Here is a 576,716-nt window from a genome sequence, read left to right as displayed (position 1 = left end):
TCATTCTTTTATTTCTGGAACGCTTTTTTCCCCAGGAATAGCCAGTTTCCTTTGTCCATGTGGCTTCAAAGAATAACTGTCTAGGGTTTTATCGAGTTGTTGGGAGAGATGTCTACCCACTGTTTCCTGTACATTTTTTCAGAGAGGGCTTTTTTTCAAGACTTTTCCTTGGTAACTCAGAAAGCAAATTGTTGTGGTGTTTTGTGTTTCTTCAAAAACCAAAATAAAAAATAACCAACCACAAAAAACCCCACAACCAAACCTTAAAATAACCTGGTTTTCTAGTTCAGCAAATCAACGTGCAGAACACCCAAACGTCTCACCAGTTTTATACATCAGGTCTTAAGATCTGTGTCCAGCTCATGTGTCACAGTCATATTAGTGAGTGGAATTTGGGTCCTTGAGGGCCAGTGAAGTCCAATTAAATCTGCTTCTGATTTTATGGAGAACAGTAAAACCTGGCCCTACCACCTTAATACATTAATGTGTTACTCATTAGCTAATAAGAAGCTCAACTTTTTTTCAGAACTAGCGAATTCTTGCGACTACAGTTGAGGTAATTTACATCAAAGGTGCTTAGTGTCCGTGAGGAAATTAGTATGTAGTTCTTTAACATTGCTTTGAGCATGTCCTTAAAAGTTAGATTAGTTAGATTGGAGCTGAACAGCCAGACCGATGTCTCGGTGCAAGCACCAGAGCTGCTTGCAGAAGTGCTCCTGGGGGTTAGTTCGTCGTAATGACTGACCCTTTGAAAGCAGGATCTGGTTATTAGAAGAGAAATGAGATAACCTGAAGTTACTTGGTATGAATATAAGTGGGCAGCACAGAGCACAGTGGGTATAAGACATGAGGTAGCATTTATTGTAACTTAAGCATATTTTGTGTAAGCCCTAGTATAGCATTTAGGCTGCTCTTGAGAAGATATATTGGTCTCAGGAGAGCTACAGAAAATATTTCGGTCACAGAAGAAATATGCTGAAATTATAAGTAAAAGGAGTCATACCATTCTCCTCTGCTCTGCATCTAGAGGTAAAAACTCTGCACTATGTGGTTACCTCATTGATATTCTGTCCTCATTGCAGTTGTGGTAAAAGTTTTGTTGGCTTCTGACAGAACCAGGGTCCCAGCTCTGCACTAGGTGCTAGAGATGAGCTCAGATATAGAGACATCAACTCGCTCACAGCATAAATAATGAAGACCTCACATTAGTATTTTAGCTAACGAATACAATGGACTAGAAGTACAACTGGTTTTGGTTGGTTTGTGCCTTGGGTAACATGCGACAGATGCTACATAGAGAGTTGGTACAACTGCATCCCTCGCTGATCTCCCTGCTCACCAGCAGAGCTGCCTGTGGACACTTCGTAGCACAAGTGGCCAGCTGGGTGCCCATTCTTTTAGTTTTTTTCCAAGCTTATTTCTACTTTCATATTACATGGCTCATTCTTTCTATTGTTTTGTTATTCATGCTATCATTAAGCTTCTTTTGCTAAGTAATTATATCTTTAAGGTACTCTGCCTTTGTGCTTATTTCTTCTCGCTCCTCCACGTGTTCTCAATTTGTGTGTGTGTTTTTTTTTTTTTCTTCCTTACTCTCCCCTATGTTTTCCCCACAGATATTCTGTCAATGTCCCATCTCCTCTCCCCCCATTAATGTTTTCCTCTCTCCCTTATCTGTCTCTTCCTCCCCCTGAAATGTGAAAGAGGCTTTAATTCTCAATGACTCTTTTAATCTTTGTTGTTCATCTCATTTCTGTCAGATATTTCCTTGGTTTGTCTTTTCTCTCTTTGGTCCTTGTGACCTCTGCCTCTGCCTGCTCCTCCTGCATGCACAGATGTACTTTTAGCTAAAATTCAAATACAAATATAGTTGCTTTTGCCATGTTCGTTTACAACTGTTTCACTTGCCTCTGCTGTTTGAAAGCATACGTTGTGTTCATTATACCCCCAATAACAGTGAAGCAGGTTTCTTTCTAGTAAGGTAAATTTCTTCACTAGCAAGGGTGGGATCTCTTTCCTTTCCACAGAATGCATATACTGAGCTGAATTTCCAGCACTATGTTTCTACTTGATCCCAGCAGAACTCATGAAGACAGTTCATCCTTCACCACTTCTTCTTATGTTCAGAACGGGCCTTGGGGCTGTTTTAGGAGATACGTGACTGAGGTGTATTTTCTTGACTTAAATATGATGATATGTTTCAACTAACACTAAGTACTGCTTCGGATTATTAATTAAATGAAGTAAATAGAATCTTTCAATGATCTTGCTGTGTGATAACAGTTTGATTACATAAAATCCTTGGTTTCCTATTTTCTAAAAAAAGTCCCCAAGCACAAAACAAACAAAACCCACAACCAAACAAAAACACACAACCAACCTCTGAATCCCAAACAGGTCCTTCTTCCCATCTGTGCTCAAGGCAACCCTATGATCTGCCTGTGGGACAGCCTGCATTAGCACAGAAAAATTAGTCATGCAGGGACCAAAACCTATGCCATACTTTTGGGTAAATTCTCTAAGTGCTGGCATGTTCTGAAAAGTTTCAGCTAAATGTTAAAAAAACAACAAGAAAACACAAAAACCACAACCAACAACAACAAACCAGACCCAAACCTCACAAAACCGCAAACGTGACCACAGTTTGCCAAATGTAAAAAATCGAGCTGCTTTCCTCTCACCTTCTGTATTTACCACAGCCTCATTAAGCATATGAATTTCATTACTCCAAGAACCCTTTTTTTTTTACTGTAGGGCACATTCACACAAATTTGCAACTAGTTCCAAGAATTCCCAAAGTAACTTTATAAAAAATGAATAATTTTATTGAATAAGCAAAGAGAAAGCTACCAGGAAATAACTATATATGTGGCAGGCATACTGTGTCTCTAACGAACTGTGGCCATCTTATTGTCTTAAGTAACCCAGTAGAGTTGCTATGACCCAGGTATTTGTCAGAAGATCAAGTGCTGAAGGAAAATTAAAACGCTTCCTGTTTTCCTGTTTACCTCTTTGTGAAGTGATGACTGCAATACAACTGGCAAAATATGATAGTTTGGCAAATGTAGAGAATGCTGTGATACACTTAGGGATGAATAAAACCGTTCTCAACACATCATTTCCTTTCCAGATTCTCTGTCTTTGCTTACAGTTAAATATCCCAGCTTGGTCGGTTTGGGGAGTGTCCCCATTCTTTCTCTTCTCTGTTGCTCGCTTCTGATTTCCATCTAGAGACCACTGACTTTCTAGATCACAGCAACTCTTTGCCATCCTCTGCAGTGTCTTCAAAATACTTGTCTACTTTGTTCTGTATTAAGATATGCTGATGGGACATTCAGAGTAAAGTGATGGGCTGTAAAATCATACCGTATGTAAATGATGCAAGACAACGAAAACAAGATGTAACAGAAAGAGTGAACATTCTTTAATAAATTTGATTTTCAGTGATTCATAGCTTATACCCTTCCTCGCTCCCTAGAGAACTGATGTATTGAGCTTTGCTTTAAAGGTAAAATAGGAACTGAAGGCATCAAACTGCTTTTGTTCATATTAGTGTTACTAAATGCTGAGCTTCTGAATCAAGCAGCTGGTGTCCAGAGAGCCATGCTGTCCTATACTACATTTTGGGCCTTTTATCTTACATAGACCATTTTTTTTTTTTTTTAATAATAAAGTAACTGCTTTATTATTTATTTATTGAGTAACTGCTGCAATTTGTAGAATGAATGAGCACTTCTGCATTTACCAATATTAGGAAGTGTGTGTTTGTCTTACACAACTATGTTAATGTCAGGAACCCTACAGTGGCAAGAGGCAAAAATCAGTGATATAGTTAATAATGTACTTAAAAGTGAAAAGGTAAAATTATTTATTCAATGGGAATGACGGGCAAAGCTGAGACTCCAGGAATATAAACTATGTTGTTTTTAATGAGGACTCTGTTTTAAAAATAACAGCAACCTAAAGCTCAAGTCCCAAAGCATGGGACTCACGTGTCTTCAACTTCTTTTAGTTTTCGTAAGTAGATATATTTAGACGGTAGTCATGGTTTTTTTTGTTTGTTTTTTTTTGTTATTTCCCCTCTTATGTCAAGATATCTCTATTGTCTTACCAATATAAACTTCACTGCTCTGAAAAAGAGACTCAGTCAATACGAAGGAAAAGATTCCATTTTGAGTCATTCGAAATAGGGAAATATCCTAAGCTTCAAAAAGAGACGAAGTTGGGACTCTTCCTAATGCCATTTCAGTACTTCAAAGTGAATTATGACAGTGTTTAAGCATTGTAGCTGAAATGGGTTAGTTGTGTTTCACGTACTATCGTCATTACAAGTTTTGCTGGATGAATAGAATCACCTGGTACCGGTCACTGTGTTCGTCATCGATTTCAGTGCTGTGATGAAACATCAAAATTTCAGCACAAGGATCCTCTTGTGTAGTGAACTTTATTTATTTTACTTTGAAATTTAATTTTAAATGTTTTTAGTTATACTAGTTTCACTGGCCATTCTTGTTTCTTACCTGCATTTTAGGGAGCCTGCGACAGAAGAAAAGAACCTAAATAGCCAGAGTAGCAAATGAAATTACAACATGCTGAAAGGTCAGAGCAGCACAGCTCACAATCATAATCTACAAAATACATGAGACATTCAATTTCGAATACATCATTTTTCTGTCAGAAATTGCGAAGAGCACAGCAAATGACAAGAAATGAATCCATAACTGTTGGAATGAAACTGGGAAAACGTTCAGACTTAACATATTCCAGATAAAAACCACAACCATTTGTGTATTATTCTCAAGAGCTGCACGTGAATTACAGGGAGAGCTGGTTCCCCACAGTCGACCTGTATACTGGTCTTCAGTGTTAACAGCCTTTCTCTTATTTTGTTGTGAAATATTCAGGTAATCACAGAATGAGTGTGCAGCCAAGGGTATTTTAAAAAATGGAAGTTGTTCCAGAAACATAGATAGAATTCACAGTGGAACTTGATTAATCTGGGGGAAAAATGCTGAACCGTTTATTATTATGAAAAGAGAAGTGATGGAGCTCTAATGCCAGAGCTGATGGATAGAAGCACATCTCACAGACCATGCTGTAATGCTGACTGATCCTGACATTTCAGTGGGCCACCTGTCTCATGTAATTTTTGGTATTCATGTTATTTTCCTTTGCGGCTCATATTTCCGTGACTGGTGAAAACATATGAGGTGTAAAATGTCATTTTCTTTTGGGGATACTCAGCTGCTACAAACAGGAAGCAATCCAGTCAGGGAAATACCATGAGCCAAATTGTTCCAGGGGGAGGGACATGAAGCAATGCTGAGGGGTTCTGTCACCAGCCATTACGCTTTTACAGAACGTAGCATCTCCTGAGGCAGTGAACTGAAAGGTGTTGGCCAGTAGGGATTTCTGACTTTCAAAATATGTAGTGAGAGGTATGTCCAAGGAGAACTCTCCTTTCAGCCTTGTCTAATGCAGAAGGACAGGGTGCTTCAAGCAGTAATAATTGGCAATCTCTTGTGCTCCTGGTGCTTAAAATGAAATGATGCCTTTGAAGCAAAGCATACCAAAGCATACCTTTGTGTTTAATTACCTCACCAGTTGTGACTCTAGTTGTCAAAATTTTACTGCCGATGGGGATATGGTTTTCAGTTTACTCACTAGTGATGAAAAGAAAGCAATGATAGGTGATGTGTTGTCACCAGTGTTGTCTTTTGCTAATCCCTTATTTGGTAAGCAATTGTTTTCCTGGGGTACATAAGCAGGAAGGGTCTGTGCATAGGTAGTAAATGTGCCCTAACATTGCTTATCCTTTGTGTATGATGGTGCCGTGCTTGGCACGCTCAGCACCCAAAGAACTGACTTTTAGAAGCAGACACCTGGAGATAGATCAGACACAGCAGCTGTCAGGTCGGACTGACTTCCTCAGGGAAACATGTACAGGATGTTTCTTTTCCTAATAAAAACTTCCTGTTTATCTCTTCTGTAATAAAACATCAAGACTTCTAGGAAGCCAAACCCTTTCTACTAAAGGATTTCCAGACTAATTCTTGTCTCTACACCAGATGTGTGTGTTTGTTAACTTATGGGATAGCTTTTATATCTGAATGATTTATGCCCGAATCTGTTCTGTGGTTTGACATTTGACTTTGCCTTCCAAACAATATGTCTTGGAGTTACAGCTGAATGGCACAACTTCCGAAGGTGCTTTCTCTAAAAATCCACAGCAGTTTTATTTTGCTTTTCAGTGTTAAAATTGGTTAATAGAGATGTAATTTTAGATGTAGGTTACTTCTTCAAACTTGCATTGCTTTTGCTTCTGTTGCAAAGTCTCTTTGTCCATTCTCTAATTACTCAACTGCAGGGGATGAACTGATGCTATGTTGTTGTACTGATTTGAACACAAAAGGATCACAGCCCAGACAGATTAAATTGTTTGATACATCTCCTGTTGCACTTAGTCAAACGGTTTGACTTATTGTTATTAAAAGTAATGAGAATATGCAGATAACACTGCCTTGAAAAATATATAATTTATGGCAGTCTTTATGGTTGGGGTGTCACGATTTAAAAAGCAATTCAAATGCTTATTTTACTTAAAAATAACTTCAGTTTATTGCTTTAAAGACTAAAAAGAATAAAACTTCTCTAATCAATATTTGGAGGTTAAGTTATTAGCATTTAAAGTAACTTTTCCCAGCTAAGAACAGGACAGTATGTAATGCTGTTGTAGACTTTTCTAAAGGAGAAGAAAATGATAAGGAGCTGTGGTCTTGGGGTCATTGAAAATGGGGAATTCTCAGGGCTGGATGTCCTAAAAAGGAATATGCAGAAGGGTCAATGGGGTTTTCTATTACTGCTCCTAGAGAAAAGAATCTTGCAAGAGAGACATTCATCACTGGTTCTGGAGAAAGAAAACATTGATCCCTGAGAGATTTCCATATCTCTCATTGTCATGAAAAATTAATAGGTCTGCATGGCCACTATCTGCTTCATTTGCTATGTATATAAATACCACTCTTGAAAGGGTAGAATTTACCATAGAAGAAAGTGTGGTGAGTGAGCTCCAGAGCTTAGCTCAGCCTACCTCTGTGCCTGCAGGCAGGATAACCTGTACCCAGTGTATCCTCCCAACTGATGCTGCCTAACCTTTTTACTAAAATCTGCAGCAATGGAAACATAGCATTTGAGTTCAGTGCTTAACCTGGAAGGTTTTTCTTGTGTCTGACCTAAAGGCTCTTTCCTCTGTAAACCCATTAGATCTTGTTCCTCCCGTGGAGAGGGGAGAACAATTCCTTACCCACATTCCTTCAATATCTTTCAAATAGGTGATAACTGTTACCTCCTCATTGACATTCTTTTCTTAAGCCTGAAAATCTTCTATTTTTTTTAATATGGATAAAAGAAATTTTGCTGGTTTTATTACAAATTACTTGAAAAAGTGAAGTTCATAATGCAGAGTAAATAAACAACTGAAAGCAGGCAGATCTGGAAAGAGGAAGTAATTTATAGGATTCTGTGAATGAAACTTGTATTGGCAAATAACCATTTCTTAAATGGTTCATGTAGAAGGAATACTTTTAAGGGAAAGGCTTAAGTACTGAATTCAGATGGATAAAGTTTGAGCTGGAAACAATTTTATGATTCTGTGAAACTGCTTGAAATGGGGGAAAAAATAATTCCTGAACTGACAATTTTTTTTTCTTCTGTTTGATTTTTTGCAACAAACACTGAGACACATTTATAAGATGGAGTTTTCAAGAAAGTAATCTGGTGACTGCAACACTTCTGAGGACTGGGGGGCTCTGTCTGTAACAGCACATCGAATAGGGTCAGAGCACAGGCTTAACTGTTGGTGTGCAGTTTTCCTTACTGTTACTCTCCACGCTCCCAGGGCCAACTGATGTTTTCCTTCACATCCCCCAGTTGTTGCAGGGAGACTGGTGTGGAGGACGGACTGTTTCCAGCAGGCAGTTCAGATGTACTTTTCGAGAGTGTAAGGGACTTCAGCCATGTGGATGCAAGCTTTGTTGTGCTGGCTGGCCTCAGAGCCAGAGGGCTGGATCTACCTATAGATGTAGCCATATAGGTGTGTGTGAATGGGGACTAACTGAAGTCACTAACTGGTGACTTCTGTCACTGCTGGACTATAGGTTGTTGTGAATGGCTTCTCTGAGAGTTGCCTTCCCCTTATAATCTTAGTTCCTGTTTTATCACAGACCTTTTCCAAGTTGCATCAAATGTGGTATATTCCTGGGAAACGGTTTAGTTTGGATTAATCAGTACCTTCTGAAGAACATTTTGTCAGAAGACTTGCAGACCAGCGATAAGGGTGAAATCTGGCTCCACTGACATCTCTGTGGCTGTTTGTAGGTTTCTAAAGGCAGATCGTTAACTGTTTCTGTGATGGATTCAGAAAGCATGTCAGGCAGATAAAATAAATGAGTTAACCTTGTCTGATCTCTTCTTCCCTAACAAGGTGATGTTTCTTTTTGTTCAGTGGTGAATGCAAGCTAATTTTAAAGCTCAGCAGGTGCTCAAAAACAATTACAGTTATTTGCTATATCTATTTATTTGCCCCATCTTACATTTTGGACAAAATTCCATCTCCTCAGGCTCTTTTTAAAGCAAATTACACTGTTCCTTGCATTGTTATTTCTGACCTCTACTGCTTCCATTGTACTCTTGCATAGTTTCTATGTCTCACTCTCACAGGCTCGTCTGTATTTGTTTCTTTCTGCTACCTTTTGTGTCTAGAGTGGCAAAACATTTCTTGTAGTTCAGGCGTCTTTGCTTTCTTCTTCAAAAACCACTCTTCTTGTCTTGCTGGTCTTGACGTGTTCGCATCACCTCTTCTCTTCTTTTGCACTGTCACATTCCCTATTGGGAAATACTGGAACTCATTTTCTGTTTCTTAATTTATAGAAGAATTCATGTGATAATTACTTCTTTTAACATGTACCTTTAAAAATTACCTTTTATTTATAAAAATGTGTTATTAATGCCTGTTCAGGCCCATTTTTCTCAACATTTTTTGAGCCATATTATTAATTATTAGATTAAAACATCTGTTCAATTCCATGAAGGTAATGTAATTTTATAAAGGTGAGGTTTTCCCATATGGTACAACATTGTATAATGGACAATATGTGTCATACTCTTAAGAAAAGAAGAGGCGTTCTGACTCAGAAACTTGTCATAGCTGGGTACATTTCTACTTGAGGCTCCTTTGCTGGGATGGGAAAGAGAGTCATGTACAGCACTGCTCTCCAGTATGCCAGCCAGAGCACTGAAGATAGAGCTCTGCTTTCTGACTGTCTAATAATCAGCTTTCAATCCTTAATTCATCCTGTCTAGCAAGGGAACACTAAAAGTCTTGGCTTGTTTAGACTAACAAATGGGAATGGATGAGAAGGTTATTGTACTCTATAAATATGTCAGGAAGATCAACACTAAGAAAGAACAACTGTTTAAGCTAAGGAATAAATATAGACAAACTTTCAGAGAGTATAGTGAGGCTGGAAATCAGAACATGCTTTGTAATCATCAGACAAATGACATTCTGGAACAGCCTTTTAGTTGGGAGGAACAAGCACAACTAGTTCTTAGGAGAAGCTTGACCAGTTCATGAAAGAGATTACTACCACAAATAATTACATCAAGTAGAGAGACCTTAAGACAGTCTTTTTCAAATCTTCTGTTCTGGTTGAAGTATCTTTGTTCAAAAATCTCCTTAACCAGCATATCGCTTGGGAAGATGGAATGCTTTCTGTCATCTGTTTTACGCTGGTATCTGAAATCTAAACCTAAAGATTTAACAATGAATAATTTTGTTGTTATTTCTCAGTCAGTAGAAACTTTCACTTAGATCAAAGGGGGTTGTAGTGAGTGAGAGTATATGGATGTGTTCCCACATAATAGGTTCATGCCCCACTGTGACTGATTTTTCACTGTACATGAAAATAGATTAGAAACTGGTTTTGGGCAGATGAAAAGAATGTCAGATACAGGTGGTTTATGAATGTAAGTGGCAGTCACATTCTTAAATGTGCTGGGAAATTTACTCCAATGAAATGGATTTACTCTTTTATTGGGAGCCCAAATTTTCAGTAGCCATGCAGAATTGAAGTGAGAGAACATGTTCATATCTTTTATGATGGAAATATACAATGCTTAAAAGAGCTATTGGACTTTAGGTTGTGGTGTTGTGTTAGGAATGCAGAAAGCAGAGAACTTTGTAATAATCTGAGCAGTTGTCTTTTCTCCCCCTTTTAGCTTTATTGTTTAAGGCTGGCGGAAATGAATATAAAGTTACATGTAATCTTTCAGGTGTGGTAATTCAAGTACTACAGCCAATTACTAGAGTGTAATACTCATTTGAGTTGGAGGGTTTTTTTTATTGGCTGAAAGATAGAACAGGACAGAGTAGAATAGATTATTTCAGTTGGAAGGGACCTGCAACAATCATTGAGTCCAGTTGTCTGACTGCTTTCGGGGCTGAGCAGAAATTAAAGCATGTTATTAAGGGCATTGCCCAAATGTCTCTTAAACAGTGACAGGCTTGGGGCTTTGACCACCTCTCTAGGAAGTCTGTTCCAGTGTTCAAACACCCTCTCGCTAAATAAATGCTTCCTAATGTCCAGTCTAAACCTCCACTGGAGCAGCTTTGAACCATTCCCACGCATCCTATCGCTGGATAGCAGGGAGAAGAGCTCAGCACTTCCCTCTCTCCTTCCCCTCTCAGGAAGCTGTAGAGAGAGATGAGGTTGTCCCTCAACCTCTTTTTCTCCAAATCCATGAGGCGATTAATCAGTTTTCCAGATAGATGAGGTTATCCTTTTTTAAAAGAACTCTGCCAGATGCTCAGTAATCCCTCTGTGTGTGCCTGATATATTATAGACTTTTTCCAATATAAAAGAGCACGAAAATGGTGTTACAATCCACAGACAGTTACTCAAACAATAACTTTCCATCTAATACATTTTTGTGACATAGTTTAATGGATGCTCTTATTTCCACATGTTATATAAGCTAATGTTGTGTTACGTGGTGTGGATCATAAAGAGAATGTTTTAAAGTATATAAAGGAAAAAATTAATTGACAAGTTAGAGCAGATTGGTTGTTACATTGGAGCCAAATTGTGAGGCCGTTACCAACTGAACTCCAGGGGAAGATCCACTAACCTTAGTTTTTGTCATAAAGAATCAGTTTTCCTGATTGCAATCTTAGTTTTCAGTTTGGGAAATCTGAAATAGCCGTCATGGAGACTGGCAAGTGTAGCAATGATGTATTAATATTACACTTTGGGGCAGGACCAGCTTGTAGACATTATCCTTTTCAAAATTATAGTGTGCTATATAAACACACAAAGTATGGAAAGCAAGGAGCAAGAGGGAAATGTGTTACATACTCAAGTTCTAAACCAGAAATACCCTGTCTATTTTAATTTTAAATAATGTATTTTTCAATTCACTTTGCAGATATAGATTCTTTTGCATGTTTTTGTATGACAGTGTTGATAGTGACCCACAATGTTAATGAGAAAAGCTTTAGCAATAAGCATTCTCTTAAATGCATGAAAACAATTCGTATTTTGGATATTATTTTCAAGGCGTTATTACTTTTATTCTAATACAATACTACTATTTTCTTTTGTTAGGAAAAGGAATTTAAATAGCTACTGTCCCATGCGTTGTGCCTTAAATTTCTTGTTTGGACCAAGCCTTGAACTCAAAGTGAATCTTCCTGGTTTTCTATCAATATAAGAATGCTAAAGGGTCATCTGAAAGTAAGCCCATTCTGAAGGCTGGAAAACTTTCCCCAGATAACTTGGATGGAAATTATATTAAAACTTAAATCTGTCCTAAGAAAAGGTTCAGATCTAAATCTCCTTCAAACTCCTTTCTCTGGGATTGGATTTTAAATGCCATCACATGAAGGAGTCAGATACAAGCGTTGCAATTTGAGTCTGTATATAGGATAAAAGTGAATTTTGCACTGCTTTTGCAGAGATTTAGGTTATGCTTGCTGCTTTTTCTAAGCTTTCATTTGTATGCACAACAGAATTTCTTCTAGAGTCACCTAGGGGACCTACATTTTAATTTTTTTCCCAGTATGTTACTATGAGGCAGCATATGATGAACTTTTTAAATACTTCATATTGCAATAAATGTAATGCTAAGCAGAGATCATTTATACATTATGTATGGTAATGCCTGAGGAATATCATTCTGAAGAAAGTCAGAAAGGAGTGCAGGAGAATACTAAAAAAAATAATCTTTTCAGATGATATTCAACTTCATGACTTGTGGGAGACACCTCCTGCTTGGGTGAGAAATCTCATCACATCATTAAATTTCTACTTCTGCTTTTCAGGAGAATCTCTCACATGACTACATTAAGCCTTCTACTCCGTTTCTATATTGATGTGTATAACCTTTGCTCATATTTTTTGAGAGAAAAGTAGAGATGAGTTGTGTGTGTGGGGGTGGTTGATTCTGCACGCTTGAAGACTATTTTCTTCTCTTCCTGTCTGTAGCCCCTACTATTAGGACTTCACAGGGAGCCGTCATACACTTCACTTGAATTTAAAAGTAACTTCCTGAAAACTTGTGAAAGTTTCACTCTTATCCTGTAGTTCAGTGCTACCTTCAGAACTTGAAAATTCAGATATTTCTGAAATTTTTTAAACAAGTCACCAAGGTTAATTGTTTGAACGTTGTTAAGATTGTTATGTATTAATCTTACCATCTGGTAAGCTGTCGTATCTTCTGCAGAATACAAGTGCAGAAGGCAAGGAAAGAGAAAGAACATCATACATTGTTCCTTGCCTATTTAAACCAATGTTAAGGGAAACCCTGTCCTCAGATGCTGTCTCAGATGGTTAGGCTTTTCTTCTTTTTGTCATGGCAAAATAATTAAATTACATCAGGTTAAACGAGGGAAGGAGATGTCAAGAACTTGTAGAAAACCATAACAGGAAAAGTGGATAAAATGGTTATTCTGTTAACCAGACAATATACCAGTGGGTTTTTATTTAAAGGTGGTCAGTGCATGTTATTGATGCGTATACTGCTGCATCTGCCTTTTCAGCAACTAATTTGTGTCCAGATTTTAAGACTACTTAAAGAAGTAGCACTGGTATCAGTTAAAAGCAACAATGAGGTGGAATGATTGTTTACTGATATTTACTTACTGCTAAAACTTTTTTTCTTATTAACACATTTGGTATTCTTAACTGTGTCTTCAAGTTCAGATGCATGGGATTCTTCTAGAAATAGCATAATGGATAGGAATGGCAATCAACCATTATTGATTTTCTCCTGTTTAATGAAAGGGAAAACAGAATTATTTAAATTATTTCACTAGAGAGAGATTCAATGTGAGTCATTCTGTTCTCTTCACTCAGTACTGCCAGCTCTCTATTACAGAGAGGCCATTTTTCTTGGTAACTCTGCCAAGCCAGCATCACTTCTGCTTACGGACAATGTAGTCCAAGCAGTCAATAAGCTGAGGGAGCTTCCATTGCCGCCTCAGGGCTGAGAGAAGCCGACACTCGTGTGGCGAACTGATTCCCACCTCTGTTCTGCTCTTTGGCTGGACGAATGCATCTGTCTCTTGCAGGTCACTTGCCTCCCTGTTCTGTGTCAGCGCTGCATTGCAGCAGCAGTAGATAATGGTGTTAGAAGGTGCTGGAAGGACTGGCTGAGACTAAGGAGTTCCTGAGCCATTTTGCTTTAAGTAAGCGGCACGCAGCCACCTTTTTCCTAATGTTTTGGATACAGAAGCAGATATTGGCTTTTGAAGTGGAAAATTATTTCAATATGCTTTGAATAAAGTCTTTTGCTGTACCTCAGAAAAGTCCTTGTTTCCTTGTTCTGTCTTGCTTTGGAGAAATGTTCTCCTTAATGTTCAGTGAAAAGTAAATTATTTCAGCAGGGATTTCCGTATTCCTTGTTCTCAAAAGGTTACATTGTGTTTCTAAGATTACTTGAGTATCACTGTTGTGGCTAAATTACTGCATAGGCGGCTATGCAGTGAAAAACAAAACAAAACAAACCCCAAGCATTAATAAGCCAGAGCATGACCCAATTTATGTGACTAATACAACACTTGTGATTAGATATTTCTTCTAATATCTTTAATTTCATATGGTAAACTTTCTAATGTAGACAATATCACCTGGTGAAATGCTTTCATAAGGTTGAATTTGCACACAGTTTGAGGAAAATCAATATTTGCTGATAGAAGCTATTGTTTGTTTATCTTTCAATCAGCTAAAGGACCAGCATGGGAGCTGAAGCAGTTGAAAATGACTTGGGTCTACTTCAGTCTATTCATGAGCCATGCTCTATCTAAACTGGGAGAGCATTAGGAGATAAAAGGAAATGAACACAATAGTATGAAGAAATAGACACAGGAAATTTAAAAAAACCCAAGTCTATTAGCAAAGCAAGTCACATAGAACTGGGTTTTTCTTTAACTTGCTAATGAAGCTCTGAAGCAGCAGTAAAACAGGAGAACATTTGTGGCATTGCTGTGCTGAAACTGTATTTTGAGCATAATGTTGCTTTCATCTTCCTTCCTGGGTGAGAGGTGTCAGGTATTACTAAAAGCAGTTCTTTTTCTAATAACTGTGATAAGTTGCCACCCAGTTCAATTTCTGCAGTTCATTTCCTGCTTTTAATTCTCTACTGCTGCTCTATAGTCAAGGCCTAGGATGTTCTTAAGCCGAGCTGATCTAGACTTTGCCCAAAAGACCGCACTATTGCATTTTGACAGTTGTTTTTTACCGGTCCAGCACTGTGATTTCCTTGAATTTTCCCTTCCATATTAATTTTTAAATGTTGTATGGATCCTCAAAATCAAAATAGTCTATGTTTTGGAGACTAGTGTTTATAGAGTAATAATTGTAAAAGTGTTGTCTGGAACAGCTTAAATGGGCTGAAAACTCTTCTCCACTTCGGAGTCCCCTGGACTCCAGCCATTGTTTGGGCATTTTCCCTGTCCCTTCCCCACTCTGTATGTCTTTGCCACATTGTCATCGCATATCCTCCTCTCATTTTTTTCCTTTCTGAGCCTTGTGGCTTTCTTGAACTGGATGCTAAATGTTTCTGAACTTCCTATTCCTAACTTTTTTTTAAAGGAGCTAGAGAATGTGATGTCACTTTGTTTCTTCTGTCAATATTATTTACTACTTGTACTATGTAAGTGACATGGGTTGACTGATGCTTGAAAGAGATGGATAGAATCAATAGATTAAGCTGTAGCAAATAATTAACTGAACTGTGTTAACTACCTATGTATGTATCACTTCTCTGCTGTCATTAGCCATTGTCATGTCAGTGCTGGCCAACAAATGAGCCTTACTAGGTGGTGTAAATTTATTTATCTTCTTATAGATTTCGGGGGTTCTAGGAAGAAAAATAAGCTTATGCATGTCCCGTTTTTCCTCATCTCTTTCTCCCAGGTACATGAGTACACAGTATCTGCTTAAAGGATTCATTCGTTTGGTAAAAATTTTTGTGCACCCAAGAATACAGGACTGTTTTTGTGCTTTATCTCAGTTAACAGCGTTGTGGTGGATTTATAGCTTATGAGCTAACTTGGTGTTGTATTTCATTTTAAAAAGAACATTCATTACTGAAGTGCCAAAGTTTTCACTGCAGTAGCTCCAATGAAAGGCATTTCAAGCTGTTCTAGGGAGAGAAAATGGGAAATGAAGAAAGATGATAGGCCTCAGCATTATCTTTATTTCTCTGACAAGGCATCCTTTAATATTCAGCTACAGTCATAAATGGGATGTGAAAGATGCTTCATGAATAAAAGATACATAAATATTCACTTGAATTTGGATGGAAGGTTTTTTTAAACATTACTGCATGTTTTGCGTTTGATTTAACACTGACTCTATTATACAATAATTATAATACAACTGTGATATCACATTAAAAATAAAGTACAGTAGTAAATGTGGAATGAAAGAAAAACTGAATTCTTTGATCATAACTTAAAGTTCAGACAGTAGATGATATTTTTTCTAAGTCACTCCATAATATGAGAAATAAGAGGTTTTCTTTGAAGTTGTTAATAAAATATCTTAACTGTAGTAAACAGGATGGGGCATCTTGCCAAATGGTTAGTAATTCTGACATAATTAAGCAAAATGTTGCCACATGTTGAGATGTATTTTCACAGTACAGTGCACTGCACTGTATTTTTGTGGCACAGTACAGCGCCATGTAGAGCTATAGACTGGATCCTGGTGATACTGTTTTAGTACGGTGCTACAGCTAAAACCATCTGGTGTATTTTTGCTGTTGATGCAATTTGATTACTTCTATTTTCACAACTATGCAGGGAACCTCCATTCTGTGTTCAAGGGAATATTGCAGGCGTGCCTTGGGGCAGAGATTAATGCCTTTCCTAAAGATTTCAGGGAATCTAATGATACAGCAAAGCTTCTGGTGGATTTTCCAAAGAGCTGAAGCTATTTATGTAAGCAATAAGGTTTTTCCACCAACACTCAGCTTTGACAATGACTGAAGAGAAATAAAACCTCCTGCACCACGTAGCAGCAATAGCACAGAGAGAGACTTGAACACTATAAGAGCTTTCTGCAGGGACTGAGTTACAATTACGTCGTTACAATTACAAATGATCATGTGGGATAAATATGTGAACTAGGTTATTTCCACGGTACCATATGTGATTACAAATATAAGGTTTCTTAAAGGGACCAGCTTTTAAGTCCCAGTGGTACCAGTGGACTCGATAAAGCACTTTGAGATAGTCTGAGGAAAATAGCTGAAAAAATGAGGAAGCTCCATGTGGAAGTTGCTTTGGTGCCTTGAGTCACTCAGGAGGGGAGGCCCTTGCTCCAAGGCCAGAAGAATTTCTGTGGTGACTCAAGGCAGACAGTGGTGGCGATGGAGTTGCCTAAGCAGAGAAATGTGCTCTTCAGGGTGAACCTGCCAAAAATATGTGATAGATATTTAGAACCGCGCTCAACAGGAAAACGTTTAAAAAGCCAAATGAGCCCACTTCTGGAAGAACATGGAAAGAGCAGTTCTTAGGCAATAGGAAATTACATTTTTAGATTTATTGGCTAAACGTCCGCACTTAAACCTGTGCTTTAAAGTCATAGCTAATATTTTTATTTTATTTCTCTTCGCACTTGTTCTTGGTGGCCTACAGGTCAACAATACATCCTCCATGCAAAGCTAAGGCAAAAGAAATACAGTATCATACATTTTACTGAGTACCTGTGGTACATTTGATTTGCCCCCCCAAATCTTTTACTCTGAACCACAAAACATGAGTCTTTGCTACAGAGCTTCTGACAGTGTGTTATTGCCAAAGACAATTCTCAAAATAAGATTAGACATATGGTACTTGGTAATAATGAATGAGCATCCGAGATTTCAATTTGGTTTCAGTAAGTGCTCAGATATCTGGGTGTTTATCCAAAGTAGAGTTAGGCAGATGAAAAATGGACTGGAAATTTTCCCCAGATTAACTGTATCAGAGATTTTTAATCTTTTCCAGGCTTGCTAGGAAGAGTCATCTTTTATTTAGGGGTCTTAAATAATTATCACATAAAATCTGTTTTGTTTTTCACTTCCTTCTGTTGAACTTTGAGCAAGTTACTATTTGGTTTTCTGTGCCTCATCTGTTTTTAGATAGATAATATACTCTTTGCTTCATAGGATCACTCTTAAAGACAAATCTAAAATTTCTGAGCAGCAGAGTACTGCCATTGTGTAGAAGTGGTGGACATTCACCTCAGATTTGATCTGCATTCCCGTGAGAATGCTGGGTTTAGTGTTACCCTTGGTTTTCAAATTCTAGCTTTTCCAATAATCTGATCGTGTAGAGTGAAGTGAAATAAATTAAAAGAAAATAAATGGACCAGCTTCCATTTAAGCCTGTGAGATCTTATGGTTTATTCATGACCAGTCCTTATTTAATCTGAACCATCTCTTCTACCCCAAATCTTTAGTGAATACCAATCTAGTAATTTTAAAATCTGTTCTGTTAGCTACTTGTACCATAATCTGTACTCGACGTATTTGTTTATCTAAGTGATGTCAGTATGTGCTAGCATGTTTGCAAAACCAGAATTTAATATTACACCAAAGATTCTCCATTTATAATAATAAAAATTATATAATATGCTACATCTGTGTGTATGTGTACATATATATACACATTAAAAATTGGATCCTATTTCTCATTCTAATTTACCTCTAGAAAATAAAACAGTAATGCCATTAATAACCACTTCTGGTTTATTTTGTCTTTGAAGTGTTTACTTGGCCTGATAGCATCAACTAACTTGCAATTGATCAGAGGGGGGGGAAAAAAGATCTATTCATTACTGAAACAAGACTCGTGGCCTTACAGAGCTGTGGAAGCTTTTATAGTTGGAAAGAAAACGGATGAGTGTTCTGCTGTAAAATAAGATACCCGTTTCAGAACTGGAATTTTAGGGAGCAATTTAATTCTTACACTAAAGAAATGTTGTTCGTGTGGGTTTTTGTTTTCTACAAAACTGATTTTCAATCTAGAGCTTCATTGTGGTATTTTAGGTCTAGTTTTCTATATACACATATATATATATGTTTTTGTTTTTATTAGGTTGTTGCAGATTTTTAATTTTGTTGTGCCAGTGCTGTATAATCCCTAGTTCTTGTATGGAGATTAGATCCTGCTCATTTCTACGGTCACAAGACCATGTAAATAGTCGTAAGTATTATATCTCCTAAAACAAATAGTTACTGTCTATTTATCTTCCTAGGCATGTTTTGGTTCTCACTTACAAAAGCTACTGAAGATATTTAATTGGAATATGACTTGAAGAAATGTCGGGTTAGATCAAGTTAGTATTTATCAGACAATCTTATTGCATAACAGTCCATTGGGCTAATTTAAGAAATAACAGTTAATTTTATCTGGTTTGGCTTTGGGGCATTCAAAAGCCCAAATAATGGATCCTTTTCAAACCTCTTTAATCTTTTAAAATGTACTTTAATTTTAATTCTATTTGGCTAACAAGATTCCTTCACAGAATATTCAATTCATTAAAAATAGGTGAAGTTATGTCATTTTTTAAGTGCAATTAAGTTCATTCTCATTGTTTTTCTTTGTTTCCTACTAATTTATGATACAGAACAACCCAAAATTCTTTGGGGGACAAATGCAGATGCAGTTGCCATTTAAAACAGTAGTGCGTGATCCTTGCTGAGTTTAGGCTAGCGTAAAATAAAGCAATGCAAAAATAGCACATATAATATCCTTCTGAGATAGAGTTTCTGTACCCCCTAGAGAATTCCTTTTCTGTCATCTGTCAAAAAGTGTCTGATACTCTTCTCAGTAGGGTTCTTTTAACCTTTCTTGGGATACAAGACCAGGGACTTAAATGTGTTACATTAATCCTTGGTGATCTCTAGTGCTTATGTTTACCTGTTAGCAGATGAGGTTTTGTGCTGTAAGCTTAACTGTTTCTCTAAACAAGTTTATGATTTGGCAGAGGAAGGAATGTATTGTGGTTAATAATGCTGCCTTTTCTTTATGCTTTCTTTCTGGTCTTAAACTTGTAGAGTTGAATGAAATCTATCACGTCATAGCAATGGCAAAGGGTGTAAATTTGCTCAGAATTTTGAACCTCCCGTTTCAGGAATTGATCACTGAATCAAAGTGCCAAATTTATCTCTGCAGCATCTGGCTTCCTGAAGAAATTCTGGGGTGATGGGGTAAAAGTCTTTGCTGCTGAGTTGCCACATCTGTTAGCAGGTCATGGAGACACAGCAACAGGAACATTTGTTCTGGCTGTGTGACAGTGCTGTCTGGGGACATTGTCTGGAAGGACAAAGTGCTCGGAGTGTGTTACAGAGAGGCTTCTACAATTGGAGCTCCCTGCCGGCTATTAAGACCAAAAAGCCATTAGAGAGGCTTCTTAAAAGTCTAACTTGACTTAAGCAACAGAATTGGTGTGAAAAGGTTTAAAATTATGGCACATATTCTGTATTAAAAAGGCATATTGGAGAACCTGCCGAAGGGTCATGGCAATCTCTGTTAAGAATAAAGAAAAATAAAAAGGAACTTCTACAGTATGAAGAGATAGTAGTATTTCGGGTCAGAGGCTAGTTATTTTTGTGTAAGTGTGTATGAGTAGTAGCGCTATCAATAATGTAAGCATTATTTTTCTGGAACAGCAGTTGAGAATTAACATGTGAGAGTCCAGCTCCTCGCTTTGCAACTTCACTGCCAGAGTCGTAGGGCTAGTGGATGAACAATCTACTGACAAGGTTTTCTGGTTGAATTTAAGAAATGTGAACTAATAAATCCTGAACATCTGCAGAGTGTGCTTAGAGAAAGAGAAATGCCAAACTAAATACATCTTTGCTGGTAGTCCTATTCTGCAGTCTTTTTCTGAAGCTGAAATATGCTGACATATCCATTTTCCAGTCCACTTCAACTGCCTTCTAAACTGCAATTTTAGATTTGAGTCAATATCTCCCCCTGCTATCAACCTCTTATTTCAATAATTTTAGCATTATTCTTTAGCAAACTGTCTAAATAACATCATCAGGCACTTAGTGTAATCTGAGACAGTTTAGAAGATAATGACAGCTTTTTTCTCTTTGTTATCAGTCCTGCCAAAATGCAAACACTGATGAAAAAGCCAAGGCTTCACCAGGTAGGTCACTTTCACCTCTCATTACACAGTTTTCCTTCCTTTCTCTCTCTTGCTCTTTGTTCTTTTTTCCTCTGTTTCTTCCTTCTCTCAGTGCTAGTAGAAACATGCTCTGGGAGGCCTCCAAAATGCTTCAAGACTAATGCTTTGGGCTGTGAGAGATATAAGTGAAATATATGATATCCTCAGGGCTGACACCTCCAAATACCTCTCTCTAAATAAACTGTATTGAAATTGACCTCCATAAATCTTTCTTTACATTAGTTGTTCTGGAAAAATCTGTCCGTTTACACAGATCTGTTTTTTTCAGTGAAATATGTGACAAAGCCTGTCTCGTATATATGATTAACATGGCAACGTGTTTGAAAGAATAATTATTGCACTCAGTTATTGACAGTCTGAAAACCAGTAATTAAGTCACAAACTCATTAAAGATTTTTATTGCCTCTTGTATAGTATAGTTTTTCTTTGAAATACCTCATTTTGTTTTCTGGTCTGGATTAGCAATTTCATTTTGACAAATGTACGAAGGGTTGATGTATGATACTTTAAAATTATTTTCTCATGCATACAGCCTTTGTGAATGAAGAAGCATCCTTTATCTTTAAATAGTTTTGAGAGAAGCTGTGCTTTTATTCCATCCCTTTAACAAGACAAGTAGTCTATGATCAATAAAACACCAAATAACTGTAAAAGAAGCTGGCTTTTAAGACATCTGTGTTAAGATAAAATACCAAGGAATTTATTGCCATATTTCAGTCAGATGTTTTTAGAATTGCAATCATAAGAAATTCCTGCAAATTCATACTCTATTATTAAGTTGGACATTGACCAATGAATGTGATATATGCTATGTAAAGAGAAATTAATCAGATAGGAATTCACATCTCATTTCTTAGCAATAGGCCAATGCTATTAGCTCATATAACAACATAAACTAGATCTTGGTGTTCTTTTAAGTACCAATTTACTGTTTGAAATTACATCTGACTAGAATGTAGGAGTCCAAGGTAGCTGAAATCTGCCTTTCACTGCAATCAGTGGATGCGTCATAGTGTCTCTGTATGGGACCAAAACCTCGCTCTCTTTTTGTGGATGATCTGCTTTGGTTAGAGTAGCATCCGTTGGAAAGCACTACATGTATTAAAACTGAGGGCATCAAAAGCCTTGCTACACAGTGAGATTCATACGGAGAATAACCTCAGATCAGTCATAATTGCTAAGCTGGTGTTTTGTCCATTCAAATAGAGCTGCTTTCTTGGTATTGAAATGGAATGCAGCAGATATTTCGCTCTGGGGTACTCACAGGCCATAAGAGCATACACATCCCACGTATGCCTCCTGAGAAGTGATAGCATAATGGGTAAAAGTATGCGTTCTTTTCTTTGCACTGAAATAGATTTTTAACATTCAGTGACATATGGCAGAACACACATAATTAACAGAATCACATGATGTATTTTGCTGATCATTGTATTTAAGAATAAGAAATTTAGCGTGTCCCACTTATTTTAACCTTCATATGTATCATGAAATTCAGTTCCCTTTGCAAGTTTACCCTGGCATTTTCACTCAAAAGTTTCTTTGCAACTGTAGTAACCCAGGACATTGGTCACCTTGCTGTCTCACCTGCTAATTTCTTGTGGTACAGTAAAATTCCAGTGCAGGCATAGGGTGTTGTGATAAACTCTGTGGCTTGCTCATGTGGCTGGTATGTAGAGGATACTTCAGTGTTTCTGGTACTTGATTATTTAAGTCAAACTAAACAAACTGGACTGGGAATGGGACACATCTGTAAATTTGAATGGGAGACAGTGAAATCAGAAAACAATTGCAGACTCCTGGGATGTAACACATAGTTCAAGCAGTGGAGGCCTTACTCCAGCTACAGGATTTTATTTACATTCCTGATGCACTCCATCAGCTAAAGGCTTAGCTTTAGCATTTTTTTATCAGTAGCCATTAAACTAAGATTCCAGGGTTGCACAAACATGCTATCATTGAGGAAATTACTTCACAGCCAATAGGTGATTTGAATAATTTCTTTAAAACTCACAGAGACATTTGCACTTTCAGCTTCTGTGTGGAAGTAGATCTCTGATATCAGCCCTTGGCTAACAAATTTTATCACTGTCCTTTTTCAAAATTAAACTGATCAAATAGTTTGATCAGTAATGGGTGTGTAGAGGAGAGCAAAAGCTGTGTTGTGAGCTCAGGAGAAGTGCTGCGATGGGACTCAATGTTTAGATCTGCTGGGTGTTTACTGTCATGGAAGGACATACCCACCAGATCTGCTTTTGAAAGAAACAAGTCAGAGAAAGCAAAGGAAAACATTAGGGCACGAAATGGTTAATTAAAGCTCACTTGACATCTAGTTCATTTGAGCTCATTGAGATCTCCTTGATTGCCTTTTTTGTTTTGGAAATGCCACGTTTTGGAAGTCATTCTACCAGTATGAGAAATGTAATCATTGTGTAGATAGCTAAGAACTTCCTAGGATGCATTTCAACGGTCATGACTGTCAGTAGCAGTGTTTTTCTTAACTTGATTTGTTGAATCGATATCCTAGCAAACAACAAATGGTTGCTGTTCAGTATTGTAAATAGAGATCCCAGGTTTCAAACAGACAGAGTATGAACTATGAGAAATTTGTTATTATGAAAAAATATGTAGCTGGCTAATTGGGATATTTTTCTATTAATTTTGCTTTTATTAGCAGGAGTTTCTCATTTGCTGAGATATTAAAATGCATAGAAGAAGTTATTGATAAAATGTTTTCTTGGGTATGTAACAAAATTTCTACAGATGAAGGCAGATGAACAAGAGTGGTAAGGATTGATCAGGACAGCCTAATGGTTGCAAAATTCACCTTTTGGAAAAGCCTTCCTTCTGTCTTATTCAGCCCATCTGAAAGTTTAGTGATGTGGTTTCAGCTCTCACTGGATCTTTACAAGAACTTATTATCTGTCCCAGACAGAGAAGTGTTACTGATCAGTGGCCAAGGCACAAAATAAAGCAGTCTCCACACATCAACCCGAGAGCCTTTACTCAGGTTGTTGTGACTCATTTGTCAGTTCTGATAGCTCTCACAGAGAACAGCATTAACAAAAATCCCAGGTTTTATGACGCTGAACAAAACCAACACAGAAACATCACTCCTTTCCACGTCCCCCAAATTCCCTTTTCCCAGTGTGCTATTTCAATTACTCAAAGAAAGTGAGTATGAGCAATACACATAAGGGGTTAGTCATTGGTGTATGTGAATGTGTTGTGGGGTTTTATTCAGACTCCTACATCAGGGATCTCTTCCAAATTCAGATTTGGACTCTAAATCAAGATGAGCATCTCAGTTCACGTACATAATGAAATTTGCAAAGGTGTCTTGGATTTGTATCTGAAGAAAAATAGTTTGCTTCCCTGTAGTCTGTTGTGTAAAGGGCAAGGGACAAAATCAAATTATCACACTTCAAAGACAGCCATTGATTTGGGAAAGTATGAGTATAGGACCCTGCTCATAAAATCTTGGACTGGCTTTTTTTTGCTCAGTCGCATGTTTCTGTTGTTGGCTGTTCCGATATTTAATCAACAAATTGTTTAGTGCCCTGCTCAAATCTGCATTGCTTCTTTCCAGTGTGGTCAATGGGAATGGAGAAACATCAGCTAGAATGTTGAACCATCGTATCTGTGAGTCATAGTAACAAGACTTGCAAAATGTGGCATTTATAAACTTGACAATTTCTTATTTTGCAAAAGATGTACCAGCTCATTATTTGCAAATCTCCTTATCCTAGCATAAATAACAAAGGAACAAATGCCACTAGATGTAATATTTGCAAGAATTAGCTATTTCTGTTTTTTATTAAGGTTTGTAAAATTCCTCAGCCATGTACTTCAAAATTTAGGAAATATTTGTTCAGACAAATTTATGAAAACCATGTACGGAACTTAACCTCTTTATGAAAAATATCACACTGTCGGTTTGAGGTAAATTGCCAGTGTTTATGTGCTATTTGCTAATATTTCCCTAACCAATAGTCTGCCAACTCTTTCTCAGGCATAAGATGCCATTAGTTATTAGATCTTCTTTCATACATATTGAAACTTCAGCACATGGGAATTCTGTTGAGAAAAAGCTTCTTCCCAGACTCCACTCACGTGATATCTGCCAAGATGACACCTTGCCACATAGAAAAGGCTAAATTCAAGCATATCACCAAAGGACATGACCTTATCACATGGCTAACTTTAGCAAAGAAAAAACCCCAGGGTTCTAGCCCCCCGGGAAGAGAAAGCGCAGGCTGATGGATGGCAGCACAGCGGTGTTTGCTTGGGTAAGTGGGTACTATTGTATGTAGTGCAGGGTCATCCACCAGACATGAGGTGTTGTGGGCAAAGATACAGCTGATTAAGAATAGAAAGAAAAATCAATTCACAACAATAAAGGCACCAATTCCATAGGTGAGCAATGCAACTGTTTTCAAAAAAACTAGGAAAATATATAATTATGCATAATATGAAGTGGTACAATATAGACAAAACAGAAGCTGTAAGTTAATACAAGGTACAAGCAGAATCTCAAAGACAAATGTAAATGTAACTATCTAAAAGCCTGAGATAGGTGAGATTATTCTGCTTTTTCTTAAAAATCCTGGTTTTTCTTATCCAATGTGATACTGATGTAATTTCTATTTCTCCTTTTCCAAATGCTTCATCTCTGTCTTCTATATGCTGCTGAGAAGGCTCTGCTTCTATTTATGGTACCCATAGCTGGAAGAAGAATTTGTTGACACTGCAGTTACTGGGTGGATTTAGTTGGTGTAGTAATTTAGTTAATTATTAGGGGGATTTAGGTAGTGTCTGAGGTTGCTGATCGTTATCATAGCATTTCTGATCGCCTCCAAAAGAAAGGAAAGATGCCCTCTCTGATTTATGGCTTCTGTTTCTCGCATTGAATGAATGATCCAGCTACAAGAGTGGTCACTGTTGTGTTAGCACGACCTTTTCTGTTCATGATCTACTCTTCTCTTTGGTTGCAAAGTAGATATTTGCTTATCCTTAATATCTTCACGCTTCTGTCACTCTAATTTCTTGTCATGTAGCTTTTTACTAACAGCTTGAGGATTAATGATCATAGGAAGGTAATTAGGCGCTGTTATTAAGATTTGTGACTTTCTGCTCTGATAGCAGACAACTGCACTTCGATTCACTTGTTGAGGGGAAGAAAAAGTAAGAATTCTGGGATATTTTAATTCATACAGCCGTAAAGACTTTCTTCAATACGTTTCCCAGAGGCGCCGGGGCAGCTGCAGAACCGGCTGGATCCGGTTTCTCCCGCCCAGGGCAGCCCTGGGCTCTCCTCACAGCGGCTGCTCCTGCAGCCCCTGCCAACACCTCGACGCCTACACCCAAGACACAGTCAAAGATCAAAGTTATTTGACAAGATTAATAATTCTTTGTATTTCGCTAATATTTGGGAGGCCTCGACATGCGCCTTAATGCCGTGGTGCCGGTTGCTGTGCAGGTGAGCGTCGCCCCAACACCGTGCAGCGCCCAGGAGCTGAGCTGTGCGTCTCTGAACACCTCTGATCTCTTCAGAGCTCCTCTGAGCCCTGCGGACTTGCTGCTTCAGGGTTCCTAGGACTACAGTCTATCCTACCTATTCTTGGAAATCGAGTTGAAAAACCACTAAGTAGAATATTTAACATATCGGTATGTACTTAAGGTTTCTGTTTATCTGGTAGCTCATGGCATCATTTTAAGTTTCACAAGAAAAGCGAGAACCGTGCAGCACACAGACAGCATAGAGAGCTTTTGGGCATATCTGTGTAGCCACAGGGTGCCACCATCGCTCCAGCTGATCAAAAGTGTTAGAGCGACACAAAATGTATCACCTGGAGATTAATATGAAATACTTCCGTCTAGTTTTTGAGCTGATGTTTATGCATTGATATGCTATAATGACACAATAATGATGTGCAACATTTGAGAAGCACTAAAAGATACATAATCTATTCAAATTAGGGAAAAGAGTCCCCAGAGAATTTAGCAGTTCTCAGAAACCAATCTTCATACTTTCTAGCATCTATCGTGTGGGCCTGAGTTTCCCGCTGCACTGTGTCCATGTCAACCACAGGAGCCGCTAAATTTTTCACACAAATAAACATGCAATTAGATACGTGTGGTCCGCTAAGTGACTGCAGTGAAGAAATAGGTACATGTCAGCATGTACTAACATTTTCCGTGGACAATAATAGCTGCTAGAGTTAGAGAAACTAGTTTGGGCTGCACAAACAGAAGATGAAATACTTCTTTAACAAAAGCAGGACTTAATTTTAGCCAGTGGTATTCTGAAGCAATAACAGTTGTTTTCAGGTATACTGAATGAGGGTTGAGCACAGAATATCTTTTTTTCCTGGTTTAGTAATGTTAGTTACGAGTGCCCACTGAAACTAACGGATCATCTGAGATTAACCTAAGAGAGGACAAGAATGTATTCCACGTGTTACAGAATGCAATTAAAATTTGAAAAGTGCATTAAAATACTGTAGAATACATATAAAGCTGAAAAAGTAAGGTAGTTTTTCTGGATTTCAAGGACTGCTTAAACATTTTTCCCTTAAAATTAATTGCATTGCATGTGAAGACAGCATAGGGAGCTAAGTTAGAAACCAGGACACTGCTGGGCAAGTCCCATTCTCACTGGAATACAGAGTTAGGCATTCTGTACTTTATTTTGACCCTTCAGGCATTTTATTTCCTGCTCTGTCTTATTTGCTGGTAACAATATCCAGGCATACATTCCTCAAACAGCAAAACTGGTACTTATTTTTCAGGGTAACATATCTGAGCACTAGATTAAAAAGTACTGGTAGGTTGGGTGCTCAGCAAAGATAGTGTTGCCTCAGGTGTTATCGCATGGTTTGTTTACTTTTCTGTCTAATCCCTGACACCATTGGAAGGCAATTTTGTAAGAAATATTTTATCTGATTTAAATAGCTCACTAGTGAGCATCAAGACCAGTAGCAAAACAAATGAACAAAGCTACCACCCGTCTAACCCACAACCAAAACTGCAGAAAACGTAACCCCAGTTGTCTGTGTAGTCTGGTGTTCTTTCAGGTTTACTTCAAGATTTCAGGTTGTTTCAGAAGAAAGCGTTACATGTCCATGGCAAACTATTGTGGTCCACCCTGCTGACCTCTGCTGTTTGGAGGCAGGTCTGGGATAATGCAAGTCTTTTGTAGATCTGGAAGTTATTAAAATTCAGGTCTTTTGGTTGCAAGCTTGCTAGGTGTGTTTTATAGCCACTGAAATGTATGCAGCTTTCTCAAAACCTTACATTTTCAAATGTTTGATTGTGAAAATCAGATAGTGTGTTGGGCCCATGGGCACTGTGTTTCCCAGTCTAGAGTTATGTTTGCATAAGTGTATATGGAAATCACAGATAATATAAGAACAAGTCTGAAAAAGTGACACATTGACAATTTCATTACTCGCCTACCTGCTGCAACTGATTTTGTTACGGAATTTCAGCTGAGAAATATATTATTTCTGTAATTTCTACTAATCTTCTTAATGCCTCAGCTACATCTTAGACTTTCAGAGAGAACCTGAGTTTGAGCTAAGCATCTGTAGTAAAAATTTGGCCTGAAGGAATTTTTCATGGCCAAATTATAAACTGCTGGAAAATAAATTTCATATTGAAAATGTGGATTCAGCCTTCAGTGCAACAGTACTTTGCTTTTCCCTTTAATAGCATAGTGACCTATATGTGCAAAGTTCCTTAAAGTATTTCTTGAGGCAGGTTTTTCTGCTCTGGGTATGATGGGATTTATTATTTATATAACTCACTTGGCTCCAGTAAAGTTTTTGATTAAGGACTTCTGTAACCATAGCAGATGCTCTGGAATAGAGTTGATAAAACCAGGACGTTCCAGAATTCCATTAAGTGTAGGCAGGGGCACACTTTTAATCAATGCAGGTATGTAACCATATAAGCTTAAATGGCACTTCATGTATTTTTTCAGAATGGCTCTATTTTCTGTAGGAAAAAAAAAAAGAATCTCCAAATCTGCATAAAATGTACAGTTTTTGTTGAATCTTGCAGTGAGGGTGCAAATGATGCTGTGATGAGATACACCTTATAGGAGCAGGTCAGGCCAGAACAACTGTTTTCACACAGGCTGTTACATGAAAACAGAATTAGTCATCGTATGGGAATATAGTGCAAGATTGGTGAGGAGACTAGTTAAATGTAAATACGCTCAAGTGACTTGCACCTATCTGTAGAAAAAGCACATACATCACACTGATTATTTTACTGACCTTGCGTGCTTGATGAGTAGAACCTCTGTGTTAGATAGCATAGGCCTGTGAGAAACTCTAGGCACCTTATCACTATGTCTGAGATTCCTGCTTTGTTGTGAGAGCGAGCGAGAGGCTGCTCCTGCTTGAAGCCTTGAAATACAGGTGAGCTCAGCAGGCCCAGCAATCTTCCAGCAGGGCTGAATTTACCAGCACCTGCGTCCCACTGGTGTCACCGCTGCCTGGGAGCTCAGGTGCGACTTCGGAGATCCCCCAGTAGAGAGGTAACTAAAAATAATACTTGCTCTTTGCAATGCATTCGTGGCCTCTGGCTCTTCTTGTGATGTGCCTGCGTATGTGTGCGCAGTCATCGTCTTCCTCAAGTCGATATGGACTACAAGAAGATATCAAAATTTTCATACACCCATGTGCACTCAGTTATGTATTATTTAGCTCCTTTTATATACGACTTAACTGAAAGAGAATCTTAACCTGTTATGTTTAAAATATATGTTAACCTGTTTTCTTCAAGAGAAATATGAAAGAATAGGATGTATGCCATAAATAGAGGATGATAATATATGAGTCCTTGCAGCTGGAGGTTTTGGCCTGTTTAGTTAGCTAGTTCATCCAGAAAATGATAAATCATGTCAAGACAGAGAAGTCATTTCATTGTTTAAAAATGAAAAGAAAATCTGATTTTAAAATGTCAAGTTTAGGATTTATGAGCAGGATTCCCGTAATCAGTCATTCAGAATGAATTGTATTAGTTAGGATCTATTTGCAGGCAGACAAGCTGAAAATATTTTTGGGTACGGCGCCAAGTAAGTTTACGGTATCTCTCACATCTAAATTGCTTTTCCACCCTACGCAGATAGAAACACACACACAAACATGCACACACAGATTGTTAGTGCTGAGTTCCCTTATGAATTGGTTATAAACTATGACAATGGTGTGAAACACTATAAGGGGAAGGGAGTTTGTGGGGTTTTTTCTATGGTATCAGCGGTGGTTGCAGTCCACTGAAGATAATGGGAACAATAATACCTATTATAGAATTGCCCAAGACGATGTTTATTAGAGATAATACTTAGAGAGCAACCAGCTGTCAGGAATAGGCACTAACAAATTTGCCTGTGTTGAATCTCATCCTTCAGTTATTTAGGAATATGGGAATTTTGAAACTGATTTCCGTGAGAGTGCAGGAAGGGAAGGAGCTGGGCGAAACTTAACTGGGGGCATGTATTTGTTCAGATATGCTAAGGTAACTTCTGGTATTTGAGGAAGGGATTTCCCTTAGTTTTGTCTCTTGCAAATAGCAGTTTGTGGCCCACAATGGGAACTCCTATGTGTTACTATGGTAAGGGTATAACTATTAAAATGTACGCGATGAAGTATATAAGCAAACAACAACTATAATAGCCATAAACAGTAAGTAACATACTTGATCCTTGATTGGGTCATACAGTCTCAAACTGTTGGAATGTCTATAACTTTATCATCATTCAAAGTGTTCTTAGAATTGATTTTTCCTTATCCTTTTGTTATTTCATTTGACTTTTTGGCATGGGAATTTTTCCTGAAAGTATACCCTACTCTCTGCAGTCAGAGCTTCAAAACACCAAGGTCTATGCACTTTGGAAGGATAGGAATGACAATGAGCCAATCAGTGTGTGGAATGTAATGATAGCTCCACCGATCTTCATAAAAAATCTGTTTCAAAAATGTTTTTCGAACTTGCATATCTTATAACAGATAACTCAGGGATGAACACGATCCTATACGTATCCTCTGTGTAAAGTGATACTTGCAATGGCACAGAGCTGTTGATGGTCTAAAGCAGGAGGGTTATGGTTTCAGAGAAGCCTGTGTGGGGACACTTACACAAATTGCAAGTTCCAGATGATGTGAAAGACAAACTGAGGAAATGGAGCTTGTGAACTAGATCGTGATGTAAGAAAGGATATAAAAGATAAGAAAGCAAGGAGGGGGACAAAGACTCGACTGGGGAACACCACATTCAGATTTGGGTTTAAATTTAAAAACTCTTCTGTTCAAAGGCCTTCACTGCCTTCATGTGAATTAAGCTTGTAAAGTTCTGATACTATGGTCTGTGGCCTGCTGTCTCATGTTACATCTATGATTCTGTTGTATGTTTGATCACCCTCATTCCTGAGGCTGCATTTGATCGCTCCTCTCTTTCACTGAGTGATAATTTTACCTTCTGAAGTACTTATATCTTTTCCTGAGCTCAAGGAGGTTAAGAACATCATCAATATTGGACTGTCTCTTAAGTCTCACCAAAAAAACCCACAAAGACTTAGAGTTCATACTGCTTGCTTCTATGGGAGGGATGCATTGGGCTCAAGTTTTAAAGAACAAAACAGAATAGCTAGAATGATCCTGCTTCTACCTCTGCTGTCCTGTGGGACATTGCAAAGAGTAGGGAGCTAGGAAAACTAATTTAGCTGATTAAAATATAAAGATGATGTGTATTATTTGGTTAAGCTGTAGTCATGCTTTCAAATGGACATTAACAAGTCCATCTGAAAGTTGGTGAAAGAATTGCGAGGGCTCAGTTAGCAAATATTTCAATAACAGAAAACACCAATCTTGCTACAGGTTGAAGAACACTGTAAAAATTAAACCAAATTAAATTCAGCACATAAAGGAAAAGTATGAAGTGGAATCTTTGGGTGTCATGACAGTCCTCAAAGTGCTATCATTGCCTCATCTTCATGGGGATAGAATTGGGAAGAAGAGAAATCTCTCTGATGAAATGAATACACTGATGCCCTAGCAGCTGAGGATGTGTCTATTTTAAGCTACAGCTAAAAATAGATCAATGAAATAATGTCTGTCCTGAAGAGAAAAAATTCCAGGGTAAACCCCAATCTTTTTCCTTTTTGAAATGAGACTCTGCACAGAAGAAAGGTGAGTAACATGGCAGTAGGAAATCTATTTCCTTCCATGTCACTTAGTGCAGCTCTCTATCATTCTGTACATGCTCTATTTCTACACCTGCAGTCTGTGAGAGTGGACCGTAGGTCAGATTAATTGTTTTGGCACACTCCGTTGATCCCGTTCTTCCTACTGCTTCTCTGCAAGAAGAAAGCCCAGCTCGCTGTCCTTGCAATAAATGAGTGACTCATCTTTTCAAAAACAGTAGGACAGTGCTCAACTTCTTGGCTCAGACACATATCTCATGGTCAAAAATGAGTGCATTCTTTCCTTCAAAAGCATGCTACTAATTAGGTGAACTGAAATTTTAATTCGTATGCAGCCGTGGGCTTGAATACATGCACAAGTTGCTTTGGAGTAAGCCTGCTGAACAGTCCTTGTGGCAACTGCCTACTTCAAGGCTGCTTTACACTTCAATTAGGATACTGACTTTTAAAGTTCAAACCTGGTACTCAGACTTTCACATTCGTTTTGTGCTATTATACTTTTACATTTATGAACATGTGTTTGTATGCATCTTGTACTGGATTGGTATAAAACCTGCATGCTTCCACAGGGAAGTAGAACTGTTACAACATTCCAGAGCTGTACTAGAGAATCTGGGTTGTGTTTGAAGCCAAAAGCTTATAACCACAGTCTCATTGTTTGCTTTCTTTGTGAAGGGGAATAAGCAACAGCCTCTGCATGAATGATACTATCTAAGGTAAATAGTATGTGGAGCTGTAGGGCATCTTATGCTTGTTGCGAAGACAAACATGTTAGAAAACAGAGCTGCCAAGCCAGATGCAGTTTATTTAGGAGTCTGGAAGTGTGAGCCCATGACAGCAGCATGATGTAGAATCTCAGTTTGGGTTCATTTGTACTAAGGGGCAAAAGGGAAAACAGCAGCACCTTGATAGAGCCTTCAGCGCTCTGTAGAAGAGAGGCAGCAATCAAGAACGGGATAGGGAGGGTGAAGAAATTGGTGGATTTTGAAAGCCTTTTAACCTCTGACTTCAGAGAAGAATGTGTGTCAAATCTAATGAAACAAGGAGACAGATCTGGAAGAGCCTAATGGTGACGCTTTTATAAGACAGCAGACAAGCTGTCTTTGCTGAATGGAAGCTGACAGTAATTTCTCTTTTCACAAAAATGGCAGCTTGCTGCAGAAGAAAATAAAAATGGTAATGTGTAGATATATATACATCAAATCCCTCTGCCTCCTACAGAAGAACACTAGAAAATGGTAATGCTATTGGCTTTCCATCATTTAAAGAGTCTAGCCACACTCATATTTATTTATTTTTGTTTTCCCAGGTCAGTGATCCCTCCTATAGCAATACTGCCCTACCGTAAACCAGCAGAGCTTCTCCTTTAAGGGGAGAAGCTAATGGTACAGAATATATGGCCTATTTTAAGACAGAGGTAGGAGTAGGTGATTCTACCTGTAAATGACTGACGTTTTGCCTATCCTTCATCAACTGGACTCAGTTTCCTTCTTCATTTCACAAGCAATTTTGAAACTATGATCCTTAACATAATTGTTTTTGCTGCTCAGTTGGTGTTAAACTGGTGTTTATATTTTCCTGGGCTGCCCAGACTTGGTTGATGCTGAAAAAAAAATTGCCTATTAATGTCAATATCCATATTGAAGTGTGAGAACATTTCTCATATAGTTGTTTTTTCAGTATTCTCCTAATTACTATACAAACCATATTAGATTTTTAAAAATTTTACCAAAATACTGTCTTTTACAGGCTTAGTGTCTAATAAGCAATCTTTTATCTGGACTTGGAGAAGAGACATTACAATTTAGTCTCACAAATGTGGAGAATATTGAGTTAGCAGATTCTTGCATATTTTCTCTTTAGAGAAAGTGCTTTCATTTGGAACTGGTTGAAAATTTCTCATTTAAAAAAAAAAAATCAACAGAAAATGCTTTTTTGTAATACCTGCTGATGCTGTAGATGGCTGAGAGTATTACAGGGAGTGGAAAAGAAAGCTGGAATGAATTTTTTTTCCGAGGTATTATGGGAACATGGATATTTTGTTTTTCCACAGCCATTCTATAACAGGAAAAAACACAGTGAGCTATTAAGACTCTTTCAATAGTTTAACCGCAAAGCAATCATTATCACTCTTTGACATTTCTTCCATGCCATAGTGCTGTAATAGGTTCCCCAGGGCAGTTTGGTGTGCTGTTTGCAATCTGCTATTGATTACTGTTGCACTGACACTAATGTAGGGAAAACTGCTGCTTAAGAAAACTAAAAATATTATTGAGTTTGAAAAGAATCTCACAATCTCTGAATACTTTGTGAAGATATCTTCCACTCTGAAATAAGTTGTCTCAACACAGTTCTTAATTCTGTGTCTTAAAAGAGAGACCCCAATATTCACTTCTACATGACCTCTGTCGTACATTTGTGTTTTCAATGCCAAAAGAAAGTCTCTTTCAGCACTCCCTCTCATTATTAGGAAACTAGCTTGTAGCAGAACAGAGCTGAGAAAATAATGGTAAACTTAGAAACTGGAAAGAATGATGTTGACCATGGTAGTATTGTTATTCTTTTGGGCTGTACAGATTCTTCTCCTTCGATCATACACTGTTCCAGTAATGAGCTCCACATTCTCCTGTCTCAAAGGGCCTCACCCTGCTGAGACTTAGAAGATTCATTTTATCAGCCCACTCTTATTGTAGTTATTTTGTTCGTTATATCTTCATTTGTCCTTTGAAAGAACATTTCACAGAACCGAGTAGTTGTTGATAGTTGGAAAATACCTCATGCTCTTTTATTGATACTGGAGCTTAATAAAAATACCTTCCCGCCCATTGACACTGTGCTTTAGGGGTAAAACATCATTCTCCACACCAACTGGAAAGTACATGGGGGGAAGCAACATATTGACTTCCTTTCCTGGTACTTTATTCTCTGGATCTTCACATCTGATATCTGTCAAAGGAACATATTGGGAAGATGGACCTTTGAGTGATTCATTTCAGCCACCTTTGTGTTTCTGTATTTTTATGACGCAGGCAGTGTTCAAGAAATAGCAGTTTATTGTAATGATGAATTATTAGTTATTTGAAAGCTGTAAATGTCAGAACTGTAGTCGCCATTCAAATGTGTTTAGTCGCTGAAAGTGCTTGAGTTTTGACTATTATTAGACTAATATTAGTTAGGTACCTCAAATGCTTCTTTTTCACTGCTGCTTCTGGTGCCTACAGTGGCCCAAACTACTTGCAACTCATCAGTGGTGTATGAAAAAGATTTTATCAGAATTATTCCAAAAATACCTAATTAGGTGTAATTAAAATGTTCCAGAGTGATAGCTGAGTTAAAAATGTTCTTTTGTAAGTGACAGAACTAATGAAGCTTAGTTTTCTGGAGATTTTACTTATGTTCCTATGGAAGCAACTTCATTCCTTCATTAATCTTTCCTTTAAATTCCTGCATGCACCCCCCACAGCTTTCCCTAGGACATGTCCTGCATCATGTGTGGTAATCTCTGCCCCTTCTCCTGCTCCACATTGTGCAGCTTTCAGCCCTCCGGCTTTGAGGCAGCCTGGCAGGAAACCTTTTGGGAAGAACGGGGAAAAGTATTGAATTTTTATTTCAAATGAGAGCAAAACAGTTTGCAGAATTCTCTTTGCAGCCTGACTGCTTTTCTCTGTGTTTTCTGGAATTTTGCTTTCTGTAAGTATTCGTGCATTGTTCACAGAAAGCAAAGAGATGAGGTACAAATGTAAGACTGCCAGAGTTCATAATTTTGAAAAAAGATTAATTAAAAAAAATATGAGTGTGTTGGGTTCAAGGTTCACTAAAGTATTCCAAATTGTTTGAAATCTCAAGAGAACAATAAAAAATAATCGAGGGAGCCAAGAACTTCTAGTATTATTCTATTTCAAGGAAAGTAATAGTGTATATATTGTATATATTTAACAGGATATTATATATCTAACTGATTTTTTTGGTTTGTTTTGAAAGGTAAGAGTTATTTTTTCTAGGTTTTTTCTTGTTACCTCACTTTTCTGGGTCACATGGATTCGATCTCATCGAACTCAAGCATCACTCTTTTTCATAAATTGTCTGGGAACGGCATCTGGGAGCATTAATTTAACTATACAATCATATACACTTTTACGGTCCATCTCTTCTAGGCCTTCTCACTGTTGATATACCTATTTCAACTTGTGTGGTGTGATTAAGAAAAATTGTGATGGAATGCACCGTCTTTACTCGTTCTCCTCTGACCCAAATGACCATCCAGTTTCACATTTATATCTCTGAAAGTTGGTAGCAGCTAAAAGAAGATGGGAACAATCATTCACACTTATCCTGCTGTTTATAATTGAGGAGAGGGTTTGATTAAGAATAATTATTATTATTGCACTTATAGACAATGTTGTCTAGCCAGGAAGTACTTCAAATAGGTCATCCTTACCTTATCTCACCCTGCAGTAGTTATCTTTGGGGGAAAAGAAAATAATTCTAGCTCTGATATCATCTTACATAATTTGTGATCCATATAGACCCGCTCTGACATTTCTTCTGCTGAAAATATCATATCTCAGCATCTTAATTTAAGGCAGGTTGCAAAGAGAGAGCAAAAAATCTTCTGCACAGTTAAAAAGGTTTTATCTCTGCATAGCTTTATTTTTTATTAGTTTTATTTAATGTTTTCTCCTTATGTTTCCACATATCAGCAGCAGTATTGAATAATAATGATACATAATGTAGACTCAACCAGCACTCTACATTGGGAAGGTAGACACTAAACTCCTGAGGAGTATTCTATGTGTGTGCATGCAGGACGCCAACGGGCTTTTGTGTAGTTATTTACTGGTATGTTATTCTTCCTCCAGCTATAAAAGTTAAGTCAATTGTTTCTGATTCTTGGTAGCTGGTTGTTAGTCAGCTCTGCTGGTTGCCAAAAGAAGAATAAAAGTTCTATGTTAACTTATATTTATCTACAGAATAGCTCTGGTCTGATAGTAGTTCAGGTGTGTCTTGTTAACAGATAATATAAAGGTGGTCCACTTGCACAACTGCAATTGCCCTATTATCTTCATAAAACAAAAGGGGGGTTTGCTCTATTTTTCCACTATATCTTTTCTCCCTTTAAAAATATCTTTGTGGATGGTACCTGTAAGTCACCAATGGATGAATTCTCACCAATGGATAGAGTTTTTCTTTTGAAAAAATTGCAATTTCAGCACACGAGGGAATGCAAGAAACTTCCAAGTCTTATCCCTAGTGCAAGTATTGGCATCTTCTGTGTTTTTGGACAAATAATTCTCTCTGCTTTTGCAAGGCACACAATAATTCATTCATTTACCAAATAATGAAATTGGGCTTAGTTGAGCAGATAATGTTAAAGTTTGGAGTTAATATTTGCAAATAAGAGCAGAATTTAGCCTAGTGTCTGCAAAGCAATTAAACATGTGCAATGAACTACATGGGTGTTACTTCACTTATTCCTGAGTCATAGAGGCTGTGCACGGGCACTGCTGTTGCTTCTGCCAGTGAGATCTGGATAATGCCTTCTGTTGATCCAGAACTGTGGGAAGAATTTGAAAAATAAAGTTGAACAAGTGAGGGTAGGTAGCATTTTTGTTTCCATATTGAACTTCTGATTGTATTGATTAGGCTCTGATTCAATAACATAGTTCCCCAGGGCATGATTTCATTTCATTGTGTATCTTCACTCCTCAGAGTTTTTTGCTGTATGTAGCAATAGATTTCTGAGATTGCAGAGGGAAAAAAAATTGCAAAATTGTTGTGCCACATGGCAAGGGTCAAAGAATGAAACATCAGGCTGCAACGTAATGCCAGCATCCTTTGGGAGTAGCACACCCCAAACAGTAGGAAGACCTTCCAAAGAAGTAGTTTCTGTCTGGCTTAGAGAACACATTTCATGAGCTACAGTTATGAAATAAAAAAGGAAATACATATAAGTGTGAACTCACAGCTTCATCATCAAAAATTTTAGACTAAATATTTATACATTTTACAGGAATATACTCTGAAGTGAATGTGTTAATTTTTAGTCTTAGTTGTATCAGCAAACAGGCCCCAGCATTTTCAAACAGATATAAGAAGTCATAAAACAGGTCTGGACATTTAGGGCAGGATCATTGCATCAAGCATGAGGGCATTCGAGAAAGGGCAAGGAAAAGATGGCAGAGGGTTGTAGCCATTTGAAATAAGAATCATACTTTTAAAGAATTCATTGTTCATTCATCTGGTCACCCCTTTGGCTAGAAATTCTGGAGATTAAAATTCAGCATGCTCACTTTTGGTGATACTTGCCTTTCATGCTTAAATTAGGGTCAGTGATGTACATGAACCTGGCTTTAATTTGGATCAGGTTTCATGCTTTTCACAGAATCGCAGAATGTTAGGGATCGGAAGGGACCTTGAAAGAGAAGATAATATCCTAGTAATCTTCAGTGCTTTTGTTTCAGAACATGCCAACTGCTTTAGTCTCAGGTAAAACTCAATTAGAAGGTGTGCTCAAAGAGCCCCAACCATTAACAAGCATTCAGGCCAGAAGCTCAGGCTATAAATATTCCAAAGTAAAATCCCTAAAACACATGTTCTGGAGACTGCATTCTCAGTACCAGTGTCTTACATCTGCAGGTCTTCTACGGTGATCTGCACTTATGTCCACTAACTCGTGCTGGATCCCTGGCAATCAATTTTAAGTTTGTGACTGTGTCAGTGTGTGAGTGTGATGTGAGGGAAATAAATTTTTGTGGGGTTGTTTGTTTTTCTCTAGAGTATTTCCATGTCTTTTCCAGACATGAAAAATGTGTGCATCCCAACAAATGAACAACTGTGTTTCTATGAAGTCATTTGAAAAATGGCAACAAGTTGATTTCTTTCCTTTTGATCATTCAATAGTTATCTAAACTATGCAGCATGGCTTCTGTTGATTTTTTTATTATGGAACTTTTATATATTTTGATGGAGTTTCACTCAATTATCTCTTCTAGGAATAAATGTAAAGGGTCAAGGTATTTGAGAATTTATCTTATTTCCTGTCCCATTCAAGCTGCCTAAAAATGTCACCTTTTAAAACAATTATTGGAGCTTCTAATGTCAACTGTTATTCACCTTAGTTACATGTAAGAGCATTTGGGTCATCTCTTAATACGGTTGGAACTGAACTACAGGCAATTCTCAAGGTTCACACTTGCTAAAGTGCAAAAAGTTCTGAAATAATTTTTAAGCATATCCATTCTTATTCAAACTTACCATGTCTTATTACTAAGAATGAAAATAATTGTTCAAGTCAAAGTTTTCTTACAAGATTTTCTTACGAATTTGACAGGACAGGTTTATCACCATAAGTCATAGAAATAGTTCTACTAAACGAAGGATGTATCATAAACAAAAAGAAAAGCTGGCTGTAGTGGGTTTGTTTGTTTTCCCCTACATCTCAAAAGGCTCAAAGTCAGAAGCAACAGGGTTTTTTTAGTGAGAATTCTTGTAGGCTGTGAGATGTGGTTTTGATGTTACTTTGTTGAGGTTTTGGTTGTTTTATAATTGAAATTGGGTGTATTCAAATTCTTTCTGAAAGCCTCTGAAAACCCATATTTAAATAGTGGGATCATCTGCCTGTTATTCTGTGCAACCTGGGGATCCCCAGTCTAACCTTTTGATCCCCATTTTGGCCCTGTCTCCCCCAGTCCTTCCCTCGAGCTTAGCTAAAACAAGTACAGAAGTGAGAGACAAGTGTGGACATCTCCTAAACCCAAACCAACCAAACAAAAAAATCACGTGAATAAACACCAGACTTGTCACAAAGTGAGACTCTGAAAACATTTAAGTAATAAAATGTGTGATGATGAACTGATTTTTAGAGGTGTTAGTACAAAATCATCAGTATTATCATAGGTGCTTCCAAAAATAGGAATACGTGTTCTTTAGAACTGTTCACAGTTGTAATGAAATTTTGCTGTTCTGAATGTTTGTCTTCCAGAAGTAGGCAACATTTTCTTGTTATGTTTCCTCTAACGATTTCTTTTATAGTGTGCCTTTTGGGACTATATTTTATGGTACATACAGGTGTTAAAAAAAGGTTTTCCCTCTTTGGTAAAAAATGTTTTCCAAACTTAAAGAAAAATATGCTAGTCAAATGTTTCCCAAATTTCTCAGAGAGTGTCAGAGTAAAGTTATAAACCAGTCAATTCAAAAGTGATTTTTATCAAAAACAAGCAACTCCTGCTTTGCTGCTTCTTCACAAATCTCTTCCAGATTAAACCTTTTTAGCAAAATGCTGATCAGAATCTCTCAAAATTGCTGAGTGATTACTGGGTGAACTAATCACACCAAATGGAGTGAGAACGTATGTTGCTCTAATTATGCCTTGAATTTTGTTGGCCTAACAGTACTGAGAAAGTAACATGCTAGAGATGAGAATGTACTATACCTTCCCTCCTCGTCAGGCATAGCTATTGGTTTTTAATTTCTCAGATCCTCAAGTAACGTGAGAGGTTCTCGCAGAGCCTGTTGCTGGCATGTCCTAAGCTGGTGACCACCACACAGTGCATTGGGGTATCTTTCCACGCTGGTAGCATTATTGTCATTTTACAGACTTGAAGAAGGCAGGGTGAGCTCTCTACAGATTTATGTTGCACTCTTATAATGATTACTTTCAAGCGCCCATGAAGCAAATCTGTGAGTGAATTTCAGCAAGCTGCTGCAAAAATAAGTCTAAAACACTCTGAGACTTAGCCCTCCAATATTCACATATACACAGATAGGTAGTGCCTGTTACCTTTCGTGCATCACCAGGCTATATTAACAGAATATTAATTTGAAAATGAAACGTACTCCAATAACCAGGTTATGCAGCTTTTTACCACTACCAACAAAATAATCACCCGCTCATCCTTTCTTGTGAAATGTCATAGGCATCAATAAATTCTCTTGTTCATCAGTAAGAAAATAACTTCTCTATCCCTTAATAAATATTTTACATTATCAAAACTCCAGACTAATTTTATGACTGATGGCAGAGAGATATCAATATTAATATTGCAAACCAGAGATAAATTAATCACCGAGTTTGTGAAATAAAAATTTTTATGAAGGTCATAACAAAACTAATCCTTCTTTTCATTTCTTATTCTCTTCAGCATTGAAGCTGGTCTGGCAATGAAAAATTAGATGTGTAGGGAAACACTCATGTGAACTATAAACACTGCATGTTGGTAACAGGGAAATTGTTGAGGCACTTGAAAACTATAGTAATAACTGGAACAGCTAAGTGGTCGCATTCACCCTAAAGATTGCAGCGAACAGTCTCAGGGAACAAAGTACAATTCAGGCCGCTTACCTGTATGATATAGTGGGATAATTAAAATATTAGCTGGGTATAATTAGAAATATCCAGCTCCACAGCTTTCTCTGTTTCAGGTCACCATAGATCACCACCGTTAGCAACAGCAGGGCTGTATTTCAGGCATCAGCTGTCTGGGCAGTTCTGGGACACATCTGTGTTATGTGACCCAGAGATTCTGTGGGACAGCAGCACCTCTAGACTACGTGCAATAAACCTGTGTAGGAATGTACAGTTTTGCAGGAATTGCAGTCCTTTAGATTGCAGACTCTAGTATTTAGACTGGCAGCTGAACTACTAAAGCATAGATCAGTTGCCCTCTTTCCTAATAGATTTTACCCTGTTTCCTTCTGTTTCAAATAGTGAAATCCTCCCTTTCTAGAATTTATTGTTTTTTTTCACTAGAAGAAAAATTGCAAACCCAGTACAGAGACAAGCAAATAAATCCTTGAAAGGGTTGGAAATCAAGATGCAGCTGTTTTTTCCTCTTTCTTAATGTGAGTCTGTTGCTGCTTACTGTAGTATTAGACAAATATTTGCTACTACTGTGTCCATGCATTCAATTGCTAAGACCTGAGCATTGTGACATCCAGCTTGTTGTTGGCTAATTTTCATGCTATTTTCTTGTAAGGTATTTCATACTATTGTTTTAGCTGCTAGTAACTTATGGATAGAGTTATGCAAAATAACAAACTAATCCAAACCCAAACTTGAACAAAGGCTTTGCATCACTAAGTTATTCAGTGTGGCCAAATGTACAAAAGGCTAAAGGAAAATTATCTGGATGTGCAGAAGAGAACAAGTAGTGAATGAATTTAATGTATTTCCCAGCTCACATCAGCTAGCTACAGTTGAGGAAATTCCTCAACCATTTGCATAAAAGTGCCAAACTTTAGAAAGGTATACAAAGGATGAGTAATCTGCCACACATCTATAAAAAAAGACAGTATTCAATGCCTCTCAATGGGAGTCTGATAAACGACTTTAGAATTGCTTCCACTCTAGTGTAAATCAGATTATTTACGTGTTATCTGAAAAATGCTGTGAGAGTGCAATCTGCCAAGGACGCTTAAAATATGTGCTACTTGTGCATCATTTAAGGAAGAGCCTTCAATCACTTGTGGCCTGGAAATATGCACTAGTAAGAAATTCTCATAAAGGAAACCTCAAAAGCTAAAGAATGTTATTGTAACTGCTGCACACAGGGAAGGAATTTGGCAGGGTTTTTCACCCAAGTATTCCTGAACTGATTAGCTATTCAGATACTGTCCTGCTCCCAGCTTCTGCCTGCCGTCATTTGTCTGCTTTCTCACTCTGAGTACTTACTATGTGTTCCTCTTTCCCAATGCCAGCCATTCAACAGTGCTGACAAGGAAAATGCTCCACCACAGTTGACATCAATGCCTTAGAAAATATCTTTTCCATTAACCCATGTCATCTGGGCAGTGTTTATTCTAGGGATAGGTAATTTACTATTAAAGAAAGGCTTTTAAGCTATACTTCACTGTAAGAAATGAATAGGCATAATGTTATGCCTTTGAGCCAATATAATATAAATAAAAAAGGGAATGTCTACTAAGAAAGTAGACTGAGCTATTGGGGAAGACTTTTTCTTTCCTTTCGTACTGGTTTGTTGGTGACTTTGAGCAATCACATAACCAAGGGAAAGCTTACTCGGCATGTAGTATGACTTTCCTCGAATACCATGCTTTCTGGAATATGTTTGACACTGAGGATGAAAATGCTCCACATTACAGTGCTTGCCAAGACAGATCCTCCCTGAGGCTACAGTGCCTTCTGGAGCTTAGAAAACGTGGGTGGAGGTCAGCTTGTTATAGCCCAGAATGTTCTGGAGGTACTGTGGAAATGATGATAATGTGAAGCAAGAAGAGCATGGCTTGAATGGCAGCTTGGGTATTAAGGGTGGCAATAAACTAGGAACAGGCCCAAGAAGAACTTGGATGTCAGGGTCCTGATGAGCATTGGACCAGATTCATTCCTTGTTCCTTGTAAATCTCTGGGACTATCTGTGGTTTTGAAGTGCAGGAAGTTAGAATTAGTTTAATAGGTTTCATAAACTGTTTTAATGATCATATAGCTTTTGGGGTCTGTGAATTCTAGTGAAGCGTTCTGAGTTTCTAACAAGAAACATCAGAGGTGTCAGTTTATTTTCCTGTAATGAATTTGTGCTCAGTATCCCTTAAAATACTGTGTGCGTTGTTATTGCCCAACATTTGCCTTAGTAATGGTAACCCTGACATTTTTTTCTTGGTTATATAAAAACAAAATAGAGGGAACCTGCAAGAAATTCTTCCTGTCTGAGCACAGCTGCCATGACATTTTGCTTTCTGAAAGCTGCATTGTACCTCAGAGGTAAAAGTTGCAGGTTGAGAGCAGTTGTCTGAGTGTGGCAATGTATTCTGATGAGTTCGCCACCTTGGCAGGCTTTTTGACAGGAAGTGGAGGAAGTCTTTCTTTTTTTTTCTTTGGATTGTGGATTAATTATTTAGACAAGTATCGTGTGTTTGCTTTGTGACCATAAATATGCTGCATTTGATCTTTGAATTTCCAGAGCTCCAATCACCTAATATTATCCATGTACTATACAAAAAGAAGTGTGGCATGTTCAGGGGAAAAAAAATTGGATCTACTAACACAAAGACCAAAAAAATTAATAAAAGCAATATTTACTCCTTCTCTAAAACAACCATATAACATCGAGAACCTTTAAGTTATGAGGTTATTTATATTTTTAACAAAAACATATTCTCAGTCCCAGGTTCCTTAGAGTCCACAAAAAATCTGTTTAATTTACAGGACTAAAGTGGTTTAAATGCAATAAAAATATCACAATAAATATAACAAATAGGTAGATTAGATTTTTAACAAATTCCACTAACTATGGTGAGACCTGTGGTAGAATGGTAGGTCCTGGCACCACTATATTATCCCTGTGCTCCTATAAGTTTACTCAAAATGCAGAATTGCTGGAAAGATTTACTTGCTGACAACTTCATTCGTATAACTTGTCCCACACAATATAGGAAATAAATGGGCTTTTATCTTTTGTATATGGATTTTATGGCCCTTAAAGACACAAAATGTTAACACACAATATTTTTTATATCAAATTAATGTGACTTTTCAGGGAGAAGTTTCGGAGTGAACATTTTTGTCAAGAAAGTGACATTTTTCAACAGTCACTATATATATAGGATACACGTTTTGCGATCGGTTTTATTTTTAGCCTGGGAAAACCAGCACAGGCGATAAAGAGACTGACTTCCTTTGTTTAGCAAATTTGTCTGATAATACTTCTGCCGTCAATCCTGGTACTGATACATAGCCATTGTAATTTACTGTAGCTCTTCTCAGACAGAAGTCCCGGTGTCTCTGTGACTGAAGAAACAAAGAAAGAGAACTGATCTTCCTCAAGGTGTCTTTAAAACATACTAATTTTTCGTTCTGTGCTTGTTAGCTGCAAATCTTTTTCGAAGGGACAGGTGGGAGACCTTTCTACCCTAATGCATTCAGCCAAAAAAATAGCCTGACTATTAATATAAAGAATGTGGTAAAGAGGACAAAAATGAAATGGGTGGATGTGTGGGGGGAAGAGAAGGTTGAGAGTGGGAGAATGTTGGAAAAAAAAAAATCCTGAAATACTTCTGAACCTCATAGGCATTTTCTTCTTATTGGAAAAGAATATTACAGTGAGTTGTCCAGCACAGCAGGGTACCGGCCCAGCAGCCAGCTGTCCGTGAGCTCTCTCCATGGAGCGTGCAGGCATTCTTCTTGCCTTTTTTTTCCTTCCCCTAATTATTTCACACATAATTCAGTGCTTACTGTGTAATGCTAGAAAATGAGTTTAATACAGATGAACCCTGAGTTCTCAACAGAATCTGATTCAAAATTGTTATCTCTTGCACTTAAGAAACAAACCAAAACAAAATGCTTCTTTTTTTTGGTATATACTCTTTTGGACAAATCAGTAAAATTCAACAAAACTTATATTGAACTGTAACGTACATCAATAGTTCTTTGAATCCAACAGTGGCAAAGCCCTATTGAATTCCAAACTGGCATTTTTGCCCGGGCATGGGTTACTTCATAATTTGCCCTGAAAGAACAAAAAGTTCCTCATCGTTTCTTTTAAAGAACTTTGGATATTTGAAGTACACATATACAATAGGAATTTTAGCTTCTGGAACAGGAGATCTGTCATCCTTTTGCTTAGGCGGATAAGAATAGCTATACTACTTCAGTTAACTAAGGGAAGAGAATTCTCAATTTATTTTCTGGTTTGTTTTAATTGTGAATTTTTCCTTTGTTTAGCATTTTTTTCAGATGTTGACAATTTCAGATCCCGGTTATGTTACTGAGCTTGCATACTTTATATGAAAGAGTAAGCACATTCTAAGTATTGTACTGCGTATACAAAGTCCTCTATTAGGAACCAGAAACCCTCTATACGAGGCACGGACAAATCTAAGCCATAGTGCTCTCTTTCCCACAATTATTCAGTAAAACATGAGATTTGTTTAATAGCCATTATTCATATTGTTTCAGTGAATTAATAGTACCTGTTTATATACCTTCTACTTAATTTTGATAAATGAATCTTCATTCTAAGGAGTTGTTGTAGGAAACAGGAGCTTCTTGATTAAAAGAGTTCCATAAATATGACTAATCTGCCTTCTGACTGTGCCTCCTGGTTCCTAGCAGTTCCTAGTCTCTCTCGTGAGGACTTTTTTGCTTTCTTGTCTTGCCATTTCCATCCCCCACCCCCCAGTCCAATTGCAAAACAGAATTTTACCATCTGGTCCAGCCCAGCAAATCTATCTGTAGCACAGCATGCTGCCACTTGCAGGAACTTTCTGTAGCCAAATTTAGTGGTGTCATAGATAGTGTAAATTACATGCCAGTAAATTAGTGCAAGTCAGCATGAAGGCAATTTAGATACTAGAAAGTGTAGGTTATAATGGGAAAGAATCCAATTTACGTATGTAATATAGTGGAATGTTGTGTGACTTATCACTTTCATAAGTTACACATTTAGGCTTTAAAACCACTGTTTGGAAGGTTTGCATCTAATGGCATGCAATGTAACACAAGATTTTTCCATTAAAAAAACCCAAAAGCTCCATAGTAGCAAAAGAGGAGACTTTTTTTTCTTGATGGCCACAATGACAAGCACAGAACAAGGGAACACAAAGGGAGCTGAATGCACGATGTACAGGCTATGTGAAAGAGTAGGGAAGCATTGTTACATATGTTATTTTTAAAACTCAGCAGATGGTTTGACATAACTAATTTGCTGATGAATTCTGCTTTTCATTTCCGTTTGAGAACTGTCTCAGGATACTGCTTTATGCTCTTAATTCCTCTAGTTAAGATTGCTGCTTTTGTGTGTACACTTAGACTAAAATGTTATTTAAAAAAAAAATAAAAAGGGCAGGTTTTGTGGGGTTTGAAGTGGCCAAGTTAAGCACACAAAATGTTGGGATACAAAGACAGATCTCAGAGGCTGTAAAAGGTGGGTGTATCTCACCCAAATTTAGGCATCTCTTCCTTCTACAGACCCTGATGGGAAACACATGTGCCCTGAAGGGGCAGAAGGGTCCCTCCTGACTGCAGTTGCCTGAAGCAGGCACTTCTTGTGGCTGAACCCAACTTTCTCTCTCTCTGTTCACTTGACAAGAAGCTCTGATTGCTACACCTGACTTTTTCGTGGTGCTTTTCACATTTCGAGCCTGCAAAAGTCTTTTCTAATCCAGTCTATGCCATTGGTGTCAATCTATTTTATGGCTAATCTATTCTACCATGCATTAGGAAGTTGGTAGGCTCAGGTTTACTCCACTGAGCCAGGGGTCGGAAGGATGATAGAAGCTGTATCAACATTGGCATGAATGTGGCATAAGAACAGGTCTGTGGAGTGAGACTGCTGGTACTGACGATCCACTGATCACAGAAAGTACCTTCTTTAAGAATTTTTCTGACTGCTGTCGTGAACCTCAAGCACAGTTGGTAAAAGCCATGCAGGTGATAAGGCTGGCTGGACAAGAGTAAGTGATGCTGTGAGTTGGTCAGTTACGCTTAATATCAAGCAAGAGTGTTTGAGCAGGGCTAGAACTTCCAACATTCTGAATATTGTAAATGCCCTCTAATGCAATGCAGGTCTTGTATGCCCCTCTGGATGAGAAAGAAGTTACTGAAACCTCCTTTTTGACCTGTCCGCTCTTTGATAAGGTGACTATTTCACAGAACAGAATTCCCTCCTACTTGTGCTTGCATTCAGTGCTGCACTGGATAGCACACATTGCCTCTATTTTATTTTTTCTCCCCTTTCTCTGAGCAAGATTACTTGAAAGAAAAGGTACCTAGGAAACTGTGTGTTCTTCAAGCACAAGTTAAACAGTATCGATTAGTAGTGACACAGGCTTTGTTAATTCTTTGAAAATGGTGAAATAGTTGACCTCTGACATCCTTATTAGAAAGCCGCATATGTTTGCTCATATGGGAAAGGCATTACTCCGATGCTTCAATATTTCTAAAGGTATTAAGCATCTCTGAAACATAAAGTTTATGATCCTGTTCTATCAAGAGGCGTGGAACACTTTAGCACACTTGGAAATAAATTTAAGCAGCCTTTGCTGAGGTAATTAATCTCTTGCTATTCCTGCCACAAATTCTGAGTCCAAACAACACTTTAAATTTTTTGCTGGATTAGGTTGATCTCTACATCTTCTTATGAAATACGGTATATCAGATACTATTGCCTTATATATCGCTAGACTTCTAAGTGGCTTTCTAATTTCTAGATATTCCATAAAAAAGAAAATATATCGAATTCCAAACTGACTGGATATACATCCCTAGCAGATTAAATATAAGATTGACACCAGAATTTCCACTAAATAATTCTCCCAAACATTCTGAGCACCAGGACAGAGTAAAAAGTTCAGAGAGTTAAAAAAAAAATATAACCACCATTCTCAGATTTATTTCTGCAATTGCAAACCAGTGCAGAGGAAATAAGAGTTTGTACAGCTCTAAACATTTGAAATAAATTTATTGAGAATTCACATATTCTTCAGTCGGTACTTCCCCATATACAAATAAGATTCAAGTTTTTTGACACAGGGACTAGAACTACAGTGATTTAATCAACTCCTTTAATATGTCTGCCACTCACAATGCCAAGTATGGCTTTGGTTATTGTAATGTGAATATTTATCCAGTAAGGGCACTGAGGTTACTAGTTAATTGTATACAATAATGACAGAGCTGTGAGACGGTGACAGCTGCTGCTTTTGATTTTTATCAAACTCTCCACAGATACATGCTGCAAACAGTGTTTCTCTACAAAGAAACCGAAGATTTTTATCGCCTTAATTTATGGGCAGTGTGAGGTATCTCAAAGTCTGTTTATTAATCAGTGGGTGGGATACTCAGCACTTTCCAAAATTCAGAGATCTACAAGATGATAATTTAATGATTACTGAAACTGTTGACTTATGACCATGATTTTAAGAGAGGGCTGCTCAACCAGACATACAAGTCATTTAAAAAAAGCAAAGGCAATATCTTTCATGTTTTTTTTTTCTTTACTGTAGTTCCATATGTTTACCGTCTTGGTCTCTTGCTCCCTGGGTATGCACAGTTTACCTTTGCTTACAGTTTTGTTTTGGTGACAACAGCAGTTACTTAGTGGTGCAGAATAACTTTGTTAATTCATTTTCCTTTTCCCAAGGTCCATTTGAACATGACTGTGCTGTATATTTGCATCAGTGATGAATCCTTTTCCCTAGTAAGAATTGTAATTGTGCCTGTTACTCTGTCTGAAATGGGCTAGCTCTGCTAAGGTTTGGTTTTGACCTCTTCAATGAAGTCAGATGCTGAGCTTTGGCAACATGTTGAGCTGAGACTAAACAAAAACCAGGCTGGGCTTCTGACTAAGAGAAAACAATGTAGAAGCAATGCTATTCTGTTAAATGAAATTTTGGAGGATCTATAATTACAAAAGCTTTAGGACTGGCAACATGTGCCAGACTAAAGTATTCCAGAGATGCCAGAAATTATACTTGTGGAAAGAAGTATAATGTAATGTTAAAGTTTTCTTTGGTCGTATTATTTTGGCTTCTTGGATGCCTTTGCAGTAAGAAATCTGGTTAAAGGGAGTAACAAAATGAGTTCTGCAACTTTTTGTCATAATGATTTTGTTCAAGAGACTTAATAGTGTTTGGATTATTATTTCTAGGGTTACAATGGGCAAATGGAATGCATTAGCCACTGGATACCTGAGTAAGGGTCCTTGCAATTGATTACATCACCTGCCACTGCTCTTGGTGGCACTGGTTTCACTGGCAGAGAATACCATTGCTTGCAGCAGAATTTCTTCTGCTTTCTGCTATATAGACAAGAACATAGTTTCCTGCCTCCGAATTCCAATTAGTGCTTGACATCCCTCGCTAGCAAGTGGTCAGTAGTTTCTGCTTTGAAGATGACTTCATTATATATCATAGAACTTTTAAAACTGGAGAAGTAATGGCTATTTGGATGGACCTTTGAGAAACTTTATCCCTGATCTCTGAAGGTATGTTTTGCAGACATCCTGTTTTTGCTGACTATTGAAAGACGTGCTTTGTCTGCCTAGCAACAATCAAATTAATAAATGGAATACTGCTTTGCTAAGGCCTAATTGAGGGTATTTTGTGCAAGTTCCAAAAGAATCAAAATACAGCAAACAATCAGGTTATACAGCTCAAATCACAAATGAACATATCCTCAAGTGCTGAGATTGCTGCTGCCTGGCTTCCCACTGGACAGTTTATTACTTACAAAAACAGCACTTTTACATCATCCTTTGATATGCTTCCCATTTCAAGTTTGAGTAGTGTTTGCTATTCCCTTTTTTCCCCAGCTGTGCCCAACCTTGTCTGAAATACTTTATGCAATAGTTCTCGCCTTTTTCAGGAAATATGCCTCTTAGGTTTTTCAATGTTAATTCGCACAAAGTCTTGGAAACTACCTGTGCTCTCACCTCAGTTGTGTGAATATTTCTGCCATTATAAGTCAGTAACGCTAACACTGCATTCTGTATGAAATTGCGAATTTACCAGAGTCCTGTAAGACTGAACATGAAGCCACTCCAAAGTCCGCCAGAAATCTATGACAAATGAGTGGTTGTGTAACTCCTGTCAGCTTTGAGGGTGCATTGCAGACAGAAGCTACATTCTTTACTAATACCATCAGGAGTAGTACTAAAGCATATATTTATTTATTTATTTGCTTATTTAGAGCTAAAGTAAGGATGATCTACCATACCTTGCTATAAGCACAATTAACTGCTAACCAAAATTCTAGTTTAAATGGTCTGAAAACTTTGCTCTATCTTCTACGGTCTTATAAAATTCTTCCACCTTATGCCACTCCTTACCAGGTGGACAAGTTTTGCATATCAATTTGAAAATATACTTTTGCCTCATGATTTTGCATATAAATCTCAAAATATCCTTAATAAGCAAAATCAATAAGCGCATGAATAGGTTAGTTTATACTCTCCTGAATGAGGAAGGAAAGACCATGAAGGACTTGGCAGTGTTAGGTTAACAGCTGGACTCAATGATCTTAAAGGTCTTTGCCAAACAAAATGATTCTATGATTCTACCTCTTGTGGACTCTGCAGAAATAGACAATTTATAGTTCAATGTGCTGGGCCTTCTAGATAGTTCCAGTTGTACTAGATGCGAGTTTGACAAGATATTCTGTAGAGATCCATGATATAGGGTTCACAAATATCTTTCCTAGAAGCCAAGAAAAGTCCAGCTGAATGTATCATTGGAGTGCTCTGATGCACTGCTCTGCCATCACAAATGAAGTCTCCTTCAGAGCATTCAGTCACCATCCCCTTAGCAAGTTACAACTTTCAGTTTACACTCAGCAGCACTTGGAGAAAACGTGTATTTAGACAGTGACAGAACAGCAGCTTCAGATAGGCAACTTCATCTTGGTTACTTCCCTAGGACACCGGATTTGCCAATTTGTTAATGTCCTTTGCCTTTAGCAATTTTATACTTGGGTTGTCAAGCACATCCATTATGTATGTTCGACAAAGACTGTAATAAGGAAAAATACCTTATCCTGCAAGTTCTTCCATCTCTTCAATTCCAAACTTAGAGCTGGAGCTTTTGCTTACAAACGGTAAGTGATATTTAGGTCAGTGTTTTTAATCTAGAGGTATGGAGACTTACAGAGGAGGGAAACAACGTTACTAAAGGAAGGAGAAGCAAAAGCATCTAAGGTGAAATGTGACATAGGTCACAGCAAAAGGCTGTGTTAGAGGGAAAAATCAAAACTAGAAGACGTCAAAGTCAAAGCGTAGGTAGGAAAGAAAAAGAGTTTGTTTAAATTGGGGTCCTTGGCTTTCTAACAGAGTTGTGCTCAGAAAGAGTCAGCCTAATCCATTGGTTTGGGATGTTAAAATGAGTTGCTTCGGCATAGAAAATTACCTAATTCTCTTAAACCTTGAGGCCGAAAGTAGTAATGCAGTACTCAAGACCGCATTTGTGGCACTTCAGACGAAGTTGCAATGGGTTAGGCTGTCCCTTGAACATGACAGATGAAAAGCATTTTCTAAGAAAAGGAAAATAGGCCAATGCTCTTTTTCCAGGAGCTGATTCTGATTGGAACGTTCATTTATTTATTTATTTAGAACCCAGATTTTAATTCTGGTTTAAATTGTCAGTGTGCTTCTGTCAAAGAAAGTGAGGGGCTATTGAGCTAATTTGGGAGGAGGATGATAAGCTGGAGCCTGGCAAGTAGCTCTCCCTGTCTCAGTCCTAGCAATAGCCAGACATTGACAGAAATGTGTCAAGTTTGGAATGTTCGGAATAGCTTAATCACATAGTGCTAGGATTTTTCCAAATTATTATTATTATCTTGTGTAACCTGATTAACACAGACCATGGGTATTTCTGGAAGTATTTTGCAGTCTGTTTGGGAACTATGGGCCTAGAGATAAGTTGAAATAAGTGGAACTAAAGCAAACCTTTTCTGCTTAGTTGTCTGAATATACTGTAAAAACTGACCAGGAAAAATATTCCAATAAAAAGAGGAAGCAGACTCACTACTGTATAAAGAGGTCCAAGATGCAGAATGAATCATTTTGGTTCCTCTACATCAGCTATCGGTTCTATTTTTTTCCTGTGTGTTCTATCAGTGTCTCTTGAGGTTTTCACTGTCCTGTAAGGAGTGCTAGCTGCTCCCAATGTTCAGCACCAATGTACTTTTACCTTCAAAAACTTGGTTTCTGCAGGTAAAAGCATGCTTTGGGAGCAGCTATTGTTATTGACTGATGTTAGCAGCTTTAGACTAGTAGTCCATGCTTTAAATGACACAATAATAGCACCTCATCTGTAGCAGGGCAGTCTACCGACACTTTGAGAATCAATGAGATCCTACAACAAGTAGTTTCTTGATACATTCTTTATTTTTTGGAGAAAAATAGCTATTTCAAAAGCTCTTGGGTCTAATTCCCAGCTGGTATTTTTAAGCCACATTTCATTGATCTCCGTGTTTCAAAGGAAATGGAAACTTTGAGATGCTGACAATAGAAATCATCATGTAGAAAAAATATTTCAGATGTAGCAGGTGTATAAAACAGCTATATGAAATATCGCATACAATGGTTAATTATTCTGTTTTAAAATTCCACTGCATCTTACAGGTCTCTTCACAATCACTTATTTAGTATGCTCTCCTCTGTCTTTCTCTTTCTTGAACTACCAAACATCGTAAAATAAGTCACTTATGATTGCAGACTCATAGAATCAGAACAATTGCCTGGATCTGTGGTTATGGTCAAACTACAAAAGAATGGAAGATTAAAGTGTTAGGCAAATAATTTAGTAGTTCTCCCATTTTATAGCTACTTCATGTGGCACTGGCTGCAGTGTACCAGCTTGCAGAAGCCTCTGAGGGAGGGGAAAGAGATCTAATGTGCCAAAATTGATTTTGTGGACCTTAATCAATGGAAGAATATTAAAGCAAAGTGTAGGAAATTCAGCGGCCTGATCAGCTTCTGGTTTTCAATGATATTTGGAAAGTGTTATGAAAGTCATTCCTTCAGCATGACTAATCATCTAAGTATTCTTAACTACAAATACTACAGGAAAGGGTTAAAGAATAAGAGCCCAAGTAGTGCAGTTTTCTAAAGGAATATGGTATTAGTGATATTTTAGAGTATGAGATAAATGTTGCGTGGATCAATTGATTGCCAATTCTGCAGTCTCATCATTTTTTGGGGTGATGAACCATTTGTTTCACGGTGTAAGACTTACATCAAATGCAATTATCACTTAATCAATCTTGAGTGATATGAAGTGTGTAATGGGCTACTGGATCAATTACGAAGTTAAATCACTTCATCAATATAGCAGTACAAGATAATTTTTAAAACTGATCTCCTTTCTTTTATATGATGTGCTTTATATGAGGCAAAACTGACGTCAGATCTAAATTGTACACAAATCTGTTTTATTATCAAAACAACAGTCCTAAAACTGAACTAGTTTTAATTGACTCAGTAATAACCTAAAGCATAATATAAACAAATGTTTGTCCATAGTGCCATTCTTTATGCAGTGTTTACATCAAGGATTAGTTCTAATTCATAAATACTTTCTAAGCAATTACATGGTACCCAAATTCACCTTTCTTATCTAGAGTTTCACCCCTCAATTTGGATAAATGTAGCTTATCAAAGAGTGCTAAAGCAGTCCATTACTGTGAAAAGAAATCATCAGTTCTTGGTCAATTAATTAAAAAATATATCTACAACTGCAAAACATATTATGAAAATTTTCAAATGAACATAATAATGCTGAGTGGGAAAAAGATAAATAATGCTGGAAAGGGAGATATTTTTAATTAGTTTTTTTGGTGGCCTTGGAAATTGCTACAAATAAGTCTTTGAATGGCTTCTGGAATTCATATTGGTATGCTGTGGTGTGGCTTTATGTGATGTCTTAACTGGTAATTAATCTTATTTTTAAATCCTCTGATGACATTTCCAATATTTCTTTGTATTGAAGTAACTGCAAAGACATTTTTTCAATGGTAAGTTTCAAATTAATGCATGGCATATATATCTAAACAGATGCACAAATAAACCTATGGGAAAACATTACAATTTTGACATAAACTCATAAAGGCAGGGGCAAAAGATTGGTCAGTAGCACTAATGAAGTTGTCACAAAGGGCTCTTAGTACATAAGGTACTATCCAGTGACCTGATTGAAAGTCAGGTCTTACAAATAGTAAGACCATGGCAATCTTTCCATGGACTTCCCAGATTACTTTGAATCAGATCCAGTAAGTTGTGACATGTTTGTTTTTGAGCTAAGTGTTCTCTCTTGTGCTAGATTAAGTTTAACATTATTTCTGCAATAATATAAATATTATTCCTGTCTAAGTATTATTAGGCCTGTAACAGTCCAAACACGTCTTTGGTTACCACTAAAAAAACCTCACAAAACCAAAAATTTAAAAAATAAGTATTATGACAGATAACCATTTTAATTTATGTTAAGATCTGCCTGAATTCTACCATAAATTTCACATATGACATCCGTAGTCTGCTTGCTTTTTAAATACATGCAGGATGTAAAAGTAAGGAAATACTCATGGTTTTTGTATATCTCACAATTTTATTATTTAATTTGAGTATGTAGGGACTTTTGGTAATCATAGATGGGAAAAAAAGAGGCAAGGCTATATGCAAAGGATGTTTTTTTGTTTGTTTGGGGTTTTTTGGTTTTGTGTGTGTGTGTTTTGTTTGTTTGTTTTTCAATTTGCAGTAATGTCGTCCAGTCAGTACAAACAGAGGTGCTGGTTCTCAAAATTGTCTTGAATGCAATTCTTTTGGCTGCAATTCCATTAAAAATCTTTTGGAAATAATAATCCTTTGCCTGTTCAAGCCCGATAGTTTTCTCCTATTTCCTAGCTTTCGTTCATCTTTGAACTCGGACTGTGACTTGATCCTCTGAAAACTGTCATTTCCAAAAAGAATTCCTATGGATGTGTTCCTATAAAGCTTCTCTTAGCTGCTAGGCAGTAACACAGCCGTTAAGTTCTTCAGCAGGAGACCTAGATAGGGAATTAATGTAGAGAGACTTTACAAATTTGAATCTTTGGTTTCCCTCTTCTGAAGTGTCAATTTTTATCTCAGGTTTTGCTATAGCCTTATGTCACAGGCATTCAAGGGAAGCTTGGGAGCCATGGCTAGAGGAGTAAGAAAAGTTGCTCTAGTGTGCTGTGTTAGTAATAATTTGGCAGAGATGACCAGTGTAAGAAACTATACGAACAACCGATTTTTAGTAAGAATTGTTTGCTGTCAGGATGAACAAGACAAATAGAAAATTGCTTTATAGACAAACAGAAAAAACTACTCCCAGGAGAGCCTAAAGGTCTTTTATAGTCCCTGTATATCCTGAATGATTAGGTCTAGACTAGGCAGAAGAATTTCTTTGTGTATGTAGTTGTAGCATTCAGCTGGATTTGTGTGCATCAATGTGCATGTAAAATGTTATAAAAAAGAAAAAATGACCATGAGTTAGGGATAATTCAGAAGGCCAGGTGACTCCAGCAGGTCCTCTCAGATATTAGGTGATATCAAATGATTCCTACCTGAGACACATTTGAAGTCAGGTGGAGATGGGCATGATATTCCTTATATTCTGTAGAAGAAACCTTTTTCTTTTTCAGTGTTATACCCAGAAACCTAACTCTGAAGCTTGCCAAATGATTCTTATCTCTGTTTTAGTATTAAACCTTTCTGCCACTGAACTGTCATGATGGATCAGAGGAAACGTCAAATTGATTCAGCTCACAGATGTGACTTGCAGCATAGCGGTGTCCAGCCACAACCAGCGCAGGGGCAGTGGTGTCGGGGGCAATTGCGGGGAAGCCAGGGGCTGATCTTGAGGGCAAATGCCATGGTCAGGCCTGGTAGCCAGGCAATGCCTTTTACCAGGGAGAGTGATCAGCAAAAGCAGTAACACATCCTTTGTGCAAGGAGTAAGAAGTAGGGGTACTTTTTGGTTCCTAGCAAGCCCTGAAGCATCACAACCCTGAGAAAATATTTCTAATTATTGAGAAAGGGAACATTAATTGCAAGTATTGGCGCATACACTGGGAGCCAGAATTACTGAAATGTTTAACATTAAGAAAATGTATCCCACTACACTGAAAATGGTACTTAATGTACCCTGTGACTATGGGCTGCGTAATGCACTCAGAAACGCATGCTTTTTACGTGAAGAATATGTTGGAGAGCTAGGCAATTTGGAAAGAAGAATGGAATGACTGTATTGACTAGGAAACCAAAACAAATACTAATTTTCACATACAAACAGCATTAATTTAATATACCCTCATGGGTCTGTAATAGAGTTACCCAGCAACATAATGCTTCAGAAAGATCAGTATCATTTCTGTGCTACAGAAAGCAGCCAGTTGGATTTGAGGTTTAATTAATTAAATATACTGATTTAAGCTATTAGAAATAGTTCAAAAATGCATTTACAAAAATGCAAAATCATTTTCTGTTTAGATTGCAATGAAATGAAAATATGACCTGCCAATTAATTAGGAAAATTGCTTGTAGGAGTAGAGTCCTGAAAGTATTAGTATTTCAGAATAAAATATTTATCTAAAGATCCAAAATGACAGTAGCTTCCATTTTGAATTCTATATTATCGCTGTCATTATAAGTTGATTCATCTGTAGACTCAGTATGAACAGGAACATTTCAAACAAAGATAAATATTTGGAAGAAAAAGCCTGCTTCTTAAAATGAGAAACACTATGTATTACACTTAGTTTGTCAAGGAAATTATGGTAAATCATTCTTAGCTCAAAGCAGAAAAGTGTGATTAAGTGATCTGAACAACTAATGGCAATATCCATCCTCATTCCTTTCCCTATGATTGCATAGTATCTTCTGCTCATGTCAATTATCACATTTATATTTTGCTATTTTCAAGCTAGGGCAGCAGACACTTAGGTAAATGGCCTAGTTCTTAAAGGTTGCATTACAGTTTTTGTGTATGTATGCATGTTCTTATAGCATATAGTAAGGAATTTTATCTTTCATTCTGTCTTTAAAGGAGACAAGTTTGTTCCCAGAAGGGATGATTTTTAGAAGAGAGTTCTATAGTTGCAGGCAGCCATTGAGAAGACTGCTTTCCCCTCTCCTGTCCCCTCTCCTGTCCCCTCTCCTGTCCCCTCTCCTGTCCCCTCTCCTGTCCCCTCTCCTGTCCCCTCTCCTGTCCCCTCTCCTGTCCCCTCTCCTGTCCCCTCTCCTGTCCCCTCTCCTGTCCCGAAAGCGCCAGTAAGAGAATCAGTATCTTCATTTTTAATTTTAAGATTTACTATGCCAAAAAATAGAGGTAGAGAGAACATCTGATTGTTTCCTATAAAAACTTCAGAGATAAACACTGGGGGTTGAAGAGCTATTAAAGGTGATGAATGATGCTGGCATAACAAAAAATGTGTATACAGTGCCCCTGAATAAATTTATGGTGGAAATTAAGAACTATGAATGGAATGAGGTTTGGAGCAGCCATTCACAGGAGCAGAGGGGACATGAGCACACTTGACGTTAGGATGGATTTTGTTATGCTGAGAATTATTTGATGTGCTTCTCTGCAATAACTGATTGGATGACCGTGTTATGGCTGATGTGTCTTCCCCATCCTTTCAGAGTACTACCCAAAGAAAGCAGCTGCCTTGGAGATGTAAGTCAGGACAACAGTGGCAATTTTTAAGCTAGTTTAAACTTAATGATCAGTACTGTGATGAGGCTTTGAGTTTAATCTAGTACATGATCGGTGAAGAGTGGCATGATTTAAGCATCAAAGCCATGTGTGCTTTTTGTGACGGCTATTTGTTGACAGCGGTATATCAGTCTTGAGAAGGAAGATGACTTTCATCCTCCTAGATAAAAAACAACTCAAGATTTTGAAGCTAAGCATTGATACCTTATCAGGTTTGCTGACAGTAGTAAATGTAATTAAATGCTGGAGATGTTTAGCATTTAAAGGATCCCACTGAAATCTTATAAATAAAAAGTGATGCTTAAGAAGATTGAGACACATTATACAGGCTGTGTTATAGTGCTGGTCAGATGAGACTGCTATGGTAATCACTAGTTCCTAGGAGTCTTTCATGCTTTAAAGTTTGTGAATATCTTTCTTGGTACTAAGACAGTTATATCCCATTTCTGAGAAGGCTGTAAGTTTGAAGAGTTATTTTCCGCTGAGCATTTTATTTCTCTTTTTTTTTTTCCCCCACCAAATGCAATGAAAATATTCATGTATTTATAAACATTTTAGCATTTTTACTAACTACAGCTATATTCATGATACAATTTTAAAACTTGCTGTGAAATAATACTGGAATACCTGAAGTAGATTAATTGAATTTGCTCACATATGGTTTCCCTAAACATTTATAGTGCTATATCCTCTGTGATTCACGGGTACTATGTACGGTCTGTAGGTAATATAAAAGAGAGAAAAAGCATCCATTTAGAATATGGATTTCAAAAATGCACATAGGGTGAAATGAGGAAGATGTGGTATTTGGAAAGCCAGGATAGCTTTGTCAACTGTAATATTTTGATGTCTTTCTATAATCTCAATATTGAATATAATATTAAGAGATCATCCAGGTTCTACATGCTCACTGTCTTCTGTTAGAAGGAAGTCTTTCACTGAAGAGAGCTTAACTGTGTCTCTCTAGTCCTAGTGGATTAATCCAAACCACCTCAGTGCAACCATAAATGTTGAACCCTGATGACAGATTAATCAGTATTGCATGTCAGGCTATAATAAATTGCTGCATTTATCGAAAATTATGAAGTTTCTTAAACATATGAGCTTATAGTAAATAGAGTAGTTTACAAGAATTTAAAATGATTTAATATCCTAATCTGAAGAATGACTCAGTGATTGCATAGCAGTGCAAATGCCTATTTGAGAGGCTGCTGCTTTGGCTTCGGTTGCTGCTGGGTATTGCTCAGTGAGGTGTCATATAGCATATGTATGATCTCTAAGCTTCTGGAAGACTTGTTTGGCAATAAGACTTTTGTTTGCTCTTTTAAGACCAATCTATCATCAGTTACTGGATTAACTAATTTTAAAAGTTTTGTTGAGATTTTTATTCCTATTTAGTGAGGACTAGTGGACATAGATTGAATTCTAGCTAAAAGCTAGCTTAGCTTTGCATTTTTTTCCATCTGCACTTCTGAAAACTGTGATGTCTGTGTAATAGGCAACCTTAGGCTTAAGACACAAAAATATTCAGCTATTGTAACTGTGAGCCCTGCGCTTCCCTATCAAACAGTGGAAGTAAAAGCTCCGAATAAGAATCTAATTTGTCCTTTTAAAACAGCTGGGGGGAAAAAAATATATATATGTATATATATATATGTGTGTGTGTATATATATATATATATGTATGTATACAATAAATGCATTGGACTGGTTTCTCAGAAACATCATGAGAGCAAGGGATTTCTAAGTTAACTAGGAGCAAATGCCAAGGAAAGTGGATATTACTGCCAGCCATTGAATGCATAAAGGCTCTGACTACTAATTAAAATATTGCATCTTTGATTCCTGCCTTGCTTGAATAATTTGTACCTAGGAGTAATTTGGCACCTTAACTTAGAGCTTTTGGACAGAAAATCTCTTCAGATTTGCATCTCTGACAGTACATCTTTTTCCCATAAAACAATAAGAAGACCAATGCAAGTATATTAGTTGTATCAGTTTTCAGCTACCTATTCTGACTGATTTTGAACAGAAACTTTAAACACAGTATTGTGCACTCTTGAACTAAGAGTAAGGTCTGCCTCACTTATGCAAAGTATCTTTCTGCTATCGTATCTAATTAGGCTGATGTTAACACCATACAGAAATGCATTTTATGTGACTCTACAGTTATGGCTGCTAACCTGTATGTTTATGTAGCAATGTAATTTCAGCATCCAAAAATTCCTTCAACTGAGATTTGAATATCTCTTTCAGAACAAAATAAAGGTTTTTCTCAGATTAACACTTATTTTGTACAGACAATTTAAGAATAGACAAAGTGTTAAAAGGGTCTTGTTTCTTCTATGTATAGGAAATGACTGTTCTTGAGAGGGGCATACAACACTGCATCTCTAGAGAGGAAAGGACAGTTATTGATATTTTAGAAGAAGAGTTAAAACTAACTTCTGGATAAACTGAGGTATTAGAAGGTCCACAAGACTGAGGGTAAAGGTTTGAATATGAATAGAACCACGAGGAAGATTTGGGTACCCCAGATTAAGAACCTTTTCCCATAGAGGCAAAGTTCCAGGATACAAGATTTTGAGCTGCATTCTCCTGGGCCTAGGTTTCCTAATAGTTTAATAGCTGGTGACACAAAGCTATAATAGCTATGAAATATATAAAAATATAGAATAAGTAAAAATATGGTTTTCCTTTTGTTTTCTATACACCTGTCTCTAAATCTGTGTTAAGAGCATTGTCTAGATTTGGCCTGTATCAGTATGTTACACCTTAATTTTTGTTCTAGACTTCATCTGTTGTTTATGCCAGTTTCTGGAATAGCATCTCACTCCAAATAACGTGTTGCAATCAAGGTAGTGGTCTAGTCTCATGGTGCCTGGACACATACACACTCATCAGTGGTACCAGTCATAAAAGAGTATTTTTCCACTGAGGTGCATAAAAAGTGCCGGTGTCAGCAACAATGAGAGCTGGAATGGAAAATGCATCTTCTGGTGGTCAGTGTTAACCAGAGATTGCTTATTATTCCAGTGGAATAGAAGAACAGGCTCTCAGTTTTTCATGCGTAGCCTCCCATATCCTCAGAGATATGGCATATTGGGTCAAGCTTTTGGGGCTCAGCTCTGATGGTCTAACTTTTTTCTCTCAATGCTCTTTTTTGTGCAGGTGAAATGTATTTTGGAGCATCTTCACCATTGGTGATTATCTAACAGAAGAGTGCAGTTGATCTGTTTTTCTAGGTGGAGAAGGAAGCAGAGTGAGTGCAGGAACTCATCAGAGCTTGTCAGGTTCATGTTAGGTTCTTGGGTCACAAAATATTAGCTCCATTTCATTCTGGACTTTGCCTTATTTTTTAGGCATCCTTTAATTGTCTCAAACATGGACAGTATACAGCTAAACAAAAAAATGTTGAGAGAGCTGTGTGAATAGGATTCAATCAGAATTAAAGCTTAACATCATAGGTTAAATCCTTGCTTGTGTTCAGTTAATGTTGTATTTCTTTAAAGTATTAATCGGAAAATACAGTGCATATTTTTCCTCCTCAGGGGCCTGAAGTTTGACATCTAATGTGCATCTAATATTGAGATGCAAATGGAATTTAGGGTAAACCCTTTTCTAAATTAGTTTCTAATTTAGATGTCTTTGGTTCTGATGAACATTGGGCATCCTAACAGTGAGCATTCACCATGCAGTTAGAACTAATCAGAACTCCAGCTTTCCCCTAAAAAACCCTGTGGGAGGAACTGCTCTAATTTAGAAGTTCATTTATGTGTATGGTTAAATACTATATACTCATTACTTGAAGTCCATTATGAAAGGAGATTTTTGTCAGCCAGTTACAGTGGGGGATGGTAATGAAAATCAATTGCATGTTTCTAAATGTTAACTTTCATTAGACCTTGTGAGGATAATCAAACTGCTGTTATTCATTGATCCATGGGATGTGCATTTTCCTAATCTGTGGCCGGCAGTCGCCTCAGGTAGCAGTTCGCAGGGGCAGCTCTGAGCTCCTGCCTGTGCTGATATCTAATACACTTTAAAGCACATATATGGTGGGGAAGAGCTTCTAAGGAAAGGAGTTTTTTCCAACTCTCTCTTAGTACGTTGTCCAGCTTATGTTTAAAAACTATGTGTTTTCCCAGGGCAGCTTATTTATTTGGTCAAGTACCATTCTGACCTGCTGGAATTTTTATTTTGTTTTATACCATTTGTTTTCTTTCACGCCAGATCTTTAACGCAGCTTCAGAGTTTGTTTTGGCTTAGTATGGCCCTTGGCTTTAACCCCAGGTTTCACAACATAAATACTATTTTATGTCCCCAGCGCACTTTGAGATCTGCATAGTCAAACAGAATGAAGAAATCAATGTCAGTGTGAAGTGTTATATTGACCTTTACACTTTCCCTTTTCCCTTCTGAAAAACTGTTTTCACTGTGTTATTCATCCACAACACCTAGCACAGTGGATTTTCTGTACTTGATTATTTACCCGTTAATGATTCTGCAATGAAATCATCATGCTCTAAATCCAATGCAAAATTAAATTGTATCTGTGAAGGCAGGAAATAGTGTTATTAATGAAATTTTTAAAGCTTTCAGGGAAGCGGTAAGTTGGAAAGGAAAAACCTACAAGAAACCTAAGTGTAATTGCGAGGAATGAGACATTACAAAATAGGACTTGAAGATACTAAGTCAATGCCTGTAACATCATTATCTAGTAAGATACCTAGAGAGTAATAGATTTTCAAGTCACATTCACACTTTATCACAAGAAGTACTGAGAACTTGGAACAACTTCTGCTCTAACTCAGGGATGCTAGCAATAACGTTTTTGTGAAATGTTTAATGGACAGGCCAATTCAGATTGAGACAGGAGTTTTCACTTCACTTGGATTCCAAAGTGAAAGCAATAGGGTTTGAATGAAAGCATTTAGCACCTCAATAATTCTAATTTTATATATATATGTATATATTTGTAAAAATATAGAAAATAAAGTTGTGATTTTTAGCTTGAGGGAAAAAAACCATAACTTGATCAGTTCTTTCATGACCAAAAGACATGAAAGTGTAGCTCGCTTACTCCAAGTCCATTTATTTACAAGGTGGGAAATTCGGCCTCAGGCTCTATGAGGTTTGAAAAAGTGGTTGAAATAAATTTTGTCAATCATTGCTGCCTGTACACTGGGCTGAATATCTTTGTTTCTTTTCAGGTAGACATCTTTCAATTTTCTTTTCCAACGCTTGGTATTTCCATCCACGCCAAACCTCCTCCACGAGGTTTATTGTTTTGATTAGTTAGTGGTCAATATTTTAAAGGAGTTTTTAAAACAAACCAAAACAACCCTCCCCAGATCTCTCCTCTCACATAACTATATCCTCTTTTCATGTATCCATATCTTCCTCTGTCCATAACATATCTACAAATGTCCCAACTCAAATATTCTATAGATCTGTCAGATTGCTCCAATATCTACATATATCTTTTTCAGAGCAATCAGTTCTGAAGCAGGTGTCGTAATCATATGAAAATATCCACTTCAGTGAATGCTTATTGTTGTATGCCTTGATGTACTATTGTGAAGAAAATTGAACATTTACATATGAAGCATCTTATCAGTCCAAAATTTGTACTAAATTAGCAATACATCATGGTTCTGTTCACCCTCTTAGTTCTTTGCAACAGTGAGCAAGATTTCTTAGTGAACTTCCAAGTGCACGTTTTTGTTTTTGTTTTTTTTTTTTTTCTTTTTGCTTGATTTCCTTTCTCTGAGTGCCCTCGATGTTACAAAATTAATTTGTTTTTAATTTCAGACCTTAAACTTGGGCTCAAATACATCATAATACATCTTAACATACTGAATTACTTTCCTCCTTGAAGCTGTGGTCATTGGCTTTCTAGAAAGGAATGGCATGATTTGAATTCCAGCCTGTGTCACTCTGGAATAATGTTGCATGGTAGGTTACTCTTATATGCATTTAACAAAGTTGGCACATATCATACATCCTGGAGAAGAGACTATTATGGGAGGGTTTCAGATAGTAACCTATTAAAACATGTTCTTTAGCAAGCCTGGCTAGCCAATGAAATTGAGCCAAGCAATGTGCTCTCAGAGGGCTTTTCTAACTGAGGCTATTTACCTTCAGAAATACAAAGTAATGAGAGAGAGCAGATTATGCATGTCTCTTGAAAAGAAAGCCATATACAGTTTTTTGGTGGTGGGCTTTGGTTTGTTTGTTGTTGTTTTTTTCCCAACTCATACCTGCCCTGGGTAACACATACCGTCCCTGGGATAAGGGAACTCATAATAAATGGGACAGCACATTTCACAGGACAGGTGCAGGTATTACAACATGTGCTTTTTTTGGGTACCCTGTGCACAGCAGAACTCAGCCCAGAGCAGGGAGAATATATTCCACTGTGTAACCTGTAGGAAGGGATTAGGAACTTTTGAGGAAGAGAGGACTGTATAAAGTAGCCAGGAAGAGATGTATCTGTGTGTTTTTATCAGGTTTTGTGATAAGAAAAATTAAGGGAGTTTTGTCCATGCTTTTGTTTTATTTATTTTATTTATTTATTTATTTATTTTTAATGAAACATAAAGCATGTAGTGATTATTTGCTAGATAAGTGTAATTAGTCTTTAGTTACTATGAAATTGTCATCCATTCCCTTTCCAAGTCTCTGGCACTTTCAGTTACTCCAATCAATGTTGTGCTAACTAATCTCACATTGGCAGGAGCTGAGAAAACAGCCCTTGAAAGAAGAATTATTCTAATTTGTTGAGCACCAAGGTTTGCATTTGAAATTGGACTAATGATACAGCTGTCTAGAAATAGCTTTTATGGGGTGATGAAATCAACGCTATATGCTTTATCTTTAGCTCTATCCAGTCCTTTGTGCAAAGCTTTAGTTGCAGCTTTTGATCAGATAAGTTGTGGTTAAGGGTGCTCAAGGTCTACCCTGAAAACAGTTTTCACTTGAATACTGGACTTTGCAAGATGTCCTCGGCTTTCCATTTGCATTTCCATCTAACCAGGGGAGGAAATTGAAGTAATGGAAATGCGACTATACTGCACATAAAAGATTTCCCGTGCTCCCCTCCCCTCCGATTTATTAAATAATTTACACATAGGTCTGAGTGAGACTTTGAATATACAAGTCACATGGATTTGCCAGAGGTAATGTAGTTTTTCCAAATTTTAAAGGCTCAGGTAGGTCTGGTCTTCGTGCAGATAGTGACAAGGAAGGATGTAGAAACCCTCTTCTTCCTCTGGAATTGTTTGCTCTATGAAGTCTAGCAATACTTACCCCCTTCTGCAACTTTGAGATCTTGAATTGTGAGACTTTCTGGTAGGTGTGAAAGTAAGAAGGATCATTACCCTGCCCTCCTTCTGTGTTTACTATAAGATGGAAAGTGAAGCATTGCACAGCACAGTATAATAGCAGATGTCTGTTTTTTCCTTGCTTTTTGCCCCGTTTTTGTCTGTTTCCCCCCCCTCCTTATTTTTCTTCTCTCCCCCCCCCCCCCCCTTTTTTCCTCCCCCAGATCTGAGAAAAAAAGAAATGAGTACATTTTCAACTGGCCAAGTAGATCAGCTCGTGTTTCTCTATTATTTATGTGTTTGTTGTGTCTGTCCTCCAATTGGTTCCAAGACACTTAAGAGAGTTCTAGTCTCAGCAGACACAATTAAATTCTACCATTTCCCATGTTAATAAAATGTTGAATTATTGCATTAGCATAATACCCAATTTAGAAAATCCAGTTGAATAGGCTGGTTTATTAGCCTGCTCTCAGTGTTGTATTAACAGTGTATCTCTGAGGACAGCAAGAATGAATACACCTCTACCATAGCTCCACACAATTAACAAATAATATGTAATTCCTCCTCTTAAATAACTCCTGTTCAGCCTTGGAAAGGTGCAGTCCTGTACCTCAGTTTTGGCAGGGCCTAAAACCTGTGGTGCCTGAGACAGAAAAGCTCTATAATGTAGTCCTCAAAGACCATTTCAGGTGCTATGTTAAATATCACGGATGCCCGTTTGTCAAATACATTTGCTGATACGATAAGGAACAGGAAGTTATTTGAGTTTGAGAGAGGGAAAGCATTCCTAACCTTTGGATAATCTATTGCATTGGACTTTTAAAATCACTCTATCAATCTCAGTTCCTCACTCAGTAACTTTCCGGATAAAGGTTCGGGAGAGTCTAAGGGTAAGAAAACTGTGAGCAGAATTTTCTGTCTGTAATTCACCATCTAGAGAAACTCCATGTGGAAACATAAAGCAAAACGTTTCTGTAGCTGTGCAAAATTCCTGGTGGATTTCTGAATGATGTACAGTAATCTAATCTGGAGCTTTCTGTAGGCACTGAAGTTTCCTGAGGTGCATAGCACAGTTGGTCTGTTGTGTTTAATGAAGAATAACCTCAGCTGAGAGGGCTTTTTTTATTGTTTTATTTTGGTTTAGGTGCTCTTAATGTGTTTAACAACTAACTTAGACAAGTAGATGTTTACTTGTTTGGCTGGATAAGCTTGTGATGACTTAATTTCTAGTTTTATAACAAAGCTAGGAAATGAATGAGGTGTTGTTTGAAGTCTGTTTCTCCGTGAATAATTCACTAGGGAAATATTTGATGGGAAAAGAGCTCCACAAGAAAAAATCACCACTATTTTACCCAATTGCTCCGCAGTGTAATGTATTCATCTGCTTCCAACTGCCTACCACAGTGCACCCTTAAGAGCGGTTCAGTTGATAAGAGTGCAGGAAATATAGAACTAACTTCTGCGTGACTCTCAGACTCTACTCCCTGATTTATCCTCCACGCAGATTTCTATTTAATTTTTCACTGGTCATAACAAGGATGAAAAATATCATTTGCTGAAATGAAATTTTTAAAATTCAGCAGGTAGAGATAGCTTGCATTGCAGAATTTTGAAAATAATTATTTAAAGTATTTTCTTGTCCACAATTCTGCTTCCAAATTAATCTTGGAAAACTTGGAAGGTGTAAGCACCCAAAAGAAAGCTAGGCAAGTGCTAATATTTTAAAATATCACCCAAACATGCATAAATTAATGTCAAACCAGGTAAATAATGGAAAACACCTGTAATGGATATTACCTTTTTTCCTTTCAAGTTTCCAAATATTGCCCCTCATAGGTTTTTAACAAAAGATTCACCTGGATTCACTTGGCATGTCTGTTAGAAAGTTCCTTTGCAGAAGTCTGTCTTTAGTACCATGTAAGTTATTTTGGGGAAATATTTACTTTTTTACTTGATTGTAGACATTTGTAGAGAAGTTAGGTAATATTAGATGCTTTATCCGGTAGAAAGTAATTTTAAATATAAGGCCAGTATGACGAACTTCTAAGCTCAGGTTTGATTTTGCTGCTGAAGAGGGTGAAACTCCTTGCCCAGAAGTGTGTAATACAGGCAAAAAGTTGTCAGTGTCTCAAAATGACAGTGGGCAAATTCAAAGAAGCAAATACTTGTGAGCTGTTGGATACCGAGAGGCTATCGGTTGGTGATAAAACCCTTAAGCCATACCTAATGATGGCCTGGAGAATGCCACCATTCCGATACTCTTCCATTAGCTGCTGCTCAGTGTTAGAGACAGTGGGCAGCATGCTAGGCAGGGCTTTTATCTAAGTTGATTATTCTTGCATAAATCACTTTGTGAGATGTAATATGAGACAATTTACTCAGAACAGTGATTGTAAATTGGGTCCAGGATGCTTAGAATTCATGGCCAAAAGCCACTGCTGCTTTAGCTTAAGAGGAGTTCTTGGAGCAGCGAGTTCTGCATCGTTAGTTTGTATTGTCTTCTGAGGTTCAAAAATTGCTTTGAAAAATTGGTTTCTGGATGGTTAGGTTTTCTTATGACCCCCATTTTGACTTCTAACCTTCAGATAAACAGTGTATGGAGAACAAGAGTTAGCCCATTAAGAGCTGTCTGTGCAAATCAGGTAGATATTCAGTAACATTAAAATGAAGAAATAGTACTTTCTGTGCAGTCTTTCTGATGAAAAGCTGAACATTTGAAAGGGTGAAATTGTCAGCATATACAATGTAATTTCTGCTCAAAGTGTGTGCTGGGCAGAAAAAAAAATCCCAGGGAAGTCACTGATGTGTCTAAATGATTTGAGGAATGCAAGCTTTGAGGGTCTTTAACAAAAAATTTAAAAAATAATTTAAAAAAAGAGAGACACATTTTCCCCTTCCGCTTATGAGTCTTGTGAAATGTTCTTACTGCCTTTGAGTTGCGGTAGAATTAATAATTTGATCTTAGATTTAGTATGATTTGTTTCCTGCCATGATCTGCTAAAAGTATGTAATGCAAAAATCTTGTAGTAACTAACACATTTATAAATGCAAGGGCACATCCAGGAGATTTTTATTTGCAGACCAAAATCCCAGAATTTATAGAGTCTGTCTTTGTTACTATTGTGAAGAATAGGGGGAAAAAACCCTGTGAACTCTATTAAAAAGATTGATGCATGGCTGGGAGAGATCTTGACAACTGAGGTTTCTCTCTGAAGGATTGTTTAACATATGTATAGCAAAAGAAATGCAGAGGAAGGAAGCAAATTTTCGTATGTTGTTGAAGTACTTTGAATCCAACAAAATAACTAAATGATTGAAACTCAAATTCTGTGTAGCTGAGAAAGCAAAAGATTAACATTTTACAAAGCTAGAATTCATGCCAGGAAATAAAGCCAAAAATATTTCCCAGGTATTTGAGCTATAGGTAAGCTATACAGCTATAATAATTGGGTCTGGTGAAATTACTTTGGTCACTTCTGTTGTTGAGTCACTGGCTGGGACAAGACATTTCTGGTTTGAGCTTCCAAGCTGATCGGTGGTTATGTGTTCTGTGACCCGCATGCTCCAGTAAATGTCTTTTTCAAAAGAAGTTCTCCCTCCTTCTTAAACTGAGATGTACCTTACTGGAGGAGACTGATGATTGTTGTCCTGTGGACTCTGTCTAATACTGGTTTATACATTGGAATCAGTATTTTCCCTTAAAAAGCTTTGCAGTATGTAACATATTCACAGTTGGATTGAATTTTGTAAAAAGTGCTTAGGTCAAATCCACTTCTTGTTTCTGAACACTGTTGTGACATGATACTACCTGGTAAGTTATTACTCTTCCTACTAGATATCTGCACCTTTCTGTTAGGTTGTTATTTTATTCTTCCTTTGCTGTCACTTAGCTGGATGCCAAGTACTTTGTTCTCTTACCTACATTAACATTTCTGATAAATGTTAGTGAAAGCTTGAGGTCCTCAGTAGCACAACAGAAACAACTCATGGTTCATTTCTCTGTGTAAATTAATCCTCTCTGGTCTTAAAGCATGAACAGTTTACCATTAGCTTTCAGGTAATTTTAACTTCAGAAACATTTTAGGAAACTAAAAGTTGTGGGTTTGTGGTTATAAGACAGAAAAGGGACTTGATTCCAATGATTTTGATCATTAGTTATTTTTTGTTCTCGCTCCTAATGATGATTGCAGAACCTCATAACTTTTAAACTGTATTTCTCAGCAGCATAAATCCCAGCTTTACAGTCCAAACCCAAACTGTTGTAGCAGGCTGTGTTTATATTAGAACATTGGAAATATTTTCAATCAGATGTGTCAGCTAGACATTTAGGCCCCCAAAGGCCGCTACCTCTTGTTGTGCAGAAATAACGTCTTACAGGTGGGCCAATGCTCTCCAAAGTTCTGTAATGATATTTGAAATATTATTGAAGATGACACCACAGATCTTTGAATAATATTGGTACTAATTACTTCCTGATGGGTTAGGCAGCAAATGGATGATAAAGCATTGTACTACCTTCACTTAATAGTTGATGCCTGTCTATCCCTGGGGTTTCCTTTGCAGGGTGGGTTCATTAGTTGATGTATGTCAGTACAGGTTAGCCAGCTGCATCTCTAACTTGTCTTTTACCTGCCAGCTACTCTATGATCCATCCTGAAAGACAGAGGTGCCACTGACTAGATTTCTATGCTAGACTGATGTTGATTTCATCACTTAACAAAGTGGGTAGCCACTGTCTCAGAATCTTTTCTTTCAAATTGTCATTATTGTCTTCAGCCCAGCTGTTTGCTTGGCTTTGGAGGAGGCAGTTTGACAGCCTTTATTTTATAATGTTTTGTTCAGTGGGGTTGGTTACAGACATTCCAAGAGACAAATGCTGGTGAAATGAAATGATGGCTCATCTAATATTCAATTACGTATGCGTCTGTCATTTGTTCACCTTGGCTATCTGCCCAGCGCAAATAGATGCTTATTGTTCTCTAAATAAATTATTCTGCTTCTAAGCTGCTTTGCAATTTGATACTTACAAGAGTTCTGTGTTTATTTGCTGGCACAGGCTGCTCTAAAGATATTCAACCTTCTGTGTTTTGGCTTCTGTTACGCTCATTAACTTGAAAAGTAATTATGCAAATACCAAACTGCATTAAATGCAGGCAGGCTTTTATTTACTTATAAACATCTCAAAATTTAAATTTTAGGGCATGCAACTGAAAAATATCTGCACAGGGTGAGAGGTGATGCTGTCTCCTCACCTATTGCTGCAACTGAGCAGCAAGCAGTAGATAAGCAAAACTGTTCCATTCTTTGCCTTGCCTGCTTATTGAAAGGAGGAATGCAGTAAATTGGGCTGCAGGCATCCAGTCACCATGGGATTTGGCTGCGCTCACAGTAGGCAGGCACTGAACTGAATCTAAAGAACTTAACACGTTTTTTTTTTTTAGCCCATGAAAATAAAGAGGTAACCCTGGAGAAAAAGAGCGAAGTGAGCCGAGATAGAGATGTTTGAAAGGTAATTTGTTTGAAAAGCAACATAGCCTTCCAGCAGACCCACAATAATTAATAAAAATTTTAAAGCTTGCAGGGTTGGACTGATTCTGGTCTCTTAGTGATATTGATAAAATGTTGCCCTATTCAGGTGATCTGAGTTACTGTTTACATGAAATGGGAATTGGAGCTTTGCTTGGCTGTTGTGCAGAACTGTGTACTGCAAATTGCATCTCTCACGAACTGCTGGGTATAGAAGGCTGCTGTTATCAATGGGTAGCCAGGGGTTCAAAGGGATTTTATACAGTTGATGCAAATTGCAGTCTTATCCATCTACAAAGAAATGTACTACAGCAGGGGTGTCAAACTCATTTTCACCGGGGGCCACATCTGCCTCACGGTTGCCTTCAAAGGGCTGAATGTAAATGTAACTACTCCTATATTTATACAGTCCTAAAATTACATTTTGCCCTTTGAAGGCAACTGCGAGGCTGATGTGGCCCCTGGTGAAAATAAGTCTGACACCCCTGTACTAAAGGAATGCAAGACTGGTGAGCTTCTGGGGAACTACAGACCATTAGCAAAAACCCACATGTCCTTGAAGTAGGTATAAAACATTACTGTCTGGGAAAGGGGTGTGAAAAGCTACGAGTACTGAAGGAATAATTGGGCTTTACTGTCTAGAGAGCTCAGACATTTAGATTTCTGCAAATATCTAGCAGTAGTTTTAGATTGCAGGTGCTTTTCATGTGCGATCATCAGGTCCCTTTCAAAATAAGCTTCTCAAAATTAGACTCTGCTATAATTGTTCAATAGGTTTGAAAATGCAAACCTCTTTAATAGCTTTTACTCCTGTCTAGAGACTTTGTCAATATAAAAATATGCTGTCAAGGAAAGACTACACAGAGATCCTGGCAAGAACATACGTATTAACCGAAGCAACACTAATAGCTCACTGGCTAGCACAAGATAGAGTACTAAGTGCTCTCAGAGTTCAGGTTTTGGGTTTCTTGCCTGTTTGTTCAGGGTCTTCTTTTGTTACCTTAGCCATCCATAAAGTGGGAAGAATATTACTACCTTGCAGCAACTATGTGAAGCTAAACCAGAGCCTCAGAAATGGAAAGTGCAAAGGAAAAAATGTTATATTAATAATAATAAATATACCCAAGTTTTATATTTTGTCCAAGATCTCAGGGACAGTATTCATAACACATGATTTTCCATAAAGGGATTTCTTCCTTGCTGAAGGTAATACACAAACATACGAATGCACAGAAGAGCATTGAAAGAGCTAGTAGTGGCCCTGATCCTATGTCCATTCTCCTGTGAATGCCCTGCTCAATAGGACTGGGGCAAAGGTAGTTGTACAAATGTTTAAATACGTATACATATATGTGTGTGTTTATATGTGCAAGCATAGATGGAGATGTTTATAAATATGTGTGTGTGTAAATATATAGATAGATATGTATATCTGGTTGGTATAGCTGAAGTGAAAGAAAAAAATCATGTAAGATCATCCCTGCGCAAAGGAGGACATTAGTTATTACTCTTGATTGTTTCAACACAGTAACTTGTGGTGGATGTAGTAACTCTTGCTCAGTGAATCAGAGCTGCTGTGGCTTCTGATTTTACTTGCAGCTACTTTTAACAAATTGATACTCTACAATTCACATAGATGACCTTCACAACAGTCAAGTAAACCTAACCATTATGAAGTGCATAAGGAAATAACATTCTGTGGCCCTCATTCGTGTAATTCTTGTCCTGCCTGTTGCCAGTGTGCTTTGGTGTGTGTATGCACTTGGTACTTCAGCTGCATGAGTCTGAGACCAAAAGTGTGTATGTACAGAGTAACTTATTCTGAGCTTAGAAAATATGCAAAGTGTGATATAGGCTCCTGCAGCTCTTTATGAACTGTTATTGAATGGTCTCACAGGGAATAATAATTGGAATGTTAACTTACAATGTAAATATGTGATTTATTTCCTTTGAAGCTGCAAAGGTCCTTCAAATACAATGGGTTTTATAATATGTTTTTATGTATGGCATAGCATTTTCCTTAGGTCTTGGTGCTACATATGGAGAAAGAAAAATAACAAAAAGGCAGTGCTGTTGTTTTATTATTATTTGCCAGAAAGCAATAATAGTTTGAAGAGCTCACTGTTACATTTCTGGCTGCTGTCTTCAGTGGAAAACAGGATAATGCATAAGAAAGGACACACATTTTCCAGTTCTTCAAGAAAAAAAAAAATCCCTGCTTTCATTTTTTGCCTATATGTTTTGTATATGTGGAGCACCGTGATTATTCTTCTGCTTCTCACCCCTGTCTTCAGTTTTCCCATATTCATCTGATGTGATTATCTGCAAGCAGAAAACAAGAATGTATTAAAGTACAAAGAGGTACATGTTTTTATTGTTTTGAGGATAAGTTTTAATTAGTGTCTGTTTGCAAAAGAAATTACCCCTCGCAGATATATTTTCAAAGCAGTCAAACTGTCTTATCTGTGTTAAACTTTGGAAAGTTTAAGTACTTATTTTGGAGGCAAAATGGAAATTGAGTTCTTTTTTTTTTTTTAAAAAAAAACCAAAAACAAAACAACAAACAACTTACATTGAAGACAACAATTGCCTGGTGGTAAACATTACAGTGATTAATACAATATACAGTCATTAGGTTCTGACAGCTAGTCATTTAGGGAAAGAATTTCAGATATGACCACAGGATTTAGAAGCCCACATCCATTAAAAATCTTTTTGCATTTGGCTTCCAAGGTAATTTTGAAAAATCTCCTTCCAAAGGTTTAACTGACAAGAATGAATGAAAAGTTAAAAAGCAACAAAACAGTAGTTAGAATGATCACTGTTTCTGTGGTTGACAGTCTCAAGAGACAAATTAAGGAACACAGAGTCAATTGGCAATTGTGGCAGGTCACTGTGACCAGCTGCCAGTGGCTGCTGCCATTGAGAAGAAGGGGTGGGGGAGCACCTCTTCCACAGTGGTACTACCTGTAGCAGCTAGTGCAAGGATTGCAGAATTTCCAGCATTTTCCCTGTTTTTCTGACTGCATCCTTAGTGCTTCTCTTTCCTCCGCCCGTGGCAGATGCAGCGAAACCCTTTATCTCTGGGACAACCAATTTTTCCCTACTCTGTTGAAAGTCTCCAGGGAGCACTGAATTTCTTCCTTAGAGGATTCCCTGTCACTTGCCTTGTGGCACAGTTTTGCATGGTTTTCCAGGGCTGTTTAATCCAGCAGTTTGGTTGACAAGGCATCCTTCAGTTTGTGTCATTCATCCAGGATCTTCCACAACCTCAATACACACTCGGAAATATCCCATATGTTGTTAATTCCCTTACCCAGAGTAGTGCAGTGTCATTCCTTCAATTGACTTTTAAATTAGGATCCAGTTGACAAAATTGTGAACATCTTTTCCCTGTTTAGCTGTTCAAGGGTAGCCGGCCTTTGTCCTAGTTGCTGCTCTAGAAGTGCATCTTCCAGTCTGATGTCATCTGTCAGCTCTGTCCAGGTATCTTAGATACCTTTGGGCACTTCCTGAGCCTAGATTGAGTCAACTGTCATGAACTTTTCTTGGGCAAAGAGATCATGCCATCTGTAGCAGCTTCTGTGATCATGTAACAAGGATATCGTGTTACTTCCATGGTGTTTCACACACCAACAGATGGTTGAAATCGAGAAAGCTGTGATTCAGCTGTAGGCCAACAGCCATGCTATTGGGCTAAGAAGAGAGAGGTTCCCTCACTCCTAAAAGTAGAGAGACTACATTGTTCTGTTTTGCTCGCGAGGGTACATACAGATGGGAAATCTGCTTGTAACGTTATTAAACAGCACCCTGAGGTTGAAGAATCTCTTCTGTGGTGCTTGATATTTCAGGGTGTAAGTGGCATGGCATCAGCTTGGTACCTGGGCTCCTGTGACCTGTCACAGCCATCACAGTTACATTCCCTCATAGACCTAGTAACTGTTACACATGAAGGGTGATATTGCTCTCACTAAATATCCTACTTAAAATACAGTGCCATATTTTCTTTGAAATAGAGTTCCTTCGAGCTTTCAGTGTAGTGTAGCTGACAAAGTAAAATAATCTGATGTTATGCAAAAGGAACAAAGGTAGTTATTTTTTAGAAGATTTATGAAAGTCTGTCATATATGCTGCCTAATTTCCATTTGCTGTGAAACTCCTTGCTTCTGTAAATTACAGTAGATGTTAATTGAGTTTGTGTTTCTCTGGAATATTTATATGACTGTGCTGTGTGCAGAGGAACAATTTTCAGAAGAAAAATCAATAGAGCTTTCCAGTGTGTTAGATATAAAAAAGAAACTGCTATGGGTCAGTGTTTTAATTACAGGAAGTGGAGCAGTCCAGGAAGGTGTCATTTGTCATTAAGAATCGCTGAGTGAGTGGGATGTCTGAATGCTGTTTCGAAGCTAAAACTTTTACTCTCTAAATGTGACAAGGGACAAGAGGCCTGGAAAGGAACAGCACTTGGTGCAACTGATAGAGGAAAAGGCTGTGAAATGTGGTTGGAAACAGAGAATAGCACCTACTCTTCATGGGAGTCATTTGCACTATATGCACCACAACTCCTCAGTACACCCTTTACTGAAAATTTATCAAGGAGTAGCCGTGAATTAAGTATGTGCTTTTTCAGCAAGTCATGAAAAACTAAAGGTGCCTTCAGCAAGGGGTTCGTGATGCCTAAAAGGTGTTAAAGTGTATTAATAAAATTTCTTAGCTTTGACACGTTTTCGAATACCTTCCCCCTCCTTTAAACTTTTACCTTTGCAAAACTTTTCCTGCTCTTCTAAAACCACAGTAAACTCATGTCCAAAGATGTCAAAGAATATTCTTAATTTTCTGTTTGCTTCCTCTCTTTTAATTATTCCTGCCTTGTTCTAGCATGAAAGCTTTTGTATCTGACTCTTCCATACTCTTACTGTGTGTGTACAGAGAGATTAGTGCAAAGGCAGTTTCAGTCCTGAAGTAATATGAATTACAATGACTTGCCTGATGCAATCATGACACAACATCCCTGCTAGAAAAAATGCGAAACATTCTGCATAGGCCAAGGAGTTGCAAACTGAGCTAGAAAGAATGATGTATGGAAAAATCCAGGTAACCATTAGCTACTATTAGTATGACTTACCTAGATAAGTGAATAGCAATATTCCACTTAAGCAGTCTTCCTCATTAAATACATGAAGTAAAATACAATTGCGGAGGCAAGAAAGTTAAGTCAACTGTATGAAGTCTAGGAAGAATCTACAATACCTTACAGATCTCACTCCATTCTCCTCGGCCACATGCATTGACAGCACGGACTTTAAAAATATATTCTGTATTTGGATCCAGGTTGTGTATCTCAAGGTTCTGCTGCTGTATTTTGCTCAGCTGACCAGCTAGTTGCATCTGGACAATATTATCAGAGCCAATATGAGCAACTTCATAAAACTCTACTTCAAAGAAATCCATGTCTTCCGTGGGACAAGTCCAATAAATCTGTGAAGAGAAAAAAACCAAACACCCTGTAGTACACAAATAAGTTCTCTTTTTTTTGCTCATTTTCAGTTTCGCTTTTTTGAAAGGCCCCTCTTTGGCAGATTTTAATTTTAAAATGCCAATCAGCTGAAATTCTAACCATAGCATGAAATATTATGTATGTGGAGCATATGCAGTTTGTGGTCTTACCTGGAAAATGCTAAGCTCCCTCCTGGGAATTTCATAGTACCCTCTTCTAACACACTAAAAGTACCGCAGGCTGACAACAGCCAGCACTTTGGAACATGCACTTGGGATCTCATGCAACTGGCATCCTGATCTTGTTAGAATCCGTGAAATGTATAATGAGGAAAATTACATAGATAGGATGTGTCACATTAAAGGCCAAGACCCAGAATTAAATTATTTGATCTACAGGTATTTAAATATGGACATGGTACATTTATCTCCTCCTGCATTAGACCTTTCTATGTAACATTTATAACACACGTATAATAATATAACAACACTACAGTACAGTAGGAATGTGATACAATTCAATGCTTCAGTTTATCTCAAAAGGTGAGTTTGAAATGCATTGTCTCCTATAAATAAATTATTTGAACTGATATTGTAGTCTTATTTACTCAAACTCGTATGGGTTCAGACTCTCTAACAGCTTGAAAATATAATGGTCTCTTGTATACATTTAGAATTTATTAATGTCTTACTTTGGCAGACCTTGAATAAACAACAGTCTGGTATATAACAACAGGTCCTGGGACTGATTCATCGTCTGTAGGTTCTGGACTTGAAAATCTATCGATCTGTTTTCTTTCTTTTCTTGGAGTTTCACGAGCTGTATCCTGGTACACACATACTTCATTATTCTGTGTAGGATGATGGGGAGGTGTAGAGCTTGGACTTCTGACAGTGTCTTTAGACCGCACACCTAAATCAAGCATGGGATTTAAAGATGGATTTTGGAAACCTGTTGCTTGCTTGGATTCGTGAGTATTTGAAATATGCCTTGGAACCATTATCTCTGGGTTAAAAGAATAGGGATATTTTTCTGCTTTACTTTCTGACTGCTTAATTCCAGTAAGAGATGGGACAAGTCTTTGTAAAACACAAAAAAGTTCATCAAAGTTGAGTTGAAGTTTTCTTAAAGGATCTTCTCTTAGATATGGACTAGGTTGGAAAATGGAAGGTACCGCATTTTCTATTTCTTTCACTAAGGAGTGTGCAGATTGCAGAAACACGAATTGGTTTTCCTCCTTAAGAGCCTCTTCAGAGTAGTGAATGAGGCCGTCCATATAGGATAGCTGACCGGTTGTATGGTTTATGTATTCTGAAATTTCTTTCTGCTTTCTAAGTTCAGTGTTTTCAAGCAACTCCATCATCTCCTTTTCTTGTTCATGAAGAGCCATACGTAATTTTAAGAATCCATTTCTGATCTCCTTGCTTTTGTTGTCCTTATAGATCTTGAAATTATTTTTTAACAGGAGAACTTCCATTAGATCTTTATCAACTCCCTGGTGTACTGTTAAAAAAAAAATAATCAAGTCAGCAGTTCCAAATTCCCATTAAAATGTCATGGTTACAACAGAGAAAGAGTGACGTTTAAAAAAGGAGGAGTTTGGTAAAATATGACACAAAAATAAAGATTCTAATATTTTTCTGTCATTTCTGCTGCTGGTAAGCCCTGAGGGCAGTTGTTTGAGTTAAAATGTTCACATTTTTGTGTATAAAATTTGGCAGTTAATTACTACTTTATTATTATTTCCTTGCTCAAATTCATCTACACCAAAATGAGCTTAATAATTTTTACTTCATTACATGGGAATTCCTGTAGCTTAATTAATTGTAGCTCTGTATTATCTTTGAAAATTCTCTCTGCCATTGTGAGGTTAAAATAATATCAGAGAAATTGTCCATTTCTCTGATAGCTGTTATGTCAATGTGTGATTAACTCTTCTGACACTAAAAATTGGTAACTGTGAAGGAACAGAATCAGAAATACCAAAGGCTAATAGTAAATTCCAGTGGCATTCAGCTGATGTCAGGAAACAATGTCACATTACAAAATCCTGCACAAATATTCTACATCTCACTTATTTTCTCAAGCTTAAGACTGTTTCAAAATTGAGAATTTAATACTTCCAGGCGTTTCTCATTGTGCGTGGTTCACTTTTACCTTTCTTAGTGTTATTTTCCATGCAACTTCATTATATCCCAAACATTCGTGAAGCTATATACAAAGATCAAAATTAAAATTAATTAATAAAATCTTAGTCTTTGTTCAACCCCTTAGTTGCTGTGGATCGAGGCTTAGTTAAAAGGAGTGACATTGCTGTGTTACCTCAGAAAAACCTAACTGCTTTGTCTCTTGATCAGCATGTGCATAAGCGTAAAACTGACTGAAGAGGGACAATTCATAACTTCTCTGCAGAGGAAGAAGCAGTTCCCCTTCAAGCATGTATTTATGATTAAAAAATATTCACCATTTTATTCTGCAGATGTAACTGGTGTTTATTGCATGCTGGGTTCTGCAGTATGAAATGAACTTTCCCTTCCCTAGATGCACAATTTCTGTTCCCATCCCACATACATATTCTTCATTCTCTAATAGTTGAGTCTGGTGGACAACAGGATGACCATGAGCCAGCACTGTGCCCTTGTGGCCAGGAAGGCCAATGGCATCCTGGGGTGTATTAGAAGGGGAGTGGCTAGTAGATCGAGAGAGGTTCTCCTTCCCCTCTACTCCGTCCTGGTGAGACCACATCTGGAATATTGTGTCCAGTTCTGGGCCCCTCAGTTCCAGAAGGACAGGGAACTGCTGGAGAGGGTCCAGCGCAGGGCAACCAAGATGATTAAGGGAGTGGAGCACCTCCCTTATGAAGAAAGGCTGAGGGAGCTGGGGCTCTTTAGCTTGGAGAAGAGGAGACTAAGGGGGGACCTCATTAATGTTTATAAATATATAAAGGGTGAGTGCCATGAGGATGGAGCCAGGCTCTTCTCGGTGGCAAACAATGATAGGACAAGGGGTAATGGGATCAAGCTGGAACACAAGAGGTTCCGCTTAAATTTGAGAAAAAACTTCTTCTCAGTGAGGGTGATGGAGCACTGGAACAGGCTGCCCAGGGGGGTTGTGGAGTCTCCTTCTCTGGAGTCATTCAAACCCGCTTGGACATGTTCCTGTGCGACCTCACCTGGGCGTTCCTGCTCCAGCAGGGGGATTGGACTAGATGATCTTTTGAGGTCCCTTCCAATCCCAAACCTACTGTGATACTGTGATACTGTGATGATGTCACCACTATGGCCTTGTTCCTTTTGTGTTTCTATGACGGGAACATGCTACCTTTCTGAGTCTTGTGCAGTGCAGAGAATTAATATAGCTTTTCAAGCATATGTTAAGTTTCTTTCCCGAGAAGGCATGGAGAAGCGTGAGAAGCAGCAGAAACACAAACCTTGTCTAAATTTTTCAGTTGTGTCAAAGAGGGAAGCAGCCTCTCTTGAACATGCAACTGCCAAGGGAATAACCTCGTGATTGTTGTGCAGCGAACTCCTGCAGAGCCCACAGATCAGTTCATGGTCATCCATACAGTATTCAGAGATGTTTGAGTTGCTGTGAAATAAGCAGCGCCACTCTTCATGATCTTGTGCTCTGGTTAAAATGTGATCTTGAGTGCCATACTCATTATGATTTAAATGCAGACATTCATTACAATAATTAATTCCACATGTTCTACATCTTCTGGTTGCCACTCTTCTTCTCTCCCTGCAAGTGTCACAGTAGACTGTTCTTTCGCTATGGTCAAATCTCCACCTCAGAAAGCCATGTCTGCGCATGTATTTCTTGGCTAGTTTTGCTCTGAGGTAATCCTTTCTCAGATGAATTTTATTTGTGTAGGGGAGGCAATGTGCTTTGTGACACACTGGGCATACAATGATATAGAAGTCTTCAGTTACATCAGCTCTGGTCTTGCTTTTAGTTATGCACTTCTCGCAAATGCAGTGATTGCACGGCAGCATGAATGGCTGGAGAAACAGCTGCTTACACAGGGGACAGGCAAGCTGGTCGTGGAAAGTGTGGCTGAAGACTTTCCTTTCTGATGTAACGACAGTTGCATTATCCCCAGTTCTAAACCTTGACATGACATCTTTTAACCTAAATGAAATTGAAAATCAAACAACAAAAACCACAAAACACAAGAACTCAAATAAAATATCTGAATAATAGGATACAGTCTAAGACATGCAATTATAACATAAGCAGTTCTGCTTATGTTATACCAACCATTCTTGTATTCTGACTGGATATTTATTTAAACAATTGGGTTATCGCTATCAAGAATCCATTTACTTTTTTTCTTTTCCTTTTCATGATTATTTCGCCATATGTTGAATACTGTTGCCAACAATAACAATAAACAGACATCTCAGTCATTGTAGGTCTTGGATGAATTTGGTGAATTATTGCTGGTCGCCAAATGAATAATGCAGTTTGGTTTAGTACAAAATGAAACTAATTTTGTCTCCTTTTCTTGTTTGATTATTTTTCAAAATGGAAACAAAAAATAACTAGAGTGAAAAAAAAAGAGCATTTTGTGCAATTGAAATGAAACCCTGTATTTTGTTTCAGGGGGTATTAAATGCTTTCTTTCATAACAACATTGGTAATATTTTTCGAATATTTTCTTTTTAATGAAAACAATAAATGTCAACAAGTTTTTCTTTTGCGTTTTCAAGATGGAATATTTCCTCAAGAATGTAGCACAAATAAGTGTTTCACCATTTAAAAAAAAAAGTATTGAAGTAATTTCTCTTTAACGTAATAACACACATTTGCATATGATCATGCTATTTTCCTAATTTAATTTAAGAAATTGCTCACCTCTTAATTATTTGATTTCTAGAATGAATGAAGTTTATGCTTAGTGTTAGTAGCAGGCTTATTATCATTGATTCTTCATGTTAATTTCAAAGACTTTCAAATGGGGATTTTTTTTTTTTTAATTATTATTAGTAGTTTATTGTAGAAGAGGACTGATTTTCAGGATGTGCTAATTCCTGCTCTTCAAATCCTGATAGTCCTAACCTGTCTCTTAGCCTGTGAGCATTATCTTTTTAAAAAGACAATATTAATTTTCTTATGCTTCCTTGAATACTTTTCATAGCCTTTACAGGAGCATCATTTTTCAAGATGGACACTTGGTTCTAGGCCTCTGTGGTCTGGCCCTCTGCCGTGATTCTCTTTAGCATCCATGTTGTTATTGCTTCCCTTCCCCTTTCTCTCCTCGTATGTTCAACCATGCTATCTGCTTTTTCTGTCACTCTGAATAATCATAAACCCCCCCTAATAAATTACAGAGAAATAATCTTTTATTGCTATGAGGATTCCTTCTGGTCTTCAAAGTTTACTTAGGTAGGAATTAACCATGTGTTTCCAGAGGTGCTGTCAATTCCTCTTGGATTGGTCCTTCTGTAGTCTGGAGTTCTTCTGACAACTTCCTTTCTGCCATCCCCTTCCTCCACTGTGCTCTTTAGTGTAGCATTTCTGTAGTTAATCATCAGCCTCTTCTTTTCTGCTTTCCAGTTTTATTTTCTAAGGTCACTACACCTTCTTTTCATTCCCTGTGTGGTATTTCTAAAGCCTTTGTAATAATTTCTCTGTTTTTTGTCTTCTTCTGAATATAACTGCCTCCTTCTACTTCCAGTTAACGGCAATTTTACTGCTCTTTGTTTTACTCCCATTATTCCTGTATCTTTGCCTGCAGTCCCCTTGCCACAAACACCTTGCTGTTTTCTTCCTGGTTTTAAGGTTCTCTGTATGTCTTCCTTCTTGTTACTACATAAGTGTTTACATTGTGAGAATGTATAAGCATGGATTTTTCTTTTCCTCTGGAATTTAGGTGGTTCCAATTACAAGTGTAGTGATGTTCTGGAGTAGTCTTTGACCCAGTCAGAGTAATGAGTATAAGAGTTCACTAATATGAAGATTAAATTACTTTTTCTCTGTCTTGAAAGAATGTTACCCTGTGGTTATTTGAAATAGCTCCAACAAGCCAACAGATCATATGATTCTAAATGAAACACATCCATTAAGAGATAATGTAAATTAGAAAAACAAAGCCCCAAGAAATTAAGAGCTCTTAACTCCACTTACGGAACAGTTCCCGGTGTCCTTGAGTGATACGGCTCATAAACAGAGCTTCTGAAGCACTTGCATTCGTAATATTGACATCCTGAGTTCTCTTCACTGCAGCAGCAGAATTTGCAGTCTGGGTCACTTGCAAAAGAGCAGCAGCACCACCAGCAATTTGCACGCTCTGCACAGGAGCAGTGGCAGCACTGGCAAGGCTTGTCTTCTTCGTGTGGACATGGGAAACAGCTGCAGTTCTGCTCATTGCTAAATAAGAAGCGCCAACACAAGCAGCATTTTTTCCTTCTGCTGCGGCCAGACAGGTAATAGCAGCTTGAGTAGAATGGCCAGATAAAACAGAGATGCCCATCTTCATTCATCCCTCTGTCAGTTACCTGGGAGAAAGTTCATTGATCCTCTCAGCTTCTCTGCACGCTATAGGAACTGAGCTCTACAAAGGCATGAGTTCTGGCTGTTGGACCAGCTGTGTGCTGTGTCAACACGCTTCATTCCAATGGGAAAGTGATGTCACAGTGACATATTCAAATATGGACACAGGCAGAATTTTATGCACAGGTACCTGATAAAGTAATCACATCGTCTATACGTAATGATAACTATAATTGTTCTTCCTGAATTCCTTGAGAGCATTTGTCTCATTCTTCGTTAATTGCATGGGGAGTTTGTACACTTGGATTAGATACCCGAAGGCCACTATCTCGTTAGGCCCACATACTCCAAAGGCATTTTGTTGGCTCAGCTGGGTGCTGTAAGTAAACCACCTGAATCGGGCCCCAACCAGCAATAGTGAGAGGTTTCCCATCAGGCCCCTGTAAGACTATAACTAGCACACGTAAAAGAGCCTTTACACTTGAGATGCATCTTGAAGCATATCCTCGTAACTGTCTTAATTATTTTAAGCCCTTGTCTGCAAGTGTTTATGCTTTTGAACAATGTATTGCATTTGTTCTCTCCAAGGCCTGAAGTAAAGAACTAGGCTTGGATCGCTCATTTGCTGTGGACCCACCTCTTCTCCTACTGAGTCCAAGCGTATTTCTTGCCCTTCCTTAAGCTGGCTGCTCTCCTATAAATGCAGCATCAGACATATTATTTCAGTTATTCTGTAGTTACTTTGTAATACCTATATTTTCTTTCATTTAGTTGATTTATTTGAAGATTTATATAGCATTTTTACCTATTTATAAATATGGTAATTTTAAATAAAAATTAAATTAGTGCAAAGAATATGAGCTTCTCAATAGCACATGCTTACTACAGTGCTTATATGTAAGCAGTTGGTCTCAATTATCTTAAATGTCTTTTCCAACTTAAGTGATCCTGTGTTTCCATTATTTCAAAAAAGGAAATCTACTCTCTAAGAGTTATCTGCAACTTTCATCTGAAACAGCTTTTTCTCTTACTTGAAACTGTAAAGGACAGTGATATCTTTGTGGTACGTATTCAAGAATACTGACTTTAAATGCTGGCTGCTGTACTGTAGGTAACTAAATTCTTTCAAAATTTAGCAATTCAACTTGTGTTAATGGGTTAATTTATAATTGGGAATTACTAAGATAGGTCTTGACATATTTTATTGTAACTGCTCCTTTGAGTCACTTTGCTCAAAGTCTGTTCTACCTAGAGAAATTTTAATTTACTGATCCAGAGTCCTACAGACCATAATGACTCTGTCATTATGTGTAACCGTTTACGTGATGGGCCATAATACGTTCTTTAGAATGGTTATAGCCTATTGTGTCAATTGGATTTTCATGCACAAGTACTAGATGTTTGTGCTGAACGGTTTTCCATGGTATAACCTGGACCTTTAATAGAGATTATTTATTCCGTTTGTCTTTCCAGTTTAATCAATGATAATCCTTTTTTTTATTGTCCATATTTTATTTTGTGATATTGAAAGGCTTTTGAATTTGGCCATTAGAAAAAATGTATCTTCTGATGCTTGTATGCTTTTCTCTTGCAAAATATTTATTACTACATGTGGGCTTTTTTGAGAAAGGAAAGGTGGAGGAGTAAGGAAAGAAACAAAAAGTGTCTTGTGTGCCATGTGCTGATAACTGGATGCCCTTTTCCAGTTTTTCATAGTACAGAGGTTAATAACAACTCGTGCATTTATCATTCTCAGGAACATATTTATTTTTCTTGAATTCTCTGTGAATTGTGTTTTTCCACTGACTCTTGAATAATTTTGTCTTCTGCCACATACAATTCCCATAACTTATTTCCTGCTGTCCTTTAGTGCTCCAGTTTTTGCTTTACCAAAATACTTTAATGGGCAGCCTGATTCCTTTGCTGCTCGCAGTGGTGGCCCTCGCTGTAACTACCTGCAGGCACACAGCCAGTTCTGAGATGGTCCCATTTCATGAATATGTTTATTGTCTAGCACATACTGAAAGACCAGATCAGACTGGCTGCCAGAGAAACTGAATTAGATGCAATAGCTGCAACCAAACTGGCAGACTTTTAACAGTGTTTGCATATATGTTCCCCCATGCCCCTGTTGTGTTTGATATGATTGTCATTTTCATCGTAGTTCTCATGATAGCCTGGCACAGTGTGGTCAGGACATGGGTTCAGTTTAAATTACTTCAAATTAGTTAGATGTGGTCATTTATGCTGTACTTCTATTAGCTGTCAAATAACTCGGTATAATATTTTCTAACTGGCAATTTATTCTGTTCTGCTTTGGAAGATAACCTGAGATTGTTGCCTTTGTCTTCTTTCTTTCCCCTTTTGCTCTACCTCCAGGTATCTCACTGATATTTCTAATACTGATATTTCTAACACAAATTTGAGACTGCACAGCATTTAGTAATGTGCAGAAAGAAGCTTGAAGAAAGACCATATGCTAACCAGTGGCATAACTCTTGATTAGTGTGTGTAATAACACTACATATCGTGGATGTATTATTTATAAAATGGCTTTTTCTTTCCATATTTCCACAGGTTATGGTGACATGCTCAGATTAGAAAGACAGAAACTAATGAAACTAATTCACAATTTTTCTTTATATTCTGTACTTTCTAACAGAGCAAAGTAGTACCTGACTCCATTGTTCTTTTCTGTGCCTATGAATAGTATCAAAGCCTTCTTTTAGTGTGTTCGTTCGGTCAGTTATTATGTAGAAAAACAGCAAAAAAAAATCTGCTGCCTTCAAGTGCTCCTAGAAGTGTAATATAAACTTGTGAGTCAGGAAGAGAAGAAAAGAGGAACCATTGTCTCCCTTGGGATGGGGAAGGAATGACCCTTCCTATAAAACTGTGTAGTCCGGCAGGATTCACTCTCTAAAGGATACTGTGAATTGCAGCGATTTAATAGGTTAACTGATTGCAGCACATAGAAATGTCTGGTTTGGGGAAGGTTGTTCACAGAGTAAGGGTTTTCATCTCCTTGAGCTGGAATGTCTCTGTGCTGCTATTGAGACTACAGAGAAGAAACTCAAATGTTTTAGCTTGAGCACTTTAGCTAAAGCAGTGTTAGCACAAATATAGCAGCTGCAAACCAACACTTTTAAAATTTGAGGCCATGATAAGTTAAAATGTGCTGGACTGCATGTTAAACAATTGCCTGTGGTTACCAACTGCCAAACTTCTTTGAACTTGTATAAAAAAATTGTTTTTTCCTAATACAAAATTTTAAATAACTAGTACCCAACTTACTAGTGCCAAAACTTTGTCCTGGTCTGTAGTGATTACGTGAGCCGGTGATCATGCTCTGGCCCTCCTTCAGGCTGCTCTGTTGGTGTAACTGCTTTCCTGACCGTAGCACCAAGCTTCAGCCTCCCTTTTTAGTCTATTTTTCATGCTTGTCTTGGTTCTCTGCTGGCCATCCCAACTCCTCTCCTGATGAGCTTGGCTCTAAGCAGTAACTAGCTTATCAGGAGGCCCAGCTGAGCAATGAAATATGTGTTAATAACTTTGCTCTGTTTAAAAGGAAAAAAAAAATAATCACTCTATCACACTGCCTAGGGGAAGAGGGGAAAGTACAAATGAAGTGGACAGAGGTAAGAGAAAAGGCTTTATGGATTTAGGCCGGGGACAGCATAGGAATTAAAACTGTGGTAAGCAGAAGTTCGCTGTAATCAGGGAAGGAGTGAAGTTTCTCCTTCAACCCAAAAGTTTCTTCTTCTCACCAGCTGAGAAGATTTATGACATATGTAAAACAAAAATAAAATGAGAGCTTTTTAGAAAAACTTGTGAAGAGGGGGGGGAAAAGGCTTCTGGCAAGGAAAACAAGTGTAAACACTTCATTTTTAATTGAAATCTGAAGACAGTGCTTGCTGTTTATGTACCCCTGTGGAGAGGATGGGGAATACGCCAGCCTACATGCACTGCAGAGGTGAAAACCTTCTCAAGCAAAGTTGCTTTGTGTCTAAGCTTGCGCTTGAGTCCGTGCTGAAACTGTGTGTCATGGACTGTTAACTTCAAGCAGCTTCTCACAGAAGCCATCCCTGTAGCCCTCCTGCTGGCAAATCCTTGCCACACAAACCAAATCACCTCTTCTACAAGAATATCACAGAAACATTTGCATAATTGCATGAGGCTCGTCTCTACCAGTTTTCTCATTAGTAGTAAGGTTAAGGATGCAGAAGTCTGACAAATAGTATTACTCACTGGAAATCCCACTCTTTATAGCATCATAGACTGTTCCTTATGCTATTTTTTCTGTTCCAGATTTAAGTTTTGAATATTTCTCTGACTGGTGTTTTGGAAATGCATAGGACTCTATTTACATGTCCTGTGTCCTACCTTACATAACACAAGAGGTGAGAAGGAAGTTTTCCATTGTCGACAGTTTTTCATTCTGTTATTTAACAGGGATTTAGAGAATGAATGCTTCTGCCTAAATGATTAGGTTGCTATACCAACTATTTAAATTATTTTTTCCCTAAAGTGTTTTTATTATTACTGTAGGGAACCTAAATGCATCAGTGCTATTGTAAGTGAAAAATGATGCAGCGTTTACAGTCATTTGGCTTACAGTTAGAAGTTATGATAAAGGAATTAACTTAATTTGCTCTTTCGTTGTTGGCTGCAGAAAATACTGTGTAATTACTAGCTGGTATGCTCCATATCTGCCTCAATACCTGATTTGTAGACATCATGATCCTCTCAGTTTGGTGGTTGTTGCTGTTGATTCTTGGGCATTTTAGCCTGTACCTCCTCCAAATAGAAGGACAACATCATTCATGCTGTAGCAAGATAGTTTAGCATCAATAAATAATAACTTCTGCACATTCTAAGGATAATTTTATCAGAGCAAAATGGTACTTCAACACATACCAATGCTCACCATGTTCATAGGCTGGGATTTAATGGCTGAAATTCCATCTCTTGGAAAACGCTCAGAAATATGTATCAAAAAATTAAGCATGTTTCCTGAAAGACTTTTTGATAATGTGCCTGCATTACTTGGTTTAAATGAAGGTAGTACACTTTCCATTTAAGAATCTTTATAGGACAAATCCTCTTTCCTTCAAATAATTTTGCAAGAATTTGCTAAAAGGCTTGTATGGTGAACTTCAGTGTATATTATATCTACAAACAGTTCACTTGCAGCAGGAACTACTCATGACAATATGAGTCTCTTAAGTCATAGCTTTTTTCTCTCCTCTCTTCTCTGTCTGAAGTATAAAATTTTGCAAGTAGGAAAATTAATTTGCGATTTTCTAAGTAAACTAAAATGATCAGTAGCGTACATTCTGGTTTATACAGAAATCTGTTCCGATGCAAAAGGAGGTATTTCTAAAACAGCAGGTAAACCACAAATGGTACACTGAATGATAAAAATAGTATGTAAAAGATATTTGTGTTTGGCTCTGCATTTGATTCTTGCATTTGAAGACCCATCATGACAGTTTTCCTGACTGCCACCATCTTCTCACTGAAATAGCAATGCTAAAAGAGATGGCTTCTTAAATATGTCAACTTGTTAAGATTATGACAATGGGATGTTTGGGTTTCTTTTGATCTCAGTACTGTCTACGAGATTTTACTGTGAGAGCAGTCTGTATGATTATGTCACTGAGATGGAAGAACTGACAGGAAAATATAGGATGAAATCCTTTTTAGGTTAAAAATCACTGTATCAAACAGTGAGAGTAAGCTTTTTTAAAGCTTCAGGAGGAAAAATAAGTTTGTAGCTGAGGCATTTAAAGAAAATATACTGTAATATCAATGGAATTATAAATCAACAAAATACTAGACATTGGGCAAGGATTCCTCTGCCCTCTTATGGTTAGCAGCTGCTCAGTAGTGGAAAACGAATTGCGGTTCTATCTCCCTCGGCAAGTAACTTAACCATGCTATGCTATAGATTTCGTGTGTAACTTTCTTTTAGGATATTGGTTGCAAGGCTTAATTGTTAATGCTTTAACTTCTTCATGGTCTGTAGCCCTAAGAAGGCTATGTACATGTAAGGGGCTGGGGTGGCAAATGAAGCAGTGAGATTTCCTGTTGTTGAATCCTATGGTCTTGAAGTGTCATACAATATTATGTGGTTTCACATGTTTTTTCCCTGTCATCTTTCAGGTTTTTTGCATAATCCCATTATTAAATAAGAAAAAACCCACATGGGTTTGGACCCAAGCCAGACATGTGAGTTAAGGAGCTAAGCGCTCAGGTTTTTTCCATGACCAATATCTGACCCTTTCTTTCCAGCACTGCTGATTCTCCCTTTGTTTTTCACTAGTCTTCCTCCAACTGGCTTTATTTTCAACCATTTTTTATCTTGTTGCCACACAATTCTAAAAAATAATTTGGCTGATGACTAGAATCTCAGAGGAGCAGAGTATAAAAGCTGGTATAAATAACTTTGTTTCAAATAGGAAGAAAATGGCTCATTGTTCCTTATTACTTTGGGTTCTTAGACAGAGTAGCTGCTCCTCAGATTTGTTCATGTTCATTGGCTGATCTGAAAAAATCCATTAACCAACAATAAATGAGTGCAGACCAAAAAGAGAAGGATTAATAGCATGAAGTTCCTGTATGCTGCAGAGTATAATAGGCAAGGAAAATATGTCTATTTTCTTGATACATGATGATGAATGCTATTGATTGCCACGAACTGAAGAATTTAATTATTTTATATGCAGACCTGATATAGCACTGTATATTCACGTCTTTTGAGTAGGATACAAACAATAGAGTACATTTTGATCCTCAGTCTCATCCCCAGCACACTGAGTCCTGGGCAGTAGAACATATTCTTCCTTCTGTATTTTCAGCTGGATTCTTTCCTCCCTGGTTTATGAGGACTCTAGCACTGTACCCTGGAGAACTTTGCCAATTAAAAATTACTCTAGTTTATTGCAGCTAGCTTTATTTTACTTAAGTCCTTCCTATTTTTCCTTGTGTAACTTTTTTATTTAGGTATAATGCTTTTGGTTTTGTGGGAAATAATGGTTGTACGTAGTGGAAATAAATTCCTTATTAGTTATTACTGAGGCCCTGCAAAGTCCCCAGGGAGTAGGAGGAACACAAAAGACATTTGTGTTCAGTGGGATGAGAATAGTTTTGGCATTAAAGCTGTCAAAATTGTGAGCACTTTCTGTGCAGAGTTGGATATTGTCAAGAAGACACTTCTTCTGTGTTCAGGGAGTGCTCGATTTGCTGTTCACAAGTGATGGCAAGAAGATGTGATGTTGAATACGGCAAGTTTACAGCCCCAGAGTTGCAATTTGTGTGGTACTAGAGCTTGCCTAATTAGTGGATGTCAGATCAGGGTTTTGTCTTAATTCTCATTTATTAGCGCGCATTTATCCCTAGAAATGAATTAACATAATTCTTCCTTTGTTTTAACCAGACTTATTTTTACTGAAATTATCTTAATGAAGTATCTTGAGCTTTGCGAAGAAAAAGGTTGCCTTTCTGCATAAAAATGTAAATACTTTAGGAGTTATCTTTACAAGGAGAAACAGAAAGGAGGAGTATTTCTTCATCTAAATAGCAGCAGATGAAATATCAGCTCAATGTCAGTCACATGAACCCATCTTCAGTTACGTAAGCCACGCATATATTGCATGGAAAGGCTGAGTGTTTTCTTTCTCAGTACAGTATATAGATGTGCTGCTGATTTCTGTGGAGTTACAATCTAAGACCATTTTATGGTCTACTTCTGAAAGGTGTATGTGTCACTAATCCATGACAAGTCTGTGATAAAGTCTAGCTCTTATATTTTAGCTGTTAGAGAAAAAAAAAGTAAGTGAAATTAGAGGGCAGGCTCATGTACTACTTGCAAAAAAATAGTTAGCATATTGAAAAGCTAATATTTTATTAATTGAAAAAAACCCACCTTTTTCTAAGATCCCTTAAAAGTAGCTGCCCTCAAGCTTTTGGTAAAGCAGCATTTAAAATAAGTTCCTGATATCCCCAAGATGTGTTACTTTTGTTTGATCTCTATTCAAGCTTACAGAACAAGAAAGGAGAATAAATTTTTACAGTCTAAAGTATCTTTATGGTAATCCATGTTATGGAATAAAGCAAATTATGTTAACTCACATACAACTGTAATGTTTGTATTAAATCTTTAGTCTTAAGCTGGATTTAGCATTTTAATTTTGATCCATTTTTGCAAATAGACTTTGACACTTTCTGTTCATTAAAAGCATTTTGTCACTGAAATACAAGATCATATGGCAGAGAGAACTGAACGTGAATCAAAACATATGGTTTCCTTTTTATTTCACATGAGAATATTGGTGTGCACGAAAGCAGTATGCCAAATTCGTCAGTGAACTTTGATTTGATGAGAGTGAACCTGTTTGACAGGAGTTAATTTGCACAAAAAAGTTCTCATGAAGTTGCTGTCATCAGACCTCAACTCAGAATTAAAATGTGATCTCTATAGGACTTTGTATCTCAGTCCTTGACAGAAATATTCACTTTAGTCGTGGACATAGTTGATGAGACAGTTAAATTTGTTCCCTGTGAAAGTAAACAAAGCACTTGTCCTGGTATTGTTTTCTTGTTTTTGCAGGCAATTAGGACCCAAGGAAATGGATTATTTAGAAATTGTATTTATCCCTGTAATTATATTTATTCAAACTGAAATCACAGTGATTTGTTCTTCTTGGTACGTGGCTGACAAAAACGGTTAACACATTGAAAAAGAAAAAAAAACTTAAGACAATAACATTTTCCCACCATATTTAATGGGTTGTATTAGTACTCTAATCTTCCATGACCATAGTAGATACTGCTATGTTTAATGTTGGATTATAGGTCAGTCTTGTTAGCACCTATAGCAAGAATATAAGTGCATATTGTTCAATTTAGCAGGTCAATTTAAAACCATTTAAGTTCTCCACTGGCCTCTGTATAATGGACTCTTTAGTTTGGAATGTTTGAAGAGTCCTGCTGAATCAGCACAAGTGCTCGAATGTGAGCTGTGCTGACATTACCAGGCTCTGGTAAGTTGGTGTGTGATGGCAAGTTGGGCCTTGGCTGTTTGCCTCCACTCTGGGAAATCAGCTGCCTCAAAAGTAGATTCCTTGGTCTCACTGAAGTGTGGTTCTCCATCATATTTGAAACTTATGTCTTAAATCTTAGTTGTCTGTCTTTTAGTTTACATAAGGCTGAGATAGCCTGTTTTGGAGCAGAAACTTTAATACAGGTTTCTGTAGAGTATGTAAAAGCTTCTGAAACTGTCTGCCAACCAGGTATAGTCACTTTATTGTCCTGAAGTACGTGTACAAGTACAAATGGTTGGAGAATACCCCAAAGCTGAATAAAGAGGAAAGCAAATATAAAGTGAGAATTCATCCAGTTCTCAATGGAATGAAACAAAGATGCCATACTATTTTCCTAAACTGTTATCAGACAACCTCATGAGGAGATTGTAGGCTCTTCCTAGGGAACAGTTTAAAATGTGTCATCATTTCCCGTTCCATAAAGAAGTGTTAGTTCGTCTGAATTCTCAGCTTCCATCTTCCTTACATCTTTGTGTTTTCTCATTTTGTAACTTTATAACAGTGAATCATTAAGTTTAACAAATAAGTGCAGGTCCTTCCTGCTCTCTCAGCTTCTGTCTACAGTTTGGTTTCCCTCTTCTGAACTCTTCTTGTGTGTTGCAATATTTCCATTTAGTGCTTATGTCAGACAGCTTAGCACTTAGTCTCACTATACAATAGGATGTATCCTCTAAGGTGGTGTAAGAAACTGTGAAGCACAAAGCAATTTGTTTTGCATAACTAGCTGTTGTAATTGTTTGTGCTACAGGAGAGTCTAGAGAGCCCAGGCATAGACTGGGACATTTTATGAACCTGAAGCTAATTCACCACTGAAAGAAAGTAAGTGAATTTTTTTAAAAAGCAAAACAAACAAGCAAACAAACAAAAAACCAACCACAAAGTTCTGAAAATCTAGCAAATAGAGTGGGTAGTAGCAGATTTTAACATGTCCGGTGTCATATTTTGTATTTATTCTTGATGAATCACTGCAACCTCTTTTAATTCAGAAGTTGTGCTAAATTTGTAAAGTTTAAGGGTAGATCATGTGATTGATAAAGCCTTGCTGTTGTAAATACAAAAAATATCTTCCACCAAAATGCTGTCCACAAAATTCTAATATTACAATGCAAGAAAATGAGATTAGAAGAAAAGCTTTATTTGCTTTCAATATTTTGACTTATTTTGGCTGAAACATTTTTCTCACTTTTTCTTAGGAAGATGTAGATAAAACTACCATGGAGGCTTTTCATGTCCAGAAGCAAACTTAACAGTCTTTTTACACGAGTCTATGCTGTACTAATGTTGCTAGTTTTGCCACTAAAAGGAAGTTAGTTCTTTTTCCAAAGAATTTGTAGTCTGAATATAGCTGTATAAACACCACAGGTGTTGGGCAAATGCAGTGGATCTCGAGAGAGCTATTTCTTTGCTTCAGTGATGAGACAACTTCACATTCCTGACGTTTCTGATTCCTTGGCTTCTGAACATGAAATAAAGAGGCAGGTGAACTGCAGTGTGTTTCCTAACACAGGCATAGACCCAGGCTCCATGATCTCTAAACTGGACTCTTCACCTAGGCTGCATTTGGACAGTCATTAGACAACAAGTTGTCTGTACAGACTAAAGCGTGTTCCAGAAATTTTACGGAAAGAATGAGGCCTAAATATCTGGGAATAGCATCGTCAGTCATAATGTGTGACAAACCAAAAAATGGCTTTTTATGTACAGGCAGAGACTGGATCTTGGAGTACTTACTAGTTTCAGGATATTTAACTCCCGTCCTTGCATACTGGGTGTAGCTGTATTTATCTACGTAGTAACTGCAGTCTCTGTTTGCCATGAACAGGGATTTAACTGCTCTGCTGCCCGTGACACTGTAAGGTCTACTTTGGACTACAGTATTAGCTTTATCACAACCTTTCATTGGAAAGTTCCTCCTTTATGAACATACTTTCCTCTAATGAATTCTTGTTGTGTATATTATGTTTAATGTACCTTTATTCTTATCAACATCAATAACAATCCACTGAACTCCTCATCTTGCCACAATATTTTAATTAGTTTTACTTCGAGGCTTGAACAGCTGCTACCCAAGCAGCAGCAGGCAGAGCTGTCTCTTACTGAGCCAGATCACATACCAGCACTTCCCTCATCCCTCTTTGATACTGTCTCAGATCATTTCTAGCACTGAACAGTGAGTCTGGGCAAGATCATCTCACTGGTATGCCAACGTGACATTACTCAGTAAAGTAAATGAGGAGTCAACTTATAGACACCTTTCTTGTTCTGGCAGCAAAAGTGATAATTTCCAGATTTACTCTTTTATTATCCTTAATACCTATCTTAAAGACCATACAGTGATTCGTAGTGAATATGCGATCCATATGCCCACAACAAATACTAGCCTTCAAACTAGAGCAAAATCAGAATAATTCTGTTCAGAAATAGGAACCCAGCAATGAAATATCTTTTAAGACTGAAAGGAGGAAACTGTATGTCAATCTCTTGCTATCTCATTCAGGTGACCAAAGAGACACCTGAAAGATATGTAGGAACCTAATTTCAAACTAAATTAAATACTGTATCATGTTCCTTTTCACTACAACTTTTAAGATGGGAAGCTTATCAATCACTCTTAAAAAAAAAATGTGTATATAGTGTATGCACACTATAATGTATAAGCATACGTATCTGTATGATGGAAGCATATTTTTTAAAGTCTACTTTGTTCCAAACATTTTAAGTTACATTATAGGGTGCGGGGGTGAAGAAAAAGAAGACATAGATAGAAGATTCTAGTCTTTGGAGTTAGTAGTGTGACAAACTTCATAAATACTAAATATCTTAGAAAACTATCCCAAAACTTATAAAGTATTTATGGAACTCAGTGACTGCGAAAATCATTACTGCTGATATTTCATGTAGTAATGTTGTACCTTTTTAAAGAAGATGACATTTTTATTGGAGTTGCTGCCGGTAACTATTGTTTTGTACACAAAAGAAAGCAGCAGCGTGTCTGTAAGAAAAGTATAAGGCTTCAATAGTATCTTGAATGATGTGAGACATTATTGTGTTTCCTACATACTATACATATCGCTGAGTTATGAAATAAAGATTAGCTTAAATCTGGTTCATTTTAAACACTTGTCTCGATTATAACTTTTCTCTATGACAACAAAGTTAATACAGCATACAGCGCATGAAGAAATGTGTCACACTATGAGCTAGGTTAAAATGTAATAACAATTTGAAAAGTTCTCTGCGTTTGTTTAGTTCTGTGCCGTTGCTGTAACAAGCAGATTTTCTGAAAGGGCTGCCTTTCACATGTTTGATGGAATTACTCCTGGACAATGTTGGTTGCTCCGTTTTGGGTTTCAGTATGCCAAGCTCACCTGAGTTTAAATACTTGCAAGGTCTGTCTGGTGTAATCCTGGGACACTTGTCTGCTAGCCTTTCATAGATATGAGCAATTCATTCCCATTGCTGTGTATTCTCAGGCTAACAGGTACATTAATTGTACTGTTTGGATGACAGAAGCAGATATCTGTTCTACATCTATTAGAGATTTCTGAAGCACTTAGCAAAATAATAAACAGTTTCTCTTTGGGGTTTCAGTATAAATTAGAGCAAGTTATTGCTTTCTAGAGTGTAGTGCCTATTCCTTTAAGCATAATTTCTTTGCTGCCACATAATACAGCTTTTTCTTGTTACTCTTCAGTCACTTCCCTTCTGACACTCAAGTTTTTCTTTCATGCAGCTCATAAAATATCTTTTGATAACCACAATATTTGTCCATTGACTCTCATTAGAATACAACATCTTCCCCTGAAGGAAGGGAATTCATGTCAGTGTTCAGCAAACTTATTCCATTGAATCTGTACACTTATTTGAATCCCGCAGTTGTTACGCCACCCTGGCCCTGGAAATCAAACCCTTACACACAGATGTGCTGCTTTTCTGCTTTTTTTTCCCCAGTAAAGTTGGCCATTTTTTACATCAGAAGATGAAAGGAAAGAAAGAAATGCTCCTCAGCTCTTATTAAGAAAAACTACAACAATAAACAAAAAAAACCCCAACCAAACAACCTCAAAAAAACAAAAAAACCTACAACCATCCAAGCAACCAAAAAAAAACCAAAAAAAAATCTCGGCACATTAAAGTTAACAATAATGGAACAAAACCAAGAACATGACCCAGTAAGGAAACTTACCGTGAAGCAATTCTTTAAAGTTGAGAAACAATTTGGAATAGCTTTTTCTGAGTAGTCAACTAACTTGTTGAGAGAAAAATGCTGTTGATACACACCATTAAATGATTTTTCTCTAGGTTATTTCCTTCTACCCTGCACCATGGACTGTTTCTTAAAGAAATGTGTTTGTCTTCACTGATCTCTTACTATTATTTTCAGTAGAAAATGAACCAATCGGTCAAAAAAAATCCTCTAATTAATTCCTATACAATGATACTTAATTATTTCATGCACAATGAACAAGGCATAAATGTAACCTTGGATTGCTACAGTGACTAATAGCTTATAAATTGGCAAAGGACACAATCCTCCAACCCGTTCCTCATGGAAACTATTAGCTCTTATATGAATCCTATTGAACCCATGTGCGAAATGTTTCAGGAGATGGAGTCATGATTCAACTATCAGATCCATTTTGCAAGGTCAAGTGAGGATCATTATGTGCAGTTGGTCAGGTTGCTGCTGCTGAATGTGGAACATGTTAAGTGACCTAACTGGAGGAATATCTTTTGTTTTGAGTAAACCAGTACTGAGATAAGTGTAAAGGACTGAGTTTCTCAGCAAAGTCTCTCATCCTAATAGCTAAGAAAATCATCATCTCCTTTAGAGGAATGGATAAAGAATGGAAATTGTGAAGAAACAATTTTGGTAATATCAAAGACAGCAAAATTTGAAATACCGTTAAGGCATTGACAATTCAGTTTCAATATCCCATAGTAGACCCCTGAATCTTTTCCAACACGTTCTTTCTCTTCCCTCGTGTCTTAGCTCATCTCGTCTCTTTGCTTTGTAAGTTTTCCAGTCTAGTCATTGATTCTGTTTTTTGCACAATGCCTTGTGCCATAAATCCCTCGCCATGAGTGAGATCACAGTTTACCGCTTCATTTTGTTTTGGCACAGAGTAAATACTGCTTTTATGCTGAACAGTGCATGTGCCAGATGAGTGGAAATAGACAGTTGCAAAGACATGCTCCATTTAAACCAATGGACTTGCCAAGTACTCTTTTTCAGGCTTAACAAGAACATTCAAGTCCTTCTGTCTCATTAAAAAAATACCACAGACAGTGAAGGTAAAAGGCAGAGCTGTAGAGCCAGGAGAAAGTAAAGGCAAATAGATTACATAGAGTTATAATATGGGGTCTGAAGTACTACTAGAAGACTGTAAAGTTCCTAGTTAAAGAGACAAAACGTATTTAATGTTTGCTTGAGGAAATAATCTTTGTAGTTTTTTTCTTCTATGAGCAGTAGCAAGAATAAGATAGACTATTCTAGATACAGATTGTGCAGGCTATGCCTGCCCACAGTGCACTCTACATAGAGCAGGTCTTCTCTCAGCAGCTAATTCCCTAGAACATTTGTATAGCTCAGTAATGAGAAGTGTTTGGGTTTGTGGCATGGCTTTTCTTTTATTTTTCTTACCTTAGAAATAATAAAGAGTGATAAAAAGTTTTAACAGTGAAAGGAATGAAAAGATTTAGCTGCAGCCAAACCTTGAGGTAAAACCAGGGTTGTCTGCTTCCTAATCCAGATTTTGTCTCTGTTTTTTTTTTTTAGAAAATATTCCTACTGTTTTCAGCTGCCTTTGGTAGATAATCTTTTAGCAAGAGAGTTTCAGACAAAAGGAAATGTATCATTGACCTGCCTGGGGCATATTCACAATGAAAAGCAAGCACAGAGGTCAGAATCTGGTGATGGCAGGAGGAACTGATAGGTCACACAGAGATGCACATTTATCTCTAAGAAAATTGTGTCCCTTTAGTGTTTGCTGCATGTTTCTAACCCTTCTGCCCCTTTCTGCTACCTTGTGCCCCTACTTGTTTCCTATAGTGGCAGCACAAGAAATAAGGATTTTTATTAACAATAATGTACATCTACAGAGATTTTTGAATTGGAGAGCACAATAGATCTGGTCATCTATTTTCTTTCCTTGCAAGGTGAAGGGCAGCGAGATTTAAATTTATATTTTGCAGAAGAAGCACAACATGGAGCTGACATAAAACAAAAGACACCAAAACCACAGTTGGATACAACAAAGTACACTAGAATAGACAGTGGTAAATGTTTTGAATTAAGTACTAACCTGATCGTATTCTTGATGTAGGAGTTCCATGAATTTAGTAATTTCTTTAGGGTGAGGAGTGTGGAGAGCAAAAAGCAAAGAAACCAGAATGATTTCTGACGTGTTCTTTGATGACTAGCTTGAACCGAGATGTACAAACTTGTACCTTGGAGATGTACTTTTAAAACGAAATCGATCATACCCATTGATGAATTCTCCAAGATTTTCACTATAATTTGATTTATACCAATGTAGCATAAACTTGATTTCTTGCCTGCGTAAAAAGGATCAATGTAAATTCACTGTTACAAAGACTTATTCATGGGTACACAGTAGTTTCTGTCTGCTTAATTAAATCTGTTATATCAAAACCGAATTTCAGTTGGTGCAAAGTTTGTACACAGACTAGCTGGGAGGTGCTATACCATTTAGTTATGAGACTCTATCAGTGGCATTCCTAAATGGTAAGACTTTAGAAACACACTTCTGAGACGTTTCCTTAACATTGGCAATGCCATTTCAGATGTCCTTAATGACATTATAATTTTTTTATTGTTGTTGTTTGCTATTTCCTTCCTTCCCAGAAATGCCTCTAAGGCTTTTCAAAATAATACAAAACTCAGGAAAAAAAATCACACACAATTATTTGCCTGCTTTCTCACCACTTCGTTATCTAAAGAAAAACTTTGCAAAGGAATAAGTTTTGCCTAAAGAAAATTAAAAGGTATGTGAAGTTGCTTATCTAAAGTCCTAGTTCAATGAAACAAAGATGAAAGCTCTCCATTTCAAGGACATCTATTCAGTTTTTAAAGATAATTACTCTGCTTACATGAGTGTGTGTGTATCTATACAGTGAATCATTTTCTGGGTAAGAGGAAAGATGGAATAGAAACAGTAGGTGTCATAGCTCACTAGAACAAAAATAAAAATGAAATGTGCAAAACTTTTTCGTTCTCTCTGTTTTCCTATAGAATCCATGTTAGGTGTATTTAAAGAACTTGATAGCTTTGTGCCCAGTTCAATCATTTTCTTGAAGGAACGCACATACAGCTAGCAGCTGTTTAAAAAGGGTGTATGTCTAGTTGGTTTCTACTACCAAGGCACCAGAGCTGATACAGCTAAGCTACAGCATAAACCGTTACTGGGGTTTTTTGGTGTTTGTTGTTGTAGGTGTTTCCACTGTCCTCTACTTTCTTCAGTATCTAGCAGGTGAATTCATGCGGGCTAGAGACTGGCATGTGATCTCCTGGTGAGGGGACAGTGAAGTTCCCTGTAACTCCCGGCTTAGACCTGGATTTGTTTCATTTCTGGAGATTGTTTTGTATCACCACAGCATTAACATGTTCTTGCACTTTTACTATGAGATTGACTATTTTTAAGTCTAGAATTCCCCACAGTACAAATCAATTTGAAGTTTGTCTTCTCTGGCAAGTTGGGCTAATGGAATATTTCCCTCACACCTCCTCTGTTGCATTTGAGGGACAGCTCTCAAACAACAGAGTTGGTAGATGCACTAAGATCTGATGGTTTAAATGCCCAGATGTCATGGAGGCTGAGATGGGTAGAGACCTACAGACATTTAGAAGTGTTTATGTGACAAGATTAAGAGAATTTTTAGAGAGACCAGTGGAGAACCTAGACAAAATAGCTAGGGCTGATAGCTTGCTTTTTGAACCAACAATAATACATGAGGAAGAGAAGGTGAAACTGGTGTGGAAATTATGGTCTTTGGGTGAAGGTAGTGTAGGATAATTAGGAAGGAAAGTGTGATTCAATTAGGGTTTTTTACTTAGGCAGTAAAAAATATGAACTAAACAGTAAAAAATTTAGTAGTAGATGAGAATTGGAAGTCAAACTGTAATTCCAGAAAAAAATATTCTTTTCATATCTTTGTTTGTGGATACTAAATCATGTATTAAACAAAGTGTGCATCTCATACTTCAAGGCGAGTGCCTGAGGCACAACAAGCGAATATTTTCGAAAGTCCTATATCTGTCCACTTTTGCCCAAAGCCTCTGGAAATATTACCGTGGTTGCTATCCCTGTTCTTCAAAGGGATCAATGCGCATCTTCATTTATTTGATCCATGATAAAGAGGTGAAAGTACAAGGGTATTTCATTTTTAGCAAAATATGATGGTGCTGCAGTTGAAGCAGAAAAAAGGTATCCATTATGGTGTATACAGTAACTATATCTTAATATACTCTCCTGTATATGTGTGTGTGTTATACATGTTTTCTAGGAGCTTGGTAAAGTTTAATACATTTCCACCTCTTTCTCTATTGGAAAACAAAACCGTTAGAAAAGTAATATCTTTGGAGTTCTTGATTTTTGTATATGTGTGTCCGATTCCATTATTTTGTCCAATATAAACATTAGGGTACTCGGGTATTGCGCCTTCAGTTATGCCCCACCTACATGTTATTCCAATTTGTTATTCTAATATATAGAACAGTTCCGTTGGAAGGGACCTACGTAATCTTCTAGTCCAGCTGCTTGTCCAGTCCCCTCTTTATTCGTACAGTCAGTAATTACACATTCTGCTGCTACTGTACTCAAAATTAGAGACGAGAAATTGATTTTAAAGATTCCATTTAACCGAAGTTAGATGCCTAAGTATTTAGACTCTTTCAAATTACCCTACTGTATATGGTTGCTGCTCCCAAAATCATTAGAGGAAAATGTCCACATAGACTAAGTGCTGCATGAATGTGCAACCTGGGTCAGTCCCGAGAAGTTCATAATCTAAGAAAGAAGTGAAGGGAGGAGTGTTTATTACGCAATTAAAATAAATAGAAAAGCTATATTTAAGAACTGCTATAGCTTTGAGGACTTTAATGTTGAAAGAATATGTGGTTTGCCCAGTATCCTGGAGGAAACCAGCTGTGGTGTTTTGATTCCTTATGTCAGTGACTTCTGGGTCTGATTGCAATGTTTTATTTATGCTACAAATTTGTTTCAAAATGGTAGTAGTGACTAAAACAGATATTACTTATTCTTTGCATTTTTATTCTTAAAAAAGGAAAACAAAACCTTTAGTTGATTTTTTTGCCCAGAGTCCAGAAAGCAAAACCCTGTGGAAATCACCCCTTCTTAAGCATCAGCTCTGATCCTAGCTATGAGGATGAAACCTTCCAGACAAGATGTTTGCAGGATTTTTTTGTTCTTTTGGTAAGCTCTGTACTGTTTTAGACAATTAAAAACAGGTCCTGCTCACAGACACCCTCCTATGTCAAGGAAGCTTTGGTATAATTGCAGTGGAATAAAATTATCTTCATTTTGGAGAGAAATAAATGTTGGTTACAGGTGACAGCAGCATAGCACAGTGGAGTATCATGCATTTCTCATTTTTACATTTACATTTTTACTTTGCGCAGAGCCTGAGATGACACTGGGCTTACTTGCATGTTCATCTCTGTTCTCAAATAGCAGTATTTTTTAATTTAAGGAGAGGCACGCAGCTCCATTTAAAACCACCCAGGACAACTGAAGCTTTGTGATATGAAAAGAATTATGACAATCTTCATAAATGTGTAACTTTCAAGGCAAGTTGAGGAAAAGAGGTGGTTTTTAGCAGTGAGAAGTTGGTAGTAGGATTAAAATGAATTTTTTATTTGAGGAAAATCTTATTTGTGAGTGCAAGAGTTCCTGCTCTTTTCTTGACTGTATCACTTGGGAGTATAGGAACTGCCATATTGCATCAAACCAGTCATTTGTCTACTGCAGCACGCCCTCACCAGCAGTGACCGACATTAAATGATTCAGAAGAAGGCAAGGAAACCTGTGAGAAGGCCAGAGTGAGAAACGCTGATCTTGAGGAGAGTGGTTTTTACTCCCTCCGGATTTTATTTGTTTTTAACCTGATGAAATGGATAGAAATAAAGCCCAAAAACCATCATCTGTTTGTGATGGCATTTAAGTTTTCCCTTTTCAAAATTCATAATACGTCACAAAAGCTAAAGAAAGTGCTTAAATAAGAGAGCAAAGGGAAAAAGGTGTTTGGCTCCATTAAAATGAACATCTAATGCAATATAAGAAGAAACGATTTTTCTTGTTTATCATAACAAAAAGAATTATATATTGCTGTATGTACCTCCTGCCTTCTAGTCTACTCCCTTCCACCTGGTAAATGTGGATGTGCTTTGGTGTTCTTTGAAGATAGACAGATTCTACTCCCTCTATGTTTCCAAAGGAGGATACCTCCAGGAATGCGTGATAGTTTGCCCAAATCTAGGCGTTATGTGTAGCCGTAAATACTAAACACATCTTGTGATGCAGAGCCAGCAGAGTAGGTCAGAAGTTTCCCGTCAACAGTGCTGCACTATGTATAGCAAGTTGATGACAAAATACTTAGAGTTGAAGAAAAACATATTTCTCTCACAGAATTCTTTTTCTCACATCTAATCTGAGCCTTTATTATCACATTTCCAAGTTTTTAGGTTAACGAGAAAACCATTGATAGATCATAATGAAGATCTCTATGTTGACCTTAAATGACAAAACAGGAACAGATAGCTCGTTTTTCAAAGAAAAAGTCTCAGAAGACTGATTTGGGGATGTGGAAGACAAGAAAAAAAAAGTGTTTAATAAAGCCCTCTGGAAAGGAATATGATCTCTGTGATTTTGGTGCCTACTGCAGATATTGTTTCAAATTGAATAATTCTGTTACCTAATAGTGAATATATTGGTTCTGGTGTTAACACATATCCACCAGTGGATTACAATACTGAGATAGTTCTAGCTGCTATGGTGAGAACTAACCAAGGCTGCTTCTTTTCAAATGACAATCCTTACTAATTGAGAATTACTATTCTGTATTTTGTCCATTACATCTTGAACAAGCTTTTTGTGCTGGGCACAGAACTACAGCTCTAACAGCAATGATGATCTTTGGTCACCTGGAAAATTTAAGATGAAAGCAAATTATTCAATGTGACACCACTCGCTGGTGGTGATTCCATTCGTAGGTGGCATCCTGGTTCTACACATATTACACTGGCATATTTTACTCTTTGCTGTAACCATTCTCAGTATTTAACATGTTGGTAAATACCAGAGGGTTTTCTCTTGAAGACTATAGTTATAGAGTTGTCCTCATTATTGTCAATTTAAATCACTGTGATACACAGTGGACTTTTAAGTAGGAAATGAGTCGTGAAGAGATTGATTGATTGAAAAGACTACAGGGTAAACACAAGTAGAAGGACATGATTGAAAGAAGAGCTCACATGCATTAATAGTTGGCAAAGAAAAAAGAGAATACAATAGGGCTAAACCACCATAATACAGAGGAATACAGTACTGGCAATGACTTGCATTCCTGTGACATCCTTCATCCAGAATTGTCTTGGGACATAATTCCCACAAGTCAGTCACCTTTCAGGTGAAGGTGACAAAAATAGATTAGAAAGATTAGGAGAAGAAAAATTGCTATAGTATAAGGAAAGAGAGGCAGAACAGGCAAACCTAGTTTTCTAGAATGTCATGGCCCTGCGCTGGTGAGATTGATATTACATGATAATTTAGATTGTGCCTGGAACCTCATCTTGGGCAAATGGCTGTTGAACTTAATCCCCTCCGAACTGTATTTTGGGGCTGGTCCTGCCACGTGCAGGCAACATGTCCTGACCATATCCTAGTCTTGCAAGGGAAGTTGCCATGAGGGAACTGTGATCTCCAGCCAGTCCTTATTTTGGACTGGGTATATAATACCCTACAAAGGAAATCCACAAGTTACCTCAGACTAAAACGTGATTTCAGGTATAGTTGAGGACTTAAAACTTTGTATTACTCTCTTTTAAAACAGGAAAAATATTAAGGCAACACTGATTTCTGCCAATTGTTTCCAAGAAATCTGACAAAACTTGTGAGTTGGAAGAGTTAAAGTTGCTTCTTCACATTGCAGGTGCAGGGTATTTATCTCCAGTCCGCCCACAGGCTGAAATCATTGCAGGTGTGATGGGATACTCAATGATGGAACTGCAGATACAGGCAGTGCTGTTTGAAAACAGAAGTCTGATGAAGTTGTTGTATGTATGTTTGTACCCACACTTCCTAAACACAGGCAAGAGGAATCTTTCTTTTTCTTTCCTCTGTACACGTCACATTCCGAAAGGACAGACTTCCATTTTGCAACCACAAAGTCAGAGCCATCTTAGACTGTAAGAAGGAGAGACTATTATATCTCAGGGAATGGCGCTTTAGTGTACAGTAATTCAATTAAGAGCATTCGCAGCTTAATACACATTCAACTGAATAGTGTTGCATGCAGCTGTGCTCTACCACATGGTGGCATAAGGAGGAGCAAGCATTTGATCCTCAGCTCCACCGATTTTTGTATTCCTCATGTGCAGTGTGCTGCGTGGGCTGCTGGAGAAAATTCTATCCAAGTTGCTGCACAGCCGTGTCTGGATGCTGACTGATTACACCTGCCACATTTCATTTTTAGACAGGTTCATATTAACCTTCGGTATTGCAAAGTGTAGTCTCCTTTCACAATGCCTCAGACTGAATTCCTGAGAAGACACCTCATGTTCCTCCCTTAAAATAAAAGGCAGAAGGACATATTCTGTTTAACAAAATGATGCCAGAGGATTTGAATCTCCTCCATGTCTCCTTGCCCTACCTCTCTAGTACCGTTCTTCCATCATCCAGATATTCTGGTGTGTAATTCAATTTTAAGTAGCAGAAGCTGCATAGTTCTTATACATCCCTGTCATCTGGTGCATGAAATAAAGATGCATGCACAGCCCAGGAGGTACATGCACATCCTTTGCACTTAAGAAAAGCAAGTAACTAGTACCTATGGAATTACATAAAATCCCTACTCTGTATCCCAAATTTCATTTCAGTTAACTCATTCAGATTAAAATACTCCCTTCTTGTTGCTTCTGTTTTTATAACTTCATGTTTGGCTTCACAGTAATTCCACTGTGATGTTTTTGGTTGTGGAGAAGGGAAAATTTCTGTTTTCACTTTGTGGTCTGGTTTAGAGATTTATTCCCATTATCTCTGTACTTTGGTTTTGATAATTGATACTTTACATCATCCGAGCTGACATGCTCTTTCTTTACTGCGTATCCTGTTTCACTGGTATTACTCTCTCACCTGTGTGTTTAAGTGCTTATCTAAGTCTTAGGTTTTTACAACCTGTGTATGTACTTGAATGCCCTTTCCTAGTTCTGAAGGGATTTCAGTACAACTTGCAAAATGTGAGAAAAAACTGAAACAGTTATTCCTTGCTTGTAATGGTCTTGTGGCACTTCTGTAGAACACAATTCATACTTTTTCCATGACTTGCACCAAATCACTCCCTCAGTGACTTTTGTCTGTTTTTGTCAGTGAGGCCATACTAACTTATTCCAACTGACAAATCAGCCTGATATTTTACATTTACCCAAATGTAAATGTTTTCTGTACCATGGGAGTTCTTAAATGCAACTGTTACTTGAAACATAAACTCTCTGATGCAATAAAGATAAATTTTCAGTCTTTATTTGACAGTTTTGCATGGAATAGTGCGTGATTATTTATTCATCTAGCAGAGCAGCTTGTTCCCATCCTTGATATTAGTTCTTCAATCATTACAGCTTTTATAGTTCTTAGAATATCATAATTCTTTCTCTCCCTCTTTCTTTTAAGTATTTGAATTCTAAAGTATGTGTCTGACCCATAGAATATGAAAACTTCATCTTTGTTTTCTTACAAACAATTCAGTTGCCAGCCTTGTCAATGGGCATGATTTATTGAAGGCAAATAATCAGCCTTTGTCAGAGTGAATGGAAAGAGCGAGCGAATATGGTGATGCTAGTAATACTGAAGAGACAAAAGGAGGAATTTTTTCCTAATATACTACAGAATATTGCTGCCATAATGTGATCTTACAATGATTCTAAAAAATTGTCTTATAAAAAGTAAATTATTAGGGAAAGGGTTTTTTTGTGATGTTATAGTCCTTAGTCTACTGCTCAGTGAATGCAGATTGAGAAGCATGTTCTAAACAAGATATGCACCTACACAATGCTTAAAAATCAACGAATCAGCCTGGGTCAACAAATTAAATTACACGTGAAGAGTAATTCCTAAAAATCAAGCAATCAAGCTTTTTTTTTTTTTACAGTATTTCTAGAAATATGCAAACCAGTTTCCACCAAGGACTTGCATCCATAGACTATCAAGGCATATATATACCCATTATGGTGACCTTTATTGTATCAGTCATTTGTCCCAGCAAAGCGCAGTCACCTCCTCATGTGGAGCTGGTATAATGTTTTGCTACAAGTCTGATGTGGGAGCAGCGCTGGAAAAGCTGGTATTTTCATGAATGCTTATCCGCAGATGTACTGTTTTGGGGATCCATGTAGAGCCGGATGAAAATCTACATTGTACTAGAGCTGATTGTAGAGGAAAACTACTCAATTGACATAGTTTTAATCAAATCAGGATCAAAGCAGTAGACTGATTTATGAATGACAATAATTAACCCGCAATCAATGAAGTGCACATTCATAGTGAGTATCACCAATACAGCATAATACACCGTAATGCTAGATGCTTAGAATGTTAATAAACACAGATTTCTCAACAACTTACTATAACTAATCCAAGCAGTTTCCAGAAGTGGCAGTGCCAGCAGAGCAACTGCTGGTGTTTTCAGGCCAAGTTTGGATGCTGCCCTCTATCATTTTCTCTCTCCCCACTGTTGAATATTTCCTTGCTGCTTTTATAGTTCTTTCAAGCTGACTTCTAGTTTGTTTCAGAAGTGCCTCTGTTACAGTTGAATGTGGCTGATGATCGCCTTTCTCAGCGTTACAAGTTTTGGGGAAAATGACCTCTCAGGCAGTTCGATTACACTTGCACTCCAGACTTACCAGTCATTTTCCAAAAGGGGGTCTGTGTGAATTTGCCCCCAGTGTGCTGTCAGACTAGGTGATATCAGCCTTAGAATCAGATTCAATTTGATCTTCTGGCTCAAGCATGGAAAAAAGTACCTTGAGCAAAGCTAAAAGAGCAGTTTGTAGCTTTTATTCTTTTTTTTATCTAGCTCTCTCTTTATCAGAAGCTTTTTTTTCCTTCCTCCCCTAAATACATTTTTACTGTCTTGTCTCTAATTTATTCTGTGTCAGAAATAAGGTATTAGATATCTTTGTGATGTGAGCCTTAAAAATTATAGATGATTCTATTTCCTGGATAGATGTTATTGAAGAGTAGAAAGGCTCAAACTCATCACTCATCTGTAAATGTTCTTGGGGATATGGATGTGAACGATGACTCTTTGTTGATGACCCATAAAATTCTTCGTAACTTGGAACTGGAGATTTATATTATTTTCTTGTATATATTCTCTAATTCATTTTTGCCAATGATTCTCTGTTATTGAACATACACTCAAATAGCAACACATCTAAAACATTTTCCCACTAAAGCAGTCTTTCAATTCTTTCCTTGTTTACAATGGCATTTTAATTTCAACAAGTTCACAGTGTTATCAAATTATTAGAATTTCTACAAATGTTTGTGTTGCTCATAATGTATGAAAGTTATAGTCTTGTTTGGGATCTAAGTAATTATTAATTTCTGTTGCATTATTCATCAATTTATTATCCATCATCTATCTGAAGTTTTCCTGTGTTTGTGATAGTCTCTGATTGCGTCTTTTCTAACACAGAGGACGATGGAGTTTTCTTTTTCTGCATCAGAAATCATAAGTTCTTGATATCAGAGGAAAACAGGAATTTTCCAGAATTAACACACAAGGCCAGATTTTCAAACTTGTCAGTTTCAGGTGTCCTACTTGAGCATTTAGTGAAGGTCTGATCTCTGAGCTCCCAGGAATAGCAAATAATAAGTCTGTAAGAATCAAGTACTTTACCAGTGACTGTGGTGGTATGTAATGATTTGTTTGTCACATTGAGAAATTAAGAAATTAAACAGTGGAGAATTATTTTCAGTCTTTCTCTCTTTGCTTTTTTTTTTTTCTTCTCAGCATGATTTTGATGTAATACTGCCCATATTCAATTTTTAAAGTATGAAGTGAAAATTAAATGAAAAATCAAAATGAAACAGAAATTAAATTGAATTATTTTATTCTGAAGTGATGTGTCATTACTTATTCTTTCATTTACCAGTGTCTCTGCTCTCTAAGTTGCAACTCTGTTCTGAAATGTTATAACAGATAAAGGAAAATCCTCTTTCCATTTCTGTTAAAAAGGGCAGGTGTTTATGGGTCCAGATTTTTAATGTTGTGCACAATATTTTCAGTAACGTAGCTGCAGTTAACATAACTATGTATAAGAAAAAGTTATGCCTCAGTCACCATACATGTACAAGTCACGATCTGTACACCCAGTTACAAAATCTATGTGGTTGGTTTGTTTGTTTGGTTTGGTGGTTGGTTGGTTGCTTGTTTTGGGGGTGTTTGTTTTTTTAATTAGGTAAATACAAGTGTTTTCCTGTGTTAGATCCAGACAGGCACATGATATGTTAGTGTCCACTGCTGCCTCCATCTTCTCTAGCTAGAGTCCACATTTTATGGAAACTTCTATGGGAAGTGTCTGCAATGTTTCTTCCATTATTCCACATACACCGTCATGTTTATTTTAGCCTTTCAAACCATTTTTTTCTAGTGTAAAAGTAAAACATAACTACTATGATTGCAGAAAGTACAAGACCCAAGTTCTAGCGGTTTGCTCATGAGTGACAATTTTTTTCCTCTCTTCTCCTCTATTTTTATCTCTGTTCTTCTTGCCTTCTTTTTATAATTCAAGTACCTGGACAAAAGCTGTTCCAAATGCTTTCTTCTAGCATGATGGTCAAAATATAACCTTTCAGCATAAAAATCAGATAAGCTTTTTACATGTAGTTTTTATTTTCTACTTTGGTATTTAGAGGGTCATGTACAGTTCTAAAATCCCCAGGGCAGCAAATTCAGAGGAAGTTAGACATAAAAAGACAATAAATCCTAAAGCTGTAGTTGCAAGAATTGTCGTTGCCTTTCGTTGGCTTCTGTCAGCAGGACAGACTAGAGAGCAGGGTCAAAAAATTCATGTCCTGCGTGATGATAGATAGATGCAGAAAAGTAGAGAGAAGCTTTATGTCTTCCCCTAGCTGCCGTTCAGTGCTGGAAGCACCTGGAATCTGTAGACAGTTCTCCTGCGCAGTGCGTTTTGAGATAAAACAGACTGTGATAACTCACAAAGTTCCAAAAAATACTGTTTCATGTTGAAGTCTGTTGTAGTAGCTATATTGAAAACAACAGGAAGAACAAAAATAAAAGTTTAAAAAAATGGTTGGTATACATATTTCAAGGTAAATTAGAAGGTTTGTTGAGATATCATAGAAAAGTGCCTGTAGAACATAAGCAGAGTGACATCCACTGCAGAGAGGGGTGTACCAATGTGGACATGGAGCTTGCAGTGGAATATCCCAATTGCTAGAAACCGGTCACTGATCTCCAGTGAAGGCAAACACATCCTTGAAAATAACTTCTGAAGCATCTTTTATTTCTTGCCAGCTTTATATATTGAGTGTGACAGATTTCAGTCAGGAAAAATTCCTAATTTTGTCTGTTTCTGTGTGTGTAATCTGTGACATGAGAACATGAACACTGAACTGAACCCGGGCCAAAAGAGGAGTTCAATAAATGATGGCATACACTGAGGTCTCCTCATTGCAAAGAAGGTAGCTGTTGAAATGGTTTGTGTCAGACTGTTCAATGCTTTTAAATACCTTTGTTGTTAAGCACTTGTGAGCAGTTTGTTAAAAGTAAACAAGTAAGAAATGCACTGATTTAATTTATAGAAGGGGGTGATGTCTTTGGCTGTTTACTGTTACACTAGGATGTGCTGAAACTTCCTAAGTGACTTGGGTCCTCACTGTGCAAGCTACTACGCATGCACATAATGGAAATGGAGCGCAGTTTGTTACCTTTTGCATGACACAATATAAACAATGAGACTGCAGTCCAGCAGGATGAACTGTCAACCTTTGCACCCTAGAGCAGGTGTCTGACTTTTTGTCCCTGTGTACTGGTGAACATGGAAGAAGTTACTGTGTGTAACTGCTGGAAATAAAAATGCAGGCAGAAGTACAGATCCTAAACACATCAGTTTTTAAAGGAAAACCTTAAAGGGATCAAATCTATTGATGATCCCTTGTCCTGAGTATAAATGAGTTTCTGTAAAATGACTGATTTTGCATTTCATTTAAACAGCTGTTTATCAGTGCCTCACAGCACCATTTTCATTATCAAATTCCAGCAGACTGTAGTGTTGGCTCTCAGCATGTCTCTTGGGTATTTCTTGGCCATGTGACCAAACAAGGCCTGTTTTCCAACTTAACTCCTTTGACATCACATGAGGTATCATACTTTGCAATCATACTCTAGGTTGCAAGTCAAGGACAGAAAGGTTTCAGCAGATGTGAACCAATACAGGTACCCTGACTTTGGCTTAAAGGATAAGCTATTGACTTGGAACCAATGACTCACTCTGTTCTGTGTGGAGTTTCTGAAAAGAATACCTCTCAGCTGAGAGGAAATTCTGAAATGGAAAGTTCAGGATAAAATGGTGCAGATCGCTATGAAAATCTATGTTATGGTTGTTTTACTCTTCATAAATTCTCCTCCCTCTACATTTACTTTCCAAAGCTTTATAAAGGCTTCATTGTCCTGATTCAGTAGAGTGCATACACATTCAAAGCACTGGAGTAGCTGCATATAGTAGAAAATTGTCACAAAGCTGTTGACCTCTTTTTGATTTGCATCCCCATGCATTCCAATTTACAACCCAAATGGGACCAGGAGGTAGAAATGAAAGCAAAAAGTTGACTGTTAAACTAAATGTTATATAACAGTTTTCAATCCAGCAAAGTTGTTAAAGGTGTTCCAGCCTGCATTTTGGCAAAATTTGCGTGGTGATGTGATGATGGCGTGTTCTTATCCACACTGTTGGGAAAATTTTGTAGTTTAAGCCATGCTAGATGTTGTAGAAATGTGTGTAATTGGGTCTTTTATTTCTGTATAGTGGTTTATCCTAACTAACCAGAACAGATTTCCTTGTTCTTCTGTGTAAAAGACTATCATAAAACTAATGTGTAATAAGCTAAGCAGAGTGTCATGGTGATAAGCCTCCTCCCAGAATTCTTATTCCGTGGTGGGGGGAGGAAGAAAGAAAAGAAAAGGGGAAAAGAAAAAAAGGAAAAAAGGGAAGGAAAGAAGATACCTAGTTCTTTATACTGAGATTAGATATAATTTTTCTTAAACAATCTTTCTATCAATGATATCCTCTTCATGTTTTGGAGTGAAGAAGTGCATATCACATTCCTGGTTTGCAGTTGCTTGTTGTCGAAGGGGTATCAAGTTCATAGCACTTTGTTGTAGGGGATGACTTGTACATTATTGGAAGAAAGAAGTCTATCAGGATTGGTCTTTGGCTTTAATTAAAAAATAGCACCCAGGATATTACAAGTGTCTCACTTCATAATGGAAGTATAACACAGCATAAATTATTGTAAAATTTTCTTGCATTTTCTACAAGCAATTACTGTTTGAACATGTTATTCAGCAAACTATTCCAGAAAGGAGAAAAGAAAGAAACTTCTTAGTAACTTGGTTATATTATCCTAGAATCCACCAAACAAATGTTAAGGCTGCTTATCTATTTAGACTATTACCATATGAATTTTGTTCAGACAGAAATGAAGAAAAGCTATACAGTTGAAGGAATAGAATTAATTTGTCTGCCTGCATGGTGACTCCAAAAGCATCACAGGTCCGTACATATAGCACTCAATGGTAGCTTTTTTATTTTCATCTCTAAATTAGCTGGAAGATCTGAAGCCTGAAATGGTCAGCATTGGCTACTTTGAGGAGTGCGAAGTATTTTGCTTGTGTGACTGAACGTAGGAAATATGCTGTTTGCATGAAAAGGATTGATTATAATAAGCTTTCAGAAGTGTCTCTTTGCATGACTTAGAAAACAACTCGGTTACATTCAGAACATTCTGTGCCCCAGGAATTTTAAGGTGAAGACACAGCGAAACAGTGGTGCTATAACTGAGTAGATGCATAAATAGATAAAGGGATTAACTTGAGTCGTAAGTTCTTTTCTCTGTTGTATTCAGATCTTTGTGCACACCTTATACATATGGATGGCTTCTCTGCTTACTCCTGTAGAAATATGTGTGTAAGGAGATACACAAGGTCTTGCTATGATCATATGTTGTTCTTGTTTAAGAGGAGGAAAGTCTGCATTCGTATCCCACCTCTGATGTCCCGTTGTCAGCTTCTGACCCCCAGGTTCTCAGACTGGAGAATGAAAATGGTTTCATGGAGCCTCAATCTTGACATGTAGTCAAAAATTTCCTAAAAAAAAGCACTGAAAGTTTGGCTTGGTTGCAGTCTACTATCTCCAGTCTTAATTTCACTTTGTAGTAGAAGACAACCCTCCGAGATATGAAGGAGTATTTTTACAATTTTTCAAACAAAACCAATATATATATACCAATCTTGTTAACTGTGGCAAGTATTATAAATTGTAAATTACAGAAGACACCTCCAAATACCTGCAAAATATAATTCTATGTCAGCTTTTTGCTGTTAAACAAACTTGCGTTTTGTGAGAAACTGCCTGAATCTAAACCAAAGAAAATACTTGCTCGTGCCCCTGGGAATCAAACCTGCCAGATTTTACGCAGCTTCAATTAAAATACAAGACACAACAGATGCTCAGGCTCAAAAAACTCAGAGTTAGTTTTCAGTACTGCTGTAATACAATATCCATCCTTCAGTGCTGGCGTATTAATGAATGATAGATATTTTATTTGTTATGTAGATAAACAATTTTGTGTCTGCACCACAATGTTCTGGTATCAGTTCAGGTTGTGAGAAGCCACACATACCACACAAAGTTAAATAATAATCTAAATCACCAAGGTCTTTTGGGATTTGAAAGAATGAATGGGAATGCTGATACCTTCTGAGGTACGTCAGTTTCCTTACAGACCTTGGGGTTAGCAGCAATTCTGGTATCACGTAAGTGGACTCAACAAGTTCTCATCTAGCATCCAAAATGCAGAGGTGATATTTCCATGTCACCTATGTTTCTTCATATTTTGTGACTTCATTGCTGTTTTTATGGCTTGTTGGCAGGCGAAATACGATTTGTTTACCAGATAAGGTTTCCATTCGTTATTACTATAAGGGATGTTTTAACCAAAAGATTTTTCTTTTCTGTGACTGTTTTGTTCACATTATTACTCTAGTATATTCCAAGCATCTTTGAATTTTCTTTTTTCCTTTAGATGAAAGCCAAATCAAATCTACATGTAGTAAGTCAGAGCAAATTGACTGGAAAAATATCAGTTGCTGCAGTAGTTAAAAGTAGTATTATGTTGTCATACCAGTAAAAGGTAAAAAATATGCATAGTGACTGAGAAGCCTGTCCCATAAAGGGCTGTGTGAAGTTATTCTTGCAAAAGGCATTAAAAAAATGAGCCCGTTCTCTTTCTTCATATATACACCTGATGTTCAAAACTCATTTTTTATTAAAGTAATAACAAGTAACTAATATGATGACCTAATTATTGGAAAGTGACTTGTTCTCATAAGAAGCTCAAAATGAATTTTTTAGGACATTATTATTTGGTTTGGTCTGATGCAAACAGGGTTATTTTAGCTTCATGCTTCTGTTATATGGAGCAGAATGTAACTCTATAACAAACATCTTGTGTTCTAATGGAATTGAATAAATGTATACAAGAAACATTCATTTTTTATTATTGCTTTTTCAGCAATAGTTGTCGTATGCTGACATAACTTTTATTTTCTTTTCTCTCTGACAATTTCAGCTCCCATCTCTGGGGAAATAAGAAATCAGTAAAACATCATCTTTGCTTTTTAGAAGCTCAAGTCTGTAAGAAAAAAAAGGAAGTGCAGTATTGCTTCTGCTGCCTTAGCCAGCCAAACCGATTTCTTCCTTTTTTAATTTTTTTTTCTGAATTTTTAAAAGATCTCTGTTGGCCTGCTGCTTCTTTGGCTTTCTGGCATGGAACACACACAAAACACAGCATTGCAGTATAAAGAAGCCTTCTCCTTGTCTATTTCCTCACGGTGAAAAAAGAGGATGAAGTGTTCAGAGAGCAGACAGCACCTTGTTCCAGAAGCCCTGTTCCCTTTCAGTGAGGAGCATCAGCTTTCCTGTCCTGAGGCCACAGGAGCGGTTAAGCCAGCTGAAGACGGCTGCAGCTTGCCCTGTTGGACACAGGACTTCCAAACTTCCCTTTGATCTGTGATCGTTTCAGCTTTTCCCCATTTCCTATCTCTTTATCTATTATGTTTCACCTGACAGCTGCTGCACCATTGACATTAGACATTTTCTGACTATGTAAGTTCCCATCCTCTTGAGCTCACAATGATCAAAAACTCTGGCTTGAAGGACCATAACCTGGACGTCTTCGGTACTCTGACAAGGAATGTCTGTGTAGTCAGAGATGATCAAGCTCTGCCTGTGCTTTCAGTCAGATGCATGAGATGATCATCTGGCTCTGCCTGTGCTCTAAGTTAGACGGATAGGAGCCAGGTCCTTGCTCAAAGGAGCATATAACTTGACTAACAGGCATCCCTCCTGCTTACTCAGGAGTCTGATTGAGACTCACAGCTAACTATTTTTATAGGTTTGGAACAGGTTTACGTCCCTTGCTGGAACACATCTCTTTCCCAGTCTCCACGCAGATAAAAGTGTGATTTAAATTGCTGCTCTCTAGATGAGGACTTTTCTGTTTCTGTTCTTATCTGGTCCACGGATTATGCAGAGTCTGGTCTTGTTCAACACAAGGTTGATAGTTTTCTGCTCTTTGAGACAGCCAATATCAGCATTTCCTGTTTTTTAAGAAGGATCTTGTTCAGCCATCCATTGCAACACAGGTTTGCTAAACTACCTTGTGTTCATGCAGTTAATTTCTTGGCTCAGAAATACTGATTATGCTTAATTTATGTTCTTTTAAGTTGTTTAATTCTTGTTTTTGAGCTAACTTGGTTTGACATCTTTTTTTAAGTACAATTATATAGAACTAATCGTACAAGGGCTTCTCATTCTCTAGTAGAAAACAGGGTTATCTTCATGCATGACAGCTGACAGCATGATGCATAATGTCAAGAGTAATTAGTTAACTGCTGGTGCCAACCCTTGCTAAAATCTTCCTGAGAAGTCACTGGTTATCCAAAGCAGTCATGCAAGAAAACACATAAGCATATTGTGACTAAGCTTTAAGGAGTAATGTGCTAAAGTAATCTACAAAGTATACATAGCCTCTTCTACTATGCATGAGGGATACCTTTCAGTAACCTCAATTCTTTGGAATCTGTTTGGTTAGTGATTTTGTTAAACGCTTCTAGTCTTGCGGGCTTAGAGTTCTGCCCTTCTCCTTTACCGTGGACTTGTTATGAGCAATCTCTATGCTAAAGCTGGTTTCTCTCTTGATTTGTTTTTTGAGAACACATATCACATATGGCGCTTTTACTCTTGCTTGATTGGATGAATGCATTTCTAGGATTTCTAGGGCAAATTATGCATATGCATGTCTAAACTTCGGGTTCTGTGATCATTCATACCAGTTACGGCTTCAGGGAAATCCTATTTCGAATACAAAAGCAGGGTGAGAAAAGACCAGAAGAGAACTAATTTAAAAGCTGAGATGAGTATTCATAGTGTAGTCCTTACAGACTTGCAATTTTACAGCACCAGCCTTAGGTAGTAGGGTTTTACACTTTTTCATTGATAAAAGGATAACTGGCAAATCTGTTTCTAATAAATACATTTTAAATACTGAGTTCTACTTGCCAGTTATGAATTTACAGTTGTATGGGTCCACCTGTTGCTATTTTTTATTTCTGGCAGCAGAGAAAATCGGAACAGAAAGATTCCAGGAAACTAAATATGGGCCAGATTTTTGAACTTGGACTTTTTCCACTGCTGCAGCGCCTTAAAGGGAAGATAAAAATAGCTTTATGTCCTATTTATATTGTCCTTCACCTTCCACTTCTCTAGTCCTTGCAAAGTATCTTAAAGCCTCAGATGCTGCTACTGTCTCTATTGAGATATTCTCCTAGATAGTGTTCTCTGGAAGAGTTAAGTCATGCCCTTGGGTCCTTTGGGCCAAGAGAAACTCCCTTATGCTTCCTAAAACCTGCCACCTGAAAGGCTGATCTACAAGACAGAAATGAAGCAAAGGAGATGGTATTAAGTCCGTTTGACTCCATCCACTTCAGAGACTGCAGTGGCAAAATAGCATCTCAGGAGTAGTTATCATGAGAGCACTACGGAGCAATCCTGATACTATTTATAGACTAGAACAAAGGGTTGCACCAGAAAAGATTTTCAGTATAAACAACTTAAATCCTAAATTAGCTTATAAAATAAAAGAATAATAATAAATAGCCTGAGTTAGTGTACAATACATTAATATTGCTAGTAACAATAATCATAAAAATTATACTATTATACAATTAGACTCTGAAGTTCCTGATTTTAAGACAGTTAAATAGCTGGAAGTCAAAGAGGTATAAAATTGCTATGGTGTTTTCCTTCAGCCAGGGTGAAATTAAACAGCTTACTTTGAGATTTGGTTGAAACTATAAGTTTAATTAATTAATGGTTCAGTGCACAAGACTTCTGATAAAGCAGACTCTTTGTGGAAAAGGAAAGGAAAGGAAAGGAAAGGAAAGGAAAGGAAAGGAAAGGAAAGGAAAGGAAAGAAAAGAAAAGAAAAGAAAAGAAAAGAAAAGAAAAGAAAAGAAAAGAAAAGAAAAGAAAAGAAAAGAAAAGAAAAGAAAAGAAAAGAAAAGAAAAGAAAAGAAAAGAAAAGAAAAGAAAAAGGGATTTTTCTTTTCCCAAGAAAATTAATCAAATACTGGTTGCTTTTAATGGGTTTTGCCCCTGCTGCTTTGCCCACCCTTACCTGATCTGCTAATTAGAGTACATGTCATCAAGCTAGGATCAAGCCTCCTTCTGAAAGGAGTCCCTGCAGAGACTGCCTGCCTAACTTAGGCTGGAAGTTTTCAAAACCAGTTAGGGAAAGGGAAGCAAAATAAAAAGAATGGAGCTCAGGGGAAATAACTGAATATGAAAGAAACATAGATTTTCAAGCAGTTCAAGTACTAAGATGTGGCTATAATTGTAGTATTTTATTAATCTTCTTTCTATATAGTGAATTTTCTTTCTTAATCTTATTTAAATATATGATTCTGTGTTCATTAAAGTCAATGGACAAGATTTTGTGGCCAAATTTGTAAAGGTCTTGTGGCAGATAGATCGCTGTTGGAATTAGGTTCCTAGATGCTATTGAAAGTCTCACTAGGTGCTAGTCTACATCCCTAAACAGTTTTGAAATCACCGCATAATCATTTTCATTAGGTCTGTGATCAGGTCTTCATTATCCAGGCTAAGGGGAAGAAAAGTTTGAATTATTTGAATAAAGCACTGAACATATGTTCCAAATCCCCAGGTGCCATGCTTCATGAGTTCAACTGTGCTGTTTACTTGAGTGAAATGCATTGAGACTCTTTGGAACATCAAAATAATTTCATGTCTAAAATCATTCAAGTTTGTTTCACTACAGTAGTGAAGAACCAGTTTAAAATGAACCCGATCAGTAGAAATCCAGCACCCGCTGTAGGTGTCTGGCTTCTGTCTGCAGCAGGCACCTGTGAGCAAAGGAAGGCTGAATTCTATTTGAACTCTGTGGTGGAGGTGATGATTCCAGCAAACTTCTGTCTTTCCTGAGCTAAGTTCTTAAGCCATCATTAAACTTAGTGAGAAATTAGTATTCAAATAAGTGCTCACATAAGATCATAGAGTATTGTAATGTGTGGTCAATGCACGGTCCAGTTATGTGTGTATTCTGTCTCAGACATTAACCAACACCATAGGCCTAGGAAAAATATAGTACCAGTTTAAGTATATGGTTTCATCTGAATAATCTCCCAGCCTGCAGAAATTTGCAAACCTAATAATTCTTGAACTGGAGAAAATATATTTCTGCTTAATGGCTCTTGATGGATGTTTTACTGTTCAATTCATTTTTGAATACTGATCTTTCCTCTGTCTTTGGAAATCTCATCCATGGAATCAGCACTGACACTAGCTTTTTCTCTGGAGGCAAGAAACATTATGTTGCAGCCATCACAGGAGGGACCAGAGAAAATAGAAAGGGGCTACATCATCTGCTTCACATCAGCATTCGTGTTGTACGACCTCACAGCAGCACTGTGCTTGCCACAGGTTTCTCCTGCCTACAGGTTTCTGTTATTTGGTTGCAGTCTGCACAGCCCTCTACCCCAAGAATAGTCAAAGACAGGCCAGGATATATTCTCCAGCAGGCTGATGCTTTGTGACGGCTACTGAAAAGAGATGCCCTCTAGAAGTGCTGGACTTGATCACCTCCTGGACAAGTGAAATTAAAACATTATTGAAACTCCCTGGAAGGGAAAAGTAAACTTCTGTTAAAATCCCTGGTCAAAGAAGTGAAAGACTCAAAGCAGATATTATATCTGTGGCTAGAGAAGATAATTATCCTTGAGGTAGTGAGAGAAAATTCATAACAATTTAAAATTCTCACCCAAGAGAACAAAACTTTTCCTATTAGGAAGTCTCCTAGTAGGGACTTAAAGATTAGAAAAATCAAGTTCAAATACAGAGTAAAGACGATCATAGGCTCCTCTGCACTGTTTTATTGAAAGTTTATACTATGTGATACTGTGAGTTATTAAGTCTCCCTGTTTTTCTTTAAGCACGATTAAACAAAATGCCAAGAGCGGCAAGCATTTCTTTTTTCTTATGTTCTTTCTCCTGTATTAAGGAACAATATGTAGATTTTTTTTTTTCAAGGCGGGCAGAGGGTGTTGTGTGGGTGGGAGAGAGTCATGTGTACTGTTCCGCATCTTCTAATGGTAGGGCAAAAAAACCAGAAGGTGTGCAGTTTTAGTATTCCATGCGGGAGCTGACCACCTTCAGAGATAGGGTTTACATATACCGGTCCTGATCTTTGCCCTTTTGTACCAATTTTGTATTGACAGCTAAAGAGTGGTGCTCTCATGTTGTTGATATCCCTCCAAGTAAACACACTTGAGCAAATAACCTCCCAATATTGAGAAGGAACTTTTGCTTTAGTCTATATGGTTTTATTTCCTTTGTTCTATTGATGTCATCATGTCAAGTAGTGTCATTTGAATTGAAAGATTATTCCTGATCAAGCCATTTTGTCAATTGGTTCCAGTTGTTTCACATGACATTTCCATTATTGATCAGTCTGTGTGCAGACTGATCGCCAACTCTCCGTAAGAACATCCATTTAGGGGTGTTCTTGGGTTTTGTTTGCTTGTTTAATCCCACAATCTGAAACAAATATTTATCTCAGCATTAGGGTCTGAACAGGCAATTCAATTATCATGGCTTAAAAGTTATCGTCTGTCAGCTAAGGCATATTAACATGTCCGTGTGCATGTTTTTAGCACTAGGCATTCTGATTATTTTACTTTGCAGATGATAAATGGCAATTTGCTGGTTTTTCTGTCACTTTGGATCATGTGGCTTAACCCCAAGACGTGACTTTTACAGGTGATTATCAATCACCAAGTTTATGAAAGCCTTAGAACCCTAAATAAAGCAGGAGGAATTGGGTACCCTGGGAATTAATGTTTGCAGGTTTGTCTAGATCTTTACCGACAAGCTGTATTATTGACCCATGAAATAGAGTTTCATACCTCTATTTCTTTCTTGGAAGGAAATAATGTAGTTGGCATCTAGGCTTCCTGGATGTTTTGTTTAGACTCAGAATTTTAGAATCCTTTTAGGCAAGTCCTGTCTTTTTATGGACCCGGATTGCTAAATGTTAGACCATCTGCAATGTGAATTAAACAATGTGGATTAGCTGCAGTTTCTTCAGGTAACTACTGACCAATCTTAATGTTTGGTTGTCATGAGAAAAAAATGATAATAATTTTCAGAACAGAGGTAAGTAGGAAGGAAAAATACTTATTTTCGTACTTAATAATCAAGTGGAGGTGTCTGTAAGCTGCAATTTTCCCTCTCAAAATAAGTAGCTCCAAGCAATGCATAATAAATATGAGTGTGAGCTGTGAAAGTGATGAGAGCACTGTTGAATTAATAAGGATAGTCTTTGCCTGTAAATTTGTTTCTCTCGTGATTTCGTTCTTTCACTTATAAATCACAGGGTGTTTATTACATATTCTCCTACTCCGAGCACAAGCAGCTTATCAAATACTATACATAACATGCCCTGTGAGCTACTTGTAGTCTTTTCTGCATCTGAGACAAAAGTCAAAAGACTTTCTTTACATTGCTTTACATTGGACTTAGGGCTAGACACGTAACAGGGTTTCAGTAATGATGTATGATCAGACTTACACAAACATGATGAAAAGATCTCAGTGGAATTTTCCTCAAAATGTTTCCCTTATAGGAACATCCTATGAAACCTATTAAGAATAAAATCAAGAGGATTCTATTGAATTTGACCCAAAGTGCTACTGTATGTAATAAAGAGCAATTACTCTTTTTCTTTCCTTTCAAGATCATGAATAATTATATCTCTGCTAGCAAATCTCGGAGGCTGGTTTTAAAAATCTGAGCAAAAATTTCCCAGAGGAATTGATTTCTGTAGGTCTATTCAATGTGACCATATTCTTTAGTACAGTTACTCATTTTTTTTTTGTGATACATTTGAGAAAAGAGTATTTTCACGTAGGCTAGCCAAACCTTGATGTAAAAGAGCCACATACTTTCACAGTTTTGGTTCCTTCAAAACTCCCTTTCATCTCTATGCTTGAAAAAATCCACTCTACTATATTGTGCACAAAACAGTAAATAGCTAAGATGGTAACGGGCTACAATTTTTCTTAAATTTCTGAGTATTTCTAGTATATCTCAAAAGTTGTTTATACTCCTCCCATGTAGCTGTCTGATATAACTCCGTCTGCTCTCTTATCAGAATTTTGCTCAGTACAGTTCAAATCTGTGTGCAAGTAACAGACACCTGTTAATTAGCGCTGTGATGGAAGTTGTGTGTGGGCAAGCTGACTTGTTCAGGTGAGTCCAAGCAGCACAGCACGGCTCTGTGTTGTGCCATGGAAACACAGCCAGAGAGCTGAGTCCTGGACTGACTTCCACAGGCCATCACGTGGCCAGCAAAACTGTTTTGAGTGGCACAGAACAACCTGAAAGGCAGTTAATGACACCAGCTCATTCTAAAATAGTTTCAGTGTGCAGAGTGGAGCCCAGGCCCAGCAGGGTGTATGACTCTGTTTTAAAGACTATTTTGGTTTTAAACTACACAGAAATATGTCCCTGTTCTATGCACTTCATGATACAGAAGTTTTATAGGACAAAAGGATTAGGTGTTTTTTTTCTGACGGTTTAAAGTTCTTATCTGCAAACTCAGCAGTTTAAGCAGTAGTATCTCCTTGAGGAGGAGAAAAGAGGCCTTCCTGAGGCAGTCTATCCTCAAGGGTTAGTTTCTCTCCTACCAGCATTTCCTACACATTTTTCCCAACTGGTTCTATTCTATTCTATAGAACTTTTACTATGCAGCTTATTACTTCTCTTTGCTGACAAGGAAAATTTCCATATTTCTTTTAAAATCTGCTCTTGATACAGCCTGATGTGAATAAAATACACTTTTAGGGAACTTCTGTCAAGCTTTTCCACAGAGTAACTGGGACCTTGAGAACCCCATATAACCATGTTCTGTGTAGGATTACTCATTTGGAAGATTTAGGTAGCTGTGGATTTAACACTGGAGGTCTTAGAATGGGCAAGCTGAATGGAAGTCAATAGAATGAGGGACATCTGGAATTAGTAACATATTATCATTACAAAACTCAAACAATTGAGACGTAAAATATTCCCGGACTACCTGCCTCTCACTGCTATACAATGTACAAAATAGGCTATGTCTTCTTAAAGCACTTATGTAGCCAAGGAGCATGACTGGAGACACAGATAATATTTGTCTAATGAGAAATGGAGAATTCAAGCAGGCACGATCATAACAAATGTATAACAGAAGGAAGACAAAATTAATCCCAGGTGCTAGGATTTGGTACACAATAGTGAAGCTATTTGGAAGCTATATATTAGTACCTACAGAGTAAGTCAGAAGATACTTGTCTTTGAGCCATTGAAGGTCAGCAATTCCTCTACAAAAGAAATAAAGTAGGAATACTTGGAGCTAAATATTCCATTAAGTAGAACATAAGGCTTTCCTTGGCTTCCACAAAAGGTAGGTTAGATGTAACTCAGAGAAGACTCACTGTTTTTCTCACATTTGTGAAAGCTGAGTAACTGGAAGCAGACTTGACATTTGAATAGCCTCTTTATCTAGCTCCTTAAAGGACAATCACAACTCCTGTAAACTTGAGTTGCACAAAATGAATGCACTGAAACAAGTGTCTGGTGCCTGTCAACCCTAATCAGACAACATTGATCAGAGTCTTACACTGCACAGCACTAATTACCGTACTTAAGCACCCAGTCCATGTGTCACCTGCTTTACAGACCCTGCCTTCATATCCTTCTTTCAACCAGCTTTACACTAGAATCTCTGTCTTTCTGTAAACTGCCACCTTTTCATACTAATACCTCTTTCTTTGTATGCTCTTACGGGCCCTAACCGTGGTAATACTGAAGGGAGGTGTTCCACTTATCCCGCTGGACACGTGAGCTCAGAAAGAAATGACTTCAAGTTAATTAGCTGTTCTGTGATAACTTCCAAAGAGTGGCAGCTTGTTGGTGTAATGCTCATATTCTGATAGAGACATTAATCTAACCCCATTTTGAACATGCTTTGAAATAAGGGTAGACGTATGAATGCAAAACCAGGGCTCACACTTTTAGGTGATCTTGTGAACCTTACCCCTGAGATAAGCACACTCTACTGTTTTCAGTTACAGCTAAATTTCCTCTCTGTTGTATAAAAGCAATCGCTATTGAGGACTTGATGAACTGGAGCTGCCTTCCTATTTGTCACTTGATTCTTTGTCAATTTGTAGCCCTTACTATGAGCATATATGTTAGAAAATATGCGAGGTATCTGTACTGGCCGTGAAAACACAGGCCAGACCAATGTACAGTCTACTTGCTGGCCCATGGCCCGTGTATCAATGTGGCCAGAGAATGATGCACAACAGCTACTTACAGGAGATGCTTTTTGTGCAGCTCACAGCACAAATCTCTTCTGAGACGTCTGTCTGACACCAGGCATCTTAACATGACTGCAGGAGGGTATGGCATATTTGGCAACAGGCAGATGGTTAAAGCAGACCCATTCAAATGAAGGTACCTCGGTTGCACCTGGAAGTGTAAGGCAAGTTAGATGGACAGTCTCTTTTAATGAGCAGGTTTTATGTCACAGACTTGTGAAATATCTGAGAGTAGTTGTGCGTTCCTGTGCAATGTTCGTTGTCCTTTTGTCTAAGCCTGAAACAAGAGAAATTTATTTAAAGGAAAAAAAGTTAATGTGTGAGGGAATTGCCATTCTAAAAAAGCCACCTGTTTCTGAGGTAGATGTACAGTGGAAACAAATATTCTTCTCCATCCTGATGACACTTCTAGGAATAAAAATAATGTTCTGTTTGTCTGTCAGCACTTTATTGAACCAGGGCTTCAGAGCCTGGTTCACTTTGAATTCATGCTTAACGAAGCATAAGTTGTATTAATAGCAGCTATGAAATCTAGATAGTGTAACAGGAATTTCAGCTCAACACACAGAGTCTGACAATGGCTCAAGTAACAAAGACTGGCAAAGCCCAGTTGTGATGCACTCCAGAGATTTCAATTCAATTCCTAATGACACTGCCCATGAATCACTGCCCACATAAGCAGAAGCCTGTTTCTGGATAAAAAACCCCTTTATGAGAGCCAAGGGTATTTCAACACCAGTATCCGTGAGGCACAATGCACAAATACTTTCAGAGAAGCATGTTACAGAATGTGGAAGAAAAAATTCCAGCGAGTGTTAAGAGGCCAGCCTGCCAGCTTAGAAAAATCTATGAGAATGTTTTTAATAGTCAGCTCTCCATTTCTGAGGATAATTGTGGGGCTTTGGTATCCTGGAAACTCCAGGGGCTTTTAGTATTTGCTGGGTAGAGCAACGCAAAAACATATAGAGAGGGATACTGTGAAGTATCGCAAGGACTCTGGGTGGAGACGATCCTTGTGTGCTATAGACAGCACTGAGCCTGAGCTAATAAAACACAAGATGAGCATGTGGAGCATTGTACAGATACCCAGCCTGGCTTTATACCTAAATCAGCTCAGGTACAGCAGCCTTGACGAGCCTGAATTCTGCGCTCTGCAAACACATCTATTCTGCTTCTTGGCAGAGAGTTAATGCACTGCATTTATTTGGCAGTGCACCTGAGCTGCTGAGCCCTTTCCAATCCAGCTGCCTTTTCATCAAGCCATCTTGGGAGCTGCTTCACCTATGGTACTGTTTATTCATAGATCAGCTGCTAACAGATAATCTGAGCTGACTATACTTGTCAAGTCAGAAAGGCCAACGAGTGGCTTACATTCCCATCTCATCCTTTGTACCTAAAGATTCAAAATACTGTACGGAGTTAACTAATCAATATCTACAGTACATTACACAAGCAAGATATGTTGTTTCATCTAGTAATTGATCTTTGCTAGTTGACTATGTGGTTTTTGTTTGTTTTCCAAAGCAAACTGATATTTATTAATAAAAAAAAAAAAATCAGTGGTGCAAAAAACCCCAAATCTGTAATGAACATAAGGCGTTTTCTTACATAAATGTCACATAAATGCAAAGTGGTCCAAATTGTTGCACGTGCTTCTTCAGTATCGCTGTACAGATACGTACCAACCACCTCTCTTGCTCTATGTATAGATTTGCACTGCAAGTGCAAACACTCCCAGTGTAATTGAACATACAGTTGCTTTCCTTGGCTGTGCTGCAAGTGGTGCAATAGCAATGTTGAGGCTGTCTTAGTGTTTATTCTGTATGTTTTCATCCAGTATTAGTAAGGTTTCCAAGAAAGAACAGGTGCCTGTCAGTGTATGTGCCTGGGTGCGCATCTGTCCAGCGGGTATTGATTCTCATTGCACAGGGTTTCTGAAGTGACTGGTGAATAAGGTTGATGTTCCTGTACGAGACGCTCAAATGATTGTCCAAATGCCTCTCAGAGGGTGATTATACAATGTCTTGTGAAAACCAACCCACATTAAAGTGCCCCAAAATGCAACCACTTCCAGAATGACTAAACAGACATGTTTCAGAATCCTAGCTAATTTCTTGCTCTGTCACCCTTAAATGAAGATAGTAGTTAGGACTGATTTTCTCAGTTATAATTATTCCACTTAGAATGGAGATATTTACAAAGTAGTACAATAAATATCTGCGTCTCCATTGAAAAACAGCAAGCAAAATAACTTGTGTGTACTCTAGACTTTTGAAACAGCATAAATAAAATTGATGCTTTCTGCTTTAATAGACTTTGCTTCAACATTTATTTTGGCTAAATGGCTCAGCTTTGCCTTGACATTTACCCAAGCAGCAGAGGACTAATATTCTGCAGCAAAACTCTATTCTCTGCACTAGCTCTCATAATTATTATTCTAAATGGGAATGAAACCAGCTATTTGGGATAAATGGCATTTATTTATTGTGAAAAGAAACCTAAAAACAACAATGCTGCCTTTAAATTGGAGAAACATATGGGATACAGCCTTTGAACTCAAACGTCTGCTCGTGCTAATTTCAGGAATTCCTACACTGCTTTCCCACTTTCAAGTCTCTCACCAGCTATATGGTTATTGTTGTCTTCTAGACATATGTACAACAGGAATGCAATGTTCATGGCTGATGGCTTTAGTCTTAGAAAGAAGCTCTCGTTCTTATGTTTTAACTGTCTCTGGGAGTATCATAGGTCTAATTTAAAAATAAAAATTGTCACATTCTACTAATCACTGGAATGAGGCCTTGTCTGGTAGCAGGATCACCTTGTCAGAGTGGAAGCAGTAATCAGCATTTAGATATTAATTTTAAAACACAATGTACTAAAAGAAGAAGCTATGAGAGTTGTGTGTTTCGGAACATCTCTTGCTGTTCTGCCTGCACTTCACTGCTTGTTATTCTGCCTGATTTTGTCATATCAGGAGACATGTCCCACCAGCATTATATTATTTTCAATTCTTTCTTTTGTAATGGTGAGACTTGCAGTATATATTACGGAATTTAGGAGCATAAGGTTAATTACGTAGATAGTATGGTGGAAAGTATTTCTAGTCCGTTAAATATTCCTAGGATGTTTGTTGTGCCTCCTTATACGAAAGAAGACATTTTGTTGACTGAAATGCTTTATTAATACTCAAATTAATATTCAGCAAGTGTAAAGCAGTTTATTCTCATTAATTTCTACAGGTCTCCTAGATCACTGTAGATCTGGTCCTAATGTTTATAAAATTAGAGATTTCTATAGCCTTGAATAATCAATATTTTTTTAAATATTAAACTTTCCCTAGTGTGTAGGGATTGCCATTTGTTTATGTATTTATCATGTATTTAAGGAGAAAAATATTTTCAGTGTAAATACTGGATTTCATTAGGACTTGATTGTCACTACTGCAGTTACCTGCTTTCCCTGGACACAGCCTTTCACTCTTCGGCAGCTGGACGTCACAGTCACATTCCGTCTGCAGGTGAGCTGTGGTAGAATAAGGTTTGTTTACAACAGCAGTATTTATTATCTGCAGCAATCATATTAGGATAGTCACCTTCCTATATGATATTTTATGCAGGACTTAGCACAAGCAAGATTCAACACATACATTAGAAAAGCTAATTGGAAATTTTTGTTTAGTTCCATTTCATAGGAGGGGAAAGTGAAGTACAGAGCAGGATGAAGTGTCTCATGAAGATAGCAGGAAAACAGGGTAGGAAAATAGAGTCCAGGCAGGCATATTTGAGGCTCATCTCTATCTGCTCTGCCATGCCACATTCCAGGTAGCATTTATCATTTATTAGTATTGCTATCTGTTCTGTTTAGTATCATTCATGGCGCTAAATTCAAGGGTCCTCCATGCTACAGTCTATAGAATATGCAGTAGAAAAGACTGCCCACAAAACCTACAGGATAAGTATTAAGGAGGCCACAACAGGCAGCTAAACATCAGACAGACAATGGAAATCAATGAGACAAAGCCGCGCAGCCTGATAAGGAGCCATCCTGACGCAGCAATTGTCTAACGAACCTTCTGCAAGTTACATGAAACTGTGGACAAGACAGTATTTCTGCAAAACAAAGCAGGTGGTCTGAAATGACTATCTGCATCCTGCAACTGTCAGGGCAGGAATATTCTGCAGGGTGGCTCAGACTTTTGTGAGCGTGGATTAACAGCAAAATTTTGTTTCAAATACATGTAGAAAGGTATTGCAGAGTAAGACACTTCAAAATGTAGGTCACCTGTGGTAATATATGTGGTTGCTTTGAAAATATATTTGGTGTCTTGAATATATCCTGGGAGCCTGCAAACAGCCCTTTTTCTTCCTTCCCACCCCAAGGACTGTATATGATCAAGGGAAGACCTCACCACCCCCAGTGTGAAGTGAGAAGGAAACTGTAAATACAATGCACCGCATGGTCACATAGCGCTGTGCCTTTGCAGGGAGAGCTCTGGAGTGCAGATCAGCCATCATTTTATTGATTTCAAACTTTGAAGGTAGAGAGATGAGTATGTGAAATGCACACAGATGTAAATAGTTTCTTGGATTATATTTTTGAAACTTTTATTCCCTACAGAATGGTTATTTCTGTTTTCTGTCTTTTCACTTATGAGTGGCAGCAGATGAAAAATTTGGAAAACAGAGGGGTTCTTTTACCTGCAGAAAGACACACTATGGAATCACTGCTGAGGGCTCTTCCAAGCATTTCATCTGAAAACAGATTTATTAAGTATTTGGTTCTTGCTGGAGCTGCTAATAGTACAGCTAATGGAGATGGTGATGCCTTTTGTCGTGAACCACTGCTTGAAGGAATGAGACAGAAATGTACTGCAGTTAAAAGATACAGAAAGCTCTCAGATACGACAGTAAGGGGGGAAGATAGAAGAACATATCTAAAGTGAATCAGTACCGTCAATCCTCTCCATAAACTAATCCAACCACCTCTTCAACAGGAAAACACTTTGCTTGTTGTAAAGATTTAACTGAGCTGGAGTCATCACCCTGAAACCCTCAGCATCTCATTCCTGCCTATCTTATCTGAAGACATAAACCTCACAAACAAGTTCTCGCTTTTCTCCGTGACCACCGTGCTGAAAGAGAGCAAGAACAGAATCTTTACTTCTAAATTGCTATGATCCTCGCCCAGGCCTTTGAAAAAGGAGCTAGAGAGCATTACAATTTTTTTCTGAACTTCTGCAGCAATCTGTCTGATTTGTATATATTTATAAACCCCTTTTTTGTTGTCATTGTGTGGGGTTTTTTTGTTTTGTGTGTGTTTGTTTTTCTCTTTTGAGCAGACGTTTCCGATTGAGGGGGTAGTGGATTTTGCTCAAGCCACTGCTGAAAAATTTGCTGTCTGTAGGAGCTTCCCTGCTGCAAGTCACTCTTTTATTCCCTTGGTGATCTTTCCCTCAAGCCATTTCACACAGAAGCAGGCAGGGAAATTTTAAAAATGCCCATGGTCTTATTTCCTAGCCTTTCCCATTTTGATGAAAAACCTCAGACTGTAACTTCTTGCATGAGGAGAGACAGAGGCAGGAAGGCTGTGAATACTGCTGCTCTGGTCAGGTAGCTCTGTTGAAGCTGGAAGAAAGTATTTGACCATTGCTTTGGTAAGGCTGCCACAGTGAGTGCATGTGGGAGAAGGCAGCAAACCTTGATGACACTAGATTTTGCTGCTAGTCTACACCCAGTGAATTTGTTGTAGTCGAACTGGAATAACTGTAAATTATAACCTCTAGACCACCTAAGCCTTTTGCCGACTGCTGTACTCTGCAGAATAATCTGCATCATGACAAGAAGGCAGATATAAATCTGTTGGTCCTCCTTCCATTTTTGCATCTTGTGTGTATAATAGCATATCATTTGACCAACTACAGCATTTTAAACATTGAGATCTATGAACGCTTGTCTATACATAATCCATCAATATATGTCACGTAAGAGCTAACTGGAAGTTTCTGTCACTTACTGTAATACTTGCTACTATCTTACCTTGCATTTGATCTAGGGATAAGACCAGATTCTAGTTTCATGTTTCAGTGTGGTAGAGGACTGATGTTTAAACATTGTCATAGTACAAGCAATAACTTGCAAGGAAATGAAAAGGCCATTTGTATCGGTTAACTTGTAATTTCCATTTTTTCTTCCTCGTGTATTTTGTGTGTGGAGCTAAGAAGGGAAAAAAAAAAAAGTGTGGAACTTTTGTGCATTTGTGGTAGGGGATTTCAGCTTCCTGAACTGGGGAGGACTTAGCATAGTGTGTGATCCCTTGAGATAAATTTTTAGACAGACTAAACCACCATGACTTGTTGAAGGGTTTCCAAAGCCACAAAGGAAGATTATGAAGGTCATTAAAGATCCTACAAAGGCTTGGAATTATTCATATGATTAGATTATAAGTATAAATTATTTATATTTATAAAGTTATAAGTGAAATTATTGTCTGTTATATCATAAGAAATAATTATTTGCAGAAAGAGTTATAGAAACAACCAAGATGCACTAGCTCGTATGTCTCCTGACTTTTCAGAAGGTCTTCAAGAAATCTCTAAATGAAATGAGTGACATTATGCTTTAGTTTTCAGCAGACAATGTTTTCTAATATTTATTTATGAAAAGTCACAACGGGAGGAAAATTTCAGGCTCTTTTTCTGGAGCTCCCGTAGCTCGTTTTACTTCTTTGAATCACTGCGATTACATTGAGATTGATTTGGTCTAGACTCAGAGGTTCAGAAAAGCACATCCTGAATTATTGATAGGTGTTACAGCTCTTTAAATTGCTAGAAACAAAATACATGGTCAAAACCTGCAGTGACTTGCACGGCTTTTCAGGTCATTGCATAGTGCAACTATAGTTTGTATGAAGAGACAGTTGCAGGAGTTAATGGTTACTCTGGTTGAGACTAACGCGTGATACAATTGTCTTTCTTTCCTCTTTTATTTTTTATTTTAACTGATGACACATATAGAAGTATAAACCCAGATTGCACTGAAGGATGAGAGGAGAAGAAAGACAGGCAGGAATTGGTCTCTAAGGAGAGAAGGATAATTAGATTTTAAAACTTTTTTTTTCCATTAGGAAAACAGGCCTTGGAGCTATGCAAACTGATGATGGGCCCAGCTTTGCTTGGGTGGTGCAGTCAGCACAGCTACTCCTAAGTAATATTGCAGGCCCTCAGGAAGCTTTATTATTAAAAAGTGAAAACGACCGTATTTAATCACATGTTACGCTAAAGGGAATAACCTTTCAGGAGTGCAGGAAGGATTATTTAAATACATCTTCTCGGTTCTCCTTAGGTAAAGAGGAAATGGAACTTTATACCAAAGTCAAGTTTACGTGAATTAGAGCATGAGAAATTTATGTAAAACCCACTCCTGCTGTTAGCAGCGAAGAAGAAATCGTGGACTAGTAGATCTCCAAAACTATGGGGCAGTACTGCTTAAAGAAGTGAGATGACCACCCTCATTGTGAATTTCTATCTAATTGCAATTCCCCTTGCTGTGACTTTCATCTGTTGCTTCTTGTCTGTTCGGTTGTGTCTCCAGGAAAGGCTTGGCCACTAGGTAGCCTGGAACAGGAATTAGATTGCTCCTCAGTTTCTTCCATGGTGAGCAAATTCAGCTCTCAGCTTCTTTTTGTCAGTTTTGTACTCCAGATCCCTTACAACTTTGGTGGAGTTTGTCAGTGTTGTGTATTGGGGAACCCAAAACGGGACACAAAACTTTGGATACAGCCTTGTTAATGCCAGGTACAGGGAACAATCGCTTCCCTTGACCCATTAGTGTGCTCCTACCGATGCAGCCAGCATGAGACAAACCAAAGGGTACCCTAGTGACTCACGTACACTTTGTCTAACTGACTTCTCCCCTGCGAGTCTTACTCCAAAAAACTGCTTGCTACCCCTTCAGCCCCCAGTCTGCACTGATGCCGGGTGCTGTTCTATGCCAGGTATAGGGCTTCATATTTGCCACTGCTAGAGCTTTGTCAGCCCATTTCTCCAGCCTGCTGAGGTCCTTCTGAAAGGCAGCTCAGCCCTCTGGTGTGTCAGCTGCTCGCTCCATCCCTTTGCTGTCATTCCCATATGATGTCTGCAATGTAAAGCAGGCTGACCACGCACACCTCTTTGCAATGCTCCTGCTAGTCAGGGAAGGCAGATTGCTAACAGACGTTTCTGACAGGACGGAATACAAATGAGGTTTAGAGATTAGATTTTTCTTTTCTCTAAGACAGGAAAAAACTGTCTGGCAAACCCCCTTAGGCTATATAATACAGATATATCTTTCTGTAAATTCGAAAATTGTACACAAGCACAAGAAGACAAAGTGTAAGTTATTTTATAGCTATTTAAGGCCAATCTTGAAAACTGGAAACAATCACTCAGGTATATATTTCTCCTCTTATGTATAAAATGAATTCTGTTACATAGCCTAAATAACAGCAGGTCAATAAGATGCTAAAAATGAATATCTGTCAACTGTTTATGCATATTTAATTTGCTCTGAATGAGTCATTGCATATTTTGACTAGGAAAAGGTCACGTTTAGTAAGAAGTCCTTTAGGATATTGCATACGTATGATAATGTTTTATGACATTTTGCATATATTCAACCTTCACACATGCAGAAATTTTTGATGTGTATCTTAATTGTATAGACAAAGCTATTTCCAAAGTATGTAGTGGTGTATCCACTATCTCTTCCAGTTCTACCTATCTAAACTTTATCACGTTCAGCCTTCCCAGTGTTGCTGCTGAGGTACCCCAGAGCTGGCTAATGATTTGAATGGATGGCTAAGGCTGCGGAGATTGGCTCCACTGCCTGCATGCGAGATGCAGGAAACGGGCACTTCTGATGGCCATCTGCAGACCTGTAACACTACTCTCTAACCACAAGACAGGATTAGGCTCATTGTCCCTTGTGTGTAGGATCCAGGCAATACTTTCCCTGAGAGATTTTCCGAACTCCAGCCAGCTGTGCTGTGCTATGTCACTGAAATCAGGAGTGCAAAATTTGATCTTGGTTTCAGCACAACCCAGCGAAGGTTGGGGACAGTGATTTAGTTCAGCTTAGGCTTTGCCTTTTTGCCCACTTCTGAAGTGGGAGTTGGACTCTTCTGAAAATTCGAAAGAGCCAAATAGCATCTTAGGTGATGTTTGGTACTCAATTGTGTGTGGCTAATTAAATATATATGTTGAGCTTTTATTATATTGTGACTTGTAAATCATACCTTATGTGATCAGCAGAACGTCTCATTAAAGAAGTTAGTGTTAAGGGTTATTGTTCAGGAAATGAGAATATCCCAATATTTGGTGAAATAAGGATTAAAAACCAATACTTTTTATGTGAAATTCTAGAATTATATTTATTGGGCAACTCACAGAAAGTGCTGTAGTGACCACTAAAAATGAATTTGGTTTTATACGTGTACAGGCCAAGTTTTAAAATAACAGATCTATTTTCATTATGCATTTAGTCAATCATATGAAAAACATCAGGCTATTAACAATCTTGAATTCATAAACGACCATGCAAAGTGATATGGTTTTTATTAAATATACCACTTTGCCATGGAAAGGGTTTTGTCCAACTTATTCCCGCTATATGTGAAGTTAGGTCTCATGTACTTTACTGTGTGTCAAAGTTTACTGTACATTTTCATAAAGAAAAGGTCTTAAAAAACAAAGCAATCAACCAAAACCAGTAGTTTTATGTCTCTTCAAAAATAACTTGCAGTTCATATTCACCTTTTTAATTGCATATAGTCATTTAATGAATGTGATTCTGTGATTCTGCATGGATTGTATAGATTCACACTTTCACAAATGCATTTAGCATCTGCAACAAGATATTTCAAGATGTAGTTTATGGTTGTTTAACAGATACATTTTTTTATAATAGCATCTCTCCTGGACTGAAAAATTTGTTGCTTTGAGACACACTTAAGGGGTCACAACCATACAGATGGTGTTTATTTGAATCCTATCTGGCATATCTTTATTATCAATAGAAGTGGCCACAGCAACACAGAGACTGGACTGTTAAGAAACAGTTCCAAAGTCCCAAATACATGTCACCAAGTGCACTTACTGCTCCTCAACAAGAACTAATGCACCTGCACTGACATGGAAGCAAATTGGGGAAATGATAAACTGTGTGTAAAAAGTTCTACACTTTTGCAGGTAGATGAAGTATTGCTTTTACTGTCAAGGTATGATGAAATAAGAAATAGAATTGTCCCAGCCAATTAGAGCTCAGAGCTGTTATGTTCAACATGATGTGATTATTTGTCAGCTCTTCAAAATCCCATGTTCTCAGTAATGTATATTTCATAACTACATGGTTAATTCTAACTAGGAACATCTTCCATCAAACTCCAACAGCATTCAAGGTGAATGTCTGATCCATCACAACTCAAATAATGTTTTACAGTTTAGGAATTTCTCTTTTTTCCTCTTCTTTTGTGCTGCAACATCACGCTGCAAGGCTTGATTGTTTTGCCACCTAGTCTATTAGACTTAAGTTGCTGCTCTTGCAATGGCTGGTGTTGGAAAGGTGGGCAGAGACAGGAAGCTCTAATGACACAGAACTTATTCGAAGATTGAAAGGTATTTCCACTAACTTTTCTCATCCCTTGTATTAGCCAATGCCAAGGTAGTTGTCTTTATTTGATCCCGGACCTAAAACCACTGATGGCAATTCAGCATTCCCTACAGTATTCTTTGTACAATGCTAGTTAACACCTATCAGGGACAGAGATGTACTGAGGGGAGCGTGTAGTACCTTTAAGTCAACATTGGAATTCGTAGTGTGCCTTGCTCTCCCTTTTACATCAATCCTTTTAGACACGGCAAATGAGGAAGACAGTTTTATTTCACTTGGGTCTTAGTGATGCAGTGGACATTTGAGCACGAGGATTCCAGTTCTGTTTTGGCTTCCAGGTACAGACGGTTGGGGTAGACAAAGGAAACACATCAATCGAAAGGCCCAAGCTGACTTTGTACATCCTTCCTGTTTGCTTGTGTAATCAGGCTTCTGAGCCAGAGAAAAGAGGTTTGCTTGAGGCATGCTTGAAAATTAACCATCTAGTCATCGTGCAAGTCAGAGACCATCAATGCACTGCAAATTTGAAGTATAATTGTAGGCATGGCAATACGGAGAAAGGTTGGTACAGTTCTGTTTCTTTGCAGCAGTTAACATGTGGCTAGAAAACTTGAGTACTTGTTTTAGATACATTAGATACATTCTGCAAATGAGATTTGATGAGAAACCATACATTTGAATCTGTGTTAAAGCAATGTATTTGTAAGAGTTTCTGTTTAGCCTAAGTGTCCCCTTAAAAGCGTTGGCAGATGAACAACAATACCCGTTTCAAATTAATGAAGACAATCTAAATTTTAACAAATGACTACTTTGTATTATTGTTTGGTTCCAATGTTTATTGGTTGGCTTTGTCAAACCATACTGACATAAAAGATGCTGCCAAATTCATATTACATCATAACTTAACCATAGATTACAGAAAAGATATTTTAAAAATCAAGTTTCAATATAAATTTTTTTAAATCTTTGACAAGCTATGCAGTGACACAGACCAACACAGAGCACTTTAACAGAGTGAACTGACCGTGATCAATTGAAGGAAATACCAGGATACCAGGTTTTCAGTTTGTGTATTAATGACATTTCATGAAAAGGTAAGAAAAGATGAGTCTGAAAGAATGAATTGGAAGGAGGGGGGTTCATAGCTTCCCTAAGAAATGACCCAAGGCAACAAACTTGATAACTATCTAAAAATATTCAAAGGATATAAATCATAGTTAGACGAAATATTTAGGGTAGTGCAAAAGGATATAACTGGGACTAATGAGATAAAAATTACAAAAAGGATTATTGAAAGTCATTATCAGGAAAAGCTTTCTAATGGTGAATTCTAATAGATTGTAGAATAATCTCTCAGGGGAAGGAGTAGAAGCCCCAGGCTTATGAACACTAAAGTAGGCTGAAACACCCCCACTCCTGCCTCTAACACTAGAAAATATATTCTAGGGAACAATTCTGCACTGTTAGCATAATACTCTACCTGCATTAGTTTTTCCTTTCTGTCTACTGATCTTTATTTCTAGGATTTAATGAGTCCAGCAGCAACTTCTAAACACAATGAAATGTAGATGAAACATTTATTAGGAATCTTAGCCACAGTGTGTGTTATTCTGCAAAGCAATAACGCACTCTGGTATGTTTCTATCTCTGTTGTGATGACCCTTTGAACAGAACTGCCTGTTAACCACAATCAAGTATTTCCCCAAGATTCTGCTGCTGCAGTATTCACAACAGAATATAAAAAGGCATCTTTTGAGATGTACCTCACATTTTTCAGATCAGTTTGTAGAGGATCTGAGAATGGAGGTAACAGCTTCAGCTCTCAGAAACATCCAGAGATTATTGTTATCCTTGAAAATTTTTCTGTCTTGTGTATTTTCAAAAATGAAGATTTCTAACTATGTGGTCACTTAAGGAATTGGATCATTACAAAAAGTTTAAATAAGGGCCTTTGCAACATGGAGTACAGTCTTTCTTGGGTGTTCCCCATTCCTTCTCCAGTCTATGGAGCATGTTGGTTGTAGAAAATCTCATCAAAACAGTTGTGTGTGTGCAGAAGTTCTGTCTCTTACCTCAAATTAAAATGGGTGGTAGTTGTACAATGAAATTTAATTCACTACAGGCAAAAAGTTTATGTGCAAATCACCATCAGCCTGCCTTGGCCGTAAAATATTTCCACATAATACAGACACCGTATAGCAACTTTTGTCGTGGTCTCACTCCCTTCCCAGCTCTGCTGGAGGTAGTGAACTGTAACTAATGAAGCTGCTGCAAACAGCAGCAACCCTGGAACATAACTTAAGGTTCTAGTTCATTACTACAACCACCACCTCCATGCTGGAAATGATTAGGTGATTATTCTGTATACGTATATATGTATACATGCATATGTGTGCATGCATACAGACACGGCCATCTCGGGACTCTTCAACATCCTATATTCCTTTTTCCTTCTTGCCGATTGTTGATAGCTGTCAGTTCTGGACATGAAAATAGCGTGTTTCCGTTTTCCTGCTGTTTGACTCTCAAGCTTTTAATTTCTCTTCTTTCTAGAAGATGAAATTCCAGCTTTCTTTCACATCAGCTGAAAACCGTAACTCTCTCTGTTATTCATGCAATATTCTTTTCTACCTCCCTGTTCACTCTTCCCTAAATGACAATTCAATTTTCTAAAAGAACTGGCTGCAATTAATCAATTCCACGTTCCAAAGAGCATGCCCAGTTAAAACGACCATCCACCTTCTCAGGTGCACATTAAGCAGACTGTAGACAAGAATTTGTTGTCGGTTTCAGTATTGGCTCGAAATCTCATTGTAGTCACTGACCTGAAATAACTTTATATCTGGTTAGGAAGTTAGATGGCTCTGAAAACCCAAAACTGTATCCAGGTTTATACAAAAGGACAGCAGTAGGGCAGCAGAAAGGCCTTTTACTCCCATGGAATTTTCTGGTTTTGAAGTCCCCGTTTGGAAAGAGTTTCTCTTTGCGTTTGGCAGGCTTTATGCACCTCACCTAGCGAAAGCTGCATTCTTCTATCACACACTGCACTTAGCTGGGGAAAAACTCTTCTGCTTTGTTCTCTGCAGGGGAATAAATAGTGACAATACGTGACCCTGCAGCTTCAACAGCTGATGAATGCACTATTTCCACACAAGTTAGAGTTGAAAATAGGAATGAGGGCTTTTTCTAAACTGTTTTAAATGTGTGTAATGTTTCAAGCTATTGTGTTTCTTTATAGGCAGTAACTAATGAAACGAGCCCAAAGTTCTTGACTGTAACCATTGTGTCATTGATTTTGCAAGTGTATAGGGTGCTCCACAATGGAGGGCTGTAAGAAGAGCTGCAGCAGAATTATTGAATCATACCACCACCAAGCTCTTCGACAGTGCTTTTCGCTTACAGGGCTCACAGTACTTTGTGAGGGATGTCAGCATCATTATTCCTATTTACAAGCAGAGAAATGGAAACTCTATGTAGTGAACCACTGTCAGTACCGACTCAAAAGGCAGAAAAATGCCTCCTGGGAAGCAGGGGACCAGATTAGCAACTCTCTATTCATCATTAGGAATGAAGTTGTGATCATGCAAAACCTCCTGGATTCATTTTCTTGTGCCTAAGCTTCAATAATGTGGGTTAAAATTGTTTATTATTTTAAAACCCTTTGTTAGACAGGGCTTTATGAAATGAAAGCCCTTGCTCCCCTTTCACTTTTGCTATGTTTAAGCATTGTGGATTTCTATTTTATGTTCCTGTCATCTTTAGGAAAACAAACAAAAAAGGCAAAAACAACCAACCACCAACACAAAAAAACCCTTATACCGTGCTTGTACTTTGTTACTCATACAAAGGTAATGAAGTATAGTTACCTTCTGCGATATTGCTGGAACAATTTTCCTGATCGATTTAGCAGAAATACTTCTTGGGATTGGGTGTGTAAACAGAGTATGTGTTTTACTCTGCTGTAGCTCTAGCGGTCATCCTTCGAACCTGTCTTTATTCTCAATGCTAATAATAAAGAACCTGGAATCCAGGAGGGGCTAACAAAAAAAACCACCCCAAAATAACAAAAAAACCCCAGCAAACCAAAACCGAGAAACAAAACACCCTAGTGCTAAAGCAAATAGTCTGATCACTGGATACACCTTCTTTTGTCGGCTCATCTGAAACTGTCATTTCTTTCACTGGAAATCTGAAACATGCACACAAACCTGACACATTTCTTATGCCACCCTTTTTTTTTTCTTAAAAGGTAAAAACCAAACAACAAAACCATTTTACACAAATATACAAAGATTGTACAGATCACTGTTTGCTTCTGGGTAGTGTAGAAAGTGTTTATATTCTATTGCAAAGTGAGCATGGGAGTGCTGTTTTTTTGGCAACACCTAGGGCTTTGAGGGACAAGGGTGGCTGCCATTCCTCTGGCTGTTTGGAGTGGTGTTTGTATGCTATGAAGTGTGGGCAATGAGGATGTGGCATGAACAAAACTTGTCATCTTGCTCAGCTCAGCCTGAGGAAGCAGAAATCTAATGCTATTATGCGGTTGGCGATACTGGTTGAAACATGAAGATGATACATAGCATAGCATTATGTACCATTAACAGTAATATTTTTTGTCATTTCAAATTTGCTTTTACTTTTGCTGTCTTTGACAGACCTATGTTTTTAAATATATTTTTCTATTTCCCCCTTAGATTTGCGCAACTGGTGTATGAGAACTGCCTTATGGATACTGAGGAAAGGTCAGCAGCTACAGGAATCATCTAGAGGTGCGCTAATCCCAAGGCTTATGGTCAAAGTAAACGACACTTCAAGATGAGGCTGCTGCACATCCAGGCTCCTCCACCTATGTCCACTTTTTTGTTGTTGTTCAGTAATTTTATCATGGCAGAAGCAGAGCTCATGGGCCATTTGTTTGTGATTTCCAGCTAGCCAGCACGATGACTCGCATCTGACTGGGATGCTAAAAAGCCATAAATGGCCCCATTTTTAGGGCACAGATGCTATATACCTTGATGCCAGCATTTCCAGCTAAGTCTCAGAGCATATCCAGCTGTGCAGCCTAAATCCATGCAGCTTCATAGAAAATGCTGGATAAAACAAGAGGTGTATTTCCAACCCAGATAATCTATATTTTTATATATTTTTAAAAACACACATACAATATAACCTAAAATTTGTATGTATACAAAATTTTATATTATATATATATATGCAACGTAATTTATCAGTTTGTGTGTGTTTTTCAAAATTCTGCTCATATCACTGTTATTTGTCTACCAACTGTCAATATTTGTCCAAAATTTTAGTTCATGAAATTGTTCTTTTTCAACACCAAGTAAGTGTATTTTAAACATGTTTTTACAAGCTACGACACCTTTATTTTTCTGCCAAATGAACTGTTCTCTTGCTGTTAACCTATTGGTTGCTTTTTAAGTGTAGTGCTGAAAGAGTAGACAGCATACATCCACAAAACAGCGACGCTCCACAGAGGTGAAGCACATTTGCCCAGCAAAGTCATGATGTCAGACACCAAGGTTTTGTAGTATTTGGCTCCTTTGCCTATGGCTAAATTCCTCGTAATTGTTTAGATGGAAACTGCATTTTGCTATGAGGTTTTACTGTCATTTTCAATAAGCATACAAAAACTGATGGGGATACCCTACTATTAAGCTTTCTAATCTAGTCAATATGTATGAGTTTAGGGAAGAGGTGATTTTTTTTTTTAAGTCCTGGAGATGTCCTTACAGTTAAATTTCCTCTCCCTGCTTATCCATATGCTATTGCAAATATCCTTAATCTTGGTATTATCATATATATTCCAGGAGCAGCTGCATGAGTCCATCCCAACAGAGCTTTACCCGCTGTCACTTCACTGAAGACTCCTCTTTGCTAAGCGTGGACAGTGGTGGAGATGACTGGGGTGGTGCTGGCACTAAAACTTCCAGAAGAGGAAGTGTCGTGTCCCAACCTGCGGGGATCCCCACCAGGTAAAAGCACTGGAGCTGCCTCTCGTGTTACAGGTCAGGGAAAGAGACAGCTGAGAAACAAAGCAGGTGCACGGCTCATCAAAGTACCCTCTGACCAGCTTTAACCTGGGGCTACTACTGTCCCATGGCATTATTTCAGCTTAGGGTCAGGCAAGGACAGCTCCTGCAATGGAGACACTGGATTTCATCCCCACTAGAGGAAATATAAACCCTCTGACCCTTTCTGAGTCTTATTTTCTTCCTGAATGAAGGATGGTGAATGTACTGGCAGCAAGGCCAGCACCATGACACACCAGAAAGGGAAATAAACTGCACTCTCTCCCATTAGGCCTTGGCCAGGCAGATCATCACCAGTTAAGAAGCAGTTGAGCCACTACTGAACAAATAACAACTTTTTATTTTAATTAGTATTAAAGATGTCATGAACCCTAGATGTCTATTTCTAATTTAATCTAAATGGTGTCAGCCAATGCAATTGAAATAAATATTGAGCTTAATCTCAAAAAATATGCATTTTAAGTTTGATTTGCAAAGATAAAATAGCTGTGAAGAGGGTAGAAGTGAAAATGAAATGTGAGCCTATTGATCACAAAAAGCAACTTAGGCAGTTACAGTAATTCAGGTTTATCACCATCTTGAATTTGCACTTGTAGGTTTTGCAGCTTTTCCCAGCCTTAGATTAGAATTTCAAAAATGTAAAGGCATTCATTGATGTGATGTCACTTTAGAGCTCTGGCACCACAGGTTCCTGATGTCATGCATTACAAGTACCTCTTCAGAGATGGGGATTTTTTTTGGTTGCACTTGTTTATTGCTACTGTAAAGAACTGCCTTTATTTGTTTTTCTTCATAGCTCAAACTCACAACAGGGCTAAGGATAAACATTGCATCCTGAAGAGCCAGACACCGCAGTTGCCATTTCAAAATTTACAGCATAAACACTTTTTTTTCAGAGAGGAAAGGAGAGATATTTGGCTTTTGATTAGGGGCAAAAAGCAGTTGTGTGTGGGGGGGTATATGTGTGCACACAGAGATATATATATATATATATATATATATATGTACATGTTCTGGTTTGGTTTTGAGCAAGTATTTGACATCAAATAATGCTTAATGGAGGAGAGGAAATATTGTTAAAATTATTTATGAAAAAGTGATTTTTCTATGTTACTCTCCTAGTAGGCTTTTGCTCATGAAGCCGTTGCTGTCAACTTCCATATTGATATTCTAATTCTAAGCTTCATTTTGTAAAGTATCTCATTCCCACTAACATTTTGTGGAAAGGATTTTTCTGTTTATTTGAATGAAAAATGCTGCATAATGCTCTCCAAGGAGTAATCTAAAATAAGGACAGTGATACATTTGAGTTTGCTGAGTATCTTGTTGCAAACCAAATTTTAGTGATAACACACATGCCTGTATTACTTTGCTTAGGTTTAAAAATGTAGGTTTACCTACAGTAGAGAAAATACTTTGTTTGCTTCTTGTGCAATGTACCAGCGTGATCTGAAAAGATTTGCTTCTAGTAACAAAAAGCTAAAAAACTGTTAGATGGAGAAATACACCGACGAACACATGAACATATAAAAGCACTAAAGGCTTGTCAGGTTGTAAACTGCTGTTTTCAAATTGCCTTGGTGTTTGCTGTGATAACAATAATAATCAGGAAAGGCAGACTTTTTAAATGATTAAATTTTAAATAATTTAAGTCCAGTTTTAAATATGAAATTGAACTTTTAAATATCTATTATTTTTTTTTCTGAGAAGAATGCTTTGCTGATGTGTGCTGATAATAAGCATCACGAAGAGTCTGCTTCGTGTCACTACCATAATTACCACTAGGAAATTCTTTAGGGTACTAGGATGCTAGGAAATATAACATTTTCATAACATTTCTGTTCAAGATATTCTGAAATTTTAAAATTAGTATTTTATTAAACAAATTTTGGCCAATTTTAAAATATCTATTCCTATAGAGAAATAGTATTTATGTGGGCTTGATTCCGCAAATATTCTTGTAAGTTTAATACATGTGAGAGACCAGAATAAAAAAAACAAACACAGGACTGCTCACATAAGAAAAACTTTATATATTACCAGTCTTAACAATGATGTGCCAACACGATTGTTGGCACGTCAAAAAAGAACACAAAGATCTCTAATTTTAAAATTAATTTGGAGTTCTTTTCATTTCCTTTCTAGTTGAACTACAAGCTCTAGTTGCTGGCAATCTTCCCTGCAACTATCAGATGCAGAAACTGGAATTAAAAGAACTCCCAAACCCAGAATATATTCTCCATATTCCAAGATGTTCAGGAGTTGCTAATAATTGAGTATTGAAGGAGGTGGGTACCCTTTAATTTTGCTCAAGTTACTCTTTGCAATATCAACTCATGGGTGCTCAGGAAGGTCCTGTTGCTGCAAGACTGACTGCTCGTTTCTCTGGGAGGGAGGAGAAGAGGAAGCAGCTCGTTTTAAACAGCAAATTACAAAAACAAAAGTCAGTGATAAAACTGTAAAGAAAAGGAAGTACTTAGGAAAAAAACACACAAGCCAGTTGGCAGCATTTACTTCCATGCCATTTTGTTTTTTACGCATTAGAGCGGATATCCCAGCAAGTGCGGCATCATTTGGTACGCAAAGTTAGTAAGGGGACAAAAACCACACCACACAGACTTATCGACACATTGTACGTAGCTTTGCTTTTTTTTTTCTTTTTTCCTTTTTAATCAGTGTTTAAGAAAAATACGCTGTGTTACCATAACAAACTAAAGTATTCAGCCCCTTAAGAGTTTAGGTTTTGTTTTCACTTCTTTTGGTTCCAGGTAGGTTTTATTTCTTCTTGTTCTACTTTATAAAACTTCTTCTCAACATTAATGGCTTCAGGAAGAAAAAATAAGGGGGAATTAATGAGCACAAAACAGAGCTGACTGTTGTGTATGTTGTCACTTTTTCTCTTGTGCCATTCAGAGGTGGGTAAGTATACAGAAGAAATAGGGCATAATGTCTTAAAGAATACAGTCAGACAGGAATTCCGGCTGGTATTCACTAAAGCAAAAGGGAACATTTTAATCATGTAAAACCACTGTTTAAATCCCAACCATACACAGCTATGGAATAATGGGGTCACTTATTTTCCACTACTTCAGTAAGACACCGCAGCAAGCTAATGATTTTACAAGACAGACAGTTTAAAGCATCGATTTGCTGCAAATTGCTCAATCCATAACTAATGAACAGCTCTACAGGTTTTCAGCAAATCAATCCCATTAGAATTTACGGTTTGCATAAGATAATTTTACTCAGTCTGTGGAAACAGAACAATTTCTTTTTTTTAAGCTTCAGTAGCCCCTTGTTGTTGCTGTATTTTAAACTCCCTTAAGTTTCTGTGGGTATGTTGGATAAAAACCTTGTCTCAAGGGTTTTTCAGCATGCCTGAAAAATACACCGTCCACTTCTACACAGGCACACATGCATCCCGTGTCAAGTCCTAGATATTTCCTTGGAGAAAACAGTTAACATCCAAGAAGGCAGGACAAGACAACAAATGGAATTCAGTCTCTGTCACCTGTAGCACTAAAACTCTGCCCTGAACTGAAGGTGGATTATATTTACACCTATAAGAGTGTGAAGTCAAACAGCAACTGCTATTTGGACCCACACAAGTAATTCTTCATAACAAGCCGAAATCTCTCCTGTATGAAAAAAATAGCAAAAGTAAAAACCTCTGTGGACTGAGTGACAGGACTTTTGTCACACATCTGCAGTATAGAAACAGGAAATGGAGAACTACGCTTGCTAACAGATCAGGTTCTCGATTACGTTATTACTGGTGATGCCAGTATCTTTGTACAGTGTTTCCTCCAGGCTTTGTAAGAAAAGGGTCAGTTCTATCATTATTAGTTACTACAACAAGATCATTTTAGGCAAAACAGTAATAGGCAAGCAGAAGTTCAAATCCTGTCAATGAATTCATAGACTCTGAAAAAACATTGTATTGGTTGTTACAAAAGAATAATGTGGCTGGAGGGCTCTTAGTACCGGAGTGTTGAATCATCCCACTCCAGCTGCTCTTGCCTGGTGACATTCTGTTTGTCTCTCTTTTGGACGATCACTTCCTCCTCCTCCTCCTCCTCTTCCTCGTCACTTTCATCTGATTCAGCACTGGTTGTGTCTTCATCTTCATCTTCTATGTCTTCTTCCTCACTCTCCTCTTCTGTCTGGTGAGGCTTTTCATATTTCTACAGTACATTTAAAGAAGTGAAAGAGAGACAGTAGAAGAAAAGTGCCTCCTTGCTAGTCAGGGGCTATGAGGATGTCAGCAATTTTTCCACATCTAGAAATGCCAACATACTGTGAAAGTCTGCTTTCCATCCTTATGTGACTATGAGGCATCAAATGTGATATAATTCAGTAGCAAATATTCAAAAACTACTGTAACAAGAATGGAATGTCAATAAGCAATATCTTTCTTAGTCAAGATGCCCAAATTTAACCCTTCAATGCCAGCTTCTTTAAACTGCTGAGCATTTACCATCCCTTGAGTGTATTAGTGCTTATATTAAAAAGTTAAAAGTAACTATATGATCTAGGGTACGAGGATGCAGACATGGATAGAGAGGAAGTGGTATTGTACCAAAGACAACTTCATCGTCCTATTTAGTAATTATATATGACAACAGTTATATACTATCATGGTGTGCAGAGCTGATAACTGAGATGGGGTCCTGAGTGTGCATACATACCGCTGCTTTGCCCAGCCTAAATAAGTCTACCCTGAAAGGCTTTAAAGCTCACTGCTAAGCTAACAGCCCAGTCAGTAACTCCTGGTAGTATCATGATATAATACGTCTCAGTTATGTACCTCCATGGGGTTGACGGTAATAGTCAGAGCAGAATCATCCCAATCCATTTCATTTTCTTTACTTCCTTCGTTGTCCGCAGCGCTGTGCTGATGAGCTGTCCGAATTCGATAGACCCCCAAGGTTATGATGAAAATGAGTATGCTCACACAGATTATGATAACGAGAGTAGCCACACTTGGAACAACTGGAATATAAGGAGGAAACAAATTTGTGGAACAAATTGCATATAAAACACTAAATACATTGTCTGTTTTTTCCCCTCAGCATCTCTTCCTTGGGACTGTGAGTCAGCACAGCAATCTGCCACGTGCCTGGAACTACAGAACGTGCTGACAAGTGCCCATCTACTAAGGCAGAGCATACACAAATGGTGTTTACAGACATCTTATAATTAGTACTCTAAATCATAACTAAAAAGTGAGTATGCCTACCACTTGTTAAGTTCTTTATTACAAGGGACAGGTAGTCAATCAGTGCAGAATGAATTAGTTTCAGAACAAGTGTTTTTGCAATAAGGTTCAGCTATCTTACCTGCATGTTGTCCCCTTCTGACTACATCTGAGGTGTTAACCTCACTGTGGGAAAAGGTATATCTCAAAGCTTATATTTTCAAAGGTTTCAAACGCTGTTACTGTAATTTAAATCTCAGTCTCCAAGAAATAAAATAAACATGTTGCCACTCTATTTGCCTGCGCTACAACCTTCCCGGGAGACTCTTGAGCATTCAAGTCATTTTTTCCTCACTCTTCTGTTGCACTCTGAGAAGCATAGGAAGAAATTTCTCTGAACTACTCTTATATTATCAGCTTCACAATTAGGTGCTGCCACTTTCTATGCACCTTTGCTATAATGTACTGCAGTTCCAGAAGCTACAGAAGTTCTGTACTCCAGTTTATCACCTTGCCCTGCCTGTAAGAATGGAACTCTGAAATCAACACAATGTTCAAGTAAGGAAGAAAGAACTAGTTTGCAATAGTTCATTTTGTAAAAATTCAGTCACCTTTTAGTAAAATGTCTGTACAGTAAATTTCCAAGCATAACTGTATATAACTACATATCACCACCTACACTTTACATCAACTTTACTTCTTTACATATGTATCATTCAGATAAAAGGTTTTAAGAATCCAGTATTTAAGCAGATATATTTGCACTGGGTTTAACTTCATTTAAAAGGTTTCAGATTTGGGTATATATTTCAACTCGTATAGTCTAAAAATTCAATTTAACTATATATATCTATATCTATATATATATCTATATATATATGCTAATGCCCCCTGCATATGGCTAGGTGGACATATCTTTTCTCCAGAGAGCTGCAGGCTGAGCCCTGGGTAGCAGCTAGCAGAAGCACTGCAGCAATTATATATTTAAAAAACAATACAAACATTTCTTCCTTTTGCTTAGAAAGGGCTGGGCAGCAATTGATATATCACAGAAATACAGATGAACAATACAATGTGAGCATAAATATTATCCTTCATACCATTCAGTACTAGAAACAAGACATTTTCTTAACTACATGGGTCAGAGCACATAACATTTAAGGAAGACTATGTAATTAAAAACTGGTATCCATTTTTAAAGTACCTCCTTGTAAAGAACAAATTCCACGTTACCTTCTTTCATACCTGTGCAATGATCTCTGTGAGGTTTCACAAGCTGTAACTATGGACTTCAGGGCTTTATTTGTTGACCAGGCTGAATCACAAGGGAAATACCGATATCCCAGAATCATTTCTGTAGCAGTTTCTGTAAAGTTGTCACATACCTGAGTTGTGAACAGCATTTACGCTTTCCTCTGGGTGACGGACAGATTGGAGAAATTGTGGTTCTACTATCATATGATTTACATGGTCCATGAAGTTGGAGTTGGAGCTGTGTAGAATATTAACCTGGCACAAGAGAAAAATAAGAGATCAGATGCTAAAATGTGCTCTATCTTCCAAGCCTGCTGGCTCCACACATTACACTGAACTATGAAGTTCATCACCAGAAAGGAACATTATTATACAGATCTTAAAGGCCAAATTAACTTCTTCTTTATGCCAGTGAAAAGTACACAGGTTAATATATTTCTCATTTCTAGCATTCAAAATGTATTCTAACATTTCTAGCTGTAGACTATGAAGTGACACGAAAAATTATTATTATTTTTTTTTTAATTTAGCTTTCTGGATAAGTAGTGAATTTTTTTTCTATATATTAATCATCAGCTTCTAGGTGTTCCCTGAAAGTTAGTGGGCAATTTCTCTTTGTGAACACTGACAGATAATGTATCCAACTCATTAGGTTTAAAATCAAAACAATAAGAGAGAATTAAACTAGGTTTCAGTTTTCCTGCATCCCTACTTTCAGAGTGACTTTCTTTGAAGATACCATTTCCGTTCTTGTCCTACTGACACATATGCTATAAGAAAAAGCCCTGAAGTCCTTGTCAGGGCTGTAGAATGCCAAGGTGAAAAGAATTTTCAATACAGCATAAATACGTAAAAATTTTCAGAACCAGTAATTAAGTTTTAAGCTGATTGCTAAGAAGGTCCTTCTCCTTCCTGTAGTTACGTGGTACCTGGTTTCTTGGCTGGATCCGTTGGTTCTTCAGAAGAGGTCCACAATTTCTGCTGAGGTGCATCAGCAGTAGTTCTCAGTCCCTGAGCAACTGCTGCACTGGGCTTAGTTCTAGCACATATAAGCTCAAGAGTGGTATCTAAATATTCCTGGAGTGACTGACCATGTCTGCGTGGTGCATCCAAGAGAACATAACACATGAAGTCCACCCTATGCGACCATTAGCCGTATAGTGACTTTCCTCCTCAAGAAATTGGAAATAATGTAAATTACCGGAAATGATCTCCATCTGATGAAGAACACATTATAAAACTTATTGTAATGGAGTACTGCTTGGAAAAACTGAAAAGGTGAATGCTGCAGGAAATAAAAGTATGTCAGGTTAAGTTAAAAAATAACTAATCTAAGGAAAATAATGAGGCTGTAGTGATTTACTTTTGAGCAGGTGTATAAATCTTCAAAAAGTCCCGTAGGAGATTTTACATTATGGAAGAACAACGATGATGATCTTAGCCTCCATTCTGTCTGAACAGGAGTCATTCTCCGGGTTAGTGCAGTTCAAGAGGAGGGTCATCTCCTTATGCAGCAGAATAGAGAGACCCACGTTGAGGAATTCCCATAAAGAAAGTCAGTGTTCAATTGGAATGGAACTTAAAACTTTTCCTCTATTTCATTATTGATACCAGAATATGTCAATCATTTTACATAGTTTAAAGAAAACTCCATGTTGCTGAAGTTGCTGACTAGTGCTTAGCCTCAGTGCTGGAAAAGAAAAATTGACTAAACGATTGCTTACCTCCAAGTTAAATTCATTGCTGGTGTAACGTCCATTGAGCTCGGAGCACTTGACTCTGAACTTTCGGTCAAAGGTGGCAGAAGTGAACCAGTTACGATATCGAATCTGCCGAAGAACCTGTTCGTAGTTGTGCATGTTGTCCACACCTGAAATGATGGCAGAGAAGTAATAATCTCAAGGAGATACTATGTAGCCAATGCTCTGTGTACTACAGGAGAAATCAAATGGCCACAGAAAATAGAAAATTTGGCAGAATGATCTGAAAATGGCAGCGTATTAAACATTTCCTGATAAAGCCTCTGGCTGCTACTAAATTACGTGAGAATAGTTTTTGTAAATGAATGTAGCGCCATAATGGAGAAGAACAAATGCAACAGCAAAGGTTAAGAATAAATTATTTAGTAATTCAAAAAAAACCATCCAATGTGTTAGCAGAGCTGTGCAGGAGCACTGAGGAAACCTCTCTTTCCCATGTTCCACTGTGATGGTCCACAGAACCTCCACGCTTCTTAAAGAAAGCAATGTTGCTATTTTCCATATTTGGGGAGTAGCAGGGGGGATGCTGATATCAAGACAAAGATGTGCTGTACTCCAGAGGATAAACACAGCACACCTAGAGATCAAAAATGACTATGCTTTTTTTGAGACACAGTCTCTTCTGGAATATTTTGCAGCTACTACAGATTTCTGTCGAATTTCTTTCAAATTAGTTCTTTCATTCCAATAATGCAAGTGTTGATGGGAAGAAATAAGGGAAAGCAAAGTCCATGAACGTACCATAGACTGAATATCCTGCTGTGGAATTTGTGGCATCCAGATGTTTTCCTTGAAGCTCAACACGATCTAGTTCTAAACACTCTTGTTTAGGATCTAGTTCTGCACCAATGACCAAAATATCACAGAAATCCAAGTTGTGGAGCATTTCCTCTAATACCACCGGCTTATTGTCTGTGAACACAGGGCATATACCGTGAAAAAAAAGAAGAAAGAAACAAAGACAAACGATCACAGAACACCACAGTCATTTTATGTGCTTTGCATCAAGGCTTTCCATTTTTGCAAAGATGGGTGCATTGTTTTTTGCTGATATTAAATACAGAATACTTGAAGCAAATCAAAAGAGAAGTGTCTTGCCTGTTCAAGTGCTACGATGATGAAAGCCTACAAAAACACCTAGTGAGATAGATAGATACACAGAAAGAGAAAGAGAAGGGGAGAGAAAGAGGGGAAGAGAGAGAAAGGGGAAAGGGAAAGAAAGAGAGGAAAGAGAAAGAGAGAAAGACAGAGAGAAAAGAGAAAGAGAAGAGAAAAGAAAGAGAGAAAGAAAGGAAGGAAGGAAAGAAGAAAGAAAAGGAAGAAAGGAAGAGAGGAAAATATATTGCTCTGTAATAAAAGGCATTCAAGAATGGTACTGGAAGTAGAAAACTGACATGTGATCCTGGAAATAAATTCCTGTAACCGATTCTGGTTTTCAATACTGTATTGATACCAGGTTGGTATCACACATTCGTTCTTTTCTTAAGGAAAACCAAACTGGAAAAATACATGTCAAATAGATCTCTACTTGGATGAGTCTCTCAGTCACTCTATGGCCCATAAAGAATTTGCATAACAAGCAATATAGCCATCTATCCAAGAACATGGTAATATCATAAATGGCAAGATCCTGTGTTGTGTGACTTCCAGAAATTGAGTCGTAAACTGATAATCCTTCAGTACGAAAAATTAAGAAAAACATTTCTATCGCTTGTTTAAAAGAGCAGCATACCAATTTAATATTTTAATTTTCTGGTCAACTTGGTACAGCGTGCTTGGCAGGACTGCTTAACCAGCTCCCCGAGGGTACCACAGACACAGAGGCTGCAATCTTGGAAGTTAGCGCCTGCTTTGTGTACTTCATGTCAGAAGGTGGACAGGGAAGGAAGGCGCAGACAGAAGTCTTATGCCCTAGGTTCCCAAATCCTGGAACAGTGAAGCTGGGTACCTCCAACTCATCCAAAAATGCAACTCAACTCAAATTTGCAGAATAGGCAAATCTGAATATTGGTCCTGTGACTGGAGAATACACCGTGACTAAGTCAGCTTTCTCAGTCTTGCTATGTGCATCTCTGCTACAGTCATGATGATCACATTATGTAAAGTCTCAAAAAGTGGAAAAATAGCTATAGGGAGATATAGATCAAGATTTATGTCTGTGTTTGCCTTTGTCAGACACAATATCTAGGCTGAGAGAAACAATGATTGAAGCTTGTAATGCAGGAATTGAGATTAATAATTCAATAATATTTTGCAAAAGATAATTATTCCCAAAGACAACTGTTATCTATCCATTTTAACCCCTGTTAGTGGAAATAAACAAGAGAAGGTGCACTAGGAGGTTCCTGACTTTCAAGGAATTAAACAGTAGCTTAGGAAATGTTGCTATGTTCCTTTTCCAGGTGAGACTCAGGCTTTTTAGGTTACAAGGTGCTACAACAGGAATTAAATCAATAATTGTTATGGAGAAAAAATGGGATAGAATAAATTTATGAACTAAATTTGAAGGGCAATAGTTTCAAATTCACTGAACAGTTTTGAAGATATAACATTTAGGGACATGGAGTGTCACCTATGCACTGTGTCTTAGGTGATGGATAACGATCACTCTTTTCTGTGCAAGAATTAATTTTTTCACTTACTGCAATTGAAAGCTGTTGGTATTATATGATACTTTCCAGCCTTCAGAGGACAGATGCCGTTTCAGGCAAGTGATAAGCAGCATTATTTCAGATCATGGCTCCAGGGGATTCTTGCCCCTCCACTTGCATAACATCAGCGATTTTATCTTTTCAAGAGATGTACATCTAGTTGCTGCTTATTCTAGTCCATTGTTTAGAATGATTCCTCAGATTACTAGGCTTTTCACTTACTTGCATACAAACTACCAAAAGGAAGATTCCTTTACAGACAATCATTTTAATCCTTATTTATATTTTTGAACCTTCATGTAGTGTTGAATAATTATGCACACGTTGCTCAGCACTAGAATAAGCCATCAACACTGAAAAAAAAACCTTCACGAATTATTATATTTACATTACATAGGTAGGGAACTGAGGCACAACATTACTTTCTCAAGTATCAACCACAAGTCAGTATCAGAGCTGGAAATGGAAGAACAGATTAAAACTCCAACCACAGATTCAATAAAATTCTGTTACAAATAGAGAGATTCTAATGAAAATATGTTATTCAACAGAATATGTAAAGATGAAGGGAAAGGAATTAATCTGAAGAAAGACAGACATTAAATGGAAAAGCTGCTTTTTTTTGAAGCACATGCTGATCTATCACTATTTGACACATTTTTTTTTCCAATGCATTTCATTGAATGTCTTCAGTACAGCATTACTGCTGCCTAACACTGTCTAAATCAATCTGGGTGAAGCGAGTTCTTCTGTGTTACTTGTTCGCACTATCCTTTAAAAAAATGTGAGGACTAATTTTACAGAGTAAGAGTTAAGTAATAATATTTAAAAGAAATCCACAAACCTCTGTCATGTTCTTTTAAGTCCACTGGATGCTCCATTTTAGTGACTGTGCTGACAATCCTGATGTCAGGTAACAAAATAACACCTCTTTCAGTTTCAAATTGTGCAGCTGGTCTAGCAAAGTGGTCCATCCCACTTATCGTAATCTTGGGCTCATTGGCCTGAAACACCACTACATGCGCGTCTATATCTGGGATAGTAATGCAGACATCTTCACCAAAACATCTGAAAAATATATTATTCATTAACTGCATGTAAGACATTGCATATCAGACTTGCACTGCACAAAACCTGCCCGATGGCTCTCAACCTTTTGTATTGTCTCAGACCAGTCTATTCCAGACTTCGATACTGCCACACGTAAGGACGTGCATCTACACCAGCTCGTACACAGGCCAGCAGCGACAGCAACAGCTCTGTTCCTCTCATCCCCTCCCACATTCACAACTACTGAAATTATGTAGGGACAGCTTAGCAAACAGATTCATGACAAGCTCAGTCTTTAGTAATGTCACTATGAGAATAGTATTTTGATGTTTAACTGACATTTAAGGATGTAGTGAATGGCAAAAAAAAAATTTAAAAATTAATAAAGATGACATCTAACTTTAGTAAAGCTAACGTTAAATTCTCAAAGTGATATCTAATTAATATAATATGGTTTTCTTGTCATGTGTGAATAAAAGGGCCTAATTATCTATTTAAATTGGACACATCATGAGTTCATTCCAGCACCTCCCAGTATTTAATGGGGACCAAAGGGGTCTATTATTAGCATTTTCATCTGAATCAGCACCGTGCTTTGGAAGTGAATCTCCTGACAAACTCTTACCTTACTTCATCTTGGCACAAGGCTTGGGCCAGCCTTGGAGTGTGCAAACTGGGTTGCTTCCAGTGAAACTACAGCAGAAGGTGCTCTCCTGACACTTGGTGTGGTCAGCACACAGCACTGGACTAAACCTAGACCTTAGTAAGAACTGTATGTGCAGTAGATGAGAGTTTGTAGAACTGATTTTATTTTCCCTCTACAGATCTGCTTTCACTGCTCTACAACTTGTAACAGAGACACAGCCCAGGGGAGCCCAGCAGTGGCAGACGGCTCTTTGATTATGTAGAACTCTAAACATTATCGTGCTGGTTCTGTCACTATTGTTGCACGAAAGTGGAAGGACACAGGTTTCTGTGTAACACCCAACGCCAGCACTTCAGTGATGAAACCCATATAAGGACACAGACTGACAAAGACTATTCAAGCACAGCTACAGATACTGTTCTTGCAGATATGTCATCTTTTAGATGTAACAGGTCTGCTTTAAAAAGCCATGGGTCTAGCTAGAAGAAACTACAGTTCAGAAGAAACTATAACTTTTAAAAATGCACAGTAAAATAAAAATGCAATAAGTGCAAGTGCTGTTCAGTCCAGACTGTATGCTCCAAACTATAAATAGAATGGAAGTAAATTACATTAACAAGAAAAGTTTCTAAAAAGGACATTATCAAAAGAAAACCACAACATAAATCAACATAAGAGTAAATGAAATTCATCCTTTAGGCTCAATAACATAAAAGTATGATTTAGCCATGTAATTTAGCCAAAATTGTTCTTTTTACATACCCAAAGAAAAAAAGTAATTCATTAAAAATATTTCTAATCTAATCGGTTCAGCTGAAGTGTAACTTACTGGACTTTAGATGAGACTTTGAGTCGTCGTACGCCTGCAGTAGGAAACTGTCTAGAGTTGATGTATGAGACCTTTCGGAGAGCTTGATTTATATTCTCAATGTCATCTCCTTCCATGACAAGGACTGACTGGGAAGGGTTGAAGTGATACTAGGGGAAATGCATATAATTAGTATTTAAGGTAGGAAGTACAGAGTACATATAAGACATTTTTAAGGAATGTTGCACAGACTTAAGTTTAAAATCTAATTATTTAAGAAAAATTCTTAGTAGCTGTTGTTGGCTGAATCCACATATTGTTCCCTAAAACATGTACTCGTACCAGTCATATATTTCATATCTGAATTACTACCATTATAGTTCATTTTATAGTAAACTAATCCTGACTTGCTGAACTTTGCCCAGCCTTATCAATTTTGCTGATATGATTTCTGCAGCTGTAGAGTTCAAAACCTTAGCTTAATGTGATCATAATTATTACGATGTATTTTTTTTTAGGTTAAATACATCCCCCATATAAAAATAAAACAAAAATATGGGCTTAAACCAGAGCAGCATGCAGAAACATCTTTCCTGGGTTCTGTTACCCTGGGTTATCTTTCCGAGGCATATTTCAATGTGAACGAACAAAACAATTATAACATTTGCTTCCTACGTCTTCATTAACGTCAGACACAATAAAGGGGATTCTCCTTTCTGTGTCTCATGATCAATCAGGGTGTCGTGATTTAAGATGGAGCTGCTGCTTACACAAAGCCAGCTGCTCCTTTGAGCCAGCAAACCCTGCAAAGTCAATGGCTATTCTTACAGCCCTGATCCTTCTCTAGTCCATTGCACTGAACACAAAACAGTCTTGCGGACGAACACATGTTGCTACTATAGCAAAAGATTGATTTTGTCTTTATCATAATTCATCCTTATTCCATTTTTTTGGGTCTCTTATTTGGTTCAGCAAACCATCTGCATTGCAGAGAAAACCAGATTAACCCCCTTGATTTTGTACTCTACTGTCGTCAGCACAAAACACAAAGAAAAGCACCCTTCGCTCATGTACAGTCCCTTCCCAAAGCTGGACATTGATTAGAAGAACATGTTCTATTATTTAGAGACAATGGTTGTCTACACTTCCTTACAATGAGAAAGGCTAAAAAGCAAAAGAGCAAATAGGCTGTGAAGAAGAGAATGAAGCACAGGGCTCTCTCTGTTGAACAGAAAACAGAGGACTGTCTTTAAAGCTTGTGCAGGAAGGTCATAACACACTGGCAGGGTATTTTTTAAACAAAGAGGAGGAGGACTAACATGAGTCACAGCCTGCATAGGCTTCTTTTTCCTTTCTGTAAGCTAGCAATAATAAGAGAATAAAATTAGCAAAAGGAGACTCTAGCTAGCTAGTTAATAGCTCAGCTGCCAAAACAGCTGGAATGCTGCCAAAGGGACTGGAGAAAACCTCAGTCTGAGCCATTTTTGTCTTTCTCATTAAAAAAGGCTAAAAATAGCACCACTTTAGACAGTGTTTCTGAGGGTTGTTACGGGTATCTGAAAATTAGGTTGCAGACAAAAAAAAAGTCAAACATTACTGTGTCAGAAATTGTATTACAGCTGCATTGCTTGCTCTTAGGTGGCTAAAGCGTGAAGCTTCGTGAGTCCAAAGTGGAACATCAGCTTGCCAATGTGGCATCTGCTACGCGCCCGGTAAATAGCCACACAGAACCTGTCATCTGTGCAACTGTCACATATGCTTGTCTGAGGTCAGGTATGTCTATTTCTGACACCAGAAACCATTTCTCTTTATTAATCTGCTGTTCAAGGTCAGGTGCCAACTGTTCCACTTTCATCTGAGTTTCTTGTTGTCAGCCCCAATAAGAAAACCTACCACAATTTATCTCGACTGCTTCCTTTCATTTTTGCCTCCTGCTGTTGCGCTGACTGTGGAGCTTGCTAAGGAGGTGAAAATGAAAACAGTAACTTTAAGAAAACACTATAACAATACACTATGCCTCATCTGAAAATGAAAATGCTTCAAAGTTTGGTGAAAGAAAGAAAAGGCAGAAAACAATCCCTCATCTTTATTTTCCCCACTGCACTGCTAATACAGTAAGGAAGCCAATCACCCATGCTGGAGCAGCAGTGGGTGCTATAACAGAGATTTTTCCAAGCCCATGAAACATGACTACTCAAATGTTGCCAAGTTTCAGAAAGTTACAATATAGGAGAAATTAGTATGCTTTTAAGAACCACGGACCAACTGCTTTAATTCATGTGAAATACCAACTAAGAACTTACTGGTAGGCATACACACTTGCATTCCAGAAAATTCTGATTGCTCTTTGGAAGCACTGTCTTTTAAAAATAGTTTTTACTCCTAGGTGTGTAACTATGCTGGGAGATACAACAATGTAAAATTCTTAATTATGTCCTTGGTAGGATGAAGAAAAAGAATTCTTTGAGGTGTTCTGCTCATATGTAAAAGCTAGAGCTAGCAAAATCCCTCCTTACCATTACACTTTCAATTTTCATTTTAACCCGTTGTCACAAACATATCGTTTGTACTACATCACTGTAACATTACCTAGGCAGACATTAGAGTGTATTTCAAGCCAGTCTCCTATCTTGTACAATGAAAATATTTAGCTAATAAAATGTAGTACATGGCTTTTGAGCGCATGCTCTAGAGATTTTTCATCTCATAAATGTAACTACTCTTACATTTATACAGATTACAGTTGGCCCTCTGAAGGCAACTGCGAGGCTGATGTGCCTCCTGGTGAAAATGAGCTTGACACTCCTGCTCTAGATCACGTGTTATAACACCAACCTCTTCCCCACTGAAAACACACCAGTGCAGTTTCGCAGGATGCACAGTCTGCAGCCAAAGTACCTTCCTAGTTTGATTTTGAAGCCAGCTCCTTTGGAACATGGTATTGTGATTTGTGTTCCCGGAAATATAGCTTACCAGTGTGTTAACGCACCATGCAGGAGAACAGCTGTCACCCAATAACGGTATCAGTAAAGGTAAACTGACAATGCACCTCATATACGCATTATAGGATTTATGGTCAAGATCCTACCTATGTATCCAAAACAATGGAATTTGTCTTAATGAGTGCAAAGCAATCTGGCCGCTATGTCAACTGAAACAGGATTTCCCTCTGTTATTCTCCAATCTTCAAAAAAGTGCTACAATATCACTAAAGATAGTCATATGCATAATAAAGATGGATAATGATTTAAATGCAAATATCAAATTATAATTTCTCTACTTTAAGGTTTTGGTTTTTTGGTCCTCTTATCATGTCCCATAACATTTTCCTCTTGGAACACACTTTGAATGTTTCAATACTATTACATTGAGACTTTCAGAGTTGTCTCTAGATGAAAGATATTCCACTTATGTTTTCCATTGCTTTAAAGCTACTTGAGATCAAAATTCAATAATTCCTTGGAATCATGTCTATTTCTGTAAAGTTACCAAAATAAGCACGAGAACATGACCTGGCAATTCTTATGGACTCTGAAATAGCAGCAGCGCCTTACTTTCTGAGCATCTAGCTTTGCAGTAATGGAAACATTTTTCTTTGCAGTGTCACAGCTCTTCTACTGTTCTGCTTTTTCTTTGCATGACTTTATTGGAAATTACATTGCTTCTGGGAGTACATTTGTACTGTGTGTACTCTACCTTGGGCTCTCCACTTCATAAATCAGCTCTAAATTTTTATCAAAGATGATGTCAGTTCATTCCTCACCTTTATTCCTTGGCCAAGACTCTCAAGAGAATTAATATCCAGACCTTCCTTGCAGGCCTGCAAACAGGAAATCACTTTCTGACTCTCAATTTTGCCGGGTCGGATAGTAAGACTGGCCAGGCTACCATGGAAATACTGAGCAAATCTGGGCTTGGTGACTTCACCTCCTGCAAGAAAGAGAATACAATATGATTATTGATACCAATACACAAATCCCAAATCTAATAATTCATATTATTTTGTAACACATTTAAAGAATTGATATCTGTTTTAGCAAAGTATTTTTGAGATCGCATTGATTGTGGTAAGTGGAATTGCTTTGTGGGTTGTTGGGCGGTACCTAGTAGCACCCTGTCTGTATGATTGTCAGTGTTTCTCCAGCATTGTATTCAGGTGTTTATAAAGCTGTGATAACATACTCTGAGATGAAACATAGCTTCCCAAATCTGTGTCCAAGGAAGCACACAATTCTCAGTGTGTGACAATTTAGCCCAGGATGCCCAATCTCCAAGTCCTAGTCACTCTAAAATTCTTAGCTCCCAATATTAGATGAGTATAAATACATTTAACCCAACATGAAAATGGTTATTCTGTATATGTTAAAGCACAGTGCATAATTGTAGCTAATGTTGATAGTATCACTTTTACAGAATGTTATCCAAATTCTTCTAAATACTGACCTTTCCAAATAGAGACCCTCTGACCCTGAGCAAGACACATTTCATGCCTGTGCAGCTCCACACGCAGCTGACAGGCAGCTCAGAGCCTCAGACCTCACCGGGCAGGAGGAATGTGCAGTTCCCATGTCCAAACTTGACTCAGCACTAGAACTGCCACATGCTAAGAAACAACTGAGGGAAAGGCATAAGCTACACCCAACCGCTCTTACTGCTTTAAGACACTTTGAGTTCTAGCACCAAACCGAGCCTAAGCAACAGTATTTTTGAGATAACGAAGAAGGTCTAAATAGATTACACAAACCTTTGGAGCAGCAGTGCAGAGAATGAAGTGGAGCTCCAGTGATACTGATCTTCAGGTAATCCAAGTGTCCTAAAATTTTTTCTACTTCTAAATCTCATGGTGCAGTGAAAACAAAAGTGTTCTGCAGCACAGCACCTGCCAGTTTCTACCCAGAGGTCAGGCCATCCAGTGAACCCAGATTGTGTCAGCAACTTTTATAGGATTTTTTTGCTGTCAAGGTCTTTTTGCTCTTTCCTACAAGTGAGATAGATCTAAGATACAGCTCACCTCCACAATGGCATTACAACGTCAAGACCTCAGAGAACAGGAAAAAGTACTCCTCAACTGTGTTACACACGCTGTTTTGCTCAGCTCTGTTGATTACAACAGATTAATATGTTGTGGATGCTAATTCTTGGGGAATAGTTAAGGAGGTTAGACTTAGCTGAATGACGCAATCAACAAAGGAGAACAGAACCTTCCCTGCTGTCAGTCAGGGAGTTAGGCTGATGGCTGCAACACAAAAAAGACTGAAACAGCATCACTTATTCTTATTACAGACCCTTGCACGACGAATTTTAAGAGCTACTGGTGTTTTTTTTTTTTTCCTTCCTTTAATGTAAATGTTGCAGTCACAATTACGATTGTGAGGTGACCGAGGCCACAGTGTTATTCGGAGCTTGATGATAAAATTGTGTATTGCTTTTTCCATCTGACCCAGCACACACATCCCCTCCCAAAGCCTGGCAGATACAGGAGGATGGATGTTGGCCTTTTTGGCATTAATTCAGTCCTCATAATGGGAAGATGGTGTCAACAGACTGTGGGAGGCATGCAGAGGAACTGTTGACTTTTGTAATTATTCACTGTAATGCTGTTCACTGCAGTCATTGTTAAAGGAGTATGCATCACTTTTTTTTCACTTGCTGAGATAATAACTATTTTCTGGACTGAGATTCTTCTTCTTCTTCTATGCTGGTTCTGATCTCTTCTGCCTGGAACTTGGTTTTTTGTTGTTGTTGTTGTTTTGTTTTTTAATTTCTCATTGGGTTGATATAAAGAGTGGCAGAATTTGATTACTATTGAATTTTACATTTGTATTGTTTTCACTTCAGAGAGACAAAGTGCTGTTTGCATTCATTTACCAATCTCCAAAGAAAAATCATGCCTTTTTGTCAAAAGAAGTGACTTTATTGGCCTCACAGATCTTCCCTTAGGCCTTTTGCCCTATGCTAATAATGAGCAAGTAATTATCAGGACAGTCTAAGCACAATGAAGTTTTCAGTGGAAATGATGAATCAAGAGGATTTCCAACTGAGATGCAATTCTTTTAAGAGATTATAGACTCTGCTTATACTGACCCAGATAATTAAGGAATGATCGATTATTCAGGGTCCCAGCATAAAGATTAAAGTGAATCTGGAGGCAGCTGCGAGACATTCTGGCTCTGAAGTCCTCAGGTCCAAGTCCCCAAATGTATCCCATCTCTTTATTATGGCAGTTTAGGGAGCTGGGTTTAACTTCCTGACAAGCACACTGGCTGTTAAACAGGATGAAACCTAACACAGATTGCAGGAGTAGTCCCAACTAGAGACTCGAGTTTTTATACTCCCAGAGCTTCTCAGCATAAAAAAGTTTTAGTGGGTTTTTTATATCATTCAGACAAAAATTACTCAGAAAATTACTCATCAAACATGGCACTATTCAAGTTTGTCCCTGCTGTTGGTAGATATCATACCCTGAGGACCTCAGACAGACAGCTTTAGGCTTTAAGGTATTATCTGGAATAAAACAAGTGCAGAGAACACTAAGGGCTACCTGGTCTTAAGTATGCATATGGTAATCTATCTCTGGTAATCTATCTCCATGGATCAAAAGTATGGTATAACTTGCACTGTTTAGGATATTTTTTTTCTCAAGAAAAACTCTCTATACTCTCTCCCAATTAAGTCAATCAATTTTTGTTATTCCCAGGGGAACTGTGGGAAATGATGACAATCACAATAACATGTTGCAATCTTTTATAAGTTAGTGGAGATCACAGTCTAAGTGATATTAATGCTGCCCAAATAACTATACTCCTATTCTCCAAATAACATTCCTATGCTGGTGCATAGTTCCCAGTGCAGAAATTCAATTAAATAAGGGACATTATCTATGCTGAATTAGTGACAGATAGGAATTCAAATTCAGCTCTCAAGAAAACTTCTTCCTAAACTAACCTTCCACATATGCCTGCATTTCTGCTACAGCTAAACTCCAGCAAAGATCTGTGAAGTGCATTGAAATCTGCTCGATCTTGTTTTTGATGAGAAGAAGGGCAATATTCAGAAAACACTGCTGTACTGACAGAAGCATCCACACTGCTCAGAGAGGTTGTGGAGTCTTCTCTGGAGACATCCAAGACCCACCTGGGCACATTCCTGTGCAATCTGCTCTGGGTGAACCTGCTTTAGCAGGTGGGTTGGACTGGACGATCTCCAGAGGTCCCTTCCAACCCCAGCCATTCTGTGCTTCTGTTGAGTCATACTGGCTGCTGCTACATTGTCCACAGTGTATTTGGCTCTCAGGGATCTGACCCCTCTCCAGCTTTTAACTCTGAGCACTTTTCTTGCCTTGAATAGGAAGTCAGTTCTCTGCCTGCAACTGATACGTCAGCAGATTGTTTACATATAAGGTTAATAAGGTTATTCCACAGAGGACTCCATAAAAAAAGTGATCTTCAGCCTAGGCTAAGCGAAGAGGACAATGACAGGAGAATATAAAAGAAAGACAGAACTGAAAACATAAATAACTTAGAAAACAGGAATTACAGTAGCCTTCTGCTATCCTCATGATACCAAAGTTTCCCTGTTGACAGGCTTCTCCTAAAGACTTTCCCCTGTGCGATGTGCTCAGCTTAATTACGCTGTGAAGCTCCAGCACTCTAGAGTGGGTGGTGTTATTAGAAATAACAACTTACAGTCATGGTAAGCTACAACATAACCTTGTGACAAGTCATTAACTTGTGTCACTATTTTCCTGCCAGGACTTCGGGAATAATACATAGAGTAACAAGCCATTTTAGGAGGGGAAGAGTATGAACTCAAGACCTTGTATTTTCACAGAAACCTGGAGGAAGTCTGTTTGCAGGCTGTGGTACAACAGATGATTAGACTACCAAATCATGTAACTTACTCCCTTCTTCCGGGTGCCTTTGCTACAGAATATATCCCATAAAGGGATCACAGTAGGAACCTATAAACCTTGGTTTAAGGGAAGAAATTTCTCACTCTGTGAAAGGGTTCATTTGCTATGTCCCCAGATAAACTGAATCAAAAATCATGAACTCAGAGGAGACCTTACTAGGGTAAACTCCCAGAAAGTGCAGCTCTAGGATGAGCCAACCTTAATTTGTTTGTACTGCTTAGGAGAATGAAACAGGATTGCAAAAGCTAGAAGGGAGAATAAGAACAATTTTGTGGTTGATCAGGAAGTCTGATTCTATTCTTGCTCTGATGCAGATTTTTTTAAGTGACCTGAGGAAAAATCACCTGCCCTCTTGATGCTGCACTTTATCCTCACAGAATAAGAGTAATTCTACTTCCCTGCTACCTCTTTACTACCTTGTTACCTCTTTATTGTTTGGAAAGCTCTCAAGGATCTTTATCTGGAAGGGCAAAGCTGAAGTATTTTTCTTGCTAGAGAAGAAGACAGAAGAATTGAGAGCTGAAGTTGAGCCTTGGGGAGGTCACTACCATCCTGATGGACCATGTCTACTTCTAACATCCATTCAGGGAGGCAGGGGTTCAGAGACAGTGCCAGGGTCACACTCCCCACTCGTTGGTGTCTCTTTTGTTCTTGGAAGCACATGTACAAGGATGTCAATTTTGTCCTTGAGAAAGAGTAATTTTGCCTCAAAATCTCTTTTACTGTTAAGAGACAGAACAGCACTTCAGACCTAAATAACACCACATCAAAATCACACCCTCGACAATCACCTGTGAGACCACTGGTGTGAACAAAAAAGGCCCTTTAAATAAATTAAAATTAAGTTATATCCTTAATTCTAAGTATGTGCAGAGAAAGCTGTCAAACTTTACGAGGGTACATAAAGGTCTAATTTCAAGAATATCTGTACTAGGACTCCAAACCGTTCATTTTTGCCCTCAGTTACTTCATTAAGAGACCAGTTTGCTTAGCTCTGTAGGCAGCATTACTACCTTTTTCCAGGTCTAGTGCCACTGAAATCACAGCTAAGAAGTCAGTTGGGATTTGCCATCATGAAGACTGGCACTCTGCTAGAGATAGGCTGCAACAGGTTAAGAACTTTATGTCTCCAGCTGCTATTGCTCTTGGGTCACATGTAACTGAATAAACACAAACAGTTTAGCCTAAAAATAATGCTTTAATTCCCACCCCCAAATAAACTCCCCCTCTCTAAAGTACAGCAGTATTAAACATAAACAACACAAAAGACAAAAACAACTCTATGCTAACCATTGCGGTAGGGCCCTAAATCAATGAGATAGCTCTGCCTAGATTTTCTGTTCAGTGAGCTCCCTGAAGAAAGAACAAAGGTTTTTAAAGTAAAAAAGGAAGACTATACTAGAGCGAAATCCAGAATTCCTAATATTAAGTAGAGAAAAAATCATATTGATTATGGCAGGACAAATGCAAAAAATATATTTTTATACAACTTTCCTCATGCCCAATGTGTCATTAAAGCTGAAAACTATCCTCTAGGCTTGGTTTTAGGTAACTGAGTAGTTTCCTGGGTTCAGTAAACTTTACCCAGTGCCTGACAGGCCCCAGGGAAGTTAAGTTCTGTTCTGTTCTGTTCTGTTCTGTTCTGTTCTGTTCTCTTCTCTTCTCTTCTCTTCTCTTCTCTTCTCTCAACTCTAAAGCCTGGCTCTCTGCTCTTTCAGCCATCTTCAGTCTCCACTTGTCTCCAGGCTGCCATGCACGCCCTGGGACCTTAATGTCTGCCTCCAATACCTTCTTGCCCCCTAGAAAAGACTCTGCTCTTCAGGAAAAGGCTAAATTTCCTCCCTTTAGGAGAGTCCTAGCATTCAACTCACATTATTTGAAGAAATATTGCATAAAATCAGGAACAAAATCAGGCATGCTTTTTACACTGCCAAGCCAAGGATAAGAATGGAAGAGAGACTTGCCCATTACAACTGGAATGCTCGTGTCAAAACACAACAACAGCAACAAAGTGAAAAAATAAAGGCAAATGGTTTGATGCAAATGGGATAGAGAGCACACCATAAGGTAAAGTTTACATTTATCATGTAAGCCTGAGAAACTGCACATTTGGTTTGTTTTCATGTTAGATTCACGAGAACAGCACCAAACTTCAACTGCTCTTATATTTCACTTGAACAGGGGAAGGTAGAAGTAAAAACTAACCTAACTTTTCATAATAGATCCTATAAACAGGGCTATAAAAGTCATAAAATAGTTACTCTGGAATTGAAATATTAATAGGAAATCTTGATCTTAAGGCAAATAATTATTTTGCTGTGCTCAAGACTCCTGCATGACATAGCTCTGAGAAAGATAAGAAGGAGGTGCAAGGATGGTACTTGCTGTGTAACCTCTGGAGGAGTACCAGTGTAAGTGATGACAAGACCAGGGCTGAAAGAGTCACTTTTCTCATAACCTGGAAGATACTTGGATTCCTAGAGAAATAGCAGAAAAATTCCCAGTTTTCAGCTCAGAAATGAAAATTGTCTGGAGTAGCAGATTTTCCTATCAGTGCTAACAGAGTAAATCACAATTATTTTTGGTTTTGATTTTTTGCTTTGCCCTCTAAATACAATCTTCCTGCTCCCCAGCAGTTCTTCAGCTGCCCTGCAGTCATGATGACTTACTTTTTGCTGTGAGCAAATCAGAATTGGTACAGTAAGAAAAAGGAAAGTTATTTCTCCTGGTTCATTTAGTTGTCTGAGTTAAGATTGTTTTTCAAATAATTTGACTTTGATACATGGATACTGTGTACTCAGAACTACAAAATGGTTTAGTAAAGACAGAAAAAAAGTCTTGTCCTTTCTGAAGGAAGAGGTTAGAGCTTGTGTTCCCATTCTGCCAGTGCTTTGATGAAAATGGGAGGAAATAGGCTGAGCAACCCAAAGACAGACTGAAATAGAGTCCCGAATCTTATTAACAAAATGACCTTCCATGCGATTAATTTAAAATAGTCTGAGGTGATCAAAACAATCTTATAAAAAGATACACTTTGCCAAAAGTGATATCTTGAAATCTTGTTTCATATAGCATTGAAAATTCTTGGTTTTGCCTGACACATGACAGTTTAGCAGAATCTTTAGCACACTATCTTAGCTAAATCTGAACATTTTAATGAGATGGAAAATTTGTTTCTGCTTTTGATGAGCTCTAAGTTTCACACAAAACAGCAACAACAAAATTTTGCAGTAAATATTGACAACAGCAATAGGTAAAATTTCAGTACTTTAAATCAGTTGTTTAATCAAAAAGGAAGAAGAATCTTATCCTGAATGGTTATTCATTAAGCCATCAAATTATTCAAGAAAAGCTAAAAATGTCTGAAAAAAATTGCAACTTTCTATTTGTTTAACAGCTTCAATACTAAATATAGTCTGTGTCTTAAATTTATTTTAACCCTTATAAGATTTTTTACGATAATTCTTTCTCTTAACAATTTGAGATGAAGAGAGAAAAATGGAAAGGAAATGAGATAATTCATATTGTATTTGGCTGCCTTGGAGGTAGAAGAAACCCACAGATGCAGCAGTGTGGCAAAACTGGCAAAGCTTTTGCTCACACAGTGCATGTTCCATGGAACTGCTGCACAGTTCTCAAAACTTTGCACCTGCATGATGATTAACCCGAGACTCAGGAAGGGGCTGAAGGGAGTGGATTCCCACCAATACTGAAAGTTTTAGGAAAAAAGAGAGTGATAAAACCACCAGGTATGAATGAAAGAAGTTAAGGGGCAGAAGCACTACAAATAATGCACAAAAATACTTATATAGACCTACGCAGAAGAACATGAAGTAAGGGATTAAAATAAAATTTCTGTAGCACAGCTACCGAGAAATGCTGATTTTTCAGAAAGCTATACTCCATGATTATTCACAGTCCCTGTGTCATTTGCTCATGTCTGGAAAGAACTGAATTTATTCCATTCAGGAATTACATCTGCATTTTTTAGCTCTGGAACTTTGATTTTAAAATACTGCGCCAGACCTACACAAGAAAACAAACAAACAAAAATAAAATTAAGAGAAAATTCATGTAAATCAAATTGGTATCTGTCAACTATTTGTCCCAGGAAGCTACTGGCTAAACCACAGTTCTGGTTTCTGAAGAGTCTGATAGGTATTTCACCATTTATTTTTAGCTAAATAAGGAACAACTTGCCCTTAGAGCACCAACACCTTAGAATAAAATGAAATGTATTCTGTTATGTATTTAACATCAATGAGAAATTCTAATACACCTAAAGTTCATCCTACAGAGATGGAAGCCCACACATGCAAATACCAGTCAGACGAGAATCAGTGTATACTTGTACAAATATACGGGATTAGTGTCATGCTCATTAGCTATCCTTCTTATCTTGGTGATCAATATTCAAAATTTATCAAATCTTGTTTTTAGGATTAGTATGGCGTTATTCTGCATGTTATCATCAAAGTAAAGATTGGATCTTTAGTGTTCACAATCCAACAGCTGGATTTGCTTCAAATATTATTTACACTGAGCAGCTCTGCCATGCATAAGATGTCCAAAATTTGCAGATAACACGTTGAAAATGAGCAGAGATCAAACTGGCAAACAAAGTAATAACAGAAAAAGTAAGCCAACATCAAAGAGCGGGGAAGAAACACAATCTGTGTGAAAGCATTTTTTCTTAATTATGCAGTTTGCTTCACTTCATATTCTGTCTTAAGTGAAAACAAGACATAATAAATAGAAAATCAACATGGAAGGTTACTGGAGACAACTTTGCGGGAGCAGATGAGCTAAAAAAGAGGACTGCTTCAGTTGTAAGGCAGGAACCAGAAAAAGAAACAGTGGCATGAGTACCAGACAAATGAATGAGAAGAGCAGGATTATAAAGGGTACAAAATGGAACAAACCCTAATATTTAAGGAAAGACCCATACAAGTATGGCTCGGGGGTTGTAACTCTTGTTTTTATCTTACTCTCACATCTGGTCTATAACAGGGTGAACTGATTGAATTAGCGGAATTACTGGTGATATACATCCAATTGGAGGAGTGCAGGATCAGGCCATGAGTTGTGGAAGAAATTTGAGGCACAGACTGAAAAATGATAGCTGGAGCTCTTCAGAGTAATGTTTAGATAGTTTGCATTGTAGAACAACGGAAACAATTGAAAGAAGTGAAGAAGAAAAATAAAGACGACATTCATTCACATTGAATACACAAACTGTATTCCATACTTCTTTAGATGATGGAAATGCAAAGCCTGCTAATGTCCCACCCATTTTATCCTTGGACTTGATTCATTGTTAACTCTGGATTTACTTTTGATATTATATCATCAAACTTTAAGTAATTTATTTACTATACAATCAATGACACAAATAAGATTATTCTTGGTCTGAATTGAGACTTCTGCTTTCTACTATTAGCTGTCATATTACCTTGCCAACAAGCCCCAACTGTCAGCTGCATAGCTATGTGGGAGGGGTGGATAGGCCAGTCATTGGTCACAAGGTAAGGTTCATATGTTGTTCCATCCATGTATAGAGTAACAACAGGAAACTCAACATTGACAACGTAGTAATGCCATTCTTTATCACAAATCTGAAAGGCAGAATGCAAGAGAAAAATATTAATTAGCACTTATTGGAAGGTGTCTGCTTTTATATGCCATATATTTTTAAATGGTATTGCTTCCAAATTCCAGTCATAGAAGAAAATAACGTTATTGCAATGTATACATCTCTAAAACTGATTAAAGTGTAAAACAATGTTGATAAATATTAATGGTACACATGCAGAATATATTTGATAAATAGAGCCATCTTAAAACACACTCTTTGAAAACAAGACATGGATAAAATAGAAAAATCATACAATTTGGTATCTGGTCTACATTTTCACCATTGTTAATATATAGTATTAGTTCCTTAATGCCTATACTAAACTTTTGAGAATGCAAAATTGTTGCATACTTGAGATGTATAAGCATAGTTACTGGGGATCCCTGTTAGTTCCAAAATAAGAAAATACATAGCACTTAGTCACTAGATTGATGAGTTATTATTGATGAGTTGATTCAATTGTCATTATTAACTTATTACATATACATAAACTTTGAAAAGCAGCAGCCACAGTTACATTCTCCTTTCAGGATGACAATGTGAGTGTCAAATCTCATGAATTTCTGAGCTGGACAAGCAGGGATTACTGCAAGATGGACAAATTCAGTTTTAGTTCAGCAAGGCACAGCCAGCTGAATCAGCGCCTCTGAGGACAGAAGCCCGGTGTGTAAATACCAATGCCTGCCCCACTCTTTTTTCTTTCATTGTATCTTTCTCATTGAAAAGTTTAAAAAAATAAATCACAGCAAATTGGTGGATGGGCAGGCTGCTTTTAAAAATAAGGCAATTGTTACAATCACGCTACTTTCAATTCTGTAGAGATACTTGTTTTGATGTATTAAGAAACAGCAGTGCTTGAATGCAGATATCCTTGCTGTTTCGTAGAGGCAAGCAGAAAAGTGATGTTCAAACGTAACACTTTGTCCTTGGCCAGGTTAAGTGCTATCTGCTGCAATATCTGCCCTTTGAAAACAAAAGCTAATGTTTTGTTCCAGAAGACATTTCAACAAGGACTTAATCACTTCTATTTCAAACGGATACATTTATTACTGCAGACATCATAGCTCCACAGCAAGAGATAAATGCAGCAAGGGGCTGCTAGAGCTTTCCTTCTGTAAGCAGTAGACAGCACAAATGTTTTCTGAAGGTTAAATGAAGTGAAACCAAAATGGAAAGTAAATAAATTGGAAGACTGAAAACTTCATTGAACAAACAGCCATCACGAACAGTATTTTGCAGTCCTCCCTTTCAAGGAAAAACAGCTTGCCAAGTTTCCTGACCTGGTCATTAGAATGTGATGCATCACAGCTGCATGTGTCAGACATTTTATATAAAACAAAATGAATGATGTGTCCATATTTGGGAGACCTTGCATGACAAAAGCTACAGGCCTTAGTACCTGACACTTTTCAGAGAACTATCCCAGTGTGTTTGTGTTTTACAACCCTAACCTGCATCACTTGGGACGCCCCACGTGCTATTAAATGAGTGAGCAATCCTTCTTGTATTTAACCAAAGCACGAGCACTTAAATATAGCAAACCCAAACATTTTGGGATGTCATACACACAAGGACCATGATAATGTGTAGCTAGTCCGACTTCTCTGTTGACTGACCAATAGTGAAGTTATATTTTTCAAAGAAAATGCTTTCTGGAAACCTGGGATTACATAAATTCCACAATTCAAGACTCCAGCAACTGGGCTCCAGTGCTTCCAAAAAATGCAGATGTCCAATTGCAGATGTCCACACCAGACAAAGTACTTATGAATCTCTATTTTTTCTGATACATAAAGACATCAAGTTTTATTTTAAAGGAAATTTAGGCACTTAAAATCTCAGCTTGGTGTTTCCTTAGATTTAAAAAGCACCCAAGTAAGTCAAGCGCTTAATTGTCATATGATTTCAAATACAGCTTAGGTACACAGACACATATATGTTCCAGCAAAAGATCTTTAAGTATCTGTACTGGGTTCCAGTGTAAAAAAATATTCTACAAGGAAGCAATAAAATTATTTTAAAACTTTGGAATATATCCCAGTCATTCAGCAGCAGATACTATTTCATGCCTTGCCATTTCACAGGTAACAAGATAATGAATTAAAGAATTGTGGACTGTAGTTTGCTATGCCGTCATTTCAGACACCTTCTTTACCTCCTTAAAGAGGAAGCCAATTTCTTCCCTGCATGCATTCCACAGTGGCAACAGAATGTCATAAGGTTGAAGTGAAGCCATGAAAATAAAATTATAAAATATACTAGTTTGGCAAATAAAGGAATATTAATCATCTCAAATGGGAACTTTATTTAAAAACACCTAATTTATAAAACTATCCTAATGACATAAAATTACAGACGAATAAGCTTAGCTTTCAAAGAGTCCTGGATGGCTAAGTTGGTCTAATCACTCTATCGTGTCAGTCTGCCTCTAAAAAGTATTAATCAAATCACAGTGAATTCACCAACTTGAAGTCTTCGTGATGATTATAAGCCATTTCATTGGAATATGCTTTTATGAAACAGATGAAAACAGACTCAATATAAATACTATGAAGTAAGCTTCTCAAGTCATCTTCCCAAGCTCTAGGCATCTTCTGATGAAGAATGTCAGACATTTTTCTGGTTTATATTGGAATGCTTAGGAACGGATTGAAACCAAAGTATTTTGGTCTGAGAAGCACACGGTGCTTAGAAACAGACATTATTGGTCTGCAAAATATTTCCTTTTACAGCTTTGTACATAAGGGCTAGGCATGCACACATGAGAAAATGCATTTCACAGCTTACAGCTTTCTTTTAGCCTTGTTTAGGTCAGCTGAGGCATATTCATGCAAAATTGATCATTCACCTCTTTGGCCAGCTATACAAAAAGAATTTGTACTTGGAGAAGTGTCCCAGTGCCTCAGCTCAACACTGAAAAGCCATGTGCATTTGCAGCCCTCTGACTAGTTTCCTGAAAGCTCCTTAAGTGCTCTTCCAAATCAGCTTCACACTTTTGGAAAAGCTACACCCAGGCGGAGGCAGAACAAATCCTGGCTAAGCAAGGCCTCTTTGGAAACTTGCTCTCCCCTACCGCACAGACGTTGGCGCTTCCTTTGTTCCGCTCTGCTTACCTAGTGCCAGCTTCACAATTCTCCTGTTACTTGCTGACTACTAATGTGAGCTGGGAGGCTCGCAAGAACAGAACTGCTTTGCAAAATAGATTTTTTAAATTCCCTTTTAGAAATAAACCACTCAAAATCCTAAATTCTCAGTGGAAAAACCAAACCAAACCAAATTGATTTTCAGCAGTTACAATACTTCATTGTAAACATACTTCAGACATAAAAGAGAAAATAATAAATAAAAAAAAAAAGGTGATGGTACAAACTTGAACAATTTCATCTGAAAATGCTAAAATGCTTTCAACCTAACTGGAGTGCTCTTTTTCATCTTTTCTTGTGAATTGGCTAGCATCAGCAAGTGGTTAACACTTCAAGTTAAGCTAAATTTTATTTTCTGAAAGAATTTTCCAAGTATTTGCAAGCAGCACCAAAGGAATTTATCCTCTAGGTAACCCCCTCACTCTTATATCCCTCTGATACACAGCCCTCTCATCTGTGTTTCAGATACTGTTTTTCCAGTACCTCTCTTACTCTTACGTAAATTAAGCATAATTCCAGTCTTATTAACCGATACAAATTTAAATAGTTGCACATGAGAGTGTAGTAGTCATTGCGAATAGCTGGGCTGGTGAGGCCAAGCTGACCAATACTTTCTGTCACAAACAAGAGGAGTTTAAAATCTGCAAACACAGAACCTAACTTTTGGGAAGTGAATAAAGATAAACACAGAAATCACAAAGGTGTTCAAAACACTTCCTCTCTTTTGCTTTTTATGAAAAAGAATCTAAGTATGATTTCCATTAAACATTAACGTTAAATGAATTAAATCACTTCTACAATTGAATTCTTATCAACAGAGGTGACTCAAATTGAAAAAGAATGTGCACTGCTGTTTGTTCAACCTAACCTTACAGAATATAAATGATCCTGCCTGAACTGATGCACATCTGCTGAAATGTCACGCCAAGAGGTACTGGCCTTTACACAACTGGAACTTTCTCAGACCATGGAACACTTCAGTAGCAGTCTATTATTCATCGCAGTTTAATTCTGTGTCATCTCAATAAATCTACTTGCTGTTGTTTGGCAGTATTTCAATAAATAAAACATTAGGCCGCTCTGTAATCAAGACTATAGTGGAGAAGGCTATTATATTCATTAATAGCAAAATGGGACCATTAATGAAGGAAGAACCACATTCACATCAGGAATACCCAAGCAGCTAGAATACTAATGCTTACCTCTGCTTGCAAGGAAGTCAGGAACACACTTGGGATTATAAACTGCATATTTTCACAAAGTAGCGTAATAGAAAATTAGTCATGCTTAATATGTTTCTGTACAAAAATGTCCTCTCCAATGGTTGTACATGTCTAGAAAAATGCAAAGTCTAAAGAAGAGGAAGGCACCGTTTCCATTAATAAAGAGTTGCAGTGCACCTTCATTAAGAGGCTGAATTATTACCACACTTATTAATTGTTAATAGTAATAATTATTATGCATTTATTAACAGCAAATCTTTCTCTTTGGATGTACTTTTTCTATATTTATAAATCTGCAAGCCTCCCAGCAAACAAAATATTTACCTCAAATCCCTTGTATGCTCCTGTACAGTGCTTATACAAAAACCCTAACAATGGAATAGTTTCCTTATTTACAAGCATGTCTCCATAGAGCTGAGGGGGTCACCATCGTGAAAGCTTTGTAAACAAGCAGAGGCAATTCAGGCTCTGCATTTTTATCTCACCTCACCAAAGAAGACAACAAATGCAGGGAATCTTCCTTTGATCTTATGCTCAAAGGCACTGGCATGATGTACTCAGTCACAGCACCCACATCCAACCGCTGCACCTTCCAAAAGCAGCCACATGCTTTGCAAATCTGCCGCTAAGTGTGGGGGCTCCCTTTACCCTTGTTCAGAGTACAGAACACTGACGATATTTGGAGGGGGACACGGATATTATTTTTGGTTTTAAAAAGACTTTTGTTTCCATCTCCAAAATAATCCTTTTTGAAAGAGCTTTGTAAAAATATAGAGATTTTGGCATTTTTCTTTTCTATTGGTGATACTAAATGATTAAATGGTTCCAATATATTTTGATTTTTGATTTTTTATATATTTGGCATATCTAAATATTTTGTTACATATTTTTGACATGTTTTTATAGCACTAAGAGGAAGCACTATAATGCATACAAACAGGGAGCTCAAAAGCAACAGACTTACAGGTTCTCAAAAACGGTTTCACTACACCTTTGATAGGGACCCAAGGAATTCTGCCTCTGTAAGAAAGCAAGCTTGAAAAGGTAATTATTTGGAAAGACTTGGCAGTGGATTTCAGGTAAAAATGAAAAAGTTACAGGTATTTGCAATTTTAACAAGAAAAACATACATTTACATATGCAAAAATAAAAATATTTCTTAAGAGTTTCAGGCAGCGTAGTCCTTAGGCACAAGGTCGATGAATTCTGCAGGAAGATAATCCAAAGGTGAGCACAGAAAAGGCTTCTCCGGTCCTACCCTGGGCTTTGTGAAATGCTGTTCTGAGGAATGAGAACTTTAAAGACGTTGTTGAATGAGCTTTTATCTGTTACTTTAGAAACTCATTTAGTATTTTAATTGTTTTCCTACTGTCAGTTCTCATCCACAGACTTCTACAATTAAGCATGTTAGTTTAAAAAAATCAAAGAATATAACTTAGGTAATTCCTTTTGCTATAAGTCTAATGCTCTCTTTTGATTTTTTTCCAATAAATCATTGCATTAAATTTCAGTAGCTGAGATACCTGCAAAAGCTGATTGAGTGATATAGGGAAATAAGTTACACAGTCAACTTTTTCTCATCGTCTAGAAGCACCTTATGATTTCGTGTTTGTTTTGTTTGTTTGTTTTTAATTATCTCATCACCACCAAGAACAAAGGATACACTGCTAAAAATGTCCTAGAGTATGTAATTCAGTATTCAGAATGCGCCTGCTTCATTAGATAGTTGGGTCATCTAGTGCATTTTTGTTTTCTAATATAATGAACAAAAATATATTTCTGCTGTAAATATGCAGGCTTTATAGTAAAAATTGGCTTTTTGTGTGAATCAACAGATATGCACTTCAAGCTGGCTTTGTGCTATAGTATAATCTGCCAACATATTCATTTTGGGAAAGAGCTATTGAAAATAAACAAAAGCAAACTGCTAACACAGACTAATCAAATTAATCCGGTAATATAAATTATTATGCCTTGTAGCAGTATTTATTCTACCTCAATAATAGGCTCTGTGCATTAGGACAGATCTTTGCAACGTTGTTGGCTTCACTTAGTTTAAGCATTGCTGAAACAGAAAAGGATTAAAACATTTATGACAAAGGGCCAGTATATTCTTGACCACTAAGTGGAGCTGTGCGAATATGTCCCTAATACCACAACCTCTTCAGAAAACTTCAAATATTTAAGCTCTAAAATATTACTATTATGTACTGGATATTTAAAAAATATTTCTGAGTTTCTCTTTCTACATTCATCTTTTAGCAGTTCCCTCCCAGGATAATTTTTTCTCCCTGTTTGTAAAATCAATATCCCCTGCCACTGAAGTGGCAATAAATGCAGTACGTATGTAGTAATTGAGGCAGGCTGGAAGAAAAATATACTGTGCATGGGAAAATAAGGGCTCAATATACTCCCATCAGTTAAATTAACAGGTGATACATTGAAAAGTGTCATCACAATCTACAAGTTCAGTGTTTTTTACAGAAAAATACTGTTGCACACTTCCAGGGTCTGAACCTTAGCCTGCACAGCCCTGCTCGAATTTGATCACAAAGTCTCTCTGAACAAGTTGCTGAATCCTGACAGCTGATAGCAGGCAGTGAAGGAAAAACTAAACCAAGCCAAATCAAAATCCCAAACAAACAAAAAAACCCAACCCAACCAAATACTAACACCACCCAGATTGCTTTGCTCTGGACCAGCACTTTTACACTTGTGAGACTAGAGCGTTGCCGCTTTTCCATTTGTTAGCAGTAGTGGTTGTTACATGGAGTAGTTTGTACTCCTTTGTGAGAGCTTTTCCATAGCTTCTATCTGTATCAGAACTTTGATGTCTTTAGTAAATATGTTGATGTTACTTCAGCGTCATATAGGGGAAAATAATTTGGAATATTAAATAAACACTCTTCTATATCTCTGTGTTAAATTTACTCCTTCTTTCTGGCACCTCAGCTAAGTGTCAGAAGAACATTAACCAGAGAAGGAAGTTGTTCCCTGCTCCGTATGCAACTCCTAAGCTTCCTCACAGGACTTTCAGCAAGTAAACTAGAAACACAGCTTGTATTCTCTACCTCTGGTTGCATGCACAAAAGGAAGAGAAACCTCTTGGGATTCTATTAAGGTGGTTGAGAGCCACAGGAATCTCATTCTGAAGGCTCTACTGACAGGGGAGCAAGTCCAAGCTCCTAAATGAGGTACCAGTTACATGCCCACAGACAGACTGTGAAACCCTGACGACAGCGGCCCTACAGTTCTCTTCAGATATCAATATATTGACACCTTATTTAGGAAGCAAAGCAAAGCAGAAGACATTTTCCATGACAGCATATTTTGAAACAGAGGAACTGGAGGTGAAGGACTTGGAGGCACTTCTTTGCCCTTATAATGTCACTAATAGAAAAGATAATGTAATTTATTGCTGATTGTTTTAAAACCACATTTCGTATAGGTCACAGAAACAGTATCTCAATATAAATGACTCAACACAATGCACTGAGTATAAAACTAACAGATTTTTCTCATGTACCTTGCTCAAGTAAATGCTGTAGGCAAATAAGTACATATCTAATCACAGTCCTTCCAAACTGACATTTTCAACTGTTTACTCACTGTCTAGCCCATGTTTTTACTTCTGCTTCATGTTTATACAATTTAGATATTTACTTTCACTTAAAAAAACAAATCACAGACTGTTTAGGAAACAACACTAAGATTTGTTTGGTATTCTTAAGAAAATACAAACAGAATATGTTATTAGAACACTTTGAGTTCTGTTATTTATGATGCACTGTGGTTTATTTAACATGTCAAACAGTAAAGGGTGGATGGCCATTAAATAATTCAGAAAATTTGATGAGGGAAGTACCATCTTTTAAGAATTTTTTTCTCTTGAGAAATACCCCAATAATATTAATTGGTCCAAAAAGAATTCGTGGAAATACATGTATATAGCATGCTTGCCAAGTATACTTTATAGCTACTTATGTTCCCATAAGAAACGCCTTGTTGCATGTTATCAGAAATGCCTATTTATGGTGTAGAGACAAATAAAAGCAATCCTTTCTCTCTCTCCTCAGCCCTTTTCCCCTCCATGTACATTCGAGTCAATGCAGAAGGAAGAGCAAGCTCCTAAAGGAGGTGAGTCTGTATTTAGTACCAGACTTACAGATGTAAGACATGTTTTGATCTTTGATTTTCCTGAGATAAAAAAACCCTGAATCTTGCAGAGCTCTGTAGTGTATTTTATTTTGGGGCTGACTGACACAGCAAATGTCTTTCATCTTAAAGAAGGTGGTGAACAAAGGCACTGCAGTCACCCTGTGGCAACTGGGGCAAATGTTTTATTACTGTAATTTAGTTTTAATCTGATTTCTGTATCATCCTCAGCTTAAAGGAGCTAAATATATAGATGACTCTGAGTTTTCCAGGGTTTATTATGTTTTTGTCTAAACTACCTGCCCCATATGCTAGAGAGAGAATGTTAATTGTAGCATTGACCTCTTTGCTAGATAGATTCTCTTAGTCTCCCTTGTGCTGTTGGCATTCTGCCAGGCAGAGTAGATCACTGACTTCCATCGCAATGTTCTGTGCCCTCTTTTGTAATCACAACATCTAATCTATTACTCCATCATTTAATGAAGTCAACTTTATTCCAACCACATATGACGTATGAGTCATCTGCAAATCAACCTTCAGAGCATAAAAACTGAAAGGAATTAAAAAAATCTAATGGTAAATCTCTATTCATTAACTGTAGGAGAAGAAGGGAGAGGGGGAAAAAATAATCAAAGACTTCTCCTGGCTTCTCGTTTTGCAGTCCTCTGATAAGATCTTGCATGATATTACTGCTGGCCCATTTCCATCAGAAACCAGGCTACTCTGAAATATATCTGGGTATTCATCCTTCGTCTGCCTTACTCTTAGAAGAGACTAGGCTACTCCGTACTGTATATAAAGACTTTTACATTACTGTAGGATTGAGAGCAATATTACCTTCTAAATAGGCTGTCAGAAACTGATGCCCAATGAAGGAGGCAGCACCGATTTCAGCAGAAGTTAGAAAGCCAGGAGGTGAGTAGACTAGTTAAAGAAGCATTTAGCAACTTCCTCCACTGTTGTTTTAATAATAATTTCAAAAAGGTTTCCATTTTGGCTGGTCTTTGTTCTTATAATACTCATTGCCTTTAAGAGAAAGCTTTACTGAGCACTAAGTCATACTGCTAAGTGTTAATTTACTTTTTTTCCCCCCTATCAATTAGCATAACTTGATCATGAGCTAACAAAAGGCAGAAACATACTCTGATGTACGGTCAAACAGCACTTAGTAGTCCAAATGTTTGCCAGAAATTACTGATACAAAAGGAGTATTAGATAACTGTTTTCAGCCCTCTTAAGGAAGAAGAGTCTACTAGATATCAGAAAATGTTCATTGTACAAAAAAAACCCCACAGTCTTCAGGATTTCTTCTTAGTATTTTATAAAATATTCCTTTAGCAATGGCTAAAATCTTAAAAATCTTCATTAGGAGAAATACAGTTCTTTCATAAATTCAGTATTTTCCATGTGCATTCTACACAGAAGTTGTTTCCAAAACAAAATAAACCACAACATGGCAGAAAATTAAAACAAGAGAATCCACAGTAAGTACTCAGGATTAGCTCTGCACATCAGTAGCACAAGCAGCTGTGAGTGCAAAGTCAGTTTTGTGGGACAATTATGCATGCTGGCTTTTTCTTTTTTTTTAAACAAAGGTTAACATTTGATCAGTTCCTGTACATGTAGTATTTATGGATGAAAATAAATATAATATCCCAGTTCTATTAACATAAGAACTTAAATTATGCTCTTAGACAATTTTATGCAAAAGATCATCTGAGCCATTCATACCTTTTTAGCAGATGAACTAAAAGCAGCATTGGACACACTCACTGCTTCCCAAATGCTTCCCATTTTAAAGAGTAAAGAGACAGTTATGCTGATGATATTTGTAAGGTGCTCTGAGATCTATCAGATAATATGGTGGTTACTGCTATTTATTTGCAGACCATACAAACATTCCACAAATGAGTCACCTGCACGTATACAAGAAAAAGTAAAACTATTAAGGATAATACAAATAACTTTACTTTGGAAATGCATCACGGCCAATGTCAGCACAGATTTGCCATTTGAAATCTACTGCTGTGCAAAGCAGGGAAAGAAAGGGAAGAAAGAGGCATTATACCTCCCGCCATGAAATGCTGCAGCTTGTCAGGCTCAATAAAACATTTCCTTAGTCCTATCAGGGTGGGAAACTGTTTCTTTCTAAATGGAAAGAATGATCAATATTCTGAGATGAATGCACTTTCTACCTAATGATGAAACATGGTAACATTTTTTTAAATCCAGTTGAATCAACCCTTTTACCTAACTGAAGCTGAGGAATAAAAGAAACAACCAAAATCTTACCCAGAATAAACATTACAAGCTTAATTTTCTGCCTCCAACTTTAAAGCTTATATCATTTCTTTGTTTATTTACATGCTAGATATTGATCTACTCTCTGATTTGTCATTATAAATCTGTTAAACATCTCTTTAAATTACAGAAACTTCTATAAATGTTACATATGCAAATATCTGTATATATGATCAGATATTAAAAAATGCAAAGACTTAGGGAGATAATGTCTTTGAGAATTGTTCACAAACCGAACACATTATTATCACTTAACACATAAGAACAACACCCTTGCCTAACTGAAACAGCCCAAATACCTCATTTGTTTCATAGTTTGAGACATGAAATCTGTGACACTATTTTATTGAAGTTTTCAATGAAATTTTTGAATTTTGACTATTGATGCTTTTACAAAACACAAAACCGTTATTTCCAAAAGGTACAGATTATGATCATGAATACATCAATGAGAAGAGACTAGACAGATTAGGAATAATGTTTTCATGTACCTTGAGGCCCACATTGTGTTAGTCTTACATTCTTGCATTATTAATATCCTTTCTAAAATTGACATGCAATCAAAATTGAAAAGAAGTGCGTGCTTTTGAGCACACTATCTTTGAAGGCAGTAGAAATGAGCTTTCGGTCTGTGAGTTTATTCCCACCTCAACACAGCTTACGCAGAACTCCCACTTTATTTCACTTACGAGGCCTCATCATTCATTTTTGGATCTTATGTGGAAATTATACCACCTCCTCTGATCTCTGGGATCTGGCTTCTGCTCAGATGATACGTGCAGGGATTCTGCCCGTTAGATATTTCTATTAAGAGATTTGCAATGAACTTGTTTTTTTCAACTCTTCGGAGGGTTCAGTAATGTGTATAGTCTGCCAATGGAGTTCTGGTCATAAACTGAATGAAAAACACATTTAATGAGCCTCCTGAAACATGTATTATTTGCTAAAAGACCAAAAAATACTTTTCAGTATGCTAATAATACTCAATTAAGAAAAAAAAAGATTGAGTGTTAATACAAAACAAGCCCTCCTGCCTTCGCAATTACCTTTCAAATATGAATCTACTGGGTTTTATTAAGTTTGCTTTCTAAAACACTGGCTGAAATACTAATACTCAAATGTTAAAGGTTACATTTAAGTCAGGCATCTTGACTGCCTGCTGTTCCAAGGACTGAGATTTCTGGCCATACTCCTGAAAGGTATTCAATATCTGAGTATTTTTTTTTCTCTCTGGGCATAAGGAGGTTGCACTAAGAAAAAGGAGGTTGTCACTGTTCAAAATAGGATGATATATCCTTCCCTTGCTGTTGGTGTCTGAACAAACACAATGCTTGTTTCAGTCAGTTATTTAGACATGTTATGAAGGTGCAGAGAGTGTGATTAATGCAAACTAGACTCCAGAGACAAAGCAAACGGGCTAGTTATGGTGTGTTGGATTTTGACAGGAAGCACTTGGGCTCAGCTCTGAAAACCAGATTCTGAAGACATCTCCTCTCTTCTCCCTCTCACACATTCCCACCTACAGGCATCACTCACTTTGTTAAACCAAAGCACTCAATTCCCCTTTACCTATCCAAATCCCCCAGGAAGTGCTATGTGCTCTTTCTCATTTATGAAATAAATATCCAGTCTTGATACCTCAGTTCTTGCCTACCACCAGGAAAATAATACAATTCCTGGGCATTCTGCACACAGAAGGAAGCCCACCAGAGTAACCCCTGGGCTAATGACCTCTCTGCCGCTGAAAATGGTACCGCTGGCTCTTTGAAGCAAATCCCTCTTCAAAGGCTTGCTATCTCTGAAGGAAGTGTTGACACTGCTTGCAAGGCTTGCTTTAAACTTACTCAGCAAAGGAAGAGAGAGCTGACACAAGCATTAAACACCCTTTGACAATTTCCGCATTTTGGGAAGGTGATTTACTTGAAAGATATTTGCCGTGTTGAAGGTGCGCAGTGCAAATCAGAGATAAAAGAATTCCTGCTCTTACACAACTCTCACATATCTCCAGAGAATCACTTAGTGTTATTCAGATGGGAGCCCACTACTATAGTAATTTTGAATATCGCTGTAGTCTGAGATGGAGGTAGCTATAATTGCAGAAAGGCACACAAGAAATAGATGCTTCTTCCCCATACACATTAATGTTGTATTTACTTCAGTTCCAGCAGGTAATTAGCACATAATGCAGAGAAACACAAATGCTGTTTTGTCTTTATTGCAGATAAAAGGTGGCAATGAATCATATTTGGCTACCTCAATTTCTGTAAAGTGAAGAATAGTTGTATATCCATACTTCTGTATTTATATTCACAGATAAGTCAGGAAATTATACAGCCCAAATATTATGCACAGTCTCTTTACTGAAATGGTAACTGCTGGGCCTTTAATTACATAGCTGACACTTTGCAGATGGGCTGATTATATGTTATATACCATACAGAGGTAATTAGGTATCAGCTGTATTTGTGACACTGCCAGAGAATGTTATTTAGTCAGCATGTAGCTTTCTTCAGTACTAATCACAGTCATGTTCTTGGTGCTTTTATGGGAGGAAACAAGTCAGGACTGAGGGCCTGCATCCCAGAATAGTTCCGGGTGGATGTTAGACACATGAAATAAATAGACTGTGGGAAGAAAATTTCAATATCAGTGTTACACAAACCCTAAAATTTTGATGGATATCGTTAAACTAATTATCTAAAAGTTCAAACATGTATTCACAGTTGAGCTGGCTGAAATTTTCCCTGTGAAACACTGTTTTACTGCTTGGAAAATGGCTGCTGGCTTACAGACATCTTCCTAAAATTAAATTACTATTGCTAGAAATGGGACAATTGGTTCTTCAGAAAACAAACAAGCAAAAAACCCCCAGAACTGAAAAAGTAATATTATTATATTTGTCAAAGGGAGGCAAAATGGTTCAGGTGTTTTCAAAATTGTGTATCACTTTTTTTTAAAGAAAAAAAGAGGAAAACAAAATCTTAATATTGAGGACAGAAGTCCAATATGCTCCCCTAAAGTATTTTATAATAAACCCAAACCAATTCATACGGAATGCTTACAAAAGCTGAAATTTCCTCTTAACATTCCTAGAACCTTTGGCAGAGTCAGAAGGTAATTTGGGATGAAAACTCTGCCCCTCACAGCAGAATTCTGAAAATAAAACGTCCCTCAGAATGAAACTACCCATCTGACACTTCTTTTTTATTGCTTCAATACCAAAAAAGAACTAAGAGCCTATTTATCTGCAGTTCTGCTCCTCATTTTACTGTGATGCTACCAATAGCAACTTCACAATTTAAAGAAGGAATGGCAGATACTAACTTATTCCATTTTCCTCAGGTACCTCAGAAGTACAGTTTGCTTTCCCCAAAATTATATAATGTGATTCATCAGGAAAAATTCATTCTTTGGAAACAAAGCACAGGCTTTTGTATGGCAGCAACAACCTCTCTCCTCTCCACTTTCTGCAGTAAATTTCTCCTTCCTATCTCTGGTCATCCTTTTCCTCCCTTGTCTCCTCACTACATCCCTCTGCATCTTCCAGTAGTTTTTAAATTTTCTTGTTTTCATGGCAAGAACTAAATCTCTATCTGTATTTCTCTCTTGTATGATTCAGAGATCCTCATATTCAAGACATCCTGCTGCTTCTCTGCTACTTTTCTCCCTTCCAATACTCTCAGTCAGAACCAGGAGCCAGCGTTATGCTTTGTGAAAGGTACTACTTCTCATGGAAAGGATTAGACTGAATTTGCATTGCTTCTTTTGTAAAGTATTCACCAGTTCCTGATGGACAACACCATTTTAGTGATTGCTGCTATCTTCCATTCAAATGGCTGGACTCATTTGTGCCCTATTCAAATATAGAGTACTGAACCCAAAAAATAATTTACAAAACAAATTAACCATGCACAGAGATAAAGAAAAAACAGGGCTATGAAGTGGTCATGCGCCAATAATATTACATATTAAAATGTAATTGACCGTACAGAGGTAAGCCAAATCAATAGTAAAAGTAACTCTGGCCAGTAATTTTCCTGTATACTGTAAAGGGATCATCCATCTTATATACCAAAATACCCCAAAGATTTCTGATTTAGCCTATCCATTGCTATCAAGACTGTAAACCCCATAAACCATGATAAATGTAGATAACTTCAGAAAACAAGGTCCACAAGGTCCAATTCCAGTCTTAGATACAGAACTTCCATCACTCCTTATACACTACAGCTATGAAAACTGGGAATTTTGCATGCATGAGACACATTTTCAGTTGTATGATCTTTTATCTTCCTTCTAAACAAAGAAACTGAGACCAGAATTAGGTTTATGTATGAACAGCGTGACATATAGGTAGACTGCAGTCAGTAACTGAAGAATATTGGAAATACTAATGAATGAGATCCATGTATCTCACAACTTACATGTTTCTCGGAATTTATTTTACTTGCCTAAGGCTACTGAATGCTCTGCACACTTTGTATTAATATCCACTGTTGCACCACCAAGCCTGAGCTACTTTATACCATTGCACAGGAAATACGTGGACTCATGTTCGTTCACATAAAAATGCCTCCCTCTCCCTTTTACTCAGATAAGTAGCAGACTTACAGATATTAATGGGTGGCAAATGTAACCATTACTAGAAAATAAGTCTTGCTTTAAAAAAAACAAACAATCCGGTTTGCCCTTTATGAAAAAATAATTTTAAACCCCAATAAATATATATAAATACATATTTTGATATGTAGCCCTGTATTTCTTGTCTATCTGTACCCCGGAAGTGTGTAGAGGAGATCCGTATCTCCTTTTGAGATTACTTTTTTTCTCTCTAATATTTAATCTTACTCTTAAAGTATGACAAAGCATCTTCTGAATCGTAACCTTTAAGTACTATTTTTTCACTTAACACTTTTTATTCTCTCACATTTTATCTCTACAAGAAAAGATTCTGAAGCTCCTGAAAGGGCTTGTGTATCAAGTGTTTCCTCATGGTGACTAAACATGTCGGAGGGGTGTGAAGTCAGGATGCACTTACCGTGAGAAACCACATGTACACTATAGCTGTCATACCCAAATGAACTTCTTATTGGAGAAAAGGCAACGCTTTGGGGCAGCCAACTATCAAAGTGGATCTGTGAGAGCATCCTGCAGCGTGGGGCTCTGCCCACCCACGCGTCCCTTGGGGAACAGGAATGGTTCATTTTTGGGTAGCATTCCCATTGCTGTTTAGGTCAAGAGGACAGCATATCTGACTGTACAAACTAATAATGCACTTCAAATTCAGAGTACAGCATATTGAAAAAAATTACAGAAAAGCAACATTTGCATTTCTTTTGTCTACTAAAAATGACTTGTGTTCCGATTTTGATGTTATGGCTATAAGTTTAAGATGCCATTAATGCATGAAGTTATGCAGGTTTCATCCTCTGTTACTCTAGACAATCTTCCTTCCCAATGCATGGAAATACATATGATACATCAATAGATTGTGCGGATAATTCAATGTAGTAAAGCTTTCATTTAGTTGTCTGAGCTGATAATTAAATAACTGAAATTTGGAAATTATAACAATAAAATCAAACTTTAAAAAAATTGCTATGATCTCTTTTATTTCAAAATATAGCTGTGAAAAAAACTTGTATGCCTTCAGGTCAGATACAGATACTCTGCAACTGACTACTCAGGACTCATCTGTCCTATTAAACTACTATTTCAGCTTACAATAAATAATTATTGTAAGATGCCCTTAAACTATAAGTACCCAAATATTTCCACTGCTAGCAGAGGTATGAGGAAATTGGAAACTAATAGACAGGATTTTTGAAGACATGAAATTCAAGGGTGATGTTTTTCACAGAGTCGTATCAATTGCAGTCGGACAGATACACTCTTTTTCATACCAAAGCTTAAAAGCAGCACTTCTGCAACTTGGAACTCAGATGTTTCTAGCAGAACCCAATATACTTAGTGTGCAAATTTCACAAAATATTGCATTGTTGATATTTTCTTTCAAATTTTCAAGTGAATGTTACTTCATTTAAAGCAAACAAAATTTAGGAATTAAAGCAGGAATAAGGTACTGGAGCCTACATAATTTTAAAGGATAAAGGGTTTTTTGCTGGATAACTCTAACATACCTTAGTCCATGTATATATCAGGAACTGATTCAGTGGCTTGAAGGACAGCAAAAGGTTTTCAAATGTGGAAAAGACGGCTAGTCCCCCAACTGTTGAGGTCATGAGGAAAGAGGCACCTACTTAAAAGTTTTTTGACATTTATGATGAAAAAGTTTAAAAGCATGTAAGAAATCAGAGGGTTACTTAACTTCCTGAGCCTTCATGAAATGTTGTGTGGTGAACAACTACACAGGCTTTACTCTTTTCCTGAAAGCCTCCAAGGCAAGCAATTCAAGACTTTGCAGAAAACCCTCGCTTGTAAGACTCTACTGGTCTAAATACGATGCCATAATTCCAAGCCATTGCTATGTGTAACACAAAACTGAAAGGTGGGGAGAGGGGCCTGGTTGTGTTTTAATTAACTGGTGTTTAATGTAGGTGCAGATTTTTTTCTGGGCTGACTCTTGATGCCTAAATTCCTAAACAAAACAAACTGCTTAATGTGTATGAAAATTGCAATCAAGACTTCAAATCAGAACAGCTTTTATATGTAAGCATGTGGACAGTTTAATTAAAACCACTGTAACTGCTTAAATACTTAAAGAGAAGTCCCTAGGTAAACACTGTGCCAGCTCATGGGTGTGTATTTCTGAAATCAAACCACAATTAGTTCACTTCATCTAGAACGTGACAGTCAAGGAACAGAAGAACAGTACTGCAAGGAATCCAAGTATGTCATTCAGAAAGGTCTCCTATAGCAGTTATCTGAAGGAAAGTGGAAGTTTCCTGTTACCTCTGCATACAAAGCAGTATGGTCTTCTATCACATACACACTAGAGTTAGATTAATAAAATCACTTTCTGTTTGAATTGTAATACACTTAACTGTGATCCCTGTTCTTCTTCTATTTACTTTAGCTGAGCTCTAGGTGATAAGTTACTGCAAGAATCTTCATTACATCAGCCATATTCAGTTAAATATGCAGAACGTGCAAAATGAAGACTGAATTTGAAATCAGGGTCTCTGTGGTGGCCACAAAGCACTACAGCAAACCCTGACTTGAGAGAGTGTCCAGATCCAATGACGTTAGCAGAAACTCTTCAGTGAGACAGAGCCTGGGGCCACTTATGCGAAGACTGAAAAAATGCCACGCAGGCTGCCTATCCCATTACAGCAGCCACAGTAAATTGCTCTGAACAAATCTTAGTCCACAAGTTAACTGGCGTAAACAAATTGAAAGAGAAAAGGCTGGATTTGTAATAAAACAACAATTGTAAGCTTGGAAAATAACTTAGTGAGACCCTGAATTCTGACTAACTGCTTGAAAAAATGCAGTGAAATTCTCTAGCCACTTGAATACCATTAATCGTCCATTTGGAAGAACACTAGCTCAGGGCTTAGAAGATTTGTGTGCTATTAGCCTGCAGCTTTTAGTCTAGTTTTGAGCAGGCATGAGTAAATTAGGAACTTAACTGGCTGCTGTGAGGACACTTTAAAACTTGGAAAGTATGCTATGATATGATAGTAGAACTTTGTGCAACAGATATATCATAGCGATGTTTCGTTTCGTAAATTTAATGCTGATGTAGGATTTTTATGACTTTAATATGCAAATGCTAAAAATCCCCTAATACAAATATTATAGCTACCAATAATAATACTAAAGCATGACAGTAATTTTTCTGAAATTCTGATTCAATACAGTTGCAATTTTTATCTTAAGGTTGCACTTAGAAAGTTATAGTTTCATTGGAAAACAATTTCTGCTAATGGAAAATTCAAGTGAGGATCCTGCTTTTGGCTGCTTAGGCAGCTTCTGCAGGGTTCATTTCCTGCTTACAAAGGATTTGTGACTTTAAAGTAAAAAAAGCTTTTAAGACATGAAATTATTCCTAAGGATTTCCATTTTCTAGCCAGCACTATTAACACTACTAAACTACAAATGGGTTCACAGTTATTTGTAACATAATCAGGGCTGAGATACTGGTTAATGTCAAATTTTGAAGTAATTCTGGCTCTGTCACGCCCTGGCAAAGCTTTCAGATCCAAGCATATTTTGAGGACTTCATTTCTAATTGGTGGCATTGAATTTAAAAACATCACAGTTATCCTGACCTTATTTAAAAGCTGCTGACATTCCCTTTATTATTACTGAGTATCTATTTGTTGGGTGAGAAAGCAAAGGTTTAGATTCTCAGACAGTGCAGTACCAGTTGCATTGAGAAGAAGAAGGCAGGTTCACACTAGCGGAGGCACAGGCTTACAAACTTTGCTGATGCTTAATGCAGCCCTCAGGACTTTTTTCCTTTCTGCAGCAAATAAGCCCACTAAGATCATAACAGATCAATATAGCCACTAGATACCAATTCTCCTGAAAGTCTGGTGAATACAGAAAGTGTTTTTTAAATCTATGTCTTAAGACAGTCAATAGCTTAAAAAAAGTAAAGCTCTTTGTGAAAAGTGAAATTGATCTTTTTTCAAAATCATGTAAATCATAAACATTTGGTTTACCCACCACAGCCATTCCTAATACATCCCAAGAGCTCTGTAAATAAGAAAATTGGTTTTGATGATCTAGGGAGGTGGTATAATGAGAACTGACAAATCCACACTAAAGTTAAATGTCCCCTAGAGTCTTAAGTGTGGAGTTGTTAATATGGTCGCTTCAACATGGCAAATTACTGATAAAAGTTTCATTAAGCTATCAGCAACCCTAATAATATATTTTTAAAATATTAGGCATTAATTAGAGAGAGAGTCACACATAAGAAGGCTGAAAGGAATTTTAAGAGGACATATAAAGTCCATCTCACTCTGCCAAGGTTGCACCAAGTACATCCCCTACAATCTGAATAATAAATACAGGAAAATAAAATTTAATGGGTAAAATATAAAAAGTGAAGATTAGTAGATCAAGTTCTAGTTCCATTCTAATGCACATTTCAGTAGCAAAGAATGTGATTTCTGTAAGCTTCAGTTTCCTAGCCTAATAACAAATTTGATTTATGGACAACAATACAATAGGAAGATTTCTATTCAGTTTGCTAAGCATGAGAGACTGAGTTCACTGGAATCTGACCATATTGTGATTTATCATTCTATTTCATTTCCCAGAATTTCACATCATTATTACTGTGGTCTTCTGTAACCAGAAGCTGTTCTTGAACAGTGCAAATTACTCCCTCTTGCCATTAATTCTGCTTTGGGTATTGGACAGAAAAGTTCTCCCTGTAAGACCATGCTATTTCCTACCATCTACCAACCTCAATTCCATAAGAAAAGACTCCATTAACCTCAGGGAAACACACTCCTGGATGTGTCTTTCGCACAGTCACCAACCTGCACTGTAACCACCCGCACACCTTGTGGCCTAATGGGCTTCAATAATCAAGGATGAGCTTAATGAAAAAATTATGTGTCACATATAGCATTCCCATAGCACAGTTAAAAAAAACCCAGAACAATTATTTTTTTTCTTGTCTTATTTGGTGCAAGATAGAAAATGCTTCCAAATAATAATCTTGCTATATAATATACATTCACTCTTGTATTGTGACAATGCTGCAGCGAAGCCTAAGAGTTTGCAAACTAGTTTTCACACAGGCTATGAGTTGCTTTTGTAGCCTTGAAACTCATTATATGTAATACTTTTTTTCACAGTAGGTCTCAAAAATATGGATGGCTTAATTACAGCTTTAAATAACAAAATTGCTTAATCATACTGACAGATAAAGCACCTGAAAGCCCTGATTATGTACTGTAGCTGCAGCATGTCTTTGTGCTGTCATGCTGTAAATTCAACGTGTCTTAGTAAATTAGATCTATAGTTTGTTCATGATGAAATAATTCTATTATAATGCACCTTTATTTTGCTAAATTGCATCATGGAAGCATGTCAGTTCAGTAACACTTGATGACTATAGTTAGGCAGCACTCGGTGTTTATTTTTTAACTGTGTAACTAGAAAGCTGCTCAGTTCTGCATTTTTACGTAATTGTTCATCATGTCCTTACACATATGCATTTCTAGACTTTGCTATTACCAAGAGTTTATCCAGATGCGGAAAGTAAGTAAATGGAAAAACATCACCAAGCTTTCTTCCTGAACTGCAGACATCCAGAAACCATGGCTCCAAGGCTGGAATAAACAGCTCACACACACAGATGAATGAACCCATATTTATTCATAACACACACTATTTATCTCCTAACCTGCATTTGGAAGGATAAAGATGTCAGTCCTGCCTTTCTAAGCCATATTTTTAAGTCAATACTGAGCTATTCTCTATGTAAGAAATTAAATTGATTTGGGGGGCTTTTCCACAGTAAGCCTCAAGAATATCATACTTCCAATTAATTCATGGTGCTAGAGCTAGTTTGAAATACCTTTTCATTTCTTACAGAATTTCTTTCCCAGAGTTTTGTTTGTTGGTGTTGTTTTGGGGTTTTTATGGTGTCACAGGGTCTTGCTGCTTGTGACAGTCCTAACCGGTAACGAACATAACTACATATGTGAATAACAGTTTCTCGTGTAAGTAAGAGGTGAAAGAGCGCACATAATAGGTGCTGTTTTCAGAGGAGCCAACCTAGCTCACCTTCAGTCTTTGGGAACAGTAGGCCAGCATGAACTAGTCTGAAAACCCTATATCATATAATAAAACTGTCACAGCCAGAAAAATAAGAAAACTGCAAAATGAAGAATACAAATACACAGAAATATATCCAAATAATTCCAAGTAAAAATGCAAATAGATGAATTCTAAAATATTTTCTGCAAGCAGCTCAGTTGCTCTTTTAGGTTCATAGAAGTTTAACAGAAGCACAGAGCAGTCACTGCTTGTCACACTGGGCTGGACTGCAGAAACCAGAAATGCACAAAACCAGGCCAATTTATAGGGAATACTACTTCAGACCTAGCCCAAAGGAATTTTTATACATCATAAAGCAAGATCTTGACAGCCACTGTGATTTCTTTGTCAAGATTTTGTTATTAGCAGTGATTCTGCAGTGGCATTAAAAAGATATATGAAACAAGCTTCTTTCGACTGGAGTCTCAGAGAGTATTATTGACATTTATCAGCACTGCTGACTCATCCTTGTGCTAGCAAAAGCTGTTTTGAAGCAAGATGCTGAATAAAAATTCATAAAAATAGCATTTAAAGATGGAAACTGGTAAATAAATTGTGCCAGAACAGGCAAGACTATAAGACACTTGGGGTACTGTGGATGCTGCAAAGACTTTTTAAGTCCTGAAATTATTTCGTCTCCATTGCAACATGATTCATTTATCATTTCTCTCTTACTGGCTCTGTAGGAAAATGCCTAACTTACATCTTTTTGTAATTTTATTAAATATGTATGCATAAAGCAGTGCAGGTTTGCATATCAATTTGTAAAATAAGTGATTAAGAGCATAAGAAACTCTTATGTTGGAAAGTATAGGACTAAGAAGCCTGAGGTCTTTTATCTAGAGGTGAAACACAATGCACAGAGAAGATGAAAGCTTGTGCCATCCTATCCCCTCCGTGTATCCTTAACCCTCCAGGACTGACAATGCTGTGTGCTTTTCCATAAATATTCACTCATTTTCTTTCTTTCTGAGCCTCTCAAGAAGGAGGCCACTAGGGCTTTCCCAATGTGAATGACTGTCTTCTCAAAACTAACACACACTAATTTCTAAAACTCCAGCATGTAAGAACTTTCACTCATAAATGCTGTAATTTAATGGAAATAGCTAATTTAACTAAGAAAAGGTGCATATACCAAATCCCTTGCATTTCGTTCTCTTATCACATAACATACATTTCTTCAAAAGTCAGTTCCTGCTGTATCATGTCCCTGCACATTAGCTTATTTTAAAAAGTAAACGGAAATGAAGAGCTTGACCGGACAAGACTGAGTCCAAGGGTTGGACTCGATGATCTCTGAGGTCTTTTCCAACCCAGTCGATTCTGTGATTCTGTTTTCTAGAGGTGGAAGACCCTATTGTGTGTGGTCAGTGAAGTAGTTAAATGCTAATAGAGGCCTTGCCTCTATCCTTCATCATCTATGTACATGCACAAAGATAAAATGCATCATGCTCAGATTTATCTAAACCTCTCTCTCTGTTTCCTATTATGAAAATAATTGTCAGGGCTTTTCCACAATGAAAAGCACTGCAGGCTTATCTTGGGTTATTCAAAGCAATTTGTCTCATCTTAGAAAAGAAACAATAACTTTCTGCATATTTATCTATTTTTTGCTGACTTAGAATGGCTCCAGATCATGCAGTGTATTCCCCCCTTTTTAAGAGGATCAATACCAATTTTGCCTGTGGGCTAGAAGACTATTTTCAGGATGATAACATTGGTATAAAACAGAAAATAATTTCCTATTGTGAATAAAAACAAGTACATGAAAAAAAAAACTCCATCCTTGGCTAAGATCCCTTCTCCAACTCAATAAAATGTTCCTATTCTGTTGATTTAGGGAAAGGAAAAACACCTCTTGACTTGACTATCCTCAATATTAGTATGAGAAATGTAATATCTTCGATGAATGGAGCATGAAATATGCTGTGCATGGTCCTATTTAATGTTATGTTTTCCACTGTCACCAAAGGCTTTAATGCCTTGGTTCATTATTCAAATTACTATTTTGATTTGGTTCTGTGTGGACTATAGTAAACAGCAGTTAAAGTGCATAGAAATGGAGGGAGAGAGTTCTCGCTATATTAACCAGAAATGGGGAACACAGAAGAATTAATTGTCACTACTTCTAGCAGAAATTTGAGGATCAAAAGAAGATTTTCCTGTGGATGACAATGAGAGCAAGACAACTTACTTTGAACCTTTACTACAGAGCTGCTAATAGAGCTCCTGTAAGTGCTTTTGGAAATGTCTTTGCATTGAAAGAAAAAGAAGTGAGCAGACTAGACTACCGAACTTCATGTAATAGGTACTCAGGCTTAAAGAGTGTCTTACAGTTAAGTGTGAGAAAATATATTATTAAAAAGTTGACAAACACATCATGATACTCAACTGAAACCATTGTGTGGGAAACTCAGAAAAAAAGGTTATGGTTCTGAAACAAAGAAAACACCTGCACTTCCAAGGAAATGGGAATAAATAAAAGGAAGGAACCACCTCTGATCGGGCAGCTATTGCAGATGTTTGGGAAAACCACACAAGTTTTATTACCCAGCAGGCATAAGAGACTTGACACTGATTCTCTTTAACATGGTTCTTTCAAAACCTTTTCTTCCAGATTACTACTAATAGATTCTCTCACTACTAATACAGTTATTTTCCAAAAGGGTGAAAGTGGGAGAAAAAAACAAACTACACCAATTTTTTTTTTCTTGTGTTTCTTACAAGTAACAAGGATACCTTCAGTTCAAAGTTTGTTACCTCTGATTATTAGCACTTTTTGCAGACATACTCATGTGTTAACAGTTCGATACTAAAGGCACATATGCCCAGAGTTACAGCATTCTCAGGTCATGCATCCTCAGCACAACAGGAAAAAATTAGCTTAGCAAAGTCCATTAATTTTATTGTAACAAATAGGGCTAAATACACTGAAAGCCATACTGAAAATAAATCCTAAGGCCGATGGACTCACTTAAAGACACAACGTTCCCAGAGCTAATTTGGGAGCCACTGTATGGAGGTTTCAAGACGCTTGCTATGCATGGCAGTTACGATGGCTGTGCTCCATGGCAAGGCTTCAGATGCACTGCTCAGGCGTGGCTCTAGAATATGTTACAGGACTCCTTTTATTCCACCAAGAATAGAGCCTGCAACTAAGATGCATGCCACCCGCCACAGAAACAAGATCTAGAGAATTAATTAAATTTGGAATGACAATAAGCTCACTTTCTTGGTCAGTGCCTTGAAAGAATGAGTAGTCTTGTGGACTACGTAGAGACCAAAGCAGCTGGTATAATAAATTTTACTACTCTGAAATAAGAATGATAAATGATTTCACTAGTTTATTCTTCACCTTATTCCAAGGTCACTGGATTCCTTTCAGCAAAAACAAGCTATGGATTGTTATCACAATCATAAAGCAAGCTCAGTAATAAAGTACTCTGCCACATTTTACTCCACTATGGCTGTGCTTGGTACTGATCTTTGAATTGTCTTCCAGAGTCATGTATGCAATGCTGTCTACAGTATCCCGGGCAGACAGTGAGAACTGTACAACACTTAGATACAGTCTAAAAGCCCAGGGAATCTGAGGATCTGCTACTATAGAACAAAGAGTTCTGAAGGTGAGATTTCCAGAGCTATTTCAGTATCTACACACGCAATGGTCTAAGGTAGTACTACAATTTTGGAGCATATTTTAGATTACACAAATCAGTACTGGCAGACAATAAAATATACACTTTAGAACAAAACAGTAGAAATTAAAAGAGTTAATGTGTCAAGCACCACTTTGGACTGCCTTTAGTATATGTTCTTGCTGAGGTGGCCTCAACAAACTAACTTCTCTCCAGAAGCATAACTCTGGGTACAACTGATTGAATCTCAAAATATCTCCAAGGAGATATTAAATTTCAGCTGAAGATGTGAGAAGTTGTCTGCTTATGATATTTCCCTAGGATTATTCATTTCAGACAAAATCTGTAGATGTGTGATTCTGTATATATCTGTATATATTCTGTAAATATCACTTAACTAGTTACATACACACTGAGCACCCTCAAATTCACACAGATTTCCCAAATCAACAGACCATCCAGAGGTGGATTTCTGAGATGAACAGCACTTTTTGCAAGGAAATAATACTGTCAAAATAGAAATATAAAGAGTATATGTTGCTCATCAATAACACAGATACTAATCAAATTCCAGTGCAAGGCTAATCACACACAAAAATTTGCTTGATATGAAAAAACAATAGTACAGGATAGACTGTCTTTTTTGTGATATAAGAAAAAAAAATGGAAAGATGTTAGCATACCTGTACTTACCAGTTTATGCCATTTTTCCTGTCTATTTTTTAAAAAGTATGGAAATCATGTGGAGAAAGTAGAATAAGAATAAAGTAATTGTAGATGGTAATAGAGATAAAGAAGTTTTTTCACACAATCAAATACATCCCCTGTCAATGGAAAATTATCTTTGACAGTACATTTTTTGAGTATTTTGTCATAGTTAAGTTAAAAGAGTTACACACAGATTTCATTTTTTGAGAGGAAATTGGCCCTTTCTCATTGTAAGGATATAAAAGAGAAGCTGATTGCATTCAAAGTCAAAATACTTTACATAAACTTTGTATTATCGTTAATTTAGATGCTTAGTATATATCTTAGAAATACAAATTCATCTTCAGCACTCAGAACAGCATTATCTGAGGTGACATCAGTTACTTACGACTTGTCATGTTCAATATGATTAAATGTAAATTTATCCCTTTCTAGACACTCTAAGATTTCACATCAAGTACAGCAGAAACTGATTCCAAACTGGTTAATGGAAATGAAACCAAGTGCTATGGTCATCATATAGTTTCTTACCACATTCATCTGATAATCATCACAAATGTCATCTTTTTATATGCATCTCAAAGGTGAATTAGGAAAGTAACCATTCCAGTATCTACATCTTCAATACCATCGTTTGGACTCAAAGACATGAAGAAACTTGCTTTGAGAAAATACTACTTTTCTGGAGTCTGGCTTCTTTCATCCAAATGATCCTTATCCTGCTTAGAATTAATAAGTCTATGAAAGGCAACTTTTATCTCTTTAATAATAATTTCCTGGTGATATACTCTTCATAATAAAGAGAAATTACATACAGCACAGCAGATGAAAGTAAAAGTCTGCAGATTAGATTTACCATCTATTACTAATGCCTTTCTGTGTGTCAGCACGCTCTTTATTGAAAAGGTTTCCATCACTTCCATTGTGCTGATAAAGTAGATTTTTTTTTTAATGATAAATGGAAAACTTTTAGGGAACTATATGCAATATCATGTCTCTATCCACTGCCGAAGAATATAAACCTCTACTTACTGCTTAAAATGACCCAATTAAAAAACCTACTCTATAAAATGACTCAACCAAGTTAACTCATTTATCTCTTTTGATGTGGATCCCAATTAGAGGATGTGAGAAGTTGTTGTTGCAGCAGTTACAAGTTGCAACATAATTGCAATAGACTTCCGATTTCCCAAAGCAATTATGCTAGGATTTAGGTTGTTCTCTAGGATTTCTAGAGGGGATGGAGACGAGGAGGGGTTGCAGATAAGAGAAAACCACAGGTACCTGATCCAGCTTCCAGTGGAACTCCGCAGGACGAAAGGTGTCAGCCTGATCAAAGTCTTTGCGCAACAGAAACACTAATCGGCAATTGTGCACGTACAGGGCGTAGTGGTGTCGGTTCATCTCTGAAAGAAGGGACAAATAAGTAAGTGATCTGAACTGTCCTCAACGCTTTCGTTTATGTGAGTGTGTTTGAAAGCAATATACATGTAAAAGACAAAAAACAACCAAGTAAAAAAAACTCCAGAAGAATTGACTTTTCTCAATATCATGGATCATTGTGTTTCTCAGGGAAGCCACATATGGCAGGCATCTTCCTGAATTAGACTGTAGCAGTTTTGTTTATGGAAGCATGATGTCAAAACTAACAAACAAAATCCAAATCAATATTTAATCTAACTAGTTTCAATGAAGAATTAGAACTCATTTTCCCAATCTAAGTCATATATATATATATATATATATATATATAAATATATAAACCAACTCCTATTAATTCCTACAGATGTGTTCACAGAGATTATCCAAGAGGAGAACCAGTACTTGAAATTCAGGTAGACAACAGTCCCCTCAATAAGTTATCAAGTCGACAATGCTTAGAGTGGCATCATCCCAGATTAGCAACTCTTTCTTCAGACCAAATTAAATAGGAGAGAAGGTAACACCCTGCTAACTTTGTTATGCCCTTTGTCAAACCTTTTTTCAATACACAGACTCACCTGTCTTGTCAGAGTTGCAGAGAATAGTCTCCTTCTCAGCTCTTAATCCCGGACTAGGACCATGTTTCATCCACAGAGTGATGGTGAATTGATCAGTTAAATTCTTTGGGACTATTCCATCTGGGATTTTGGCTCCTTGCTTTCCATCAAATTTAAAAATCATGTCATTGTTATCCATAAGAAGCCCAGCTGTCCAGTTAGTTTTTGCACTGGGAGATGGTAACAGGTCAATGGCACCTGAGGAAGCTCCTGCAAATGATATATAATGAATAACATGATAAGAGACGAATGAAAAAGCTGTGACGATTAATTTAATATAGGCCAGGAGTTTGAGTCACACTTGTTAGATTATTTTTACTACCCAAATAGTCCTACTAGCTTCACTATCAAATCACATACACATTATATAATACTGACCATAGTAAGCCAGTAAGAATTATTAAACGTATTGCACAGACTACAGAAAATAATTTAATGTTATCCTTCTTGAAACTTCTAATTGTTTTCTAAAATTCATTAAGGACATTTCTTCAGTTATTTTAATAAATGCTAAGACTAGAACCAAATTCTCTACATCCAGCTGGGAATCTTTACATCTTCCCTCCCTGGCAGCATGGAGATATATGGTATGTGGGGAAGACGTTGCAAAATAGAGTACAGTGGGGATGAATGTAGGACAAGTTTCCTCATGTCCAGTAGATAGCCATGGTTTTTGACAATAACGTTGGTATGAATGTAAATATGTATTCACCCTAAACCAGATAATATCACTTTAATGCTGGCTGCTAGAGATACATAATAGTTGTAACTCCATGTGTTCTCGTCTAATGATAGATCTTAGACTTTTAAGTGGTACTCACAATTCACATTAGCCACCCCACGCAACCTAAAGCTAAATAATTAGCAAAGTGGTCCCCTGCTACACAGTATTTGTTAGAATTAATTGGAAAAAAGAACAACCCAGAAATGGAAAACACTGTGGTGCCAAGATCTGATAAAATAGCACCATTGCTTACAGTTCTGTGTTCTCTTGCAGCTTAACAATTGTCAGACAGCTTTAAAAACATGTAATGAGCTACTCAGAGCCTTTACTCAGCTGGTGAAAGAGAGCATTTAGTGGAAAGCGTGCTTGCCAGAGTAAAAAGGACAAACAATCTTTGTATTCTTATTGATACTTTGTCAAGTAAGAATATCGTGAACAAACCACAACTGAATAAAAAATCCCAAACTAGTAAGATATCCCACCCTCCTCCAGCACTCAAGGAGAGAAAAAAAGATGCCAACTTCCTGCAGGAGTGTAGAATTTAGGACAAGAATGTGTGGAGTTGTATCATATGGATTTTTTAAAGAGTATCATAGTAATGATCTGAAAATACCCAGTGACTGAGTTCTCCAAAACTTATTACTGTAAAATGAGGTTATTTTGAAGTGATAGTAATATCAAGCCTAACACCTACACATTTAAAATTCGAGCACAAATTGTATTTAAATTATAAACTCTAATTCTGGATATTACGCCACCCTGCATTGCTTAATACACAGACGTCATCAACAGGAATACATCAAACTCAATTCGTCCAGATGGCACAATTCGTGATAAACTTTTTTTTTTTTTTAATTAAAGCCACTAAAAAATAAAATTACTCTCACAGAACACAAGTAAAATCATAATTTTATCAATCAATTTCCTTTTGTGTTAATTTTTATGGTAATTTTATGGTAATTTTTTAACTTACAGAAGGAACAGAAATTGTTTGCACCATGGTGTAGGTCACATTCCTTTTGAACGCTTTACATATGCTTTTAAATGGGCACATGCTTATATTGGGTACATTATGGGCTCAAAGAAAAAGCTTCATCCCTCACTATCCACTCTGGCCATAAAAATTTGGAAAGATTTATTTTTCCACTAGAATGAATTTATGGGAAAACTCCAAAATGGAAGTCTGTCATATAGCTTAGATATGTTGGAAGGGACCCATCAAGTCCAACTCCTGTCCCTGCATAGGACAACCTGAAAATTGACACCACGTGTCTGAGGGTGTTGTGCAATTGCTTCTTGAATACTGTTTAACTGCTTGTTAAACTCTGATTCAGCAAGGTGCTTAAGTAAACTACCTTATTTTCCCTACTTGATGTCAGGCCTGTGTAATAGCACTTGGGTACCAAGCTCAACAAGTTTTTTACCCATCTTTTAATGGAGATTTATGGGTTACTCTGGGCCTCATCCTGTTAGTATGTATTAATCCTGCCATGAGAACAACTATTGGATTATGTGCTTGGGAGATTTAGTTGTAGGAAATCATATTGTTTCAATCTTAATAAATCCAACCAGCATCTCAAGCTGCTCAAGCTGCTCCAGCTACACAGACCTGGAGTAACACCAAGAGGATGTATCTGGAGGTCATCCCAGAAGAGCCTTATCATGCTATTGGATCAGTGCCCTTCCAAAATCTAGGGGCTTATGCCCTTTTCTTCTAAAATGCTTCCAGAATAATGCAGGAGCAGAGTTTTGGATCGAGACCCCTGAGGTAGTCCTTGCATATTCAAGTGCTCCTTTTCACAAGCAACTTAGAGAGCTGTCCCCACCTTCTCTCTCACCCTTCATGTTCCTGCTGCAAATCTGTGCCAGGTTAAGCACATACTGCTGCTGCTTGCTGAACTGGATCAGGCCGTTAGCTTAGCTCTGGAAGCAAACCACCCACATAAAATCGAGCCCAAATTGAGCCTCGGGCAAAGCTACACAACCCAGGATATAGGAGAGAGGGCAGGATCTACCATCCTAGCTAGAGCATGGCCTTAAATCTGATACTCAGGGTTTCCTTATTGCAGTTTCTCATCTGCCACATGTGAGAATTAGCAAGGCCATTATTTTCTACGTTATCTAAATTTAGAGGGAAAGAGCAAAGCACCATAGTCATCTTTCCACCATATTCTAGGCCACTATTTTTTTTGGTGACATTTATTCTGGACATGTTTTTGCAGTCAATTGTGTCTTTTATACATTCTTTATATTTGTTATTGTTGGATGACAAGGTGAAAAAATGCTTACTAAAATGCTTTGAGGCACAACACTAATAGTTCCTTGACTTTAAAATGACTGAAGTGTAATTTAATCATCTAAACTGCCCACTTGACTGCCAAAGTGAGTACAAATCATTGGGTTACTGAAAGGCAGGCCTAAGCCATCAGTCATATTAAAAAAAATAAAATTAATGCACTGTCCTTAGCATCTGAATTCTCCAGATTTCGAAACAGATAAGTAAAGGAATGAGCACAGGATTTATAAACCGGGCCCTTGATTATAAAGAATCTAGCATTTTATATGGCACAGATGAGTATCTGTGATTGCTCAGCTCTGCACTCTCTGCAATTGCACAATGCTTTTCCAGTAGAAAAAAAACAGGGTTTTCTTCCTTTTCAAATAATTTAGTCAACCATTAGATAGAATAAGGTAATTTCTGGGAGAAAACCGACTTCCAGAAATAATTTAACCTGCATTCATAAGAGTTCGCTCTATATTAAGAATGGTAACAAATACTAAATACCAAAGCATAAGCTAGTCCAAATGCAATTCTGATGTAAAGTTCATTTTCATTCACAACCTTTTTATCGAAGTCCTATTATAAGTTTCTACCTTATCTGTTCTTCTCTATGAAAATATGGAAACCTTGGACAAAAAAAAAAAAGTTCTTTCAGCAGTGACAATTTTTACCCCCATTTACATATACTTTTTACATTCTATCTGTTTTCTCAACTGCTTCCTATTCTGTTCCTTGACAGACGTGCCGAGTAAAAACTGGAAGTTCAGCAGTTCCGTTAGACAGTACACCTGTCCACCTGTTCAAAGGCTGTGTGCAACTACTACAATGGCACTGGCAGACTTGCTGAAATGTTTTTGATCATTCTGCTTTTCACCAGTTTAGGCCTACACATGGTGCAGATGACAGGTTAAGATCGGACTAGTATTGAGGAACATCTATTTTATTCAGGAGAAAAAGAAAGACCTGACATTTTCTTTTCTACTGCCTAAGTGTCAACAGGTAAGGTATTCGAGCCACACTTTGCACAACCTTCCCAACTAAAGAATTTTAAACCAGCAGAAGTTATCTACTTTTGGTGCTACACTTGAACTGATAATATTGTTGGCTATAGTTGCTATTAGTGTTTTATGTCAAGGTAATCATTTGGTGGTTTAGATCTTGTACATAGTGATCTCCTCTGAATGATTGTATCATTTGCAGTTCAGGTCTGTAACAGGCATAAAGCAATGTTCTTTTTGCTGCCAATACAGGTTCTTAGAGGAGGCAAAAGTACTTGACTTTAGCTATAACATATTCATTTTTATTACAATGCCAGTATTTTATGAAATCAAGACTCCAATAGGTCACAAACCCTTGGTTAACCTCTCATTTGTAATGTCATTAACGCGATGAAAATACATACTGTTGGCGGATGGGTTTTCTCCTGCTTTTCTAAGACCCCAGTCAGTCAGATAAAGACACAGGATTAAAATTATGATTGCTTCTGTAATCTCGACTAAGCAATTTTCAGGTTGAAAGTGTTCAGATTTTATGAGAATGCTACTACTCCCACTCACCTTTACGTCACTTTCTCAATTTGCACACGTGATTGGTAATCGTAACTGCAAACTACTTTTCCCTGGGAACTGGCTCTCCCGTTTTAATCATGCCGTAACACTGGCTGAATATTTTCATTTAACAAATTATTTCTTAAAGGTTAGTGTATTGATCTTAACATATCTGCAACCCTGTTGTGTGGTTATCAAAGCAAATGTAAGCTATACAGCAGAGCACCAAAACCAAAGATCCATGCATTTAAATGGAAAAAATACTATAGCTCAGGCAGGAGCCAGGTAAAGAGATGTTTTGGAGATGAGAATCAATGTTCCACACCATCAGGGCTTCAGATGAGAACTCTTAAGATGACACAGTTTCAGAGGAGGAAGAGAAAGAGCAGATATCAAAAGGCAAAAGACATGTGGCTTTTGCTCTGCCACACACAGAATCTTAAAGTTATGAAAGTACAGCAGTGTCCTCAAGTATTTAATTTACCTTTCAAAATGAATTTGTATCTTTTAGACCAAGTTATCAAAAGGCAGGAAAAGTGGAAAAAAAAAAAATTAGGAAAACTTTCTCTACTAGGATACCTATTTTCTGAAATTTATGTTTCTTAAACATTTTTCTCAATTAGCCCAAATGTTCCTTTACATTTTGTTTGTTTTTACTCTGGCACAGTTCTTAGGAGAGGAACAGAGAGTTGAGTCAGGAAGACTGAAACACAAGATAGAGACTCAATTCTTCTCAAGTCCTACGATCTTCCTATGATGGCAAATCTATACCTGAAATCTCACTATACTGTCACACCAGATTAGTAGCAGAGGGAAGAAAAAGTGAGAAAGAGGTGAAATAAGGGAAGAGAGAACATAGAAGAGAGAATATAGAGAAGGGAAGGTGAAGAGGAGAGAAAAAAGTTAAAGTAGGAAGAAGTTACGAAAATAGTGAAAACAAATGGCAAAGAAGAATGAAGCACCAGTCAACTATAACCACTCCTTTCATTTTCATTGCTATGATTCAAAATGAACCAGCTGAGTAAATCCACACAGTGCGTGCTTACAGGTGACAAGGAACTGGTGCTTTATCTGGAAAAATTGTATTATATTAACTGAAAGTGATATCCATACCGCATAATTTCTGCAGAGATTTTTCTGAGTACGTTTCACGATCACAACCCTTTCCAATGTAATTGGTCTGTAATTCAATGGTTGCATGTATTGAGGAAACTGGTCCATCACACGTTTCTAGATGAATGCTGGGAAACAAAGGTATGCTGCCAGAACCAGGCTTGTATTGAATCCGTTTGTTCCAGTCTGGAAAACAAAACAAAACAACAAAAAGATCAAAGAGTGATTACAAAAGGGAAGGGATTTATAAAATTTTAAATGACATATTGTTCTGAAAGGTCACTAAGACAAAAATAAAAGTTTGAACTTTGCATCAAAAAATTATTGTCTTCAAAAACTGGGGTTTGCCCCTCTTTGTAACAGTGTCAGGCTAAATTAACTAATATGACTGCTGCTAGAGTCACACAAGCACATCGTATATGCATATCCTGACAAGAAGTGCTAACTGGTGTGAGTCTGGATCTCCAGTCTCGGTGTCCCTGTGACAGACTACAAGCTTGCTCTACAGGGCCGAGGCTGTCAGCTGCACTGAATTGGGTCAAATTTCACCATTTTGTGATACAGAACAAATATCTCCAAAGATCAGGCTTTATACATCAGTCTCACTGGACTGTGACCAAAGGCTAATATAACACGTCTGTAGTGCCACTTCTTGTCTTCAGTTGTCTTACTAATTTTGTGAAGTATTAATGACAGAACGTTATAGCTGAAAGGACTACTTATACTTTCAGCCAGATCTCACTCATCTGTGGTTTTGCTTATGCAGATGTCTCACAGCCCACAACATTTAAACTATCACCTGCCTTAGGCAGCCAGCTGGACATGCCATACATACCACTATGCTTCTCAACTAAAGCATTTAATTTTTAAATCAAATTACTTATGATGTTTGCAACCCGCTTCAGAGAAAACTCTAGCAAGCAGCATTAATGAAAAACGCATATTTTGGCTATCTTCATAGTTCATATTTTCATAGAACGTTTTGGTTTGGAAGGGACCTTCAAAAATCACTTAGTCCAACCCCCCTGCCATCAGCAGGAACATCTTTCACTAGAAGGGGTTGCTCAAAGCCCCATCCAATCTGACCTTGAGGACTTCCAGGGATGAGACAACCACACCTTTTCTGGACAAGTGTTCCACAATCTTACTGTCCTTGTAGTAAAGAATTCATTCTTTAAGTCTAATTTAAACGTACCCTCTTCCACTTTAAAGCTGTTACTTCTCATTCTGTCACTACGGGCCTCAGTAAGGTTTCCCCAGAGCCTTCTCTCCTCCAGGCTGAACACCCCCAGCTCTCCCCACCTGTCCTCGGAGGAGAGGTGCTCCAGCCCTTTGGCTATTTTTGTGGTCTCCTCTGGACCTGCTCTAACAGGTTCATATCTTTCTCTCACATTTTAACCGACTCCAGCCAAATTACCACACAACATAAATAAGAATTCCACATTAATATAGAGATGCAAACGGTTAATTATTGTGAAATCACAAAAACATTCAACTCTGCTACCTAATGTCTACATCTGTGTGTCTGTAACATTTGTCAAAAGAAATATGCTTACATACACAGCTGCAGTGTCGCTGCCTTTTTTTAGACCCAGGTAAAAGAGTACTCCAGAAATGGAAAAATTCTAGGTCACTCAATAATCTTTTAAAGCAAAAGGACAGAAACATTTTTTCTAAATAGCAGTGGAAGGAGAAGTAATAAATATATACATATAAATCTAGCAGGTGAAGGAGTTTGGTTTTTCAACAGACCTCATTTTCAGAAAGCTTGCACTCTCCCACAATCTTAAAGTGGATTAAAAATTCACAAGAAAATCTGAAGCAAACAGTTTGAAACGCAGAGCAATCATCAGTCCAGATTCCAGACAAAGGAGACAGGATGCTGGCAGCCACTAGTCTGCATTTCAAAATTCTAATATTTTCTTCATAACTTTTAATCCCAATGGTACTCATGTAGCATTTTGTTCTCAAGAGGAAGCTGAGACTAAAAGAATGTTTAGCATCTATTTTTAATAAAATATTTCAGACTTGCACATCACCGCCTAAAGGACAACTACAACTACTTTATTGCCTGTGCACACGTCAGCTGAGTTGCTATTTTAGTAGTAGTTTTCAGTTAATAATATTCAGCTACTTCATTCCATATTTAGTTAGATTTGATCTGCAGGATTGCATTAATTTGTCTGCAACTGTCGACTTAAACAGCTCCCTTAGTATTTCAAGTACCATATAAGGTGCATCATTATAATAACAGATTTCTGTTCCCTATACATTCCAGAAACTTAAGGGTAACATTTTTCCAATCAAACAAGAGCAGCAAATTCTTTCAGGTACTTCAGGTAAAAATAAAATAATTTGCTGTTTTGTATACATGCTAGTAACGTATGAATTATTGATCTTTATATTCTCCTATTCACCAGTTAAAACATTATATTCCTCTACCTGGAAGGAAAAATAAAGAGGTTCTCATCAGTACCTGAAATACTTCTGACTATCTCAGCAGCTTTCAAGTTTCAGCCACATTTTCATTTCTCAGCTATATCAAATTAACTGGCACTCATGCAAAATACTCATTAGTGTATGTGAGATGTGACTGAATTATTAACTGTAAAATATCTGCAACTGCACGGTCACCTCCAGTTACATGAAGAATGTCTTATAAAAACCACGCTATATAAAATGCCAAGGAAGAAAAATGTGAGACCTCTGTTTCTGCCACGTGAACATCCCTTGGATGGGAAGAGGTGTTTCACTTCACAGTATTACCCTTCAACTTGGCAAAAATGGTAATCATAAACCCTGATCATTCTAAATCACCTGCATTTATCTCAGCTTTAAATTGTAAAACATCAACTAGACTTGTACTAGTGTATTTGTACCTCAGTCCCCTGCAGATATTTATAAACTGTATCTTTTAAAATATATGTATCTGTAACTAACTCATGTCTAGGGCTCTGCAAGCAGTCAAAAGACAGACAATCCCACCTGCACTGGTAGGTTGCACTGGATTAGATAAACTCCACCCACATGGTTCCTTCTTTGCCACAAACTGGCATGTGATACCAGCACATTACAGTGCAGACTGAGAAAAGTAAACTCTGCCTCCCCAGTAGCAGGGGAAGACTAATCCCACAGGAAAAGCTTGAACAGAACTAGCCCTGCTTAGCACTGCAGAAGACAGCTTTTGTTTGGATTTTGCATGCCACTTGTGGTATAAAGCTCTTCCAAACAATACAAGACAGCTCCAGCTGGATTTGACTTACAACATAACAACATCAGAGTGTAAATATCACGATGTCAAGTTTGTGGTTCAGGTGTCATCAATTATAAAACAACTATGTCAACTTGATTCTCAGTCTCTGAGGTGTTCAAACTATTGCAAGATCAAAATGGATCAAACTTCAGTGCAGTTTGAACCTTTAAAAGTAAATCTCAATGTACTAAACACATTTTTCTTTTAACAGGAGGATAATGTAATGACTTTCCTTGATTTCTACACTAACAGTTTTGTGCATGACTCTTTTTCCTTGTGATCGATATATAATCGATGTATTTTCACTAATTTCTAATGCTCGATGACACCAAGAATGCTTTAATCTGATTTTCCCTTGAAGGAGTATGGCACATGTGCAGAGGAGGTATGACCTGATTCATGTCTCCTCCTACATGTGTGTGGCTTTGAACTTTAATTCTACCTCATGACATTAAAAATCATGACAAGGTAATTAAAACTGAAGACATTTTAACGCAACTCGTACTATGCCAGTGAAATGAAAACCACCTTTCACGCTGGAGTGAAGATGTGCATCCTGGCAGCTAAATGTAAGATCAGATTTATGTAGTGCTTTTAGTGGGTCCCTGCAGCATCTCTGCATAATAACTGGAACATAAAGTTCCCAGAGCAATGTAATTGGTAGATCTGTTTCCTCTACAGCATCTTCGCATCTGTCCCATCTATAGAGGCTGGATATTGGCTAAAGGCTATTCTGCTGCTTTTATTTTTTTAATACCTATATACTTCATAGCTTTGCCAAGATATTTTTATTAAACATTTTCCTCTTTATTAATTTGAAAAAAATGAAACAATCTAAAATAAATAAAAATATCCGTATACACAAAGCATTGCAAACAAGATCAGAAATATCTCTGTAGTTTCACCAAAAATACATGTATTTTCATGATTTATGAAACTCCCTGTATCTTAAAAGCAGCAGTCAGACAGCACTAGATTCTGACCAATGCTATTTGGAAGAGCAGCGCACTGTCCTCACAAAACAACAATTTTCTTTCAACACTAGGTATTTATTGAAAAGTGCACATTTCCAGAATATCATACATTGCAGCCACCTCAATAAATAACCTGCTGTACAGTTCAGCATTCTCCACAGGCAAAAGATCAATGGCCATAAGACATTTCCAAAATGTACAAGCTTTGGTACTTGCATTTCTACTTTGAATTAAAGATACAGGGCATTTTTAGCAAAACAGACACAGGGTAACAGTTCCTGCATATATTCTCTTGGGCAGCATTCTCTCTATGGGCTTTTAAATTGTACCAATCTAAGAAAAAAACAAAAAAAAGAAAATCAAAGGGCTTTAGTTTCCCACTTTCCCATTTGGAAAAAAACCAAAACCAAACCAAACCACAAGACACACAATCAATCCATCTGCTGTGCTCCCCATTTCCTGATTAGCCCTCCTCAAACCTTCTGAAAAGAAAATTTTTACTTGCATAAAGGAAAACTCAGCCTTGCAAGAGATCTTTCAAAAATTTTGAATGCTGTTTCTTGACACAGATTACAGTCCGTGTTATGAGTCCATGTTATTATTCTCATTTTAAAGTATATCATTAATGTTAAAATGGATAATCTGCTATGTCTTGTCATCTCAGGAGGAAAGTAGAAAAAAGACTGGTAGTCATCTCTGTCCAGCCCTTTCTTAAATACCTTTGTTTCTGTGAAGAACCTGAACTACTTAACCAGAGGTCTGTTCAGCTTGTGTAAGCACATTCCCATTTGTTAAGTAGACAATTTTACAAAGGAGGATGCCCCTGCTTAACTGGACACAAAGCAGGTAATAAGCACCAGCAGAACGCTACTTCCAGGATCCATCAATGTCACTGTGTGCTGCACAGACCCTCATTTTCTAAAAACAATTTGCTAAGTTTTAAAGGGTCAAGCAGTCACCACCGACAGGAAAAAAAAAGCTTTTTCTCCTGGGAACCAAATGTGAAGCTTTGCGATGGTTGCCACAACTCCTACCAGATGTGTTGTGCTAGGGAAGTTTGGTAGAAGTTATGCCAAAAACAAAACAAGATTTAACTGTCAGCTACAATCATGCTTCTTTTGTGTGTTTAATGACACACACAAATACCACAAGTAACAAATACCGTTTAGGATACTTCTTATTAAATATTTCCCTCTATTTTTAAATTTATATATATATATACACTATCCATACAGATGTATGCACGTATACATAAAATATGAATGTTTTTAACCAACGTGGCAAAATAATATTTAAAGTTCTGTTCATTTATTTTTGAGAAAAGGTTGTTTCACATCCAGCACCACTAATTATGCAACAAAAACAAACATACAAACAATGCCAGAGCGCTGGAACAGGCTCCGGAGGTTGTGGAGTCTCCTTCTCTGGAGACATTCAAACTGCCTGGGCACATTCCTGTGCAACCTGCTCTGGTGAACCTGCTTTAGCAGGTGGGTTGGACTGGATGATCTCCAGAGGTCCCTTCCAACCCCAACCATTCTGCAATTCTGTGAAAACTAATAGATTTTTTTTTAGGTTTGACAGCTAATCTACAAGCTAGTAAGATACAAGTGACATGACTCCTAAATCTCATGCCACATATAAATTTAAGGATGTTAAATATGATGAGTGATTTGTTAAAGAAATGATAATCAGAAAGTTTGACCCAGTTAAAGCCTCTCCATGGCACAGAGAAGACTCAAACTAACTTCCAAAGCCCACCTAAGGCACCACAGTTTGCTAAGAAATTTGAATGCAGATCTCATAAGCCTAAAGAAACAGCCATATACACATCTTCTTTCTATGGTATGCTGACAGTTTAAAAAACAAAAAAAACAGCAACAGAAATTTGGACAACTGCAGGATAGTGGTAAAGTCTGCTGTTGCAGGAGTTAGTGCACCATAATGGAACAGCAGCTGTGCCCAAACTAGTGACACTGAATAATCCAACGAGTGATAAATCCCCAAGCCATAATGGTGCCTAATTATGCAAAACAAAAATATCTAAAAAATAGGAAATTACAGCAGAGGTTTAACTATTATTTGTTGTAAGTTTGTATTTGAATAGTAATAGGTATTTCCTGCAACAAACTGGATGTCAGAGCCCCAAGTGCACTAATAAAGCCGTAATGAGCCTCCATAAGCCTCTCCTGGGGCCTCCATTCACATCCATGGGCCAGGAGCTCTATTTAAGCTCAGCCCCAGCACTTCAACCTAGCCTGACCTATGATGCTGCAGAGGTGGTGTTCTCTAGCTCAGCCACAGCTTTGGCCATAGGGTCCATTTATCCAGAAGTCAACCCACAGACTGACTTTCTGGCTTGACAGACTGGCCTCATCACTATGGACCTGCTCAGTGACATGATCCTAACTCTCATCTATGGATCAACTTCCTGGGACCTGCCTCCTCACCATGAACATGCCTGAGGATCTGGGCTCTTGGCTGAACCTGGTCCCCATCTCTGGGTCTGTTCTGCTCACATCAGTTGGGTAACAGGTTGGCTCTTGGTGATGAAGGCTCTGCCAGCCCTGTTATTAGACTTGACTCCTGGCTTGCCTTCCTTTTGGGAGTAGTCCTACTCTTGGTACTCCTTGACATCACATTTAGATGTGGTTAGAGACTTGTAATGTTTGCAGAAGAACAAACTACCGAAAAAATATATTGTTATGGGAAGAAGCAGCTTCCCAGTTGTCCTGGAGAACAAGGGCTGCGACTACTGTTTGAATCCTGGTGTTCCAAGGATTTCTCTACTAAGAAGCATGCAAAGAGCTTCTCAAATTCCATAAGAAAGACTCTGAAGCATTAGTTACTGAATTCAATTGAATTGAGGATGTCAAAACTTGTGTGGAAACTCTGGAATTTTTAAGCCCATGGTGCAAGAATATGTCGAAGATTTTTGTGTGGAGGAAAAAAAAATACAGAAAAGCTTCAAACCTAACTGGATATCCTGTAGTGCTTTAACTTCTGAGTGGATGAATTGTCAATGGAACCACCAACCATCAGCTGCATCTGAGAGGTAAGAAATTTCTCAGTGAAATGATAATTGTCCCAGTGAAGCTCATGGAGATCTTGCAATGAAAATTGAAAAAAAGGAAAGATGGTTTTGTAGTTGTAAATGCAGAAAAATGAACAAAGGAATGAACCTCCACAGAGGTATATGGAAATAAGAATCCAGTTAAATAGGTCTAAAATGAATGTTTTCTTGCATGAGTTAAGATGGAAAAGTCAGGCTTTAGTATTTCAATTGTTACATAATATAGAACTGCCTAAAGAGAGGGCAATAATGGGTTACTCTGAAAAGGTAAAGTTTGTGGTACACAGGGAAGAACTAGTAAAGATCCTTGTGAATCTGCCTTGGGATCGTTATTTGATATTTCCATTAATGGTCTTGGTGCAAAGCCAGGACTGCGTTAATCACTTCTGCTAGTGACAAAATTGGAAGGCAATTCTACATTGGAAGTCGATATAGAAAGAGGATATCCCATGTACAGAACAAGATGACCTTGAGAACTGGTGTTATAGAAATATTGCTTGGTAGTAACGACACGAAGTGCCAGCGCATGCTCAGGGACCCGGCAAGCTGGGGAGTCATCACTGAAAAATGACACCTGGAAAAAAAGCTGATTCCATTCAGTCAATAACAGCATGTCCATGAGCCACCAGTCTGATATAGCCAGGCAACAGAAAGGTAGTCTTGGAATATATAAAGAACCGTGTTACCAGTAAGAGGCTGTGGTAAAAAGAAATGCAGTAACACCTCATCTGGAGTGTTCAGGAAAGATGTATTTAGCTGTAATATATACACAGAATTTGCTGAGGAGAGAGCATATCTTAAAATTTAGATTGAATCAGGTATGACTGCATTCTCTAAATATGTCTGGTAGCCAAACAAAAGAATGTTGCTGATAGAAGAACATAAGTGAGTATGAATTTATGCAAACTTTGAGCTCAAAAATTAAAAGTACTCAGATGTTCAATTTATTTTCAAATGTCTGAAATGGGTATTTAAACAGTGGGTATTCTACCAAAATGGTGCCATTCGAGTTAATAGCTGAATGTAAGCATTTTGTTACAATTACCTTGTCTTAAGAATGTATGGCTAATACAGGCACAGCAGCTCCAAGACCAGACTGGCATAAAGGCTCCTTGCTTTGCAATAAATTTCATTCTAAAAAGATGGGTAAATACCTTATAGCTAAAACAATACAAGCACTGCATTTAAAACTGTTGGGTATGTGCACAAGAAGAATAGAAAATGATTTATATTTATTGCAGAACATATTTGGGCCTTCAGAATTGTTCCTGAAGAACAGGAATATTATTTTCATAAGCAAGGTTTCTGTACTTGACCACCCTCCTCCAAATACCCAATTGCTTTAGTAATCATATTGTTCCATGCTAAAAGCACTGACAGCTCAAAAGCGAATACAGTTTTGGTTTTCCACTGTAATTGGATTTTATTAGAAAGCTCCCATGAATACCAGTATAAAATCACTCAGCATCTACTGCAAATAGCACCTATGAAGTATGTTCACTCAGAAGTACTCTAAGATCACCCAGCTACTAAAAGAGAAGGTCCTGCCCTGCTCTGAACAAAGGGAAGATTACGTTTCAGCTGATATGCCCTGTACATGGCCTCTGAATGACATTAAAGAGGTGATAAGAATGTGCCTTTTTGTGGTAGCAAAGCTCTAGGTCACCTTAGTGAGCCCTACAAACCCTAAAGAAGTAGCATGCAGTATCTCTGATACATTAACTTATTAAATATTTTTATAGTCTATTAGGTAAATAAACAAAGAGAAGCTTTTATTTAAAAACTATGTTTAAGCAAACGCTAAGCAGAAAGTAATTGAATTTTTAAGGATTTTTATTTTAATGAATTTTTTAGGAACTTCTACTTTATATTACTCCCTCAGGTAATTAGGTTAAGTGAGTACATGGGTTCACAGGACTTGAAGATAAGGTTAGGAAATCTTTTCAAATTAGTAAAACACTTCAGGCTGGATGCTGTGAAATCCTGTCTTCTAATGAGAGTCTGAAGTTTCTCTTAAGCTGAAGATTAGTGATCATTGCTCAGGTAAGGGCCATATTAAATTTGGCAGAAAAAAAACAGGTCCTATTTGGTCAAGGAGACAATGTGATTTTTAATTTTTGGATTGTTGTCTTTGCTCCATACTTGCCTCCCCAAGAAACACATTCAATCTTCCCTGTTTGTTTCAGAAAAGGCAGAGTCCCCTGATACTTCACTGGGGTATTCAGCTGATTGGTTTAGAGGAGCTTTTGTGTTTTATGCATTAATAACCGCTTCCTGCCTGAAATAAATTGCATTTAAGGGAACAACCTAACTTTTGGTTTAGTTGCTCAAAAGATATTTTAAGTTTTTGAGGATGTGATTCTACCCTTCATTTTTTGAGGCTAAACTCCTATTTATTTTCTTCCCATGTAGCACCAGAGAGCTTAGTACAGGAGTAATTGTTTTCAATTTTCTGCTATCTTGCATCTTTCAGTACATTGTTTAATATTTCCATTTTTTATCCCACTAGGATAAAAACTAGTAACTTCTTCGTTTTTATGAAGACTGTTCCTACAAGTAGCAGAAATAAGAAAAAACCCAATATTATGGTACCATAAATGAGCTACAGAAAATATGGTGTAGATTAAAGGTTTGTGACTTTCTCATTTCACCTCATGTTTTTTAATAAAAATACTGTATGGACAATTAGTACTGTGTTGCCAGAAGTCTGTCTACCCTGCTTTGAATAAGGCAGAAGTAACTTAACAGAAGTCAATTAAACATTAAAATTACTGTAATGAAAAGAACCACACTGGACGTGAATCAAGAGGAAAGAGCATCATGTCTGCTCTCTGTCCACAGAACTGCAGCAAAGGCCAAGTCCTGGAGGAATGGACAGAACCCCAGGCAATGTGCTGAAGAATTAGTAGAAAACCACTAATTGTGTTTAAAGAGAAAAAAAAAAATAGAAATAACTTCAACTGCAAATCTACCCATTATGATGTCAAATACTATCATCTAGCTTTTCTTTATAGTGTTGTCTCTTTACTTACCTGGAAGTAACTGATCACTGAAAATCACAGAGATTAACACACAGCATGAAGAGAATTTGTAGAATAGCTGCAGAAGTCAGTTGACAAAACTTGCTAATGAGATATTCCAATTAAATTAACTGATTAGGAATTAATTCAGTTAATTGATTTACAATTTTAGCTTGCTTATGGTACAATAACATTCCAGAGTGGTCTTCTCAGAATGGTTTGATGTCAGTTTGGGTCAAGTTTGTTTCTAAAGTATCTTCTTGATAAAGCAGAAGCTTATTTTTTTTTCTGAAAATGTCTGTGTGGGAATGCTTCCTGACTATATTAATGTCCATCTTCAGAGAGCAGGGAAGTAACTCCAAGATTTAATGAAGACTTAAATGCTAATAGCCCAAGGGAATACCGTTTAAATGATAGCACCTTGGCTTGTTGAGTCTTTTTTGCTCTGCTATACTTTGTCAGTCACGTGTGATTGGCCTCTAGAAACAGGAATAACTTTGTACACTGTTTTACATAAACCTATTTGTCCCTGTCCCACCCCTGCGCAATGGAGGTTATTTGAAGGGCATCTGCATTGAAATTTAATGCACTGAAATTTTTAACACTGAATGTGCATTAGACTACTACAATGTCTATTCTCAATAGTTACAGAAAGAACTGAACAATATTACAGATCACTAAAGCCAGTAACTTCAAAGAAATAACTGCCAATGCTATAAATAGAAATTCCAAGTGTTTATTTATTCAAGCTAACACTGAAGAACAAGAAAAAGAAAATCATGTTATATTTCAGTAACTTCTATGTTATAACCAAAGGCTTAGAATATTCATAATTTCTGTCAAGCAAAACATCATTGTATCTCTCTTATTCATCCAATCTTTTCAAATATAACATTATTTCCAAGAAGACTGAGCATAACTGTTGGCTGCCTCTTCATGGGGAGGTCACAGAGCGACAGACACTGGGAAGAAAAACACTATAAATACCCTAAATTCCAAGTCTCCTGATCTTCTCTTTAAGTAGGTTTTGCTTATTTGATTTTTTTTTTTTTTCCCAGCAACAATTAATTTTTATAGATATTGTCTCAAAGCGGAAAATAACACCTATATGATTATCTTCACCTTTAAAAACAAGTAAGCACAAAAAACCCACAAAACTAAGAGAAATGTAGGCATTTCTGGAAGTATTATGATGCAGCTCATTTTCAAATTATAAATAATGACTTAGTATTTAAGAACTAAAATCATGTCTACCCAATTCTTTAGCTAAATACCTTATGCCCTGAGTAGGCAAACAAACACCACCCACTTGCACTTTGTGCTCTGTGACCTGGAGACACAGCAAGAAGGTGAAGCAGCCACCTGTCTGACAGAGGGAACGGCACCATTCCACAATGATGGCAGGGAAATGTGCTAGAGCAGAACATAATGAGCTATTTCATATTTTTACCTTGCAAGCTGCTTTAAACTTTCCTATGTATTACATTCTTTTTCTAAAAACTGTTGCTTTATATCTGCTGTTTTCTCTCTTTTCGCACCATCACACTAAAAATAACAAGCTGGCAGTCCCTCATATTAAATAGCTAGTGTTAACCAAACCATCAGCCACATACAGCTCTGACTTGTAGAACAGAAGAAAATACATTTTGTATGCATGAAATAAAGCTGAATTCCAGCTTTTCATTAAAAACTTAAATAGCTTGTAAACACTTTATGTGATCTAAAATGAACAAAGCATCAAAAAATCCCAAACCTCATAAAAAACCCCAAACCCAAACACCTTATTTGAGGCTGTTTCTGTTAATTTTATTGGCTGCCTAGTGTCTGTATTCAACTCATGGGACCAGCAATGACCATCTGTCCTATAATTAATGCTTGAACTATGAAATAAATATGACAACATTGGACAACATAAACACACCATAAGTAAGATATCTTTGCAAAAAATATTCAATCAATAAAATTTCTAAATGGAAATAATATGGAGATTTAAAAAATCAACAATTGCACCTATTTTAATACAAATTACAAGCTAATTTGTATTTAATTTGAGATTACTCCATAAAATGGAACAGAAAAATATCTACAGTGTAAAAAGACCATTGGTTTTATAGAATAAATCTTGTGATTTTGAGCAATAGGATCAGAAAATGTGGAAATAGTTCATAAGTATTCTACAACTTTAATAAAAATGCTCTTCAAAGTAGTTGTGTGTGTGGGAAACTGGTACATCCCTGAAAAATTAAGATGTGTCCTCTAAGTGAGGACTGTGAAATGGAATCACGACACTGCACACATTTCCTTACAAGGTCCTCGAGACCAGGGCTTCTCATTTTACAAATAAAACCTTTTTTCCTTCTCAATGTCTGTCTGCAAATTTACCTTCAACTACAACAGCTAAACTGTTTTTTTCCTTCTCAGTCTTTTCAAAAAATTACAATTATGAAAGTCATGTTAGTCCTGAATGACATCTGCATAGTATGGCTACATTCAGTTGGTTTGTCTGTAATACAGCCCTCATTTTCATCTTAATTCCTTATAATTTGTGGCATATCTACATTCCTAGTACATTGCCAGCTGGGTTTTTCTCCATTCTTAGACAAAGTAGACTGTAGATCCTTACAATATTTTTAGAAAACCAATTCCTACTGAAATGTCTTGAGACAAATACAGTAATCAGGATAAAAAAATGCCTTTCACTCCCACTACCATGCTTTGACTCACACCTGCATGCATGTGAAAGCCAATCCTGTCCCTGGAACAAGATAATCTGAGCAGCTCTGGCACACATGGGAAAACTACCTTGCCACAGTGGCTTCAAACGTTCTATTTAAAAGAGTAGTAGGAGAAAGGCAAATAATTTTTTTTTTTCAGTACCTTCAGACTGAATTATAAAATAGCTTACAATAACAGAAATTTGTCTTTTTTTCTAATCCATTCTTTGTTCCAATCAGAGAAGAAACACAGCAAAGGTAAACAAGTATGGAATTATTATTCACTTTTTTAACAGGCTTGAAATGCAGTACGCCTAAGTTTTCTATACCACTGCAATAGGCACCCTAGTTTCCTTACTGTGCCGCGAGGTGGAGAGAAAACACAGATTAAAAGAGATTTCAACAACAAAAAGATATGTATATATAAACTATTAAACCTTACCTTGCCAGCCTGGTTTGCACACTGGTTTGACGTTAACTCGTACTAAGACATCTTCGGTTGCATGTTTTTGCCCACAGTCGAAGGCTGTGACCATTATCTCATACTGGTGCTGGTTATCATAGTTTAGTTTCTCTGTGTTTCTGATGTTACCTATAGATTCAATAGAAGATAACATTCAGAAATTACTTCTTGGCTAAGCATATACAGACTATAACATTTAGGTCCTGGTTGTGACCAGAAAGCTCTTTGAAACACATGGGACATGCACATGTAGGACAGTTACAAGGAATGAGAAGTATTTTCTATCAATACAGCAGAGAAACAGAGAAATTCTTAGGCAAATATAAGATGGTAGCGATATGATATGGGCATCTTGAAATGTATAGTATGAGTAGGTGCAAACTCATTTTCTACATCTTCTCATACAATCTCATACAATACAATCCTTTAACAAAGCAGCCACATTCCTGAGACCTACTGCATCTCTCCAGTACAAGTATCTTCCTTTTTCCCCTAAAGCTATTACACTTTTGGTGAGAGAGATTTTTAGCCCTTTAACACCTCTGTTTCAAAAATAGGAAAAGCCCCAGATTCACCTTCTACATTAGAGCAGTTAGTGGTATTTGATATGACAGCACAGCTATCACATAGAAAATAAAATCTGGCAACAACAGAGATTATCTGCTGAATCGGACACACATATAAAGGTGACAAATTGTTTTGGGAACAGAGGCATTACAACTTCCACAGGGAAAGGGTAATATCTTTCTGAGAGAACCTCCTGCAGGACTGGAAGATCACCACGCAGAATGTATGTTTTCTTAATTACTGTGTTGAGCATTTAATTTCTGTCCATTTCCACTGAAATACACTTCTTGCTCAAATTGAAACTTGAGACTGTTTGATACGTTTCACACTTCTGTTCAGGGTTGTTTATTATACCATCTCATTATACATCTGAGGATGTTTGTTCTAGAATTGAAGAAACAAGCTTACTCTGGATTAATGCTGTGCAAAACAACTGCCTTCAAACACGGTTCTGAAAATCAAATTGTTGGGCTAAATTTGGAATGGGGAGCACCCAAATCCTGGAGTGCAGTCAAAAACAGTGATCTGATTCCAATAGCTGCTGGTTAACCCATCTGTTGATAGGCATGCTGGCATTGTTTGGGGGTTTGGGTGCTGTGGGTTTTTATAATCTCATTTATTTATTTATTATTCAAATGAATGAGAGTCAGGTGAAAGCAGACAAATGGAACTTAAGTCTTTCACTAAACCTCCATTAGTTTAATTAGTAAAGACTTTCAGCAGGCCTCTCTCTCTGATGCACCCTCCTTAATTGGTCAGAACCAAAAGCTTTCCTGACTACTACTACATCAAAGCTAACTTTAGTAGTTTAGTTGAAACTAATGCAAAGTCAGGTCTGAAGGAAGGCTGCTTTTGCAATTATCACTCCCTTTTGGTTCAAAATTTGTAGCTTAAAAAGACACATCTGCATTTATAAATCAGGTGCCATACTCCACTTTCTGTTAACTTTGAGTCTTTACCCCTCCCTTGCTGAGCAGGGCACAGAGGGTGACAAACCTTCTCACTAATTTTGTCTCAAATGGAGAAGCAGAAGGACCTGCTGAAGACTAATACAGAAACATTGCTGTGTTCTACAGCTGCCTTGGTTCTCTCTCAGGCACCTCACTTTGTCAGGCAGCTATCTGTTCTTGCCATCACAAAAGCAACTGCAATAACAATATCAACTATAATACTACTTGGTTTTTCAGTTAGTAATTAGTAAAACAGTTTAATCTACTCATTTTACTATCTTGAGTTGCTTGATTAGTACCTGCCTAAGCAGACTTAATGAAAAACTACCACTATATACTTAATGATTTATTTAATATCTGCTTAGTTGTTCTTTCCTTTCTGCATTATACTTTTTCTTAGGTGAATCTTCGTATTTCACAATTTGGTTCTCCTTGGTATTATTTTAGTCCATGATCAGGCAAGATAATTCTCAAGAAACAATAGTGATATAGCTCACTTGATGATGTGGGTTCTGTGCTAAGAAGACAACTAAACTAAGTTACATGCAAGTCTCTTAAAACATATTGTGTCTTATACCTTTAGTTCAAATCCTTTGCACAGCAAAGCATAAATTTGTCTTTGACTTTACACAGTTGTATTTTATGACCAAGAGTTCATTACCTTCCAAGTCAGGCTCATCGTATACAAGAGTCAATGTTATTAGTGCTACAGTTTTATAACACAATGTATTTTTTTTCACAAAAAAATTATATATCAAGGGTCAAAGTTGCCAAATGTACATGGGAAGCCCTATATTCCCTACCTTTAGGCACCTAACTACAAAGATCTACAAGAACTACACCAGAGCCGAATGCTGCTTCCTGTGCCAGTGCTGGGTGCCTTATACAGTTTGGTGATGGGAAGCAGACTGTGCACTGCTACAGTATGGAGAGTTCTCTCTCTGTTTCTCCACATGTTCCCCAATGTGTAATATAGTTTTTCGGGGTAACAAAATGCTCACTCGTTTGATCTAGATACAAGAATCAAGTTTTGCCAAAAAGACAATGATCTGCCAAAAGAAAAAAAGCTGATGGAATAGCATGTTCATCTTTCTAAAGGCCTGTGTTTATGATTTGTTTCATAGGCTGGTAGTGAAAACAAAAAATAAACACCACCTGGGACTGATATGAAATTCCACACTTACATTACTAAAAAGCAAAAACAAACAAAATCCAAAACACCTAACTTGGAAACAACACAAGAACCTAGATTTGCTTTTCACAATGGGTAAAAAAACCCCCTATAAACAAAATCCTAATTAGCACAGTATTAACAGACAGTTCCAGGCATCTCATATACCTGTTCTAAACATCCTACAGGTAACAGAACTGGGCACAATGCCAAAGCATTTGTACCAGAGTAAGTTTATATCAGTTGGCACAGAGAGACATTCTCAGCAATGAAATACGTTGGAACTAAACAACATATTTCTGTCACAAAATGAAAGTGCAACCATCTATTTTAACTCTGTCTCTAATCCCAGTGGGTTTAAGCAATTACCATTATCTAAAAAAAATGCAAATTAGACCCCAATTACTGTTGATTGTGACAGCACTGTGCTTTTAGTGAACAAATAGATCAAAAAATATTAATTGAATTCATGACCAAGAAACTGCAAGTATTACAACCTTCTACCAATTATTCAGTGCAGGCTTTAAAGTCACATTTAAATCAATGATTTTCTCATTGCCTTTGCTGAAAAGCAGGTCCCAGGCACATGAGGACAGAGAGATAACCAAAGATTCCTGACGCTTCATATCCTTTTGATCATGCCTGTGTAAGAAACCCATGATCACTCACGAGCCAGCTGTGCTGTGTGATAGGAGCCGAAAAGGCATAAGCAAAAGGGATGTCTGCTCTCTATCATACTAATCTCCGTGTTTTATTTATCTGCGGTATCTGTCATAAACTTGGTATGAAATAATGAAACCACCTGTGACTGATGTAAGTATCCAGCGCCATACTGGCAAGTCATGAAAAGCTCTGGGAAAACTGTGGTTTCAAACAGAAATATGGAAAACTTCCTTTTATGACAACAGAGGAAATCTCACAATTAGGAAAAAAAAAAACAAACAACAAACAAAACAGAGAAGAAAATCTTCTAGGGAATGCACACAAACATCTTCTTCCAAATGCCCCCTTCCTATAAAAAAATCCTTTATGCAATTGCTCTGGCAAAAGATTACTGTGCCAGCTGACCTCATTTATTTAAACACAAATGTACTCATCATGATTATACCTCCTATGTAGTATGCTTTCCTCCCAATGTATTATTAACAAGACAGCTTTTTTCCCCAATGTCATTTACAATTTATTAATGCTAACACGTTATTAGCTTTTGGTGCTCAGCTGTGCATTGTACAAGAACTGCACAAATAAAGATGAATAATTATTGAATAGGGGAAAGGATTTTATAAAACATCCCAACATGAAAATGACTGCTTAGAGAAAACAGTAGCTCCATGCATGTATTCAATTTCCAATTTGGCCAAAAATCAGATTTGACTTTCAAAGAGTATCCTCGTTCTACACAAAACATGGATTAAACGCTTCTGTTAGGAAAGATAAAGCAGAGCATTGCTGGGCATGAACACAGGGTGCTTGTTCTGGGGAAGCAAGTTCTGTGAGAAGAGAAATTTTCATCTTGAATTTCTGCACAACTCCGCACACGTGAATATCAATAACAAAGACTCTTATCTACAAAGCGATGCCAATATGGGACTGCTGAAGTACTTGAAAAACAACGCTACTCCTGTGTATTGTCTGAAGCAAGCAGAGAATAGGAGGGAGGATCTTCACCACATTCTTAATGCAGCCCAGTCACCTCTCCCAAACTCAGCGTCAAGTTCTGTGCTTTTCCCTGGTGAGAACTTGACTGGGAAAAGCAGGAAGCTGACAGGGCTACTGGAGTCCAAAACTGCTGCATATGGAAAACGTAATATGGTTCATTATTTTTCCTATAATTGTATATACACTAGAACACCAACTAAAATCTGCTCCAGGAGCACCACAAATGGGTAGATCTGTGGACCCATGCCCTGAAAGTTTTAACAATCAATAAACATATCTGGACTATTGTGAATTCTACACTTAGACTCTGCTTCAGAAAGTTTAGAAGAATGGGACTAGCTACAAACCAGTGAATAAACCCTAGTATGTAGGGCTACATGCTGCATTAGGAAATGCCATCAGTTGGATGGGAGACTACATTTGAGACAATTAAGAGAATGGACTGAGTGACATAAATATATTGCTCATCTGAAACTGAGGCTTTACTTTCCACAATAAATTATGGTGGCACTTTCTGACCAAATCTTACATAAAAGAGATGGAATTTCCCAGTGAAATGGATCTTTTGTTCTCAGAGGTGAGAACAGGATTACTCTCTTGAGTTAAAACTCAAGCCCAGTTATCAGCTAGTATCAATAAGGAATTTATCTACAGAAATTACTACTACCTGTCCCAGAACTTACAATTGCTCGTTCTCCACACTCACCGTTTCTGTCAATGGCAAAAGGAACATCAGTTGTGACAATTTCATAATTGCAGATCTGGCTATACTGTGGGGAACAGTCCTCGTCTATGGCTTCTACCTGCAGTATGCTGTCATAGATCTTCCCTTCTGTCACGGTGGCTTTATACATGCTCTCCTTGAATACTGGTGAAAACTCATTGACATCCTTTACTTGGATATGGACCACTGCCCTAAAATAGGTAAAGACAGACATCAAAGAGAAAAATTAATTTATCATGACACAGCACTAATAGTTTGTTTTCAAAACACTTGAAAACACTAACAAAGCATATCTAGAAAACTATGTACACACCATGCTAAAATATTATTGAATTTTTATGTTTATTTTGCCCTGCTTAATATCTTAATGTGGCACTAGGTAAAAACCTGCTGTCACAACTTGTAGGTAGAGGGCTTCACGGTGCTCCTTATTAAAATTTGTCTGCCTCTTAAAACGCACCCCAACAGAAAGTCAATGTTATTATTCCACTTTAAAATGGGTTAATTAAAAAAAAAAAGAAAGAAAAAGAAGAAGAGAATTACAGTAACCTTACATATTCGCTACCTAAAAATGGTCAATTTATGAATATTCCTTGATATTAAATAAGCCTCTCACCATCTGCTGATTACAATTATTTAATGCTTTAATTAGTTACAACATTGTATGTGTAAACCTTTGAGGGTCAAAAATAACAGGCCTTTTTAGTATTTAATAAGCAAACTCTAAACATTGTCCTTCAAAAGAATCTGCTATCTGGTTTGATAGACAAAGTAACAGAGGGACAGAGAAATGAAGAGACTTTCTAGATCAATAGCAGAGCCAGTAGTAAAGGTTGGGACCCAGGCAGCGCAGCTTAGTACGTGGTTTACTATACAAACTGCTACGAGAAATTGTAACAAAGTCTGATCCTGATGGGCCCGATTTCATTTGGTCAGGATTAGACCAAAACTTTCCTAAGTGGAACGTTCTAGCTTGTTGCTGACATGTGAGGGAAAACCATAACAAAGTTTAATAATACGAAGCAAAACTTGTTTCTGTGACTTGATGGTTATTTGACACATAGGCTTCCCTCTAAATACCCTGAAAAAGTTCAGCATGAATTATAGAGCTAATTAAATTTTTAATTGTAATGTGTCCTGGATAGGCAAAAGGAAGAATAATTACTATTAATCATTTATTTAAATAGCTCTCAGCAAAACGAACAATTTGTACAACAGTTATACATCTACACAAGAATTCAATTCGTCTTCAATAACAAATGGTCTGAAGCTTTGTTTCGTGAATTGAAGTGGGAAAAAGGCACTGTGCCAGTTAGGCTTATGCAGGAAATTGGCTCCACACTAAAAAGTATCACCTACTAACCTTCAATACCCCCTTTTCAGAGGATTTGAATTCCTCTGAGACTCGTTGTCCAAAAGCCGAGGTCAGAAACACACTGTGGAAAGGCAACACTGCTGCAGCTTATAAACACGTACATGGTAAAAAAACAAAAGGTGATTTTTCTTTTCTTTTACCACTTTAAGTCAGGTTAACAGAGAGAAAATCTATTTAGAATTTGTAAGCATCAATTAAATGCTGACTTATGTGTCCTGGATGATCTGCTTAGTCACTGTATTTAACATGAAAACAAGAATGGGAAAATAAACTGAGATGCTGAGAATAATGAAAAGATACTGAGATGCATTTCTCCACTTAAACAGGGACCCTATTAAAAGCTTCACTGCAACCACTGCAGAATGGGTCAAATTGCAAGAGGCAGGAAAGAAAAAACATTTCCCTAAAGGAAAAAGGAATAAAAAGTGGATGGACTGTTGCAACAATCTTATTTGACTTCTACATTACTACGATATAAAAAGCAGCCCTTCAATCTGATATATACTGTAGAGTAAATGGATACCAAAGGAAAAAAGAATTCATCTTCATTTTCACCCACTTGTGAGATTTCTTCCAGTTTGTTCCACCTGGTCCAGATCCACAGTCATAGGCCTGGATGATGAATGTATATTCCTTCTGCAGTTCACAGTCAATAGGACTTTTTGCTCTAAGACGACCTTCTCCAGATGTCTTGTTTAGCACAACAGCTTCGAAGGGCATTTCTTGTCCATGGATTTTAAAAGCACAGATTTCACCTGTGAGGAATAGTATAAAACAATCATAACCAGGGAGGTCTGTGTCTTATGCGCTACAGTGACACTGATGAAGTAGCATTCATTTGTTTTACACACGTTGTTATAGATAAGGGAAGCACACACTCAGGTAGCAGTTTAGAATACATTCGACAGGGCCACTGACCACATGCTTGTACGTGTGATGTGGCGAGTGCAGCTCTGGTCACGTACTTCTCTCCTTCCCTATCACTACTAAATGGTTTGTTAAAGCCCTAAAGTCTATTCCCTAGATATGGCACTAACATCAACGTTGACCTAAACTATTTTTGAGCTAAATTAAGAAGACTGTATTTAGTTAAAGAAAATAGCAGAGGGAAAAATAGAGAATTTCTTAGACGTGGTCTTTTCTGACTGCTCGCTCTCCTTCCTTGAGCCACTTGAGCTGCCAGCTGGTAGCAGATGTTCAGATTCTTGCAGTTTAGTTTCCCAACGGTAAACAAAACTAATGATGCAGAACATGGGCGCATTCAAAATATATCTTGCTTTATTTACAGACATATGTCATCTTTGGAGCAGAAGCAGTTGAAGGAACACAGACAAGTGTCCGTTTTGGACATCTCAGTCACCCAGCAACATTCACACTCTCTTACATGAATGCCTTCTTGGCAGCAACTCACTCTGACTCCAAAGTGCCTCCTAATATAATAGATCTATAGTTTCTCTCAGAGGAATACTATATAACAAAACAGATGATATACCAAGGACTAAAAAAATTGATTTGGACACAAAACATAACATAAAAAAAAAAAATCTTATGAGAATAGGAGTCTGGAAGGGGGGAAAAAAACCCCCTAGTTTCTGGTGATTCATTTTTTTATCCTTCCTACTGATGGCAAAGATATGCATGCTGAAATCATTTTTTGCCACTTCAGAATCCAACTTTAAAAATGAAATATTTATATAAAGACCAATGTGGCTTAAATATTTTTATGACACATTAAACACATGCTCTTTTCTGAGCAAGTCAGTCTTGGGCCATGCATTATAGATTCAAAGCTGTCTCCCACTCACATAATCCTTTTCCATTTATTTCCAATTTACAGTTGTAGCCTTTTGGAAATCTCCCTGCCAATCATATCTGAGTCAACTGCCATATACTAAACTAAATGTAAATCTACGACCTCTAATTCAAGCCTGGCCCCTCACTCTCTTTTTTCTATAATATAGTGTTTATTTTTAGAGAAAAAGGGTATACACTGACTCTCTAAAAGCGTTAGAGTTCATAATTCCTATTATGTGTGAGAAAGAAAAAATGTGAAGGAGGTGTGTGTGGGGAGGGTGGGGATTAGGTAAACTCAGTATTAACACCAGTTCTTTAGGATATTCTCTCAACTACCACCCCATAAGCTTTCCTTGATTACAACGGGAGCTGAAGGTGAGCTCAGCTATATACACTGACAGCTTTGATTATGGACACTGATCACTGAGTTTGTATCTTAAGTTGTCACACACACCTTTGAAAAAAAATTATAATTTCCTTGCAACTTCAAAATGAAACATTAAGCTAACATGTTATTGTGGATTTCAGTTTTATTTTAACTAAATATGTAAATATGGGCAGTCTAATGGAAAAAATACTATTTGCTGTGTTCTATAACAGTGGCCTCCATAGTTTCTTAATAAGAAAGTTTTCCTCAGATGCACAATTCATCAACAAAAATAATAACTTCAGTGGTTTGTGTTTATTATTTTATTGATCCACTGTTTGACTGTAAACATTATGGAATTTGCAGACATTCAGGCCTCCTGTTCTTAAAAAACCAGAAATAGCTCAGGGAAGAAAAAAGTTCTCTCAGTCTTAGTCTAAACATTGATCACTTTTTCCTCTCCAAATGCAGAGGCCTGATGCAAAGCAATCACAGAAGCAGCACTTGTTCTAATTAGATCTCAGCAAATATTTTAGAAGTCTCTATATCCTGCTCCTATACTCCAGCTTTATACAGAACTCAATTTTGTCTTTTACATCTCCATTTGCCAACGATAAAATAATGACAGCTGCATGGATATGGGGAAATATTTGTAAACACACTGCAAAAAAACCACATGGACTCCCAGACTCTGGCTACAGAAAGCTAATTATATGAAAACAACTGTGTATGTTTTTAAAAACTAGGTAAGATTTTTTCAGAAGAAGGATTCTACTACTGTTTGCAAATAAATCATTTAACACTGTTGAAAAATGAAAATATAGAGGAATCATAATGATTCTAAACAGGTACCTTCCTTAATGACTATATTGGAAACTATAACAGTCGTAAGAGCCATAACAAAGCAGAAAATTAAATAAGGGTCAACATTACATTGCGAGACACACATATGTACAGATACATAAAACTACCAATAATAGGCATTACAAATACTGGCTTTATTTAAACCCAGCTAAGCTAACCCCAGACCCACCTACCTGGTGCCAACAGGAATTGTGCCAAGCTTATATTATTTGCTGGGTTCTTAGATATATATTGTCATGAAATTTATTTGAGGAACGGGAGATGGGGTCTCTCTCTTATTCAGCCTCACATTTTAAGTTGCAGAACTACCACATTCAGGACGTTGGCATCACCCACTTCCCTTCTCCATTGTAAGGGTGAAATAAATAAAGGGCAAACTGGGATATTGTTTTCCTCTCAACAGACAACACAGCAAAATATCAAACTTTGTTTTTAATTTCATTTGAACATATCTGAACAGATGCATAAAGGATGATTGAGGGATCATAAAAATGGTGGTGGCAGTGAGCCAATAAAATAGGGATAATTTATGTGATGTGATACCACATCAAGATAGAAGCACACCAATGAAACCCTATAGCAATTGCACCCAGGGTAGAAGGAAGATATCTCTTCTCCCAGGGCAGGATGTACATCCTGAGGGTTTTCAGTTGCTTCCTGTAAAATCTTCTGATTGCAGGGTTTAACTTCACTAAGAGTTCCTTCATTTTAATACATATTTTAATTAAATTCTGGACATTATGTTTTTTCTTCAAATCATTCAGGCTAGCATTAGCCATTAGCACGTATTAATTTTGAAGTGTGCATTATTTTAAGTTGCGAGCTCTGGTAGAGATCCATAGGTTACTACTGCAGGCATAATAATAATATAATTTCCTTTGTAAAAATTATAATAACCTGAAAAAAGCTATTGACAGTTTATAATTTCTGAAATATAACCAACCAAACTTTCCACTGTTTAAAAATTCCTAAAGACAATGTTTCATATTCAGTAACATTTACATGCAAGATTTAGTGATTATAAGCCTTAATCAACCAAATTTTATTGCAAATTACTGCTTTTTATATAAAAATAAAACTCGTGCTTCTTTCAGTAGAAATAAAAATCCCCAATGTTACTTCTTTAACAACTACACAGAATTATTCATTTGAAGTCAATTTCAGAAGTTATTAAAAAAATTTGCATGCTTATTTTGCCTTTCACAGCTACCTCTGCTTTTTCTTCAGCTTTCATTAGACCAAGAATACAGAAGACTTCAAATGAAAAGCTGGGATCTCTGACATTTACTTATTTTCATCAATAGTTAATAAAAGCCAGCGGTTGTATGTGAATCAGCAATCACTAAGTGGTTTCATTAGGTTGTAGGAAATTTAAGGAGGCTCAGTGCTGGGTCCTGCCCTTGAGTCTCAACAACCCCATGCAACACTCCAGGTTCGGGAATAGAAAGCTGCCTGGGGGAAAATGGGTGTTGATTGACAGCAGCTGAATATGAGCCAGCAGTGTGCTCAGGTGGCCAAAAAGGCCAACAGCATCCTGGCTTGTATCAGAAACAGTCTGGCTAGCAGGACCATGGCAGTGACCATCTCCCTGTACTTGTCACTGGTGAGGCTTCACCTCGAATCCTGGGTTCAGTTCTGGGCCCCTCACAACAATAAAGACATTTTAGTGCTGGAATGAGTTCAGAGAACTGGTTCCATGAACCAGTTCTGGTTCCATGAACCATGAATGAAGCTGGTGAGGGGTCTGGAGCACTAGTCTGATGGGGAGCGGCTGAGGGACCTGGGGCTGTTTAACCTGGAGAAAAGGAGGCTGATGGGAGACCTTATCGCTGTCTACAACTACCTGAGAGGAGGCTGTAGAAGAGTGGTAGTCAGTCTCCCAAGTAACAAGCAGAAATGGCCTGGAGTTATTAAGGGAGGCTTAGGTTTTCCTGGAAAGGGTTGTCAGGCGTTGGAAAAGCCTGCCCAGGGAAGTGGTTGAGTCACTTCACTTAGGAATTTGAAAGATGTGTATCTGTCCCACTTAGGGACATGGTTTAGTGGTAGACTTGCAGTGCCAGGTTACTGGTTAGACTCAAGATCTCAAAGGTCTGGAATCCTGCAGTGCAGGGCTGCTGACATTTGGAGTTTCTCAGTACCACTGGGGAGGTTTAATTCTTTGACAAGTTTTCTGTCATAAGCTGTACCTACCATTTAAATAATTGCAAAACATAGAAGATTATGTTTTGAGGGAGGAAAGGGTAGTTGTTTGGGAAAATAATAATAATAGTAAAAAAGAGAGATGTAAAATATCTTAAAGGATAGAAAAAAAAATTTAGGGCAGTAACTACTGTATATGCTTTTCCAGCTCATTGAAGTCAATGCTATTAAACTCATATTAAAACCCAGGAAGTGGTACTGACATCATAAACAGAGGGAGGTGTTCATATCTTAATAAAACACAAAAACTGTTATTTCCTCATATCTAATTTTATAGGCAACAAGCTCTGCAAAACAAGAGCATAAATCCACTGCTACCCTTCCTATTCTGTTCCTATGGATTTGAAATTGGAAAGTGAAGGAAACTGCACTTGCACTTCACGTGATTAATTGTTGCCATAAGCTCACACCAAACCAACCAGGCTTCATTCTTCTGCTGAAGCAGGGACCAATTGCTCGGGATAGAAAGGTAGCTCTGTGGGTAGCACATAAGCAGCAGTCATATCTGGGTTTCTTCCTGGCACCATGGTAAGCTTCCCAGGGAAATCACTTAGGTCATTAATGTACTCAGCAACAAACCACCTGAAAAACCTACTCTACAATTTCGTTTCAATAAGGTTGCTTAAAAAAATGTAATTTTTATGGACATGCTCCAATTATAGTGAGATATATATGACCGCGTTGCACTTTTGGAAAACAGACCACCACTGCTTAGATGCTTAACATGTCACACTGTGCATTAGGATCTGCACAAGAGACCCTTGCACTCCAGCTCAAATGATGGAGAATTGATACATGCTTATTTGAAGGCTGCGGTAAACTTTGAGACGGATCACAAAAATATGTAACAAGGCTAAAAAGGTTTGCGCACATGAAGATGTGGTTAATTAGCTAATGATTATACAGTTCTCTGTATTACATCCTCTATTCTAAAAGCATAGAAATATAAAATATTGTCATTCATTCCTCCAAAACACATACCCATGTTATATTGTAAATAACCTCAAACATTTATTAATCTTTTAATCTTTCTGAAATCTGCAAGATTCAAGAGAGAAAGAAAGCAACAAGGTTTGATTTTAAGAACAGTTACAAAACCATATACTATCATAATCAATACATAGAGGTCCATGTGTAACTACAACAGTGGAAGGCTTTTGTTAACCTCATTTTTTATGTTTGCAAGCATCCTGTGGATTCCGCAGTGCATCTGAGTTACACACACACATACCCTCAACACAGAGAAACAGCTGTCCAATCTAGTTAGAACGCTATAAGGCGTAGCACAGCCTCCTTAACCGTTACATGATCATTACTGAGAAATATTTGCCTTGCCATTTTTTAGACTACCACATTATTATGAACTATTTGAAAAATAATCCTGCAGCTATACAGTTAAACCTGCAAAACCCCACATGAATAAAAGGAACTTTATCCCCCAAGAGCTCAGTGAAGCACAATCAGTCAGTTCTCAGCTGGGTCATTTTCTGATCTATGTTTTCACCACCTTCACACACACTACCTGCATTATTTGATTAGTGTTTCACTTGAGGTTGCAACATTTGCAGTCAGTGACAGCAGGTTTCCTGCTACTGCAGCAGATGAAGCATCACTTCGCTTCAGCCAGCCAGCCATCTTCAAGTGAACACAGAGGCCCAGATGCTACCACTGCCCTAATTACACAACTGTGTCTGAAAGATGGATCATGAAGCTATTTCACCCCTAGGTTAGTGAGGTCTAGACTGAGAGAAACAGGAGATAACTTGCCTGGTGAGGCACTGACCCATTTTACTGTGTATATATTTTGAAAAAAGTGAACCTATTTTATAAGAGAGACCTAGAGGTCTCTGCATGTAAGATTACAACTGTTATTGTAATGCTTGCAATGATTCCTAGCCACTAAGTACTGCTGAGCTGTTAAAGGACAAATGCCAATAAAATACATAAAAGTAGCTAATGATGTATAATGTGACTAGAATTTAAAATTAAATAAAGACCTAGGATTAGGAATGCTGGCTAGCAAATATGTACAGCTTATGGAATTCCAACAGGCTGGTAGGCACACCTAACACAAATGTTTTCTGCAGCAGGACAGATGCACCAACTTGACCTACTAGGTCTGTCTCTCTTTTGCTATATAGAGAGTACCATGTCACAATCAGTTTAGAAAATCAGTAGCTGTTTAGTCTATTGAGGAGTCAGCTGACTGACAGAAAAACTTACTTTTAATTAAAACACTTTCCCTAGGGCCCTATATCAAGGCAGACAATTTCTGAGATAAAGAAGCTTGGAAAATGTTGCATTTATTAAAATTATTCCCCTGAATAATTTAAAATGTATTGTTTTGGGGTATAGTTGGATAATTCAAAGCACACAGTGGATGATCAATTCATTTTTCTGTTTCTTTTTACTCAAGGGCATCAGGCAGCTTTAACTTGAGGTTTTGTATCAGCAACTTCGGCAAGGACATACTATAGGTAGTGGACTTAACCATATAAAGCAAAGGAGAGGTAAGTACTAGGAGCTAGGGCTGTTTTGCAAAAACAACCACCATAAATAATCCCCAGTATGTAGACCAAGCCAAAAATGACTATTGGGCTCTACAGAAAAGTGATTGCCTACAGGTTGTTAACAGTAGTCCTGTGTCCTTCTTCCAGCATGCCAATATTTTATGATAGCCATTCACCCTCTTTTTTCTCAGGTTTGGAATTTGAAAGATGAGGTTGATTAACAGAACGCCATTAAAAAGCATTACAGAATCACTTGAGAGCAACGGGTGGTCACTTGAGGCTATGCGGGGGTCTGCAGCCAGTTGGATGCCAGCAGCTCTAAGCAAGAAACCCAGCACTCACATTAGCACAGGGCTGGACCTGAATGAACAGGTGCCAACTCCTGGATGTGTCATGGCTGGAAAGTCTGGAGTGAGAGCACCCTGGATGTGCACAGAAGACATGAGAAAGGACAGCAAGATCCGCCTGTAATTTTTATTTATTTATTGATTTATTTAATGAAGTGAGGACAAAGAACGCCATTTTTTAATGAGAATTTTCTCCAAAGCATGTACGCAGACAGGTCGGGTTTGCAAAAATAAGCATTAGAGAGGAGCAATATGAAATACTTTTGGATAAGCATGGAACATTGGCAGCCTATGAAGTGAGATAAAAGGGAAATTATGCAGTTTTCATCTTTTCACAGGCTCCTAAACTCTTGTCAGAGACACATTACGCATCTCAGGACTGTTTCACCCACAAAACCACACGTGGCAGAGAACACAGTGAGGTTAAAGGTTAGGAAAGGGGTAAAGTGCTTGCACATCCCCAGGTTTTCATTCAAATATTTACTCTGCTACGGCCTCTTCTTATGGAGCAGATTAAGTAAAAACCTTAGGAACATTAATTCAATCTTGGCATGGAGCCTGGGCACAAGGGTTTAATCTGTGCATCTTGCAGACGTGCAGTAAAGTAGAGCACTGAGTTTAATTGTTACAAGAATACCATATGGTTCCTCCTCATCACAGCTTTTTTTTTTTCCCCATTTGTTTTGACTTCCACTTGTCTGTCTTTGATCTGAAATATTCAGCTCCAAGTATAAAGACATCCTCTGGATTGGATCCGTAGACATGATTAGTTTCTTTGGGCACAAATGCTTCTACTACAAAGCATCGATCACAAATGAAAAATAACAGTCAAAATTATAACATCTAGCCTTTTATCAGAATGGAAATCACATAGCAAAGATAAATTAATCAAAGAAAAGGTAAATATAGACCTCTCACTACAAGACCATTTGCATTCTAATTTGTGTGGACACTTCAAATTGCTATCATTATTTTTAAAAAAATACATTCAGCTTTTCTTACTCCTCTAAGCCTTACAACCTCCTCCTTTTTTTTTTTCCTTTTTTTCATTTCTTTTCTTTTTCTTTTTTGTACAGTTTATTTCCTATCGTGCCTTTATAAAGACAAGTATCAGTACCAGTTTATTCTGTGCTGTTCCTAAGCATATGTTTGCTCCCCCCACCATTACCAATAAGCCATCAAAAAACTCCAGCCACTTACCACAGTTCAAGCAGTAAACAATTGCAGTGATTTGTCACTCACAGGCAGTTCATGAGGAAACCTGTTTTTTTAGGCACACAAATCTGAGAGAGACTCCCCACCACAGCTGTGTGTAGGATTGCCTTAGCTTAATATTTTACACATTAGAGGTGTGAGAACCTTAGCTGTGTGAGCTGACTACACCTCACTATTTCTGGATCTGTCCGTGAGCAACTGTGACTGGATATTTTGTTCCTTATTTCCAGCTTTTGACTGTGCTAATAACAACACAGACAAACACTTAAGCAGTACAAAAATCTCAGATTTTTCTGAGACATTAGCTTATACCTACTCAGAATTTAGTAAGATCCTTGCTTTTTAACACAGGAGTGTCAGCCAAAACGAGTCCTGATATATTCAGGGATTCAGATGGGACTCCAGCCACCGAACCAATTTCAGAAGCACAGACCCTTGACATAGTATTTATAATGGTAGGCAGTGCTGTGCACCAGTAAATCTCAGGCTGATTGCAAACATTACTCTTTCACGTAATGATATGATTAGTAGTAGTATAAAGCAACTTTTCTGACTTAGAAAATGAGATTATTTTTTTTTTATAGTCTCACCAATATGAAAATAACTATACTGGATATAAAAACCACATCTGCATTGAACCTAAAGATACAGAGCAACCATTAAGAACTCTTTAGTAAAAACAGGAGCTCTGTACCTTTTAAGACTTTACAACGGGATATTTCCTGTGTATTATTTATTCAGTTATGCAAGGAGGTTTGTTTTTTAAACAGTAAATTCAAAGGCACAATAACCTCAACACACTGGGTTTTGTGCTTCTTTATCATCTAACACACTGAAAAACCCTACTTATTGGCTGTATTTCTTCGATGTTATCCTGGTTGCTGCCCTCATCTTTTTGCTTGAGCAAGAGCTATACAGAGGACATAAATCATATTGTTCAGCAGCTTTGAAGATGATGTTAGCTTTTTTCCCAATGTGGAATTAAAAACTATTTGAAACTTTTCATGAAACTGAGCTGCATCAAAATAGCTGTTTTCAGAGAAAGGTCAGGTTTTCAATTCAGTTCTCGCAAAAACCCCATCAGCACTGCACAAATGACAGAACTATCAAAACACCCACAAAATACTTCTAGTTCAGTAAAACTGTATTTTTGATAAACCATACTTTTACCAGCTCCATTATAAATATTTAATGACTCTGCTGTCTTTGATTTCTGCTCCCTCTCTGCTGCCCATTTCTGGCGTTGTCAGTCTGAGAGCTGTTCGTGACATCACACCCAGCTGCATTTTGTGCCTTTTTTTTTTTAACCTATTAGAAATCAATACTTTAAGAGAGTGGGACTGATAACCCTTCTGAAAACCTGTAGCACCTGTCCTAGATTATAACAGATTTGGGATTTCATCCTTGGATTTAATTACTACTTTCTAGGAATTTGGACTTTCTAGGAATTTGCAATCAGCAGATTTCTTGCCTTCAAAACACACACGATCTTGTAAACATTTCAGTATCTGGGGGTGTAACAGGGGTCATTCCTTCATCTTCTGCCTCATATCAGCATCTGAACAAGTCACTTGCTGTTCATGGAAACCTGAGGCCCATGCCCACTGGAATGATTGAAACTGGATTGAACTCAATGGAAAGATTCTAATTGATTTAAACAGGGAGCAAACCACACTGTGTACACGTATTTTCATTTCTTCTTTACATTAAAATATTCCTGGATTTAGTATATATTCCTTTAAATTACTTAAAATCTTTGTTTCTTTATTTATATCTTGGATCTCTAGGAGTTAAGACTTCTGTGGGAGGTTTTTTTTTGGGTCTTTACAGACCCAACCGTTTAAACGTTTTATAATGCGAACTACGAGGATGTTTCTGTATCTGTATCTAGCCTTCGAGCAAATGAGAGACTGCCTGAAAATAGAGTTGAAGTAAAAAATACAACCTGGGTCTTAATGACTAGGTACGAACTTTACATTGATTGCAATGGCAAAAGGCAGTCCCTTGCTGAGTCCTGGCAAAATCCATAATTGCTAAAGGCTAAATTATCCTTGGTTAACTGAAGCACAATAAAATTAAACCTTGTAGTACAGAAATGAACACAGATCTCTCAGTTACCAGATGCTGTTATGCTGTTAAGCATAATATCACAGATCTTGGTGAGAGAACAGTTTATTTTTCTACTTATTCTGTATTCCATTCCCACTTTCATTCTACAAAGTGAAGACCAAAGCTTATTTTTTATGCCTTAGGAGCTATGACTGAACTTTCATTGCAATTTAATGTTTAATTTGAAATTAATGGAATGAAGGATGCAACTATTAAAACCCAACATGTGCAACATAAAGCAATAAAAATGTAACACCATGAAAATTGCACTGTAATAAATCATTTCAGCAATTTAGAAAGTACAAATAAATATCTATATAGTTTCTATTTAACTGCTACTCAACAATGTAAAAAACAAATTATATTTGCAGTTTCTGAAGTAAATTATAATATTAATTTGAAAATATCTGCTAGGAAACACAAAGTATTTTATCAAGATGTAAAGTCAGTTTAAGCCCATTCTGTGGTTAACACAGGACACTATTCAGTTGCATTTGCATTTACACCATCACAGGTGGGCAATCAGAGCCCCCTGGCTGTGGCGGTCCTGCTTGGAGAATGCTTGGCTCCAGCCCTGGGAAGCAAACCCTGTGTCAGCACAGCTTTTAGAACAGATATTTACAGACTTGAGTTTCTGGGTGACAAGTGGTTTTCTGGAAGGAGGAATCGACTACCTGTTTGCCAGGGCATTTGCTGAAGACGGCTCCTCTGTTAGCACTGTCATGAAAATGCCTGTATGTTTTGGGACATTCTGATTTCATTTAAAAACTGGTATTTCCTCACCATGAATATAGTGCAAAGTTGCCTTCCATAAATGATCAATAATGATGGTGTTATCTGTACTGGTTTGTTTTCTTTACTTGAAAGTCATACCTGCTTGGTCTCAAGACACAACTATCTGTTTACAGTTTCTTCTCCTATTAGCCCTGCAGCACACAACTAAAACTGAGTGAACTGGATCATGCTGCTCCTTGCACATAATTAACAGACTTGTTTACTAAAAGCCTCATTTCCTGATACATTGAGTAAATGCTGATCCTCTAGACTTCACTGGAAACTGCAGGTGGTTACAAAGCCTAAAGAACAGCCCCTCTGTCTTAATCGTATTTGAGAAAAACAACATGATTGTACCAGTATTGTTAAGGGCACAGTTTGAAGACAGAGCGATCAAACAGTTGTCAGTGAGAGCCTAAGGAATCTTTAGATACAACATTTTGTTTCTGTAAGTCTGGGCTCAGTTTATAGATGTAACACTTAGAAAAAGCATATGATTTGTTTGCAAATGGAATATGTAGGAAAATAATCAAACACAAAGAGATAAAAACAACGCATTTTAAGAATTCAGTTACTCTTTCCTTAGCACAGAGTTCTGTTTGCAAATTCTACATTTTTTGCTAAATATGCACTTAAATCAGTTTCTCACAGGTTAAACTACTCTTCCTGTGGGAAAACTGTCCCTGTTCTCATCCACCCAGTGACCTCTGTCCCTCAGGAGCCTTTACAGGGTCCTTTTCTACCCCCATGAACAGACAGGGGATGAGGCTAAAAAACCCATTACAACAGCATCTGATACCCCAGAGCAAAGGAAAACGATACGCAGAAATTAAATAATACAGGAAAGCAGCTATGCTTCTGCCAAGGCTTTTGTCTGTAGAACAGAGTTGCACACAACTAGGTGGTGGGGGCCACCTCCATGAAGACTGGCAAACACTTGGGAACTACTTGGATTTGGGACTGAGAATTGCCCACTCACATACCCTCTTGCTCTGGGCACAGCACTGGAAGGAAGGCAGAGAAACGTGGTGCTCTCAAGGAGGTAAATCTCACCTGAGTGGAGTTTTTTCAAATAGTCCAAAATGCATTAACATCAGTTTTGTTGTTAAATGAAAAACAGGCAGCCTCAACTGGCAAAAAACCCCAGCGACAACCCTTGTCATCCTCTCAGAGTTGTTACAGAATTAGCATATTATGACTGTCAAAATTACTTATCCAGATACTATGATAGCTCACTTATCAGATTATAACTACTTAAACAGCCATAATTGTACAGAGATACGCAGTCACATAACCCTTGAAGAATTTTGAATATTATATGCCTGATAAATGAGATGATAATGAAAGTAATTAAAACACTTATTTTTGATAAGTTGTGATTTTCAAATTATCAAGTATGTCAACTTTTACATCTATAAAACCATGATCTGTAAATGGAGTAAAAACGCTTCCCAGCTGTGGCACCGGTACAAGTTTGGGTAATGATATCTGAAAGCAATCCATTTGGCACATTTCAGGTGGTGTAGCAGCTCCCTCTCCTTCAGAATTCTGGGAATTCTCGGAGGAGCACATCTGTGTACGTGTGCATACTACAGGGAGCAGGTGGAAAAATACTAGCTACTAAAAACCAAACATATAAAAAAATCCTAGCTCGAAAGCAGATGAACCCTTGGTATCTGCTCATCAACATGAGGTAAGTCAGTGCCACTGAGAAATAATTAAAAATTTTATTAAATTTATGCCAGGCTTAGTTGGTCTTTTGAAATGGTTTCTTACGGTTCACTTTCCAGCATGGAACAAATGTGCAAACACGCAAGCATTCACACACCAGCTGCTTACATGATTTCCACGGCTGCCCTCTGCCCTAGCCCATCATTTCAGGGATTCCCTCCCTGCCTTTATTTTTCCTTTTCTTGTTGCAGGGGGTGGGTGTGGTGGGGCAGCGGATGGGGAGGTGGTGAGAATAATAACATATTTTATTAAAACCACGACATGTTGTTGTTTCTGATTCTCAGCTTTACATTCTGGGTACAGGACAATCTGGTAACAGAATGGATAATGACTTTTTCTGCTTTTAATTATGAACTATATCTCTCACTCATATCAGTTTATTCACAGCATTGCTCCACTGACCTCAGAAAGCTATTCTCTATTTTTACAGCTGTAAGGGAGTGAAATACGCACAATAATCCTAACAAACAATAAGGCAAATGAGGCATTTGAGTGGAAATTTCAGAGTATTAATGCCTTTTTTTTTTTTAAATGTGAGTAACATACAAACATTTATTGTTTTAATAGTGCATATACACTCTATATGTAAAAAACTGTGCAAGAATCTTGCTGTGTAAATTCATTGGAGAACTCAAAAGGATAATTTAAGAGTTGTCACTAGTACTTTGGCATTTAAGTAAAAAATACATTAATACAACACCACTCAAAAAGTGATTCTGTTGGCCATAACACAGGAATATACAGGTATTTTTTACACAGTATCCACAGTGTCTTCCCCCAAACTTTATCCTCTTAATCTGAAAATAGAAGTAAAATACGGTCATGGAAAAGATTATATTAAAACACAACCACAGCACTACTTTCATAGGTGCTTTGGAAAGATCTTTGACAGACAGTGGCGCCAAGGCATGAGAGATCGCTTTGTCTTGGTTCATAAAGCACAAACAACAACAAAAACATAATCAGGAATTCTTTAGTGGATTTAAAACAGTGAAAGAACCAATTCAAAATTGCAAGAACAAAGTTCAGCTTCCACAAAACTGATGACATAAGATAGATTACGCAGGTCAAGTGAGGAAAAACATTATTCATTATTACATGAATTATTTTTTTCCTCCAGAAGGGGAATTCCATGAATTCCGTGGCAGTGAGGCAACCTATGTTTTGTTACAATGTTGAAACCCTTCAATCACAAGCACCTTTGCACATTTGGTTTATGCTACTGAGTGGCACTCTTGGTAGCATAAGAAACAAGGCTTTAAAGTAGACACATTGGTGCTGGCAAGAATTCTTCTGAGATAGCCTGTGTATTTTCAACTCTTTTTATTATGGGTTAAAAAAAAAAATTTATATATATATATATATATATATATATATATATATATATATATATATATATATATATATCTCCAACAATTCAGAGTGGCTTTCCAGATTCTATATTAAAAATTCTGCTAACACAGGAGAAAAAAAGACTTATTTTAAATGAATTATATGAGTTCCTCACTCTACCTCTTTTGAAAGGATTTGATCTACATTGAATCACATCAGAAAGAATAGTGCTGCATGAGTCAAAACAAGAAACAAAATAATGATGAAAGCAAGCCTTCCAAAGAAATACTTGAGGAGTCTTTGAATGAACAGTTAATAGGTTATCAATGAGATTCCCGCTTCCAACCAGGGTTAGTGAAACTATAACTCCCAGGCTGAGATCTGAAACCAAGATGACAGTGAACTGTTGAAAATCCCTGCCCTGAGAACAGAGAAGTCAGTTGTCAGCAGGTGGCTGATGGAAAAAAGGGCAGGAAGCAGCAGAGAATGCAGCATGGTGTCTTCTTGCTATAGGTTACAGACAGACCTGGTAAACCCCGTGACTGGAAAGATTATTTTTCTAATCTAAGTTCTTGTAACCTAAGAAAAATTAATCTGTGGAATTCCACACCAAGACAGGTTCAATGGAGCCAGGCATAGTCAAGTTCAACTCAGGCAAGAGGCTGTAAGGAACCGATAGTGAAGAAAGGACAGTGACTAATCCAGATCTGTCAAACCCTCATGGAAATAAAGAAACCTGTGGTTTATGGACCCAGACCTGCCACAGGGTAAATAGCAGAATGTAGTGATGTTACACTTATCCCCAAGACATAATGCCATTTTTAAGAAAAAAATACAAACAGCTAGATTTTTCAAGTTGGAGACAGCAAAATGTTTTTAACAATCTATCACGAATATACCAAGGCAGTAATTGTACAGTTTATTCTATGCCTGTCACGTTTTCCTGAATTTGGACACATATTTTTGGAACTAAATTTCCTATATAAATATATATTTAAACTTCCATAACTTTCATAACATCAACCCTCAGGGTATGTGGAGAAGATTTAGGATAGTGTTCATTCCAAATACAATGTGGCCATTTGTGACCACTGCCATCAAGGGACAACCCGAGGTACAGATTGCAAGACCTGGTCCTGAATGAGATGCAGGTACACTGTAGGGCCTGTTCAGGCTAAGGAATCCACGCTACTTAGAATCCCATGGATCTGCACTCTCTTCCCACTTTGGTGTCACCAAGAACCTCTTGCCATGAGATGCTCACAACATTCCACAAAAAATATTAAAGGCAAAAGTATTGTGCAAGTATGACTGACACCAGCATCTTGTCTGCAAGATCTTTAAGGACAGTAACCCAGTTCACAAGTTAGAGATTCAAATTTTAAACATTTTACTTCAGAAAAACTTTTTTTTTTCTTTTTTGTTTTTTACATGCTAACTTAAACATATATAAAGTAGAAATTGTTGAGGCACAATAAACGCTGGAGCTACATCTCCAGTTTTACAATGTCATTATTCATGTGTTGACTTTAAGACACTTTTCAAGAAGTACCTAGGTTGATAATAAAAAAACCCTATGTATTATAGCCATTTCTTAAACAGTAATTCTGTTTAAACTTGCAGTGACACCAGGATGATAAAAGATTAATTGGATTATGTTGCTCATGGTTTAAGTCTGACAGAAGTTCCTATTATTTAATGTTCCTCTTTATAAAGAGGGTTCCTAGAGCCTCTTTTGTTTTGTTCATAACTTTACTACCTGATCTCAGTTTCCCTCTGTCATGACTTCTAATGTGCTCCCTTCTTCAAAAACATCATCACAGTTGGTTCGAAGTCACAGATATACACAAGCTCTATTAACAGCAGCTCCGTGCCCCTAATCCCCCCTTTTTTCAGTGTTCTGTTTACTTTCAATAGAGATTTTAAAATGGGATGGTGGACTATGCTATGCAAATCTGACCAAGTTTTCTGATGAAATCAGTATTTGGACATGTTCATCAAACTTGGCAGACACAAGCAGTCCCAGGTGTGGGTAGCACGTATTAGCTAAGCAGGACTTTCTATCAAATTTCTTATCCCAATTTAAAGGATTATTCAGGGTCATACTAGACCTGAGAACTGGAATACAGGTTCTTAGTGTGTCACTGCATGTCATTTTCTAATTCTGAGATGTTTACAATTCTTCTAATAACTACCCATGAAGGAGAGTATTGTGAAAATATATTAGCTAATGCCTTCTGGCAGACAAGTTCACTCTCACATTTCTTGCAGGACACAGTCCTTCACGTCATTTTTTTTGTGCAATGGTTGTGGTCAGAGCATTCGCTAAGATCCACAAGTAAGAAGCCAGAACTAATCCCTTGATCTTTACACAGTGCTACCTTTTTTAGTGCTCTCATAAAAGGATATGTTGTTATACGGGAAGTGTGGGAGCACATAAAAGGTCTTTCTTACAGTCTTGCAGTGGAGAAGAAGGATACTAATGATATAGCCCTATTACTCTCTCCTCTGGGTGAGAGGACAGTCACAGACCTGGCAACCTCACTCCCTGTTAGCAAGTGAAGTTTTAATAAGGAACTTCTTTTCTTTCTTAAAAACAAACCAAAATAAAACAAAATCTCTAAAAATGAGAAAGAAAAAAAAAAAGGATCAGAGAAATGGTTTAAAACTACAGGGAGAAGAGAAAATTAACCATTCCCACTAGTCACATTCAGTCTCAGATTCTTGGTGTGATAGATTGGAGGCGTGTGACTCCTTATTTTGTTGTTTTTTGGTAGTTCTTTTGATATGGTGTTTGATTTGTCAGCTCATTCCTCTCTGCTCCAGCTACCCAGTTTTCTGTATCTGCCACTCCTTTGTCTCATGTCAGACAAAGGATCAAAAGACTGACAACAAGGAAAAGAACTGTAGTGGCTGATCACACGCAGTGCATTGCATCCAATTATTTCATGGAGCTTGTTTAAATTATTCAAGTCCCTCTTCTTTTGTTTATAACCTTGTGAAGCTTTTCTCCTTCAAGTTTTTTTGGTAGCTGATTTAAAACCGGGAAATACAAATAATGGGGTGATGTAGTTTAATTGAAGATTTAGTTGACTCTTCAAAGAGCGTGACTGCTGACAGTATTCCATATTCAAACTACAGACTTCTGCCTGAATTGAATAGAAACAGTATCTCTCACACCAAGAGTCCTGAATCAGATTGCAGAGGAATTTACTTGCCTACTCCAAAATGATTTTGTTCTCTGTCAGAATTAACTTAGCAGCTGGACCTCACCATTAGTTTTCAATCTGCTCTAGCTGACAAAAGCAAAAGGTGCTAATAAAGAAGCAAAAATGGGTGACAAAACACATAGGGTATAAAGCAGTCACAGCTGAAAGACTCGGATTACTCATTTTCTCCTTCAACGAGTATATCCTGCTCAGAATAAGAACTCAAACTCTGCAAATGAAAAACATACGTGTTTTTAATATTAAAAAAAAAAAAAAAACCTAAACCACAAAACAAAAAACCCCATCCCAAAAAAACAAATAACAAAACCAGAAACCCACCAAAGAGGAAGAATAACCCCTACAAAAACATACACAAAAAACAAACCCAACAAAAACAACCCCACCAAACAGGAAAGGAAATGTGAATGTAGAAGGAAAAAAAATTAAAGCATGCCTAACATTCATTCTATTATATGAGGATAAGAATTCACCAATCATCATAAATTATATGACACTTTCCTTTAGAAAATATTTTTGGTGCTCTTCCTCCCCTTTCTTTAAAAAACACTTGCTATGAAAAGACTAAAAATGGTTCATGTCCGACAGCCCACTGCTGAGTCCACAGGATAGAAGGGTGTGAATAGATCTGTTTTGAACCAACTTCCAGTCTCTGGGCATTACAGATTGCAGACCAGAGAAATACTTCATCTTAGATTTTCAAATTATTGTTGGTAGGATGCATCTTAAGGACTCAAGCAAATGGCTTTAGAGGAATCTCTGTCAGCCTAACTTTCTTTCTCAAAACAGCCGCCAAATAGCTCTTACAGTAGGAACATCATTAAAAAGCTAGTTTTCCATGTAATACACATAGACAGCTGAGTCTTGACTATGTATAGGTATAAACTGTCCAAGAAGAAGACAAAAAAAAATAAAAATAATCACTTTCATAGGAAAGAACATCTCTCTTAACATTTCTTTTTATCCAACTTTCAGCTTTCTAGTGTGGATTTAATGTCCTCTTCAATATTACCCAAGGAGGAATGAAATTCATAGAGAGTTCTTCTTCAAGTAGAACAGAATAATCTTCTTCAAAGAATGATTCAATACTTTGCTCTAAATATAGTTAAACTAGCAGTAAATACATCTTATCATTCCAGCTACTATGGATTTATTTTTCAGAACAGATTTCTGCTTATAGTAGTACTTATTTTCTGGTTCTCTATAAGCTTTCCTAGTGAACAGTCTGCAGTTTTGAACCCATTTATCCATACCAATTCCTCATAAAAGACTGTAAGCAATATTTTACAGAATAGGAAGTAAAATACAGCATCAGTAACTTAAAATGAAATGAAACCACTAGTGAAACAGTGAATTATACCCACATCATTGCTATCACAATTGTATTTTAAACCTTGGTTATTTGCTCTTTCAGAAGAGATTTTATAAAAATTTTTTTAAAAATTCTTGGTCTGAGCTATGCAAATCTCTGAAGTCACAGAAAGCTTCCTCGGAAGATAGCTTTCCTAATCACCAGGCTTCCTTCGACCCTCTATAGGATGTTGATTGGAAAGACAGGAACAATATGTTTATGACAAACAGATGTTTGAGCCAAAATGTCTGCAGTCCATTAATATGGATTATGCACTTCTGAGACTTTCTTTAATAGACAGCTGAGCAAGGAAGGTTAAAGAAAAAAACAAAAAACACAGACTGTGATCACAAAAAACCCCACATGGAAAGTATGCTGAACACTTCTATAACTCACTGAAATTTTCACAGTATCACAGTATGTTTGGGATTGGAAGGGACCTCAAAAGATCATCCAGTCCAATCCCCCTGCTGGAGCAGGAACGCCCAGGTGAGGTCGCACAGGAACATGTCCAGGTGGGTTTTGAATGTCTGCAGAGAAGGAGACTCCACAACCCCCCTGGGCAGCCTGTTCCAGTGTCTGTCACCCTCACTGAGAAGAAGTTTCTTCTCAAATTTAAGCGGAACCTCTTGTGTTCCAGCTTGATCCCATTACCCCTTGTCCTATCATTGTTTGCCACTGAGAAGAGCCTGGCTCCATCCTCATGGCACTCACCCTTTATATATTTATAAACATTGATAAGGTCCCCCCTTAGTCTCCTCTTCTCCAAACTAAAGAGCCCCAGCTCCCTCAGCCTTTCTTCATAAGGGAGGTGCTCCACTCCCTTAATCATCTTCGTTGCCCTACGCTGGACCATTTTGCATGGTTATGGCCACACAGCACATGCCATTTCTGCCTGTGTATGCCAGGTGATAATCACGTGGATGAAATCAATGCCATGGTTACCTCTTCCAATTTAATGTCACAGAAATGGCTGTACAGGTAGCAATGAGACCTAAAGGTCACTTGCATGGTCTCCATGCTGAAAACATACGCGTGAGGACAGGAAGCAACTGAAGATTGCTGAAAATTAAGGAAATGAAGAAACTATAGCCTAATTGTAGGAATTGTGAGGTTCTGAGTGTGGCTGAGCACCTAGAGAAATTTGATCTGCCAGAATGAGGTCTTGGACTGCATCTACATGCCCAAAATAAGCACACAGCAACATATTTTTCACACTCAGACTAAAACAAAGCTTAAACTGGAACAGGATCATATGTCACTGACCAATTTGCACTTCAGAGTATGGCATCTCCTTGATTTGATCAAGTAATCTTGATTGCAATTTGTTCAATTTAAGGATATATTTGAATGCATGTTAGTAAACGTTAATATATCCAGTTGAATAGAGCACTTCTGTTGCTCTGCCAGTGGTAACTGAATTTCCCTGGACATATACTTGCACGGTGGTTTAACTTTCAAACATTTCTATTTGTTTAAGACATATTTACATAAAATGGGAAACAGAGATGAAAAAGAATTCATTGTCAAGCAAAATACTCCAAAAATATATCTTTTTTTTCCAGATTAGGAATAGTTTTCACTTATTGAAACTTAAAATGCATTCTAACACTCTTTTCTCTATTGTCCAGTTCATTAACTTGGGGAAAAATATATTTTACAGGATTAATGCATACAATACAATTTCTGTAATATGTTAGTGGTGCATTTTTATACATATGGACTTTATACTACACACTAAAGGGTTCTGTTTGAAAGACTTAATAGAGGAAGTAAAATTTCCAACAATGAACTTACAAAAAGTATGAAGAGAAAAAGGGAAGAGAGAAAGTAGGAAATTAAATATATTTCAAAATAACCATGGATTTTCATTTAGCATTTAATTAGCTAATCCACAGTACAATTCAGTCTGCACAGTAATACATATTTTAATATGCCCCACTATCAAGCTTCAAAGGAGTGTCCTTAATGGCAGGGTTTCAGTTTTTTTGGGAAAGACAGATGAGAACTAGATGGAATGAAAGCATAATGGAAATTCTTCTATGCCAAAATACATATAATTCAATTAGCACACATGGCTGAAACCTCAAATGAAGTTAATGAATTGCATTGTGCAATATGCCTTTGAAACAAGATTTAAACTAAGTCATTATTAATTGAATAATTAATGCTCTTAGTAATTGACAGGCCCTGCTTTAGTTGCCTTTAATTTATTCATTCATATGACAGGCTGTTCCTTAGTATATGGAGACTGATTTTGAGATGTGTTTTCCATTAGGCAGGAAAAGGATAAGTAGCAGATGTATACAGATATTTAAAACCAAATTATGTTGCAGAAAGTCAGTCAATATTTGCCAACTACGGGTTTTGTTAGTAACTCTACTCCACAGTTCTATCACAATTGTGTCTTGGTGGACTGAACCTGGGAATAATCCACTATATTTTGAAGATGGCAGAATGGAATCTTCTTGATCTTTTTAAAAAATTGATTCATGGAGTTAAATATATTTTAAAAGAAATAATTAAATTATTATTTATTTGGAAGAAGACTGGATGGGAAACGTATATTTAAATGATGTTAAATCATAGTTAAAAATTGCTTTCTGTGCACCTTCTGTCGTACTAACATATGTCAAAATCTTCTCAATACAGCTTTTGTATAAAATACTACATAAGACTTTTTACTGCCCAGTAGCCCACAGAATTTAAAATGCATTGTCACTCTGTGGGCAGAGTGTAAAGGCGAGCACAATTTAAATACTTGCTCTCTTCTTGCATTTAGCCACTAGAGGGCTCTGAATGCAATGTCCTCTTCACAAGGTTCACTCCAGAAAACCGGGAGAACTTCTCAGGGGTTCACGCAGTATTCAAAATACAATTGTCTTCAGTTGAAAAGGATTCCTTGCAATGTTTTCTCACTTTGCAGTAAGTCTCTGTCTAAAGTTGAAACCAAGTTTCTATATGTAAATGCCAGATTCATTGCTGTGGCCAACTCCTACCCAAGAAATAGGAAATGCCATAAAAAATTCAGAGATTCCATTCCATTAAATTTAGGGCAAGCGTTTCTTTCTCTAGCCCACCAACAAGAAATCTGGAATGACAGCTCTGTAAACTGGGACTTGTACAAAAACGCAGAGTTCACAAAGAACCTGAGGTCATACACAAAATATTGCAGTCCAGCCTGGGCCTTGGAGACCTGGCCAGGGAAGAGGATGACAGTCAGTCATGATTTCCTGCAGCAAAGTCATTTGCTAGAGAGTCCAGCTCAACACAGGTAAAATGACACGGCAGAATGGAAAACTCAGCCTGAAGAGACTTCCCCAACTGCTATGTCAATGTTTTTGTTTCCATGGAGGAAGTAAAATATGGCCGCTTATAATTAGATGAACCCATATATTTAAAATGATGGCTTCTTTTCAGTGTGAGAAAATGAACTTCAAATGCTAGAAACAAAGATATTTCATTTGTGAATTAAGCATTCATAAAGGGAATATTCACTTATGAATACAGTCCATTTCTAGTAGTTGTACTACTGTAAAAGTAGTTTGAAAGTAGAGAAATCATCCATGAATTTTTATTACACCATATCAGAGTTTCACTCTTTATCTTTCATAAACGTGGACTAAATCACTGCTGTCTCCAAAAATGCATTGGAATTCCCTTTCTAAGACTATCAAAGACCAGGAAGAAAAAAAAAAAAGCCAACCAGTCTAGTGGCTCAATTCACAGATTGTTCTACTGCAGCGATTTAATGTACTTATGCACAAGTTAAGAATTTCAGCATGATCTTTGACTGGGTCCTTAGCAGGAAGCTTATTTGATTCATGCTGCACTTGGCTTTAGGGGGCAGCTCACTGCAACACAAAAGCAGCTCTCAAGAACAATCAAACTGAGGTGGTAGCAAGACCTTATCCACACAGAAATTTAGCTGACATCATTAATTAATTCTGTAATTGTGTTAAGAAATGGACCTATATTTAAGTGGGGTGTGATCTCGAGGAATTTATGCTTTAGGATGAAAGTAAACATTTATTCATTTAGCCAATTTACTTATAATTACTTAGCACCTCTATTTCTCCTTTTATAAACAATTGAACCAAAAGATTACGGGGAAAGGGGAGGACAACAGAAACATGCAGGAATAGTAAGCACCAAACTACATTCTCTACAAGATTAGGTGGCCTCTGCTGGTGGAAGGCTTTTGTCTGAGATACAGAATGAATGAGGAATTGCTGGAGAGGGAAGGTAGGTCCGGCACATTTCCCTTCTCCTTCCTGAGAGTAAATTGAGAAAGGCCTCCAGAGGCTCACTCCAGAGTTTAAACCAACTTGCTCTGGCATTGAGTTGTGACTCTGGAAATAAATAAATAAGCCTGGAAGAAGGGCAAGATGAGAGTTTATTCTCTGTTCCTGGCAGAGGGAAATGTAAACCAGCTTCTGTACAACTGACATTCTGTAGTTCACTAGTGTGATTCTAGGTGAAAATAATGAATTACTAAGATCCATTCCACGAAAATCCTGAGATACAGAAATATGTAGGACACAAGCCACCATCTTTTTTCAACTGCCATTAAAAACAACTTAGTCACTGATGACAGTGGAAGTTGAGCTTACAATTCAATCCTATATTTTTATCCCAATAAAAGAGTACATGCACATGTTAACGTTATTGGGAGAACAGCTAGCTCCCTACATAATGACAGAAAACATCTACTTGCTAGTAATGGAAAACCTGTTTTCTTACCAGTAGGTCTACATAATGAATCATATTGAAATACAATTTGGTTTAAAACTATGACAAATCTGATATATTATTTTCAGGTTGAAACACATCATTAAGAGGTTATTTGTCCTGAATAAAATTGTGTGGGAAATAGGGATTATTTTAATAGTGCTGGGATCTCTTAAAAAAAAAAATAAAAAATCAATAAACAGAGTATACAATGGCCAGAAATAAAAGGTGTATGATTGTTGGAAAGGAAATGTCAAGATACAACCCCACATAATAGGGTAATATTTTTCATCTGGAATTCATTAGTTCCTGACACACACTACTAGTGTAATAATTTATGTCTCTCTCCAGTTACTTAAAGTAAAATCTGCAGAAATAAACCATAAATACTTTCATTGGCTTTTGTGTTGCCAGCTGAAACTGAACACGAAAAGTAAATGGGAAAATTAATTTAATGCCAGTAAGTTGATCATTTCGGCCCAGCAGTTCTTGCCTGCAAATGCCTTTTAAAAAGCAAAAATAGAACCTAAAATAATTTGAAATTTGTGATTTATGGATTTCACAAAAACCTGCTGAAGTATTCATTTGTTTACTACTCAAAAACATACAGTACATGAGCAGTTTGCAAATTACTAACACAGCAATACTAGGATTTTTTTAGATATCAGAAAATCAAAAATTATTCGAGATGGAGTTTACACTTTAGTTCGTATTTTCTGATTGACAAAAAGGGACAGATAAGACCTTTCTCACAAAAAGGAATAATCATTCTTTTCTTTCATTGTATAGAGTTATTTATATCTGTAAGCAAAAACCTGCATTAATAACGATATTGCCTTGCCCCTAGACATTTTCCATTATTTTATTACAGCAGAGAACCAAAACACACTTTCTTTTACTTAATTAAAAGAGGAGATAAATCTTTTGAACCTATATAAAACACCTGTAAAACAATCTCATAAGACAGCAATTTACTATGTGAAAACAAACAAAAACCAACTAAGCAAACAAAAAAGACAAATGTAAAGTTATCAATAAAATTATTTGCCTATAAAACGTGTCCTCTGTATACAGGATTAGTAACTGAATTACCTGTATTTGCCTGTACAGATTTCCTTCCCTCCTCCTCCTGCATTCAAATCAATATGCAAATATATTAGCATTTCTCTAATGTGATTGTATTTGTTGCTCCAGTATGTGGGGCCACATTAGATAAAGCGGTGAGGCTGGTGAAGCCAATCCTCATATTTCACCATCTTATTTGCTGCAAGAAAAACTTTTAAGACCCAGAATTTATTTCCCAAGTGAGGTAGAAAGGCCCTTCTTAGACAACACCTACTTACTGAGCTTGCCAAGTGACACCAGCTCACAGTCGTGTCCCTTTTCTCACCTCATGCTTCAACATGCCTCTTCCTCAGTTGTTCACAGAAAAATGCTCATGGGAATGAGTTGTGAAACAGATTGCAAACTGAGCCAGGTTAAAAATAACTCCTAAAAAAACCAACCCCAAGTCTTCACATTTTGACATAACCCTCAGGGGCTTAGAAAAGCCTTTTCAATGTTTTTTTCCACATCCATAACTAACCCACCCATGCAAAAGCAAATACTAGTTGGACTTTCCCTTTAATTCTTGTGCTCATCTGTGCTTCAGTTTCACAGACTAACTGTAATTTAGGTTTGTAATCTCACTGAAGACTCTAAGATTACATATCAGCATATGTAAATACAGAAAACTCATTAATGACATGTCTCAGGAACTAATCTAGATGGAGCTCCAGTTCTGAGGCTGACAAGGAAAAGTTTAGGTTTGGTTTTTTTTTCTTCTTACTGGTTTTTTATTTGGAAGGCATATTCTCCTTTTTTTTTTTTTTTTTGTATGGATTGTGGAGATTTGCTGAACGTGGCTCATTGTTCATAAAAAAAAAAATCAGGCTTCAGTGCTGTTTCCAAAACCAGAAATACTGTCAGCTTCAGCTGAAGGCTTCCATCATTTTACGAGCCAGAAATGAGGTAATGACATTTTTTCCCCTACTTTTTCTACAACTGTGGTCAAAAGGCAAAGGGAGAATATAATACAGACATGAAACTCTTCTTCCTTAGGGAATGGAGTCAGGTGAGGAGAAAAGCAAGAAGTTGTACAGGCAATAACAGTGGGAAAGTCTATGTTGAAATATAATCCATGAAGAAGGAAAAGCACTAGTTCCAGCAGGTAGCTGGTATAGCTCCAGATGACTTAGATACACCCACATGAAATTAGATTGGTAGATGAAACATAACTCAGAAAATCTAGCTATTCTCAAACCTCACTCATTTTTCTTGGGTGTATTTTAATGAACAAACGGAAGTTGAAATTGCTTAGAAAGCTTTCAGTGTGACATGGTGCAACGAAACACTATCTATGAAGGAAAATTAATTCTAATGGCATTGAATAAAATAACGATTGTGGAAACAAAACACAAACAACTCAATTAAACCTTCTAAAAGCTTTTAGGCGGATTGCTTTACACATAATCAAAACAGAAAGTCAAATATTCAGGTGTTACACAAAAAAAAGGGCAAGTACATAAGAAGATGGTGCAGATATACTAAGAATACAAACAATGTAGCCACAGGCTTATGAGTCTTTGTTTTCAAGTGCAAAATAAAACATTAATAAAATGCTCACAAAATTGAAAAAGCACTTAGGAATGGATCCCTCATTCCTGCACCTTCCATAGAAGCCAGAATTCGTTCTGTTGCTCATGTGCAGGACATTGAAAACATTCCAAGAAATACAGAATCAGTAAGAATGAAAGAAAACAAGAAATCCTAACAGCCCAGAGAAAGTTTTAGCATTTTGAGTTGTTTGTTGCTGTTTTCTAACTGGCTTTAGGTTTAAACCATCCCCAAATTCTAATTCAAAAACTATCTCATTAAGAGCAACAACCATTGGGGATGGGTGAACAGGTCCTCTGTAATTTAGTGCTAGGTACCTGTGTCAACCGTGCAGTGCTCCAGTATTTCCCTCTAGCTCTGCAAGCTCTAAGTAAACCCCAAATACTGTTTCCATTATTTTCCTTTTTCAGTCTCTTTGTGCGTGTGTGTGTTCATGCAGACACAGTATTTAAATGAACAATGGACTCCACCAAGCAGCTATGGAAAGCAGATACAAAAAGTATATATGTGTGCATGTCCATCTGTCTCTCACAGATAAAAGCAACATTTAATGACAGTGATTCTGCAATCAAAAGTAGGGCTTGTCTAAGGGTCAGAGATTTATTTGATTTACAAAGAAAACAAGGATAATTTCTTAGAAGTAAAGCATTAAAAAAGCTTAATTGGGTTGTGATGATGGCATAAAAAGTCCTTTCATCCACTTTTATAACAGCAGCTCCTAGCAACCAGAGTTATTCCTACCTGCCAAGGCCTAGATGTGGGACACAATCTGTGATAAAACTTGTAATATCCAAGCAGGAAATTGCAAAATTATGGGCAATTCACTTCCTCTGTGTAAAAAGCCCTATTTCCAGCATCTGTAATTTTGAACGACTGAATGACAGGATGCCAAGTTTGTGTCAATCACAGGTAATTTGGGGATTAAATAAGTAACAAGGGCTCTAAAGGCAAACGTAGTCTAAAAGATTAATACAGTTTTGACTTTAAATGTTAAGTCATTCAACATTCTATTAGTGAAAAATTTCAGCAGTAACCTGAAGTACAGACATTATACTTTTACAAAAATATTATTTTCCCTAATGTGCCTTCCTAATGAAAGGCATGTTAGGATTATTTTGATTTGTATTCTCTTTCTAATCTTAAATTTTTACAATTTAGTATTCACATATTTGTCGTCTACTATGCGATAGAAGGAATCAATGGTAAATCTTTTCAATTCAACAAGCAAAATGGACATGTATTGCTCTATTTCAAAAAGTGTATTGTGCTGTTCTCATTTTTCTCACCACTTTAATGCTGTGTCAACTGCCCAAGTTCCTGTTAATCACCTTCGACACCCCCACAATACCTAACACCATCTTCTGTTCCATCTCACACATTATCAGAAGAATCTCACAAGTGTTTTATACTGTTATTCTTCTGTCCTCGTCCTCTGCCATCACAGATCACAAAGCAGAGACATACTTATCTGCTCCTTTTATCAGCCTCAGTAGCACATCCCCTTACTTCCCTTGATGCAAATTTCTTTCCCAGCCTGATAAGTCTCCTTCTTTCCTCTTACAGTTACTTCTTGCCTCGTACAAAAATCAACCAAACAAAAGCAATCCGCATCCTTTCCACCACTTGCCTGTCCAATACCTTTCCCTAGCTACTTGGTGGCCCTGACAATTCAATGTGCTCTTTCTTCAAGCTGAAAGTCTTTTACAAATTCCACCCCACCCACTCCCAACATTTACTGAGACTAAAAGGACACTGATGTCTTCAAATGTGTGTAAGGGTTTGGCCTGCAAGTCCTCATGAAATGAACCTTGGAGATTCTTCAACCTTGCGACAATAAGGACCTCCCTGGAATTTATGGTACAACAAGCGTTCGGGTTTCATAAGCTTGTGAGATTTCCTGTCTTTGAGATATTACTCTCCCACAAGCCCTGTTTATAACCAGCCAAGAAACTACTGTTAGGCTGACAGACAGAGAAAAAGACTAGTTATGAAATACTTTCTTCCCCAGGAACACCAACCAAACATACGTAATCTGCCAAAACGCAAGTTACAAGTATATTTATGAATAAAAACATGTTTAGCTAAAATGTTAAATCAGAAGTATAATAATGATCAGACAGAATTGACTGGTATATTTTACTTTTAAATGTAAGCGTATCATGGCTTCTTCATAACTACTGATGTTGTCTACAAGTTAAAGAAAACCACGCTCATTCTGATGTACATTTTCTACCATCTCGGTAGTGTTTAAACATACAGGATTTAATTTTGAGGAGTTTTTGCTTTTTCACTTATAAGAATGCACTGAAAATAAAAAGCTGAGAGACACATAGAACAACATTTTGGTCTGTGCACACAAATATCCAAATTAAACCTGGAAGTAAACTTCAGACAAGTATCTGACTTTGCATTAAACAATATAAAATTGTCTAAAATGTTGTTTAGAGTTTTTCTTTTAATAATGCATTAAGCAATATTAAAACAGTCATCTATAACTCTGACTGTATTTTAACAATGTGAAGAGTACGGAACACATTAATATTATATTTGTACACCTAAAAGCTAAATACAAACTGGTATCAGCACAGTCAAAGGTATATATTTCATATCATCATGCTGATTGTTCAATGAGACTAAGAGTAAAACATCAGAAACCAAATTTTCAACTGAGGGAGACTATTAGGTTTGGTGCAGCAGGGCATGAGATAAGATTAAGACACACAACATTTGCAAAAAATTCTTTTCAGATTTGGTTACTTTCTTAGGAAAACTATTTTCCCTAATGTTGTAAAAGCAAGTCTGTGGCATTATTTTCATTTTTATGTCACGTCTGAAGGGTGCAAAACCTTTCTGGTTCAGCTGAAAATGACACTCTACTTTTCTGTAGCAAGAAGGGACTTAACAGTCACACAACTAACATGGTTGTTTATTAAAAGGGCTTGTCACATATACTGCATGGTTAAAGACATCCTTCCAGCCCCACAGTACAAACTGACTTCCAGTGCTTTCTGCAAACTCTCCCTGTCTGCACACAGTGTTTCTTCCCTTTGATTACTGGCACTGCACTTAAAAATTTAAGTAGCATTTTGTGGGGAAGGTAAGACAATTCAATGCTTAGCCTGCTTTGGAGCCAGCCTGTAAACAGGTAAGACTTCATAAGTCTATAAATTCACCACTTGCTCTTGTGTAAAGATGCAGCATTGTGTTAATCACACACCTGCTGCTGCCATCGCTCCTGCTGCTTTCGTGACTGCTGCCTCTGGTACTGCCAGGGGCACAGCGGGATCCACAGGAAAGCTGCTGGTGGGGAGCAGTTCAGTGTTTAAAACACAGCCTTAGTTTTAGGCATCCTTCTCCAAGAGACAAATGTGCAGTTTGTACAACAGAAAACACAGTAATAGTAGCCCCAGCAAGACGCAACTTGTATGGGTAGGATATATCGTAACTATGGAGCAGAAAACTTGTTCCTACTTATCACGTAGTATGCAAGTGTTCAGGGTTAAATGAAACAGAAAAATACTGCTACAATCACACTGTACTCATGTGCAACTGAACAAAAAATACAGATGCAGAAAAAAAGAAAAAGCTAAGAGAAATGCAGATAGAAGTATGGTACCTAGGTGTGCTTTTACAGTGCAGAAAGCAATCGTTCGACTTTCATCTGGCCTTTCATCTTTTTAATACATAGAATTTCTACTTAAATTGTTATTGCATGCAGTTCGCAGCTCCTTTTTCAATTTTTCATAAAAATTCCTCAAGTATACACATAGATACAGTGGTTACGCTGTAAAAACATTTAAGGCTGGCTTAAGCCAGACATTTAAGTGTCAGTTTTTGGTTTTAAACATCAACATTGCATAGGGAAAATAAACCAACTTCAATAAACAAACATACCACCACTAATCATTAGCCCCATTAAATTCATTCATGGGAGAAAGGAATGATTGGTGAATAATTCCAATTTGCTACTCAAGATCCAAGGTAGTTATTCGCTAGGTCACAGAAGGTACTTGAGATTTCTCTGCAATGTAATATTTATCATACAGCCTACTTCCTAAGTATAGACAAGAGGAGAGGAGTAGACATCTGTGATACACCAGAGGGTTGTGCTGACATTCAGAGGCACCCTGACAGACTGGAGAAACAGGCTACCAAGAACCTCATGAAGTTCAGCAAAGTCTTGCCCCCAGGAGGAATAACCCAAGGTACCAGTAAACACTGATGGCCAGAAATGTTCCCTTGTGACATAAAGACTGATGGCATTCTGGACTCCATCAGGACTGGCAAAAGTTAAGAGAAATTATCCTTCCCCTCTACTGATCCATGGTGAAATACATCTGGAGTTTTCTGCTCATCCTTGCCTCCACAGTTCAAGAGAAACACGAAGCAAACCCAGAAAAGGGCCACAAAGATGATTACAAGATTGGAGCACTTGACATAAAAGGAAAAGTCGAGAAAAATTGGATTTTTCAGCCTGGAAAAGGCTCAGGGGAGAAGAAAGAGCCAGGCTCTTCTTAGGCATATCCAGTGAAAGGATGAGAGAAATACAGGCACAAATTGAAACATAGGGTATTGCATTTAAACACACACAAAAAAACCCCTTTTCACCGTTGTGGTGGTCAAACTCTGGAACAGCTTGCCCAGAAAGGTTGTGGAGCCTCCACTTTTGCAGATATTCAAAACTAAACTGGATGTTCCCTTGGCAACCTGCTCGAGCTGACCCTGCTCTGAGAAGGTATTCAGACTAGATGACTTCCAAGGGTCCCTTCCAACCTCAACCAGTCTGTGATTCCATGAAACCTTCAAAGCAGAGTCAGAAGAGCAGGATAGCAGGAATAAAGCAAGAGTTGACCTTTGTCAGTTTCAACTGTAAAGGTTGCTCTATTCTGACAAAAATTTTAAAACTAAGTTGAAAGGACTTGTACATGAAACTCACTTTTCTCTCAATTTCACAACAGTCTTCCTCTTTATTTAGGAGCTTTTCACTGTCCTCCTGCATTGCAAACAAACCTTGCCCCACTCCTTCAGTAAAGCTTCTCTTCTTATTCTCTTTGACTTTTGCATCTCCTTCCTGTTCTTATCAAAGCTCTATCTCAAAGACTCCATTTTTGGTGGAGAGCATGTCCTACCTTGCTCTCTAAACCTCCTCCAGATACAGATATTCAGTTAATCCCCAGAAGGATCTACTTGACCTGCTGCACAGTAAACAAAAATGGCAAATAAGCAGCCTTACCCTCTGCTCCCTACCAAACCCCTTTTTTCAAAGGTAACTTACGCTAACATACAGTAGGGATGGATAAACATCTCTCAGACTTAACCTGTAAGAAGCAGATTGACTGTTAGAGCAGCTTCTGTGACTTACCAGCAGCTCATGGTCCCTCTGCAGAAGCTGGAAATGAAGGGAATGGATCTGGCAATGCAAAAGAACTGGATCCGTCTATCTCAGTAGGAGATCTGACTCAAAATAATTAGTAAATTAACTAAGTATCTGTAGCAAATGTTGTCTCTTCAAAAGTCTCTACTGCTAAAAAAGTTTACACCCTCCTTGTTCTTTTCCATTGTAAAGCCCTGTAAGTAAGTTCAAAAACACTCATCTGTGGTAGACATTGAAACCATATGAATTTATAATATTTCAGTTAAAATCTCTGATGTCACACGTTATTTGACATTACATTTGCTAATATACTGAATTTGAAAGGAAATGGAGATATCTTAATATCTGGCAGTATTAAACAGTTGACAGAGAATGATATTCCTAAAATCCAGTGAGACTATAATGTTAAAAGTCATCATTGCAGGATAGGTGCTTGTTAAGACTTACGGATAATGTACGGTTTTGTTTTAGAGAAACGGATTAAAGACCGCCAAAGTTTCCAAAGTCCACTGCCCTCCTTCCACAATGAAAGTCTATTCATAACCTTAGATTTAATATTCGAACTCGGAGTTTGTTCAGCTTTATAAAGAAATTAGATAGCTCAATTGAGCAGTCCATTCCCTCAGATCTAATTCCATCTCCTCTCTGTTTCTGTTCAAAATTGGGTTTAGCATGTGATAAATAAAACACCTGAAGTGGTCACTTCGGACCTGGATTCATCCCACGTGCACATTTGGCTAACATTTTACATCACTGAGAGGAAACACCCAAGTTTGGAAGAGAAATATTAAGACATATTGCAGAAAGTGAGAAGCAGCACAAGAGAAACGACTTTTCAAGTATGTTGACAAGACTTGCCTCACTATCAGGATAGAAAGAAAATAACTAACCGAAAACCGGGAGAGAATAACACATTGCTGAGCAAAGGAGTCAGAGAAAATAAATATTGCAGAGCTCATCAGCAATGTGTGATGTAGTGATGTGTGCATGTTCATTATTTAACAGCATGATTTCATGGAAAGGCATGTAAGTAGGAAATAAGCCACGTGCCTTCTTGGACTTGAAATATGACCAGACTGTATTACGGTTTAGTATCCTATATAAGAGAAACTAGATGTCCTGAATCACTACATGGTCACATGCTCAGTTTCAACATACGTTAAAACATCACAACATGTCCCTAAAGAGGCAAAAAATATTTACAATTTTAAAGGATATGTGGGAAGACAAAGGAATTCCATGTTATTAAGAAATGTTATGGGTTTTTTAAATATTTAAATTGGTATGTTACCAACAGAATAGTCCCTTTCCAGTAGAATTATACCACCATCTGTTCATTTCAAACCAAGATAAAGAATTTGACTTCTCTATTTTTGATGTAAAAAATAAGAAGGCAATTTTGTCAAATCTTATAGAAAAGTGGATCTGAGGGAAGGCAAAATTGCATGAAAAAACTTCAAAGAAACATTTTGAGCAGTTTCACACAGCTCTGATGAATACCATAATGAAAGAAAATTAAGCTAGGCACTATAGAATTGAGTTATCAAAAATCTGGATGAAAGCACGTATTGTCTTTTTGTTACTGCTCTCTGAGGAAGTAGAACATTCATTTACTAGAAGGAGGGGTATTAGAGATCCTGCTTTTGGGAGTTAGAAGTCATTCAGAATGACACTGAAAAAGCATGTGTAGAACAAGTAAGATATCAGACTGGGAAACAACAGAAGCACCGGTATAATGATGTATTTCAAAGCGCTTGGTTCAGTAGTAGTTAACAACTGTGTATGTGGAACATGATATTGTCTATATCAATTTTGCAGTTGTCTCTCCTGCATCTTTGCAAAAAGGCTAAAATATGAGTTATGTGTTTTTTCAAACATGCTTTGAGAAAAACACGGGGCCTGCTTTTACTTTTTTCTATCAAAAATATGCTGAGAACACATTTTGCAATAATATACTTTGAAAGGATTGCTGGATAACTTTTGAAAAGCACAGTCTATATTGGTAAAGTCATGGCATTGTTAAAAAATGCTTACTGTTGGATTTGAAATCCACTGAAATGTAATGCTACTTCAGCTATACCACCGCCTCCCTGTATGTAAAGTGTATCTTTTAACATAATACTTTAATATACTTTTTATTTTTTGAAAACGTCTGTGTATGTTTCTCCTTTCTTTGGCATATCTTTATTCAAGTATTTATGTTAGACACATTTCAGGGAACTCATTCTGCTAAATAATAACCTGTACCATACAAACTACTGTAAAAAAATATACATGGGGTTTTACTCTAATGTTATGTACATTAAAAAAAAAAATCTTCACCTTGTTTGTTAATTAAATTACTTCATATATTATTTTACAGTATTCAAATATTGTAGGGTACAGGAAAATCAACTGGCTGCTGGAAGTTTTCAGTTTTATTCTCCACGTCCTTTTGCTGTGTTCTATTATATTTACAGCAAAACAACGATGCTAATGCATTTTCATTCTTCTACACTACAAGGCACAGAGCCAGCAATGAACTGCACCTTTCGCTTTATATGCTATGAACCTACATCCTTAGGCTTTTCTTCTACTTACTAAGCTTGGACATGGAGTACTGGTCTCTATGTTTTCAGTAACCAAAGAGGTGAGTCTGTATAACTGATTTTCTCTTCGCTTGTCTTTGGTGATTATAAACGTTCCATAACTATCCCACCCATAAGTTTACCCCTGTTTTCAATACACCATATGAAAAACTCAAACCAAAAGAATAGTGTGGTTATGGACCTTAGAAACTGTCAGAATTGAGATAAAGTTACTTTCTCACTTAAAAGCCTCTTATTATACAGAGCTTCATGTCTGAATTGCAGAGCAATACTAATATTTGTTTACGCACATATTTAACAACAGCTTCTTTTTTCTCTCTACTCTTAGACATTAATACATTTCTTAGGCTGTAAGTTTGAATGCTTTGCTATTGTTTCCTAATGAACAATCAGTATATACAGTGTATTAAACATTTCTGCAAATGCAATCCAATGGTTTACTGTATGTGAAGTGATCAATGTATCTCAGAGATGCAGCTTCTCTCTGCACTGAAATCTCAGTAAATTTCTCAGCCTGATTTTCTATCTCCTATAACTGAAGCCTTTCATTACAATAACATAATTTCCTATCTTTAGGAGGAACCAACAAGCTTCCTCCTGATGAGAAGTGCAGATGGATAGACAAATAGTTACACAGATAAATCACTGAGATCAAGGGCTGTAAGGAGAAACTGTGTGAAGCACTGCTTGGGTATGCACTGATCAACAGACCAGGCTCTGTGCTCACCTTCTAGAAATTGCCAACTATCCTTTCTTTATGACAGTGCTAGCATTTACTTAGCTACCCATTTCAGGAACTCACCCTCAAAACCTTAACATCTTTTTTCTGCTTACACTTCTTTGCTGATAATGAACAATGCAATCAGTGTCTGAGGGCAGAGCACAGTTCATCAAACTTTATTTGCTGTAGCTGAGGACCACTGTTGGCACAGACCTTTATGGGCTGGATTTAGACTGAAAAGTCTTGATGAATGAAGGTACCAAGGTGCAACTGTCTCAATGATTATGTTTTAAGATGCTGAAGAAATGTCTCTCAATTTAAAAGCCTAATTTAGTTTTGCTGGTCGCAACCATACTGTGAAGACAGTTTGCTTATCGCTAAGACCAGTGTAATAAAAAATAACGGTGAAAAGTCCTTCTTTCCCTTGAACTGCTTGTATGTAAAATTATTTCTATCAGTACACACTGTATTTTTGTGATATATGTCAACATCTTCACCAAGCAGGATATAGCTTAATGAAACATATCTATATAAGCACATATTGCCTTGGTCTGTATTATACATAGAGATCTCATGGGAAGCATAGTGCTAAAGATGAACCTTCGCTGTGTGTAATAACTGGCCAGAGCCATCAGCTTGTCTCTTCACTACTGCAGTTGCCAGCTGCCCATTTCGTCTTTTCTAGTGAAGGACTTGTTTTTGATGGCTGCAGCCCAGCTCCGCCTACGATAGTCTGCAAATTGAAACTTGCATGAGATTAAACCTCCACACATGGGGAGAGCCCCTCCAGGTTGTGCTTCTCTTTAATCTATATGAGCCATAGAGCTGCAAAGCCCTAAACCACTTCCAAAAAAATGACACTTTGGCAAGTGCTGAGGCAGCAGCAAAAAGGCAGCTTTCCACTATGCTCATGAATAGCTTGTTAAATATTCATCAGTCTCTTCCAGAATTTTTTTCTCTCCAGACTGCTGCTTTTGAGAAGGGAGACTCTACTAGAGAAAGAAACTAAATCATTCTATTGAGTGCTGGTCTGCTTGCCGGATTTGAAGCCCTGCAGCGTGGTGGGCCAAACTGTGCTCTACATACTCTTATCTCCTTTTCAGTGCAGCATGAATACACGGCATATCTGACTTTTTCGCACACAAAAAAGTCTCCAGCTTGCTTTAAGTGGTGCTTCAAACATCAGTCAGCTGACCTGTCAGGAACATGGATCAAGTGCTATTCAGACTAAACTTAGTAATGTCAGGAAGAATTGTCTTCTAACACCTGCTGCCAGCCAAACATCTTGTGTTATCTATCATACCATCCTGTTATTCAAGTATAATTTTATTAGATGGGACAGTTTCCAACCAAGCAAGGCTGATTCAACAAGTGTTAGCTTGAGCAAATACTGCAGAGAAGGCAGCCTTGTAGTAAATAATCATACAGAAGAAAAATGTTCTCCAGTGAACAGGATTAATCTTACAAATAACTGTTCATTACAGGCTGTAACTCTGGTTATCTCCCCCTCTTCTCTGTTCCAACACATTCTTACATGATAACATGACACTTTGGATTTTGCTTTAAGAATATAGCTCACAGTACATCTCTTCTCACTATCACCTGCAGTCAATCCACTGTATTCTGCATGTTCACCCATGATTTAATTTTGATTACATTTTTAATGGCCTCTCTATGCAGAAAGAGAAAATTACACTGTATCGAAAGAAAAACAAAGGCTACTTAAACATAATTGTTTAATGAAGAAAGAAAAAAGCATAACTGTAACAAAAGCAGCTCTAGACAGTCTTGCTTGGTAGATGCAAGAGAAAACAAACTAGATTTTGTGAAGACTTATTATGCTTTCACTTCATTTAGCACAAGAGGACCATCCACAATAAATGACAGCAATAAAAAACTAAGAAAGGAGTAAGCCAGTTTACTGCTGAGTAAATAAAGAACTCCCTGATTTAATTTACTGAAAAAACCAGGGAACTGTAAATTCTCTACGAAACACTGAGGTGTGGAAGGATGTAATCTCTTGCTCCCGGGATTCCTATCAGCAGTGCAGAGTTTCAAGTTAAGTCCCTTCTCCATAATGTTTAATGCAGTCACATTCCAGTTCCTCATTCAACTTATGATGGTGTCGAGGAAAAATGTTGTTAGCTTTACAAACCCTACGCAGTATCAAAGAAGGAGTAATAAATTTTTCCCATCAATGTCCAAGAGTTACAATTTGCCATTTCCAGGACTAGGAACTGATCTGTTCTTTTAGTCAGATACCACCTTCAAAGGCTAGGATCCCTTTTACTACTACAAATGCCCAAAAATAAACCCTTTTGTTTCCCTTTACTAACTATGGTAAAGTCTGTCAGTTATTTGAGTTAACAGATTTACAAATTTTTTTATCTTAAATAAAAATTAGAAGTATATCCAAAAAGCGATGAGTCTTTTTGAATGGATCATCGAATGAAGAGACAATGGAATGCAGCAATTGATTCAGAAACTCTTGAACAGACCCTACTGAAAACCAGAGTGGGAAGATAATACTGTGTCACGCAGCAGGACAGAATGATCTTAAGAGGACAGACAAGTGAATGAAAGGGCAGAAAAAGGCACGTACTGATATCTGAGCTCAGATGGCATAATCTCAATAGGAGACTGAGTAAAAACTATGTTAGCAAAACAGTGGAGACCCTGAGGAATAAAACAAAATCAATCCAGCTGTGGTGCCATCAACATGCTGTGGTTATTTTCTGAACAAGCCAACTATCAATAAAGCACTTTTCAAGGTCTTAGAATAGAGGCAAAAAAAGACCTTTTTTTTTTTTTTTTTTGACAGCAGTGGCAGATAGGCTAAAAAAATGAATTGTTTGTAAATACAGCTTCTGCCATATCCAGTGTGGTGCTGGATAATATTTCACAATTTAGACATATTTCCCCTTTGTGAAATACTTTCCTCAGTGGTCATGGATCCTTGATCTCATTATTGGTTAGTCGTGGTACAGGTATAACCTGGACAAAGATTAAGTGCTGAGGTAATGATACACACATCAAGCTATGCTGGTTTTCCACACTCACTTTATTATGGGGTCTTTCACTGGCATCCTAAACTGGATGGTTCTGTTGGGACAGAGTCCTCCTGCCAGTGCAGTGAATGGGGGTGACTTTAGGCTAAGAAAGAGAGAAAAGAATGGAAGCAAGAGAGGAGCAATGACAAGCTCATTCTTTACCACTGCGTTTAACCACCATAACTTACACTCTTGTAGGTGAATGCAACGGACTGACAAACACACCTTTGCAATAAATTGCATGATCAGTTCAGTGGGGGAGGCAGCATTTGCTGCTCTTGGTTAAAAACAGAGTGGAAAGCTTTTAGATTAGTACTTTGAAAGCTAAAACTCAGAAGACAGACATCATACATAAAATACGGTCTGAACAAGACAAATTACACAGACAAAAAGCACCTCAAAAGCTATCAGACTAAAAACCTCCCAACATTCTTTTTGTATTCCAAGAGTTTTAGAAACATTTGAAGTAAAGTAAAAATCAAGCCTCCCATATACCACTGCAGCACAGCATTTCTTTCTAAATCTGGGGATGCAAGTTGCATTCAGTGCTACTCTGCAGGTGACAAATTAAGGTTAGAAAGACAATAAAAATAATTATTCGCATTGGAGTGGCCATACCAGCTATATTTAAGGCCAAGGAGACTGAAATGAATGTATTACCTGGAGAGTAGTTTAGTTGTGAATACTGATTGCTGGGAGACAAACTTACAAGGCTTAGTAACTATTATGTTGTAAAATTTATCCTGCCGAACTATAGATTCTTAACTATAAGCTACCTTTCTAAGCCCTGATCAAACAAAGTATTTTACACAAGTTTTAGGTCATATATGTAAGTAATTCCATAGTTGCCATTTATTTGCAAAGAGAATGCAAAAAGTACTATATATTCCTTCCTTGAAAATACCTTCTTTTAAACCTTTAAATGAAACAGAATCTCATCCTGTCTCTCTATGCAATGTAAGCCTGACAATTTCCAAGCATGAGATGATTTCCATCTATTTCTCATGTGGTATTTAAAGTGGTATTAAAGTATTAATCTCCTTGGTACAACAGATAATCCTATTAAAACAGTTAAGGTTTGAAATCTTAAACCTACACCTTGTATGATGCTAAAACTCAGTCTGAAAATAAGGCAAATTTCCAAACTAAAAAAAAAATATATATTGTATACATATATATATATATATATATATATATATATATACTTAAAGAGAAATGCATCAGATACACAAATTGATGATTCATTTCCCCTGAAATAAGCAGAAGACTTAAAAGAACAGGAAATTAGTACATTGATTAGGGAACTTTATTAGTGAATCAAGCTGTATTTTCTTATTTACATCCTCTAATTCATGCTAAAATATTAACCTACATTCTGTGAATTTCTAATGGTAAAATCAGTATGTAATAATCACTGAATCCATGAGCAAAATTGTAAAATGAAGATTCAAGAGTCATACATATACAGAATGAAAGTCCCTTTCTGTGGGAATTAACCTGCAATTACTTTTGAGTGTTCTTCCTCCTAAATGTCTAAGAAAAACACAGATTGAAGTACTCCTAAAAGATATATCCTTACTATATATTATATTCAAGAAGTTGAAAACCTGTTACATTTATTTTACACTTTAGTTCATCAGTGATCAGGTACTCAAATTCTTCCATTAGTGTCAAATGACCAAATAAACCAACTTCAGCCAGTTTAACCAACCTCTCATGCACCCCAGTAAAGAAAAGGAAATGTTCAAATGTCTGTGCCAGTAGTAGATGCCAATTTCTAGGTGCTTAACTTCACCAACCACGATGCCTTTGTACTATGGGATACACAGCTAATCCTTTCAGGAAGGTACCAATTACTCTGGATTAACTTTTGAAGATAAACTTATGGTAAATCTATATATACACAGTATGTGAGGAGGTGAACACAAACACACTCAGTGTGGAACACCAATCAATAGCATCCAGTTCCCTACCTGATGGCTGTTTGTTAGAACACAAAACCATTCTGCAAATGCACATTAGAGTACAGCACTACCAACACGTCTGAACTTAAAATTCTGGAAGTTCTGCTTTTAAGAGGGAGGTTTTATGCAAGAACCCTGCCGCTGCTATATATTGTCAGAGAACAGCAATTACAGCTACGCAATTATCTCTCTTTCAGACACACACAAATATGTACAAATGACAGATACTGTCTGCATACCTGTTTGAGATCTGGGATGATAAATGAATAAAGCAAAGATTACTAAGCATGATGCGCACAAATCAAGACAAACACAAAAAAATCATCAGCAAAACTAGGGACGCGTACAAGTTTACAAGTTTTATAATCCCACATATCAATACAGTAACTCTTTCATTGCATGTTGGTATATCATTTGATAGAACCACTCTAGAAAGACCTTTCTTTCTTACTAGAAGTTTATATGTGCAGAATGGGACAAAACTAGACTGTATTTTTTCATCTCCATTGCCTTCATATTGGTTTTACACATTGTCACTATAACAAATCTTACAAGACAATGGATTTTTACAGACCAATTCACAGACACCCTGGAACTCTTAAATTATTTACACTGTCAAAGAAGTGTCCGTAAATTGTATTCCCACAGCAAAGCACTTAGGTATTTTATAAAGTCTATATATGCATATCCACTAAAGTGACTCTGGTAACTAAAAAATAAATTTATAAAAAGAATAAGATAAAAGAGAGAAAAAAAAAAATAATTGTTTTAACAACATTACACTTCAGATTGAAATCCCCAGTGTGAGGAATTTCATGGAAAAGATTGACACTGTTGCTTCAGATTAAGTTGCTGAATAACCTCTCTGCCTTCGCTGCCCCTCGCCACCCCCCCCCCCCTTTTGGCACAGACAACATAAAACTCACATATTAGATTCTATTTTAGTTTTTGATGCTTCAGACCACAGTTGGAGTTATGCAACTTTTGAGGTATTAATGCACGGCAATTACAACCCACTGCCAAAAAGTTACCAAAGATGTGGAGTTCTTGGGTAGTGTGGATTTCATAAACGTGGCCTAAAAAGCAAATCTGAGCAAGCTCTCAGCTTTACGGTTCTAAGAAACCACTTACTGAAGCAGAACTTTTTCGCAAAATCGTATTAAAAAAGATCTCCATAATAGCATTCAACACAAAGTGCCATGCTGTTATAATGGTAAAGCACTTCCAGCTATAAACTTCTTGGATCCTTGGAACCGAACTCCCTTTCCATCTTTTATAAGTGGATATCAGAAAATGAGAAGGATTACTGACTACTTAGGATTGTGAATTAATTTTATGACTTTTTTCCCCTACAGCTATTTCTTTTTAAGTTTCTTCAATAAAGAGTAACCTCAGAGGCCCCTTACACACTGCAAAGGTTCTCAAGGAGCTTAATAGACAGGGATTAGGTGTGCAGAGAGTTGGGCAGACTCAAAGCTCCCATTTGAGGAAATCTGGTTTTGCCCTCCTGTGTATCTTTGAAAGCACCCTGTAAGTGAACCTCACAGCTTTGCTACAGGCAAATAATACAGACAGAACAATGTACAACATTTCATTGTGCACACTATCCCAGATCAAACCTTTCTAATGCAGCTCTTGCTTTCTGTGGAAAACTGAGTTTTGAAAGCCAAATATTTAGTCTTTCTGTAAGCAGTAATAACATGGTATATAATAGAAATGTACACAAACTGCTTTTTCATTGGCCTTTTATTTCCTACAGATTTGCATAAAATGGGATGTACAATGGCTACAGGTCTAATAAAAACCCAAGTTAGCCATTTTGTTGAAGTAGTCTGCCAAAAATTGAACCTAAAATGTCATATGATAGGAATTTCTAAGATTTATTTATTCTACCAACAATCCTGATGGTAATGCATAGAATTTATTTATTCTTCTTTCTAGTATGAACTGGCCAGGGCAAGACTGACCAGAAGAGCAATCATAGTTATTTGTTGGAATTAGTAACTAAAGGCAAGAAAACTAAGGCTAGAAGTTTGGTTCAAGCCAAAAGACAATACTTCCTTCTCTTGCCTAAAGGGAGAGACAAAATTGTCAAGGAAAGCCAAAAATAAAGAGACAACAACATGGCCTTTTGAAAAGCAGCCACAGTAAAGCAAGTTAGAGCCTCACAGGGAGCTGTGTACCAAAAAAGAATGGAAGATGTGTAGCTGCGTGCCTGGCTTTGCCCCCAGGTCAGTAAGAGAACATATCTCATCTGCTGTTTGCCTGCCTGAGACTGACGCTTCTCATAAGTTTCCAAATGAAGATGAATTAGAGCAGAGTCCTGAGTCTGTGAGTTTATGTTCCAACAACTTCTATTCTCCTGTTCTTTCATGTTTGTTCCAGTCAAAGCTTGCCACCAAATCCTGCGGCTTTCCTACACGTACCTGTGTGTGTTTACACACGCTGTCCATGCTGCACCAAAAGAAGCAATCTACCACTTCATTTCTACCTAGTCCCACTACATGACACAAGCTACCAAACCATCACACAAAGCTGTATTAATCAACTGTCCCAGGGAAGTGAATCTGAGGTGTTTATACAGATCAGTTAGACACTGGACAAGGCTTTTGCTCACTTGCTTGAAAATCTGGGTGAGAAAAGGAATAGTTATCACAACAAGTATCTTTCCCTATCTCTCAGCCTCAGGGACCTGTGTTTGCAGGTTTTCAGTCACAGGTCTGAAAAGGCACTGTTTAATAGACAGGATTGCAGGTGGCAGAGTGGAATAACTGACAGCTGGAGGTTGTTTGTTTTGCTTTGGGTTTTTATTCCTAAAGATGAAAATTATTACATTACTTTTAAATTGTTATGAAGATTAAAATCCATAGATCTTGTGTAATACAAACTATTTTAGCAATAACTTTCACCTTAATTTATAAGTGTGTAGTGACGTTTCTTTCAAAAGCTTCTAACTAAATTGTTTTGAACAGTACCACTATAATACAGTTTTATCTCTAGAAATCAAACTCGCAGAGACCGCAATTATTTAAAATATTATTTTGAAAGGTCATAAAACCTCTTAAATATATCAGTTGAAATCAGTTTGACTGTCAGGTACAGGAATCAATAATATATAATTTTATTTGACTTGTAACTACAGGCATATGAGCACACTGCTTGCTGCAGGCATTAATCAGTGACACAGGAACAGCATTTGCAATACAGACAAAGCTGTGAAAACTGCACATGTATTACCATTACATGCTAGTCAAAGAACTACATTCTTCATCCCTCTGAAGCAAATTCAGACATTCAGAATTTAACTGATAGAAAAGTACCTCTAGAAAAACTTTTGTTTGTTTGTTTCTTATTAGTTTTTACAAAGAATCTTTCAAGATTTACTTTTGGTTTGTCAGTGGCTCCTGCCGTAGGAATCTTACCATAACTGAAATGAATCCTTCCTGACGAAGGAGGACCATCAGAGACAACCTCTCAGAACACAATCAAATAAATTCCTTTATTTGACACAAAGTAAACAAAAAACTATTTTAACAAAAAAGACAATCTAGAAAAATAATATGATCAGATAGCCTGCAATAGAAAGGATGGAGCTGCATGATAACACTTCTTTTGATACGAGGCAGAGGATTACTTCTCCAGGCAGATGTGATTAAGGAAGAAAAAGAAGTGAAAGAAAGCGAGCATAGACAGCATGAGACTGGACTGAAAAGGCTTTAATGTGCAGTTTGGGAAGAGGTTAGAAGGAAGCTGAAACCAGTAAAGGAAAAACATCCAGGGTACAACTTTTAGCAAGACAATAAATGAATGAATGAATAAATAAATAAATAAATGTTAAAACATGTTATTATCAGCATCAAAAAAGTCCTCACAGCATCCACCTATAGTCCCTCAAAGGTAGAATTTCAGGTGTTACTAATCCCTGGTTAGCAAAGAAAAAAACCTCCAGTATTTTCTCTGTTATTAAGTTTTGGGATTTTTTTTTTTTTCTTTCAATTCAAATCACAGATGTATGCTTTGGAAGAATCCTGTCGAAATGCAACTCCCTAATTCATTATATACTGCAGAAAAAATTAACCCAAAACACCACCACCCTCAATATTTGAAGCTTCCATATTTTAAAATATTTCCAAAGCAAAAACATCAGCTGCACTGAATACAGAGAGACCTGAAGAGATTCAAAAGTGGGCGGATGTATCCTTCTGTATTAGAAGTTTTTCCTCTCCTCCCTTTCCCACCATCACTAAGCAGTTTACCACAGAGGAGAAGAAACATATATTGGGTAATACAAATTCAAAGCCAGAAGAAGAGACCCTGAGATACCAGTATGTATTTAACTGTCCTTAAGAAACAGTAGGTGCTTTCTGCTTCTGGTAACCTTTTGCTCCTACATTTTATGGACCTAAACTATTACTGGGTCAATTTTATTTGCTATTATGAATATTGAAGATACTGACATACCCACAAATGCTGTTTAACAATTTGCTGTCACTGACACTATAGCTTAAAAACTGAGAAATTCATTGGCATCTGAATGAATTAGTTAATTCCAGCTCCCCCCTGCCCCCCCAACAGCTGAGCTATCTGAAAAGGGAAGGAGAGTCTGGAGGGGAATTTTGCCCTTTTATCCAGTCAGATACAGCTGTAGTAGCAGCATTTAGCAGACAACATTTCCTATCATAACAAAAGGCAATTCACCTTGGAGCCCTCAGCACTTTACAGAAGTGTCCACTGTCAGGAAACAAAGGACACACCCCATCCTTAGGTATAAAGTCTGTCATTTATTTCCTACTAATCAGTGCCATTCATCTGAAGATACTACTGCAACCCAGGAACAGAAACAGCCCCTATTAACCTTGTATCCCTCTGCCATTTTGTGAAAATGCTAAGTTTAATGATTCATATTAGAAGTTAAAAGAATATAAGTACCATGACAATGATACTTCTAATTTTTCTTTCTGAAGATTGTGCACTACACATATGCCTATCGTATCTAGGCTTTCTGTGATGATGGAACACAAAGCAGAACTTGCTCTCAAGCCTCAGCCCAGAATAATAGAATGTGCCTCTATTTTTCTCATGCAACATATCCTGCTATTACTCACCACAGATTGCTCATCTCAGCCATATATATTACACCCAGACCAGAGAAGCAAGAACAGAAGCTATTCTTCATACATTTTGCACATGTAATTAGGAAAGGATAAAAGCCAAGAGATCTGGAAATGAGGCAACATGTTTGAAACAGAGTCCTTTGGGGAAATCCGACTCTCCCAAAGGTTTGTCTGTTGTTTTTGCATCCTGCCACTAAGCGTTACACAACTGGACGCTCCACATACTTTTTCAGTCATCCTAGCTCTCGTCATGCCCTTCTTACAGCCAAATGAAATGCTACGAAGTTCTGAAACACTTAAAGAAGGGACTCTGAATTTGGAATTTCTCTGTTTAAAGACAAGTTGAAACACCTTTCCTGAGTTGAACTGGAATTCACTAGTACTATGATATTAAACTCGATTAGGTAAAACATAAAGTTATAATAAGCAATGGGCCACAAACTTCTTAGTCCAGTCATTTGGGGTTTTCCCACAAGAATCAATTAGCCCATTGTCCTGCGATGTTGCAGGCTACATTAGTTACCTAAAATGAATTTATTCTGACACACTTTTGAGACTGGATAGACACAAACTATCACAATGCTGTTACAAAATACTATTTGGTTTTGGTGTTCAGGTTTTTTTGTTTTGTTTTGTTTTTTAATTTTCTGTTCTGAAAATGTATTCACTCACCAAGCAGTGTTTATTACAGAGACTCAAACAGAAACGGGACTAGCTGTATACAAAACCGCTTTGTAAAAATTTTGCTTTCACCTTTGCTTTCAACCAATCTGGTTTTCTGTTATCACATATGGGGCTTAGGCATACAGAAGTTAATTTGCTGAGTCTCAAGGTATTATTTTATTTCCTTGATAGACAACTTCTCACAGTTGAAGACAGCAGAATAACAAAGCTCTGTTAGAAAAAAAATATTGCCTATTCTTGCTCTTAAACTAACTTCTAGAGTCTTTCATTTACAGCAGGGTAAAAGTAAGGATTTTTCTGTTTTGTGTTTCTGAGGAATTGATACTGTACAATTCAGCATTAAACTCAAGAAAATCCAACTGATGGGTACCATTTCTTCTCAGCTTTGTGCCTCACACATTACTAGTGGTAGGTAGGCAAAAATATACAAAAATGCAGAAAGAAGGGACGATGCCAAAAAAGAGGTTTTGTTTGGCAAATCTTTACTACTAGAAAAAGAGAATACTCGTGTATGAAGGCTCTCCTCATTTCTGCAAGATGAAAAATGGTTGTTCGGCAGCTTCCTTGACATTTCTGTCTTCTTGCTCTGTATACACATGCTGCTTGCAGACAACTTTCATTTCATAGCAAGGCTTACACTAACTCCATAAATTTATAAAAGAAAACATTTGCCATCAGTAAACATTAGCTGTATTTTTTGTCAAGAACTTTAGTATACAGGCTGGATTCATGACACTTAACCAAACTGCCACGTAGCTCCTTCGCTGGTGCATACCTCAGCTTGGAAGGATAACATGTGCTTGGATTCTTCTCACATAATATCATCTTGCATTTATTTACTGCAGCTTACTTATCTCTGTAGCATGTAGCAGTAAGAAGCTTATGGGTTTGATCCATTAAAAATGTGTTTGATCTATTCTTCTGTATTATATAAACAAGGAGACACAGTTTTAAAATCTGGAGCTAGAAATGCAAGCTAAATCACACATTCCAGCCAAATTAAAAGGTGAACACCCTGTCTAGGTTATCTAGGCCCTGTAAATTCATACAGGTACAGTGCATGCTTGACATGTAATCCTCACTTGCTCTAATACCCTTCAAACACTAACAGCTCAGTAGTATGCATAGGGCCCACTTACTATTTGCCACATTTAATATTGCTCTAACAGAAGCAAACCAGCATTTTCCAGTTGTTGACTTTCAATCATCTGCCTTAAGCAAATCTATATATTTATATATCCTGGTGTTAAACTTCAGATGCCACACCTCACACACACTTCAAACTTGAGTAGCTGCCTGGGCACAAACAGTAGGTTGCATTGTAAATTAGTTATGTGGGAATTAAATTGTAACTGTAAAGAACCAAGGTCACTAATGAGCTGAAGACAGAAAACAGAACTGCTGGCTGCCTTTCAAGTTTAGAGGAATATTCAAATGGATGTTATACTTGAGACCAGAGAACCAGATTAGTCTAATAATGAATTCATTGTTTATTTGCAAGCTGTTAGAAATTTCAAGGATAATAATCCTGCATGCAGGAAATTAGAAGCTGTGTCCATTCTGTGATCCAGTATTTATCACAGCAAGAGACCCAGGAGCTGTCACTGAGGTTGCAGTTAGACACACAAATGCGAAGAGACAGCCCTCTCAACACAAAGAACCACCACACATTAAAATCGATTGCAAACACATCAGAAACACAATGTCATGTTAATCCATGTGTAAGAAAAAGACTTTGATGCCCAGACGCTGTCTTTGCCACCAAGGGGAATTACAAATGGTGTCATGATGACATCTGTTTCTTTAAAAAGAATAATCAGGGGATTGAGGTACGTGCTCCCTCCTGGGCGAAGTTCAGAAGGAAAAAAACCAAAACCAACACATACACAAAACCACAAACAAAACAATGACAAAATAAACAAAAGCACACACAAACCCACAAAAAACTAACAACAACAAAAAAACACAAACAAAAAAGCCCCACACCACAACACACAAAACAATGCCAAACCCAAAACACACCACCACCACCAACCACCAGCAATGAACTAAGCAGAAATGTTTTGACAGATAAGTACAATTTCTCTATATCCTGAAGCAGTAACCTTGAAACAAAACATCCGCACTATTTTTGCCAGATCTACAAGCTAACAGGAGGCTATGGAAACACGTACAAATGACCTTCAGCTTCAGATTTTAGCCTGGCAGGAGACTATGGGTAGACAGACACAATGCAGAGTAAGTAGCTGTTGCCCAGCCCAACCCTAACAAGTCAATAGAAAATAAATACATATTTGATCTTTGTTTTCTAGTATGAGCCTGCTCAAAAAAACAGATGAGTGATCAGAGACCTCTACTAAGATGAGAACTTTATATTCCTTTGTGAAATAGCTCACTAAGTCAGTGTATTGCAATATGCCTTCTCAAAGGGAGACATATGATACTGGCTTCCAGGAACTGGGAAAAGGATCTCACAGAAAGCAGAAGAAAGGAGATATTCTGTCCCAATGACCTTGCTCTGTGATGGACAAACAGGAATCAACTTTTAATTTACTCTGTGAATCAAAAGACTGAGCCATCTGGTTTGGTCAAGCATACAACAAAAACTTTATATTTAACATAGTACTCTTCTACACACAGTACAAATCTGCCTTAACATCTTTTGCACCATGGGATCTATTTGAAGCAAGGCTGTTATTCGTGAAGTTCACCAATATTTAACATGTTAAGCAGCAATGTGGCCATTGCTATCGCTAATATACTTTGACAGTACAGATACACTTTTCAAGTTCTATTAGCATTCACAGAACAGATAAATAAGCTGTTGCCATTTTTTTATATATGGTGTTATTTAATAAATACCTTGATAAACGGATAAACAACAGGTAAATCAGGGCTTACTGTACTAAAACAGAGGAATCTATTTCTTAAGGTTTCTATTCCTTAAACTTAACTTTAATATTCCTGCTTATTAATTTCTTTAAGGACTTGTATCTAACCACAAAGGCAAAAGTTGGGATTCAGAACACACTAACATTTGATCTGTACTCCAAATGAGTTCATCAGGAATTTAAACTACCAATGTTAAGGTGATCCTACAATTGTTACATTACTATTGAAGTAGCATTATGTAATTCATTAGCCTATCTGTTCCAAACATTGCTCACTTTCAAATAGGCTTAATGAGTCCATAATTTCATGTAAGTGCTACAGGCATCACTAAAACTCTAGTGCTATTTTATTTTTTATACTAAGGCTAATACTGTATGTCTGTTGATTTGGAGTCCAAATTTAAACATAAGCAGTTGAACTGAAAAACAATGCATTTTCTTAAAAACAAAATAAAACTTCACTGAAAACAAGTGATTTTTTTTTTTTTTTTTTTTTAAATCATAGGATAATTTTGGTTGGAAGAGACCCTAAAGATCAATGAGTCCAACCATAACCTATCTCTAGCACTAAACCATGTCCCTAAGAACCTCATCTATAAAACTTCTAAACACCTTCAGGGATGCTGACTCAACCAATTCCCTGGCCAGCCTGTTCCACAGCCCTTTCCATGAACAAATTTTTCCTAATATCCAACCTGATTCTTCCCTGGTGCAGCTTGAGGCCATCTTCTCTCATCCTGTCACTAAATAAGTGATCTGATTTATTGCTTTGTTATTTCAAAATAATTTTAGCCAAGCATTTTTTTCTGGTCAAGCAATTGCAAGTAAAAAATAATTCAATATTTAAAATCAACCTAAGTATTATCACTTCACCAAAACTTAAAACAGAATTGTATAAGAAGGAGAGTATTTTGAAACCCTTTAGTACTATGCCGGCAACACATTCAGATCTGCCCACATGCAGACACGTACAGCACAGACTGTTCACAGCATGAGGAGCATTACTCAGCACACAGCACTCATCGCAGTTTGCATGCTTTAATCACAGAGGTGATCTGTAGTTAGGCTCAGTCTAAAACTTTGACTGAAAAAGGTGTAGGCAGCACACTGCGGCTTGACTTCCATAGCAGAGGCATTTGGTGCTGCATATAAAAGCTTCAATTAAAAAAAGGATGATTGAAGTTGAGGAACTTGATCTCACACTAGTGAAAGTGCTGCTGACAATTAACACAGCCTAGGAGGGGATGGGGAGCACCAAGGCATGAAGACAAAATACAAAACAGATGCCTGGGGAAAATTCTTAATTTTATTAAAGTAAAAGCCGAAAAGCTTTGAATTTAAGTTTCTTCATCAAATTTGAAATTTATATATAAAGATATATCTGTCATCCCGGCCTAGAAATATCTGAGGTTAATGCCCTCATGCCTGTAGGTTCTCATAAAATTTGACATTTAAAAGTTGATACTAAAGTACATAAAATTATTTGCCCGTTAACTAAACTCAAGATTATATATTCCCATTTAGGCAAAGTTAACTTCTGACAAAGTTGTATAATGCATGTCAGTTTCAACATCTGATCCTGAGAATCAGTTTTTTCTTAAAGTATGAAGTGTGCTATTTCAGGTATTAGTTGTCTTACATCCCCTACTGTATCAAGGCTAGAGATAAGTAGATAGATCAAAGTAAGATAAAACCTACAAAAAATACATGCTTCCCTGGTTAGCCTTGTATTTTCCTAAATATGGTACGTTAAACATCCATATTCAAGCTTCAGGTTTTAAACTTGATATTACACTTAGTTTTAAATCCTTGAAAACGGGAGTTTACAAAAATAATAATAAAGACCTTGAGCAACAGTACCTCACAGTTCCTTCAAAATGCAACCTGACTGCTATTGTTTAAAGCTGCTACGTATTCTACTTTGTTCTTCCTCTCCATTTGAGTTTCTTGTATTATCCTCATTAATTAAACTGTTTTTGAGTCGGTGCAATAACAGCTGAGCAGTACCTTCTGAATACCCAACTACTGTGCCCCCTTGACTGGTTTGTTTCCATGACTGCTAATGATAAAGTTTTACACACGATCTGGATTGCTGCTCTCAGTGCGCCTACATAAGGACTTCAACTGCCATGGAGCAATACTCTAAGGTGCTCACAGAAATTTTATCCTCGATGGAGTTCAGCTTACAAAGGTACTCTTGTTATTTTGACATTTGAAAACATTTTAAATGTTCATAATGGGTTCTATTTACCAGCCTTATAATAAGAAGATTGTTTACAATTCCAAGGCACAGTCATAGAAGACAGATTACTGCCTGCTGTGTTCGCTGACAAGACAGATCATCTTCCCATAGCAGAGCACAGACCATGTACCAAGTACATGACTGGGGTTTATCTAAGTGCTGCTTCCTCTATTTGACAGATTCTATTTTGTCTGTCTTCATTGCAGAAAGATAGCTTCGACATTTCCCAACTTGTGCAGTTTGAAAACTTGGCCCTTACAATAAAAATTTAGAATTAAATGATGCTAACGCTGATGCTGGTGCTTGAACATGGCTTCAACAGCTGCTAACAAAGACTTATTTCCAAACCATTCTTCCTAGTAACATATCCACAAAGAGAATGCACATTTTAAGATCTGAGTGCAGAAGCGTAGTAGTTTTGTGTAAGCAACATCGCAGAGTACTGTATACCAAATTGTATATGTGGATTCAAGTAGATATTCAGACAGAGGACTCAAAGCCAACAGCTGCAGAGTCAATCAGCAGTTGTGTCACATACAGTAAGTGACAGTCAGCCATACCATATTCAAAATAAATCCATTACTTTCTTTGATACCAGAGAAAAGAAAGCATCACCATTCAGTAGAGCACTTGGACAAATGCTTATTTTCTTTCCTGATGAGAATATCAAGATTAATAAAATGTAGTTTTTAATCCATACCAGTAAAGAGAACAGAGGAACACCACTGTTGTACAGTTTTGTGGTATGTAACACTCAGTTCAGTACCTTTTAAGTAAAAACACTACTCCTATGCAGTATCTTTATGAAGATAGGACAGTATTGGGATTGCTTATTACTTCTTCCAACTCAAAAAGTGCTTCGACTGGAAACGTCGATTAGTGGTGTTTAACAGTCAGTTCAAATATTGTCTGACTTTTCAGGCTATGGGCATGTGGAATCAGACATCCGAACTGGGAAAGGTTCAACTGCAATATCTGAGTCCATTCTTCTTAAATATAAAGCACTTATTGAATGAGAAGTCTCAAGCCGTGCCATCGGCTTTTTGGGTATTTTCCAGAGAGCCAGCAAACCAAGCACTGCATTTAACCTTTCAGTTTTCTTAATGTACAGACCTATTTTCTCATTAAAAATGTGGAAGTTACTTGAAGTTTCTGTCATTATGAATCTCTCTCCAGTTCTTCCCAGTACTGCGTTAATCCAGAATTCTGCCCGAAATATCAGTGCTACTTCATGTGTGAGGGGTTTGTTTGTTTGTTTTGGGTTTGTTTTTAAACTCTGGACTCATTCTAGATTTCCAAAGAGCCAAGTGCATTATGTGATGAAAAATGTTTTCTTTTAGTAATCCATGCACGAGTTTACCTGATGCTAGATGAAAGCTTAAGGTGTACAGAGATATTTTTTTTTCCTAAAATCACTTGGGAAATGAAGTCAACTTAGGTTACAGCTCACTATCAGGGAACCAAACTTCTAAAACAGAATGTACAATACGATGTCCTGATGGAGATAAAGCTTTTGCTTAGTAATGGACTCAAAAGAACACACTTAGGTTTGAGTTCTCTTTCAGGATCACCTGTCACTGGTTCAAGTTCAAAACCAATTTTAAGTAAGAGGTCAGGTTCAGTCCCAATACAGGAGGAAAAGAAACAACTTTTTTTTAACCAGTCCTCAATTCAAGGTTGTACTCAAGAGAGTTCAAGTTGCAGGTCCAGGTTATAGTTCACATGAAGCACAATAATAGTAAGGAAACTAGTTTTTGTCTGGGTTCAGTTTGCCTTTTGTGACTTAGGTATTCCACAATTTGAAGCTCAAGAGGCACACGTTACCCATCCAACCAACATTTGCAGTACAGTTAGAGTAATTTAAGCAATTACATTTTGGGTTGTCAGGGAAGAGCTGAAAAATTCCCCATGAGTGGCATTCATTCTTCAAAGTGTTGGGTTTTTCCGTGGTTTTGTTGTTGGTTTTTTGGTTTTGGTGTTTTTGTTGTTGCTGTTGTTTTTGTTTGGTTTGGGTTTTAGTTTGTGTCTGGTAAAAAGCAAAGACAAGCAATGTAAACCATAGCTGTAGGAAGGCCTTTTGAAATTAGCTAGCATAATTACAGACCACTGTAGCTCACCTCCTGAAAGACAAAAATCAACAGCCAGAAAGGCTTACGATCTTTAATCTTGTGCTTTCCAATGGAGACCCCGACTGTAATGTCTGAGACTGATCAAGAGTTGTGGCTGGTTATATTTGCTTTTGCTCTGCTACTATACTATTTCATTCTTGGAACAAAGCGTACTTGCATACTTAAAATTTATGTCTTTCTCCCCAGTCTGGTGATTCTATATTCTCAGGCTTCTGAAAGATTTGGAACTTTAAATAGAAATGACCTTTCCCTTGACTTATTCCCCAGAAAGCTTTTGCAGAAAAATGCTGTACACTTGCAGTTAGACACATACTAACACTTTTTGAAGAAATTCAAATGTTTACTTTAACAGAGATCTTTCTACATGGAGGAGGATGACATTTAGCAAACCAGCTTTATGAAAGAAAGAACTGATAAACTGAAGATCCCCAAAATAGTAGCACTTTGTGATGCTTGGTACCAAGAAACACAAATGAGTGTGTAACCTGAGAATGCGGTTCAAATAATTATTTCTCTGTGGTTCGTTCTTCAGAGAAGTTACTTCAAGGTAGTCAACAGAAATACCTTTATCAACAAGAGGGACAGTAGAAACTAACAACCAGACAGAACAAAAAACCAAATAAATTATATACGGACACACACGATGTTTCAGACTAGCATTTGCAGTTCTTGTTTTGTGGCAACACCTATAACCACTCTAGATACCTATTTCAAAAACAAGACTGACTTTTCCCAGCCCTTCTCTCTCTTCCGTGTAAAGCATCAGACCTGGTATGTGACCAATATTACAATACTATAGCTTACACACACACACAAACTGTCTGCCAGCAAAATTTAACAGTATAGGAAAATATTTAGGCAAAAAGTCTATACTTCTGAGACAAAGATCATCATATCTTTATGCAAAATATTGAAAAAAGGAAGCTGAAATTCCCTGTAACTATTTTAGTAATTGATGGACTTCTAATTAGAGATCTTCAATAACAGGAGCTGCTTTCTCTGGGAAATCATTTGCTCACAACAAAGTTTTCCTCTTAACACCAAAATAAAGTACACGTTTTTAAAACAATGAATAGGAAAATGAAAAAAAAAAATATTGACAAGTCCATCTGAATCATACTCATAAGCCCTAATTCTACTGATAGGTCCTGACGGTCTTGTAGAGAATTGTCAAGTTTAAAATGTTTTCGTGACTACAGAAAGTTTCTATATCGTTAAGATACGTCACTGAGAACTTTCTTCTTCACTCATAAACCCAGTACCAGAGTACTGCATGCATAACAGCCACTGTGACATTTAATTATTCATTCAAAACCAGTTGAAATATCTCCTAACTCTTGCTGAAGCAGTACTGTGTCAACAGACGCTATCTACCACATCCTAGACCAGAGAATTTTACAGAAATTGTCAGAAATAAACTTTTCCCCCATGATTGCTTTATATCCCCATCAGGATACTTTGCATGTCAGATTGAAGAAACCTCGTAGATTACTTCTTTCCCAATTTAGTAAACATATCCTTTGATGAAATAAAGCTACTAAACTCCAATCGACGTACTTTACGTGTGTACAGGGTTGTTTAAAGATGCAAATGTCTGTTAAATGTCTAGAAGAAAAAATGAAGGGGAAAGAAAATGACATTTCAGAAATCTACACTTCTTAAATGTCTGAAGACGCATGTTTCTCTAAACATGCAAGAACTGTTCACATGGCTAGAGAAAATGACCCCTAGGAGTTCTGGTATTCTGCCCAATTAGTAGGATTAGACCATAAATTTTAATCCTGGAAATAATAGTAGAATAGTTTGAGTTGGAAGGGACCTTTAAAGGTCATTTAGTCCAACCCCCTGCAATAAGCAGGGACATCTTCACCCAGAGCCCCACCAGCCTGGCCCTGAATGTTTCCAGGTATGGGGCATCCACCACCTCTCTGGGCAAACTGTTCTAGTGCTTCACCACCCTCATAATACAAAAAATTCTTGGTAGCTGTAATAATACTAGCAAATACTTAGTATCTGTGGCAGTCATACTTTTAGGATCATTATAGTACAGGAATAGAGGGTACACCTAGCAAAACCTCAAGGATCTGGCAAAAGTTGGATTTACAAATATTCTGCTTCAACTAAAAAGTAGTTAATATAATCCTAATATCCACAACAGCACTGGACTTTCTGAGGCGTAGTCTTGAAACCACATATTTGCATATTGCTGTAAAGATATTATACTTTATTTTCTCAGAGGCTACGTTTATGTTTAAGGATAGGAATCTCCAAAGTGCCATTCAAAGGCAATATGCCCATAAACACATCTAAATATCTAAGTATTTATTTGCCATTTTAATTTCCAGTCATTCTTCTGTCCAAATTAATAAAAAATGCACAGATGCTGTATCTTTTTTTTTCCTTCCCTGCCCAGATGTCATCACAATCCAGCCTGCTTTTACAGGGAATTTCCCACTGCTATGTTATTCTAAGAATCAGCTTTTATTTGCAAAATGCCCATAATTACAGTGATCAAAACCACCCAGGGAAGAATAAAGGGGTGCATTACGAAAATTTCTGTGGAAACTTCCTCTCATACACAGTTTCTATTCATGAAGACACATGCCTCTGCCAAGCTGTCACAATTAAGCTCAAGATGGTCCATCTTTTCAAGGTTGTAAAGATCACAACCAATAATCTTTATTAGGGCTCTGAATTTAAATTTAAATGTGAACTTAAACACAAACTCAAGCATTTAAAATTTGACTAACGGTAAAATTCATATCCAACTATTGAGAAGTACACCAACTTAAAAATTAGAACAGTACAGACTGGAACATAAACTCTGGATATCCCTGATGTCTCCATGTGTATGAGCCACTTTATTCATATCTTTTATGTTTTGAAAAGAACATTAAAAAAAGGCAAAGACTATATTTGATATTAAACACATGTCATACTGCCATCCCAAGCTACATGGCACTATTTCAGAACTCTGTATCACACTATATCATATTTGTAGTGACATAAGTTCAGAGACTTACTGACACAACACTGGATTCTTCATATCTATGGAGAAGAGCCCTACTCCTAGGCCAGGAAGAAGAGGGGACAATCCAGTCTTTTGTCCATACCACTCTGCATTCCCGGATGGCATCAGAGCAGGGTGCTGGGAGCACAAAGTTCCCTTGTAGTCAGTGCTCTGCTTCTAATGCATCTGAGTTTGAGAGGTGACAAAGTACTACAAAAGTTTGCATCACTGGATGTTCATTCTGGTGCCACAAAGTCTTCAGATAGCTATTTGTCTCAGCTTCTGGGGAATATGGAATGTCACTACTTAAACAGTGTTCATAGTGAATGCCTTTACTTACAGCACATTACTTCATTCCCAGCAGTAAGTCTTATAAGTAATGAACTATACCAAACAGCATATGTACATCATGCTTGAATTTCACACCTAAAACCTATCTATTGTGTTGTAAAATCTTGCCAGGCAAGATTCAATGGAAACTGTACAACCTCACTGTAACTTCACTGCACCAGGCTTTATATATTTTTCTATATGGTACATTGCACACGTTATATTTAACAATGGGCCCCAGGAGAACGCCAGTATTTCTTAGCTTAAGGTCACAGTGTCACAAAAGCTTATAATACAATTTATACCCATCTTATTCTAGCATATACATTTCTGGAGTGCAAAAGGAAGCTGTGAAGGCTTTGTAAAAGTTACAAGGTGGAGTTTCAGAACCTTCATTTCTTGTTTTCACTGCAGCTGACCTTTAAAGACAATTCCCTGTCAAGTTTTGTCACATTTGAAAGATACATAATTTTGAGTCCTATTGGTTATTATGTAAAATGGCTATTTTATTAATATGAATTGATTTTGTTTCATTACTGCCATGAAACTCATGAAACTGTCTTCGCTGCAACAGTAATGTTGACAAACAATGGAGGGAACAAAAGGGGCAGCAAAAGAGTACTTAAGCAATAAACACTCCTCAGAGTCTTTGATCCAATAAAATACAACAGCTGCTAAAGGAAGTGACTTGCACTATATGTTATGATCTTTCTTCAATGTAATGAACACACTGGGTTTAGCATTTTTACCATATTTATTTCTCCTTCCATATAATTTTGCTGGTATCAAAATGGGATTTATTTTTTTTTTCTGCAAAGCCTTTGAGTGTAGTTAATTCATTTTGTTGGAAGCTGAAAAGAAATATATCAAACACTGTCTCTAGGAAAATAAAATCGCTTGGTTTTATTACATTTATTTCTCACAGAATACAAGAGGAAAAAAGGTGTTTGTCGTCTTGGGCTACTTATCTGTTTTCATCTCCAGTGAAATTAGTAGGAAAAGAGGTTAAATCTTAGGTTTTTGCAGGATTTAGGGTCAATTAGTCTATTCTGTCTGAGACAATTACTGGGTTCAAATGTACCCTAAGAGAGACAAAAATGCTAAAACCAAAATTCTTTAGTAAATGTCCTGTCACATTTTAGAAAGTAAAATACTTAAAATATTTTAAACATTAGAGGAATGATTAAAAAAACAAAAACAAAAAACAAAAACAAAACAAAAAAAACACAAAAAAAACCAAACAACAGGAAAAAAAAAAAAACAACTAAAGAAAAAAAAAAACACAAAAAACACCACAAAAAAAAAAAACACAAAAAAACCCCAAACAAAACAAAACAAAACTAAAAAAAACCCAAAACAACAACAAAAAAAAACTAAACCCAAACCCCACAACTATTTCAGTTTAATGTTCGCAGTTCAGCTCAGGAGCCTGCTTTAGAAAACAATTTCCCAATCTTACTATGCTTTGGTTCACATCACAGAATGGTTTCAAAATTAGTGTCAAAACCAAGTTTTGTTTCATACTTCCATTTACAGGTCCTCAAAATCACTTCTTCATTTCCTCTGTGTCTTGTCTCACATTGATTCTTCTATAGCTTGTTTACCAGCAGCAAAAGAATTGCAGCAGTCCAGACTCAGAACTGCCCTACAAATACTCACAGCAGGGGCTCCAGAACAACTTGTAATTCCAGAAAGCAACATAACAGTAATAGTGCAGGTGACCCATTTTTCACTAGCATAATCTCAAAGGATAAAAACCTATTATAAAATGTCATTTCAAGAAGAATTTTCTTCATTTTAAATACACTTCTTTTTTCATTACAATCTACTTTTTCTAATTTATTAATTTATTTTAGTGATGGAGGACCGTGGGGAATGAGAAAGAATAAAAATCATTGCAAATATTGGTCTACTACTAAAACATTGTGGTCTATAAACCCTTATTATTTCAAAAGAAAAGCTGGTTTTCATCTCTCTAACTCACTCTCTAATCCTAAAACATATAGTCTGACGAGGAAAGCTTAGCATCTTCTAGGCAGTTTTGTGCTGAAGATCTCATACTGTACAACACATCCTAGGGATGGTTGTGACGGCCCATAATATTCTGAACATACGTCAATTTGTATGACAAGAAATGATAACCTTCTCTGCCCATCTACAGCCACCTTAGCCCCTGATGGGCTGAGGGAAGTAAGAAAAGATTACTTAGAGCACATAGGAAGCAATACAATTTGCCCTACTTTGCTTTGTTTAGCCCCAAAAACTAATCAAAGATGGTGATGTGACCATAGTACTGAAAAAAAACTCAGGGCAGATGGCACGATTTAGAGTTACAGGAAGGCTTGAGGGGGATGGAGGAGAGATAATAGGAAATAATTTATGCTTCATCCTTCAGTAAAGCAAAATCTACAATTCAGGAAAGCATTTAATCATACATATCTTCAAGTGCATACAAGTTATGCTGAACCACAGATTCCATCTCTGCAGTGAGGTAGATATCACAGGGTAATGGTGAGGATACAAATGGAATTAATGTCAGGTAATCTCTTTCTATGTAAAAACTGCTAAAACTTGTAATGGTTTTACAAATCCTATGATTTCACAGCATTGCTATCTTTCATAGCTTACGAGATGCTCAACCTTTCACCAACCTGATGAAGGTTCTTCCTGTATTCCAAAAAATAGTACCATCAGAATCAATTCACTTCTACAACACAAGGAAGAGATTATCCTTATAGAACTTGCTGACAGATACCTGCTTCAGTCAATGTTTTCTGAACCACTCTAACAAGGTCATTTCAGCTTACTGCAGCTTTCCCCCTCCTATTCTGTTTAAGGCCACTGTATGATGTGCGGAGAGCATGGCAGAATGAAGGCAGTACCACTGTAGGAGAGGAAATGGTATCCAGCATGGACCTGTTTGGAGAGTAATGCTGATCAGAACACCAGAGGCACTAAAAGGGAATTCACGAATGTCAGCATCCTCGTGCACAGTGTCCCAGGGAAGAAAACAGCAATATGGCACAGCCCCAAGGACAGAACAGCTGGAAGCTCCAGAAGCAGAAAGGGGGAGCCTACTGAGAAGCTGCTTTGTTGAATGTGAAAAGCTGCTGGTGAAAAACTATTCCCCACCTCTGCTAAGAAAGGGTCTCCCCTCCTTTCTTAAGCACATAGATCCTGCCTGGCAGCTCAAATTCCCCAAATGCATTTGCACATGTGGTTGCTGCACCAACAGCTCGAAAATATAAACGTCTTCAAAACTGGATTCAAACTCATCAGATCTATAAATCAGTGTCATGACCTGCTATGGTACGTATGATATGTAAGGCTGCATGGCATAACTCCACTGTAGTGTGCCGGAGAGGACTCCCTAGGTAGGAAGGCAACACTAAGCTGCCCACAGCTCTCCAGCTCACCTACTGAGAAACACAGATTGTGATACAAGGTATTACTGCACAGCAAGTGGCCTGGATTAAATAATCAGAGAACAGATTGCCAACTAAACTGTATGTGTTGTTGCCTTAAATCACCCTCACGTTAAAAAGAACAAGTGGGAAGGAAAATCTGCACTGAAATCCATGAAAAGACTTCATGCCATTTGGTCTTTAATGCCGAAGGGAGAGTTGAGCTCCAGATCTGTATTTTAGATATTTTTGTTTTATAAAGCTGATCTTTAATTAGTGTAATAGACAGTGAGAGATGCTGGAATGACTAGTAAAGAGTCCCTCTCCAAAATACGTTCATATCAAAGAAACAACAGATGGTTTAATAAAAGAAACTATTACACAGCACAAGGACATTCCACAATATTATAATGATTCTCTTTACTATTGGAATTATTAATTTCCTGGGATATTAGTGAACAAATCCAGTTAAAAAGTTGGCTAGACTAAGCACTCATTTCCAACTAATTCAAAGCCTAGCAATATTTTTCTAGAAGACCCTTCCAATTTAATATCATAGCTTTGATACCACAGTAGAGAAAGTAAGGTGGCTTTACTCACTAGGAACAGATGGAGAACACAGCCTCTTTAAAGGAAACAGAGGATAGAGAAAACGGTTATTTCTAGAGGTTGTACATTCTAGTTTGACATAAGCCACATTCCTGAAAAAAAAACATAATATCTGGTTCACCAAAGACACCTCAGTCCAAATTCCTAACAGTTTCAGGTCTTTATTAATACTTTCACCAAAGTAGCAATCCCTAGTATTTAAAGATTCAAAATGAAATTTTGACCAGGCAACAACAACAAATTGAATCCAACTGGAAAATCTGAATAAAAATCCTTTGGGAGTTACATGTAGAAATATTGCCCTATATCAGTACATGCTTTCTCATGGCTAATATGTAGAAGAATAAGAAGTTCCACTACAGTAACTGAATGGTCTTTGAAATGTTGGTTGTGTTTTTTTTTTTTTTTTTTTTACTATTTTCTAACTTATTTTGCCCTAGGCACCCTGTAGGGGTATGGTGTCTTTTTACTGCAATTATTTCAGCTAATATGATGACAATGCAGCTGTGCCCACTGTTATTTAAGATCAACAGAAAGCATGGAATTAAATTCATTATAGTGGACCACAATAAATGCATTAATTCTACATTATGTCTGTGAATTGTATATCCAAATGTTGTCATTAGTAAAGCTACATTTGTCTAAATATAGATGTTCAAATCAGTTTGTAAAACTGCATTTATTTTGGTAATCAGAGTTTTTACAGTTCTTGAACTATATTTGATAAGTTCCTGTTTACTTGAAAATGGAACAAATCGCATGCAAAACTTGTGACCATTTTAAAGCACAAGTCCAACACTATCTGTCACAGTTGGTCTACCCTACCCAACTCTCATTTGGAGTCACTTTCAAATCATCAATCCTTTAAGTCTGAATTGGACTTTTGTTCTGCTTTTTAATTCTTGAAGTGCAATTATCAAGCATCTTAATGCCCAGACTGTTTCACTGGCATTTTCTTCCCAAACTACATGTTGTCGCATGTCTTTCTATTCATGTTCCCTCAATCTCCAAGCTTATGTACATCACGGAGTGGCAAATCCTACCAGGCATTAAATTCCAGTTCCTTTGAAGTCACTAAGAAAAGTCCATAAGGACTTCAGTGGAAGCATTAGTGCTCACCCATCAACACTCTGATGTGACCCTTCTCTGTCCCCACCAAGAAGAAAAATGTCACCTTAGAATTATGAAAAGTCTGGTAGTCTTGCCTATGTCTACACAAAATTTTTCTGGTAGACAAGCATGGTAAAAAAGGAGACAACTACATCAGTACAGTCCCTTGTAATACCATCTAGTTCCCAGCAGTCCTCTCTCATCAGAAGCACTCCATAGTTATTTCTCTGCTTTTACTGCATGTAGAAAACTAGGCAGCTCAGGCTCTTCCAAAAGCGTAACCCCTGTCACCAAGGCTCAGACACTCCAAGGGTAAGTGAAAATGAAACTCCCAGAATGTCACCAGTGCAGCAGCATGGCAGAAGTCTTGCTAAATGAAACCAAACACTCTTACAAATATAATCAATCAGAAATACATCAAGAATCAAACCAAAAGATGACACTCTAAGGCTCTTATTACTGAAAACACATTAATAGAAGATGGCAGCTAAAGAGGCATAGTACAGGGTACTTAAATAAAAAGAATCATCTTCAAAATTTTTCTTAGGCTTCAATGTTTACATGAAGACAGAATATGGATGATGTTCTTAACCTACCAGAAAACTGTTTTCAGTTAAAAATGGCTAATCAACCATAACAGATTTTATGAATTATAATCTCAGCAAACGAGAATCCAAAAGAGGTTATGTGTCCAGATTAATGCAACTTGAAAAAATAAAAATAAGAGACGTGTTAGTAGAGTAAAACAAGACCCTATTATGCACCATAATTAGATGTCAGTACACACTGTCAGTTCACATGCTAATTTTAATTTCTAGGGCAAACTGTTTTAAATGTTTGGACATTTAAATTGATGCTATGCAGTTTAACAGTACACTCTCTTGAGTATCAGATCTGAAAATTAACCTCTTTTGACAGGCTATTATTTAGGAGTTTGATTCTGCAACCACAAGTGAACCAGCTTTGGATACAGCTGCAGTTTGGATGGAAAGCGCACTGAGCAGCTTATCTGGCATATGAGCAGAAGCAGGAACAACTTAGGACAACTCATCAAACATCCCAGCAAATTTCCTGTCACTTCAGTGATCCCCTTGACTTACCTTCATGGACTTCTAATGAGTGAAGTTCAGCAAAGTCAAGTGACTGCAATCATTGGTGTGCCTGTAGGATCAAACTCCACAAGTGCAACATGTTCAAGTCAGGATAATTTGGGATTGCTGCTGCTAAAAGTGTACTACTAGAGAATGAAACATCCATTCCAATATCCCAAAGTACTACAGTCACCCCTATTAGTTAAAGTAAGCATACCAACTGACAAAGTTCTACTGACATCCACCTATTTTGTAAAAGTTCATGTCCCACTACACCAATATTTTTTATCTTGAAAGTTATGAGAGTTCATTCTTATTTCTAGAGAACATAAAGAGAGCTATCCCATAAGAGGGACTGTCCTTTTTTGCTTTGATGCCCTTTGAAGATGAGTGTATAAGAAAAAGGTGCAGGAAGTTGAACACTATTATTCAAGGCTTGCAATTACACTCTTTAAGCTCTATTTGAGAGGAGTAGTTACATTTATACAATCCTAAAATCACATTCAGCCCTTTGAAGGCAACTGCGAGGCTGATGTGGCCCCAGTGAAAATGAGATTGCCACCCCTGCTCTACAGCTTCCACAAACTTGGGAGGACTCTTGGGGCGACTGTCTCAACTCAGTATTTTCATGCTCTGTTTATATAAGCTGCAAAAATGCATCTTTGCTATTTATTGTAATAGCTCTGAAGAATCAGAACCAGCTGGATCCCATCTCCAAATAACCAGGAGATGCCAGCTAAGTTTCAGTTCCAAAAACATTTTATTGGCAATGGTGCATGAACCAGAATGAACACAGCTTGATTTATATCTCAAGCTGAGCTTGCGGCATTGACAAAACAACAAGAAATCCTGAAGTACTTTACTTGTAAATTAAACAAGTGTATCCTAGAAGCACTTGCCTGCAACAAACATCAAACGCTATAATGCTGCATGCTCAGTTTCACAATATTTTATCTTCCATCTTAAAAAATAAGACATTTCCCTTATGGAATACGTAGAACTCGAAGTCAGACAACTGGTCTACAGTGATGGCTCAGAAATTTACAGTGGGTGGTAAAAAATTACAATGGCACATGCCCTAGGATGTTTTTTTTTTGTTTGTTTCTGACCTAACTAGAAGAGGAGTAGAAAAACAAATCCAAAATTAAAATTTTAAGAATTTAAGAAAGACAGAAGAGATAACAAAGCAGATTAACTTTCCATTTCATAGAAAGCCCAGATCAGTTTCTGGCTTAGGATGGAACTTAAACTTGTTCAGGCTTGGATTTTAATGAACTGAGTTATGTATAGATATATTCCATATTGCTCCAAGCATCCTTTCCAGGTCACTATCACTGAAGTATACATTAGACCATACCCTTTAGCATGCAGCTACTTTTAAAGAAAAACAGTTGGAAAAGTAAAAAAATAAGACCACTGGTCTGTGTAGGAGTCTAAGAAAATTCCAAACTATTCCATGAATTCAGCTGTGGAAGTAACCTCAGATGGAAGAGCAATGAAGAGCATTTCAACAGCAATTACATTTTACAGCAATTGTCTGTTTAGCCTGATCAAGAAACAGGAATAATATTTCATCCCAATGCTGTGACTTCCAGGGATTTGACCTGATTTAAGAGGAGCAAGTGACTTTTCCCGTCTCCCTTCTTAGCAATCAGAATGAGAAGTTTTCCATTTGTCCCTGTGGAGAATGGCAATATTTCTTATATTTCACTAAGTTTTCCAAGGAACAGCTGCATTGCTTTGGTATTGCAATCATAGCTGTTCAGGAAGGCTCCAAGTTATGGACAGATTCCTATGGCTTTTGCATCTTACATCAGAACCATTTGCTGTCCAAGCAAATCCATCTGGTCTTAGAGCTGCTCTTTTTAAATTAACTGTGGTTCTATAGTATTGCTAGCAGAATATGTTTTTTTAAAAGCTATAACACAAATTGCCTCTGTATACGACAACATTAAGGGAAAACTGCTTTCAGCACTTTGGGACACTTTCTTCTGTATCATGATATGATTTATCTTATTATGTTAATGTTTTGCACTGAAGCTGTAATCCATCAAGGATCTCTAGAGTGATACTGAATGGAATAAACAATTAACTGCCAGCTAGAAACACTACAGTATATGGCAAAAATGAGAAGTTCTGGGAAAACATTCTCAACATAAAAAAAACCAAACAACAACAAAAAAATCCATTCATATTGATTGAAAAAGCAGAAATTAGAGGTTTTTTTCTTTTCTGGCATCCCATGGAACTGAACTTGCCCCATTTAGAAAAATATCATTGGAAGGAGAGGAAAAAATATCACTGACGATTAAATACTAGTGTTTCTGTTTTGTATTTTATAAAATATGTATTTCAACACTGATTAGACCAGTAAAGACAGTACAGCAGTAATATAAACCTCTGAATTAAACAGTAGCACTACAATAAAAAAAGAAATCACAAGCTGATTGTGATTTACTTTGCATTTTTCTCCACATTCCTTACAAGGACAAATATTTTTAAAGATTATTTCCTAGCAGCCTAACCTAGAACTGGAATTGAGTTCAGCGAGAAGTAGAAATAAACGTTCATGTTTTAGAGACTGTACCACAGCATTTCAGAAGCTTGTGTAGGAGAAAAACTCTGCAGAATCCCTACCAGTTTGTTGGTCTGTGTAGGCTTAAAACATGTACTAGAACACTTACAATGAGTAGGGTAATAGTTTGAAGCTACTGTATACAATGTATATAAATTTTGAGACCAACGGTTTTGAACTCCACTGAAATAGTGGGTACACAACTATGCGTTGTTCAATTGAATAAAGACTGGTTTATAGTAGCAAAAGAAATGGCAAATTATGTTCATTTAATTCACTTGAGATTCAGCTTGTTTTCTGCTTCCTTGATATTAATGAAAAGAAATCCAATTTGTTCTACATGGCAAGATATGTAATTTAGATGCTTATTAATGCACAGTTCTGGTAGCAGCTCTCTGAGAGATGTTGTCTTAAAAATGTTTGTTTTCTAAGTCAAGGAAGCTATAAGTTTAACAAAACAACGTTTTGCATCAAAATACAACAAAATTGGAAAAAAAAGCTTGTTTCTCACAGCAAGTGGGCAGACTTATAGGCTTCTTGTAACTTGGAAAGAGATCTTCGGTAACAAAATGATTTTTTCAATATACATGCCAATACAACATTTTTTTAACATTTATTGTAAACCATGCTTAAGCTTAAGAAATATGATTAAAAAGCCTTCTAATAATTTGTGACATTTCACAACATTACACACACTGGACACATAGTCACAACCTCCTTGGAAAAAATGTTCCTTCTTGATTTTTTGTTTGTTCTTATTTATTAACCAGCTATCTAGTCTGTTCTAACCAGGACAATCCTTTATGACACTGTCTGCATTCTTGCCACCCAAAGAATACTTCCCTCACTTTTAACTTTTCTGCTGCATGTATAGAAGTAGTGCTGCAAGCATTGTAAGCATTAGCTGCATCACAGGTTTAAATACAGGGGAAAAAAGTGTTATCAAATAATGACCTGATATAAAGCAAATGGTGAGCAACTCCAGTTTGTGGTCTATCCAGTATAAGAGGGAGAGAAGAACAGCAGGACATGGGAGTTCCTATGATGATACACAGGTTCTGGCCTGAAGGTGACCAAGTCTGAGGAATCAAAAGAAATTTCTCAGGCAATGGTTAGTTCACAACTTCATTTTTTATTATTAAGAGGAAATGGAAGATCCATTGTGGAATAAGGAAGATTTAAAACAACAAACAAACAAACCAACCCCAAACAAAACCAAAGAAAAGTAGCTCATTCCTTTATTTATACTCAAATACTATGCTATCTGACTTCATCAGATACACAGACATGAGAAAATCAGACTGATATAAAGTGATTAGTCTTATTTGCTAGGCACTAATAGGTATAACAAGAAACTTCATTTACACCATAATCACATCTGTACAAAATAAATGTAATACATGGCTGCTATTTAATACAGAATTCTGAGTGGGGATAGAGTTGCCCAAATGCAAATAAGAAGTGCAAGTCAGTGAAGAACCAAGTCATTTTACCATAACTTGCATTTCAGCTGAGCCTAACAAATTTATGTTGTTACCGTAAAAACTAAGAAAAACTTCACATACTATTTGATGTGGCTCCATGACCTCCCTAGCAGAACTATATCTCTGCTATTTAATTTTTCTGTTTGTGACAAAATTTCATATTATTCATACTACAGTAGAATTTTTTTAAAGCATTAGTTCCTTCTATACTATGCTGGCAGCTGGGATCTCCATTACAGCCTCAGAAGCCAACTGGCAGATGTTTTAAGAAATGTGATATCATCATCAAGAATATTAAAAAAAAAAACAGCATAGTTTTGAACTTGGTTTCCCTAGTCCTTCCATAAGACTAATGAACCATTTAGCTTCCACTATCTCTACACATTGCATATTGAAAGTATTAAAGAGCCACAAATCTACTTCCTCAGTCGAGAGTTCAACTCCCATATTTCTCCAGATTTTTGACCTTGATTGCAAATGTCACATTATTCAGCTTCAGAAGCATCAGACTGTATACCTTTCCCAAGCTTCTATAATTACAGAATGATTTTAGAGCCATCAGAGCTAAACCATACCACTGCTCACAAAAGAGGGCAGAAAAGATAAGTAATATCTTCTGAGTGCACGCACATATATCTAGGTATCAGTAATTGTTACTATTTATTTCTGTTGCTTTCCTGCAAAATTTGATCCATTACTGGATCAAAACCATTTGACTTCACAGAACGTTAGGGATTGGAAGGGACCTCAAAAGATAATCCAGTCCAATCCCCCTGTTGGAGCAGGAACCCCTAGATGAGGTTACACAGGAAGGCGTCCAGGCAGGTCTTGAATGTCTCCAGAGAAGGAGACTCCACAACCTCCCTGGGCAGCCTGTTCCAGTGTCTGTCACCCTCACTGAGAAGAAGTTTCTTCTCAAATTTAAGTGGAACCTTTCGTGTTCCAGTTTGTACCCATTACCCCCTGTCCTACCATTGGTTGTCACCGAGAAGAGCCTGGCTCCATCCTCGTGACACTCACCCTTTATATATCTGTAAACATTAATGAGGTCACCCCTCAGTCTCCTCTTCTCCAAGCTAAAGAGCCCCAGCTCCCTCAGCCTTTCCTCATGAGGGAGATGCTCCACTCCTTTAATCATCTTCGTTACCCTGTGCTGGACTCTCTCCAGCAGTTCCTTGTCCTTCTGGAACTGAGGGACCCAGAACTGGACACAATATTCCAGATTGTTCTTTCCTTAGAGACTGTTCAAGCACAAGAAATAAAACTGCCCTTAGTGGAAGGTGGTGATCAAGAAACTAAAAGGAAAAAACCTTCTGATTTGCAATATTTCTCATTTCCTGGATTTCAGCTAAAGCATATGAAAATGTAGGTAGGACTGGATGGTGCAGCATTTCATGGTGGGGGAAGGTGGGCACAGGAAGTGAGTTCTGTTATTGGAACTCTTATTTAAGGTAATATCTTAAAGCTCCAACATGTCAACACAGAGCAAGAAATCACTTTTCTCCCAATGCTTTTGTCGTCAGAGACTTCCTCCTTTTCATGAATTACAGTAGTAATCTATTTCCAACGGTATCTTAATCTTCCTCAAAGCTATTTCACCTCTTTTAGGAACACCACCAAAATATTCAGGTAATTGTGGCCACATCCTAGTCTTGTCAATGAGCCTCAGAAGACACCACTTTCTCATTCTGAAGAGAAGCCAATCTGGGCTAAGGACTGCAAACACACTTTTACACAAGATTAGTCTACACAGCAACGAAAGTTTGATTTCCCATGTTTCTTAAGATACAGAGACATGAAATTTGTGGAAGATAAGCAGACAAAAAAATTGGTTTAGGCTAACCTGAGAGCTTACATTTGTCTCCCTATACACTCTCCATCTGTCTTTGAAGAAATCAACAAGAAGTTCAGTACTTTTACATTCATTCTTCTAACAGAGCCACAAATTATTATAGCAACTCAATTTTGAGATAGATCTACAACATGTGATGGACTGTGCTTTTAAAATGAAAAATATGTGAAGTGGCTGAGGTGGAAGACATAAAGGGATTTTTATTTTGTGTTAACTAGTTTCTTCATTTTAAAGGTCTGGTTTGAGATTCCATCCAACTTCAAATATACTATGCAGTACAGAAATGTCCCTCAACAGATTTTCAGCACTTGGCCATGCACCTTGTTTATAATGCCTTTAAAATATAAATCATGCTATAAGCAACATCAGTTCAATCAGGGTATAGGTCTTTTTCTTTTTTCAAGACATTATCTCACACAACTCAGTAAGGTTTAATTTATCTCAGTCATCTTTTTAAGTTAAATTACGAATTTGTAAAATGTGCCTTCCGATCAGTGCCTTAGATTACTCATATTATTAGAGTTAGTGCCGGAAACAAGATTTCTGGCATTCAAGTTATGACTTGTTTAGGAAATTGATATTGGCATTTTCTGCATCATTTGCTTTTTCTCCAGTGAATTATTATCCTGTCTTTGATTCTGCTAAAGAAATTTCAGCCTTATGGGAGAGTGAAACTAATTAAAAAAACTGGCAAATTTAACTTCAGGGAGAGTCTCTGAGCTTCCTCTTAGGATTAATGTACCTATTGATCTGCTGAAATAATACACTGAAAGCTGCAGTTTATCACAGAAAATTGTAAGGTGTTTGAGGTCAAACACTAATTTATCCTTTAAGGGTGAGCATATTGTTTCTTCTACCTATAGGTTAACCTGGCAGTTTTCCAAGACAGACGAACGAGAACAAACAGGAATTAGGGCCTATGAAATACACAGGGTGAAAAAAAATCATATGAAAACTTGTGGGTTTTTTTATTTACACAGACAGAACTCCTGCAATATTACAGAGATGATGAAAAGTGTTCATGCTTTTCAGGGACAGATATTAAACTATTTAGCGACAGGTTTTGTTTTGTTTTGTTTTCTTATGTTTGTTAACAGAGTTAATTTTAAAGTAGTCTTAATACTGCAATGTGCCTGTGAATTTTTGTCCTCTTCCCCAGTCTTTCCTTACTGCAGGTGCTACTATTAGACAAGTTGGGAAGAAAAGGACTGCTTTAGATTTTCCATATCAAAACCAAAACAAAATAATTCTAATTTGTCAAGAGGTGAAACTGCTGATGCAGGTAGTCATTAAATAGTGTCTGCTCTTCGGTGGCACTGAGGTCCAGAATAAAGGATCTTGGAAAATGACAATCACTGAGATTGAGAAGATGAAGAGAAAGGAAGAGTTTGTGTTGGGGAGGAGACATCGTAAATATTAACAAAAGGCACATCGTCTTTGTTAATCATATTACTGAATATATCCACTGAATAGCCAAGTGCTACCTCAGTGATTGCCAATTCTCTAATAATAAAGGAATTTGTAACCAAAAACTCCAAAGTATAATTAATCTTTGCTGTCAGACGTCCTCAACTATCATCACTCTATACCTTAGCAAAATTTAAATTTAAAATAAAAAGATAAAATAAAACTGGTATTTTTGTTTCAACCATTTAAATCAACAGTTTCTCTGTGGTACCTTTTCCTGTGGAATCTTTATAATTACCACAGAAACTTATTTAAAATTATTAAGATTCACATAAGTTATTACATTATCTCAAAGTAAGGAAGGCACTGTGTAGACAAAACCACAAAACCAATTTTAAACAGAAGAACATGGAATCTGAAATTGGCATCTGTCATTTAGGTCCAACAGTGGATGGCAATCTACAAAGATGGCATATAATAATTTAAAAATTAACTATTTTTTGAATCCTTTGCCAAGCCTATGAGCATAGCTGTCACTCCCCGGTCTTCCTGGATTTTTCACAAGGTCTTTGAACTTTTGTTGTCCTGATCAAAACAGCTTGTGTGAATAGGTTACATATCCATTGCAATTTGAAGTCAGAAAGACCTAGAATTATCAGTTTGGTCTATCTTACCTTCTTTGTCCTTTTTCTTCCTCTACCTATTCTCTTTCCTTTTATTCTTTATTTGTCTTTTGTTTAGCAAGTATCAGGCTTACCCAGACAAGACCACATTTCACAACACTGCTCTGAGCCTGTGACCAATGAGGCAGTCAAAAGCACTGACCTAAACGGTTTGATGTTAATTCAAGTTTGTCAGGTCACAAAATGTCTGGTAAGGCTGTGAGCTGAGCCCATGTTTCTCCATCAGTAGCAGTACAGTAAAAGTCTGAATAAAAAAAAAAAAAAAGGATTTTTTTTTCTCTTTTATTGTTGTTTCTTCTCCCCTTGCCTGCATACATCTCGTTTCCTCATAAAAGGAGTAGGCTTGACTCCAGCAACAGCTCCAGTCCTCAAATAACTGTCTCTATTAACTCCCCCCTCACAGAATCATCCCTACAAGAAACAGTTGTTACCATCTCAAAATATATCAAGCCGGCTGTTGTTTTTTCCCTGTATGTTTAGAATTAATTAAAAATATCTGCAATCACGTTCTAACCTTGGGATTGAACTGACCAAAAGCCTGTATACTTGAACCTGCAAACTATGCTGGTTAGTGCCATAAGCAGGCTACCTGCAATCCTCTTCATCTGTAACTGAATTCAGTGTTTCCCCCTTCAAAACAATGCTGTTTCTTTAACACAGCACATTAGTTTATTTTCTTAATCTCAAAGTATTCCAAAGCCTTAAGCAGTAAATAGTTACTCTGTTTCCTCCTAATATCCACAGTGATCTTACACAAAAGCTTTAGCTGGCTCATTAGTCATCACACACACCTCACTTCCAAAAACATGCATGGAAATTGGTGTGTAAATGCCTTGAAAGTGAATGAACTGATTCTCAGATATGGAAGTACTAATAAAAGAGTATTACCCACACTGCAGTTGTTAACAGTGCTGTAATGAGGATTTCAACAATCAGATTTACTATCTAAATTTCAATAGTTGTCTTTTTACAGTTATGTTAATTAGGAGAACATTATAAAGTAAGCAATAGCATATGCTTTCAGTTAATAATTATATTTTGAAGTCTTGCCTTCAGTAGATGACACTGAATGTTGAAAAGTAGCCTTTCTAAATCAATTCATATATTATCAACCCTGAGTAATATTTTAAGCCTTTTAAAATACAAAGAATTTTCACATGCCCAGTATTTAATCAGAGTATATTTCTGAAAAGGCACCCTACAAGATTTCTTAGTTTTCCTTAATGAGTGATAAAGCACAGTGGTACTGCCATGTCTGGCCTCTCATCTCACAAAATTAACCAAAATATACAAGTTTGGTAGGCCACCTTCTACATACAACATCCCTCTTCTATAAAATATAAAATTAGATGTGCCTTTTTGGAAGTTATCCACGGTAGGAAACTATAGCCTGCCTAGATGCCTTTTGAGCGACAGCCTTGCCTTTGAGCATGATGACTGATTCCTCCAGTTTGTTGTCATATGCACACCCCGTATGAATGCACCCATTGACCTCCACCAGATTACTGCTCTGGCAGTGCAGAGGTCCCAGGTCAGACAGTGACACTGCTTTGTACCCAGACACAACAGGATCAGCTGGCCACAGCACCCTGAACCTGGCCAGACCCACCTATTTGTCCATCCATCCAGACTGTGGCATATCAACTTGGATACAAGTGTATTGTGAGAAACAGTGCTGAACACGTTGATAAAGTCAAGATAAATTACATCCACTACTCTCCCCTTGTCTACAAACTAAGCTATTTTACCACAGAAGTTAATCAGGTTGGTGAGGTATGACTTACTCTTGATAAACCCATACTGACTGTTCCAAATCACTTCTTCTCCTTCATGTGCCTGGAAATGTTATTCCAAGAGGACTCAACCTATGATTTTTCTTGGGACAGAAGTTACGCTGAGTTACCTTCTGCTGCCATCAGACATCAGTGACACAAACACTTAAACCACACCTTACTAGGAGATTTAATATTAAATAGCTGAATATGGCCGGTCCAGTTCTGAAATCAGATTCGTAACTCATACAAGCTGAAGTGTAACCCTGACTTTGTCATAATTTTTCAGCAGCAACAGCTCAAGGTATTTGTAAACTACTGAAAGCCACTGCTACATTAAGTGACAGGATGTCTCTATTACATTTATATTAAATATTTTTGTTCACCATTAAATGACAAAACTTCTAACTCAATTTCAAACAGTGTGAAAAATACATCCAATTTTAAACTTACCGTATTACGATAAAGTCATTTTGAATGGCTAAAAGCAAAATGCTGATCTGTCATCCAAGACAATTAGGAAAGAACATTTCTCTTATTCTAACTACATATGCATATTTTGCATAAAAGTCACAGGAAGATCAACTGTCATTCTACAACATCAATATCGATCAAATGACAGCATCTTACATCATCAACTGTTTGGTATAATGGAAACAGAGTCCCTGGAATACAATGCTTTAGCAGGATAAATGACTCCCACTTTGGAAATAAATGTCTCAGTTTCACCTCAACGTTTACTTCCTATGAATGCCAAGGGGATGCTAAGACATTCATCTGGCAGCGGCAGGACATCCCATTGCAACATCCTGTTCTGACATTCTCTCTTAAATCATCCAAAGCCTGTTATCAACATCCTTGATCTAATTTCCAGAATTCTTACACCCACAGCTTAAAGATATGCTTCCATGGATTTAACATCGTGACTACTAAACAGCACGCAGGAAGATTCTGAGGAGAAAAAAATAAAAGAAAAAGAAAAAAAAGAAAAAGAGATGCTGAAATACAAATTTTCATCATGCAAGATGGGCACGAAGTGCACTTGGATGAATTCTAGAAGATACAAGATGGAGCCTTTTAGACAACGTTACCTTCAAAAGGAATGCTTTGCTACTTCACAGCCTTCTGTCCCTATCCAGTATCGAGTGTGCTGAGAAAAAATGAGTCACCCTTTCAGTTTTTAAATGTTTGATTCAAATAGGGGCCAACATCAAATTTTTGATCAGTTTCATAGACTTGCTTTTGGAAGGCTGCTAACTGTATATAAACCAGTTATTTATTTTAGTGCTGCAGAGTTTTTTCAACTCAGAAAACCATTCTGTGACCTCAAAATGGTGCTCCCATCTGCAGAGATATGAGCAAGAAGACAAGTCTTTCGTAGCAGCAAGCATTTAGCTGAATGCTTTCCTCTCATATGAAATACAACTAAGCACAGAATGTTGAAAGTATGCTCAGTACGTACAATAACATCACCCATTTTGTCTGTGAAAAAGGCCACTGACCTTCCTTTTCATACTCCACCAGACACTGCAAGAAAGATACAAAATGTATCAATTCTGTTATAGGGCTTATTATCAAATAGTAGTTGAAATAGTTAAAAGTGAATGGTTTTTGTCACACAAAGGAGATGGCAACAGGTATCTAAGCAGAAAATAAACTAAGTGTGCACTGCCTTTTTTCATCACAGAAGACGTACGGATTGATGTATTCATGAAGAACTTAAAAACAGTGAACACAAATTGGGATTACGGCTAAGATACAAGTAAAGCAAAGACACAGCAGTCTATATCTATTCGGAAGTATAAAGATCAAATACTGACAGGATACAATGAATAATGTCTTTGTTTCCTAATGTCTCAAAGCATTTCTCCTGTTCTTTTGTGCATTACAAAATCCAATTTTCCATGCTTAGTATAATGGAAGTGTACAGTTGGTGTCTCCTCTCCTTAGGCTTAGCTGAACACAATCTCTCAAACCCTCTTTGAGCCTTTTTATCCGATTGGTCTTGCTTTATGGTTGAACCTTCCTCAGTTGAAAATCTGGTTGTTAAGGCATTCTATAATGGAACTACATCCCCAGTGATATTAAGGTTTAACTAACATTCAGATGTACTTTGCACCTAACGGGAGTTTCAGCTTCAAGATTCTTTCAAATAAATTCATTTAAAATAAATTCATTTCCTAAATTTGGAATATGGACAACCTGGAATTAATTTCCAATTAAAACCAAATTAATAATGTGAACTTCATATTCACATAAGATGGGAGTGACAGGAAATACAGAATAAAACCAGGAAACATGTTGTCATTGAAAACTATATTAACATTTCCATCTGACCTAAAAATATTTCAAACATACACATTCCATTTGTGTGTGTATGGAAATATCCTCAGTTCTACAAAGTCTGCATCAAACTTGGAACCGTTCCTCGGGATGCCAGTTATTCAGTGGAGGAGGACTCCTCAAAAACTACGGCTTGGCAAAAAAAAAGCATTCCAAGTTTTGATGTTGTCAAAAAGGACAAAAAAATCCTAAAAGCAACGAGATGTGCTGGTGCATAAAACGCCAACATCAAACTGATTTTCCAAGTGCTACAAGACAAGCAAGGTGGACAGAAAAGGCCGCATCTTTTGCTCCATGTATTTAAATATGCAGCACCTATGCCAGTAGAAAATCGTTTAAAAGATACCGATATTTTTAAAAATGCTCTTCTGCAAAACATCTTTTTATAAGCTTTTTACCATACAGTTATAAACTACTTATTTGTTTCCTAAGATTTCTATTTGGTTTATACATAAAATAAACACAGTACTAATATTTATTTCTATGTTATTCACCTACACTTGACACACAAATAGACTATACTTGAAGAAATCTAGAAAAGATACTATAAAGAATTTTAAAAATATCCTCACTGATCCATTATGTTTTTAAGTGTCTCTCCATTCATAGGGATAAACAAAATTCGGTGCTCTTGCACTGAAGAAATCAGACATGTCCTTAATATTTGCTTACTTTACCTCATATATTAAGAGCATATACTTTACTAGCTATTTTGTCAACATACAGCCACAACTACTGTAAATTCCTAGCATGAAGTACATGCAGTAATTCATATCTCAAGGAACAGATAATGCATTTTTAGAAAAAATTCAAGCTTATATACTTCTGGTTTGTTGGTTTTGTGTGTGGGTTTTTTGTTGTTGTTGTTGTTTGTTTGTTTTTGTTTTGTTGTTGTTTGTTTGCTTTTTTCCCTTCAGTTTCAATTCTGACCTGTAACTAAGTTTTAGAATTTAAAACAGTAAAACTAAGATATAGAAGGATAGAAAAAATAAATACTACTTGGGACAATAGGATGCTTTAACCTTAGGCATCTTTCACATCATCTTAAACAAGTTAGACTATGCAGAAAAGTATTTATGAGAGATCATTAAGGACTATGTCAACATTGTGCTACATTTCACCAAAATGCAGCCACCTCTGGGATAAACATCAACTTTTACTCAGCAGTACATACTCTCCAAAGTAGTTTCCAAAATTGCAGGGACATGGCAGGCAAGCCAAGCTTAACTGGCCTACTATCCACATCCTTGCAAAATTTTGCACTAAGTGCAGAAGTCTGAATTTTATTTGTATTCATATAACAAATCCACGTGACAGCAGAAATTAACAAAGTAAGGAGGTTCATTGTGATTTCATCATAAAACATGCAGACACAAACATTTTTGAAACTAGGAAGGACTGAAACCCACTTATTACATGCCACTGTCAGTATGTTCAGATTCAGTTATTCCTAATAAGGGCGTGATAATATTATCAGTGATTGTACAGTTTTCTTTGCGAAACTTGGCCCCAGGACTTCAAAACAGAGTGTATCTATAAATGTCTATGTCAGATACTTGAAGCATGTACAGATACACACTCATGTAGAGGTGTGTGCAGAAATACGAGGGCTGGAAATATGTATTTTATGATGCATTATATCATTTACCCCTTACCTTAAAACCCAGCAAAAACCCCAAAGGTGGCGTTTGTTACTTCATTCCCCCCCGCAACACTGGGAAGCAGCCGGCACCCGACTCATGGCACACCACCATTTTTAGTATTTATATAATATGTTATTAGTGACTTCATGAATACAAATTGTTCCAAAGATGACTTGTAAATATTTCCTCAAAATATTGAAATGCTGCATAGCAGTACTAAGAATTACACAGGTAATTTTGTCCTATAGTTCAAGGAGAATAAGACAAATATGTTTCTCTAATTCCATTCAGATCAACAAGGCTTCAACAATAACTAAACCTATAAAGACATAAAGAGCCTGCAGGGAATCTTTTTTTTTTTTTTACTATTAGTAACTACTTTCACACCTAATTCAGACATACAATAGACAAACCATTACATTCCTGGGATCCTTGTTAATTGCCCTGTTATACATTTTACATTTGTAACAGCTCTCACAAGTACAAAATTAAGTATTGTCTATCGGCTCTTTGGAAAGTAACCTGAAGTGTTTAACTAAGATATATAATTTGCCCATGCACATTTCTTACCTTCTAAATGACTTATTTTCTGAAGTACTAGAGGAGTTCCTTAATTTTCACACCCAACATTTACTGTTTGTGAGATTAATAGTAAAGTATTAAATAAGATTAAAAATTAATAGATAAATAATACCTCTTAGGCTGTCTCCTGATATTAGTACTATACTTTTAGCAGAGAAATATATTAAAAGGGGCAGGCTACAAATAAAATTATTAAAATTAATCATCTCAACTGTTCAGTTATGTATTCCCTTAGGTCTCTGTTAAACACACACACGCTGCAGAATTAAACCTAAAGCTCCATTCTGCATTAACCTTCCTATTTTTTAAGGTGAGCTTTTTCTTAATATAGTGCCAAGGTTTGTTCACAGAAAAGGATGCAGTGAAAGATACCCACCATGAAAAATATGAAAATATTTGCTGCTACACCTGTTGTGCTCAAATCCTCCACAACTCCAGAGATTACAATCATTATCACAGTTTACTGCACATTATAAAAATAAAATTGCACATACATATGTTTTAAAAACTTGGCAACTTCCTATATTTTGTTGCTTTTTTCTTCTTTCTCCTTCTTCGTGAAGATCCTACTTTTTATGTTTCCTCACCCCAAATTATGTATTTGCTTATACTAATCTAAATATCTGTTTTCCTTTCACTTATACTTATTGAGTTTAAGCTCATACTTCACTTGGTCATTTCTTAAGAATAGAAAATATGCTATATTTTTTGCTGCTTCTGAACAGTTCCTCCCATTCTTCTCTCAAGCAAATATTCTGTCCACCTTGGCACACAGCAAATGACAGAGGATCAAAGATCACCTGCTACCCAAAACAATGCACCTGTCCTTTCAACTATCATTCAACTTGATAAGCCAGATGCTGTGCTGCTTGCACATATTAAGGTTTCTTCGAGGAAGGAAGCCTTTGGGCTTCATTTTTAGTGTGCATCCATTTAAGTGCTGGTAAAGCTTGCTTAATCTCTCTAATTGGTAACTGACAAAATGCAAATATTTTCTTCCTATTTTCCTTTGCCAGCCCTATTGCTGCTGTGACTGGGGGAGAAGGAAGCTTGCAACTGTTTGGGTTCTTCTCCAAGTCCTCCTCGAGCACTTATCACAGGCTTCAAAACAGATAGAATTTTCCCAGGTAACAGTAGAATGAAGCCAAGGTGATTTCTGCCAGGTTCATTTTAATGCTGACAAAAGTTTCTAAAGCACACTTTGTTGATTTTAACCAGAAAAAAACCCAAACAACTCATGCCACAGGCAAATCAAAACATTATCTAGGGGAGCTTGCTTATGCCATGCCAGAGTTCAAGTATGTCAGGTTCCCAGCTGCAAAAGCAGTGAGTCTGCATAAGGGGATGGTGAGTGTTTGGGGATACGGTACCTCTCAGGCAAATCACTGACTACCCTTTCCTCTGCAGCAACACAAAATGCCCAACTCTACCAAGTTCCCATTCCTGACACTCAGCTGCTTCTGTTTTCTTGGAAGAAGGAATCTCTCTCCTCATCAGAAAGGCTGCAAAATTCAATCTTCTGAAATGTTTGAAGGACCCTGGGATGGCTCTAACTTCAGTCACACTACATCTTGAAAAAACAAGTTACTGTGGTGCTGCCCATCTGCAGGCTCTAAAGGGGAACATGGCACTGGATACACCCAGCTTATACCATGGAAAATTTTCTGTTCAACAACATGGACTACAAAATTCCCAGTGTTCAAAAAAATCCTATAAGCAGTTGTTAGACTATTCAGAGTACGTAGCAGAGCACGTCTTTCGTATTTATCCTGCATAAGCCTCAACACAAATAGAAGGGCCAGCACATTTTATCAAAAATATCTCAGAAAAAACAAGACTGAGAGAAAGAATCAAAAGGAATGCCAAAATGCAGAGTAGGAAGAGCTTGCTCTTCTGAAGTTATCCGTGTTCATTACTGAAATGCAGTGATGAAAAATACACAAGAGAAAATGCCAGATTTACTAATGTAAACCAAGAACCACAGGGTCTGGGAATGTAAAGCGGTCAGCTTCAAAAAAACCCAAACTTTGCAGTTAGCAATAGAGAAAAGTCTTAGACTGCAAACCTAAATATTAAATTTCTGGCTAGTTCCTTAATTTTAATAGACATTGAATGATGGTATTAACTCACCCTTACCACTGCAGGCAGTTATGGGTATAAAACAAAAACCAAACCAAACCAACAAACCAACCAAACAAACAAAAAAACCACACACAAAAACAACAACAACAAGCCACACAAAAAACCCAAAACCAAGCAACCAAACCCAAAACAAAAAACAAAAAAAACATTCAAGTACTCAGACTGCAAAATATATTTGCCTGAACTTTGGATAAGTATTGATCAAAGAATGCTAAAGCTTTTTGTTTTATACACATACAATATTGTAGATCACGTTCTTCACTAGGAAACAATTGCAGTGTCCCACGAAGTCAACATGTACATTCACTATAAGGACAAGAACTACCACAGAGCACCCCAGCGTACCTTCTCATTGAAATAATTACCTTACACTAAATATTAATATTGTTACATATTATTTGCATTGCACAAGCACCACAATTAAGGCCATGTGAATCTACAAAGAGAATTTCTCTAAGTAGGTGTAAAAGCCAAATATTCCAGCATTCAAAACAGGCTTCTGGTTCAACATCCCAGTGTGGAAACTCTAGTCATTTAGCACTCTCTGTGGCTGAATCTATGCTTCTGTTGCTGCCTAAATCAACCTACTACATGTGCTGAAAATTACATTAAAATTTTTATGAACATTTTGACAGTTCTCCCTCCCCCTCCAATTAAAGATGAAAGCATTTAAAATCTTTTCCTTAATGTATGTTCATCCATAACCTAGGGCTGGCAAGACAAAGAAAAACTTGTAGAGAGCGCAAAGTTGAAGGAGCTCAAATGTTCAGATACAGCGCTTCATTCATTTTAATAACAGCTTTAGGAAACAGCTTTGAAACTTTTAAAATTAAACTTTCTTGTAATCTACAAAACATTACTACAATAGAGCTCTCTGTTTTTTTCAGGAACCATTCCCTTCCCCTCTTTTCAACAACCTAAATAAATATGAAAATAAGAATTATTTAAAATAAACAACAAACAAACAAAAACAAACTAACAGAAAAAAAAACACCCAAAATCAAACCACATCAAACTGACACACATGCAATTACTGAAGGAGGAAAACAAAACACACCACATTCCCCTCACTTCCACCCTTAGATTCCCTTCATATTTAACATATTACTACAGACTACTTTCTCAAAAGAACAGCCTTCTCTTGTTCTTCAAATGACCATGTAATAATTCTGTTCAATTAAAGCTCCCTTAAACACAATGGTAATTTTTCTCACACATTCTTAACACTGCTAAGCTAATGTAGTAGGTTTCATTTGTTCCTGCATTATAATGGGGAAACAATCTAGTAAAAAAGCAGATTAAAAGACAAGTTCAGGGGAAATACTTGGGAGAAACATCCATCCTGAGCTCCACCTTCACACAAAGCTAACACAGTTCGGGGTCTTTCGCTGAAGCTCCCCACACAGAGGCATGGGCTGCACAGCAGCTGACCTGCTTCTTGCCCCCCAGCTCCACCTCTCCAGCCTGGCTGAACAGGAGCAACTGCCGGCACAAGCATTAAGCATCAAATCTCAGCTCCAGGTCAGTGCAAGGGTACACCAGAGTTGAAAAAGGATGCTTTACCTCCACCAGCAAATGAAGGCAGCAAGTGCTGTGGGGGAGCCAGTACTTGCCCCACGCTCAGAGTCCTGGGACTGCTCCTCCCAACTCTCCTCCTACACTGCACCACAACACAAAGAAAAGTCTAAAACATACACAAAAACTCACCTGGGCTCAATGTGGGGCACCAAACCCCAGGTTCGAAGAATGCTGAGGGCAGCTACACCATTTTGAAGATGAGGAGACTTCCCAAGTTGCCTGGTGTCCCAGCTAGCACACAGGACCTCGTTAGGGCCCAGGTGTCCCACAAATATGGAGGAGAAGCCCTTCTCTGTTGGAAGTAACCAGCTGCACCTAGTTCTGCTGAGCCTAAAATCTTTTCCTGAACAGTTTTTGTGGCACGTTTTTTTCCACCAAAAACATGTATGAACACCAGCACACTTAATAGCAGTCAGTCCCAGAAGACAAGTGAGATGAAATATTAAGAAAGCATTAGTTACAGGCAATTAATTAGCATAAATGCTCTGTTTGCTTCATTTGCTACACTAATACTTTACAGCAAAGACACTAGTGATGGTTCTTCAGATAACAGAAATAAATCTTGTTGTCATTTCCAAGTGAGCAGGGGGTTAAATACTCTTTTCCAAATTAACAGGAACTAAGAATTCAGCACACATATTTTGCAACATCCATTATGTTTGACAGCAAGAGAAGGGAGGCTAGAACTGTCCTACAAGAAGAGCAACTGCTCTAGGCTGTGCACAGAGTCAGCAATACAGTATGTGCCCCAGTTTCTTCACCTCTGCCAGCAGTATGCCGACAGCGAAGGCCAATTCCCACAACAAACCTGCTGTGGGCTCCCTGGGATGCACCAGCTTCTGAAAAGATCACAGATGCTGAGATGAGAATATAAAGATTCTCCCACTGACTTATATTTCTGCTCAGATGAACCAAAGGTCCCATTAGCTTGGAAAGTAAACCAGAACTGAGGACACACATCGAGACTTCTGCAAACAAACCTAGGAATTTCAACCTATCTTGCCACATGGAAGGCAATAGTTCGCGAATTTTGAGGTTCTCCAACTCTTAAGTCAGAAAGAGTTTATAGATTGCTACAAATACTTTAACAGCTACCTGGAAGGACTAAATTGATTTCTTACTCATCAAACATCCATGTTTACTCTGAAAAAAGCTAAGTGTACTTTACTGCTCCCAGATGGGACATACTCTGGAATATATACATGTGTGTGTGTGTGTATATATAAGAAGTACAATGAATAAACAATAGTTATTTTATTCATTTTTTTTTTACAAAAGAAGCCTGAATATTCTAAATATTCCTCATGTTTTTAATACTTTTAACTTCTTACCACTCAGTGAAATTTGTTGGGTGAAAAGGAAAAACAAGGTGATCACAGCTGGAATGCATTTTACATAATCACAGCAACACTTGGCTAAAAGCAACTGAAACAAGCAAGAGCTGGGCACTTTTAAGTGGTTTAGATGGCTGGCTGGCCAGACAAGGCAGTGTTATGGATATATAAATGATCATAAAGATATAGATTTTATTCTTCTTTCATTTATTCTTCCAGGATGCTCACCCTTTTGCACACAAACTAAGTGCTATTTTGTTACTGGGGCTTTTGGCACAGAGCGCATTCTGCATCGCTTCCACAACAATTCCTCACAGCATTCACCAGCTTGAATTTTTCAGTACAGTTATAACCGCCTCTGCAAGCAAACTGAAGGGATTCTCAAATCTGTATGCAAGCTCATCTGTAGGCTATGAAAGTGTTTGCGGGGAAGAATCCTTAGTGGTTAAAACAATACCTAAAGGTTTGTCCACACACACACACACATCCCCTCCTTATTTTTATGTTCTGAATGCAGACAAGAGAAAAATGAGAAAAGATAACACTCCCTTACTTTTTTTTCCTCATCCCTAAAAAAACCTCCATCTCAGTATACTGAAATCTGTAGTTTTATACAGTGAGCAACTTTATACAGTGTCTACCTCTCACCACAGCTCTAACTTTAATGCGGTTTTGAAGAAAGGTGGGTAAATTCTTACCTATGCATTCACTGTATAGAGTGGCTAAATGAATTTAGCTTGAATACAAAGTGAAGAAAAGACCTCTAAAATATACATGGTGTCCTTCAGATGACAGGTAAAGCAGTATAGAAAGGCAGCTGTTTTCAATTAATTGCCTGTAGAGCAGTCCATTCTGGCACATATGAAGGAACATACTTCTGTCTCTGATGGAGCTTAATTTGCTTTTGCCTACTGCTAAACTGATTTCACAGGAATGATTTATCCCACACTCAAAAGTATTCTACTGAGAAAAAACATACCTTTTGGATGTATGCTAAGACACCTGAAAACACCAGAATACCTCTTATTTACAGATATTCCTTCCTCATAATTCCTTATGCAAAGACTAGATAGCTCTACCCTTTTCCCTTTTGAAACTGCCTTAATTCAGATTTGAAATAGCTGGTAAAAATGAACAGCTGATAAGACTATGTCAGCAATCTCTATAAAATATTGTTTATTGTTTCAGTGATCAGACATGTTATGTGTTCAAAGTTCTAGGCTTCCTCCTAGAAATGTCTGCAAACTTAGCTGTTCATGTCCACACACAGAAAACCAAATCAACCAACCAAAACCACCCAACTCCAAAACCCCCAACCACCCGGGTCAAAAGTCAGTGAGACTGGCTCTCAAAAGAACACAAAAAACTGCAGGCACACCAGTAACTAACTCACTCCCTCGCAGACACTTCCAAACACAAGAGCACTCAAGCAGAACTTGAATGCTGGAGTTTAAACTTGCCATCTAACATTATAAGCTAGACAATTCTTTGTCAGCGATCGTTATTTCCATGTGTTCTAGAAGATACAGAATGCACCAATTTTTATTTGGAATAAATAGTTGCTTCTAGTCTTTCTGTATTTCTCTGGCCTCTTGGCAGCATTACAATAGCTTAGCATCATGAGACACTGTGCTCTCTTCACATAGGCGACCTTGAGCTTTGGTTTTCTGAAGCACATTTGCATTTGGAGGATAAGCCAGAGTGTGGCTGTGGCAGAGTTTATGATCGGACCAGAATCACCAGTCTAGGAAATAGTCCATATGATTTGACAGAAATTAATCAATCTTGAGCTGTTAACACAGTACTTTTGCAACTAGTTCTCTCTCAGTTCAACACTGAAAGAGATTTGTATTCCCACCTTGGTATAAAAAATATGAGCTTAAACATACTCCCAATGAAAAAGGACAAGATAACAGGAGAAAACATTGATTATATGTTAACCCTTGCTCTATCTCATTTAGCACGGACTAACGCTGTGCTGAACACATGCCCCGAACTTTGCCTTTTTTAAGTTCTACCTCTTTATACTAATGTACTGGGAAATGTGGCAGCTACATAGTATAGATCAGACCACACAAACACATTTTGTTCATTTAGAATTTTTCACAACCCTTTGCTTAATGGCTATCTCCCTTTTCCTAAGTTTTGTAGAGGAAAGAAAACACCATGAAGTACTATGTGAAACGGGATTCTGCTGTATCTAGCTGAAGTGTCATGTCTTTCCCTGCACTTACAACTCGAAATAAACAATGTCATTATTTTAATTTAGTTTAAGCAATCAAACTTATACCTTTTAACTGCAAAAGAGATGGAAAATAACCCCTGCTTCACATCTGTTTCCAAAAGAGATAGTAGAGCTGCGACAAGGTCACTTCAAAAGGTCCAGCTAAGCTTTCATAGCAATAGCTAAATTTGGATTAACTCTTATGACTTGATATAGCAACTTTTCAGTTTGATACCTTTCCCAGATGGTATTGGTAGAAGCATCTTTATAAAGACAAAGGCTGAAATTTTCAAAGCTATAGAGGAACCTGGACTGATTTTTTAAAAATATGCTGTCCCTCAGGATCAACATTCATCCTGAAGTCGACAAGAGTTGTAATGCATTTAAACTGAACTAGCTATCTTACTACTCATTCAAATTAAAATGCCTGACATTTCATTTAAACCCACAAGACCTTGTGATTTACTGCCTAAGATATGACTAAGATGGCTTTTATTTTTTTCTAGTATGAAGTTTCTGGATTTTGCTGTGGTCAGTTTACAAATCGTGCCAAGAAACACAACCTAAGATGGCACAGACACTAAAAACCTTCAGTACTCCCATTTATATAAAGTAGGTTATTTGACCTTTTTTATTATTCATTAAGTGTTATACATATTTCATATTATTATTTCTATTAAAAGTTTCAGGAAATGAGAGCTGGTATCTGTATTTTTTATGATGCTAATGCGCATTTCAGTTAAGCCTGCCAGTGCACAAGTATTTTGAACGAGTATTTTAAACACAAGTATTTTAAACAAGTCTACTAGAAGATGCAAATAATAATCAAAACAATAGCAAAGATAAAGTTGTACCTTAAATACAGGCAGATTAACCATAATTTGAATTACTATCTGGGCAGCAACGTGATCTTTTCCTAGGTCTTTACCCTGATAAAAGCAAACCTAAAACTTTTAGAGATTCCTCTGTAGAGAAAGTACAGAATGAGGTGTTAAAGATGCTTGGAAATGCATCTTTTTAGGAGTTGTAAGAAAAAGCTACAGGAAGCAGGAGATGCTGTTTGAACGCACTCTAGTCAAAAGATGAACTTTAGGTAGTCCTGGATATGTAAACTTTTGCTTTGTTATCTGTTGCTTCTGCTTGGTATGTGCCTTTGCATCAATTGTGTTTTATTTTGAAAAAGCCATCGTTAAGTCCTCCAAATCCACTATTCTTATAATACACAGCCATTTGTCAATGAGATGTAGGACCATGTGGACAGAGTTCTGTAATCCAAATATCTTTATTGTACTATGTTAGAAGACTATTTACACGTGAAAAGGGGGAGAGGGGAAAAGCTGTTCACTTTATCATTCCAACTTCGTGCTATTTTATTCAAGCACTTCGTGTGTGTGTATGTATGTACTTCAGTCTGTTATATAGCATGCTCAGTCATGTAGCATGTTTCAAGCATGCCTGCTGGGGTGTGGGACCTATTAGAAGACAGTGAATAGCTTATCCTAAAAATCTGTTCCATGCAAAAGATTAGGCTAGTACTAATGCCAGCTTAAAGCTGATTCACAAAAGCTCCAGTTTCTCCTCTGGTACCATTATTGAAAGTTGCAACTGCATAAAAACAAAAGAGAATTTAAATTCAATCCTAGTCCTAATTCATGGTCTACTTGAAGACATTTTAGCAGCCTAAAAATCTTGTTAGAGCATTAATTACCTCTTAAAAGATCTCACTGCTGAGCTTCTAGAACATTTTCTATTATTCTTTGCTTTCAACTATTGCCCTCTTGGAAATATAATATGTCATTCTAACAAAGCCCAGTATTGTAATACTCAATGAGATCTACCTCAGTAAAAACAGAAGGAAAAAAATCCTTCATTTTGTATCAAAGAAAAACTGGAACATAGTGGTTTTCACAACTCTAGTTAGAATGGTATAAATGTTTTATCTATTCCCTCTATAATTTTCACTTCACCATCATATTGCGTCTCTACATTTTCTGCTTGATTTTTCTGTTTTATCTTTCTGTTACATCTATAATTTACAATCTTTCATTCCAGAAGCACCATTTCTTTGCCTTTCTCTATTCTTTTCTGGCAGGTCTAGTATTAGAAATCTTAAGGAAATGGGAAGGAGTGTAATGACAACAGCAGGCAGATGATTTATCATGAAGATTATAGGCTGATAGGCCAAGTCAAAACCTGTGAGAAAATGTATCACATGATCTCTGTGTTAATGTTTTAGCGAGCTCCAAATGTTACAATAGAAAAATTATGACAGGTGATAATTGACAGTATTAGTATGGTGATAAAGCTAACTAGAAATAGGATGACAGTATCCTTAAAGGTTACAAAATGTAAAAACCCGTTCACTGTGATATTTGAGACCTCGTAGTCAACATGACAGAAATCACTGCAGCAAGCTTCACTAAAACAAAAGGATCTTACATCTGGCATTGTGGCAAATGGGCAAGTGAGGACCTACTGGCCCTGCAATGCATGCCTGAGGGAAAGGAAGGGGCAGACTGGGATGAGATAATGAGATCAGCTATTTCTCCCTTGAAACCTGAAAGTGTTTATCAGTGTAGATAGCCTCTATCATCCTTGAAGGATGCATGCTCTCCATACTTCCACCCCCAATTTCAACAAACAGTGACTTTTTTATATAGTCATTGCCTATCAACAAGCAGTTGATTCACAAAAACAACAGAAATCATTCCAAGGTGTTGAACTGCCAGTCAGTAACAGGTTATCACTCTTCAGCCAGAAAGATTATATAGCCTGAGTTTCCCAAAAATATGGCTGCTTCTTTTTGGTCTTTTAGGCTCAAGTTTTATATACTGTCATTAATTTAGTTAACTCCATCCCCTGCATTCAATGCAAAATAGGACAGGAAAAACATATAGGCTAGACTTAAGTGTAAAGCCTTTTTCTCTTACAAACCATACAGAGAACTGCTAGCAGCAGTCTTTCTGAAAGATTTTCTGAGAGGGAAAATCTCTTCTAATGCTCCAAATAAAGCTGAACCAGGCAATATCTCTAAGCCTCCTGCAATGGACTTTAAGTGGCAAATGGGAAACTTTTATTCCTGCATAGCATTTTGCAGGTGTTTGACCTTCATCCCTTGATTTTCTGGTAATTCCTAATAAAGGATTATCTGTTTTGTACACCTGGCTAAATGAAAGTGTAAATAGCTGGAAAGTTGTGGGTTTTGTTTTGTTTTTGTAGGTTTACTTCATAAAGATAATTCTATCTCCACAAAAAGAAGGAATAGGACATCCAGAGTTATTGCCATCTACATGAATCATGCCATATTCCGTTTCTTCATTTCTCTGAAGCACAAAGAAGTTAGATTGTGTAGGGGAACATCTTACAGGCTCATAGTACCAGGTTAATAAGTCTAGCTCACCTCTATAACACCTACCACCAGATTCAGAGCTTTATCCACTGTGAGATTTATCAGGGCCCTGGGAAAGGAACTGAGCAAGTGTTTATCTTCCTCCTTTCACAGCACAGAACAATATTTTGCTAAGGTCACACAGAAATCTCTCACCTAAAACAATAAGCTGCCAATGCAGAAGCCCTAAAAGCTGACAGCACTCCAATCTTTTCCTGACACACAAGTAGGATAGCTTCCAGAGGACTGCGATGTTTAATTTAATATCATCATCCTCAACATAGGCACATGAGTGTAACATAAACTATCTAACAAAACCTTTGACTTCAATTTTTTTCATGAAGCCATGAAAACCAGACTGCCCCTGGGCCATCAATCAGAAGGACCAGCCTGCAAAATCAGGCAACTGAACAGAGTAGAAGCCATTGACAGCTGCACTCCTGCTCAGCCTTCAGTTTGCAGAGCCAAATAGCCTGAGCCACACTATTGTCTTTAGGGGCAAAAATGAGTGTGACATAGTCCCTCCTTATATTCGTTGGAGAGTCTAGGCTCCGATTGCATCCCGAGATGTTAACAGCACGTTCAAGATGAGGGCTACATTTCAGCTTCAGTCTCTATGTGTTGTATAGACTCCTGAGCTCTTGAAAATGGTACACATATGAAACCTATGCAATATTTTTTTCAGAAAAAAAGGAAAGCACTTGTTGTTAATGGTGTTCTGAAAAGAGAACAGATAGGGACAGTTAGATGATAACTGATTTAATTTTCAGCTACCTTAAAAATAATTAACATAAATTTGAACGTCATATAACCCACAAACGTAAGTGATGCAACTTAATTCTGGCACTCAAAATCTCTCTGCTCGATAAAGAAGGGCTGATATGCCTCATTTCTCTAAAGCACAGTAGTTCACCTTTTCTGCTGCTTGAATTTCAAGTACTGTTATTTTGACATTCAGTGCTCACTATCCAGCTTTATGTAAAGTCATAAAGTCTAAGAATATGGTGGAACCCATCAATCTTCTCACTTTAATTTTTATTAATTTCTGAATTTAAAAATGAATTAAATACTTACATTAATTTAAAAATCTTGTAAAAGGGAAATGAATTGTGTTTTTTTCAAATTAATTAAACTCCACTGGACTCATCTGCTACCACATCAGCAAGGCTTCAAGAGTTCATAAAAAGCAGCTGACAGTCCTTGTAAACAATAGCCGTTCCTAATAAGACCCTATTAAACTCTCTATGCCACTGAATTAAGGAACATGAAATAATTTCAATGATAAAACTTAATATTTAAGCAAAAACTATAATACCAGCATTTTTTTCTACCAGTGGTGTCTCTCAGTTTGTTTCTCTTCTTACCCTCTGTTTAGCAAATTAAGGACGATCCTGACATTCAAGAGACACTATATTAAAACATGTGGCTTAGCAGAAATGAAGAAAGTAGTAAAAAATTCAGTTGCAAACCTAAAAAATAGATGACAAGGAATTAGCACTCAGTAGTTGTTATGATTTGGCATTGCAATGATAAAAAGAATTATAGATAAACAGGATATATAACAATCACAGTCTCTGTCATTCATTCTTTAAAAATATTTTTGAACTGTGCTTTCATTGACTAAACAGCTTTGATGAAAAAGGAACAGCTAAATCAAGCACTAGGCTTGGCTGCATAGCATTGAATATTTAATTGTGGTAACACTAAAATATGTCGATAGGGGAATGTTTGTATTAATGTACCCACTCTCTGCAGAAAGGTCATTAAAAGAAACCAAAATCTGAGAGAATATTTGCAACTGCTGTGATACTTCTGTGATATGTGGGCTGCTTGTGCATCTGTTGCAACACTTGCCAAGGCTAACCACCATTTTGCCATGATCCCCCTGCATTCATACAGAAATCCCGTTATTTGTTAATCCGTAATGAGAAGAGCAAAAATAAAGAGACAATCCTTATTCTCAGAAGTTTACAAACTAGAAGGCAAACTAAGCTTCATTTATTAGAAGAAAAAATCTATTAAAAACAATTACTACAATTTTTAAATATTAAGAGCTCTCTATATTCTTCACATGTTATGATCCTTACAGCACTTAATGGTTTTGAAGCACTATCATCAGGGTGCCAGCAGTCATCAGCATCTCATTACTCAACCGGTCAGCATCCTGATTGTTATAATTCAACAATTTACTAACTCAGACATCAACATTTAGTGAACTACTATCATATAAAAGTGGGAGCCCTCAGGGGAAGCTACTCTTGCTATTTACAGAAAATATGTTATTATTTATTTATTTCCTCCTCCTTTCTATATAAAATACACAAAGGTTTCTGAACCAAAGGTTTATAAAGCATTATAATTTATAAGCAATTGGGTTGGCTAGCAGCTGCCAGAAAGTTTAGACAGTTGCATAAGTAAAATCTAATCAACTTCTCATCTAGTAACAATTAATTTCAGGAATAGCTAAGAAAAATTGCAAAGGATAACCAAAAAAATACATCTAATGGGTAACACAGCATAAAATAATAATAAGTAAAATATAAAGAACAGTATTATTTAAGTCTATTCATAAGAAATTACTTTAGATAGTTAAAGTTAAGAGGTAATTTTATGCCTGAATAAAGCACACCTATAAAGTCATGCTAACAAAGCTTTAGACCATGAGATTCAGCTACAGCTGGAAAAAAGGTCAGAATATAGCCATAGTATCCTGAATGTATTCTGAATCTGGATCTGATTCTGGTGTCCATCTGAAAGTTTCTGCTGCAGGGAGTGGTTTACAGGGCTTTCGCATTGCACCAGGGGAGTGTTTCCTGATGTTCTTAATATGCACAGCTTACACTTAGCTCTGTTTTTAAAATGACTCAGTTTTCTACCATACTGCATTAGATCTTCAATTGCCCAGTAACTGTTTTCCTTCCAAAAATGGCTTAGTGCAACTTTCATCCAGCAGTCTCCTAGTCTAATTCTCCTTTTCTATCAGCCATCATCACTTACACATGCTTTGGGTCTTAGGACAACATATACTTAAAATAAATGCAGAGTATAGTCCAGAAAGTTATTCTAATCAAATGCAGTTATGCAAATGACATTCTCTGAAGTCAAAATAAATATAAGAATTTCAAGAATAGCCAGGTCCTAATTGCCATCCTAAAGACAACATCCTTGTCACAAAGCCTACAGTCTATGGTCTTATTCCTCTCCATCATAGAATAAGTAATCAAGTTACTTGCAAGTCTGGCAGAATCTCTTTCAACCTTTCTCTGTTACTCACCAAGTCTCAGGACACATGCAGAAGAAATTAGCCTCTTCTGCCTGCAGCAAAGAGGTTTCCAAAAACACATACAAATTTAGCTTATGCCTGGAACAAAATCACAGCCTTCAACAACCACCAGTTTTTGAAGAGGCTGATTGAAATGCAAACTGATACTGTGAGAAAGATCAAGATTATCGTGTCCTAGAAAAGTGGCTGGACATTTCTTGCATCTCCGTGTTGACTGTCTGTCTTACTTGCTGAAAAATTCAGCTTCTCGGATCAGAAGTTGCAAATGGGACCCATTTTGTCATCAAGTCATGGACACTTTGAGAACCATGGCAAGAGAAACCTATAATCCAGTCCCTGCTCAAATTAAGAGAAAAAAAGAAGAGTACATTTAAATTCAGGTAGACATATAGAAGTCCAAATGTCAGACTGAGTTCTTTCACACTGGTATCAGCATAAATTCTTGCATTTACATGGAATATCATTTTTAATTGCACAAACACAGAAAAACCAAACCAAACTGATGATTTCTGTGCCTTTTTGCAATCATGCTGCAGACTAAATCTCAATCACGAATTGCCTTGTTGACCTGAAGTGCTTACAGGCAATGCTATAACTCAGTGTCACCCTTGGTAACGAACCAGGGCATTCTACCCGCAAGAAAAAACATTCATGACCTAAACAGCACATGAAGACCCAGTGGACCAGCAGCTAATATACCACCTTTCAGATGGGATACCAAGCTGTTTCCACAACTGAAAGGCATAAAAATAAAGACATTTAAAGATTCTGACTTCTCAAAAAATCAGCCCAGTGAAGCTGATGTGCTCAGTTACACAGAGCACTAAGAGCATGCCACACCAGTGCTTTGTACTGCCAGAAGTCTCTCTCTGAATACTGATAAATTCAAGAGCTTTCTCACCGTTAAAGTACTCAACAGATTTAAATGACTGTACCTGAGAAAGACCCAAAGCTCCTAGGAAAAAACATGTCTCAGTCAACAGACAGAAACTTTGGGGTGTACCTGGGATTTCCCCTTGCAGAGACATTCAAACCGGCCTGGACACATTCCTGTGTAACCTCATCTGGGTGTTCCTGCTCCGGCAGGGGGATTGGTCTGGATGATCTTTCAAGGTCCCTTCCAATCTCTAACATTCTGTGATTCTGTGATTCCTGGGCCAAACATATTAACACTGGCAAGACTTTAGACAGGAGCAAGCTGGTATTTTCTTCTTGTTTATTGTTATTTTCCTAATAATTCTCCACATTTCATTGGCATTTTTAATCACTGATTTGGACTGTACTGACCCTACCATAGAACTCTCTCAAACAGATTTCACAGATGGCAACACAGTGACATTGCATCCAAACGTGTCTTCAGGCATCTTACTAGAAGCAGTACTCCAACTCATAGCTGCTCACTTATGAGAAATAAAGACATTTTAAAACGTCTGCTTTACTCTGAAGGAGAACAGCCAGAAATGTAAAAGGGGAAAAAAAAAAAACAAACAAACAAACAAAAAAACCAAAAAAACCACCAGTTTTGACACTGGCTCTTACATAACGCAATACACTGCATGAAGGAATAGTGGCTATAAGCACAGTAAGGCATTACAAAAACCTTTCTATTTTTCCACTTACACTGATATAAACTGTCAGATTTCTGCTGCTTTAAATGTGGGGAGGAGGGAGAAGGTAAGTGAAAGACACCTTTTTACAACACTTCAATACTTTCTGTAGAACAGAACTGTTTATTTGCATCACCCACAGACGATTTTCAAGATTCATCAGTCACCCCTAATACCAGGAGCATAACTGTTCTGCTCTACATGGCTGCTCCTAACCAAAGAAAGGAGGGATTTCAAAGGACATACTTTAAAAGCTTATCTTTACATGATAGGAACTATAGATATATAGATATTTGTTTAAATATGGAAGTTTTTAAACTTCCTAAGCATGACTGCTTCTAAGGTTTAGTTTAGTTTATCCAAACTAGCTATAGATCTATGACGATTTATTAATCAATGAGAATAACAGTCCACAGTGGTAGCAATTCTCTCACCTGTTTTTGACTTCATTACTTTCCCATCCTACAACTTCATGTCAGAAACAGATTTAAAGGAGGAATTTTATGCGTTACTGTTTGCCCATAACTCAAGCAGCCGAGCAATTCCTTATCTATTTGATTGTGGAAAGAACATTTATTCTGAAAAAAACTATATGACAATACAAAAAAATTGGATTTTATTTTCCAATAACTTACAGATTAGTGTAATTTATTATTTTCTCAATCTATCCATCCATTTGTGACCAGCTATGCAATCCTTTCCAATCAGCATATTTTTGATTGAACTACAACCCTAAAATTTATTTTCATTCAAATATTTTATATGTGTTACACAACAAAACAATTACAAAAATAAAACCTGTATTTAATATGGAAGTAAAAATTCTTTTGGTATGGGTCTAGAAAAGTTCCTTGCCTAAGACTGTATTTATTAGGTATGGTATAAATGCATCATTAGTAGGTCAAAACCTGCAGGTTCCAACTAAACACAGTAAGAAACAAATATGTTTGCGTTACGCAAACAGGTCTAGAGTACATTACAGCTACTATTTCTGAAAAGAATGCACAGTTAAACACCTTTATTTTGTACTGAGAGGCTCTTAAAACTCTGAGTACTGACAAAATGGATTTATAATTCTCATTACATTTTCACATAACTTATCCATATGCTTTCTGCACAAATACTCAATGATATTGATTACTTAATGAAAGCACTTATGAGAATGTTCAGAAATATCCTTAAGAACCTCAACTTCACTTCATAAGGATGAATGTGTTTATTTGTAAATCCATCTGCATCGCTTTGCATATTCAATAAGTAAAGCTAAAATTATGAACCAATAAAGCCAATAAAATTTGCTGTGTCAAATTTATAACAAGAATGAATAGACACATTTAAACACTAATAATTTCTGCAAACGTTTTAAGCAAATAGGTTTATTAAGAGCTTACGCTGAGAGCACTTACAGAATCAAGTTCAAATAAGTGGAACTCATTTACTTCTCTGTATGCCTGACAAAGTCAAGATAAGATGATATAAAGGTACAAAGTTTGTTGGCTGTGTGAATATGTTGCTTTTAAAAAACAAAAAAATTCCTAAACCACAGACATGCCTATAAACAGTACCACCTATGTTTAATGATTCTCTTTTTCAGTACATTTCAAGCAATAAATAACCTCATCTTGCCTAACCCCTGAAAGGTCTCTGAGTAGGGAATTACGAAGACCTAAGTATAAAAAGGAAGAAATAGGCATCTTAGGCTTTGATATTTTTTAACTCAAATAAACTGATTCCCATCTGTTCTGAACATTCTTTTATATGCATATATCAATATTTAAAAAAAAAAAAATCAGCCTACAATAAAATTAAGATACAAGATGTCTGTATTTTCAACTCAGATACTAAAAGGAAAAAATGTTAGAGCAAAACTCAGGATGTATAAAGCTCCTACTCTGCTTTAAGGTTTTAATTATTTTTACACATTATTAATTTATTTCTAGTAGCATTGAAAGTCTTAAGGATATTCACATCCTACTCCTTATTTAAACTAAGAACGCTTAATCATACTGAACTTTGATTAATGCTTTCCTGGCTTTACTCTGCTGATTGGTTTTTTGTTTTGTTTTATTTTGGCAGGTTGATAAATATTACTATGTATATTTAAGGAAAATAATTAACTAAACAAACTGATTTTTCTCCCCTCAGGAAGTGATTTTGTTTCTATGCTCGCTCCCCCCAAATCTTAGCCATAAACACAAACATCCCATTTAAAAAAACATTGGGCACTATAAATTGTAAAGTCACAGAATGTCAGGGATTGGAAGGGATCTCAAAAGCTCATCCAATCCAATCCCCTGCCGGAGCAGGAACACCCAGCTGAGGTTACACAGGAATGTGTCCAGGCAGAATAAAATATTTAAACATTTTAGTAGGATGGATTAGATGTTAAGTGTGTCATATAATGCCAGGATATATCTATTAAAAATACATTTCATAGTAGATATGCTCTCCTAATACTAAAATCTGGGAAACAAAAAATTGTTATAATATTGCCAAACTGAAAACCATGCATAATTCAGGACTCAAATTGAATTTTAATCTTTTAAATCTTTTTATAATGTTTGGGGAAATATATTATGTTTATGAAAACAAAGAGAGAGAAAGAACATTACAAACCACATAACTGCTTTTATGTTCATTCATAAATTATACAATAGTTAACAGAAATCAGTTCTTTGAATCAGTGGTAGGAATAGGAAGCTCCCTGAACATCACAGATTCATATCCAAGTTTACAGGATTGCTCAAGAACATTAAAAAAAAAAGAGGAGTTCAGGAAACTTTTCATCATAAAAAGGAAAAGAGAAGCCCTTTAAGACTTTAAACAGAGGAAGAGCTGAAAGAGGCAGCCACCCTTCAGTACATGTCACTGTGTTTTCCTACTACCCTCTTCTAGTGTACTACCTTATGACTACATCCCTTCCTTTAAACCAGTTGTAACTGCTTCTTACAGTGCCTCCCTTTTCACAAATCACTGGTCTCTGGTAAAATAGTATATTTCTTTCATACCCTGCTGGACCTCATCCTTACTAACAAGGAGAGTCTGGTTGAAGCGGTAAAGGTTGAGGGCTGCCTTGGTTTCAGCGACCATGAAATGGTGGAGTTCAGGATCTTGTGTGGCAGGAACAGGAGAGCAAGCAGAATTGCAACCCTGGACTTCAGCAGGGCAAACTTTGGCCTTTTCAAACAATTGCTATGGGAAATCCCATGGGCAAGGCTGCTTGAAGGTAAAGGGGCCCAAGATAGCTGGTTAGTGTTCAGGGACTATTTCTACCAGTAACTCCATACAATAAATTAATCCTTAGTTTGGCTCAACAGATCTACCAGAAGTCATTTGTAAAAGAGCAGTTGTTTAAGCATCTCATCCCCTGCAAAATACTGTGAAAACACCTGCATGGCAAAACAATGCTAGTACATTAAAAAAGCTTATCACAAGAAACACTTATGTTCTCTTTCTTCTCCCCTTCCTCCCCAATTTTCATAACATGGAATAAATATTCATTTTAGGTATTTTTGTACTGGATCCCTCAACTTATATGCAAAGCCATTCCTCAACATATAGGGTAAGTCTTAAGCAGCAGGGAAGGATTTCCACACTTTCTTCTTCAACTTTATGGCCTAGCTATTTTGTGAGGTCTCTGACATCCACACTAATTATTTCTATACACTACATCTTTGGGAAGATCTGTGTACTGGGTCACTGTGTCACCCAGACTCGCCTGCAGATGAGAGTGCGAAGGTAAACACTTAACTCTGCTGGTACGCAGCAAACAATGAACTTCAAAACCAGGATAACTACTTCAATTATTCACCTATTAAGTGTCCTAGATTTCCATGCCATGTAGTTGCCACTGATCCTGATGCAAATCCCAACTCAGACTTTCCTGCATGTTCTTGCTGGCTTCAGCAGATGGTTATACATTCAGAAGAATTAGTCATGGTGTTAAAAGAGAAGAAAATAACACAGAGTTGGCCAAGAAAGTATTTATTTCTCTTTTACTGCTACTTTTTGCTCATTCTCAGCCACACTGGAGATAATGTTCTCACATCAGTAATAAAGATTATCTGTTTTGCTGCAGCAGTTGATTAATTTTGTTTTAGAGGTAATGTTTGATATTCAATTTTTCAGTTCTTCAAGTGCTACAAATTAGGAAAAGAAAGTCCATCGGGAAAGTCAGATCCATATTTGCTGAGCAGAGGAAGAAGGTTAGGAATTAGAAATATACCATTTTTACAGAGGCGACTTGGAAAAAAGCCAAGGATCTGCCATCTGCATTTCACTAGAAGAAATGACAGCTAGATCCAGGCCTTGAATCATCCTTAAGAGAACAGTGGGTTCAAACAGCTCTTTAATTTGTATATATTATTCTAAAGCCACTACACTTTTTATATTTGCAGATCTAAGAGTAATTTATTTGCTGCAATAACACAGCCACAATCATAAAACGGAAGATGCATGCTATTCCAGCAAAACTGGGGAAGCAGGGAAGGTGGTTGGGATTTTTGCCTCAGATTAAATTTTTAGTTACTTTTATTTATCAATAGCACTTTGGATGGTCAGTTTTCCCCAAACACTATTCTGTGTCCATACTTTAGACAGACCAAAAGTGAAAACCAACATATTTTATTGTTATTTGGTTTTACTCATTAGTGTTCTAATACACTGACGATGCTTTATTTACCAGTGAAGCAATTACTTCACCTTGGAAAACAAGAGACACGTTATTTAAATTGGCCTCAAAACTGAGATTTTGCAGCTCTCTGCTCTCTCAAACAATCAGATACATCAACAAAATACCCCACACGCATTTCCTATCCTTCTCTCTGAAACAAGGATTCATCGAAGCCACAGTCTGTACCTTATTCTTGTCAATTAGATAGTATATATGACCATTAAATAAATTCATTTTCTGATAACTGGAGATTCCTGCAAAGGAACTTTCTGAAACAAAGCGATTTTCCTGATTAGAAAGGAGAATAAACTAGAAAAAATACTGGGGAAGACGCACATGCATCTTTTATTGGGTCAGACCCATACCGTCTTCACTTTTTTCAGCAGTGCAATGACACATCATGCCAGATGAAAATCTGACCTGTTGTAATTTCAAACATATCATGCCTATTTTCTTAATAAACTGGAGTTAATCTATTAAATGCACAAAGAGCCTCTAGACTATGCAAAAAAGAATGTCAAGAATGAACAGAGTTTGTTTCATTTTATCTGAGCAAGGGTAGGTGTCACCTGTCTTCATGAAGAGCATTCTATTTTTCTTTTCTGAAAATCATTCCTGAAGCAAGAAATAGAAACATTACAGTGTCAGTAACTGCCAATAGTTGCAACATTGATGCGTGTAATCCTCTTTAGATGTATGTCAGTGCAAGTCAAAGGGTCCTGGTTACACCAGCAAAGAGTTCTAACGCTAGTGATGAGGTCAGTCTTCGATTAGAAATCCTATGGCTATTACATTATTATGGGGCAAGAAAAAAAAAAGACACAAAACCAGACCATAAATATGCACACATCTATATATATATTTGTGGTGTAACAGAAAGAGCAACCCCTGTTTCATTTTAAAATCCTACCAAATTAATTTGAAAAATAAATTTCTGTCACCTTTGATGAAGATGACTATACCCAGAAACAAGCACAGAAGTGCACAAAAACCCATAAGAGCTGGGAATACTCTGCCTTTTGCATGAAGGGCTCAGCATCCAGCAAGATGTCATTCCATTGTAGCAAGAGGAATAATGTGCAGGCTCTCCAGATTTTTCCAGAGTGATGGTGTAACACATTTCCAGGCACAGGAAATAAGAACTGCATAAGATAATACATAGCAAGCACAAGATTCTGGATATTTTATAAAACTGCTCACCTCCAAAGTTTTCTAATCTAAGTGAAAAAGCTTATCTGTCAAGGAAACATAGCAAGTGAATTCAGGACCATATTTCTGAGCTAGTAGTCTTTTAATAGCATTTAAAGTAAATCATTTAATAACACTCAAGTCAGAATTACTGTATTGTCTAAACTTAAAAAACTTGTTCTGTAAGTACTGACCACATGCTATGGATAGTTTGTGAAGAAAACCAGTAATCAAAATATTGAAAGTAATTTCATTTCTCTGCTTTAATCACAAATTTTAACAGAGGAACCAGGTTGGGAAAAATAAAAATAAAATAAAAAAGAATTATGAAGCAGTATTAAGAGCTGAAGAAGGCAATGCTGCTTTCCCTCACCAACTCACAGACACTCACAAAGTCGCCATTCTGTAGGAGATGTTTTGTTGTTAGCCTCCTTAGTCCATCTGTACATACTCATTGCATGGAGTGCCGCAGCTTACGTTTTGCTGCTTTGCTTGGCTAACTTGTGCTGCTCAACACAACGCAGAAAAGAAATGGCTCATCTCACTGAGGAAAAGTGCTCATTGTCATATAAATGGACTGATTATATCTGGAATAATTTGATAGACAACAGAGCATGAGAATTGTGCCTTTAAGTCCTATTTCAAGCGCAGACTGAGATAAACAAAACGATAAGAAAGCTAAAATTAAATGCTTATAAAGTTGAGGCAATTGAAAAGTATGAAATAAGACATGAGAGGTAAACAGCTGCATTTCAGGATTATCCTACCACTTTTATGTTTTCATGGTTTTCATCTGCTAAGATTTTTTCTTTATGTTTAAATAGATAAATATGCACAGACACATATCCTTTGTATACATACTTATAGAAAGGCAAAGTATGTACCTGTACTTTCACCAGTTCAGAAGGGATCCCGAGACTGAAGGAATCCCAGCTTCTGAAAATGGTGGAAGCTGTCTTGCAAAACACAAGGAATATGCAAGACAGGGAAAAAAAAAATAAATCAAATGAATGCTGGAATACAAAAGAGGAAGGATTGCATATGTAATGGTCAACAGGATTTTGTGAAGAACATGAAAGGCAGCAATTACATTTATAACAGTCATCTATTCAATAGTCTCTTCAGTGTGTATTGATGGTCACCAAATAACGAAGGGTAATCAAACCGGGCATTTAAGTGACTGCCCAAAATCTGTCAGAAAATAATTAAATTTTGATTTCCCAAGTCCTCTGGGCTCTATTTCCTTTAAAGAAAAACTACACATACATAAACTGGCTCAAAAAGGAAATTACCAGCATTTATAACTCCTAGGTAAGAACCAGATAAAACGTGTGTATGAGAAATCTGGCTGACAGGTGACATGCAAGGTGGAGAAACAAGCTCACGGATCACAGACTTTCTCAGTCAGTTCAAGTTTTTGTTGACAACGAATGGAAGAGAGAGAAGGCTCCTCTCTTTCACTCCTTTTCTAAGATTTTTCCATTGTTGTCAGCAAAACAGTACGTAATGGTTTAAGTGCAGAATACTAAAATATTAATTCCTACGCCCTAGTTTTGTGCTCTGTGCACACTCCTAAAGTGTGATAAGTTACTTATTTTGGTTGCCTGATAAAAAATTGATCAATTCTGATCAGTGTGAACCTCTTAAAAAGCCTGTTTTTACTCAGGTGTAAACCTAAAAGCCACCACAACAAAGCAGCTTTTGTGCATTCCAAAGGCAAAAAAATCACAGTGCAGTATCACAAACGAAACAGTCTTCAATAAGTTATACTGAATGACAGCAGTTCATTCTTTTAATACAAAAGAGTATTAAGTCTGAAAATTTCACAGCAGACAAACTCTGAATAAATATTATGATTACAGCATTCTCAAAACTACCTGAAACATGCAACATCTATTTGGTTTTGTGTATTCATGATTCTGTTTCCTAGACTTTACCTATCGATTTATCAAATCTCAAAAATATAAATTCAGATTAGTACAGCTTATTTCAGCACTTAAAATTATTTCCCATCAGTTTCTGTAATGACAATGACTCAGTTTTCACTTTCTTACTCAAAGCTGAATCTTCGTTGTTAAATCTGCTTTCACCTCTCTTCTGAAATTTGGATTTTTGCAGTAGGAACTGAGTTCAAAACCTCTTATTTTCATAATAAAAGTATCCAACAATGATTTACTAAGAATACGATCCATTTATTTATTTATTTACAGTTCAGACTTTAATCAAAAGAAGAAGTCAGCATTTTTTACGATTAAGAGTCACTCCCGAGGCTGAGCATAAGAACTAACTTCACCTTCAGTAGCGCAATGTCAAAAAACGGCTTAGGAAATTGTATCACGTGTTATTTTAAACAAAGTAGATGGTACTTCAGTCTCTTATTCTGGATCACAGACTAATTCATATACAAATTGCATGAGGGTAAAGTATTAGTGATATTATGTTAAATTACAATTAAAACTTAATTACTACAACTTTAACTTCACCATGGCAGCCAGTGTTGGCTTTCTAGAGGGCAATTGTTAAAAAACCCAAAATGTACACAGCCTATGGTTCCAGGTGCTTCATCGGATTATCTAATGCCTTTAATTATCGTTCCTATGGTTCCAAGTGCTTCATCGGATTATCTAATGCCTTTAATTATCGTTATTTCAAACCTTCACATGGTTAGTCAGTTGAAAATACATCAAAAGAATTAAAACATCACCATATTTTAAGATAGTCTATGACTATATTTTAAGACAGTCCATGGCTTTCTCACAACATTTAAATACAATCTTCAGAGTTGTTGATTAGGTTTATTACTCTAAAAATCCTCTTGCTGTTTTGAGAAATCAAGCATTTTTTTCATTTATCAATTCTTAGGAAGTTAGGGCACCACCTCTACATCTACATAGTTACAGTGTTAGGATAGATACACACGGAAGTGTTCATCCCTGGGCAGTTTATAACCTCTCTTCTATGAAGATATCATGACACTGACATAAAAAACTAAGAATACATCAGCACAAGGGAGTTTGTTTCTATATCTAATTCTGCCCAACAAAGCCACAGTCATAGGCAAGAAAAGTTCTAACCAAGATTACTTTTCCCTGTATAAGAGCCCAGAGCAAGCAAACAGATTACACAGGGACTCTAAGTTATAATTGTTCTGCCATGTTTTCATACACACTATCAAAGCACACTTCCCAGTAAACAGCAGGTAGCATCTTCCTATTTAAATCTTGCACATTGAAGCATAAGACTGTTTTGTTTTCAGTACATCAGCTGAGTGTTGAATGCTCAGCCCCACATCCAACAGCCTTTGGCTTTTCCAGAGACACGGATTATCTGCCATGTGTGGCATATCGTAGAGCCACACACCCCTAGAGGGACTGGACCAAGATCAACAACGTATTTTGTAAACGGCATTGAAAAGCTGACAGATGGTAACAGCTGGGACAAATTCGATTAAAAGATACACTTTTAAATAAAAAAAAATTATACAATGGGACTTTTCATTGCATGTTATTTCTTTTTTCGTTGCATATGATTTCCATTGCTGTTCAAGATGCTGTTCTTTGTACGCAGTTCCCATACACCAGCCAGTTTCCACAATTAAAGAGAGCACTAGACTAGCATAAACGGGCAAACATCCATGGAAGTCAACAGAGCTGCATAATTTTCCCCTTTGGCGTACATACAACTTCTAGTGAAACACTGCAGGGGTGAAGCAGTGGGAGAAGCGGCTGTACAGAAACACAGCCCCACAGCTCCAGTGAAGCTGCCAGTTGGGATGTAGAAGCTTTGCTGTCCTAAAAAAGACTCCTAGTCCAAAATCATCTAGAAGCTGATGGTAAATTACTGACATCCTTTCAGTTCTAGCATGCCTATTAATTACAGTGTTATAGTTAATTTAATTTCTGCACTCTGAATTCCACTTCAAATACACCATTAGCTGTTCCTGTCTTCATTCATAGCTTTTTTCATTAGCACACCTGGAATGTCTCCAAGGCAAGCATCTCAGTAAGGAGATGAAGTCATGTCAGAAATATTCATTAAATCCATCGGATGTACTAACAAATCAATCAAGTACCAATGCGCCTTTCAAAAATTTTCTTTTTGGCAGCTGTTTAAAAAGGGATCCACCTGAATTTACAACAACAAAACACACTAGGCCTGCAATACTGTGCTTACGAGCTATATCCACTAGTGCAGAATAACAGTCACTTAAATTTCTTTGTAATGTAAGAGGAATGGGTTAATTTTAAATTCTTGAATTAAATTTGAATTTAATGAATTAGGTAATTTTAAATCAAATAATTACAATTTAATTAAAATATAGTTTTCTTATGGAGATGAATTTCTATAATAGTCTGGCAATCACTCTCATTCATTAATCCAAAATATTTTCCCTGCTGTTTTAAAACTAATACGAAATTGCAAGCAAGTTACAGTGCATTATGATTTTTAAAAATCAAAGAAAAATCAGGAAATTTAAAAATTAAATTCCCTCCCATTTACAAAGGTAATACAAATCTGGTTTGCAGCAGCTATATCATGATGCTACTTGTACACCAATCAGCCAAACTCACATTCAATCAAGTAACTAAAAACTAACCACTTTGCAAAACTAGTTCTTATTCTCTCAACCTTTGTATTATTTTCTAATCTTAACGTAAGAGACCTTGCTAAAACTGAGGGAAACTGACCTGTAATGAGAATTACTTAATGAGAATTGCTAAAACTGAGGGAAACTGACCTGTAATGAGAAATACTTAATGAGAATTGCTAAAACTGAGGGAAACTGACCTATAATGAGAATTACTTTATTACAGAAATAGCCTAATACGAGTGTTTGTGTGTATACAAAATGCATAAGCAGGTTAATTTTGTCCAAAAGATGCTATTATGCAACAGTAGTTTTGTAAATAATGCATATCATAAATGTATATAACATATCTACCTATACTTTATCTATTCATGCCTTCATGGGTTTCCAGTAAGAATAGAATGTCACAAGTTCAGTGTCACAGAAGGGCATGAAAAAAACAAATCAATTTACAATCCATTAGACTGAAACAAGACACTGGAGGGGATGGAGGAGAGAGCGCAAGAGCCAGAGAGAGAGCAACTACACAAAGGAAAAGATTAGGGCATCAAAAAGATGAGTGAAGCTTTGTAGATGATCTTAGTTGGAGATTTCACATCACTGAAACACACTATCATGTCCTCCTAAATTAAATTCAGCTGAGCCAATTAGCTGAGCAGCTCTAGTGTTTGACATCACAGCAGGAGCAGACGATAATGAGGGCTCTGCAGCACCAGGGAGGTGGCAGAGTGTGTAACATTGTGAAAGACTAACACAAGTGATATATTCATTTTTTTAAAAACATTCTGAAGTCTACTACATTTCTTTTTGGCCCTCCCCTCATGATGAAGGAGGCAAAAAACCCAAAATATCTAAAGCTGTCTCCACTGACAGCAAAATTAGGACAACACAGAGCACTTTACAAATCCTTCCTGACTTGTAGTCAGTAAGACATTTCCTCCCTGAAAGACGTCTGTGGCTTGAGTGCAGGGTATCGTTCCCTAGTCAACCACCTCCTTCCTTATTTTACCAGTTCATAATAAATTCTCCTGGTTTAACAAATCTTTAGATTATGTTATTGCTCATGTAGTAATATTGCAGAGGAAATATGGTACTGTATTTATTTAGAATGCACAGTTATCCCTCGTTCTTAATATAAAATGACTCTAATAAGAATTATGATGTACAGAAAACTTGCATGGATATTCCCTTCCAATTTCTATACTCTTCACACAAAACATTTTTGTCTCTATTTGTCTTGCAGAAGAGTCTTTCAGGTAAATCAACAGAATACTCTTAATGGGAATAGCTGACTAAAAGCAGGAAAAACATATATTTGTGCTTAACATTTGTGTCTGTCCTGCTTAATTAAGCACTTCCAAGGCATTTCTAAAACCCTGTTTGGCTTTTATAAATATTTATTAAAACCTAATTAAATGTCTCACGCATATTAACTATATAAAATATAGATAAAACTACAAATACAACAACAACAACACAAACAAGCAAAAAAAAATGCCACCAGACACCTTATAAGCGCTACACATAACCAGGTATTGTTTACTCAGAATAATCTGATCCATTACCAAGAGCAGTCTTTCTGATGGTATAAGCAGGCTCGCTCTAACCCTACTGTCTCCCACCTCTTTCCAATGGCACAGCGTTAATGTCATGTTTTACTCCCTCTAAATAGCAACAATGACAAATAATAGAGAAACATACAAGTCACTAACTGTGTAAGTAGCTTTATTCTGGATTTCTGTCCACTACAGCATCCATAGAGATATTTGCACATGACAATAACTCAACTATTGTCACAAAGTAAACTGCATAGAAAAATCTCCACCTAGTTTCCTTGAAGAACCACACAGAAGAGAGCTGAGGATTATGATCAGAAGGGAACTTATCTTAAATAGAACAGAATAAATTCTTTTTGCAATAATGTACTTAAAAGTCACAGTTTTAAGCAAGGAACAGAAGGTTGCAGGAACATTAGATGATTTGGTAGTATAGCAATAATCTACCAGCTACCAGCTACATCAATGTCAATCATGAAAAATGAACAATTTTTCTCCTTTAGCTTAAAGTACTCTGAGAGCAATATAATTTTAAATGCACTAGGTTTTTTATCTTACAAATAATTCAGATTATTTTAACCCCAATTTTCTTATTTCCCCAAGCAAATTATCTTAACAATTTCATGTACTTAGATAGCAGTAGCTATTTCATTAAAACATGTAATCTTCACTCAAATAAATTCTCCATAACGGAAGTGTACCTTTTCTCAACCTAGTCCACTTGATTCTGAACACAGCGTTGAGTATTCAAAATGTTCAATTTTAAGCTGTCAAAATACCACATTTACCACCAGGTCCACGGAGCTGCTTCCAAAGCCCCACTGCCCAAAACTAATCCATTGCCTTTCAGTCTAAGAAACAAGAGTCATCCTGACATCAGAGAACACTTAACATGAACTAAAGACTTCATGCATTTAATACAAAAGCATCAGGCTTCATTTATACATGGAGTGGTTGTTTTCAAACATTTGAACAAAATTCCTATGCACCATTCTTGTGTCACTGGCAAAAAAACCTCAAGCACTGAAGATACTAAGAGATTATTCAGATAACCGGAATAAGGTTAGGTATTTCTAATTGTGCCGTTCTTTCGGTTTGGGATTGTTTTTCAAATAGAAATATATTGCATTTGGTACTAAATTAATTTCTGAGCCAGCATACAGTTTTGTATCATTTTTGAACTTTGACTTTGGAAGGTATCTTAAGTGTAATTTCACGTGTATAATTTTAGATATAATTTCTAATTGCTAACCCAGACCAATGGGCACTTAGACGACATCTGAGATCACTGCAATACAAGTATGACACCTTTCAGAAGAAAGGCTTGTACTATTTAACATGAGACAAACAACAAAGGAGTATCTCATCTTTCTTCAGAGAAGTGCATCTTTATGCACATAAATATATGCACCTATTTTCATGCATTTTATATAATAATTGTATAGCAGTAATTAATGAGTTATTTCATTGCCTGTGTCTCCATTAGTTCAATATCATTATTATCAAAGTTCATTCATCCCTCTCCCTAATTTTTCAGATTAAACAGATAATAAAAATTAGTAACAGTGACAGTTTGGTATAAAAATATCACTATCAACAAGCCAACAAAATCTACCCAGATCTCTGCAACTTCTCTTTTGTAAACATCCATGTATTTGTAAACACAGTGATACAAAACATACCCCAAAAAACTTGGACTGGTCATATAATGGAAGAGCCTTATGGTAGGTCAAAGAAAAAACAAAGAAGTTTTCAACAACTTTTGAAGATATTTAACTTGAAATCCCTGACCATGAATAGTTGTGAAACGTGTAGAACACAGTAAATAATGGTGTTCAATGCAAAATGCAATTTTAGGTCAGCCAATGCTGTTCATGGATTTTTTTCAAACCTGGTAAGACATTTGGGACTAGAAGTTTCAACACTTCTGGTTTGTTTATGGCTTAAACTTTAAATGAAAGTTATAAAAGTCAATTAGTAAGAAAGGAATTTCAGCATAACACAGCTAATGTAATTAGATCAAAACATGAGTCACTTCCCTAAAGAAAAGACATGAGTCTGAAAAATTCTGAAGTGAGTCTGAACAACTCTGGACACTAGACTCTCATGACTTAAACGAAAAGCTTCATTTTGTTCTTCTGTTTTTAACCGCAAAAGGTAGAGAGTAACAAATCAAGTTTCAGTCCCAATAGTAAGATTGTCAAGGTTGTTTGAGGTTTTGTTTGTTGGTTGCGGGGGCGGGGAGGATGTTGGGAGTTTGAATGTTTGTGGGGTTTTTTGGTTTGTTGTCAATTTTGGGTTTTGTGTGGCTTTTTTTTTTTTTTTTTTGGGGGGCGGTGTTTGTGTGTGCAGTGTTGGGGTTTATTTCTTGTTTTTTTGTTTGGTTTGGGTTTTTTCAACATCTGCTCTTCTGTCACTTAATCTTCTATAATATCTGAAGATCAAAGGAATATAAAAAAGCGAAGAGAGACAGTGTGTGCAAGTCAAAAATCCATTAGAGCTGGTAATAAAAACTTTAAGTGGCTTTTTAAAAGAAAGTAAATTAATATATTGCAACTGGTCTGAAACAAAGACAGATGTCCAACAGCATGACAAGACTGAATCCCTACCAGCCTCTTTCACAACCTCTCCTCCAAAAATTTGTTCACAACAACAATTAAATAGAAAATTAAGTCTCACTGAGACAGAGTCTCCAAACAAATCGAGGGCAGACAATACAGCTTCTTCTTGAAGTGGTATTCAACTATTTATTTAAAGGCTGCATTTTATATATTGTAGCATGTCTAACTGTATTAATTGTATATAGCATAAGCTGTTATATTTAAAAATACTAAGAGATGGCTGATATTAGTGTCTACTCATTTTTTATACACTCTAAAAAAAACACTGAATGACAAATAAAATGTACCTACTTGATATATGGTGTCAAGATTCACAAGGGACATGTGGCCTTTCATGGCCATTACATGATTACAGTCAACACAGAACTGTTGTACAGGATAATACAATCTGGATCTGAACCACTGCCAGGGTGTTCACGCCACACAATCTGGTCATTTGGCCATAAGGGTGAGCTGGAAGAGTCAGTCTGCTGGCAACTAGCTTCAATGTACTTTCTTCTGAATTTTATATGAGCACAAGACAAATAAAGAGCATTCATAGCACAGCAGTCATATAAAGATAAACAATTGGTGTTAGGAATTTTTATTTATACCTGATATTTTGTAGGCCTCCATTTTTGTGTGTATTCTACATTGCCATAGTAGTTAAGAGTGAAAAGAATAGTTTATATAAAAAGCTAAGGCTCCTTTTCAAAAGTAAGTTATTTTGAAATAAAAATATCACACTAATACAAAAGCAAGGCTTACACTAAACGGTGAATCTCATTCTCCTCACTCAGCTGAGAATAAGTACTCAGGATAAAGAATACTGCTGGCTGACTTCAGCCAGGACACTGCTATGGAGACATGACCAGTTCTTACAAGAAATAAAACATTTCTGAGGTCAAAATCATAACATTCTTATGACTACCAGTATATTTTAAAAGAATAAAATAAGGAAGCACAGACTGTTATTTTTTTGAATTTCCTATCAAATTTGCCAGATATAATTAGGTCTGGTTAAGAAAGAAAGTTTATCATTCCTACATCATTGCATTTTGTTTTATTAAGTTTTTTTGTTTGATCTTGATTCAGTTTAAATGAAACAATTGTTCTCCAGAATTGTTAATGACTCTATATTGCATTTCTGTCTTTCACAACAATTAGGATGTTACAGGTGAAGCTCAAGATTTTCAGCAGACCAGCAGGGAAGGTCAAAGAAAACCATGTCTTTCGGTTTCCCCTGTCATGGATAGGGCTGCTAGATAACAACAGTTCCTACAATACAATTCGTTTGAATTTGGCATAAGTTGTATATACTGGTGGTTTTTACGTAGAAAGCTTCATTTTGCTGGATTATCTAGCTATCACCTAGTTCTCACTGACAATATTAATAAATTGTTAAAGACTGTATTTTTTTATTAAATGTAATGGTACTCACATGACAAGGCTTCAGTAGTTTCAAAGAAGTTGTGTGTGACACAAAATCTACATCCACACTCAGAGCAGAATAGCAGCTACCAATTTTGAGACCTATGGGCTTGGTAATTCCAGTACTTCCCGTTTAGGTTTATCTCTAGTGCTCTGAAGAAAGAGCCCAGAAGCTTTATGACTGACACTATTTTCCTGGCAACTTCACTTATAATCTGTTTTTATTAAACAGTATTTTAATTAAGTAGTCATTTAGTACAATACTTCGGTACAATAAAATGGCAGATTCTGTCCCTATCCTAATATACATGTTGCATATCCACAGTAATATCCTGCCCTAATTTTCCAAAGATCAAGTCTTACCTATAAAGAAAACTATTCAAAACAGTTTTAATTTATTTAACATCAATATTTTCCCTACGTAGTTTAAAGGTCCAGGTGAACATAGTAAAACCACAATTAGTTGGTTACTTGACTTGTTTCTTTCTGGCTTTGAGCAATTTAGCATATTTAGGTGCAATAAAGTTTTCCTCAAGGCTCTCATTCGTTACTGTTTTCGTCAGGCAGAAGCAACTTACATTCAGTGTCCATGCACTAAAGTCTAATTTTCTTCCTAGCCTTTTACTCCTGCAATAACAGACCACTCAGCAGCTACTAAAGCTCTATTAGAACAGACTGAATACTTGGACGTTTAGTCTTCTTTTGAGATATTAACGTTGCCTACATTTATTTCACTACTGTCAAAATGACTGAGAAAGACAATAAAAAATAATTCGCAAAAACTTCAAGAAAAACAACAACAACAAACCACACACACACACACAAAATAATTTTAAAAAGCACCACACAAATCCCTCATCTCTGAATTTCAGGAACTAACCAACAGAGGTCACTGTCAGAGTGATATTTTTTGGTGCATTCTTAATCTGAAGCTTGAGTATTTATCACCTGAACTGGAAGATGAGCAGTATCCCTTAGGTCAACATCAGCATCCCTGGAATCCATTGCACTATTGCGAATCTTTTATTCTACCTTAGGTTATCAGGACCATGAAGAAATTATATTCTTTTTCCTTTAAAGATTACAGTCTTAACTAATTAAGCTACATAAATAAATGTAAGCTTTAAAAATAGAAGTTTAAAAAAATCAGCAGGTGATTTGTTATAAACAACTGCAATACTTCATGGGTTCACTTACAGTTATTTTGATCATGCATAATTTTCACAGTGAAATATTTAACATGGGTGAATTCTGGGCACCATAAACTTACAGCATGTTTTAAGTCTGGCTGACAGTGAGTTAAAAAATAGAGTATTCAGAGTCACAATTTGAAAAAAAAAAAAAAAAAATCCATATTTTTCATGTTGTACCAAAAAGACTGTTTCTATTATTCATGCTACTACTTATCAATCAAAACAAACAAACAAGAAGGCTAGAAAACTTCACAGTTAGAAGCAGAGAAAAGGAATTTTGTGTTCAGCCCCTGGGTGTAAGTGGACTGACAACTACTGGATTTGCTGTGGTGCAGCTGAGAATACACGCTCCTCTGAACTGCTGAAATAACAAAGATTATTTGGGAGAGTTTGTGGATGCAGATACTAGTTGGCTGCTTTTTTTGTTCCCCTCCATATCCTTTACAGTGATTTCAGCACAGCCAAAATGTAGTCAGACACCAAGACTCCATCTGCAAAGGAAGTCTGATTTGCAGCTGTTTCTGAGATCCAGGGTACCTGTCTGTTTGAAGCCAGGAAGACACACATCTGACCTTTTTTAAAAAAAGGCTATTTTTAAACCTATGAAGAGCATAAATGCAGTTTAAGACTTAATGGGCCCAACTTATTGTGGTAAAATTATCCAAGCTTATCCTTGGTGAGACACATTGCACTCAAGTGCAAGTGTATCAGCCTAATAATGGTGACACAGGGGAGAGTTAGGCTCTTCAATTTCAAGGTGAGAAGGGCATTCATCATTTCAGTGTTCTAAAAGCGACTTCCTACTTCTCTACTTCAGGTGCCTGTATCAGTAACACAATGGATAGCCTAAGCCCCCCTCCCATCCTCATGATGTTTAAGATGCTCAGGAGCTTATAGGGAGTAACAGAAAAGGCTGTTGCTGGAGAAAAAAAAACACTTCTCTGCTCTGCTTGGCCATGGTAGGTAGGACAAAAACTGACGGGCTAAAAGCGTAGTACAGAAAGTTCAGGTTAAGCATCACGGAAAACAGCAAGTGTGCTGAAGCGTGGAAGAGATTGCCCAGGGAAGCTGTTACATCTCTGTCACTATAGATCTTTAAGACTAAGACAGAAAACTATTTATCAGGAATGATACAGATATAATGGGTGCTGCCTTGGGCAGGAAGATGGCCCGGAGACATCCTGAAGTTCCTTTCAGATCTATTTTTGCACAACATGGCTCATGAAACAAAGTTGCTTTTGTTAAAATGCAGATAGATATCCTTTCCAAATAGCCGTCCAAAATCCTACAGCACTTTGTGAGGGCTTCTTGCTATCACAGAAACACAACATTGCCAAATAAATTCAGATGATCTCACCTTGTTTCTAGCCAAACCTCTCCTTAGCCCGAAAGTCAAATCCTCTTCAGTGATTTTCCAGCCTCTTAACCAATGGATGATGGCTGACCGTTGTATGGCTCACCCTGCAGGTCAGTGCAAGTCTAATTCAAGTCACATTCCTTCTTCTGTGTAGATTTTATGATATGTTTTTAAAGAGAGATTCCTCCAATGGATTTCCCTAAATTGGATAATAAACTCATACTGCACCAACACAATACTGTTTTTGAAGGGAAGGATGGAAGGTACAAACTATTTCAACACTTGCAGTTTCTTTGTGGTTTTTTGGGCTTTTGGATTTGCTTGTGATTTTTGGTAGTTTGGAAAACTACTCATATTACTTCTCGTATTTAACCATTTGCTATGGTATTTTCAAGCTTTCCTTCATAAGTAGAGGTCTGAAAAATGTACTTGCATGAAAAAGAAAGTGACTATGTTCATATCATGATAATTTTAAGAACTGTGATTTTACATATACTCCAATTACTGCACAATTCACAATAAATTAATAAGATAAAAAGACAACACAGACCATTCACTGCAATCTTGTGAAAGTCTTCATGCTCCAGTTATGAAATCGGCTGATCACATCTGACAGCCGGCATTTTCACAGGCACATTTAGTCCCGTTAGTCTCGCTCATTAGACCTCCCTGGAAACACAGACCTGTCGAGAAGGTAAGTGCACAGAAGATTCCTTTTTCTCCTGTCATCACCCTTGATTTTAAAAATTAGGCAGAGGTGACAGAAAAAGTGCGGATTATAGTAATTTTCTCTTGTGACCACTCTATGAATAGGGGTTTGAGGTGCACCATAACGTGCGTACTACTAGAAGGGGTTGACAAGACAGTTAATAAAAGATTTGCCTTAGCAGCCATGAAGAGGGAAAAAAAAGCACAAGTATTAAGTTTCCAGAAGAGAAAACAAAAATACTGTCTAGAGTTTAGAGTAGGTCTATGACACAACTAACATTTAAACTAAAAAGAATGAGAACATGAGAATGGGCATAGAAAACAAACCAAAGCACCGAGCACAAGAATCATTGATGAATACCAAATGTGTCTTAATAGTTTAGTTCTGCTTTTATGCTTAGTAATAAAGCAGTTATTAGGTGAAAGATTATTTGTTCAGGTGAAAAATATGAAATTCATGAATTAGTGTTCACCAGGGTGATCGACAGGAGCAAGGTGTACACTGCTCAAAGCATCCCTGATAATACACAGCTCAGAGCTGGCAAACCCAGATCACTTCCAAGCTCCCCTTGCTGAACTTGGATGTTTCACCATGAATGGTACAAACGGCCCTTCCTGGTTCCTTTAAGCCAGGACTGTACAGCAGATCTGTGCTTTCCCGCATGGAAAGAACAGCGCAATCTCATTATCTGCTGGTATCTGCTATTAGTGCACGTCTTGTCATCATTATAACCCTAGAGACCACAGTCCTAGCCTATCTATAGATATGCCAGACATCAAGGCTAACTTTGTTTTATAAAGCATAATGCAGACAATTTGGAGACAAAAACTCCATGAGGTTTATAGTCTCCAACGCACAGGCCCAGCACGCTTGTTTTGACATGACATAATTTCTGGCTTGACAATACTGCACCTCCTTTCTGAAGCTCTCCTTGCCTTGGCCATAAATGTAAGGACTACCTACCCTTACGTCCACAAGATAAGCATGGTTGCAAAAGGACTAACTGCTTGCTAGCAAGATATAGAAATAAATATGGAATAAAAAGGTATAAATTAGTAAATAAATGCATGAAATAAATAGACATTCCTCCTGCTGTGACCTGTCACCCCTTTCAAGGCTAAACTCTGTAAATTTTCCTCAGCTTGTCACTGAAGGAGAATGAACAGTTAAAAGGGAAGAAATTAAGAAAAGTATGAAGATTACACTGTCCACATAACATCTAGCAACATAGGTATCTATACAGGCATTCCCTAGGGACATCAATCAGATAGTTAACTTGAGAGTTTTCTTTCTGTTGCTAGTTCAATTTTGTTTCTGTGGGAATTATGCCCATATGAAAACTGAAAGGATATATAGCAGCTGGGTTGGGGGTTTTTCTGTTTGGTTTGGGGTTTGGTTTTTGCTGTTTTTTTTTGGATAGATTCTTTTTTTGTTTGTTTTTTCTTGATTTCTTTAAAGTCAAAACCACACTGATATTACTGAAAAAAAAAAAGTTTCCTTCTGTAAGCTAAATACAAATACTGATGGAACAGCCAATAATCTGCCTGTGAACTATTGCAGTGGCTTTAGTTTCAGAGGAGACCTAAGTAGATATCTAAGCACAGGTCAGAAACTGCCCTGATATATTGAATCTGGGTCTAAAAATAAAAAGAAATCAAAATACTGTGTATATTTATTTATTTATTATTTATTTTTCTCTACAATAGTTGGACAAAACACTGAAAATATGAATAGGGTGATGGGAAGGGAATTGTCAGAGTTCTGATTTTCTGGTACAACTGAAGGCTGACATACTGTAGAATTAGTCTTCCACACATATATGGCCATAAAGTAAATGCCACATTCCAGTACTATTAAATCTACAGCTACTGAATATTGTTAATGGTTTAAAAGGCGAGTCTCTTAAAAAAAAAAGTCGCATAGAAGCTTTTCCAAACAGGCAGGGAACCCAGGTACTTCAGGGGAATTAAGGCCTCAATCAGTATTACAATATTGTATCTGGACTGCAGATCGTGAGGCTAAATGTATAACATTGCCTGGAAGTGAACTATTAATATCAGGGAATACACACCAAGTATTTTCCCTCCCAGAGTTCATAATACTTCTTAAAATACAAATCTATCTAAGGTAATCCTTATCACAAAAGCCAGTCTCTGTCTGTGCAAGTTCAGTATTTCAGAGGATGATTTTCTAAAAGAAGAGTAAATCACCAATTCATGAAAAACATGTTAATTGCCCTAATGTAAAAACAAACAAAACAAAACAACACAACCCAAAAAATCAGGCTAGTACATCCACCGTCAAAGAGTTTGTAAACTTATCAGTGGAAACAGCAAATATGAATAACATTCCTGTAAGGATCCCGAGGGAATGCAAGTAAAAGAAGCAAATATGGGATGGAACATTCATGGTAATGGAAAAATCCTCCAAAAAGAAAAAGGGCAACTTTTCACAAGGAATCAATCCTCATTCCAGAATAATTCTTCCTGAAGATTTCACAGATAGGTTTACTTCAGCAAGGATTTCCACCTAAGTTTACGTTACTGTTTTCCACAAACATTTGGAAGAATGAGTATCTGAAAGTTTCCATTATAAGAAAGAAGTGTGTTCAAATCATTATGGATAACCATTTATCATTCAAAGTCTCACTCCACACTTTTTGTTTGCTTCTTGATGAATACATGAAAAGTACTTTGGAAACACTTTTTCCTTTGCTTGAGAAACTACTAAGTGAGTTAAGGACACCTTCTCCTGAGCATCTTTGTACAAAGTACGCCTGCTCTGATTATAATTCATACATCCCAGTCAGAGGCTGTCTACTTACCTCTGAATGGACACTGATTATGCCTCCATTAGCAAACAACCTGGTGCCATAGGAACTGATCAGCAGACAAAAGTGTTTCGTGCTGAGGTTGCTGTATCCATATGCATATGCTATTGGAGGCTTTTACCTCTGACTAAGTTTAACAGAGTCCCCTCCACTGAACATCCACAATGCATGTTTTGGAAGAAAAGCATTTTGTGCAACCAAGAACCATGGGGTGCCATGAGTGACCAACCAATCTTGAGACTAAAATGAGGTTTGATATATAAAAAACATTTGAGAATCCCTGTTTTGCAGAGTATGAGTTTGTCTGTGATTTTCTGCAAAATGGCTAATAACAATTCTTACACGATGCTGTAAAATGCTGTTTGGGTCAAGTAATTACTGCTTACTGAACATGACTGTATTCCACAAGAACGAGGATACTCACCTTTGCTAGCTCCTTTATTTATGAAAGATGAACATTCTTAAGCAATATAATCTTTTTAACAACAACTACATCTTTTTAGGATCTTCAGAACAGCTGTCAAACCTTAATATTCGCCCTTTTCTTTAAAACATATGTTTAATGAAACAAGGAATTAAAGAGAAAACTTGCTTGACATGCAAAAGTAATATTTTCTGCTTAATGAACTCATAATATCACAGAATAAGTGTCATGAAAAATAGCATTGATACCAGTAAAAACTTCTATATGACATACACCTATCATACAGCAATCTGAGTAAAAATCTTCAAAACCTCCATTAAATTTCCTGTCCAAGTTCTGAACAACTTTAAATATTTGTCACACAGTTTTTCCATAGCCAGGGAGCAGAATAGGAAGAGAGAAAGCAGGGACTGTTATTACTAAACAAAATTAACTATGCATTACTACTTTAGGCAACTGTAATGATTCATTTCTATAAAAACAAATTCAAATTTAATTATATAATTCTTGTGTTTTCATTAAAAATACATTGATAGTGGAAGCTTTCTGTATTATGCTGTTTATAATCACTTCCACTTCACAACAAATGAGCAGACACGTTCATTATAAAAGGTCTATGGGCCAACAGTCAAGTCCCGAGTACTCAGATACTCAGCCACTAAACATTTCCTTCAGCTTACACTATCTCTGCACTTCAAATTCATTCCTTACAAATGCTAGTAACTTCATAATGCAATCCATAAGCTCAAATGCTGCTGTTAACTTAGGTTCCTACCTGCAAAGGGAACAGGTGCATCTTTATCCAAAGCAACAAGGGGAGGATCCAAAATTACAGTGTCATTATTTTCAGTTATGATTCCGTGGTATGATGTCTCAATCCAGGGCTTGTGTTTGTTCACTAGAAAAGAAATAGTATGTCTAATTAATTTGACTTGTGTTTTACACTCATTTAGCTCATTTTATCTTTAAAGAGAAATTATTCAGTGTACATCCAATATTAATGTTATTACTCGAAAGTCACTAACAAGATCACAAAGTGCTTTATAAACATTCAAATATTAAACCAGTATTATATGCGTATTGTACTGCAATTCATTGATGAGAAAAACAAGACTTACAGACATCCCAGTTAAGACACTAAAAAAGGTGCCAATTTTCAAAATATTTTTAATGTGTTCCCAACTGTAAGACATAATTAGTCAGACACTTTTGAAGGCATTGCTTTCAGTTGCAAAACTCTGATGCAAGAGGAAATATATCCAGAGAAACACAACTTTTATCAAGACACAGAGGCATGAAGGAGGGCAGGTGAGAACACTGGACTCTCTCATTTTATATTATTGGAAAAATATCTAAAATTACTTTTGTGTTCTGTACATTGTAGACAAAAAAAAAATAAACTTGTACATTTTAATCACTTGAAAGAAAAGTCACCGTTTCTCTTCTGTTAAACCAGCTTTAGTTATGCTTAAATGGGATCTGAAGTTTTTCTGTAAAATCTGTCCTTCAAATACAGATGTTGAACATTAAGATACCTGATTTTGAAGTGAAGAGGAAGATCACACAAAAAGACACTTTTAAATAGGGGATACACCACGCATCATCAGATTGTCTTACTCCTGAATCCTGTCAACATGCATCCCCCTCACCAGCCTTTTCCTATTTATTGGACAGTAGGAAGATGCATTTTCCCTTTCCTTTTCATTGTGTAGGAGGCTTAGCTTTGCTATGCTTATAAAAAGCATTTTGTTCCTGCAGCCACAATCTGAATGTTATGTTTTTGGAACTCCTACATGAGTAATACAATGGTGCTAGCCTAAACAATCTGCAATTTAAAGAATGTATTACCCCAGGCATGCAGGAACATTGCACTAAAGAATATTTACCACTTTTTTCACCAAGTCCAGATGCAAGGGAAATTTTATACATATTATTTAGTTCTGTGTACCAGATGCTGAGGAAAACATCTGCTAAGAACAGAAATCACCTCAAAGAGGGAGAGTTGACACAGTAAAAACAAATTGGAGCAGATAGGATTATTTAAAATAACCCCACTGTAAAAACACACAAACAAAATCCACATGCACACACACAACCATAAACTCTTTCCTGCCTTGCCTTATGTAAAGTTGCCAGACAAGAGTGAGTTTCAAGTTTCTCCTACATAGTTTCTTCTGTGTGAAGAAAGTGGCAATAAATGCCAAGACAAGAGAGGGCTCTGGCCACAGCAGAAGAGCTGGGCAATTAACAAATTATTTTGTTCACTGGCTATTTGGAAAAAGCAAGCAAATTTATGACAAACTGAAGTTCATTCTTTTTCTTTCTTGCTTGTTTAATCATTAGGAAATTGCAGACTCAGGAAGAATGATATGAGGTGCTTTTAAAGCTGAATTATTTTATATTCTAACCACTAACATGAGAACTTTGAGTACATTTATATGTTGCAATATATGTTCTTTCAGAAGAAAGCATACTTCACAGTGGTTTTATCCATTTTTGCAATAACTAAGCAACGGGAAAATTAAACTGGGGATGTGTCAGGGAAAGGTGAAATGGAAAAGAGGGAACTCAAATCTCTTCATCTTGTAATGACTTCACAGCCTGAGGAGAGATTGGCAAGTTTATGTAATAGGATGAAGGCCAAAAGTCTTGTCGATGTTGAAATATGAGAACTGATGGATGCAATTTCAGAGCTTTGTACGGCATTTGGGATTCCAGTTTGCAGGGCAGTTATTCCGTATCTGTTCTTTGAATACGTGAATTGCCTCAACATCAAGACACATAAATATGCTCCACTGGTACTCAGACTCAAAGGCTATGATTGACACATGCTGTACACAACAAAAAGCAATCTCTTGATTGAAGCCAGATACAATTTAAAATTAATGAAGTAGTAAAAAGGAATTTGCATGAAAAAGGAACTCCTTACGCAAATAAAAGTTCAAGTACCAAATCCAGCTTTTTCTTCCTCCTGGCTACGTTAATCGTCTGAACACTCACTAAAAACAAATTAAAAAAAAAAAAAAAAACAAAACCTCTACCAAAAACCAGCCAACCAAACAAAAAGCCCCTTTCCTCCTACTATGGATTCTACAGAATAGTTTTGGATGGCACTTTTGCTCAAGAAACCTTTTTTCCATTAGCGTCCCATGAGCCATAACAATAGCAAAATCAGTGACAGAAACGTAATTCCTTAAATTATGCTGGAGTGAGAAGAAAGTCCATTATAACAAGTTCCACAACTTAGCCCTAGATCTGAGATATAAAACACAGTAAAAGGTCAAATTATTTGCAAGCTCGTAGGAGGTGCATTTCCAAAGGAAAAATTATGGCTACACAAGCTTTGTATAACCTGTGGCACGGAAACTTTAAAATAATGGAAATCATCCACACTCTTTGGGAGTGCAAGACAATTGTTCAGATACAGGCTGTATTTATGTTTAGAGGAATAAACTGTGTTTTATCATAGACAACATATATAGAATATTAACAGACCTACTCAAATCTCATGAGCCGAGTAGATGTTATTTTTTAAAGTTTCAACTTTTTGACAGATCCCAATATCTGAAAAAATGACTTATTTTTTTACTATAATTGATTAGAACCTAAGTATCTTAATGTAAATATATACAGTTAAACTTCTCCTTTCCATCCACATTTAGTTTAAAATGCCCCCCAAACTATATTAATGTTGCATTCTTTTCTCATTTACATCCAAACCAGTCAAACTTCAGGTTGGGTTTCCAAAGACACAGTAATGCCACACTGCATTTATTGAAACAAAAGAAGGTGGGAACTTGTCATTTTATTTTCAAAATAGAAGAGTCATGAATGGTTAAAAAAAAAAAAAATCACAGAATCACAGAATGTTAGGGATTGGAAGGGACCTTCTGAAAGATCATCTAGTCCAATCCCCCTGCCGGAGCACGAATACCTAGATACTGTAATGTTTCTCAGCAGTGCTTACAATTAACAACACTCTATAAAAGAAAGTGATAAACAAACAACATTTTTGATCTGCTTTTGGTAAAGATGATGGAAGAACTCTATATAAAGATTTGTGTGTGAAGTTTCAGGAACTGTGACAGCAAAGTACTATACAATAAGCTAAACTCAAAAAAAAGGAGACAAGCTGGATACTCAGCAGGTAAGACCTATACAGGAACTCTTCTCCCTCTTAAGGCATATTAAGTAGTATCACTCTTACATTAACTCTAAAACTGTAAAAAAAAAAGAGAGAGAGAAAAGTATGTGTTAATCTTTTTTACAAAAGATCTTATTTGAAAGTATTAATCATTTACCTTTTCCTTGCATTTGTCTAGCTGGGTAAAAGTTGAAATCACTACAATGCCTTCATGAATTCAAACACACACCTATTTAAGATGTACAGATGAAATATAGCTATGCTGCGGGTGTTTGGTTTGGTTTGGTTTGTTTGTTTTTGTTTTGGGGGGGTTTGTTTGTTTTAAACTTGCCTCCTTTCCTATAATTTAGTAGCTATTCACATAAAATCATAATGTAAATAATTTCTAGCATCTAGGACAAGGCAATTAATCTTTTTCCTTTAGTACAGTTAGAGGTCAATTCATTAAAAATTGTATGCATCATTTACACTGCATTTTCATAGTCTGGCCCACCAAAGCTTGTGATTACAAGCCTTCAGATGTAATTAAACCATCTTGCTAGAAAACTGCCACTCCGTGTTCCATCTGCAAATGCACTTGGCATGTAAAACAATTAAGCAGAAAAAGGCATAAGAAAAACAAACTTATTCCGTAGAGTCTGCAGGAAACCTCATGTACCCTGGAACATTGTCTTGAAAGTCAGTTAAAGGACAGGCCTCAAAATTTAGCAAAATTAATACAGAGAAAGTCCAGAAACACAAAATATGTCAAACTCCTGCATTCTATTTTTATGCCTTTTCCCCATGCTCTGCACACACAGTGCCCTGGGTTTCACCCTTTCCAGATGGCAAGCTCAGAAACCCACCCTGCTACCTGTCACCTGATAAACAGTAACAAAACCAACCAACTCTTCATGCCAAAGTCCCCTACAAACTGTGACTGCATCTGAGCACTTTCCACCTGCACTGAATTGCCCATGGGAAGCTCTGAAGCAGAAACCGAGAACAAAATCACGGAGAAGACGTTGATACGTCAGCAGTAGGAAAAGAAAATATCAACCATCTCCCACCCCAAGCTCTTTGGCAATCTACCAAAAAGCCCTTTACTATGAGTCCAGGTACACAGATCACTGTGTCTGTAATGCCTACAACATTAAAAGTCAACTGCCTGCTTTATCAGACTGCAAGACACGCACAGGGCTTTCTGAAGGCAATCATACTCTCTGTAAATTAAATCTTCCAAATCTCAACACCTGTGAGCACAGATGCAATTTGTGAGTGTAGAAGTATTATTGTAACTGGACCACAACATAGAAAAAAATGTATGAGGACATCATCTTATGAGGATAAACAACATATTTTCTATAACCTAAGATAGACACTTGTTTCAGGCGGGGGAGTGGGTGGAAAGCAGCATGTGTAAAAGGAATACAGCACAATGGTATTACCAAAATTCAGATGGTTTCTGACTGAAAATCCTTATAAAATGTCACTGATCCAAAAATAACACTTTATAAAAGAACTATGAAAGAAAAAAAAAGTGAAGATTAGGAGGTTATAATTACTGACACTAGGGCAGAGTCAATATTGCCTATTTGATTTAACTGCTGATTTATAAACTTCAGGAAGTTAAAATTTGAGGCAGAAAAATATAAGGGTTAAGAACTGTTTTATGGATGCAAATGTTTTATTTATTTTTTCCAAAATAACACAATGAATCTATTTTCCCTTTAAAAGTACTGATAATATATTCTCTCATATCTGTATCTAGCTTAAAGTGGCTGTTGACTCCAAGAAAATTGGCAGAAAATTTCAGCTTCCTTACCACTTAGCTCAGCTCTCAATCCTTTCATCTGCTAACTTCAATGAGCTTCAGCTCAGCCTGTTGGAATCTTGTCTAAGTGTCAATGGCCTTCCTCTAAAAATCAGCCAAATTGAGGATGCTTAGGAAACCTTTTAGACATACGCATGAAATCCCTTTAACTTCTGTAGAATATGAGTCTGAACCTCATGCCTTATGCAGTCCGCACTACAAGCAGTGAGTATTTATCTCGTACAACAAAGAAAGAGAATGCTTCTAATGCCTTATTAGGAGCACAGTGCCTAACATAAAAAGTCCTAATGATGCAGTTGACATATCAACATCTACAATGCACAGTCATTACAGCTGAAAAAATCTCCTCCCCAGATCCGGATGCCATTGGTTTGGCAGTCTGCTCCTACACACTTTGTGGGGACGTCACTTTGCTCAGTAAATACCAGAGTCAGACTTGTGGGGTCACCAAGGGTTAGAGTTCATTGTTCCAAGTATTTCAGGAAAAAAAAGGCCACTGAAAAATAGAACTTGTCCGTTGTTAAAATCCCCTGGCTTTTTCTCTGGATAGTTTTAATAGGCCTGGCACTGAATCAAGGTAGCAACTTTAAAGGGGAAGAAGAGGTCAGAAGACTATTTTGATTCACGAATGTGGCTTGTGCCGTGTTCACTCTAACATGATCAAGCTAGAAGTTTTGAAAACTCGAACCCTTAACAGAAATTCGATGAGTCTCCAGTAACTCTATTTAAGTATATAACTGATACTGATATTCCTATATCTGGAATATTGCAAAGATTGTTGTTTCAAGCAAGTCCTGTTCACATAGCTCATACACATGACTGTTGTGCACAGGTAGCCTTTTAACACAGACCTCAGTTCCTCCAGGCTGCGACCAGAGATGCAAACCCGGATTTCCTGCATTGCCTGCTCCAGAATGGGCCTGGGTTAGAAAGCAAAGACAAGAATGAAATCTAAAATCTCATAGAGCAGCAGCTAAGAACAAAGAGTTTAAAGGATAGGCAGATTTGGGGGATAAGGTTGCTAAAGAAATGAGAATTAGGAGTTTGGCAAAGAATTCAAGTCTTTAGAAGGCAGAGAAAACAAGGACATGGATAAATGCATTTTGAGGGAAAAGAAACTAAGCAAGAAGTGGAAACTAAAAATGGCTAGCAAGTAGAAGTAAATAAATGTTTGCATTTTGCAGGATTAAATCTCTCTCAGCATTAATAAAAGAAACATTGAATGGCTATATCAGAATAAAACAGAATGCTGTACTTCCCCACATACAAAAGAAACTGAAAACTCTCCTATAAAACACATTTATATATTTTGTCAAAGACAAATGGTAAAGAAGAAATTTATTCTTCTGTCTCGCACTTAGCTCTCCATGTGATGTCATTGCCTCAATTACTGAACCATCAGTAGTTATGTTCTGGGTTTACTTTCAGATAGATAACTTTAAATCATAACACTTTATGTGCTTTTATATAAAACAACAATGTGAAATTCCTCCCCCGATTAAGGCTATGTGAGCTCTGACACTAGGTTCCGTTAAAGCAGAATTCATATAATTTATGATATGTGATTATGAGACATGAACTCTTTGGAGAACATTTCAGCTAAAGAATACATTATAAGCAATGCATCTCAGCAACATTAAATTACTCAGTGGAGATCTTACAGATACGTTGGCACTGGTTTTAACATACTGCACAACAAAAACCTATTTTGCATTAAATAGACTGCATGAGAAAGTCTTCTGACATAAGCACATTTTCTGGTTCCCAAGAGAAGGCCTTTCAATAATGACAATTCCCATTAGCAAAATCTGTTCTTACATTAAAAAAGGGGAAAAAATGAGGTGGATGGCTCCTTTGTTTATAGCTCATTCTTATTACAAGCTTATTTCACCAAAAGCATCAATTGCCTCGTCTAATGAATTTGATAATATTAGGCAGCAACCCATAGGCTCTTTCTGTATTTATTCTAATGATTATGTCTCTGTAAATATTCTTGATTCTCATATAAAACCTATATGTTCTGCATTTCGCTCTGAAAATGGTCACTTCTTTATCTTTTTCCCCCCTCAACATCCTAATATCTAGATTATTTGAAACATATCAATCTACTTACATAGCAATTAGGTTGCAAACAGCCTAGTTCAAAAGTACAATCCACACATTAGCAAACACTCCCTCCTCATATCCACATTTATGTATTTAAATAATAAATTATGAGTACAGTTGTTGTTCAGAGTGAAAATGTGGCAGAATTTGCCTGTATTAGGAATCACAATTATTGAGCACTGAGCCCTATTCCAGTCAGAGCTGGACATTGCACCAACAAATAACACATTCTTGTCCCCATATGACTCCAACCACAGTGCCCAGAGGCTTGTCAGATTTCAGCCTCTTTAGGAATGACAGCAATCTATCAGCTTCCACAATGATTTAAGACATCTTTCCAGCAGTAATCCAAGTAACCTCCCAGTACAACTGTCCCTCTCACTTCAGCCTGTTCATATAAACGAGTGAGGAAGGAGATATCCAAACACAGGAAAAAAACTTGGAGATCACATGAATGTATAGATTACCTTTATTCCTTCCCTCTGTTATTAAACGTAAGTGAAGCCACCATTCTGGGCTATGCATAGCCTTTCAGGTACCAACATGAATGCTAGTCAAAGGGTTCTCTTCTGAGGTTTTTCCTCTTTCAAAAATGATTAGTTCCTGTCTATATTTCTGCCCTACTCATACAAAGCAAAAAAAACCACCACACACTTTTAGAATTGTTGCACACTGTACCACACTGTAAATAAAAAATGATGGCAAGACTGACCAGTCTTCCTGACTATTTAAAACCAGATAGTAAAATCTCCTCCTTGTTATAACCCACAGAAGATCTGCAACAGGGTCACACATGGAAGATGACAGTTCCCAACAGATTCCTTTTCTCTGATGAGGGATGGAACATTTCACTCACTTGCACGGCAACCAAGTGACATCTGCTACAGTGATTCCTGCTTCTTCCCAACAACAGGCATTACAATTGGGCACCTCCTTTTCTAGTACAGCCCTGCACATGCACTCTGGGAACAGGTGTCTCATTAATTTAGTCACATGTGGCCCATGAGTTATGGGTCCAGCCACTAGGTCTGCTGACAGGACTACAGCAAATATAGGAAAATAAAATGATGATGGAAAATAAAGTGATGATGGAAAATAAAGTGATGATGGAAAACAAAGTGATGATGGAAAACTACTTTTTTGGATCTTGATGTAAAGCATCATATTGTGTTACAGGATATACGAGAGGACTGCCAAGCAGACAAACAAGTGAAATAATCTATGGTTAGACACAGAACATCCAGCCCTCAGGCACCACAATGCCTTTGCATGCATATTGTTTAGAAGCTGACAGCTCAGCTATATTTCTCCACCAAAACCAAAATACATGTCTCAGAGAAAACATCTAATTTTGAGAAACTCTGAAAGACTGGATGCAATCAATACTTTTGTTTTGTTTTTCCCTCCAAATAAGGTATTATATAGTACTACAATAATAATTTTGCTCAGAACATCTTGGCATGAGTACTTGCATAAGATATTACCTTTCTGTCTACAAATTGATTGATTTCTGTCCCTAATCTTAAAAACAGCTAAGCTTCAATTCATTACTTATTCCTAGATAATTACATAGATCATTTCTTAATTACTGCTAATTCTTGTAAAGAGAGTTTCCAGGGCTTTGGCCAGTATAGAAAAACTTGTTTCTCAAATGGAAGACAGAATTATGGAAGAAAAATGAAATTTCATCTTCTACACATTTTGGGGTTTTTTTAGTTAATTGATTATGTCTCTTATCTAAGTACCAAATACTATTTTTCCCAGTTTCATCACTTTGACCTTAATTAACAGCTACTTCTATGAATTGCTAATAAGTAAGACTGATTTTGATCCATGACATACCAACTTTTGTCCTACAACATTGCAGATGGGACACACTTTATTACAAATTTCATTTCATGCTTTTTATTGCAAAAGGTATGGAGCAATGAATGATAATTATATATTTTACAGTTCATTCACTTCAAATTGATCATTTCATATTCATTACTCTGGTGACAGACATGTCCTGTCAGTTTTATCCCTCATTATGCACATACTATCTGCATTTGAGCAAGCAACAGAATTTTGAAAGAATACTTCAACCAAGTTTCCATTTGGGGAAAACAAAAATCCACCAACCTGTTACATTAACTTTAGGCTGCTGTCAAAGGAAGAGTTGACTAAAGTCACATTTCTGGTATTTCTTACAACCTGATTGAAAAATTAGGTTTGGGCATAAAAATATACAACTATACAAACTGTTCCTATAAAATCTGAAGAAAAGGTTAAAACTCCTGGTCATACTTTCAAGAAATAAACTTCAATTTTTTTTCCCCAGTATTTCAGAACTTATACATTTCACCACTCAGATATCATTACTTTTGGTATTTCAAAATGTCACCCTAGTTATAGTCAATGGTTACTTGAAAATGCAGGTAACATAAAGCAGGACTTTTTTTCTGGGCTTCCTAAAGCAACAACTCCAGACAGTTTCTGTGTATCAGTTCCAAGCAAGAGCTCTCTAGATGTTCTTCTGAGGCTTGTTTCCTTAGAAATAATTGCTGATAATCAGTATCTTTCGTCCACTGATTACATACTCAATGTTTTATTCTCACAAAATCTGACTTGCTAATAAAAAAGTGGTCTGATCTTCTTGCTTTTAATTTTTACATCCCCCAAAACAGGCTCTGGCTCCAACATGTGAGGTTATAAGAAATATGACATGTTAAATACAAAATACATGGAACAAGTGAGTATAGTTCAAAGGCAAGTACACATAAAAAGCCACAACAGAAAATACACTTCAATACAAACCAATAGAGTATAAAAGCTTTGTGATAACCACAGCTGAACCGTATCAATGAATGAGAATATATGCTGGGTAACAATTAAAGGGAAATGACGAAGACAACATTCTGCAAATAAATAGAAATCCTAAAGATCTCATGGTACATGTGTGAAGGCAGAACGGTCTGAATGTCACATCCTCAGCTGAAGTGTACAACATTTACAATTTTTATTTTAACTAGAAACACACTTGTAACTGTCCAGAGTCTCCTGTGGATTAAAAAAACTAAACAAACAACAAACACATTTAACTCCAGGTTTTTGATTACTTTGAAACTTCATTCATTGAAGATCCATGCACAGTAACTTGACAGCGACACTTAAAAGCACTAAAATTGTTACATATAAAAGTAAAACAAGAAACAGCAAAGATAATTAAATGTTTGTATCAACCTTAGAGAGTGCCTGCAGCTACATAAATGCGGAAATGATACCACATCATCATGTCAACACGCATTTAACAAGGCTGATGCAGGGATTTGGCAATTGGCTGTGTTTATATCAGCACATCATCAACACTGCTCATCAGCCTTTACTGTTATAGCACAGATAAAAGAAAAAAAAAAAAAGGGAACAAAATTTAAGGTAGTCCACATTTCCTAACACAAATAGAGTAAAAATGCAATCTATATTTTTCCCCTAAGAAATCAAGATAAATGAGAAGTAAAACAAAGGAAAAAGAAAAATAAAATACTAACTTGGCTTTAGGAGGGGAAAAAAAAAAAAGATATTTTATTGAATTTGTATCAGTTATAAAATCTACAATCTCAATTAACTTCATGTTTAAAGCAACTGAAGGCACTTGCCTGACAAAGGTCAAAGCACTGCTATGGTTCAGAAAGAAGGGACAAAAGTGGACCACTTCTATTTGACTAGTCTCATATATCAGTAGTCCCCAAACACAAAGAAGAAAAAAATCTGCCGTCAAAAGGGACAAGTCATCAAGAGGAGGGCTTCACAACCTTTCAAAAGTACCTTCTTTTTCAAAGCAAAACATTGAGTGCCTTTACGTTAAGGATGTCAACTTGAATCTACCAACAGGAGCAGTAGCTCACTGTCCCTAGTCCCTTCTGGGGTTGATCCGATCTCAGAAAAACTGGGCTCCCAGATGACGGAGGGCAAACAGCAGAGCTCACATACGTGAGATCTTGAAGGAGCTCTGCAGGAGCAAGGCTTTGGGAGCCACTGCCTCTCACAGATACACATCAGACAAGATCATTCAAATGTATCAAATGTGTTCATACATTTTAACAAGATGCAGATGACAGAGGGAAATGATGACAAGCAAGCTGCCCTAACACATGCTGCACATATTTTCATCAATGTTACCACTGATACTACAGAGCATATTTGCATAACAAAGTGGTAAAAACACATGGGCCTTGCGCGTATATCATTGTGAGGAGGAATTAAAAAAAAGTCACTGAATTTTCTAGGTAGGGCCATTGTTAGTTCAACACTACCGTAAGTAAGAGCCATGTGAACAAAATAAACCATCAGCTCGCTCCTTTCGCTCTTTGCTAAAATTAAAACTGAACAAAAAAGCAAACTCTAAGATTATTGTGCCGATCACATTCTCACTGGAGTTAGAATAAGTAAAATCCCAAGAGTTTAAGCAACTGATTTAAAGGTGACAATGAACGTATAGACACTATAAACTCAAAGGTTTGCCGTGCTAGATTACAACTAATTGGTTGAAAGTTTTGGTGCCCTGCATTTTGCCCCATGTTTTCCACAGATAACTCTGCTCCCCCAAGGCAGGGACTTTATGTCCAGTTCTGAATCAGGTCCTGAACTACTTCAAACTTTCAGCTTGGTGCATCAAGTTAAGCAAAATCCCCTTACAAAGCAGAATCTCAGCTGCTTTCCACATTCCTCGCCTTGATCACAACTCATCGCTACTATTACAAAAAAGTAATAGTAACTATTACTATTACAAAAAGTATTTGTAAAAATTACTCATAGCATTTAAAAAAAAAAAAGGCAGTCATATTCTACAGAGAAATGTTTTGGTCAGGTTAATTACTAAACCTTTTTTACATAAGCAGGAAGAGTAACCTTGTACAAGTCACAACTTCATGGACACTTGAGAGCAGTGTAAATCAACACTACTGCCAAAAGTTTCACTGGCTACAGTGTTTCTGCAACTACTGTCTCACACCATTATCAAAGGTAAGAAGGTAAGGCAAGCAACAAACAAGAAATGGACATCTTCCCATATCCGCACGTTCCCCTCACAAGGATGTCCATTAGGAAGTTGCTTTCCTTTGGAGGATGTAAAAACTACCTGGAGGATTCTGCAGATTCATAAAGCCTCTGTGCAACAAACAGTGCCTCAAATTCCACATCTCAACTGTACCATAGCAATCTGAAATAGTATCACAGACTTCAATGAGATTACTCTAGTCTTAGGCTGATATACCAGCCACAGTCATGTTTTCACACACATAGGAGATAGGCTTGAAAAATCTTTGGTGAATTAATCCCAGTGAGACCCCAAGGCTATGTCTAAACTAATTCGAAAATTCAATTTGTGTCCTTCCAGTTTCTGGTACTGCTTCTGATTTTATCCTGTGGTCAACTTGCACTGTTTGCACCAGAAACATTAATGAGAAGCAGTCCACATGAACCTTCACCCCAAGCACCCAATTTCTGCTGTCTGCCTTCAAAACAGATTGTCATCTTGTTCCAAATGCATTCTGCAGACCAAACAGGAATATTGGTTCAGCTGCTTCCTCTTCAGAACACAGCAGAATCAGAAATCAGGTATCCTCATTTTATTTCTTGTCTTTGTACAAACCCTTCCTTTGGCAGCTAAACAAACAATGTACACATATTTGGTAAGAATGCACAAGGAAATGGCTTTACAATTCTTTCTCAGAACTTGTCACTAAATATATGGCAGTAATACTTTTAGTCTTTGGACACGAAATCGTTAGGTATGGGCTATTACTTGCCTTATTACTACATTACTAGATCATAATGAAAAATAAAAGTTCTCATCAGCATGCACATTTCTGAAGTGCAGTGGTTTGAAACTACCCCAGTTACAGCGTCTAAGCATTAGCACTAACCAAAATGAGTAACTGTTTTTTTCTTCTGAACTAAACAAGGTTAAAATAAAAATCCTTTTTACACAAGAGATGATGACTGATGGCACATGGCTGAGACAGTGTTCAGATTCAAAAAGCATCACAAGGATTCACAATGTCATTCACAGCAGAACATTCTGCTAGCAGAGACATCAGTATACAGAAAATATGACTACTGCAATGAGCCTCATAGGACTTGTATGGTGCATAGCCACGGTGAGCTGTTATTCATCAGCATTGCCATTAAGTTAAAAAACTAGTAAGATTCAGAAGTTGTGGGGGTTTTGTTTGCTTTTTGTTTCTTTTGCCTGTGTAACTTTTTGATGATAAAGACAATGAACTCTGTTCTGTCAGTGTTTGTATCCATTCATCTTTGACTGCTTCTGATATCGATCAAAGGATCTCTACCTTTTTCCTCTTTCTTACTTTTTAGATCAATATTTTCCTTTATTTCTTTTTAAATATCGGTTTTGGCATAACTTTATATAATGGCTATGATGTGTCAATACAAATTTCTCCTCCACAAGGAATGATGCACATTCAGGTGGATCATGCTGAAGTGTATTCAGGACTACATTGAAAAAAGAAAACGGATGGGCAATAGTTAAGAGTACTTCTTATGCTTTTAAAAATACTTCTATCAATCTTCATCTGGAACAGCAGTTACTACAAGAGGCCATCTGCAGACCAAACATACCTTTTTTATAAGGTCTTTCCCTCATAATTTCCTTCTAGATGTTTCTCAGAACACAGGCATATAAACATGGTTGTATAGTATCAAACTTTTACTGGAGATTTAACACAATAAGTGCTATCATGGCAGATGCCGAAGTGAACAACACGATCCTTATTTTTATGAATAAATATGGTTCTAAAAGATAATAATTAAGAGTATATCATAATATTCAGACTGCATTCAAAAGAAATCACTTCAGCTGTAACTGAATTTATAAATGCTACCAATCCATTCCAGTGCAAAGTTAAGGCTTTACCATCAGTTTGACTTTGTAATGAGATCACAAGTACTCATGGAAGCACTTATGCCTCAGCAGGGAAGCAATAACTGCTTCCTAAACTACCTCCCAACTTAGACATTCCCAGACCCGGCAGTTGACAGTACCAGTATGGACTCCAAACCTGCAGAACCAGGAGGTGTGCTCTGCACTCAGCAAAAACAAGCATGAAACTAACTAGACCTAATGTGGATCTGACAACACAATAAAATTTGGCCCTAGCTCTGCAACAGAAGTAGAATTCTTACTGTGGTTTCAACTGTGTTTTCAAATGAGCCAAATCAGGACCAAAAAGAAAAAGCTGCAAGAAAAGGAAAACTCAGGTGCTTCACAGATCTCAGCTGGGGCCACCCCAAGACAGCTCTCACAGCAGTCACCAACTGCCTGAGTTCAGATTTGTTTTTAAAGGTCTTTAATCACTTATAGGTGTTCTCAAAGCCCCTAACTACATCTACCCAAATTCCAAAGCAATACAAAAAATTAATGGTTTATACTTAAGTGGCTTGATACAAGTATTTTGGATGAAAAGCAATTGGAGCTTCCATGTTGGCAATGTTACGTAGAAAGCAAACTTGGCAGACCAGGCATGGTTCCTCCCGACCTCTTTGCTTGCCCCATGCACTCCACTTTGCATTCTCAAGCTGACATTTAATCTCTAAAGAAATACCTCCCAAAGCTGCACCTCACTGAATAAGAAAAAATAAATTAAACTACCACAATTCGCTACTACATAGTTTCTGTCATAACTGAATTGTGGCAAAAGCTTTCTTAGGAAGACATAGTAGGCATGCTGACAGGAATTGCGGGGCCACAGAACTTCAATGGGCATAAAAAACTGAGATGCCACGATGCGGTTACTTACTGGGAAATAACCCTCCTCATCTATTCCGACAGATTACTGAACAGTCGCCAGTCCTTTTCTCTCTTTCTCTTAATTTAGACTTCTGGTTTTGCAAACATAATTTGCAGGTGCATCCATTCTAATCCCTGAAGAAGCTGAATATTGCTTTTTTATTAACAATAAATGAAAAAATAACAGGTAACCGTACTGGGTGTGGGTTCCAGGTGTTGGCGGGGGCTGCAGGAGCAGCCTCTGTGAGGAGAGTCCAGGGCTGCCCCGGGCGGGAGAAACCGGATCCAGCCGGTTGCAGCCAGTTGTGCAGCCGCCCTGCACCAGCCCGGCCCGGCCCCTCAGAGCGGCCAGTGGCCCCTCTGGGAAAATGTATTGAAGAAAATTAAGTACATTGTAACCTTTTCTTTTTAAAAAACAAACCTAAACAAAAACAAACAAACAACCCCCCCCAAACAAACAAACAAACCTACCCCAACACCTGCTATTTTGGCAGTTTAAAATGAGTAAATTGTAGATATAAAACCATTTAAAAATATTCTCTCTCTGTATAGCCACCCTATTTGAATAGAAGCATATTGTCCTTGTTCTTTTGTTTGAAGACATTACAAATAGTTTTCTTGCTATTCTCAGTAATTTGCAGATCTCCTCAAATCCCTATAACTTACATATTGCTCTATGCACTTTCTATAAAAATGAAACCAGAACTCTGAGCAGCATTTCTCGGTGTGCACTCAGTATCCCTCAAATGCTCCTTTAACATTACTTTATTCAGACAGTAAATTTTTTGCAGATTTTCTTTGTAGCCATAATTCTGTTCCTTTAAGTTTTAAGTACTATCATTTCTTTGACTTCAATTCAGGTGTTAACAAATGAGGTTTTTAAAAATTAGGAATACATTCCAGTCCAGTTCATGAGACCTGTAAGCCCTAAGTCTATGTATATGAAAACATGTGGTGTTTATAAATAGATCTATTTATAATATTCTTTACTGACAATTTTTTGTTTGTTAAGCAGTAAGGAAAATTAATTCTATTACTATTTGCACTAACAGTAGCATGGGTTTTCTTTTTTTTTTTTGAGATGTATAAGATTAAAAAGTATAGAGAACAAACTTGCCCACTTGTATTATTTTTTACCAACATGAAAAGAAGTAGAGCTATGTCACTAATGAGGAAAATATCTATTAAGTGGTCAGTTAGGACATCATTTACCTTAATAACGTGTAGCAACTTCAAGATCAAAAAGTGAAGGACAATGTAAAGCCACATCACAGAAGTGAAAGATAAAATGGTAATTATCATGGCATAAAAGAACTTGGAGATGAAAATGCAAAGAGGGATAAAATCTCTTTTATATATATACATACACAGTATAGGTACTACAGATAAAATATATGCGTAACAGGCAAATCTAGAAAGAACAGGGATGATTTTGGAATCATTGCTTTGCCGCTAGATAAAGAACCTGCCCACTTATTTTTTGCCATGGACAACAACTTGCCTTTGGGTTTCACAAGCCACTTTCTACTAAAGATGGTGTTATTTTCATCTCCTCTGCAGCAAGGGAACACAGAGGAACTAGACAGATACTCCAGGTCCTCCACTTGCTCCTGGAGAAGCCCAGCTGCATTCCCCCACGGAAGAAGAAAATGTTTCTAGATAGTAACGCATATTGAAGACTTACGTATAATAATTTCTGGCTTGGCAGTATGAGTCCTTTCTTTGCCTAGATCTGCCTTCAGGGTGGAGGGACTAAAAGTAAACTTTTTTTCACATATAAAGTGACAGTCATATGAATGTATTCACAGTAAGAGCCTCTGTCTTCAAAACTAACTTGAAGACTATGCAACAGACAAGTATACAAATACTATTATCTCTATTAACCTTACTACAACAACATTTTTGACATGTGTGAATGACAGAAATGAAACAAATAACTTGCCTTTGCAGGAACTTTTTAATGGAAGTTAAGAGGCAAGAATAATGGTCTGTCAATTTTGGGCTTCAACAGCCTCTAAGCTGCATCTTTGTTAAGAAAATATAATTGAAGTGGAATGAAATGTTGAACTGACAAAGAGATCTGACATCCCTTTTTTAAGAGATGAAACAATTCAGCTGTAGAAAAAGATGACCGTAGCATTTACTTTCTACTGAAAATAATGTGAGAGTCACACTCAATTTTAAATTATTAAAAATAATGACTTTTTTTTTTCCCTAGCTTAAAACTAATACTTTGAAAATCAGTTCATGCTAATAGCAAGACAACAGGACAATTCCCATCTCTACTACACATTCCTAAATTAGCTGATGAAACTGTAATTATTTAGGGACAATGAAGAGAATATCAAATCTTATCTAGGTTTTCTATAATATGGATTAGTTAATAAAATGGATGCAGGTTAAACAGCGTTGGACAAAGAGTGTATACTATGCTCTGCACTGAATGTTCCAGTCGTAAGTCTTTAATATGAGTCAATTGAGTTATGGGCATACATCTGTAGATTTTCAACATATTAAGACAGATTAATTTGCTGGATCAGTGTCTGCATAGATTATCTGCCATGTGAAGTGCCAAACTGCCAACTGCAGAAGATAAGCCTGTCAGAGGCAGCTCTACTTGCAACAATAGTAGGTACAAAAGTGTCATTTGTAATAAATCATACTGGTTACTCTTTGTGATGGACATTTTGGGGTTTTTTTTTATCCAAAAGCCTGCATGGAGTACACTGGCATAACTTCTCAAATGGAGAAGAGATGGGCATATAAACCCAGAAGCAGTGAGTATGTATTGCAAGTTGTGGACAGTATCGTGAAAAAAAAACACAACCTAATCTGCTTTATCTGCAATATTTGTGATGAATCATGCTACACACCTGCAAGCAAAGAAAAGAACTGGGAGAAAAAGTGTTATTTTCACCCACAGTATTTTGGAATCACGTGGAGAACACAATTGTATATGCAGGATTTGTAAAACATGGGCTAGCTGGTTCAAGAAAAAATGGATATAAGCTTAAACAAAACTCAGCAGAAAAAAATCAAAATCAGTCCAGCATTGTTACAATAACCCCACAGTACAGTGTGGACAGTGGAGTCATGAAAAGCAAAAGCAGGCAGTACCTCCCCACGACAGGAACTTCCTTATGCTTTACTACTGATGAAAACGAATTACAGAATTTTTTCTTGCTAGTGTGTGTTATGCCCTTTCCCCCCCATCCTGAAGTCCTTTTTATATTCAGTCTGAGAATAACAGATTGCTACAGTCTGGATCTACAGGCTTTTTAAACTCACACTGCAGAGATGCTGTGCCACAGGGTCTTTAGTATCAGGTAACCCTCTCACACAGCAGCCTGGACTGTGGCTACTGCACAAACACAAGCAGAGAAATCCTCATATTGTTTCATTCCTATTTCAGCATCCTAGTGAGAGTTGTGTATCATTAGCATAAAGTCCTTCTTTCTTCAAAAAGAATCAATGTAAAATATTTACTTCATATCTACAAAGCAGATCTATAAGCTCCAGGACAGAGAACCAAAAGAGATCACAGTAATACGTCTCTATAACACCCCTCCCCATGCATTAGTTTGAAGGAATACCAAACTTAATCAGTTACAATTTCATAACCAGCTTAATGCCAGCGGTGTTTTCACTCAAAGAAGCCAGACGTAGAGGTACAACTGGACATGTATTAGCAGAATCCCACAACCACCTTCATTGCTTAAAGAGATATTCCCTGTACAAGCACCTACCTACAAGAACTACCTTTAATGAAAACTCCTTTAGGCAATCAGCCTTGTGAGGAAGACCTCCTTCACTAATCCTCACTCTTTTAGTGAATGGCATTCTCTAAAATATTGACACTTTCCCTTGCTGAGACTGGCTGAGATCTAATCCGTTATCTCAGGCACCCCTACAGTCCACACAATTATGTTCTTGTGTTCGTGTTACTCCAACCTAATGCCTACGTACCAAAGCTGCAAATACTCAGCTACAGGTAATCCCAGAGCGCTAAGAGCAGTAACAGATGCCATACATCATACATCATCCCAATGAAAGATCCATACGGAACTGCCATTCAGAAAAGCACGTAACCTGAGGAGATATTGAATCTCCTCATGTTTGAGTTACAGCTTATCGTGCCTGCCGTGTTTTCAACGAAGACTAGTTTGCTTCCTTGCTTTATTGTTTTTTGTGTAGGGATGGGAGTGTCAGACAAATGCCTTCCCTCTTGTGGCAGAATGACAATCCAAGCTGCCCTGGGCACACTGACCGGAGGAAGAGAAGCCCTTCTCCTCCTCCACAGCTGTAGGAGGACAAAGGAAACCATGCATTGCAGGAACAGTGGATGAAAGAAGAGTCAAATGCTTTTAACAAAAGGCTCATCAAGGTTAGCATTATCAAGGCTAGTTTTCCTGTACATTTTCAGAGTCAATAAATTAGTGTTTCTGATAATACGCATCATGCTCAAAAAAATATAACCTGCTCTTATGCAATGATTTTTGTGCTTTCTTCTAATAGAAGGATAATTTGTTTCTACGGAAATGGGCTACCTCTGTAAGGGTGTATAATTTTGGTAGAACATTGTTTCCATAGGTGCTGGAAGGTGCTAAAAAGCTATAGGGTATTCTACGCCTAGCACTGGCACAGCACAATAGCAGCTGAGAACTGCAAACTGAGAACTGAGCTGTGAACTGAAAATGAAAGTATTCAAAATATATATGGAACGATTTAGGCATCTGAAAGACATAGATAATATGGTTTTCCAGGAACACAGCAAAGTATAAGTGAACTTGAGAGTTCCCCCACTGTAATCTAGATGTACCTTACAGATGAGTGAGCTCCTCTTTGACATCATCCCCACCTTTCCTTGAGCCCACAATCTGCAATAGCCACCACAAATGCAGTCTCTGCTAAAAATTGCAAACCAGTAAAACCTATCACTGACAAAGTCTGAGTTATTGCCCTTCTGCCTGTACTCTTGATTAATGGTGCAGCCACAACAGTTAAAAACTGACAATGGAAAGAGTTACATAAAAATTGCAAGTGATATTAAAAATGTTTCTTGAGAAACAGGACTGTGCTTGCAAACAGATAATTTAATTTCCTTGCACTGCCCTGTAAACCTAAGTTTGTTAAATTAAAGTGAGATTTGTTTTCATCCTAGAATCCATTGGGAGGGTGATTATGCTGCAACACACTTCACTAAGTGCTGGAGGAACAAAGAGGAATGCACAGAATGTTTCAATATATGGCAACTGCATATTAAGTAACTCCTTGATTTTCCTAAATGAATACACTAAAATGAAGAACATTTCTTATAGAGCCAAATGAATATTTACCACCGAGTAATGATTAACTGCAAGCAAAATTATAGCTCTTTAGCCAGCTAACTTTATGTTAATTTCAGTGCTAAATAATTTGAGAAGGATTTCTTATGCAAGAATTGTGTTGCTCTCATTCAATGAGGCAGGTGCAGGTAAACTCATGCTGTGGACCATACACAGGTCCCAAATAATTTCTTATCTTCATTTGCACAATGATTTGAAAATCATTGTGCAAAAACTATTATTCATTCCCAATTTACAGCCCACTGACCCCTTTTCAACCAGTTTCATCCATAAACACAAACTGTCAAAAAATTAGGAAAACAAGAACAGGAAAGTTCATTCGACTCACAGACTGTATTCATCATAACATTAAGAAATTATCAATTATCCGAGATCAAAAGGATGACAGAAACTCTTGAACCTAGATAGTCAATATTCAAATGACTAAGTTTTGGAGATTTCTTCCCATGTGAACTTCAATCAAAAACAAAAAAGGGATTTAGAAGAAGCAGCAACTATAATACATGTTTCCCTTGAGCTGAGAGTTTGCATTACAACAGCACATTTAACAGAAAGCTCCACAAAGTTTATACTCACTTCACATAACCTTACTTATCTCAAGATAAGCAATAGCGCCCAGCAGCCTCTACCAGCTGGTAGACCTGACAGTAGAAGACCCCTGCTGACAGCTACACCTCAGCACATGAACAGAAGTGATCAGCTCTGAAATCACCATCATGCTACATTGCCGTGTGTTAGGGACTTCGTTAGGAAATATCAAAGGAATCTCAGATCCTAAGTGCTACAGGAGTAAATCCCCAAAAGATTCTTTGCTGATCAGACTCAGTGGAAGATTTTCTTGATGATTCCAAAATACTAATATTATACTTTAATTCTGAGTGAGAAAAATATACCACGTAAGCACCTAGAACACTTGAATAACACTGCAGTAGTGCATCCTCACCTACAACCCGTGTGAAGCTATAGTCAGTTTTCACAATATGATCAAACCCAGCCTGATTTGAGTTCTTTTCCCATCCCTCCCTCCCTCTCTCAATTACAGACAGAGCAGAGCAAGGAAGACAAACAAACAAACAAGTCTTTCCTGCTTTCTTAAGGATATACCAAAATCACATCTAATCAAGGCGTATGCATAATAATACCACATGATATCAAAGTTGTTCATAAATGAAAATTTGAACAAATATTTTTGGTTGTTTTCTATAAACATGAAGTTTTTTGTTTAGCCTTAATATATCACATTTTGAATTTTGTTTTCTTGTAAAATTGGAAAAACAGTCTTCTCAAGAAATAGTTTTTGCACAATGATTTGCAAATCATTGTGCAAATGAAGATAAGAAATTATTTGGGACCTGTGTATGGTCCACAGCATGAGTTTACCTGCACCTGCCTCATTGAATGAGAGCAACACAATATATATATATCAATATATATCAATATACAATATATCAATTAATAAAATAGCAGGGATATCTCACCCTCACAGAATTGCAAGAGTTTCATCTGAGAGTATTTACTATCAGAAGTTTTCTAAATTTTAAATGAATTCACAGGAAGATGGTGCAAGCATTAACCCACTGGAATTCTGCACTGCTTAGGTGCTTCCAACAATCTTGTCACAGCAGATGGATTTCACTGAAATGGCCCCATCTGTCATTTTTCATTCGTATGGCTGCAAGTTGAACAAAAAGAACACCTAGGGCACATTTTCATCAAAATAACTTGCTAAGCAATCCGAGAGATGAAAGAGATAAAGAAGATAATGCTCCAAATCTTACACTAGGCAGAGAATCTGACCCAAATAAAATGAAAATCTGGCAGATTCACTCACATTAAGAGATGGGAATCAAATATTCCCCCCGCTTCCTTCACCCAACGAGCTGCAGAGATATTTGGCAGAGGGGATTTTTCCCTTACTGTCACTTTTTTATTTTGTTGGTTTTGGCCATCTGTCCACTATTAGGTCCCTTTGAATGAGAAACCAGTTTAGAAGCATAGAGCCATTTTCACAACGTTTGTTTGCAGGGCAGATGAGGACAGAAAGGGATGATTAAAGCTTTTGCTGGTTAACAATAACAAAGTGGGAAGGGAAAAAAAGAGCTGATCTGAGTCTTGTGAGACGGAAGCTGGTTTCAAATTATTGCTGTCTGTAATTAGTCTATCTGGAGGAATGGAATTTACCCCACGCACCTGGCAGCCCAGCAGTTCAATTTTATATTCAAAATACCTGAGTCTATTAGAATACCGGCATTTCAAGCACATCCAGTCAGATGCAGAAGTTCAATCTGCAGTAAGAGCAGGTGAATGATACAGATGGTGCACACAGCTACAGAGGACAGACCTCCACCTTTCAGAAAGGGGCACTTGGTGCTCATATCTCCTGCAGCGCTCTCCTCTTTCAGATGCCATTCAATATGCTTACACCTAGTATAGAGCTATTTTTCCCTTTTTATTTCTTTTCTCTCCTGAGAGTTTCATCAATATCAGTGGAGACATCAAATACGGTAGTGGGGAAGGATAATATAAGTTTTCTGCTAAAGTAGTAGTCACATTGTCTGTATCAGGATGGTGTCTGGCTTACAAATGTTCTGTACTCATATAATGAAAAAAGCAGATTTTGTTTGACTAGAATAAATAGTTGTGCTTTTCAAAAAACGTAAGAAAAACATAAAACACAAAAAGCCATTGAAAAAGCCATGCTTTTCAGAAACATGTAATTAATTTAACAATAAAACCTGTGAGTTGCCAGCGTTACCTGACCAGGCTATGTATTCATAAATTGAAAGTAAACGTCTCTTGCGCAGTTAAGTGGCACAGCAATCTGCAAGATATGTAAATATATTATATCAACTGTTAGGAACTCTGGGAACTTGTTTATGAAGCAAGCCAGCCCTCAAGGAGCCCTGCTCCCTTCCCCAGGAAATGCAGAAGGGTGTGCAAAGAACGACACAAGGAGCCCGTAGTGTTGAGGTCTCACACAAGAGCAGAGAACTTTCCCAACTTTCCCCTGCTGATGAGTGACCGCTTGGACATGGCACATTTCAGTTTATTTTCCCTTTCACAGGTCAACAAATTCCAAACAACATCCATGTCTGTAATGTTACCCCAAAGCCTCCTTTTTGTCCTCAGAAAAGGATCATTCTGAGATGCAAAACATACTTCTGACACCAGTATCTGCCACTTCTTTTTCCTTGACCCCTTCAGGCTGGCAGCCTAATTGGCCACTCAGATTTGCATCTACACATTAGAAAAATCATACTTCTTAATATCCGTGGGATGATGCAAATGTAAATTCAGCATTTGTACCATGCTGAAACTCCAAGGCCAGAAGAAAGTTTTCCCCCAAAGTATACACAGTGAAAATAAATATGTAAGAACAAAATCAGTAGAACAATACCCTAAGAGAAAGCAATTCCAAAATGCTCTGTATTAATCTGGAGAACTGCTACCAATAATGACATTTCTGTTGGCATTTTAAAGCTATTTTAAATGTAGACCATTCTATACAGAGATATTTCACTATAATCAAGCCAATGTCAGTAATACTTCAGTGTGACAAGATCAGTCACAGGGATCCAATAGCTCAGATAATCATTCTGTGAACTCCAAAGAACGGGAAGAACTCGGTGGCTGTGCTTTTGTTCAACTTTATATCTGTTAGCCACCACAAGATGCAAAGCATCTTGTAATCCACAGTGAAAGCCACTTCTAGAAATGAGAAGTGAGATGAAAAATAGGTAGAGCAAGAAACTATGCACTGATGGCACTCTACAGAAGAGCCTGCAGAGCATTCGTCTGTAGTAGGCCTCATCCCAGCCAGTAACATCTCAGTTTTGTGAAAAATAAATTCCCCTGACACTTAAAAAATTTTAAAAAGTCAATTAAAAATAAAACTATATAAAGTCTCTCTATATACACATATATTACATATGCGTATATTAAAAGGAACTACTCATAACAGAGACACATGAGATTCACAACGCAGAATGGTGCATCACTGTATAAAATATACTTAGAAAAGCTCAACAGGGAATAGGTAGAGCGGTGGGTAATTGCTTGTTCCCACAATGGTGCTGAATTTAGAAACGAACAGTAGTAATAACATTCATAATGAAAATTCCTTAACTACTTAGAGACTGCAAATCTAGACATACTATAAGTTTACTACTATATTAGTGATTTTTCATAGGACAGGGAATTCAAAAGCATAATTTTTGTTAGAAATACTATAGTATTTAATCACTTAATGTCTGTTCTCCTGTCATCTAAGCAGTCAAATCAGCCTGGGGGGTGGAGCGGGGGGGGAAGAAAAGAAGATCATATGGAAAAGTTAGAGTAATCACACAAATTCATTCACCATCCATTTTGTCAGCGTATTTTCACACCTAGAAGACCCCTCAAGACCCTCACAGGAAAAGACAAATTGAACAACTGAGAAGTCTGGGTTACTACCAAAGTCACTGGGTAGATTTAAGGTAATGCCACTACTGAGACAAGGAGAGACTGCAAACAAATTTGCAGATATTTCTACAAATATGTGGGAAAAATATGGGGGGAAAACCCTACCTAGATAACATGCGACTCTGAATTCAGCTTGCACTGGTTTCTTCCCCTTACACGGTCCTACAAAGGAATCCCAGCTTAATTTACCTGCTGTAGAAAGAACAGCTTGCAGTTCTAATTTTGATTTTCCTTGATCATTTGAAAATAACAGGCAAAACACTTTTTTCCACTTAGTCAAAACCTAACTTCAATATGGTATCTAGGCAAGGCTTTGAAATGTTTCTGTATTTTTGGTCTGTTTTAAAGCTCACTGCAGTCAAAATTAGCTTTTCTGTTGACTTCAACAGACCAGAGGTTAGGCCTTTGCTGACACCTTTCTCCATGCGGGACAGCACAAAGATTTTAACTGAGACCTTTGAGGTATTTCCAAAAATACCACAGCATAATGCCTTGCAGAAGAAGAAAGGAGGGAGGAGGAAAGCAAAGCTGTTTAGATTAACCAACCAGTTGTACCTTGCTTTCTTGTAGAGAGAAAACGGATATGGCTTGAAGTAATTATTTTGTAAGTGGGGGAGAAAAAAAAAAAAATCACATTAAACATGCACTGATTGTCATTAGGAATTAGGCATCACACCAGCCACTCAAATACAAACGCTTCTACAGACCCATGTACTACTGCCCAGGCAAACATCCAGCAGCTGTCTGTCCCTATAGATCCTTCTCAGCAAGAGTAGCACAGCTTTGAGCCATCCTACCTGAAATACCAGTATCCCATCCAACAGAAAATTGTCTTTTCCTCACAAAAGCCATATGTTATCTTTTAGGATTCTGAAGCACAGCTTAAATTACAAGGGTCACATCACTCTATTCTAGTGCAAATAACATATATTTTGATACATCAGAATATTGCCTCACAGCATGAAACAGATTTCCACAAAAAAAGAAACGGTGCTCTCAAAAAACCTATTTACTTGGTTGTTGCAGAATACAACACTGGGATGCTCACACAGATTTACCAGTTCAGATTCAGACACGATGCTGTGATGCCAACCGAGAACTCGAACAAACTCATAGTTTTAATTCCATGGCTAATACAGGCAGCAAAAACTCAGGTCCAACCATATTTTAAAAAAAGTATACACCTAATCATTTCATTCTCACAGCTTTTTGTTGTTAAGTGTGAGTTTTTCTACATGTTAAAAGCAACATAGTAAGACAGACATTGTAATGGCTTTCAGCATTCAGAAAAATGAAAAATAAGTACTACATGTTTCTCACAATCAGCTGCACAAGACTTTAACTATCAAGTTCAAGAATTGCTCAGTCGATTGCAATTTTGCAATAAAAATATGAAAATTCCCTGAAAAATACTAGAAACAGTATCCTAAAACATTATTTTAGCAAACAACAGAATCTCAGTGTGTCACACAGCCCTATAGTGCTGTGGCTGCACTAAAGGATTGCCCAAGTCACCAGATCACTGTTGAACCAGATGCAGGAAAAATGATAATATTTGAATTCTGTCTTATAGTACCACTATTGCCCACTGAAAAAGCCATTTTTGCCCAGAATCACAGCAATAAGAATGAGGCAGGAGCCATTAATATTCAAATTATATTATAATTTTAAGTAAGCTTTACTGCTCGATTTTAAACATGGGAAAAATGTTACAAGTGTACCCACTAAAGGTCAACACTGTTAATTACAGAATCAAGTGCCATGTGAATTAGGACTGGACTCTGGTGTAAATTTGTTCTAGTACAACTGGCTATTTGAGCCCAGATCTAAGGACTAAGCAAGGGTGAATTTTATGGCTTTCCGTTCTTCAGTCCAGTACTCCATGTCAAAGACAACACCTAAAGACAAAAAGGTCTCAGCAATCATTAATGTTTATTATCTCATTAATGTTTATAAATATGTAAAGGATGAGTGTCAGGAGGATGGAGCCAGGCTCTTCTTGGTGACAATCAATGGTAAGACAAAGGGCAGTGGGTTCAAACTGGAACACAGGAGGTTCCACTTAAATATGAGAAGAAACATCTTTACAGTGAGGGTGACAGACACTGGAACAGGCTGCCCAGGGGGAGTGTGGAGTCTCCTTCTCTGCAGACATTCCAACCTGCCTGGACACCTTCATGTGTAACCTCAGCTGGGTGTTCCTGCTCTGGCGGGAGGGTTGGACTGGATGAGCTTTCGAGGTTCCTTCCAATCCCTTACATTCTCTGATTCTGTGCAGCAGCAGATTAGCACAGCAGGCTTTGAGATACTACATCTCTTCCAGACGTGGTGCAACTTTGTGACCCAGCCTTATTTTGAATTTTCTTACTTTGTATGTACTTTTAAGCCTACATAAAAGTTATAGATAAACCAAGGCTGCACATATGCACATTGGGAGAAGTCTGCAGCCTAACTGGATACCAAATCTATCATTCAGGACTAGCTGTACACAGTGATATATTGCTATTTCCTTTATCATACTTTGAAAACCACCATTTCAGTCCCTCATGTAAATGCATTTTGATTCTCATTTATCAAACAGCAGCAATGTCCTCTTCTGCTAAACTAAACTGCCTAATGTGCAGTGGATATCAGCTTTCCCCACAGCATACTGAACAACTAAGTGAACATACTCTGCAAGACTTACAAGAAGGATAAAGTGTTTACCTCTGATGTTACCCAGATAAGACTGGTCGGCATTACAATACCATTACCACTTTGAGCTATAGTAAATGGATTATTTTGCTTATATGGTTTGTTTTCCCCTTAATAAATTTATGGACAAGATCTAGAACTAAAGAGATTAATTGGAATAGAAGTGATAGGATGATGAGTAACAAAAAAATTATCTAATTTTAAAGCAGATGTTATTTCAAAGATTTGAAGATATAGGTCTAAGTCTTATATCAGTCTTTCTACGTAAATAAAGGTAATACTGTATTTTTAATAGTCAGTGTAAAGCATCTTGAAATCATTTTCATTAGCACAATAGTAAGCTACTATCAATATTTTTCAATAAACATCTCTTTCATATTCTGTCTTTCTATCTTAGAGGCATTTAGATTATTTCCTTCAATAAACCAATTTCATTTAAAAGATTTTTCCACATTTCACAGTCTGCTCATGACCTACATCTTTGAATTAGAACTAAAACTAATCATATTTCCCATGCACTTTACAGAATAATAAGATCAGGAACAGCGTATTGTAGAGAATGGAAATATACCACAGAAGATGCTTCCATGTCACCTCAGACAACGATGAAACAACCCAACCAGAAGTCTGAAATACTAGGTTTCGGCTTTGGTGGCATTCATAGCTACCCCATACAACTACCCAGGGGCACATCTGCTCCAAACACTGAAACAGTGATGCCTGAGTTGCTGTATCAACATAATGCAGCAAACTGCACTGCAAAGAAACCAGCTTGAGTTTTGAAAAAATGCATAGCTTAATTAACACAGAACCATGCCCAAGCAAATAAGCCTGGCAGCCATCGAGATCATAAAACACTGTAAATATCATTACTTGTAATCAAAATGAATGAAGGCAGCAGAGCCTCGTTAGCCATGTGCAATCCCGCACTGTGATACCAGCACTCCTCCCAAACCGGCTCTGCACTCCTGGCTCTGCCAGACCCCAGCAGCTCCAGCCCCAACTCCCTGCCCCAGCTTGCAGAGCCAAATCTCAATGTGCCTAAAGAGATTCAGCACAGCTTATTAACTTGACGTCATCTCAGTAACTTTCTGTGAGACTCAGGCCAGGTTTTTAGCGGTACTTAAAAATCAATGAGGTCGATACACCTTTAGAAAGTCTCAGTAGACAACTACCGGCATTCTTAATGATTTCCAAAGGTGTGAAACAAAAAATCTGCAGATTCTGACATTCTTCCATTTTCAAAAGGGTTCAGCTGTCAGAAAATCTAATCCTGGGGTTGCAGTCTATGGAAGAAGAAGAATTTGAGACTGAAACCTCGCAAGGCATGAAACAGCATTTCCCAGTAGAGTGCACTGTAACAGCAGTTTCACTGTTAAATATTTAAGTTAAATAAATGATGCAAGTTTGCTAGGAAAAGTAGAAAATATGTAAGAAATGTAGTCTACACAAAAGGTTTTTTTTCAAAAATAATTTCAGTGGGCGAGTCCAACTAAGCACCTTAGTTTCAGCAGTATCAATACACAGCACAGAGATATAAATGACACTAAAGTTCTGTCACTTGCAAAATTTTCTGGTATCTCTCTATTAATTGATTTATAAACCACTGGCTTTTTAAAGCATGCTTTTGTTTCTTTAAAGTAGACACAATAGCAAGCATGAAATTTTAGATACAGCCTTTGTCAAGTTGATCAGAAAAAAATGTCCAGTTTGTTGGCAATTAGGTCCATAGCTGGTTTTCACTGATGATTTGAAAGGCTATTGTATGTGCTGAAACCCTATTGAAAGGCTGTCCAAACTTTAGACCTTTTCGTATGTTTAGAAGGAACTATCACTGCTTATATCTTCAAGGCAAAAATAGAGGGATTCTAGGTTCTTTACATTTTTTTGCTCATAAAAAGTTAGAATACTAGCCTTTTAGCACTATGGTGATACAAACTACTGTGCATTATCACAGTGGACTGAATGATTTATTAATACACCTGTATCAAGCCACAACAGAATCTATACTGGATCACAAATCATAATGACCTATGACCAAAACCCAAGGGCAAACCTGCCACTTCTAAAGATACATAAATGATTAATAACTGAAAAAGGAAAGAAATGCATGCATTATTTGCTATATTAAATCATCTTTCTAAAGAGCGCTCTATTTCAGGTTGCAACAAGTGAAATCACAGAGGAATACAAAAATCTTAATGTGATTTTTTCTGCAAAAGCAATACAGAATGACAGCCCACAGACCAGCAAATTCAACATCGCTGCTCATGTTCCCATTTTCTCTATGCCAGAAGAACAAAACCTTCACTCTACTTCATAGATGCCTTCTCCGATAAGACAAAAATTTTAGCAAGAAGCATAACAATTGGTTTAGCAAGAAATTAAGTATTTAATGAGGTAAAAAAAAAAAGGCCTTAAATTGGATAAATCATCTTTGGCAATGCAAAATATACAATGCTGTCCATCTGTGTATCATTTTTAGCAGTGTATGAGCCTCATTTTGTCAGAAAAAGTAAATTGATGTGCTGTATCTGAGACTCAAGGAGCACCTCTTACCATTTCAGAACTGTACAGGAGAGACAACTACGCTGCTGGAAGGAGTTATGCCAAGAGCAAATGTTCTTTATCTCACTGCATGTCATTTCCTAGCAGATTTTACAGTAGTAGTATAAGATAGCACATTCAAACCATTTTTTAAATTTAATAATGTCCACAATTATTTATAAATTATTTCCTCCTTTGCTACAGTTAATAAACATAGAAAGCTTGAAAAGAACAACACAGAGCCACATTAATAGGTTTTTATACCGTGCTACACTACAAGGATGCTTACAAAGCAATATTACTTTTACATTAAAAGCTCGAGCTTTCGATTCAAATCCTCAAGGTCAAATGTTTCAAAACCATGCAGCTTCCAGTACAAAAATAGGAACAGCCTCCATTTTTTTTAATCAGTTCTGTTTGGGTGATAACTGACTATGGTCTTTACCACCAGTACAACTGGTCACTGGGCTACCTCATGACAGTTTTATCCAAACTCAGCAGAGGCCACGTTTGGCAATAACTTGTACAGCTCATCCTGCCGTGCACAGGCAGGGGTGGGGGGAGCAGCATTTACAAAGAACAGAAGATGCATGAGCTCTTGCTCCACTAATCAGTGCAGGAACATCCTATTAATCAAAAGATCAACAACAAGGCACACATCAGACAAGCATCCAGATGGTAACTTAGCAAAGTTTCCAAAATGCTTTACCTGTTTACAGGGTGATATTGCAATATTATACTCAGACACACAATTCAGGGAAGACTCTTATATAATTCCATGCCAAGATGGTATAAAAGAGTATTTTGGGAAAAATTCTTCTTTTCGCTGAAAGCAGAAAGATACACATGCAGAACAATGGATCTGTAATTGTCAGTCCTCCTCCTTCTTCTGCACTACTCCCAGCCCTTCTAACCAGGGCAGGGGGTGAAGATTTGATAGTACTATGTGCCCTCACCAATCAAGTACTAAGAGATTAAGGCTGTCAAATATCTTTGTCTTCTAAAAAAGCATCACCACCTCTCCATATTAATTTAACCTCACCCCAACTGTAATCCCAAACCAGAAAACATAGGTAAGAAAAGCAGAAAAAAATGAGTTATGTGGCACAGAAGATGGGTAGAACAAAAGTAAATATAAATCACTAACAACCTACTCTCAATCCCCTCCAACTTTACAGAGGGTCACTGGAAGGAAGATTATAAGAAATAAAAAAAAAGAGAAGAAATTCCTACCCAGCTATATGACTTCAGAAGCCTCTTTCCTCAAGAGAGCCAGGTGGGTGGGATGCATCCCACTCCTCATCACATGAAGGATGCTGACCTTTGCAGAGCCCTGAGATCACCCAGGAAGAATCAGTCACTGTAAGGTTCTGCCTCCTCTAAATTTTTTTCCTGGTAATGCCAGATAGTTTAGAAACAGTCTCTGCAGAGCTGCTATATGGCTTGAGTTTAATCATAAGCATATCGCAACTCCTCCTCTGCTTCACCTGAAGCTGCGTTTTCTTAGTGCACGGTCCTCTTTCAGAAGCATCTTCCTGTTTCTCTAAAGTGTTTTTTTCAGTGAATCCTACCTACCTCAGAGAGAGAAGGTCACTCTTACCTTTTGCAGCCATGACTTCATAGGGTAGGGATATTTCACCAAAAAGAGATGGTTCTGATTTCAAAGGCCTGTAGTTTCGAAGTGTTAGCTTAAGCCTGCAAAGTTCAGTCCCAGGAGGGATACAACCAAGCTGAGTCAAATCATTAAGCTAAACTGGAAATCCATGCCACTGCCCCCAGATAAAAAGAAGAAAAGAGAGCATACAGGAAGACACATGCAAATGAAATGGCCTCTCAACTGATGTTTTCTACACTTATCTCTACAAAATGGTGCAAGAGAATCATTCCATATTTGCATTTGTGACTGATAATTTAAAGATCATCACGACAATGGCAGAAGGTCCTGCTAGGGACCTCAGGCTCAACTAGCAGTTCCTGGGGTTTTCTGCAGCTGTTAAGAGAGTCATCTACTGCCGTTACCAGCCTTTGCACTAATTCAACACAGCACAGGACCAGAGCAACCCTCTCTTCTGCAAAATGTAGGTAAAAGAAAAATAGTTTTCAAAATAACCATAGTCCTAAGTTGTGAGAGCTGTAATTACTTAATCACTGATATCTTGGATGGGATGTTCAAAACAATAAACTTCAAAAGGAAAAAAGTCCCGTGTTTCCACTTGCTGAGTGGAAACGGGTAAAGTTTCAAAGTGCTGAGAAATAACACCCTTACAACCACACACTTCTCAAAACTTTTGCTTTGAATGAGAATGCTGAAATTTCATTCATCCCTCTGAAAAACTGGTCTCTTGTGTGCAAGCTTGTCTCTTTAAATTTGTTCTAGCTCTCCTAAAGTTAGTACAAACTTGTGGGCTGCAGTTAAATAAATTGCTTAAAATATACTATGATAACAATATTTTCTCTTAAATGTAAATAAGAACTGAATATGTAATTCTAAGGCATATTTACACTTACTAATTATTCTGTCAGATGACTTCGTTAGTCTGTGAGATGGCTCTAATTGTGTTCTGAATTATTTGTGTGAATGACTAAAAAATTACTACAAATTATACTATGAAACTGGTCTCAGTACTTGTTTGACTTCCCACAACCAGTTTCAAGAAGAAATCAAAACAAAAACGAGAGACGGTGGCATTCAACCTTTCAATTCAAATAAGATACTAAGTATTCACCTTATTGATTTAATCAGAAAAGACTGAAGTAATTAAGTTAATATAGCATCATAAATATAGCATAAAAACTTGGTCGTTTTCTGAAAATTATGAGAAAAAATTCTGGGAACTTTTGCTACTTGACAAATATGTCTTTCTATATAAAGTGTTTAATGCAGGTCGAGCACAAGTGGGAAGACAGAGCTTCATACACTTCACACGTATAGATCAGGTTCCCAAATGCCTCCAAGCTATAATAAACAGTTGACACCAATAAATAGCAGATGTTTTAGAAAAATAAACATATTTCTCCTCCTAGACAGTTATCCCAATTTATGTATGCATACAAGTGATATTGTTCTGATCAAAGTCATTACGTGCATAAAAGGCCAAGCTTCTCCTGCACTGAAAGGGCTGCAAAGTGAAACTGGAACCTTTATATGGAACAATTTACATCCTGAATGGAAGCATCTCTTTTTGTACTCTCCTCATTCTCTCACTTTACACAAATGAATGCACGCTTCAGACAAGCTACAATACATGGCCACCCTAGACAATACAAAACACCAATAGCTGGTGTGTCCACAATAAAAACTATCCTTTGCATGTTTTTTTGCAGCTTCCTTCTAGTATCTCCCAGAGATACTCATGTACTTTGCAAAGGGGTTTCAGTCGCCTGTTCTGCTGGGCCAGGGGTCGCAGTTAGATCCTGTTAACCTGAAATTGCCTGTTTTCCATTTCAAGTACTGACATACAGAACTTAGTCCAGTGCTGTGCTGCCAAAATGTTTAAGGAGTAGAAAAATATGACATATGAAAAGAGGCTGAGAGGGCTGAGAGCTGGGTTTGGTCAGGCTTGAGAAGGACAATGTGGGGGGGTGCAAGGTTGGGGGGGAAAGGCATAAAATACACATGTGCTGTCATTCACAGTCCTTATCCTGACGAGGAATATAAACTTAAGTCTTCTATACAAACTCCATCAATGACTCTAAATCTCAATCCTGCAATGACTATTGTTATATTTATAATTTTTGCAAGACTTAAGATTTGCTTAAAACTTCCAACAGTTCTGACCTAATTTAAAAGCTTGAGAGTCTTCATTAGAAGTGACTGTGAGCCTTGTAAATCCATTAAGAGATGTTGGAGATCTTTATAGGTCAGCAGCATATGTTTGGAGTTTTATGTTTACTTAAAACACACAAATCTTAGTTTTTCCAAGTCTTGATTTTTGGGATTTTTCTCCTGTTCTATTTGTGTTCATAACTCGGGAAGAGTTCAAATACATGCTTCCAAATTTCTAATGATACAGAGTAACAAAATTACTTTGGTTTGCAAAGAAGGCTTAGCTCAAAAATTAAAAAAAAATAAAAAGCAGGATGCATAATGATAACTTCATTTAAAGAGGAGGTGTGCAGAAATGAAAGCTACCACAAGATCGGAGAACCTTTTATATCGATTAGAGTTTAAAAGGATAACAAGAATAAAGAATCCTGTGAACAGTTATTAGTACAAAGTAATAACCACTAATGAGCAATCATTCAAAACCACATTCTAACACCTTGAGGGATCTCAGGCGCGTCAGTCCATGAACAGAAGGAAGGAGGTAGAAATTTATGGAACATGGATATTCACAGGAATGGGAAATATTACTCATCTCAACACCAAGTTCTTCTTTATAGAAAAATTAGGCCACTTTATTTTTTTTATCTTTAATTTTACACTTCTGGAATGATTTTAGGACAGTTAGTCTAATGAAAATACAGTAAACAGAAACACGTCCCTTTGCCAGTTCTGTCATTAATTTCCTTTTACGTATACATTACGACTTAAGCATACCAAGCAATTGCAACTAACGGTTGTACAAATGAGATCAATGTTGCCTTAAGGTAAAAATAACTGATCAGCTCAAAAATCTGCATTGAGTTGCAATGCAACGCAAGCAGCTTTTATGCAATGTCCTTCATATTGTGTGATGCCCTGGGAGGCTTTTATGTCAAAATACACTTGGGTTAATTAAAACCAAGGTCAAATGAACAGTGTATCTAGTTTATTGTATAAGCAGGTATTACATCAAATTACCTAATATCAGCAAGTTGGGTATCTAAATTTGAGCTGCAAAATTAGTTCTAAACTTCCGTTAATTTAATAAGAGTCATGGAGAGGTTAACAACTATTTAAAGGAATAATAAAGTTATAGTGGGTGATACACTTTCTCCTGAACCTCCTATACTATGTCTGAGGTTTCACAGCTTCCTTAGCACATTGCTCATTTTCTTTCATTTGTAGCAAGAGTTGCAAAGAGTTAACAGGAAAAAAAAACATTTATAGAAAACATCACCATGTACACTGACCAAAAAGTAAAATATTTACAGGTTTTCTTATTTTGCCAGTATTCTTGCAGGAATTACCAAATAGGAGGAAAGGAGTTAGTGCACCAAAAAAACGATAATGTAAGCTGACTGGCTTATTCTCCTTACCAGGTATGCTGTAGAGCCTGGTTTAAGCCTGGATTTATTTTTTTATTGCAGGAATAAGAACTCACAACTCAACTGAAGGTATATGAAGCTCTTAAATGGCCTGATTGCTGTGAGCATCATGCCAGCTTTGTTGTGTAGAAGACAGTCACACACCTATGGAATTATATATACCAGCGAACTAATGACCTTCAGAATTTGGGGAAAATGTCTCTCCCTGAATAGATTTCACTTAATCTAGGGGATCTACATTCTATAGACATAGTCATGTCAATTTAAATCTCCTCAGGTTTGCTATGGATATGCCCCAAATCACATCAGGTTTGACAGACTTATACCGAACCCCATCAACTAGTTTCACAGCTACAATTTGGAAAGCTTGATCCAGGCAGTATTTGCATAGCACATTTCATACTTTTTTTGCATTACTTACATTAGTAATCTCCAGCCAAAATCTCTGGAGTGGCTGCAATTACACAGATTTTAGTAAAACAAGTTTGAAGCTTTCTGAGGCATCTGAGTATAAGAGAGACCATAAAAACTACTTGCTTTCAAATTACAGACTCTATTAGGGAAGGAAAAGGATGATGGCCTCTTCTGTTTTTCCAACTCAGGCTTCGTCTGTTAGCATTAATGAATGACACTTAACCCAGACATCCACAGAAAAATAAAACCAGTCTATTTTTCCGAGAGAGAATGACCTTTTAGTGACCTGTGTTGGAGAGATCTTCAGACATTTAACTTAAAATCTGTAATTATAAAAAAATGGTCCTTCAAGGTCTAAAAAACTTGAGCATTTTATTACATTTGTCTTAAGGAAATGCTCATGATACACTAATGACTCACAGTGCAAAAAGACCCTCCAGCTGCATCCACACAATTCGTGGGACGTCCCAGGAGTCGTGGTTTCAGGGAAACCTGAAGACGCTCTCGCTTCCTGTATCACTTCACCAGCACCAAGGGCTGCTCGGGAAAGAGGGTCAGATTCTCCTGCGTCCCCTTGCAGGGGTGATGGTCACCCTGCCCTCCCACAGAGGCTGGGTAACTGAGCAGTTTTCCAATCTAAGATGTTTGCAACTGATAGATTTCTACCCTCAAATCCTTCTCACCCTCCTTCCTTTTCTTCATGCTCCAAAGGTTGGTTCAGAGCGCCTACATTATTAAAAGAAAAAACAAACAAACACCCCACACCAAAATATAGCACAAACAAACAAAACCAACACCAACCAAAACTAAATAACCAGAACAAAACCACAAAACCCCCGCAAGTCACCATTTGCTCTTCACCCATCAACTCTTCTGTGCCTAAGTTCTCTCTGCTGCCCCAAAGGTGAAGTATTGGTTTTTGAGATGTTATTCTTGTTTTCATGTTATTTGCAGAAGCAGGTATTTTGTTCATCATCCAGCAAATTTAACTTCCCTAAATTCACAACATGTCATATGAATGTTCTGCCAATTTGTTTTTCAATTTAGAATGCATCATTCCCAAAATCATACTGAAACCCTCATTCAGTTAAAGCCTCTTCATTGACTTCAGTTATACCAATACTGATCCTGTTTCTTGACACACAATTTCACCATAATCTGGTTACTTTTCACTGTAGACATTATTTCTTTTTTAAATACACAATCACACAGAAAACTTTAAGTGTTTATAAAATACAGACAGAGCAATATTATCCAAATATTGAAAAAGGAATGAAAGAAAAGCACAGTACGCCTGCTCTTCTAAGCAGAGGCAGAAAAGCTCAGCACCTCACTGTCACTTGGAGGGCTGACTTGAGTTTCCACAGATACTGGACATTGTCACGCTAAACACGCTGTTCTTCTAAAGGCCACTTCAGTGGCCGTTTTCCACTTCCGGTTTACTAAGCATGGAAAACGATTATACCAATAACACATCCACATACATCACTTGGGACAGGCTGTTCTGCCTTAGGCTAATGCGAGTCTTTGAAATGAACACAGCATGTCTGGAGACTTTAAAGTAGAGAACTAAACATAGAAGCTACTACTGACAAGTTCATCAGTATGAACTTGCATCAAAAAAGAGTACTAATTTTTAATATATTTCCAAATATGGAAAAGAATAATGCAAAAGAAGAGAAGATCAAATTTTTAAAAAGTTATTTTTACTTTTATTTTTTTTCAGCAACAACTAGATTTTTCTGCTCTTTAATCCTGAAAACAAAGGAAGTTTTAAGTGGGCTTTACAGCTTAAAAACACTACTCTTTCTTCAATAAATTTACTTTACATGTTTACAACCTGCTGGACAATCATGCTTTCCTCCAGCAGTGGTACAGAGAAATATCTACCAGCCTATATTGATCTTTTCCTCCCTGGAAGTTTTTTCTTACCCTGGTGCCTATCACTGCTTGATTGCTTACCATACAAGTTGGTAAGCCTACACACTCAGAGTTGATCCTTTTAATAAGGCCTAAGTCTTGTCCTCAATTAGTCCAGCAATTAGAGTAATTATAAACAACTGTTACCCTGTAAAGAGTAAGTGATCACACAGTAAAAGCTGTCAAGGTACATTGTGACCTGTTTATTCCCCTCTGACTCAGGAAGAACTGTGGATCTTACCTTACCTCATCTATGGGTGAGCAGAGTTTTCTGGTGGATTAAATTTATCTCTGCTTTAGTTAGAAAAATTAAAGAACTAGCATAAGCACTGATGTGCGGCTGTTCCTGCTGCACATCTACAGAGAGCAAAACAAGAGCGGCTGACAGCATGGTGCGAAAGGCAGATGTCACATCTAGGAGACTGCTTTACATTTCCTAACCTCCGTCCTTCGGTTGGAACTTGTTGCTGTGTTCAGCAACAGTGTTCATACTCATTAAGCCAGGAAACAGATATAACTTAAAATTGATTTAGTATTAATTAATAAACACATGTCACAAAGCAGCCCTCAGAAGTCCAACAAAAGCATTTACTTGTAAATTAAACTGATTGAAGTCACTGGGCAGATGAAATCAGTAAACAGTCAGTACGCCAGTAAGCAATCATTCGCCAAACCACACATACTGTGAGGATCACACTGTCGGGCGCAATCTCAGCTGTGGCAGCCAACGGTGCCATAGGGCATTAATCCTCTTAGCCCACAGCAAACACAAGAAAACCTGAATGACAGGTCCAAACTCAGATTGCTCCACATTTGCTGTTGACGCATAACCAGTCACTAGGGTCTACAAAGGGATTTGCGTATTTACACCCGCTACCCTCAATGATACATGAAGTGGAGTCCCAGAATGAGATATTCTGAGCTGGGCAGGGCTCTGAAACCTGCTCTTGTATTCTCTGGTGAAGGAAAAATATATTGCTCCAAGCAGTTTGTTTAACTGAAATCACTTCTGTAATATTTTGTAACAGATGTTCAAGCAACTGCCTTGAAGGCCTTGTTATTCAGTTAATCAGAATCTGCCTTCGAAATTACAGAATAAGTAACCAAACTGTGCTTCAAAACAACAAAAACAGGTTTCTTTGCCAATTTGACCTATTCCTATTTTTAAAACCTCCAGTCTAGAGTTGGTAAAGCTGTACACCTTTTCAGTAGTAGTCTCACTGACATAATGCATAAAGCTAATAATGCAAGTAAACCTTTGCAGAATCAGAAAGTCAATTCCAAATTTAGATTTTCAATTGAAACACTAAAGTACACAAGAGAGATGTAGGGCATATAACTAGATTCAGCATTTACATTAATGTCAAACTAGAGACTGCATCTTTAAACCTTTCCTTTTAGTTTCTCTGTTACGATCCTGCATCTCTGCAGTTATAAAATTGGATGTATTGACCTGAATTATTGGAGTGTAAAAAATGAATTTCTCTGTGATTGTAACATTCTTCAAAAACCCCACAAGTGTTACAAATTAGCTGCTAATAAAATGCATTCGTACTGTGAAAAATTTTATAAAAAATTTTCCAAAACAATAAGCATCTACTTCCTCGGCAGATAAGAGCCACCAAGAGCAACAAGGTATCATCTAGATCTAGAATGCATCTGATCTAGAGGATGTATTAACAGTGGTAGTATTTTACGGAAAGAGAAAACACAAATTTAGAGAAAATAAAAATCCCGACTGGAAAGTTCGTTATTACTACTTACTTAAATGAAACAATAGTTTCCCTCCATGCACCTCCCTTCTGATAGGCAAGAAACACTGTCCCTTCCCAAGCCCTTCTTCCTCAAAACCAAAATACACGTTTAACTAACACGGATAACGCGCAGGATCACTTTGTATTTTGTGAGGCTGTCAGGGAAACGCTGCTCATATTCATACGCACGGTCCAACAGGCACACTCCCAGGCGTTCCACCTGCTCACGCAGGCAGCCTTAAAAGTAACAGTTATCAATTATCTGCATATAATCCCAAATTTTGAGTATTAGAAATGGGCCTCTTACAATCAAGTCCTTTGTCCAGCAGCATCTTTGTTTTTACCTGCACAGGCAGACAAGGTTTACAAGTTGGAAATAATTTGATGTGGACGTATTGTTTTAGCTAGATTTTCTGAAAAGCACTTTTTGATGAGAATGAACATTTAGATTTAACCCAAAACTGGTGTTTCTTTTAAAAGGTTTTTTCAAACTGGATTCTCAAATACCAGAAGGGTCTTCAGGTCTCACCAGCTGCCTCAGTTTACATCAGCTATTTTCCTCACAGAAATTATGGTATGCAACTTAATACAGTTCTGATTTTGAACGCTTCCTTTTGGAATGATCAGTCTTCAAGGTTTGTAGGTCAAGAAAGTACATTTTGCAGGCACTTGTCCTTTGCTGCTGTCAGCAATTAGAAACAACGCAAGTGAGAAAGACAGAGAGCGGGGAAGGTTTCCAGCTTACAGGGGCATCCTGGGTTACAACAAGTAAAGAGAATACTCGTGAAAGCTTCATCTCCTTTAAGGGATGATAGCAAGTAACATACCTCCAGGACATTAAGATAAAAGTCATGTTACCAACAGACTGGTTTATTGTAGTTCTCCCAAGATCTCAGGGAGACTGTTGTCACAAAGTTATCATGGAGTTGTTTTCTTTGATAAAGATTTTACAGTTTTACAGTTGAAAGAAATATCAACCACAAAAGAAGTCCGTTTTGTTCAGTATCAATTTAGTCTCTATTTGGCAGTCTGTTTAGTCTCTGAGCACCAAGGTAAGCTGCTTAGTTCATCTTTGCAAGGAGTCAAGCAAATATTCTTTGATAACATATTAATTACAAAGTTTTAAGCACCACATAGAGTCTGTAAGGATACACAGCCCTTAAAAGCAAGGTATTTTCACACACTGAAGTAGATTAATGATTATGTTTATGCTGAGTTCAACCAAAAAAATACAAGAATTAGTTAGAAATTATGGAAATTATTTATGTTTCCGTAGAATAATTAATGCCTATGAAAGTCTCCAACATTTGTCATTACTTCTTCAACGTAGAGTCAGATGACCGATAAAAAAATGAATTGTCTGAAAGGAGGAAAGTTCTTATAAATCATCTGATGTTGCGTCTATGCATGAGCTGAAATGCTTGTGCAATGGATGTGTTTAAGAACAAAATGTGATGTCTTTAAGTTTTCTTCTATCAAAACCAGTATTTACAATGTGAACTTGGGTAAAATAATGATGTATTCTCAGTGATTCTGTCTTTTCTAAGTTTTCTCTTGCTCATTGCAAGGTGTTTACTTTTTACTGACACATAAAAACACACAGTTCTCAGGAGAGTGGAAACTGGAAGGATATAGCAGAGGAAGTGATCAGTCTACAATCATGTTTATTTCTTCAGGTTTTTTCCCAAAGCATACCCTACCTCGACAGCATGAGAGACAGGACAGGCCTTTGGAATGACCCAGTATGTTCTCTATTTCAGAGCAGAGCACGAAATTTCCTCTAAGGAACGAGATGAAGCTTCAGTATTTTGTGAACAGGGAAGCACAGGCTGTCGTCCTTCATACTGACTCCTGCGATACATGCCTGAAGTGCTGGCAGACTTCAAGGGAGAAAAAAGAAAACACATTCAGCCTAAAGCTATGAGGGAGGATGTCAGCTCTAACAAATACACAGGAGGATCCTCTTATTCCTAAGATTAACTGTTTGAGAACACAGTTGTGAATAAATAAGGAACCTTTGTAACTGCACAAACACAAATATAAAAAAATACTAGGAAGACAGGTAGTGGCCACTTTTGTCAAAAACACACACTATATTAGTTATTTTTAACTTTGAGTTCTTTATATGCAAACTATTATCAATAAGAACCTACATTACTTTATTCAAGCCCCTTCAAATATAAATATTTTAGATATAAAATAGTAGCCAAATTCAACTATAATTTATAGTAATGGCTTTCTTGCTGGTAAACTATAAAGCATAAATTATCCAGAATAAAATTTGTCCCTATATATGTTTCTGTGGAAAAGTGAGTACTGTATGTATATGGTCTGCTGAAGCCAGGAGACTTGACTATCTGACTTTGATTGTCCGTAAGTGTCATGCAAATGGACCAGAACCTACTGCCTACAACCAGCTTTGTGGAAAATCCAACCAAAATAATTCTCTCAGCAAGGTAGAAATGACATTTTAATCATGTATTTCTTCTGGAATCCTTTTTCTAGTGTTTTTTTTGTTTGGTATGGTTTAGATTAAATTTAATTTTAATTTCACATCAGGAGATGTTCTCTATTCTTTCAGTGTCCACCGCTGAAAAGGCCAGATACTAAAGGTAATTAAGCCATGAGTCACAAACAGGTGGAAGTGCTGCATTCAGGAGGGTCCCCCAGCACTGCACCCCTGTTCTGTCCTGGTGCCCACTTTTGATGGGCCCCTGCAGAGTCCAGTCACACGGGGCCAGGCTGCACCCTCCCCATTGCAACCACATACACTGGGAGAGGGCAATGAGACGGCCAGAGAGCAGCGCCACCGCTCCAGCCCACAACTGGCCAAAATCTCTCTCCCTCCTTATTGTCCCATCCTCCATCCAGCACCTCTCCCTGACTATTGGGAGCATCGACTGCCAGGTTATTCCTTTCCCCTTTGTACATGTTCCCGGTGGTTTTTAGTAGCCCCTCTCCAACTTCACACACATATACACCAAACAAACTATTTCCAGTTTTGGATGCCCTCCTGCTTGCCCACTGCCGGACCCTCTTTGGTTCGGCAATGTTTGCTTTATACTGGACAGCTCAAGATGATGCATGTTCTTATGCTAAGATCACTTTTTCATTTCTTATTTTGATTTTTATATTATCGAAATAATGTTGTTAAGCAGTATAAGATTCCTAATTTTCTATCAATTCCTGAACAGGTACAAGGAAAATAAAATGAGACTTTTTGGCATATCTTTTTCTTGCTAAATGTAGCTTCAGGTATCAAACACAGCAACCTATTCAACAGCTTTCATTTTATATGAAACAAGGTGTTGATTAAAACCAGTTTTAGCAACTCTGAAAGCAGGGAACACAAAAAAGCTGTTTGTTCTGACTCATGTTATGTAAATGTCAACAACAGACAGACCTTTCAGCCTAGGAGTTGGGACAGAAAGATTCCACTTGCACAATCTTTAACAAATTCACAGTATCTTAAAGAAATTAGACATAACTAGTATAAATTGCTTGGACTTTTGTTGGGTTTGTTTGGGTTTTTTGCTGCTTCTGTTAAAACTGGTAGCGGATGCTCAAAAGGAATAAAGAGCTTTCGGAGGAAATTGGAATGTTTTATAACACTGAAGATGATTTACAAAATGGCTAATCATAAAATACACATGTTCATGTTTTGCTTTCATATCTTAGAGAGCAGGTGTCTATGCTAAACTACACCGTATGCTAATTACAGATCAGCACTATGAATTTAAAATCTTCACATATAAGCTACTTGCTTCTTGCACACATTTACATGATTATGGAAAGTGTATTAATGTCTCACAAGGAAAGTACATCTGTGAAAAATGGTCTTCAAAAGCATATTTAAGTTTATGCAAAACGCTTCAATTGTCCATATACTAACCATGCCACATAGATCAGAAAGCTTTGCTTTCAGCTGTGATTTATGAAAAATCTCACATACAAGACAACATGATATAGCTCTTTGTTAGTCAACAGCAAAATGCACTTAGAAATGCAGTATCTTAGTATAGCTTTATGCTAAAAATCCTGTAATACATCTAGTCACATAGAAACTGATCCATCAGACAGTGGCAAGGAGTTTGCTGACACAAAAGGTTCTTCAACCTTTTGTAAGTAATGACTACTTGACTCTGAGACCTTTTGCAATATTTTCTTAACCAGCAGAACTACTATTTCCTTTTGTCTAATATACCCTTTTATCTTATGACTTCTGATACATTGAAATGATGAACTGTGAAAGAAGAAAGAGATAATTAACTACTTCCTCTAAATTTAATTTTTCTTTTTTTCACGTTAAAGAATGATTGTTTTCACAATTACCGTATTGGAACAATCACAGATACATCTGAAATATCCTTTTCAGGGGGGAGTACAAAAGCTCTGGGATCCATAAAATTAAATGTTCGGCTTGAACTGTTCGGACTGAACAGAAATCTGCTATTGTTAAATATTTTAAAGCATTTTATTTCCAGAAAAATTCTACTTAATTCTACGAACTGGTTCTAATATGTTCTCATTTGAATTTCTGTAGCTTCAAATTCTAATTACTGGATCTCATTACTGGGATTTTTGTGTATATTTTTGTTTGGTTTTATTAGTTTTGTTGGTTATGCTTTTTTGTTTTGGTGGGGGGGAGGCTGTGAATTAGAAAACTACTTACTATCATAAATCTGTCCATCTCTCCCCTATATCGGCAGCTATATAATCAAGTGACCCCTTCAGCTTTCCATGGAATAAAATGCCCAAACAGATGGAGGTGATCGTAAGCCCCAGTACAAAGCACTTTTCCTAGACCTTTCTCCTAATTGAAAGGACTTTAAGATCTGTATATTCTGCTTTACATGGGAATTGTTTATTTGGATAGCTCAGCTGAGCTAATTCTTTTCTTTAGCTATTTGGAACATAGCACTGTTTTTCTTCCCTGCCTTACCTCCATTTTCCTTTGTTAAAACAATTTTTAAGAGAAAAGACAGAAATGAAACAGAAGCTCCAGCCATACATCCTGCAAGTACTGCAATCTTTATGCTGGTAACTGAATCAAGTGGTAACCCTCAAGAAAATAATCCTGATGGATTTTTCTACCTTTAGTTACTGTGTGCTGCAGTAACAAAAAAAGGCTGGATTAGTGACTTGAGTGACACTTTTCCTTTGAAGTGTCTCAAAGGAAAGACTGTTCATGCATCAAGAACATAGTAGCTCACCAGAGGCACCTGAAACGAGAGTACTTTAGAATACAACTCACATACATATAAATTATCTCAAAGGTTCTTACAAGCTCTGAACAATTCCCATGTTCAATTCCATAATTCCCCAGCTGCCATCCAGTACAGATACTCTAAACAGAAGAAAAACTGGGGATGCAGATCTGAAAAAACATATATTACTTTCTTGTTTGGTCATACTGGGATTCATTCAATCCTTTTTCCTCCCTTCTCCCCAAAAAGAAATAATTCATGATGTCAAAATACACTTTCCAGAACAATCCATTTTAACTTCACTACTTCCATAGCCAGCTGAGTACACAACATCAGCTGTGGATGTTGTGGGCCAGATCCAAAGCAGGTTTCTATTTACATAGCAAATTGATTTATTAGACATTAAATTAGCAACTGAAAGTACACAAATATCAAGCCAAGAATAATTGGAATCTGTCTTCTATAGGGCTGCAAATTTTATCATGTATCTTGAAAATTCTTTTTAAAAACAGTCTTTTCATAGAGTAGTTGCTGGCAAAACTAGGCTACTGGGAAGGAACTGTTTACTCTTCTCTAAAGATCAACAAGCATTATAGTCAAAAGTCTTTTAATATTTTTTGGTTTGTTTATTGGCATTTTTTCTGTAGAGCAATCAAGTCAATGCTTGATTGTGAGGAAAACCTAATTTGGCAAGAGAAATACATATTTCATGAAAGCTGATAAAGTGTTTCTAATTGCAGAAATTATATTCTCTCCAAAAATGCTATAAGCTCTTCTTTTTGGGAGGAGGGACAGATTTTTCTGTATGCTAAATATGCACCTCTATTGAACTAATCAGTTGGTGATGCATGAAATCAGACTTCACCTATCAGGGTGACCTTGCAAAGGTCTTTGTACAACCTATTATTTAACATACATTCCCGGATAATTCATCAGAAAGGTCACAGAACTAGACGCAGAGCTAAAGAGCACTTAAGGAAGGAACACATACATGTCTTTTTATTTTTGTAGCCACGTATTTTTATACCAGCAAGTCATATTTTGAGCAACCCTCTGTCGAATCTTTATTTTTCATATTATTTTTAGAGACGGTAAAGCTATTTAAATATAACAATCTTCAAAAAAGATGTTTGTTTAATTTGATATGCCTAGACTACTATATAGTATTCTATACAGAGATTCATTAAATTATCAGTTTCCAGAATGACATTCATGTGCGTAGAAACAAGTCACATTAGAGCATCTTGCATTAACAAGCCTCAAAGAGAACGATACAGCTCATATCTCCTTTTGAAGCAGGAAAAAGGCGAGGAAACACCTCTAGTGAATGCAGCTGCAGTACTTGGAGAGGAAAGGAAGCAAAGCAAAATCATCTCAGCGACGGAAGACAGCACCTGGCTGTCTCAGAATCCTACATTGGGTAGCCTGGTGGATGGAGATGCTGGAAATACAAAACTTCTGCTGCTTTCCATTTAAATGAGAAATTCTCAGGCTTTCAACAGGAAAGACAACTATATTTTTATATAAAAAGCAAGTGGCAACTAAAAATTTGATTGCAAACAACAAAATACAATAGACTGCTCAAGTGTCTGACAGATGAATGCTAATAAACAGGTTTTCTTAATCTGGATCATCGTAATTTTTGCTGCTAGACAAAGTAGGCATGGTTTTGAGAAAACATGAGCTGCCTTTGGTTACATAACATCTTTCTTACTTTTGCAGTATGTTTTCTCCCTTTTCCATGGTTCTGCGTAATCTGACACAAACTCCATATAATTATTTCTATGTACTTTAAGAGGCTACATGTCTCCTGTAATTGCAGAGGACATTTAAATTCCATGGGGAAAATGCAACACTTGTCCTTAATAAAAAAATTAAGAACTCTACAAAAGCAAACATAGCCATTTCAGATCATCCACTTTCCTCATAAAGCTTCTTATTTATTGAGTTAAAGAAATAGTAAATTGATTTATAAACTAATCAAAGGATAAGAGAGGAAGGCAGAAGATAAATAAGATCTGACAAAGCTGCCTTTTTTTTTAACCAGGTAGTGCCTGTTTCTCTGCAATGCGTCATCAGTCCTCACATGTGTGCTGCAGACTGCTTGACTAGGAAGATGAACTTCATATCTGTGACTGAACATACAGCATAATCAGCTAACCATCTGAGCTTCATTCTTGTCATGATCTTGAATTTCAACTGAAGTTTCCTGATTGCATGTGATAGACAAATAATGGGCAATTACCTACATTCCTACTCACAGGACTTAAAGATCTCTATCAAATATCAACATGTGTAAACTACTGTTACAGTATTGCACTTAAATTATAGTTGTAAAGTGAAGCACTTTTGAGGAGACTTGTGTGGTAACGAAGTGTGAGCATTGACATGACAAGTGAACCAGAACACATCTCTTAGGACAAGGAGATACGTTAACTCAGCTTTTTGCATTATTATAGTTCCGCCTGGAGACTAACAGGATCAAAAAGTCAAGCCTAAAGACACTCTCCTACTCTTAGCTAGTCTGTCAGACATCTCTCTTCCCACAAAAAGAATGGCTCAGAAGGAATATGGGTTGCAGGCTGATGCACCGGCCATGCCAGAGGGGCTTTCATGAGGAAAGAATTCAGCACCCTGTGCAGATTAGCCATTAACGGAGCCCCGTCAGAACCAACCGCAGTAACTCACTGCCACAGTGCATTTCCACAGCTTAACTTCTAGCAAAGCAGAATTTATTTTAAGAGAAACCCGAAGAAATTGAAGTGAAATTTTGAGCCGTCTGGATTTCAGTTTAGCACAGACAGAATTCCAGACAGAAATGACAGAATTCTCACTTTGTGATTACAGAGATTTGAATACATTCATAGACATTTCCATCAACACATCTTACTGCTCTCACCCAGCTCCAGATGTGCTAGAATACTTTGTCACTAAAATGTAGAGTTTAGCAAAAAACAGTTAAAAAACTGAAAATATTTATATGAATTTCTGCAACCTTTAAAAAACAAAACAGGCATGTCAAAAATTTCACATGTTCAGAAGAGTTAAACGCCTTTATTTGATTCAAGGTTAATGCTATACTTTGTGTGAATGATCATTAAAAAAGCCTAATGAAATTTCAGAACACCAGAGCATAACAAAATCCTTATAACCCCTATAAATTCTCATTTTTATTGACTCTTTCAGCAATATCTGTTAAGTAAAGGCCCAGCAAGGTACATCGAAAGCGGTCTCCTTATACTGTGCAGCTAGAACTGAGAATTTCCTAAACTTGGTACATTCATCTGCAGGGGCTACTAGAACAATCCAGCCAATGGACTGTTATTAGGTATCCCTCCACCCTTCCTTTACTCTCAGGCATATTAAACAGAGGCTGGCAGAACAGGAGGCAGATCAGAATCAAGACTAAATTATAACAGCAAAGTTCTCACTTCAGTGTTTTCTTCACATACTAATCACATTGCAGTCTTTTTGCTTCTGCGGGGAAGAAAACAAAAAAAGATGCTACATCATCTCCCTCCTAAAACCTGTTTCTATGTAATTTATTCTCCAAGGGGGAAAGAAAAAAAAAAGGCTTCAAGAGGAAAAAAAAAGTAAAATCCCATGCTCCCCCACAAAGAATAATTCATAACATTTCAGTAAATTATGGCCTTGAGACCACTAAAGTAGTCATTAAATTACTAGGCTACATTATTCTATCCGTTTATGAAACAGAGAAAATGCTGAAGCACAGAAAGGCTTCTCTGTTCAAGCTTTTTCTGTGTTATTAACAAATTATTTATTATATTTGGAATTTGACAAAGATTACCACTGTAATATTACAGGTTTCTACTGACATGTTAAAGGAAACTTTTTAACAGAGAACTAAGATGACATTTGGCTTGCAAAGCCTTTGGTTTGAACTAGCAAGTGCATTAATCCCACTGCAAACATCCTAAACTCACAAAGGCCTATGCTATTGCTTCTGAATTATCCACACGCTTTGAAACAGCACAAGAGACCTCCCAGAGGGTCACAGATCATTGATTGTGCCTGGACTAGTCTGGAGCATGTTGATCAATAAGAGACATAATAGGAAGGTCTCAAATAATTGGAAATTTCAAAGGAGTGCCGCAATCTCTGTAACAACCAACTGGTATGGAAGCACATAAAAATATCAGAGTCAGAAGGGAGTTTAAAACAATGGTCCAGCTTCACACATTTTAAAGACTTTCCCATTCAGAAACATCTTCCCTCAGCATTGGTAGCTGGCAATTCCACCCATAATTTTCTGAATAAAATTACTTCAAGTTATGAATATTCAAGACTTTGAAATTATTTTCTAATTTATAATGGAATAGTTCTGTCCATTTCTGGCATAGAAAATAGAAATAGCAAATATGCTTTAAGGACTTTTTTTGGCAGAACTGGAAAATTTCAAAGTAAAATCAAATTAATAAGATGACATATTTCATACAAGGTTTTGAGTACATCCTGGTCTTACTGAAGAATAAGAGTTCTAAGAGGAACAGATTTCCTTTTCCCTGCTCTCCCAACATTAGGGTTTTATCTAAGCCTTGAGTTCAAATAACACATGAGGGGTATGTTGTCAGTGTCAAAGAAAGCACAGGAGCTGCAGGCCCCCATCCTCATATGCCGCTAACAGAATTGCAAGAAAACTAACACCACAGTGGTTTTGGTGGAAAAATGAGCTGCTGATGAGGTGTGTTGCCTAATTTCAAATAGAAAATTTAAAGGTTTCTCCAATATTGTAATGACTTACCATTCAGTCTTGCGACATCTTTACACTATTTCTACATAACAATGAAAAAAGCAAAGGGTTTGATTGTTCCTTCTCTGGACTTATTACTGCTTGTAGTTCTGACAGGAATAATATCTCCTGTCAGCTCCACTTTTAAAATGCTGCTATTCAGCACACCTTTGTTGCTGGTAAAGCCTCAGTTCTTCCTGGAGAAGATCAGACTACTGTTCATCATCTGCTTGAACACAGGTCTTCATTTGAAGTAGGGATTAATTGCCAACGAAAAGACCGAACTTTAAGATGGCTCATTTCATGTTGAAGTAGTCTGACAAGAAAAATTTTCCAGCAGAGTGCTAAGCAGAGGTCAGATCAGCCACAGGATAACAAGACTGTGGTGCAGGTTTTATGATTTGTCACGCCAATGGATGAATATTTTATTCTGCCCAGGGGGTGCTACCAGGAGTCAGAGTGCTAAAAACTATACAAAATACTTCTGTTCTAAAAGACTTCCTGTCCAAGAGGATGCTTTCTTTCAACTGCAAATCCACACTGGCAGGAAAAGGAAGCCAGATCCAGCTGTGTCTGTCCATGCTGCTGGGCTCTGCCTGTAACGTAACCAAGTGCCCGGAGAACAGCTGTGGGCGGAAAAATGCTTTGCACCCTGCAATGGGAGGCACAGAGTTTGTGGCAGGAAGGGGATGGAAGAAGCCTGCAGGGAACTGTGTGTGTTCAGTTCTTTAATTTCAACTGTAATGAGATAGGGAAGGCTCTGCTGCAGCTGGGAGTGCAGCACGCTGCCCCATGCAGAACATGCTGCTGAAAATAGCCTGAAAGCTCTTTCCTGGCTCCCACCAAGCCATAAAGCTCTCCTTCATACTTTGGAATAAGAATACTTCTACAGAAGGATGAAAGAGGTATTCACCCCTATGCACAACAAAGAGCACAGGACTGAAATGCCTTACACCACAGAACAGTGGTTTAAAGCCCTTGATAACTGAAGCATTCTGAAGGAGTCAATGTGGAGTGCAAACCATGCTCCAAGCTATGATCTGCTGTCAAAGAACACGTCCTAACTTCACATCCACCACAAATATGGGAATTTCCTCTATCGCTCATACTGAAAAATGAATTGTACTCACAATATTAAGTATAGTGTAACAACATAATGCTGGAGAGTTTTAATCTACTTTGCAGTAAATATATTTATATGTATTTTATAAAATACTTAAGAGATTATACCAGCTTAATATTAGATGCAGAAAAAGCATACCTTGTGAAGCATGAAACATTCAACCTCAAACAAAAGGTCTGAGAAGACTTTGCATTTGGTAGCAAGCACTAATAAAAGTGAACCTTATCCAACGATCCTTAACAATTCAAGCATTCATAAGCATGTCATTAATAGGTTTTGTTTTGTAGGAAACGGAAAGAAAAGGCTTTATAATACCAAAGGAAAACATTGGACTTTCAGTTTTAAAGCTACACACAGCATTCATAGGAAGTTGAACTTGAAGAAAGATGTTTTTTCCTAGTCTTCAACATCTCCGTGTACCCCCAGCCCCACACTCCATGCTGTGCATGCCCTGCACTTGCGAAATGCAAGGCCACTTAAACTAGGACCACATGCCTATGGTAACAGCTTCCTAATAAAAAAGCAATCACCAGTCATGACACATCTTCCCACTGATGCGGAGGAGTTCTCACAAAGCTGGTGAATGACAGGAAAGGAGAAGTGCTGGGAAAACCAGGAGCCCACACCAGAGAGTGAGCCCCAGCCATCAAGCCACCCAGCTGAACCACTAACTCACCCCTAATGCTGTCTCCCGCTCTCAGAACAGGAGCACCCTCTGAAACTACATTTTAAATAGCGAGCATGACAACTGTAGGTTGCACTTTATATCTCCATTTCATTTCTCCAAGGATTAATTTTATAGCCAGGTATTCAGTTTTTAACTTTGCCTTCCAAAAGACAGTTAATGATCCCAGCTAAAGGCTGGAGGATTTTGTTGGGTTTTTATGTTTGTCTGGTTTTTTGCTTTGTTGCTGAGGGGCGGGAAGGGGTGTGTGTTCTGTTTGGGGGTTTTTTGGTGGGTTTTTGTTTGTTTGTTCTGTTGTTTGTTTTGGATTGGGGGTTTTTTTTGCCTTGTTTGTTTGGGGCTTTTGGTGGTGGTGGTTGGTCTGAAAATTTCTCCCATTAGTGGAAATTACATTTGACAAAGATGTGTACAAATGAGACTGAGAAACAGTTTTTCAGCAATTATGACTTTTTCCAAGAATCATTCAAAAATCTAATTATTACTTAAAAAAAAAAAAGCCTTCATTCACATCACCTCTCGAACTGCCCAATAAGCCACCCTTCCTAGAATCTTATGTCAAGCTAGCAATATGTTCTACCCCACTCTAGCAATGGGACTCCAATGGAAAAGCAGTCCCGGAACAGTCAAGCACTTTAAATACTCCAAGAAAGACGGAAAAAAATCATCTTCTGGAAAGTCGTTTAATATTATGCTCACCTGTATTTTTTGTTGAACTAGCCCCTCTGGAAACGGCATTTCTAAGAACTGAGAGTATACTAAAAATGAACAGATTAAAACACAAATCTTGAAACTAAGCATTTCTTAATGTTCAACCATCCTAAAACACAAAGCAGTCAAGAATGCCAAGTCAGTCACAGTCTTGCAACAGGAAGGAAAAGCAAATTGGGAACAGGGCCTGAAAATTCAAAGAAAATACCACAGTTTTAATATGACCGCAATGCACCTGAAACTATTTAAAGATAAGGTAAAAATTAATAGCCCAGTTGTAATTAATTGTCTATGAAACTATGAACACGTAATTTCTATACATATCCTAACAAACCTTTTATTTAGCCATTGATGACACTTTACAGCTTCTCTCTCTGATAGCTTTTAATGCCAAGCTATTTAACTGTGACAGCTGGTGAGAAATCAGCTTTGAGTTTTCTCATTAAAAGCAATGCTATGTGAGTAGCCGCATACTTGAAAATGTGAAATGTTAAAATTTAATGATGGGGAAAAGAGTTGTTCCAACTTCAACAAAAAAGTCAAAACTTGGAGTTCGTCAGGAACAGTAGTTTTTTACTATTTAAAAGGAAAATTTGTAGGTGTTAAAAGGTTTATCAAGAGTTTAATTAATTGCTAAGAATTTGAGGGTAGAAGGTCAAGAAGAACAGAGAAACACAGGCACCATTTGCAGGGCAGCTCTAAGTTACAAAAAAATTGGCTGCATCCTATTAAAAATACATTATTTTGACCAATACATTTTTTCCCACTATCCTCTTACAGTACAACTGTAGATTTATTGTTCAAATTTTGCTTATGTTTTTTCAGATACAGTAGTGTTTTGTTTGGGCCATATGAGTTTTGGGTTTCAGGGGAAGGAGCTATAAAAGCATATAATATACAGACAGTACAATTCTATTTATGTTAGCTCCTTATTGAAGGAACAAACAACGCCAGACTCGGCACGGAAGAGACAAAAATAAGAACACACTCATAACATACCATGTGGAAATAATATGCCCAATTTATGACAAAAATTGTGACTGAATATTGGGTCTTTTTTAAGGAAAAGTCCAAGCAACCTTCATTACAGTCAACACTGCAGCTACAGTCCCTGTGCAAGCAACAGCACACATCATTATTATAGCCACTGCTCTGTGATTTTACCTAAAATGTGCTACCTTAAATCCACTGGTTCAGTCTCTCAGGCCACCTCTAGCAACAGCTGTCAACCATGATCTATGCCATCCAATAGTGGAAATTATTTAGTAAATAAAATAATCTCCCTCTGCTAAGGTCAATAGATGGGACCATAATACAGATATCCAAGAAACTGTGAAGATAAGTAAGGGGGATCACCTGGCTGCAACTCTCAAACACAATTTATTCACTAATATAGGAAAAAAATATAAAACGTTATATAGATACCATTTCTCCATAAAATTAAAATTCTAACAAGAGAAACAAGCATCTTGAACACGCTATAGGAGGAAGGTAAGAAAAACAAAAAAGCTGATACTTTCATAAAACACAACATCACTGTTAGCCAACATCTCCATCCCCACTTCTAAGAATCTTTGATGAAACATAATCATGGAAAAAACAGTACTTAGATTCTGCTATTTATTTCTGAAAATAAACTGCATTTTGAGAAGTTTTAAAGTCTGATCAAAAAAACCTCTGAGCCCTTTTATATTGTGAGCAGACAGAGGAGTGAGCTCAACGAGCATCAAGATTAGAAAAGCACGATTCTGAGAAAAATGTCATAAGAGACATCCTAGAGTTTGTATGGGTATTAAAAAAAACCCAAACCATCTTCAAATATTTGCTCTGTAAAAAACTTGTGAGTGTAAGTGTGCCTGGAACTCACTGTCGATCTATTACCAGAAAATAGCCCATTCTAATAGATATTCACTAAATCTTTCACTCTTAATGGAAAACACTGCCTTTGGGGGACACAGTTTTATGACAACACTATTTCTTCAGAAATAAAACTCATCTCATTCTTACTTTAACAAAGCACTTTTATTTGTGTCTGGTTTTCTTCAGGGAAAAGGAATAAAAGGCTGCAAATAGGTTCCTAAAATATCCCAACCAGTAAGAACAACACAGTGTAAAAAGTACTAATTAGATGCACCCCAAGCTATGCAACATTCCTCCTCTATCAACACAAATGAAATCACCCTGTATTAACTACTGCTGCTGTTGACACAGGCTATGCATTTGGTTAAGTTTTATGCATCAAGGGAAAGCAGGACACAGCTCAGGAGACATTAATCCAGGTGACAGAATCAATAGACAATATTTACTGGTCAGCAGAGTATCAGCCATAGCTTTAAGATCAAATTCAAAATTATTGACAACAGCAATTCAAATAACTTCACCTCTCCCAAGTGTTGCTGGAACTTGCTCTCCTTTTGCATTAGTTTCTTTAACGGGAGCTTTGGGAGCTCTCAAATCCAGATGGCTTATTTAGGTGTTTAACTTTAGGCACTTGAACTTGCTGTGATTAGAACTTTGAGAGAGATTTATACATGTTTTTCCCAGTTCCCTGAACCTACTCAGAGTAGCAAGTGTTTACAGGAACAAGCTTCACAGATACATTCTTATTCTGCTTTTGAAAGCTAAAGTCACACGTGTACTGAAAGGCTCAGTACAACAAGCCCAGGTAATGGCAAGATCTTCACTATATAAACGCAACTTAAAATTATGATGACTTACTGAAAGACAACTGTTAAGAGATTCCCTCTGTCCCATATACAATTTTTTTTTTGTTCTTGGTTTAAGAACATCAGTCCCAGTGTGGTTTTACCATCAATAAGCCTTCAGAATGCTATCAGACATTATGTGCACATTTAGTTATCAACGCACATGATTTTGGTAAATCCATCACTGTTACGAAAGTCACCTGGAGTTTCCAATGTCCCTTAGAATATCTACTGCTTCAACTATATGCCTGAAATAAGATGACTACTGCTTCTACTTATTTTTGTCCTTTTCTTATTCTGCTCAGCACTTACCTAGTCATATACCACTCCTGTTCAGAAAGGGATGTGTATTCCAGATAACAGGGCATTCATTCACGAAGATTCTACGTTCAGATGCCGACACGATATCACACACCGAAAAGTCTCTACAATTCTTTTTTGTATGAAAATAAAACTATTGCCTGAATGGTCAATGTTTATTCCACAGTAGTATTTCTCAACAGAAGCTTTATTGCACTAGTCTATATGGTACCTTTCCACCAGGAAAAGAAGGCAGTGTTTAAGATGAATCTGAAACACATTTTTTGATATTCAGAAACATTTTTTGTAAAATAATTATTTTCAGCTAGAACAGCATTTTCATATTTTGCCTATGAAACAATTTTCAACTATGGAAATCTACTCATGCTCTACAGGTAGGTTTTAAACAAATCTCTTCTATCAGCCACAGCCAAACAACACACTACCTCCCCAGCCTCTCAGTGTCTACCCAGTGGGATGGTCCAAGCAACAGAATGATAAAATCATCCCACTGTGACACCATCTCAGACTATTACAGTAGGTACGGCACAGAAGGAACACAACTAATTGTTCAATTTAGTTGACAAGCTTTGTCAGGTACAGTGCTTTGCTCATAACTGGCATTAACTCAGGGGTTTTTAACCCACATGGGATTTCTTTCTTTTCTTCAAGATAACATTGAACTTATTCAAGAAATTTTGAATTTTCTTCCTTTGATTTTAATAACAGAGTGTTTTATACTCCAGCTCAGAAACTCAACAAGTTACTGTGAATAAGCTAATCTCTGATAAATTGTACAACTTTTTAACTTGCAACAAATGTAAGGTAAATGGACTCTCACTAAGAAACTACATTGCCCTTAGTGTGAAGGTTTAACCAAGTCCTGAAAAAGGAAATATTTTTCTGAAGAACTTATCTCATTCTTCAGATACCCTACACCACGCTCTTCCTCTTAAATAAATGCAGGAGAAACTACTGTGATTGACAAAAAGCAAATCAAAGTAACACAAGTGGAAGCCTGAAGAGCTGAACGCTTCTATCACAAGCTCAGTCTCCCCAGTTCTCAAAACATGGTTTGGATGCTCGGCAAGCCTAGAAGACAAGCTGATGTACCTGGTTTAAAGCAGGACCTGCATTTGAGCTGAAGGACATAACAGAACCTAGATTTCAAACCTCAGCTTCTAACCATGAGAAAACAGTTAGTCCTTAGTACACAGTACCACAGTTGCTACTACTTCTGATCATGATTTGCAAGCATTTTCTTATTGTTAAATTAACACTATCTGCAGTGTGCCAAATGTGCACACATGGCACCGTAGAATTTCCAACAGCTTTGAACAGTCTGCACAATTATGAGATGAAGTGCTGATGATGTTTTACTGTAATTGCTCTTTCTACCAAATGTTTCAGCAAACTGCAGTTGTGCAATTACAAGATGTTGATGATCAAGTCTTTTACACCAACTCAACATTTTAGGAAGTTTCACCCATTTTTATTTATTTTATATGAACAATATAATATTTTTTCCTCCTTTTATCACTCCAATATCAAATCAACTTTTTACCCCCAAAAGAATACCAGTGAGACTTGAAAAAAATTAATTCTATACATCTTGCTTTCCTGTTTTCAGACTCTTCAACTTTGTGAGCCGAAACTCAAGCAATTGACAGGAGTTCCCAAAAGAGTGCTCTCTTTTAACACCATCAAAATAGATCAGTCAATAAAACTTTTTTACTGGTTTCCACTAAACAGTGTTACAAATTGGGTCTTGCCAGGTTTTTCATGTAAATAGCAAGATGCTACTAATTCAACACTGTATATCCAAGTCAGTTTTGTAAATACAATTGCAACTAATGGTATTTTTATTTTGAGGATTGCAGAGTCATAGAATAACTTCAGGCACAAAGAACCCTTCAAGGCTACTTGGTGCAACCACCTCTTCAAATTAGGGCCAAATATGAAGTTCAATCCACTTGCTCAGGGCCTTATACAGCCAAGTTTTGAATATTTCCAAGGACAGAGATTCCACAGCTTCTCTTCTCCCTCTCCATCTCTCTTGCAGATTACATTGTGTATCCCTTTTGTTTTCCTTTCCTATTTTGTATTAGATTTAGACAGACACAAATACTTTTTATACACTTAACTGGTCTACAACTGCACATTAGAGTCTCACAAAATGCATGAATCCACTTACTCAGTATCACAGACTGGCGCTGTTTTGATTGTTTCAACAGACCACTGCTTAATTGTTTCTCTACCTTTCAAGTTTGCTTTCAATATTAAGTCCCTGTGCCAAAGATAATGCTTACTTTAAAGAGCAGAAAATGGGTCCCTGTAGTAAGAGAGACATGCACAATGATAGTAGTACAGTCTGCAATGGTTTCAATTGCATTGAAGAGAAACAGATTGCTTTTGTTTTCTCAAAACATACTTGATTCTCATAAGCAGTTTATACTCAACTTTACTATGTCATCTCAACAATTTCTACAAGGACTGGAAAAGCAGGTTTAAATACAGTTTTCCGTACAACCTTACTACGCCTTACTCATCTTCCAACATTGAAAGCATTCAATGTTGTAGTTATGGAAGAAAAAGATTGAGGTTATCCCTACAAGGCAACGGGATCTTGTCACCTCTGAGTTCCATCCAGTGGAGCCAGTTGAAGACGTCCCTGCTCATTGCAGGGAGTTGAACAGATGACCTTTAAAAGGTCCCTTCCAACCCAAACTATTCAATCATTTCTTTGATTTCCTTCCAGTAATGGATGTGTGGAGGGAAATTTTCTACAGGGTTGTGAATGAAGCATGCAGTAGAGTGACTCACCTACTGATCTGAAGGGATTTAAAACACTAAAACAAAATAAAACAAAACAAAACACACACACAAAACCACAAAAAACAACAACAAAAACCACACCACACTAAATCCACACCACACTAAATCCACAAACATTCTTGTATTTTTAGTATTATTCCTTCCAGAAACATGAGAACAAAATCTTGAAAAGATAAAAAAGCACCCACTGTGATTAAGATAGGCCTGTATCATGTAGCAATCCTTTCTTATTTCTACAGCATCTCAGAACTTAATTTTATGGCATCTACTAATTCAATTGCATCAAAATAAATTCATTTTAAAAAAGCCAAGATCTATGAACCAGTTATTTGCAGATGGCATTACAGTTTGAGATCCTGAAACTGCAGCTTTTTCTGAAGGATACTGAAGTCAAAAAACTCCAAGTAAATAACAAGACTTACATTGGTTTTCATTTTCTTCTCAAAGGTTTCCTAAATGTGCTGCCTCCCTTCCACCCCATCTAGATTTCACAGCCCATTCTTTTATCTTATCTGTAAGGAAATATGGTTTGTACTCTTTGCTACATTACAAACATCCTTGAGGATGATATAGAAGATATATCCTTTATGGCAAACCTCCAAGTAACCATCTTACTCTACCATATCCCTTAATACCATCTTATTCAAAGATCTTGAGTTTTTTCTACATACTTCCTCTTCTTGCAACCATATGATGCCACAAAATCAAATGGATGAGTTCAATTCATGCTGCCCCATGTTTTGAATTCACAATTTCACTCAGATCCTTTTACTGGTTCTGAGATGAAGAACTAGATAATTGGATCAGGTTTGTTGGGACTAAGGAAGACTGGAACTGATTTCTAATTTTATTTCATGTCTGTTAGTTTGTCAACAAATACTAAAATTTGATGTCAATTCAAATGTGCATTTTTAAAGAACAGATGGCAAACCAGCCAGAATCCCTGAGACTTAATTCTAAGATGAACATCATCCCTTTTTACTTTTAAAATTAAACTAGATCAGCTTATACAAAACTAACAATTTATATGCACGAGTTTACCATATGAATTTTTCACAGGTGGAGCTTTGTGTTCAACTATAAACACTCAAAACATTTTTTTCTTAACCCCTCCTCCATGAACAAAATTCCAGGATTTTGCAACAGCACCTAAATTAATTTATAAAATAATCATTAAAATCAAATGCATGAAATAGAATTACTTGAATTCTTTGCATGCATCATTTTAGTTTTAAAAAGGTAATATTCCGTTCACCTTGTCACCACCAGAACCACCATAAATGTTTTCAAACAGATATTAATTGAGTCTTATATTAGAAAGGTTTTCTTTTTCCACTAAAAGTTCTTTTTAAAAGTCTAAGTAACAGAGAACAAAAAAACCCCAAAACAAAACAGCAAAAAACCCAAACAGAGTCAACGCACACAACACCTTTAAAAATACTTAAATCCTCCTTCAGTTCTTCACAGGAACATTTTGGTGCCAACTGGTATGCTAATAAACCAGTAAAATCTATCTCAGCTGAAGCAACTTCTGGTTTGAAAAAACCTTGAAACATAAGTGAATCACCTTCATTATGCAGTTGTAGTAGGATTTTACACATTTGGAGCTCAGCTATTGCAAAGAACGAGGTTTTTCAAAGTCAGTCTTCCACTAGTCATCATTTCTATACATTATATACTCCCTCATGTCAGGAACAACCATCCATGACATATTTGTCTGAATTATTTGGAGCCATTATGAGAAGACTTTCTGTTACACCTGCTTAGCAATACTTTTCCAGGCCATATGCTCTCAAAATAGCTTCTTCTGTGTCAAGACAAGTAGAGCATAATGATTCAGTTGAAAGGTGAATCAAAGTCTACTTGAAATCTGTTGTGCAAATGTCCTCACACCATCAGGATCCCTTTATGTTTGGATATACTAACTTACGTAAGTTGTGTAGGTGAGGCAACAGTGGCCAACAGAGTCCCTTCTGACTTGAGTTGGTTGAAAATTAGAAAATTGAACATTGAAAAGAAATTTAAGAAAACTTATAGGGATGTTTTCTTTCATGTAATTTCATACACAAAGTATACAATACTTCCGTTTGTATGACCACAAGAAATAAAGGCAAGTCTCATCCTTCATGACTCCCAAATCCCAAAGACTAGGATTGGTTTTGGTAAGAAAATATCACATACGGCATTTCCTTCTGACATTTCATTTGAGCAGCTTATGAAGATGCAAACAAAGCAACACACAAAACAACACCCACAAAAGTCTTCATGAAACAGTTGATTATCAGGGTTTGTTATACCAGCATGCCTCCAACCTTTGAAAACCAAGAAAGTTAAAAATAACACAATGCTTCAAGTACAAAGAGGATGTCTATAACGTAGAACATTTTCCTTTTGTTTAAATGCGTGTGGAAATAACTCGGTGTTGGAAATTGGCTGCTAACATCTGCAGCACTGTTTCAAACACATTGGATTATTTGTTGGGTTTTTTTCATCAGTACAGCAGAAATGTTTACTTGGTAAAAGCTAAGATTCAGAAGAACAAGTAATATTCATTTGTCAGCTCTGTCAAGTGCTCCCCTTGATGAGGTATGTTGGATTAAAACTTACGGGGTCAGTTTATTTACCTCTAACATTTCATTTGAAAAGGAAAATCAGAGAACCCTGATTACTACTTATTAAAATTCATTTCAGCTATTAAATAAATGCAGTTTACTTGCCCTTGCAAGCTGCAAATTATCTAATTGAGGGCTTTTTGCAGTCAAGATGATAAATATACATATAAAAGCTGGCAATATTTGCAGTCTTATCTTAGTAACTCCTAAGCACAAGCCAGATGTGCAATAGTTTTAGGTAGTACAGACTCTCAGAGCCAACATGAAATCAGAGAGGACTCGTGGTACACAGGAAGCAGATAAGCACTGCCACCGCTGTCAGCACCACTCTATCCCACAATGACACATGCGACCTCATGCCTGGTTTTGGGCTGCAATACTGACCTCCCACAGAAGAGAAGTCATACAGTTTTTTCCACTCTTGGGAGTGAGAAATCATAATACAAAATCATATGGTAAGAAATCACACGATTATTTTTTCTACCGCATCTATAATTCTAGCTTACAGCTTCTTCTAGTATATCTACTATTCTCATATTAAGAAATATCACTGAAAACACTGCCAGAGATCGTTCAGAGGGAGAAAGTAGTCTGCCACCTCACCATCCATTTTAGCCTTCTTATTACTTTACCAGTGTGTAAAGAGAAGGGGTGAGGATTAAGGGTGAAAGAAGCATGGGTTGTTTCAAACCAGGACTAATGCCCTGTATGGTGTCTTTCAGAAATTTTAAAGATACAAGGTCTGAAAGACTTCTATAAGGAAACAATAAATTTAACTTACTAGAACTGAAAGTATTAGCTAAGGACTCTTTTTCTGTACAAGGTAGCGGGAAGTGGCTTAAAATTATGGTAAATATTTTATTGTTTGAAAATATACATTGCTGAATGGCGCATAACTAGAACACTTACACGCAGATTAATTACTGATAGTCTCCAAGTCCAGGAGGTATAAAAACTGTTCAAGTGGTCAGGTAACTGGTGCATTATATCCCCTTTATGTTCTTAATTATTGTAGCTATCCATCACCTACATTTTAAGTGTTCTACAAGATGATCCCAGTTCTGAAGAGCTTTATATATATTTGGCATACCCTAGAATAAGAGATCCATAATCTTAATGCTTGATAGCAATATTAGCATAAGGGACTGTACTGAATCTGGCAGGGATGGAATTTGTTGTCTTCCTAGCTGGCAGGCCCTGTGGTGCTGTGTTTTGGATTTGTGACTAAAACCAGCCTTGGTAAGAGAGCACTGTTTTGGTTATTGCTGAGCAGTACTTGCACATCACCCAGGCTTTCCCTTTCTCCGTGCTTTGCCCCCACAGCAGGTAGGTTGGGGTGGGCAAGAGGCTGGGAAGGGACACAGTCTGGACAGCTGACCCCAAGTGACCAAAGGCACATTCCACATCATATCATGTCATGCTCAGCAATAAATGTGAGGGGAAGGTTTTTTGGGGAAGGTAACCGTTGCTCAGACACTGGCCGGTCATCAACCTACTTGTGAGAAGTGGTGAGTGATTACCTTTGCATCATTTGTTTTGTTTTTTTCCTGTGTGTTCCCCATTCCCCACACTTTGCTTATTAAACTATCTCAAGCCACAAGTATTCATATTTTGATCTTCCTGTTCTCTCCTCTGTCCCACTGGGAGGGAGGAAGCAGCTGCAAGATGCTTATAGCTGCTGGCTGATGTCAGCCCACCAGAGCCAAATACATTACACAGAGACACCTTCCTTCATTTACACCAGAAACATGCTTTCAGTGTCAGTCCAGTATTATTAAACACTAGCAGCTTTTTCCAGTAAAAACAAGAGGAAACTTCACCCCTGATATGACTATTTTAGGCAATAGTCACAAGTATGTAGAGACTTTGCTATTCACAGATCAGCTAAACTCCCATAGAAAATGACCATCAGTAGCTGACCGCATGCTTGTGCAATGTATGTTGTGTCGTATGCCTGGTACTTGAGTTGTACCAGGCAATTAAAATGGGTACAAGGCAGTATGAAGTATGTCACACTGACCTGACTATCATGCTTATAAAATTAAATCTACCTAATTTAGCTCGATTTTGTGCATCTGTGCCTTGCATAAGACAAACAAACAAAGACACAGAGAATGAACCTTGTGTTCCTATCAAAACAACCACTTCACATCTGTATTATGCTCTTAGATCAACAGGTTTAAAAGAAGCTGGACTGAGTTACACTTTCACAACCACACACAGACTGCTACTGACGTCTTAGAAAAGGGAGAGTTTCTCCAGATGAGCAGTTTCTGGGTGGTTGCCAGTTAAAGCACAATGGCACAGTTACTAGAGTAGTGACTAAATGCATAAAAGGAAAGAGAGGAGTTTCAGGTCTTTCATGGTGCTTCTCAAAACTGGTACACTCTCACTGTCTAGAAAAAGAAAAAAGTGGGGGGGGAGTTGTGGGGCAGGGGGAGGCGGGGAGAGAAAAATAGTTTCAGAAGACCACCTGTTCTGCAGTCCTGTATTTTCTTTTTAAAGATGGGGCAGGAAGAAAGATTACCTTCAAGATATCCCACAAATTTATCACCTTTATCACATTTTGTTTCTTTCCCTTTTTCCATGGTACAAATGAAGTCCTTCCCACTAGGCTTGGAAGCAAAAGAACACAGAAATTAATAACTACACTGAACGAGCTTCCTCAGTCCTCCCCTCCACCAAACCAATCAGTAATTCACTCCTAGCTCAGATGCTATCATCTTTCCTAGTAAATCTAAAGGCCAAAACCACTCTTCATATCAAAGGGCCAAAGTCCTTTTAACTTGAATACACCAGAAGTAACTTTCAGGTTTATATTGTCTTTAACACAAAGTAAAGTCTTTTTATGACAGTAACTTTCACAAATACTTGGTAAATTACCTTACTGGAGGATGACCTCTCCCAACACTGATCTTTTGCATTAACTTTGCTACTGTGATAAAACTATTCATTTAAATTCGTAACAGTAAACTTGCATTTATAGTTGAGAAACCCCTCTTCATCTTGACATAGAATTTCTTTCTCATATAGAATATTCTATGAATATGTATTATTTCAAAAGATAGAGCACAGATTACAGTAACTATTCTTAGGCATATAATTTAACTTCAAAATGGGCAGAGGTGTAATCCCCAAGGAAAAAAAAAATTAAGTTATAGCAAGAACTAAAGAAAAAACCCATACATATTAAGCATTTAATTCTGAATCTACCAAGTACTTCAAACACTATTCTTACCGCTAGGGCTTTCTTAGTACATTTTCATAATTCTCCATTTTAAAGAAATAATGAAATATTTGTTTTAGGAAGCGCAGTGCAGAAAAGTTGAATTCAAATTCATTAGTTTGGCCTTCCCGGCAGGTTTCCAGCACTCATCTTCCTTTCTGTCTTCCAAGTACGATACAGTACAAATTACAAAATGGAACCCTCTAAACGGTACGTGAATTCCTATGGCATCACTGACAGACAGGAACCTAACAGGAGAGAAGACAAGACCTTGCAAGAAGGCTGAAAATGCCTCTGTGAAGGCCCAAGAGCCAGGGTCCCAAGCATGCTGCCTCTGTAGGACGTTGGCTGGCTGTGTGTGGGGCCAGCTAATGGACAAGAACTGCAGTAAGGGAAGTGCTGGAAGGAGTCTCCATGGAGGCTTCCCCCAGATAGCTCTGCTTCAAGCAAGGGCTCTCTTTTCTTCACTGGGGAGGTCCCACTGAGCCCGACCTGAGCTGTTCTGCAGCTGTACCTCACCACGTACCTTGTTGATCCAGGACCCAAAGCACATATTCAGTTTGGACTTGCCAAGTCACTATGGATTCATTCAGCCATTGGGACCTGCCCTGCTCAGCCGGCTCAGGTGTTGTGCAGGGGTCCCTTGGTGAGGCCACAGCCTCCACCAGCCTCCCACTGTGCTCAGCTCCCCTGGGGAGCTGCTTTTGCCTTCACTGCTGCCAGACTTGGCAACCAGGGAGCAAACTCCTCTTTCTTTGAAGAATCAGCCTATGCACATAAGAGCCACAGCCCAGTAAAACATACTGTAACTTCCAAAACTCCCCAGCCCTGGAAGCCAGGCCAGTTCCCCTGAGGCTTTGGAGGCTTTCATTCTACTGAAGCCTAAATGCAAGCCACTGAAAGAGATCATCTATTTAAATAGTGCATATACAACGTGGCAAGGCCATTAAACCAGGAGGATTTGTTAACTTATTTCACATCAGCTCAGAAAGCATTTAATTTCTAAACCTCCTTTTATTTTTTTTCCATACAACAACAAAAATTATTCTACCATAACTGATATATTGAAGTGATAGGAACATATATATTGCCTCCCCTTCATCCTGGAAATGGAGTTCAGACATTGGTATCAAACTACTCCCGATTCATTTCAAAGATTACTTATGAAGCCATGATTTATTTCCATACCCTACAAAGTAAAGGAGGAGCTGGTCGATGTTAGATGGCCACAATATGAATAGGTATGTTTACTTTCCACATTCCACAGACTAAATGCTTGAACAAGAAGGCAAGAAACAGAGGACAGGAATAATATTTCTACTGCAAAAATCCCTTCTTTGTGGAAAAAATTCTTTTAAGGTGTGAAAAAAAATGGTAAGCAAGCCATGGACACATTAATGAGGGAGAATGAAACATTAATACACTGCAGAACAATTTTTAGGTATATGCAGGAATCTGGAGCCTATTACTTTGGCTAATGATAGTATTACTCCCTGACTTGGACCATCATTGCAGCACAAATTATACCCATAAAACAGTAAATAAGAAGAAAGATGAAGACCTGGGCTCAAAAATATCAAGGCACTTGGAGTAAGACTAATATGCAATGGGAAAAGGGGAAAACCAAAACAGAATAAATGGGAAAACCAAGGTAGATCTGATGTGTACTGATTTATGTTAGAATTAAAAATATGCACATCTTGAACAACCACCACTCTCATCGAGCAACAGTCAAAGCACCTAGCTATTACTATCTAGCTAGTTAGTTAGTGGATCCTAAATAAATTATTTCACTGTGTATTTGTTTCTCTCAATGTTTTTCTGTAAGACAAACTTCAGGAGTATGTTTGCACAAACTCAAAGTGCAATGCTGATTTTCAGGTTAGACTAATATTCATGGACAGTATCTAAAACAAAAAAAATCAACCCAAAACAACCACACACAAAAACCCCCACACCCACAGGACTCCCAGTGCATAGTAAAGAGGAAACAAAACCCAACAACAACACATAAAAAAACTACAAAGAAACAAACCAAACACCAAAACCCCCACAACACCACAAACAGCAAACAAACAAACAAGAAAAAGACATGTTGTCTCCTATAGTGCCAGGTTACTTTTAGAAGGCATTCCAGTTAAACAGGATTGGTTTTAAATACGGTTTGATCCCAGTAACTACAAAGGAGGTATATTTTGTATTTGAGAATTAGTCTGTAACTACAATGATGAACAGGCACTTCATTATCCTTGTACAGCTTAATTTTTAAGAAGACAAAGTACTTTCAACATATTCTGACCAAGACTGTGCTTGTTAATAAGTTGTTGAAAGTGAAAACTATAATACTAACACAGAACTACCAAATACATTTTCCTCCAAATGCCCAATTAGAAAGAAATATAAATATGAGTAATGTGGTCATTAACATTTGTGAAAATATGCAGATAATATACCACTGAAATGTGCAAATTTAACACACATGATGTCTTTAGCATGAGCTTGGATGTGAAAACAGCATCATCATTTACTAATCTCTTCAGCCTACGCAGAAGACATGAAGGCCCTTTCCAGTAAGTAAAAGCATCGCATTCATCTTTTTCTAAATGATCTGTCACCTGAGTATATATCCAGTTACCCCTGAAAAGAAAACTAGCATTATTTTGTTAGTGTCACAACGTGGTATTTTACATAAACAGCAAATCAGTTAAATACTGTAGGGCAAATCATTATCCTGACAGGGTAAGCAAGACCTGTGTCAGATCACCAGTTTATCAACAATTTCCACCTTTTCTTAAATTAAGTCATGAAAGTCTGGAAAAAAAAATACATTTTGCTTTGCTAGACTACTACTTCTATTTGAGTGGTACCAAATTTTTCAAGATGTCATGAGTTTTCCCGATAATTTGCACAGGAAACTAAGAGGAAGATGACAGCAGCAATAGCACCGCAACTAGACAGAAGCCTAAACTGAATTGTGGCCTCTTTAAACAAGTAGTTGTAATAGCACATAAAAGGAATGTATGGGTTAAAGAAACCAGAAGACTCCTAAATTTCTTTTAATCAGCATGAACAGAAAAGATTTGTGGAATTACAATAATTTAAAAATATAAATATTTTACTGCCATACAGCAACATTCTAGATTTTAACATTAATACAAATTGCACTTTGCATAAAAACAATGCGTAACACCGAAGACAAAGCTTCTCAGAACTCTAAAAACAGCCAAATATGAATGCACTCAATATGATCAATGCAGCAATTCCTGCCCCACTCTTACGGAATAGAAGCCTAAGGAATAGCTTCTTTAGCAAGAGTAACATTCACAAACTTCAGAGCAAATTGTTGCAAACCACATTGGCAACCAAGAGAAAAACAAGAACTACAAGTTTCCCTACTTCACACTGTGTTCTATATCTGGCAAACTTAAAAGTGATCTTCCAACTTCAATGACTTAAGTATTTCCATTATACATTATTCTTCAGCCCGCCATCATATAAAGTTGGGTAATACTTCAGGGCAGACTTTCTGTGGACTATGGTTTAATGTGAAGACCTTCTAACTAAATTTTGACAAATTATGAGGTCTACTGACAAATTTAACCCTAGAAAATTCTATTGTATTGAAATTAGTTTAATCCTACATATGCAGTTTGAGATGCATATTATAACAAAAAAAAAAAAACACAAAAAATCCCCACACTGTATATTTTCCGAAGTAGCTGATAGATACAGTGAGAGTGCAACCAGAGAAAGATGCAGATATACAAAACTGCAATTAATTTTTTTTTTTTCTGATAAATCAACTCTTCTTTCTCAATTCCTCTTGGGGATTTAAAAACAAAACAGTCTACCAATGACAGCAATAAGCCAGTATTCTCTTAAATTAATGTTTCTTTTTTTAGTTACAAAATTTTGTTTCTAGTGTTGGAGGAAAAATATATATATCCTTAATTTACATATCTGTATTTGTTTGGGTAACTGTTGCAGCACAAGAATACTGCCCCCTTACGGTGAGAATGTCAATCTTGTTTTTACACTCACATGAAGTTTGTTAAAAACTCAACGGTTCTTTAGATAATGTCTTCAAAATAGTTCTGATTAAAGTTCTCCAGGGACCAGAACAACATTACAGACTACTTCACAACTAATTTCACTATCACTAAAACAATGTACACTGACCTAAGTTCTGACACAATACAAGCAGAAAAACAAACAAAAAACACACCATAACTTGAACAGTGTTTCTGGCGAAACATTTATTTAGTGCTTGCCCTGGCTTTGTGGGTGACTTTTATTGATTGTATGAACTATTTTAACTGCTTTGAGCCGAAGCAGCTGGATGAAGAATGAAGGTGTGGTGAATTGTGCTACATGAATAAAGTACTAGGTTAGACACGCAGTACACCAGTTTCAACTCCTGCTGTGAAAACAGAGATGCTCAACATCACTGCCGAGAGACAAAACTATAGAACAATATGATGCATATCGTAGAGATGTGGGAGAAGAAATACTAGGAGATACTGCAAAATATTTGGGTCTTATGATAAGACTAGGAAATCAGTTTAAAGCTGGTTTTGTAGAATTTTTTTTAATGTGGTGATTTATGCTTTTCTTAGAAATTAAGTTTGTTTACAGTATAGAACATCATTCTGAGTAGTTTCCTGCCTTTGAGCAGATCTGCCATACTTTCAAGCAAAAGAATCCTTCTGTAGAAACAAGCACAGAAAGACAAAATGTAAAAAAGCAGTCAGGGACATATGTCCTTCCCTAGAGCAGACAGCTTCAGATTGCACACCACAAAATAAAGTGCTCGTTTCAAAGTAAAAGGTGACTTTTCAGCAATTATTCAGAAAAATTGTATCCTATCCAGGGATTTAATTACTTCTCTAAATATTACTGGAACCTTCCCCACTTTACACATTAGTCAAAAGTGCAGAAATTCATTTGATATCTTGATACGGTAAAGGGCTTGAAGGGCAGGCAGCTGGAGGCAGACATGCCAAGAGACTCAGCCTTGAAAAAGTTCCAAGTGTGTGTAGATATTACTGAAGAACAGGGAGCAATTAGACCAAACTATCAATTCTCAGGGGGTTAATCATATTGGATAAGTAGTCTGAACACAAAGGTGATAAAACCTAAATCTCCTGTATGTATGTGAGGCTACATACAGCTCTTCCAAGAAGATGTTAGAGCAGCCCTGAGCACACTCTTCCAAGGCACTGCCAGCTCTGGCTCCGCTCCCCAGCGCCCACCCCACACCACAGGCTGCCTCCTGCATATCAGCACATACTGTCAGAAAAGCAATTTTGGTGGGAAAATTTCATGTGAATTTTTTTTTCAAAAGTAAGATCCTAACCAGCAGGTACCTATTCTAAGTTCTGCAAAGAAACTAAAACTATAAACAAAAACCACAATTTTAAAACATGCTTCAGAAGCTTCTGTTAATAATTTATTTTGATACCTGCTTAGCTTACAAAACTGTCACCATAGATTTTGGCATGTAAAAGCTGTCCAGTGGGGTAAATATCAAAAGAAGGAGTTGAAATTTTACAGAAAAATTGCTATGCAGGATCTGACTTGGCCTTCAGCTTTGCACCCCCGGCAGAGCTGTTCACTCACTTTTCCAAGCAAGGTATTTCATCAAAATTTTGCAACATGTGCTTAGGCACTTTCTGCAGGGAAGGATGGGCATAACTGGGATGAGAAAACAGAGGTAACAATTAAATCAATTAGATTTCAATTGACTTAAGATGGAGCAAAGCCATGTCTTAACCGTAGTCCGTAGAGGTACCTACTTGAAATTGTTAGGAAACAGGGCTTTAGAAATATGAGAAATCTTGCAAATTCTGAGATTGTAGCCAAAGCAAATGAAGAAAATCATGCAAACTTCATTGAAAAACCGAAAAAGAGATTAACAGATTTCAGTTCTTAGTATGTCATCCTCTTCTCTCTGTAGGGAGCAAGCTGCAGAGCTGCTTGTCCCACTTGTCTCCAGAAGCTACTGCAGTGCCCACACGCAGGGAAGCTTTGCGGGACACTCACACCACCCCACTGCCAGGGACCAACCAATCTGAATGGAACGATGCAACCGGTGGCACTGAAAATATAACAAAACCACAACTGGCAAAGCCAGGTGGGGCAGGAGGGGATTCAAATTCCTTGCCGCAAAATTAGATCATAATCCTCCTGTGTTTACCCAGACATAGCAAGTGAAGAGAAAGCCAACTGCTGCCATACTCAACACTTGTTTGGAATCCTGTCATCTCCCAGATGAAACAAGACTTTGCAAATGTATTGAGTACAGTCACATGTACTTCAAATACTCGTATTTATCTTCTCATATTCTTAAGAAAAAATAAAAATCTACTTGAGGTTCAGCTAATCTCTTTACCAGATACACCAAAAAACTGGATATTTTACTTGCTCCTTATGTTTTTAGCCATTAAATATCAGCAATATTTATATGCTTAATTTTTGTAACAAGTGCTGTTATAAAGACAGTATTTAATTTTAAGTAATGATTGGAACAACAGTTATTAAAATTTTGATACAGTCAAAAATCTTCTCTTTGCCCATTTAAATGGTAAACCACATATTAACACCTTGGAATTTCATTTTTGTTCCACTTAGTTTTTTTTTGCCTCCTTTCCAAATCACCATTATCAACCATATGATCAGTTCTGCAGGAATTTTAACTAAGACCAAGAACTGGAATGAAAAGGTTTTAATGTGTAACAATTTAGAAGATAACAAAACATGTTTTGCTTAATACAAAACAAAATTTGAAGATTTTAGATTAGAATGGGCAAGGAGAAGCCAGGATTTCAAATTCAGCCATATAGGAGCTGGCAAATGAACATTTGCAAAAGGTGCACCAGAAAAGTCTGTAGAGCAGGTTTATCTATTCAGTTTCATTTCACAAACCTCTCAGTAGTGATTCTGCAAACCACCAACATCACAGATAAGTAGCATGTCAGCTAAAAGCCACAGTATTAGGTATCAATACTTTTGAGTGAAAAAAAAACTAAATAAAGGTAGTAATATTTATAAAGGTAATTTTCAGCAATGCAACATTTATTTATTATTATATATTACCTATAATTTATGTTTCAACTATTGATTTAGATTACTACATTACACTGGTATCACAACACTACACTTCCAACAGCATATTTAGAGCAATGCATCTTCATTAGCAATTCTCATTCACATACAAAACAGTGTGGCTATTTGTCTTATGTCAGTGGATTAGGAATGATGTTCCCTTTGCACTGCAGGAAAGGATGTATGTCCTTTACACAGGACATACACTCCAATCATCACAAGACTTCAATCACAGCAGGAGCAAACCTCAAATGCTCTTCTGTTCTCTCTTGCTACCTGGCAAAGCCAACAGAGGAAGGTTTGTTTTAAGACAAAGGTTGAGAAGGATTCAGGTTTAGATCTCATTAGTCTTGTAATCTACAAGAGAAGAACTGGTAAGATGGGGTTTTGCATGGTAGTTTTGATTTTAAGACAATTTTGCAGGTAGGCTTTGGTTGTTCATAATCAAAAAGGTGACTGTGAGGAAAATTTTTATAGAAGTGAATATGCTGTATCAATAGACAAATTTAACTCAATTTTACAAATGCACTTTGATGGAGAAATGCTGTAGCTAGATTTCTTATTGCATGGGGTTTAAAGGTTATTTGTACAAATCAATTAAGAACTTGACAGAAAGCATACAAAAAAGTTATTATGAAACAAAAGGTACTAGATGTATAAATACGTCTTTTCTATATATATTTTAGTGGTGATGCAGAATACAGAAATGGTTAGCCTAACTATAATAGTGAAGGAATTTTAAACAAAACTGATGAGGTGCCTGGAAATATTCATATGAAGATAGTTTGATAAGACAAAGCCAGCATAGCAAAGCCATAGGATCTTCATCTAATTCCTGTTTGACTTGAATATGCCCTTATATCAGATGAGTAAAATGGAAAATTCAATGTTGATCATTTCTCCTTTCTTGTATCTCTCTTGTTGTCCTGTCTGAATTTTGCTGGCTGTTGTGTTTTCTTGTGTCAGATTTTATCCAGCTCTGTCTCCTACCTAGACTGAAGATTCCTCATTCTACGGATAACATGGAATGAAACAGAGAGGAAGCCCTTAGTCCTTCTGGACAACAGTTTAAAAGCAATCAAACTTATGTCATTCTTTGAACTAAACGGTCTGTTCATACCTTCTTTTGGTTAAGTGCATGACATACTTAGATGAGAAATACCGGAACAGTTTTAGCAAAGTCTCTACGGATCTCTTTAAGATTAAATATAACTCAACACCTTTGTGAGAATTCTTCTCTTTGTCCAGAAATGCACCAGTCATTTGCATCAACTTTCTAAAGAATTTGAATGTTTAGCTCCACAAGCATATGGCATGGCTGAAATTATGCTTCTTGTCATTCTAGATACAGATGAAGGTTCCAAAAATTAATTTTGAGAATAAGATGAAGCATTTAATGGGAAAAAGCTTATTTCAAATGAGTACAGTTTGCTTCATGCTTGCATATCCAGCCCAAGATTAAAGTCTGTCACATTTGGGTTTGCTGTGTTGCACTTACATATTCTTGTCAATACTAGCTATGATTATGACTATGGAATGCTTATGCTAGTCCTTATGGTAAAGTAAATAAACTTTCAGTAAGTATAAGCACCTAGTTAAGATCAGTTCTACAAGACACTGTGAGACCTTCCACTACATGTACACAGTATCACAGGCATGTTCATGCCTCTCTACAATTTAAATTAGTCACACCATGCTCTCTGCTGCAACTGCAATAGCATGACAGATTCTTTACCTTACTCCAACTCAACTTTAAACACACACGTGATGTATTATCCATTTTCAGTAGATCTGAGAAGTTAGCAGCACCATTTAGGAAAGTTCCTTTTTACCCACAGTATCATTCTTCTGTGATTTCAATACCTCAAGCCACACTCAGATCCTAATAGACTAGCATAGTCACTACTCAAACTGGAAAAAAGGCAGAGAAGTAAATGCACCTCTTCTTTACAACCAGCTTTGTGCACTGTTGAAGGATTTCCTATGGACATTTAAGTTTCCATTTTGAGAAGTGCTGATAGCCTCATTCAAACTAATAGAAGAGGAAGTTTAAGGTGAGGTAAAGATTGAAGAAAGTACTCAAGGCTAACTAGAGATATCAAGCCATTTAGGGTGTAAATACAGATAAAACATTTTAACTTCTTAATAACATTAAAGGCTTATATCTATAATTTTAAAATATACCATCACTAGAAGATGCTGTTTACCATCAACCTTGCTCTAAGTCATAGAAATGTTATGAATTTATGTAACAGCGTTTCAATGTTGTTGGCATGATTTAAAACCAGAGTGAAAAAAGCATGGGCAATCCGTTGCCATTGTCTCCTTGTTAAGTAAAGCACTGTGATACACATGCCTTATTAAAAGGATACAGAATGCAAAGTGCTGCTTTGCTATTGCTATGAACTTAGTGCAGAACCACCATGACCAGATTAGCATGACTATCGTCTTGAATGGAACAGCTCTTGGTATAAGCTTAGTAAAACCAAAACATGGAAGTTGGACAAAAGAACAAAATACCAGGAATAGCAGGAAGACACAAGAAGCTTTTATTGAATTCCTCATAGGCAGAAAAAGACAAAAATCTTCACCTTGAAGCTAGATCAAGATTGTTGCATTTATGGCAGAAAAGTAGAAGTGACAAGGCAGAGAAAGATGATTGTGAAAACGACAGCATCTGATCAATAAAAACAAGGTGGTATATAAGAAAAACAATTAGAAACAACATTACAGACAAAATAAGAATTTTATATAGCAACAAAGACTGAATATAGTCAAGGAAGACATACTAAGTAAAATGTTCCATGGATGGACCAAGCAGCAAGGTAACAGCAGATGACACGGTTTTTCTTTTTAAAAATAGATGGCATCTTAAATTAATTTAGGGAAGAAGCATAATAAAGTACTGGAAGTTCTTTCCTGAACAGAGGACAGCAAGGCTATCCTTCTGGCTAGTTTGGGGGAAGAGGGGGGGAGGGAAAAAAGAGGCAGCACTATTTCTTTTCTGTAAAACATTTGCAAAGATAAGGAGTAAAAAGTGTAAGTTATAAGTTATAACCATCTTCTCACATACAGCTAAGAACTTGCTTTTGGATTTTATGATGAGGGCTCTTCCTCCTTTCTCAGCTGATTCCGTTGAGGATTTTAAATGATTCTAGCACTGATTTTGAGAATAAGGAAGAGGAGTTAACTCTCAATTAACAGCATACACACCTTAAAATTCCATAATCAGGTATTGCAGCTTCTGATGGTTTAATTTATCAGCAATTATTTCCTCAAGTGACTCCAAAAATTGATTTAGCTCTTCATATTTTTCAACATTTTTAATAACCATCTGTGATGGTGCTAAGAATCATACACCACACCATATAACTTTACCCTTCACCTTTTTAAGAGACACCAAAATATAACCAACAATTTTGTCAGCTGAGAAGTAAATTATGTATGATCTACTGGATTCTACAAAGAAAAGCAGACTGTTCCTTTAAGATCATTTTAGATACCTTTTCAGCTCTCACTTTGGATGAGGAAACAGTTGAGAACAGTCTGTTCTACAGGGCAACTTGGCCTGGATATGTCAGAGATACAAAATAAGAGGATCTAGCTAGTTCATCAATTTTACCTATCACTGTCGCAGCAGCAAGAGCAGCAACTGTGGAGAATGCTGAATCAGTGGATCATTCAGTCAAAAGGACAAGTAAATCTGTAACAACTAGAAACATTATGAGAAGCTACAAACAAGAATAAAATCAAGGATGAATTTCACACTTCCTGTGGGTATAATCAATATAAAAGACCAAGAAAATATTTTAGAAGACACTGAGGAAACAGAAAACCTAACCTGAAGTCATGAGCAAGAAAACAGATCATCTCTATCTGTTTATCTTGAAGTGCATCTCAATTTGTTTCATAGATGTCTAACTAAATACAAACTATACAAGAAAGAGACAGAAGAACCTTCACTGTGGTTCCAGCTATTAAATCTTCAGTTTTGTAGAAATCCAAATTAACCCTGAGAAGGTGTTCTGATTACATTTTCCACTAATATAAAGCTCCAGAATGCATCAGTGTAACAAACAGATAATTATCCATAGCTCGCATGGATAATTCATCAAGAATTTCCTCCAGCTAAACCAGCCAACAAGCTTCAGTGAGCTTTCTGAACAAATGTCTAGCATCACCTGTTTTTATGAGTGACATGATTTACAGCAAGTGTATACTGTGAAGAACTGCGTTCACAAACAAACTGTTTTCTTCCATGTTGTTCTCTGTTCACTACATTTTTAAGTGGAATTGAAATAAGATAACCAAAATGAGACTCAACATGCTATAGGTTTGATAAGCCTCGAGGATTTGATTGTTAAGATTTATGTTGTGGGTTGGGGGCAGAAGATAATCTTTCATTGTGGTGAAAATGATAAAAAGAAAGATTACCCGTGATATCAAAATAAGCAAGACCCTTCTCATTGTCCTGCCTAATATTTTTTGTTCTACAGTGATATTTCAGTGATTGTTGAGATGTAACAGATTTTATTGACAAGAAAAATAAATACAGTTGAGGTATGCTAGATACTACAACCAAGTTCTCCCCTGCTTCAAGACAACATGGTACCAGGATGTACCAATGCAGTTCAGATTCTAATCTGAAATACATTGATCCCTCACAGGGATGTCCAGACATACTTTTAAGCTTTAACTATCATTAGCGAGACACAATATAAAATAACTTAGTTTCCTAAATTCCTGATTTCTACATGTGCCATTACAGACAAAGCTGGACAAAAACATTTCTGAAAAACAGTGAATTCACTAGAAAACATAATCTTAAAGCACTTGGAGCTATTTACATGTTGTAAGATGAATTTTCTACATAGCTGGGCTATACGAAGTGTGATAGCAGAATATCAGGAAGTTAAAATATAGTGGTTTGACATCACCTGAGATACACTAAAGGAACTTATAATAAAGTACAGTAACAAAGTACTAAATTTACAAAACTAGAAGTCAGTTTTGCTAAACCTACATTTAGACTAGTCAAGATGCAAGACTCACATTCAGCTTTCCCTCACAGGTTTCATGTCTGCCCCAAAAATGTAAATCTACACATTGTATGAAGTGCCATGACCACTGTGCAGTAAAATATCCTGGGTCATGCTGTTCTTCATTCTTCCGTTGAATCTGTTCACATCTCTAAGCAGCTCTTAAACATTCAGTGTGACAGTAAGAAATATTTTAGTGTTGTCAAATGTTACACGACAACACTACAGCTTGCACTTAAAACTGAGTTTAAAATAAATGGAACCCTCTAGAAACCACAAAGACTATTTCAGTACTTTTTTCTCCCTTCTAACACCAGAGAAAGAAATACACAGGTCTCGAGCCTCCAAAAAAGGTCCCTAAAATGGACCTTGAAACAAATCACTCCACCTCAAAATGCTGAAAAATTATAGACAACAAAAGAATTACCTAACTTCTGAAATTCGGACTTCAAGGCTAACTGCAATATTAAAAATATCAATAACTTTTTTTTTTCCCCAACTTAACATAGCAAAAACTGGAAATGTAGCTTGGAAATATTAGGCCAAGACGTTACAGGAATTTAAGATCTGAAAACAGCATAAGAATCATCCTACACTGTTGCTACAGCAGTCTTGCACCATATTAACAACATTTTGCCTAATGAGCCCTTACCTGAGCAACCTCTTCACAGGTTACCTAGGCACATTCCAGTTTAGAGCATAACTGAACGAATGTGCATGCGATTATCAGAAAGAATAATAGGTTTTATTCACACCTGAGCAAGAGCTGTCTCCCTGGAGCTCTGCAGTCCAATTCCTGGACATCTACTGGGGTGTAGTTACCAATTCTAGTGGGGCTGTCTAGTTCAGCAGGGTCATGGTCCAGGAATGCTCCAGGGCAGGGTGTATAATTAGCACTATGTGCCAAACAGTATTTTTTTTTTAAACTGTATGTGTCACCACAGGGTGCTTATGTTACTAGAAGGCTTGCATGTGCCTATATGAAAAAATAATTTCTCATCAGTATAACCCTCTGAACAGGGTCCTATAACAGCACACACATATATACTAAAACCAGCTTTGTTCTGGCTGTTGTGTTTGCAAAGCACTGATATCATGATAATACACTCTGCTGTTTTGAACAGATTTTAAAAAAATCTCATTTATTTAATGCACTCATATTACTTTGTAAGTATCCATGGTCTATGAGTCCTAAGATTTTTTGTTTGTTTTTTTTGGGGGGTGTTTGTTTGTTTGTTGTTTAAGATTAATCAGGACACCTTTGCTGCTTCTACCACACTTAAAAATACACAAGAGAAATTAGGAATGTCAAAGAAATACGGTATGTACTTACTGAGAGCTTACTAGACTCTATGGAAGTGCTGCACAAACAGCTGTCACTCAAGTTTGCAGAACAAACAGATTAAGTCAATACAAGGTATACAAGCCTCCACACACCTCATGCCTTGCCTGAAGTCATCACATCTGTTCCCTGATGTCTCTGATCCAGGGATTGTGTGTGACAAAGCCATCTTTTCATCTCATTCTTTGGAACAACAATAGGCTTAGTTATTATTTCTGTTATTCTGATCTGATAAACCCTAAGACAAGGTTTGTATGCCAACAGATTTACAGAAGCCCTCAAAGACCACTGTGTACCAACTTACGCAGCTCCATTTCTGAATGTAAGCCTTTCAGCTTATTCCTAGCAATGCATTTCAGACTTTCTAAACTAACTTTGTCATTGTGTAACTTCCTGTAGCATTGATATTCATCATTCTTAAGTCTTCACAGCACTTTTGCTCACCACTACGCGCCCCAGTTCTCAAGAGGCCGTTCAACATCCTGAATATTTGAATTACACACTAACACCAGGATCCTGTTTCAACATGTTGGGTGGGTATGGAATGGAGGTCTTGCACTTAAGCCACATAAATCAACAGGGCATTTCAAAAAGGTAACATGAAAGATTTATTATCCAATTTGCAGGGGTCACTTATATTGCTGCCTAACAAAAGCTTAATAGTGCTGAATAAAATTCAGTTTATGGAAATAATTAATCATATTCCAGAGTAACTAAAATCTCAGCTCAACTTCACACTGAAGTCTGAACACTCCCCCTCTGTTCTGAAATCCTATATGTCTCCCATTTTTAGACCTTTCCTTACATACTAACTCCTCTAGGCTCAGTGAGTGCTGCCAGCAAGCAGCTTGCAGAAAGCTGTCACCAGTAACATGGTTGACAAACCACTGGGACCAACAGCACTCCCAACAAAGTGACAAACAAGATCCTACTTGTGTTAATAGCTGTTGATGTCTCCAAACAAGGGCTTCTTAGTGACCAATATGATCTGCTGCTACTCAGACAGGCTCTACATCCAAATAAGCAGCTTCTTGTCAATGTTTGCATTAAAAAGGCAAAAGCTATTATTTTCCTATGACTACTACACACTAACACGGAATTGGTAGCAATCATCTGCTATATGACGCCACAGCACTCTAATGTTCTATCCATCATTCAGGAATCAGTTCAAGAGATGTGCCTGCTTTTAAATGAGGTACAAAAGCCACATATATGAGCCACATTAAAATTTTAAGTAAACAGCTAAAAGCACTGGGTTTACAAAGCACTCCATTTTCCTTTCCTTTATTTTTTTTTTTCACTCCATACTGTCTTTTTCTTTCTTTTTTTTTTTTTATTAAATCAGAGATTAACTTAAGCCCAATTACAAACACACTACTTTCAAAAATCAGAACCTGTTGGACAGACCTTAGTTTAAAACTCAAGCATAAAATATTGTCTCTTTTCACAGCCTTAAAGGTTTCCTGAACTTCTCACCAGCCTACTGTGCTGTGCACAATAGGTATTATTCCCTTTCTATTGCAAGAAAAACGGAATTGAGGAAGTAAAAATCTACCCAGGTCAAAGCACTAGAGTACAGTAAAATAAAGAAATTCAGAGATTTATACTCTCAAGAAGTATTTGAGGACAGAGAACATACAGAGTATAAAGTCTGAATCACTGTACAATCTGGGTGCTTTTTCTTTTTAAGTGAATGCTGACCAGGGATTGCAGCCTAAACAGCAATGAACAAAACACTGGAAACCCATCTTCTAATACATATCTACACTTTCAGAAGATGTTAACATTTAATTTATCTGATAATGCTATATTATTATTATTATTATTATTATTATTACTACTACTACTATAATGAAAAGATGCTGCAACTCGGGTCAGCTTAACTGTTTTTCAGGCACACTTCAAATTCAATGTGTTGGCCAATACATAAATGGCCTAAAAATATACTATCACGCTTTTCTGTATGCTGTTACTTTTAGCCTACAACATATAATTTCTGTCTGGAAAAGATATTGGTTATGGTGTTCAGCACTCCTGTCCAACAAAACTCTTTCCTATAAATCTCTGTTCCAGTACATGACTAGTGAAAACACTTCATTACAATACTTCATACTACCAGTGTTTTACTGCGCTGTATTCTCATGTCAAAAATACAGATGATGTGCAACTTGAACTCATCAAATAGAATCCATCAATACAGCATATCTAGGTTAGAAATCTAATTTATTTTGTGCATCTACTGAACACTGATTGAAAAGGATTCAGCTGCGTGAATAAGCCATTTATTTTGCTGTCCATAAGAAAACAAAGCAACACTTAAGCATCACCAAAAATCTTCGTATTCATTTGCTTAGACACTGAATGAACTTCTGTCCACTGGTAAGAACCTAATAGTCCCACTAGGCTGTGCTTCCCCTGTGTCTATGAAAGTATATGCCATCATAACTAAGCTAAAAGATGTACAGGTTGGTTGCTAAAATATGCTCCACATTTTCAAAGTTCTTATTTGTGTGAGAATCACTCTGGTTTTAGGAAAAAAAAAAAAAAAAAAAGAGGACTAATGTCCTACATTATGAAAACAGGCCCCTGTTAACTTTAAGAGTACAACTGAATTTCCATCACAAGTTCAGATTGTTGTCAACACAAACATACCAAAGAATTCACATTGGATTCAAAACCATTTAACAGAGACTTTTTCTACTCAGGTCAAGTTTTTCTTCATCACCACCACCACAGTGGAGCTGGTGGAGCATTTGACCTAACATCTCAGTGCACCTCTTACTGCACTTGTGCTATCTTGGACTCACATACTTGTAGGAGTTCGTATCTCCTGTCAGTGTAAATGTGAAGCTGAGTTTCTGAGGGGTCAGTTCTTGTTTAATTCTCTTGGATTACTTCTATTTTATTTGCAATGTTTGAATAAACCAGAATGTACTGAAGCCACTGCAGCATATCCACATCCACCTCATTTCACGGTTTCTGAGCTGACAGTAGCTTCTCCTCTCATCTGATGGCTGAGCCTTATTTGACCAATGCAGTTCAATAGCACTAGGAAGCACCAGGAGAAAACCCCAAATGATGCCAGGACACTATGATCCACGGCCGTATCAGGCAAATATTGCAAAAAAAACAAAAACCTCATCTTCTGCTTTCAGGAAAACTGATGGTGAAACGAGCAATATTCCAGGGAATATCCCATCTGGGAAACAACAGAGCACTCTCTCACCTGAGAGTCTCTCAACTGAAGTAAACACAGCTGAGTGCTGATCAGGTTCACTTGAGCCAGGGGTTTTGGCAGCTAGAAAATTGCTCTCCTATTTCTACTTTGTCTTGCTAAGTGGCACCTTAAAAGAGAATGATAGGATTAATGGTTATTTTACTGATCTACCCGAGGGCAATACACACAAATTCCACGCAACAGAAATCTTTTTAATAACAGGGAAAGCTCAGCAGCATATTTCAAGAAGGCGTGGATTTGAAGCAGTGGTTAAGATGACCACGAAATTTACATCTGAACCAAGATGAAAACAAACACCAAGGTTTTACTCCCTAGTGGTTGTTTTGAATAAATCAGCTCCACTCAGCAGATATGACTTCACAATACCAAAAAGCCCCCGAGATTTGCAGTAAACCCCTAAATGAACACTTCAGCACTAATGATTTCCCATATTTGTCAATTTTGTATTTTTCCAGTAAATTTCTTATATAAATTAAATCTTAAATATTCAGACTGAAGATCAAAGACTCAGTTTTCTTCAGATAAGAGTGTTTCGCATCACACATCAGATGCATGTCATCTTGTCCCTGTATCCCATGCTTGCTCTGAATCCAGGGCGCATAGGAAATTACTGTAATTTTTCTTCCTTTTCAACTGGACCACTACTGTATGAGGCAATTTTTATAGTTCTAATTGTCTCTAGTGACTAATTTACCATAGCTTTATCTTGCAGTAACATATAAATGCATTTATCAAGGAAGATTGCGGCTGCTGGTACAAATTTTCCCAAAGCTCAAATACAATCTCTTGGGAGAAACAAAACCAAATAAATGGTTGAAACTGGCAAAGGGAAAACTTAGCACGGACACGCTGTATCCATCCCTGCTTGTTGGAATACTAAGCAAGTCAGATATGCATGTATACCCTACTGGGGCAAGAAATGCATCATCTGTTGGAGTAACTGTTACACAGTTTGCTACCTAAAATTCCTTGGGTTTCACCTAATCATGTAAGCCATTCAAGTACTCTTTCCTACTAGCAGCTAACAAGCACCTAATTCTCATGAGTTCTAACACTAAGGAAGTATTTTATTTTTTCCTCAGCTAGAGCCCTGAAATGTGCATTATTTGTCTTGCTGGCTCAGTAAAACAAGGGCAGTTAATATACTGTGCTCTCCAGTTTTTCACCATATCCAGACTAGTGCCTCCACCAAAAAAAACCCACCTGTTGTTTATTCCATTGTGGTTAAGGAAACTTTATCTTCATCACTGAAGAAACCATACACAATTTCCAAGGTAGCTACAATCTGCATTACAAATAAGCTAACTCTACACCTTGATTCCCATTGTATTTCAGGGAGATTAGCAATAAAAATGTCTACTCTTTTGTTCTACATTAAAGTGATCATTAGCAAAATGATAAATAGTCTCCTTGAATTTTGCAAGAGGCAGCAGCAATGAAGCTCTATGGTAGTTAATGTACATCATCACATCCTTTCTGCAGTGATACTGATCATATTTCCTTGATTCTAGTCCTGATGATCCCCCCAAAAATCTTTGTACTCTGCTAGATTCAGAGACTCCCCAGTTATTTTTTCTTCCTGCACAGTTCTACTACAATGAAAAGATTACATCTCCTGAACAGAATCTAAGTAATGGAACATGCATAGAGGACTGCGGGGTGTGCACCTTCCTTCCCTTTAGTCAAGCACTGGCACTGCTGGACACCAGCACGATCAAATGCTCCGGCAGCAGCTGCCAGCACAGATACAATGGTCTACAAGAAGTATTTTATAGTTTCGCAAATTTATATTTTACCTTCCCCAAGGGGCTACTACCCATGCACACAAAGCAACAATTTCATTTATGCTTCTTTCAGAGCCCACCCACCATGAAATCTAGAAAAAACATTTGTTTCTTTTTCATTTAAAAGTGCTTTTTAATAAACACACAATGTTACCAAATATTAACTCATTTATTTTAAAACACTTTTTTTTTTTTATTATTTAGACTTTAACTTCCCAATCTTCTTTGGACCACACTTTTCTAAGTTTATAGGACTCACCAGTGGGCTACAAATCAGTGACAGACAAAAATTTCCTTTGTTTTACTCTGAAATTTACTGCTTTGTCTCCAGGAAATCTTGAAACGTTGCATGACAAATGGTCCATGACTTAATGGCATTTTAGCACACCACAAGGGTTGAAGCTGAAGGTTTTAAGTATTGCTGAGCCAGCCCATGGTTGTATTAAAGATTTAGCAATTCAGAGCTGTAAACTACAGTTTATTCATTTCTCAGTCATAAATTAAGTACCAATGCCTGAGCTCTGGAGTAAAACACTAATGCTAATAATTTTCATTTTATAGTCTGAGCTGTTTATTTGTTGCTTATGTGTAAAATTACAATCAAATCCATTGCAGAAAGGTCAAAGAAATGGAAAAAGATAGAGCTGAGCAGGCTGCATTTTAAGACGAGTTTGAAAAAATCAGCATATTTTCTGGTGAAGCTGAAATCATTTCAACCTCTCAAAACAAATGCATTTTGCTTTGCTTCAAGACCAATCATTAATTTTCCTTCTGAGCAAACCTCAACACAGGGAGAGATTTAACTAGAATAAGCACTCGTGGCACTGTGGTCCTGCTAGCTAGCTACAAACTACAGTGTGTAGAAACAGAAAATATACAACTCGTTCAGGAGCTACACACACATTTTGCCATCTGCTTATTGCAAACAGTTAAAAAACCCTAAAACTTTATGCAAACCTACCTCCTGTCACACTTGTCTGGCTTTTAAAAGTATTAACGCAGCCACTATTCCAGAATCTGTGATAAGACAAACGTGGTGAGCGCAGGTGATGCTGTTAAGTGCTTCCCACTGCTGTGTCACAAGAGCAACGCTGTGAATAGTTCTAAGGTGCAGACAGAAGGCTGCAATATAATCAGGTAAAGGAAGGCTGAATTTTGATTATGGCATAGGAAACACATACCTTTTCTTTTCTGCCAGAATTCTCTGGACAAATCATGTAGTGTCTTGGTTTTTCAGACCACACATATCTCAGAGTCCATTCATGTAATTAGATGCATGCTGTGAAGACTCATAAAACAGCATTCAACAGCATTAGAGAAACTAGCTCTTACAGTGATGAGTTTATTTAAGTACTATGGATTAAATATATTGATATTTACCACATTCTAAAGTTCTGAAAAGAAATTAAAAACATAAAATAATGTCTTATCTTCCATTGTTCTCTCATTAAGATGAAAGATGTCACAGAGATGGTCAAAGACTGATGCATTATTTTGCCTTATATTTATCTTTTACAATCTTCTGTGATTTATAAAGCTCTGAAGAGTCACTAAATTAATGCAAATCCTTGAAGATAAAATAAACCTGAAGAAGTCAAATCTTTTCTGACTTCAAAATGGTCAAACAGAATCAAATTGTAATCTGATTCATGCAAGAGACACAAGACTTCTAAAACTCCCTCTATGAAAATTACTCATAGAGGACTTAAATTTAATATTCAACATCATAAAATTACAAACTCTGCATTTAGAGTGTGAAGATCTAAGATTTACTGTCAGAATATTTCTTTTAAAGAAAATGTATATGGAAACATGACTTTATAAATACAAATTAATCTATGGATTTCATGACCAACATGTTATTAGACCAACGGAAACATGCACACCTAGCAAAGAGACAGAAAAATGGAATCTGCCTGCCCACACCAGAACAGCAATGACAACATGAATTCCCTTGTCATTTATGCTACTGAAACAAACAGGCGAAATTTTCTCTGAATTGATAACATCACAAAATGCACCGCATCGTAGCTATAGAAGTGTCTATTCATGCTATGTGTGCTTACACGTTGAGACAAAGCAGATCAATGTGAATGAAAAGCCTTCCATCGATTCCAAATGGCAGAGGAGCACACACAAAATAGAAGCACACTGAAATTCAGAAAAGTTGGGCAAGTCATCATAGAAATATTGGCACATATCACAAAAGATAAACTGACTTTCGAATGTGCAACAAACATTCCAAATTTAATTACAGATAGTCAGCTGTGACACCATTTTGCCCTATCAGCATTATCAGAAAGATGAAAATAAAGCCGAAGTAAAAAATCCGCCTTTACATTAGAAAAATAGAACTTCACTCCTTTGTTGCTTTACCTTTCATTCCCAGTTGTGGGGGGAGCAGGGACTGGGAAATCATACAGCTGAACTCTCTGCTCACTTTTTTATACATATAAATATACACTCACACAAAACTAAAGAAAATATTTTACATATACACACACAAAAATACTAATTTTGCACAATGACATGGTAAGCATTTGTAGGGATAGAAAATAAAAATGGTTATTTCAAAGACTGTACCCACTTCAAAAACTTCAAACTTGAAATGTATCAGCTTAGCAAAAAGTCATAAAATGTGCAACATGCTAATGTTTACTACTGCACCTACAAAAAGGATGCAGGAACCAAACAGTGGAAGTAAAGCTGCTACTGAAGAAATTGTTGCAGCATCTGTGTGGATATGTCTAAGTGTCATGTTCTCTCTAATCTTCTTGTTACATAGAAACAGTGTAAAAGCGTCATACCTAGCACGTTGACAGTTGTGGCTATGTTAGCCGTTGGAAATCAGAAATTGTTGACCTCTTGACAAAAGACAGTTAAAATATTCATTGACAGACATTCCCCATTCCCCACATACAGCATATCTGATACAAGCACAGCCCTTGTCTGGGCCATGATTTCCTGTCAAGATATAAAAGTAGGCATGAGAAGAGAAGAAAATAACTTAAAAATTTATTAAAAGTTGAACAATTTATCATAAGCCAGGGAGCATCCACCAAAATATACCAGAAAAATCAGTATTACAAATGGAAACAAGACCAGAGGCTGCTCAGAACTAAGTACAGAAGAGACAATTGCCCATTATTTTATGCCCGTAATGAGAGGACTGTAAACTGTAAAACTGAGATCACCTGGTATTGAGAGAATTATAATACTAGAATTCCATTAGAATTCCATTTTGTAGATATATAAAGATTAACATTTGTTTAAACTCTGATGAATCTGCCAAGGAAGATGGCTTCATCTAGTGGAAGACAGACAAGGGAAAGAAACAAAGAAGATGCACACATACAAAACTTATGATTTAAGGCAGGAGAACCCAAATTTTTAGTCTTGTGAAGAGGCAAACTAGTGTTTAATAACCCTAAGCAGTCCTGAGTTGTCTATAGGAGAGAGCACTGTCCTATGTACTTGGACAATTCTGAAAGTCCTCCTGGGAAGCTGCATTTGTAGCTGCCTAGATAATTTTAAAAGGCTGTCATATTTCACACATTTGTGTTTATTTTTTATTTTCTTGTTACAAAAAAAATAAAAAAAAAAGGAGCAGCCTCAGTCTGGAAAGGTCATCATTGTATAGATAGCAAAATAGTCTGACTCTCCTCTACGAAAGTATCATTACCTACAAAGCTATCTGAATTTCTAACCCTGCTTCAGTAGTTATTATTGGTCAGTAAAACGTAATGGAACTGCTGAAGCACAAGGCTGCACAGGCTTCGCATCCCCAGGGACATGGCAAGAGCCAGCTGTGGCAGTTGTGTGGGGCAGAGCCCTCTCATATTGCAACACTTGAGAGAATTTTGCAGTGAAGAATCAGGTCTTGGGATAATAGGGTAAAAGGGCAGCTATAAATTTAGTTCTGCCTAGAAACAAGAACTGTGGGACAGATACAAGATAGAAAAGCAGGCCTGAATACTAATGAAACTGTGGTAATGGAATAAGACCAGACAGGAGGGTTACTAACAACAGCTCTCGGTGGTATCTTTTGCGGATAGCTTCACATTGAACCATGAAAATCACTGAATAAAAATTCAAAAGCTTTCTTCTTGAAGACAACATTCTGACTGCTAAACTAAGGAAGCAAGATAACAACAATCCTAATGTAATTTAAAAAAAAAAAATCAATATTAACTTAGAAATCAAGAATCACAGAGATCTTGGGTTCTTCATATACCTTTGCAAAATTTCTGCTACCAATGGCCTCTGTAATTCTTTCACTTACGGGAAGTGCTGCAAAAAGACTAAGAGATACAATAAAACATTGTAAAATTCAAGGAACACTTAGTAGCAACTCATTTTGCATTATCTTGATCTTAACATGCTGGGAAAACAGACTATTAATACCCTCTAAATAGGACTGGGTGCTGTTTTATTACAGGAAGGTGTTCTAATTGTCCTTGCTGCTAGAGCAATCATTCATATCGGAAAGCACTTAGACCAGGACTAAATAAGAGGCAGTTACTCTACTAAGAGCTGTGAAAGGTTTCTTTAATATGTTTCTTTTAAACAAAGTACTTTGAGGAGCTAATGTGAAGCAGATGTTTCTGAATTACCCCAGAGAATATAAAGAGACCTATTTCATCATTATGTGGAATAAAATATTTTCCTAGGTAAATGGTAGTAATAAAATTTTCCCACAGGATTCCTGTTGATATTAGGTATATTATCTTACCCTAAATATAACAAGAACTTAATTTTCCTAAATGAAGCAAGTACACAAATTTGTTGGAAGGCAATAGCAAAGACCTTAGGGCACCTTTGAAAAACTAACAGGTTTCCTACATAGTCTGCAAGTCGCAATGGTTTCCATAAATTCTTTGAACAATGTCCTCAACTCATAATTATTCCAAAACTCAAAAAGATACTTTTATATTTTTAGTGCTGAAGAAACAAGGACTGCTGTGGTCTTAGCCATTCCAAAGACAGTCCCACAAATGAGATTTCCTATTCCATACATTCCTCAAGTCGCCTAACTGGACTGCTATGATTAAATCTGGTCAAGTTCATATGCAGTCACTTATAGCCAGCAGATGCGACAACCACGGCAGCTCAAGTGCTGCCCAGACACAAGTGGGTCAGTCTGAGAAATGCGAAGCCACGACCAGTATCAGGAAGACAACTACCTCACACTTCTTTCCATTCTTTTTGGGCACATCTGATGGAGCAGACCACCAGACCAAATAATTATCCTTTAAAAAGGGAGAAGGCATAGCAATGAATGGATATATCTCCCCCATATAAATCAGCTTTAACAGTTTTTATTTTATACTCGAGAATCGTAAACAAATGACAGTAACTTTTTGCAACGTCACATAGGTCACTACTTCTCATAAAGCTGGGATTCTACACTTTTTTCACATGTCTGACATCAAAAAGTAGATTTGGAGCAGAGAACTCTACTATTTGCTCATTTATACCAAACACTGCAATCTAAATTGTTTAGAAAAAACAAGCACTTAGCAAGTTGAAAGTCTGCCACTGAACCACAAGGCATAACCACACCATTTGTAAAGGAAACACATACAGTGCTGATCTCTACTGGCCATCAGACCCCTGGCCTGTTTTCACACCTCACTCATTAGTTTACTTTTCCAGTTATTTGCAGTATAACTTGTTAATATGAACAGTGGATTCTGATCCTTAAAGCCACCGAAGTCAGTAGAAGCATTTAGAGTCTACAAAAGATTTCCCAGGGGGTTTAAACATGTAAAACCTTTATTCAAGAAGTAGAAGAAAAAACTCTTCCCTTCTGTTTTAAATAAGTAGATAAATAGTTATTGTTTATATGGGTTAAATACTTAAAAGTTCCATGTCAGTAAGACATGAAAATGCATCAGCCAGGATATGGTAAGGTAAGCATGGAACAAAAATACACTATTGACAGGTAACTATTTGTGATGCATTGTTCCATTTTACAATTTGGGGGATATTGTTGCAAAATAGAAGACTGCTGCTATATTGCCGCAGGAAAGTTTGTAAAAGATCACAGCTTTGTTTTTATCATTCTCTGCTTATTTGAAAGAAACACATAAAATTCACCTTTTTATTTTCCAACATTTTTTTTTGGCTGAAAATCGGAACGAAAAAACAACATTTCCATTCTGAAATTAATGGCTACGTATTTTTGAACAAGCATTTCTGAATTTTAATCTGAATATTTCAATGCAATATTTATATTTACCTAATCACTTGAAAAATTCTCCCTCATTCCTATTCTACCATCTTCCTAGAGCAAAGGAAAGCAATATTTCAGGAAATTACTTTCTACTTATAATAAATAGATATTTCCATATTAAAAATCGGGGGAACAACTACAATCATAATAGAACACATGTTTTCAAGGAAGCATTTGTTATAGTAAGAAATTAATGGCCTTAGAACTAAATAAGCTAAAAGCTTAATTTAAGGATGACAGTGAAGTTTATTACAACTAATTTCTCTTGCGCACATATATGGTGCTGAGGATCCAACAGGATTTTATGAGCAGCACTGATTGATCGGGCAAAAATTGTTCACATTTTTAAGCATCATCTACCTATTGCAGTTTATAAAACACCTGCATTTTTATTTCAGCCAGACCTATTTTTTGAAATGCTATGATCCTTTGAATGGTTAATTCTACCACCTGCAAAGACTTTACAAGTATGAACATGCAGATACAAACATTTTGTCCGTGCTTTTGAGCTCTTAGCCAAAACCATTACCTCCATGGAATCAAGGATATCTTTCCACTCTCAGTCACCAAGTGACTGACTTCTTATATCAAGTCAGTCACTTGGTGGTTTTAGCAGCGATCATTACCTAATAAAGATATTTATATCTTTTTTTCCCCTCTGAATAAAGCTGAATATGTAGCTTCCAGAGTCTGGTAAAAAAGTAGAAACATTCATAGGTATGGTACAACAGAGGTTTAATTTTAGAATTTTATTGTTCAAAATACTCCAAAAATGCACATGCATTGCAATTGCTTTGGGAACTGCTATGCTACCTCAAAACCAGATACTAAATTACAGCACTAATTACAAAATAAGGTCCACTAAATCAGTTCTGATGCTATGGCACTACTTTTTTATTGACATTCCTGTTAGCTTAAAAGAGAAAAAATCCAAGCAGGCAAATCGTATTTCGGACATCTCTTTGTGGCCCTATGTGGTTGAACTTAACACCTTACCACCATGTACTAGTAACAAAATCAAGCAGTGACAACCCATTCTTCTACTGTTGGTTCATAACTGGTCTCAAAACGGTTCGCATGGATGATTGTGTGGCTACAAAAGCAGAGCCACGTGAACAGTGTGTTATGAAAGGCTATTCTCGAATAAGGATCTAACTGAATAACAGCTCTCAGTCAAGGTGGTGACATCTCACTCAAGTGTCATTTTAAGAACCAGGAAAACATTATCTCAAATGTCAAGAAGAACAAGAAAGCAAGAATAAAGAAAGGCAACTACTTGAAACTGTTTCAAAAGAAAAAAAAAAAAAGAGTCATAAAGAGATAAATTCTTAGAATTCTCTTTTAGAAAAAACTTTCCTGTGGTCAACATAGGTTCACATTGTTCTTCTGCTATTTCTGCTATAAATAATGATGACAGTTGCAGAACTATTAAGCCCACATGCTACAGTTTTTTCCATTATAAATTCAACCTAAGGATTTCGCACAACTGCAGGTCAGACAGTAGCTGATTGACAACATTTAACTAGGCAATAAGTATTACAAATGAAAAACATAGATTTAAAGGAAAAAAAATAAATCAGCTACTACATATTAGAGAAGAAGTCATGCTCATTTAAGTAGCAGTCAAAAGTATTTTTCTATCTTTACCCTAAGCTATTTTCTGGAAAGAAAGATCTTTAAAAGTACAGTTACACTGTGATAATCCAACACATACAGGTAAAACAATGATTTAAACAGACCACACCGTTCCATCCCAGAGATTCCTAAGCTGCTTTATGAAAAACAGACAAACCACTTGACAGAAACGTATTTTCTTATCTAGAAACTGCGCAGTACAGAGCAGTAGAGAATGTATGGGGCCCATGTTTGTACACAGCACAACAGTTTGGACTAAGGTTTTGTAGCAAAAAACACTGAAAAAAGGCCATTCTCCCTTAGTTTCTCTATACAGCCTGCCTTTATCACTGATAAATCAACTTTCCTTGTGCAAAATGATCACTAAAGAAGGACTTCTAGAACTTTATTGCAACAACTGTTTTGCCAGGCCCCCTGTGTCTGCTGTCCTTGGTTACATGTGATCTCTCCTCGTTTTTTTCTGTCAGCATCCAGATGGCCAGAGGGACCATTTGTGATGATTCAGTGACATTCTCAATGGGCACAGCCCCCGCCAATCACTCTGGGAGGTGTTAGCAGCAGTCCGCTTCTTGGGCTGAACCTGTCAATTGCTGACACCAGGGGTCTTACCAGACATCTGTTTAAATGAAGAGATCCAAATTCATGCTGATTAATTACCTTTTTCTGTGAATAAACAGTAGTATAATGAGTTAATTAAGATACATGTTCAGTTAATCTAATTGGTGTCAGGTGCTCTACTTCATATCAGATGCAAGGAAAGGGAAATGCTTCGCTGCTTTAGGACACATGCAGTGCATATGCACAAACAGACCACAGTTTTATCTATGTAGCCATTGAGATAAACCCTGGCCAAAACACCTGCACACCATGAAATTAAACTGTGCACAAACTAAATTTATCCTATCACAGATTCAAAAACTTCAAAAGAATTTGACTCAGTCTTAAAGCCTTACAATACAAGCAGATAGAATCAACAAGAGATGGAAATTATAGCTGGCTTCCTGCTTAACATTTCTAAAGATCATTTATTTTAACATGCATAACTTGAAATCTGAAACTAGTGACTTCTATGTGTTAGCTTTGAAGAATACATACAGTAGTGACAATAGAGCTGTTATCTTCTATGAATATTCATGGCCTGAACTATTACACAAAGTTACTTTCAGTCTATTCTAGGTCTTCAGCACACTCCAAAGAAGCTCCTGCTGTCCTCTGAGTGAAATGTAGCTGACTGGGTGGCAGGAATCTCCCAAGCGTCATCTCTGATTACACAAAGTGCTCAAGTGAGTCATGCACGAGACAGCTTCAGTTCTACAAGTTCTGCTACGGCTCCATTTGCACGGTTCATTTGCTGCTCAGGCTTTCCTTCCCACAGCATCCCCAGTATTCATACCGAATAAATGATACAAATTCCACCCAAAAAATCCTTCCTGACTATAGTCCTCCTATCCCGTTCTACACTGAAGAGGATCATAACTGTTTGATCAAGATCAAGCCCCTTCACTCTAAGCAATAAAAACAGCATTTGTTTGGTTTTGTTTTTTTGTTGGTTGGTTTTGTTTTTAATATTGTCATTAAATCTACAGTGTTTCTACAGAAATCTAACAATTTTAAAATACTTTCAGAGACTTTCATGAGACATATCAGAAAATATCAGAAATATAATATGAACTGAGTACTGAGAGACCTATGTCACTCAAGTGAATAAAACAATATCCATTTTTAAAGCTGGTCTACTTTTTTATACAAGACTTAGCCCAACTGGAAGCTGACACACTTATTTACAGCTAGGAGAGCTACTAATGTCAGAGAAAGGGGTTATTTTTCTAAATAAAAGCTGAATTTTAAGAGCTAGAATATAAGAACTTATGAAGTTTATATACAAGTTTCAGATGATGGCATTGTACATTGTCTCAGGATCATTAGGTTAGAACACAGGAATGTAGGTCATAATTTCTACAAACCTGATGTTGTAACACGAAAAAACCCCACTGTCATCAGTGCTGTCAAAAAGACCAACAGAAAAATTAAGTCAATACTAATAGAAAGAAAATGTGATAGATCAATACAAAATACGGCATAAACCAGAACTTTCACTCTGGAATGCCGTAAACTTCACATTCCTATAGTTGCAAAGGTTATCGGAGCAGAACATAGCAATGTTTTGACTATGGTCTTGTGTTCTCTTTAATACAGAGGTTGCGATTGCAATGCTTTGCATGGTGTTTCTTGGCTGCAGTTGGAGAAATGTTTTATGAAAACATTTCCAAGCTATTGGGCTCCAAATCCTGATTTTTCTAGGTCTCATTGAAGAAGCCCTGATAAAACCACACATTTATATCTGGTTTAGTCAGGTCCAGCCAGTTTGTGATGAAAAGTGTTTGATACTGAGGTGTGCAAGATACTGTTCTGAGTACACCAGTATACACATTTAATGATTTTGTATTAGAATTTCTTAAATACTTGTTATCATCATCACCTTTTCATCTCACTTTTTCTACTGAGCATTGACTTTCCTGAAAATCCCTGCAACTTCACAACAGGTATCAAACACCCCTTTAGAGTCTAACTTTCTATGACTGAAAACACCACTGGGGGCATCTACAGAGAAAATAATTGCTAAACAGTAATTCATAATACTGTTTTACTCAGTTATCACTCACAAATCTACCTACTCTTAGAGACGGCAGACTGCTTTTCTTAGGTTTTTCTCCTGTATATCTGTGGTTGGAAGAGTCTCCTTCTTTACTGAGAAATTGTGTTGCAGCTCTAAAAAACTCACCACTGCAAACAAGATTTTATCTCTCGGACCTTGTCTCATAGAGTTACCAAACCAACCATTTGGAGGCAGCAATTACACTCAGTGGGAGTGCGTGCACAATACTGGAGCTCCATGGGAAGAGCCCTGCAGACATTGTCATTCACAGCTCATGCCAAAACCTAGGAATTCTATTGCACATTATCAGGTACCCTTATAGGTTTGTCTTAAGTATTCATTAAGAACATCCAGACACAGTCCATTCCAATCAGGAGGAAATCTGGAAATCTACTAAAATCATCTTGAACAGTAAAAAAATGTAAAAGCCTATTTTCAATTACAAATTTGCAACCAAAATGGGAATCTTACGTAACATCTTCAGAGAAGCAAAATTAATCTGTAAGATTGGATAGTATGGATTATTTTCCATCACAAAATTTCTTTTAAAATAGTATTTGGAGGCTTTTTATTCTCCTAAACTTTCCTACTTTTGCTTCATACTTCTGCTCACTAAGAAGTGGCTTAAAGAAGCTGTGCTTCCAGAAAGTTCACATGTATTTTTCTCCACATCTTTCACAGCAGCTTATGATAAAATTTTCTCACATTGTCATTTTCTGTCTACTAACCAAGAAACTAAAGCGTATTGTAGTATTCCACAGCTTGTAGCAAGTTTTGAACCATCCTTTTGAAAACTAAATAATATTAATATCATTACGTTCCCCCAGTTAATCAGCAAATAATTTGTTATTCTGATAATTATACACGTCCTGGTTTAAGTGCCAATACTATATATAAAATCTTTTAAAATAGCTGCTATATTTAATGCCAGTTATAATCAGCCTCTTGCTCCTGTTAATCTTATCATCTTCCAAATGTTCAGCTATAGGTCTCCATTTCTAACTCAAATGTATGGACAAATAAATACTCTTTCTGTACAACATTAATGGTGACTTAATGTGATCGATACCCAAAAGACTCCACAGATATTTGCTGCCTCCTCTCAAAAAGGAATTGTGTCCCTCATTCTTCAGTCTTCCCACTTGGTAAGGCAGACGCCTGTCTCTTCCACGAATGCTTTTTCTTTCCACTTTCCTCCAACTACAAACAGCTCTCCTTCTGCCTCCCTTGGGTGTTAGATTCCCATTGCTCTTACTCCTCCAATCTTTCCAATTATACATCTACCAGCCTCCTCTCCCCCAGGAACAGAGACCCTTTCCTCCTGCCATATCTGAGCCTCTCCTTATTCCCAATCACGCTAAATCCTCCTCCTCAAAATAAGATGGTATCTCTGAATCAGGTCCTGCTCTTATGTTCCACAGATATTTGTGCTTTCATTTTAGCAAACAGAAGGACCTGACAGTCACTTGAGCCAGAAATGACAGAGGCATGAGAGTACATCTGCTTCAAGCTCCATTTTGTATCAGATCTGTTATTCCTTTATCTTTTGCAAACCTGGAAGTGGACAAGAGACTTGTCCAAATCACAGCAGTTTCAAATGGTAACCCACAAAAAGGTCAAAGGAAAGATGTTGCTAGCCCATTAATGATCTGTGTCCATGCTTTGCCCTTTCCACATTGCAGAAGGGCAGGCACTACACCGCATCCAAAGTGGCTGAACGAAGGACCAGAGGAATCATTACGATGACATGCAATGTTTAAGTTCCAATAAGGAAATATGAAGAGGGAGAAACGAAATGTCAGGTTACATTTCCAGTTCGAAAGAGAAAAGCACTTCCTTCTCTGCCTATTGTACTCCATGGACCTTCCAATTTTTCTTATACAGCCACATTAGCCGACTTTCTCCCACCCTTATATTTTCTCTTTTGTCCAAATCACAAACCAAATTTGCCTTCATACTCAACTACCCCAAAGAGAGACCCTGGTTTCTGAGCTCCTGAAAAACCCACCGAAGGGTATATTCAAACAAGGCTATACACACTATACTTTATGCACGTAGGAAAGATTTCACTCTAGTGGAGTCATTTGGGCTTCCCATTGCAAGTCCTAGTTATGACAGCAAAATAAGACATTAACTAAGTTAATATTAACATTTACCAGAGGAACATCATTTCATGAACTGAAACTCAAATGAACTGAACTGAGGGGACAACCATTTTTATAAACAGGAAATTCTTGTACCTTCAATGACAAAATCAGTATTTGCCACAATAAATTCATATTCTATATTGAACATATGGTGCCTCTACCTGTCAGATGTCTTTTCAACTGTGCTGAGAATTAAATCCCTGATTGGCTGACAGCTGAACTATGGAGAAAAAAAAAATCTTAAACTTTAAAGAACATTACAGCTTCCTAAATCCTTGTATGGGCTAATAAATCATTTTATCATTTCAAATACAGTTTCTGTAAATACCTTATGAAAATATATATGAAAATAAGCATATGCTTTTTATAGTTGTGCAAAACAATTCACAGTACCTGTTTATTCACTTAACTGTGTTAACTTCTAGCAAAACAAAAGGACATGATGTTCATATGAAAGGAAGAAAATACTTCATGAAAGGTCTTTTGATTCCTTTGGTAATTTTGGAGTATAAAAAAATTAAGTGTTTGAAAAAACTGCACCTACTTATAAATAAGAAGAAAAATGCTACATAAAAATAGGCAATTCAGGAAAAGTTCTGTTGCTAAAAATTCACAGAATTCAGTAGATATCTGCCGTAAGGTACAGAAACATACTGATTAAGGTATAGGAATAAGTGCATGAAACTATTTCTGGCTTTTTAACCATTTCAAGCTTTTGAAGAAAACAAGTTGTTGAGTAGAACCAGCTAAGAAATCTGCTCTTCAAGAACTATCAGCAGTTACAGACACACTTCTGTTGTAGTTTCAGAAGTTTTTGCTTTCTTGTAAATTAGATTTTATCTCCCTGTTGGGAGATAACTAATAAATAAGGTGATAGAACCTGTGTAAATTGTGCCAAAATTTGATTTCCTCAAGTACACCGCTGCAGAAGACAGACAACACTGTAAGTATAGAAGGCTTTAGGTTTTACAATATGAGGGAGTTACAAAAGAGCAGACACCAGCCAAAGGAAATCCTCATCTAGCAACACTGAAAAGACAGTTATATTCTCAGAAGTGACTCCATATCATGCCATTTTATGCAACAGGATCCTCATATCTTCTTCCTTCGGTGAAGAAATAATTTACTTGAATTTTTTCAGATCCTACTGATCAACAATCAATTTAATTTGAGGAAAAAAATGTGGATTTTGTTCTGTCCCAGGTGCATTATACACATTAATCACCTTCCTGTTTCACAAGTGAATTAAATTTTTGTTTATTCTGTTGATTTTCACAAATGCAATTAAAGGCAGGATATTTGAGCACAAAAGATGATGATGGTTTTCATAACCACACCTTAAGCAAAAAATACATATTTATGCCTTTTTATTTCCACATTAAGAAACTTTATTTCTGAATCCATGCAGGCACAGGAAATTAAGCCTTCAAAGTGGCACTGTTCTTTAGCTCTCAATGCTTTCATACTAACAGTGCTGAAAGCATTCTGTCACCCTGTATGGTCAGATAATTCTGAAGAGTGTGAAAACTGCAAATCAGATATGTATAATAAGTGAGTAACAGTGAGCAACAAAGATTACCCTGAAATTGTGAGAAATTGCAGGAGAAAAGATTCACTAAAATGTCAAAAGGGTTTAGGAGTCTCTTGTTTGACACAGGAACATAAGAATTCCCTCAGGAGCAAGATGGAGGTCATGGTGGACCACACAAGAAATTTCAGAAATCTAGTCTATACAAGCTTTTGTTCTTTCCCAGCATCAAGCTGTGAAGCTTTTCTTAGTAGTTCTTGATGGAATATGTACTTATTGCCAATCCACATGAAACCCATTATTTTTTATTCTGACTGTAGAAGAGGATTTGAGGTTTCACTTCCCCCTCTCCATTTGAGAGGGGAAAAGAGAGACACAAGTTTTTCTAATGAAAGGATATCTAGATTCCTTCTTTAACTGAGAAGCAACGTCATGATTTTCCCATGCAACTATGATATGCAGACCCAACATCCTTGAATAAAGAAACAAAGAATATGTTTTGGAGCACATCTCTTAGACATAGTGGGGCAGCTAAGAACTAAAATTGAATTTGAGGACAGAGGAAATTATGCTACATCTTTGCTAACATACTGAGCTTCTTTAACTGTCTGGACAAGTTTAATGTCTGAGTGGGAGGCTGCAAAATCCATTGCTTTTCAAACCAACTGTCCCCAGTGGAATTTAAGTAATTCAGGCAGATTCTAGGGTCTATTCAGATAAATTTATCTCAGCTCCTTCAAGTGTGCAAGATGGCATTCAAACATTTGAAAAGCAAATTATATTCTTTCTTCCTCCAAAATTAACGTGGAAAAACATCAAAAGGCTTCCAGAATGGGTATCTGCTCCAAGCTTCAAAGTACAACAACATGATAAAGAGAAAAAGGAGGAAAGAGCAGACACGTAAGAAAAATGAAGAGCAGCAAAATGCAAATGACTGTTCCATTTTTTATCCTAAACATGCAGGTCAGACTCAGGCAGCTGAAACAAAAGCAGGACACGAGTTCTATAGTCCATGACACAGCAAAATGTGAACAAAGATGATAATGTAAGCAAGCCCTCAAGAACTTAGTAGAAAGTAATCAGACTGTTAAATAAAAGTGGCAATAAAAAAAAAAAAAGTATCAAGTGTAGCAGATGAAACAATAGAAGCCTTAAAGGCATACTTTGAACACTAACTCGTGCTTGTGCACACGTATTGCATGAGTACTCATATAAAGAAAGATAAGCTACATACACAAGTCACTCCAGGAATACCATTCTTACAATATTAACCCCAAATTACTCCTCAACATTAGGGAAGAATTTAAGAAAGATTTGAGTTGCCTATAGGGCACAATAAATGCAGTCTAGTTAATAGAAAGATAAGAGATCAGCCTTTAAGAGGTTTATGTTGAATGTTTCTACTACTGTTTAATAGTCTTTAGGACTACACCAGGTTAGGAAGTATTAAGGATAAACTAACTGATAACAGAAAGGCTGATTTGAAAGTTACTACACTCATTTTTTTTTATCTGTTCTTTAGATAAAGATGAATAAAAATAGCAAAGTTTGGAAATTCAGTAACACACCAGAAAGTCACAGAGGTAAATAGCAACACAAAAGGCTAGTTATACTAATAGAAGATTGAGTAATCTATGTTCAGTACCACCACTAAAACTAAAAATAGGTCCTTAACACAGAGTATCATGTAAGAAATGTTCCTCGCACCGTAACAGTTACAAAGCCCTTGGTTTACAAAATTATATATAGAGGGATAATGTAGTTACCAAAAGAGATAATGTATTTACAGTCAGGTGTCAAAATTGTAAAACAAATAAAAGGCCTCAAATGCAATTAAGAACATAATATTCTATTAGTCTTCAGCAAAAAAGAGTTTAAGTGGGGTAAGAGTTGTTTCTAGCATTCTTTTTTTCTTAAGCAATAAAAAAAACAAAATCCATATTGGATACTACTCCTTTCTCCATCCTCTCCACACAAGATTTCAAATTGAGAGAGGCACATTTTTTTTAAAAAAAAGCAAAGAAATCCTAGTAAAAAAAAACTTCTCCAGCATGCCCACAAACAAAGCAGATGAAGCTACTTAACAGCATCTTCTAGATCAGATAAATGAGTAAGAATTCTAATTCAGGATGAAAACTCCTCAGATTTGACTGAAGTAATCCTTAGGACATGAAGAATGCACTGATTTAGTTGACATTCCTACCCAAGAGGCTCTTCTGATTTACACTTATTCTGAGAACAGGTGTACAGCACAGAGGCAATGCTAAGAATAAACGTATTGCCAGACTTCACTCTATTTTCGCTTTGCCTACCAAAATGTCTCAGTCAACATACCATTCATTTTTGAAAGTGTGGTTTGGAGTCCCTAGAATTTAATAAAGCTAGCCTTACAAACAAAGTGCTCTGCTTGCACATAGATGTCAATGGAGATTATTTAATTAGTAGAATTTTCCAATTAAAAAAAAAAGGCAAGTGAGAGAAAAATTAAAAGTATTCATCTTGAGAAGACAAGGTATAGGCAAGCTATTACATAAAGAAGATCACAATTCAAACAGAAAAGATAAGTTAAATATATTTTAATTTTCCAGCTGGATCACTTAAAATACATGTAGCAGAAACATTATGAGAAAGGACAACACATGGACAAATGGAAACTAGTGATTCCTGGGAGAGGATATCCTGCCCCATAACAAGTAATTAGCAAAAAATTCTCATGCAGCCAAGGAAACAAGTACTGTGTAAACCAAATACTACTAGGATTTATTCACTTTCAGCTGCCCAGTCATTCCAGAATTCAGAGGAGCACAACGGGCCCTTTCAGGAGAGCCTGGCACTCCCCTATTTCCACCAAAGTTAGTAACCATTGATTTGAGCAGGAAAAGTAGAGTAAGATGGCAATGACCCAACTCTGAGAATCCTAGTTCTGGTTGGTGAGAAAGCAAAGAGAGATGTAATCTTTACCCATGTCCTGATTTAATTCTCTCCACACTTTTAAACAATTTGGCTCCATCCTGTGCCCCCCACAGGCTGCAGCTCTTTACATACTGCAAAGAGATGTGCAATACCTACAGCAGACTGACAGGTGACAGCCTTGTCTCAGGTATATGTCTTGAAAAAAACCTTTCAACCATATATCCACTGAGGGAATTTTTTTGTGAGGGTTTGAAAGCCAGTCAAGACCTGACTGCTTTTCCTATCAAATCACTGTCCTTACTGAACCACAACAAAAATATTGGCAAGTGTTTCGTCAATATTCAAGACAGCTATATATAAAAAAATTAAACCATACATAAAAAATTCAATTGAAATAACTGATACTATATAAAATGAAACAGGTTTATTTTAGTAAGGACAAAGAGTACAAAATTGTAGAAGAATGCTAAGGGATTATCCATCCAGCTTAATTAAAGGAAGGCTTATGTGTGTTATTAGCAATAGATATATAGAAAAATTTAATCAAGCAGAAGAGCACATTTGCATGAAATACTTTGAATAATACAGAAGTGGAGATAACTGTCTCAAATGGATAATATCACTTCCAGATAAGGAAAAAAGGCATTACTATTTAGTTTTTTTTTAGGGGGCAGGAGTGCATACAAACAGGGCTGCACATGGTGCCTACACAATACTTCAGATAGTTGGGGCTGGAAATTACTGGAAAGATTCTGCTGTAGCTATACAGCTAAAACCAATGATTGTTCTGAACACCCACAGGAAAACTGGAATCTGTGGTACTTGGGTTGTTAACATCTCATTTGGCCTTCATATTTTGCATAAAAAAGTAACTCGCTTGTTTTGTGATGAAGACAGGATATGTTTAATTCAGCTATCACTGAAATAGCAGGTATTATTCTTACGAGTTATAAAAAAAATAAGAAGTATACACTGAATTACACTTCACTATAGTTAAAAGCTTAATTAGAGACAAATACAGGTACACATATCTATATGTAAGATCTTTATCTCATTATAGAAACAAGTTCAAAACAATGTGGAAGAAATAAGCACTATTTCAGAAGAAAAGACAACAGCAACCAGAAAAAGCACTCTGGTTTAGCAAAATTTGGCACAGTCAGGAAAGCAGTTGTGCTGAAAATCCTCTAAAATTCTAGTCAACCTTTCTACCAGTATTTACATTATTGACCTTAAGCTTTTCATTAAATTCAGCATTTCAGTAGGTCTCAATTTTTCCAATACACACTTGTTCACTAAAAAAAATGAACAATGCTTTCTAGAGGGGTGGATATGAATAGGTCAGCAAACACACACACTAAGCCAGGAAGAAAGAAGATGCTAAAAATACTTCACGTTACTTTGAAGACATTAGTAGCTGACAGTGTGCTGCCTATTAGAGAATGAAACAACTTCATAAGTAGTAAAGAGGGTCTGGGATTACCGCGAAGAAACACAAGTAACTGAGCACAACACCTGCCCCTTTATATCTTCTCTGTGAACTATAGGAAAAAAATCCAAGCTTTCTCTACTCATGCTCTTCTGCTCACTGGGGTGCCTCAGGTCAATGCCAACACCATCTTGTGAAGATGAGACACAGGGAACAGAAGACAGAGCAACAGACTGGAGGATGCAAGACTGAATTCTAGAGGGGAATCATGTTCTCCTTTTGTGATTGAGAAGACAACAAGGAGGTAGTGACTTGTCCTTAGAGATTCTATCTCCAATAATAAGATAGACAATTTGTGCAAGGCGCTAGCCATTAAGTGTCTATTCTCATTCCAGAAAGAGAGAGAGGGCTTTCAATAACTTTGCTCTTCATCTCTACCTTTTGTCCAAAATGAATAAAAGAACATGAGCAGCCCTGCCCTTCTTCTTCCAGGGAAGAAAATAAATTTCAATTGAGAACTGTAATCAAAACATTAATCTTTAAAAATATTTATGAAGTACTGCACAGTTGTGCGTCCTTTAGAAACCATCTACTTAATACTTTTAATCACTTTTTTTAGAAAGAAATTTTTTAAACGTATTCACTGTATGGTATCTTAGAAGATATTCCACAATATGTGTCTTTTATATGACACAGATTAGTTACTCATATAGAGCTTACAGAAATACGTGGTATGAAAATATGCCCTTACATAGCATGTGAATAATAATAAAATCAAGAGGTACAAGTAAACTGTACTCTGCAGTGCAACCAACATGACCAGTGGGTAATTTCAGTGTTATGTCTACAGCTGGTATCACTGCAGTGATTTCAGCTCAAGTGGAAACTCCCAAACTCACTTCCAAATAGTCACCTGCAGCTTGATGGAACAACCTAACAGCGGGCATCCAGCGCTGCCTGAGATCCCCTACAGCATCCAAGATGCCTGCACAGTGCAGGCAAAGAGCATAATGAGTCTAAGGGATAATGGCAGCAGAAGGGCAGGAGAGATTCACTACGTGCTGGACAAGAAAGTCCTGCCCCTAAAAATATCTAAAATAGCTTTAAAATACTAAATACTGCTCAAAAACTGAGAGGTCATGTTAGCTGCAAAAATCAATTTAACAGCCCAAGTACATTTTCAGGCAGTCACCCATGATGAGTTCAGTGCTGTCACAGCTTCACACCCACTAATCTATAGTTCCTGCAGACGTAACTGCACAAGCTGCAGTACCACCAGTGACAGCAACCACAGCACACCCCCGAGGCAGCACAGCTATAGGTGCACTGTGCCAGATGCTGCTGCAGAAAAGAGCATCTTCCCCAACTCACATCAGCTGCTCCTGGGCCTCTCACACAAGACTAAAAAGTGTAGGTGTCTTGTCCAGACTGTAGTCTTCTCAGAAGACATGGCAAAGAGCCAAATGAAAAACAAGGTAAATTTGGAGTTATTTTTGCCCCCCTCATTCATTCATGTAGATTTAAGTAGAAACAGATCTAGTTTCAGATGTTACTTTCATGTCTGGTTTATGACTTAGATAAACTTGTTTTCTTAAGCATCACTAAGAATGAGATAAATATATCACTTCAGCTCCCTTGCCTGACACTGACAGACCATTCATTGTAATGTACATTTCCTCTGGGTCCCAAGACAAGTATTAAAGCTAAGAGCCCCTGAATTAAAGAAGTGCCAGTTTATAGTCTTTAATATTGAAGTTAATTAGGTAGAAAAAAAAAGACTAATTTAGAGCACATTAAGGAAAAAAAAAAGGGCTTCACTTGTATATTTTCTCTGAAAATCCAAACTAGCATTCTCATTCTCATATATTCCGTGATGCTGGCAGCAGAATACTGCAAATGTGTTAAAGATGCTGATAAATTTGCAGGGACAAATCAAAGGCAATGTAATTGTGCTGTTTCAACTAAAGCCAGCTCAATGACTAAGCTCTCTAAGGATGTGCAATATAAAGCCAATTTTTTTAATTACTCCAATTCAATTTCTGCCACTGTTGGTCACCTAAGAAAATCTCAAATGGCACAAGTTTTCCCATTCTAGAGAACTGAGCAAAAATTACAATAGTATTGAATTTCAATTTTTCAAAATTTGGCTAAGAAAAGTTAAGGGTTTGTTATTTCTAGTTGGTTAGTTTCATATTTCCGTGTTTCAGTCATAGCCATTGCAGCCAGAGCCCTGGATCCAAATGTTGCAAGTGATACCTGACAGGAGACCTGAATCTGACCCAGAACCTACTGTTCTGAGAGATTGCTTCTTCTCAGCTTCCACAAGAGCCACCTTGGCCATACAGATGTTTTCATGGTGCAAGAAGACTGAAAGTATTTATCCCGTATAGTCTTTTTTACTTGATATATTTCAACAGTAAAAAGGTTAAATCATTCCATCACGAAGCAGTCTCAACCATTAACTAACTTTTCATTTGAATCAGTATGCAAATTCACTAACACATTACACAGGTTTGGAGTTTTTTTCCAAACCTATACATATTCACAATTCGAAGTACTATTAATTTGCAAGTACACTGTTTTATTTAAATAGGGTTAGGAAATGTGCGAAGTGACTTTCCTATAATATCTTCTCCCAGTCTTTTTGCCTCAATAATTTATCAAGTGTTAATTGCTGACTTTTGTGTGTACAAGACTGCTCAGTAACACTCACTAGGCTTTGAGAAGGTATATCAGTTTGTGCAACCCTCTTTTTAGTCCTTTTATAGTTTTGCAAACATATTTTATAATTTTTCCAAAACACCTTTTTTGCTATAAATTCTACAATGCAATGAATTATGAAGTGACAAATATAACACACAAATGATTACACTTTCACAAGATAATTTAAGAAACTGTGCACCTTTACTTTTCTGTCCTCATAAGTAAAGATTATTCATTTATTTATTTATACTCCATTGCAGAATTAAGAGTAAACATAAATATACTGATTTCTTCACAGGACCTGTCCTGAGTGACTTCAAAATATGTTTTGAGATTGGCGATAGATCACTTCGGTTCCACCATTACATGTTTTGTGAATTTCCTATTTTTTGCATGTTTCAGCAGAATTTGCAACCTCAATGATATTCCAGAAATAAAAGTACCAAGCAAAATTTTCTAGTACAGAGGATTTCTCACCTACTACTAACATTATGTTCCATCTCGGATTTGGCTACGAAATTTCTTCTTTTCCAGGAAACCAAAGAGATTTTCAGAACTACTTGTGGACTAAGCCAGAAAGGATATTTCCCAAAACAAAATAATTCAACAGCCTGAGCCAAATTTGCCCATGACAAGTCTGCAGCAGTCAAAATAGACTTCAAGTCTCATAATTAACATAAACTGTTGAAATACCAGTTTCAGGTTTAATCTAAAACATTGTTTAGTACTATATACACACACAATGAATGACTAAAGTTTGTTCCTACACAGCATGCTTGAGTCTTCCATCAAAACCTTGGCAGACAGGTACTATTTATTTTCTGTGCATAGCCCACAGTAATACCGATTCTGAAATAATTAACTTCATTTATGTTTACTCTTAATTCTACAATGGAGCAAACAAAGAAAAGTAAAGCCCATATTGAACAAGGCTTTGTTCACCACAGGTTATTGATATTTGGAAACTTTTCTTGTATGCTGATCATATCTTGTGCTGGTATTAACTAAACAGCCTTAAATGAGCCTAAAGATAAACAACCTCCAGAAAAAAATTGCTTCCAACTCTTCTGTGACAATCCAGCAAGGTTCACAGTACGGCTACTACCAGACATACCAGCATATGGCAAAAGAATGTAGTATGTGGCAATGCATTTGATTTCACGAGTTCATTTGTGTTGTACAACAGAAATTACCTACGGCCTTGTCACATGTCCCAGTAACAGATGGCCCCCACATAGCTCAAGGAAGAAGTCATTGTCTTTCTCTCCAATAACACTGTTTCTCTCAAATTATATTTTCTCTCATCTACAATGCATAGACATCTGGCTTTCTGGTCTGGAGGTACCAACCGATAATTGCTTTATTTAGAAAAGACGCTCTCTACCTGACAATTCCTTCATGAAGTCGGTTTCACTGCACACATCCTTCCCATAACACAGCAGCAGGTCTGTGTGTACAGTACGAATCTGCATTCTGAATCCTGGCATCAACAGGAATGCCCATCAGAGCAGCAAAATCAGTCCTGGCAAAAATCTTCCTTAGACGGAAAAATACTTCAGTGTAGGAGTCCATTAACTAAATAATTTGAACAACCTTTCATGTGCAAAAAAAAAAAACCCAAACTTTTAAGCTCTTTTGACATTAATAGTTCAGACACATGAACAATAGCTATGTTTTTCCTCTATTTTTTTTTTTGGGAAGGGGGAAGTACATACAAATTAACTACTGTTTCTGGCTTGGACTCCTTACCTCAACAGCTCTGCATATCCCTGTGAATCATTCCCTCTTCTGTGATATATACATCAACAGGTAAGCTCCCCTTCTGTATTTAGAAAACAAGGGTCAACAGCTATGCTTTTAGATTGATCTCTGACAGAATACAAAGGCAGAATGCCCTTAAAAAATTTTCCCCACACACCAGAGGGACTACATTGTATCAGTCCCTCTTTACTGAATGAAAAATAAGCCCAAATATTTGAACTAAAGGCTTAATATTTAGCATCTTATAGCATGAAAAAGTATTAGTAACAGAAGTGGTACCTCTACATTTGTGCTGTGCTGAACCTGAGGATTTGAGGAAGAGGCAGGAGAGAGCAACATGAAAAATCCAGGTATGCACAGAATAAGTTTCCTCTAGAGCAGGAAACTACTACAGTACAAGAGTTAATTGCTTGTGTAACAAAGTACAATCTAAAAGTTTCTCCAAGGTGCTTTTTTCCTCCTCTCCTCTCATACTAAGTTCTACTTTTTATCTTTCATGCAGTGTCATTAGGGAATGGTCCCACATGCATATGTGGACACTCAGTGGAAACCCATGTTACCTGTAAATTATTTCTTTAGAGATTCCTTTGCTGTGGTTTTGGGACTGTGACTGGAATTTAGTGTAAAACACAGCAGACAACTCTGTTGCCAATACATGAAGTTATAGAACCTACTCCGTTATTCAGTGATTCTTCACTTGATTCTCAGATTAGTGGAATATCTTTAGATGAGTCGGTGTTTCAAGTTGTTATTAGTTCAATCACAGTGCATTTTCTAATCTGCCAAAAGGATATAAGCAATTAAGCGTATTTTCAGGGAGCCTTTAGAACATCAAATATAACCTCTCATCCCATTTCAGGTAGCAGAACTCTCATTTTATTCCTGAACTATCCTACCTGATAACAAAAATCCCTTATTACTGTCCACAGACAGGCTGGATGGAGTAGCTCCCTTCTCATTAAAGTAGCAAAGCAGTGAGAGTACACGCAGCAAACTAGATTCAAAACAGATGGGAAGCACATTATACTGTTTTTTTGAGCAAGACATCAGCCATGCAAAATTTTTTCTACAGAAAACTAAATTGGCTTGACATCCAGTTCTCAGTTTATGCACTTTTAAGTTCCACAGAAGACAATCTTTCAGCTATAGAAATGCTGATTAAATATATACATACATACATACATATATATGTCAGTTTGTTAAACATCCCAAACCATAAGACACCTCGGAAAGCTGTAGAAGTAACTGGCTACAGTGATAAGGATCTACACAATTTCACTGATGTTACTTCCATCTCCTGAAAAACTGAATTGAGGGAATTTTTACAGATGACAAATGGGAAATACATAGCATTACTTTCTTTACAACAGAAAGAATGGAGATCCAACGTTTCACATCATCCTTCAGAAATGAATAATCACAAATAAAGTTAAACTACTGTGGGTGACAGTAAACATTCCTACAGCAAGCTGTTACATTTAAAGTGCGCACAGTCACTAAATAAAGATAAAAAGGCGGGGGGGGGGGGAATCATGTAACTGTGTAAGAGTAGAATAACTGCAAGAGCCAAACATATCAAATAACAGCCACACCAAATCAATCTTCCCCATGAAAAGGTACTTGCACCCTATTGTACCACTGATTAAAAAAAAAAAAAAAAAAGAGTACCCAAGCTGAGGGAAAGAGAAAAGGGGAAAAAACCAAAAGTTCTTCTCTGTATCCTAGGTTTCTGCTCTAAGGCTTGCTTTAGAATCTTTTAGAAAAGACCTTTAAGATCAAGTCAACCATTAACCTAGCACTGCCAAGTCCATCATTAAATCAAGTCCTTAAGTGCCACATCTACACATCTTTTAAATACCTCCATGGATGGTGACTCAAGCACTTTCCTGGGCAGCCTGTTCCAACGTCTGACAACACTTTTGGTGAAGAAGTTTTTCCTAGTATCCAACCTAAACCTCCCCTAGCACAACTTGAGGCCATTTCCTCTTGTCCTATTGCTTGTTACTTGGAAGAAGAGACCAAAACCCACCTCGCTCCTACATCCTTCTGTAGAGCTTTCCTACCCTCAAGCAAATCAACATTTCTGCCAAGCTTGGTGTTGTCTTTAAGAGAATAATTCTCTCCAACTACATTCAAATCTCCACACTGCACCTAGAGCCCATACCAAGGGCTTCCTGGAAGGAATCTCTCTGTATTAACTTCTGCAGCTGTCTGAATAAATGAGGTGCTTCCTTTGCATCTTTAGATGTTGTCAGAAATTACAAGTCTGACTGCTGCAACATAATGGGATTTCAGCAGTTAGTATAATAATAAAAACCAACTAATTATGCAATCAAACAGTATCACAAGCAAATGCCTCCCTATTAAAGCCTTGACAACTCCCTTCCTATCTTAGTCATTTCATGTGTCCCACTCAGACTCCTTTTTCATCTTGTTGACTGTTAAAACAAATGCTCATTTTGGTTACACACCTTTCGATCAGTTTTAGTCATCTGACAATAGTCTACTTGATTACAATCTAAAGGGATACTAAAAAAAAATATAGATGTCAAGCAAGACAGTGCCAGGGGAAATAAAAAAAGTCGTCTTTGTTTCTAAGGGCTCAACTAGTCAGTTTGAGGTACAGTGTTCTTGAGGAAGGCATAACTTGACTGAATAAAATAAAATCCAGCCAAATTTAATCTCCCATTACTCTGAAAACAATTCAAAGCTGTACGTTAGAAGAACCAGGTATCTTCATGTATGTAATTAAAATTGACTTAGCAAATGCAAGAACATCATTTGAAAGAGTAAACTGTGTTCTTTTTATTTAGTCTCTCTAACCTTATTAACCATTTAGGTCTAATTAGATATGGAAAGAAAATTTAACTGCAAGTCATTGACATTTCATTAATGTCTGGTGTTCCTGTGGCAGAAAAAGAAAGCTAAAGCAATAGAACGTTAAGACTATATCTTTCCAAAACAGAAACAAATTAAGTATTTAAAAATAACCACTCAGTAGACATTTCAAAAGATAGTATAAATATAGTAATAATAAAAAGTTTTACCAATAATTGAATTCACTCGAAGATTTAACTTAGCAACTGCTTCCTCAACTTTTTTAGATGTTACAGACTATAGCGGCCATTCTGCAGCCATGATATGTCATGAAATAATTTTGTTCTCTTGGTACAGGGTCCTCACAGCCTACTGTCATTTTGGAAGGAAAAGAAGCCTTAAGGTTACCAACTTCATGACCTCAGGTGGTAGTGTCAGCCCACACACTATGACAATAAAAACAAGTAACAGTATTTGTTTGCACAAAACATCTAATCAACTCAGCAATTTAAATGTGATGCTCTGCACAGGGGCTGGCATAACTAATTAAAATACCACATACTGAATACTAAAACACAACAAAAGTAGGAACTTCCCTTTTTGAAGTAGAGTTAGGGACAAAAAGTCACAGTCTATTAATATCTTAGATTCTGTTATTGCACCTATAAGTTCTATCACTGGAAGCAATTTTGGTTTAAGACAATACACAGTAAATTCATCTGCATTGGTTTAGGTTCTTTCAGTTCATAAGTTATTGGGATGGTAGATAAAATTCTCAAAAAAACAGTCTTCATTCAAAAACTTAATTCTTTTTTTGTTTGTTTCTTGTTGCATTTTCCTAGAGGAGACTTTATTCATTACTTACTCAGGTTCAAGAAACCCATTTCATGCGCTGCTAGAATTGCCACTGATTGACATCATACAACAGGAGTTTCTTCACTGTTGCCAGCTGGTCCTGGCAAGCCATCATTGGTCCTGTCCATAGTATGATGGAGCAGTGAAAAAATTCACTATGAATACTGGTCCTCTCATACCTGGGACTGCAAGGCCAGGGCAGAGCTCTGTTTGCCAGCAAACCTCCTGGTATTCCCCAACAGTATCGCTTTCTATTCTAATCCCTGAGCAGTGTATTGCCCCCATTTGTCAATAATTTTTCCAAACACAGGCAGACACCCCTATGCAGATGCAAGTTTTAGACTTTCTTAATGATTTTAATACCAGCAAAATGACCTTTAGAAAGAATGCAGGAAGCCATTTGCAAAAAGCATCTTCAGTGTCTAGTAACTAATGCACTTATAATGGTGAATTATAATAAAGTCTTTATAATTTTTCACAGCACTCTCACAGGAATAGTGAATAAATATAGTTAATATGCAGTTTTATGACAAATTTCAAAATAATTCCTAATGAGCGTACACTTGGCATTAACTAAACTCCTTAGGCAGGGATAACATTAGGAAAAGCCTTTTTGTTTTTTTTCTACTGTACAATAAATAATAAAAAGGCTTGTAGCGAGCATTTATCTTTCACTTTTGTTAAATCTTCCATTATGTACAACACCTAAAAGTTAAGATCTTGTACTGCAGCAAAATAAAAGGAACGCTTACAAAAATCTTTTGGAAAGACGTACATATTAGATTGATTTGTTTCAGAACCCATTAAATTAGAAAATACTTTCATTAAAAAATTAGAAAACTCTCTTCATTTTGAGGGCAAGTGAGGATCTTTAACTAAACACTGACTGATTATTTTAAACAAAGCATTTTTTCCTCCTTGAAATGCAGATCTCCTGTCCAGAAATAATAAATATATAAGCCACACGTTTTCTTGTAGACCAATCAACAAGAAAGAATTTGTCACAGTTGCACTGACTACACACTCTGGAAGTTTTCAGTCTAAGGTATATGTACATGAGTTTTGTTTCCAACCACTTTCTTTGTCCTCTCTTCCCTCTTCTCCACACACAGGTGGATCCACTTGTTAGGGCAGAAGGAAGAGCCCATTTCCAGCTTAAAACCTGCTTTAGGAAGTAAAACAGAAGGTCCATAACCTTTCCAATGCTATATATGCAAGGGAATTATATTTACTTAAATTTAACTTAATCAAGTCTGACCTAGTCTCCCACCTCATGCCTACCTTAAACTGACCAAATTGAAATAAAGATGGGAACCTTTCTAGGTTCGTAAAATAAATTATGACAGGGTTACCTAGTATTCTCTTCCTCATCTAGGTAAGATCTCCATGTAGTCTGGTGTGTATCACAGTGGGCCTGACTTTCTGATGTACCACAACTCCACAACTGCCATCACATTTTCCATTGGGCCTTGTCTGTTCTAGGCTTTAAAAGAAGTATTATTATCACATAGCAGACAGCATTTTTAAAAGATAGTAGAGTAGCTCTGCTCCCTTTTATGACCAATTATATCCTACAGACAACCTAATCAAGTTTGACTATCCAACACAGTATGACTTGATTAGTTTCATGCTAGACATGGAACTATAATGTAGAATACTGAATATTTCTTGGAAAGAAGATGTAACTGTAACATATGCCCCAATTTCAGCTGCTATCGTAGGATAACAATATATGTTCTTCAAATGCATACATCATTAATGCTTTGAGAGAGTTTTAGATATCAGATGTCAACTAATATTGAAATCAAACACTTGAGAAATTAAAACAAGTTTTTCAGATTCAAGTCTGAATTCCCAAGTAGCTGTAACTGAAATTCAAACAACACCTAAGCACATTTAGAAGCAAAACACCTTCTGGAAAGTCAAAAGAACAGGCACTGGTACCAGTGCTGTTTTGCACTGTTCAGTTCTTCAGAATTCATTCCTCTTCAGGCTATTGCACACATTGAATGGGTTATGTTCTTCCACCTATTTGTTTCAGAACAGTAGCATATACAAAAGTGTTTGTTATTTCTAAGCTCTTGAGGACATAACTGTGTTAAAATTTAACTCTGAAACCTTAGGGACAAAAAAATTCTATCTGAAATAAATGTTCTTCTTAAAAACACATTTGGTAAAGAAATGAAGCTGAGGAGCACTTGGCTCACAACTCAATAGGAAAACCCTCAATAAATTACCATCTTGCAGAGAATGACCTGAGGAGTCAGTTCTGCTAATGTCATTCCCATCCTAATGATGATCATAAAAAACACATTTTAAATTAAAGACAGAGTTCAATTTTATACAAGTTATCCTGGTAACATTAAGACACTTAATGGTCGTGCTTATTTCCTTGAGTCGAGAAAGCTGTTGGGGTTTTTCTACTGCACCACCAGTAAAACAGGAAATACTGAATAAAACAGTAATTACAGCATAACTATCAATAAGGCAGTAATGAGTATTGGAACTAAAAATTTTGTCCTAACATAGGGTTTTAATTGTGACATAGTAGCTCCAAGGACTACTCTAGCAATCTTCTACAAAGCCGATTTCCTCTCTTGTAACTTCCAAGACAGCTTTTATGATCCTTCCTTAAGGAACCACAAAACCAGAGAAGAAAGCTATGGGACACTTGGGCCACCTCTACAAAGATTAACTATATCTGCTCTGAAATAAAAGCTTGTAGAGAAGTACTCATCATTTGTTTGCCATCATTTGGTTATAGCCCCTTTGTGATTTGCAGTGATGTGACAGGAAATATGTCAAACAGATATTCCCAATTAACAGCACTGATTTATCCTGTGTTCAGCCCATTATAGAAAATATATTCAGATTTTTAAGAACATTTTTAAGTTACAAGAATGAATATAACAGTTTAAGTTTCAACTTTTCAGCATGAGGACGGTGACTCTGCTTTAACCACAGAATTTTGGCACAAAAGCCACAAGCAGTCTAGAGGCTTATTTCAGTCTGCTGTTATGCTGAGAAAGTTTGTTAAATTATTCTATTATTAACAGTTAACTCTTAAAGCAGTTGACAGAATACAAAAACAAGGGATACTGAGAGGTCAAAACAGCGATCTTGGCCTGCAAGCTTTTCTGCTGCTGGAGCCATTTATAACACGCACCCCAGTGTCTGAACAGGGGGGTTTCGCCCTTCCTTTACAACAAACACTTTAGTCTCTCATATCTAAAGTCAGATTTACTCAGCTCAGCTATCAAAACTGCAGTTACAGGTTTCTTCAGGTGTCTCTAAAGGTCAAAACCATGCCTTTTCAGCTCAGGTCACCCTTGCTGCTCTTGTACTGTAAATCAAAGCCAAGAAACTTAATTTCCTCTCATGAAAGAATAGGAAGCAGCTATATTAGATGCAGCACAAACAGCAAACAGCAGCAGTTCAGCAAACTTGGCATTCACAGACCATTTCTGGTGGTAAAGAAATACTTTGTAACAAGTTACATTCTTATGCCATAAAACCAAGGGCAACATAAGTTGAGATAAACAAACTGTTCTTCTTTAAAGGAAATAATTATCAACATTATACGAAAGATATCCACATTCTAAACCATGCACTTTCTCATGCAATCTTTTACCTACAGCACTTCAATTTGTTTGCCCTTAATTATGAATTATAAATAAGCAGTGCATGTGAACTAAGTTCTCCTTCCCTCTCAGAGAAACTCAACCTGAATAATTAATTATCAAAAACCTACCCAGTTGTTTCTGCAGCACTAGCACACTATACAAGTTCAAATTTTTTCAAACTCACTATTTCATAATCTAAACTTAAGCTGAAATCCAACTCCACTTACTTCAACTGTCAAAAATAACAATTTGTTCCATTCTCTAGATGAGTCTTCCTCCCCGTATAAATACTGATTAGATAAATAGCTTAGAGACAATTTCTAGAAAGCTAAAGTTCATTAAATGGGTTTCTGGTACAAAGTATGCTGCCTGCAACTGCGTACTACACGCAGTTTAGGCTGAAAAAGTTCAGTGGGGAAGCCAGTAAACACACAGACTCAGGATCTGCAGAACATTTGGCATATTAGTGGATTCACCACCGCACTGGCATACTTGCACTTTAGGCTCAAACCCAAAGAACTAAATCCTTCCAATTACACCATGTAACATTAATTAAAATAAACCTAGATTTATTGAAATGCAGCTAACATCGGTGTATTGCCCTACCCAACTACATGAAGCATGCTGAACAGCTTAGCTAAAAATGTTTAGATAATTAACATTGAAAAGATATTTACAAAACAAAAGACAGTCAACCCTTTACTTGTTACAGAGACAGATACTGACAGCCAGTATTGAAAAGAGCATCAGGTGGCTGTGACTACATGGAAGGGCCTGGACTCTATGCTGCATCAAGAGAGATGAGACCTTCAACCCATTCAAAACTTCTCTGACCTTTACAAAGCACCAAAGCGTTAGAGACACCATACCCACAACGATAAGCCTGAGGTGCCACACAATGCAAATTCTTGTTTTACACATTCTACTCTATCCTCTGCAAAGAGGAATTTAAGTTATCATTGACCTGTTTCCAGGGCACTTTTGTGATAGAGAAAGGAAGCCCACTGCTGACAAAACCACCCATGTGATCCTGTAGCATTATTTATAGAGGAATAAATTAGATTCAGCAGAGGAAAGCAAGTAGTGGATTTCAGATTCAATTTGAAAGCTAAGGGTTACAGTTACACTTCTATTATAAGTATTTTCATTGCAAGAGCTTATTTCTATCTCTTATAAAATTAGTTACAATCACTGATTAATTAGTTTAAAAGCTTTCTATCCTGTTACAATTTATTTACTCATGATTTACTAGAACAATAAAGAAAAATGCTTCAGCAAGGAGATACTATTTCTCTATAAATATCTATGTAGTACTTTTCATACGCACAGCTGCGTATGATCATACTTACACGTAAGAAACATGAGAAAGAATTAATTAGTTATGTTCACAGCAGAAGTTTACCTTCACAGCTTAGGCTACCAGGCTGCAGAAAGCACATAGGCAAGTATACCATGCTCCCTTCTGAAACAAGGTCCCTGAGTGTGGCCATTACACGCTATTCTTCTCAAACGTCAGTTATGCCATCTCTAACACATAATTGCCTCCTACCAGGAAGAAAATGAATGCAGTCTCATGTGTGAGATGGCTCCTGTTTAACCATTTAGTAAAGATTTGGGGTACATATTTCCATAGCATCTTGGAGCTTATTTCATAGGGAATTCAGCCTAATTAGGTAAAAGCACGATATCAAGTGAAAGGGTGCTGGACCTTCCTGTGAAGATTCTTGCAGAAACAAAGCAACATCTGTACATTGTAGCTTAATCCCCTGAAAAGCAGCAAATATAATCACTATTTCCAAATGAATGTCCAAACAGGGTCAAAGGTAGCAGTAGCACTTGTGGAGACTCTGGGCAGAGCTAAAGGCTTGAGTGTCTCCACCTCTCCATTTGCAGTGCAGAACATCCGCACTGATACTCTTTCTTAATCTGGTTAAGAAGCCAGCAATGGTTTTGGTTGTTTGCCTCTACTACCCATTCACACACCTAGTGCCTCTTGCAGGGATGGTGGGAGATCCCAAGTATTGAGTTATACATTTCTAGATCAAGGAAAAATATTTATTTCTCCCCTTACTCATGCAACTGGAAATGATCACACAGCAGACACCTGATCTGGTCTTTCAATAAGGGAGAGGCTTTAGTGTAGGTTTGCCAGCAAGATTAGGGATACCTAGCCAAATATCCTCTCCACAGTCCACTTCAGATGGATGTGCTTTAACATTACTATTTCAGTTGATTTTCCATCAGTTTTCCCAGTTGTGAACCATGATGACAAGCCTAACTGTCTTAACGCCTACTCCTCACTGGAAGTCAACAGGATTTATCCTGAGGCTATGGGTATATCCACCACCAGACATAACATGGGACTGAGCAGAATACTTCTTCCCCGCTTTTCCAGCATTTCAGCTTCAGGGGTTGTATAAGCAGTTGCAAGAACACAGAACATGATGGAAAGTGACTGCCAGCAGCATGAGACAACGAAGACAGCACACAAACTAGATGCAAGCCATCCAGGCAGACTGCAACCATATCTCCATCAGCTCATTTCAAAATAGAAGTGTTGTTGGTAAGCACACATGTACATAAATATACTATAAAAGTAGACTGGTATCACATTACATTTTAAAATGGACATAGAAATGTATGTAATAAAACTGCTAAACTATTTCCATTCACCCTCCACCCCAATAATACATCACGACATTAAAATAAAATTCTTGTGCAAAAACTTCTAAAACCTTAGACTGATCTGAAAAGACAAGACAATCAGTCTTCACTGGAAAGAAAATCTGCCTTAAAGTTTTCAGAAAAAAAGTTTTGCTGTGTTTAGCAACATTACAACTACTTTGGGGAGTTTTTAATTACTTGCATTCTTATGTTCGTCTATTCCTTTTGATCAGTCACAGCAAAGTCATTTCAGGTAAATACATTGCCCAAGAGGTCAAAAAGAACTCAAAGCAATGGGTTATTTAGACACACCATGTATTATTATTAATATTAATCCTCAGAAAGAACTACCGCTCTGCTCACAAAGCAGAGATAATAAAGGAATAGCTAGATCAAAATTGAAAGAAATCACTTAGTCCTTAAAGTTAATTGCTTCTCAGTACTTCGGGTTTTTTTCCTGCTACAGCTGACCTCCATTATTTCACATGATTAGAAACAGTATTTAATTGCGTGAACATTTTATTTGGTAGCGATCAAATTTTAATTCTTCTGTGGTTGTACTTCTGCTTTGGTTTAGGAAGGCTTTGAGAAGAGCCATGTTCACCCTTGAAAACAACAATCTGACTGGGGAAGTGGAAGAGAATTCCATGGCAGTCGATGAATGAGAAAAGGAGAAAGACAAAAGGAGAAATCCTGAAATAACCAAACTGGAGCTTAAGCCTTTATAAACTTCTTTACGTCTACAAAAACTGTCACATACAGCTGCAGTTGTTACTTAAGTTTCTAAAAAAGTCATAAAATACTAAATATAGTTTGACACATTATGAAAAACTGCAAGTCTGCAAAGCATCTCAATGTATTCAGTATTTCTGTAGAAATCTATTTATCACTTACAAGTTGAAGTAGATATATTTTCTCAGTAGCAAATGGGAAATCTGCAGACCCAGTTTCAATACTCGAATTAAATTTCAGTTCCTCAGCTCTCACCAAAACAGGTTGAAGATATTTTCTTAAATAATAACAAACTAATTCTTTGCTATAAAAAAATAGTTTGGATTAGTAAATGAGGGCTAACAAAAATCTGAGACAACAATGCAGTCAGAGTTTCACTCTGAGTCTTCCAGATGTTTAAAAGACAGTCATATGTTTTTCTTTGGTTGTGTATCCATACACAACAGCAGATGCATCTACGTTCCTCCTTTCAGAACCCACACCAAAATTTTAAAACTGTAATTACTCATACCCTCTTACTAGAAATTCTGAATTCACTGGAAGACTGACTCCTTACTAATCCAGTCAGTGATCTTTACAGAGCTATCAAGATTTTCACTTTCTTTCAGTAAATATTCTCTCCTATTTATCTTTATTGTTGATTTCATGGACTTGAGCTCCTCAATTCTGCTTTTAAAGGCGACATCGTAATTGTATCAAGAGCACAACTGCATCAAAACTATTTGGCATTACTGGTTCACAGCTGCAGAAAACAAGTAATAGGAGTAACTGTTTGTTTAATGCCACTATCAGCAAAATGGATTTTGGAAGAACACATAACCAGCTGTGTCAGGTGCTGCACAAGGCCCAATCAATAACATGAATAATCCCACGAAAAACAATGAGGCAATTTACAGTCTCTTGAACTGAGATCAACGTATACAGAAGGCCCAAGCCCCAAGAATGCTTCAGACAAGTAGAAGATTCAGAGAAAATCCCATGGAAGCTGGAACATTTTCAGAAAAGAACATATTTCAAAACTGTGTCAAGCAAACAGAAATGCTACAAGAGAAAGTCAAACAGATGCCACCACGTCAGCCACAACAGAGAATTTCAGATGAGTTCTTTGAAAATATTTTATTTACTTTTCCAGATTCAGTTGCATGTCTTACAGCATTACATAGTAACATCTGACCTTATAACTGGGGAATGAGGGAAAAAACAAGCGAACAAAAAGAAGCAGGCCACAGTGATCAGAGCAGAGAAAGCTCTATCAGTTAGGTCAGCCTTGCTTTCTACAGCAAAAAAACAACTGTAAATGCCTTTCCCTAGTTTCTCCATCTGCGTCATACAGACTGCTATGAGCAGACCAACTGGCAAATCTTAAAATTTAGGGCACAGCATCATGCTAATCACAGTCTATGTCCTCTCATCTGTTTCTGTCCTACTTCTGCACCTTACAGCTCGTGCTCACTTCTGCTTGATACTGTGGGCAGTTGTGTAGCAAGAAGAATGGATTAGAGATGGCTGCCTTTTAACATAAGCTTGAACATTCCTTGGGGAAGACAAGGACTCTCCCCTGCTGACAATCTTGGTGTGTTTCTCATAATCTCTTCTTGTGATCCTATCCAAGGAACTCACAAAATCTCTTATTTAAAGGAAAAGCCTCCAAGCACCTCTGGACAAATGTACCAACAAACACAGCCATGGAAACATGCACAAAAAATCAGAAACCGTGTACATGCAATAGGCCTCCACCTTGGGATAGCTCATACATTGCCTATTCTACTTAAACCATTCAAATTCAAGTGCAAGTCATATGGCTTAACTACAGAACTGAAATACAGTATATAAAGAAAAATCACCTTTTTCTGCCTATTATGAAACCACACTCCGATTGCCACACAGGTTCCTCAGAAAAACCCACAAATTCAATTTCTTGTTTCTACTACCTTTACATCTTTACACCCCTGCATACCTTTTATTTACATCTTAGCACATCTTCCAGAGGACACTCATATTCTGTTACTACTTTTACAGGGCTACTTCGAAGACTCACATGAATTGAGAAGTACTTCTGATACAGAGGCTTTCTGTTCTGATCCACCACAAACTTCTTGGCTGAAATTAAACTCTGCTTTCAGAAACCACAACTTCTCCTTGAATGAGGACTAGGAGTAATCCCCTGCTATACTAGATTATACAACATAGAGCACACAGTACCTCTACATAATTGCAGGGCAGAATACAAATCAAGATTAATCTTTTTCACTTTGACGTGAAGCAAACAGCAGCTGGGGGTTTATATTACATCATGAAATTCACCAAGATATTAAACACTTAACAGTATTAACACTGATTTTCAATTTTTAAGTGAAAAAGTACATATTCACTACAGCACTAACAGATTTTAACAATTTAGGGAGAGATGTACCTAATATTTCATGCTTTGCTCTTACTGTTAAAGCTTCTACTCACAAAAATTCTACTGCAATTACTCCCGCTCCTACCCCTTGTCGAAGAAGTGTTATACTGTGGGAAATGCTTCATTGACTGTAGTTTTTTAAGCAAAAGAACACCTAAAATACATCAATTCATACTGGGAATGTAGCTAAAGAATTACACAGGGATTCTGAATACCATAGACATTTACTTTTATTAAAAACATTATTCAGATTTGAACACGGACTGAACATTTCACATTGCATTCAGTCAACAGCAATATTTTCATCTCCAGCATGACACAAGCTAAGCTGTAGCTTCATGGCAGTGTGTGGCAGAAGAATCTAACCAAAGAATCATCTCGTTTATCATCCTAATTATGTCTCAGAAGCTGCTGCATTAACATCAATATCTGCATCAAACTCCAGGTGTCTCTACAAATTCTCAGATAATGAGCAATGTCAGCATGGGAAAGACAGAACTGTCTAGGCAGAAATCAATGTAATATTACTTTTTTGCCTCTTTCAAGATCCTGATCAGATCAAGGAATACCTGTGTTTGACCCTTACATTTACAGGGAACCCCAGCTGACACCATGCTTACAGAACCCTAAGAACAACCCAAATCAACACTTACACTTCCTCATCAATTAAACAAACAAACAAAAATGCACACACAAAAAAACCAAACAACAAAAAAACAAAACAAAAAAAACCCCACAGAAACGAAACAAAACAAAACAAAACAAAAAAAAACCCCACACACCACATTTCATGCAATATTTTTAAGAGACATGAAAGGAGTGAAGGAAGATCCCTTACATAGTAAGTATATTTAGACACCTAAAAGAATAAACAGAAAATACAATATTCTGTACAATATGTTATGGAAACACACTAATACTTTTGAAATACTAGGAGGTGGCCAGTTGTGACCAGCGCCAAAGGAAGCTATCATGGCAAGGTCACAGCATTCACAGACTGCTCACAGGACTGGAATTACTCAATGGCATGATATAAAATGGACAATGCAAAGAAAAGATTCATCAGAAAGCCACCTCACAAAATTTGTTCAAAAGCAACCCAAAATTGAGTTGTGACTGTTGGGTTTTGCATCAAGTATTGCCACATGGACAGTAGCAGAGATCTTTAAAATAAACCTGTCCAGCATCTAATCAAGGAATAGCCATAGTCACCGCAAAGAAAATTAACATTGACCCATATTCTTCACTGACGTACAAATTGTTTTTTCATCTAGTGTGGACAATATCAATGTAAAATCCCCTAGCTTCTTGTGACACAGCTACACACACCCAACACAGCAAAAATGGGGAATTAGAACCTTCAACAAATTAATTTTTCTAAAGAGGAAAATATATTTCCTTCCCACAGATTATATAAATTCTTTGATTCAGATCTGAGAGACCCTTTACATTTAAGAGCAACAGACTTGTCACTGCATTTATATAAAAGCTCTCAGACAGGAAGCTTTGTTGATTAAACCTTCAATTGCCACTGAATCTCACTACAGTGTTATTATCTTGTGGTGGTGTCTGAGAACAAATCAACTCTAGCCCACCACTGAAGCCAGTAATTTTTTTCTCAATTGAATTTGCTATTACATACTTGTGCAAATGACTAATTCCCTCAGCAGCAATACTTCTTTCCCCACTGTAATAAAAGAAATAAACTTTTTTTTTTTTTTTTTAAGCACATCTTGCAGGTCCTAAAATGAACAGGGAGCTATGGGCAAATGATTGGAAATAGAGACAGCAGTTTTTCCTTTTTATTTAGATACTCTGTTCACTTTTGCTTACTTAGAAGGTTTCATTGCAATTTAAAACTTTACTTGAATAGTTATTTGAACTGTGACTAGTCTTACTTGATAGAAAAATGTTGGAAATACAGTACACTCTTACCAGAGCTCACTAAATCATTTTAAAACAGTCATCTAAAAGAAGGACCACGTAAACATAGTGTTGTCCCACTGGTTAAACCACTACAAATCTTGATTGTATTTATAGTATCGTAAGCTACTTCAAAATTAACTTGGACTTTTTGTTTAGTACTATTTTTTCTTAATTAATGAAAGCTAACCTCATCATTATGCTGATGTTAAAGTATGCAGGATAGAACAACAGATTGCTTATGTAAGTCATAACAGAACCATAGGTGCCTTTATTATCTCCTCTAACTTCATGCCATATGAAACCCTGCATGTTAAATAGCAAAGAAGAATCTACAAAAAGAGCAATCAGTGACATGAGCTGTAACTTAATGTAAAAACAGTTTGTTCACAGACTTGTACCAAAGAAAACTTGCAGGAGAAAGAATCTCCTTGCAGCATAAAGAAGGCATCATGTTTAAAAAGAGATATTTTCAAATGAAACATGTAATACATTTTTAAAACAAGAAATAGCCAGAATGAGGAAAAACTTCTAAATTATTAAAAATATGAATTGACTTAATTTTGTCCTTATAAAGACTAAAATAAAGTTTTGTCTGAACTGCATTCTGAGACGTCTTCTCAAATAAGAAGGAATCCCCACTGATGCACACATGGCTATATTATTTTCTCTTGTATTTTATGAAGAAAAAAAATTAAGACTTATTTTTAAAATGGCTCACGCATCATTTCAGGTCCCCCTTCTGTCCTGCTGAAAAGTTATCCACCAAATTTGATTTTACAAAAGGGCCTAATGAGAGATAAAGCATTTGGAGACCTTATCCTCATTCTTATTTTTGTACATCAATGCAAACAATTCAATTATATTTAATGTTTTATCTGTCAGCTACTCCTGATAAAGCAACATAGTACTTCCATCGGAGCAGTAGTTTCTGACACTTTTGCTTTTCCTACATTAACATTTCATGACATTAAAAAAATAAAAGTCAACAGCAAAATAAGAGAGAGACCAAAGAGTCATTTCAGGCCTCATTTTCTATTCATGGTGTGTAGTTTAACAAATAATGTGTCTGTGTTTGATTTTATTATGTTACCGTGTGACCTGCAGAATCTCAGGAGACCACCTAAGAAGACAGATGAACATTATTCCATTATTGATTTTTCTCACTAATAGGAGTTACACTTTTTATGCAGTCTTTTGCAAAACTTCTATTTTTATAAAAACTTAATTCATATTGAATTTTTAAGGAGAAAAATGGAAAAAAAAAAATCCTTAGCTTTACCTCACAAAGAAAGTGAAAGAAAACTGTTCCTTTCAGAATCAAGGCCAAGAGTTGTTATGCATAAATACATAAAATGCAAATGTAAATAGCATCTGTATTACAATATAGGGTTGCTCTTGCGGAGTTCGTGGGTGTTTTTTTTCCCCCTCTTCAAATAATTCTTATCTATAAATTCATACCTATTAGGAATAGCATCCATATTTTACACTACACAGAAATGTTAAACTCTGAAAACCTACACAAATGGAAAGTAGAGATAACAAGAGCCAAGTGTTCTGCTGGGGAAAATAAATAAATAAATAAAATTAGCCTGTAAACTTTTCTCCTATTTCTGTTCTTGGACTCCTTTAATTCTTTTGCTAGAAGAGAAACTTACCATAAATTGGTGTGACAAGAAAACTAGCAAACCCTAAGAATAGAAATATTCTTAAAGCTCTGGACACCAATTTCCAACCACTGGATAATCATTGTATGCTAAACTGTACATTCGTACCTCAGTAATGAATACATGCCCCAGTCACCAATTGGGATCCTACTGTGCCAGGTGAAGTCTAGCATATTTTAATGACATTGTAAAGATATAATATACAAAAATGAAAGGTTAGCTTGATGTATACTGCAGGAGTAACTTACAAAGCAGTAATTAACAGCAATTTTTACCATATTTTAAAAATTATTTTTGAAATGGACACCGATAGTGCAATTTAGTTCAAGGATAAAGTGGACCTATTAGAGCATAAACAAGAAAATACATTTCTCAGATAGTGTGGGAATGCTTAGAATAATGAAATTAACATCCTCTCCGTATGAAAAACTGCAAAGCAGAAAGATGTGGAAGTTTGGAGAAAAAGACACTGTGCCAAATGCACCACTACCAGGGGCTGGGAAATCACTCATACACAGGACTGCACTGTTTCCCTAATTATTTTTCTTTTATACCCAAATTCTGTTCATAAACAGAGTGCACATAACTTGCTTCATTATCCATCGGTTGCTATGCCAGTACAGAAGAAAGCTGACACAAGGCCTTTTTCTTTGTTGAACACAGGCTGAAAGCATTCACAGTCCTGCAGCAGAGAAGCTGCAAAAACGTACACTTTGGGAGAAGCTTTCACCCTTTGGACCATCTGGAGAACAAGACAGGATGCTGCTCAAATACTTCAACAAATGCAAACCCACCTCTCTGCTTCACCTCTGTAAGAGTCTGTGATGAAGAACTGGCTCTGGAGAGCATCACAGGACAGCTGCAGCCAGCACTACCAAGCACCCTAATGCCTCCTGTGTGCAGAGCTGGCACGCTCTCCAGTGCGGTGAGGAACGCAACTCATATACTGTCTTCTCGAGGTGATCCAAATAATAAATAAATCAACTTTATCATATCTACCAGTTCTGATAAAACATAATGGAAGAGCAAAGGGATTCTTTAGGAGCTACCAGAGTCACCTGAGAGAAGAAAGAAAGGGAAAAAAAAAAAATCTTAAACCGTTTCTCAGGAATAGTACAAACCTGAGGGAAAGGATGGGAAGAACTGTAGACTGGGCCTATGAAATCCACAGTGCCAGTATGGCTGGTACGCTCTCCACACGTGTTTAGACATCCTTAGACTTACTGCACTACTTAAAAGGGAAAGCCCCCAATGTATGCCATTAAGGACAGTTCCAGATTGCAAGAGCAGAGAAAATGGAAATCGAGCAAAGAAAAGATTAGTCTGAGTACCTGCAAGCCAACTAGAAATTTTCAGTTAGGGTACTTGGGCCATGGAAGCTGTTTTCTTCATAGGTTTTAGTAGAAAATAAACAAGTTTTCGTGACTACTCTATAAATCAAGGTACCTTTTTCAAATTTGCTTTAACAGCACAGCTGAGAAGGAATGACAAGATATTCGTTCTACCACCATTGCCCAGTTAATTTATAAGAGAATTTGGAGATCATTGTGCCCATTCACAAGAACGGAAGGTGCTAGATAAAGTCCATGTTCTGGCTCCACATAAGAAAGCAAGCATTGTTTGTGGTACTTGCTCATAACCTCATTTCTCACTACACCAACTACACAAAGTGAAAACATCTGAAGAGATGGCCTGGTGGCATAGCACAGATGACAGCCAGATATTCACAGGCTGTAGCTCATCTCTCAACAGGTAAGTGCTGAATTTAAAGTAGAAAGTTTATCGCCTCTTTCACAAAGAAAAAGAAAACAAAGAAAATAAAGAAAATAAAATTCAAGCAAAATCCTGACTGTGGAAACTCAAAGAACCAAGAAGGAAGAACAAAGACCAGCAAATCCATGGTCCCTCATGAGTGACAGCTTAGCACTTGGCCAGAGCCCTCCTCCTTTCCAGTGCTACATTTTGAGGCAAATTATAATGCACAGTCAGATTATTGAGAAACACAGGTTTATAACCTCCTTGAGGAATTCAGAGCGTATTGTTTCATACTTCCTTGGACCCTAGTCTTGATCTGCAAAACATGCATTATTGTGGTTTTGCAACTGAAAGCGAGGTTTTGATCCCTTTATTTTCGCCTTAATTCACAAGCCACGCCACTGACTTCAATTTTAAAAAAAAAAAAAAAAAAAGCATTAGCCATTATAATTAAAAGGATTAGAATCTGATGCATATTAAACCCAAGAGCCATCTGATTACAGAACAAAACATATAGCAAAATGGAAGGCATTACTTGCTACTAAAAAGCTTGCCTTTTCACTGAATCATTAAGAAATATGTAAAGCATATCTGAATTTTACTGCACTTGAAACTATTTAGACATCTTACTTGAAAGAATTTCAAATAAAATAGTGACAAGTTATCAAATCCATCATTCTCATTTACAGAAACAGTTCCCAAAAGCTAATCAGTCCATTGTTGTATAGATTCACCAGATATACTTCTAATGGAACAGCACAGTTGAACTCCATATACAATAATTTATTATATTAAGAATATGCAAGGTGTGTACATACATAGAAGTAATATGGGCTATGTAGTAATGACACAATATTTTTGAAGTAAAAATTTTAGTTGAGTGCTCAAATCATATTAAAGTTTTCTTCAAGAACGCAACTTAAAATGGCAAAGATTTTTATGAGTCACTCTTCCAAATGTATTTAAAACGAGCTAACAGCATTAAAATCCCTTTTTAGAGTAGAGTTTTTAAAAATACTTAGCAAATACATTTAAATTCCAATCAGCAATACATAACACCTTTAGTAAGCCTAAGCCTTGGACTAAGTCATTTACCTCTGTTGCTGGTGCAACGTCTTTTTAATACTTGTTCTCTTCAGAACAAAATTGTGTGCTGAGAAACAACCTTGTCCAAACAAACAGTATGCACCTTAAGCTCACAGTGTTGAACAAATCATAAACTGCCTTTTTCATTTCTTTAACAACACAATTTTCCTTCTGCAAAAATTATTTTCATAAATCTAACTTTTAATTTTAATATTCTTGTCAATTGCTTCATGATACTAGTTACTTCTGTTAGGATTCAATCAAAAGTTCACCGGGATGGGTTAGGAATTACAAGAATTATCCCCTATGCAAAAATGCTCCATAAGTAAGAGCCAAGGGTTATATCGCTGACTGAAAGGACTTGGCAATTGAATAAATAACCTGAATAGGTTGCCAGCATCTGAAGAACAAGGGAACATCAAGAGATGTAGGTAGGCTAAACAGCCTTTTCCAGAAACACAGGAAAAATTTGACTCTAGGACAAGCATAAAGCAATAGCTCCTAGTACACTCTTCCAGCCTCAAACAACATTCATCTCAAAGACTTCTTAACCCAGGAACTAGATCATAATTTTTGTCTTCTTTTCCTGCATATTACAATATATTTGCTAAACTAAAGGATGGCTAAAACTAATTCAAAGATACCTTCCAACACAACACTAGCAGCCACATTACTTGGCCAGGTACTAATGTGATTAACACAAGACTGTAAACACATTTAAAATCTTGTCTGGTAAAGACAACTTCTTTTAAAATCAAGTCTGTTTTTCTCTATTTCTCTAAAATTTTGAAACTCTATAATCTCAAGAAGCCATGAAACGTGCCAGCGCTCCCATCACACTTAGCTGAGTTACAAAGAGGGTATAAACAAGCCTCAGGAGATTTCAGCCCACCTACCCTGACTTTTCACATGAACAATTCACAAAGAGGTTGCAAAGATCTTTTGACTGTGCAAAAGGCAAGTTATTTTTAAAAACTGAAGACAAAAACCAACTTCACAATTTGACAAGAAAGAGAAACATTAACTAGAGAAAGAGGAATAAAGTACATTATAACTTTTAATTAGCCTTCCAAGCTATTCAGTGAACATTGGTACTCATGAATAGCAAGCAATACTACATTATAGTGATTTCTTATGCAAATAAAGCACTCCTTCAGCAGTAATATCCCATCCAAAAGTTAATACCCTTAACAAAAACTCAAAAAAAATATCTATTTGCCCAAAGAAGGAAGGAAGGAAAGAACACAGAGAACTTTACTGGAATTTGAGACAGTTCTACAAAGGTACCTATTCACCTTAAGAAATAATTCCCACGATTTGAAAGAGAAGATTTTGATATCTAGATGCTTTTGAAAACCAAGGTCAAATTCACAAAAGACAATTTGAACAACAATTACAGCAGAAAAAGTGTATCATTAGCATATATAAAGTGAGTTTATAGTCTTACTATAGTATGAACAAAGCCAGTATCTCCACTTCGAATGAAGATTAAACAAAAACAAACCACACCACAAAAAAAAAAACCCTACACAATGACACACACAAATCAAAACCGACGTGACCAAAACTGGTCCCATTGAAGCCCAGTCTGAATACAGAGAAAGAATGGACAAATCTCACTTAATTCCTGCCATAACTGTTAGGAAGACAAGATGGACCACTAGGTTCTAGGCTGTTTCACATTTGTTATATAAGCAGAGAATAACAGCTGCTTGGGATGCCAGCTCATATTTTTCATAGTCACACATGGCAGGATCACTAATACAGGCACATGTAAGTGCACAAAACCAAATTTCACCTTTGTGTGTTGTTTCCACTGATATTTGAAAATATCACACATGCAGCTGCATGCTAAGCACACTATATGCAGTGACTCATAAGTAACATCAAGTAAACCCTAAGATATTGCAGTCAGAAGCTGATGAGAACTTATTTTAAAATAAACCTATCAAAAGCATTCGTTATCTCTCTACTGTGCAGCTGAAGCCTGTAGTATTAATAGAACCTGTGTATTTCCAGCAGCAGTCAGGTGGTTTACTGGTCAAGTAGAAGTTTCACTTTATCATATGCATACCTAGACATAAAGTATTGCAAATATCACTGGTAAATCTTCTCCATCATTTCTGCAAACACTAAGGAGCATGATCCCACCTAGTTTGTTGAGTTTTCAAGCATACTGCCTACTATATTTCTACTTCAGGTCAAAAAAAGTGTGGAACATTGTTTCCTAGAAATTCTATGAAACATGGTCAACACAATTTCTAGTTGACATTCTGAACTTTTGTATGCAAACTCACATATGATCAAGTGTCTGCACACTGTGTCCGATTCAACTCTTCTATAATTAGCAGAAAGATCCATTGATATCGATGCCAGTTGATGTACCACTGAAGTAAAAGTATACTTCAGAATAATAATTTTCCCTTCCAGAAAAAAAAAAAAAAACACAAAACACAGTTTTTCCTTTTTTTTTTTTTTTTTTTTTGCGAAATACATGATGTATTGAAATTTGCCTGAAGCAAAAGTGTCTTCAGTTAAATCACTGCAGTGACCAGTGCAGCAAATTTTCAGGGTCATGCTCTTCATAGAAACAATTTGGATACATAAGCTGACAATGACATCTCCACTTCTTTTCTGCAACGCAGTTATCATGTTCACTCTCCATCAAACACATCTTGAAGAGAAAATAGTGGTGAGTTCATGACCCTTGAGCTCACTGTCCTCCCAAGCTAGGTCCATCTCAAACATGTTCTGAAACATTTATCTTGAAAAGCATGTAAGATGCCTTCCAGTTGAAGGACTGAAGTCACCCTCAAAGTTTTGCTATATGCGCTTAAAGTTTAGAATAAAGTGTATTATTGATCTAATAGGTCATACAAAGCTGGTAGCAATTAGTTCCATTTAATAATGGGAAAACCAAATGTAAGATGACTTATGACAAAGGAGATGAAAACTGTATCAATTGTTCTACCACACAATTCAGGTGAAATTCCTGCAACAACAAACACTGAGTCAGAAGCAAAGCCCTGTCTTCCAAAACATTAACCGCAACATATCTGAGAATGTGAAAGGATTCAGGCTCCAGTTAATCTACTTCCCCAATCTTATATAGATGACAAGGTTTTGAATTTTTATAGACTTACTATATGTGATGTCATACAATATGCATCAGGAAAATATTTCAGTTTAGAGGGTTTTTAATAAATTTTATATTTAGAAGAGTGATTTAAGATTTAATTTTTAATAACAAACACGAAACCAGCCAAATTATTACATGCCAACTGAGAAGAACTTTATTTTTCTGTAACTGTGAAGTCCTTTGGCTCAAAGTTACATGTCCTTTGAAAACTTATAAGGTACAATAACATTCCTTAGGATGCAGAGAAGGAAGCAAGAGTAGAATATGATGACCCACACACTCCTATCCCCTTCCTCCCAACATGAGGAGGGATTAACTCAGCTATTAGTGCTACTCAGGAATAAGGGAAAATAATCCACAAGTAGCAGCCCACAGGCATTGTTCTTCTAAAAGTTCCTGCTATGCATTTTCTTGCTTGCCTCCCTCTCCACCATCAAATTTCTCCTACTGTGCATGCAACAATAGCTGAGAAAGACAGCTGCACATTATACACATGAAAAGATTGCAAACAGTTCCCTTTACACAGATTGTAGCCAGTGTTCTCCAGGTCCCAAGTGATTCAACTCCCCAGTATAATATTTGGCCTTCAATTTCTGCCTTTGTTCAACATCGTCATTATACTCATTGCAGCAGAAAAGTTAAAAGGTCAGAAGTGTATTTTGGAATTACCATATTTTATATCAGAGTAATGGCTTATATGGAGTACTGGTTAAATCTCTAATGTGAAGTCAGGCTAAAAGAACTGGGTCAGACAAGATCTGGAAAAAGATACCCAAGAAACGTTTTACAAGAATAAACTCAAAACTCCTTACAATAATGCTACAGTCAGCACTTCATAGAAGGTATTTTAGAATAGAAAGAGGTAAACTTAAAGACAGAATTATATTAATTTTCCTCCTGTGTCCCAGTTTACCCCTCAGCTATTTCATTAAAAACACTAATCTGCCAATATTGGCAAGCCTTGCAAAAAATATATTGAGTTGTATTAGCTTCCAATAAAACAGAAGCTGGTATGTAATTAAGTTTCCATAACACACCTTATTCCTTTGTCCTAATTTATGTTTAGGATTTGTGGCCTCAGTGAGATCTTCTCCTTGAAATACAGTCAAGGCTAGATACTCAAAAGTTTACAATGTCTTCCCATCAAGCTGAAATCTTTGGAGACTGAGCTTGTGAACACCAAGGCTCCTGGCTCCCAGCTCCTTTCTGTCTGTGAGGGTCTGTAGCGCCGGGAGTGCTGAAGCCTTAGGAACCTCAGAATTGAATTGCTGATGCCTGTTTATCAAAATACCAAGACTTTTCCCCCACCTCTGTTCATCTTGCTATAAGTAAATGTTATCTGTTGTACAAAATAAAATGTATTTGGAACAGCTATTGTGAAAAAGTTCCTCACACACAGCCTTATTCTGTACAGAAAGCATTTATATTGTTTATATTGTTCAGTTTCAAAATATTTCCAAAGAAGGTTAAGTTAAACTATGCAAGGGTTTTGCTCCTACTTAATGTTCAAATGGAGGGTATAAGAAGTGATTATTGCATTTTAAGATTTATCCCACCGTAAATTCCACTGTAACTCAAGGAACATATACACTTTGAGACTAAGAAACAAGTTTTCATCTTGTAGAATGTAATTTTGACCCTGAAACAAAAATAAACATTCCCCTGAAGTTATGATGCAACTACCTTTTTCAGGATCATGTCAAACTAAAGTACTTCCCAAATAAAGGCACCTTTCAGTTGCACAGCCAATTCACTTCTCAGAATACTGCATAACTTAACATTTTGTCCTTCATACTATCCCTTGTTTATCTTCTTCACGCTAGTTTCTCTGCACCAAATACTCGCATACATATTGTACATAAGTTTTAACACTCACAAGAACCAGTAGATTGTTCTGCAGACGCTAATGCGGACTAGAGGCATGCAAATACCATGTTTTTCCATTGGCCCATTTAGCCAGCATGCATTCCATGTGCTGAGAAATGCTCCCTTGCAGAAAGGAAAGGTGCACAATGGCCCACTGCTACTGGAGTGTCCTTCTGTTTGAGGGAAAGTGGTCTTAAAACACCACACACCAAACCAACAAACAAAAAACATACAGAAAAACATCACAGAAGTCAATCACACGAACAACACTTTGTTTCCCTACATGTCCTAATGCACCTCTCATGCCACCTCCTAATCAAATGTAACCAGCCAAGCACTGCAATCCTGTGTTAAGTACTAGAGCTGCAACCAGCAGTAGAAGCTGACAAAGCTGACATTGCTTCTACTGCCCAAGAAAATATGTCATTGGTGCTTTAGCTCCCACTGCACAGAATGAAGTGGGAGTTTATAGCTTTTGAAGCACATTTTATGTTTTACATAAGTAAGACATAAGTAGATTTCTAACACTTTTCCCCAATACATACACACCCCAAAAAATCCAGATGTGTCTGATGAACTGTTCTGGCAAATGCTCATTCCAGAACTGAGAAAAATTACACAGAACCCTTTTTTGGAAGCTTCTGCCAAGTTTAAAAGAAAAAAAAAAAAAACCCTCTACATTAAATCATATACTTAATATAGGACCACGGCCTCTGCTGGTTTAAAATGGCATTGCTGACTCAGGCCACCTGTAATTTTATCCCCTCTTTTTAAATGTATACTTTCCAGTTTGTTAGTGGAAACAGTGAAACTCTTACTATATTGATTTAAGAGGCTTCACGTATTGAAACTTCAAAAAAAAATAAACATTTGGAAGCATGCAAAGAACCATTTAAGCTGGCAACTTACGAATTAGTATGAAGTGACCATTATTTATTTATGAAGATACACTCAGTCCTGTAAGAATACGTATGTCGTATACGAACGTACATAGTTTAAATTTAAGCTATAAAAGAAGGGATTCATATTGGACAAAATATCTTTTATTATTAGAAACAGCTACATATCCAACTAACAGATTGACACTTTTTTAGGTCTCGTTATTTCCACCAAAAATACTCTCTCATAGATATTTTTGCTCATCTTCACAAGTAGCTCCAATGTTCTTGATTTGTGGATGTCTACAAATTTAGAGATGGACAGCTGAATAGTAATAGAAGTCTGCTAAAAACAGACTTGTTTTTCTTGACTATTTTTTGAAGTCATTGGAAGTGGTCCACAGACCCCACAATACCAAAGACTGCAGTTAAAGAAGGAATGCAGAGGAAAAAATAAACTTTAAAAAAGTTTCCAATAATAAGCCTTAAAATATTAATCTTCAAGTTATTTAGTCTCAAGAACTATGTATCCCATGCCTTTTGCTACAGCAAAATACTGAAATAATTGCACTTCGATCTTTCCATTTTATAAATCTATACTGTTTGCACTGGTTTTGAAGATGAAGAAGATGGAATACAACTACAGTACCGAGTACTTTTCAATTTATAAAACCAAATCAGTCTATGAATGTAGCTTAGTTAGATTCATAGAACACAATCATAATGCAGACTTTTTCAAACAGCTTAGCACCAATCACACTGATTTAAATCTTCTTAGGTTTTATTTTTCAACACAAATTTAGAAGTCTTTTAACTGGGATCTTAAAAGTTCATTGTTTCTTCCCAACAGTGACTACAATGGCAAATACAATCTGTTCAACTGTAGTTCAGAAATTTTTAAAATAGCTCTCAAAAAGAAATGGGAAAAAACAAACAAACAGCCTTCAGATATGATCACCATACAGTTTCTTCAGAAATATCTCAAATATTATTGCCAATGCATTCTGTCATATATCGACCTCTGCTAGTAGCCTTTGTGAAACAAACTCCAAAACAGCTTTTAGAAACCAAGAATGTCTGTCACACAGAAAACCATGAGAGACCTCACAGACTATTTTAACTTTGTTTCACCGACCTATATTTTGCAAGCTCTGCTTATAACCAGGAAATTCAACCCAGCTACTGCAATTTTGCAACCCTGTACAGACAGGGAGGAGTGATGTCTTCCAGCTACAGTCAGATTTTTATTGCATTTCTAAGAATCAAGTGTAAGAAAACAAAACGCACAGTCATGAGGGAAAGGCTCATTACTTCATTTGTGTTAGTAAGCTTTTGTGATATACCTGCATTACCTTTCACTTCTCCCTCGTACTACAAGTAGGGTTTATTATATTTTAAGGAATAAAAGATTACATTTCCTTAGTCTCTTGATTTCAGCAGCTGGGGTTTTATGGGGCGGGGGGAAGCTTAAAAGTCAATAAAAATGTTGTAAGTCAGTAAATCCTTGTAAGCTGACAACAGTCAGGGACACATGCAGCACATATATAACACATGTAGTATTTATAAGCAAGTGCATATTTCAGTGAGGGAAGAATCTACTCAAGTTGGAAAGCAAAAAGAAAACAGTCTCAAAATAAGCAGAGTCCATTTTTTCTCACCTATTTTATTTCACTTTAAGCAACTAGCAAATGAGTGATGGATGAATTCTCATCAAAAAATCACCAGTTGTAACATTTACATTTGACGGCAATTTTCTTCTAATGAAATAAAGGAATAAAGGTGTCCCACTTCATTTTGATTGCCCTAACATATGCATGGGGAAGTAGCAGTAAGGTAAATTAAATGTAATTCTTTATAACTGTTACTAGAAAAGCAGACAGTTTGGCATACACAACCGTAAGTGATTAGTCTGATTTAAAACAGAAAAAAAAAGTTTGACAAGATGAGTACAATTGAAACCTTGGGAAACTGCAGCATTACTTGTGTTTACGCATAGCATTTAACTAGCAAGAGACAGGAATCACAGGGATGAGATGAAAGACAGCGAGGAAACTAGAGAAAAACAGACCACCTCACTACAGGTGTTTTGAAAGTCAGCATAGTGAAGAATTACCATAATTAAATATGTAGGATGGCAATCTCGGTCAACACTTCATTTAATATTCTTGAGTTGAATGAAAAGTACTCTGAAAGGAACAAAAACACCCCAATAATTGTTCTTTTGACTTAATGAAAGCAGTTATGCCATAGGAAATCGTAAGGCTAAAGAGATTAAATCAAACATTCCTCCTGTTTGGATAAAGGCAACTATTAGTGGAAGAACATTTAAAGCTTTGAAAGAACTGTTTACATTTATACTAAAACACACAAAGGATGAAACCCTCATTCCACTGAAAGACACCACAAATCATGCATTGATTTCACCAGGGTCAAGATTTCAAGTACAAAGTACATCTAAGTAACAGCATTAACTGCTAGGAGACTGCAGCTCCATGCAGAACTATGGCTATAAACAATATAGAAATAAGTCACATGAAAATGAATTTTAATTCAGAACTTACACTTATTATATCCAATTCCAAAAAAATGCTTTTAGATAATAGGCAGAATCCTCTTTCATATTCCAATAGTCCTACATGACACATTAGACAACCAGCACTCCAGCTGAATGATCTCGAGGATACGGAGTTCCATAAGGACCAAAAACACTGAACCATTTTTACAGTCTGTTTCATTGCTGCCAGGCTTGAACATCTCATACAGACTCTAGCTATACCAAAAACGGCAAGCAGAGATATTTTGCCACCAAGCAATAGAACTTAAAAAATTGTTACACAAACTCCAGCAATTTCTTAAAAGGCAGATTTTAAGAATCACCCATCTCCCAGATGAAGTAAAACTTACAGGGTGGCGGGAGGCAAACCCCATTTAGATTCAGTGTGTTTTAAACACTGATCTTTTTTAAAAAATGTTAATTATTGAGAATGACGAATGTCAAATTAACAGATCTAGTTAGAGATACATGCCCTTTTTCTGACTACAGCACTTATGGTGATTTTATCAAGAATTTGCTTGTAATTTTCATGCCATATCATAATGCACAATGTCTTAACAGTGTACTCTTAATTACTCATTCCCTTACTCAAACAGCTATAAGTAGTCATCATATTTGTTTTTACTGGAATATATACAGCAAAAATGGGAAGCCATCTAGAATGAACCCTCCTAAAGTACACTTTAGAAATCTACAGTTAAACATTTAAAATATTTAATTTCTCCTCATTAATCTAGTCTATACAGCAAATTTGCAGTTCATAAAAGAAAACACAACACTGAAGCATTACAGGCATCCTATAGATATCTGCTCAAAGGCCCACAGCGAATGTGCACCATTTTCTCCAACTTGGGTGTATTTATTAGCATGCTTAGACACCCTGATTAATAAAACACTAAAAAGAAACCAGAAGTTCTTCCTCTACAGTTTTTCAGTCCTTCAGTAGAAGCCAGATTACAAGAGTTGACAAAGATGTGAACAACATGGAAATGAAGGCTTAGTTTCTTCCTTTCAACAGCGAGGTTTGCTCTGAAGAAATAATTGCCTCAGAGCGTACTCGGCAAGTCCGCACATCCTGGTGGAGGATTTTGGCACACTCCAAACTTACACTGCAAGCTCAAGAGATGTGGAACACAAAACGAATTGTGAAGTTTGCTTTCAGCTTTGAATCTTTTATGATACTGCACAGTTAAGTATTTAGGCACATATGTATGTGTACAAAATTAAGTCTAAAATAGAGCATACATATATGTATACTTTTAGATACACGTTTTCTGAACACTACACATAGCATACACCAGGCATCCTACTATGCTGTTCTCCAAGAACTAACTTGGAGTAGAGGGAAGTATATGATGCTGCAGAAAGAGCTTTATATATTACATGGTAAAGTGACAGACAAGTAATCCTGCCTCTACATACAGTGACAGATTTAACAACTCTTCAAATCACACCACAAGTGTCTCTTAGCAAATTCCTTCTAACTTATTTTTACAAACACCCTTTCCAAATCATGACAACTTTTCTATTTTTGAATAACCACAACATACTTAAACTCATAGATAAAAGCCTAACAGGATCAAACTACAAACTTTAACTTTAGTCAGAGAATATTTTCTTTTTGATATAACAAATGCCTTTCTCAAGTTTGACATTAGGCTTCTTTTTCCCACCTCTAGTCCTTTTCAGACTGTCTTCTCTTTTTACCCTTATTACTTTGGCTCACGCTTTTCAAACTTGTCAACAAGGTTCACTCATTCTCTGATTCTGAAGTTTAACTGGCTCGGATTGCAGATTTCTACTCACCCTCCTGTCTACCTCAGCTACAATTATCAAAAGTACCCATATAACGTTTAATACGAGCTTGCCAGTGTGCTACTTAAAACCTGCATTTGTGGAAATGAAAAAAGGGACAGCTGAAGCCAGTATCCTCATCTTGGACAATGGCCACCTGCAAGCGTTTGTGGAAAAGAAAGAGCCACACTCTCCCAGCCTCCAGCATTAAGTTACATAACACCACTTAAGAGGTTGTGGCTTTGTATTGTATGCACATGTTGGATTATTTATTTTTTCTTTCATGAAGCTGTACAATCATTAGCCGCATCCATCTGAAGGTTAAGCACCTACAACACCCTGCAGCTTCTCCCGTAGAGAAAGGTTTGGGGGTTAGCTGAATAAAGTCGCTTATTTGTTTGGTATCAAATATGTGAACAGCCCACACGACTGCTTCTAGCATCTATTGCTAGATTGTGATTCAGTGGAAAAGCACAAGAGGAGATAATACTTCACACAGTTGTTCAACACTACACCTTCTGAAGACAGATGAACACATAAATGAGCATCCCCAAGAGGATGGCTGCAGCAGCTGCCACTGAAGGACTGCTAGCCTGCATTCAGCATCTGTGAAGTGACCAAGGAATGGTACAAGGTGTCTGCAGAAGCATCTCAGGAGATAAAAACATTTTATTAAATGTCCATATTGCCTCCAATTTTTTATTTTTCCACTACCAAAAACGTTGCAATGTTTTCTTGGTACTTGGAAACTCAAATTTTGGGATGACCTTGCATCCCTTCTCCTCCCCACCAAAAGATCTGGTCCACTATATGTGCTCATATTGTTCCAAATACTTCTTACAGTTCTCCAGTTAAAGACACTAAAACATGGCAAGAGAAGCTTTTCCTAAAGTCTACCCCGAATCTTTCCTGTTGCTCCTTACTTTTTGTCCCACCCACAGAGAGCATGGAGAACACAATTTTCTCCTCTGCTTTGCAGGAGTTTTTTGTGTACCTGAAAATTGTTTGCATGTTCCTCAAATCTTTTTCATTCAGCTGACCACAACTCCTTCAGCATGTCAGGTCGCTTAGACTTTCCAATCTCACTGTTCTCTGTTAGAACCAACTCCAGCTGGTCCATATTCTACTTGAAGTGCAACATCCAAACCCCAAGATTTTTATGCAGCTGAATTTTGAATTAGGAGTGTATCTTCCAACTCTGTTACCATCCTCTAAAGTATCCTGTTAAACTGACTGCAACTTGAAGATTTTTTTTCCTGTTAATTTTTGTTTAATGAGTCAAAGACACATTTAAGAGACTGAGAAACCACCATCTGAGGAAAGCCAGAAGTCAAAGATCTCCTTGTATGTATCCACTACCTGTTGTTTTCAGTCTACTCTTAGTTTAAAAAATACCAGAGGAGAAAAAAGAAGTCTCTCAGAAGAGCTACGCTTAGTTTGTGGTCCTCTCCACAGAGAAACAGGCCATATATTTGAGCCAGGTCAATTCTCTCTTATACTGGGTTATAAAAATTGTCCTTTAAAATCACATTTACACAACATAAAATAACATTAAACATGTTTTAAATATCAGGACTTGATTATTTATCATATCTGCAAAAATAGCCTGTGGACAACAGGGAACTACACTTGACACTAGCTATTAGCTTGCTATAGAAACAATGCATTTTATCTGTTGTTTTCCTATTACTTATTTCACAGTAGGGAAGTTCTCTGTACTAAATGAAGTGCTACACACCACTCAGACACTCTATAGGAGCCAGGCAAGCTATTTGCTACCTTCTAATACAACCTTCTTGGAAACAAAAAAGAAACAGAACAAATCACTTTGAGGCAACTAAGTGAAAATAAGGACCAAGAAGAGGCCAAGAATATATGTATAGAAAGAAAGCATATCTGAAGCTGGAATTAGAACTTCAAAATTACTTTCCTAAAACATACTGTCAATCTGACAGAAAATCTGACACACAAAAAGCATATGAGAAAACTTACACTCTAACATTTCTATCAGATATTAAATAACATGGTAATGAATCTTTATTTTCAAGAGCCCTAGGAATAACATCTGTTTCATAACACACCAAGCTATAACTATGTAAAACTAGCAATTTGCATTCTGCTTTTTTAATGCTTAATGGATGCACAAGAGTACCAGATCATCAATAAGTTTTTCCAGTTAAACAATAAATAATCACAACATAGTGACAGTGCTTCTGGGAGCTTCTAATCAGCTTTCATATACTTCTCCAAAAGGCAGAAAAAAAAAACTGAGGCTGCTTTTAAGTTTGCAATTTGGCCATGAGAAGGTCTACCCAGATAGAGATACTGCCTTTGAATTCTGAGGGCTGTCACATCAATTAAACACACACAAAAAAAAAAAAGAAGTGGTAAAACTATGACTGCACATGGTTCTCATGTCCCTTCATGTTTGGAGACAAAAGACTTACCTTCCAGTGTGTTCCTTAAGTGGCACACACTTTGCTTCCAACTGAAATATGCTTTGAAAGGTCTGAAGCTCTTAGGTTCCCAGTTTTGGTAGCTTTCCAAATAATGCAATTAAAAATGGTAACAATATGGTTATGGCTGGCACACATTCTCTAGTTTCATGATGACAATTTAAATATAGTTGTCAGTCTTCTATGCTGAAATACCCAACTACTAAAGCAGTTATCAAATACTCTGACTTTTGTCTTAATACCTCTGAATTATTTTATTATCTTGACACCCAGCTTCGTAATCAGATTAATCTTTTATCCTATGAGACACAAGAGTCGGTTATCATTATTTGTTTTTCAATCAAAACACTCTAAAAAAGAAGTATTCCTATCTCTATTTATTTATGAGAAAATGGAAATACAAAACCATCTACATGGCTTTTCCAGGGGTTCTTGGTGAGCTACAGAAATAACAAGCAACAAAAAGCAAGGTTGCTTCTTTCCCCATCTTCTGACGCAAGTAATGCACCAAATATTACTTTTCATGTATTTTAGATGAGGATGAAAAGAAGGTTCTCACTATTTCTTTTAACTCTCTACTCTGAACCGATATTGGAAAGTACTTCCTTATTATTTACTCTGAAAAAAATTTACAAGTAGCCATGATATTATGCAGAAAAAAAAACACCAGACATGGATCTATCTAGCTTTTCCTTCCATTTTTCTACCCAGGCTTTAAGCTTTCTTTTACACAGAATGTGCCGGCTCTGTCTCCCAGGGCTAGTTGTTTTTCTACTGCTGATAGTCGTATCAGATGTATTCACATAATAGATTTGCCAAGTGGGACTGAATGTTCCATTGATTTGGAAATGTCCTGAATGACTAAGACTTCAAGTTTTGCCCATGTAATTAATTTAATTAGAATCAAATATTCTTAGTTATTCAGATCATTGAGATGCTTTCAGCAGGACTTAAAAAAAAAAATCAAGATTAAAATTATGTTTATGTTAATGACGAAGTTAAAATACAGTCATACTTGAAAGGCTGACTAATTGGGTCTCACAAGGAATTTGGATATAGCAACCTTTTTCAGACTTCGACTAGTAATTTAATAATAAATACTAGAAAAATATAATAAATTAAGAAATCAGCCTTTTGCATAGACTAGTGCAGAAACAGAAAGTGAAATGCACCTATGAATTTTGAATGTGCTAGGGAAATATATAATCTTCTCTTTTAGCATATTCTGTGTTACATAACTGAAGACCATGAGAGACTGCACAATTTTCAGACATCATTAGTGCAATTCCAATACTCCACAAAGTGTGCTTCTCTGTCTTATAGAACAAAACTGTCTGAAAATACTTAAAAAAAATACATATATAGATATATAGATAGATATCTGTCCAAAACTTTGAGTTTATTGGAACCTACGACAAAGATCCCAGGGTCAACAATCTGCCAGAAAGCTAAAAACCCCATAAAATGCATATGAGTATTTAATACACAGATTAAGTTCTATAACTGACCACCTACAAAACCTTCTTGCATTGCCTCTTGTATTTGTTTTTTTATCCATTGAAAACTTCAGAGAGTCTTGTTTTTTCCTTTCTATGGAGTGCAAACAATTTTTGCAGACTGGAGATATTTTTGTGAGAGAAATTGTTATTTTCTACTGAGTGAATGGAGAAAACTACAACTACTTCCGTAATCCTTCTCCCCATCCTCAAAAATATGTGGGGAAAAGGGTGGGCAAGGGGATGGTTTTGTTTTTAAAATAAGGAGCAGCAGAGTACAGCAAAGTAGATGAGTTAAGATGAGATCTGAAACCATTATCTTGGATTGCCTTTGCTATTCTCTACAATTGGATGCTTAAAGCAACAGAAGAGCTTTGTACACGAGGTGGCCTACCTGCACTTCCAACCAGCAAGCACCCACCTTCAGGCTAAAAGTCAACTTTCCGCTTACAGTACCAAGCCTCTCAACTGTGAGATAACCACAAAATGCCTTTTGAACTAAAATAACTGTCCTATCGAAAAATACAGAGCAAGGAGAAAGCAGCACCAGATTCTTAGTGAAATAAACCCTTTTTTATCTCCTCTAATGATCATGGGGCGGGGGGGGGGAATAAAAAGGAAGAGTTCACAGAGGTAAGTATATCAGATACTAACTGCATACAGTGCCAAGCCATGTTAATCCATTTATTAATCCTGAATAGTTGTTGATGAAATCTAATTTTAAGAAATAACGTAAAGTAGTAGTTGAAAACTTAAAGCACTCAAATATCAATATAAATATCCTTAAAATGTCTATTTTTAAACACTAAAGACTGGTAAATTGTGAGTACTGTTATCCAAAAATGCTCTTTGCAGCCCTCCAGTGGTCAAACACAAAGCATAACCCCACACGAAAACAACTTGGATTTGTTTGATGAACTACCTGCAACATTTTAGAAGACATCTCCCACAAACTAAAAACTCGCATGCTTGTCTGAAGAAAAGAGCCATGTAAAGGAGATAATTACTTTTAAATACATAAGAAAAAAAGCAGGAGAAAAATAATTCCCCTCCATCAAAACTTGTCATGATATTTGCTACATCACATAGTTAATCTGCCCAGGAAACACCATATCCCACCAGGACCTAAGGTACGTGCTGGTTTAGCACATAAGTAGCAATTCGTTTCCTATAGTTGCTTTCTGCTATTCATACAGGAAAATCTAAAGAAAGTGAAAGCAGTGTTTAACGTAAATAATCAGTTTCCTCTCAAAGTCAGGACTCACGCAGTTATTTTCAAAGGAAACACAAACCAAACAAACTCAAACCAACCAAACACAAGTTTCCCCTTCTCTCACACACACGCAGAAGTAAAATAAAAGGTAAAGCCTCATATAAAAGAAAAAATAATAAACCTGGGTTTAAATAATATAAAATAAATGAGACTTCTCAAAACTAAGTTCTTAAAACTTGGGGCTAGAAAATCATAGAAGAACTGCAAGAAAGCAATGCCAAGGGAAAAAAACACAACTAAAGAAAACAAGACCCTGGCCACCTGGGAGACCAGAGCCTTTTTGAACGGGCAACTCTTGTGTTGGGGTGCTGTACAGTTACCAGAGCTGCGCCGGGGCAGCCCTGCACGACAGCAAGTTTTCACAAACCTGCGGCAACCTGCGCTTCCTTGCGAGCAGCGGGAACCCGGGGCAGTGCGGAGCGGGCTGGGGATGCTCTGGGTGACCTCAGAAGATTTGACAGTGACCATCTTCTTCTCCCATTTCCCTCCTTTCAGCCCTTCCTGACCGTTCACCGCGAAGCAGGAGCCCTCATTCTAGCGCGATCCGCCAAGCCGCGGCTTCCACCCGCGCCGGACTCCCGGAGCGGTTCTGCAGCACCGGGAGCGGCACTTCCCGCTCAGCTCAGCCGTTTCCCGAGCCCCTCTGTCCCCGACAACGGGCACACCCGAAAAAGTAGCGGGCGGCGAGTTGTGGGAACCCGCTGGCCCGCGGCCGCCCAGGGAGCGGCCCCAGCGCAGCCGCCGGTGCCGCGGCCCCGCGCGCCTCCCGCCCCCCCAAACTTTCTGCTTCGCCGCCTCCCCGGGGAGCCCCGCTCCCCCCGCCACGGGCACCGCGCTCGTCCCCACCGCCGCCTCCCGCGCTACCTGCCTTTGGCGGCGAGCAGGCTGCCCAGCCCCAGCAGCAGCAGCGCCGGTCCCCGGCAGCAGCAGCGCCGCATCCCCGCCGCGGCGCCGGCCCTCCGCGCGCGACACGCCGCCCTGTGCGGCAGCTCCCGGCGGCGGCTGTGTGCGGGGCGAGGCGGGCGGAGGCTGCCGCTGCCGCCGCCGCCGCTCCGTCATTCGCCCTCACTGCCAGCACCGGGGCGGCTCCGGCTCCCGCCCCGGGACCGCGGCGACGTCACGGGGAGGAGAAGCCTGAATATTCATGAGCGGGGGCGGGGGGCGCCGGGCTGGGCCGTGGGGGCAGCGCCGCCGGGCCCCGCCGTGAGGAGAGCGGCGCGTGGCGGCCCCGCGCACCTGCGCGTGCAGGTGTCGCCTTCCCCGCGCGTGCGGGACGCCGGGCGGCGCGAGCCGAGCAGCCCCGCGTGCGGCCCCGCGCGAGCTGCAACGAGCAAGGGGGGGGGGGGGGGGCGGGGAGAGCGGCAGCAATGGGGGACATGGGACACAGGGGAAGAAAACAGGGCTCTGGTGGTGGATGCAAAGGACACCAGGGCAGGAAGACACAGAGGCGGTGGCTGCAAGAAAGGAGGAGCCCAGAGAAGATGAAGTGACAGTTCGGGAAATTTGGAGGAGAAATCGGAAACCTTGGAAACCCGGGGTGGGAAGAAAGCGTGGAATTATTTTGTTGGAGAAGAGGACAAATTGCAAAGGTTTTGGTAAAGTGGTGAAATGTACAAGGAATAGGCATGCCTTCAAACCTTAGAGATGGAGGCTGCGCCGGCGAGGCTGAGCGGTGCAGGAGGGACGTGGGACCAGGCTCTGGACACACAGAGCTGGGGGGGCTCAGAAATTACGCCCAGGTGAGACTCATGTTCAGGACTGCAGAGGGCTGACATATTCTGGAAGGGAAGCACAGTCAAACATGAGGACACTCACCATAAGAGTATAAGCTATACAAGCTGTAAGGTATTAGCTAAATGCAAGCTGTTAGAGCTACAAGGAATAGTTGCAGGGTAGTTTATTCCCTGCAAAGTCGTCTCCCTGTTTCAGCTGTTGTCTTATTTGTGCTCTGTCCCATAAATTACTCATCGAAGCCACCGAACTCTGGAAAGCAAGTACAAGGGAATCACAACTCGAACACAGGTTTGTTATTCACTTGGCTTTGTGCGGGCTGTCATTCTGACAGAGAGCAATCTCAGGCTGCTCTAATGAAATGGTACGAGTGTTAGTTGAAAACTCCATGCCAAAGAGCAAGACTAGGGTCCATCCTACAGAACCCCATGTAACACACAGAGGACATCACAGTCATCGGTTAAAATCATTTGGGCTCCTTTCTATTCTCTTAATATGTATTGCTAGAAGAAAGATGCATGGAGCAAACCGCTTTGAGTAGATGGAATGCAAGATTCACTCCTTCTTCCAGCTACACACTCAGAAAAAGCAGGATGGGACACAGAGACAAGAACCCAAGCCATTTTCCAAACCTAAGATGTAATACCTCATCTGCTAGAGAAAGAGGCTGGAAATACACATTTACTGTTCCACTTCATCTAGAGACAAAATTCCCAAGTTATACCATTTGGGACAAATTTCTAATGTGCTTTTTGGTTGCTTATTTAATTACTTATAGAATTTGCTTGCCTGTAATCTCTATTGTGAGCTGGAATGGAACAAGCATGAAGAAAAAGCAGGGAAAATCAGCACTAAAATAATTTTACACACCAGACAGCCATGCACAGAAAAATAATTTTTGCCAGCATTCAGTTGTTTCTCATCTTTCAACAGAAGGGTTTTTTTGGATGAGGAATTCAGCTGCTATAAGTCACTTCTGGTAGCCAGGAGGAAACTCCTCCATTGCCAAAGTGTTAAATCTTCCAAAACATTGTTTACCACGTATGCACAGTAAAGGTTTTCTGCAAACAGCTCAAAAGCACTTGTAGCACATGACAGAAGGCTTGACCATGCTCCCTGCCACCCAACTGGGAGGACACCACTGCCTGGCTGGTGAAACCAGCCGTGGACACCGCAGCTGATTTCATTACAGGTGCACTGCTGTGCTGAGTGCCCAAGCGTCCATCACCCGCAGCAAATATTATACATAGCACAGAGAGGTTTAACTATCAACGTAAAAGGGAATTACAGGGTAAACCCATGTGATCTTGGCCAAAATAATCCACATTTATAGTAGTCAGACTGACAAAGACTGCAAAGGCATAGAAGTAACTTTAAAATCCATAGGATTTTAGTTTGTTAATTTAAAAAAAAAAAAGCTGTCACAAGGTCATAATGCAACATCTCACTTTCTGAAAGGTTAGAAATATGTCCCATAGACTAACACATTGAAATAGTGAATAAGCACAGCAAACACAGAAACATAATTCAAGGAGGGTATTTTGATAGCGTGAACTAGCAAGAATCTGAGGAAGCTAAAATTAGAAGATATTGCTTTTTAAGTATTAACCTATTACTCACAATCCAATAATGTAACTGATTTGTTAGTGGTATCTAGAAAGTGGGTTTGCCAGGTAGATGCTGCACAGGAAGATACATCCCTCAGCCAACTTATAGCCTAAATAAATAAGACAGATAACGGAAATGAAAAGCGACAGATGTTACCCCATTCCACAGGCAGGGAGCTGAAGTACAAAAGATGAAGAGACTTTACCGACAGATAACATGATATTGGTGTCAGAAACAAAAACTAATTTGAGCTCTGGTACCTTAATCAAAAACTGTTCTCCTTTTTACCTGATTGTATTTGTTTATTGACATGACAGCCTGCGTGTTCTGCAGTCTTCTGGTCATGTTTTATACAGGTGATGGATGTAGACATAGAAATATTTTAAACCAATAATGATGATGTAGCACTATGCAGGAATATAAGGTAAATAATTGCTGTTAAGTCCTACATTTTGTGCATCTTTGTAACCAGGTATGTCGATTAACTTCTACAGCCCTTACAGGGTTTAAGAAAGCAAGTCAAAAATCCTTTACTCATTTAAGTCTTTCTGTCTAACGATTGTGTAATTGAAGGAGTGTATCTTCCAGAATTTGCTTATATACGTTTTTGACAGAACCATTACAGTAGGGTAATGTATTATTTAGTCCCAAACAGGAACTTGCTGAAGGATTACCTCTGAGCTGAGATCCATCCATTCACATGTCTAGAACCACCACTTTGTTCTGACATGTTTTATTGGTCTTGTAAAACAGAAATTCTAAAACAAGGGGGAAAAGGTCATAGCCATGCACTCACTGAGAATTATCGACGTGGACCTGGCATCAGAGGCAGTCAGTCAGAAAGATCCATTTGAGTCTAGAGATGTAAAGATTATTTTTATCATAATTTCCCCAGTGTGGATTCAAGATTCTGCTGGAGGGGAGGATTTAACCCTGACAGATAATATTTGCTGGAGAAATCTGGGTAGCTCCAAGGTCATGGTTAATTCTACCTCATGATATATCAGGATATTTAGCTGGGAGTTTTAAGTATCATGATGATCATATTTATAATATTATGTCATAGTGAATATCAGTTTTTCTTAGTAACAAAGAAGAGATAGCTTAGCAGTAATATCCAGGTACAAAGTAATATTACTCTTTTGTTAAGGATATTAGACTCCATTAATTAAAAAACAACTTAAGCATCAAAACTTAAAGGAAATAATGAAAGGAGAATATTTTTCAACACTATAAAAGTCACTTCATCATCCATACAAGAGATTCAGTGCAAAAATATACATAAATCAGATCCTATAGCAAATCCCATTGTAGCATTCATATAGGATTAGGGTGTAAGGTTCACTGTTCTTTATTGCTTTGTTTTAGGAAATGTTTGCATAACACCAAAAATGGGAAGAACATAATCTGATTGGGTGCCTGAAGCCATGATTCAAGCAAAGTTAAACTTAATATATAGTAAAAAAAAAATACACCACAGGAATCTAGATTTCATTACATTTGGGAGTTTATGTATTACTAAAGAAAATGGCTACATGTTTTCCTGTTGGAAAAACAAAAGGGAGACGAGTATATATGCCATTTTAAAGAAGAAAATACATTTAAAAGATAGCATTAGATCATGTATTTTAATATGATACATAAAAGTCTGGTATTGCAATCAAGTAGAGAAATCAGTATCCACTTCTTCAATAGAACAGCAGTAACATTTGTTTTTATTAGTCGTATAAAGTAATAGTTTTTTATGTATGCCAAATGCAACAGCAATGATCCTGATGTAATTTATGGTTGTTTGTGAGTTTGAAATACACCTAGAGCCTTCCTGATTATTTGCTCTTTTGCTCCATGGGTTTAAAATTACCCTGAATATTACAGGGCCTGGACAGAAAGATGGAGCATTTTGCTGCTGCTGCCTCCGGTTCTGTTGGCTCTCCGGAACAGGCATTTCTCCGGACACTTATTCAGGCCGTCAAGTAGAACAGAACTAACAGCCTGAGAAATGAGTATAAACATTACCTTCTATATATGCTGCAACTGCTAATGCGTTAATTAAACAGAAGAAAATTTATTTAAATTATTTATTCATAATAAATGAACCATCTGAATAATAAATAAATGTGTTCTGCAATCACTGGGAAGTTTTTTAAACAAAAGGCTCTTTTGCAGCAGGAAGAGTCACGTGAAGGTAGGGAAAGAAGTATATTTGTTTAAATAGCATTAAGGACCTGACCAAAGCCAAACAGCTATAATGTTGGAAATAAATACTGCTGACAGTCTATTGCATTGTCCCTTATAATTTGTGTATAATGTTGTAAATCCTATTTAAGAATGCAGATTGGAACTCTGAAAGTATATGTAACCCTACCTTTTCTCATCAGTATAATGGAAAATCTGCAACTAGTTCCTCAGCTCTGATACCCAAAGCCTTAATACTGAAATCCTCTGCTTTTAAACCCACAGCTTCTGTCACGTTCTTAAATTCCAAAAGACATCAGTCTTCTCTTGGGCTCTATAAGGGGCACATGCTTTGAATTGTTATTTCAAAAGCAATATTTGTTTTCAACGTATTACAAACATTAATTAGCTTTTATAGTGAGAGATCACTAAATAAAATGAATTTACATCAAAATAGCCCTTTGATGGACACCTGTATAAAAGACTCATGTCTGGCAGAAAATGATGTTGGTAATTTAGTAGGAGATATGATTCAGACTTGAGCTAATGCCCTGTTACAGTCATGCACCTGGATGTGCTTTGGAATGGATTATATAGCAAGTCTTGGCAGTACGTTCTCTTGAACAATACTGCAGTACTTTTTATAAGAGTAGGGATCTTCTACCCAAGTTCCTTCCTGGCTGATTAAAAACCACCTACCTAACTTCTCCTTAAAATTTGAGTTGGAGATGTCCTCTTCCATGTCCACACAATGATTTTATGCACAACAGTGTGTTGAATCTCTAAAAAGACAAAGGAAATAGCACTATTCAGGTAATCAGCTGATGGAATCCATAGTGGAGTGCTTTACTCTGTCTTGACTTTTTATTGTTTTCCTTTTAATGAAAGTAAGATCCTCATTCTAATATTTACCAATGAGATAACACCTGGTAGGTGTTTGCCTTTTCATCCTCAGTGGTGAGATGAATTACAGAGTACTGTTATCCTTCTCCTGTGTTATCTGGTTCAGATCTTTCATTTAAGACATTATTTTATGTAATTAAATTAGAATTCAGAAGCAGAGATCATGTATTTTTTTCATAGCATTAATGAAATTGCCAGCAGAGTAGAAGGAAATCAGCAAATCTTTTGCAAACTGTTGATGAATATAGCACAGGATTTCAACTTTGACATTGGATCTAAATTGGGAAAGATACAGTTAAAGATAAAAATTAATCTATGGAACACTGAATAAGTATTTTGCCTACAGACAAAACAATTTCAAACTTAAATCAGGAACACAGTGAATGAATATTTTTTTTCAATTTTTCTGAAGGCTGTCGTTCAATTTGGTTTCAATGCCTTTTCTAAAGGTATCAAAACCACTAGGTGGAAACCACAATTAAGGGTACCGTTTCAGATTCTGGCTAGCCAGAGAGATTAATGCCTCCAGCAGAACTGCAGTTGAACCTTCCCACACCCGTTCACCATAAATTACCTCCTCCTCTAAAGACATAGGCAATGCAATCTGACATTTACATTTAAAATGTTGGCTGTTGTTTTCACGTGAGCTGCTATGTTTTACCTTTGGCTTCCCCCCGCCTCCCACCCCCATTTACTTCATTCTTTTGAGAAATATTTCAATGGAAAAGTTAATGAATCATAAAAACATTATTCCAAAAGACCAAGGATTCTCCCCTGTTTCTTTTGTGAGAGCGTTCTCGGTGTCATTCCTGTTATTAAAAATGTAACAACCCTTCTCATCTCTCCTATTCTCCATTAGCAGTTGAGCCCCAGAAAACAATAAATTGGTATTTATTTGGCTACTAGTAAGATACTGGGCAATCCAATCTGCCACAGCAGGCACAGGACCTAAATCAGCATGTGGGGCAGTGCAGCCTTACCCAACTAGAAAGGTGATAGATCAGCATCCACGCTGTGGCTTGTATCAAACGGAAAAGGAAAAGTTAATGTAGGGTGCCTAGCACAAGTGTACAACACTCTCTTCAGATTATTAGATCATGAAATTGGTGCTGCTCTACAACCTGCTGAACTAGGGCCTTTCTTTGTGACCATTTTTTCTGTACTCAGAGAGGCAAAAATGCAGTCTTTTGGAACACTGTGTCAGCTCTTCATGGGATGGGCTTCAGGCTAGCTGAGCTTGGATGGTAGCAATTTAGATAACTTCAAATATCCAGAGGAAATGAGAACATCAACATGCCATCAGAACGACAGTAGTTTTAGTTCTTGGAAGCAAATGCCATCACCTGAAGGCACAGCAGGCAAATTCTTTTACTCAAAGAATTTATTTATTCTGCCTAACATTTATTTTTTCTCATATTACCCACCTTCAAAGCAACTCATCTTTTGCTAAGTTCCATTTCACGGGATGTACATTTTGTAAACAGCACAGTAAAGTTAGATATGTAAATTGGTACCCCATTGTTAGGATAAACCCCATGTTAATTCATTATAGTTTTTGGTCAGCTTTCTATAGATTTCAGGGAAGATGCGAATCCACTTTGGGACAGGAATGTGGCTATTTTAATGTGTGGAGGGGGAAGAACAATAAATATCCAAGGTGATCTTTGAAACCCAACTAAAAATGCAATTTCACAAATTTTTAACAGTACTGAAGAAAAAAATTACAGTATGTCTATCCATCCTGAGTGGCCTTTATGGTGCCACTCTAGCTCCCGTCAGATTGCATAACAAATTTCTACGGGATCTGTTTTTCATGCCCTTTGCCTTCTTCAGAATTTTCCAGTTCTCATGCCTTTTTCCATGTTCTAGAACTTTTAAATGAACAATTAGTTCACTTTATTTACCCTCAATATTCTCCACATTCACTTTTCAATTAATCAATACTTGCTGTTTCTACCTTTTTCTAGTTTCTGTATATTTTCTTAATACTTCTTGAACTTCCAGAGCAAAGTGTCAGATTCTAAATTAGTGCAAACTAGCTTAATATCTATGAGGTTTTTCCATTATATTTATAAGAAACGTGCCATTCTAAACTAACACTTAGATAGCTTCTATTTATTTGTCAAAGGCTAAGCACAGCTTCCCTTTACCAATTAAAAATCTTCAAAATGAAAACACACATGTTTGCAGGAAAATAATATTCTAATTCAAAAACGTAATCAAAGCTTGGAATTACTACATGGCTATTAACATCCTTCTAACTGCTACCTTTCCTGTAGTTTAATTACCAGAGTATCAAAAAATGATGATTGATGCAGATAAAGATTTTCAAGTCACTCTAAAGTTTCCTCCTCAAGCTAAATTAGAACCAGTTACTTTTAATGGCTGTTCTTCATTTTCTGATTGATGATAATTTTTCATAATTTTCCACCTTTTTCTCCATGTCTGATTTCTCTTGATTATTATAATAGTATAATCTTACACTATATCCATTTTCTTCCAATGCAAATTTCTTGATAGTAACCATTTTAGATTTAATTCTGTTTGATTTGAGCTGCCAAAAGTTCTTGCATTTTGGCTGATCACTTAACAAGACCTGATATTTACAGGAGCCAATCATTTCTGTAGGAACACAGGTAAAGAGTGCCATCCAGAGACACACGGAGCTCTCGGCACCCTGGAAATGGAGAACCCGAGTGCTGTGAGTCATAGCACTTGTGGGATTTTTCCCCCATTATGAGAAATCTAATGCCATCTGGATTTTTTTCCTTTAAAGAACAACAGGCATAATATGTCTGCATCACAGGAAATCAAAATACCTGGATAATCTTTTCAAGCAGTACCTCGCATTGCGCGGTTGTAGAGTTCATGACTTCTACTGTTCTAACTGAACTAGTTTCCTTTGCAATAACTGAACTCCCGAATGTAGAAGAGAAACTACGGAGATTTTTGTGGTCCTAAACACAGTGAGTATATTACACACAGATAAATGAAAAGACAGAACGGAAACAGATCAGAAAAGCTGTTACTGAAATACAATGTTTCCAAAGATGATAAATAATGGAAAACTAACATCAGAGAGATTCAATGCTGAAATGCATCCACATAGCTACCCACATGAATCTCTGGATTTCAACTTTAACAAAATTCAACTGAAACCAAACAAAGGAATTGCAGTCAAGCCCTTCTAAAAAATGAGTCTGAGAGGCCCAGAGTGACATCAGAGAGGAATAGCTTATACAGGGCAGAGGTAGCAAATTCATCATTCCAGGAGGCAAGATGAATTCTTAAAAGTATAACCTTATTCATTTGGTTTTCTGAACTGAAGGAAATAAAATTACCAAAGAGCTCAAATCCGAGAACAACTCCAAATGCAGTGTTATCCCTTCAGCATCAATTTAGATGAAACAATATTTTTCTTACTTACAGGAAACTAGAAGACACCCAAGGACAAATGAGTGACTAATTTAGTCAGAGAAGAGATCTTCAGATCCACAGTGTTCATATTGCTGCTTGATAACTGAAACAGTAGGTATAGCAATATTCCACTTACTTATGTATTGGCTCTCCATAAAGGCTGAGAGTTTCCACAAGGACTTATCCTTTAACTGTGAAAACAACTAATATTTTAATTATTGTCAATTTCCCCAAAATGGTAAGTTTTAGTATAAAAATACTACTTGAGCAAGGAATCTTTTTCCCACAGATTAAGGTGTCCAGGGCAAAACATCTCAAAGGAGGCAGAAAGGATTCACCTAGATGCATTCTGTGGGTGAAATTTGAAGTGTACCCCAAACTTGCCCTGTTTTGTTGACTGACACTACATGGCAGATTATGTGGTCATTACCAACAAATGACAGTAACCTGGAGAAATATTTCATTGAAACACAGTGCATCCCATCAGTCCCATTCTCTATCACACCTTTCAGTTCTAGGAAAAGATTATGAATTGCTGTTTGGATGAGGTTACATGACTTATTATGCCCTTTTCAAACACTTACTTTGTGGCAACACAACACAGGGCTCTCGATTATGTATATATATAGATTATCTTTTTTTTTTATACAATATAGTTAGTGAAAATGCTCTGGTTTGGAAAATTACATTTTGCTACACTTTCATGAGAAGAGTGTTGGTCTTCCAAGTAATTGAGAATTGACTATTTTGAGGATTGTAAACTTCAGCAAAGCTTGTAGTAAGCAATGCATTCAAACTGAACGTATTGGCTCACTAAGTGACTCAAATACTACAATAAACATATTAACAAAACAAAAAGGAAAAGAAGCAGAGCTTTTTTTGCAGAGCTGCATTTTCTTACTATCTCATTAGTGTCTTGCTGCAGAGACTGCGAATTTCCCTGTGAAATTTCTCGTCACCAGTAAACAGTAGGCAAGTGTTGTTTAGCAGTTGCCCAACAAATGATTAGCATTTGCATTTTATCTGTGATTGGCAACGACAAAGCAGCTTATATGTTTTAGTAACTTAAGAGTTTGGAGAGGCTGCAACTCAGTTGTGACAATATGAAAAATTGTTACTGTAATACAAAAATTATTACTCTCTAAAAGTTTCTAGAATTTAATAGCTATCAATTCAGAGATAAAGCAAGAGATGTGATTAATATAGCAAAACAATTAAGCAGTGTGAAATTGTTTCAGATGCCCATAGATCAATAAAGAACAGCCTTGAGCATGTTGAAATTGCCTGTTAATCAATAGGAATGGTTTCTTTTCCTAAAATGTTTTTAATAAGTATATAATTATTTTCTCTACCTTGATTGGAGATTTGCAATGTCAATAAAGCTCCTGGTAGCCATGCTCTGAATGTAAGATTGATGCAATTCCACAGTGAACAAGAAAGCAAACCTCACAGTCCCTGTTTCAAAAGGGCCACCAGCTCCTTCCTATCTCTATAGCTCTTCTCACAAGAGCCTTCCAAGCAGTAACCGGACACGTTTGGATAGTAGCTCTATGACTAAGCAGGACCATCACCTCTATTGAGTTCTAGGAAGGCCAAGTGGAAAAGGAAGTTAATGCAGCCAAGCCATTGACGCATCCCATTTACTCAAGTTCTGTTGCAACAGGAGCAATTGTGACCTGACAGCGTTAGGAGCTGCTTTCCACCCAGGTACTGACACAACACAGTGATTGAGACATATTGTGTGGTGGGCATGATATGAAAAAGAGACAGATATTCACCAGTTTCATCTGGACTCGCTGGTACACAACATCTCAAACAAAACACCCCTCACAGCCCCATCACTTAGTGTAAGTACATGACCTCACATCACATTGTGCCAAGCAAATGGATTGTCTAGAACATTCAAAATAAGCTTTCTCTTTCTCAGCTGTTCCCACCTTTACTGAATCAATCCAAATAAGTGTGATTTCATTGTATATTAAGCACATCAAAAGTTCGCTGTAAGTTTTTTCCTTTTTTAAAAAAAGAGAAATTCTAAGTACAAAATCAGCAGCAAACTAGATAATAAAATCATTAAACAAAATATTTTTATGGAAGAGCTAATAATGAAAAATATGCATTTGTGCTGCTACTTAAGTTTGGCTCGGGTGTGCTTTTCAAGTGAAACTAACTGTCCCAACCCACCATGCTTTGTTCACACTGTGGAGCAATTGCAGAGCGCATGACCTGGATTCCTGGCAAGTGATATTAGAGCAGTGGATGCGTTCCCATTCACACTTAGTGAACTCCAGCTCTTAAATTTTGCTCAGTCCACAGGACCAGACTAGGGTAAAATTGAAGACTGAAGTTAAATTCATAAAATACATATAAGTGTGGACAATGGGTTCTCAGCATCATAGCTTCATTCATTAAAATTCCTCTGATTGCACAGCACTCCTTAGCAGTATATACAATGCTTAAGTGGAACTTAATGGTATGTGGTTAATTTCACATACTTCTTTCCAAGAATTAACAACAATTTGACAAAGATTTTGTACATTTTTCTTGCAATCAAACATATAAAAATCCTGGAAGTGGACAATTAGAAAATCTAGCTATTTTTACTATTTTGTATTAGTTCTTGTTATCATCTATAGGCCCTTCTTCCCTATTTTCCTTTCCTGTTGTATCATTTCTAGGGGTATCATACAAAAGGAACTCCTTCTTAATCATAGAGTTTGCTCTTATATTTCTCTCCTTATATGCACACTAAGTAATAGTTGTGTATGTTCAGCTTCCCAGCTGTACAAAGTGCTGTCAAGTATTGATCTGATTCAGTTAATTGGGTTTGTATCTTTGCTCTGGCACAGTGTTTTAGTAATCCCATGGAGACAAGCATTTCTGCATTCCATATAACCTAAACACTGTCCAAGCAGCTGAACATTTTAAATGAGTATATTTGAAGTTCACATTCTGCATACCTTTGAGTGATTAAAACTTAATTTCCAAATGTTTGCAGAAGTTAAGCAAAGTCAACGTGAATTAAATTTTCAATCCAAATGGAAAATGGTGGAAGCATGTTTATAGTGGTTATCCAGCTTTGCCCATTTTGCCTTAGTGAATATTAAAATGCTAAAATGTAGGCAAGAATTCTGCTACCAATTTATTGGACATATTTTTATGTCCTGAACAAATGTTAAAGGATTTTGCATGTTTTTCAGTGCAATTGCAGAAAACATTAATCTCTTGGGAAAAACAAAACAAAAGAACCCACAAGCTGAGTTAATTGTGAACAAAAGATATTGGTAAAAAACAGTAGAGTTTGAGTAACCTGAGGAGTACCATGGGCTTTGTTTAAGAAATTATATGCAAGTCACTGTCTTGTTTCTATCTGTTTCTTGTCATACAAATTACTCTTTTGACAGCTGGTATCTCACCACAAACCATTATAAAAACATAATTACTACTTCTGCATCATTAATCTGGAATAGCAATATGATTCTGCATAAAGGGAAACGAGTTAGGTAGTTCTGCCAGTCCACGGTCTCTCAGACGTACGATAAAACTGTTAATTAATAGAACAGAGACCTATATAAGGCCAATATAGTTCTGTAATCTCCGTGAATAAAGGAAGCCTCAGGGCCAGATTGTAATTCGAACCGTGTTACCACTTCCCTGGAAGTTTCTCAGAGCATAAGATATACTGCATAAGATATCCTACAGTATTTTCCCGTGGTTGGAACAGTTCTCCGTTCCCTGATCAACTGGCTCTTCCTTTCTTTCTCAGGCTCATAGCGAACTGGGAACCAGGACAAAGCCTTCCCTCCTCATGGCACTCTCTTGTTCTCACTGGGATGCCCAGTTTCCCAGGAATGTGTTTGTGATCAAATGTTTTTCATGAAAAAGTAAATGCATCTTTCTCCCCCAGTTATTTTTTTTTCCTTTTTTATTTTTGTTTTCATTTTTCCATACTTCTATTCTCTAGTGCCTCCATGTTACGCAATGATAAAAAGTTATGTATAAAAACTGGATGTGATTAGTCTTAAACATGGTAATTACTGATGTGTAAATACATTATCCTATCATAGCATTTTATAGTTGTGCTTTTGCAGATTAGCATACAATTTAAAAAGGCATCTGATTAAGTAGCACATGGTGAGACAACTTTTGGGAATGGCAAGGTAGAAAGGAATGAGAGAAAAAATTAGGGGAACTGAGATAAAGGGGATCAGAGGTGAAGGTATTTTGAAACTGTTATTCATCTTTCCAGATCAAAGACAGCTTTACATGTGAAAGAACTACAAAATACAACCCTGAAGAGAGTAACAGTGCATTAAGTTTAGAAAATAAAAGAGAAGATGTAATGTTGAATGTTGCCAGTCTTCAAATACATTTTTTACACTCTGTGGAAAAGTTGCTGTTCTGGTATTGCTGCTAAATTGTCTACAAACACCCCCAGTGTATCACTAGCACATCTTTGGTATGATAATCTGGGGTGCAAGTTATAAGGAAAGCTACCAGAAAATTCTCAGATCTTGTTCAACCATCATTAGTAGATAACAAAATCTCTAAAACTATAACAGTAACGGATCTTCTACAGAAGATATCTGAGCTAATCTCAGAATTACTTGGAGTTATTACTATGAAGTGGTGCTGATTTCCCTGAAGCCAGCTTCTAGATTCTGCAGAATATGCAACAGTTCAACTTAGATATGAAGAGGCAGTGCAATTCACTTCTGGGATATCACATAAGAAACAAAAAGAGACTGGCTAGATTATACTAACAATAGTTATGGCTATCATGTTCTAAATTACGTTTCATATAATTAAGTATTGATTATATAAGGCTTCTGAAAAAAAAAACGTTAACTTATTTTTCCCATGAGAAAATATACCAACTTTTTAGATTTCAGTTCCCATAGTGCCACATAATAGGAAGAGCGGGACAAAAAAATAATCCCCCCCTCAGTTAAAATCCCGGTGTTGCTCCCCAATTGCCAGCATAAAAGCTTTAATAATATTTCATCCTGGATTGTTAATTACTGTCCTGATAAAATAAGAACTCTATTGTAACACAAATATTTAATCTATGGAAGTCATTTATTACAGCACTATGCGTAGTGAACAAAAGAAAAACAAAATTAAAAGGGCTAATTAATTTCAGACCCATAGAATTCATGGGATCAACTACCACCGATTTGACTGAGTTTTGTGTTGAAACCTAATATCCAAAGGCGGGGAGCAAGACTTCCACTGAGTTCAATGAGGCTAATCCAGTTTGAATTAAATTATGTGTGAAATGAAGAATAATTAAGCCCTAAATTTATTTTTCAAAACAACTTTCTGTGGTTTAGTTTGGATTTTGTTGTGGTTTTGATTTTTATTTGTTTGGGTTTTGTGTGGCTTTGTTTGTCTAATTCAACTCATTCCGCAAGTTAAGAGCAAAAGTCAGAGTGCTCACTGGACAAACGGGATGAATTGTCCTTTTCTAAGAGGCTTTACCATGAGTCATTAGTACCCAGTTATTATACTGGTGACGCTCAGGCTCAGCACTCCCTAGGGCAGTCACTGAGCAGGGATCTCCGTGGGCCCATCTATGCTCCCCTTTAAAACAGGTTCAGGCAACAGGCTCAGGCACTGGCCAAGCTGGTCAACAATTTGCTTGACTGTGTTCTTGCTCCCCAGCGCTTTCCTGCCTTGTGCCAAGTCGTAGTTTTCCGAACCGTGAGGGCACAATCCAGAGCACAGCTTGTGCCAGGGACCATCCCAAACAGACCCTGGGGACAGCAGCTACAGGGAGACCAGAGAAGACACAAAGCCAACTGCCCTGGGGAAGCCACGTGTGGATTTCAGAAAAAATCCTGTCCTGTTTTGTCCTACGGATATCTTGGCTACTTGCTGTTCTACAACAGAAGATTGTATTAGATACTGTTGTTTTCTGGCATATACAATCTTTAAAGGTTTCAGGTTTGTGTTGTTGTCGGCGATGGGTTTTTTCCTGTATTTCATCTCAGCTGCAAGTTTCTCTGAGTTTAAAGAAGGTGTTACTAGTTTGCTACGCATTTACTACTCTTACCACAGGGAACAAATTTCTGTTTTCCTTTGGTCTGTTGCTTGTAATGCTTTTGTTCCTGTACGACTGCTTGTATTCTAAACAGTTAATTCCCTTAAAGATACTGCAGTTCAATGAACATGGATGTTTTACAAAGCTAATTACAGTATATATAACAAGTTAATTATTTCAAGGCACATAAAACTGATAATTCATGGAGAAGTAAGAAAGAATTAGAGAACCAGTATATGAAATATATATGTAAATGTCACTCCATTATTGAGAGGCAAAAATGTGGATATGTCAGCACACAGACTGCTAAAAAAAAGGATTATGACATTGGGATGCACTTAAGAAAACACAAAGTCATATTCAAGTCAATTATCTCTTCTCATTTGAACAATCTTTACATTATAAATACGGTCTACATTCTGAGTCATATCAGTCAGAAAAAAAAAAAAAAAAAGAAGAAAGATCAAATTAAGAACAAAAATGAGTTTGAAGGAGGAAACCCACATTGCCATTACAAAAATCTGACAAAGAAATGGCAAACAAGCTGAAAAAATAGTGATCATACTATGGCCAAGGTACAAGGCAGACAGACTGGAGAGACATCACGTATCAGCAGCACCTACTCATAGAGTTTTAATAAGGAACCTGTTGCAACTAATTGTCTAAAGTAAAATAAGATATGCATTCAAAGATGGAGAAATTTTATAAGAAAACCCTCACCAATTTCTTGCCCTTCCTGCCTGCTTCCACAGATTCTCTAAGGATGCAGGAGAATCTGAACCATATTGTTTATTAATTATACCGAGGCAGCTTCTACTGAAGGATTTCAAAACATCTTGTCAAACAATTAATTAAGTCTCATGGTTTCTCTCTCCTCAAAAAGGTGTTAGTACCGTTTTATGGACTATTTTTCAATAAGAAAAGGTTTGAGTGCCCCAGTAAGATCACACAGCAAATTCATTATGAAACTAAAAACCTGTTCTCAAAAGGCAGGAGAAGGAGGAGAGGAGAGGGCCAGTCCCGTGCTCCTGCCTTGGCTCCCATGGGAGGACACTTGCCTGAACCATCTCACTTAGAAACTGTCCCTCCTGCTACCAGTGACCATCTCTTTCTTATAGAAAGAAAAAGTTTCTTATAGAAATGGTGTTTATTTTAGCAAAATGAATACAAATTCCCTGTATGATTCCCTGGTTGGCATGGCTCAGGTGATCCTTTGATGGACAAAGAGGTGAATGTCAATTAAGAGGAGACAGGGGGGAGATCCCACCTCTGTGGAATGTTCTGGTGATGCTGTCCCTAGCACACTAGTGTTTCAGTGCTTGTGTCCATGCCAGGAAAAACTGCAGAGGGATTATGAAAAAGCTACAAGAATGTCTAGAGACCTCAAAACGTTTTGCATAGACCAAGTAGGAAGATCAATCCATTCATTTTGTCAAAACACAGTAAGTCAGGAACCAGTTAAGTAGAATGCAGGTAAGTAAATTATGAGGCCATTTAATTTAGCAGAAAAAAATCAGAAAAACTGCCAAAAGCTGACACTAGAAATAAGACCGGGAAAAAAAAAAGAATTAATTACTTATTGTAATAGATTATCAAAAAATCTGACTAATTTGTCAACAGCCAACACCTTTAATGTGAGACCAGCTACATGTCAAAAAAGAGACAGCTGACTGGAAGGTCAGTTTAGCAATTAGGTCAGCTGAATGATCGTAATGATTCTGTGTGACATTAAAGCAAATGAATCACTATGAAGCACATGATTTCTGTGCAGATGCTTCCCAATCATGAAAATGTTAAGCTGACTTAGTTATTTGGTTAGACCTTCCTGCTTTTTCAAAAGTAGCATACATTAAAAAACAAAACCAAACAAACACACACATTTTAAGAAAGACATCAGGAGAAAATTCACGTGGAAATTCCTGGTCTCTGTTTGATTCCTGAATTTGTTTACACAATTAGTCCTTTTTTTTTTTAAAAAAAAAAAAAAGTAATTAAATAGAGGTAGTCCCTTGTTAGTCACTCTTCTTGGTTTTCAGACTCATCAAGAAGAATATGAACTTCTTAAGTCCTCATTGCAAATCATTATCTGCATAACTTGTCAATAGAAAAGCTTGGTAAATAAAAATTGAGGGACTAGAGTTTTCAGTCATATACATACAGCTTAGAGAGGTGTCACTGATAAAAAACATGGTCTATACCAGCTACTTTATAACCATCCTAGGTAGGGCACTAGTATGTAGATGGACAAAACAATGTCTTTTCTCTCTCTCCTTTTTTTTTTTTTTTTTTTTTTATTTGGTTCAGCACTTTGCCATTTGTTTGTTTTTGAAAAGGCAAGTTTTACCAGTTTTTCTAACAAGAGGATATCAGACTTGCGCGGGCAGGAGTCAGAGCTTGGATTTGTGCTTTGCTCAAAGGGCAAAAGAAGGAGCAGTGCTTCGCTCTCATCCAGCTGGGGCCTCACTCGTCCTGCCCAGGCAAAGGTGGCAGCTTTTGGGTTGTGGTTTTACTCCCCCCTAGTAGTTTGCTGCCCACTTAGTTTAACTGTGCCCGATTCCCTGCTACGGACACAGCACCTGTTTCCATTAAAATCAGTATGAGCTGCTATTGGTATTGACAGAAGATGGATCATGTCTTTAGACACAATGGGGGGAAGAAAAAAAAAATCAAATTGCCCCATTTACCCCATTTTCAGCAAGTGTTTTGAAGGAAGAGAATTGCATGATCTTCACAGACTCATGGAAACTGAGAACTACAGTCCTCCTCAGATAAATAACTCCCCTGGGTACCCAGAAATGTATGCAGTGGCCTCACAGGTACACAAAACAGGGAATTAAAAGAATAGGATAAAGAAGAAACCTCAAAAGAGGTAAAATATAGGTAAACATGGAACATATTACATTTTGTTACACCACAATTTCTCTGCATAAAAATGTAAAAATAATATAAGGATTACCTAACAAAAGCTAGTTGAAAGTCTGTGCTATTTTAGGCTCTCCAAATCTGCTATTCTAAAAGAGTTGAAGTGCTGAAAATTAAAGAGTCACTTTATCCAGGGTTTGACAAAAAGCTATATGCAGATTTCAATTTCACATTATCTTGTCCATATGGCAATATCAGACTTTATGCTGCAGGGATGTCATGAGCGCACACATTAATAATTCAACCATTTTTATTCTCCCTGCTTTAATTTTGGTTAATAAGATAATCCAGAAGTCAATTTTCTTTGAAATAAAATATAGGCGTTACAAATCTAAGATGATTGCAAAGGAATATCCTAAACCAAGCTACATGAAATCATTTAAATGCTTTATTTCCATTTCCCATTTCTGAACTAATCTATTCAGAAGTTATCTTGAGAAGAAGGAATAATTTTAGTTCTTCCAATTTATTTCTATCTATACAGGTGATACTGCCCAGGAACTTAAGCATGGAAGACTTGAGCCCTTGGGAACTCTGTCTCATGGCACAAAAAACACTTTCCTTCAAAGCAGGGGGTTTTGTAGTTTTTCTTCAAGAAATGGTCAGAAACTGTCTTTAATATGTGGCAGCAGCAACAAAGACAATGGTTGTAGGTATCAAACGCCTGGGTGTGTTACCATCAGGATGTTACAGGGATCCTCTCAGAAAAGTAGAGATAAGAGGAATTTTGGTAATGAGGAAGCACACAGTCAGAAACAGCAGTGACCTGGGAGCTCGTAATGATGTAGTTACAATGGAACTGAGACCAGGGTTATAAAGGGAAGTAGATGACTAAAGGCATACGGAGAGCTCTAAAGCCCTCTACAAATTTGGCCCTAAACCATTCTGAGTGCTTGCTTTCAAATTCATTCTCCAGTGAAAGAAACTCTTGTCTATAGCCAAGCTCCTACATGGGAGGAAAAAACCCAGACCAGCCTCTTCCATGTTGATGTTCCCTGGGATCTTAACTCTTTGTTTTGTAAGGAAAGTATCTTCTCAACCTATATTCTACTGGGGAGATCCCTGCAAGGTCTACTGAAGGAGGAGGCAGAAGGTGGAGATGGTCAGTTCCTGGACTCTGCACTCACTATATTTAATTTGGCCTTACCTGGATGAGACATGGCAGGAAGATGGAAAGCTTAATCTGGCCACTTAAAAATAATAAAAAAGTACAATGCTATATGAGAATAATGAAACTATTATTGCCAGGATGCATAATATAGTCTAACAACTTTCACTCACAGTGTTTGATATTTATAAAATGCCCATTGCCTGTTGGTTCTTGGGCTGCATGACCGGCTGAGAAGACTTCTTGCTCCAAATGATAGAGGCAATGGGAAAAAAAAAAAAAAAAGGATAACAAGGAGATAATTAAAATTAAATAAACGCAGTTAAGACTAAGTCCAGACTTGAACAGAAGACTTGAAGTAATTTACTCCCAAACCTTGTGTTTTACTTAAAAGGACATTCACCTTAAATAAATGTTTGGGGGTGGAAATATTTTAAAAATATTCCTGCAAAATGCAACAAGAGTGTTCTACAGCAGGAGCAATGACTACCACATCAGTCTTTGCAACAGTGCTGGGACTTTCCACTCTGCTCTTTATATTCCATCCTCAGGCAATGTTTTCTGCAATGGACACAGGAAGACCTGAATATTTTTCCTTGGGTGACAAAGATGAGAATTTAGTTTCTTGCTGTCCCCTCCTTGGCCTTTCCAAACAACAAAAGAGCACTTTAGATAACGTGGTGAATTCAGGATCATCTTTAAGGATCCATTACTGCAAAAGAAAAAACATAATCTGCCTACATAATCTGTAGGCACCAAGCATATGTTGGATGCTATGGAGAGGTAATAACTCTCTAGCAGTTCTACTTTCTGGCTTCTGTTTTTCAGTAGTACAGTGTACTATTCCCCTACTTTTAGGCAGAGACAAACCTTACATCTACCTTGAAAAAGCCAGGTATAAACTAAATTCATGACATGAAATAAGAGAATTATTAAGCATTGGAAGAGAAAAATGTCATTCTTACCTAAATGTGTTTACCAGCCCAGGCCGTAGAATACCTGATCTTTACATAAGTACACAGCAAAAGTTCTTAAAGGACCTCTGAAAATAATAGTTCCTACTCTCAGGGAGAGCCCAAGACATGATCTCTATCTGTTTTCCTGGGAACTCAGGAGAAAACTAATGCAGAGTTTCCATTCCACACGTCTGCATGTTGGCTCACCACATGGCTGAGCGCATCCTCCTGTAGCAGCCTCTGTGCTACACCCGCACCCAGGCGAGTCAAGAGCACCTGCTTCCACAGAACAAAACTCATCCTGGACCTGGAGAGGGAAGCACCACATTCCAGGCACCAGACTGGTCGAAGGCATCACTGGAATTTATTAGGGAGCATTGCGTGAACGTCAAAACTGCTTCTGAAATGGTCTATGACTAGGCTGATCTAGAGATGTGCTTTGATTATGAAGGCAAAACTCCCTGAAATCAGTGGGGAGTTTTGCTTACAAAAAGGAAAAGGGACATCATCTTGAGACTTACAGCAGGTACAATCTTCCTTATTTCCCAATATCAGGCTGTTGACTGACAATGCAGGATTCCTCCTCTTCTCTAACAACATCCTACAGACTCAAAGATTTACTTTCCTGAACTTCCCTTTTTAATTTGTATCGCCCATTCTAACCTCATTGATCCCCATTAAAACTCCAATAAAGACAATCACTCCTGTAGTCATTATTAGAAATCATTATTTGCATTCAAGCCTCTTAAGGCTCTCCATGCTTTGCTTTGTGCTACGAGACCATTACTGAGAGAGGAGTTGTATATATTGAAAAATAAAAAATAATCAGAGGTATTTTTACCTTTTCACAGTAACTAGTTCTAATCTGTCTCAGAAGATTTGGAAAAGGTAACCCACTTTCAAAATACAGGAAAGGAAAGATACTTGAAAGAGATTAAAATCTTTTTGATATCAGAGACAAAATTTACTAATATGCATTTTGGTTTCCAGCTGAGATTTAAAATTAATGCACATCTCCTTATGAACCCAGGTATTCACACAAACTGTTAAAAGTCAGCTCTCCGTGAGCATCACAATCCATTACTGAGTGTGCACAGGAGAGGAAGCAGGAGTCTAACCAATTTGTTAAAATAATTTTCAAGTTTAATTTTTTCATGGTTTAAAATAATCATAGCCATTTCAAGCAGAGTGATAAATCTGCAGATGTGTAAGTCTCTGATTCCAAAGAGTAAAGCCCAACAGTCTGCAAATCCTAAGCTTCAAAAAAAGAAAAAGTTTGTTATAGAGAGAAATCTTCCTAATAGAAGTAGAGATTCCTATAGTTAAGAATATTGAACAACTTCAACTATAAAACACCATTCTGATCTGTTTATAACTCCAGAAGGACTAGCTTTCTGCGTTAAAGTTTTGCTGGAATTCTACTTCATGGAAAGTTCCAACAAAAACTGATGGTTTGTTTGTTTGTTTTTTTACCAAAATGAGATTTGGACAAAATACGTGGGTTTGTACATTTTAAAATGTTCTCATAGCCGTATTTTAAAGAATCTCTAGAACATGTATATTTTGGAGTATCTGAAGAGGGTCTGGAGAGAAAGCTCTGTGTACTTTGAGCAGGCTTTATCACAGTATTTCAAAGATTTTGGCTACTCTTTCCAGCAGGAGGACTGCTGTGATCAGTACACAGAACATGAGAGCAGGGACGCACCCCAGTTGGCCCCCTCCACTGGTAGGAAGAAAAAAGGAGGACATTCCTGATGGGAATTGGAAGTGCTGGGGAGCTGGCTGGGGGAAGGGGCCAAGGGGTGGTTGCGATGCAAAAAGAGACTTCAGTGACTGTTGATGGCATGTTGGCAGAGTACAGAAAAGAAAGAGGTATTGAGATAGCATGTAATTAAAAACTGCAAACTTAATTCCAGCATGTCTGAGCTTATTAATATTGGACTTAGAAACTGTGGGGGCATGATGGGTGTGATACATGTGCAAGCAAAAGGAACAGAAGAAGAGCAGAATATAAAGGAAGGATATAATTATTATTTATTAATCCTTAGATTGGCTTGAAAGTTGCTAAGCACTGTAAAAATTCAGTGTGACAATTCCTGTATACGCATTTAAGAATCTAAAAACGTATCACAAGAGAAGATGTAAGAGGCAAAGCACTTAGTTCAAAGCTCCCTGACTATTTCAGTGGCAAAGGAGTACTTTGATTTGCTTTATGGGCAATAAATAACACAAAAACCTAGAAGATACAGTAGGACTGACAAGAGTGTGCAATCCTCTCTGGACAGCACACACAGCTAATGAAACACAGTGGCTCATTGCCTCCCGAGCTGCTCTGCTCTACAGTGTTCCCTCACACCTCAGTATTCTGGGTTGAAAAAAAAAGGAAAAGCATAAAATTATAAATCATAGCTGGAAATATAATGAGTTTGGCACATCCTGCATATTAATTCATGCAAAGCTTTTACAGAACTACTTAAGTACCTAAAGACATGAGCAAGCAGCATCTGCAAATTAATATTTCTTTTGCTGCAGCACATAAAGTACTGCTTTCCAAAGGAAATGAGTCAGGAAGGGGCACTGTGCATGAAGAACATGAAGAATTTTGTCTCCTACCACCTCAAATGAAAAGTCCTCTCTGACTGCAGGTCACCATTACCCACAACAGTAACTACAAAGCAAAACCAAAGGTAACACTTGATGATCCTGATCTTATCTCCACAGAAGAAAAGGATATTTTTGCTACCTGCTCCTAAGGGTGCAGAACTGCACCTCTCTTTCCTGCTCGTCAGTCACATTCCATCACCTGAGCTGTTCTTGACATAGCATCTAAGGCAAGTCTCTTACAATCTTTAAAGGTAGATATACTTCCCTGTGCACTAGAGCAGATTAAGTACCATCACATTTTATTAGAGTTAACAGAAAAAGTGCAGGTCAGCATACCTTGTTGAAAATGCATTTTACATTGCAATGTAATATTCAGTGATGTTATGTTACCAAACACCAGGCAACCTGACAGATACATCTGTTAGAAGTATAATTACACTAGATAACTTGTATTGGTGTCCCTCTCTGTTAAACAAAACAATAGATTTTCATTCAGAGGGGCACCTTGGAAGATTAATGGTAATAATGAAGCATGAAATATTTCCTTCCTACCGCGGTTAATCTGAAACAGAGGAAACAATCATTTCACCCAGGAGGGATAATCCTTTGAGGAAAATTTTCAGTGAAATAATGTATTGCCGTATCTCATCACACATATGTCAATGAAGCAACTACCAGTACTGTACTTAATGCAATAAAGGCCAACAAGCACAAGAAAAGGCAATGGAATCAGCACAGCATAAACACAGATACACAGCTGTATGAGCAGGAGGGAGTGGAGAAGGCAGGAAAACAGTGCCAAGGAAACAACAGCATAAACAGCAAAGGAGAACAGAGGCAAGAAATTCAGTGAGAGGGAGAGAAGACAGAAGAAATGGTTCAAATAAAGACAATCAGCAAGTAAAAAAAAAAATGTTTTGGGGAGATTTTTCAAGTTAGCTGTGTGAAGTGTTTGGCATGATGAAGCAGCCACTGGGGCAGGTACCAGGTGAGGTCCCACAGTGCTGCCGCTGGGCAGGGGAGCTGCAGCCACAGAATGAGCGGTGTCTGGGCAGACTCTGCGCTTCCCAAACTGGCTCCTCTCAGCCCTGGTACAGATGGCACTCTGGCAAAGCCACCGCGGCACAGCTGCCCTCGAGTCTTCGGTGTATGTGACAGCTTCCCGAAGGCACAGCAGTTTAACAGGGGCTGCCTTAGAGACCGGCCCAAGATACTGTTGACTTCAGAACTCTATACCTTAAATGGGCTTTACCAATTAAGGCACAGAGATACAAGTGCATATGGATGCATATGTACACAAGAAAAACAATACTTCATATATATATATATATATACAAACTTTTTTTTTTTCAGTAAAGCCTTTTCAATCAAACACTGGTATCCATAGGAAAAAATAAATCCCTTGATATCAACTTATTGGAATCATCCCCTCAGAGTCTTACTAATAAACCCATGCTCCATCTTCAAAGAACACTCACAAGCCTTTCATTTTTGCCAAATAAGCCATTTGATCAATATTTTCAACATTAATCAAGGCCAAGAGCAATTTCATTTCTACCCTTTCCATAAATTGAGTGGGAATCTAAGCAAGTGCATCACTTGGTTACTTTGTTCATTGAAAGCAGATTCAGCTGAAGGAGATAGAAGCTTTCAGTGGTAACTAATTCTGTTCAACTGAAAATACTTCATATTTATCTTACATAAACATCAGTACAGGAGGAAATGCCAAATTTTCTCTAGAAAAAAAGCTCCATGAAATAACTATATATCTAGATTCTGTTTTTAAAATTTAAGTGCCCTTTTATTACTTGAACTGATGACTACTGTTCTGATAATTTTTTATTCTGCAAGGTGTGTTATGCTCACAATATTCTCAGTGTGAAGCACTAATTAGAATTAGAAAACTGCTCTGTTCTCATTGTCTTTTTGTTGTCCATATTTTTTTGCAGGAAACATCTTTCCTTTATAAAAAGCATACTTTCTGCCTCGTTGACTGGAAAGCTGGTGAGTGTCGGGACTGTCGCATCACACCGTTCAGCTCTACTCAGAGAAAATTCCTGCCTGCAGCACAAAGAGCAGTGGCTGAGCTGCCAATGGAGCATTCCCCAGAGTTTTGCCCGCAGACTGTCCTGTGTTTCTTGAAATCCTACAATACTCCTGACAGCGAGAACGCAGGTGGAAGGCAGAGCAAAGCCCAAGATTGGAGGAAGCAGCCCAGCTGCAGTAACTCACACTTCCTTGGCAGTAGGTCTCAGGTATCTCTAATTGTACAGCCTCTGTAGCACAAAATAAATCAGTTTACTGACTAGGCTGGTCTTTGGTCTTACTGATAACCTTGTGTAGACCTGACTGTGGGTGTTCTCACTAGCACACTTCCTACTTTTTTGTCATGCAGTCTTCAGTTCTCTGCCGCTGCCATGAAAAGAATAAGGAATAAAGTGTAGGGAATTACAGCAACTATAAAAATGCACTACCATACTTCACTGGAAGAAAATTAAGCTTGACTACTGCAAGCTCTGTAGCAACACCATGAAGTTGCTGTTGGCTTTGAGAAGGTCATTTTGGCTTTACCCCTCTGCAGCAGACACTTTGAAACATGTCGCACAATTTGTTTTTTACCCTTTGTCTCTTCCTCTGATATTACAAAATAAAACACACAAAAGAAAAAGTTCCCTTCCACAAACATCTCCAGAGCTAACAGGAGCTTACTGGATGCTGTCTGCTGTGCAAACACAAATTTAAGACAATTTTATAGGCCCTGTTATTTACCCAGCTATAACAGCTTCTTTGTTAGAGGATAGCACTATAATTATCTGCTTTTATCATTAATACTTCAAGTCAGTGGTTAATGCAGAGGTGACAAATCACTGAAATGTCTGACAGTTTATGGCTTTTAGCACTAAGGAACATCTTTTTTATTTCATATCCCTTGTGCATATCATATTTCCTTTAGATGTCTTCTGTTCTCTTACACACACAAGCACATCCATAATTAAACAGATCTGATCATAATTTATTCACACATAACCAATTACCAAATCTCTGTTGTTTAGTGCTAGTGCATATTAATTCAAGTTTGGAAAGTGGTGGAACAAGAGGAGAATTTCTGACTGAGGAAGTATCAGAGTAATATCTTTGGTACTTTATGTCAACTCTGAAAAATTATCCAAAAAATAAAGAAAAAATACATATCTGCTTAATATTGCTAACCATTGGAAAGGCAGGGTTAAATACCAGTACTCTCAGAGCAAAAGCAGGAAAATGTTCTCTTTTCCCTGCAAACTCAAGTACCCATGTTTCACAAGTACAGGCACACATCCCAAACACCTCCCAGCAAAAGCAATGCTCACTGTGCACGAGTGCTGCAGAGCACAGGCCTCTGTCCTGGGAGGTGCTGCACTGAAATTGTTTGGATCAGAAAAAAGAACATAGAGTCTGCAGCAGACTACCCTTCTTCATCGGCTTGAGCCACCGTGATTTGCACATGAAGCATGTCACTGCACCCTATGTATAACCATAATTTGCCTCATATGATTAGTTGATTTTTCTCCCTCTCCTGCTCCCATGCTCACAGAAACACATACACAGCTTGAAATGAAATGTAACCCCTCGTGTCATAAGACGACGGTCATTTTGGAAGCAGTGAGTAGCAACTGTGAAAACAAAACAAACTCCATTTCAAATCTAGCGTGAAGTAACAGAGCAAAAAAAAAAGGAATGAAGCAGAAATGACCTTATCCATAACTATAGCCACAAGGCTAGTTAGGATTCCTTCTGAGTAAAAAATAGAGAAGAACAACTGGCAAATGTCAGCCTCATTATCATGAACTCTTTTTAGTACTGAAACAAAAATTAGCCCTTAGATCTTTTTCAACAGACTAGACCATTTTCCGTGTTAGAAGTTACAGGAATACCTTTTCCCTTTAGCTTTAGAAGCACATCTTTCAGCCTTAATGGCCATATGCACACTATATTTGTCTGTCCACAAACACTTGCTGCCCAAATAGTTTGGCATAATGTTGTGAAATATAGTGAGAATTAAAAAAAAAAAAGGGGGGGGGGGGGGAGAGGGGTGGAATCTGAGCAAAAAGAACATAGAGTTCAAAGGTAGCTACTACTCTGTGATACATGCAGTTTTTCATATATTCATTAAGAAATACTAAAAAAAATTAAACATTCCAGATAGACAAAAGAGATTCTGAAACACTCTCTTATAATGCTAATGCCACTGTTTAAAGCAAGATGATGTTCTTCAATCTTAAGGCCATAGTAAATGCTATAGATGGAGAATACTTGTCCTTAACCTGATAGATCCCAATGGAGTTTTCCAAAGTAACAACTTAATAACAAGTCAGATCCTAACCTGTTGCAAATTATTGAAGCTCCAGTAAAGTTAACACAACTGTGTCATTTCATGCCAGCTAGGGCTCTGGCACAATGTAGTGGAATCGAGACACTAATTGACTCTTTCTCAAGCTGCCACTTAACACTAATGTTTTTACAAGTCCCTTGACTAAAACACATGCCAGTTTCTGATCTTGGCTTGTCTCTGGCATAGTTTTTCTCCAGTAATGTGTTTCTCAAGTGGACAACCGTTCCTTTTTGAAGACCAGGGTTTTAAGTCTGCAGTCATGACAATCCCTCCTAGATTTGACTCAACAGTTAATGCTTTCTGGGATACTGATGGAGCACAGACAAATTTCCTTATCAATGTCATCATAATCTACAATTTATGGGATGATTGTTCATGTATCCTCATCACCTATAGGTAATGCTCAGAAAAAAATATCAGCTGTTGGGGTTGTTCTGTTCTGCTTGTTGGGTTTGGGTTTTTTTCAGTTGTTGGGTTTTGTTGGTTTGCTTTTACTTATGTCCATGTCCTGAAACAGCCACCTCTGACTGTGAGCTCAGGTCAGAATTAGCTGTCTGAATCCTTCCCCGACTTCATTTATCCAGCTTCCTGAACTCAAACAAAACAGTACCGGTCTTAATCTTGTTTACCTGCCTAGGAATTTGCATTACTATGCCAGGACTACAAAGGCATTTGACCCTTACAGCTCATGATTTTTCTTCCCCTAGTGTCTGTAAATATAAACACGAAACTGAGTCTTCCAAGTTTCTATGCACTCAAGATTTCACATCCAGCATTTCTGCCACAGAATCACCCAGAGATGTACCAACTTTGTGTGTCTTGTGAGTTTTGGTTAAAATACATTTAGGCTTCCCCGGCTATAAAGGCTCTGCTTCAGCTGGCTTCACCAACCTCTGCTGGGCAGTCTGGGTTCAGAAATTCAGCTCCATGGGATGGGGAAAATGAGATTAGAACTAATGTATGTATTTCTGATACCTGACCAGGAGGTAACAGAGAGAAGAAAGCATCCTGCATCAAACCTCATTCAGAAAAGATCCCTTGGAGTCAATTCCAGGCAGCCAAGAGCATCTCACATTGCCCGTGACTCCCTGGAGAGCAGCATGAACATGAGAATTTTACCATGTGAAGGACACGAGGATTCTACTCAGCCATGAGTTCAAGATCAGAATATGAAGGCTGAACAGAACATCCCAGATGATACACTAAAATGTCAAATTTCATATTTGAAAAAATGTGAATTATGATACTTACTTGCTCCAGAGGAATGTTATGAAGCTCAGTTTATTCTTAGTAAAGTTCTGGGTGATTCTCTGATATGCCCTATCAATGCCAAGTACTATTACTTCTAAAGAAAACAATCTCCATATGTCTCTTGCCAAAGTATGATTTATAGAATATGTCACAGAGCAAACCAAGGGGAGAACTCTGATAGATGCGGAAAACAACAGCCTGTAAAACAAAGGGTGCTGCTGACGTGGAGCTAACAGCCTGTAGAAATGGCTTCTAGAGAAGCAAAATGCAGGACTATATAATTTAACAACTGTCCTGACTTTATAAAGATGCAAATAAATCTTCCAACATTTCCCCTATTCGGTACAATTATCATCTATCCTACATCTTGGATGTTTGCTGGAAATGGGTGCTTCACAGAACAAGATGCTCCTCACCAGGACTGGTGAATACATCGTTTATGCTATCTTCCCTCATGACAGCATCAAAGAGTCACAGCTGTAATTCCATAGAGTTTCTTGAAGGTCCTCTTCCTGCAGCTTTAGTTCAAGGCAGCAATACATCACTCAGGTTATTGCCCCAAAGTTTCTTTTAAACTAGTTTTATAAGCATACAGGACAACATTTTCCATTTTCCCCTATGAATCCAGGAAATTCAAACACGGAGTCAGTCAAGTAATATAGCTATCATCCTAAAATGCTCTGTTCCTTAAATATGATGCTCAAATTACCACTTCACAGAATCAGAGAACTACAGAATGGCTGGGGTTGGAAGGGACCTCTGGAGATCATCCAGCCCAACCCACCTGCTAAAGCAGGTTCACCCAGAGCAGGTTGCACAGGAATGTGTCCAGGTGGGTCTTGAATGTCTCTAGAGAAGGAGACTCCACAACCTCTCTGGGCAAATTTCAAGTTACTTATAGCTGATATTCCACTAGAAAAGAAAGGTTCATGATACATTAAATATACTTCATGATATAAGAGAAAGATTCACAGTGCTGATACAGTATTTATAACTACTACTAGAAATCTAAAAATCCAACTAGAGATGAGACAGTCAGTAATAACACAAATTCATTGCTAGGCAGAGACATTATTAACTTGTGACCCAGTAAGCTAGCAGCTGTGAAATAATGTTTTCATCTAAAACAAAACAAAACACACATACAAACACAACAAAAACAAACACACACCCCACAAAACCCACCACAAAAAAATAAGCCTGAACATGTTACTTATAAAATGTTTACATCCAGTTTACCAATTCGTGTAGTAACAATGCTTAAAGTATGTTTCTCTCGAATGCAAAACAAGAATTAGGGGACTTGAAAATAGAGAGCAGATAATCACTACCAAAAAAAAGATGATATCAGTAGATTGCATATACCCAGTGAAATGCGTATGGCCATGGCTATTTTCAGCTATCTCCATAAATTCCATTTTGGGCTTTCCTCTGAATTGAGATGTTCATGTTTTCAATTAAATTTCCTGCAACTGATTGTGTTTCATGGCACAAAACCAGGCCACATTAAACTCGGAAATAAAGTAAATCGGCAGTTTGGCAGCTGAGAGCGTTGCTGCAATCTAACCGAAGTACAGCACACAAATGTGCTGGAATGGTCCATGGAGGAGTGAGCGCGAGATTATGGCTGGTGATCTGTAATGATGTCACTGCACTGTGGGATGAAGCGAACCAGAAAGGTATCCTCCAAAACTTTCTCATGAAAAGTTTTCTAGATTTCAAGAAGACTGAAGAAGCGGCCTAAGCTTAGTGGGGTTATCTGAGTATGCACCTGATATATTAATGGGCTTTTCAGTACATTTTAACAATTCTTGTACATGTCGTGAAGCTTTTGAAATTTATGTTTATGATCATGTCACATTCCTGCTCTAGAAACCTTATTTTCCCAGATTTGCTGTTGTAGCTCCTAAAAAAAAAAAATTGTTTTGCTATTTTATGAACTAAAATATCAGTTTTGTCAGAGAGTATAAATACAAGTGTCTGCTCTGATGGAGCTGGATGGAAACTCCTTTTGATGCCTGATGAGAAAAAGAAATTAGACACGCATGGCAAAATGAAAGATATGCTGGTATGGAAAAAGATTCAGTTCTCTGAAGCCAAACAATATCATCAAATGTAACAACAAGCTGTCCCAAGATGAAGCTTTATTAGCCAATATGCAAATTGCCAGCAGGACTTGAACGTTCTCAGATGAAAGAAGACTGAGAATTGGTGAGTGTTTTCTCACGCTCTCTTTCTGAGTTCACAGTACTCACACCTAATGAGAGGTTCCATTTGGAATTTCCTACTTGGCAACTTTTTGAAGTTGATAGAACAAATAGGTAAGGAGACTCATACAGTCAAAGAGGATGCAAAATTGGAATTTTTGAAGTATAAGTTGAAGTCTTATGCTCAATTTACAGGACTGTGAAAACACTTTTGATATGACATCTGATGGGCATTGGTGACAGAGAAGAAACCTGGAGACAGGAAAAACTAATCTCTCCCTCCTTGTGTCTTTCCTGAACAAGCTTCTAGTCCTGCACAGCTTCTTGGCTTCAAAACTGCTCTATGGCTGCAAAGAAAACTCTGAAAACTTGGCACAATTTCTTCTTGTTTGGCCCTTGACTCTTGATTTCCTAAACATTTATCCCATGTACAAATGTGTATTGCTGGCTAGAACATCATACATTGCCTACATAAGGAATTCTATTAAGACACCAAGGAAGATTAAGTTTAACATACTAAATAGCTCAGCGCACCAAGATGATGTAAAGCTTTTGAGGGCAATTTGTAGCAAATGGCCATATGCCAAAGAAACTGCTGTGCAACAAGTGACTAATGTCTTTGCTGATATCTCCTATTTCTCTGCCAGCATCCTGCAGCAAATCCTGCAGGAAACTGTCAGCTCCGCTCAAGTGAGTGAGGCTGAGATAATTAATATCTGCTTGGAATCTGCCTCTTCTCAGCTATGTACTTCTTTGGGCCGACACTCACCACTAAAATCTACTCTTGAAGCGCTGGATGAAACAGAGAAGTTTCTATATTTTGGCCACAGAAGACGATGTATTTCAAGAACATGTTAAACATAAGAAATATTTTGTGGAAGAAGAATGGATGGGATGGGCAACTAGTCCTAGCAGCACTAACGCAATTCAGAATGTGCAAGAGCAGCTAAAAATGCTTTAGAATTAATGACAATAAATAGAAAACAATTCTTAAGATAAAAGTTTCCATCCCGCTACATCAAGCACAGGTACCATATTTCCTGAATTATCTTGGTTAACTGAAGTAGTTTCTCAAGAGAAATCATCAATGCTATTACTTTTATAGCACTTGGAGTACATTGCAAGTACATGATCTGTGTAACACTTGGAAAGAGCACTCAGGAGAAACAGAAGTCTAAACTGTAAAATATGATAAAAGTATGGCTTCTAAATAGACGTAAAAATATTTGCCATAGTTTTTAGATGTAGAAAGCTCTGTAGGTAACATTCAGAAAGGTCAGTCCTAGCTTTGAGAAACTTCTTTGTAAACACTTCATTTTAAAAAATTTAATGATAACATGAAATGATATTACAGATACCACAGTAGTTACAAATATAGTTCTTGATAGAACTGCAGAACCCAGATCAGCTGCTCAAAGTGCCAAGGACAACCACTTCAGCAAATGTAAATAAAGATGTCCCATAAAGACAGACCCACTGCAGTTTAGTTAAAAAGTGAAACCTATTTGGTTTTCACTCAGCTGTGAATGAGTCTTCATTTCTCCATTTCATGTGAGTGCTCTGCTATACTCATTTCATTATACCTAAAGCCATATTAAACAGTACTACAACATAGCAAAGCCCACTGCTGTTAAAAAGTGAAACCTATTTGGTTTCCCAGAACCTGGCTGATGCATTTTTATGAATGAAATGAGTGAGACAACAGTCTTTACTAATGAGTCCTCACCACTGATTTGATTGTTTGTTCTTCTTGATTTTTATTAACATGATTACCTCTGAAGGGAGAAAAAAAAAGAAATATTTATTTTTTTATCTAAGCATTTTACATGGGCTTGTGCCAAGTTTAACAGTTGCCAGTTGTAACACAGCAGAATATTTACAGCAGGCTCTAACAGCAGCCACAGCTTATAGAGACTGCCCCCGGCAAGCTGTTCAAGTTTCTCCTTGAATGGGTCTTAGTTAAACTATAACGCATAAAATCATACCTTCGATGCACATCAGTCTGGGTTTGGGGTTTTTTTCCTCTTCTATTTTAGACTTATTTATTTAAACGCAGCATTTCAAGTTCCTCTATTGAATTTTTACAAAGATCTAAGAGAAACGAAACATCAATCTAAAAGATTAAGAAAATCCACTCTGTTTCTATGGTTATTTTAAATCAGTTTTATGCAGGCTTTGACAGGGGTCTATTAAATCAAATGCCAAAGACTGAAGTGGCAGTTCCAGTAGAACTCAATAAAAGCTAAAATAACCACAGTCAAAGACATGGTCAAAGCGCATGTATTGCTTTAAGAGTAACTTTATTTTATTTGTAAATATTCTGAGTAGAGAGATGCAAATGAAAGGTGCTGGACTGAGGCCCAATCCTACACAAGCTTCCCCTGGTCTCAGTGCCTCTGGACCTGGCCCAGTATCTCAAGCAAAGAACCTCTGCAAAGACTTCTCTACAACTGGTGTGTCCTACATACCGCCACAAGTGATTTCAGCAAGAGATCAACATTAACCTCAAAGGAAGCTCCATCCCCTTCCATTTCAGATTCCACACTTCGGCACACTAAGAGACCGCACGTAAAAACACAAGAATGGCCACGCCATGTTAGTCATAGTCCACTTAGCCAAGAAGCCTGTTTTCCATAAGAGATGATTCAGGAAAGAACATAAAACCAGGAAAATGTGTTTTTATGGGTTCCAGTCTTAAACAACAGCAGGTTTTTGTGATAAAATTCAGATGCACGCAATGATGCTAAAAAAGCTATTGATCCACCATGACTTTGTGAAAGATACTTCCTCTGTTTTTCTAAGACTGTTGTCTGATAACTCAGTGGAAAATCTTCAAGGTTTTTCTTGAGAAACACTTACATTTTTTCTGCGTATACATTTCTACTTTTTTTTTTGTCATGCCATTACTGATCTTAAAGACCTCATATCCTCTCACACTGTGAGAATTTAAACAAGCCTGTGCAAGATTCTCAGTGATACTCTGAGCTGTGAATGAGTCTTCATTTCTCCATTTCATGTGAGTGCTTTGCTATACTCATTTCATTATACCTAAAGCCGTATTAAACAGTACTACAACATAGCAAAGCCACAGCATTGCAAGAGCACTCAGCAGGTCAAATGAATGTGTTGACCACCTTGCATTTTCTTCTAAGCTTCAGCCACTTTCCTCTCACCTAGAAGCCAAATAACCTGTTTGTTTGACCAATATTTTTAAAGCCTGATTTGGATCCAAACTTCAATGGCTCTGCAGTGACCTGATTCTATTAGCCAAAATTATACAGGAAAGTAATTCAAAATAATCAAGAGAGGAAGAGTCTAGATCACAGTTATTCTGTTTTGATTATATTTTTCAGATTTCTGACTTCCTACTTATTTATTTATTGTTTTAGCTCTTAATATGAGGTGGGCTTCCAATTACCATCCATTTTATCATACTGGAACAGTAAAGAGGTGAGGAGGAGGGAATGGAGACAAAGGAGAAAAATCCCAAGTATTTGGTATCAGAGAAAATCTGGAAAAGGAGAAGACTCGTGAGACTAGAAAGAGTTGCAGACAAGCCACTTAGTAGCAGCATTCGGGGGACTAGAGGTTTACAGCCACTTCCAAAGGCGGCTTTTTGTTTGCAGGACAGGGACAGACTCCAAGGAGAGAAAGTCTCTGTTTGTGGCTTCTTCAGGTGCACGTTTGTGCCAGTGTGTGTGAAATAATATCTCAGAGGAACCAAAAAGCAGATCTGTAGCTGATGCTTTAGCTCACGCTCTTTCAGGGCACAACAGCAAAGATGTGTTCAAAACAGCTTCTTAGCAACAGCTTATCTCTTTCATGATCACATAGAACAAAGCAAGTCCATAAAAAACCCCTAGAAAAATAAAAAAGCAAGAAAGAAAAAATATCTTCTCAAGCTAACAGGTGTTATTCAGAGATTACACTGGAGCAGAGATAATAAAGAAGAGTAAGTGTGCAACAAAAAGGGAACATAGTTGAGTAATTTCTTCTGAGTTTTTAAATGCCCATCAAAATGGTGGAGTTATATAATAGAAATGAGTTATGGTCAGTGATGTTCATAGAACACGCGAAAAGGCAAGGTGGGCACACACTTACTACCACTTGCTGTGGGGCACAACAGCACATGGTGGAAACAGATGGTGCTTTCCAGACTTCTTAGTTATCGCAAGTTATGAGCCTCAATAATTGCACGGGGATACCCTACCGCACCCCGTTCAACTATATACAGGCTAGGACAAGACCTATTGCTCCTGAAGCAACTTTACTATTTTCATTATCATACTTCATAAAGATTTTTTTCTCAACTGAAAAAGTATTTTCATTGTTTACTTTTTACACATTTGCACTTTCCCCTTAAAAGAGTTATTTGGGAATGCACATAACAATTACTGCTAATGCGTGCTATTAAAGCCAAGAAAGGCTTCAGGCTAGCATGCCATCAGAGCAATCTGCTCTAAGGTAAGTCAGGCCTGTAGCATTGCCTATATGAAGACAGCAGAACTAGGACACTGTGTGCTGGAGACAGGATTTTTTAGTTGTTCTCCACAAACCTCTGAGCTGGGCTGGAGACATTCATGCTGCCATTTAGTCCTTTAAGTCTGACTGTGCTGTTCTGTCTAATTGGTCAAATGGGAGATTAGAGACCAGAGGAAAAGGAATAGAGAGATCAGCCTGGAAGACAGGAGAAGTAAAATTGATGGTTCAACCTCTCCACAACCTCCTTTACTTCTGTCCAAAAAAGTTAAATATTTTGGTAAGAATCTCCAAGGTAATATCTGAAAGTCAAGTCACAAGTTAATGTCCTGCCTTTGTTCCATGTGTCCAGGAACAAATTGTATCTAGCTCCCAGAAAAGCTTTTGTGCAAATATTTCAAAATAACCTATTTATCAGATGCCGTCACTTTCCATTTGCGTGTTTCTCAGGAATAGACTTTTCCTTATGCTTGTTTTAAATTCAAAACAAAGTGGGACATGGTTTTAGGATTTCTGTTTCAGAAATTCACTTGGAAAAATAAAGAGCAAGAGACACTTGCAAGATTTCATGGTTATGAACTGAGAAGATGACTTTCCGGAAGCATTCTATAAAATTTCAGTAAGCACTTCATTTACTAGAAAATGTGTAGAAAGTCCAACCAGAAAAGCGAGCAACAGAAGAAAAGTGAATTCATCAGGAGATTGAAGTGCAAATTCAAAATTCTTCAATGAGTTCAAATGTTGCATCCTGAAGCCAGCAGGGCTCCCGATGTACTCCTTTAATGTTGCTTATGATCATCCTGTGCGAGGAATTGGTTCATGTAGGTAGCAACCATGCTGCTTGTGCCAGTTCTGTGCCCAGACCAGCCCCCGTTACATAGAAAATTGACAGTTTAATAGACAGCAAAGAAAGAATAAATGTTCAGTGTTCAAGACAGCAAAGGGCTGAATGAGATATTAAGAAAAAAAAATTTGCATGTGTAGCAATTATTTAAGCTATGCATTAATGAACTTTAAGCATGTCTAAACAAAGTATTTGAAAAGACTTAAACAATTTTATCATATTCACAGTACAGATAGTGTAAGAAATTCCAGAGTAGTGATCAGGTAACAAAATAATAGATAAGATTTAGATTAAAAAAATATATGACCATACACATAGCAAATAATTTCTCAGTTTATTCATATATATAGTGATAGTTTTAAAATAACGCAGCTTAGGGGAAATGATGCTGTTATGAACCTGAATACCAGGGTACTGCTGCACAGTGATGCAGTGACTGATACAGGGAGAGAAATATTAATGTTTCAATAACAGACCAGGAAGAAGTATGAAACACAGCTGGGCCACCACAGGGGCTGTAGGCTTCTTGCCACCTTGATCATTGAGTCCTAGTCTCTACCACACAAGAGAGACTGAAAAAGTGATGGATTTCTGGCACAGATGAAACACCAGCCAATGGAGAAGGAAGGAGGAAAGGAAGGAAGATGAAGAAAAGATGAAACACTCCAGAGATGTAAAGAACAGAGTACACAGTGCACTACGTACAGGCATACATGGGGCAGAAGGAAGATGTCTTTCTATTCTTTTTTTTTTATTAAGAAAAACAATCCCACAAAAATGAATGCTAAGGATCACAAAGTTGTCATGGACCTCAGTGACAAAGGGTGGCAATGAGACCAAGAGATTGTGTTTTCACAAGGCAGACCATGAAAAACTTTCCTTTTAATGTTGCATAAAAGGTGAAATGATATTATCGCAAAACATAAATTCTCTGCTGGGATTCAGAATACGTATGTGTCATTATTCTTAACTGTAGGAATTTCTGAGAGATTCTAAAGGAAATATTTTTCCACTGCTAGAGACCAGCAGCCTGGTCCAGGCACCTGGCCAGCCCCTCTAATAGTGGTTGTGTTACTTATACATAAAGTCCGGAAACAGGTAAAAAAGTAAAACTTAACACTTCCTCAAAACTTCAGCTTTAATGATATAGTAGCACTACTTCAAAATTATACACATCAAGTCCCAGCTTTTTAAAAATGACCTTTCAGAGACCTTGCTACCTATTAATAAGCTTTAAAATGTTTTCATATGGTAGCCCTATAAATCTACATTAATAACCAAAACTGATGTCTTAAGACAGACAAAAAAAGAAAAGCTTTTTGCCCTCCATGAATCATTCCCTGATTGCATTTCAGTTAGTTTTCAACCAAAAACCTGACTGTATTCATTATTAAATAATACACATAATGAACATTTTTGGCCGTTTTCTTTCAATGGTACAACAGCACCATTTTTATTCCCCTGTGAGTTTAACAATATATCTATATATGTCCTCCTTCTGCTTCACATCTCCACTCCTGACAGTGCAAAAGAGGTAGATTGGTGCAGGTTGTGTTCTTGTTTCTCCAATTTCTTGTTAGATCTGATAGGAGGAATAACTATACACTTGTCATCCTTTTTCAGACACTTATTCCTTTTATCCCAAGGTCCAGATGCTTTTTGTTAGATTATGCTTCTCCTACAGCTTTGATCTCCTTTTACAAAGGCAGAAAGCTGCGCTGTACAGGAATGTGAAAAACTCCTGTAAAAGTGCCTCTAAAATGTTGTATCTTCCTTCCCTACTTTCATTTTTACATCCTGTTCTTTCTGTACTTTGCCATAGGGTTCCTCATAAAATATCTGGACAAAAAGTAAACATTTTCACATTAATTTCTCACCCAGAAAAAGTCCTTTTTCCTCAGATAACCCCAGGGCACTAATAAGGCCTTTTTATATATTCCTGCTTGTCTTCCCTTACATCCATTAAGTCTCTAGATCAAGGGTTCTTGGACTCAGCTTGTGCAATCTTATCATGCTGGTTTCTTAATTTAAATGCTTGTCTTCACTCCACAGAGTCTAATACTTCATCTGTTCATTGCAAGTCTCCTTAATTCACTGAGTTGATTAAACATTTAAAGAATATATATATTAAATATTCATAAGAATCAGTCTTGTCCCCCCCGTCCTGATTCTAGCCCTGGAGAAATATAAACAGTCAGTATGGTTGATTAGTAAAATCATAAAGGCATCTTCCTCTCTTCCTTCCCCTACATCAGAATAATTTTCTTTAACTTTTCACTGGGTCACATCAAAATATTTGTTCACTTCTACACTGTTCTCAATTGTTGCAATTATATTTTCTTCCCCCACCAGAAGCGAGCTTGAGTCACAGCCATCCTGCTGTATATCTAAATAGGCAATACTGACACACCTTCTTCTCCCTTTTGAAAGGCTGGTGAAAAAGTGTTTTAGATCAGGCAAACTAATAGAATGGCAGTGTAATAGAACAACTATTTTTAAATGATATGCCTTTTTCCCCGAACACCAAGCTAATATGAGTTTTTCAGAATGGATGGAGTTTCACAGAGAGAAACACGAATATTGAGTGAGTCTGGGAAATGCCTTCATATACACCACTGACAGAAAAGGTACGTGTTAAAGACCAGCACTAAGCTGGGACGGCTCAGTGGGCACCCACATTCCCCTGGCACCAGGAGCAGCAGTGGGAGCTCCCAGGAGAGGGGGCAGCTGGGAGCGGAGTCATTTCCCAAACTGCCCCAGACATGCATCACTGCCAAAAGCTGATTCTCGCCATCACTTCAAATTTGCTGTCCTAAAAGGCATCCTAAGTCACTCAAATCTTGTATGCACGTGCTGACTTTGACTTCAGGTAGACTTTCAATTGATTAAAAAATGTTGCCTAGTGTTCACATGATATAAAGAAGAGATGGAAGAACAACCAAATGTTGTTCAGACTCAACAACCCCCTCAGTTTATCATCTAATTTCAGCACTGTTATATTCAAGAAAAAGTCAGCAAATTCAGTGGAACTAAATTAAACTCGGTCACATTGCTGAAAGGTGCAAACTGAGGAGCTTTTCTGAAAAGGGATCTGGATGGGCTGACCTATTCTCTGACATAACCGAGGGCACCATCAGATCATAACCATGAAATACAGCTCCAGCAGAAGTCAAAGGGAGTTTTGTCTTCAATGAAATAATATTTCATCCTCAAGCCTTCAGCAGTGCTTTGTAAATGATGAGACTTCTGACCAATTGCTCAGTTGCTGCAGCTCTGGCCATCAAATACATAATGAAAGAGTGGGCAGTTTTATGCTGTTATGCTTTTTATTTTAGAGGTATACAGGTCTGGTTTTTGTTTTGGAACAAAACACAAATGAAAACACAAGCCATATAACCTCCCTCTAGGGAAGCAGCCTCATTTCCTAGGCAGAGAGAAAAGCAGACAGCAGAGATGAGCAGTATTCCTAGAGCTTGCCCAGGCCCTGCAGGGGACACTGTTCATGCCTGCAATTATTCCTTTCATCCCAGGGCTGACTCAGGCAGTCCAGTCAGGTAACTTTGAATTCAGCTTCAGTAGTTGAAAACACGGTTCTATCTTCCTCCCACATATTATACTTAGAGAAAGGGATTGTAAAAAACCCTGACTTAAGACAGGAAACTTTACATCATTATATCAGAGTTTCCATCTCAGTGTTTTTAATAATTGAAAAGATTTACTTCCAGCAGAAACACAGTTTAAAAATATATTCTTTCACTTTATTTTTCTCCTTTTTTAAATTACGTCAGTTTAGGAAGCTGGATAAAAAAGTAAATTTCTTTGTATGAAAATGTCTTTTATTATGGCTTTGAATCCTTAGTTCAAAACATCAAGTTGCCCTTTACAGCTAATAACAGTCTCAAACATTCACTTTCCAAGATTTCTAGCAACATGCTACCTCACTCTGCTGCTACAATGTTTCTGAGATTTACACTTGTCAGGACCACTATATGTTGCAGAATTTTACATTAATGGTAAAATTATTCAGTCTCCAGTGAGGTTCAAGCCACTACTACTAAATACTGGTATCATCTTTAAATAAGCACTGTATTAAAGCAGTGAGTGGCTTTTGATTATTCACAAACTCTGAGCTATTTTCATGCTATAAGCTGCACCACAAACACAACTAATATTTCTTTTCTGCTGCCACCTTCTCTCCTTTCTCTTCAGCCCCTCCTGCTGCTGTAATTCCTTCCCAGCTGCCACCCTACCCAGCTCCCTGGGATTTGGAGCCACCACCTGACAGAGGCAAGCTTTAAAAGCCGACTTTGTCTTTATTTCCATCCAGAGCAATCACAGCTGCAAGTTTCAGTACCCACAGAGGCTTTTAACAGGAACTTTTTATTAGAAGTGCTAAACTGGGAGTAATAAAAATTCCCAATTTAATAGTTTAATAAAAAGAGTTAGTTAAGAGCCAGTATGGCTGTGGAAGAGCAGCACTGAGACTGGAGGTGTCAAATATTTGGGGTTTTAAATGGCTAGGCTTTCTCTTGTATTTTATGATTATAAGGAAAGGCTCTTCAGAAAGATGCTCTGGGCATGGAAAGATTTCTGCTCAGACGCTGAAGAATATCACTGTATATTGAACTGTACCCATACGAACATTGAGGCTACTCCTCAGATGCTCTGTGCCTCCATACGGGTGCCTTTTGCACAGCAACTGAGAGGAGGAAAAAGAAAATGTACTTTGTGTCCTAGATAGGGTTTTCTATTGCATTCTGCAGCCAGACCTGAGACTGGGCTCTCTGAAAGAACAAAGGATTTATTTATAAATATGGCTTTCTGGGTTTTGGAAAAATGGTTCTTCATATTACACTACACATATGGCCTTACTTCTTGTAAGAAATGTGGGTTTGTTTTTCAGGAATAAGTAGGCTTCCGAACTTGCTTTTGTCCGAACTTGCAAGAGGTGACAATTCAGTGAATTTGCAACTGGAAGCACACATCCAAGTAGCCAAAAGTAATCCATGTTTCTACCAATGTTACACAAAAAGGCCAGAACCCCAGATCCAAGTATTGCCAGATCTCTCTGATTCGCTGCCTGGTAGCATGTTATGCTTGTATTTTTCTGCACTGCCTAAATGTTGCAGGGCTTTAGTCTTATTTTTGTATTCCAGAACTCCATCTAATACCCCACCTCATGAGAAACTCAGTGACAATTTTTCAGCTCTCAGTTTCTCACATGGGCTGGCCTGACGCCCAGGTCAGGCCAGGGTGATGCTTCCTACCATCTCACATTTGACAAAGCTTTCTCCACAGCCTGCTGTAAATGACAACTAATGGATTTCTACATGTAAAATTCTGCAACCCTGGCAAAGACCATTTAATGGATTTGTGGTCATGGATGAGATGCCAGGTAGGTCTGTCCAGGGCAGGAAAAATTTCATGGTGCTGCAAAAATGTAAAAGAGAGGAAAAGCCAGGGACTGGTAATTCTATGTCAATAAATGTCAAGGTCATCTAGAGGCAACAGTGTGTCATTAAAGAGCATAATTTTATCACTGGCAACCTGATTTTAGTTAAGCACCTCATCTTAAAATTCTTTAAATGAAAAAGAGAATGAAGACAACTGTTTTTTAAAAACATACTTTCAAGGAATTTTTAAGGCCCAGTGACAAGCTATCAAAAAAGCATTATTTTCCACCTCTGATCTTTTCTGTTATTTATAGCTCAGACATTTTATTTATATATAACAAGTCTCCCTACTCCTTCCCCCTAAAAGAGTTCCTTGTATTTAAAACATGCCTTAAAGGGCTGGTGACAGGATGTTAAACCTATTTTTGTCCTTGTAAATACTGCTTTCCTCAGGGGACTTGAATCCAACTTTATATGGTATTCCTATTTTGGAACGAGAATAGTCAAATGCCAGACATAACATGTAAGCAAAGCAGGAGTTTCCCCCCAATGCACACCACTAGAATCAGCCTGAGGAAAGTTCTCTGCACATAGCCATTCAAAAATAGTCAACTCCCATTACTCTTGTCTCATGAATATTGGCAACTTAGTAAATGAAAAGCAGCAAAATATGCTTCTGGAAAAAAACTGTACCTCTCGCAATACCTCAGAATGATTTACATCACAAGGCAGTTTTAGACTGATAACAGAGTAATAGAGATGCATATATTTTATGGAAATGTTTTATACTTCCTTTGGACCAAGAGCAAGTAAGCGGCTATTTAACACTCTTTCCTTACTGTGCCTATTGAGACCTACCAAAGAGGAGGTGAACTTTGAGCTCACTCCCCAAGTTTCTGGTCTTTAACAGTTACTTAGATGAGGAAAGATGGTGGACAATCTTACTTTCTCCAGGCTTCTATTTATGGGAGAATATTATCACACATGGAACTCAAAGACTCCATTGGCTCACTCCTCCACTCAAAGTTTTCCAAACTGTTTTTTCATCTGCTCCTATGTATTTTTTCTGAAGATTCCCATTTATACTAAAAATTACCAGACACAAGGCAGTATTTTAAATGAAACAATACATGCGCATATATTTTTAGTGGTCAACTTCCCTTTTTCTGTAAATAACAAAGCACAGTAAAATTTAGGAAGAAAATCTAAGGACTGCTAATTAATTAAATAAAAATACAGAATCTGATAACAGAAAAAGCTATGAGTGCTTGGGAAATGATACTGGAATACCCAGTGATTTTGAGAATTTGAAGAAAAAGTGTGAAATAAATAGATGGAACTCAGTGAGGATACATGCAAAGCGTTACCATTAGGAATAGCCAACTACAAACAAAAAAATAACAGATAGCAAGAAAGGGAAACAATGCAATAAGCACCAATTTTCCAGTTAAGATATGAGAGTTATAACTGATCACAAATTGAAATCAGTATTATCATATGACTGCTCAAAAGCAAACATCAAATTAGACATTAACATTAAGTGTCATAGACAAGCTACATGAAGCAATTTCTCTATCCAGCCTGATATCATCTCAGTTGGAATATATAGTTGGAGCACTTTGTTTGAAGAAAGATCAAATCAACCACAGAATGTCCACAAGAAAATAAGAACTACCAGAGACTCAGCAAGATGTCATATAATCAGAGGTCTATTGAAGCATCTAAGAAAAAGACCAAAAGAATTAGCATAGTATATTATTTACAAAAACACTCTTCTATGGTTCTGATTCTAAACCTCTCTGTACAATATACAAAGGGGAAGAGAAGGAGTTAATAAATTGTTTATCCTCTGACAGCAGAAGGAATAATGGGCTTAGCATTCAGCAAGACTCAGCCTAGACACTAAGAAAGCTTGTGCAGTGAGATAGGTTGCTTTAGTGCTGAAGGATTTTGAAGAACATATTACGGGAAGATTTATCAGGAAAATCTTGGAAGTTGTCTTGTCTTGTGGAAAGGTATAGACTAGATAGTGTCTTAGTTTTTTCAAGTTCAATCTTCCCATAATTTACAAAGTTTTCAAAAGCTGTGTATTTGTCTACAAATTTCAACATTTACTTCCATCCATGTCAGTCAGATTCATTTGTATTTTCTTCTTCACTTAAATCTTCTCTTAAAGCCCTGGCCACAGTCACCCATCTTTATAGCTGAATAGAAAGCTGTCTGAATACTGTAAATATTTGCTCTTCTACTAGACTGAGTCCAGCACCCTCACAGGAATCCCAGCTTCTATAGCATAAGGAGTAAGAAATTGTGACTGGAAAACCAATCAGACAGAAACCTTCCCCTGAGACTGGATGCGGTACTTATTTCCTTGGAGTGTTACCACAGTAATCATTCACAGCTATGTTAAGTGGAGCCCTGTAAAGCTTCTTGGCTACTTTCAGGGTTTCATTACAAAATGGCAACCACACAAAATTAATCAGATGTTTCAGCAGACCAGAGCGGTTTTGTATTAAGAAAAAAATATATATATATAAATAGAAAAAAATATTATTTTAGGTAGGAATTAAAGTGTGACTGTGTGACTTCATGTGTAACCACTTCAACTGTTAGCATCTATGTGTTTTATCAGCAAAATGTGTTAGAAATAGGCTTGAACTGGAAACTGGAATACAAATAACCATTGTGATAGGTGCTGGGGTTTAAAACTGAACCTGGATTTTCACTTTACAAATGAAGCCTCTCTGTAGGATTTTTCAAGCTATAGGCAAAATGTCCAAGAATTTTGACCATTTCCATACTCAGAACAGTATTTAGTAATAAATTAAAATGCTTAAAATTATAATTTCCAAGTTTCTCTTTCTATCTCTCTGGCATTTGTTCCTCCCACATCAATTGTTTTCCTCCAAATTCCCAGACAGGTTCCATCAGCATGGGGAGCATCTCAGTCCTTATCCATTCATTTGTATTTTCCCCAGTCAATACAGACACTACCTGACCAGCCACGCATCCAAAATGCCAACTTGACTACTCATTTATTGCATGAGCTGCAGGAATTTCACCTCTCTGTCCACCTTCCTAATGCATCCAGTGAAAAAACTGTATCTGATTACAATATTCCTGACTTCTCCAGATTTCATCACCATACAAATAACTTATAACAGTCCAAATCCACCAGCCATTCACCCCTGCAAAAGGAAGTCTGAATCATAAAACTCCTCCACTTGTGCACAGAAAGTTAGTTTGTTTTTACTCCAGTTCATACATCACATGCAGAATTGAAGAGCATTTTCCAAGTGGACATTTTTATGTAGGCCAAGGAGCTCTTAGACAACATGATAAAGTTAAACTAATTAACTGGACAGTATCATTCAAATGAGAGCATGAGGTTTTGTTGTGCTCTTAAAATGAATATGAGGAAGCATATTCAGAAAAAAAAAAAAAGTATAAATAACATCCTATCTTCCAAGCCTGGGTTTTGTTCTAATCTAGAGAATCAGCAGGATAACAGTACATGTGTTTTGAAATGAACAGACATAGGGAAAATGATGAATCACCTGCTATAAAACACATTTGATGTATATGTATAACTTTTGTTACCAGTAGTTGGAGATATGCAGATATATCAGATGAGATTTCATACTGGTATCATGTTGTGACACGATGGGATACACATTCATGAGGTACTTCATATTAATCAAACAGTGCTACGCATTAGATTGGATACATCAGATTTGTGTAAGGCACTAAGGTATCTGCCTTACAAGCTGCAATGAGAGATGAAGGAGCTTGGTTGTGGTTCTTTGCGGCCAACTATAAAATTTGCAAAAGTCTATCTGCACTTTTCTGTCCATGCGCAATAGTTCCAAGTGACCTCCTTAACTTCACCCAAATTCAGTTTTAAGTATAAAGAGACTCTTGGCCAATTGGTAAAATAAGAATATGGCTTCCCCACATCAAACTGTCTGTCAAGGATTGACTCAGTAATTCTGTAAAGCATCTCGAAAGTCCTGGAAAAGCCCTGCTGTTGGAAGGCAGCGAGTTATTTCCCTAGCAGGAGAAACTATGAGCTGGATGTGTGTGGTATTTTGTCTCTACATACTTCTCACAGAGTGAAGGCCAGGTGTGGTGTTCTGGAAACAAAAAAAAAAAATCTAATGGTTTTTTACATTATTTTATATTTGATGGTATTTCAAACAAATTTCAGTGAAACTTATTTAAATTTAATTTCATTAGTTACATTAAAGAAGTCCAAATCTGTACTAGCCCTTCAGAATCATAGCAGTATTTCAAAATAGCAATATATTTATATTTTCCGGTAACTGACTGTGTGCGAGATTGTTTCTGGCTTTTTTTTGTTGTAAAAAATTTAATTAATTATAGAAAATCATAATGATTACATAAGTCTCAGATTCAAGTAGGAAAAAGTGTTCAGAGCAAGCGGAGGGAAACTCAAGTCACCTTGGAAGAGATTTACAACCAACAGAACCAGCATTTGTTCTGGGAAACTGGATTAACCTCTCTTCAATAAAGACATAAAATCTACCTCTTGGCATTTCTACTGCAATCACCTAATTCTACTCTCATATAAAATACCTCACCAGATTTAAAAGAGGCACAAAATCTAATGATAGAGTGCACATCAAGAACTACAATTATGTTATATATTCATAATAAAGCAGTTTCAATAACAGCTTTACACCACACCCTAGCTCTGTATTAGCCATCATTAAAAATCAGAACATTACACATGGACCAGTCCCTTAGAAAAAAATAAACCAATCAGGAACTAAGATCCTGATAATAAATGATGCATATTCCTCATTCTGTCATAATTATACTTCCCGTTCTGTTGACATTTTACTTTGAGTGATGGAAATACACTATCCTATCAATGATGTGGGCAGACTTAATTGGTGTAATTGAATTGTATCAGAATTGTAACTCTGAACTACTTTAGAAAACAAACCTTTGCTGATCAGAAGAAAAAACAAACAAACCAACAAAAAAAAAACACCCCCAAAAACAAACAAAAAACCCCCACAAAACAAACAAACAAAAAAAAACCCCACAAAAACCCAAGTGTGGACCCTTCCCCATTCTCTGACCAAAGCCCACCTCACACCCTATGCCAAATGCTGAAGGAGGTTCTGGTGTCTGTGTGAGGCAAGCTGGCCATTTTGCAGCTATATGTGCCTGGCAAGAATAACCCAATTGCATTTCAACCTATACATGCACAAAGCCTTGCTCGCTCTGTAGGAAAGCTGCCCAAAGTAGGTCTTAGCAACCAGAACAAAAAAAAAGTTCAGGAAGTACCTTAAAAGTCTGTGACAGTCATTCTTTCTCCACTCTCCAGGACAGGCTTTAAGCCCACACTTAATCAAAGCCACCTCTAGTTATTCCTTTCACACCAAAGAGAAGAACTCCTACTATATGACTCCTGAACAATCACACCTCAAACATCTGAATTAAATACCAATTACCATCTCTAAACCCAATTTAAAAATTAATAATAGCAGCAGCAATTAATTAGGTAGTTATAATAAGGAACTGTAGCTTCCCCCCCCCTCCCCCCAAGATTTCATAAGTAGAGAAAGAAGCTGTACTCACAGTCAGTACTGATGAAAAGCAAAGATATAGCAGATTTTATGTTCTTCACAAAATGCATGAAGAATCTCAGTACTCAGTCTATCAGCTTTTCTTAATTCTTTCTCTCTGCCTCAATGATGACAGATAAAGCTCAGGTGCTAGTCTGCGCATGCAGTGTATTTGTGCAAGGTATATGGAACTGACTAAATTAAACCTTTTACCTCTAAGCAAACTCAGAATTTGGTGTGATGCATTAGCCCAAAACAGCAAACTCAATAAACAGGAAAAAAAATCACAGCTAGTTTACTAAGACACCCGAAAGGCATTTTTAAACACACAAAAAAGGGAAGAAAGAACATTTACTGCATTCGTATTTTAAGAACTTGTTATATAATCTGCACCAAAATGTCTATTAACATGCTGGTCAAACATGCTTCTGGTTATTGCATTTTTGTCAAAACAATAATTATTTGAAAAGACAAATCTAATGCATTTCTTGACTCAACTTCTTAAGTGTCCATATTTAACGGCACAGTCAATTAGAAATTCTTCACAAAAAAAGGTATTAGCATAATTATTTTCCCTAACTGGAGTTGGGGGGGGGGGGGGGAGGGGGATAAAAAATAAAATTCGTAATATAAAATTAATCTATTTTATTTTTGGTTTGTGAAAATTAGAAACAGTTAAAGAGTTTCTTCCAATCAAGCATAGATTAATTTTCTTAACTGTCAATTTTATTTCTGGAACCCCCATCCCATCCAGCCCTAAATTAAGATGCTCCCGCAGCTTCCCATGCCATAATTGCTGAGTTCCTCAGTCTCATTTACTTATTCTCAGAATACTAATACAGAGCAAGGAAGCGCTGCAATGCTCATACTGCAATTATCACTGCAGGGGGGTTTCAGTGGCCTAAACACAGGCATGTAACCCCATATAGATTCTCTAGGTTAACTAATCTGTCTCCTAGCTGCCACCCCAAAAGCTGTGAGTGGATTGTCCATACCTGCCACACCAGGAAGGTCTTTAACAGCCTTTAATTGCCCTGAGCAGCCTCATCTGGGACCTCCATCCATGTGCACTCCAGCTGTGGGGCAGGATAAGGGGATCATAATTTTGCTTTAGTGGATTACATGACTCTTATAATGGAAATTCCACTGGCCAGTTTTTCTGTATTATACTTGAGCTTACATTGCAGAAGAGCGTGAGGCTCTGGGGACCCAGTAATGGGAGCTTTTAGCACTGGGTCACTGCTGTGAATCCAGCTCAGGTCAATAATAATGGCAGTTTAGTTGCCCATGTTAATTTTGCTGATCACCTCCATCCAGGTCTGTAGAGGATCAAACAGCTACAAGTAGCCCACCACCACAACTGTCATTATTCAAAAAAGTTCATAAAAAATGTTAAATATCAAACAAAAATTGCGAACCTTATTCTCACTAACAGGCTGCTTCTAAGACTAGAATCTATCTAAGCCTATTGCTGGGGTTCAAATAAGCAGGAAGAATATTTGCTCTTTCTCTAAGCAATCATGAAACCATTACTTCAGTTTGGATGTATTTTTGTCTAAAATCAAAGTTTTGTCTTATTTAACCAAATATTAGTTTCTTTTCTGAACATAAAGTTATCTTTGAATAGGGAAAGATTTTTCTGCTAGCCTTAGTTTAAGTTCATTAAAGGCTGTTAAACTGAAGATCTCTAAAGATTTCTTTAGTCTCAGTTAAGCTGTAAGGTAAGAAGTACACAGTTCAACAATATTAACTCTGCCTTTTAACAATAACACAAACAGTAAAAATAAATGGTCAGACACAACCTCTGGATATTTAAAAGCTACTTTCAGGCCATCTACCACTACAAATACTAAAACTCCATCATAATCATAGTTCTTGCCCATCATGACAGTGCAAATTAAGTTGCATGAGTGCTTTAGCTACATCTTTGTTCTGAATTGTTTGGCTATTTTTTTTAATATAGCATTACATCTGAATACATTTCAGCCTATAATACTTGTTTACAATATACAGATAAACCTTTGTCATGTTTAGCCTTCAACTATCAAGATGCACTCAACTACAATATCAGCTTCTTTTGCCTGGGAAAATATTTTGCTTTCTTCAAGTACAGCTGAATAATGACTGCTCTTAAGCCATTGCAGCGGTTTGGCTGAATTGAGATAATTTTCCATGCAGTTAGTCAATTTTCTTCTTGGTAGGTAGTATGGTCTTTTATTTTGGATTTAGTTTGAGAATAATAAGACAGCACCCTGGGATAAAGTTAAAGTTTCCTTAGAGTAGCTTTCCAGTATTTGGAATTTAGTATAAAAATAATATAAGAATTCACTGATATCTTGGCTGGTGCCAAGGGGATGAAGGATTCTCTAACTGCCCAGCTGCAGGTGCAAGACAGCCCCAGGGAGGAGTAGATCCAGGACAGCTGACCCAAGCTGGCCCACAGGAGTATTCCATACCATGAACATCATGCTCCATATATGAAGCAGGAAGGTGCTGGCGACTGCCCTCTTTCCTTGATGGCCACCATCCAGGAGCAGTCCTGCTCCTACACCCACTCCGATCTCTGCATTTTTCCTGGACTCGCTCTGCCCACCCCTTGGCATTCATTGCTGGGAGAGAGCAGCTAAGTATCATTCCATATCACTCTGCATTTATTATTGTGCTATTAAATCTGTTTCCATTTCAACCCATGAGTCTTTCCTCCTTTCCCCTTCCTTCCCATTTCCGGGAAGGAAAGGTGAGAGAGAGAGCAACTGTTTACTATTTGGGCCATCACCCAGGGATAAACGGTAACAGCCATGTACAAACATGGGAAAACGCTGAAGTGCAAGAAGGTGGGAAGTTATGGTTGAATATTTTAGATCTATAATAATAAGCCACAGTGCATGCACCAGAGCGAGAAGGATGCATTATGTCTTAACTTTATCTCCCCAGCGACCAAGACTGAACACTGGGAAGGCAGCATTAGCAGCTCCAAGAGGAAAAAGAGCTTTGCACGTCTGCTAGAGTGATCCCATCTGGCCTAATTAAATGATGTGCATTGACAGATTTCTGGGGAATGTCTCATTGTGCTCTCCCAGCTGGAGGATGAAAACGCAATTGAGGTCTGCTTGAGGGAAATAACATGGAAGTGTCTCCCAGGGAGCTGGGGTGTGTCTGATGTTTTTAAAAATGCAGGAGCAGCAGGTGAAGATAAAAATCTAGGGAAGCATCGTCCTCAGTTTTATGAAAAGTCAATGACCTACTTTCTGCTTAAGATAAAGGTATCACCTGCAGGTCTAGGTCCTCCTCAGTGCACAAGGCCAAAGAAGAACCAAAAAGAAAAATTTCCTGTAGGAGAAAGTGGTACTGAAACAGAATATGAAGCCCTGAATACAAATAAGCTATAGCCGGTAACATAACAAGTAGCTGAGAACAAGAACCAAATGAGCAAATGGTAGACTAATTATGACAGAATATGAAGAACTGCCAGCATCAAGTACTCATATTGTAAGTCATGTCCCACAAAAATCATCAGTGACTTAAATACAGAGCCTTTGCATGTGCTGTCTTTTGCTGAGTTCCTGGAATATTTTGAACTTTTTCTCTAACCCAAAGTAAAAATTGGTTTTCCCTCATGAGCACTGACTGTCACTTTTTAAAATACTGTCCCATGGTCCTAGAAGAGGATGTTCAGGCTGGGATGTTAAGCCTGGCATAGTAGTGCACAGTATTTCTCCTCCCTGCTGACCCAAAGGTGTTGACTGCTAGGAAGTCTTCAGATCTTTCTTTACACAGATGGAGATGCTTTTGGGTTTGTTTTCTTAATATGCCCCAATACAGTTAGAGGATTGAGATATTTAGATCATGCAGCTTTTCTAGTGACATCCCCACCTGTTTAGTGGTAACAGCATCCAAATAAGTCTGTCAGTGATTTAGGCCAAGAAAAAGCGTTCTTTGTCATTTGTGCTGATGTGTTGTACTTATCAGTTAACTTTGTCAATTTATTTTTTTTTATAAAATGTTTTGCAAAATACCAAGAATAACAATCTCTTTGGACAGAGATGCACAACAGCTGGTTGTAAAGTGTCAGAGAAGGCTGACTCCTTCCCACTAGAGACACACACACATTAAATAAGGTAAAAATGTTCTATTTGAGAGACTTGAAGTAAAACAACGATGATTTTGGGGGCACTGCAAGAGGGAGAGTTAAAGTAATGAAACACAAGCTATTCTTCTTCAAAGAAAAGGCCTCAGGATGAAAAAATTGCATATGTTTATGATGCTTTACCTCATGACTGCCCTCTATATAGACACAGTTCTGCGGGAGGCACAGCTATATTTTTTGAAGATCTTTTTCTATTTATTTTGTCCAGTTTATCATAGTTCTCTTTTAACGCTGATTTCTGTCTGTTTTAATGAGCAAACTAAATCACATTAAAAGCCCTTTTTTCCCCAGTAGAGAAGCAATTCTCAAATCTGTAAGGAATATGCCATCAGTGGAGAGAAAAAAACAAAAAACAACAAAAACAAACACACAAAACACACCACAAAAACAGATGATGAATGGAGAGATGATTAATGAATAGCTCATTAAACTGAGAATGAGAGGACTTGAGCACAACTCTCAGTTATGTTTCTGTATTGCTGCAGAACCTACAGCAAATCAAATTATTACTCTGTGCCTCTCCCTTTCTATCCCTTCTGTTTTGACATCCATTTTCAAGGCTTCTAAAGCTGCCTGTATGAAGAGAACTGGGGACTACAGCGCCCACACCATATTACAAAATGACTCAGCCACAAACAGAAAGCTACTGCTTTCACTGCAGCTGTATTGGTTTTGGTGATGTCCATAAATGCAAGGGAAGCAAATTGAAAGGCTCCCTCCTAGTCCACTAAGTTTTGGTTCAGATTAAATTCAACGTACAAAAAGCAGATCCAACTTTCTACTGTTCTATACCACAGTAGTGATCAGAGCTGAGGGCCTTCTTTTAGATTCTTAAGTCTAGCAGGCTTTAAAAATTTTACAGTAAGTCTCTACTTGATCACACTAGTTCCAGGCTTGTTTAATGGCTTTAATATTTTCCCCAGCTACAATTTCATTGCTATCAGTGATTCAGAACTCGTGCTTCCCTTGTACACAAGCCCTGGATTTAGAGGTTCCTCCCCTGTAACTGTGACTACTCCGGCAGTGTCAGCACCACTTGCAATTCGACTTCTGCGGAGCTCAGTTTCTCTTTGCAGCTCTGGTTGGTTAATGATGAAAGGAGTAAATGGAACAAAAACTGTGCCTGAACTAAGAAAAGTGAGACTATGGTGGTTGTCACTGTTTAAGGCTGGTCTAAAACCAGGACACGGTTCTGTACTTTCAGTAATTCTGTTAGTTGAGTAGGGAGATGTCATATTATGTAGCTGCTCTTCTGTGTACTACTGTTATACCTGAGGGTATAAAACCTAACCTAAACAGAATTACAAATGTAATGGACTCCAGAAAAGACAAGCTGGCTTTTATTAGTGCTTTTGTTCTTTTATTACTAGCAAAAATCCACACCTATGGTGATGTAATGTTCAATGTTCTCATTTTCAATAAGAATCATTTTTATTTCTCTTTATAATGGCAATAAGCACTTCCAGATCAGACAATCCCAATCATTTAATGACCAGCTAGGTTAAGTATTATACCTCAGGCAATGCCAAGAGCATCAACTCTTCCAGACAGTCAGCAATTGCCAGGAAGTACCTGTCCCTGAAAATCATTACCTTTAAATACAAAGCATTACACAACTGTAGAAAGAGAGGATGACATTTCACTTGCTTACAGAACTCCACCTTTGAGTTTCTGACCTATTCACTCTTAAAATTTGTATAACACTTTCTATATGGGCATATATATATCATAAAACCACTCCCTAGCTGGAGGTAGCAGAGTATGTAACATTGTTTTTTATTAGGGAATTACTACTTGGGTGTGACTTACAGTTAAAGACTAAAATATGTCTTCAAAATGAGACTATTAGAAGTATATTATATTAATGATTGTGACCTGCTTCTCAGATTTGTGGGTACAGAGGATATGGTGCTGGTTTTAAGCACCCTTTTTCAAATACCATAGTTTTGATCCATAGTAGCGATTGATCTGGATGCTCTTTTATTCATATGAACAAGGTGTAAGTATAACACTCCTGAAATATTTTTGACTCAGATTTGTCCCATTCTTGCCTATGAGTCCACAAATTTCTTCCTCTCTGCCCTTGCCCAGCTATTGAGGAGGATGTAATTTGAAATGAACATTGGTGGGAGAACAATATCTAAGCCTCAGTTGTGTGTGAACAGCATCACTATAGATTTTCCTTTTTATTATACAGTAGCGGATTTTAAGATCTAAGTATTGAACACTTACAGTAATTAAAGTCCAAAGAAACTATTTTATTTAGCATAAACTACAGCCTTGCACTACCAGAACACTTTTGTACATAACTAATGAAATGCAGGAGTTTGCTTCCAGTTTAACAACGTGAAGCCTTAAGACATTTTAGTACTATTCAATAAACACTATTTATCCAAAGAATAAAAATACTTAATTGAGATATTTACAGTAACTTCCCACAGATGCACAGCTGCTAGGTAGCATCTGATTACCTACATTCACAGCTAGAAAGCAGATCCAGCAGTTTGTGGCACTATTATGTGAAAATGAAAAAAAACAACTGCTATTTTTGTGTTTCAACATAGGATGCAACACCAGCTATTATAGAAGGGTCCTGAATGGATCCTTGTTGGCTCTGCAGCATTCCAAAGGGCTGGCCTAATCTGCAGGCACCCCCAAGCACAGCTGAATTTGCAGTCCAGGACTCTGCACCACCATCTGTTCAGTATTTTGAACTGCCAGGCTCATCTTCTTTCAGCCCCAAAATAGATCTTTTTATGGCACAAACTTATTTTTCTATGAGCAATTAACACAGCTCCGGGAGATGGATTATTGTAAGATGCACTTAAGTCACTGAAATGTTAATTGGATATTCTGGTCCAGCCAGAAGAAGACAGGTCCATTTTCCAAAGTGTAACTGATTTAGAAGGCCTGGTGAAAACAGCCCAACCTGCTGTCCTCAATAAAACACATCAAATCCTGTTCTCCAAGTTCCACAAGTGTGCACTTTATCACAGTTATATATGAATATGCATGCAGATTGTAAAATTACTGGTGTATAGTAGTACAAGTAGCAGAAAATCATTTAGCATGCTTCATGGAGAATTTTCCATAGACATTGCCTGATATATCTTGGGAACAAAGACAAGATTGGGGAAAGAAGTAGAATTACATGAATTGTGACAATAATAGCATATTAACAACAGAATTTTTCTTTACAGCATAACTAGCCAGGGTGATTTCTTACTGCTAAAAGCAATAAGTGGACCAGTAAAAAAAAAGAAAAAAAAGAAAATTTACCTTTTGTGAAGTCTGATTTTACAAAGCATACTTCTGCTATACTAAAGCACTGTTTAATGTAGCAAGTTTCTCAGTATTTTTGAGAATATATGGTATTGTTCGGTTTAGATAATAGTACAGATAATATATTCTTTATACTCCTATGAATATAATGTCACAGATCCCATTGCATATAATATAATGATATTTAATAAACATATTTACTGTAGCAGAAGTGACCCAGGACCAACACAAAGAAATTTTGCACTGGAGCAACCCATGTTGTGCTAGACATTGTCATACTGTTTCTGTTATCCCAAATCAGAAACCAATACCTGTTTCACTGTGATGATCTTTTTCTACTGTGTGTTTTGTTGACTAGCTGACTTGTATGTTAAGCCTTCATTTATGTTTACTCAATAAATAAAAATCAGAATGGTGCCTATGCAATGCAAATGAACTCTTCCTATGTTGTGTATAATCAGCTGTGGGGAAAAAAAAAAAGTCTGAATACAGTGCCACAACAAAAGAGAAAATTCTACCTTGTATGAGCATGAACATTGTAGTCTCTCTTCCCTTGAGTACCACCTCTCCAGTACTAAATCCCAGCTGCCTACTTCCTTACAATTTTATTCTAAGGAATTTTTCATGATGAAGTTATAAAGTCCTCAAGCAAATTTCCACACTTGTGTACTGTGTCAATGGAAAGAGGAATGGTGTTGGTGTAGGATTGCCCAAAAAGGCTCCAAAGATCAGGTGGAGAAAGGCAGTGGTTTCCAATACAGAGCCTGCAGCACATCTCACTGTGTCGTACCAAGACCAAATACCTCAAAAGTCCATTCCACAGTCAACAGCTCTATTATTTGTGATACTTGTTCTCAATTCTCGCTTATAGCTGCAATTTCATTTAGCCTGGTCTTAACTAATACGACAAGCAAAATTCCTATTTTCTCTGGTTGTAGTACCTGGAACTTCAGTCTTTTTTTTCCATATATTCAGACAAAATTCATAAAATCACAGGAATGGGAGAGGCTTTCAGTAGTTCTAGGGCTGAATAATTCCAGTTCACATACCATTAGCATTCTATAGTTAACTATTTGGTAAGGCACAACAGCAACACATAAAAGAACATCATCCACAGATAATCCACTAAGAGATGTTTCTTTTCTGTACTTTTTTCTGCACCTCTGGTCTAGCAGAGTCCTCCCACAAGGACTTCATTGGAAACACGAAGACCCACACCTTCCATGACATGGCCCTACTGGTTCGCAAAGCAGTAAGGACTGGCAGCACCTCATGCCAGCTGCCCAGAAAGGAGGAGCAGCTGGAACTGGACCATTTACATTCCAAGACACAGCTGGTAGTTCACAGAAGCTCTGACTCCTGAGTAACCTTCCAGACAGTTCAATAGAAAATCAGCTATGTTTCCGGAAGAAATCTCTCAATGACTTGAAAAAGATTTATCGAAACTGTGCTTCCAAAGAATAGACAAGTATTTTTCAGATAGATCATACTTCTCAGGAAGATTGCCAGTTGTGGCTTCTCATTCCCTGACTTTCATTTTCCCTCAGGACCTTGCTGGGCAGGCTGTTTCCCTTTGGTTCCAGAAAGAAAATGCCAGATTGTTTTTATACCTAAGACACAGCTAACACAACACCTCCTGTAAGCCATGATGTTAAGTGTAGTTCACAATTTTGGTTTGGAAACCAAGTCTCTATCTCCCATGTATTTTTTGACTGCACTAACATGATGCATAAATGTACTCCTCCCTCTCCACTTCCTAGTGGACGATTGACATTTTTGTATATCACATTGGAAATCCAGCCTGGAGCAACTGGGTAATAATTGACTCCCATTTAAAAAAAAAAAAAAATTGGAAGTCAAAATTAATACATCGCACCTCCCTGGAGTAATATCCATTTCACCTCTTTGAATATATTATTGCTTAATTTTCACTTTTAAATGACTCTTTGTGAGCTCTTGGCTATCAGTCCTAACTTCAAGTACTCAGATATTAATCAGTTCCTTTCATCATCTACACAGTGTTTGTTCTAGAGGCCATTACTGTTACAGTTTAGAAATCAACTTCAAAAGTTGTTTGTTTTGGTTTTTTAATTATAGCAGAAGAACTTCCTGATGGCTTCCACCAGGTTAACTAACATCAAGCTTGAATAGCTACGAGCGAAATTTAAGTCTAATGTGCTTTTTATCTACAATTTGCTTTCATTTTTCCATGCTTCAGTCCTCTCTAATAACAACAGTTTTACTGGCTGAAAGAAACTAAAGCACACTAATACTACTTAGCATTAAAAAAACCAAACCCAAACAAAACAAAATCAACAACACCACACCAGCAAGAATAAGAGCAAATATTTAGCTGTATCAATCACACTGAAAAGACGATACCTTGTTGTATTCCTTTTCTAATACCAGAGACTTAAAATGAGAGATTAAATGGCCACCCTTCATAATATCCTTCTAAGTGCCACAAAACAATCAGTACTGTCAATATACTGACCAAATACTTATCAACAACAATAACTCAATAGACCCTTTCAGCAAATCAGCCAACAGAGACCCACTGACTCTCTTCCAAATCTTAAACTCTTATCACAACACAGGTGGTCACTCATTCATGAAACCACCTGTCCGTAGGATTACATAAATAGGATCAAGCTTCTATTTGTATTAAATATACAAAAGAGATGATAAAACATTACTAAAATGTCTCATTTCAGAATACTGTAAGGGGCAAGTCATCTCCTCCTGAAATATACATTGCTGTCACTTAGGAACAAATCTCTAGAGTACTTGTTCCCTCGTACCAAGACAAAGTTTACAGTGTGACCACCAATATGCTCTGTTGGATGAGCTAAAGGCTACTTTTAATAAAATCCATAAGCAGATTAGTGTGCATTTCCCAAAATCCTGTGTTTTGAATGCTCAAGCCTCTGCTGTTAGAAGTTCCATCAGGGCAGCTGGAAAAAGGAAGAGAATAATAATAGGTTCCCCATTCCTATCTTCCTCTCAATTCACAACTAGGTAAGAGTCTTCAATGCACTTGATAGAACTTTTTAATTAGTCCTTTAATGATAAATTTATTCTCTCAGGTTTCTATAACCGCTGTGACAACCCCCTCCACCCTAAAAACAGAATTACTAGAGCTAGGAAGGGAACAGCTTTACACAGCTCCACTGAAATGGTCAGATTTTAAATTCTTCCTATCTGCAGAAGAATGTTTTCCTTTCCCTTGTAGAGTCTCCAGGGAAGCAGCAGCCTCAGGTCTCAAGAACAACCCAGTGCTAAAGGCATCCACTGAGTCTCTACCCTGAAATTCTGCCAGTGTCCAATAAACACCCTCACTACCAAGATCAAGTTGGGGATATGCACCAGAATTCAGGTTTTGCTGATTCCAGAAAGATGTCCAAATGGCTGTAGGTTTCTCCACATGCAGGTCAGTCTACCCACTGTTAATTTACTATTAGTTAAGTTGGTTTTTTTTCTTCTTTTAAAGATCAAACTCTGTTATTTCCACAAATGCCTTTACATTTCTTTCTAACCGTTTCAAGCAATGGATATATGACAACCTGAGGAGCTGCTCCACCGAGCTGAAGCTGGCTCTTGTTGGGAGGTATTTCATTTGCCTTCTGCATTTTAACTTCACTATTTGCATAGATGTTGTTTCACTCTGAAGATGAGATATTAGGGATACAAAATTGAGTGGAATCCTATGATATGCAAACCTGAGGTTTGGCATTTCCACAGAGTTGCCAGATTCATGCTGCAGAATTGCTCTGAGGCCTTTAGAAAGAATTCTGCATATCTCCTGAGAAAATTGATAACATAGCACGTTATCTAGGGGAATGAAAGCTTTCTAAATTGCAAAACAGAAGATCAAAGAAATGGCAAAGAAAATGGAGAAAAAAAAATCACTTGCAGAATAGCAGATTAAGAGCTGTCTGAGAAACTATGGGAGAAAAATAGAAGCACTGATTTTTATATCGTAAATTAGTATAAAAAGTAACGGGGAAGCTACATATAGGATAATACTGGCATTAATTGATTAACATTAAGAAAGAAAATCACATTTTAAATGCCTACCACAATTTTTATTAATTAGTACTACTGATCTGATCTTGCCCACAAATGCCCCCGGTATCTTGCAAGGCACATATGACTTGTGAACTCTCTACTCAAGAATGCAAAGCTGAGATGACAGGCAGTTGGACTTAAAATGCTAAGGTATCTTACTGATAAGACTTCCCTGCCTCTGTAAAATCATACACAGTTTGGTAAGCAAAATTATTTCACTGTAACATTTTAATTAGTTTACCTCTTCTAAAGCTTTCTGACAGATGTGGATTTTAGAGAGGGATTTGAATGAGAGTGAAATACCTGGCAAGTAGATACTGCACCTAATGAGTTTGGAATCTAACGTGTGTTGCTTTGCCATAGGACGTAAGTCCTGAATCACACTGCAAAATTCAGAAGCAACAAAAAGAAATCTGGCGTTATTCAGATGCCCCCACTTTAAAAAAAAAATTACAGTTTCGAAAAAATCAACAACTATTTAAACACAATTTAAGTACGACACTTCTAAAATCATAGTGTCAACAAGATATTATGTGAACTGAGTTTTGAGTTTGTGTCTACTTCTTATAAAGTAACTCCACTCTTGCATCTGGTCAGCTCAAGGCTTCCCAAACTATCTAGAGATTTAATCCAACATGATGCCTCTCAGTTTTACTTATGCAGACAAGGTCCTAAAAGGCAAACAAGAAGACAAACAATGGTTACATTAGAAACAGGAAAGAAGCTATAGAGGTTTCAGTTCACCGGTAAAGCAAACATACACTTGTAATCCATTTTTGCAGAAATAGGAGCTACAAATATAGGCAAATACTGCAAATTCCTTTCCCAAACACTTGAAAGTGTTTCCAGTATGTATTCCCTTTTAATGAAACTTTGAGCTAGATTCTGTGACAGGTTCACTTTGCCACATCTTCTATATACACCTCCTTTAAAAAAAAAGCAAAAAAAACCCAACACCCCACAACACCAAAAACCTCTTTTCTCCTCCAAACTCCCTACAGACTCACCAAGATATAATGGGAATCTAGAAAAACCAGCACAAAGTGCTTGTCCTTGAAACCTCAAGGGTGAGTGGATTTGAAATCTTAGAGTGAGTCTTACAAGAGCTGAACATAAAGTGATACAAAGTTGTAAATATGTGTGTGAAGACCAGCTCTGCTCTTGCCACCAAAAAAGTGTGAGGATTTCTTGGAGTATTAAAATACCCTTAATGTTCCCCTTCTATATTGTCCCAGAGGCAGGTGTGGGTTTTTTTGTTTGGTTGGGTTTTTTGTTTGTTTGGTTTTGGTGTTGTTTTTTTTTTCTCCTAATCAGTTTAAAAACACTTCCCATTTCTCAGATCCACAAGCCTAGGGCTGCTCTTAACAAAATGAGATTTTTTTCTGCTGTCACTTGGTAGCTGGATGTGAACCTGACAAAAGGGAACCCAACTGCCACTCCATTACCTGGTGCTGTCACCACAGAACAGTTGTCAGACTGCAAAAACTAAGCAAAACATTTAAAACAAGAATTGTTTCTAAACTCTCATTTAGTCCATTTTGAGGAGGCTGACACATGTTGCCATGGAAGCAGCCAGAGCTCAGAGTAGCCAGGAGGCCAGTTTTCCCCCTTGCTCCCAACAGCTCTGTACAAGAGATGGGCCATGAAAGCACAGCTTCACCTGGTTCCTTTCCAGCTGGTTCCTTTTGCAATTCCATTCTCTTCAAAAAACAAGCACCCAAGCACTATAAGACAAGATGCAATTTGACCCAGAGGTTCTAGGGTTCTTCCAGTTCCCATCACAAAGTCCAAACATTTTTAAAAACAGCACCCTCTATTTATTATGCCTTTAATAAGAATCAACATGTTATTTACTCATGCAGTCATTAAACTGAGGTAAACTGTCTGCTTCCTATCTTTAAGCTGGACTTCAGTCCCAGTTTGATTAATGAACTTCAGGGTATTCAATATTACAAGCAACCTAACATCTCCAGTACAGCCATCATGTCACAAGGCTGGAGGAGTCTGTGCCTCAGGTAGGGATTTCCCCTTGCACAGCTTGCTCTGAGTCTGCTGGGAACTCTGCGATCACCCGCTTCTTTTCATTATGCCCATTTTGTATCATTAAGATCTGAACAAGTCAGCAACTGCGTTGAGAAAACAGAAGCAAGTAGTTTACAGGATAGCAGAAAGTACGAGAGCTGTCATGATCACCAGGGAATAAAACAGATGCGGTTACCCAGAGTGCAAATGAATAGTCTGAAGTCAAACTGACCTGAGATTCAAATACCAGCCCTGAAATAGTTTCTGCTAAGCACAACTGCTTCAATATCAAAGGCTTTAATATATTTAAATATTAAGTAAATCTTAAATATTTTAAATTCTATACAACAGCAACTATTCTGGTCTTTTCACAGAATCGACTGGGTTGGAAAAGACCTCAGAGATGATAGAGTCCAACACTTGCTCCAACTCTATTCCGTTTACTAGATCATGGCACTAAGTGCCATGTTCAATCTCAGTTTAAAAACCTCCAGGGACAGCAAGTCCACCACCTCCCTGGGCAGGCCATTCCAATGCCTGACCACTATATCTATAAAGAATTTCTTTCTAATATCCAGCCTGAATTTCCCCTGGCAGAGTTTAAGCCCATGCCCCCTTGTCCTATTGCTAACTGTCTGGGAGAAGAGACCAATCCCCACCTGGCTATAACTTCCCTTCAGGTAGTTATAGAGAGTGCTGAGCTCACCTCTAAGCCTCCTCTTCTCTAGACTAAACAAGCCCAGCTCCCTCAGCCTCTCCCCATAGGTCTTATGTTCAAGTCCCTTCACCAGTCGTGTTGCTCTTCTCTGGACCCGCTCCAGCACTTCAATGTCTTTCCTGAACGGAGGGGCCCAGAACTGATTGTGACCTTTTATTTTTGTCACTGTATTTCCATAAAGCCCCAAGAGATTTGTACCTACACTTTCAGTGCTCAGTTAACACAGTGTTGATATAGAACAGAAATACCAGATGCAAAATCCACAAGGCTCATGAATGATGGTTATTTTCCTTAATGACTGTTAATTATTGGCAAACTAACACTGGGAAGTGATTAGATTGCAAACATCATACAGTTGATTAAAAATACAATGCAATGTCTGATAGACTTAAAATTATACTTAAGGCACCAGCTGTCACTTGAACAACAGATTGCCTGTACATTAACATCACGCTTCCATTCTGCACTGGCAGTAGGGGCAGGCAACTCTTGAAATACAGAAACCCCTGCAGTATAATACCCAAACGCAACTCAGTCCTTATTCAGTACTTAATACGTACGTGAGTGGGAACATACTGAATGAGATAAAATCACCACGTTACTATGACTTGACAGGTTGTCATCCATCCGCTTCAATACATGACCAAATGCTTGTTGTTAGCTTCCCCTAGTTATGAAGCTGGATGGATTAGCTTATACCACCCTCATAGCTGAGAGGACTAAGAGCACATCCATGGTGACCAGATGACCTGTGTTGGGCATATCACCATACAGGGTCAGTGGGCCACCAGCTAGTTCTTATGCCATGTAAACACATTAGCTTTTGATTATACGTCCACACCCTGTAAAACACTTTGACCTCACTGGAACAAACAGGTGGAATTACAGATACATTGTGGTGCACACTTAGACAAGACACCAGGAAACTTCAGTCAGGGAAAGATTTCTGATATCTGAACTATTTCCATTGTGATTTAAAGTCAATGAGAAGTCCATTAGGTCTACACTAAGTACCCGGGGAAGCTCACTCCGAGTTTCTCTTCGGAATGCTCAGCAGAGGAGTAGGCATATTTTTCTCTTCATGTATTTTTTTTTCCTCAATATTTGAGATTTTAAAAGGTATCTGTGATTCTATGATCTAAAAAAACCCCTCTGTGTTTTCAATATGGATTACATTGTGCACTTCACAGACTTCTGCAGTGACAACACTTTCATGCAGCTTGCCAAATACTTTAAAGGGTCTCAGAGTTAGTGAACTCAGGTTCAACTAGTTAAAGTGAATGGAGAATTCTGAAGCCACTGAAACCATGACATCAATAAAACAAAGCCTAGTAGGTCACTCCAAAAGACAGCAAGTCCATTTGCCAGCCACTGAATAATGATGAGGATGAGGAATGCCAAATAGCAATGGGAGCTCCTGACAAGACAAAAGGTCCACTCACCCCACATTCATTGCAGAACAGAGAGAGGTATTCAAGCTTGTCCTTTGTCACTGAGTAATAAAGACTAAAACTGTCGCCTGAATGGGCACTTCTGATATGTCATCTTATTTTCTAATGCCTTTCAGCACCCCCAAACGAAGAGATTGGCCCAGTAAAAAAAGCACTGGAGTGGTATGCTGGAGACTGGAGTTCTTTGCTCCAGCCCTATAGTTGAGTAACACTGGAAAAGACACTTTCTCCAACACCTTGTAAATTATATTGATCTTTGCAGAGTGAGATTAACTGATGGAAACAAAATATCAAGATGTTATTTTCCCAGTATGCAACAAAATAAATTAATCATCTCAATGACAGGAAAAATGATCCTCTCTCAGATTGTTGTGGAATCCAACTGTCTTCACATCAAAGCTATTTTAATTGCAAATTTTGAAGGGCAGGAACTTTCCTACAGCACACAATCTGAACACAACAAACAACAATTAGAAACAGAATAGACTATATTATCACCTACTTCTTCAGCTCAGCTACTGAATCGAAAGAGGGGAACTGTTCTTATTTGCTCTGTAATAAGCACTCTCCAGTTCTGCCTGAATCAACACACAGCCTGTGTGTGGGTGTGTGTCAGTACATCTGTCTGTCATACAGAGGCACTGTAGTCTTACATAATCTGGCTAGTAAGTATGCTAGTAGATGCTATTAGCATGGACAACTGCATCTGGCTGCTTTTTCCAGTTTTTTATTGGCTATACATTTGATTGCCTTTCTCTTAATATGAGCTTTTCTTTTCCGTAAAGCATTTTGTATTGCTATTTATACCCTGGTAGTTTCTACATGTTCTAACAGAGGATCAGTCGTCTTGTACTTGATGCTGTAGAGGCATAGCAACGGCATTCTCTGGCCTTAAGGAACTCCTGATCAAAACAGACAACACAAATGGGAAGGAAAAATCTTATTTAGAATTGCTACTTAAATTCGCTATCTTTGCCTTCCCCAAATCCCTTGATCACTCAGGCATCTACTTTGTATGACCTTGGGCAGGATTATGTCAAACAAAACCATTTGAGTTAGTGACAGAACACCCATAGAGCAAAATGCAGCACCTGCATGGCGATACCTGCCAGAGACCCACTGGCATATAGTTATGCTATAGCAGAGGCTAATGAACATAAGGGGTCTGTCAACACAGGTCACTGCTATACTGGCACAGCCACACTGAGCAGCAGGTCAGAGCTCTCTGCCTTGTGCATTTATTTCAGTATGAACACAGGCAAGGGTAAGACCAATACATCCATACAGCCAACATTCACCAAAAGATATACGAGTTCAAATTTCAGGTACTGGAAAGAATGAGGAAATAATTGTTTATAGTTTGTGAAAGAAACTGAGATGAAGAGAAAGAAAAACAACAGCAGTTAAAGAAAATGTTAGTGTCTTAAAGTTATCTGGATGAGATTTATAAAAGTCACAATGTAACGGGATATTACCAAACTAAAAAGGAGCCACATTTGTATAGAAAATACATTGATATTAGTTTGCATATTTGACATTATTGAGCATCCTGTAAGGCAGTTATTTGTTCTTTGTTTCTGGCAGGTTTTGAGTTGATTTATTGAGAAGGATTACTACCTGTTGGGGAAAGGTTGGAGATTAAAAGGAGGGAGAAATAAAAGGTAGTCTACATACAAATCACATTCTTAAAAATATCTCTTCTTGGTGATCAGACCATGTATGTGCACTTTAGCTAGCATCCATAATGACATGCACGAGCCCTTCAAACACTGCCATGTCACATTTATTTATTGTAACTCAGTGGAAATGGATCATTAAAAGAACACATGGAAGGAAGCCCTGAGAGATCAAAGTTTGCATGGAGAGCTGACAGAAAACAACACAGAAAAAATTATGCATGGACCCAGCAAAGGAGCAAGAACTCCGATGGGATGGAGGGCAGCTATTCTGTTCAGCTGCTCTTCTATGCTTTGCATTGACACTGCAGCAAGGTGAAAAATGGCTTTAATCAGCACTTTAGGGTCTGTGCTTGGCTCTGCTATCAGCCTCTTCTCTTGACAGTGAGCAAGTCATTTCACCTCACTGGGAAATCAAAGTGTTGGATGGAAATGGCAAGATGTGCATCTTGAAACCAGAATTATGAGGACAGTGCACAGAACTCTTGGCCAGTGTTCACAAAGTCCGTGTCTCAGTTCTCTCTCTATGAAATGATGAATCTCTTTACAAAGTGATAATATTCTGCAATGCTACTTTTTGAAACGTGTTGCAGATACACAAATGAAAAATTACTTGAATATTTTAATAAATCTAGAAGCATCAGTGCACATGCGCTAAAAAGGCAATTAAAACAGATGCTGTTTTATTGGAATCAAATGATGACTTAACTGTTGCTTTCTTCCATTAATAGGCACAGCAAAGTAATTATCAGCTTCATCCTGTCAAAGCAGAATGCACAACAGCATAAAGGCTTGTTCTGTAAGAGACATTCCACCACATGAAATGGGCAGGCATTTCTTGTAAGTCCCCATATTACAGGTGGCCTGCTTCTCCAAAAAAGCTCTTGCACTTCATGAGACAGGGATTTCTCCCACGTCACCAGTTGCAAAAAATGTAATTATTTTTTGTTGATTTGCAGTGGAAACAATCACAATGCTAGATACAGGAGAGCCAGATGACAGGAGAATGGAGTCTCAAGCCATGGCATCCAGCCAGGTTGTTTCACACACTCAGAGCCAGTCTGGCAGCTTGAGGTATCCACCCTGGAATGGGCCATCACTCTGGCAAGCCTGAATGTTTGCCCTCTGCAGCCAGGAGCACCGAATATTTCAGCACATGATAAATCCTTCCTCCTTAGAACAGCTAGCAAATTGTCCTTTGTTAGGTTACAAATCCCACTCCTGACTTCAGTCCAAGACCACTGGGGCTTGGGTTTTCACACTTAATGTTGAGTAATTCTATATGTTACTGATTAAAGGATTCTTTCATCCTTTAAAAATCCTACTATTGTATTTGTTTGAAACTGAAAAGTTCCACACTGAACACCCACCTCATTGATTCTGGCAACTAAAAAGATTACCCACAACCTAGTAAATAGAAAAAAAAAAATCCAATTATTTCTTTAATGTTGATAATATTTCTTTTAATACTGACCATCTCTCAGATTTCAGTGACCTATGGGCCAAAGAATATAGGTTTACAGCAAGGTGTCTACAGCTTGTCCTGTGAGGAAGCAACTGTGCAGTATGGCTTCTCCCCATGTGCACACTGTTGATGAAAAGTAAGTACAGACAACTCATATCCCCTTTAAAGAACACAAGAATGTCTCTTAACAGGCACTCCTAGTTCCAGTAAGACTGAGGGAATGTCCAGGCTAGAAAGTGTTATAGGGCAACTAATGCAGGCTAAATCTACAGCCTGTTGTACTGAACACAACTTCCCAGCCAGCGACAAAATGCCAGCTGTTGTGGTCAATTCACATGTATCAGACCACCTGTAAAATCAAGAAGAGGGGGAATAGTGGGCAACTTTTATCATATCTCCCAGTAAAAGAATTACAGAATATCAAATGGAACAGTTTTAAATTCAAGAAAATGAGGTGTTTTTTCACGTAACATAATTAAATTGTGGAACTCCTCACTGCATGACATTGTTGACAGCAACAGTTTATCTAAATCTTTGTTGAATCATGTAAACTACTGGCAAAAATAACAAAAGATTGTTAAACAATGTATAATACAAGAAGCAGCAGAAGTGTACCACTGAACAATTACTGTATCTTTGTTATTATACTCTTTTGTATGGATCCACTGGCTACATGGGATCTAGCATGTCACTCCTACCTTTGACCTGGCTTCATACAAGTTCTTAGGCATATCTACTGTGCCTTCCACATGGAATTCTTAGGCCATGGCTTGTGAGACTTGTGGGATCTCTGGCTCATTCACAGGCCTCACATTTAAAGCCATCCTTCCTTCTACGGTATTTCCTCTGTATTTTATGCAGAAATGTGGCTTCTCCCTTGAAGAGTGACCCAAGAAACCAGACATGACCTCAATAAAGGAAAACCCCTGCACCAAGCTCTACTGCTACATAGTGGTACACACACACAATACTTGCAAACACAGATTTAAGGCACCATAACTGTCCTTCTTGACTATTTCACCTTTTTGTTCTTTTTAAGTCACCACCCAGCTGTATCTCTGACTGACATCAGCACAGTTATACTGAAGATCAGTTTTGCTCAAAGCCCATATAATCCTTGCAAGCAGAAGAAACAGCAGCAGAAAAGCAGCTCAGTATAGTTGAAGAACCATTTTGACAGAAGTTCAAATCTAAATCTTCAATCTAACGAGAAATACAGGTTAGGATATATTTAATTTGCAAGACCTATATTCTGGGTAGGAGCAGAGAACGATGACCTACAAGTTTAGACTTTCTACCAGCCTGTTAACATCTGATTTTATCCTGGATAACCTCTAAATAGCTTGTATAATGCAAATAAGATTAGTTTTTGAAATCTAATTCCTCATTTTCAACTAGTGGTGCAATTTTCTTACTTGGGTGCCTTAAATTGTTCATCAAGGTACTGCCTGGTACTGCATCACCTACAGCAATAAATTATGGTTTATGATTTTCATTTGGTTGTGAGGTCTATCATTACTATGCTGCAAATAGAATGTAGACCTCATGAAGGTCTTTTGGAAACCTGCCCCAGACAGTGAGTGACAATGTGGGACTTGAGTTCTTAACATTAAGCAGGAGAGTTCAAAAAAATTGAACCTGCAGGTCTTGTGTGCAGCACTATCACAACTGCATATACTACGTAATGAAAGTTGGCGAGTCTAATTTATTTAAACACACAAACATTCACACACAGAGGTGCACTGCCATCCCTTCCCATTATGACATATTCTCATGAAAATTAAGGTCTCTAACTTTTAATTGGAAAAAAACTGATACTAGTGCCCTAAATTCTGCAATAACACATGTTGCTATTTTAAATTTCCTCTGCCAAGCCAAATTTTTTCCAAGTTTTTTTTTTTGTTTCTGTGCAGTTTCTATTTGCTGGTTTATTTTTTGTTTGTTTTTAATTGCTCTCTTAACAGACAGGCACTCTCGCCCCACCCCCGTTTAAATCACAGGACAATGAGATGAAGTCCTTATGACTCTATTGGTTAGAACTTAGAGTCTGCATGCTCAAAAATGTTTGACTCTCCCATGGTTTGACTAGTGTGTATCTAGCTTCAAAAAATACAGTCGTCAAACAGAGACTTTCATCCTTCCTTTCACTAGAGATGGGGCAGCTTTTGTTAGTTCAGAATTAAATGAACATTGTCAGTAATATGCTCAAGTGCCTTACTTCAAAGCTATGATGCCCTTCATATACGACATCATGTCTTGCATCATCCCATGATGTGATTCCATTTATGTCAACCACCACGTGTCTGAAGCAGTTTCTTGAAACAGCACTGCCTACCTTTGTGTCAAATTAGGTATTTGCAGCAACTTCTAGTCAATATTAAAAATAAAAGTGGAAAGAGTGTGCGTGAAAATTAACATTATCTTTGTCTTGTCCAGCAAATAATAATTGCTACTAAATATTTTGTTCTGTTTTAATGAAAGTGCAGATTCAACAAGTTTTAAGCCAACATTCTCAAAATCCAAGTAACTCAGAGGACATGTTTAAGCCAGTTACAGGCCTCTAAATATAAGAATTGATTTTCAGAAGTGCTGGATACTTGTGACTGTTAGTGACGGCACTGGCCACTAAAAACATGCAAGCATATGCAATTCAGTTCTAACAAACATTCAACTAAATTCAGATGCCTAACTTTGGCCAATAGGCTTTTTTTATCCTGTATGCGGTAAGGACAAGACTAATAGGTGTATTTGTCATATCCTAAGTTTTCTATTGACTTGTTCTTCACCAGCTCATTTTTAACTATCCATGAGATACTTCGGCCCTCCTACTATCTCTTGTATTATAAATACCTAGAGCACATAAAACTGCCAAAACACACTTAACACTTCTTGACAATCAAAGCCAGGTATTTTTTAAAAAAAATAATGTACAGTGGCATTGCAGCCAACGTTTTCAGAAATTCTGATTCAACCAAACAATAAGCTTTCTTAATTAGCCTTAGTCTCTTCTCTCAGATTATAATTAATATCTTTTCCTTTCGATCATTTTTCTCTTCTCAAACCCAAATAATTTTTTTTTGTAATTAAGTGTAAAAGAGCTCCCTTTTATGGTGAATTGCCTTAAGCAACTTAGCTGGCATAGCCAAAACTGCTACTGGGCTAGCAGTGCCTTGACTGAACTGTACACTAGTTAGTATGTAACCAATGTGTTCTCAATTTCTCTATTCCTGGAAGCAAAGCCTAAGCACCAGCTTCTTAAAGCAATTAAAACACTTTGGAGGGTTAAAAGATGGGGAATTTCTTGCCATTCTTCTCTCAGTCTTTTCCCATGTTTCCCACCTGGTGGGCCAGCATGCAGCCCTCGCCGATCTTTCAAGATACAGACACAGAGTTTTCACAGGAAATGCAGAGGAAGGTCCAGATTGACCAATTTTTGGTATTGTCTTCTCCTCAGACTCAAGGATATGCTCAATTAACAAAAATGTTCTTTTCAGTTCCATAAATTGGTTGGTTATATCTGTACTGATTGTCAGGTTGTGGGTCACAAAACAAGCTAAAGCAAGAATTGCTACACAACCCATGCACAGAAGTTTAAGATGCTTAAGTGTGGTGTGTCCGCAGGATTCTAAGGCTAAGCTTCAATATTCTTCACATCACACCAGCCCTCACTGCTTGAGAATTTGGACTCCACGAGGAAGAACTGTCAGCCTTGTCTGCCTGATAGCGGTGATGATTCTGTTAGCTTTATGTGGCACACACAACAAGCGTAGTCAGTTCACCCACACCGTAATTCAGCACATGGTGTATGCCATCAAGAAGGGATGGGAGAGAGATCAGCTCTTTCCTTTGCAGTGTTCCAGGACTTGCTCATATCCAGGGTGCAGTAAAGCAGTCTGGATGCAGGGCAACCAAAAACTTGTGGATAGAGTTGGAGTCACACTTAAAAGACATAGATTGGATCCTACTGCAAACTGTACTTAAATCTTGCTGCCAAGAAGACCAACAGAATATTGATTGTGTTGAATTTTCCAACAGCCAAGAAGATTTAGGTGGTCTTTAGAAAAGAAGCAATTACTGAAACAGAATGAGATCAGAGTTCATGAAAAGCATCAAATTAGCTAACAGTGGAAACACCCTTATCCTGTTACACACTATGACTCTATATACACAGCAGTAAAAGAGCTGTGCCTATCAGACAATTGTTTTTAAAAAATTAATTAGTACAGTGTCTGACCTGAAAAACCACATGACTTTTAGAGAAGACAGATATTTTGATGAAAGGAAAAGCTAAAAAAATATATATATACTTGTGACTGTATTTGAAAGGAAAAAACTAACAGCAAACAAAGAGAGAAACTGAATCTATCGCAGTTCTAACAGTGCTCAGCCTTGCATTTAGTTTCAAAGACATATTCTTGCCTGTTTAAGGATTGTTCTGCCTAATCCTCTTTTAAGTACCACAAGCCAGCATTTGAATGTGAAGCCAGCAGTATTCCCTGCAGAGGCTGCAGCTGTCACTTCCAAAATAGCATTTCTTTGGAAACCAGTAAACAGCCTCAACTTTAACAATCTGTCAGAGATCATGTTCCCAGGGTACCTTCTATCCTGCTTTACGTGTGATCATTGTCCAATTTGTTCTTACTACATTATTAGTGCTGAAAGATGTTTTCTGTTAGATGGTACAAGCTTTCAACTTCTTGTTGGCTAAAAGATGAAGTTAAAACCTTTCAGCTCTTAAGAAAGACACATTCACAAATGTTTCGTTTTTATGGAACAGAACTGTTTTGCACAACAGCTTTACTATTTGGATTTTGAGGCATCATACATTAAATGAAACTCCCAGTCTGTTCAGGATTTTTCTACAACAGCCCTAATAACATCTTAATTTTTCACAAGAAAAAAAAGGAGTCTGATCAATGTACTTGAAATCATAGCTTGAAAAATTGCCAGAATACAGTATTCAGTAAAGGTAGCAGCAGGTACAGAAAAAGTATGATTCACAGAAGGAATACTTGGTGTTTGTTTCAATAAAATAATACAAGGTACCAATTCAAAGGAGTTGTGGATGGTAGTAACGCATAGCTGTTCACTCCTGTTTGATTGCTGTCCAACACTCAGCGTGTTCAGAGTTTGTGCAACGCACAGCTCAAAACAAACATGTGTCCATGTTACAGAAGTACTCATCACAGTTAATGTCTGGATTGCCAGGCACATTCAGAAAGTCAGACACTTAATAGCCATGGAAACAGTGCATTTCTATATTTTAACGCAGCTCTTCTGTGTCGAGATAAAAACTAACTGGGTGCTGCCTGCTACCTGTGATATACTTCACAGAACTGCTAGAGCCTTCAGCTTCTAGACAATCTAGCATTTACTGTGGGATGCAAATAAAATAAACAGACATAAAACGTATGTTCCTAACTTGCTGCGGAATTCCTTATTCACTTATTGTGATGTCATTTTATTCAATAACAAAACTTGGATCACAATGACAATGCCCTTAAATTTTACAGTAAAAATATCTTGTACTTCAAAAGCACATATATCTCAAAGTCTTAAAAAGGCAAGAAGTTTTTCCCATTTCACAGATGACAGCAAAAGTGAGGTGACTGCCCAGTACCATACCAAGTCTATGGAAGACAAAGAACTAGAACCCAGATCTCTCAGTTCCTTTTTGTCCTGCAGCATTCACAGTGGACAGCCGACTCGGTAGCATTTTCACAGAAAGACATCTCCCACCAATTGGTAGTAAAAATAATTCTAAAACAAAATTCTTACAGGCCAAATACTTGCGCAATTTTATGCCTACATTGAGCTATACCTTTGTGAAATTAAATTCAGTAGTGTTTTCCTTTTCTAGTAACAAGAATCAGTTCCTTTCTTAACATTAGGACTCTCAGAAAACATACAGATAGCACTGAACTTGAGCAAAACACATTGCCCAGACATGGTAACTTCACTAGCCAAGCTCTGTACTTTGTAGTGGAGATAAAGTTTCCCTGTTACCCTAATCAAAAAGTGACAACTATGTTAGCTTCTATGTGATGAACACAAATGTCACCTAGGCATTTCAGATTATACCAAAGCAGTTTTCTCTGTGAAACCACCCAATTATGAGCTGCAGTTCCCAAAGTACAAAGCTGTTCATGTATCCATTAGAGCCCCAAAGTGCCCTCCCATTCCCTCCCGAAAACTATGTTGAATTGAAAGGAGCGATGACAGTAATAACAGCAACAACCTAAAGTTAGTTAACTTTAGTTCTCAGGTGCATGTGCTTGTGCAGTTGCATACAGAGAAATTTTATATATATATATATATATATATATATATATACACATATACATACACATACATATATATATATATATACACATACATACATATAACACATTTCAAGGGAAACCTTTTTCTTTCACTGGTTGATACAGCACATTTTTCCCCAGTATTTGTACAAAAGGATTATGGTATATCAAAGTTAGTCAGCATAAAGCTATAGCTTTGGATTAATAACTAGGGGGAAATGAGTCAGAGAAATTAATTTTATACATTGTTTTGAAGCTGCCAATTATATGTATGATTTTGACTGCTCATCAGTAATGGAAAGCATCCTCAGCGCAAAGTTTCAGAATAATGACTACAGGCTTTATTATATGTGAGAACTATATTACAAAGTAGTTTGAGAATACATTTTTTTTTTTAATCTAAGTTTACTACAAATGTTATTAGTTTTTCCAGGATTTGAGATAAATTATTTCTTTATTCTCACAGAGAATTTCTGGAATGACCCATACTAATACATGATTAAACAAGCAGGGCACCGTTCTCAGGACTTCAATGCAGCAATAGAGAATCTTATTTTAAAATCATCTTAAGAGTAAAAGCAATAGAGTGTGGAAGTGCAAATCCATGGTGTCTCCAGTAAATATTTCAGACTATCAGAGTTGGATGTACCCTCATAATCACAACCAAATTCAAGACGGACTTGAAAAGGTAATCTATTGTTCATAATAAGACCTAAACAGACTACAAAAAGATCCATTTAAAATGAATAAATAGCTCAACTGGCTTAAAACAATCTATAATAACAAAAAAAATTGTATTTTTACCTTTAGAATATTAAACGAGTCACAATCTATCAATCCTATCCCTGTCTTGAACAACAACATCTGCTACCAAAAGCTATGGAAAAAGAATATTTTGGTGCCCCTTCCTACTATATCATTTGGCCTTAGTAATTAGATTGTCTGGTTCTCCTCTACTTCAGCACATAAATGATTAACTGACTTGATTAACCCCAATTATGAAATCTAATTACATTTAGTCCGCTCACAAGACTGTCCTGAGAACAAACCCATAAAACTTGTTACTGTTGTTAGATGCTATGGGAATGAAAACCCTGCAAACACATCAGTCAGCCATGGAGTCTCATCCTCCTTCAGCTGGTGTTAGTCAAGGGAAGTCTCCTCTTGCCTTCCACAGCAGCTCCACCAAGTACCAGTGTTATGTGTATCTGTTGAGATGAGTGTTATCTCTTTATAGTATTGTATACAATGATGAGATGAGCCTAATGCATGTTAAGAAAGTAACGTACGCACTGTTTGATCAAGGCTAGCTAGAATGGCCAAGGTATGAATTACATTGACAGCACTACATCTATCAATTACAGTATTTTTCCATAAAATATGTATATAAATATATACATATAAAAGCAAAAGGATCTACACTCTCTTCTGTTCCTAAAGGGACTAGTAACTACCAGAAGTTCTGGAAGCAGGTAACATAGTTTTCCTTGGCTATATGAGTCTTTCTAAAAGGTGAAGATATATAAATATTCAAAGAAGAGTGATATTTAAATGTCCTAAAATTTAGGGGACACTTAAATAAATAGCATACATTTCACCTGAAATAAATTTGAAAAAGGCATTTAAGTCACTGTCCAGTGTGACAGCATGTACATAATTCCAATTGCAAAAAAACCTCATATTTTTAGGCCTGAAGGCACTGCATTGGCCCCTCCAGATAGAGAGAGAATCTGTGAAAATCAAAATCATCACTGTTGTGATGCTGACCAGAAAGCCAACGTAAATCAAGGAGCTAGTGATCCACTTAACAGTTTGGCCCAATGAGGCACAGGCTGTGCTATACTGCATGTACGGCTCAACCTTCTGCTTTGCGTTGTGCTGCACATATATATACCTTGGCTGGCTAACTGTAACAGAGGAGGCTGGAGGCAGCTCCCACTCAGCACCAGTGATTGCACCACCTGCATGCCCTTGCCTTTATCTGAAAGTTCCACAAGTTCTGTAAACATCCTTTTGGTTTAACAGTAGAAGTAGTTAATCAATGTGTGTTCTTTTAAGAAAAACCTGCAAGAACTCAAAAAAAATTGACAGGCAAATTTTCCACAGATGAGATCTACCTGGTGTGCTTCACCCTGGCTGGAAGCTCATCTTTTGATCTCACATAATTTGAGGTACCACATATCTGAAGAGATGTAAGTTTTTATATACTCCTCTCTTTTTCTGCATATAGCATTGTAAATAACATTTTACAGAGTCCAAGTGCCTTTTCACTGGGATCATTATGAACCATCACCTCCTGGTGCAAAACAATGACATGGAAGAAAAAGAAATCCTTCAAGGCTTTCTTTCAGAATTTCCAACAAGGTTTTCACTTTGGCTCCAAGCCCAGTTAGGGGAAGTGTGCTGACTACTACTTGAGCAGTTAGAAACAATGGCCACAACTAATAATCATCTTTCTAGAAAGGCATGTTTAACCGCTTTGCATCTTACATATATAAAAAACACAGTTAACTATTTCATTGCTGATACTTCGATCTGAAATATCCAGTGAGGAGGCTGAATTTTATTATGCTAAACGAAATGTTCTATTTTCATACCATAACTGAAACAGAGACACCTCTGCAATACTCATTGCTGCTTATTGTAACAGGCTACAGCTCTAGGAATACTTAAGTATGAGAAATCACTGGGACGCTCCAAACTCTGTCTTGTTTCAAAATTTTCAACTTGAGAGAGGAAGCACTGCATGTGGAGAGCCTATCGTGAATAAACCCAAACACTGGAGGAATTCAGCACCAAGAATAGTCTGAGTTCTACCTAAAAATCAGGCTGACATGGTCGCCATTTAAAGAGTACAAGACAGGAGGTATTTACTAGAGGAAAACTGTTAATAGCACAAATTGCTAATGCCAAGATATTCATTTGGAAATACCTGTGATTGCTGCAAAAAGCAAAGAGCTACCACAGTTGATCATGCACCTGTCTTCAGATTCCACCTACAGAGCCTCATTCCCATGGCATACGTTTTTCACCTTAATAGCATATTAAATTGTATTAGCCATACTCAGAAGATAAGTAGGTTGAATTCATTTTAGGCCCAGTCTCTGATCAGATATCTGTATTGCTATTATGATCCAGAAGGAACTGAGTCAGAAAAAAATTAATTATATACTCCTAAACGCTCACATATTTAGATATATTAAAAAAAAATGCTATATTAATGAGTTATGTTCTAGACATATAAAAACAGATTACAGAAATAAAATACAGAAGTATAGAAACAGAAAAATAAAGGAACACAGAATAGCAGGCTAGAAAATAGAAATACAGTAATTCAGACCCAAACTGTAAGTGCTTTTAATGTGCGAAACACAACTGAAGATTAAAATACAATTGATTTCTCTTGGGTATGAACGTTGTGCCACTTAAAATTAAGTTCTGTGCTCTAAACAAGCTCAGTACTAAGAGACAGATCAATACTGGGAAAAGGCTCACAAGTTTCCCTTGCCAGGTACTAAACAGACTGAGAAGTTCTGGTACTCCTGCTTCTGCCTCTTCATAGTAGACGGGGAAGAGTGTTTTGGCACTTGCACAAAGAGGTTTGACATTCACTGTGCCTGAGACTCTCAGTGTCTGCAGCAGGAGAGGGAGCTCCTAAAAAAGCAGGAGGGAGCTTTTTCTAGTGCCAAGTTTTCTCTGAGGCAGTCTTACCATCAGAAATCAGTTCCCCTTCTGCCTGGAATACCCCTGAATAGGTTATAGTGCATTTTGACCCATTACATAAGACCTACATTTCAACTTCTCAAAGTCTCAAATTCCTTGATTGTTGTCTAAGACAATTGTTCAAAGCCACCAATATTCCATAATAATTTCTAGAAGGTATCAATATAAAAATCCTCCAAAGACCTGTTCTTCTGACACAAGAGATTAAATACAAATCTGAAATGTAATTCACTACTGCACAATTCCAGTTATACTTGCTACTGAAGTTTCCATTTCTGATCTTAATTAACTATCCTAGCAATATCAAAATCCTTGTAATTTATACTGCGATCACATTACTGACAAGCAGTTTCTCATTGAAATAGCTCTGTTCAGGTCAAGTGGAATAGCTTGTGTGAATGATTTACCAGACTATAATCTGACTAAATATCTCAAAAAGCTTTAAGAAGCCTTATATTTGTTAATATAATGTATGAAGATGCAACGGATACAAATTTATGATACAGAAATGCAATATACCCTATCAAATACCTATTCCCTAACACATACATTCATATAATGATCTGATTTAGAACCTTATAAAAACCTTTACATAACCAGTTAGCATTTGTATGTAATTCTTACAGCAGTGGTAATGGCCTGTATTATATCATTGTAGATGTTTGAGATAACTTCGAAGACTACTTAGTCCTTTTCATTATCACATACTGATTTCTAATCTCTCCTGAAAGGTTAAGCATGCAGAATTTTCCATATTTAAAATTTTTTGGGGGTTTGAGGATGTTTTCCTTTGAAGGTCAAATAAAACATGGTTTTGCCATTTCCATGAACATGTTCTGGAAAATCTACAGTATTTTTACTTGATTGTAATAATTATTTTTTGAAGGATCCTGATCAGTGGATTTGAAGCACAGAACAAAAATCAGCAAGGCACCATTTCTGGTACCAATGCTGAGCCTGTTCCCATGGAAAACTCTACATTTGATCAAATTTTTACTTTTAGAAACACCTCAAGTTTACATACTCTCTGATTTCTCATTGGCATGGCATTTTCTAATTCCTTGGTATTTGACTTCCTAGCTTTATCAGGGCTCTCCGTCTTTGTTTTTTTGTTATGTTTGGCAGTAAACTTAAAATTCAATGAAAATTTTGTGAGTATTATATAGACAATGGCTTCCTAGCTATATACTGCATACTGCCAAAATAATTTGATAGTATATGCTGGTGTTTGTTAGGTAGACCATTTACTGATAGACTTCATTGCAACTTGACCTTTTTTAGGCTCAACCCTTTCTAGAATATCAGTTGGTCAATGTCTGTCTGTGGTTTTATTTGGTATAGTGAAGTTTCTGTGCTTACCGTACTGAATGATAAACACAATCAGAATTTTTAAAAAGATTTAATAATGGGCCTTCAGACAGTTATGAAAATACAGCAGACAGGCAAACAATCATTACAGCAGCAGCAGTTTTGAAACTATGCCAAGTATTATTATGACCATTATGACATGAGAAACAACAAATTTGTGACTGATTCATTGTGTGCTTCATTTTAAAAAGTCATTCTGTATCATTTCAAGTACTCTCAAATTTTTTCTTCGTAGTCAATTTTTTCTTCATAGTCCCTCACCTATGCTGATGTATAGAATTAGACAGAACTTTGGTTCATCGGCTCTAGACCCCAGCATGGTACACATAGCCAGACATACACTCTCACCATCCATCTCTAGCATATCACAACCTACAAAATTGCCAACTTCAAAAGAAAAGCTTCCATCTCATAGCAAAAGCTATTGTAATTAGTGTCTATGTGTTTGACTTTGTACAATTAAACTTCATTCAATTTCCATTAGTCAAGTCTACAAGGTCATATAAAATTTGTGGATGCCAAAATGAGAAAGTATTGCTAGTACTGGAGGAAGACTGGATCATAATTCAGGAAGAATTATTCTCTTAAATCCATCTAATCCTTCCTAAATTATGACTCGCTCCTCCAAAACTGGTAATACTTTCTGACTTTGTGTCAGCCACAAATTTTATAATCGCGTCCACCTTGTTCTTGTAACAAGGTCACTAACTGAAATACTAGACAGGACTACTCTCCAGACCAAACCTTAAGAAACAGCACTAGTAACTTCTCTTCAGTCAGGTAACCTTCCCTTCACTGAAGCTTCTACTTGAGCAAGTTTTTTATCCACCCCACAGTACTTGAATTAATCCCCATTTTCTCATTCCTTAATAATAATTTCCCTTGGGGAACTATATCAAATACTTTGCTTAAATTTAGACAGATTAGGTTCATTGCACTACCCTTGTTTAAGAAGTCAGCTATTTTATCAAGATATTAGTCTGAAAAAAAACCCACTTGCTGAAACTATTATACTGCATGTTATTCCATTTACTTCTGAAACCTTTATTACTCTTTCATCCAAAACCTAGAGTCTTCACATATAATTGATGTCAAACTCATTAGTTTATGCATTGCTTAGGTATTTTTTAATTTTGTGAGTGTGTCATGCTTGTTATTCTCCACATGATAACATCAGTAGATGCAGCGGACCACCACAGAAGACACTGTAACACTGAGACTGTGATTTCAGGCAGAATCTAGTCAGAGATTTAACCACAGTCCTTGATGGTAGAGATGTGCATTCGCATGAGCAATTGCTATACAATCCAAACACATTCTGTGACATTATTGTGTGCTGACTTTAACAATACAACCTATGTGTACTGCTTCTAACAACCTGTTCCTATGGAGATGTGTAAGAGCATAAAGCTCTCCACTGCACCTCACTGTACCACAAAGTTCAGTATTGTAAAAGTGAAAGATGGATACCTTTGTTCACTTGGAAGCACTGTATAAAGATGTGAAGAACAGCGAGGCTTGTGAACCTCACCACAGACAAGATCAGTGCAGTGTGCCACGATCAATGTGAAGGGTCTCATCCAATGCTGTGTACACCAAGGTTTCCAGTATCAGGAAGAGATACACAATCACAATCAACTTCAGTAGTTTTATTGCTTGCACAGTGAACCACTTAACCATCCGTGAATGACTATGCCTTTCTTAAAAAAAGGCCCAAAGTACCAGAACCACCCTTAGTACAAGAAGTTATATTAAGGTTCATTGTACTTTGAAAAGTAGTGGTGCTACAGTACCATAAATCTGGAGTAACTGTATGGTGAATAGACTTCCACAAAAATCATCCTCCTATGTCTATTTGTCCTCACCAACATTCGCCTGTACACATTCCAGAAATGGCAGAAAAGCCACGGCAATAAGATCACTCATATAGGCTTTGTTATGATTTATTTTCATACAATCATACATATTGCAGTAAAGTTTCATTATCCAAATTCCTTCCTAATGAACAACATGACCCCATTTACTCTGAGTTCTTGAATACCTTTTTTTTTTTCTTCAGTAAGATTTTTTTGCCTTTCTGCCAGCATATTTAACTGACACTACACACAGCTAGACATAACGCTTTTCTCAACAATGAAAATATGACTTTGCTACAGGAAGTGCTCTGTATTAAAGTGACTTGAAAGGAACAACCACCAACTCTTCCTCTACTAAACTTAAAATGCAATCACTTTCTGTAGGCACTATAATATCCAGAGCTACATGGGAAAGTCAAACCACTATAGAACACATAATGAGCAGTTTCTGTCTGGGAAAAATTCTACAAGCTCAGGCCAGAGCTTCTTTATGAACTACAGATTGTTAAGAACAAGTAACCAATAATAAAACATATTTTGTCATAGTCTGCATGAGCTCAAGAGCTCAACAGGTTATTGGTATTGATTTGGCATTCAAACGAACACTAACTCTTTCAAGAGAACCTAACTCTGCAAGAAACACAGTATCATCATTTAAGTCAGGGCTGGAAGAGTATAATAGCAGCAGAGTTTGAGTTATTTCAGTTCCTGTCATTGTCAGCTTGAAGCATTAGGCATACAGATACATAAGTGAGGAGGAAGAGATATTTTTGAAAGATGGGAAGACTGGAATTACTATTTGACTTCAGCCTATTCACTATTAAGTGTCCTTTGATACACTTAAAACATAAAATTGAACCAATGACCAATTCAAAACCAAGGTGTATTGATAATGGAACTATACTTGCCCAAAACCATTTGAGAAAAGATTACAAGATGCAAAGCAGACCCAAGAGAATTAATTAATCCTAATGATGACATCCTTAATTTGTGTATTCCCACATGCAGTAAGGGTCAGAGATATCACAGACAAAGATAGCTTAATCAGGCCAGGTTCCCTTCCTATCTATGTTCCCTTATATCTTTAAAAGCATGCATCAGAATTGCCCTAACAAAAAATAACATGCTTTCTGCAAGTTTAGAATGCCTTGCCCCATTTGCTTAGATGATAGTTATAATTTATGCATATACAACAACAACTAACATGCTCAGAAGATAAGCAATAGCCCTTGATAGCAATAAGAATTTCTTTTCTCCTTTGTCCTTAAATAGATGTTGTGAAATACTGTACAAAACCAAGAACACCACACATCTCCTCCTCTTCCCTAAAGCTTGACAAGGGTAGAAAGCAATGTGCATCAACACCAGCTGTAGAAGACACTTCTTTCATTTCAAAGGAAATCTTAACTTTCAATTACTGTATATCATTAAAATGCAAGAGATTATTATTTATGAATAGAATTTACTCACTGTCAGACATCAAAATACTTAGGCCAGAGGTGGTAATATGTGCCATAATGAAGGGGAGAAGACATCTATTATGACAGGGAAATGCATATATTTGCCTGATTCTTGAGCCTCAAAGCAATGCAACGGGGTTCATGAGGCCAAAGAATCTTCTGTTGAGCAACCAATGCGCATGAACTAGAAAAGTTGGCATAGGATCTGTTCTCCATGATATAGTCACAACTGCCCAAAGCCCCTGCCGTAGGCATGTAGAGGAGGTGGGTAACAATCACTGTTTCAGTCCCATCAAAAAAAAAAAATTGTTTCTTAAATTGTCATTCAAGTCTATTCAGGCACAAATATCTCTCTTGTCTCCTTGATGCACCTTCCAGTACTACATGAGCCTCAGTACTGTCTAGTTCTCCCCATCTGTCCAAATTTAATCTCTGCCTAAAACTTTCAAGAGCGACATGATTAGTTTGCTGTATAGTATGACTTAAGTCAAAGATAGGCAGAGAGAACAGCTATTGAGACATAGCCAGTAGCATGCCATAAATTTGCTTGAGCATCTGAGCTTTAGAGTACTTTGGACCTACAAAATAAGGTAGTAAAATCCTCTCTCAGTAATCTAGTGCCATTATTTTATGTCCTTGCACAGATATGCAAGGCAGACCACTAAGAAACTGCAAAGATATTCCTTCCTTTGTACCTGGTATATCCTTGTTCCATTATTTCTACATGAATTTATCCCCAAAAGAGGGAAGGGAGGAGCTATAAATTGACACAGCAGTATCTTATTGTTGCCACAGTCAGATACGTAGGAACGAAAAACTCAAGGACATACAGAGAGCTCAGGTGGGCTCTTCCCTCCCACCCATCATACTCCAGTCTGCATTGTGAGCCAAAGGTCTGATGAGGTGTGGGACACTGTCACAGGTCTAATTGTGCTTCCTCCTGCTGACCCTGCAAAATACTGATGTTCCAAGGATTACAAGTTAAATTCTTGGCTGTTTGGTTTACTTGGATGGGATTGACTAGAGTATTGATTCTTTTCTTAGCCTCTCCAACATTTTCTTAGCATGGGCTTTTTGCCAGTTACACCTTCACAGCATTAGGACTCAGACTCCCGTTCCCAAGGCTTATACTTACCAACGCACAATTGATAGGCACTCATACATTTACATTTTTGAGGCAGAAAATACAGGAAACAGACTTTTCTGTTTTAAAGTCTAGAGCTTGATCCCTTCTTCATTAAAGAAAGGCAAACACAGGCATGAAAGAAAACCACAACTATACAGATTTCTTAACTCCAGTTTCCTTAATATTCTTGAGAATTCTTTGTATTTAGACCTAAAGGCTAAATATGCTTCTGCTCTAGATGTAGAAACTGGAAAAAGGCAACCACATTATGTGACCAGAAAGGTCTCTGTCATCTAGGTAGAGCAAATACAGGAGCTACTGTCACTTTTTCCACTCCAGACTTATCTTCCAGAAATCTCCCATACTGCTCTGTATCCAGATTCTTTCAAAGAAAAGTGTCCCTGTATTCTCTCTATCTCTCTTTGTCAACTATTTTTTCTACTTTATTTGAATTCGGAGTGAAAGAACCAAAAAAGTCCTATAGCTTTGTTTCTTTCCAGACTCCCTCCACTGAAGGCAGAGTTTCACATTGTGAGTCAGTTGCCAAAATAGCTGTTTGTTTCCATCCCCGTGTCCTTCCATGCACATATTGCCATTTCCTTCCTTGCATTGGTCTCATACATAGGTAGTCTGGGTTCAGTGACTCACTTTAGTTCATTGATCTGATGCAAATCACTTTCCCTACATTATTTTTCCTTAGGATGAACTAAGTGATCAAGCTCACCAGGTGCTCACACAATCACTAGACCTGAAGGGGAACAGAGCTACACCCTTTCAACAGCTGTTTTAAGTGTAATGTGAAACTGTCCACAGTGACCTTCACACCTTCAATACCCTGTATTGACATGCAAGGTGTTGTGCTTCCAAAGAAGTTACATTCCTTAAAATAGTAGTCGTCCAAAAGGAAGCAAAAAAAAATTAGCTCTATTTAGTTTGCTGTTATTCTACTGTTCTCTGCATACAGAAAGTTACCTGGATGCTGATAGATTTAACAAGCAACCTAGTTTTACACAAGCATTTGTGTGACAGTCTTCTGTCCCCTTAACATACGTAGTATGAGACTACACAAAACATAATAGCTGTACAACCCAGAGACAGCTATAAGGGACAAGGACACTAGTTCCTTTTCAATAAACATTCATTTAAAGTGTAAGTAGATTATTTCTTCAAGGAATTAATGTTAAATATGCTGCATCCTTTGAAGGATTTAACAGCACTTAACTTGCACCATCGCTTCCACTCATTTTTCATGTGCCTAAATAACAAGGCTTAATCTATAATGATAATCTATTCAGGCTGTTGATACTATAACAAAAAGCTCCCCCTATGGCTGTATCTGAACCCAACAGAAGCTATAAATCTCATCAGCTCAAAGGCAAGGAACTCTAAAGCAAGGCATTTAGGGATTTAATTTATGGTGTGGGTTCTGGTCACATTTTTAATTCTATTTCTCTGGAAGTTATAAATCTATTAGGAATTAGAGTGTACAGGATGAGCATAAGATCCGTCATGCTGCTGTTTCACATAAAACCCCCACCTTCCACTAAACTAAATGCGTAGAAATATTAAAAAGCTTTCAAATATTTTATTAACATATCCAGCATTTTCCATGTTAGTTGGATAAGTTTTTCTAGTACCCACTTGGCAAAAATACATAGCAAAACTTGAAATCTGAAAGCGCTTCCATATTAAAACTGAATTGATTGTACTTCAGACTGGGAGATAGGGGAGGGGGAGAAGTTGGCATTCCTACCAAAAAGCATCCTATACCCATCAGCTGCAACATGGACTGCTCCAGAAGCACCTGAAACAAGCAAACCTTTCCAGTAAAATAATGAGGGGTTTTGAACACAGTTAGCTCCTGTCTAATAAGGACAATTTGACCTTTATGAACACACCAGTCACAGATTCTAGAGTCCTGCCTGACATATTTTGAGTTAAAAAATCATGCCGTGTGAGTATCCTGTCAAGCAGTGACTTGATCAAAACCCATGAAACGTGATTGTGCACAAACACGCATGGAGAGCAACCTTCTCTTGGAAAGCCTCTGTAGCACTAAAGCGTTACCTTTTTATTAACCATTGTCTCAGGTCTCCATGAGAAGCCAGCATCTGAAATAAGAAAATTATCCTTTCTCATCAGCTCACTAACATAAACACCTATAGAACATCAAAAAGTAACATTTTGTTACCAGTTACATGCCATAAATGTACTGGAACAGACAAAAATTAGAAATTTTAACCCTGTAGCTATCTGCATGGTGTTGAGAGACAGGTTAACTTTGGTTCTACTTGCTGGGCTCCCTCTTCTGGTGTACACGAGGTGGTTTCAACAATTCAATAAGGAGGAGTTCAGTTGACCTGAACTTCAAATTTCATTTCTGATTCTCTTTCACTCACTCCCTCCTAGAAAACCTGAATTCTTTCATTCTGAAACACCCCCCCACACACACACACCATGTCAAAAACTAGATAAATTTAAGCTATCATAGCAATGAAATTAATTCTCTGCTTTTTTAATTAATAGAGAAAAGGCAGTGTTTCTTCTAGACATCTGTATTGTCATGGATGTCTAGCTGCACTTCATTTGTGCCTTTTTTTTTCTGATTTCTTCCAATGGGAAACAAGTGGAGATTTCCTTGAGATGAGAGGAAAGGCCAGTGTGGTGAAAATACTACGAAATCCAGTACATTTTGGGGAGAATTCCAAGCCAGGCCAGCATGAGAAGTTGAAATATATACTGCTGGACAGTGGAAAAGTTTCCTTAGGGCCACCAAGATTTGGGGCAGAACTCATCCTGCTGTACCCCACACCCAGGGACTAGAGATTACAACAGTCACTAAACAGTGATCCAAAGTCTCTCTTATCAAATGCAGCTATATACAATTCAGTGATCTATACTGCCAACATTTCATACTACTTTCCTCCACTTTCATGTTAAAAATAAAAATCTAGAGTGCAAATGGATTAATTTTAAGTGTTATCCAGCAAAGAGAGGTGTTGTGCAATCACTGTTTTCCAGTTGACACAAACCACCTATTTATGGGCTTGCACTATTTAACTCCTATTGCTGAATTATACTGTGTGATTTGGAGGATGGCATCCATCAGTTCCATCTGGTCTTCAACTTTTTTTCTGTCAGCGGAACCAGGAGTTACAGAAATCCTCAAAAATTATCAAGAGGAACATGAGACATGAGTTCCTTAGTGATATAAAAATAAAGGCACCTATTTCTGGGTTTGTTATAGCACCAGAGACTATTCCACGGCTAAGGACCTTCATTTCCATTTGTAACTGAAGTACGTTTTCTGTGTCAAACTTCAGTTGCTGCATTTTCTCCGGGTATAAGAATTTTTCCGCCCCAGTTCTCCAAGAAAGGAAATTTCCATTGTGTCCTGTAGGTGTTTGCTCATCAGTAGGACTAGCAACAGGGATCCGTTTCCCTGCCTTAAGAAATGATAATTTCATAATCAGCTCCACTCTAATCCCTCAGATCTGGGTTCTAGGACCCCGACAGATGAGTTGAGCCCCTCTAGGCTGCACAATATAAGCTCTCAAGTACTCCACCATCCTACCCAGCTCTAGGTTACTTATCTGAGTCACTGTTAGAGCTCAGCATTCCAGTTTCTTCAGTAATATGTTTCTTATCTTATAATTATGGACAAGCACTAGATAATAACATCATATATAGTCAAATAAAATCATACTAGTGGAAGACCAGCAGATATAATGATTTCAAGGAAAGACAGAGAGCAATGTAGGATTTCATAATGCAGGTGAAACATCGGATACAAAGGTAACCTAAAAGCAGATCTGATTCTGAAGCACCAGTCATCTATCACAGCAAAATAAATGTTCTTCCACCCTGCCTGCCAGCTCATATTTCTCCTAGTAGCATACCCCTCATCCTCTAGTGTTTCGCTAACCAGAAGGTCTGAGAAGATATCCTATTCCTAGGGACCCATTTCATTTAAAGAATTTTGACACAACATAATGAAAAGAAGCAAAAAAAAAAAAGCCTCATCTCACATTAAGTGGAACTCTGTTCTCTACCACCAGCTGTTCAGAGAGAAAAATTGTTCCAGAATAGCACAGGTGGCACATACAAAGTGCAAATTAAAGCCAGGACTTCTACACAGCAAGGGTGGAAGCCATAGTAGTTATGCTGGCCTAGTGACCCATGCCCCTGACCTGCACACATGAGAATGATGCACTAGGGTGGAAGGACAGACAAGAACAGGGCCACGGGACAGCACTGGGCAGCAGGGGGGGCTGCAGCACCTTTGCGGCTGGACACAGCACCTGGATTCCAATCTGGAAGGGAGTTTCATGTCTGAACACATAACCTGTTTGAGGAAGAATTAATTTAAAAGTTGTAGGCTTTGATTCAACCACATTATTTTAATATTTGTAAGAGATGTTTACATCAAACTATACAGCTTATTGTTAATATTCATTGTTCTCAGTAAAAAGCAGAGCTCTACAGATAGCTCTGTACAGTCACTCATGAAATCAATTTCCAACAAATAACAGCTGCTGTCTGCAGTTGTACCAGAACAACTTAATCAAGGTGATATTATGTCAGATTCATTCTGACACAACAGATATGAAATATCAACAGACATGAAACATCAAGGTTTGCTGACATATTCCAGTGCCACTGTGGGAACACAAATCAGCCAAACCCTGATCAGCTCAGTGACCAGGAAGGAGTCTGGCTCCTCCACACCCAAGACGAGCAGAGCTGCGATGTCCTGCTGCACCAACACAACATGAACCTCCTCAGCTGCAGTATGGAACTGAAAACAACACACAGCGAGAGTGACATTTGCCTGTTCTAAACACACCTTTTGTGCTTCATTTTTTTTAAGTATATCTGGAACATGGCTTGTATTTTCCAATTTAGGCTGTTCACTTTCACAGGCCATCTCATTAAGGCTCTGTGAAACTGCCTTGTTTGCTGCTTCTTTATCAGAAGGAATTTAGCCTCAGAGCCCAGCTCCCAAGGAGACAGAAGTAAGCATACCAATGTGTGAGAGAAATCAAGAAAAATACATATTCTCAAAATATGAGCATGGAAAAGTCTTAAAGGTCCCAAAAGCCAAGCTGTATCTTAAACTTTTATGTGTAGAAGACACAATATTTAGCAGGTGTGAAGTTCTTCCTCCTTTTGTGCAATGAGCAGTAATATTAGTCCTTATGGGTCAGAAAAGCCTACTTTCTAGAAAGAACTGGTTCTTAGAATGCCTCCAAAATTTACAATGGAGAAATGTAACTGAACATGGTAATTTTCTTGTAATTAAAATCGGTAATTTTTACATTTATCTTTGTAGTAATCTAATACCTTTAAATACTCCTAGTATTTTAATTTCACATGTATTATTAAAAAGCAGAAGTCAGCATTTAACAGCCTTCCTTATATTTTTGAGTAATTTCTTAGGATAATATGAATATTTTCAACGAGAAATAACTTGAACAAAACATTATGTTGTGAAGAAACTCTGACTTAAAAACCCTGGAGCAGACTTCGAGCATAATTAGACTTTGCCTCTTCATCTCTGGTAGTAGTTGTTCTACAAAGTTCCTTACTTGAGTTTGTCACAGCTGTTACAGCAGATTGCTGACGGACGGCCTTTGAAATACTTTGCAAGAGCTTTAAGACTAAAGCACAAGATCTTCAGTTGAATCTAAGATCAGACAAAACGCCAGTATAGCACTGGGAACTCTGCTGTGTGCCTTTTCCTTAATTCGGCACCTGATCCCAGCTTGTTGAGCTGTTGTTTTTGTGCAGCTGTTGTAACAGTCAAACAGTAAGATGCAACAGTAAAACACAAACATTAAAAAAGGGATACTTCCAATTGAAAGTGACTGGATGCACAGGAAAGCAGTGGAAACAATTTCCCTGCATGATGCAGCTTGTTAAGCTGTTTTGGATACCTCTATTTGTAAATGTCAGTGAGAATGTGGATGGATGAAGCAGGAAATGAAAGTGAGCCTATGCCAGGTTTCCAAATTCAGCAAGGAAGATTATATTAATCAGCTCAAAAGGGAAGAGACAAATATATCCTACATCGCTCATGGCAGGACTGTACCACTTATGGTATGAGAACTGTATATGAATTTGTTAGCAGAGTTGTCATGATGTTTATTAGAAACATATTACTGGCCTGTTTAAATTACGATATCAGGAGAATAACATCTCTAGCTGTTGTGCAAAACTGCTGGTTGTGGCAGATTTGGGGAAAAATGGTGAAAGACCACATGCCAACTCAAAAACACAGTATCTCTAAGTGCAACGGTTATCTTAGGAGCTTTCTCTATTTTCAGGGCAGATTAAACTTGTCCTCTCACATCACCACCCTTTTCCATACTGTTACCATTATATATAAAATAAGATCAGCTCTGGCACTTACACTGAACTGCACCAGTGTCTGTATGAAATGCAAATCTATGACCAAAAGAATTGTATTACTACGTTCATCCTGCTCACTTGGGCAACAGTACTTTTACCTAACTTTTAATATCAGATATTTCCACATGCGGACACTAGAACTGGATCAAGGAAGAGCACGTAAGTGTCCCATGTGGGACTTCATATTGGAGAACCAAAGCACATCCTTAACGGGCAAGGCCCCACAAAAGCTAACACAGCAAACCACAACGGGAAGGTTATCTGTGTGCTTTTCTAGTTTGTTTTGAACTGGAGGCTGAATGCCATAAACAAGCAGCACATCCTTACAAAGTAAATGCTTGCTTTTTTTATTCAGAACTGCTTTTCTCATTAATTCAGTCTTTCTTCTGAAGCAGCTTATTACTGTTCTGTTCCCCAGTGCGTGAAATCCAGCTTTTCCCCATATGAATTTTCTTTAGTAATAGGGTTTTTCTAACATCTCTATGAATTTCTTACTAGCAGTGCCAATGTTTCATTTAAAATATTGCTAAAGAGAATCCAATCCTAAATGTGTCAAAATCAAACTATATAGTACTTTCCATGTTAATCCAGTAAGCGTATCCAAGGAGCAAATGATCATTCCCTGGACCTTCTGTAAAAGTTGCACTCCTCCTTGCTTGTAAGCCCATACTGCCATAGTCTCTTTTACAGGTAGAAATTAAAAATCATTCTTCAGGAGTACTCTAAGATATTCCAGTTATGTTGTTAAAAAATGTTTATATTGCTTAATAAATATTTCATAGGAGAAAAAGGTATTTCTTACTGACCCTGGAGGCATCACAATGTCACCTCCACACAGAGAAGTGTCATACTCACCAGCCATCAGGGTTCTGCAGGGCAAGGATGGGCCGTTGCCCAGAGACTCAAATTTGGATTTCTATTATTTCACAGATTTTCTATTTTACCTTAGCCAAATTACACAAACCCAGGCCTTCAAAAGTTATCCAGCTACTATAGATTACTTAGGGTTTATCTACCTAAACAGTTTTTAAATTCTCTATCCATTTTTTCCTCTCTAAAATGCAGACAGTACAGCCTTACCCGATACAGACGTTAAAACTAATAAACACTTCAAAGATCATCACTTCCTCTGTAAAAAGTGCCAAGGACTGACAGAAGGAAACCTAGCTTTTTGAAGCATCTCTTTTGAAGAATTCTCATTCTAACTTAAGGGCAAATGTATTTCTTGAATAACAGAGTACCACTGTCATTAACCTCACTGAATTGCAAGCCTTGGCAAAAAAAACCCACCTTTCCTACTGTTGCTTTGATTCAAATTATTAATGTTTAAAAAAAGCCAAATTAGGAAGAAAGAGGAATTCAGTTCCATAAAGCAATTTCAGAGATAATGAGTACCTGCATCCTCACTACAGAAAACATTACAAAAGGAACCTTTCATTGTCTAGCATTAGTACACATGGGCCCAGGAAATTCTGGTGGAGAATAAATTAAATGTTAATTATGTTTCCTTTAACCTAACCCTCCTTTTGATATACTTGTTTCTAGGAATATCATGTCCTTAGATGGTTAAACTGTTCTTGGGTTAAGATGTTTTATTTTAGATGTAAAAAGATTTAAATTGGGTATTACATTCCCGAGATTTTTTTTTTTTTTGTGGGTATTTCCTTCCCTTGAAGAAAATAATTATAATTTTAATAGCACCACACTTTTTTCTTCTTCAATCCTGTTCACCTCATTCCACCATTTCTTGCAAATTGCAAAGAAATTGAGTTGTTTAAATATGGCACTATTGAACTCACTCATTGCATTTCAATGCCAACATATATTAAAGTTTTAGGTTTCTTTTCCTTCCATTTTACTACTGTTCTACTAATCTTCTCTCCTTTCTCAGGGTCCAGCCCTTCCTGCAGTTGTTTGGCTGTCTGCATTGTATACACAAACAAAACCCAGAAGTTAAAGACAAACATTTTAACCTTTTTTACATATTCAAGTAATATTTCCTCCAAAGAGAAATTTTGCTCCTCTCATGCATAATTTCAATTTTATTTTTAGTTAGTTATATATTCAATGCCATACTTTACCTTGAAGGTTCATAACTTTTATCTTAAAATAAAATCTGTCATCATTTCCACTGGGGTTTACAGTATTAGACTCCAAAAGACTAACAGTCCTGCAGCTGGCACTGAACTTGTTCTCTTACACAAATCTAAGGGCTCCGTGCTGGCATCATGTTCTGCCACCAGCAAATCCTCCTGCTGGGAGGAACACAGGGAAACAAGAAGGAATGAAATAATCAAATGTCAGGACTGCGTAGGGAGTGCAGACTCACCAAAGCTTTAACTAAAATAAAAATCTATTTGTTATACTCATGAGTCTCAAAGAAATATTTGCAGAAAATTCTGGATAGAACAGAAGAAAGAAATGAAGAGCTGTTTTAGTGTATTCTTGTCTTCTCTTTGTCTATAACATTAGCAGCATGAAGAAATGACACCACAGTAATATTACAGCACTCTACATGATGCAGGTGTGCAGTCTTTGAGCGTGTAGGCACTGGGGTCCAGAGCAACAGACATGGCCCTCGTGTGAATGGGTGAGTCCTGTGAACCAGCAACAGGACTGAAGCTCTGCTCAGGTCAAGACACTGCAGCCTGAAAAGCCCAGGGGATGCTGGGACAAATGCAACTGCTGGTTAGGTTTTCTTATTTATTTGTATTACAGATGTCTAAGGGAGAGAAAGAAGTTAACTAGTCTGCTCTGCACACTGAATATTTTCAGCCAAATTGGTTTTGCTTGTTTTTGTGTTTTTCTTTTCCCTTCTCTCCCTTCCTAATCTAAGCAGCACTTATGAAATATCTTTTAAAACAGGCTGAATTTCCTGCTGCTGAAACAGTTACTACTTCACACAAGCCTTAGCTCGTAATTTTGACAAACTAAGTGAGCAAATGCTGATTCTTGTATCTGTTTTGCTACACTAAAAAAGCCACATGTCATTATGATTGTATGTTTGGAGGAGTTTTCTTACTACAAACATTTCATAGATTAGCATAAGCAGTCATTAGAGGAAAGAGTAAAATTGCTCAGCAGAGCAGGAGGAAAATGAACCTGAAAAGAAAAATACAGAAAATGCAGATAAGCAAAAAAGAATTGGGCAAGCTGCAAGAAAAATGAGAGTTGAGCTAAAGAAGAAGAGGAGTCCTTAGTCACTGGAGCCACTAAGTTGGAATACTGCACTGTTTAAATGGGGGATACTGACATATCTTTCCGGACTCTCTTGGTCTCCTGGAAACAAAATTTTGTTCAGGGGCAGAACTCAAATAACCACCTTCCCCAGGACCCAAACAGGTAATAAAAAACCATGCAGATTTCACATTAAGGCAGAGAGTGGTGACTGGTCACATCTTCCTTCTAAATCGAGGTACCAAAGCTAGGGACACTATGAGGGCCCCTTGCCCCTAGAAATCTGAGCTATGAGGAATTACTGAATTCATGAGTGGAACTGCACCTTTTCTTTCAGAGGAAAAGACAGATTATCAGTGAGAAAGTTTCTAGAACAATATCCCCCCCACAAATGGCTTTTAATATGAGAAAATCACCGCCTGAAGTACAGCTAGGTAGATGTGGACCTATTCTGAGGTTCACACCTGCGGCTACAAACACACGAGCAAACAACAAAACAAAAAATCTCAGCAACACAAAGGAGCTTTTCCTTCATATCAAGACAGTTTCATATTCAAGACAGTTCTCACCATACTCTGATCATATCATTAATCATAATGGCCCCATAGCCACCAAAATATTCTCTTCTTCAGGAAGGGCGAAATAATACTAAAAGGTCAATAGAAGTAACAGCACGAATCACAATAGCAGGCAATTGCATCTGCTGTGGTATCTACAAGACACTCGAAAAATGGCACCAGAAGCCTCTTGATCAATGACTGGAGCAGAAGGATAAATGAGCTCATCAGTGAAAGCCCAGCTGACTGACAGATAAGAGCAAATGCCTTGACTACAAGTGCTTGAAGTTCATTACTATTAATGGTAGATTCCCACATGGAGGCCTCAGTTACACAATTCCCAGTGGAAAGAATGGTTCGCGACACAGATAGTTCTTCTCGGAGCCTTATTAGAATATTGATACACTGGGGTTTAGGATTTAATGGTGCATTATATGTTGAGGATTTGGACTGGTAATTTTAACTACACTCATTTACTAAGTTTTTGTTAAAATCTTTTGTTAAAGTCAACTCCATTGGAGTTAACTTCAAGAAGTTATTGTAAGATACCATGCTATTTCAGATAGCTCTTTTAAACAGCTAAGCGTGACTTAAGTATTTCATATCATGAAAAGACACATGATACACCAGCTTTTACACAATCATAACATGTTCTTTGTGGGGTTTACTGCAGTAAAAGCTCCCACCTGCACTAGCTACTTAGAGATGCATTTAAGATCTTATGCAGAAATGGAGAAGTGTTATCCCAACACTTGCAAACTTGCCTTCTGTTCTTGCGTATGAAGAAACTCAGTTCGGAATCTTTTGCACGAAACCATATAAATCATTCTGATCTTAAGCATCTTTAACAAAACCACAAACACACAGTGAGGATCAGCATGCTTACAAGAACACCCTAATGAATTACAGATTGCAGAATGAAGAACCAATTTTTGCATTCAAACTCTAGCAGAAATTTCTAGAAGAAAAGGTATCTTGGAAAGCAATGTATGGACAGTCTCCATTTCTGGACTTCTGCCTCTGAATTCCTCTACTTCCATACAGGTAAATTAAATTGCACTTGTAACCTCATTAGCTAAGAAATTCTTGCTGTATCTTACAGTTACACAATTTCTGCTTTTTTATTTTTGTTAGATATACTGGTTTATACGTATAAAGTGCTCAATCACACACACTTTCCATTTAAGATGCACAGAATGTCAATAAAAACTGCATATCATCTTGCACACTGTCCAACTCTTTTTGGCAAATAAACTAACAGCAACCTGTTGAATCTTGCTAAGGAGAGACTTTGCAATTTTTATTGGAGCATGCAAATAACTATAATTACTTACGCTGCAAAAATTGTTAGTAATAAGTATTTCTGAAAGTCATAGATCAGAAAATATAATTTTAAATTAATAATATAAGTAATCAATATACAATTATTAATATAGGCTATACATAATAGATAACTATAGTGATAGATTAACAATTTAATTATTAAGAAAATATCTATAGCAATATCTCAGCTAACTATAGCCATAATTACATTTAATGCAACTGAAAAAAAAAGTTCTGTTAAAAACCCACTTGAAGTGCCAGCCTGACATACTACTCTGATTTAAAATGGTGCCTTTAAACATGCTGCAGTAAATCTGCAGCTTCCCTAATGTTAATCAAAAATATGCACTAGATCAATGATCCAATGCATTTATCGTGGTATATAAGTGCAGTAAACTTAATAAACAGCCACAGCCTGAATTGTGTTCATAGCTTGTGGACAATGCTCCTCCAGTCAATTGTCAAACACATTTCCCCCCCGCCCCATTGAATCAGGTCTTCACTATAGGTCTAGGGGAACAAGCAATATTTAGAACCTCATGCAAGTGACATTCAATAAATACTTCCCCTCATCATTCAGCAGTAACTTATTCCCTTCGTTTTTCATTTTATTCATCCAATTGCTACAAGAACAGTTGCCAGCACATTTACATCATAACATTTACCTTCCTGTGTGGTTCTCAAAAATATTATTTCTCCACCAAATGGAACATAGAAAATTGGATAGATTATTTCTTGAGGGCAATGGAAAGAATGTTGTTTACTGCTATTTTTCTAGGTTTGTATATACAATAATACTCTGAAATTAGCTCCTTGGGAGGGTAAATAAAGTAGAGCCAGCCCACTCATTGTACAGCAGAAGGAATAACTCATTTTAATCCCATGTTAATATAATTTTGCCTGGATTTTTTAGAAATAAACTGATTCTATTCCATTCTGGTGCAAGTGATGCCTTGATAACCACAGATTCCATTATGTGTTTAATAATTGACTATTCAATAAAGCATTGACGCATTTTTGTCTGGAACTTATTCACCTTCGTCAGTGTATCAGCGTGAATGTACAGTGAATTAGAGATGTGGTCTTGAAATGTAAAGGCCACATGACTTATTCATCTCAGGTTTTTTAACCCACATATTCATGATAGGCACTGCTTGGAAATTAATATTCTGACTTGTATATGCTAGTATATATTAAAATAATGATTCATTGAAAAGCACCTTGAACCTTTATCTGGAAAACAGCACCTTCTGTAACAGAGCTGACCTCAAAAACGGAATTACTCTTTGCTGTATTTGCAGAGACGTGTGTGACATAGCATATTAACAAATAAAAACAGTGCTTTGAGCATTTAAAACACTAAGTTAGGAAAAAAAAAAGGCTATTGCTATTACTCATACATATTAATATCTCTGTGGCAGAAAAGCAAGCACAAGAAAGTCTCCACTGTTCCATGCAGACCTGTTACCCCATCATTTCCAACTCAGAAAAAAAGTTTATAACAAAATATAGGATGTTCTGTCTCACCAAAAAAATGAGCATTTCCATCACCTCTGTTCTCACCAAACAATCCCAACCAAGGTCAATCAGCCTTTTTAGTTTGAAGCACAAACTTACTGATTTAGGCCACACAACCCCACTGAATTTAGTCAGTATTAGCTGAGAATGAAAAATAAGACTGACAAAACCAATCTCTAACATTTTCAACAAATGACATTTAATCTCAAAGAGAAAGAGCAGTAATTTTTCTCCATTGGGAAAAATTCTCTTTTAGCTGTACAGTAACCAAACTACTTTTTCATCTTTGGAACCTGCATGTCTAAAGCTGAAGTTGGTCTATGGTATGTCAGCCAAGCTAGCACCTTTAAGAGCAATAAATTCACATAAAAATGATTCATGTCAGTTTGCCATAACTGCACTATTGGCCCAATGGTGCCTTCAAATTTCCTCCAGCTATAAGCAATGCCTAATGCTTCAGAAGTAAAATATCAATGCCCTGAAGTAAGACATAAGTTGTTTTTATCCTGATCTGTAAAATAATAAGTGTTATATTTACTAGTCAGTTCTTACAAGACAATCTCCGTTCCCCCAGCACAGTGATAGGTCAGTGATATCCTTTGGATGATTACAGACTATATAGGAAGTCTTACTGATTTCACTTACTTATTCTAAATGTGCTTGAGCTTCACACCTTGGGTTACTTCTGGTCACTAGGATAGGGAAAGATTAAGAATTAATTAGTGAACCTTCCACAGTTTTGATTCCCTCAGTCATACCTAGTGAAACCTTGCTCCTATTTCACAATTTCATCTGTTATACTGTCTGATAACATATACAGGCTGACATAAATCATGTTATATGATAAACAGACAATAATATTCAATTTAGTACTTCAAGAGATCTCAGTTACAGAATGTGCTACTGCTTTATTATTCTTATTAGAAAGTGCTCATTCTCAGAAAACTAAAGAGTACACTACCATTTCAAACATACTTTTGCAAGCTTACCTTAAATCTTGCTGTCTCTCCATCCATCCTGATTCTTTGGTTCCAGCCTCTTAACATGTTCATTTCAAACCACAATAGACTTTCTTCTCTTAATTTGCAGTTATTAATATTTACCTCAGAAGTTTCAAGAAATCCTACGTACCCCTCATTTTGCAAAACAACAAAGGGTACTGCAAACATTTTAATCTGCCACCATGCAGATGTATCTTGAGAGGCATTTTGTTAAACTGGATCAGTTTTGCCAAAGCTGTGATAGAACCCACAATGAGAATTATTCTCCAAAGTCTCCATGCAACTGCACTGTTGAAAAAGCTCCGTTCAAAGGGACCTGCTATCACAGCAAAAACTCACACTTACAAGTTCAAGGTATACACAACCTGACATAGTTGTTAAATTCTAGTTTTGGGGCTACTTACAAATACCCTACACGCTCAGGAAAAAAACATTCACTGCTGCTATCAAAACAACAAAAGAGAGCTGCTGCATTCTGTTAAATAGGTGCTGTTTGTCACCCACATGTGTTGCTGATGAGCCAGCTAATTCCTTTGCATATATGGAAAGGACCCAAAGTCCTGTCAGCTGCAAGCAATTGGCTCAGCTGTAGCAGCGGGGCCACTGCAAGTGCCCCATTACCTTTTAGGTCTGGATCTCATATAGAAAAGAACAAACACACTGAAAAGACCTGACCCAGCATTTTTAGAAATCCACGTTCATTGACTTCTAACACACTTGACATGTCTAAATTTCATTTCCCTGAGGACTGCTGGTTTCACTATGCAGCTATCCAAGTGTTAAACACCTTCATTCCTGATTGGATGCTTGTTCGTGCCTGTGTCTCATCTGTTACTGGTGGAGCCATCACCAGGAAAAGTCAATTTTGCAATTTTCTGAAGCAAGCAGTAACTTACAAGCTGCAGACTCAATTCACAGTCCAGTTAAAGTGCTGGGAATCTCTAAAATGATTTCTCTACGTGCTTAATGTGGTCCTGTTGTACTTAACAATATTTCTATTATTCCACACCTTTTTTTATTGAGAATACCTTTGAGAAGTGCTATTGATTCCCAGTGATTTATTTTACTTCATGTTTACTTAAAAAGATATGCACTGTAGCTATTTATATGGCACCTTCACACCTATACTTGTGTTTTTGTTCGGACTGCAACTGCAGATGCATAGGTAACAAGGATACTGCACATAAAGATCTTAATTACATAGCCTATTTTTCTTTCCCTGTTCTTCTGAACAACTAATACTCATTTGTAACACAGAAAGCTGGTTTTTGGTTTGGTTTTGTTTTGTTTTTTCTGTTTGTACATAACTGTTAAATTGTTGCCGCATTTAGCAAAATGTATCTAGGGAAAATGATAAAAGGGAAAATGCTTTGAAGACTTTGGGACATAATGCAGGCTCTGCATTAGCTGGAAAATTACTGACATTTCATTGCATGAGGGATGCTGTTTTCTAAGTAGATACTTCACCTTTTAAAGGGCTTATTACGAGGCTGGCTATAAGCCGTACCATTACACACAGATTTTGCCTTTCATCACAACAATGGCAGCAACAACACTCTTCTAAAGCTCTAGAGACATTTCAGCTGCTGATGGCTTCTAAGTAGCGAAAATAAACCAGCAGTTTCTCATTCCTGAGTTATTTTATGCTCTTCCAGTTAGCTCTCTTGGTTCTCTGTATGCTGTCTCAAGTAAGTCGTCAAATGCCCTACCCAGGACTAAAATGAAAATGCACTTAAAAATCTTTAAGAGAGGACGATTGTTATTAAAGCATTCATATCTTTAAAGAAAAATAGACAAAGCCCTACTTATAGGTAGTGTCTTTTTTAACAGGAATATATTGTTAAGTGAGTGTTAGCACATCATAATCAGCTACTTTATTTTGCAATAATAACTAACAATGACAGTTACGCAAGATTTTATGGCTCTCCTGAAGGAAAAAATCTTGACACAGCAGTAATGAAAATGAAAATTCAAAAAAACCAAACAACCAACCCTTAGGTCTGCTTTTCACAGAGCTTTATATAGAATATTGTTCTCTGCAAGGGCTTATTTCACCAGTGATCTCTGCAGGAAGAACAGAGCTACAGATAAAGTCAGGCACTGCCATCAGATTCTGAATTGCCTGTGTACGGACAAGCCAATTAGTTACTAGCAATAAGTCATCAGGTGCAATTGAAAGGAATATGCAATCTGGCTTTCCCTTTCTCAAGAGGCACTTATCTTCTCATCTATTGCAGCTATAACTTGAAACTCCTCTGCAGTTGCCATCTGGCATGTAAGTGTGGATCTGGGCCTAAATGAGAAACAATAAAGATTGATGAAAGCCTTCATGTTTTGTGCTGCAAAATACTGCTTTGTAAAAGAACCTTTATATTAAACTCTACTGAAATCAAGATTTTGAGCATTATATTTATGCCTCATCATATCATTTTAAAGTTTATATGAAACAGATTAAATAATCTTCTACCCAAGTCATTAAAAACTAGATGGGTGAGGGCTGAGAGAGAAATCCCCTAGCTGACAAAGATGACAGAAACCAAGGAGTAGATGTTGTAGGAAAATAGGAAATTAGGATTTTAGGCCTATATCAGTGTTATAAGCTGTGCTGCTGAGGCTGAAAGTCTCAGCTTGTCCCCTGTATAGTCCTTACCCAGAACCACGAGCGTGGTTACCTTATGCTTGCTTTGTACCCTTAGTTAAGACATTGATAAATGCTGTTCGTAGGGTTGCTGATTTCTATGCTAGACCGGTGAACTACGGATAACAAATGAGACAGGTGGAACTTCAAAAGAAGCTAGCCCTGCGACCTGATGACCTTTCGTTCGGTACTTGCCAAGAAAGAAGAAGTGGAACCCGCAGACCACTGGAACGGAAGGAACCTGAGGATATCGACAGTGATAGATATCGACAGTGATAGACAGTGATAAATT

General features: G+C 37.3%; 2 protein-coding genes and 2 long non-coding RNA genes across 8 annotated transcripts; 2 read left to right on the top strand and 2 right to left on the bottom strand.

Annotated features, from left to right (window-relative positions):
- Positions 1 to 72,875: 72,875 nt before the first annotated feature.
- On the bottom strand, positions 72,876 to 83,089 carry TRIM42 (tripartite motif containing 42). The gene is made up of 5 exons (XM_021301156.2): positions 82,612 to 83,089; positions 79,913 to 80,613; positions 77,174 to 77,985; positions 76,236 to 76,463; positions 72,876 to 73,307 (listed from the first exon to the last, which is right to left on the bottom strand). Exons 1-5 carry the CDS (start codon positions 82,965 to 82,967, stop codon positions 73,218 to 73,220), a joined length of 2,187 nt encoding a protein of 728 aa, XP_021156831.2. The 5' UTR covers positions 82,968 to 83,089; the 3' UTR covers positions 72,876 to 73,217.
- Positions 83,090 to 135,030: 51,941 nt separating this feature from the next.
- On the bottom strand, positions 135,031 to 574,283 carry CLSTN2 (calsyntenin 2). Of its 5 annotated transcripts, XM_065074409.1 has the most exons (19): positions 573,775 to 574,283; positions 573,431 to 573,477; positions 479,163 to 479,303; positions 337,480 to 337,602; positions 221,302 to 221,497; positions 219,350 to 219,558; positions 214,276 to 214,425; positions 200,800 to 200,985; positions 195,096 to 195,344; positions 194,380 to 194,501; positions 166,999 to 167,161; positions 157,398 to 157,564; positions 153,656 to 153,804; positions 151,975 to 152,198; positions 149,221 to 149,391; positions 148,444 to 148,589; positions 146,851 to 146,974; positions 145,076 to 145,260; positions 135,031 to 144,452 (listed from the first exon to the last, which is right to left on the bottom strand). In XM_065074409.1, exons 5-19 carry the CDS (start codon positions 221,460 to 221,462, stop codon positions 144,246 to 144,248), a joined length of 2,613 nt encoding a protein of 870 aa, XP_064930481.1. In that variant the 5' UTR covers positions 221,463 to 221,497; positions 337,480 to 337,602; positions 479,163 to 479,303; positions 573,431 to 573,477; positions 573,775 to 574,283; the 3' UTR covers positions 135,031 to 144,245. The 5 variants fall into 5 exon arrangements, with proteins under 5 accessions (XP_064930481.1, XP_064930478.1, XP_064930483.1 ...); XM_065074406.1 differs by lacking the exons at positions 479,163 to 479,303; positions 573,431 to 573,477; positions 573,775 to 574,283 and adding an exon at positions 478,394 to 478,678; XM_065074411.1 differs by lacking the exons at positions 479,163 to 479,303; positions 573,431 to 573,477; positions 573,775 to 574,283 and adding an exon at positions 478,390 to 478,624.
- Positions 145,268 to 184,216, top strand: LOC135580267 (uncharacterized). Its single transcript, XR_010474788.1, has 4 exons — positions 145,268 to 145,493; positions 155,273 to 155,407; positions 175,624 to 175,684; positions 176,551 to 184,216. It is a non-coding gene; the product is annotated as an uncharacterized LOC135580267 (long non-coding RNA).
- LOC135580266 (uncharacterized) lies at positions 441,966 to 453,319 on the top strand. The gene is made up of 3 exons (XR_010474787.1): positions 441,966 to 442,591; positions 452,234 to 452,401; positions 453,080 to 453,319. It is a non-coding gene; the product is annotated as an uncharacterized LOC135580266 (long non-coding RNA).
- Positions 574,284 to 576,716: the final 2,433 nt, after the last annotated feature.

The sequence above is a fragment of the Columba livia genome, chromosome 9, assembly GCF_036013475.1.
Source record: "Columba livia isolate bColLiv1 breed racing homer chromosome 9, bColLiv1.pat.W.v2, whole genome shotgun sequence".
Lineage (NCBI taxonomy): Eukaryota > Metazoa > Chordata > Aves > Columbiformes > Columbidae > Columba > Columba livia.
The sequence above is the reverse complement of the archived record's forward strand: the minus strand, read 5'-3'. Positions and strand labels throughout refer to the sequence as shown.

Excerpts from the sequence above, each read along its gene's own strand:
- CLSTN2 (XM_065074406.1), bottom strand. The coding sequence starts at position 478,463 with ATGCGGCGCTGCTGCTGCCGGGGACCGGCGCTGCTGCTGCTGGGGCTG. Across the intron at positions 200,986-214,275 it reads GTGCAAACCAGGCTGGCAAG|ACTGGAACAAACGGATTCAA; the intron begins GTAAGGTTTAAT and ends TTTGTTTTCCAG. Across the intron at positions 145,261-146,850 it reads AAATGCTGTTCACAACTCAG|TTGTTCCAAGTGTGGCTACT; the intron begins GTATGTGACAAC and ends CTTATATTCCAG.
- TRIM42 (XM_021301156.2), bottom strand. The coding sequence starts at position 82,967 with ATGAATGAAGATGGGCATCTCTGTTTTATCTGGCCATTCTACTCAAGC. Across the intron at positions 77,986-79,912 it reads AACTGAAAAATTTAGACAAG|TACACCAGGGAGTTGATAAA; the intron begins GTTTGTGTTTCT and ends TTTTTTTAACAG. Across the intron at positions 73,308-76,235 it reads AATGGAGTGAGATCTGTAAG|ATAATCACATCAGATGAATA; the intron begins GTATTGTAGATT and ends TTCTGCTTGCAG.